The sequence below is a fragment of the Musca autumnalis genome, unplaced genomic scaffold, assembly GCF_047663935.1.
Source record: "Musca autumnalis isolate F117 unplaced genomic scaffold, ASM4766393v1 scaffold_3, whole genome shotgun sequence".
NCBI lineage: Eukaryota > Metazoa > Arthropoda > Insecta > Diptera > Muscidae > Musca > Musca autumnalis.
The window spans coordinates 177,219,407-177,796,122 of NW_027411866.1; the positions used below are offsets into that span (position 1 = coordinate 177,219,407).

The 576,716-nt window shown below is 33.5% G+C and overlaps 5 protein-coding genes and 2 long non-coding RNA genes across 41 annotated transcripts in view; 3 read left to right on the forward strand and 4 right to left on the reverse strand.

Annotated features, from left to right (window-relative positions):
* Positions 1-38,241: 38,241 nt before the first annotated feature.
* Positions 38,242-444,816, reverse strand: Drak (Death-associated protein kinase related). 2 transcript variants are annotated; one of them, XM_073975883.1, is made up of 6 exons: positions 444,381-444,816; positions 442,652-443,042; positions 47,324-47,536; positions 47,080-47,255; positions 46,699-47,017; positions 38,242-46,629 (listed from the first exon to the last, which is right to left on the reverse strand). In XM_073975883.1, the coding sequence occupies exons 2-6, from the start codon at positions 442,777-442,779 to the stop codon at positions 44,460-44,462; spliced, it is 3,006 nt and encodes a 1,001-aa protein (XP_073831984.1). In that variant the 5' UTR covers positions 442,780-443,042; positions 444,381-444,816; the 3' UTR covers positions 38,242-44,459. The 2 variants fall into 2 exon arrangements, with proteins under 2 accessions (XP_073831984.1, XP_073831985.1); XM_073975884.1 differs by lacking the exon at positions 444,381-444,816 and adding an exon at positions 443,336-443,599.
* LOC141398538 (uncharacterized) lies at positions 427,970-428,569 on the forward strand. The gene is made up of 3 exons (XR_012411644.1): positions 427,970-428,103; positions 428,220-428,359; positions 428,424-428,569. It is a non-coding gene; the product is annotated as an uncharacterized lncRNA (long non-coding RNA).
* A 4,737-nt stretch (positions 444,817-449,553) lies between the features above and the next one.
* LOC141396704 (uncharacterized) lies at positions 449,554-452,809 on the reverse strand. 3 transcript variants are annotated; one of them, XR_012411229.1, is made up of 6 exons: positions 452,451-452,735; positions 451,629-451,744; positions 451,318-451,544; positions 451,132-451,242; positions 449,845-451,065; positions 449,554-449,735 (listed from the first exon to the last, which is right to left on the reverse strand). It is a non-coding gene; the product is annotated as an uncharacterized lncRNA (long non-coding RNA). The 3 variants fall into 3 exon arrangements; XR_012411228.1 differs by having other exon boundaries at positions 449,845-450,013; positions 450,086-451,065; positions 451,629-452,735; XR_012411227.1 differs by having other exon boundaries at positions 451,629-452,809.
* A 47,855-nt stretch (positions 452,810-500,664) lies between these two features.
* Tim9a (translocase of inner membrane 9) lies at positions 500,665-501,832 on the forward strand. Its single transcript, XM_073975886.1, has 3 exons — positions 500,665-500,895; positions 500,997-501,092; positions 501,160-501,832. Exons 1-3 carry the CDS (start codon positions 500,833-500,835, stop codon positions 501,289-501,291), a joined length of 291 nt encoding a protein of 96 aa, XP_073831987.1. The 5' UTR covers positions 500,665-500,832; the 3' UTR covers positions 501,292-501,832.
* Ype (yippee zinc finger protein) lies at positions 501,430-505,631 on the reverse strand. Its single transcript, XM_073975885.1, has 3 exons — positions 505,220-505,631; positions 504,761-504,920; positions 501,430-502,022 (listed from the first exon to the last, which is right to left on the reverse strand). The coding sequence occupies exons 1-3, from the start codon at positions 505,335-505,337 to the stop codon at positions 501,938-501,940; spliced, it is 363 nt and encodes a 120-aa protein (XP_073831986.1). The 5' UTR covers positions 505,338-505,631; the 3' UTR covers positions 501,430-501,937.
* A 4,062-nt stretch (positions 505,632-509,693) lies between these two features.
* Positions 509,694-517,775, forward strand: LOC141396705 (probable isoaspartyl peptidase/L-asparaginase GA20639). The gene is made up of 3 exons (XM_073972334.1): positions 509,694-509,791; positions 511,496-511,543; positions 516,657-517,775. The coding sequence occupies exons 1-3, from the start codon at positions 509,777-509,779 to the stop codon at positions 517,653-517,655; spliced, it is 1,062 nt and encodes a 353-aa protein (XP_073828435.1). The 5' UTR covers positions 509,694-509,776; the 3' UTR covers positions 517,656-517,775.
* A 30,997-nt stretch (positions 517,776-548,772) lies between these two features.
* Zdhhc8 (zinc finger DHHC-type containing 8) overlaps positions 548,773-576,716 on the reverse strand; it is a 296,396-nt gene continuing 268,452 nt past the window's right edge. For 15 of the 32 annotated variants that reach the window (XM_073975899.1, XM_073975889.1, XM_073975898.1 and 12 more), the window contains exons 9-11: positions 572,628-572,813; positions 551,156-551,409; positions 548,773-551,081 (exon numbers count right to left, since the gene is read on the reverse strand). In XM_073975899.1, coding sequence (XP_073832000.1) covers positions 549,979-551,081; positions 551,156-551,409; positions 572,628-572,813 — 1,543 coding nt within the window. In that variant the 3' untranslated portion in view covers positions 548,773-549,978. Of the gene's footprint in view, positions 551,082-551,155; positions 551,410-566,735; positions 567,130-572,627; positions 572,814-576,716 lie in introns of those variants that run through there. The other 17 variants (XR_012411647.1, XR_012411649.1, XR_012411655.1 and 14 more) reach the window with 4 other exon arrangements.

Here is a 576,716-nt window from a genome sequence, read left to right on the forward strand (position 1 = left end):
GAAATCGGTTCAGATTTGGATATAGCCCCCATATATATTTTCGCCCGATTTAAGGGATTTGGTGCACGAAACACGCTATATATGTCCGATTTCAATTAAATTTGGAATGTGCGACGGTATTTAGTCTAGAAATAAGTGTGCCAAATAATATAAAAATCGGTTCAAATTTGGCTATAGCTCCTATATATATATTCTCGGCCGATTTTAGGTATTTGATGCACGAAACGCGCTATATATGTACGATTTCAATAAAATTTGGAATGTTTGCGGGATTTGGCCTAGAAATAAGTGTGCCAAATTATATCGAAATCGGTTCAGACTTGGATATAGCTCTATTTTAGGCAGATTTGAGGTATTTGATGCACAAAACACGCTATATTTGTCGGGTTTCAATGAAATTTGGAATGTGTGACGGTGGTTAGTCTAGAAATAACTGTGGCAAATCATATTGAAATCGGTTCAGATTTGGATATAGCTCCCATATATATTTTCGACCGATTTAAGGTATTTAATTCACGAAACACGCTATATATTTCCAATTTTGATGAAATTTGGACTATGTGACGGAATTTGGTCTACAAATAAATGTGAAAAACTATATCAAAAACTGTTCTGATTTGGATTTAGCTCCCATAAATATATATATATAGTCGGCCCCGCTCGACTTTGATCCTTTCCTTACTGGTTTGAGTTACCGACAAAAATCGGTAAAATTAAAACGCAAAATTATGAATGAAAAGTTCAAATAAAAATTGACAACACTCTTGATATCGGTAGAACTTTGCGACAGCTTTTTATTTGTCGCAAACTTACCGAAAAACGTCGGTAATTACAGAAATTATAAGCATTTTAATTTTACCGACAATTCTCGGTAACTCAAAAAATAAGTTAGAGAACCGCACTACTGGTAGATATATTAGAATGTATAAAGTATGGACCACATCGGTCACCACCTTCAAGAGCTTTTCTTCGAACTTAACATAAGTTTGAACAAAATATTACGAAGGCCAAATTTTGGACCGGATCGGCAAATCCGTTCGAGAGTTATCTTGCGCTCCAACCACTACACACAGTGTCACAGGGGTTTTTTACAACTTTCAGGCTATTTGGTCAGGAAGTATGGACTTGCCCCTGAGGAAACTTGTACCTTCGTATAGGGGACAGTGAATACAAGATGTTACAACAAAAACCAAGGCGATTCAAGAGCAGGTCTTAAACTGAACTTTTCCGAAATTTTGTGTGGGAGGTACTCGAAGTAGTTTACCGATTGAGTCCATATTGGAACCTCATCTAAGTCTGGTAGAAATTTCATAATGTGCAAAGTATGGACCAAATCGGTTACTCCCTTCAAGAGTTATCGTACGCACAAATTTTCCGAACATTTCGAACTTTTGTGGGGGAGGTACCGGAAGGAGTGGACCGATATAATCCATCTTTGAACTAACTAAGTAACTAAGTTTAGGCAAAATATTACTATACCCAAAATTTGGTTCGAATCGGTTGATCCGTTCGAGAGTTATCGTGCGCACCAGCCAGACGGACGGACATTACTTGGGGTCTAAAACCATTATTTCGATGAGGCACATTTTGCCCGTATGAAAGTGTATATACCCTCGTTAGCATAGATGCTGAGGGTATAAAAACAAACGTATGCAAAATTTTCATGGATGGCGGATCCGGTTCGCTGCTTATTTGACCCGAAAGGCCAGATTGAAAACCGCGTTAGACATCTTCACATGTGTAATTTGACACTTATATCACGATATCTCAAGAATGGTGACTCCTGTTGAAAAGTCATAAAGATCATTCTTGTAGACAATTTTTAAGCCTTCAACTTTTACTTCAGTCGATTTCTGATAGGCCTTACCGTTTTTGAGAAGAAAAAAACATACTGAATAAGGCCACCAAAAATGACCTTTGGCCCTGAATATCTTCGTTCGCACACAAGGGATCGATGTGGACGTTTAAGACGTTACTTCTAATTGCAAACTCTAGCTTTCCACCAAAATTCAGCTTTGTAGGAATTTTTGCTATTTCCCCCTTATACGCATGTCTGTTTTGACTGGATTATAAACAATAATTTTGCACGAATTTCCAGTGTAATTGGATTCTAATTTTATTTATTTCAGAAAATAACCTTACAGCAAACAACCTATTTAATACTAAGTTCGAAATTGATTTTTCTAATAACTTCATTTGAATGTTTAAAATCGAATAGAATAGGAATTTCTCGTAAGGCATTAGTCCATAAATTTAGATGAGGTCACTAAAACATTCTTATCCATTCCAAAACATTTGTTGTTCTTGCAGCAGCCTTACTATTATTATAGAATTGACTGGTAGATAGACCCAGATCTTTTCCAATGCCAAGGAATTGTAGCTTGATTTTTGTTGCAAGTTACACTCTGTGTAATTTTTTGAGTCATGGTTTATTAACCATATTCTGACACCGCAGCGCGATAGAAGACCAAAAATAAGAAGATACGTGTCCCAGCGTTCTTCCCTATCACTTCAACTTTCACGGTTATGGGCCCCAAATACCTGAGGCCTTCATGTCAAAAGGGATCATTTTGCCAGGCACATATTTTCTAAACCACTAGGAATTTGGGTTTACTCGTAGAAGAAAAGTTGTAGCTCTCGTTTTAAAGAATAATAATTGTGAACACATAAAATCCATTGATCCTCACCTTCAAGGACAAAATCGTCATGGTCAAATTTCCGCTTTAATTTTTCTCAGAGTTTGGTCTACAGATATGAAACCGATCAAAATTGAAGCAAAGAGGAAGAACCGTTCCTAGAATTTTTTATGTTCTAGAAAGTTGTTTATTGAAACCTTAGGTACATTTTTGTAGTTGACTGTATCCTTAATTTTTGTGCGGTTCGGAATCTGTGGACCGGAATCGGAGAAAAATGTATAAAAATCGAATTTTTTCAAAAGTTGTTGGCTATTTTCACATTTAAGAACCGGTCATAGGCATTTCGTATGTTCCAGAAAGTTATTTGCTGATATCTTTGCTACATTATTGTGGTCCATTGTTTTTCTTGAATTTTGAACGGTTTAGTATCTATGGAACATGAACTGAGATGAAGAGGATAAAAATCGCATATGATTTGCTATTTTGACCATTAAGAACCGTTTCTATAGAGTTCGTATGTTCTAGAAAGTTGTTTACTAAGATCTAATGTACATTTTTCTAGTCGGTTGAATGCTTCAATTTTGATCGGTTTGATATCTGCAGACTAAAATCCGAGAAAAAATTAAAAGGGAAATTTGACCTTGACGATTTTGACCTTGAAGGTGAGGTTGAATGGATTTTATGTGTTCACAATTATTATTCTTTAAGCTACAACTTTTCTTCTACGAGTAAACCCAAATTCTTAGCGGTTTAGAAGATATGTGCCTGACAGAATGATCCCTTTTGACATCAAGGCCTCAGGTCTTTGGGGGCCCATAACCTCGAAAGTTGAAGTGATAGGGATAGGGTTTTCTATCCCGCTGCGGTGTCATAATATGGTTAATAATTTTCGTGTCGCATAGTGTTATATTAATTTTAAAATTTTTTCTACAAAATATACATTGTATGTCAAATCAAGTAGTCTTGAAAATATTGTATACATTATGTTAATACCAGCGTTACCAGTAGAGTACATTTATATAATAGATAAATTAAAATATATTAATTAAAAAACTGCAATACATACTAATTGAACCAAATCAAAAATAGTGTAGAACAATATACATTCCAATAAATTGTGAAACGTATTAATAGAACCCTTTACACACATTCCACTTGAAAGTTTAATAAATCGAATATTATTTTAAAAATGTATTTAGACTTTTAAAGAAGAAAATAAGAAAATAATTTTTAAAAATGGTTTAAGATTTGATTCCATCCAAATTTTATATTTTGTTAATTAAAATTGTAAACTATTCTATTGTTTGTTCATTTTATAAATACAATAATAACTATTTAAAGAACAAGATATAGAGTCAAAAAGATTTATGTTAGGTTATGGTTGTGCAACAATTCCGCTAGAAGTTCTTAAGATCTCTGTGCACATTCTGGTTAGTGGGAATAGTAAAAGTAAAGGTGAACAAGGCGGAAATTACCATTATTTCGTAGTAAATAATACAAAATTGATAGAAGAAAAAAATGATTTGAAATATTTAACAAATCATCATAGCAATGCTAACAAACCATTAAGGCCAGAACAGAATCAATCGTCGCTTGCTTTGCTTGCTTCCCCAAATGTCAAATTATAAAGGAATGCCAGAGCATCTTTGCAAATCCGCCTGCGTTCTCCTTTAGGAGGCTCTGGCATTCCTTTATAATTTGACATTTGGGAAGCAAGAATTTGTCTTCAATAAATACACACATATATAGTAGATGCTCTCTATCTCTTCTGCATCTCCAGTAGACAAGTTGAATATGGAGCGGGCTCTACGTTGCTTGGTCGCAAGCCAGATTGTCATGGTGACATTATTAAATTTCCGAAGAAATTGGTAGAGCGATCGAGCCAACACCAGCTACTTCATCCTTAGTTTTAGCACGGCAGTTGAAAAGGTGCAGTCTGTTTTGCGGACCTGTATACCGCATGCTGGGTAGAGGTTTTGCACGGCAGTTGATGTTCTTCAGCTGCGATTGATGGGCGATGTACTCCGAGGACCGTAGGGCATTGTTTCTACATCTAAGCAGATAGCTTTGGCATGAGCGGACGACGTGAACATGCAGTCGAATGTGACCCCTAAAATCTTATGGTAGTTGGTGATCTGAATTCTGCTGCCATCGACCATGACATTCTACTCAATACTCACCTCTGCCGTCTATGTGGCGAACATCATTCTTTTACATATGATATTAGGGAAGATACCTAACGCCAAGATCGTTCCATCATCCGCATACGTAACAATAGATATTAAACAGTTCCGGAGATATTACCTCACCTTGAGGAACTCCCTGTTTCACTCTTCGTGGCTTCGACTGGTTGAGGCCTCGACATAGCTGTTGCATCTCGTATTACCTTTTCCAGCAAAATGTTGAATAGGTCACACGAAAGGCTGTCTCCTTGTCTGGAACCTCTTTTGGTACTAAACTGTTCGGAGAGGTTCTTTCCAATTTTAACTGAGGACCTAGTATCAGTTAAAGTCATCTTACAAAGCCGGATGAGTTTTGCGGGGATACCAAATTCAGACATTGCATGGAATACCTTTGATCGGAGGGGACTGTCGAATGCTGCTTTATAATCGACAAAAAGGTGAAATGTGTCGATCTGCATCTCTTGAGTCTTCTCTAGGATTTGCCGCAGGGTAAATATCTGGTCAAAGGTGGACATGCCAGGTCTAAAGCCACATTGGTATGGTCCAATTATTTCGTTGACCATTGGCTTTAGTCGTTCGCACAATATCCCTGACACTATCTTATAGGCAATAGGGAGAAGACTTATGCCCCTATAGTTGGAGCATACAGTCTTATCTCCTTTCTTGTGGACGGGACACAGGATGCTCAGGTTCCAATCGTCGGGTACGCGTTCTTCCTGCCAGATGGTGCTAACTAGCTGATGCATACAGCTTATCAGCGCGTCGCCTGCGGTTTTAAACAGCTCGGCTGCTAAGCCATCGGCTCCTGCTGCTTCTTTATTTTTCAGCCGGTTGATTGCTGTTTTTACCTCATCTTGGACGGGTGTATACATTATATACCATCTTCTGGGATTGGATCAGTGGTATCATCGTCTTCGCTACTATTGGATACCAGCAGATTGGAAAAATGTTCCTTCCATATCCTGAGCACGCTATCTATATCTGTTACCAGATTACCTTGCTGGTCTCTACAGGAGGATGTGCCTGTACCAAAGCCATCTGTTTGATGTTTCACTCTTTGGTAGAATTTTCGGACTTAATTCTGGCTCCTGTACATCTCGATTTTTTCACACTTCCGCTTTTCCATTTCTCTTTTTTTCTTGCGGGAAAGACGTTTCTCTTCTCTCTTTTTCTCCCGATATCTCTCTCGTGCGCTACGCGTTGCTACTGATTGTAAAGTATATCTATATACCGCATTTTTCTCTTCGGTAGCAGCACGACACTTGTGGTCATACCATGGTTTCCTTTGTGGAGGTCTCTGGAATCAAAGTATAGATTTTGCGGCTGTTTGCATGGAGTGGGCAATATTATGCCATTGTGTTGTTATGTAATCGGGACAAGGAGTGCTCTCATTAAGCAATTGGGTCAGTTGAGTGGAATATGCTGTGGCTATCTGTTGTGTTTGCAGCTTAGCGATGTCCAACTTTCGTGTTGTGTCTGTCCGTGCTTTATTTGCAACGTTAGGACGGGTTCGTACCTTTGCTGCAACGAGGTAATGGTCCGAATCTATGTTTGCTTCTCGGAACGGTCGTACATCCAAAACGCTCGATGAATGTCTTCCATCTATCACAACGTGATCAATTTGATTTATTGTTCTTTGGTCTGGAGACAGCCAAGTGCCCTTATGAATATCGAGATGATTAAATCTGGTGCTACTAACTACCATGTTTTTTGCAGCTGCAAAGTCTATCAGCCTCATACCATTGTCAGATGTTTCACTGTGGAGACTGAATTTCCCGACTGTTGGGCCAAAGATATTCTCCTTTCCAATTTTGGCATTAAAATCGCCTAGAATGATTTTAATGTCATGGGCAGGGCAACGGTCATATGTTTCTTCTAAGCGCTCGTAAAATATATCTTTGGTCTGTTCGTCCTTTTCTTCAGTGGGAGAATGAGCGCAAATAAAGCTGATGTTGAAGAATTTAGCTTTCATTCGAATTGCAGCAAGTCTCTCAGGTGCAGATTCGCTGATAATGGTCCTTAAAACGATTGCGGGGCTCGTCAACTTTAGAGGGGTTTGTTTTTCTTTTCTTTCGTTTTTTCATAGTAAGCTGTTTTTTCTAGGGCAGGGTTACTAACCCGACGCCCAAACCCAAGTTTTTAACGTTCGTATAGTACATGTTAGCTCACTACCTTTAACGGGTGTTAAAGGCAGTTCCCCAAGTGACACCACGGGGAGGTCAGTGTCCACTAGAGATGAAAGAGGGACCAAGATAAATCCTGGGCTTTGCCATGTTAAAACCGGTCAGGACCGTTCCTTGGTATCTTCCACCCCCTACGTCATAATATTCTTCCGACTTATAAAATTCACTATTTCCTCGATCTTGCAATTACTGGACTCTGTGTTCTTGCAAAATGGAGAAAAACACACCCTGTCAAAGTCAGCCACATGGAGGAGTCCAGAGCAACACCTGATATGAACATTTTTTTCACAAAAATATAATTTCAAAGTGGTTTGTACGTGACCTTTTTCAATATGCAAATGAAATAACGCAACTTAAGTCATTCATAGGCGAAAGCTCATTCATTCCTGACAGGAAAAGTCATCACTCTACTGGCCATTGATTCGTACCTACAACTTACTGTGATCATGACAGGCATGATTTTGATAATAAATTCAGTATTGTGGGTGCCGGCAGCGAGCATAATTTAGCAACTGTTCTGATATTTAATAATTAAAATATTACTTTTACCAAAATTTCCCAATTACTAAAATTAAAATAATACTTTTGCGGTTTTTGAAACTACAATGTTCATTGATGAGAAAAATAAAAAAAAACCAAAAAAAAAAAATCGCCGGAGGGCTTTTTAAATAAATCTCTGTCAAAATTCACATTTTATGTTTTTTTTAGGTTTTCACGATTTTGCTTGGAAACCGCAAGTTCTGTCGAAATGGAGTTAGAGAAAATGTTGTAGATGTGAAAATTCTCTACAAGATTGACATGTATGATATTTTCGTAGGTTTTACTATTTGTAAATGTTTTAAATTCTTTGTTGCATTGTATGTTTTTTATGAGTCTCAATAAACTTTAATAAATGCAGTAAAGGACCACAGCGGCTTTCAAATCGACTGAATTTCTTGTGTAATTACGATGTCGCCAAAAGGGTTAAAATTTTATTAGTTATTATAATTAACTATAAGTTAAAAAATTGTTCAAAACTTTTTTTTTAATTCCTTATAACGATTCATTAATTACTTTCTGTAAAGTCTGATTCAAACACTTATAAAGACGAGAAAATGCAGGAAAATACCACAAATCCCAACCACATAGAATATATTTAATTTATTGAGTTGATATAGAAAAAAACTAGTTATTACAGAAAACCCTCAAATAAAATGATATTTAGAATATAAATGACTTAAGAACATTCAAACTCCATTAAAGTGATAACGCTTTTTGATCTTAAACCCGTTTTTAATCCTTACAAATATATTTATTTATATATTTTAAATTAAATAATTTTTAAATATTTTAATAATAATTTTATTATTACTAAAACTTAAAACCATATTAGGAAAATATTACAAATTAATTAATAAAACTAAAAACTAAATAAAATGTGATTTTAAAAAGCTTGCGCAATAATAAATAAATAATTCATTTACCTTACACATACCTGGTTACCATAAAAGCTAGAAGGAGTTTCATTTAAGATTAATATTTAAAATTAAGAAGAATTTTCAAACTAACAAAAATACAGAAACCTGATTTATCTTCACAAATATATGTTACCTGATCTTTATAATTTTGTCGTTGCATAATACATTTTTCATAAATATTTTTTTTAAATTTTATTTTATTTTAAATTAAATGTTTAATTTATTCCAAATTCTTCTCAAAGCCGTGTCGGTAGGAAAATGTTAAAATTTCTTAAATCGGGGATACTGTAATTGCGGAGAATACAAAAATTTCCTCAAAGATGGAAATCAATGCTTAATTAAATGAACAAATAATTTTTGTGTAATTTTGCATGTTAGGGCAAATATAATTTAATTTTAATTTTTATTTATGCGCTGTAACTTTTTTCATAAAATGCAGCTACCAGCAAAAAATTGACACATGTGCCCTTAGAGAAAAACCATGCACTCACACAATAAAAACTGTATAATCTAAGCAAAATAAAATATAGTTCCGATACCCAGGTCCACAGATACAGTTTATTTTGAGAATTATAGCAAGTTACAATTCCATCTACACGTTTGCAAGAAATGTTGCATTTTTATGAAGAAAATTTCATGTCCATATTATCAAGCAAACTTATAGAAAGCTTTTGTGCCTAATTTTAGCAATTTTTTCTTAGTTGTTTTTTTTTTTAATTTCTGGTTATTATTTTGAAGATTTTTTACATCTCAAGGCACTTTATAAATTTGTGAGTTCAGTGCCGATCAGATATAAACACAATATACTAATAAATCCTAGCTTTTGTGACCTAAATACCATAAACAAAAAAATAAATAATAATTAAATTACATGATAATAAAATAAAACATGACATTACAAAATATACAAAATAAAGGATTCAATAAAACAAATTTCTGAGAAAAATCAAAAAAATTGTGTTTCTTTTGACAGAAATAGTGGTGACAACTGTGGGCCAAAATAAATGCTTTTGCATCAAATGTTATATAGCCTCTAGCGATAAATATAAAAATAAATAAAAATTCTAACATTTTTCTCGGCGAAAAATAATCAATAAAACAAACTTGTATCTGTGAAATTCGTATTTTTCTATAATATTTTATAATAAAATGGTAATAAATATTAGTAAATTGCAAGGTAAGTATAATTTAAAATTAATGTAAAGAATTTAATAAATACATCGTTAATAAAAAAGGTTGGCAGTTCTCTTGGAAAAAGTTCATGAAAAATGTTTTTTTTTTTTTTGCACAACTTAAGAGACTGTGAGAGCAATACTGCCAGCACAGTAATTTTTGAACTATCAATCACATCAATAAAATCGATTTAAGACATTCAATTAATTAAATTTAAATTTTTGTCATAAAAAATAATTTGGTCTCTTTAATTAGGTTCCACTGTAAAAGAATTGACAAATTTCTACAGTGGAACCCCGTGGTTATTTTTGGTTTTCCCAAAACGGATGATGTGATTCAATAGATGGTGTTATTTTCATGCCTTTTCCGACGTTGCCAACTACTTGTAAAACGGTGGCATAGGCACACATAAAGAAGCAATTTATGATGGAAATGTGTTGGCAACTCTGGCAAACCATGAAAATAACGCCATCTATTGAATCACATGATCCGTTTTGGGAAAACCAAAAATAACCACGGGGTTCCACTGTAGAAATTCGTCAATTCTTTTACAGTGGAGCCCGCTTAAAACGACCAATTTATACCAACCAATATATAGCGTGTTTCGTGCATCAAATACCTCAAATCTGCCTAAAATATATATGAGAGCTATATCCAAATCTGAACCGATTTCGATATAATTTGGCACACTTATTTCTAGGCCAAATCCTGACAAACATTCCAAATTTTATTGAAATCGTACATATATAGCGTGTTTCGTGCATCAAATACCTAAAATCGGCCGGGAATATATATAGGAGCTATAGCCAAATGTGAACCGATTTCTATATAATTTGGCACACATATATCGCGCGAAAATATATATGGGGGCTATATCCAAATCTGAACCGATTTCTATATAATTTGGCACACTTATTTCAAGACTAAATTCCGTCGCACATTCCAAATTTCATTGAAATCGGACATATATAGCGTGTTTCGTGCACCAAATGCCTTAAATCGGGCGAAGATATATATGGGGGCTATATCTAAATCTGAACCGATTTTTACCAAAATAAATAGCGTTCGTCCTTTGGCCAAAAAAACTATCTTCCTCAATTTTCATGCGAATCGGACAATAAATGCGACCTGTACTTTGTTTACAAAAATACATGGACAGACAGACGGACATGCGTAAATCGACTCAGAAAATGATTCTATGTATATCCCTAAAAGGAACTATGGATCTATCTCGTTTCCTTTTGCATGTTACAAACTAATGCACAAAGACATAATACCCCTTACCACAAGGTGGTGTAGGGTATAAGAAAACTATTATTCAACGACATTTACATTAGCTTTTATTACAACGATTAACTACCTATCCGACGGTAACTATAATATAGAAGGGTTGTCATGGCTAAATCGAACTCAAATTGTGTGAAACGAATCGGTCTAAACATACATACATACGTATGTACATACACATAGCCCAGAAAGTCTGCTTTCACCTTACTACTTTTTAAAAACGATGCTAAAACTTTAATAATTAGGTAAATGAGAACAGTTTTTCTTTCATAAATATGTTATTGGGACTCTTCACTACCAGAATAAAAAGAAAAATTCCAGAAAATATATTATTAATATTATAAAAGAGTTCAGTAATGATGACTCACTGACTCACTGACTCACTGATTCACTGACTCACTGACTGACTGACTGATAATCAACGCCCAGACTAAACGGCTAAAGCTAGAATCTTGAAATTTTGGGTGAGGGTCACTCTTGGTCCGAAGGTGTCGGATAAGGCTGGATTTTTGGAAATTCGAACTAGAACTGTACTAAAAGTACTAAAAGGTACTAAATATGGTACCCTTTGTATTAGGCAAACGCGTAGAGCTAGAATTCTGAAATATGGAATGAGGTTCACTGATGGAGAGTTAGAAAGGTGTACCAAATGGTTTTTGGAAATTCGAACTATAAGTGTACGAAAAGTACTAAAAGTTACTAAATTTAGTACTATTTGGTATTACGTGAACGGATAGATCTAAAATCTTGAAATTTGGAATGAAAATCAAGGTTTAGAAGATGAGTTGATATAAGGAGGTGGTTTTGAAAATGTGTACTCATGTGTACGAATAGTACTAAATGGTACTAAATTTGGTACAATTTGAATTTGGGCGAACCGATAAAGTTGGAATTCTGAAATTTGGAATTACTATTACTGTTGGAGCGTAGGTTTGAGATATGGAGGTAGTTTTCGAAATTCGTACATATGGGTACGAAGGTACTAAATAGTACCAAATAAGGTACAATTTGGATTTGGGGGAACGGATGGAGCTGTAATCCTGAAATTTGGAATCAGGATTACAGTCGGGGTGTAGGATAGAGGTATTTTGGAAATTCGTACTTTTGGGTACGAAAAGTACTAAATGGTACCAAATTTTGTACAATATGAATTTAAGTGATCGGATAGAGCTGGAATAGTGAAATTTGGAATTAAGATTACTATTGGAGTGTGGGATTGGGATACTTTTGGAAATTCGTACTTATGGCAACGAAAAGTACTAAATGGTACCAAATTTGGTACAATTTGGATTTGGGTGATCAGATACATTTGGAATCCTGAAATTCGAAATTAAGATTACTTTTGGAGTGCTGGATAGAGGTAGGTTTGGAAATTCGGACCTATGGGAACAAAAAGTACTAAATGGTATTAAATTTGGTACAATTTGGATTACGGTAATCTGATGCAGCTGTAATTCTGAAATTTGGAATTAAGATTACTGTTGGCGTGTAGGATTGAGGTAGTTGTGGATATTCGTACTCTTGGGTACGAATAGTACTAAATAGTACCAAATTTGGTACAATTTGGATTTGGGTGAACGTATATAGCTGAAATTCCGCGATTTGGAATAAGGACTACTATTGGAGTGTAGGATTGATAAAGTTTTGGAAATTTGTAGTTATGGGTAGGAAAAGTACTAAATAGTACTAAATTTGGTACAATTTGGATTTCAGTGATAGGATACATTTGGAATCGTGAAATTCGGAATTAAAATTGATATTGGAGTGTTGATAGAGGTAGGTTTAGAAATTCGTACTATGGATACGAATAGTACTAAATGGTACCAAATTTGGATTTGAGTTATCGGATGTATCTGGAATTCTGAAATTCGGAATTAAGCTTATTGTTTGAACATAGCACTGAGGTAGCTTTGAAAATTTGTACTTATGTATGTGTACGAAAAGTACTAAATGGTACCAAATCTGGTACAATTTGGATTTGGGTGAACAGATATAGCTGGAATCCCGAGATTCGGAATAAGGATTACTGTTGGTAAGTAGGATTGATGAAGTTTTTGAAATTTTTAGTTATGGGTACGATAAGTACTAAATGGTACCAAATTGTAATTTATGTGATCGGATACATTTGGAATCCTGAAATTCGGAATTACGATTACTGTTGGAGTGTTGAAAGAGGAAGGTTTGGAAATTCGTACTTTGGATACGAAAAGTACTAAATGGTATCGAATTTGGTACAATTTGGATTACGGTGATTGGATGCAGCTGTAATCCTTAATTTTGGAATTAAGATTACTGTTGGCTTGTAGGATTGAGGTATTTCTAGAAATTCGTACTCATGGGTACGAAAGTACTAAATGGTACCAAATTTGGTACAAATTTGGAACGGATATAGCTGTAAACCCGAGATTTGGAATAAGGAGTACTGTTGGAGTGTAGGATTGATAAAGTTGTGGAAATTTGTAGTTATGGGTAGGAAAAGTACGAAATAGTACTAAATTTGGTACAATTTGGATTTGAGCGAACGGATACATTTGGAATCGTGAAATTCGGAATTAAAATTGATGTTGGAGTGTTGATAGAGGTAGTTTAAGAAATTCGTACTATGGATACGAATAGTACTAAATGGTACCAAATTTGGATTTGAGTTATCGGATATATCTGGAATCCTGAAATTCGGAATTAAGCTTATTGTTTGAACATAGCACTGAGGTAGTTTTGAAAATTTGTACTTATGGGTACGAAAAGTACTAAATGGTACTAAATTTGGTACAATTTGGATTTCGGTGATCTGATGTAGCTGCCATCCTCAAGTTTGGAATTAAAATACCTGTTGAATTGTAGGATTGATAAAATTTTGGAAATTTTTAGTTATGGGTAGGAAAAGTACTAAATGGTACTAAATTTGGTAAAAGTACTAAATTTAGTTCAATTTGGATTTGAGCGAACGGCTAGAGCTGGAATCTTGAAGTTTGGAATTAAGATTACTGTTGGGGTGTAGGATTGAGAAAGTTTTGGTAATTCGTACTTATGTGTACGAAAAGTACTAAACGGTACTATATTTGGTACAACTTGGATTTGAGCGAACGATTAGAGCTAGAATCTTGAATTTTGGAGTTAATATTACTATTGGGGTTAGTTTTGGAAATGCGTACTTAGTTTTGGAAATGCGTACTTATGCTTATAAAAAGTACTACATTTTGTACAATTAGGATTTGGGTGAAATTATAGCGCTCGAATCCTAATATGTGGAATTAGGTACACTTAGGGGTACGAAATGGTTCCATGTATGGTACAATTTTGTATTGGATGAACGGATAGATCTGGATTCATGAGATTTGGAATTAAGATTACTGTTACCATTTGCTTATAACGTCCGATTTAAGAAATATGTGCCATAAATATACGAAAAGTTGTAAATAAGGATTTGGTACAATTTGCTATTGTGTAAAGGGAATTTTGAAATAATAGGAGGAGGTTCGTATTTATCTATTTACATGTAAACTACTAAATAGTTCTATAATTGGTTCTGGGGGAACAGATAGTGCTGGAAATGAGGATGGCGGTTGTTGGGTTAGGCCGTATTTGCGCTGAGAACCTCAATTAAACTATTTCAAAAAATGTGGATTGCTTTTGATGTGTAGGCGTGACGAAAATCGAACAAAAGTGGTACGTATTAGTACACAAAATGTTTCCACCATTCTATATTATATATTGTTTATTTGTTTTGTATATTTAACGCATACGAAGTAGCGGGCACTTTGCTAGTTATTAATACGAAGATAACGGTAAAAAAGTGTTACAACTGCTAAATTAGAGCCCCAAAAAGTCTGCGTTCACTTTGTATGTTGCAATAATTCCGTTGTTTTTTTTGAATTTTTTTTTGCAGTTTTCTCCCATTTTTAATCAATATTTGGTCTGTTCCTTTACTTTTGAAAATTGTAAAACCGGCAAAAGTGGTAAAAGTTGTAAACTGCTCCCATATGAATTGTATGGTGTCTGAAGTAAAGGAACGCTTTTCGAGTAAAAAGTGGTAAAACTTGAAGATTCTTGCACGTAAAGGAACAGACCTATTGTATTTCAAGAATGGAAAACAAGGTCAAAGAAATTGGCATCGATAAAAGGAAAATTATAGGTAAACAATGGAAAAAGTTATCGAAATATTGGCGAAACTGTAGGTAGAATATATTAGTCTATACATAGAGTGATAATTAACTATAAACAAATCGGAATTTTAAAGTCAAAGCCCAGATCTGGACGGTCAAAGCTCAGTTTTGGACGGTCAAAAATATTATCAGAACGGGAGGAGCGTAACATAACTAATATAGTTAAAACAAACAGTCCGATAATTACTTCGAAAATTGTTGAAAATGGCATCCACAAAAGTATTTGTGCACAAACCGCCAGACAAATACTGCATAAAGCTGGATATCACGGTATAGTCGCACGGCGAAAGCCGTACATATCACTAGTGAACAGGCAGAAGCATATTGAATTTGCTAATGAATAGATAAACAAGCCTCCAGTATTCCGGAATCAAGTCATATTTTCGGACGAAAGCATGTTCTATATGTTTGCAATGAAAGGACTTCAAACTGTTTGGGTTGTGTAGCAGCTTCTGGAGTGGGCCAACTTGTATTTATTGAATCGACAATGGACAAGTATGGTTACCTAAACATCACGAAGCGCAATTTGAACCAAAATGCAGAAGAACTTGGCTTACATAACGTTTCAAAGCATACTGCTGAGATTGTAAGGTTTTCGCTCCTATATATCGTCACCATAAATGCCCGAAGACGTAACCGACATGAAAATCGAAATTCGTTTTTTGACGTAATCTGATACATAAAGCTAAAATACATGCTCTGGCAAAATTTCAAGCTTCTACGTTCAAAAACAACGATCCTATTCAAGAAATGGCATCTCGAAAAATGGAATAATATTGCAGATTTTGTTGTAATGGAGGATTTCAAAACTAAGTACTTCAGCGGTTTTGATTTCACTACTTATTCCCCTTCGTATATGATCGATAATATCCCATATACTCGCCTTCATAAGATTAATATTCCATAAAGCAGTTTTTCGTTTTCTAACGTTTTTTGCCTCTCCTGTAAAGTTTTGGTTTTGTGGGTTACGTCTTCGGGCATTTATGGTGACGATATGTAATGCCCAGAACTGGGGTTTGACGTAAAAATTCCGGGTTGTTTATAGTTAATTATCACTCTATGTATAGACTAATATGTTCTATCTACAGTTTCGCCAATATTTCGATAGCTTTTTCCATAATTTACCTAGAATTTTCCTTTTATCGAAGGCAATTTCTTTCCCTTTTTTTTCCATTCTTAAAATAACTTACTTTCTTAAGTTAAGTGTGCAAGCGACCTCACAGAATGACCAGTTGTGACAATATTGATTAAAAATGGGAGAAAACTTCAAAAAAATTCTAAAAAAAAAACGGTATTATTGCAACATACAAAGTGAACGCAGACTTTTTGGGGCTCTAATTTAGCAGTTGTAACACTTTTTACCGTTATCTTCGCAATAATAATATATTTTCTGGAGATTTTCTTTTTATTCTGGTACTAAAGAGTGCCAATAACATATTTATGAAAGAAAAACTGATCTCATTTAACTATTTATTAGAGTTTTAGCATCATTTTTGAAAAGTAGTAAGGTGAAAGCAGACTTTCTGGGCTATGGTTATGGGTTTATGATAAAATGTTGGTCGTGTCACAGTATATATACTTTAATTTGTTAGTTGTTTGTTTTCTGTCAAACATGACTACCACTTTAATTAAATTTGATTTTCGCAAAAAAATAATTTGTTCTTTTAAGTAGGTTCCACTGAAAAAGAATTGACAAGTTTGTACAGTGGAACCCCGAAGTTATTTTTGGTTTTCGCTACAGGGATCATGTAGTTCAATAGATGGCGCTATTTTAATGTTTCGGTCAGCGTTGCCAACACATACAATAATAAATTGTTTATTCATGAGCGCCTAAAAGTATGCCATACAGGTATGTGATGAAAATCGATTTCGATTTCAAAACGAGTCGAAAACGATTGTAGGTGTGATGCATGTACATTTTTCGATCTCGAATTGTTTTCGATATCGGTTTCATATTCCATTGTGTTCTATGGAAATTTGATCAAAAAAGGGTGTGATGCAATCCGATAATCGTTTGTTTTTCTCGTTTTGAAAACGGTCATATTTTTCTGGTCGATTTATAAACGATGTAATGAATTTTGAGAGATTTTTAGGAGAAAAGGATTGAAATGTAAGCTCGCTTAGAGAATAGATAAATTTCGATTTATTTTCCCTACTTTTGGCATATTTTGTTGAGAACATTTTTGATATTTTGATAAAAAAAAGCATAGAACAAAAATGTACTTTTAACATCTGTGTTTTCTCCAAATTGGTGAATGCACCCGCTTAATATGTTGTTATGCACTGTTTGTAGATTCATCATGTAATAGCACAAGAATTCCCTCACTAAGCTTCCATATAGGCCCCTTTAATTAAGAACACACATTTATCTTATTTTTCAGTCAATTTATTTCGGTTTTTGCTTTCGCCACAACAAAAAAATTGTATGCCGCTTTCATCTGAGGATTTCGGGTCACTAGTCTGTTTTTTGTTTGGGGGAATTTAATGAAATTGAAACAACGTGGAATTGAAATTCGATGCGGTTTCCGTCACATCTAAATACGATTCACTCGTTTTGGGCAAATCGTTTTTATCCCAAATCGATTCCGAATTCATCACATACCTGTATGACCGTTTTCAAAACGAGAAAAATAAAAGATTATCGAATTGCATCACACGTCTTTTTGATCAATTTTTCCACAGAACAAAATGGAATATGAAACCGATATCGAAAACAATTCGATGTCGAAAAATGTACATGCATCACACCTACAGTCGTTTTTGACTCGTTTTCAGCTCGAAATCGTTTTCCATCACATACCTGATAAATTTAAATTATTATTTATTAACAATTTATTGAAACATACCTACTCAATTCAATTCATTCATACCAAAATAAAAATGCAATTTTCATTAAACATTCATGAACACTTTTGTAAAGTTTATTTATTATTGTTATTTTTGTTTCAGATTTGAACTTAAAACTAGAATAGAATTTTGTTTAACTAATATTGCGTATGAAATAATAATTATTTCTTTAGGATTGACTTAAATAATATTTACAAAGTATACAAATAAGGATAATTTTTTAATTGTTAACAGATCAATTTCAAATGAAACTATTTAGTGAATGTTGTCTTGATTGTAATTGATAAGTAAGATAAGATGCTGCGTCATGTTCGTTTGATTTTACTTCAAATTTTGGAATTATTGGATTTAAAGAATATCGTCACCTGAAATGCCCAAAGTCTTAACCCTCAAAGGGTTACGTCTTTAGGAATTTCAGGTGACGATATTCTTTAAATCCAATATGCATCTTTGCATGTACTGAACAGAAAATAATCTTACTAAGCTATGAGAAAAAAAATATCCACAGTATTTAAGTTTTATATCTACAAATTATATTTTCTCTGAATATTTATTAAACGATTCTTTTCGAATTATCTTACATGAGGCTCAAATTCAAATACTCAAATACATTCACTGATGATATTTAAATAACATTTTTATGAGAAACTAAAAATTAAAATCAATCACATACAGGGCAATGATGAATATTTCCTTCGGAATTTTCCGCACGGAAAATAATTTTAAAAAGTGTAATTCTTTTAAGATCAATATTTTAAAACGTTCTAAACTACAATAATCGCTTAATTATGGAATATTCTCTCCGGATCGACAAAAGTATTCCCTTTTTAGACACAAATATGGAAATAAAAAACTGTGAAATTGGAGAAAGGGAATAAATTCCGCACCGAATTTTAATTAATGATTACCCTGATAGTATTTTAATTCCATATTACGCCAACAATTTTACAACACAAAATAATAATAACAATTATAAATATGTATATTTATATGTTAATATCACGAAAATATATAAACCAATTTTAAGTCATAGTTTTAGGTAAATTTAACTCCTTTAAATATAAATTGAAATGTAGCAATATTAAACAATGACGACCATTGTTGTTGTCTTAAGATCACATTTATGTAATTGTTGTTTGTATAGCATTCTCTTTCGTAGTTTACTTATTTTTCAAACAATAACATTTTCTTTTTGTAACATTCAATATATTTAATATATTTACTATAATTTTTATATGTATAAGATACAATATATAAAATTTGCAATAGCCTTTAAAAAAAATTCTGTAGAGCTGTTGTTAGCGGAAATAAATACGTATAATATTATTGTTTAAATATCGTTAATTTTTTTCTTTAAAAATTCCAGCCACAACAATTTTAAAAACACATCAAAAATCATGTATATTTTTTTAATTCTCTTTAACATTCTTTCTTTCCATTTTTATGGTACGGCGGCATAGATTGATTTTCGTATATATTAATTTATAGGAAGAAACCTCTATAAATTTTTCCAAAGAACTATGTAATGTTTTGTGTGCATGTTAGACTGTCCGTCACAAAGAAAGAAGAAAGATTGGCGAACATTTACCTATGGCCCCATACAAATACTATGGATATAAAAATCGGTCAGTCAGGGCAGGGCGGCACGTGCTAATGTTAACCGATCACCATAAAATTCTTTACTTAAGGTTTTTAGATCAAATGAACGAAACTTCAAACTTTTGAGACAGTCTAGTGTATGTGTTTCGTTAACGAATATAATTTATATGCCAATTTAACAATTTGTTTATGAAATATTTTTACCTAATTGATTTTTCATGAACACGTAGATTTATTTAATTTTTTATTTCCGATGATTAAAATTGACACATTGAATAGCGTTTATATGTACGTACTTATGTAAATGCATTATCTTATTTCGTTTAATTTATGGCGTTTTGTATATACGAGTATGCTGATGTAGTTTTCTTTAAAACATTAACAATGAATAAATTTTCTAGTTTTTTTTTTTTTTTTAATTGATAATTATACTGTTCTTTGTGATTTTTTATGATATGTTTTGAGCGATATTTATTTGTATGCCTTATGATTTCCAATAGGAATACACACAGTACACGATTCTTACAAAACTTTTAATGTTTTTTTCTCATAGATTATTTTCAAACTCTACTTTTTTTGTTCATTAGAACAAACATTGTCGAAACAGAAAATAATAATATAACATTTATTTAATTTAATAAAATATAAATTATGTATAATTTATACATAAATTTATAAAGCAATAATTTATAAATAATATATACATATTTTTTACAATATGTAAATTTTTTACATTAATTCAATTAAATTAAATTACGTCTATGGTTAATGATTCTTAATAGGTTATAAATAACTAATGGAATGTTGTTAATTCTATATGTTTATTATTTATATTTATAAACATTATATTCCATTACTCATTTAATATTGTATCGACCATTTCTAATATTTGTAAAATTGTAAGCAAAATTTATTTTTAATTTTAAACATGACTTTACGATGTTTTCTTTTCGAATTTTGGTTCCAATAATTATTGTTTTCGTTTTGCTTTATTAGACAAATTGTTAATCTAAATCTAAACAATAGTGTTAAAAACGTAAATTATAATTTAGATTTCAATTAAAAATTTGCCCTATGATTGAATATTAAGCTCTATTAACTAGAGTATATAATACGTATTTTTTTATATTTTGTTATAAATTTATTGTAATTATTGTTTTTTTTGCCAATTGTGCGTTTTTTATCGATTTACTTTAATTTTTATTTAATTCACTTAAATACGTTGACATCAATACATATGTAAATATGTGTGTATAAAGAAATTCAATTAAAAACAAGTATGAAAAGTCTATAGTCGGACGGAGCCGACCATGGGATACCCTATACCACTATCCCTGGACAATCGCTCTCCACGGAACTTCTTTTCAATGATTGTGAAAATTTAATTATCAAATATCAGAGATGAATTGTATAAAACTTATGACCAAAACCAAAAAGTTATCTAGCATGCCAAAGACATTTTTGTAGCAGGAAAGGAACATTTAGTTCACACAAACTAAAATGTAATGAAACCCACTTACGTAGTACTACTACTTCCTTTGTTTAACCGCTACGTTATTGAAATTTTTACCAATTTCACACAAAAGTTTCAGTCCATTTAACCCGCTGAGTATTATCTGATCTTCACGTTGGTTTGTACGCTTCTTCTTCATCATAAACTCAAACTTTGTTTAAAATTTTGCGGGTTATTATTTTGACCTGCAGAGCCGCTACAAAATTGGTTAAAATTTTGTTTTTGGTCCATTTCATCCCCTGAACATTTCACGATCATCAGCAAAACTAATCATTTCTATTCTGGCCCGAACCCAACCTCCTTAAAAAAATCGTTACAATCGGTCCATAATTGCGGCCTTAAGCTTGTTTACAATTTTTAATGGACGGACACACATCGCTAAATCGCTTTATCTCGTCGAGATATGAATTTTGGCATACTAAATAAGGGGTCTAGGACGAATATTTCGTGGTGTTACATAAACTTTTGGAGAGACAATATGTAGCATGGGATAAAAATGTGGTTCTCTACACAGAACTCACGGGCAGTAGGCCCGTTATCTAGCAAACACTTTATTGCAATTTACATCAGAGGAAAGGTCAGTAGTTTATTCCATACGTAGGCTACTTTGCGAAATATATATGTCCTCAAGGAATTAAAATATCGACCATAAATAAAATTTTATATTTTTAATACAAAAGTAATGGTCCATTTCACCCGCTAAAGAATATCAAATCATCATTCAAAATTGTAGGCATCTTCTTCGACCTATACTCTTACCCGGTGCAAAATTTCGTGACTATTGATGTATAATTGCGACTTCTAGCGAGTTTATTATTACACTACAAACAAATAACGGAATATATTAGGCTGTAACTCTGTTATCTGATCATGCACACCAACATAATTGGCATCAATTAAAAGGTCAAGCGTTCCACTTTCAAGTATTTCTCACTTGTCCGGAATGTCACTTCCAGGAATTAAGATATAAGCTGTATATTAAAAATTTTCACAATTTTCACACAAAAGTTTTGGTCCATTTAACCCTCTAAATGTTATCCGATCGCCATCTCAAATTGCAAGCTTCTCCTTTGTGATATACTCTTACCTTATTTAAAATTACGCGTTGATCGGACTATTATTGAGACCTACAGAGCCGTTAGAAAATTGGATAAATAATATGTTTTTGGTCCATTTCACCCGCTAAATATTTTACGATCATCACCAATAAGAATAGGGATCTATTCTGATCTGAACCCGACCTCCATACAAAATTTCGTGAAGATCGGTCCATAATTGCGGCCTGGAGCGTGTTTACAATTTATAATGGACAGACGGACGGACGGACGGACACACATCTCAAAATCGCTTTATCTCGTCGAGATATGAAGATTGGTATACCACATTGGGGGTCTCCGACGAATATTTCGCGGTGTTACATGAATTGTTACCAAAACAAACTTATAATACCCTTTTCCACATTGTGGTATAGGGTATAATTAAGTTGAAACTTACAATTATCGATTTGCAATCGTATGTATAACTTAGATAACTTCCCTGCCAGCATATGGAAGTGAGTTTCTCACTCCCTCGCCTAGGAAGTCACTCCGGAGACACCCCAAGGAAGATTGTCGGTGAATTACACAAACAATTTCTATAGCCTTATTTTGATTACCTTTTATCGCGTATGCCGACACTTCAGAGTGACTTCTGAGTGACTTCCAAGGCGATTGTTTACATTTATTTAATGATTCAACACATTTGAACTAATATGGACATTTTTTCTATCTGATGATTACATGAGACGGTGGTGCAGTGGTAAGCATACTCGCTTTGCACTCTGAAGGTCCGGGTTCGCTTCCCAAGTCAGGCAACTAAACATAACATTTTTAAAATGACAAAGTTAATGTAGGCGGAAATTCCAATGAATAATTTCTATAAAAGGGCGTACGTTAAGAAAAATAAAAGTAAAAAATGAATAAAAAAAAATAAATAAAAATAAAACTAAAAAAATTAAAATAAAAATAACTAGAAAAAAATAAAAAAATATTTTTTTGTAATTCTAAGAACTATCGCGGAAACGATCTTCTAGAAGTGTCGCTGGAGTGACTTCCAAGACGACACGCCGGCGTGGTTCATTTCTTCACAACGGAGGTCACTTCAGGGTGACTTCCGCGACTATCGCCGCGACTGTTATCATCGCCCTGGGCGACACGCCTAAGTCACTTCCGCGATAGTTTTTGCTTGCAGGGTTAGAAAGTATGTTGAAATTGAAGATATCTGTATTTTTAAAAATGTATGCAGAAGAAGCCTTTTGTCGATGATCTTCTGTAGACAGTGTGTTGGTGTTTTATGTATGTTGTAACGACGGGTTTTCCCCCCTATGGCTAGAGTAGCTAGTCGGGGTCCAAGGATCCTTACAGAAAATTTATTTATTTGAGACAGAAAGGAAAAGACAGTTGTTACCGTTCAATGCACTTTTATTGTGCTCGTAAATAGAGCGTTTCTCTTTAGAGTTAACTTAATCTACTGCTCGTAAATAGAGCGTTTCTCTTTAAAGTTATCTTAATCTACTTAATATAAATAAAGTGAGAATTCGGTCCTCAGTCCGCACAGGAATTCTAAGCCACCAAGTTCATCACTTCGAGACCTGGATAAGTACTCGATAAGCCAGGAGAGTCGGGGATTAACAGGCCAGAGACCTGGATAAGTACTCTGGATCTCCGGGATATGGGATGGATCGTCTAAGGCTACAAGATCAGCTGATATGCGAGAGACCTGGATAAGTACTCACGCAGGACCTACAAGGATTTTCAAAGCTACGGCTGCAAGAGACCTTAATAAGTACTCAAGCACTACAAGGATAATCAAGGCTACGGTTGCAAGAGACCTTAATAAGTACTCAAGCACTACAAGGATAATCAAAGGCTACGGTTGCAAGAGACCTTAATAAGTACTCAAGCACTACAAGGATAATCAAAGGCTACGGTTGCAAGAGACCTTAATAAGTACTCAAGCACTACAAGGATAATCAAAGGCTACGGTTGCAAGAGACCTTAATAAGTACTCAAGCACTACAAGGATATTCAAGGCTACGATTGCAAGAGACCTTAATAAGTACTCAAGCACTACAAGGATAATCAAGGCTACGGTTGCAAGAGACCTTAATAAGTACTCAAGCACTACAAGGATAATCAAAGGCTACGGTTGCAAGAGACCTTAATAAGTACTCAAGCACTACAAGGATAATCTAAGGCTACGGTTGCGAGAGACCTTAATAAGTACTCAAGCACTACAAGGGTATTCAAGGCTACGATTGCAGGAGACCTCAATAAGTACTCAAGCACTACAAGGATAATCAAGGCTACCGTTGCAAGAGACCTTAATAAGTACTCAAGCACTACAAGGATAATCAAAGGCTACGGTTGCAAGAGACCTTAATAAGTACTCAAGCACTACAAGGATAATCAAAGGCTACGGTTGCAAGAGACCTTAATAAGTACTCAAGCACTACAAGGATAATCAAAGGCTACGGTTGCAAGAGACCTTAATAAGTACTCAAGCACTACAAGGATATTCAAGGCTACGATTGCAGGAGACCTCAATAAGTACTCAAGCACTACAAGGATAATCAAAGGCTACGGTTGCAAGAGACCTTAATAAGTACTCAAGCACTACAAGGATAATCAAAGGCTACGGTTGCAAGAGACCTTAATAAGTACTCAAGCACTACCAGGGTATTCAAGGATCACAGGTTATGTAAGGATCAAAGGATATGCTAGGATCAAAGGATATGCTAGGATCAAAGGATATGTAAGGATCAAAGGATATGTCAGGATCAAAGGATATGTTAGGATCAAAGGATATTCAAGGATCAAAAGATAGGCAAGGATGCAAGGATTCCTGGCTTAGAGACCTGGATAAGTACTCTAAGGATGTCCAAGGCTAATCTTCTGAATGGGTTACTTACCGTCGAATGATGTGCTCGCTTTGCTGGTCTGTTACTGACTGTCCCAATTCTAGTTTCGGTCGCCCTTTTATACTAGCTCCCACCACGTGTTTTCTTGTTGGAGTAACGGGAACTTGTTTACTCAAATTTGTCATCACAACAACATAGCAAGTGATCATCTCCACCAATGGCAGTGATGAGCTGATGTTGTTGTGATGATGCTGTGGGATCTGACGATGGAGTAACGGTAACTTGTTTACCAAAATTTGTTACTACAATAACAACGCTACAGGTAGTGATGCCCACCAGAAGAGAAGCAAATAGTTTTATTGTTAAGGCAAATGGTGGCTATCATTTATAAAGGGGTATGATGATTCTGGGTTATGTAGACAGTTTTAGGTGTGACCACAAATGACCACCGGGATTTTTGGTCGTTACACTTCTCCCCTTCGTGGGGTGGGGGTTTTTAAGGTCTTACGGTTAAAACGGTGAAAGAGATAAAAGAAACGTAAATTAGCTTGTGGTGAATGGTTTTAGCTCGCTAAGATGAGCTACTTTGGTCGAGCGATCGTCTTGTCCTTTCAACCTGACGATCACGGGGGAAATGAATTCAATGACAGAGAATGGCCCATCATACCTAGGGGCGAGTTTGGCTGCGAATTGGTCGATTGCCTTTGACTGTGGGTGTTGTTTCACAAAAACACGTTCTCCGATAATAGGTTTCCAAGGACGGCGGCGAAGATTATAGTGCCTACGTTGTTCCTCTGCGGCTCGGCTAAGCTGGTTCCGTACTATTTTAAATACCTCCTGTAGGTCAGATTCCCGTTCCTCCGGTGTCTTCTTTGTGTTTCCCGTACCAAGGACTGCTTCGTCATACAGAGAGGTAGGGAGTCTCGGTTCGCGACATTGAGTAAGATACGCTGGGCTATATCCTGTGGACTCTGAGGTGGCAGTGTTGATAGCCAGGGAGATTTCTGGAAGGTAGTCGTCCCACCTGTTGTGCTTATTTTGGCTTATTTGAGCGATCATTGTTTTGATAGTCCTATTGGCTCTCTCAGTAGGGTTTTCTTGTGGACAGTACGGTGCCGTCAATTGGTGATGAACCCCTATCTCTCGCAAGTATTTCTCAAGTACCTTACTGGTGAACTGGCTTCCGTTGTCCGAAATGAGTACCTTCGGTGTACCAAACCGAGCGAGAATTCTCTCCCGAAAAGCCTTAACAACACCCTCTGCGGTGGCTCTCCTCTGTGGTACCAGCTCAACCCATTTGGAGAAACGATCAAAGAATACCAAGAGCATCGTGTTTCCGTGTTTCGTCCTCGGCAGGGGCCCCACGTAGTCTGTACAAACTGTTGCCCATGGTTCTTCGGGTACAGATACCAGCATCTCTCCCGCTGGAGCGACCTGATAGGGTTTGAATTTTTGGCAGGATTCACAACTTCTCACAAATTTGGTTATGTCTCTCGACATGCCCGGCCAGTAATATCTGCTACAAATTCGGTTTATCGTTTTACGTATTCCCATGTGTCCTGCTGCTACCTGGCTATGGTTTTCCCGCAACACCCTCTCTCGTTGGGATGTGGGAACGCAGAGCTTCCAGGGTGCACAATCCTCGTCATGTTTGTTCCCTGCGATATGTCGGAACAACTGGTGATCCACCACCGCATAGTCGGAAAATTTTCCCGGATTCTCTTTCATGGCCGCCATCTTCTTCGCGATCCAGGGGCAGTCGTTCGACTCCACGGTAGCCTTTCTGAGATATTCCAGGGGTTGACGGGATAGTGCGTCAGCTATGATATTATTCCGTCCTTTGCGATACTGGATCGAGAATTTAAATTGCTGGAGTTCAAGGGCCCATCGAGCCAGTCTTCCGGTAGGGTTCTCAATGGAGTTGAGCCACTTCAAGGAAAGGTGATCGGTGATCACATTAAAGTGGTAACCCTCCAGGTAAGGACGCATCTTTCGTATTCCCCAAATAATTGCTAGGCACTCTTTCTCCGTAGCGGAGTAGTTTTTCTCGGCTCCATTTAAGACTCGGCTAGCGTACGCAATGACTCTTTCGCTCCCGTCGAGGACTTGTGTCAAAACGGCGCCTAATCCGTTGTCACTAGCATCGGTTTGCAGGGTGAATGGTACAGAAAAATCAGGACACGCTAAAACAGGTGCTTCAGTCAGTCGTAGTTTCAGGATTTCGAAGACCGTTTGTTGATCTTCCGTCCACCGCCAGTGTTTCCCTTTCTTTAGCATGGAGGTGAGAGGATGGGCTATTGTCGCGAATTCCGGGACGAATCGTCTGTACCATGAGACAATCCCGAGGAATCGACGAAGTTCCTTAAGGCTCGTTGGTGCTGGTAGCTCTCTTATCGCTGCTATCTTGTCAGGGTCTGTGTGGATACCCTGAGCGCTCACCACATGACCAAGATATTTTGTCTCCTTCTTAAAAAACTCGCACTTGTCTGGGTTGATTCTAAGGTTGACGCTTCTCAGTCTACGGAACACCTCTTTTAAGTTTTCCAGATGTTCCTCCAAGGTCCGACCTATGACGATGATGTCGTCCAAGTAAGCAAAAGCGTGTGGTTCCATATCGGCCCCGATTACTGTGTCAAGTGCGCGCTGGAACGTTGCTGGAGCCGAGTGCAGGCCGAATGGCATTACACACCACTGGTACAATCCTCTACCAGGTACGGTAAATGCCGTGTATTTTCGGCTGGACATCTCCAACGGTATTTGCCAATACCCGTCCTTTAGATCTAGGCTACTCACATAGTTGGCTTCTCTTAGGCGGTCAAGAATGGACGAAATCCTGGGCAAGGGGTAGGCATCGGGACTCGATTTACTGTTCAGATGACGAAAATCCATACAGAGTCTCCACGTGCCGTTCTTCTTCCGTGCTAAGGTGATAGGGGAGTTATAAGGACTCCTCGATGGTTCAATAAAGCCTTTCGCCAGTAGTTCGTTGACCTTCTCGTGAATAATAGCTTGCATTGCCGGATTTCTCGCTGCGTATCGTAGCTTAAAAGGTCGATCGTCATTCATCACGATCCTATGAGTAGCGACTGTGGAAACACCGTACAATTCACTGAATTTTTGGAGCTCTTCATTTAGGAAAGCATTTACTCTCTCTTGATCGCTTATGTTCGAAACACTCACTGTGGGTGGTGGACTCTGCTGCTGTGTCTCGGCCGCTTCCGTGTTAGGGCTGTTCTTATCTTCGTCTGACTCGGACTGATCGGATGTAATGGTGAGGTGTCGACATCTTAAGATTCCTGGTGTTGTCTCTTCGGGGATCGGGAGGACACAGCTCAGTCCGGCGCATACTATTTTGGTTTGGCTCTGCAGAAGAAAATCCAGCCCCAGTATTATGTCCTCGCTTGCATCTGGTAATACTAAGAATTCAATGTTGAGACGGCACCTTCCGAATATTACCTCCACGAGCAGGCTTTGGTGGATTTGTCGTCTGGAACCGTCGGCTAAGCTAATGGTAGTGCTTTGGGTTGTCTTAACTCCATCGGGATCTATTGCGTGTGCACAGGATTCGCTGACAAAGCACTTCGTGGCTCCCGTATCGACCGTTGCTGACCACAGGCGTTCTCTAATGGAGATATTAGCTACTAAGCGTGAGTCTTGGAATTCGAGAGTGGTCCCTCTGTGGTAGGATATCTTGTCTTGGAGCCCGCATTTCCTACCTCTCTGGGGGCTCGTTGCCCGTTTCCCGCTCGCTGCCGACAGCACTGGATCGTTCTGACACCTCTCCGACCGCATTCCCAACAAAAGAGTATTAGGGGATTACGACAGCCAGTGGCGAAGTGTCCCTCCTGTCCGCACCTTCGACAGGCCGTGGTAGGGTTAATTGTTTGCTCGGGGTTTCTCTTAGGGTTCTCTTGCTCAATTCTTCGGTGGTGGTCTCTGGGAACGCTTGGCATGGCTGGTATACTCTCCAGGTCTTCGGCCATTTCCAGTAGGCCTGCCAGGTCGGTGAAGTCCTTTCGCCGTATGTACCACATGTATTCTGGAGATGCGTTTTGAAAAATTCGTTCCACCTTTTGTTGTTCAGTGTGGCTACTGTGACGCATGAGATCCTGCATGGCCAACATGTAGTCCTTGAATAATTCCCGGGGCTTCTGCTTTCGTTGCCGGATTTCATCTTCCAAATTTTCAAGGAATCTCGGCGGGAGAAAGAATTTCAGAAAGTCCTTTTTGAACGAATCCCACGATTGCCACGGCTTACGGTTATTCCTGAACCACATCAACGCCCGTCCGTGGAGAACTTCCGGCATCATCTTGATCAGGTCCTTTTTAGGTATCATATACATTTCGGCACGTTCTTCTAACATCTCTACGAATTCGAAGGGCTTGCTCTCACCTGTGAAACTAACGCCCCACTTCCGAACTTGCTCAGCTGTGCTCTGAAGGTCAAGTGTCTTTTTTGCTTTTGTGGTAGGCAGCTCTAAACGCGGGGCTTCAGCACCATCTGTCTCACTTAGCGTCCGCGGGGATGCCACTTTCGACTCTTTCTCGTGGACGGCTTGGAGTTCTAGCAACCTTTTTGTGACTTCTGCGTCGTGTAATTGGCCAAGGAAGGCGGCGAATCTCTTCCGTTGCTCTTCCACCGTTCCCTCTACTTCGCACTTGAATTCCGCCAGGTATTTATTGAGTTCTTCCTTGCGGAGGCTGTATGCCCAGGACACGCGGATCTCTAACGCCATATTATCTCTGTTTCACTTTGTTTACTCACTTTGTCACTTCACTTAACCACTTATCTCTACACACACTGTCTAAACCTTTCTGTCCCTGCTCGGGCGCCACTGTAACGACGGGTTTTCCCCCCTATGGCTAGAGTAGCTAGTCGGGGTCCAAGGATCCTTACAGAAAATTTATTTATTTGAGACAGAAAGGAAAAGACAGTTGTTACCGTTCAATGCACTTTTATTGTGCTCGTAAATAGAGCGTTTCTCTTTAGAGTTAACTTAATCTACTGCTCGTAAATAGAGCGTTTCTCTTTAAAGTTATCTTAATCTACTTAATATAAATAAAGTGAGAATTCGGTCCTCAGTCCGCACAGGAATTCTAAGCCACCAAGTTCATCACTTCGAGACCTGGATAAGTACTCGATAAGCCAGGAGAGTCGGGGATTAACAGGCCAGAGACCTGGATAAGTACTCTGGATCTCCGGGATATGGGATGGATCGTCTAAGGCTACAAGATCAGCTGATATGCGAGAGACCTGGATAAGTACTCACGCAGGACCTACAAGGATTTTCAAAGCTACGGCTGCAAGAGACCTTAATAAGTACTCAAGCACTACAAGGATAATCAAGGCTACGGTTGCAAGAGACCTTAATAAGTACTCAAGCACTACAAGGATAATCAAAGGCTACGGTTGCAAGAGACCTTAATAAGTACTCAAGCACTACAAGGATAATCAAAGGCTACGGTTGCAAGAGACCTTAATAAGTACTCAAGCACTACAAGGATAATCAAAGGCTACGGTTGCAAGAGACCTTAATAAGTACTCAAGCACTACAAGGATATTCAAGGCTACGATTGCAAGAGACCTTAATAAGTACTCAAGCACTACAAGGATAATCAAGGCTACGGTTGCAAGAGACCTTAATAAGTACTCAAGCACTACAAGGATAATCAAAGGCTACGGTTGCAAGAGACCTTAATAAGTACTCAAGCACTACAAGGATAATCTAAGGCTACGGTTGCGAGAGACCTTAATAAGTACTCAAGCACTACAAGGGTATTCAAGGCTACGATTGCAGGAGACCTCAATAAGTACTCAAGCACTACAAGGATAATCAAGGCTACCGTTGCAAGAGACCTTAATAAGTACTCAAGCACTACAAGGATAATCAAAGGCTACGGTTGCAAGAGACCTTAATAAGTACTCAAGCACTACAAGGATAATCAAAGGCTACGGTTGCAAGAGACCTTAATAAGTACTCAAGCACTACAAGGATAATCAAAGGCTACGGTTGCAAGAGACCTTAATAAGTACTCAAGCACTACAAGGATATTCAAGGCTACGATTGCAGGAGACCTCAATAAGTACTCAAGCACTACAAGGATAATCAAAGGCTACGGTTGCAAGAGACCTTAATAAGTACTCAAGCACTACAAGGATAATCAAAGGCTACGGTTGCAAGAGACCTTAATAAGTACTCAAGCACTACCAGGGTATTCAAGGATCACAGGTTATGTAAGGATCAAAGGATATGCTAGGATCAAAGGATATGCTAGGATCAAAGGATATGTAAGGATCAAAGGATATGTCAGGATCAAAGGATATGTTAGGATCAAAGGATATTCAAGGATCAAAAGATAGGCAAGGATGCAAGGATTCCTGGCTTAGAGACCTGGATAAGTACTCTAAGGATGTCCAAGGCTAATCTTCTGAATGGGTTACTTACCGTCGAATGATGTGCTCGCTTTGCTGGTCTGTTACTGACTGTCCCAATTCTAGTTTCGGTCGCCCTTTTATACTAGCTCCCACCACGTGTTTTCTTGTTGGAGTAACGGGAACTTGTTTACTCAAATTTGTCATCACAACAACATAGCAAGTGATCATCTCCACCAATGGCAGTGATGAGCTGATGTTGTTGTGATGATGCTGTGGGATCTGACGATGGAGTAACGGTAACTTGTTTACCAAAATTTGTTACTACAATAACAACGCTACAGGTAGTGATGCCCACCAGAAGAGAAGCAAATAGTTTTATTGTTAAGGCAAATGGTGGCTATCATTTATAAAGGGGTATGATGATTCTGGGTTATGTAGACAGTTTTAGGTGTGACCACAAATGACCACCGGGATTTTTGGTCGTTACAATGTTGGAAATTAAATTAAACTGTGTGTTGTTTCCTTCGAAATAATAAAAAAAACATATCTGAAAATATAAAAAAGAAAAACAAGAATTAGAATAAACTGGCTTTACTCTCTCCAGATTTACAGGATTACCTAAACCATTTGTTCCTCAACGAGTTGATTTATGTGTGAGTCTGTACGATAACCCAAAAATTTGTACAAATTAGTACAATTTTTACTGAATGCTGTTCGATAACAAAATTGTCCAGCAAAAGAGAGCGAGTTTGGAGAGATTTTTGGAGAGTTCTGTGACTGAGAACTTGCAAATTTTTGCTGGGAAAATTTGTCCCGCAAAAATTTGCAAGTCTGATCAGCTGACTTTCAATCAGCTGTTCCATGTAAACAACTTGAAATGTTAGCATTTTTGACGAAGAAAATTGCACATTTTTTTAGATTTGAAAGCGTTGTTGAAAGGATTACTACTTTAAATAAGTCAAATGCAATTTTAAAATTTATGTTTTTGTTCCATTTGGTTTAAAATATCAAAAGAAACAAAACCAATTTTCATGCATTTTCGGAAACAGCTGACTTTCTTGCAAGTTTTTGCAAAATGCTGTTCGATAACTTTCTGCAATTTTTCTGGCTTGAGAGAGTAAAATTCACTGAGAGAAGTTGCTGGAACTTGTTGAGTAATTTTTGTTGTAACAGTTTATGATAGGTTTGTAAGTTCGTTTTTCTGCTTTATCTGGCTCTACCTCCAGTTCGGTCCTATCCTGTGCTATACTGGAAGAATATTTGTCTCCTCATGTAGATACAACTGATGACATGAGGAGCCATCCAGCTGAATATTTTTCCATCGCGTTGCTCTTATATTCGCGGACCACACCTGCGTCGCATAGCTTATCACAGACCGACACATAGCGTTCGTCAGACATTTAAGTTCGTCAACGTAGGATTTTTAAGAGCTTTTGGACCTTTATGTCTGGAAGCATGCACTTTGAACCGCCTATAAACTGAACCTAGGCGAAATTTTTTATCTGTTGTGAGGGAGGTACTCGAAGTGTTCGGTATAGACCTTCTTGGACCTTGATGTAGGTTTGGAAGAATTTTTTAGGTTTCCGCCAAACCGTATTCTCAAGTCGGAAGTTATCGTGCTCATGAGTCATTATAGTTGGTGCAGCGAAAAATTTGGAAATTTTGTTAATTTTTCATTAGAAAATTTTGTGTTTGAGGACCCGAAAGAGTGGACTGATAGAGTCCTTATTCGAACATTATTTATGTCTGGAAGATGAGGAATGTTTCGGATATATCGGATACTGGGGCCTAATTATGTGATTCGATATCGAGTTGTTTCGAACTGAGTACTCAAATTTGGTATAACAACATTCGTTATCGAGTAAAATTATCGAGTTATTGAGCATAAATTTGCGAGAAATTACTCGTAGCTAAATTGCCTATCGTAAACTAACAAAAAGAAAGATTTCTAATTGTTTTTTGTTTAATATGTAAAAATTGTTGTTTGTTGTCGGTTTATATAAGAGAAAAATAAAAATAGTAAATAAATTTCAGCATTTTTTACACAAAATAACAAGAAAAATTGAGAAAAGTCCTTTGCACTTGTTTGAGAAATAGTAATAAAATTAGAATTAAAAAAATACAAATTTATGCATTCTTTAGCCAAAATGTACTGTTTACAGTCTTTAAAAATAATTTAAAAAAGTAAGCATTTCCGCAAAAAAAATTAATATTAATAGCCTTTTTATAGGTGAACAACATTAATATAATACATCCTCCGTTGTTTACCAAAGGAAAGACTCTCTCAGAGAGGCTAAGCAAACAACCTTCCAAATTCTCTCTCATTTATTTTGAGAGAGAACTATTAAGGTAGATGTATTAGCAATCTGTTACAATAATGTCAAAAAGGTTTCTTAGCACCCCTTCATTACGAAATTATTATTCAATGTATTCAACAAATTCCACAAATATTTACATTTTTTCATTCAAAATTTTGGTATTTAGTTTTTGTTTTAAAATAAACACATTTTTTGGCGTCTACCTTCATAATATTCTCTGAAGATTACCTGATCGATTACCGGTTACTAACGAAAAAAATCGATAACATTGTAGAACGTTTTCAATCGAGTCCTGTCATGCCGTTTTTTTTATCGTGTCGATCGAATGGAATGTCGTAAAGTGAGGTACACACGATCAGTTTTGACTGTCAGTTTTGCTCAAATAATCGGCTGCTTGCCAGTGTGGCCGTTCATTTTCGTCAGTCATCAGGCAACCACAAAATATTTTGTGGTTGCTGGACAGTTTGACATTTATCGATATTTCCGAAAAATCGACAGTCAAAACTGATCGTGTGTACACCGCTTAATTAGGCCCCTGAATTCGAAAGTTACCGAGCTCATCAGACATTTTATTTGGCGCCGATAGGATTTTCAAATTTTGAATTTCTCTTGACACTTAGAAAAATTGACTATGTCTTTTCTCTTTTGCAAAGTTTTTTATTTAACAAAAATGAAATTCGATCTTTACAATTTCTTGTCATAACATCGACAATCATGAATATTTCCCTCGGATTTTTTCCGCAACGTCAATAAATTAATCATGTGATATTCTTTTAAAATTAAATTAAAAATAAATAATTATTATTTTTTTTGTTGGAGTTGAGCTTAAGGAAGGTTTTTCTTGCATGTGAAAAAGAATAACCGACGATTCGAACCTACACTACCACCAAATTATGTGACCAGTTTCGCTGTTAGTTATGCAGCTCTCATCAGAAATATCGGCTGTGGTAGTGGCTTTTCTGTCATCGAACGTTTTTTCAAATCCAACACGAAAATTAATAAAAATTAACATTAAAATGATCTACGCCCTAACAGGCAAAATTTCAAAATAAAAATAAATTATCTTTAGTATTTGTATAAAGCAAAAATAGTAAATAGTAAAAATTTCAAATATATGGCCTGTTCCCGTACTTTAGAAAGTGATAAAAGTCGTAAAAGTTGTAAAAGTCGTAAACTATTTTCATATAAATTTTGTGTACGGGAACTCAAAATTTGTAAAAGTGGTAAAAATTGTAAAAACTTTTTAGTTCTGGAACAGAGCTATACATAATACATTCTTGCAATTTCTGAAACAGACATTGTCTGTCTTAAAAGAAATGTGACACATCAGAAATAACATCGGAGCGCCAGCCGACAAACAACAAGTGACTTTTTATATTTTTTAATATTAAAAATTGTTCTAATATTTTATTTTCCAATTCTAAAGAACTTTTATTGTTTTCTAAATTGAATTAATGCATAGTGCAGCTGCTGCTAAAGCTTCCAATATTAGTTCATCGGTATGTGTCGGAAGTTTTTTTCTCATAGGGACTACTTACACCCCCATTATAACATTTGTTTCTGTTTCGCAATTGCTAGAATTCTAAAATTAGTTTAGATATTGTCCATCATATTTTTTCATTAATATCTTTCTCAAGACTGTACATTATTGAAAGTGGCCTTGGATTTTTACAATTACACATTCCTTGAGCCAATAACAGGTGTTTAAAAAAAATTTCACCACAATCCAATTTTTATACCCTCAGCCTTTAGGCTGTCGATTTACCAATGTCAGTCTGTCTGTCTGGTGCGCACGATAACTCTCAAACGGATGAGCCGATTTGGTCCAACATTTGGCTTAGTTTAAGTTCGAAGATAGCCCATATCGGCCAACTCCTTCAGGTACCTCGCCCACAAAAGTTCGAAAAATTTGTGCGCACGATAACTCTTGAAGGGAGTAACCAATTTGATCCAAACTTTACACATCGTGAAAGTTCTGCCACACTTAGATGAGCTTCCAATATGGACTCAATCGGTCCACTCCTTCGGGTACCTCCCACACAAAATTTTGGATAATTTCACTTTAAGACCTGTTCTTCAATCACTTTGATTTTTGTTGTAGCAACTTGTATTCACTGCCCCCCATACGACGGTACAAGTTTCATCAGGGGCAAGTCCATACTTCTTGAGAAAATAGCCTGAAAAGTGCAAAAAACCTTATGACACCGTGTGTTATGGTTGGAGCGCAAGATAACTATCGAACCGATCTGTCGATTCGATCCAAAATGTGGTCTTCGTTATATTTTGTGCAAACTTAGTTTAAGTGCGAAGATAAGCCATATTGGTCCACTCCTTCAGGTACCTCCTCCACAAAGTTCAAAAATGTTCGGAAAATTCTGCGTACGATAACTCTTGATGGGCGTGACCGAATTGGTCCATACGTTACACATCCTAATATATCTACCAGATATAGATTAAGTTCGAATATTGGCTATATTTGTCCACTCCTTCGGGTACCTCCCACACAAAATTTTGGATAAATTCACTCGAATCAATTTGATTTTTGTTGAAACACCCTCCATTCGTTGCCTCAATTACGACAGTAAAAGGGGCAAGTCCATACTTCTTGAGAAAACAGCCCGAAAGTTATAAAAAAACCCTATGGCACCATATGTACTGAAGTTACCAAAAGTCCTATGGATATGATTACAACAATTGCATGGCTCAATCTACATTTTCGAACGTATTGAAGGAAGTTGTCCTCTTGATAGATGACAAATTGTATCGTTTCGAAGTTGACGGGGGAGGGAAAAAGGAAAAAACAAAATTAATTTTTATTCAAAAACGAAATTCCTTGGTGTTGTCGGCACTCAATTTATCAATTAATATTTCAAACTGTTGTTTTGTTGTTATTTTCACCATATTTTTGATACACAAAATTAAATAATCAACAATTGTTAAAAAAATGTTTTTTTCTTTCAATTTTACTTCTTGTTTCTTCGAAAATATTCACTGTAACTGAAAATAACTGGTTGCTGAAAATAGCCGGTTCGTCAACTGAGATTCGCAACTTCAGTTGAAGGTTGCCATACATAAAGTATTTTTGACAACTGACAACTCCACTCAATGATAATCGACCCCTAAGTTTAGAAATTGTTTATCATATTTTTTCATTAATATCTTTCGCAATACTGTATATTATTGAAAGTGGCCTTGGATTTTGACAATTACACATACCTTGAGCTAATGACAGGTGTTTGAAAAAAAAAATTTCACTACAATCCATGGCACAATTACCCAGGTAGTGGCATCGTAAAATTTTGAATATGTTATGTCAAAACTTTCTTTATGTTGTTGGGGAAATTACAACAAAAATAATTTTTTTATAAAGGGATTTGACTTTTCATATTCGATCAGCTGGTGTGATACCACTACCTGGTAGTTCTGCCATGCTACAATCCTAGGTTCTGTTTGTTTTCGTTAACTAATGTAGCTACGAACAAAAGACTAGCTAGTTTGTATTCCACATTTTAAATGCCATCATATTGAATTTAAAATATTAAATAATTTCAGTTAGTATTTGAATCAATGAGGCATCACTTTGTAAAATAAAATGAAAACAAAAGCCACGAAAACTTATTGGTGTTTCAAATTTGGTTCTTGTATTGAAACCTAAACTGAAATATAATAACAATAAAAATATGTATAGAGTGTATTCATTAGTTTTATTTTTCGTTTCGAAATTGTGCAAAAGGCTTTTAATGTGAAAAATTCCGTATGTAGTAATCAGTTTCAACATTTTCTCTGTATTTACCTTATTGTATTGCATTCATAAAAACTTTAGAACAGCTAATAATCTCAATAAAAACTTGCACAATCATTTAATGGAAGTCGTTGGCTCAGGTAGCAACCTTGTTCTAGAAAACTACAAGTTTTTAATTAATATAGTACTGCTTGAATAAATGAGCGATATGTACATTTGTGTATAGTAGAAATTATTTAAATCATTTTCTTCAAGAAAAACCAAAGTAAAAAATTTTAAAACCATTGAAGTATCAGTTGTCATATATGGCTACTGTTTATAAATTAAAAAAAAATAGTGTTGTTGTTTTTTTATTTTGTTTAATAAATTTTTATTAAGTTCTTTCTCTTCAGTTTAAATTTTTGTATAACGTTTTTCTTTAAAAACTTCAGCATTCTGCAAAATAATAATAATATTATTATTAATTATAATTATATTAATTAATTAATAATTAGTGTATGTTGTTGGGATATTACTTAAAAAAAGAAACGAAAGATATATAGAATGGGATAACTAAAAACTATAATTTCCTTTGTTTTTTGTTGTGTTTTTTTTTTTAATTATTTTAATATTTATAAATTAATTAATGTATATAGTAGGCATATATAATATAGTATCTTTTTCATGACATTTTTTAACAACTTTTTTTTAATTACTTTAACATTAGCTAAAAATTAAAAACAAAAAGAATATTTAAATTAATCGTGAATATATTTTTTTAAATTTTATTTATTTTGTTTTTTTAATTTTTTTAAGGAATTCGCCCAAAAACTTGTTACAGTTTCAAACTGTGGTATGTTTTTTTAGATTTAGGGTGAATTCAGGTATTTTTTTATTTTTATTAATTTATTTGTTTATTTAGTAACAGCATAGTTTTTTCTACTTCTTCATTTTATTATTTTATTTAAGAATTTCCAAAATAATAATAAAAGATTCCTTCTCCAGTTGGAATACTCTTTGCGCAGACATACGAACAATCATGAATGACAAACATAAGCAGTACAGTACACAACATAAACTTATTTAAAAAAATAATAATTAAATGTTTATATTAAAAAATGGGGGATTTTTATGAAATTTAAGGACTATACTCCAAAAAATATTTTTTAAATTAAAAAAATAAGAAAATTAAATATAAGTATATAATTAACCTTTTTTATGTGGGATAAGCTTAAAAAAGAAGAATATTATTACGTAGTAGATAAACATCAAAAATATGTAGAAAAAATGAAAACTAATTTTATAATTCTAAAAAAATAGATGAAATCACACAAATAAGAGACCTTTAGGACATTTTGGGGGTTAGTTGGTTTTGAAGGATTGTGATCACAAAGGGGGAAAAGTGTTATAAAAAAAAAAAATACATTAAAAACATTTTTAAGGGAATTTTGATATGTTTTTTGTTTTTGTCTAAAGGAATAAAGAGGGGACGTGGTGGGTGGGTTGTATAGCAGCAGGGTAAGTATTTTAAAGTACATACTGTGTTTTTCTTTCTTTCTTTCTTGTATTCCTTTATTTGTTGTATATCTTGTATTATCAATAACTAAATTGTTTTAATTATTTTACACTACCAACTAGTTTTTACTCAAACTCAATGGGTTTTTTGTTTTTTATTACCGTTTTCATGTATGAAGAGAACTTTGTTGGGATGACCGACCCTTTAATAAAACCTTTTGCATTTCCTGTGTGAACATTTGTTTGTGTTAGTGTTTGTGCAATGGATGTTGGGAGTTTTTTTATATTGTTTTTCTTTCTTTATTTTCGTAAATTTACTTTAGTAAACCAGCTAAAGTTTGTTATTCTATTTTCAAAAGCCTGCAAAATATTGGTATTTTGTTCCACAATGACATGGCGGATATTACCAGAGGAGAAATTAATTACCAAATAGTTATCAAACATTTTCAAATCATTGATGATTAAGCCCAAATATGAAGGTATTCCGTCAAAAACGTAAATCAATATTTTAGTTGTCGAACTGAATTATTGTAAATGAAATCACATAGAAAAGATAAACAATAGAAAAAAATGCTATAAATTTGACGTTTTGTATTTATAGCAACTGATGGATAACCTTCCTATTTCGCCATGGGTCATAATTTTATTGTGTAAAGCGTAAGTCTGTAATGGAATTAATATATTGAAGAGCAGACGTTTAAATTTTATCAGTACAGTAGGATCACAATCAAAGGATCCGGGAGCAATTTCAACATGCCAGTTAAATCACGAATAATACATACCAAGGACACTAAATTTTATAAATATTAGGACAAAGATTTTCAGTTAAGAAACTACCATTCCACAAAACTGAGGATGAACATAATGGACATTAGATATTACGACCGATTTTTTTAGCCTCCACACTGAGGAAGACCGAAAAAGGTGAAGATATCATATTCTCAAAACAATGGCTAACAAATGCATACCTACATTCTTACAAACATTCCCGAAGGGACAAATGGGTGCACCCAACTTACTTTTAGCTCAATGATATATTGGATTTACTTTTTATAGCCGAGTCTGAACGGTAGAGTTGTGCCAAAGGAACTATGTATCTCGTTCACTTCGCAGTTCCAATGGACCACATTTTTTCTTAAGAGACACCACCTGGGAATAGAACCCTGGTATTCAGTGTGCAAGGCAGAAATGCTTATCAAGGTGGCGCCCATATACCCTAGACAGACGGTAGCGTTAATTTGCATTAACTCCTTTAATTCAAATTAATTCGTGCATTATCCACATTCTTAATGCACAAAATTGAACTGAATATAATGTGCATTTTAGTATTTCAATATGGCAATACCGTAAAAGAGAACCCATATACATGTAAGAGAGCTCTGAGACACAGGGAAAACAACAAATTGCAGGGCAAACAACAACAAAACAGTTGTCTACCAGCAATCAGCTGTTTCTTAAATGCAGAAACTGTCGTCTGTCAGGCAAAAAATAAATGCACATCTTAATGAAAAATTGGTAGGGGAATTTTGTGGCTCATAAGAACACGAAATACTAAATTAGAGGCAATTTTGTGCTTGGACATCTGGGGTACCTTTTTATGGCGTACGAAAACACATGTTGCGAATATTTGTTAGGAAACTTTTGTGGCTAATAGGAACTCGAAATGCCAAAATACAACAAACTTTGTAAAAATGTTGTTAAAATATTAGAAATTTGGAGGTACTTTTATATATGGGAGATGTAGCCATCCAATACGTTAAGAAAACGTGGGTAGAATACATGAAATGTGGTGGCTGATAAACGCACATGGCATCTATTGCAACTCGATTAATTGCTGGAGTAAAGAATGTCCGTCCGCGCCGGTTACTCCAGCAACTAACCGAGTTATTTTACCGAAATATATTTTTTGATGGGCTAAGTCTCGTTTAGGGGTACCTCTCGGATCGGGCTGAAATTTTCACCATAGGTAGTACTTGGGACCCCGATAACAACTATATATATATTTCCCGGGGGAAGTCCATACTTCCCGAGATATGGGTCTTGACATTTCGGGAAAGTCCTACTTTAACACCATTAACTTATTTATGGGCACCTCTCGGATCGGGCTGAAATTTTCACCATAGGTAGTCCTTGGGATCCTGATCACAACGATATATATCTATTCCGGGGGAAGTACGTACTTCCCAAGATATGGGTCTTGACATTTTACTATTTTTACTTGGGCAATATGGGTATCATTTTAAAGCTCGTGGTGAGTACTTTTCTTTGCTATTACGACTTTTGCTTCAGATAATCCGAGAGGTGCCCATAAATAAAGTAATGGTGTTAAAGTAGGACTTTCCCGAAATGTCAGGACCCATATCTCGGGAAGTATGGACTTCCCCCTGGAAAGATATTTATAGTTGTGATCAGGGTCCCAAGGACTACCTATGGTGAAAATTTCATCCCGATCCGAGAGGTGTCCATAAATAAAGTAATGGTGTTAAAGTAGGACTTTCCCGAAATGTCAAGACCCATATCTCGGGAATTATGGACTTCCCCCTGGAAAGATATATATAGTCGCGATCAGGGCCTAAGGACTTACCTATGGTAAAAATTTCAGCCCGATCGGAGAGGTGCCCCTAAACGAGACTTGTTCCTTTTTGATGTCAAAAATAATTTCCGCGATGACTTCAATACGCAAAAACGCGATGCTGGAGGAAATTAATCGTTACTTTGTGTTGGGTCCCCAATCTTTGCAACATCGAAGGAAATGAATGAACCGATATTGCAATCGACAACTGAATCAAACCACCTCTTTGCCACTTCATGCGGCAGCTAGAACTAATATATCCGGATAATGGTAATCAGATTTGGCACAACGAATCCAGCTCGAAGGTATGCAAGGCAATCTGGCCAAATCGTCTCCAATCGAAGAACCACATCTTTCACTGCAGAATACGATCAATGCCGTACAAATGAGAAAGAAAAGAAATTGTTAAAGTCTACTTGTTTGCACGTTAAGGTGGAATTAGACGTGACATAAAGATAACGCCATAAGGCCATATCAATCAGCTGATTGAACCAAACCTATGGAAATCAATGTATTCGATAAGTTGTAACATAATGCCATAGCCATACGAAACCAATAGGGTTTTGGTTTTCTATGGTTATGGCGTTATGGCTATGTCATGTCTAATTCTACCTTTATGCGAAGATAAAAAAGCAACACAGAAATATATTCTGCAGCTGTTGAATGCTTACGATCAGAAGACAGCGAATCATTGGTAAAGACTAAATACAATCTTTGAAAGCCTTCCGCCAAACCGAGCCAACATGTCTGCTTCTCCTTTTCGGGGATCTGAGATGACTGCAGCGAGGACGAACTCCCTCCTTTTAATAACTACATTCTTCACTATCTTCCTTAAAATTCTGTAACATATTCTCTCCGTCCACAATGTCTATTTTTCAGTAGCTACTTTTTCAGCGCTATATTGGGAATGACACATTGAAGTGTATCCGGGTATCAGGCATATTTCAAATATTCGCCTTAAAAGTTCCCAAAATATAACATGTGCAACACATAATTCAACAGGGAGAGGAATGATTCAAACTAAACTAACAAAATTATCAAAACTTTTCTAATAGCCTGTTTCACTAAGACGATTTGAATACAAATTCTTTCGAACTGCTACCAAACTTATGTTTTTGAAAAATATTTTATTTGTTTTTATTTTCAATAAAACAAAAATTTTCTACAACAACTGGAGTTTGGTAGTAATTCGAAAGAAATTGAATTAGATTCGTCTAAGAGAAACAGGCCATAAGAAAGTGAAAATTATGAACAAACAAATTCTCTCTATATTCCCAATTTTAAAATAAATAAGTTTTCTGTGAGGATATTCTTTCGCCTTCAAATGAGGTTAGTCAGTGACTCCGAAAAAAATGCTTAAAATGCCGAAAGGGAAATTTTGGGGGAATTTTCAATGGTAGTTGATTTAAAGGAGGAGGCGAAAGAAGTCTCCCTTTTCCCTTCGGAGATGTTAGTTAATTTATATAAGAATAAAGGTCAATAAAAATGGTAGGCACCCTTGCAGAAATGGAAAAAGTAGTTCAATAGGCATGTTATTTTGAGGACTTTCCTAACAAAATTGTAATTACGACAAATTTGAGTACTTTGGGTGGTCATTCAAATGCGAAGTTATGGAGGATTAATATTTAAGGAGTCAATAAAAATGGCAGAAATGGAAAAAGTACTTGAATAGGCATGGTATTTTGAGGAGTTCCCTAACAAAATTGTAATTACGACAAATTTGAGTACTTTGGGAATTCAAAATCCTAATCATTCACATGTGAAGTTATGGAGGATTAATATTTAAGGAGACAACCAGATACTTATAGGAAATTTCTTAAATTTCTGCTGAAATCATTTCATTATAAAATGAAACAAATAAAAATCGTTTGCTTATTCAGTCGTATGTATTCTGAAGTGGTATAAATTAAGGGACAAATATACTATATGAACTATTTTGAACTTCACCAAAAAAATAATTTTGAATACAAACAATTTTTAAATGAATAGATCGGTAGTGCGATTCTGTAACTCTTTTTGGTTACCGACAAAAATCGGTAAAATTAAGACGCACATTTATGAATAAGAGGTTCAAATAAAAGTTGTCATCACTGTTCCTATGGGTAGATCTTTGCCATTACTTTATTTTAATCGCTAAGCTACGGAAAATGTTCGTTAATTACAAACATTTTAAGCATTTTACCGATTGTTATCGGTAACGGTTACAGAATTGGTTCACTTGGAATGCTTCAGGAGGTTTATGTCCTTAACTTTGTGCGTTTGAAAATTTACAAAAAGAAAAAATAACATTTTTCAATATAAAAACTATTCGACTTACGTTTGAAAATGGTAAAAATTTCTCCTCTCTATTCAGTCTTTATTACAATAAAGTATACCAGGCCCATTGTGGTTTATTAAAAAATCCAGCGTCAATTACTGGAATGCATGCTCTGGCCTGGTCAATAATAAGATTTTATAAATTTCAAATACAATTTAAGAAAAGGTTACAATTTACCCATAATTAGGTAAAAAACAAAGCTACATTTGTTATTATTATAATCCGGGATAATAAAATCCTTATGTAAATTAAAAAAACCACACATTTGTCACCTCTTCTTTAATTAGTTCAAAGCCATGTGCGAAAAAGTATAAAACTTTAATTAAGAAAAGGCTTAACCAATACAAGAAGGTTAATGACAAATCTGTTTCGTTTCTCCATTTCATCATTGCACACACTTTGTTTCTGTTTAAAATAGGTCTAAATATTTGGGGGCCATCCTAAACAAATTCTTCATAGGCTACACCGCCACCATCTGTACAACATAAAAAGTAACTAAAATACTTTTTCCGTTTTGTTAAATAATTATTATAATAATAATGTGTATAACTACTAAAATTATTACTAGTTTTATGTTTTGTTTTATTATTATTATTAATGCTCGTCGTCGTCTTCGTCGTTTTTTTCTCCCTATACTACATGCAACACAAGAAACGATGAAAGAAACTTTTGGCATTCCTTCGCGCCCTAGAGGCCCTTAGCTAACAAATAATACCCTGATCTAAACTCAAACCATTTGTGGCAGCGCCAGCACTCTTAACCACACCATGATGGTGTAAATGATGGTGATGATGATGATGGTGCGAATGGTGTCCAGGATGATGGTGTGAATGGTGGGTCGAGGACGAGGTATGATTGGAACCAGCAAATAGTAAAGCATTCGATGATGTTGTTGAGGTGTTGGTACCATTACTGCTGGAACTGGTAAGACTACCATTACTGCTGCTACCGCTGCCATTAATCAATGATTTGGTACTGTGGCTAAAGGGGGAGGCAATACCGTTCTTGTGTAACGCACTTGTTGTCACTACTGTTGCTACTGCTGTGTTGTTGCTGCTGTTGGACGAGGGATGCCTGCATCCATTGTTTGCTGTTATTGTTGTAATGCCAGCTGCATTTGTTATTGCATTACAGGAATTGCAATAGACACACTGTGATTTCAAATTATTACTGCTGGCCAATAATGGTGGTGGTATAGAAACGGGAGTAACCGATGTTGCTGTTGTGCTGCTGCCCAGCTTCTTAACACTGTGTATGGCCGTTATGGGTTCTGAGGCTCGTCTCAATGTATTGTTTATAATAATGGCCGTTGAATGATGATTCGGAGGATTTTGCAACGATGGTCTGCCATTGATGAATTTCGTTTTCGTTTCGTTTGTTTTCATCGTTGTGTTGTTTGTCGTCGTTGTTGCAGCAAATGCTGGCTGTTTGGGACTGCCGCCGTTGCAGATGCTACCGTTCGTGGCAAATTCTGGTGGGTTCATTGGCTGTTCACCACCCTCCAATTGGAATTTCTTCACTAAAGCCTTAACCGAGGTGGGAGATGTGTCCGAATTTGGTGCCTTGCGTATAACTTTGGGTGTAGTAGGAGCATCTGGGAAAAAAGAATTATGGTTGTTGTTGTTGTTCATGGTGCCATTAGTAACGGTTGTTGTAGAAACAGAATTTGTGGGACTAACAACATTTAGGGAAGAGGATGCCGACGAGGAATATGATGTGGAATTGTTGCATGTCATTGCAGCATTGGGGGGTAATGTTATGGTGGCCACAATGTTAGAAGGTATCATAGAAGAAGAATTGCTGCCCATTGATGTGGGATTGATAAGTATTGTTGCAGTGGTTGTGGTATTGGATTGTTGTGTAACTGTTAAATGAGGTTTCTTAATGCCGTTGCTGATGCTGCTGACGCCCCCAACACCATTTGTGGAGGGTGAAATTTTCTTGGTAGTTAGAAAGGTGTTTTCTTTATTGGAATCAGATGATTGGCGTCTGGCCGGTATGTGAAGAAACTGTTGTTGTTGTTGTTGATCCAGCGACGGTGGTGATGTTGTTGCTGAGGCTGTGAAATGTTGTTGATGATGTACATTGCTAAGGGGTATTGTAATGGCTTTTGTTGTTGCTGGCACATTGTGAACCACCGTAGTTTTTGTTGTTGCTGTTGTTGGGGGTGTGTAATTATTGATTGTGGTGGTGTTCATCGGTTTGGCTGACTTGGAAGACGACGATGCTGATGATGATGATGACATTGTGCTGCCATTACTTGTTCCTGAAGTTTTAGCAAAGCCATTTGAAGAAGCCGTGTGGCCATTTGTTAAACCATTTGCATGACCATTGATGTGGCCATTTAAATGATTTCTGGCATGACCATTGCTGGTGGAGGTGTTTGAGTTGATTGTGCTAGTGGTGTTGTTGTAACCATTTGTGTTATTGTATTTCTGTTGTTGTTGTTGATAACTTGTGTTGTTAGTGTTGTTGGTGGTGTTCAATAAATCATCATCAACTTCTTCTTCTTCTTCGGAATTGTCTACACTTATAGCCTGGGGTTTATCATTAACATTTCCTATTTCTTCAACTACTACTACCTCATGATGATGATGATCCTCGACAATGCTGCTTGTATTGTGAGATAAATCTACTTGTTGCTCTGTCACATTGTCAATATCTGCTGCTTCTTCGGCTCCAGCTCCAGCATGATCATCACTGCTATCCTCTTCTTCATCGCCATCAATATCAACGTCGTCATCATCCTCCTCCTCATCGTGGCCCAATTGCTGCTTATTGCTTAGTTTATTATTGAAAATATGTCTATCGATGCTACATTCGTCTTTAAGCCAAATGTGTTCGAGACATCCTGCAGCAGTCATGCGATCTCTGGAAAAATAACAACAAATTAAATTTCAATTTGTGTAATTCAATTGGTTGGTTGGTTTCAAAACTTACCCTGGCTTTATTCGCAATGCTTTGCGTATAAAATCAATGGCTGCCGATGAGACGCCTCCAAATAATTTATCCGGAAATGTTAGTGCACATTGTGATATATTAAGGAAGGTTTCCTGTTTGGTTTCACCGCCAAAGGGTGAGAACCCCGACAAAAGGACATAGGTTAGAACACCCACCGACCATATATCGGTGGCCAGGGACAAGGGTTCATATTGTAGGACTTCGGGGGCCACATAATCGGGTGTGCCAACAATTTCACGTACATTGGTACCCTCGGTAACAACGCGTGAAATGCCAAAATCACACAATTTTAGACCATCTGCAACAAAAGAAGGATCATTATGAGTAACTAGAGTTAGCTGGTATATGGTGTATACTTACCTTCAATACGTTCTCCGCTTAATAGAATATTTTGTGGTTTTAAATCTAAATGAACAATTGATCGTTTGTGCAAAAATTGTAATGCTTTAAGTACTTCACGCATACAAATGCGTGCCTGGCCCTCATTCAGACACTCTTCATTGTCTAGAAATGTTTGTAATTCACCGCCAGTCGCTCTGCAAGGAGAGGAGGAAAAGGAGAAAGTGATTAGTTTAGAATTTTCCGTATGGTGTTTTGTACTTACAAATCTAATAATAGCGCTGTATCCGAACGTGATTCATGCACAGCATTTAATTTGACAATATTATCGGCATCATTACACAGCATTAGAACAGCTATTTCATGTTTAATTTCTTTATCGGATGATTGGGCACGTCTTCGCCGCTTAAGAAATTTGGCTGCAAAATGAACACCGGAATTTTTGTGTATCGCCCGGCGTACAGCGGCAAATTTGCCTCTGAAAGAAGAGAAAAAACAATATTTAAATTAGATACCATTTTAAAATGAGGCCCCCTAATGATCGGACAGACATTCATTCATAAATTGTTTACTACAAACATTTGTATAGAAATAAATTTTAATTTATTTTTGAGTTACAAACGAAAAAAATATGACGAAAACAGAAATACGCGTGGCTGGCTGGAAACTGGCCAAAAAAACCGGTAGAAAATATTTCTTATTTTGGCAAGTTTTCCAAGTTTCAGATGTTTGTGTTTAATAAAAAAAACCAAAGACAACAACAACAACCATATGGTCCAGCTGGACACTTGGGAGGTTTGTTGATGAATGAAAATCTTGTTGTTGTGGTTGTTTTTGTTCTACAATTTCCGTCCAAACCAATGAATAGACAGAAACACATAACCGCCCTAGTCAGAATGTCTGGTAAATAAGAGGTATGGACAAACTCGTACATACATACATAGTATATATTTATATACATAGTGCGGCGGATATTTTGGGCGTTCATGTTTGAAATATATGATCCAACAAGTTGTTGTATTATGAATATTTTTGGATTGAAAAACTAGCAACAACAACTTTAAATGAACAAATAAATAAACAAAATATATTGCCAATAAGGCAGGCAAAATAAGAGGAAGGAAGCCAGACAATTTGAAATCGAATTTTTATTAAAGTAATTATTGATTTTTATTTATTTGTAGTGTTCTGAATATAATACTGTTAAACTTAACAATTTATTTTCACAAATTAAAATTCTCAAGAAAAATGTCTATGAGAAATGTCTTGTATGCCGGCTTTCCTTAACAAGCTTTAAACCATTTGTTGCTGTACTAAACATTTTTCATTTGATGAAGCGATTTTGTTCTCAACTGTCCAATAATGGTTTCCAAGAATATTTAGTAATTCATCTTGTCGTTTATGACAAGACAAACTGAACGCCAACACTCGGCGGCAGTGGAAGAAGACAATAAAATCCCACCATCTCTAAAAAAGTAAGTAAAACATCTTTGCAGTGGTGTCTTGAGAAAAACAATTAACCAAAGGAAAACAATTAAGAAAGAAATGTATAGCAAACGTAGAACAAGAAACCTCCCAAAGGAAAAGGAACAAAATATAAAGTGCCGACAATGCGACTGGGGAATTATGTTGACAATTTTCACACACAAATTACTCGATTCAATTGGAGGGAGAATGGAAATTCTTTATAATGAAATAATTAAAAAAGATCCAAAGAACAGAGAGGAAGTAACACTCAGATGTAACAGGAGGAGGTTAAACAATTTTCAGTTTCTAATATCGGGGTACAAATGATAGCGATTCAACATTAGGTGTGTACGATAACGTACGCAGCAAGATTGAAATCAAGATAGAGCTCGCAATTTTAAAGATAGAGAGCCAATATTTGGTACAGAACGGTACCACCCGTTTTTCGGTATTTTGAAGGTATTAGTTTCATTATCACACCGAAATGGCCGAAATTTGGAATTTAGTCTTCTTTAAGGGTACAAAACTTTCCCCCAGAATTTTGTCGGTATCGGTCCACGCCTTCATATAGCCCCCATAGAATGGTACCACCCGATTTTCGGTATTTGTTTCATTATCACACCGAAATGGCTGAAATTTGGAGTTTAGTCTTCTTTAAGGGTACAAAACTTTCCCCCAGAATTTTGTCGGTATCGGTCCACGCCTTCATATAGCTCCCATAGAGCGGTACCTCCCGATTTTCGGTATTTTGAAGGTTTTAGCTTCATTATCACACCGAAATGGCTGAAATTTGGTACTTAGTCTACGTTGGGGGTATAAAACTTTCCTCCAGAATTTTGTCGGTATCGGTCCATGTCTTCATATAGCCCCCACAGAACGGTACCTCCCGATTTTCGGTATTTTGAAGGTTTTAGCTTCATTATCACACCGAAATGGCTGAAATTTGGTACTTAGTCTACGTTGGGGGTAGTAAACGTTCCTCCAGAATTTTGTCGGTATCGGCCCATGCCTTCATATAGCCCCCATAGAACGGTACCACCCGATTTTCGGTATTTTGAACGTGGTGGCCTCAATATTCCACCGAAATGGCTGAAGTTTGGTATATAGCCTTTGTTGGGGGTATACAAATTCCCCCTATAAATTTGTCGTATAGGTCCACGCCTTCATTTAGCCTCCATGGAAAGGTACCTCCCGATTTTCGGTATTTTGAAGATTGTTGCTTCAATATTCCACCAAAATGGCTGAAATTTGGTATTGCATTTTCTTTGAGTCTAAAAACTTTCCGTCAGATATTTGTCGGTATAGATCGACGTTTTGAAATACCCCCGATAGAACGGTGCTTCACATTGTTTTACCGAAATTGCTGAAATTTTGTATTACAACTCGTGGTGGAGGGTATAACAAGTTCGGCCCGGCCGAACTTAACGCTGTTCTTACTTGTTTTTGTTGCTTTTGATATTTTAAATTAAAGGCACAAAAACATTAATTTTAATTTAAATTTATTTAAAGCCATAATCCTTTGTACAATGCTCTTTATATTCTAAAATATTTTATATTGTGAAATTTTCTTGGTAAAAAAGGTAAACATTTTAATTTGTTTACATCGAACAGCTGATTAAAAGTCAGCTGGCCGCTGGGAAAATTTGTCCCGCAAAAATTTGTAAGTTCTCAGTCACAGAACTCTCTCACAACCCGCTCTCTTGTACTGGACAATTTTGTTATCGAACAGCATTCAGTAAAAATTTGTACAAATTTTGGGTTATCGTACGGATGTTTTATAAGAACTTATAGGGCCGTTATTATATGTTTCCTTTTACTATTGGATGGACTTGGAAATGGAAAATAATTGAAATTAAATTTATTTAAAGCCATAATCCTTTGTACAATGCTCTTTATATTCTAAAATATTTTATATTGTGAAATTTTCTTGGTAAAAAAGGTAAACATTTTAATTTGTTTACATCGAACAGCTGATTAAAAGTCAGCTGGCCGCTGGGAAAATTTGTCCCGCAAAAATTTGTAAGTTCTCAGTCACAGAACTCTCTCACAACCCGCTCTCTTGTACTGGACAATTTTGTTATCGAACAGCATTCAGTAAAAATTTGTACAAATTTTGGGTTATCGTACGGATGTTTTATAAGAACTTATAGGGCCGTTATTATATGTTTCCTTTTACTATTGGATGGACTTGGAAATGGAAAATAATTGAGTCCATATTTACATTAGGCAATTTTCCTTGCGCCAATTGTCAGTTTGTGGGTGAGAGAGGGTGTTGAGAGGCAAAGGGTTACCATATACCTCACCTCTCTCTCTCCAACAAACTGACAATTGCCGCAAGGAAAATTGCCTAATATAAATATGGACTTAATTAAAGAGGCATTATAAATAATATTCACATTAAAAGTTAATGCCATGAAGGTCCACATTGAAACTTAATGATCACTTTTAACTTTAAGTTAACCGGAACGCTATAAATATATTCGTAAAATCCAATCAATAACAAAAGAAGACTTGTAATAATGGGGGATAATGTACATATAAAAAATATATTTGTATTATAAAACCGTACATAAAACTGTCGAAACCATACATTTATATTAAAAGTTTTTATTATTATTATATTAAATATAATTTGCTTATATTAAATAACATAAAAAACGTATTTTATTGGTGACAGTCTGCCTGTTTTTACTTTATCATTTTCTTTTATAACAACAATAATGTTGCCATTCGTTTTTCGTTGCTAGTTGTTGATGATGTTGCCATAGCCCTTATTTTTTTGGTGTTTAATTGATGATGTTGCCATCAGTTTATGATAATAACGATCAGCTGCTAATTTAACATCAATTGGTCTGTTCCTTTACCTTTGAAAATGGTAAAACCGGCAAAAGTAGTAAACTGCTCCCATATGAATTGTATGGTCTCAGAAGTAAAGGAACGCTTTTCGAGTAAAAAGTGAAGATTCTTGAACGTAAAGGAACAGAGGTAATATTTCTCTAACAACTTTTCTACATTTCATTCTAATAAATCTTCACTCCCCATAAAAATAAATACAAAATTCCATATGTCGACAATTTTGTACAAAAATCTGTAACAGCTGGCTGGGCAGTTAACACCAAACAGGCATTCGACCACCACTGCTAATAAAGGATATGTGTGCTTAACAGACATGCGTAAATTGGGCTCTTGGAAAAATTTACAGTTTCAAAATGATTACCGGATAATTGCAGTTTTGTCCAGCAAAATTTGTAACAAAATGTTAACATTTACAACAGGAAACGACGTAAGCGAGAGTGCGTTGGAGTTGTAATTTGTAAATTCATTTTGTTATGCCATTTCTGTTTGTAATTTATTGACGTGTCTAAAAGGTGGTGTTGTAAGGAATTTGTGTTAATGTTCAATACGATTTTTATTGTTGAATTAATTAAACAATAAAGGGGGGAAATTAATGAGAATCAGAAAAAAGTAAAAAAAAATAAAAACAGCCTATAACTGTACAAAAAACAACAACAAGAGTGGTGTACTAAGAACAGATCTAAACGGAACAGAACTAATTTTCTCAGGTGACAAAAAAAAATTTAGAAGTATCCAGCGTAAATTTGTGGAGTAAGTAATCGTAAACAGTGGGCCTAATTATTCCACTGACAGAACTAATCAACGCAAAGTACAAAAAATGTAATATTGCATGAATAATAATTCTGCGGGGGTTTTGGAACATTCGGACCATTATCGAGAGAAGAACAACAATGACAACAACAACTACTACTAAAACTTCAGTGCGAGAATTGTATGAGAGAGTAGCCCTAAATATTTAGTCATTTAGTTATTATTAGGCTTAAGTGTATTCATTCGTGCAACAGAAAATAATTTTTGAGAAAAAAACATTTTTTCATTTCATAATTTTTATTAAGTTTTTAATCAATTTGTGCGTGAACTTTTTTTAATGGAATAAACTCTATTTTAAGGATTAATAGGCAAAATTTGAAAAAAGTCGAAAAGTCATACCCCTAGTGTATATACCTCGGTAGCCTAATGACTTAGGTTATACTCGTAATGAATGTCTAAAGACTTATACCCTAGGCAGGCGGCAGCGTTAATTTGCATTAACTGCATTAATTCAAATTAATTCATGCATTATCCACATTCTTAAGGCCAAAACCTAAAACTTTGCATGTTGCGTTTGCGTTCAAAATAACAACAAGTAAAAAAGTATCAGTCGGCTTTGTGGATTGAAATACTTTTTTCCAAAAAAAAAAAAAACTGATGTATTTAGGGGGGTTTTCAAAATTTGGGGCGTATGAACCGACAAAAGTATGGATAGGATTAAAGCTCAAAAATTTGCGGGGATAACCATAGATATGGCTTTTTTTTATCACACCAGCCTACAAAAAACATAATATCGCTCTAAACAGGGCCACTAGGAAAACCTTCGGTAAAAATGTCCAAAGGATCCTCGAACAGACCTTTAACCACACAAAAGTGTTGAACATTTGTGTGGTTGGTAACACAAGGATTGGACAGATAGGGCTCAAGTTTGAACATAAACTAAGTTTCGACAATATTTAGAGATCCAAAGCGTGAACCAAATCGGTTGCTACGTCTTTGAGAAATCGCGCGAACCATTTTAGGGAATATTTTCAAACTCTTGTGTGGGATGTACCGGCACGAGTGAACCTATAAGCACCACCTTCGAATCTCATCTAATATTCGAAGAAATATTATAATATCCAAAGTGTGGACGAACGCAGTATTCGGTTCGATATCTCCAGTCACTACATATGATGCCATAGGGGGTTTTACAACTTTCGGGCTGTTTTCTCAAGAAGTATGGACTTGCCCCTGAAAAAACTTTTACTGTCGTAATTGAGGCAGCGAATGCAAGTTGCATCAACAGAAATCAAAGTGATGCGAGAGCAGGTCTTAAAGTGAATTTATCCAAAATTTTGCGTGGGAGGTGTATTTCAAATTGAAATACATGTATTTCGGTTTTGTTTTTTATACGCACACGCAAAATTATAGGTTTTGCCATAATGCACAAATTAAACTGAATTTAGGTATTTCAATATGGCAATACCGTAAAAGAGACACAAGGATAAAAACAAATTGCAGGGCAAAAAACAACAAAACAGCTATTTACAAACAATCAGCTGTTTTGTAAATGCAGAAAATGTCGTCTGTCAGGCAAAAATTAAATCCAGATCTTAATGCAATTTAACACTGCCGTCTGTCTAGGGTACTAGGGTGAATTCTCCGGTGAACTTTTGTATTGGAAAGTCATCTCCGGTGAACTTTTGTATTGGAAAAGTAATCTCCGGTGAACTTTTGTATTGAAAAACCATCTCCGGTGAACTTTGGTATTGCAAAAGTCATCTCCGGTGAACTTTTGTATAGGAAAAGTCATCTCCGGTGAACTTTTGTATTGGAAAAGTCATCTCCGGTGAACTTTTGTATAGGAAAAGTCATCTCCGGTGAACTTTTGTATAGGAAAAGTCATCTCCGGTGAACTTTTGTATGGGAAAAGTCATCTCCGGTTAACTTTTGTATTGGAAAGTCATCTCCGGTGAACTTTTGTATAGGAAAAGTCATCTCCGGTGAACTTTTGTATAGGAAAAGTCATCTCCGGTGAACTTTTGTATTGGAAAAGTCATCTCCGGTGAACTTTTGTATGGGAAAAGTCATCTCCGGTGATGAGTAAGTGATGAGTGACTAATTGATTCACGTTTTGGCAAGCTGAAGCTAGTAAGGCCATGTTTATATTATAGCATTTTGCAGGGATAACCTGCTTAATGAGGATTTATTTGACGTATACGCAAAGCAATTGATATTTGAAACCCAGTGGGTTTGTTAAATCCGGTTATATATAAACGTACTATAAGAAGGTCCAAAAGTCTGGATTTTTGGAAATCCGTACTCGAGGTTTTCTGAAATATTATTATTGATGAACAACATGTCTATTTAAATATTTCTCCTAAATGTGTGTTTTAGCCCACTATCTAATACAAATATTAAAACTGAAGTATAGATGGCGGCATAGCATATAGCAACATAAGAAGTATATTTTGGCTATTGTTCGTATCTAAAAAGACTATTGCAAAGATACATGACCTAAGCTTCTGTATTGGTGGTTCATGTACTGAGTAAGTAAGTCATGACCAAACTCCTTTATTTTACTGATATTATAAGGCGGTCTATAAAACAGACTACTATCCCAGTAAAATACCCAGCACTAATCTTTACTCCACTTCCTACCCTGTCCATGCATAAATAAAATTAAAATATTTCCAAACTGTGGTTGGAGATATGCAAAGCAGTTGTTTGCAATTGCATAGATGTTTGTGGACCAAATAAATAAAGCGTTTTAATTAATTTTTAGCAACAAAAAAAAAAAAATTGAATAAATAATGCTATTCTGCAAAAAAAAAAGGAAATGCGTGACTGCAATTTAAGCTATCAATTTTTGCGTTCAAGTTGGTAGCCGTAACACATCTACCCAAAAGACAAGCTACAAATTACAGAAATTCAATAAACAAAGAAGGAACTAGAACTGGTCATTTGCCACCAAAAAAAATCTATGGCACACCTTCCTGGTACAGTTTGTTTTTGTGGATTACAAAGGAGGGCAGTGTGATAATTGAGGAAAATATAATGACGCCAAATAGGGGAGAAGACTCAGAATAGGTCGATTGATGATTAACAATTTTAAGGTGATTACATCTGAAAAGATGCAGTTGAAAATATTTTTATTCTAATTCGAAAATTGTATTTGTAATTCAAAAAATCGATGAGAAGCTCAGGTCAAGGGGGGTACCCAAGGGATTCGAAGCTCAAGTATCACAAGCGACTTTAGGCTAATGTAGATTTCCAATTATTTTGTTAAGGCTTCCAGTAAAGAATGAATCCATAGACAATTTATCAAAAGAAGTAACTCTGTCTACTGGGAACTCCACAAAACATTTCCCAAACATTTGAAAGCCCCAATACTCTAGACAGACGGCAGCGTTAATTTGCATTAACTCCCTTATACCCTAGACAGACGGCAAAGTTAATTTGCATTAAAAATTCCTTAATTTGAATTAACTTTTTACCCTGACAGACGATAGTTTCTGCATTTATGAAACAGCTGTTTGTGATGTTTGTTTCTACCCAGCAGACCATTTTATAAAGTTTTACAAAAGTTCGCCAAAATATGCGAAATAAATATACTTTCTACCATTGACTTTTTCACCACGATAATGCAAAAATAAATTTAATTTATTCGCGATATTTTTGAGTCGTTTTTATATTAAACAAGTAAAAAAGTATCAGTCGGCTTTGCCGACAGAGATATACCCTCAGCCTGTGCAAATTGAAACACTTTTTTCACAAAAAACTTATGTATTTAGGGGGTTTCAAAATTTTGGTCGTATTAACCGACAAAAATGTAGATTAGGATTGAAGTTCAAAAATGTTGCGAAAAAGGTACTTAAAGGAATGGACCGATATAGAACATGGGGGTGCCATAGGGGGGTTTTTACACCCTTCGGGCTGTTTTCTCAAGAAGTATGGACTTGCCCCTGAAACAACTTTTACCATCGTAATTGAGGCAACGAATGTAAGTTGCTTCAACAAAAATCAAAGTGATTCAATAGCAGGTCTTAAAGTGAACTTATCCAAAATTTTGTGTGGGAGGTACGGGATGGAGTGGACAAATATAGTCCATATTAGAACCTGATCTATATCTGGTAGATATTATGAGAATGTGTAAAGTATGGACCAAATCGGTCACTCCCATCAAGAGTTATCGTACGCACAATTTTTCCGAATATTTTTGAACTTTTGTGGGGTAGGTACCTGAAGGAGTGGACCGATATGACTTATCTACGAACTTAAAATAAGTTTGGAAACAATATTACGAAGGCCAAATTTTGGCCGGAATCGGCATTTCCGTTCGAGAATTATCTTGCGCTGCCACCCATAAACATGGTGTTATAGGGTTTGTTTTTCAACTTTCAGGCTATTTTTTCAGGAAGTATGGACTTGCCCCTGAGGAAACTTGTACCTTCGTATAGGGGACAGTGAATACAAGATGTTACAACAAAAACCAAGGCGATTCGAGAGCAGGTCCTAAACTGAACTTTTCCGAAATTTTGTGTGGGAGGTACCCGAAGGAGTGGACCGATTGAGTCCATATTGGAACCTAATCTAAGTCTGGTAGAAATTTCATAATGTGCAAAGTATGGACCAAATCGGTTACTCCCTTAAAGAGTTATCGTACGCACAAATTTTCCGAACATTTTGGAACTTTTGTGGGGGAGGTACCGGAAGGAGTGGACCGATATACTCAATCTTTGAACTTGAACTAAGTTTGGACAAAATATTACGAAAGCCAAATTTTGGACCGAATCGGCAGATCCGTTCTAGAGTTATCTTGCGCTCCAACCACTACACACGGTGTCATACGGTTTTTTTAACTTTCAGGCTATTTTCTCGGGAAGTATGGACTTGCCCCTAATGAAACTTACAGCGTCGTATAGAGGACAGCGAATACAACTTGCGTAAACAAAAATCAAATCGATTCGAGACCAGGTCCTAAACTGAACTTTTCCGAAATTTTGTGTGGGAGGTACCCGAAGGAGTGGACCGATTGAGTCCATATTGGAACCTAATCTAAGTTTGGTAGAAATTACACGATGTGTAAAGTATGGACCAAATCGGTTATTCCCTACAAGAGTTATCGTGCGCACAAGTTTTGTGACAATTTTTGAACATTTGTGGGGGAGGTACCTGAAGGAGTGGACCTATATGGCCCATCTTCGAACTTAAATCGAATCTGGACAAAATATTTAGATACCCAAAATTTGAACCGAATCGATTGATCCGTTCGAGAGTTATCGTGCGCACCAGCCTGCCAGACAGACAGACAGACAGACAGACGGACGGACATTGCTAGATTTACTCAAAATTGTCTGAAACGGATATCGTACAAACATACTTGGGGTCTAAAACCATTATTTCGATGAGGCACATTTTTGGTCGTATCAAAGTGTAAATACCCTCTTTAGCCTAAAGGCTGAGGGTATAAAAATGTCGCAAAACTCTAAAGGAACATTTGAAGAAGATATTATTTTCGATAGAATTGGTATGGTGGGTAATGAAATGCTTGTGAAAATAAAAATTTTAAAAATAGATTTGATAGAAGGTGCGAAAAACGATTAGCTGCTTTTCTATTCGAGAAAGACCACTACTTATTTGAAAGAAACGCGAAAATTTCTGATTTGTTTTCCTTTTTTATTTTCTTAAGCATGGAAATTTGACAAAAGACAATTGATTTTCAATGCAAATTGTGTCTCATGCTCTCTCTCCTACATTAATATGGGCTCTCTTTTACAGCATTGCCATATTGAAATACCTAAATTCAGTTCTAATTTCCTTTGATTTTGTGCATTAAGAATGTGGATAATGCACGAATTAATTTGAATTAAGGCAGTTAATGCAAATTAAGGCTGCCGTCTGTCTAGGGTATTAATTCAAATTAATTCGGGCATTATCCACATTCTTAATGCACAAAATCAAAGGGAATTTAAACTGAATTTAGGTATTTCAATATGGCAATGCTGTAAAAGAGAGCCCATATTCATGTAGGAGAGAGAGCATATTCATGCTCTGAGACACATTTTGCATTACAAACAACAACAAAACATTTGTTTACCAGCAATAAGCTGTTTCGTAAATGCAGAAACTGTCGTCTGTTAGGTGAAAATTAAATGCACATCTTAATGCAAATTAACGTTGGCGTCTGTCTAGGGTATAAACTGCATTTACTAATTTTGATATGGCAATACTGTAAGAACATTCTATTGATTTGCCTTGAGTAACTAGGATAAAATGATAAAGCAATGCAATTAAAATTTTGCAGTGCAAACAGCAACAAAATACATGTTAACCAAAAATCAGCTGATTCATAAATGCAGAAACTTCCGTATGTCAGGGTAAAAATAAATGCACATCTTAATGCAAATTAACGTTGCCATCTATCTATGATTGCCATATTTAAGGACTTCTAAAGGTTTTTTGAAAAATATTGCGTGGTTGCCATTAGGCAGAGATTCTTCTTTTGAAAAATTATCACTGTAGGTCCATCACAACGCAACATAAACCAAACTTCCATACCTACACACCTTCTATATTCAGCCTAAAAGGCGTTAAACAACTTCAATTCATTCATTAGCATTTTAAACAAATGAAGGATGTTTTTTTTTCTTCTTGTCTTAGCATGGCCAAGTACGTTTTACGTTAGAGTTTCGTGTCTGCCACGATGTTAGAGGGAAATGGTGGTGTTGGTGGTGGTGCAGACTAGAATCTTAAATCCAAGTAGAAGAACAAAACAAAAAAAGTATATAAAGAGCGATGCACCAATGATTTTCCGGTACATTGCATGTTAGATGGGTTAATTTGGTACATGCCTCAACGGGACGATGGCAGCATCAGTAGCCAGTTGCTGCTGCTTGCACCAGGATGGATGATATAAATGACATTTATGGTAAAGTTAATTAAGAAGTCTAGTAGAAGAAACAAGAAACCAAATGGCCAAAATAAACGGCAAATGGTTTAAAAACAAAATGACGAAAAAAACAGACTTTATCTTCATCATCAGTGGCAGAGAGCAGAAACATGGCAATGCTATTCTCGTCATTCTTGTGCCATGTGTCACACAGCCACGCAAAATTGCGTTTGTCAACAATATTTTTTAATCGTTTTTTTTTTGTTGTTTTGCTTTAGTTAGTGTGATGATGACTAAGATGATGATCATGATAATGACCATCATCTGGTGAAGTTGAACTTCTCTCTCTCTTGCCCAAAGAATAAAAAAAAAAATTGTTTGGCAAGAGAGATATTTGGTAGATTTGTCACGTTTGTCAAAGAAAATGCATTCAAGACCAACAAACACCTCGCGTTTAGTTGCAGAACAAAAATGACGGGATGCCAGGAAACAATTTAATTTTTTTTATGCTTTTTGTTTGCTATTCTTAGAGTTGTATTTTTGTGATTTTCAGTAGCATTACTTGCAACTTCTTCATTATTAGAAGTAGGTGGTGATGAAAATTCAAGGAAAATTGTTTTGAGGGACAAAAAACGGGCTAGGCAAACTGGTGCTATAAAGGTGACCTTCTGGTCACAAATTAAGACTTCCTTCTGATCCACAGTACATACAGGCTTCCTTCTGATCGATTATTAAGACTCCCCTCTGTCCGTTTATAAAGAAAGCGGGATTCATGTTACATAAAATTTAGTATATTTAGCACGAAATAAAACATGGTCGTGGAATCGTATACAAATGACAATAGATCTGTCATACGTTAAACGCCATCTATGTTTGAATGTTTTCAATTGTAGTTGGATGAGTTATCTGAGAAAAAATAAATTATAGTGCATACATTCAGGCGGAATATTTGTTTTCTTTTAACACTAAAAGATATGCCATACGTCAAACGCCATCTATGTTTGAATGTTTTCAATTGTAGTTGGATGAGTTATCTGAGAAAAATAAGTTTTAGGGCATACATTCAGGCGGAATATTTGTTTTCTTTTAACAGGTGGACTACTGCTAAAGACAGGACAAGTCATCAACAAATAAGTATTAGTTTAATATTTACAAGTTTATGTCCTTGCTACCGATAGGTGAGTTTTGGAAAATTCGACGGAACATATTGTTATATTTTTCTCTATTTTTTATTTATTTGGAAGGCATGTGTTGGCCATCAGATATATAGGAAAAAATTGAACATTTCCCACATTTCTCCTGTGTCCGTCTATAAAGAATTCTATTCCTTCTTCAATTAAGAATTCCTTCTGGCCATCTACAATAACTCAATAAAGTCTACCTTATGGTAGTCTGATGATAACATATGTCTGATGATAACATCATAAAATTTAATATCAAGCTCGAAATAAAGCATTTTTTGTCGAAATTTTTAGTAGAAAGTTATAAAAAATGGCAAAAGATACATCATACGTTAAACGCCATCTATGTTTCAATGTTTTAAATTGTAGTTAGATGAGTTATCTGAGAAAAAATAAATTATAGTGCATACATTCAGGCGGAATATTTATTTTCTTTTAACACTAAAAGATCTGCCATACGTCAAACGCCATCTATGTTTGAATGTTTTCAATTGTAGTTGGATGAGTTATCTGAGAAAAATAAGTTTTAGGGCATACATTCAGGCGGAATATTTGTTTTCTTTTAACAGGTGGACTACTGCTAAAGACAGGACAAGTCATCAACAAATAAGTATTAGTTTAATATTTACAAGTTTATGTCCTTGCTACCGATAGGTGAGTTTTGGAAAATTCGACGGAACATATTGTTATATTTTTCTCTATTTTTTATTTATTTGGAAGGCATGTGTTGGCCATCAGATATATAGGAAAAAATTGAACATTTCCCACATTTCTCCTGTGTCCGTCTATAAAGAATTCTATTCCTTCTTCAATTAAGAATTCCTTCTGGCCATCTACAATAACTCAATAAAGTCTCCCTTGTGTTAGTCTACAAAATATTCGTTCTGGTCATCTATAACGACTGCCTTGTAATTATATTACAATGTTTCGATATCGAATATCATCTGCCTAGCCACGACATGTGGACTTTGATCCTATTTATTTATTTTCATTTCACATTACATTCTAAATGTAATTATTAGACAAATATTTAACAACAAACACATTCTTAACATTCCACTTTTTGTTCATCATTATTTCAATTTCCCATGAATCGCGTTTATAACTAGGGTTTTTTTTGCGAATATAGATATATATTTATACAAATGTTTTTTTTATTGTATTATTTAATAAATTAACTATTACTAAATCTTTGTGTAATTCAAAACCAACCTTTAATGACAGCTAAAAAAATGTGTTAAAAAAGTCTGTAACACATATTTTGCGGTTGAATTCTGTGGAAAATGTGGAATATATAAAAGGCAATTGTAAAAGAGGGTGGATATTAATAATATGTAATAATAATAATTAATTTCCCAAGACAAAAGTTAATGACCTCATTTCTATATATAGATACAGATGGAAACAAGAAAAAAAAATGAATGCTATTGTTGTTCATTGTTGAGTGGAACTTGGTAGATATAACAATGTTAATTTAATTACAGATCTCTAGAAATGTTGGGTGGCTCCTAATTTGGACATAGCAATACCGAAAATACGTCATTTAGGCGAATATAGACTTTTTAACACAAATAAATCAGATTTCTATTAAACATAGATAAGAATTCTATAAAACATATTTTAGAATTCTATCAGACATATGGTAAAAATCCATCAGACATATATCAAAATTCTATCAGACATTTCTGAGCAAGCAAAAAACAAGAACAATATGTGAAATTCTAAAAAATCATATAAATCCAAAACTTTTCAATTGCTGGCGAAGGAAACAAGCAACCCAAAAGAGGGACACCTAAAAAAAAAAAATAAAAATATTTCTTAAGGATTGAGAATGACAATAGTATGGGAGCTACCAAATTACGACACGGAAACCTGCCAATCAAAGCAAAAATATGATTAATATCTAGTTAATAAAAAGTAATTTCCCAAGACAAAAGTTAATGTCCTCATTTCTATATATAGATCCAGAGGGAAACCAGAAAGAAAAACATGAATTCAATTTATTAAAAATTGTTCACTGTTGCGTGGAACGTGGCAGATATTACAATGGAAATTTAATAAGAGATCTCTAGAAATGTTGGGTGGAGTCTAATTTGGACATAGCAATATCGAAAATACGTCATTTAGGGGAATATAAATCTTTTTAATACAAATAAATCAGAATTCAAGTAAACATATGTAAGAATTCTACAAGACATATTTTAGAATTCTATCAGACATATGGTAAAATTCCATCAGACATATGTTAGAATTCTATCAGAAATTTCTGAGCAAGCAAAGAACAAGAATATTATGAGAAATTCTAAAAAATCGTATAAATCCAAAACTTTTCAATTGCTGGCGAAGGAAACAAGCAAACCCAAAAGAGGGCCACATAAATAAAATAAATAAAAATATTTCTCAAGCATTGAGAACAACAATAGTATGGGAGATAGCCAATTACGACAAGGAAACCTGCCAATCAGAATTCAAGTAAACATATGTAAGAATTCTACAAGACATATTTTAGAATTCTATCAGACATATGGTAAAATTCCATCAGACATATGTTATAATTCTATCAGACATTTTTGAGAAAGAAAAAAAAAACAACAATAATATGTGAAATTCTAAAAAATCTTATGAATCCGAAACTTTTCAAATGCTGGCGAAGGAAAGAAGCCACCTCAAAAAAAACAAGTAAGAAAAGCGTTAAGTTCGGTCGGGCCGAACTTTTTATACCCTCCACCACAAATTTCAGCCATTTCGGTGGATTAATGTGGCCACAACCTTCAAAATACCGAAATTCGGAAGGTACCGTTCTATGGGGGCTATATGATGGCGTGGACCTATACCTACAAATTTCTGGGGGAAAGTTTTATACGCCTAAAGAAGACAAAATTTCAAATTTCAGCCATCTAGGTGTGATAATGAGGCTAAAACGTTCAAAATATCGAAAATCGGGAGATATTGTATTATGGGGGCTATATCAACACGTGGACCTATAAAAACGTTTTATGGTAGAAATGTTTCCTAGCCTCTGGAAACACAAAATACAAAGTTACGACCGATTCTTTGGTCAAATGGGTCTAATACATTCAAAATATATTAAAATGACGCGTACTTTATAAAGGGCCTTATGTGGGGGCTATACCAAAACGTGGACCTATATAGCCCAACTTTGGTAGGAATGTTTTCTGGCCTCTGAAGACACAACATACCAAATTACAACCAATTCTATGGTCAAATGGGTCTAATTCATTCAAAATATATTAAAATGACGCGTACTTTATATGGGGCCTTATATGGGGGCTATACCAAAACGTGGACCTATATAACCCAACTTTGGTAGGAATATTTTTTGGCCTCTGGAGACACAAAGTACCAAATTACAAGCAATTCGGTGGTAAAATGGCCCAAATATCTTAAAAATTCCTTAAAACGACGACGCGTCACGCGTCATTTTGTATGGGGGCTATACGAAAGCGTGGACCTACATAGCCCGCTTTCAATACCAAAAGTCCTACATAAATATAACATATTTTCCCAAAATTTCATCAACCTACGTCAATCCGTTCGGACGCTAGAGTGATTTCCACAGACGGACAGACGGACAGACGGACGGACATGGCTATATCGATGTAGAATTGCACGCTGATCAAGAATATATATACTTTGTGGGGTCTACAATGATTATTTCGGGTAGTTACAAACGTAGTGACAAACTTAATATACCCCCATCCTATGGTGGAGGGTATAAAAATTCTCATGGATTGAGAATAACAATAGTATGGGAGCTAGCCAATTACCTGCCAATCAAAGCAAAAGTATGATTAATATGTAGTTAAGAATTTCTACAGAGTTCTATATGATCTATCTGAACACAAAAAAAGTTAACATTAAATACAAAACTTATTAAATTCTGAGTGACAGAACAAACAAATATTATTGAACAAGAAACTTCAATGAAAACGGTTTTGTTTTCTCATCATAATGATCAAAACCCATTTTCTGACACACACTACGATTTGTGGCAATGACATTTTGATGTGGTTGGAAACAATGGTGAGTGAGTTGATCACAAAACAGCTAAATGTAAACAAAATACTAAAACTGTGAAATATTGAAAAAAAGAATACCGTAACAGGTATTATTTAAATTAAAATTTTATTTTAATCACAATCGTATTGTATCATGCCTGGCATCCAGCGAATAACAGAAGAATTGGCATTTAAATCTGACCATTTTTGGTCAAAAGGTTTTGTATGCTAAGTGAACGAATCATGGTGATTTTTGATTTTAATGATTGTTTTTAATGGAAAAACGTGCTAAAAATCGGTACTTTAAATCGCTCGCAACAATCTCCTAAGAAAAGAAAAAAAAGCTTGCTTTAGGTTGTAATCTGAATGTTGATATACGACATACGACGGACGAGTGGGTGGGTGTGGACGGAATTCAATAATAAAAAAACTACAAAAATCACAATCTTTGATACCAACAACCCACATATTGGTCAAATGCTATTCAAACATGATGTATTTTTTTTTTTGGAGTTGATGATAAATCTCCCCAATGAAAAGAACATTTTTTTCGGCTTGATATGTGGAAAGACGAAAAGACAAAAGACAAATTCGCCATTCACCAAAATTAGAAAAAGAGTATTCGTTGTTTTTTTTATAGTCACAAGAGTTCATTATAGGACTGAAATAATAAAAACATAGCTACGAAGGCGTATCAAAACCCATATTCATTAGAAGTTTTGTAGTTTCCGATAGATTTGCGTTTGAAATACAAAATGTGTGTGATTAAATAGGAGATGGCGTGAATCAATTTTTATGTATGCTTGTGATGGATGGGCAAATGATTTATTTCTTTATTGAATTCCTTGCTATATGATTGGGAATTTTTAAGCGGAAATAGATGTCTCTTTTCTAAGAAATAAATAAACAAAATTAATTTTATCTATAAAACAGATAAGTGACTGAGATGCTGTCGATAACACCTAGGCAAAAGGTTTGAATTTTGCAGGCTGTGTGAAATAACGCTGGATTCATGTTACATAACGAACAGATCATCAACGTCCAGACAAAATGTCTGATGATAGCATCATAAAATTTAATTTTAAGCACGAAATGAAGCATTTTTTGTCGAAATTTTTGGTAGAAAGACTATAAAAAATGGCAAAAGATACATCATACATTAAACGCCATCTATGTTTGAATGTTTTCAATTGTAGTTAGATGATTTATCTGAGAAAGATCAATTATAGAGCATACATTCAGGCGGAATATTTATTTTCTTTTAACAAGTGGACTGCTGCTAATGACACAAATATATGAAGACAGGACAAATCAATCGTCAACAATAGTCACATCGATAATTAAGATATCATTATGGCCATCTATAAAGACTTCCTTGTGATCGTCTATAAAGACTTATTTCGGGTCATACATCAAGACTCCAAGACTCTTTATGGACTACCAGAGGCCCATAAAGATGACCTTTTGGTCACAAATTAAGACTTCCTTCTGATCCACAGTAAAGGCTTCCTTCTCCGATCGTTTATTAAGACTCTGTACGTCTATAAAGAAAACGGGATTAATGTTACATAACGAACAGACCATCAACGCCCAGACAAAATGTCTGATGATAGCATCATAAAATTTAGTATATTTAGCCCGAAATAAAACATGGTCGTAGAATCGTATACAAATGACAAAAGATCTGTCATACGTTAAACGCCATCTATGTTTGAATGTTTTCAATTGTGGTTGGATGAGTTATCTGAGAAAAATAAATTATAGTGTATACATTCAGGCGGAATATTTGTTTTCTTTTAACAGGTAGACTACTGCTATAGGCAGGACAAGTCATCAACAAATAAGTATTAGATTAGTATTTACAAGTTTATGTCCTTGCTATCGACAGGTGAGTTTGGAAAATTCGACGGAACAGATTGTATATTATTTTATTTTAAAAGATGGTAGTTGCAAGGCATGTGTTGGGGATCTGACATATATTAAAATTATCTAACATTTCCCACAAGAAATACGGAAATCGATAAAAAAATTAGTGGACTATTTTATTTTGGAACTTCTAGAGAGATTTAATAAAATATTTAGACTAGGTCTCGTATTTTAAAATGTTATATGAAGGGTAAAATTCGCCCTATAATGGTGCAGAAATTACCAAAAGACTCTCTACGCGTGAAACGCCATCTATATTTCAAGAAGTAAATTTTGGTTGAACGAGTTATCTGAGAAAACAATTTTAAGAACCTACTTTTAGGTGGGATTTTCAGATTTAGCAAGTAGGCTACTACTGATGATAAGGCGAACTCCTGAGAATTCACGCTCGATTCTGCTAAAATGTATCTACAAAACAATTCACTGATGGAACCTGTAATTATTATCGACTTCCATCATCTCCAGAGGTCTCTTCTTGTCTATAGAATACCCTACATGGTCTTCTGTTGCCCGTAGAAAGAATCAAGTTGTTGTCTTTATCTATAGAAGTCCTCAATAAGTCGTTTGTTGTGTCCAGATGCCTTGAAGATATTCTTGATTATCTATAGAAGACTTCAACAGGTCTTTCGTTGCCTTAAAGCGGGCTTCATAGGTCTTTTGACTTATGATGTGTCGAGAATAGCTCAGGAGGTTTTCTTTTATCAATAATTTACCTCAATAGGTCTTTCGTTGCCTTTAAAAGACTTTAAGTGGTTTTCTGTGATTGTTGAAGACCTCAAGAGGTCTTTCGTTGTCTGTAGAAGACTTATAGAGAGAGGTCTTTTGTTGTCTGTCGAAGAACTTTAAAAGAACTCTTGTTTTTGTAGATGACCTCAAGATGTCTATGCTGTCTATGGAAGTTCTTAGAAGGGCTTATGTTGTCTGTAGACGATTTCAAGAGGTTATGTTGTTATGTAGACAATAGAATACCTAAAGAATTCTTCTGTTGTCTGTAGAAGACCTGAAGAGTACTTCTATAGATAACAGAATACCTCAAGAAGTCTTCTGTTGTCTGTAGAAGACCTGAAAAGGACTTCTATAGACAACAGAATACCTCAAGAAGTCTTCTGTTGTCTATAGAACTCCTTAAGAGGTCTTTTGTAATCAATAGATGACCTTAACAGGTCTTCTGTTGTCTTTTAAAGATCTCAATGAGTTTCCTGCTGTCTGTAAAGGGCCACAAGAGGTCTTCTGTTGTCTTAAAAGACTTCAAGACGCCTTCCGGTGTCTGTAGAAGACATACAGAGATCTTCTGTTGCCTGTAAAATACCTCAGTTGTTTGTAAAAAACGTCAGAGTTCTTCTGTGGTCTCTAAAAGACCTAAAGAGGTCTTTTCTGGTTTATATAAGACCTTAAGGGGTCTTCTGTTGCCGGTAGACCACCACAAGAGGTCTTTTTTGTCCAAGAAAGACCATTAAAGGCCGTCGGTTGTCTTCTGTTGCCTGTAGAAGACGACATGAGGTCTGTTGTCCACGAAAAGCCACAGAAGGCCGTCAGTTGTCTTTCAAATACTTCAAGAGGTCTTCTATTGTCTGAAGAATACCTCAACAAGTCTTCCGTTGTCTATAGAAGTCCTTAAGAGATATTTTGTTGACAATATATTTCCTCAACAGGTCTTCTGTTGCCTTTAAAATACCTAATCGGTATAGGACCTTCGGTTGCCTGTAGAAGACCACAAGAGGTTGTCTATGGAAGATCACATAGGGTCTTCTGTTGTTTTAAAAGACTTCAAGAGGTCGTCCGCTGTCTGTATAAGATCTACATAGGTCTTGGGTTACCTGTAGTATACCTGCAGAGGTCTTCAGTTGCCTGTAGAAGGCCTCTAAAGGTCTTCTGCTGCCTGTAGACGACCTCAGTTGTTTGTCGAAAACGTCAGAGGTCTTCTGTTGTCTGTAGAAGGTCTTGTGAAGAGTGTAAAAGACATCTAAAAGGTACATAAAACCTCAAAAAATATATAGGAAACTTCAGAGGGTCTTCTGTTGCCTACAGAAGACCACAGGAAGCCTTCTGTTGTCCATAGAAAACCCCAGGAAGACTTCTGTCGTCAATAGAAACCTCAAGATGTATCCCGATGTCTGAAGATGCCCTCATAAAATGTTAGAAATCTTCTCTCTATAGAAGACATCGAAATGGTTTCGATTTTAGTTGGAATTTCGAATCAAACTCTAAGCATTCGCTTTACTTTGCTATAGATCGTCATCTTCGCCATGCTTCTCTGCATCCAACGTCAACAATTTTTTTCACTTTTCGTATTAATATCTGAACGTTTAAGTTCGTTTCCGATTTTTGTACGAATTTCTGATCAGATTCTGAACATTAGTTTTGATAAAGAAATGATTTTCTGCATCAAGTGACGCGTTTTGTACTTGTCTGAGAATAATCTGAGATTTCGAACTTGGTTTCGATTTATGTACGAAATTCTAATAAAACTCTGAATATTAGATTTGCTCTAATGTAAATGCTTCTCTGCGTCCAGTGTAAACATCTGTTTATTTTACTGAATAATCTGTGAACGTTTCAATTCGGTACCGGTTTTTGTAGGAATTTCCGATCAAATTCTGAAAATGACTTTCAAAATTAAGTGCCAATGTTGGCACATATGTATGATTGTTTTATGAACATTTAAATTCGGTGCAGACTTTTGCACGAATTTCTGATCAAATTCTGAACATTCGTTTTGGTTTGATAAAGATTTTTGTACGAATTTCTGATCAAATTCTGAAAATGACTTTCAACATTAAATGCCAATGTTGGCGCATATGTATGATTGCTTTATGAACATTTAAATTCGGTGCAGACTTTTGTACGAATTTCTGATCAAATTCTGAACATTCGTTTTGGTTTGATAAAGAATGTTTCTCTGTTGGAAATTTTGGATTTTCGGAAATTGTTCCAGGTTGTTTACGAAAAGAACAATGCAATTAGGCCAATGGTACTTAAATTTACCATTTGATATTTTTGTGACCAAGGTACTAGCGTAGAAACAGGTTCTAAACTCTGTGTCACTGCTAATTATTAAATACACTTCTGTCCATAGATATGGTGATATCAAACCACATGGACATTTTGAGTCATTCTCAAATTCAATATTATGGTCAAGAACTAGTGTTAAATAATGTCCAATTATGTGCGGAATCATCATTTGATAACTACACCATTTAAGGAGAAGAAGTTAGCCATAAACACCTCCACATAGTAAATAATTAAAAAAATCATAACTAAAAATAATTTATTCATGGTAAAACATTAACCTTTTTTGTTAAAACAAGAAAAAAAACATATAAAAATATTGGCATTGTACATTGCTGATGCTGATCTATCTCAAGTGCCTGCCTGCCTGTATGTTTTGTTTTACAAAGAATTTCATATAAAAAAAGACGAAGAAAAAAAAACACAACTTCTTGGCAACTCCCACACACTTGATATCTTATGCTTGGTCATGTCTGAACTTACTAAGTTACGTAATATGTTGTTGTGGCAGAAGAATAACGGCTGACAGTAGTAGTGGCAGCTTGAAGTTGGGAGCTGCCGTTTCAGATAATAATTTCAAGATAACACGAACAACAAGTCAAAACATCATCATTTATTCGTAGCAACATCATCGTCAAGATGATGGTGATTTTCATGAGGCAGAGGTAGAGCTGCTGGTCGTGGCTAAGCAGAATTTATTTATTAGTAGACCTTGTCCAATTAGAGGTGGAAAAAATAGACGACACTTCACTGGCTGTATGTACAACAACATCAACGAAAATGAAGCATAAAAACTACAAAAAAGAAATAGAAGAACACAAGACGACTTATCAAGAAGCTCTTATAGCCAGTCACCTCAATGTTAAAATGTCATTCATCTTCTAGGTGGAATCTTCTTCGTGTTTGTTTTTTTTCAGGTCTTTATTATTCCTTTGATGAGTGCATAGAAGTTGTTGTGACACATGTGGAATATGTAGAACCCAGCAAAAAAAAAAAAAAAAAAAAAAAAAATAAAAAAAATTCGGTTATCAGACATGTCTGGACTCTTGTTACAAATCATGTAAAGATCGATCAGAATTCGTTCGAGAGTTGGGTAAAAAGTCCAAATGTCCAGAGTGTGTGTGTTTGAAATATATTTCAACTACAGACAAATATAAACGATGTCTGAAGTATTCCCACAAGTGTCTGAAGGAAGTCCTAGATCCGAGCAAAGCATATATCGGATGTCAGACATATCTGAACAATGTCTCAACTTTTCCACAAACCATTTTGTTTTTACACTTCTAGAGGGTGTTTCAAAGATATTCGGACAGATGTCAGTCAGAAAAATCTGTCGAATGTCGGAAGTTTTCGCAAATGTATACCAGATCAATTTGTTGATTCGGTTTGATATTTTACTTTAAAATTTATAAAGCCTGCTGCACTATTTCTAAATTATACATCTGAACCAAATATTTTGCTTATTTTGAAAATGAAAATGTGTCCGACATTTCTGAACAAAGTCTGAAATTGTTATACAAGTCAATACAAAATCGATTTGAATTCTGTTTGCCTTTCTGAGAAATAAATATTTTGTTTGAGAATTTTGCCTGTTAGGGCAAAGTGAAAAATTAATTTAAAAAGAAAATATTTTTGGTTTCAAAATTTCTACAAGTGTTTTGAAGGTTGCGTGCCTAATATCAGACATATCTGAAAAATGTCTGAAGCTTTTCAACAAATCTTAAAGAATTAGGTACTATAAATGTTGTTATGAGAGATGTTTTGCTTTAAAACTTCTGGAGCCTGAGGGAAGTCCTTCAATGTGACACAGGTGGAAGTTGTAAATAGGGATGGCAGACATGTCTGAACATATTCGGCAAATCGTGCAGATGTTTATACAAATTCTCTTGGCATTTCTGTTGAAGTTTTTCTATTATGAAATATTGAAACAAACAAAACAAAATGCTTAGGATTTGTTCAGAAATTCTTAACATTGCAAAGAAGCATTTAAATGAATGTTCAGACTTTTTTCAGAATTTCGTAAAAAAATCTGACCCACATTCAAACATTCGGAGAGTTATAAATAAAATTAATAAAATATGACAATGGATATATAGAAGTATTTGCATAGAAATCGAATGTTCACATTTCGATTAAAAATTCAGAGAACTTCTTGATGCATTCTATATGCAGAAGATCTCTTAAAGCCTTCTATAGACAAAATAGAGGTCTTTGTCTTCTTTAGACTGTAGCCTTTTGTCGTCTTCTTTAGAAAGGTTTTCTCTCTCGAAATCAAATGTTCACAGTTCGATCAAAAATTCAGAGAACCTCTTGATGCCTTCTATAGATAGAAGATCTCTTAAGGTCTCCTATAGTCTTTTGCAGTCCTCTTTAGAGAGATTTTCCCTCTCGCAATCGAATGTTCACAGTTCGATTAAAAATTCAGAGAACCTCTTGATGTCTTCTATAGACAGAAGATCTCGTAAGGTCTTCTATAGACATAATAGAGGCCTTTTGTCTTCTATAGTCTGAAGCCTTTTGCCGTCTTCTTTAGAGAGGTTTTCTCTCTCTTCTCTGTTGAGGTCTTCTATTGAAAACAGAAGGACACCCGATGTTTTCTATAGACAACAGAAGACCTTTTGAGGCCTTCTATAGACAACGGAAGACCTTTTGAGGTCTTCTATAGATACCTTTTGAGGTCTAATATACACAACAGAAGACCTTTTGAGGTCTTCTATTGGCAACAGAAGACCTTTTGAGGTCTACTATAGACAACAGAAGACCTTTTTAGGTCTTCTATAGACAACAGAAGACCTTTTGAGGTCTTCTATAGACAACAGAAGACCTTTAGAAGTCTTCTATAGATACCTTTTGAGGTCTTCTATAGACAACAGAAGACCTTTTGAGGTCTTTTATAGATACCTTTTGAGGTCTAATGTAGACAACAGAAGACCTTTTGAGGTCTTCTAAAGATACCTTTTGAGGTCTAATATAGACAACAGAAGACCTTTTGAGGTCTTCTAAAGATACCTTTTGAGGTCTTCTAAAGATACCTTTTGAGGTCTTCTATAGACAACAGAAGACCTTTTGAGCTCTTCTATAGATACCTTTTGAGGTCTTCTATAGACAACAGAAGACCTTTTAAGATCTTCTTAGACAACAGAAGACCTTTTGAGGTCTTCTATAGATACCTTTTGAGGTCTAATATAGACAACAGAAGACCTTTTGAGGTCTTCTATTTTTGAAGTCTTCTATAGACAACACAGGAGGTCTTCTATAGACAACGGAAGACCTTTTGAGGTCTTGTATAGACAACAGAAGACCTTTTGAAGTCTCCTATAGATACCTTTTGAGATCTAATATAGACAAAAGAAGACATTTGAGGTCTTCTATAGACAACAGAAGACCTTTTGAGGTCTTCTATAGATACCTTTTGAGGTCTAATATAGACAACAGAAGACCTTTTGAGGTCTTCCATAGACAACAGAAGACCTTTTGAGGTCTTCTATAGACAACAGAAGACCTTTTGAGGTCTTCTATAGACAACGGAAGACCTTTTGAGGTCTTCTATAGACAACAGAAGACCTTTTGAGGTCTTCTATAGACAACGGAAGACCTTTTGAGGTCTTCTAAAGACAACAGAAGACCTTTTGAGGTTTTCTATAGATACCTTTTGAGGTCTTCTACAGACAACAGAAGACCTTTTGAGGACTTCTATAGACAACGGAAGACCTTTTGAGGTCTTCTATAGACAACAAAAGACCTTTTGAGGTCTTCTATAGATACCTTTTGAGGTCTAATATAGACAACATAAGACCTTTTGAGGTCTTCTAGAGAGAACAGAAGACCTTTTGAGGTCTTCTTTAGACAACAGAAGACCTTTTGAGGTCTTCTATAGACAACGGAAGACCTTTTGAGGTCTTCTATAGACAACAAAAGACCTTTTGAGGTCTTCTATAGATACTTTTTGAGGTCTAATATAGACAACATAAGACCTTTTGAGGTCTTGTATAGAGAACAGAAGACCTTTTGAGGTCTTCGATAGACAACGGAAGACCTTTTGAGGTCTTCTATAGACAACAAAAGACCTTTTGAAGTCTTCTATAGATACCTTTTGAGGTCTAATATAGACAACAGAAGACCTTTTGAGGCCTTCTATAGACAACAGAAGACCTTTTGAGGTCTTCTATAGACAACGGAAGACCTTTTGAGGTCTTCTATAGACAACAAAAGACCTTTTGAGGTCTTCTATAGACAACGGAAGACCTTTTGAGGTCTTCTATAGATACCTTTTGAGGTCTAATATAGACAACAGAAGACCTTTTGAGGTCTTCTTTAGACAACAGAAGACCTTTGAGGTCATCTATAGCCAACAGAAGACCTTTTGAGGTCTTCTATAGCCAACAGAAGACCTTTTGAGGTCTTCTATAGACAACAGAAGACCTTTTGAGATCTTCTATAGACAACAGAAGACCTGTTGAGGTCTTCTATAGACAACAGAAGACCTTTTGAGATCTTCTACAGACAACAGAAGACCTTTTGCGGTCTGATATAGACAACAGAAGACCTTTTGAGGTCTTCTATAGACAACAGAAGACCTTATGAGGTCTTCTATTGACAACAGAGTACCTCTTGTGGTCTTCTATAGACAACGGAAGACCTTTTGAGGTCTTCTATAGACAACAGAAGACCTTTTGAGGTCTTCTATAGACAACAAAAGACCTTTTGAGGTCTTCTATAGATACCTTTTGAGGTCTAATATAGACAACAGAAGACCTTTTGAGGTCTTCTTTAGACAACAGAAGACCTTTGAGGTCATCTATAGACAACAGAAGACCTTTTGAGGTCTTCTTTAGACAACAGAAGACCTTTGAGGTCATCTATAGCCAACAGAAGACCTTTTGAGGTCTTCTATAGACAACAGAAGACCTTTTGAGATCTTCTATAGACAACAGAAGACCTCTTGAGGTCTTCTATAGACAACAGAAGACCTTTTGAGATCTTCTACAGACAACAGAAGACCTTTTGCGGTCTGATATAGACAACAGAAGACCTTTTGAGGTCTTCTATAGACAACAGAAGACGTTTTGAGGTCTTCTATAGCCAACAGAAGACCTTTTGAGGTCTTCTATAGACAACAGAAGACCTTTTGAGATCTTCTATAGACAACAGAAGACCTGTTGAGGTCATCTATAGCCAACAGAAGACCTTTTGAGGTCTTCTATAGCCAACAGAAGACCTTTTGAGGTCTTCTATAGACAACAGAAGACCTTTTGAGATCTTCTATAGACAACAGAAGACCTGTTGAGGTCTTCTATTGACAACAGAAGACCTCTTGAGGTCTTCTATAGACAACAGAAGACCTTTTGAGATCTTCTACAGACAACAGAAGACCTTTTGCGGTCTGATATAGACAACAGAAGACCTTTTGAGGTCTTCTATAGACAACAGAAGACCTTATGAGGTCTTCTATTGACAACAGAGTACCTCTTGTGGTCTTCTATAGACAACAGAAGACCTTTTGAGGTCTTCTATAGACAACAGAAGACCTTTTGAGGTCTTCTATAGACAACAGAAGACCTTTTGAGGTCTTCTATAGACAACGGAAGACCTTTTGAGGTCTTCTATAGACAACAGAAGACCTTTTGAGGTCTTCTATGGACAACAGAAAACCTTTTGAAGTCTTCTATAGATACCTTTTGAGGTCTTCTATAGACAACAGAAGACCTTTTGAGGTCTTCTATAGATACCTTTTGAGGTCTAATATAGACAACAGAAGACCTTTTGAGGTCTTCTATTTTTGAGGTCTTTTATAGATAACAGAAGACCTTTTGAGGTCTTCTACAGACAACAGAAGACCTTTGAGGTATTCTATAGACAACAGAAGACCTTTTGAGGTCTTCTATAAACAACGGAAGACCTTTTGAGGTCTTCTATAGACAACGGAAGACCTTTTGAGGTCTTCTATAGACAACAGAAGACCTTTTGAGGTCTTCTATAGACAACAGAAGACCTTTTGAAGTCTTCTATAGACAACAGAAGACCTCTTGAGGGCTTCTATAGACAACAGAAGACCTTTTGAGGTCTTCTATATTTTCTTTTGCCTTTAATACTGCAGCCCGCCGACTTTCAACGTACTCATAAGTCTATTCATATTACTCCTCAGGCTGGATCTCATTAATCGCTTCAATCCCCCAATGATGAGACCAAGTATCTCTCTATTTCATCCTCTATTTTTGCTACAGTATCATTCTGACGAAGCTTAATTGAGTATTTGACTTCGGCAATACTTTGTAGGACCACCCACCACTACTTCTTCTTGCTGACCGAATATCCTCCCTATTGAGATAAGTTCTTCAGCTTTCTTGGTTTAGACATATGATCTGGCTCGAAGGACCAATATAAACGGAACAAATCTTCTGACACAGAAGAACAAATACAAATAAAGGCAGAAAAAAGCTGCCATAGTATTTGTAATAAAGCATTGAAAAATAGGTTTGCCAGCCAAGTCGGACTATAAAAAAAGTTTGGAATTAAATAACTAAAATTAAAATAAATAAATAATTCGAATATACAATTTTCGAAAGATTTGGTGTATAAATGCTGGTTTCCAAGCTTAGACATCGGCCACCCACTAAAATGACATTCTAATATGCCTGATAATCGGACTAACCACCCGTGGAACCTAGCATAATGGTTGAATGTGTGGAGCTTCGATGGATTCCTAAGTTTTCAATGTACCTCTTAACAGCTCAACTCGAAAGATAATTAAAATATCACTATAAAACAGCGTCAGGCACCATACTTTTCTGTTGCATACTTTACGAGTTGTCATTGTGTGAGTGCATGCTTTTTCAATGGGTTAATTTGTGTGTGTGGAGAGAGCAACGTTACACAGAAAAAAATCCGGCGATAAAAAAAATTATCATATTGACGAAAATCGATAAAATTATTTGATCACAAAGTAAAAATACAACTGATAAAATATTTCACATATTGACTAAAATATTTATCGATTTTTTATATTGAACTGATAAAATGGAATATGTGGAATATTTTGATAAATATTTTTGTCAATATGTGAAATATTTTATCAGTTATATCTTTACTTTGTGATCAAATAATTTTATCGAATATCGAATTTTATCAATATGACAATTTTTTTTATCACCGGAAGATCGATAAATTTTTGATTGAATCTTTGAATTTTTTCATCAAATGGCTAAAATTTTTTTCTGTGTAAATGAGCGCACGTGGGCGCTCTCTCGCCTGACGCTGCTATAAAATGATCTTCGCCTTAATAAAAAACGGGTCTCATTAATTGCTTTAATCGACCAGTTGATGAGATCGAGAAGTGTCTCTCTCTATTCATGCTCGATTTTTGCTGCTGTCTCATTCTGACGCAGCATGATTGATCGCCCATCTTGGGTGATAGTTGTTAGGACTCCACCACTGCTTCTTCTTGCTGACCGAATATCCGCCCTATTGAGACAAATTCTTCCGTCTTTTTATCATTCTTCGGTCATTGATTTCCCTCGAAGGACCAATGTAAAAGGGGATCTATATATTAAAATAAAAAAATCTGCTTCAAGACTATATCCCGAAATCTAATCCAGACCATGTGACAATGACAAATCCAATCTAATTTTATATTAAAGACATTTGCTCACCAAATGTTTATCTCTTTAAGTGAACTGTATAGTAGAAATAAATCCCTGTTTAACAAAAGTCTCTCTTCTCTTCACCAGAAAACCCTCACCAAGACATTTATTTTATTTATTACTACAAAATCTCGGTTCGCTTCGTGAAAGGACTTTGTAACATTATTTTGTAATACGATGTAAATATCGTTCAGATTTCTTGTTCAACCTCCTAATATTAAGTTTGGTGGGATATAACTGCATTTCGGCTACTATTCTTTGAATTAAATTTGTTCGCTGCTTCTGCATTAATGTTGTCACAGCGAAAAGTTGAGTTGTACCTGCTGTTCAAGAAGTGTGACAAAAACTTCTCATGATTTGATTTGGGATATCTATTCAGTCTCACATTGTTTGACTGTCACGTACACTAGACAGTCAGTCAGTTAAGCTTCGCAAAAAAAAAAAATGATTTTGACATGCTGTTTGGATCATAATTAAGTTACTGTCAATGTTTGGGATTTTTTAGGGAACCTGTTTGCATTGCATGTTTGAGAAAAAAACATGGCAAAAGAAGTAAGGGAGAGGAGTACACAATTTTTTTTCTTCCTGAAATAAGAACAGATTCATTCCAGTTTCTTGGATTAACACCACAAATTCCATAAAATTATTTAACAATTTAGTTTTCATTCTCAACAAAAATTCATTTTTTTCTCCCTGAAATAAGAACAGATTCATTCCTTTTGAAGACCTGTTAAATACAACTGCTTCCACAAATTCCATAAAATTATTTAACAATTTAGTTTTCATTCTTAACTTAAAAATTCAATATAAAGAAATAACATTAACCACAAATAATTCTTATAAACAATGTTGTATTTGCTGTTTGCATGTTGTTGCTGTGGTTTGGTGTTTCCTTTGTGGCTAATGGAAGCAGTTGCAAACATGTTTGCTGCAACATTGTATGTATGGACAGAATATTCTTTAAGAATCTAAGAAAAAATCTAAAGCTTTAGGCTGTATGGAAATATTATCTAGGCTCGGACCTTTAAAATATCAAATTGCAATGTCTAACAATGTAAATTGTTTTTTTGCTGAACGTGTTTTTTTTTCATGGCAAAAATATCAAAATGAAAGAAAAATCTGTTTTTGTTTCTCGTGGCGACAAAATAAATTTCAATTTTAGGTGATTTTTTATGGCGACACCAAACGTAATTATAACCAACACCTCGCCTCGGAGTGTGACACATTTTGTTTAACAGCATTGCTGATATATATTTTTATTTTTCATTTTCTTTTCAAACAATAAGATCATTTATTATTCAACTGCTGCTGTTGTTGTTGCCACACATAAAAGGTAAGATTTTAGTGCTGGAATTTTAACAATGCGGAAATGTGGTTGTGCTGGACCTTCCAAAAAAACAAAATGTCTTTATAATTTAAAAATTTACTGTAGCGTTTTTTTTTGTGTGAAAGTAACAATAAGGATAATTAAAGAATTATTTTTGGATATCGAAATTTCAGTGGCCTAAATTTGTTTAAACAAAAAAATTTGTGCTCAAATTACACAAACAAGAAATTGGGTTTAATGGTACTGTAGAATTTGTAACGTCATGCTTGTCTGAAGGACCATAGAAGGTTAACAAGGTGAATATCAGGTTACCTCGGTGCCTTGAGTTATTTTTTAAGTGAAAGCCCGTGGAACGTAGCATAATGGTTGAATGTGTGGGACTTCAGTGGATTCATAATTTTTCAATGTATCTCTTAGGTCAAAACAGCTCAACTCGAAAGAGAATTATGTCAAATATCACTATAAAATGACCTTCGCCTTAATAAGGCAAAACAAAAAACGGGTCTCATTAATCGCTTCAATCGACCAGTTGATGAGACCGAGAAATCTCTCTCTATTCATGCTCGACTTTTGCTGCTGTCTCATTCTGACGCAGCATGATTGATCGCCAATCTTGGGTGATAGTTTGTAGGACTCCACCATTGCTTCTTCTTGCTGACTGAATATTCTCCGGATTGAGACAAATTCTTTCGTCTTTTTATCATTCTTCGGCCATTGATCTCGCTCGAAGGACCAATGTATATTAAAATAAAAAAAATCTGCTTCGAGACTATATCCCGCAGGGACACTTGAACTAGCCGACAAAAATGTAGATTAGGATTAAAGTTCAAAAGTGTTGCGGAAGAAGTACTTGAAGGAATGGACCGACATAGTCCATTATTAAAGTGGATCTTATATTGGGAGTCATATCTTTTCGATAGACATCGCTCCCACTAGTAATTTCAGTGGATTTTAGTGAATTTTTTTTAAATATTGGGGGGAGTACCTGAAGTCTTGGACCTGCATTGACCATTTTCGAACTGAAACTAAGTTTGGAAAAACTTTGACGAAGGCCAAATTTTGGACAAAATTGGTTGATCAGTTCGAGAGTTATCGTGCTCTCTAGCCTCTACACACAGAGAAGAGATATTGTTGGAACAATCATATTCTAAGAACAAAATAGTGTATTTTAAAAATCTGAAAATATATATTGTTGTTTCAACCATATATTTTTATTAGGGAACATGATGACACAAAATATATTGTTGCACCAACAATATATATTTTAAGAATTTTAATATACACTATTTTGTTCTTAGAATATGATTGTTCCAACAATATTTTTTCTCTGCGTGTACATATGGTGCCACCTTTCGGGCTGTTTTCTCAAGAAGTATGAACTTGCCCCTGAAAAAACTTTTACCCTTGTAATGGAGGCAGCTAATGCAAGTTCCTTAAACAAAAATCCAAGTGATTCCGAGAGCAGGTCGTAAAGTGAACTTATCCGAAATTTTCGTGTGGGAGGTATACGAAGGAGTAAACAAATATAGTCCATTTTCGAACCTAATCTATATCTGGAAGATATATTAGGATGTATTGACCAAATCGGTCACTCCCTACAAGACGTATCGTGCGCACAATTTTTCCGAACATTTTTGAACTTTTGTGGGGGGAGGTACTTAAAGGATTGGACCGATATGGCTTAACTTCGAATCTAAACTAACATTTTACATATTTTCTTATGCAACACATATTTCAATAATAGGTACAAAAATGTTTGTGTGTAAAATTTTTCTGTTAAAAAATTTCTTCAGACAAGTCAATAAAACCTTTAAAATACTTAAAATCGGGAGGTATCGTTCTATGGGGGCTATATGAAGACGTGGACCTATACCGAGAAATTTCAGGTGGAACGTTTTATACCCCCATGCAAGACTTAATACCAAATTTCAGCCATTTCGGAGGGATATTGAAACCACAACCTTTAAAATACCAAAAATCGGGAGGTGCCGTTATATCGGGGCTAAATGAAGACGTGGACCTATACCGAGAAATTTCAGGTGGAACGTTTCATACGCCCAAGAAAGACTTACTACCAAATTTCAGCCATTTCGGAGGCATATTGAAACCACAACCTTTAAATACCAGAAATTCGGAGGTACCGTTCTATGGGGGCTATATGAAGACGTGGACCACCTTTCAGGTGGAACTTTTTATACCCCCAACGAAGACTAAATGCCAAATTTCAGTCATTTTGGTGGGATATTGAAACCACAGCTTCTAAAATACCAGAAATCTGGAGGTACCGTTCTATGGGGGCTATATGAAGACGTGAACCACATTTCAGGTGGAAAGTTTTATACCCCCAAGGTAGACTTAATACTCAATTTCAGCCATTTCGGAGATATACGAGTATTGAGGCTACAACCTTAAAAATACCAGAAATCCGGAGGTACCGTTCCATGGGGTCTATATGAAGACGTGGACCACCTTTCAGGTGGACTGTTTTATACCCCCAAGGATGACTCAATACCAAATTTCAGCCATTTCGGTGGGATAATGAGGACACAACCTTTAAAATACCGACAATAGAGAGTTACCGTTTTAAGGGGGCTATAGAAAGACGTGGACCTATACTGACAAATTTCAGGTGGAATGTTTTATACCCCAACGAAGAATAAATGCCAAATTTCCGCCATTTCGGAGTGATATTGAAACCACAACCTTTAAAATACCAGAAATCCGGAGGTTCCGTTCTATGGGGCCTATATGAAGACGTGGACCACCTTTCAGGTGGACCGTTTTATACCTCCAAGAATGACTCAATACCAAATTTCAGCCATTTCGGAGGGATATTGAAGCTACAATCTTCAAAATACCAGAAATCCAGAGGTACCGTTCTATGGGGGCTATATGGAGACGTGGGCATATACCGACAAATTTCAGGTTGAAAGTTTTATACCCCCAACGAATACTAAATGCAAAATTTGAGTCATTTCGATGGGATATTGAGGCCACAACCTTCAAAATACCGCCAATTGATAGGAAACGTTCTATGGGGCCTATATGAAGACGTGGCCCTATACTGACAAATTTCAGGTGGAAAGTTTTATACCCCAGCGAAGACTAAATGCCAAATTTCAGCCATTTCGGAGGGATATTGAAACTACAACCTTTAAAATACCAGAAATCCGGAGGTACCGTTCTATGGGGCCTATATGAAGACGTGGACCTATACTGAAAATTTTCAGGTGGAAAGTTTTATACTCCCAACGAAAACTTAATACAAAATTTCAGTCATCTCTGGTGTGATGTTGAGACCACAACCTTCAAAATATCGGAAATCGGGAGGTATGAAGACGTGGGGCTATATGAAGACAAATTTGTTTCAATCGATAAAAAGTTATTTTGTTGTTTTTTGTTAAATACAAACCCAAAAGCCAAATTATTCGAGAATGGTTCGATATTGATTTTAAATTAGATTAAAACTATAAATAAGTACATTACTGAACTTCAATGCATTTGGTGCGGAAACTTTTTTCGCGATAGAGAAAAAATGACAACGTATTTCATAAACAGAAAAAAAGAGCTTCTCAAAATTTCCTTGAAGTACGGCCTCCGCAAAAGTTCAACACTTTTGAGTTTTAATCCAGATTGAGATCACTTCTTGGATAATTTTGAAAATTTAATAGCAGGTAGTGGAAGAATCCCATACTACCTGAATTACCTGGAGTCTAATGCATGGTCTTCATTTAAACAAAAAAAAAAAATCAAATAAATATTTTGATTGCTCAATTCTTTGTGGATAAACTTTTTTTAACACACATATTTAAACGATTTTCATTTATGAGTGTGGTGGGGGTCGGTAGTATGCTGCTTGAATTTATTTCTTTTATTGCCAAATTAAATTCTCACCCAATTATAAGCGTAAAAATGTTAATAAATCACGAACATTTTCTGCCCCGATTTTTTTTTACTTTTTTATTTGGTGCTGAATTTTTTATTACCAACATATTATTGTCCAGCTAGTTTGTTTGCTTGTCAATGGCTTTATGTTTCAAATAATCTACCTTTCGAGTCTCTGGCCATTTGACAATCATATGAACCATTAATCTATACATTGTTTGTGGAATTTAGTGGCTGGGGGTCTGTCTCTCTGTTGGCAACCGCAAAATGCTCTTCAAGTAAATGGTTAACAAAAGACAGTTCCCGCCAGCACTGTATGCTGAGTTTGTCTATCTTGGTTGACTACCTCAGTCCCCCTGTCTCATTTTATCAAAATTCTGCATAGCATAGCTGGAAATACTAGCATAACCACATTTTAAATTCGCATAAAAAAGCACACCCACTCTGCAAGCTGCAATCAAAATGTTGCATTTTGCTTACTTTATTTGTTGCTATTTTTTTTTATTTGTCCAACTTATAGATTGGCAATTCTATACGCCACCGGACACCGGTCTTTAAATTGTTAACAATTTGTAAGAAATGTTTGCAATAGCATGTTGTTTTTTCTTCTTCAAACTAAGGAGAAATTTTCATTTGGAATAACAGAATTTTTAAAATTCTTCTTCTTTGGGAAACAATGGAGACTCATCATCAGCATCAAATTATCTATTACGACAACAAAAATTACGGCATATACACGAGGATTGATTTACAAGTTAAAACAACAAAATAATTGAACATATGGGCTTAAGTGCATATACATATGGGCATCGACGATGTGGCCAGAGGGGGGGCATGGGGCACATGAAAGATCTTTGGTAGATGATGGTCGCCCCAGTCACATGAAACCTTTATTGGGATTTTTCGTTTTTTTCCAACCATTAAATTGCCACATCAAAAAATCCCTAAACCCACAATAGTGACAAACCTCGTAATACCTTCTTTAATGAAATAATTATGTTCACAATTTTCCGCTGGCTGGTGAGTACGTCCAATTTGTTATTTTTCAAAAGCCTAGTGATTTCATTTACCCAGTGCCGCCCGCCGCTTCCCTCACTTTCTGCTTTGTGTTTGAGATAGTTTGTATTAGTGGTGTAACGAAAAAAAATATTCATTGAAAGTGGTGCTGCCCTCCTTAAAGTGATTTGTAATCCACTTGTTGTTTATTTTTTGTTAATATTTTTTTATTTACTTTTTTACCATTGCTTCTCTGTGTCGTTTTTTTTTTCTTTTTCTTCGTTGGTTCCATAATCTGCTTTGTCTTCCTCCCAGTTTCATTGTTTATTGTTTTGTTAACGGTTTCATTTCAATCTTCAAAAAGGTATTACAACTACTTACAGACAGGTGAGAAGAGAGCTTGACGTTGTTTGTTTTTGTTGTCATTACTTGCATTTACTATTTGTTTTTTTTTCGTTAAATAAGTTTTTTTCTTTGTTATTATTTGATTGGTTACAGCCTCAAAAAGTTAACAATTAAAAGTAGTGTAAAGAAGGGGTACCCTCTTCATAGCTTAGTTTCTGGTTATTATCTTTGTTACACACACGCATATACCTAGTTGTCTGTTGTATATGTGCGGTGTTGTTGTTGAATTTGTTTTTAGCCATATCTTCCTATTGAATTATCTTTTGTGCCTCAATCTGTCTTAAAACAACCACCCGCCACCCTCACTTTGCCAAGTGTGGTTGCTTTTGTTGACTTAGTAAGTGGTCGCCGGCTATGTGTACTTGATGTAATTATGTCATACAATACACTCACATACATCTCTGAATCCCTTACAACTATTAAGTTACACTCGAAAAATTAATTACTGTGGGAAAGCTCAGTGAAAAACAGAATTAACCAATCCATAGGGATGCGGATTCAATGCTTACTCCATAAAGACATAAGATAGAGAGAAGTACATACATACACACACACAGATCACTAGACAGCAGCGGAATCCTAGGCAAATCCATACGATAAAAAATGTCATATTGACGAAATTCGATAAAATTATTTGATCACAAAGTAAAAATACAACTGATAAAATATTTCACATATTGTCTAAAATATGTATCGATTTTTTTATATTGAAGAGATAAAATATTTCACATACACAGAAAAAAAAATCGGCGATCTAAAATTATCATATTGACGAAATTTGATAAAATTATTTGATACAATAAAATTTTAATATTGACTAAAATATTTATCGATTTTCTTATATTGAACTGATAAAATATTTCAAATATTGACATAACAATCAAAATGTGGAATATTTTGATAAATATTTTTGTCAATAGGTGAAATATTTTATCATTTGTATTATTACTTTGTGATCAAATAATTTTATTGAATTTTGTCAATATGACAAATTTTTTATCAATAAATTTTTGATTGAATCTTTGAATTTTATTATCAAATGGCTAAAATTTTTTTCTGTGTATTGACAAAAATATGTATCAAAATATTCCAAATTTTGTATCAGCATTCAGTGGTTGTTAGAATAGCTACCAATAAACATTAGGGTTATAACCTTTTGCAATTATTGCAAATATCAAAAATACCACCGCATAGCCACGTAGAGTACGAAAAACTACTACACAGAAAAAAAATTTAGCCATTTGGTAAAAAAATTCAAATATTCAATCAAAAATTTATCGATTTTGCGGCGATAAAAAAAATATCATATTGACGAAATTCGATAAAATTATTTGATCACAAGTGAAAATACAACTGATAAAATATTTCACATATTGACTAAAATATTTATCAAAATATTCCACATTGTGCTTGACAAAACAAAATATTTTCTTGATAAAAAAATGGTTAAAAACATTTTTTTCAATCTATAGAAAAAATGCCTCACGTCCCTGAGGTCACTTTTTTCTATAGAAAAGAAATTCCTCAGGTTACTGAGGACACTTTTTTCTATAGAAAAGAAATTCCTCAGGTCCCTGAGGACACTTTTTTCTATAGAAAAAAATTCTCAGGTCCTTAGGACACTTTTTTTCTTTAGAAAAAAATTCCTCAGGTCCCTGAGGACACTTTTTTTCTATAGAAAAAAAAATTCCTTAGGTCCCTGAGGACACTTTTTTCTATAGAAAAAAAAATTCCTCAGATCCCTGAGTACTCTTTTTTTTATAGAAAAAAATTCCTCAGGTCCCTGAGGACACTTTTTTCTATAGAAAAAAAATTCCTCAGGTCCCTGAGGACACTTTTTTCTATAGAAAAAAATTCCTCAGGTCCCTGAGGACACTTTTTTCTATAGAAAAAAATTCCTCAGGTCCCTGAGGACACTTTTTTCTATAGAAAAAAATTCCTCAGGTCCCTGAGGACACTTTTTTCTATAGAAAAAAATTCTTCAGGTCCCTGAGGACACTTTTTTCTATAGGAAAAAAATCCTCAGGTCCCTGAGGACACTTTTTTCTATAGGAAAAAAATCCTCAGGTCCTGAGGACACTTTTTTTATAGATAAAAATCCTCAGGTCCCTGAGCAGACTTTTTTTCTATAGAAAAAAGTGTCCTCAGGGAACTGAGGACCTGAGGAATTTTCTTCTATAGAAAAAAAGTGTTCTCCGGGACTAGAAGAATTTTTTCTATAAAAAAAAAGTGTCCTCAGGGACCCGAGGAATTTTTTTCTATAGAAAAAAGTGTCCTCAGGGACCTGAGGAACGTTTTTTCAGACAACAGAGGACACTTTTTTATATAGGAAAAAAATCCTCAGGTCTATGAGGACACTTTTTTTAATAGAAAAAATTCCTCAAGTCCCTGAGGACACTTTTTCTATAGAAAAAAAGGTCCCTGAAGACACCTTTTTCTACAGAAAAAAATTCCTCAGGACCCTGAGGACACTTTTTCCTATAGAAAAAAAAATCCTCAGGTCCCTGAGGACACTTTTTCCTATAAAAAAAATTCCTCAGGTCCCTGAGGACACTTTTTTTCCATAGAAAAAATTCCTCAGGTCCCTGAGAACACTTTTTTCTATAGAAAAAAATTAATCAGGTCCCTGAGGGCACTTTTTCTATAGAAAAAAAAAATCCTCAGGCCCTGAGGGCACTTTTTCTATAGAAAAAAATTCCTTAGGTCCCTAAGGAGACTTTTTTTCTATAGAAAAAAATTCCTCAGGTCCCTGAGGTGACTTTTTTCTATAGAAAAAAATTCCTCAGGTCCCTGAGGTGACTTTTTTCTATAGAAAAAAATTCCTCAGGTCCCTGAGGTGACTTTTTCTATAGAAAAAAATTCCTCATGTCCCTGAGGACACTTTTCTATAGAAAAAAATTGATTCGGCCTCTGAGCATCTGTTTCATTTACTTGGAGTCAAGAGTAGTTTATGAATGTATACGCCGGCCTGTGTTTTTTAGCCATTATTACTGGGCCATGTTAAGGTTAATTAAACATTTGAGGTGTGCTTAATCAAAGTTAGACCCCCGCTCTCGTTTTTCTATAGAAAAAAATTCCTCATGTCCCTGAGGACACTTTTCTATATAAAAAAATTGATTCGGCCTCTGAGCATCTGTTTCATTTACTTGGAGTCAAGAGTAGTTTATGAATGTATACGCCGGCCTGTGTTTTTTAGCCATTATTACTGGGCCATGTTAAGGTTAATTAAACATTTGAGGTGTGCTTAATCAAAGTTAGACCCCCGCTCTCGTTACGAACACACCACAAAAATGATTAACGTCTGTCTGTTGGAGTTTAAAATCAAATCGATTAATCATAACCCCAAATTATACGTGAAATTGATTGATTGGAAAAAATAAATTTTAAATGTGCAACACACAGAGGCAACAAGAAAAGCTTAAGCAGCTGAATTTAATTAATAAATGTCCAAAAATTAATAATAATTTCGCAACACATTGCAGGTAAATGAAGTTTAAAATATGGAAAATTTGTGGCAACTAAAAAATGAACGACAAATCATCTTCAAAGTTATGTTCCAAGAAAAATGTTGTAAGAGACCTCATAATGCTTTTCTATTTTTTAGAATATCTCATAAAGATCTTCTATCTATAGAAGATCTCATAAGGGTCTATGGAAGATTTCATAATGGTCTTCTGTTTATAGAAGACCGTATAGAGGTCATCTATCTGTAGAATACTTTATAAAGGTTTTTTTGTTGCCTATAGAAGACCTCATAAAGGCCTTCTAAAACTTATGGACGATTTTCTATTCCAATTGGAATATTGTGGGAACAAAGTTGAAAAAAATTCAATGTCACAACTTCCACCTTCTTCCATCCGATTTTATTTTAATATTCCCCAAAGTAGCACATAAAAGTAAAGACCTGTTAAAAATCTCAAAAAGAAATGTCTTTCTAATTAGAATATAAACACTGGTTTATGAGTCATTTAGAAGTCGGGTTCTCAGTCCAAACAAATCCCGAATAGAATCAAAGAGAAACAAATCATGTTATTCAATCGATGTCGCCGTCGCTGCGTTGTAACAATAAATTTTAGAATTCATTAAAAATTCCAATCATTGATAGATTGGATGGATGGATGATGAGGTAGGTTTGATTGGTTTTGTGTAATAAATGAGGGATTGTAGCCGAAAAAATCAAGCAAAACGTTTACATCAGACAGACAGACACACACATTTCCTCTTCCGGTTGAAAAAAAAAAAAACAAACAACAAAAACAAATATAATTAAAAAAAAAAAAAAAAAACAAAAAAAACAAGCCTACCATAATAGAGTAGCGAGCGGTGGGATGGATATGAGGGCACAACAAGTCCCGGCCAACAAATTACGTATTGTGAATGTGTTTGTATGAAAATCAAAAACAATTTTTGATTTGATTAGTTTTGGAGGTAAGTAGCCAATGTTACCAACAACAACAACTGTCAACCAGAGTTCATTGGCACTTGACAAAAAGTAACCGACCAGACTAAAGAAGTCTGTCAGAGCATTAGACACAAAAGGGCCAAATAATTTGTTACAACTTGTCGGGGAACACCAACAAAATGACAATGAATTACAAATTGCCATGATTGGCTCAAAAAAAAAAACTTACACGCCACCCCACATACACATAAGTGCCCCCTAAGACCCTTAGAGTTCTCCTCTGTTTCTACAACAAAAGCCTTTAAGAAGAAACTAGGGGATTTGTTTTTTGTGTTTTTGGGAAAAACACCACATCAAAAGACAAGTTCAATGAATTTTTGATGAATTTCCAAAAAAAAATGCGATTTTTTTCAACTTCTGTAAGTCTGACACGCACTGCATAAATAAATAACTGACGTCGAGAAACGAAACGAGACAACAACGAGCAAATTACATTCAACTTTGCCGGGTGGTGGGGTAGTTTTGGTCTGGCCCCAAAGCCTTACCATAAATGTCTCTCCGTTGGTCATGCTTAATGCTTGTGCTCCTCAAGTGGCTGTTTCACCGTGTCAGAGATTGAGTGAAGCAAGGAATTTTGAAGATTTCAAATCAACAATTGGTACTTTTTGTTTGCCATAAAGAAGAAGGATGCATAAGTTTTCCAGTCGTGTGTTTTAGAACACATTCGTGAAGAGCACACGTGCAATTCTTTTTTTTGTTAAGAATGTTAAGTGCTTTTTGTTTTGGAACAAAAAAAGCAATTAAAAATAAAATTGGGGTTAAATGTTTATATTTAATGATAAAGGGGTCGCGCACGCAGCCTACAGCTTTAAAGGAGCCTTGGATTGTTAACACAATTTCTGAGTGGCTTAATAACTGTTTTTACATTTTACTCACGTGATATTCAATAAAAAATTGACGAGTTTTTTTATTATATTACCTGCAAAGAGAAAGAGAGAGAGAGAGAGAGGAATTAGTATAAAGATTAAAGGATTAAATAATTCTATTCTTATAAAAGCACATATATAATTGTTCCACAAACATCCCATACGGGACAAGGGAGACTTCTCTCATATCAATGAGTGTACCCCGATTCATATTAGCTCAATGATAAGGGACCTACTGTTTATCGCCGAGTACGAACGGCGTGTCTTAAGACACCACTTTGTAGAGAAGTTTTACATGGCTGAAATACTCAGGAAATGTCGCCAACATAACTGAGGGATATTTTGCCACCGTTGAAAATTGTTGACCTTCAGCGTGCAAGGCGGGTGTGCATACCATTGCACCACGGTGCCACCCCACACAACGCCTTCTATGGCAGCATACAAAGGTGTTATTTGTGTATTAGACCTCATAAAGCTCTTTTATGTATAGTAGCTCTCATAAAGCTCTTCTATGCAAAGAAGGCTTCAAAAGCTCCTTTGTGTATAAAGACCTCATAACGCTTTTTTTGAAGGCCTTATAACGCTCTTCTATATAGAGAAGACCTCATAAGAGTCTGTATAGCGGCTCTCATAAAGCTTTTCTATGCATAGAAGAACTCACAAATCTCTTCTATATATAGAATACCTCATAAAGCTCTTCTATGTGCAGAAGACCTCATAAAGCTCTTCTATATATGGAATAACTCTTAAGGCTCTTCTATGTATAAAATACCTCATAAAGTCCTTCTATGTATAGTAGCTCTCATAAAGCTCTTCTATGAATAGAATATTATTAAAGCTCCTCTGTGTATAAAGACCTCAAAAAGCCTTTTTTGAAGACCTCATAAAGCTCTTGTATGTATAGAAGAAATCTTAAAAGTCCTTTATGTATAGCGGCTTTCATAAAGTTCTTCTATGTATGGAAGACCACACAAAGCTCTTCTATGTATAGAATATCTCATAAAGCTATTTTATGTATAGAAGACTTCATAAAGCTCTTTTATGTATAGAAGGCTTCATAAAGCTCTTCTTTATATAGAAGACCTCATAAATGTATAAAAAATGTATAAAAAACTTCATTAGGCTCTTTTATGTATAAAATAGCTCATAATAAAGCTCGTCTATGTATGGAATAACACATAAAGCTCTTCTATGTATAAAATACCTCATAAAGCTCTTCTATGTATAGTAGCTCTCATAAAGCTCTTCTATGCATAGAAGACTTCATAAAGCTCTCTGCTTTTTTTGAAGGCCTGATAAAGCTTTTCTATATATAGAAGACCTCATAAGAGTCTTCTATGTATAGCGGCTCTGATAAAGCTTTTCTATGCATAGACGAACTCACAAATCTCTTCTATGCATAGACGAACTCACAAATCTCTTCTATGTATAGAAGACCTCATAAAGCTCTTCTATGTATAGAAGACCTAAGAAAGCTCTTCTATCCATGGAAGACTTCATAACGCTCCTCTGTGTATAAAGACCTAATAAAGCTTTTTTGAAGACCTCATAAAGCTCTTGTATGTATAGAAGACCTCATAAAAGTCTTGTATGTATTGGGGCTCTCATAAAGTTCTTCTATGTTTAGAAGAACTCACAAAACTCTTCTATGCATGGAAGACCACACAAAGCTCTTCTATGTATAGAATACCTCATAAAGCTCTATTATGTATAGAAGACTTCATAAAGCTCTTCTGTGTATAGAAAACCTCATTAAAGTATTCTATGTATACACGCAGAGAAAAAATATGATTCATGCCACCATATTTTGAAATGAAAATATATATTATAGATATATGGTAACCTCTATCATATTCATATAATACAATTTTTGAAATATTTTAAAATGTCGTGGTAGCAGTATAAACATGTTGTGGTTGCCTGTAATAAGTAGTATTTTTCTTGGAAATATACTGTACCTGTTGTCTCTCCGTTTGTTTCATACTTATACCGAACACAACAACAACAGATGTTTATGTTATACATACATTCTTTTTCTTGTTATTTCGATCACTTGCATACGATTTCTATTAAGTATTAATAGACAAAATTAAATAATGCACAAAATTTGCACGAAACATTCGGAGATTCTTTTTATTTAAGAAGTGAAAGAAAATGAAACGCAGCTCAGGCACTAATATCTTTTTGTCACTTTTTGATTTTTCTTTCTACACATTTTTATATCTTCATTCACAAATAAATTGTAGTCATTAATACCGTCAACAAATACTCGAACTATTTCAGTCCTTGTTTGGAATGATGTTTTTACTAATTTTATACCATTAATTTAATAGAAAATGAAACAAAAAACTACCTTCTTACTCAGCGACAGAACAACTAATGAGAGAACATTTGCTTTTGGCAGTGAACAGCTGTTGTTTTTGATACTTCATATGTAAAACTGAGAATGTTAAGCAGATTGTGGTTGGATTGAACATCAGATAATTATGAAAATATTACCATATATCGAGATTTTGTGATTTGTTGTTGTTTAATATGGTGAACAGAATCAAAATTGGCAATATACATTATCGCCTGTAAAATAATATGTGCCCCACAAAAATTATTTGGTGCCAGACAAAATAAAATTTTGCCCACCACCAGTTAAAAAAATATTTTTTCTCTGCGTGTAGCGGCTCTCATAAAGCTCTTCTATGCGTAGACGATCTCATTAAGCTTTTCTATGTATAAAAGACCTCATAAAGCTCTTCTATGTATAGAAGACCTTATAAAGCTCTTCTATGTGTAGGAGACTTCATAAAGCTCTTCTATGTATAGAAGACCCCATAAAGCTCTTCTATGTATGGAATAACACATAAAGCTCTTCTATGTGTAGTAGCTCCCAAAAAGCTCTCCTATGCATAGAAGACTTCATAAAGCTCCTATGTGTATAAAGACCTCATAAGCTTTTTTTGAAAACCTCATAAAGCCCTTCTATGTATATAGAAGTTCTCATAAAGTTCTTCTATGTATAGAATACCTCATAAAGCTTTTTTATGTATAGAAGACTTAATAAAGCTCCTCTGTGTATGAAAGACCTCATAAAAGTTTTCAATGTATAGCGGATCTCATGAAGCTCTTCTATGCATAGAAGATCTCATAAAGCTCTTCTATGTATAGTAGCTTTCATAAAGCTCTTCTATGCACAGAAGACTTCATAAAGCACCTCTGTGTATAAAGACCTCATAAAGCTTTTTTGATAAAGCGCTTATATATCTCATAAAGCTTTTCTATGTATAAAGGACGACTTCATTAAGCTCTTTTATGTATAAAAGACCTCATAAAGCTCTTCTATGTATAGAAGTTCTCATAAAGTTCTTCTATGTATATAATATCTCATAAAGCTCTTTTATGTATAGAAGACCTAATAAAGCTCCTCTGTGTATGGAAGACCTCATAAAAGTTTTAAATGTATAGGGACTATCATGAAGCTCTTCTATGCATAGAAGATCTCATAAAGCTCTTCTACGTATGGAAGACCTCAGCTCTTATATGTATAGAATACCTCATAAAGCTCTTCTATGTATAGTAGCTTACATAAAGCTCTTCTATGTATAGTAGCTTTCATAAAGCTCCTCTGTGTATAAAGTTTTCATAAAGCTCTTCTATGTGTAAATACCTCATAAAGCTCTTCTATGTGTAAACACCTCATAAAGCTCTTCTATGTATAGAAGACCTCATAAAGCTCTTCTATGTACAGAAGACCTCATTAAGCTCTTCTATGTTTGGAATACATCATAAAGCTCTTCTATGTATGAAACACCTCATAAATCGCTTCTATGCATAGAAGACTTCATAAAGCCTCTCTGTGTATAAAGACCTCATTAAGCTTTTTTGAAGACCTCATAAAGATCTTCTATGTATAGAAGACCTCATAAAGTTCTTCTATGTATAGAATAACTCACAAAGCTCTTTCATGTATAGATTATCTCTTAAAGCTCTTCTATGTATAGAAGACCTCATAAAGCTCTTCTACGTATGGAAGACCTCATAAAGCTCCTCAATGTATAGAACACCTCATAAAGCTCTTATATGTATAGAATACCTTATAAAGCTCTTCTACATATAGAAGACTTGTTTCTATCCATAGAAGACATCATAAAGCTCTTCTTTGTATAAAAGACCCCATAAATCTCTTCTATCTAAAGAAGGCCTCATAAAGCTCTTCTATTCTTTTATAAAAGACCTCATAAAGGTTTTCGGGTCACATTGAAAATGCATCATTGAACTCATCAATCACTATTTTGTCCATCTCCAGTCCTCCTTTCCTTATGATTGAATCCCATAAACACTTTTCCAATATCGAATACCACCACAACAACGTTAACCATCTGTTTTTATTGAGCATTGAGGAAAACTTTTTGTTTTGGTAAGTTGCCAACATTCTCCTCTCCTTCGTGTTATGATGACCATAATTGAATTTGTATTACAACATCATCGTCGTCGTTATCATCATCACCGGCTCGGCACTTCCCTTTTTTTGTTTCAAACATTTCACCAATTTTGTGGTAACGTGGTTGTTGACTTCGTATTGTCTTCTTCATTGTGGCCACAGCAAACAACAACCAACATGCAAATCAAAACATAACAAAGTTAGTTAAAATTTATTGCTATACTGCAACGAAAGCATAGAAGTAACAACATTCGATGGATGGTGCAGATACTAGGGATTGCGGGAAATACACTGGACATTGGGTGAAAAAAATTCAGACAATATTTAAAAAATTATTTAATGTCAAATTGAACATTGTACGGCGTTGCTAGAAGAAAATACTCAGTAGGCCTATTCTGTAACTTTTATCGATTGAAAAGTTGTTAAAATTTCTTTTGTTTTTGTAACAACTACAAAACAAACAAATTAAATTGTTGTAAAATAAACAATGAGTAAAGTTGTTAAAAAGTTACTGAATAGGGGGGCAGCAGGGCAATCATAAATATGTCCCTCGAAATTTTCCGCATGGAAAATAATTTTAACAAGTAAGAAAAGCGTTAAGTTCGGTCGGGCCGAACTTTTTATACCCTCCACCACAAATTTCAGCCATTTCGGTGGATTGATGTGGCCACAACCTTCAAAATACCGAAATTCGGAAGGTACCGTTCTATGGGGGCTATATGATGGCGTGGACCTATACCTACAAATTTCTGGGGCAAAGTTTTATACGCCTAAAGTAGACTAAATACCAAATTTCAGCCATATCGGCGTGATAATGAGGGTAAAACGTTCAAAATATCGAAAATCGGGAGATATTGTATTATGGGGGCTATATCAACACGTGGACCTATACAAACATTTTATGGTAGAAATGTTTCTTAGCCTCTGGAAACACAAAATACAAAGTTACAACCGATTCTTTGGTCAAATGGGTCTAATACATTCAAAATCTATTAAAATGACGCGTACTTTATATGGGGCCTTATATGGGGGCTATACCAAAACGTGGACCTATATAACCCAACTTTGGTAGGAATATTTTTTGGCCTCTGGAGACACAAAGCACCAAATTACAACCAATTCGGTGGTAAAATGGGCCAAATATCTTAAAAATTCCTTAAAACGACGACGCGTCACGCGTCATTTTGTATGGGGGCTATACGAAAGCGTGGACCTACATAGCCCGCTTTCAATACCAAAAGTCCTACGTAAATATAACATATTTTCCCAAAATTTCATCAACCTACGTCAATCCGTTCGGACGCTAGAGTGATTTCCACAGACGGACAGACAGACAGACGGACGGACATGGCTATATCGATGTAGAATTGCACGCTGATCAAGAATATATATACTTTGTGGGGTCTACAATGATTATTTCGAGTAGTTACAAACGTAGTGACAAACTTAATATACCCCCATCCTATGGTGGAGGGTATAAAAGTAAACTTCTTCTACAATCAATATTTTAAATTGTTGAATACTACTAGAATCACTTATTTATGGAATATTCTCGCCGAATCGACAAAAATATTCCCTCCTTTTTGGACTTAAATATAAATAAAAAATTGTGAAATTGGGGAAAGGAAACAAATTCCGCACGGAATTCTTATTCATGATTGCCCTGAATATTAGTTAGATTCACTGTGGCCCTATTTTTCATATTTATTTGCTTATTGGTATATTTTACAAGAACATAAAAAATATAACAATAATTTTTACCATTCACATGATATTTTCACCCCACTGTGCTTACAAAGAGAAGGGAAGAAGAAAGAGCATAATAATCAAAAATTATAATTTCATTATTTTTCGTTTTTATTTGTAAACAAACGTAATGTAATAGTATAATGAAACGAAACAGAGGGACGGACGAATAAACAACAACAATGACGACACGACATGTCATAAAACAGAATGGTTTGTTTGTGCCTGCATTATGCATTAATGCAGTAACAGAAACCAAAACAATAACAACAACAATTGTTAGCACAAATATAATAAGAAGAATAGCCGACACAAGAAGAAGAAGACGAAACAACAACAAAACAATTGTAATAATCATAATACGTTTTACATACATATGCATTTACATAGCATGTATGTATGTATGTAGGTTTAAGAGAGCATATTATGCTTTCACATTAATACCCCGTTTATATATAACCGGATTTAACAAACCGACTGGGTTTTAAATGTCAATTCCATTGCTTATATTTCAAACAAATCCTCATAAAGAAGGTTAACCCTGCAAAAAGCTCTAATATAAACAGCACATAAGATAACGAAATCCTGTTTACTTCCGCTTTAAGTTTGCAAAACCATTCGTGTATTCTGTGAATAATTTTGTATCCCCTCTTACCCTTTGTTACGGTCTTCCAATTCAAGGAAATTTTAGTTCGTAGGGCGAGACAATAATAGTAAGGGGCCACAACAACGCATATTGTGATTTAGGCAGTATTAAAGATTGTATGTACGAAAGCTTTAGTAAGTTTAAAGAAGTTTATAGAAGTTCTCTTAAGTTGACCCTTGGAAGATAAAAGTGTCATATCGTTTCTTTTAAATAAATAGAATAACTTAAATAGGTATAAGACATTTAGAGGTTTTCTATAGGTAGAAAAATATTCTAGTAATGGGAGACCTTCTAATGATATAATATTTAATGTGGACTTCTATTGATGGATGCCTTTTATTAGGTCTGCTTTCGACATGAGACCTTTTGCAGTAAAGTCATTTCGACATACATACGGCCTATTAAAGATGGGAGACTTTTCAATGTTTTAATTTACACCTTTAGAATATGAGGATGAAGACATTCAGATAATCTGTTGATAAACGACTTCTTATTATTTACAGAATGATTTTAGCAGCTCTTCTAGATATAGAAAAACCTTCATGGAGAGCCACCAGGAGCCAGGAGGTTTTTATGATGGAATAGTTGAAGCACGTCTTCTGGAAAATCGAAGATGTTAAAATTTAACTAGGATTTTCTTGATTGTCAAAATATGACAATAACAATTGAATTCCTGTAGTGCGATTTTCTAACTCATTTTTTGAGTTACCGACAATTGTCAGTAAAATAATTTCGGTAATAACCGATGTTTTTCGGTAAGTTAGTGACGAATAGAAAGCAGTCGTTAAGTCCTAACGATATCAACAGTGGTGTCAACTTTTATTAAAACTTTTCATTCATAAATTTGCGTTTTAGTTTTACCGATTTTTTACCGGTTATGACTTTTTTACAACCTCACATCCATGTATGATAGTTTGATGAGTTTTTACCTATGATGGCATACAATTTTAATAATAAAGTGATTCGGTAAAAAAGCTTCCGCACAAAACGCTTTCAAAGTTTTTATACCCTACACCACACTGTGGTAAGGGCATTTGTATGTAACATACAAAAGGAAACGTAATAGACCCATAGTTCCTTTTGGGGATATACATATAATCACTTTCTGAGTCGATTTATGCATGTCCGTCCGTCCGTCTGTCTATGTATTTTTGTTCGCAACCTAAAGGTCACATTTTTTGTCCAATTCAGCTAAAAAATGGGAAATATAATTTTTTTAGCCATAGAAAGAACGCTATTGCTTTCGGTGAAAATCGGTTCAGATTTGGATATAGCTCCCATATATATTTTCGCCCGATTTCACGTATTTGCTGCACCAAACATGCTATATACGTCCAATTTTGATGAAATTTTGAATGTGTAACTGAATTTGGTCTAGAAATATGTGTGCCAAATTATATCGAAATCGGTTCAGATTTGGATATAGCTCCCATATATATTTTCGCCCGATTCCACGTATTTGCTGCCTCAAACACGCTGTATACGTCCAATTTTGATGAAATTTGGAATGTTTAACTTAATTTGGTCTAGAAATATGTGTGCCAAATTATATCGAAATCGGTTGAGATTTGGATATAGCTCCCATATATATTTCGTCCGATTTCACGTATTTTCCGATTTTGATGAAATTTTGAATGTGTAACTGAATTTGGTCTAGAAATATGTGTGCCAAATTATATCGAAATCGGTTGAGATTTGGATATAGCTCCCATATATATTTTCGCCCGTTTTCACGTATTTTCTGTACCAAAGACGCTATATATGTTCGATTTAGATGAAATTTGAAGTGTGTGACTGAATTCGGTCTAGAAATAAATGTGGGAAATTATATCGACATCGGTTCAGATTTGGATATAGCTCCCATATATATTTTCGCCCGATTTCACGTATTTGCTGCACCAAACATGCTATATACGTCCAATTTTGATGAAATTTGGAATGTTTAACTAAATTCGGTCTAGAAATAAGTGTGACAAATTATATCGACATCGGTTCAGATTTGGATATAGCTCCCATATATATTTTCGCCCGATTCCACGTATTTGCTGCCTCAAACACGCTGTATTTTATTTATTTATTTATTTATTTATATATTTGTGTATACCTGCACAACAAGACAAAGTCTTATAAATTACAGTACAGGTTTATAAAACAAAACTATTTCCATTTTTGAGAATTATAAAATTTTTGTAGTGATAAATGAAAAGTGTAACAAAATTAAGTGTCAATAAACATTTTTAAAGTTAATTAGCATTTATAATGTGATAAAAATAATAATAAAAAATAAATAAACATATATGAATGAAAGCAAGCAAAAGATGATTACAATTATAATGACACAATATTTTCAGATTAAGTAGGATTACGGAAAAGAGAAGGATTACGGAAATAAAGCTCAAGTGTACGTTTAAAGTGGGATGCGTTGTTGATTAATTGTAAGGGGTGTGGGAGAGTATTCCAAAGACGAATTGTACCAATGAAAAATTGCCAATCTGATACGAGGCTTCTACGGAGAAAGGGTTTGATCTTCCTTCCTCTTCTGGATATTGAAAGAGTAATTTTTTGATATAGATAGTTTGGGTTGTGAGTAGTTATGATCTTGTGCAAAAATTGCAAAGCTTTTATGTTAAGGACAGTGGTGAAACTGATTCCGTAAAGAGAATTGGTGAGATGAGATATATCCTGCGTTCTACTCAGCCCATAGACATAACGAATAATACTATTGAAAGCCCTGTTTAGTTTAAGACGACTCTGAGAGTCACAATGAGCAAATATTTCAGAACCGTACAGCAGTCCTGGTACCAAATAGGTTTTGGCCAGTAGACGACGTATGCTTAGAGGCGTAAAGGAATGGGTTAGCCATAAAGTGCGAATTTTTGCAAATGTCTGCCCAACAACAGTATCGACGTGATTTGACCAGCTTAATGAAGAGTTAAACACTACTCCCAAGTTTTTAGCAGAAGAAACTTGCTCAATTCGTTCATTATTTATACGAATATTAATGTTCTGGAAAGATAATCTTTTGTTTCTGTGGATGATTAGGCATTTGGATTTATTTGGATTAAGGAGAAGTCCATTAGATTTGGCCCAGTCGTGCACATGACATAGGTCGTCATTGATTTTTTCGACACAGTGGTTGATATTATTAATGTGACTACTCAAAAAGAGTTGAACGTCATCGGCGTACTTATGTATATGACAGTTTTTTAATTGCTGGGGAAGGTCATTGGCGTACATGGAGAATAGAAGAGGACCAATTATTGACCCCTGTGGGACACCTGTGGGCACCGCTAGTGGTTCAGATATTTTTGTACGTGTGTACACCGATTGCGAGCGGTTCGCAAGATATGACCTTATAAGATTAGTCGAAGTAATCGAAAAATGGAAAAAATGTTGAAGCTTGTAACACAGATTATTATGGTCAACAGTGTCGAACGCCTTCGAATGGTCCAGAAGAATGAGGAAACAGACCATGTTGTCGTCAATGTCGCTTCTAATTGACTCCGCAACCTCAGTTAAGGCTGTAATGCAGCTGTGGCCAGCACGAAATCCTGATTGCAAGTCGGTTAGCAACGATTTACGATTTAAATATTCACTAATTTGGTTATGGATGATCTTCTCAAATATCTTGGAAAGATAGCAAAGAATTGCGATCGGGCGTAACTCATTATTTGTCTTGGGAATGGGGATTATTTTAGCGTGCTTCCAACGCGATGGGTAAGTGCTGGTAGTCAGGATATGATTAAAAAAATGTGTAATATATGGATAAATCCAAGGAAGCAAAATGCGAACAAATTTGGGGTCGACCCCATCAGGTCCAATAGCATTGGACTTAACAGCTGCACAACAGTCAAGAACTACTTGATGTGAGACGCACTGGAATTCGAAATTATCACGGACTAGCTGTTGATCACGTGGGCTATAAAAGGACGTATCAGCCTGTATTCTAGGGATATTAACAAATGTCCTGTTTATCTCATCAGCATCTCCACAACATTGTTTAGAAGATTTGGTCTTACCAATTCCAATTTCGCTGATAACTTTCCATTTTCTTTTGGAGTCTAATGCTGAGCTGAAACGGTTAATATAAAATTGGGTCTTTGCAGCATTGACAGCTAAGTTCACTCTTTTCCTGGCGCTTCGAAATTCCTCATGCAACTCTGCTGTTTTAAACCGTTTCCAGCGAAGATATGCTAAGTCTCTGTCGTTTATGCAGGACTTAATATAAGAGTTAAACCACGGTTTAGTATTGGAGGTTATCCGTTTACTTTTTGTGGGAACTGTTTCATTGTACAAGTAAAGAATATTTTTTTCAAGGAAGCCAAGTTGTTGATCAACAGAGTTCATAGCATATATTTCATTCCAGTTGATAAGCGAGAATTGCTGTTGAAGATAATTTTGGTTCAATCTTCCAAAGTCCCTAAACAAGTAAGTTTCATCTGGTGTATGTAAATTGAAGTTATATGCCAGAAAGATGAGGTCATGCTTAGAGAAGCATGGAGCAGAAATTTGGTCGTAGAGAAGGACCTTGGTAGGATTATTGACAAAAAACAAATCAAGTAGTGTATTGACTGTCGGTGAAAAATGAGTAGGTTGTGTACTATTCGTAGAATATAAACCAAGTGAAAGCATTAGGTTTATTAAAGAAGGGTCTATAATAACGTTAGAGTTAAAGTCTCCAGCTGTATACGTCCAATTTTGATGAAATTTGGAATGTTTAACTTAATTTGGTCTAGAAATAAGTGTGCCAAATTATATCGAAATCGGTTCAGATTTGGATATAGCTCCCATATATATTTTCGGCCGATTTCACGTATTTTCTGTACCAAAGAAGCTATATATGTCCGATTTAGATGAAATTTAGAGTGTTTGACTAAATTCGGTCTAGAAATAAATGTGCCAAATTATATCGAAATCGGTTCAGATTTGGATATAGCACCCAATTATATTTTCGCCCGATTCCACGTATTTGCTGCACCAAACACGCTATATAAGTCCGAGTTGAATGATATTTGGAATGTGTGACTAAATTCGGTCTAGGAATAAAAGTGTCAAATTATATCGAAATCGGTTAAGATTCGGATATAGCTCCGATTTATAGTCGGCCCGCCCGACTTTGATCCTTTCCTTCCTGGTTATTTTTCAGATCTTGTGAAGTCACTATAAGCAGATATTTCACTAAAAACATGGTATGAGGGAACACGACATAACCAAAATCACATAATTGTTTGTTTCTTACTAATTTTATCATCGTATTATAACATATATAACATATACATATAAAATTTAATGTTATATATAACTTTATTTCATATATCATAAAAGGTGGTTTGTGCGGGATCTTTTTTAAAATTTAAATGGAATAAAAGTTATTTTAGTCATTAATTGGCATTTGTGCAAAAGTTAATAAAGAAGCATTTTTTGAAAAAAATTGTTCATGTCATAGAATTTTTTCAATTTTTTTTAAAGTGATTTGTGGGGTACATTTTTTTATAATAAAATGGAATGAATGTTGTTTTAGGCATTAATGGGACAAAGTTCATTCATTCTCACTACCAGAAATAAATTTTAAGAAAATGTCAAAAAGTCATAACCCTACTGTGTATACCACAGCATAATGACAGTGCTGCATAATACCCTAGACAGACGGCAACGTTAATTTGCATTAAGATGTGCATTTAATTTTAACCCGACAGACGACAGTTTCTGCATTTACGAAACGGCTGTTTGCTGGTAAACAACGGTTTTGTTGTTGTTTGAAATGCAAATTGTGTCTCAGAGCATGAATATGCTCTCTCTCCTACATGAATATGGGCTCTCTTTTACAGCATTGCCATATTGAAATACCTGAATTCAGTTTAAATTCCCTTTGATTTTGTGCATTAAGAATGTGGATAATTCACGAATTAATTTGAAAACGTAAATTTTAAAATTTCCACAACACAAATTTCACAAATTGTGAAATTTTCTTAGTCAACAATTTTAACATTTCAAGTTATTTACATTGAACAGCTGTTTTAAAATTAGCTGGCAAAACTTACAATTTTTCCCAGCAAAAATGTGCAAGGTCTCAGTCACAGAACTGTCAAAAAGTCTCTGTCTCAACTCGCTCTCTTTTGCTGGACAATTTTGTTATTGAGCAAAAAAAAAAAAAAAATTCTGTAAAAATTTTTTACGAATTTGTAAAAATTTTTGGGTTATCATACAGACCTATATTCATTCAGTCATTCTTTAAAACAATGTTTATGTTCAAGCGCAACAGTGTCCCCCCCTCACAGGAACAAAACAACAGCAGCAGTCAAGTTGAATGAACTTTTTGGCAAAAGAACTTAAAATGTAAGAGGGAAGAAAAAAAGCTCACAACAATAACAAAAAAGCAAAATTGTTGAAAGGCAAGGAAATGGATTTTGTAGTTATGATTTTTTGTAGGGAGTATTTAGTATTCCGTTTTATTGAATTTTGATATACTGCAGACAGCTCTGGGAAGGTTTATGTGATGATAAACAAAGTAGTGAAATGACGATAATTTGGAGCTCGGAGGACAATAAAAGATTTTTAAAAAAATTTGACTATTAAATGTTTTTTTGAGCTACAAAATACTAACATACATTTTTAAAATTTTTAAGAAGTGACAAAAGATTTCAACGTATGTGAATTTCTTACAGATTTTTATGAGACTATAGATGAAATTTTTAACGATTTTTAGGACAATAAACGTGAATATTTGAAAGATTTTTAGGAAACAGGAGGCAGATCATCGTATATTGTTGTAAGCGTTTTAGAAACCTAATAATCTTGTCTTTAAGCGAAACAGAATTTTAAAAAATCAATTAAAAAAATTGAAATGTTAAAATCTAAATTTTGATTTTAACGACAAAAATTAAATGGTTTTTTGTCAACAAATCGGGCAAAATTTTTTTTAAAAAAAACTGTCTCGCTTAAAGACAAGCTTTTCAAGTACAAATTTAATAAGCTCACCAAATCATATGAATATCGGTTAATTCGTTTTCGAGCCGACTTCAAAAATGTAGGGGTAATCCCTTAAGAGGCACGTCTCTAAATCAATGCCGTTCTTTGGTATTGTTGAAGTTACGAAGTTTTTCGGCAATTCACACACACACGACCCGAAAGCAATGAAGGAGCACACAAAAGAGAGCAAATGTTTTGATTTGTTTTTGTTTTGCAGCATGCGTGCATACAACGTTACTAACACACTGTCAAAAGTTGTCAATATTCAGAATTTTGTGTGCCCTCTTCTTGGTCGGCAGTGCTCTAAATACGACAATAAGGTTTTTTTATTTTTTTTTTCGGAGACCCTCAACCTTTTGGCTAAACTCGAAAAAAATATGCCTCATCGAAATAATAGTTTTAGATCCCAAGTATATTTAGAATAATCCATTTCAGAAATTTTGGAGTAGATTTAATAAACACGTTAAATAAATCTTCGTAAAGAAGGTTAACCCGCTAAAAAGCATATATATAGCTAACAGGTCGTATGACAAGTAGAGTGAACCAGGTAGTTCTCCAAGGTTATATTTTCGGAACTGTTTAACCTTTATCTTTCTGAAATTCCACACCCTCCAGGTATAGAAGTCGTACTGTATGCGTATGAATGTCCGATTTTTGCGTCGGGTTCTATCGTCGATAACACATGTGATAGGTTAAATATATACATAGATGACTTAGTGCAGTTCTTCCATTTGGAGGATATGAAAATATCCGCAGCTTAATCCACTGGTATACTGGTCATCAGCTGGCTGACAGAAATGGGGCTCCCCCTGAACTCATTGGTCGACGGTGTCCTGATTCCGATCACTAACTCGTTCGGGCAAGCAACAGCTATTTGCGACAATATCAGAAGTATAAACAAGCTCCTCTAATCGCCTGGCAGCACTTGTTGTATCTCCCTCAAAAAAGTTGCAAATGTTCGCTTAGGTGCAGTTATCGAGAATTGTTTTGAAATTTTCACCGGAGGTAGTCCTTGTCTGGTCTTGTTTACAATGACGTGGTCATGTCCATACTTCTTGACACAAAAATACTTAAAAAACACTGGGACCAACAAAAATGGATAGAAGGCACGAAAACTGTCGAAATAGGTGGCTGACATTGGTTCCTCCATTGCACCTCGTAATATTTTCTTTTTTTTTTCAAAATTAAACCAAACCTTCGTTCAAATCCCCCACAAAAGTTGCAAATTTTCGCTTAAGGGGATAATTTTGTTTTTGGTGGGCAAGTCCATGATTCCTGATATAATGGCCGAAAGCTCTAAATGAAATTCGATGACGCAACTAAAATGGCTGGTGGGTACGATAAGGAGCGACTGACATTGGTTAAACCTTTGCCCATCGTAATATTTCCCTCAAACGTAAATCAAGTTCCAAGATGGACTATATCGGAAATTTATTTCAGGTATCTCCCTCTTACAAAAGTTGAATATTTGACAGTCCGACCGAGGATTTTTTTTTAAATTTTGATCCAAGTTAACTCCTTGCGTTAATGATTACAATGATATAATTTTTGGTGGGGCAAATCCATGCTTCTTGACATAATAAGCTAAAAGCTTTAAAAAATCCTATGGTGACAAATTAAAATGGCTGGTTGGCACAATAACTATAGACAGCAATGACTTCTAAAATTAGATCCACTTCCAAGACGAACTATGTCGGTCCTTTCCTTTAGGTACTTCCTCCTCATTGAATTTTGTAAAGTTTCTTTGCGAACAACTAGAATTAATATGGATTTTTGTAAGGGCCAATTTAGAAAAGAAAATTTCTCCCATTTAACATTCCCATCTCTGTAAAGATTTCCGCCTGCAAAAAAATATTGTTTCCTTTAACAAAAATATTTCTTTAAATGCACTTCCTTACTATTTTCAATATTTTATTTTCCTCTCAAGCCATTGTTTGTTTCCCCACAAGTTTCCTGGTAAATGGTAAATCTACCATCTCTCAAAGGATTAAATGTGCGAAGATGATGAAGGAAGAGGTTGACGCCGGCTGACATGTATAAGTAACAATTTTTAAAACCAGTTTCCCTACTTGTCATGTAGGACTCTTGAGACACAAAAAGATTCCGTGTTTGTGTATACCTCCAACAGGTTTTTGTTTTATTTCTACTCCTTTGTCTTGGGAAAGGATGCTAAACTTAACATTTGGTACTTAAAGGATATGTTTTATTTGTGGAATACTTTATGCAGAAGTTTGAATGTGTCTTAAGGGCTGCAGCAGTAAAACCAGTTTGAAATGGTTTATTTTTTGTTATTTTTGTTGTATAGGAAATAAAAGGCATTAGTTTCCTGGGTGCTGTATGTCCAAGGGAAGGGGTGCAGGAAATGTTTTTCGTGTAAAAAGGATGTGAAAATGTTTGGGAATTAAAAAAAAAATATGGCATGAAATCTCCATATACATAAGGAAGTTTAAGTTTTTACAATATTTTCAAAGTGTAGGGGACAAGTAGTCTCCGATGGGAGAAAGGTATTGTTGAGATCTGTAGCGCAGCTTTTTTATTTATTGAAGACTAAAAAATAAAAAAAATATTTTGATCAGATTTAGTTAAGAACACATCCACCCAAGGAAGACCCTAAAAACGTATTCTAAAAAATATTTAATTTGCTATAAGACCTTAGAATACCCCATAATACCCTAGAGAGACAAAAAATGAGGAAGGAAAGGATCAAAGTTGGGCGGAGCCGACTATATGATACCCTACACCACTGTGAATAGGCAAAATATATATGGGAGCTAAATCCAAATGTGAACAGATTACGATATAATTTGGCACATATATTTCTAGACCGAACACCGTCACACATTCCAAATTTCATCAAAATTAGACATACATATATCCAAATCTGTACCGATTTTGATACTATTTGGCACACTTATTTCTAGACCAAATTCCGTCACACATTCCATATTTCATTGAGATCGGACATATAAAACGTGCTTCGTGCACCAAATACCAAAAATCGTGTAAAATATATATGGGAGCTATATCCAAATCTGGACCGATTTTGATATTATTTCACACACTTATTTCTAGACCAAATTCCGTCACACATTCCAAATTTCATTAAGATCGGACATATATAACGCCTTTCGTGCACCAAATACCAAAAATCGGCCCAAAATTTGTATGGAAGCTATATCCAAATCTGGACCGATTTTGATATTATTTGACACACTTATTTCTAGACCAAATTCCGTCACACATTCCAAATTTCGTTGAGATCGGACATATAAAACGTGCTTCGTGCACCAAATACCAAAAATCGTCCAAAAATATATATGGGAGCTATATCCAAATCTGGACCGATTTTGATATTATTTCACACACTTATTTCTAGACCAAATTCCGTCACACATTCCAAATTTCATTGAGATCGGACATATATAACGCGTTTCGTGCACCAAATACCTCAAATCGGTCGAAAATATATATGGCAGCTATATCCAAATCAGGGCCATTTGGCACATTTATCTATATACCTAATTCCATCACACATTCCAAATTTCATTGAGATCGGACATATATAACGCCTTTCGTGCACCAAATACCAAAAATCGGCAGAAATTTTATATGGGAACTATATCCAAATCTGAACCGATTTCGATAAAATTTGGCACACTTATTTCTAGACCAAATTCCGGCACACATTCCAAATTTCATTGAGATCGGACATATATAACGCCTTTCGTGCATCTAATACTTCAAATCGGCCGAAAATATATATGGGAGCTATATCCAAATCTGAACCGATTTCGATATAATTTAGCACATTTATTTATAGACCTAATTCCATCACACATTCCAAATTTCATCAAAATTGGACAGATACAGCGTCTTTGGTGCATCTAATACCTCAAATCGGCCGAAAATATATATGGCAGCTATATCCAAATCTGAACCGATTTCGATATTATTTGACACACTTATTTCTAGACCAAATTCCGTCACACATTCCAAATTTCATTGAGATCGGACATATATAACGTCTTTCGTGCCCCTAATACCAGAAATCGGGAGAAAATTTATATGGGAGCTATATCCAAATCTGAACCGATTTCGATATAATTTGGCAAATTTATTTATAGACCTAATTCCATCACACATTCCAAATTTCATCAAAATTGGACAGATACAGCGTCTTTGGTGCATCTAATACCTCAAATCGGCCGAAAATATATATGGGAGCTATATCCAAATCTGAACCGATTTTGATATAATTTGGCACATTTATCTATAGACCTAATTCCGTAACACATTCCAAATTTCATCAAAATTGGACAAATACAGCGTGTTTGGTGCATCAAATACTTCAAATCGGCCCAAAATATATATGGGAGCTATATCCAAATCTGTACCGATTTCGATATAATTTGGCACATTTATCTATAGACCTAATTCCGTAACACATTCCAAATTTCATCAAAATTGGACAGATACAGCGTGTTTGGTTCATCAAATACCTCAAATCGGCCGAAAATATATATGGCAGCTATATCCAAATCTGAACCGATTTTCACCAAAAGCAATATCGTTCTTCATTAGGCTAAAAAAATGATCTTCCCCAATTTTCAGCCAAATCGAACAATAAATGCGACCTGGACATTGCGAACGGACATGCATAAATCGACTCAGAAAGTGATTCTATGCATATCCCTAGAAGGAACTATGGTCCATCTCTTTTCCCTAGAGAGACGGCAGCGTCAATTTGCATTAAGATCTGCATTTAATTCACTGATGTCAACGCCTGCACGTTGCCGTAACAACAGAGAAAAACGAATTCGAATGAGAGCTATGTCAGCCGTTGTTTAACAAAGGAACATTACTCTCCCATCAATACTCTCTCATTTATTTTGGACACCAGTGATTTAATTTTAGCCTGACAGACGACAGTTTCTGCATTTACGAAACAGCTGATTGCTGGTAAACAATTGTTTTGCTGTTGTTGTTTGCAATGCAAATTGTGTCTCAGAGCATGAATATGCTCTCTCTCCTACATAAATATGGGCTCTTTTTCTCAGTATTGCCATATTGAAATACCTAAATTCACTTTAAATTCAGTTTGATTTTGTGCATGAAGAATGTGGATAATGCACGAATTAATTAGAATAAGGCAGTTAATGCAAATTAACGCTGCCGTCTGTCTTGGGACTCTCTATTTGTAAATAATCTAAAAAAAACCTCACAAAGAAAACCCCACAAAATCCCTTCTTCATTTTGAGTCACACTAAATCTGAGTTGTCCGCTTTTTATTGTGTGATAACAGTTTCAATATCCATCAGTTTGTCCTTATCCATTGAATATTTACATTTATATTGACCTTGTTAAGAGTTATCCAATAGCCATAGCCATAAGTTGTCATCGTCATCATCCTCAAACTCTGCTCTTCTCTCTACAATGACTAAAGCCCCGACAAGTATGACCAGCTTAGCCCATGCCAGACAATCCAATCCAAGTGATAATTTTTTGCAATTGATTACCGATTGTTGTAGTTTTAAATACTCTTGAAAATTTCTCACATATAAAGAGGCAAAGATCAATGAAACCATAACAAAAAAAACCTATGTGACCTTTCAGACTTGTAGACTTGATCAATAATTTACACGCCCGCTAGTTTCCACCCAATAAAAAAAATATGCGAATCATACAAAAAGGAGGAAGGAAGGTGCGGAAATATCGGTTTTGCATGCAAGCCAACCAAGACAAATATGGTAATGGAGGAGCCAGATAGTGGATTCGTCGTTTACATTTCGTTACAAGCTGCGATACATTTGTTGTAATTTGCCAACACTTTACACCTTGTGAGATGAAATGTTGTTATTGTTTTATAAAGAGCAAAAAAAAAAAAAAAAACAAATACAAATTAAATGTTGCCACCGCTCATAATTATTTCAGATTTTTTTTAAGTTGATCATCGTGTTTTTAAGGAAGTGACATTGACCAAGACAATTTTTTTTCCACATTTTACAAAAATGATTCGGCGGCATTCATAAAATCAGTGCTTGAAATTAAAAGCGGCTGCTGAAATCGTCATCGTAAACATTTATTTGGGTTTAGAATTTATTTTCAGTTTCTATTTCAAATTGAATCACTCTGTGGGGGTGCTGCTACTCTGTCATTGTGATCATAACAATAATGACAGTGCAATAACAACAACAACCACTGCTACACAAATGTTGTTTGAGCAATAAAATAAAAAAACGTTTAAACATAAATAAACGTTGCAATTTAAAGGCGCTTTACTGCCTTCCTCCTAGGCTGCTTATGCTACTACTGACACAATGACAGACACTTGATAAACATAACCCAGTGAACGGTTTAAGAAATTTTGAATTTAATTTAAACCAGTAAGGAAAGGACAGTTTGGACGCTCAAATCCTCTGATGAAAGAAAATTGGAAGCCTTCGAAATGTGGATTTACCGGCGAGTACTGAAAATACCATGGACTGCGAAAATTTCTAATGACGAAGTACTAAGAAGGATGAATGTAAGCCGGCAGTTAATAACAACAATAAAAAGTCGCAAAATAGCATATCTTGGACACGTATTAAGGAACAATAAATACAACATTTTACAAGCAATTTTAAAAGGAAAAATTGATGGAAGGCGTGCTAGAGGAAGAAAAGAAACATCTTGGCTCAAAAACATCATGGACTGGACAGGTTATACCGACGAAACTGATCTGCTGAATGCTGCAAGACACAGAGAGCTGACAACCACTATACTATAACATAAATATAATGCGATAAATATTAAAAAACAAAATGAATTGTACGATCACTTATATCCGGATAACGGATGAGTAAATAAAGAAGAAGAAGAAGGAAAGGATGAAAGTCGGGCGGGGCCGACTATAAGATACCCTACACCACTGTGAATATGTAAAATATATATGGGAGCTATACCCAAATATGAGCCGATTTCGATATAATTTGGCACACTTATTTCTAGACCGAATTGAGTTACACACTCAAATTTTCATCAAAATCGGACGTATATAGCGTGTTTGGTGCAGCAAATACGTGAAATCGGGTGAAAATATATATGGGAGCTATACCCAAATATGAACCGATTTCGATATAATTTGGCACATTTACTTCTAGACCGATTTCAGTCACGGATTCCAAGTTTCATCAAAATCGGGCGTATAAAGCGTGTTTGGTGCAGCAAATACGCTACATATAAATCTGAACCGATTTCGATATAATTTGGCACACTTATTTCTAGACCGAATTCAGTCACGCATTCCAAATTTCATCAAAATCGGACATATATAGCGTGTTTGGTACAGAAAATACGTGAAATCGGGCGAAAATATATATGGGAGCTATATCCAAATTTGAACCGATTTTGATATTATTTGGCACACTTATTTCTAGACCAAATTCCGTCAATCATTCCAAATTTCATTGAGATCGGACATATATAACGTCTTTCGTGCACCAAATACCTAAAATCGGCCGAATATATATATGGGAGCTATATCCAAATCTGCACCGATTTCGATATAATTTGGCACATTTATCTATAGACCTAATTCCGTAACACATTCCAAATTTCATCAAAATTGGACAGATACAGCGTGTTTGGTGCATCAAATACTTCAAATCGGCCGAAAATATATATGGGAGCTATATCCAAATCAGGGCCGATTTTGATATTATTTGACACACTTATTTCTAGACCAAATTCCGTCACACATTCTAAATTTCATTGAGATCGGACATATATAACGCCTTTCGTGCACCAAATACCAAAAATCGGCCGAAAAATTATATGGGAGCTATATCCAAATCTGAACCGATTTTGATATAATTTGGCACATTTATCTATAAACCTAATTCCATCACACATTCCATATTTTATCAAAATTGGACAGATACAGCGTCTTTGGTACATCAAATACCTCAAATCGGCCGAAAATATATATGGGAGCTATATCCAAATCTGAACTGATTTCGATATTATTTGACCCACTTATTTCTGGACCAAATTCCGTCACACATTCCAAATTTCATTGAGATCGGACATATATAACGCCTTTCGTGCACCAAATACCAAAAATCGGCCGAAAATATATATGGCAGCTATATCCAAATCTGAACTGATTTTCACCAAAAGCAATATCGTTCTTCATTAGGCTAAAAAAATGATCTTCACAAATTTTCAGCCAAATCGAACAATAAATGCGACCTGTACGTTGCGAACGGACGGACGGACATGCATAAATCGACTCAGAAAGTGATTCTATGAATATCCCTATCTCTTTTCCTTAGGCATGTTACATACAAATGCACTAACACATAATACCCTTACCACAGGGTGGTGTAGAGTATAATTATCAGTCAGCTTTGCCGACAGGGATATACCCTCAGCCTATGTATGTGAATTGAAACTGTCATCTAAGGAAACGGTGCTCTTGAATCAAATTTAAATGGAAGTTGCTTACACCTGGGAAGTTTTTGCGGATTCTGAAACTACAATGTTCATAGATGAGAAAAATCAAAAAACAAAAAAAAAAAAAAAAATGGCCGGAGCGCCTTTAAAAAAATGGCGATTCAAGTTGACATTTTTAGGGGTTGTTTAGGTTTTTGCGATTTTGCTTGGAAACCGCAAGTCCTATCAAAATAGGAATAAAGAAAATGTTGTAGCTATCAAAATTCTCTACAAGATTGGCCTTAATGATATATTCTGGGTTTTACAACTTTTGAGATAAATTGGGACAATTCAAATTTAATTCTGTATCGTCTCCTTATAAAACAATGTCAAAACTGCAATTTCCCAACTTAAACTTATATACATATCTAAAAAAATGGTACAACCTAGGAAAAATTACATAAGCCAGTCTTGTAGAGAATTTTCAAAGCTATAAAATTTTCTCAGGTCCCATGCCGATAAGACTTCAAGCAAAATCGCGAAACCCTAACAAAAAAACCTAAAAATGTAAACTAAGCTTCTTTATCTCAAAAATGGTACAGCCTAAGAACAAATCATAAACGTCAATCCTGTAGAGAATTTTCACAGCTACAACATATTCTTTAGCTCCATTTCGATTGGACTTGCGGTTTCCAAGCAAAATCGTGAAAACCTAAAAAAACACCTAAAAATGTGAATTTTGACCGCGATTTATTTAAAAATCCCTACAGCGATTTTTTTTCTTGTTTTTGGATTTTTCTTATCTATGAACATTGCTGTTTCAGAATTCACAAAAACTTCTCCTGTGTAAGCGGTTGTCATTAAAAGCTAGTTAAGGCGCACCCTTCATGCCATTGTTTTATAAGGGGGGCGATACAGTCAGTGCATTGTGCCAATTTGAACTTCAATATCACAAAAATGGTAAAACCTACGAAATTATCATAAAGGTCAATCCTGTAGAGAATTTTCACAGCTACAACATATTCTTTAGCTCCATTTCGATTGGACTTGCGGTTTCCAAGCAAAATCGTGAAAACCTAAAAAAAAACACCTAAAAATGTGAATTTTGACCTCGATTTATTTAAAAATCCCTACAGGGATTTTTTTCTTGTTTTTGGATTTTTCTCATCTATGAACATTGCTGTTTCAGAATTCACAAAAACTTCCCCTGTGTAAGCGGTTTTCACTAAAAATTAGTTAAGGCGTACCCTTCATGACATTGTTTTATACGGGGGGGGCGATACAGTCACTGCATTGTGCCAATTTGAACTTCAATATCTCAAAAATGGTAAAACCTACGAAAATACCGTAAAGGTCAATCGTGTAGAGAATTTTCATAGCTACAAAATTTTCTTCAGTCTCATTTTGATAGGACTTGCGGTTTCCAAGCAAAATCGTGAAAACCTAAATAACCCCTATAAATGTCAACTTGAATCGGGATTTATTTAAAAGGCGCTCGGGTGATTTTTTTTTGTTTTTTGAATTTTCTCATCTATGAGCATTGTAGTTTCAGAATCCGCAAAAACTTCCCAGGTGTAAGCACCTTCCATTTAAATTTGATTCAAGAGCACCGTGCGGACAGATCGAAGGTATTTAGAGTATTTTCAGATTTTGTTTGCCCTTTTTGGACATTTGAACTTGCCGACAAAAATGTGGATTAGGATTAAAGTTCAAAAGTGTTGCGGAGGAGGTACTTTAAGGAAAGGACCGACAGAGTCCATCGTATAACTTTTGGACCAATCGGCCAGGAAGCATGGACTTGTCCATGGAAAACATAAGCTTCGTTCCCGTACTTTTTAATAGTAAAACTCGTAAAAGAGACAACTGTATAAAAAATTGTCTCACACAAAAGTTTTTTTGCGATAGTTCGGGAACGGAAAAATGGAAAATACGTCAAAAAAACTGGAACAAATGTCAAAGTCGGCGTACCAGCCAATCAAACGCCGGCAACCATGTAACTATTTTTCACACGCTCAAATTTGTCGAGTAAAAAGTTTTTAAAGAGAGCGGCATTCAGCGCCATTTTTGTTTAAAGAGAAGTGAACATTTTACAACTTTTTTGTGTACGGGAACGGTTTTTCGGGTAAAATGTTTAAAAGTCGTAAAAATTTTAAAAACTTTTTAGTTCTGGAACAAAGCTATAATATCGCTGTAAACAAAACAGTATTGGAAAGCATTTCCAAAGGATCTTCGAACAGACCCTGAACTGCATTTAGGCATAAATGTTGAACTTTTGTGAGGGAGGTACCCCCTAAGGAGAGGACCGATATGGGTCATTTTAGAAGTTAAACTAAATTTGGACAAAATATTAGGAGATTCAAAGTTTGAATCAAATTAGTTGCCCCGATCAAGAGATATCGTGCATACCATTTTAGTGGTATTTTTCAAATAATTGGGGGAAGTACCGGAAGTTTTGGATCGGCATTGTCCTCGAACTAAAACTAAGTTTGGACAAAATATGAAGAAGCCCAAAAGTTGGACCAAATCTGTTGATCAGATCGTACTAACCAGCCACTACATATGGTGCCATAGGAGCTGTTTACGCCTTTCGCGCTGTTTTCTCAAGAAGTATGGACTTGACCCTGAAAATACTTTTCCCATCGTAATGGAGGCGACGAATGCAAGTTGCTTCAACAAAAATCACAGGGATTCGAGAGCAGGTCTTAAAGTGAACTTATCCGTAATTTTGTGGAACCTGATCGTTATCTGGTAGATATATAAGAATGTCTAAAGTATAGATCAAATCGGTCACTCCCTTCAAGAGTTATCGTGCACACAATTTTTACGAATATTTTTGATCTTTTTGTGGGAAATACCTGAAGATGTGGAGCGATATGGCTTATCTTCGAACTTAAACTAAATTTGGACAAAATATTACGAAGTCCAAATTTTGGACCGAATCGGCAGATCCATTCGAGAATTATCTTGCGCTCCAACCACTACACATGGTGTCATAGGGGGTTCTTTCAGGCACCTTTCAGGCTATTTTCTCAGCAAGTATGGTCTTGCCCCTGATGATGAAACTTGTACCGTCATATGGGGGTCGGTCAGTGAATACAAGTTGTTACAACAAAATTTTAATAATGTTTGCTGGGTTTCTCTCTCTAAAAACTATCTCCCATATTCAACAGAAAAAGCTACAAATAAATTTGTTTATTTTACACAATGTTTAATTGTTGTTGCGAAGCGCACAACAACAAAAAAACTTTAATGAGATTTTGAATGTCAATAACCGAATGTTGGCCTAGTAAATGTGAGTAGTGAGGTTGTTTGGTTTGTATTGGATTTGATATTGTTGTTGGCATTATTAGCAGCAGCTTGTAATCATAGTAATTTGCGAATTGTGTATTTATTTTAGAATTTATTGCGGAGTATTTGTTTAATTAGTTTTTTTTTTGTTTGATTTGAGCTGATTTTAGGTGTTTTGCGGCTTTCAGATGTCATTTGTAAAATGTTGTAGTTTTTGTTTTTGGTTTGGTTAGGTGGGTGGAGGCGTTACTGCTGTTTAGTTTTTTAATGTTTAGTTTGAATGATGTTAACAGATTTCAATTAGCCAAATTTGGTTAACTAGACAAGGAAATTCGAATTGGTGAAAACGATTAGGAATGGTGGTGAAGGTGGAGGTGGTCATGGGAGAAGTTTTTTTTTTTTTAACTTATAAATGCTAATTATAAATTGGAGGTAATTTTGTAATTAATAAGTTGCTAAAACGATGCATGTGATTTAATTCAAAGGAAGGTCACGAGAGAAAATTAGAGAGAATTTTTAATAGATTTTCAAGGAAATAAATTTAAATTATAAAAAAAATATAAAAAATTAAAAAAAAAATAAATTAAAATAATTAAATAAATTCTATTGAATTTTCAAATATACTTCATCCAAATATTTTTCTTATAGGCTAATTTGATTTGATTGTGCCGTAGAAATTATTACATGTTTTTTTCCTGAGAGTGATTGAAAAAGCAATTTTGGTTTGGTTTTATTTTTTATGACAGAGTGGAGGATTCTATATAACGAATATAATGCATTCAAAAAGTATTGCCAATGTTCAGCTTCATGCATTTTATGAACGTTGTTCCTAAGCCGAAAAATATTGGCTACTTCTGAGAGTGATTGAAGAAGCAATTGTGGTAAGTTTTATTTTTTATAAGCGAGTGGTAAATTCTACATAAAGAATAGCGTTCAAAACGTGCTGCCAATGTTCAGTTACATACATATTATGAACGTTGTTCCTAAAGGAAAAAAATACTCGAAAGAAACGAGAGTGATTGAAAAAAACAACTTTGGTAAGTTTTATTTTTTATGAGAGAGTTGTCAATTCTATACAAAGAATACCGTTCAAAGTGTTGCCAATGTTCGGGTCCATGTATTTTTCTGAATGGTTGTTCCTAAAGCGGTTTCATCAGAGAGTGATTGAAGACGCAGTTTTCGTAAGTTTTATTTTTTATGAGAGAGTTGTGAATTCTATATGAAGAATAGCGTTCAAAAAGAGTTGCCAATATTCAGTTTCATGCATTTTATGAACGTTGTTCCTAAAGCAAAAAATACTGGTTTCTTCTGAGAGTTATTGAAAAAGAAACTGTGGTTAGTTTTATTTTTTTTATGACAGAGTGGTGGATTCTATATGTTGCTTCATGTATGTTATGAATATTGTTCATAAATTGAAAAGTACTGTTTTATTTTGAAAGTGATTGAAAAAACGAATTTGGTGAGTTTTATTATTTGTCACAGAGTGGTGGATTCTACATAATGAATAGCTTTCAAAAAGTGTAGCCAATGTTCAGCTTCATGCACATTATGAACGTTTTTCCTAACACTGGTTTCTTTTGAGATTGATTGAAAAAGCAATTGTGGTGAGTTTTATTTGTTATGAAAGAGTGGTGGATTCTATATAATGAATAGCGTTCAAAAAGTTTTGACAATGTTCAGCTGAATTTATATTATGAACGTTGTTCCTAAAAGGAAAATAGTGGTTTCTTCTGAGAGTGTTTGAAAAAGCAATTTTGGTTTGGTTTTATTTTTTATAACAGAGTGGAGGATTCTTTATAATGAATAGCGTTCAAAAATTGTTGCCAATGTTCAGCTTCATGCATTTTATGAACGTTGTTCCTAAAACGAAAAATACTGGTTTCTTCTGAGAGTGATTGAAAAGGCAATTTTGACGAGTTTTATGTTTTATGACAGAGTGGTCCATTCTATACAACGAATATCGTTCAAAACGTGCTGCCAATGTTCAGTTTCATGCATATTATGAACGTTATTCCTAAAGCGAAAAATACTGCTTGTTTCTATGAGTGATTGAAAAAGCAATTTTGGTGAGTTTTATTCTATTTGATAGAGTGCGTTCAGAAAGTGTTGCCAATGTTCAGCTTCATGCATTTTAAGAACTTTGTTCCTAAAATGAAAAATACTGGTTTTATCTGAGATTGATTGAAAAATAAATGTTGGTGAGTTTTATTTTGTTATGAGAGAGTGGTGAATTCTATGTAAAGAATAGCGTTCAAAGAGTGTTGTCAATGTTCTGATTCATGCATATTGTGAACGTTGTTCCTAACGCGAAAAATACTGGTTTCTTCTGAGAGTGATTGAAACTGCAATGTTGGTAAGTTTAATTTTTTATGTCAGAGTGTTGAATTCTATAAAATAAATAGTGTTCAAAAAGTATTGACAATGTCCGGCTTCGTGCATATTATGAACCTTCACGGTGCTCTTGAATCAAATTTAAATGGAAGGTGCTTACACCTGGGAAGTTTTTGCGGATTCTGAAACTACAATGCTCATAGATGAGATAAATAAAAAAAAATCGCCGGGGCGCTTTTTAAATAAATCGCGATTCAAGTTGACATTTTTAGGGGTTGTTTAGGTTTTCACAATTTTGCTTAGAAACCGCAAATGCTATCAAAAGGAGACTGACGAAAATGTTGTAGCTATGAAAATTCTCTACAAGATTGACCTTTACGGTATTATCGTAGGTTTTACCATTTTTGAGATATTGAAGTTCAAATTGGGACAATGCACTGACTGTATCGCCCCCCTCATAAAACAATGTCATGAAGGGTGCGCCTTAACTAACTTTTAATGAAAATCGCTTACACAGGAGAAGTTTTTGTGAATTCTGAAACAGCAATGTTCATAGATGTGAAAAAATCCAAAAACAAGAAAAAATTGCTGTAGAGATTTTTAAATAAATCGCGGTCAAAATTCACATTTTTAGGTGTTTTTTAGGTTTTCACGATTTTGCTTGGAAACCGCAAGTCCAATCGAAATGGAGCTAAAGAAAATGTTGTAGCTGTGGAAATTCTCTACAGGATTAACGTTTATGATTTGTTCTCAGGCTGTACCATTTTTGAGATAAAGAAGCTTAGTTTACATTTTTAGGTTTTTTTTGTTAGGGTTTCGCGATTTTGCTTGAATGCGGCAAGTCTTATCGGCATGGGACCTGAGAAAATCGTATATCTGTGAAATTTCTCTACAAGACTGGCTTATGTAATTTTTCCTAGGTTGTACCATTTTTTTAGATATATAAGTTTATGTTGGGTAATTGCAGTCATGACATTGTTTTATAAGGAGACGATACAGAATTGAATTTGAATTGCCCCAATTTCAACTTCTATATCTCAAAAGTTGTAAAACCTACGAAAATATCATTAAGGTCAATCTTGTAGAGAATTTTGATAGCTACAACATTTTCTTTATTCCCGTTTTGATAGGACTTGCGGTTTCCAAGCAAAGTTGCAAAACCCTAAACAACCCCTAAAAATTTCAACTTGATTCGCGATTTATTTAAAAAGCGCTCCAGTGATTTTTTTTTTGTTTTTTGATTTTTCTCATCTATGAACAGTGTAGTTTCAGAATCCGCAAAAACTTCCCAGGTGTAAGCACCTTCCATTTAAATTTGATTCAAGAGCAACGTGCCTTGTTCGTAAAGCGAGCGAAAATATTGGTTTCTTCTGAGTGTGATTGAAACAGCAATTTTTGTGAGTTGTATTCTTCATTTTTTTTTCAAATTCTTATTGTTCTTCACTTTTCTGTGTCTATTCCTTAGAAAAAAAAAAAATAAAAATAATAATAAACAAATTATTTCTGAAATCTCCCCTTCACATAACAAATTCCATTTGACTTAATTTCTTTCTCTCAATCAGTTAAGAAAATCATCCAACACAAATCCTGTTAACCTCTTGACTTGATTCCTTTCTAATCTTTTATAATGATAATAACGATGATTATGTTGGAGGAGGTGGTTGGTTAAAATCCTGTCATATGCATTTGCAAAGTAATCTCCCCCAAGAGTTTGTTTAATAGAATTCACATACCCATATTCAGAACCTACGAAACACAAATTGAAATAAAAAAACCCGAACACACAGCAGGTATTTCCTTTTTACTACCAGTTATTCATTACTTTCTATACGACTTCTTTTTACACACAAAACCCTGTCACATATTATACAAAGTTAAAACAACATTCTGCGGAATGGAGGGCCTTTGCATCATAATAAAGCCTTCTTTTCAAATTCTAGACGGAAAAAAATGCAGTGGCACCAAATTGCCACAGAAAGAGTTGAGAGACAAAAAAAGCAACACAGCATTTGTCAAATAAAAGAAAAAAGACCCTCCATCATTTGCTAAGACTAGTGACTAGAAGTGTCACTCACAGACAGAGTGAATAACAGAGAATGGGATTTGGGAAGGAAAAAAGTGGGTTATGCATTTACAAAATGCGTTTTGCATTCATTCGTAACAAGAATGTGGCCGGTTATAACTGGCGTTGCTGCAGCATTAGGGATATAACATGGTAACAGCCAACCTAACGCCATCGCCCACCCACCAGGAAGTAAGTAAAATCAACATTGTCTGAATTTTACACCTTTGTTCTTTGTTTGATGAGAGAGCAGCTAGAGAGGAGGGATTAGAAAAAAAGTCACAATCATTCAAAACGATATGGAAAAGTCCTCATTCTGGTATTCAAGTTTTTTTTGCGCTCTCCGATCCCTGCTGCTGCTGTTGTAAATGTAAACAATTTTGCATATGACGGCAACCAGCAACCTAGGCTGAAGTAGGTGATGGTGATGTGGTAGCAGCTTTGCATAAAATTAGTATGTCATTAGGGCTGATATGACACTGTAGCTGGCACTCAGTCAGTCGTGTTTGGGTGGAGGCACCACAGCCTGACAACCAACCACCACCAGGCATTTGGAATGATAGATAGACAGAGAGTCAGGCCCATAGAGACAAATAAATCTCATTAAAATCCACATTTTTTGTTATTGTTGTTTTTGCTTGATATGACAATGAAATGTAAAGTTGACTGACTGTCTGTCTGTCTCTTGTTTGTCAATATCACACAATCTTTGTCATATTTTAATAAAAATTTTAATTGAATATTGAACTTTGGGAGTAATATGGAATAAAATAAGGGGGTTATGGGGAATGGGTTATATTTAGATTCTTCTGTAATATTTGTTACTTCAAAATTTTCTCAAAAACAAGACAATTTCTAAAACTGAACATAAATTATTTTTAGTTCTAAATGTTCGATTCTGATCATTCGATGTAAAGAAGCAAGTTATTTTGAGTTAAACGCCAATAAGAAGCTAGAGACCAAAGACTGGAGTTATTTAGAAGATGAAATATTTCGTGCTGTAATAAAACTTTGAAAATTTAAACTAATTATTCTTTTTCAATATTTCGAAACACTCGGTTTATATCCTCTGTGCCAACAAATAAATACTCTCGACTTATGATGGTAAACAAATATTTGGAGTTGCTATACTTGGCTGTAGAAAGTTAAGTTCGTTTATTTAAACTTGTTGTTGTACAACAACATAATTGCTTAATTTCTTAGCCACATTTATTTCAGTCTACTTAGAATTTTAATGCAGTTTATTGGAATAAAAATTACACTCACAGAAACAAATAACAAAAAAACAAGTAAACAAGTAAAAAAAGTGTCATCCAGCTTCGCCGACAGATATATACCCTCAGCCAATGTGAAGCGAAACTTTTACCTCAGGACAGATCGAATGTATTTAAGGTCTCTTCAGAATTTTATGGCCCTTTTTGGACATTTGAACTTGCCGATAAAAATGTGGATTAGGAATTAACTGCACTAAGACACAAATGTTGAACTTTTGTAGGGCAGGTACCCTTAGGGAGGACCAATATAGGCCATTTTAGAAGTTAAACTAAATTTTGATAAAATATTAGGAGATCCAAAGTTTGGACCAAATTGGTTGCCCCATTCAAGTGATATCGTCCTAGCATTTTAGAGAAATTTTTTAAATATTGGGGAGAAGTACCGAAAGTTGTGGACCGGTATTGCCCATGAAACTAAGTTTGAATATAATATGACGAAGACCAAATGTTGGACCAAATCGGTTGAACAGTTAGAGAGTTATCGTGCTCTCCGACCGCCACATATGGTGACATAGGGATTTTTTAAAACATTCGGGCTGTTTTCCCAAGAAATATGGACTTGCCCCTGAAAAAATCTTTTACCGTGGTATTGGAGGTATCGAATGCAAATCGCTTCAACAAAAATCAAAGTGATTCCAGAGCAGGTCTTAAAGTGAACTTATCCGAAATTTTGTGTGAGAGGTACCAGAAGGAGTAGACAAATATAGTCCATATTCGAACCTGATCTATATCTGGTATATATATTCGGAGGTGCAAGTATGGATTACATCAGTCACTCCCTTCAAGAGTTATCGTGCGCACAATTTTTCCGAACATTTTTGAAGTTTTGTGGGTGAGGTACCTGAAGGAGTGGACAGATATAGCCCATCTTCGAATTTAAACTATGTTTTGATAAAATATTACGAAGGCCAAATTTTGGACCGAATCGACAGATCCGTTCGAGTTATCTTGCGCTCCAACCACTACACAAGGTGTCATAGGGGCTTTTTGCATCTTTCCGGCCATTTTCTCAGCAAGTATGTACTTGCCACTGATGAAACTTGTATCGTCGTATGGGGGGAAGTGAATTGAAGTTGCTAAAACAAAAATCAAAGCGATACGAGAAATGGCCCTAAACCGAACTTATCCGAAATTTTGTGTGGAAGGCATGCGAAGGAGTGGGCCGATTGAGTCCATATTGGAACCTCATCTAAGTCTGGTAGAAATTTCACGATGTGCAAAGTATGGACCAAATCGGTTACTCCCTTCAAGAGTTATCGCGCGCACAAAATTTTCCGAACATTTTCTAACTTTTGTGGGGGAGGTACCGGAAGGAGTGGACCGATATAGCTCATCTTCGAACTTAAACTAAGTTTGGGCAAAATACTACGAAAGCCAAAATTTCAACCGAATCGGTTCATCCGTTCGAGAGTTATCGTGCGCTCCAGCCAGCAGGACAGACAGACAGACGGACGGACATGGCTAGATCGACTCCAAATTGTCTGAACACACATTTTGTCCAAACATACTTGGGGTCTAAAACCATTATTTCGATGAGGCACATTTTCATCGTATCAAAGTGTATATACCCTCCTTAGCCTAAAGGCTGAGGGTATAATTACACTCAGAGAAACCAAATCACAAAAAACAAGTAAAAAAAGTATCAGTCGGCTTTGCCGACAGAAATATACCCTCAGCCTATATGAATCGAAACTTTCATCAACGAACAGAATTTTGTGGCTCTTTTTGGGCATTTGAACTTGACGACAAAAATGTGGATTAGGATTAAAGTTCAAAATGTTGCGGAGGAGGTACTTGAAGGAATGGACCGACATACTCCATTATGGAAATTGATCTTATTTTGGAGGACATATCTTTTCGACTGATATAGCGCGCACTAGTCACTTTAGTGGGTCATAGTATAACTCTTGGATCAATATGCCAGGAAGCACGGACTTGTCCACGGAAAACATAATCTCGCTGTAAACGGGACCACAACGAACAGCATCGGTATACATTTCCCAAGGATCTTCGAACAGACCCTTAACTCCACTTAGACATAAATGTTGAGCTTTTGTGGGGGAGGTACCCTACCCTAAAGTAAATTTGGACAAAATATTAGGAGAGCTAAAGTTTCGACCAAATTGTTTGCCCCGTTCAAGATATATCGTGCATACCATTATAGTGACATTTTTATACCTTCCACAATATGGAGGGTATAATTAAGTTTGTCATTCCGTTTGTAACACATCGAAAAATTCGTCGGAGACCCTATTAAGTATATATATTATTGATCAGCATTAAACTCCATGTCGATTTAACCAAGTCCGTCTGTCTGTCTGTTGAAATCAAGATACAGCTCGCAATTTTAAAGATAGAGAGTCAATATTTGGTACAGAAGTTTTTATTACTTGCAGGATGGTTGGTATTGAAAATGGGCTAGATCGGTCCACGTTTTGATATAGCCCCCATAGAACGGTACCACCCGATTTTCGGTATTTTGAAGGTACTAGCTTCATTATCACACCGAAATTGCTGAAATTTGGTACTTAGTCTACGTTGGAGGTATAAAACCTTCCCCCTGAATTTTGTCGGCATCGGTCCATGCCTTCATATAGCCCCCATAGAATGGTACCTCCCGATTTTCGGTATTTTGAAGGTTTTAGTTTCATTATCACACCGATATGGCTGAAATTTGGTACTTAGTCTACGTTGGGGGTATAAAACCTTCTCCCTGAATGTTGTCGCCCCCATAGAAATGTGTGCCCCCATAGAACGGTACCTCCCGATTTTCGGTATTTTTGACGTTTTAGCTTCATTATCACACCGAAATTGCTGAAATTTGGTACTTAGTCTACGTTAGGGGTATAAAACCTTCCTCCCGAATTTTGTCGGTATCGGTCCATGTCTTCATATAGCCCCCATAGAACGGTACCTCCCGATTTTCGGTATTTTGAAGGTTTTAGTTTCATTATCACACCGATATGGCTGAAATTTGGGGGTATAAAACCTTCTCCCTGAATTTTGTCGGTATCGGTCAATGCCTTCATATAGCCCCCATAGAACGGTACCTCCCGATTTTCGGTATTTTGAACGTTGTGGCCTCAATATTCCACCAAAATGGATGAAGTTTGGTATATAGCCTTTTTTGGGGGTATACAACTTCCCCCTATAAATTTGTCGGTATCGGTCCATGCCTTCATATAGCCCCCATAGAACGGTACCTCCCAATTTTCGGTATTTTGAAGGTTGTGGCCTCAACTTTCCTTCGAAATGGCTGAAATTTGGTATTTAGACATCGTTTGGGGGTTCTCAACTTTTCTCTTTAAATTTGTCGTATAGGTCCACGCCTTCATATAGTCCCCATAGAACGGTACCTCCCAATTTTCGGTATTTTGGAGATTGTGGCCTCAATTTTCATCCGATATGGCTGAAATTTGGTATTTAGACTTGGTTGGGGATACTCAAACTTTCCCTTTAAATTTGCCGGTATAGGTCCACGCCTTCATATAGCCCCCATGGAAAGGTACCTCCCGATTTTCGGTATTTTGAAGATTGTGGATTCAATATTTCACCAAAATGGCTGAAATTTGATATTGAATTTTCTTTGAGTCTAAAAACTTTCCGTCAGATATTTGTCGGTGGTATAGATTGACGTTTTGAAATACCCCCGATAGAACGGTGCCTCACATTGTTTTCCCGAAATTGCTGAAATTTTGTATTAAGTCCTCTTCATACACGAATTGAAACTTTTTTTTCCATTTTACTTCAATACAATTCATGGTGGAGAGTATAACAAGTTCGGCCCGGCCGAACTTAACACCGTTCTTACTTGTTTTAAATATTGGGGGAAATTCCGAAAACGCCCATCTTCGAACTGAAACTAAGTTTGTACAAAATATGACGAAGACCAAATTTTTGACCAAATCGGTTGCTCCGTTCGAGAGTTATCATGCGCTCCAACTACTACACAAGGTGTCATAGGGATTTTTTGATTTGAGAGCGCGCCTTAAAGTGAATTTATCCGACATTTTGTGTAGGAGGTACCCGAAGGAGTGGACAAATATAGTTCATATTCGAACCTGATCTATATCTGGTAGACATATTAGGATGTTTAAAGTATGGATGTTAGGATGTTTAAAGTATTGGGTGCCACCGTGGTGCAATGGTATACACGCCCGCCTTGCACGCAGAAGGTCGGGGGTTCGATTCCCCGGCCAGGCAACATCAAACATTTTTCAACGGTGGCAAAATACCCCTCAGTAATGTTGGCGACATTTCCTGAGTATTTCAGCCCTGAAAAACTTCTCAACAAGTGGTGTCTTAAGACACGCCGTTCGGACTCGGCGATAAACAGTAGGTCCCATATCATGGAGCTAAATATGAATCGGGGTGCACTCATTGATATGAGAGAAGTCTCCCTTGTCCCGTATGGGATGTTGTGGAACAATGTTTTTTTTTTTTTTGTTAAGTATGGACCAAATCGGTCACTCCATTCAAGAGTTATCGTGCGTACAATTTTTCCGAGGTACCTGCGGGAGGTACCTGAAGGAGTGGACCGATATAGCTTATCATCGAACTTAAATTAAGTTTGGACAAAATATTAAGAAGCCCAAATTTTGGACCGAATCGGCAGATCCGTTCGGGAGTTATCTTGCGCTCCAACCACTACTCACGGTGTCATAGGGATTTTTTGTACCTTTCAGGCTATTTTCTCAGCAAGTATGGACTTGCCCCTGATGAAACTTATACCGTCGTATGAGGGGCAGTGAATACAAGTTGTTATATCAAAAATCAAAGCGATTCGAGAGCAGGTCCTAAACTGGAGGTACCTCAAGGAGTGGACCGCTATAGCTTATCATCGAACTTAAATTAAGTTTGGACAAAATATTAAGAAGCCCAAATTTTGGACCGAATTCGGCAGATCCGTTCGAGAGTTATCTTGCGCTCCAACCACCTCACACGGTGTCATAGAGGTTTTGTGCAACTTTCAGGCTATTTTTTCAGGAAGTATGGACCTGCCCCTGAAGAGACTTGTACCGTCGTATGGGGATAGTGAATACAAGTTGTTACATCAAAAATCAAAGCGATTCGAGAGCAGGTCCTAAACTGCACTTTTCCGAAATTTTGTGTGGGAGGTACCCCAAGGAGTGGACCGATCGAGTCCATATTGGAACCTCATCTGAGTCTGGTAAAAATTTCAAGATGTGCAAAGTATGGTTACTCCCTTCAAGAGTTATCGTGCGCACACATTTTTTGAACTTTTGCAGGGGAGGTTCCTGAAGGGGTGGACCGGTATATGTAACTCATCTTCGAACATAAACTAAATTTGGACAAAACATCGACATTCGAGAGTAATCGTGCGCACCAGCCAGCCATATAGACAGACGGACGGACATTGCAATAAATCGACTCCAAATTGTCTGAAACGGAATTCGTCCAAACATACTTGGGGTCTAAAGACATTATTTCGATGAGGCACATTTTGTCCGTATGAAAGTGTATATACCCTCGTTAACATAAATGCCGAGGATATAAAAAAAGAACCCTTTGTTCAATTAATGATAATGCAGAAAGTAATTTGTTTACATTACTTTGTAATGGGTCTCATGTGACAATTCGACTTAGAGAAATGGTACACAACCTCCTTGTTATTCTTCTCAGTGTATTACAAACTGAAGTTCATTTGCTTTTTCATTCTCTAGAATTAAATAAATTAAGTTTTTTTAAAGCTTTTGTATTGACTTCTTTTTTAACCTTTACATATCATGGGCTTGAAAATATAGAGCTGAACTGATGGTGTGAGAGATGTTGATTTGGTTGCGGTATTGGCGGTGGACATGTATGATTGATACTTAATCCCTGGAATCAAGGTTATTGCTGCTGCTATACAACATAATGTGAGGAGGTTCGTGGCGGTATGCATTCATTGTACATAGAAAACGAGCGCAGGAGAACTAAAAGTTCAAATGAACTCCATCTAAATTCTGGCTGTCTGAAACAAACGTCGTCGACTGACTGACTGAATTATGTTGCAATGGGTATAATCTTGTTCTTGTTTCACATAAAAAATACAAGACATTCTATATGTTATTGCAGTGTTCTAGTCAGTCTAAATTTCGTTGTTGTTACCGATCATGTCAAGAATTTTTACAGTTTCATCGTACAAAACACTCCCAGTTTGTTTGCCATTTAATTGTTGGGTCCGCTTTTGTTGCTCTGGGGTAGCTGGCTGACAAACTGTTGTATGGTTACTTCGGAATATACCGCTCAACATACAAAAAGTATCATATGTATGTATATATTTACGAGAGTATGTTCCAGTGATTGTATCAGTAGTTTTGTTTTCATGACAAGATTTTAAGTCCGCATTTTTTTGCATGACCACAGCAGCAGCAGCAGACAGCGCTCAAATTAAGCGGCACACCGGACGGAGAGTTCATTACTTTTGATTTCATTTCGTAGTGTCTTGTCTTGTGGTCTTTGCTTCCTTTTTTCAACTTTGTTGTGTATTTTGTTTTATTTTATTTTTATTTTATGTTTATCTAAAGAATTTTTGTGGTGATTTATTAAGTTTTGCCGTTGATATTGAGTAGAGGGATTTATTGCTTGAAATTGATAATAAAATTTAATTTTTTGTGTAAATTTTTTTGGTTTTGCTTGATTGGCAATTTTTGTTCAATTTCATGTAATCTGATCAATGACACTTCAAGGTGACATTTTTGCTATGTTTGCAAATTTTAAGGAGATTTTCAATTATTTAAATAAATAATAAATGGAAATCCTGTATTGGGGGTGGTTGTTGTCAGCATACAAAAAATGGTTACTAATTGGGGAAGGAGCGAATAGGATTGTAATTAAGCCTCAGAAGAGTTTTTTTTTTGATATGTATGTAATTAATCAACTACTTACGTTTACCAAAAATAAATAATTTATTTTTGGAAAAAATGTGAATAAATACCTGCAAAGAAATAGGAGAAGAAATTTATGAGCAAAATTTGTACAAGATGATAATTTTTATAAAATACTAACAAAATTTCCGGAACTATTAAAATCAGAGCTCCGAATTACTCGCGAGTGAAAATTTAGGGGGGAGGTTGTAAGTTTTCTTGGGTGCAATTTTTTTGGTGGGGATGGGGAAAGTTTATTTGAGGGTACGGTAAGTTTTTGTTTGCCCCCTCAACTTGCTCAAATTCAAGAAGAGTTTCAATCGCGAGTGGAATTCGAGCAAATTAGAGCGAGTATCAGTCGGCTTTGCCGACAGAGATATACCCTCAGCCTGATTGAATTGAAACTTTAATCTACGGACAAATCGAATGCATTTAGGGTCTTTTCAGAATTTTGTGTCCCCTTTTTGGACATTTGAACTTGCCGATAAAATGTGGATTAGGATTAAAGTTCAAAAGTGTTGCGGAGGTGGTACTTAAAGGAATGGACCGATATTGTCCATTATGGAAGTGGATCTTATTGTGGGAGTTATATCTTTTCGATAGATATCGCCGCCCACTGGTCATTTCAGAGGGTTATCGTATAAATTTTGGACCAGTATGGCAGGAAGTATGGACTTGTCCACGCTGTAAACAGGACCACAACGAACAGCATCGGTATACATTTCCAAAGGATCTTCGAACTAAACGGCCCATAGACACAAATGTTGAACTTTTGTGGGGAAGGTACTCTTAGGAGAGGACCAATGTAGACAATTTTAGAAGTTAATCTAAATTTGGACAAAATATTAGGAGATCCAAAGTTTAAACCAAATTGGCTGCCCGTTAAAGATATATCGCACATACCATTTTAGTGACATTTTTTTTAAATATTGAGTGAAAGTACTGGGGGTATGAGGAAATATGAGAAAGGCATAATTTTGGACAAAATCAGTTGATCAGTTTGAGATTTATCGTGCTCTCCGACCGCCACAAATGGTGACATAGGGTTTTCTACACCTTTCGGGCTGCTTTCCCAAGAAATATGGACTTGCCCCTGAAAAAACTTTTACCGTCGTAATGGAGGTAGCGAATGCAAGTTGCTTCAACAAAAATCAAAGTGATTCGAGAGCAGGTCTTAAAGTGAACTTATCCGAAATTTTGTGTCCATATTCGAACCTGATCTATATCTAGGAAATATATTAGGATGTGTAAAGTATGTACCAACTCGGCTACTCCCTTCAAGAGTTATCGTGCGCACAATCTTTCAGACCGTTTTTGAACTTTTGTGGGAGAGGTAGGTACCTGAAGGATTGGACCGATATCGCGTATCTTCGATCTTAAACTATGTTTGGACAAAATATTACTAAGGCCAAATTTTGGACCGAATCGGCAGATCCGTTCGAGAGTTATCTTGCGCTCCAACCACCTCACACGGTGTCATGGGGTTTTTTTTTGCAACTTTCAGACTATTTTCTCAGGTAGTGTGGGCTTGCCCATGAAAAAACTTTTACCGTCGTAATGGAAGCTGCGAAAAGTTGCTTTAACAAAAATCGAAGTGATTCAAAAGCAGGTCTTAAAGTGAACTTATCCAAAATGTTGTGTGTGAGGTATCCGAAGGAGTTAACAAATTAAGTCCATATTCGAACCTGATCTATATCTAGTAAATATATTATGATGTGTAAAGTATGTACCAACTCGGCTACTCCCTTCAAGAGTTATCGTGCGCACAATCTTTCGGAACATTTTTGAACTTTTGTGGGAGAGGTACCTGAAGGGTTGGTCCGATATCGTGTATCTTCGATCTTAAACTATGTCACAGGGTGTCATGGGGGTTTTTTGCAACTTTCAGACTATTTTCTCAGGTAGTGTGGGCTTGCCCATGAAAAGGCTTTTACCGTCGTAACAAAAATCGAAGTGATTCAAAAGCAGGTCTTAAAGTGAACTTAACCAAAATTTTGTGTGGGAGGTACCCGAAGGAGTTAACAAATTAAGTCCATATTCGAACCTGATCTATATCTAGTAAATATATATTGGATGTGTAAACTATGTACCAACTCGGCTACTCCCTTCAAGAGTTATCGTGCGCACAATCTTTCAGAACATTTTTGAACTTTTGTGGGGGAGGTAGCTGAAGGAGTGGACCGATATGGCTTATCTTCGAACTTAAACTTTGTTTGGACAAAATATTACGATGACCAAAGTTTAGACCCAATTGGCAGTTTCGTTCGAGAGTTATCATGCGCTCCATAGGGGTCATAGGGGTTTTTCCCAACTTTCAGGCTATTTTCTCAGGAAGTATGGACTTGCCCCTGATGAAACTTGTACCGTCGTATAGGGGGTAGTGAATACAAGTTGCTACAACAAAAATTAAAGCTATTCGGGAACAGGTCCTAAACTGAACTTTTCCGAAATTTTGTGTGGGAGGTACCCGAAGGAGTGGACCGATTGAGTCTATATTTGAACGTCATCTAAGTCTAGTAGAAATTTCACCATGTGCAAAGTGTGGACCTAATCGGTTACTCCCTTCAAGAGTTACAAGTTTTGCGACAATTTTTGAACATTTGTGGGGGAGGTACCTGAAGGAGTGGACCTATATGGCCCATCTCCGAACTTAAATCGAATCTGGGCAAAATATTTCGATACTCAAAATTTGAACCGAATCGACTGATCCGTTCGAGAGTTATCGTGCGCACAGACAGACGCCAGACGGACGGACATTGCTAGATCTACTCAAAATTGTCTGAAACGGATATCGTACAAACATACTTGGGGTCTAAAACCATTATTTCGATTAGGCACATTTTTGGTCGTATCAAAATGTAAATACCCTCTTTAGCCTAAAGGCTGAGGGTATAAAAATGTGTTCAGCTAGGTGAAAGGTACCACCTATATCAAAGAGTCAACCTATCTGTAAATTTTTTGGCGGAAAAGTTTTATAGCTGCAGGGAACTTCAAGAGTCAAATTGAGGTAGTAGTTTTCGTGACCACTGAAAATTCCCGAAAATCGGTAGGTACTGTTATATGGCGGGATATACCAAAACATGGACCTATATTGACGATTATTTTTGAATAGACAAAATTGTAGATAAAATTCTCAAAATACCGATCATTACAGCTAGTTCGGTTAAAAATTGCAGCTATAATTCTCAAAATACCGAAAATCGGGAGATACCGTTATATGGGGGCTATACCAAAATATGGACCTATGTTGACGATGTTTCGTTGGAGATATTTTATGACCACTGAGAACTTCAAATGTCAAATTACAGCTATTTCGGTTAAAAACTGTAGCTAAAATTCTCAAAATACCGAAAAGCGGGAGGTAGCATTATATGGGGGCTATACCAAAACATGGACCTATGTTGACGATGTTTGGTGGAGATGTTTCATGACCACTGAGAACCTCAATAGTCAAATTACAGCTAGTTCGGTTAAAAATTGTAACTAAAATACTCAAAATACCGAAAATCGGGAGGTACGGTTATAAGGGGGCCATACCAAAACTTGAACCTATGTTGACGATGTTTGGTGGAGATGTTTCATGGCCATTGAGAACCTCAAATGTCAAATTGCAGATAGTTCGGTTACAAATTGTGGCTAAAATTCTCAAAATACCGAAAATCGGGAGGTACCGTTATATGGGGGCTATACCAAAACATGGACCTATGTTGACGATGTTTGGTGGAGATATTTCATGACTACTGAGAACCTCAAATGGCAAATTGAAGCTAGTTCGGTTTAAAATTGTAGCTAAAATTCTCAAAATACCGAAAATCGGGAGGTACCGTTATATGGGGACTATACCAAAACATGGACCTATGCCCATATCCTTTGGGATATAAGTTTGTTGATCACTAGGAACCCTAAGTGCCAAATTATAGCTAATTCGGTCTGCAAATGTGGCGAAGAACGTCAAAATACCTCAAATCCGGAGGTACCGTTATATGGGGGCTATACCAAAGAGTGGACCGATATAGCCCATCTTCGAACTTGACCTGCCTATGGAAAAAAGACCTTCGGGTGCAACTCTATCTCAATTATTGCGGACGGACATGGCTAGATCGTCTTAGATTTTTATCCTGATCAAGAATATATATATTTTATAGGGTCGCAAATGATTAGTTCGATGTGTTACAAACGGAATGACAAACTTAATATAGCCTCCATACTATGGTGGAGGGTATAAAAATCGCTGAAGACGTTTAACTAAATCGCGGGTCAAAGTTCACATTTTTGGGTTTATTTGAGGTTTTCGCGATTTTACTTGGAAACCGCAAGTCTTATCGAAATGGGGCTAAAGAAAATGTTGTAGCTGAGAAAATTCTCTAGAGGATTGACCTTTATGACTTGTTCTTAGGTTTTACCATTTTTGAGATATAGAAGTTCAGGTCACATTTTTAATTTTTTGCTAGGTTTTCGCGATTTTGCTTGGAAATCGCAAGTCTTATGGAAATGCCGCTAAATAACATGTTATAGCTGTGAAAAATTTCTACAAGATTGGCTTTTCTATTTTGTTTTTAGTTCGTACCATTGTTGGTTAAGGCGCACCGCGCATTGACTACCTAATTAAACAAATTGACACGTTTTGGTTGCTAAGTATTAAATATCACTTGAATTCCCGGGACTATTAGAATAAAATATTAAATATTTTTTATTAATTTATAAATTTAAATTATTAATTTTTGTTTTAAATTATAAAAAAATAAATTTCATAAATTTAAATGCAAAAAAATATAATTAATAAATATTTCATTATTAGCTACCTAATTAAATATTTTAAGCACGTTTATTTTTGGTAAGTATTAAATATCACTCGGCAGCAGAAGTTGAGTCCTTTTTTGGACAAACAATTTAAATTGTGTGTATACATTTTTTTGAAAAACAAATTAATATTTCAGTAAATACAAAATGCCAAATAAATATTTTTTATGGATATTTTAAAAAGACGTTGAAAGAAAACAAATGACCAAAATGGCAAACAATAAATGTAAATTTGAAATAAAAAAAAAAAAAATATTATCAAAAATAACGAAAAAAACAAAACTCAACACCAAACAATGCTAATTTGTTAAAAAAAACACAATTTTTGGTTAATTGCCACGAAATCCAAATGTAGAAAATGCGGCGGCGGTATCTTCTATTGTCCAAAAAAAAAAAAAAGAAAGAAGAGAAAAAAGTTAAACACCTAAAAATTGACTTAATCTCCTAATGTGTACACTTGAACTCAAACAACAGTAAATTGAATATTCCAGTTGAATATAACACAGCTAAAAAATGAGGGTATGCATATAACTTGAAATTTAATTATCTTTTCGGTTTTGTGTAAACCAAATAATAATAAAGTAATTATCACACCACCACAACAAAGCAAAAAAAAAAAAGGTGTCAAAAATTTTAATATCATAATTATTTTTATAATTTGTGTTTAGATTTTATGACTATTTTGTTGGGAAGTTAGTTTACATTGATACAAAATGTAAAGACATTGAATAATTGAGGTTAGGTGAATAATAAAAAATATTTAGTAAAATAAGTCTAAATAAATAATTAAAATTTAAAAACTACAATTTATGTCTGATTTTAAAATTACCCTGAATATTTCTCTGTGTACTCATTACTCTGTAATAAGTAAAATAAGTAAATTTGCCTTGTAATTAAACCTATTCTTTTTAAGTAACCGGTAATGTAAAAAGTTGTTTGTTTACATTACTTCGCCGGAGCGTTTTTTAAATAAATCGCGATTCAAGTTGACATTTTAGGGGTTGTTTATGTTTTCACGATTTTGCTTGGAAACCGCATGTCCTATTAGAATGAGACTAAGGAAAATGTTGTAGCTATCAAAATTCTCTACAAGATTGACTTTTATGGTATTCTCGTCGGTTTTACCGTTTTTGAGATATAGAAGTTCAAATTGGGACAATGCATTGACTGTATCGCCCTCTTATAAAACAATGCCATGAAGGGTGCGCCTTAAATAACTTTTAATGAAAACCGATTACACAGGGGAAGTTTTTGTGAATTCTGAAACAGCAATGTTCATAAATGAGAAAAATCCAAAAACAAGAAAAAATCGCTGTAGGGATTTTTAAAGAAATCGCGGTCAAAATTCACATTTTTAGGTGTTTTTTAGGTTTTCACGAGTTTGCTTGGAAACCGCAAGTCCAATCGAAATGGAGCTAAAGAAAATGTTGTAGCTGTAAAAATTCTCTAGGGGATTGACGTTTATCATTTGTTCCCAGGCTGTACCATTTTTGAGATAAAGAAGCTCAGTTTACATATTTAGGGTTTTTGTTAGGGTTCCGCGATTTTGCTTGAATACGGCAAGCTTATGTGTTTTTTTTTTCGTCCTTGTGCTGGGTAAACAGAGCCAATTCTGTGCCCTTGCCTTAACCTTGTCCCTAACTCAATTGTTGTCGTTTCACTCTTGAACGTCTTAGAATTGCGAAAATATATAAAAATTGGATTCGAAAGGGAAGTAATGAATTAATTGTAAGACATAGACAAAACAAAAATATGCCCCCTTATTTTTTCCATTAATATTTAAGAAGAACATTTAACGTACAATGCCCAATTTTTCATGGAATTTTTATATTCCATCTTAAATAAAAAATAAATTCTCGGAATCACAATTAAAAATTCGTTTTGTTAAATTAAGTAAATAATAAAAATAAATCATTGTTTCAGACAAAATAAACAAAACAGTGAAAATAAATATATAATTGTGGGAGTAATGGCTATGAATTCTAAAAATGGCAAGTCATTTATTTAATTTATTTATGCCATAGACGACAGTAATAAAGCAATTTTCAAGTTAATGAACTATTCTTCGAATATTTTGTTCAATAAAGAGAAAACAAATTTTAAAGATATAAAATACCTAAAACAACACACAAAAGTTCTGTAATTTGGTGAGTTATTAAATTGGAATAAAATAAAAAGGCAAACAAATTCACCATTGAACAATGTTCACGGTGCTCTTGAACCAACTTTAAATGGAAGGTGCTTACACCTGGGAAATTTTTGAGGATTCTGAAACTACAAAGACAGATGAGAAAAATCAAAGAAAAAAATCGCCGGAGCGCTTTTTAAATAACTCGCGTTCAAAGTTCAAATTTTTAGGGGACTTTTTTAGGTTTTTACGATTTTTTGTGGGAAACCGCAAGCCCTATCAAAATGGAACTAAAGAAAATATGGCACCAATGAAAATTCTCTACAAGATTGTCCATTATTATAACTTCAAATTGGGACAATTCACTGACTGTATCGTCTCCTTATAAAACAATATTATTACTGTAATTTCTCTACATATACTTATCTATCTGAAAAATGGTACAACCTAGGAAAATATTACGAAAGCCAATTTTGTAAATTTTCTCTAGTCCCATTTCGATAAGACTTACCTTTTTCAAGAAAATCGTGAAAACCTATCAAAACAAAAAAAAAAAAAAAAAAAAAAAACTAAAAATGTAACCTGAACTTCTTACTTACTTAGCTGGCCCATTACAGAACATTTGTGCTACGCTTTTGGAATACCGCGCCTTTTCATTTCTTCATCCACTTGTTTGCTCCATCGAAGCTTAGGTCTGCCGATTCTGCGTGCACCGCTGTGTGGCATGTATTCATACGCCTTTTTAGCGGGTTCAACATCGCTCATTCTTATGATATGGCCTAGCCAACGCAATCGTTGCATCTCGATACGTTTAACTATATTCATGTCTTTGTATAGCTTATATAGCTCGTGGTTCATACGACGTCGATATTCACCGTCAACGCAAATTGGCCCGTAGATCTTTCGAAGAATTTTCCTCTCAGAGTTGTGGCTTTGTTTTTAAATTGCTTACCATAGTAGAATCTGTTGGCCAATACAATTCTTCTTCTTATTTCACAACTGATGTTGTTTGTTGTGTTTAAGGCAGTGCCGAGGTAGACGAAGTCTTTAACTACCTCAAAATTGTAGGTACCAACTTCCACAGTTGGTCCGAGCTCTATGGACGCTTTGCGCGTCAACACCATCAATTTGGTCTTTTCGCCGTTTACCGCCAGACCCACTTTCGCAGATTCTGCTTCGACCTTCCTAAAGGTATCAGTTACTTCCTTTACTGATCGTCCCATGATGCCTATGTCATCAGCATAAGCAAGTAACATGTGGCTATTGGTGTAAATTGTGCCATTGCTTTTGACATTTGCATATCGTATTACCTTTTCCAGCAAAATGTTGAAACCCCTTTTGGTACAAAATTTTTCGGAGATGTTCTTTCCAATTTTAACTGAGGACCTAGTATCAGTTAAAGTCATCTTACAAAGCCGGATGAGCTTTGCGGGGATACCAAATTCAGACATTGCATGGAATACCTTTGATCGGATGGGATTGTCGAATGCTGCTTTATAATCGATCTGCATCTCTTGGCTCTTCTCTAGGATTTGCCGCAGGGTAAATATCTGGTCAATGGTAGACTTGCCAGGTCTAAAGTCACATTGGTATGGTCCAATTATTTCGTTGACCATATGCTTTAGTCTTTCGCATAACATCCCTGACACTATCTTATAGGCAATAGGGAGAAGACTTATGCCCCTATAGTTGGAGCATACAGTCTTATCTCCTTCTTGTGGATGGGACATAGGATGCTCAGGTTCCGGGCGGTACACATTCTATCTTCTTGGATTGGATCTGTGGTATCATCGTCTTCGCTACTATTGGATACCAGCAGATTGGAGAAATGTTCCTTCCACATCCTCAGCACGCTATATGTATCTGTTACCAGATTACCTTGCTAGTCTCTACAGGAGGATGTGCCTGTACCAAAGCCATCTGTTTGATGTTTCACTCTTTGGTAGAATTTTCGGACTTCATTCTGGCTCCTGTACATCTCAATTTTTTCACACTCCCGCTTTTCCATTTCTCTCTTTTTCTTGCGTTGCTACTGATTGTAAAGTAGCTCTATACCTGAACTTCTATATCTCAAAAATGGAAAAGCCTAGGAACAATCCTCCAGATAATTTTCACAGCTACACCATTTTCTTTAGTCCCATTTCGATAGGACTTGCGGTTTCCAAGCAAAATCGCAAAACTCTAAAATAAACCTAAAAATGTGAACTTTGACCGCGATTTATTTAAAAAGCCCTCCAGCAATTTTTTCTTGTTCTTCAATATTTCTCATCTATGAACAGTGCTGTTTAAGCGGTTTTTATTATACCCTCAGCCTTTAGGCTAAGGAGTGTATATACACTTTGATACGATGAAAATGTGCCTCATCGAAATAATGGTTTTAGACCCCAAGTATGTTTGGACGAAATGTGTTTCAGACAATTTGGAGTCGATCTAGCCCTGTCCGTCCGTCTGTCTGTCCTGCTGGCTGGAGCGCACGATAACTCTCGAACGGATGAACCGATTCGGTTCAAATTTTGGCTTTAGTAATATTTTGTCCAAACTTAGTTTAAGTTCGAAGATGAGCTACATCGGTCCACTCCTTCCTGTACCTCCCTCACAAAAGTTCGAAAATGTTCGGAAAGTTTGTGCGCACTATAACTCTTGAAGGGAGTTACCGATTTGGTCCATACTTTGTCTAGCGTAAACTTTCTACCAGAGTAATATGAGGTTCCATTATGGTCTCAATAGGTCCACTCCTTCGGGTACCTCCCACACAAAATTTCGGAAAAGTTCAGTTTAGGGCCATCTCTCGAATCGCTTTGATTTTTGTTTTAGCAACTTGTATTCACTGCCCTCCATACGACGGTACAAGTTTCATCAGGGGCAAGTCCATACTTCCTGAGAAAAAAGCATGAAAGTTGCAAAAAACCCCTATGACCGTGTGAGGTGGTTGAAGCGCAAGATAACTCTCGAACGGATCTGCCGATTCGGTCCAAAATATGGCCTTAGTAATATTTTGTTCAAACATAGTTTTTGTTTGAAGATAAGAAATATCGGTCCACTCCTTCAGGTACCTCCCCCACAAAAGTTCAAAAATGTTCGGAAAAATTGTTCGTACGGTAACTCTTGAAGGGAGTGGCCGAATTGGTCTATACTTTACACATCCTAATATATCTACCAGATATAGAATATGTTCAAATATGGACTATGCTTGTCCACTCCATCCGGTACCTCCCACACAAAGTTTCGGATAAGTTCACTTTAAGACCTAATATCGACTAACTTTGATTTTTATTGAAGCAACTTGCATTCGCTGCCTCAATTACGATATTAAAAGTTTTTTTAGGGGCATGTCCATACTTCTTGAGCAAACAGTCCGAAGAGTGTAAAAACCCCCTATGACACCATATGTTTTGGCTGGAGATCCACTTCCATAACAGTCAATGTCGATCCATTCCTTTTAGTATCTCCTCCGCAAATCTTTTGATCTTTAATCCTAATCAACATTTTTGTCGGTCGTATTTTGGGAAGAAATTTTTCAATATACACATGCTGAGGGTATACCTCTGTCGGCAAAGCCGTCAGATACTTTTTTACTTGTTTTTTATTTGAAGTTAGTTAAGACACAGCGTGCATTGTCCCAATTTGAACTTCTTTATCTCAAAAATGGTAAAACCTACGAAAATATCATAAATGTCAATCTTGTATAGAATTTTCACAGCTACAATATTGCTGTTTCTAAGCGAAATCGTGACAATTTAAAAAAAACCCTAAAAATGTGAACTTTGGACGCGATTTATTTTAAAAGCGTTCCGATTTATTTCTTTATTTTTTTATTTTTCTCATCTATGAACATTGTAGTTTCAGAATCCGCAAAAACTTCCCAGGTGTAAGCACCTTTCATTTAAAGTTGGTTCAAGAGCACCGTATGTTTTGAGCAAATCTGTATACCTTTTTTCCTTTTGCATGGCCTCCAAACCAGACGAGACAAACAAAAAAGGTAGACAACCTTTTTATTAAATTCCACCAAAAAAGCAACATCAAGGATTTCTAAGAAATCCATAAAAGGCTAAATACAGCCTAAAGAAAAGCAACAGTTTGAAGAATGTATGATTTAATTATGAATAATACATAAGTTTTGAAAAACCTAAAACTTTGTTAAAAAAGCTCAAACAGTATTTGCCTGAAAAAAAGAGTTTAAGGTATTAACCCCTAAATGTCAAAAGTACAAAAACTGTTATTTAAAAAGGGATTTCGCTCAAAGCAAAATAAAAACATAACAAAACAAATCAGAGACGCGACTCGATGGTACCCTACATTGTGTATGAGGGCTACTGTGAATATATCTGGCGTTTCCTGACTATTCTATTGGAAGGTCCGAATTGTTTTATTTTTATTTTCGTAGCAAGAAAAACCTCTTGAGGCATTCAAAAACCATGTTTTGGATGTGTCTCTGTCGGAGGGGAAAAGTGCTGCGAAAATTTATTTGAGCGCATGCAAAAGTGTATAAATCATGTGGAGGATACTTTGAAAGACAATCAGACCATTTTTGATGACAAATATTCGCATATTCATTATATAGTCAGAAATATATATAGTAGCCCTCGTATTTATTTTTCCAAAACTCCAGCAAAAAAAGGCAGAAGAGCCCATTACAAAGTATACAAGGAAAACACTTGTGTTATTTATTACTATGTAATGAGTAATTGTGCCAAAGAGTGTGTTTGTCTGACCGAGAGATGAGAGTTCAACTGTCACCGTCGGTAAACAATCCCAGCAGTGTACAAAATAAAAATGAGGAGTGTGCTGTGATAGGACCACTGTCTCCTATCCTGGTCTGCTATCAGTTTAGGTTCCCCAGGATTAACATATTTATTTCTCAAGCCTCTCTTTTTGGAATAATGACTCTGTTTGCTGCCGCTAAATGTGAAACAATCGATGCAGTGTTGTGGTTAGCATATACGCCGTAGCCATCACGGTGAGATGACAATCCATCGAACGGAAGTAAATCGTGGACTTTTAAAACAAAAATTCGGAGGAGAATTCAAACTGTGGAAATAGAAAGTATATACGAAGAATTGCAGGAAAAACTGGGATAGACAAAACACGAAATGACACTATCATTGACCCTGCCAGTGTTAGGCTCAGAAATGGCCCCTAAATAACAGAGTATAACAAAATATTCTATGATAGTTCGGACATGCCTGACTATGGTTTATCCATGCGATTTTTAGAAATAAGAACTTAAGATACCTTAACCAGAGAAAGAAAAAGGAAAACCTTGAGCTCACAACAGCAAAAGCAATGGCGCAAAACAGGGCATTACTTCTGACGTCTATTGGGGTTTTTGAGTTTTTGGGTGCATTGCTCAGGAAGTATGGATTAGCTCACGAAAAAAAAATTGTACCGTCGTAACTATGGCCGCATACACAACATGTTGTCAAAAATTTAAAAACGATCCCAGACGAGTCCTTAAACTGCACTCTTTCTAAACTTTGTGTGTGAGTAACCCGAAAAAGTGGTCTGATGTAGTCAATATTCGAGCCTGTAAGAAATAATACGATGTTCAACGTTTGAAGCTAATCGATTTCTACCTTACGTAGTACCCAGTGTAGTTGGTGCCGGCAGGCTTTTGTGGAGATTTTGGGCCATTATCTTAGGAAATATGGACTTGCTTCGAAAAAAATGAGCCTTCGAAAACGGGCACACAAGAAGAACTTTTTTGGCAAACAATTTCAAAACTATCTGAGACGAGCTGTTAAATTGCATTTTTCCCAAATTTTGTGTGGGAGGTACCTGAAGGACGGATGACTAGATGAAATAATACGATGCACAAAGTTTGAGCCAATCTGAAACTCCCTGCTAAAGTTATCATGCAGATTTGCCATTTTAGTTGGTGCTGTCAAGGATGCAGCTTTTAGGCTATTATCTCAGGACATCCTCCCGAAAAAAATTGTACCGTCGTAAAGAGGACGACAAGGACAACCTCTTAAACTTAACTTTTTTCCAATTTTGTGTGGGAGGTATCTGAAGGAGTGGACCGATATAGTCCATATTCGAACCCGATCGATGCCTTCGATAGCTATGGTGTATATTTTATACTTTTGTGGGGTAGGTACCAAAAGGAGTGGACAGATATGGCCCATCTTCGAACTTGAACTAAGTTTGGACAATATATTACGAATGCCAAATTTTGAACCCGATTGGTTGCTTCGTTTGAGACAGACGGACATGGCTAAATCGACTTCAAATTGTCTGAAACAGATTTCGTCAAAACATAATTGGGGTATAAAATCATTATTTCGATGTGGCACATTTTTGGTCGTATCAAAGTGCCACCCGATTTCATATATTTTTAAGTTTTTATCTACATTCTCGGGCTTAATTGGCTGTTATAAAATTCCCATATAGCTGTCTGTAGATCGTAAAGAGGGATTGTGGGATACAATGTGTGGTGCATACTTTTGGGAGTTGAATTTCTTGCAAACTGATCATATGTTGGCGCCTTTGAGTGTTTCATTCCATTTCTAACGTGTCAATAACTTCTTTATAGAGAAAAATCGTTATAGAGGGATTATTTTGTGTGAGAATTTCCACTTGTTCATTAAAACAACTTCTCTATAACGAGAAGTATTCCTAAAAGGGATTATGACTTTTTCACAATAGGGCGATGGACTCGTTTCCTGTATCATAGTTGTTTTTTTAAGATTAGATACAATTTTATATATAAGTTGATAACATAAGAAACATCACGCACAAAGTGAATAAAAATAAAAAAATCAATTTAAAAAGTTTTGTGCGGAAAGGTTTTTATCGAATCACCTTATATGCAAAATTTTATTTTATCTTAAATAAAAACTCGTCAAAATATGATACAGGCATAGGAGGTTATAAAAAAATTCATCCTAACTACATTATTGGGCATTTTTAAACCTATAAAAAAGTGCCATTGAAGTTTGAAGATGTACACTTCACTTCTGGTTTTTGTACAACATGATAGCCCCAAAGGCAACAATAACTCTCCCAAAAGAAGTCATAACGTACTTAACTGCCATCAATGTATTATTTAACAATTTGCTAAAGGCAACAACAAACTACTTAAAAAGGGATAAGAACGAAACATGTGTCTCATATATCATTTGAAACAGTTAAATGAAAAGGAACAGAGCCAACAGAGATGATATATATGACCCAAAGTATCCAAAACAGTTGCCACATAACAACAACAGTCTCTTTGCCATATAATCGTTATTAAGATGATCATGTTAATGACACCTCTTTAGTCGAGATGTTGCAAAGGCACAGAGACAACATGATTGTTGGAGAATACCGCGTCCAATGACCGTCGCCTGATGATGACTCATTTCATGGGAATGTTTTAAGAAAACAGCCAGCACCACTTCCTCTATATGTATAACACGATAAAGAACATTTTTACGCCGTTTGTTCTTAAAGAAGATTCTTAAATTCTCAGTTGAGAGTGATAAAAAAAAACGGCTTACCAAGCCATGCCTGCCTTTATTGTTCAATCGTTTTGCTCTTGGATCATGATCAATGTTAAGATCATGTGAAAAGGCTAATAAAGCATTAAAATTCATTCCGTTTTCTACAAACGTTTTTATTGTTTGTTTTGTGTTTGCCTATGACTATGACGCGTCATCATGGCGAGAATCTAGGAATAGGAATAGTAAACGTATTTTTTATGGTCAAACGCTCTGCTTAGAGTATGACGATTCATAGCTGAATAAATGAAAAGCAAAAAACAAACAAAGTTTGTGCATATTTTTGCTTGTTGCCTTTGGTGGCTAACAATATTTTACTCCGCTTGATATGATCTCGTAAAATAAGAGCAATAATGATCATAGAGAGCACAATGGGGGATTTTTTATAAAGTCCACAAAGGACTAGCTTCGTAAAAATTTAAGGCGATCATTAGAACTTTTGGGCCATTATCACCGAGAATATCGACTTGTCCACGTAAAACAATTTTACTATTGCAATCAGGAGCACAGGGATGTAAGTTTGGATGAATTATTACGATGTGCAAGGTTTGAATTAAATAGCTTAAATTTTTTCCGAAAAATGTTTAAGCTATCAAAATGTTCATTTACATTTTCGTATAATTTATTCACAATAACAAAAGCCATTGTGGTAATACTCCAGACTTAAAAACAATCAAATAAGATTGAAACTTCAACCAAAACAAAACAAACAAGTAAGAACGGCGTTAAGTTCGCCCGGGCCGAACTTGTTATACCCTCCACCACAAGTTGTATTGCAGTAAAATGGAATAATTAGTTTCTTTCGTGTATGAAGAAGACTTAATACTAAATTTCAGCAATTTCGGTAAAACAATGTGAGGCACCATTCTATGGGGGTCATTTCTAAACGTCGATCTATACCGACAAATTTCTGACGGAAAGTTTTTAGGCTCAAAGAAGACTAAATACCAAATTTCCTATATTTCGGTAAGAGAATGTGGCTAAAACTTAAAAAATACCGAAAATCAAGAAGTTCGCTTCTATGGGGATATAGTAAGACGTGGACCTATACTGATAATACTCTTCTGGAATATTTTATAACTCTTGGAAGACGAAATAACGAATTTCAGCCATTTCGACTGGATATTGACGTCACAATCGTCGGTATTACTAAAATCGGGAGGTACCTTTCTATGGGGGCTATATCGAAACGTGGACCTATACCGACGAATTTTAGTCAGACATATTTCTGGCGAACAGTTTTATATCACATTGAAGACTAAATACCAAATTTCAGCCATTTTGGTGGAATATTGAAGACACAACCTTCAAAATACCGAAAATCGGGAGTACCGTTCTATGGGGGCTATATGAAGGCATGGACCGATACCGGCAAAGTTCTGGGGGAAAGTTTTATACCAAAAACGTAGACAAAGTACCAAGTACCCCTAAAGAAGACTACGTACCAAATTTCAGCCATTTTGGTAGGATAATGAAGCTAAAACGTTCAAAATACCGAAAATCGGGAGGTACCGTTCTATGGGGGCTATATGAAGGTGTGGACCGATACCGACAAAATTCTGGGGGGAAAGTTTTATACCCCTAAAGAAGACTACGTACCAAATTTCAGCCATTTTGGTAGGATAATGAAGCTAAAACCTGCAAAATACCGAAAATCGGGAGGTACCGTTCTATGGGGGCTATATGAAGGTGTGGACCGATACCGACAAAATTCTGGGGGAAAGTTTTATACCTCTAAAGAAGACTACGTACCAAATTTCAGCCATTTTGGTAGGATAATGAAGCTAAAACCTTAAAAATACCGAAAATCGGGAGGTACCGTTCTATGGGGGCTATATGAAGGTGTAGACCAATACCGACAAAATTCTAGGGGAAAGTTTTATACCCCTAAAGAAGACTACGTACCAAATTTCAGCCATTTTGGTAGGATAATGAAGCTAAAACCTGCAAAATACCGAAAATCGGGAGGTACCGTTCTATGGGGACTATATGAAGGTGTGGATCGATACCGACAAAATTCTGGGTTAAAGTTTTCTATCCCTAAAGAAGACTACGTAACAAATTTCAGCCATTTTGGTAGGATAATGAATCTAAAACCTTAAAAATACCGAAAATCGGGAGGTACCGTTCTATGGGGGCTATATCAAAACGTGGACCGATATATCCCATTTTCAATACCAACCATCCTGCAAGTAATAAAAACTTCTGTACCAAACTTTGACTCTCTATCTTTAAAATTGCGAGCTATATCTTGATTTCAACAGACAGACAGACGGACGGTCGGACAGACGGACATGGTCAAATCGACATAGAATTTTATGCTGATCAATAATATATATACTTTATAGGGTCTCCGACGAATATTTCGATGTGTTACAAACGGAATGACAAATTTAATTATACCCTCCATATGGTGGAGGGTATAACAAAAAACTGCGGATGGCACGCGCCGGGGAATTTAACAAATTCCAACAACAATTACGCACAGGCAACTGTGGTGATGTTCTTTTCAACTTACAGAACTCGATGAGTTCTTAGTTGATACGTGCTGATAGTTGTTTGCAAATATTTTTGTTCTGATGTTCTTTGGGAAAGCCGAAAAGTGAGTGTGATTCTCATTTAGTTGAGAATACTAGACACTTAAAGAGTTCGGTTTTTCGCTCAAAAAGACATCATTTCAAAAAGCTGAAAAGCCAATTGGCAATTCCCTTCGCCGGGATGAAATCATGATATTGACAGATAAGTCAATTACCATACGTTTTTGAGATCGAACATATTTTTTTTTTATCCGGGACTCCATTTTTATCAAAATCTTCCACTGTACTATGATGTTTTTGCCCGTTGGGGTTTTATGGTATTTACTCGTATACATCGTCCCGTTGACCATATAAAGTTTGTTTTTATGACGTTGCACATCGTGCCACCACACAACACATTGTTGAGTTGATGGCATTTTCCACAGCTCCAAGTGTGGTGGTGGACACACATTCTCACATCTCTCTTCACTCTACTTCGGTACGTAATGAATGAATAACCGAATGAATGGATGACTAATCGTTTGGTAATGAATTTTATTTGGTTCTTGATACCGACGACCAAATAGAACAGCAGAACCAACAACGGAAAAATACAAACAAAATCTTCAACAATTTGTAGCATTTTTTATGCTGTAATTTATTTTTCTTTTCCAAATTGAGAAAAATATAACTTAAGGAGGAATAAAAAAATGTTTATTAGAAGCAATGACTAAGTTTAGTTGAGACGCGCTTCAGTTTAGAATAGAATTTTCATAAATTTCAAAGAAATAAAGTGCAAAAGTGTAGTCAGTCATAAAAAGAAAATTTATTGTGGTGCCCTAAATCAATTTTTTTTTTGTTTGAAAGAAGTTCAGAGTTAAGTTCGTTGTATTTGGAAAAGGAGTGAATCATTGGAAAATCGTCATTTTGCAAAATTCTTCATTAGTTTGCCATTGGAATTTATATTAGGTTGGGCAAGGGATGTGCGAGGAAAGTTTTTGTTTATTTTGTGGAAGAGGTTTTTTTTCACACCTCTAGAATGGGGAAAGAGAAAATGCATTGGAGACTTCAACTTGATAATATATCCCTAAGCTGAAGGAGCTTGAATACCAAAATTCCATGTAAACTTATGAAAACTTTTCAGTTTGAGTCATATGAATCAGCTGGTACCTTTACTTGGGCGCCACTTATTATGTTTACGGTTTTGTCCTTATTTAAAATATTTTAAATACGTTTTTATTGGTTTCCTGAAACTGGTAAATTTTGGTGGCATATGCATTCATGAGAAGACATTATTTTAAATTTTATGAATCAGCTGGAGCCTTTACTTGGGCGCCACTTTATAAATTGACACCCTCGTACTTACATTGAAAGAAGTTTTGTGCGCGGTTAATTTATCATTAGATTTTGAATATTTACCAGCAATAAAAAGAAAGGAAAAAATGTTAATAATACACATTAAGGAATGTATATTGAAAATTTAATTTTTATATTTATTTTTATATCCGTCCGTCTGTCTGTCCATGTATTTTTGTTCGCAACGTACAGGTCGCATTTTTTGTCCGATTCAGCTGAAAATTGGGGACTACAATTTTTTTAGCCATAGGAAGAACGTTATTGCTTTTGGTGAAAATCGGTTCAGATTTGGATATAGCTCCCATATATATTTTCGCCCGATTTCACGCATTTGCTGCACCAAACACGCTATATACGTCCAATTTTGATGAAATTTTGAATGTGTGACTGAATTCCGTCTACAAATAAGTGTGCCAAATTATATCGAAATCGGTTCAGATTTGGATATAGCTCCAATATATATTTTCCCCGATTTCATTTATTTGCTGCACCAAACACGCTATATACGTCCAATGTTGATGAAATTTCGAATGTGTGACTGAATTCGGTCTAGAAATAAATGTCTCAAATTATATCGAAATCGGTTCAGTTTTGGATATAGCTCCCATATATATCTTCGCCCGATTTCACTTATTTGCTGCACCAAACACGCTATATACGTCCGATTTTGATGAAATTTTGAATGTGTGACTGAATTCGGTCTACAAATAAGTGTGCCAAATTATATCGAAATCGGTTCAGATTTGGATATAGCTCCCATATATATTTTCGGCCGATTTCACGTATTTTCTGTACCACACACGCTATATATGTTCGATTGCGATGAAATTTGGAATGTGTGACTGAATTCGGTCTAGAAATAAATGTGCGAAATAATATCGAAATCGGTTCAGATTTGGATATAGCTCCCATATATATTTTCGGCCGATTTCACGTATTTGCTGCACCAAACACGCTATATACGTCCAATTTTGATGAAATTTGGAATGTGTGCCGGAATCCGGTCTAGAAATAAGTGTGCCAAATTATATCGAAATCGGTTCAGATTTGGATATAGCTCCCATATATATTTTCGCCCGATTACAATTATTTGCTGCACCAAATACGCTATATACGTGCAATGTTGATGAAATTTCGAATGTGTGACTGAATTCGGTCTAGAAATAAATGTGCCAAATTATATCGAAATCGGTTCAGATTTGGATGTAGCTCCCATATATATCTTCGCCCGATTTCACGTATTTGCTGCACCAAACACGCTATATACGTCCGATCTTGCTGAAATTTTGAAGGTGTGACTGAATTCGGTCTAGAAATAAATGTGCCAAATTATATAGAAATCGGTTCAGATTTGGATATAGCTCCCATATATATCTTCGCCCGATCTCACTTATTTGCTGCACCAAACACGCTATATACGTCCGATTTCGATGAAATTTGGAATGTGTGACTGAATTCGGTCTAGAAATAAAGGTGCCAAATCATATCGAAATCGGTTCAGATTTGGATATAGCTCCCATACATATTTTCGGCCGATTTCGCGTATTTGCTGCACCAAACACGCTATATAAGTCTGATTTCAATGATATTTGGAATGTGTGACTGAATTCGGTCTGGAAATAAATGTGCCAAATTATATCGAAATCGGTTAAGATCTGGATATATAGGTAGCCGGAGCGAAAGCCAATATTTCATGAGATATGAGTGGGGAAATGTCTCAATATTTAGCGCTAAACTTTCATAATTATACCCTCAGCATTTATGCTAACGAGGGTATATACACTTTCATACGGGCAAAATGTGCCTCATCGAAATAATATCTTTAGACCCCAAGTATGTTTGGACTCAATCCGTTTTAGACAAATTGGAGTGGATTTAGCCATATCCGTCTGTCTGCCTGGTTGGAGCGCACAATAACTCTCGAATGGTATCAATCAATTCGGTCAACATTTTGGCTTTTGTAACATTTTTCCAAACTTAGTTTAAGTTCGAAAATGGGTTATATCGGTCCACTCCTTCCGGTACCTCCCCCACAAAAGTTCGAAAACGATATCTCTTAAAGGAAGTGATCGATTTGGTCCATAACTTCCATGAGGTTCCAATATGGAGGCAATCGGTCCACTCCTCCTTCGGGTACCTCCCACACAAAATTTCAGATAAGTTCACTCTAAGATCTGCTCTCGCATCGCTTTGATTTTTGTTGTAAAAACTTGTATTCATTGCCCCCTCATACGACGGTACAAGTTTCATCAGGGGCAAGTCCATGCTTCCTGAGAAAATAGGCTGAAAGGTGCAAAAAAAAAAAAACATATGACACCGTGTGTAGTGGTTGGAGCGCAAGATAACTCTCGAACTGATCTGGAGATTCGGTCCAAAATTTGGCATTCGAACATAAGCCATATCGGTCTACGCTTTAAGGTATCTCCGATTTGGCCCGTACTTTACACATCCTAATGTATTTACCAGATATAGATCAGGTTCCAATATGGACTATATTTGTCAACTCCTTCGGGTACCTTCCATACAAAATTTCAAATAAGTTCACTTAAGCACCTGTTCTTTAGTCACTTTTTGTTGTTGAAGTTTTTCAGGGGCAAGAAGACAACAATGACTCTCGAACTGATCAACCGATTTGGTCAAAAATTTGACCTTCGTCATATTTTGTTCAAACTTTGTTTCAGTTCGAAGATGCACAGAAAAAAATGTTAGCCATTTGATAAAAAATTCAAAGATTAAATCAAAAATTTATCGATTTTCCGGCGATAAAAAAAAATTGTCATATTGACAAAATTCGATAAAATTATTTGATTACAAAGTAAAAATAAATATTTTAGTCAATATGTGAAATATTTTATCAGTTGTATTTTTACTTTGTGATCAAATAATTTTTATTGAATTTCGTCAATATGATAATTTTTTTTTATCGCCGAATTTTTTTTCTTTGAAGATAGCCAGCCGCTTATGTACCTGTTATTAGTCTGTTAGTCGCAGCTATCATCCTCATCCTACGTTGTTGTGTGGTTTGATATCATATGTTTTCTCTCTTTATTTTTATCAGCCATTTATTTACTTTGAGCAACCCTACAACAACAGCTGATTTGCAGACTCCTAAAACTATGCAACATACATTTCATATCTTTACAGATATCTTCAAAGAAATTCCATGAAATAAAACACATGTAAATAAGATAATTATGCAATACCATAACAATTATGTCCAAAAGCTCTTAACAAATGACATTGCCTTCTTTGGTTATCCTCAAGTGTAAGCAGCCCATATACATGTCACAAATTATAAAATCCCACACAAAAAATACCTCAACTGATATGGAAAACAAAACCAATCCCAAGGAGAAGCTGATGTGTAGGCCTACTCACTCAATAAAGGTCATAATGAATTGATGGCCTTAAAAGGATTTAAGAAGACAATAATTGGTTATGGCCCGACATTATAATCAATGCTTAATTGGACAACTGGTGAGTGAGATTAAGAGAAATAAATGCTTACACAGGCAGGCACACACAATAAGTGTGAAGGTAGTCATCATTTGACCATGACATGGTACGAAATAATTGATGTTGACATAATTTTATTGCTGCAAAGGAAAAGATAAATAAAATAAACGAAAGAAGGAAGGAAAAAAACTTAACAAAAACTAAACATTATCTGTTACTCTGCAACAAATTAGGTCTACACGTGCAGGACCTGTGGGGTGAACGCCAGTGACCTTTTTGTGTTTGTGTGTTGTGACTTTCAATAAACACCCAAATATGAAAAAAATGTCTGTTCACCCATATTGTCTTGAGGTCTAAAGGCTTTATGAAATACGGCACTTTGTCATGATCATTATGCTGATGCTGCTCCTGCAGATCATTATGATTTTCGTATGGACGAGGAATATTAAAACAACAAGAAAAAAAAAGCAAAACGACTGGGTGAAAGTGATGCAAATTGCCATGTGATGCACATAAACATTCCTTGTCGTCCAAGAGCGCGCAAAGCAAATGTAAACATTTCTCTACATGATCTCCTCAAATGGCCATAAAAAAACTAAATGGAAATATTGGCTATTTGGTTTGCGTGAGCATCATCATCGCCATCGTCTTCGATGTCGTCGTCGTTGTTTTGTCTTTCATTTAGGCCTTGCGTAAAGCAGGCAGCTCTAAAAGTTCATATCACTTGAGCTTCAAGTTTAGAGTTTCATGTATGGTGGCTTTTGAAGCGGCTCAATGGCAATATGAAAATGCCACAATATACCAACAACACCATCATCATCATCGTTGCAACATTTCCATTTCTTTCTTTTACGCGCATTTCACACCAAGAGCAGTAGGACATTCACTTTACTGATGACCAAAATAAGTCAACATACAATTTTTATATTTATAAATGGGGTATTAGTTTTATGGCTAAATTTTAACCCTACATTGCTAAAAAGCTGGTGACATATTTTTTCAAAAGAAAAAACGAGCCCCGGGACCAGCTGCTTTGGCAGGAAAATATTTTGAAACCACTTTGCGAGAAAAATATATAAAAAAATTAAAACAAATTTGTGAAGTTTATGAAAGTATATTTCATAAAGCATGGAATCCACAGAATCTTACACCGAATATACCCAAAAAAATATAAAAGGGGAGTATTGATGCCTCTATTAGGTATCCCCCAATGTTAAACTTCCAAACGCGGATGCATGTGGGCTCTATTTCTAGGCCATCTTTCAACATCTGCTTAATTTTCCTGGTAATTTTGAAAAAAACCAGTAAGGAAAGGATCAAAGTCGGGGGGGCCGACTATATGATACCAGACCAAACACCGTCACACATTCCAAATTTCATCAAAATTCAACATACATAGCGTCTTTGGTGCATCAAATACCTTAAATCGGCCAAAAATATATATGGGAGCTATATCCAAATTTCAACCGATTTCGATATAATTTGGCACACTTATTTCTAGACCGAATTCCGTCACACATTCCAAATTTCATTGAGATCGGACATATACAACGTCTTTCGTGTACCGAATACCAAAAATCGGCCGCAAAATTTATATGGGAGCTATATCCAAATCTGAACCGATTTTGATATAATTTGGCACACTTATTCCTAGACTGAATTTCGTCACACATTCCAAATTTCATTGAGATCGGACATATATAACGTGTTTCGTGCATCAAATACCTTAAATCGGGCGAAAATATATATGGGAGCTATATCCAAATCTGAACCGATTTCGATATAATTTGGCACACTTAGTTCTAGACCAAATTCCGTCACACATTCCAAATTTCATCAAAATTCGACATACATAGCGTCTTTGGTGCATCAAATACCTTAAATCGGGCGAAAATATATATGAGAGCTATATCCAAATCTGAACCGATTTTGATAAATTTTGGCACACTTATTTCTAGACCGAATTCCGTCACACATTCCAAATTTCATTGATATCGGGCATATATAACGTCTTTCGTGCACCAAATACCAAAAATCGGCCGAAAATTTATATGGGAGCTATATCCAAATCTGAACCTATTTCGATATAATTTGGCACACTTATTTCTAGACCAAATTCCGTCACACATTTCAAATTTCATTGAGATCGGGCATATATAACGTCTTTCGTGCACCAAATACCAAAAATCGGCCAAAAATATATATGGGAGCTATATCCAAATCTGAACCGATTTCGATATAATTTGGCACACTTATTTCGAGACCAAACACCGTCACACATTCCAAATTTCATTGAGATCGGGCATATATAACGTCTTTCGTGCACCAAATACCTTAAATCGGGCGAAAATATATATGGGAGCTATATCCAAATCTAAACCGATTTCGATATAATTTGGCACACTTATTTCTACTCCGAATTCCGTCACACGTTCCAAATTTCATTTAGATCGGACATATATAACCAAATACCAAAAATCGGGCGAAAATATATGGGAGCTATATCCAAATCTCAACCGATTTCGATATAATTTGGCACACTTATTTCTAGACCAAATTCCGTCACACATTCCAAATTTCATTGAGATCGGGCATATGTAACGTGTTTCGTCCACCAAATACCAAAAATCGGCCGAAAATTTATATGGGAGCTATATCCAAATCTGAACCGATTTCGATATATTTTGGCACACTTATTTCTAGACCAAATTCCGTCACACATTCCAAATTTCATTAAGATCGGACATATATAACGTGTTTCGTGCACCAAATACCAAAAATCGGCCGAAAATTTATATGGGAGCTATATTTAAATCCGAACCGATTGCGATATAATTTGGCACACTTATTTCTAGACCGAATTCCGTCACACATTCCAAACTCAATGAAATTTGGAATGTGTGACGGAATTATATAACGTGTTTCGTGCACCAAATACCAAAAATCGGGCAAAAATATATATGGCAGCTATATCCAAATCTGGACCGATTTTGATATTATTTGACACACTTATTTCTAGACCAAATTCCGTCACACATTCCAAATTTCATTGAGATCGGACATATATAACGTGTTTCGTGCACCAAATACCAAAAATCGGGCAAAAATATATATGGCAGCTATATCCAAATCTGGACCGATTTTGATATTATTTGACACACTTATTTCTAGACCAAATTCCGTCACACATTCCAAATTTCATTGAGATCGGACATATATAACGCCTTTTGTGCACCAAATACCAAAAATCAGACGAAAATTTATATGGGAGCTATATCCAAACCTGAACCGATTTTGATAAAATTTGGCACAATTATCTATAGACCTAATTCCATCACACATTCCAAATTTCATCAAAATTGGACAGATACAGCGTGTTTGGTGCATCAAATACCTCAAATCGGTCGAAAATATATATGGGATTTATATCCAAAGTTGGACCGATTTTCACCAAAAGCATTAGTGTTCTTCATTAGGCTCAAAAAATGATCTTCCCCCATTTTCAGCCAAATCGAGCAATAAATGCGACCTGTGCGTTGCGAACGGACGGACGGACATGTATAAATCGACTCAGAAAGGGATTCTATGCATATCCCTAGCAGGAACTATGGGTCTATATCTTTTCCTTAGGCATGCTACATACAAATGCACAAACACATAATACCCTTACCACAGGGTGGTATAGGGTATAATACATTTCTTAGGGTCCTCAGAAGACCCCACAACTTGTGACATGGCGGTTAAAACAAAAAAGTATTGAAACTGAAAATAAATCATTTACTAGTTTTATTTACAATAACAATAATAAAAATATATAAACAATAAACATAACAACAACAACACTTTAAAATAAAGGCCACTTGTGTGGTGGTGATGGGTTCGCGTAATGAAATACAGTAGCAAATAATGCAAAAATGATGCTGCCAACCAACCAGCCACCAATGTTGATGTTTGTTGATATTGTTTTTGTTGTTGCATCCACAATAAAAAATAAAAACACCAACAATAACAATAACATCATCACTAAAACTATGTATATAGGTGTTAAAATACTTTTGTTTTAATTAAAAGTTTTCCATATTTGCGGTTTTGGAAATTGTAATCCATCCATCCACCACCATCTCCGTGGTATTGTTGTTGTTGCTGCTGCTGCAACATCACCATTCAGTGTTAATTGAAGGTTAATTGCATTGAAATTATAACTTTTCAATGGCCATTAATGTAAGCTAATACTTTTGTGAACTATTTGCCAAGAAAAACAAAAAAAAAAATACAATGAATTTCGATTTGAAAACAATTTTTAGTGAAGAAAAAAAAATACAAAAAATGTTTACTGTTGGTAAGTACAACTCCTAAAAGTATGCACCACACATTGAATTATTTCGCATAAACGCGTGCAGCCCCCCAAAATGTAGTTTAGAGAAAATTTTTAATAGATTTTTGGAAAAATATATGGGAGGTTATCATGAATGAAATTTCCCCGTGAGTTTTGTTTTTCCGCCGTTGCAACTTAAGGGAGAAAGTGAAAAAATTCACGGGGAATTGTCGTTCATGATAACCCCCATGGTGTTTGATTTGAAAACCGAAGAAATATTGCAAAGTGTATTTTTTTTTTGGCAAAAGTATAATATGAGATATCTACATTAAAATAATGGTTTTAGACCACAATTATGTTAAGACCAAATCCATTTGGAGTGGTACCGCTATATGGAGGCCAATATTTCCAATATTTTTGCTGAGAAAGTTTCTGTACCAATGGGAACCCCAATTGCCAAATTACAGCCAATTCGGCCTAAAAATTAAGAATCCTGGAATCCTTAAAATGGTTTTCATTTTATAACGTTTTTTGCTTCTCCAGTAAACTTATGTTTTTGTTAGTTAAGTCTTTGGCCATTTATGCTGATGATATAGGATGTATAAATCTATTGTAGATGTATTTTATATTTATCGATTTTTTGTTTCTTTGAAACCTCTTCCTATCAGGCTGTACATAAAGCATTTCCATTAAATTTGTCTGACATCTCCTTTTCCACACACACACACACACACACACACATGAACGAATGTCGTTCTTTGATGACTTGGTAGAATAATTGGTAGGTTTATTGGTTAGCCTGGTTATGATGTTGTTTGTGCTTGACAATAAAAATATTGATGGATTGATGGGTGGTGGTTAGAGAGCTGGTAACATGGTTGGATGCTACCTTTTTGTATGATTTTGAAAAAAAATCAATACATTTGCTTGAAGCATGCTCAGCAGCACAGCTCATACTAAGATATGAATAACATTATAGCCACAATATGTTAAATCAAAATTTAAAATGCTAAATGATTGACAGATTTAGGACACCATAATAAAACCTTTTTTTTGCTCTTTTAGTAGCCAATAATATCTTACTTACCTACTTGGTTTGTTGTTGCTTCATAATTTTTATTGCTCTTCTTGGTAATGGCCAGTAAGGAAAGAATCAAAGTCGGGAGGGACCGACTATATGATATTCTACACCACTGTGAATAGGTAAAATATATATGGGAGCTAAATCCAAATGTGAACAGATTACGATATAATTTGGCACATATATTTCTAGACCAAACACCGTCACACATTCCAAACTTCATCAAAATTAGACATACATAGTGTCTTTGGTGCATAAAATACCTTAAATCGGGCGAAAATATATATGGGAGCTATATCCAAATCCAAAGCGATCTCGACAAAATTTGGCACACTAATTTCTAGACCAAATTCCGTCGCACATTTCAAATTTCATTGAAATCGGACATATATAACGTGTTTCGTGAACCAAATACCTTAAATCGGGCGAAAATATATTTGGGAGCTATATCCAAATCTGAACCGATTTCGATAAAATTTGACACACTTGTTTCTAGACCAAATTCCGTCACACATTTCATATTTCTTTGAGATCGGACATATATAAAGTGTTTCGTGCACCAAATACCAAAAATCGGCCAAAAATATGTATGGGAGCTATATCCAAATCTGAACCGATTTTGATATTATTTGGCACACTTGTTTCTAGACCAAATTCCATCACACATTCAAAATTTCGTCAAAATTCGACAGATATAGCGTGTTTGGTGCATCAAATACCTCAAATCGGCCGAATATATATATGGGAGGTATATGCAAATCTGAACCGATTTTCACCAAAAGCAATGTATATATAGACCCTTTCATGTATACACTTTCTGAAAAAAGGGTGCTCCTGTATACCCTTACTGAAAAAAGGCTGCTTCTATAGACCCTTTCTGAAAGAAAGGGTGCTTCTATAGACCCTTTCTAAAAGAAAGGGTGCTTCTATAGACCCTATCTAAAAGAAAGGGTGCTTCTATAGACCCTTTCTAAAAGATAGGGTGCTTCTATAAACCCTTTCTGAAAGAAAGGGTGCTTCTATAGACCCTTTCTTAAAGAAAGGGTGCTTCTATAGACCCTTTCTTAAAGAAAGGGTGCTTCTATAGACCCTTTCATAAAGAAAGGGTGCTTTTATAGACCCTTTCTCTAAAAGAATGGGTGCTTCTATAGACCCTTTCTAAAAGAAAGGGTGCTTCTGTAGACCCTTTCTAAAATAAAAGGTGCTTCTATAGACCCTTTCTAAAAGAAAGGGTGCTTCTATAGACCTTTTCTGAAAGAAAGGGTGCTTCTATAGACACTTTCTGAAAGAAAGGGTGCTTCTATAGACACTTTCTGAAAGAAAGGGTGCTTCTAGACACTTTCTGAAAGAAAGGGTGCTTCTATAGACACTTTCTGAAAGAAAGGGTGCTTCTATAGACACTTTCTGAAAGAAAGGGTGCTTCTATAGACACTTTCTGAAAGAAAGGGTGCTTCTATAGACACTTTCTGAAAGAAAGGGTGCTTCTATAGACACTTTCTGAAAGAAAGGGTGCTTCTATAGACACTTTCTGAAAGAAAGGGTGCTTCTATAGACACTTTCTGAAAGAAAGGGTGCTTCTATAGACACTTTCTGAAAGAAAGGGTGCTTCTATAGACACTTTCTGAAAGAAAGGGTGCTTCTATAGACACTTTCTGAAAGAAAGGGTGCTTCTATAGACACTTTCTGAAAGAAAGGGTGCTTCTATAGACACTTTCTGAAAGAAAGGGTGCTTCTATAGACACTTTCTGAAAGAAAGGGTGCTTCTATAGACACTTTCTGAAAGAAAGGGTGCTTCTATAGACACTTTCTGAAAGAAAGGGTGCTTCTATAGACACTTTCTGAAAGAAAGGGTGCTTCTATAGACACTTTCTGAAAGAAAGGGTGCTTCTATAGACACTTTCTGAAAGAAAGGGTGCTTCTATAGACACTTTCTGAAAGAAAGGGTGCTTCTATAGACACTTTCTGAAAGAAAGGGTGCTTCTATAGACACTTTCTGAAAGAAAGGGTGCTTCTATAGACACTTTCTGAAAGAAAGGGTGCTTCTATAGACACTTTCTGAAAGAAAGGGTGCTTCTATAGACACTTTCTGAAAGAAAGGGTACTTCTATAGACCCTTTCTGAAAGAAAGGGTGCTTCTATAGACCCCTTCTAAAAGAAAGGTTGCTTCTATAGACCCCTTCTAAAAGAAAAGTTGCTTCTATAGATCCTTTCTGAAAGAATGGGTGCTTCTATAGATCCTTTCTGAAAGAAAGGGTGCTTCTATAGACCCTTTTTGAAAGAAAGGGTGCTTCTATAGACCTTTTCTGAAAGAAAGGATGCTTCTATAGATCCTTTCTAAAGGAAAGGGTGCTTCAATAGATCCTTTCTAAAGGAAAGGGTGCTTCTATAGACCCTTTCTGAAAGAAAAGTGCTTCTATAGACCTTTTCTGAAAGAAAGGGTGCTTCTATAGACCTTTTCTGAAAGAAAGGATGCTTCTATAGATCCTTTCTAAAGGAAAGGGTGCTTCTATAGATCCTTTCTAAAGGAAAGGGTGCTTCTATAGATCCTTTCTAAAGGAAAGGGTGCTTCTATAGACCCTTTCTGAAAGAAAAGTGCTTCTATATACCCTTTCTGAAAGAAAGGGTGCTTCTATAGACCCTTTCTAAAGGAAAGGGTGCTTCTATAGATCCTTTCTGAAAGAAAGGGTGCTTCTATAGACCCTTTCTGAAAGAAATGGTGCTTCTATAGATCCTTTCTGAAAGAAAGGGTGCTTCTATAGATCCTTTCTGAAAGAAAGGGTGCTTCTATAGACCCTTTCTGAAAGAAAGGGTGCTTCTATAGATCCTTTCTGAAAGAAAGGGTGCTTCTATAGATCCTTTCTGAAAGAAAGGGTGCTTCTATAGATCCTTTCTGAAAGAAAGGGTGCTTCTATAGATCCTTTCTGAAAGAAAGGGTGCTTCTAGGCAACATCAACAATTTTCAACGGTGGCAAAATACAACTCAGTAATGTTGGTGACATTTCCTGAGTATTTCAGCCTTGAAAAACTTTTCCGCAAGTGGTGTCTTAAGACACGCCGTTCGGACTCGGCGATAAACAGTAGGTCCCATATCATTGAGCTAAATATGAATCTGGGTGCACTCATTGATATGAGAGAAGTCTCCCTTGTCCCGTATGGGATGTTGTGGAACAATGTTTATGTTTGTTATACCTCCTGTTAGCCATATAATCCTTAATATTGAAATTTTAAGTGTTACAGTGTTGATGTTGATTGCGGCATGGCATTAATGTCATGACTAAAAATCCATAAGATGTGCAATTGTAGGTGGCGATGATGGGAAGCAGGCAAAAAAAAAACGACAGACCACCACCATTACCACAAATGCCTGACAATGTTGCGCCACGCACGACCTATGTGATTGAATGTCAACTATTTTTGTGACTGACAATTGATGGCTGATGCTGATGATGACAATGAAGGAATGACGTTGACAATTGTATTTGATGTTTTCTTCTTCGTCTTTTTCTAACGGTAGTGGGTTATGATGCTAAATTGTTTACAGATTTTTCTTCTATTGATTTTTATTATTTAGTTAGATTGCAACTAGGCAAAAGAAAATTAATAATAAACAAAAATAAATAACAAAAATAAAAATAATAATAACAACAATGGAAAAAGGCATATCATTCTCATCAACTATATGTGGTAATTCGCTATATCTCCACTTCAAATGGTTGGTTATTCAATTTATTGTTTTCACTTATCTGAAAATATATTTGTTGTCTATCAATAACCACTTATCTCATCATAATTGAAAAGAAAAATAATTATAGAGTCTGTTTTGTTGCAACCTAAGCAAAATAGATGTATGCTTTATATTAAAGTATTATGGGCAATATCATGGATGAAGATGAGGGAGGTCAAGGTTTCCTGCTGTGGTATTTTGTAATTACTGGTATCAGCGCAGTAGCCGAAGCAATGAGTGACCTATTTAATGAGATCTTTAATTAATATTTTTCTCACATTCCAGGGAGGCTATTGGCAATGTATGCCCTCCCTGTGGAATAATTTATGCTGAGTTTTGGGTGTTTTTTTTTATCGATTTTTGTTGCAAAATATTCCCCTTGCATATAGGGTGAAGTTATATAATAATAAAAAAATAAACGTTCACATTTTTCCAAGATTCATTCCCCTTTTTATAAAAGGGAAATTAAAATTTAAAAAAAAAAAAAACTCTAAAAAATTAGCACAAACTTGTAAATCTTCACGGTTTATGACCCTTCCTCATGGCTACACAGCAATAAATTAATTTTGTTTGAATTCTAAATTATTTTTTTTGTTTACTTTTTATTAGTCCAAAAAGGCCTGCAAAATATATGGATGAAGAAAAGCCATAAACTAAACTAGAAAGAACAACGGCGACTATGACGATGTTAAAGCTGCACTAAAAACTTTCCCACACTTTGAATAAATGCCTACAATTATGGTCGAATATGCTCGTCTCTCCCCCACCAGCACCATCATCATCTATAGTTTAGACAATAACGTCATATAAACATTGAAACTCTTTTTCAACAACTCCTAAATGCTTGGCACGATGATGACGATGAACAAATAGGGTAGAAGTGAAGAAAAAAAGAAGCGCTATGGGTGAAGCAATAAAAATGAAGACAACAAGCCTTCCTTTTACATCAAAATGGACTATGTTTGACCCTCTAATTGAATGCTGCTATAATGTATGGGGAGTATTTTTTTCGACGAGGTAAGTATGCTAAGGTTGCTGGGAATATTTTATAAGTTGTACACAATTGTATCCTAGCAATATAAAATGAAAGTGGATCCATAGCATGTAATGACTTCACTGTTTCTTTTGCATGAGTCTAAATGAAGTCGTGAAAGATTGAATTGTTTTCACTGTATATGCATGAGTTCAAGAGAAGTCGTAGGAGATCCGACCATTTTCATTATATTTGAAATGAATCCAATTGATAATAATAATAATAATAATGATAATAACAATAATAATAACAATAAAAAATAATAATAATAAAAATAACAATAATTTATTTATTTTTTATTTATAAATAAATAATAATAATATTAAAAATAATAATAATAAGAATAGTAATAAAATTAATAATAATAATAAAAATAATAGTAATAATAATAATAATAAAAAAAAATAATAATAAAAATAATAAAAACAATAATAATGAAAATAATAATAATAAAAATAACAACAGTAATAATAATAATTATAATAATAGAAAAAAAATAATAATAATAATAACAATAATGATAAAAATAAATAATAATATAATAATAAATAATAATAACAATAAAAATAATTCATTTATTTTTTATTTATAAATAAATAATAATAATAAAAACAATAATAGTAATAATAATAATAAAAATAATTTACTTAATTTTTTATATATAAATAAATAAATAATAATAAAAATAATTATAATAATAAAAAAAATTTATTTATTTTTTTTATTTATAAATAAATAATAATAAAAATAATTATAATAATAATAAAAATAATAATAAAAAAAAATAATTTATTTATTTTTTATTTATAAATAAATAATAATAATAAAAATAATAATAATAATAGTAATAATAATAATAAAAATAATTTATTTTTTTTATTTATAAATAAATAAATAATAATAAAAATAATAAAAATAATTTATTTATTTTTTATTTATAAATAAATAAATAATAATAATATTAAAAATAAAAATAATAATAATAATAATAATAATAATAATATAATAATAATAAAAATAACAATAATAATAATAATGATAAAAATAATCATAATAATAATAATAATAAAAATAATAATAATTTATTTATTTTTTATTTACAAATAAATAATAATAATAATAAAATAAATAAATAAAATTGTAATAATAAAAATAATAATATTAAAAATAATAATAATAATAATAACAATAAAAATAATTTATTGATTTATTTATAAATAAATAATTAATAAATAATTTATTTATTAATTTTTTTATAAATAAATAATAATAAAATAAAAATAATAATAAAAATAATAGCAATAATAATAACAATAAAATTAATTTATTTGTTTATAAATAAATAAATAAATAAAAATAATTTATTTATATAATAATAGCAATAAAAATAATTTATTTATTAAATAAATAATTAATAAATAATTTATTTATTAATTTTTTTATAAATAAATAAATAATTATAAAATAAAAATAATAATAATAATTTATTTTTTATTTATAAATAAATAATAATAATAAAAATAATTTATTTATAAATAATAATAAAATAAAAATAATTATAATATTAAAAATAATAATAATAAAAATAGTATTAATAAAAATAATTTATTTATTTTTTATTTATAAATAATAATAATAATAATAATAAAATAAAAAAATAATAACAATAAAAATAATTTATTTATTTATAAATAAATAATTAATAAATAATTTATTGATTAATTTTTTTATAAATAAATAATAATAAAATAAAAATAATAATAATTTATTTATTTTTTATTTATAAAAAAATAATAATAAATAAATAAATAATAAATAAAATAAATAAAAATAATAATAATAGTTTATTTATTTTTTATTTATAAAAAATAATAATAAATAAATAATAAATAAAATAAATAAAAATATTAAAAATAATAATAAAAATAATAATAATAATATTAAAGATAATAATAAAAATAATAATAATAATAAAAATAGTAATAATAATAACAATAATACAGACAAATAATAATAATAATAAAAATAATATCAAAAATAATAATAATATTTTTTTTGCGTGTCGAGATGGGAAAATGCTTTACGCATCTGGCGATGTCGTCACAATCGTCGTATGCCGGAACTCGAGTCTTATACCGGCTAAAAACCCACCTCCTTTCACCCCGGGGATTACCACCACCTCGAAACCGCTTTCGCATTACTTCGAGGTGGAACCCCTAATTGGTGTCGGTGCACCATTTTATCTTGTTTTTACCTACGTCCATGCCCCGCGCTTGCTCATTGAGTACTTCCATAAAGATCTTCTTTTCTCGCAGAACATTTTCTGCAAAGACCTTTATAGTTTCCCAGCTTCTTTGATCTTGCAGCATTTTAATAACAATATTGCCACAACTCAGTTCTCCAACCTCTGCTTCCAGTAGTGCTCGTCTGCAGGCCCACCTTTCAAACTTCAGAAAAGTGTGTTCAGCATCGTCAAACACTTCTTCCTCTTCGTAGATGCAGTACAGTGTACTGCAATTTTCGGAAGTAACCGTGTCCCGAAAGCATCTGCGTTATGTAGTAATTTACCTCGCCGTGTTTTCTGTTAGACCATATTCGAAGATCTGGGATCACCTTGTGTGTCCATCGTTCCGTTCGTCCACCGGAGTTGCCATATATCCATTGTTTCATCTGGTATAACAAGTGCATCATCTGATTGGGCTACATTTTCTAATTTTGCGATGTAAGCCTTTCGTCGCTTCATTGCCTGCAAATCGATAGGAATCATGCCAGCTATTACCAGGATGGCTTCTGCCGATACGGTGCGGTATGCTGATGTCACGCGGAGCGCAGCAGTTCTTTGTACACCTAATAATTTTCTCGCTCGCGACTGCTTTTCCCGAGTCGGTGCCCAGATTTCACATCCATAAAGGAGTATGCTGTTTATCACCTCCATGAGTAATTTCCTTCTGCTCGGCAGGGGACCACCAGTGGGCTTGGTGGGAATTATTAAGTCACCAATACGCATATCGACTTCTGTAGGCATATGTCTCCTGGAGAGCAATATGATTTCGGTTTTTTGCATCGCCAGTTCTAGGCCATGATTGTCCAGCCAAGTCTTTGCACGGATCATAGTTTGTCGAAGTTTCCGTTGTGCTTCGTCGGTGCTTCTTGCTTTGATAACTGCTGCAATGTCATCGGCATAATCCACCAAGAAGGTGTTTTCTGGCATTTCTATTTTTAGGATTTCGTCGTACATGGTGTTCCACAGATCTGGTCCCAGTATTGATCCTTGTGCCGATCCTGAGGTGATTTTCATCTTTTTGGTGCCTTGGTTTGTGTCCTATATCAATATACGATTTTAGAGGTAGTCGCCTATTACTCTTGAAGATTTTGTCCAAAGCATCGAGAACATCGGCCCATCTTAAGCTATTAAAAGCATTCTTGATGTCCAGCGTTGCCAACAAGATAATTGGTCTGGAGTAGTGATTAGCTTGGTGTGTTGATTCAACAGTACTTACAACTTCACTAAGTGCTCCAATTGTTGATTTTCCTGGTCTGAAGTCAGTCCTACTGCGGCGCTAATTGCTTCGTGTAGTCTAGGTTTCAGTAGCCTATCGAACATTTTTCCGGCGGTGTTCAGCATGCAAAGTGGCCTGTATGATGACGGCGATGTTTGGTCATCCCTACCCTTGTTAATCAAGACCACTTTCTGCGTTTTCCATATATCTGGAAAGATACCCTCGCTTATGCACTTATTGTACATCCTTAAGATTACGTTTGGTCGGTAAAGCGCTACTTTCTTAATGACTTCTGCTGGTTTTTCATCTGGACCAGGAGCCTTTTTTCTTTTTAAGTATACGGGCGGCAGATTTTAATTCTTCAGCGGTGAAAAGTGGTATATTTGTCGGAGGCTCTGTATCCGTTTCCTCACATCGGCCATCATGTGTTGGGAATAATGCAGTTACGATGTTTTGCATTATTTCATCGTCCGTCGTGTCACCCGAGCTACTCCCCCGAAGCTTTTGCATGACGACCTTGTATCCGAGACCCCATGGGTTATTATTGATGTCCCTTCGCACTTCTTCCCACTTATTTACATTTATTTCTCTCTAAAATCTTTCCCACACTTGCATTCCCGCTCTTCTCTCAAATGTAACTTTCCACAATAAAGTAGAAAAATTAAAACAAAAACTATTTCTCATTTATTCATTGGCCATGCTTAGAGCATATTTCATATAAGGCAAGTTACAGCAGCAGCATCCACAGATGCAGCAGCAGTCAGTCAGCCAGCCAGCATTCAACAACAGCACCCGCACCAATTCCTTAAACAAATCTCTACGATTTTATTTAAGCATGCTCGTGCTAATGTTTCTAATTAAGATTTGAGAAAAAGTAGGAAAGAAAAACAAAAAACCAAAGGCAGAAAAGGCCATTATTGCCATGTTACAAAGTGGTGGTGGTGATTTTCATTTCAAAAGAAGTAAAGGAAAATAAATGCTTAAAAGGGGGCTTAAAAAATACACATGGTGTGAGTTGATTTTTTTTACTTCTGAGTAGCATGGCTTTTACTTCTGGCATTCATGTGTGAAAAAGCTAAAGCTAATGTTTGTGTAAATAATGAAATTCATTTTGTTTATGGATTTTCCATTTTTATTTTTTGCTTTACAACGGACAAAATACCTTTGATTGTTTTCAAAAATGAATGAAAAAGAAAAAGAAGAAAATCCAAAGAGTTTCTATTTACTTGCCAGCATTGATTCACACATTAAAGTTCTGCCGTGGAGTTGCTAGTTTTCCCCCTAGTGCTTCATGGTTTACTTAAAAAATTAGCATAGATTCTTTACAAATATTGAAACAGAAAAGAAAGAAAAAACTTCTGTAAGGCAAATACAAATAATTCCCTCTCAGTCATAAAGTTACACTGATTGCCAGTTAGCAATGAAGTTAGAGGTTCATTCCCAGAGTAGGCAGCCAGCAACTGGTTTTTCGTGTGAAAAATTCGAAGTTGTGACCTGTTTAAAATTTTGTTCCTTTTGCATTATGATTGACTACTATGCGCCGTTCTTTGGTGGGTAGTATGCCTCTGGTGACACACCACAACAGCTACTAGTGTCTGTGGCCATGATTGCTAATGATGTTGTTGCTGCTGATTTCACTAGAATGAAGTTAGAGCTGGCAGTAGTGTATGGTTATCCAACTTTAAATGAATTCATCAATCATGTGGCAGTTATGAGATGACGGTCAACTACTATTCTTGATTGTGTATGTCTGTAATTTTATAATGAAGAAGTTTGGTTATGACTTCCTAGTACGAATAATGAGGAGGATGCATTTTATTGAGTCACATTAAATCGTAATAGTTTTTGTGGGAAAATTTTGGAAACGTATAAGAAGAAAATTTATTCATTATTAAAGTTAAATCAGTTAGAAGCTTCCTTAAACTATGATGATATACCGACCCTCTTAGTTATAGGTATACTTCCCTAGTTTGAAGTGGTGACACCTATTGACTACTGGAAGAACTGCTATTCTGTTTTTCAACAATGGTGAGGATCTTTGGTAATTTAATACCGTGACGTAGATGGCGTTGTTTCTTCATAATTTATACTATTTTGTCCCCGATAGTTTTTTTATTGTTTTTATTATATCAGGCGGGGGATTGTCACGCAGATATTGGGCCCGAAATGTAATATTTTAATCATTGTGTAAGCATTCGCATTTTTTGCCATATTTCTTCTGGTTAGGATCCCAGCTAAGTTTAGTTCTTAAAATTTCTTCGGTAGGTGGCGTTTTTGATCATTAGTATGTGGCTAAAGTTATTCTTTTTAAATTATTATAATAATTATAATAATAATAATTTTTTATTGGGGCTCAGATAGGAAAAGTGGAAAACGGCGAGTAGTGGTATGTCGGGCTCGATCTTTATACCGACTAAAAACCCACCTGATCACCTCTGGGAGCTGCGTCCACCTCGGCACCACTTTCGTATTACTTCGGAGTGGCTCCCAGGCCCTTGTGGTCTTCTTCTCCTTGTTTGCTTGCGTCCAAGCACCGCTGTTTCCTTACTCTAAGCGTTATCTAGGTCTACCTTTTTTTCTCAACAGCTCTTCGCAGTATCTTGCGATTGCATTACACTGTTCTCGATCTGTTACCATCTCCACCATTATATTTTCGACAAATATATCTCTAATTTCTGCTTGGAGTTCGAGCCATCGATTGCACGGAAAGAACGTGTGCTCCGCTTCGTCTATTTTTTCTTCTTCCTCGTATAGGCAAAATGGGCAACTACACTTTCCTCGTTTAAACAAATATTTTCGGAAATATCCATGACCGGAGAGCATCTGTGTGATGTAATAGTTTACATATCCGTGTCTTCTATTCATCCATCTTCTTATGTTCGGAATAAGCTTCGCAGTCTATCGTCCATAGGTTTCTTCATCCCAACGCCTTTGCCATTTTGCATATGTCTCTTCTCGCACTTGTTTCGGAAATATCCATGACCGGAGAGCATGTGTGTGATGTAATAGTTTACATATCCGTGTCTTCTATTCTCCCCATCTTCTTATGTTCGGAATAAGCTTCGCAGTCCATCGTCCATAGGTTTCTTCATCCCAGAGCCTTTGCCATTTTGCATATGTCTCTTCTCGCACCTGTTCTGCGTTTGCATATGCGTTATGTGAGAGTTTTGCCTCAAACAGTTTCGACCGTTCTTCTGCTACCAGATCGATGGGTATCATGCCCGCTATTATTTCAACTGCTGGTCCTGATACCTTGCGATATGCAGAAGCAACTCGCAATGCCGCTGTTCTTTGTACTGCAAGTAATTTCTTGGCTTTTTGTGCAGTTAACAGAATCCGGGCCCATATTTCGCATCCACATAGGAGAATGCTGTTGCACGCCACCATCAGTAGTTTCCTTTTATTGGGTAGAGGTCCTCCCACATTTGCCATCAATTTGCTGAGTTGGGCTGTGCTATGCGTAGCCTTTTCAGTTGCATATTTCATCTGCGCAGAGAATGACATTTTATTGTCCAGTCGTATTCCCAAGTATGTGACAGCTTCCTGTGTGAGAATGACTATGTCATTTTTAGGATATCAGGGGTTCACAGTGCAACCGAAACTTTTTTATTTGACATTATTGTTTTTGTTAGGATCGCTTTAGTTAACTTTTCTTCGGTAGGTGGCGTGAGTTCATATAAACTGTCGTCAAAAATAGAAGGTGTTTAAAAATATCCTTTCTTGGCCTCCCCACATTTTTTCAGTGTATTTTTTTGTAGTTGATGACGGTTATGTGTCCATGACATTTACTGTTTATTTATTTTTATTTTTTTTTTGTTGTAAATTTGCATTGATGCACGTAATATTTTTGTTGTTGTTTGGTTAATCATGATTAAATTGCACATATTCCGGCAATGAATTTTATGGTAAATATAGTTGTTTTTTATGACTTTTTATATGACTTTCCTGTCCACTCATGCGCACATAAACTATGCATGAGGGTGACAATGATGATGATGATGACGCTAACGACGACGTTTTTGCCTGCTGCTGGCTGGTGAGAATTGTTGATGGGAATGGAGATGGAAAATTTCCAAGGAAGTAAATGCATATTTGTAAATTTGAGTAGAGAAAAAAATCCAACATTAAATTAAGTGAAGTAAGACAAGCTAAAAACTAAATTTTTATCAACATGGACCCATGTTGGGCGCCAATTGTTTCTAAGACCTATACCTACGCGATTTTTGCGAGAAATAAAATTATTTAATGCAAAGAAGTAAATGCTTATTTGTTAATTTGAGTAGAGAAAAAAATCCAACATTTAATTAAGTGAAGTAGGACAAGCTAAACACCTAAATTTTTATCAACATGGACCCACGTTGGGCCCCAATTGTTCCAATTATACAAGATTTTTTTAAAGAAATAAAATTATTCAATGTTCGCCTTATATTTTTAAAGCTTACCTCAACATTCAAATGCCTTTAAGGTAGAATTGGGAACCATTAAGTCTAAATTGAGCAACCAAGTTTACATCTCAAATTCAGGCTTAAATAAGTTTTTTGGAAAAATATAAAATGGACATTTGGAAACTATATAAGTGAAATAAATAAATTGTTCAAATTAAAACTTTATATTTCTTTATTGGCGCCCAACCAAAATAATAACGAAGTACAATTCTTGGAACAACCAGTTGCCTAATTCGTACTCAATGGAAGTAAATGCCTGCAAAATTTACCAAGTTGAGAAAATTCATCAGGATGTTAACGATGCAGTTTTACTTAGGGGGAGAATCCGAAGAATGTCTACTTTATTGTTGCATGTCCAACAATACGACGTGGACGCCATCTTCAACCATGCAATCGAATTGCAATTGAAGCATTAGCAGATTTAACAACCCATTATACCTGATGCAGTTTACAGTAGCAGAATCACCAACCCAGAATATCTGACACAGCCTACATAAGCAGATTCAACAATCCATTATTCCTGATGCAGTTTGTCTTAGGAGTTTCAACAACCTTTTATTTCTCATGCTTTATGGAGACACTTTCAGTATCAGAGGGGAAAACTGAAGCTATCGATTTTCTAAACATACGAGGTTACTATCAAATTCAGGTTTAACACAGACTTTTGGAAATATGGAAACAAATACCTGGAGAAAATGTATCAGGATGATAACGATCCAATTTTACTTAGGGGTCTACAACGAAGAAAATCTACTATATTGTTTGGCCAAGCAACAATACGCTTTGGACGCCATCTTCAGCCCTGCAACCTTATTGAAGCATTAGCAGATTCAACAACCCATTATACCTGATACAGTTTACAGTAACAGAATCACCAACCCAGAATATCTGACACAGCCTACATAAGCAGATTCAACAATCCATTATTCCTGATGCAGTTTGTCTTAGGAGTTTCAACAACCTTTTATTTCTCATGCTTTATGGAGACACTTTCAGTATCCGAGGGGAAGACTGACGATATTCACGGTGCTCTTGAATCAAATTTAAATGGAAGGTGCTTACACCTGGGAAGTTTTTGCGGATTCTGAAACTACAATGTTCATAGATGAGAAAAATCAAAAAACAAAAAGAAAATCGCCGGAGCGCTTTTTAAATAAAACGCGATTCAAGTTGACATTTTTAGGGGTTGTTTAGGTTTTTGCGATTTTGCTTGGAAACCGCAAGTCCTATCAAAATGGGAATAAGGAAAATGTTGTAGCTATGAAAATTCTCTACAAGATTGACCTTAATGATATTTTCGTAGGTTTTGCAACTTTTGAGATATAGAAGTTGAAATTGGGACAATTCAAATACAATTCAATTCTGTATCGTCTCCTTATAAAACAATGTCATGACTGCAATTTCCTAACTTAAACTCATATATCTAAAAAATGGTACAACCTAGAAAAAATTACATAACCCAGTCTTGTAGAGAATTTTCACAGCTATAAGATTTTCTCATATAAGACTTTTCGATAAGACTTGCCGTATTCAAGCAAAATCGCGAAACCCTAACAAAAAACCTAAACATGTAAACTGGGCTTCTTTATCTCAAAAATGGTACAACCTGAGAATAAATCATAAACGTCAATCCTGTAGAGAATTTTCACAGCTACAACATTTTCTTTAGCTCCATTTCGATTGGACTTGCGGTTTCCAAGCAAAATCGTGAAAAGCTAAAAAACACCTAAAAATGTGAATTTTGACCGCGATTTATTTAAAAATCCCTACAGCGATTTTTTCTTGTTTTTGGATTTTTCTCATCTATGAACATTGCTGTTTCAGAATTCACAAAAACTTCCCCTGTTTAAGCGGGTTTCATTAAAAGTTAGTTAAGGCGCACCCTTCATGGCATTTTTTATAAGGAGATACAGTCAGTGCATTGTCCCAATTTGAACTTCTATATCTCAAAAATGGTAAAATATACTAAAATACCGTAAAGGTCAATCTTGTAGTGAATTTTCATAGCTACAACATTTTCTTCAGTCTTATTTTGATAGGACTTGCGGTTTCTAAGCAAAATCGTAAAAACCTTAACATGCCATAAAAATGTCAACTTGAATCGCGATTTATTTAAAAGGCGCTCCGGCGATTTTTTTTGTTTTTTGATTTTTCTCATCTATGAACATTGTAGTTTCAAAATCCGCAAAAACTTCCCAGGTGTAAGCACCTTCCATTTAAATTTGATTCAAGAGCACCGTGTATTCCGTTTGCACTTAAACGGATTTAATAAACCCACTGGGTTTCAAGTTTCAATTCCATAGAACAAACGTCAAATAAATCCTCATAAAGAAGACTAACCAGACAAAAAGCTCTTAAGCAACGTCCTTTTTATGATAAATAATTTTATTATTTAAGGTGCCACCGTGGTGCAATGGTATGCACGCCCGCCTTGCACGCAGAAGTTCGGGGGTTCGATTCCCCGGCCAGGCAACATCAAACATTTTTCAACGGTGGCAAAATACCCCTCAGTAATGTTGGCGACATTTCCTGAGTATTTCAGCCTTGAAAAACTTCTCCATAAGAGGTGTCTTAAGACACGCCGTTCGGACTCGGCGATAAACAGTAGGTCCCATATCATTGAGCTAAATATGAATCGGGGTGCACTCATTGATATGAGAGAAGTCTCTCTTGTTCCGTATGGGATGTTGTGGAACAATGTTTTTTTTTTTTTGTTTAATTTTTTATTTTTGGAGGCGTGAGAGAAATTGCCACCATCACACAAAGGCGAAGTTATCAAATTTTTAAAAGCTGAAAACATTTGTGCTAGTTTCTGAGGTAACTATGTTATTAATGTATATTATCGTTAAGTCATTTGAGTCGCACGTTGGGCGCCAATTTTTTTTATGAGACTAGACTTCTAAACTTTTTTGGTGGTATCAAACACACTATCAAATGAATTAACTACACAGACAAATGTCACAAGATTGTGGAGTGAATTGACATGCCTGCGAGAATCTTTGAAGCTACCATGTTGGGCGCCACTTGATGTTTGGACCATTTTCTTAGGATTTTATTAGCAACTAGACTTACTTCTAAACTTTTTTGGTGGTATCAAACACACTATCTAATGAATTAACTACACAGACAAATGTCACAAGTTCGTGGATTGAACTGATATGCTTGCGAGAATCTTTGAAGCTACCATGTTGGGCGCCACTTGATGTTTGGACCATTTTCTTCCGATTTGATTAACAACAAGTAACGAACAAGTCTGTTTAAAGCTCAAATCAAACTCTAAACCCCATGAGAAAATTTTCGACACCTTTTTATGCAATTCCACAATAGCCCCACATTGGGCGCCATTCGATTTCAAAAATATTTCAAATTGCAAATATATTTTCTTTAAATTTCTATAAACAAAATACCAAATTACCAATAACAATTTGCCAGCGAAATATTTACGAAAATTGTCCATACAAAAACTTCAGGCATTTAAAAAGACAAAGAGAAAAATATGGAAAGAAAAAAACCTTGCGGCAATAACAACCAGCAACAAATTAAGAAAATTATGCGGCATTTTGCGCATAAAACAATTGCCATAAAAAAGATTCCATATAATCATCCAGCAAGCAAGCAAGCGCTCGCGTCATATAGCGAACATTTTACAGCCTGCTAAAGAGTAACATGCACTTGGCACTACTGGCCCCCATAATAATAATATAAGAAGAAAATTAAGAAAACGAAGAAAAATGGCAACAACAATAACCTGGTATACAAATCCATACACGTAGCAATATTTTCTTCTTATTTTTTTTTACAAAAGCCAAAAGGAAAGATCCGACGGAGAAAGAGAGAAAAGTTAGGCTCAAACAATGTATGGTTATGGCTTGTAAATAAATGCATGCCTGGCCTGGCGGGCAGTCATTTGATAAACTCCCAAATAGCCAGAGGAGAAAAAAACGACAATAACAACAAACCAGTTTTAATAGCTGCAGAAAATATTGAAGCTGAAGAGGTAAAGTTGGTGGTGTAAAATTTAGAGAAATTCAAAATTGAATATCTCATGTACAAATAATTTTGTACAGATTTTGGGCTAGGTTTAGAGGCACTGGGAAAATCAAACAATTAAAAATAAATATTTCAAATGAACAATTTCACAGTGACCAATAATGGCGAAGACCTAGGCTACCTCCAAAAACAAAAAAAAAAAAAAAAAAAAAAAAAAAAAAAAACCTCAAATATTTCATTCTAAGGAATGTCGGAAGGAATTTTTAAGTTTTTTCCTGCTATCGATTTCATGAAACAAAAAAAAAAAAACTTTATTGCTCCCAGATAAGTTTGTTTAACAATTTACTAACTTCCTTGCCATAGCATAGCTAAGCTATCATGCTAGGCATTAATTTTCGATTTTTTTGCCAATGATAAGTGTTGTTTAATTGCTGTAAATTTATGTTTAGATTTTCTGTTACTACATATATATAAAATTTACAAGACAAACAACAATAAACTTGCCATAAGAGCAGTATTTTGTTGCAATTGAATGTTTGAAAGTGTTTTTGTTTAATTACTTTTTTTTTCTTGTGGCCATAAAAAACAACTCTTTTAAAGTTGGTCGGTCGTTTGAACGCGGCTGATACATGTGGTGGCGCTTTTTTAAATGCAATTTTTTTCAGCTTGCCATGAATATTAATCAAATTATTGGTTAGCAATAATCGTTAGAAAAAAATATGGTTAGCAATATAAGGAAAAAAAGAAAAAAACAAAACACTCTAAGCGTGTTCATAATGACTGCAAATAAAATTTGATGTGGAATGAAAAAATATGAGCTGCAAAAAATATGCAAAAAATTGGGATGAATTGGGGGAAGTAATGACTTCTGAGGCAATTCAAGAAGGCAATATATGAGCACTTACTCTCTATAGACCACAATAATGTTAAAATTTGATTGATTACCTGCAAATAGATAAAAAGAAATTTGGATTTAATTACAGTTATTTGGGAGGATAAAACAATAAAATTTTTAATAAATAAAAATATACATTATTTTTTATACCCTCAGCCCTGAGGCTAGAAAGAGTATATACTAGGGTGGGGCGATTTGAACACCCTCTCGGGCGCCTGGAGTTTCGGATTTATGTCTAAAGTGAAAATCGTGCCCCCGGAATATGGCATGGAGTTTTTTATCGAGGGTTTTGGATATTTTTGCATATAACAACCAAAATATTGAGATTTTCGATTCTCCAAAACAATTTTTAAAAAATTCACGATCTTCAAAAAATCAGAAAATATTTCTAAAAAATATTTTTAAAAACTCCACTATCTGCAAAAAATATTTTGAAAAAATCCACGATTCTCAAAAAAATATTTTTAAAAAATCCACGATTCTCAAAAAAATATTTTTAAAAAATCCACGATTCTCAAAAAATATTTTTAAAAAATCCACGATCCTCAAAAAATATTTTTAAAAAATCCACAATCCTCAAAAAATATTTTTAAAAAATCCACCATTCTCAAAAAATATTTTTAAAACATCCACGATTCTCAAAAAATATTTTTAAAAAATCCACGATTCTCAAAAAATATTTTTAAAAAATCCACGATTCTCAAAAAAATATTTTTAAAAAATTCACGGTTCTCAAAAAATATTTTTAAAAAATCCACGATTGTCAAAAAATATTTTTAAAAAATCCACGATTGTCAAAAAATATTTTTAAAAAATCCACGATTGTCAAAAAATATTTTTAAAAAATCCACGATTCTCAAAAAATATTTTTAAAAAATCCACGGTGCTCAAAATTAAATTTAAAAATCCATCATCCTCAAAAATTTTTTTTAAAAAATCCATGATTCTCAAAAAATATTTGTAAAAAAACCATGAATCTCAAAAAATATTTTTAAAAAAATTCACGATTCTCAAAAAATATTTTTAAAAAAATAAACGATTCTCAAAAAATATTCTTAAAAAATCCACGATTCTCAAAAAATATTTTTAAAAAATCCACGATTCTCAAAAAATATTTAAAAAAAAAAAAATCCACAATTTTAAAAAAATATTTTTAAAAAGTCCACGATTCTCAAAAAATATTTTTTAAAAATCCACGATTCTCAAAAAATATTTTTAAAAAATTCGCGATTCTCAGAAAATATTTTTAAAAAATCCACGATTCTCAAAAAATATTTTTAAAAAATCCACGATCCTCAAAAAATATTTTTAAAAAATTCACGATCCTCAAAAAATATGTTTAAAAAATCCACGATCCTCAAAAAATATGTTTAAAAAATCCACGGTCTTCAAAAAATATTTTTAAAAAATCCACGATCCTCAAAAATATGTTTAAAAAGATCCACGATCTTCAAAAAATATTTTTAAAAAAATCCACGATCTTCAAAAATATGTTTAAAAAGATCCACGATCTTCAAAAAATATTTTTAAAAAATCCACGATCCTCAAAAAATATTTTTAAAAAATCAACGATCCTTAAAAAAAAATTTTAAAAAATCCACGATTCTCAAAAAATATTTGTAAAAAATCCACGATTCTCAAAAAATATTTTTAAAAAATCCACGATTCTCAAAAAATATTTGTAAAAAAATACACGTTTCTCAAAAAATATTTGTAAAAAATTCACGATTCTCAAAAAATATTTGTAAAAAAATACACGTTTCTCAAAAAATATTTTTAAAAAATTCACGATTCTCAAAAAATATTTAAAAAACCACAATTCTCAAAAAATATTTTTAAAAAATCAAAGATTCTCAAAAAATATTTTTAAAAAATCCACTATATGCAAAAGAGTATTTTTAAAGAATCAATTATCTGCAAAAAATATTTTTAATAAATCCACGATCTGCAATTTTTTTAAAAAAATCCACCATCTGCAAAAAACATTTTGAAAAAATCCACCATCTGCAAAAAATATTTTTGTTTTTAAATTAAACCATCTGCTAAAAATATTTTGAAAAAATGCAACATCTGCAAAAAATATTTTTAAAAAAATCCACGATTCTCCAAAACTATTTTTAAATATTCACGATCCTCAAAAAATCAAAAAATATTTTCAAAAAATTAAAAAAAAATCCACGATCTGCAAAAATATTTTTAAAATATCCACGGTCCACGCACATATTTTTCAAAAAATCGACGATCCTCAAAAAATAGTTTTAAAAAATCCACGGTGCTCAAAATTAAATTAAAAAATCCACCATCCTTAAACAAATGTTTTTAAAACACCTGAGATCCCCAAAAAATATTTTTAAAGAATCTGCGATACTCAATTTTTTTTTAAAAATCTGCGATCCTCATTTACTATTTATCCATAATCCCTAAAAAATAGAAATATTTTTAAAAAAATCCACGGCGCTCAAAAAATAATTGTAAAAATCCACGATCCTCCGAAAAGATTTTAAAAAAATCCACGTTACTCAAAAAATATTTTTTAATAAAAAATGGAAGATCCTAAGAAAAATACACAATCCCTGGAAATATTGTTAACATATTTTTAAAAACTCCACGATCCTTAAAAATATTTTTACAAAAGTCGACGATACTCAAAGAATATTTCTAAAACATCCACGATTCTCAGAAAATATTTTTAAAAAAATCCCCAATGCTCAAAAATTAGAAATATTTTTAAAAACTTTAAAATTGAGATTTTCGATTCAACACAAAGACAAAAATTATAGCCAAGACAATAATTAAGAACTCTCTGGTACATCTCTGTCAGACAGTTATAGCCTCGAGAAGGTGTACATTTTTCGGACAATATCGATAAATGACACTGTGCTACAAAATTGGACTCAAAGCCAGTGTGAGTGGAAAATTCCTTTTGGAGATGAAAGCCTTTGGTGAGTGCACTAAGAAAGCAAAAATAAATTTTCACTATAGGTCAAGTTTCTGAGATATCGCGTGATTAATGGTAATGCCAAGTATCTGTCTTTCCAGATTTAAAATATTATCTTAATCGACTTTCATTGCTAAAAAGAATTTGTCACCCCAGTGATATTTTCCATCAAAATAGGTTTAAGAAAACGGTTTTTTTATTCTAGTATCGGAACTAACAATGTTGTTATCAGCTACATGCTGTCACGTGATTGAAAATTTTGTTAGCTTTCTAATGATATACATATACGGTTAATTGGTTACTTAAAACCAGTTCAAAAATCGCATATAATATCAGAATATCAGCTTCAAAATTTTAGATAAACGGATCTATCCTCCAATAAAATTTGTTATTAATGCGTTCGTCATTACAAGAGCATAAAAGCATAAATTTACACCGGCCTCCACGAAACTACTCTCCTCATCATGTTTTTCACATTTCGAAACCAAGGCAATTGTATCATTTCCATTTGCTAAACATTTGTAATTTTTCCAAAATTAAAAAAATATAAATTCTCGCAATCGTTTCTTCCCCCACAAACATATTAGCAGTGGAGCATAAAAATACCACCCATTGCGATTAAAAAAAAAAATGCTGCTCTCTAATTTTCCACAAAAAATATGATAATTTAATTTAAAAAGACCATGTTTTTTTTCAAAAAACTTAAAAAAATATAAAATCATCAAAGATTATTATCACAGTTTTCCATTGCAAAACAGACACAAAATAGACAAGCAGGCAGCCATGCAGACCCACAGCAGCAGCAGCTAGTCATTCATTTATTTAGTCAGTCACTCACTCACTCAGTCGTCGTCGTCGTACCTTGTTAAGTTAATCTGTTAAATGAAGAAATAATGTTTTGGCAAAGGAGAGAGAATGAAAAAAAAAACGATATCACTTTTACTATTGTAATCATCCAAGCTCCAAATACCATGCCATTAGCAGCAGCAACAACAAAAACAACAACAGCATACTCCAAGAAGCCTAGCAACAACCTAAAGTGGCAATAAAGAAAGGTAATGGATTTCCTCCTCCTCTCTTTCGCGTTCGGTCTTCTAATACACTCGGCACTTCCTCACCGCCACAGCCACTATTTTGGAAATTTTGAAAATCATGCAACATTTGTTTGCTTCTTGCCATCTTTTACAGAGCGTATAATGGCAACATATACATATGTAAGTATGTTTATGTATGATATGCTGTTGTTTGGTTTGGATTTCGGATGGCTGGACGGATGGTTGCCCAAGTGTGGTTGCAACCAAAAAAAAAAAAAAAAAAAAAAAAACAAAAGTGAACTGAAATTGAAAACGAATGTGTCTGTGTACTATCATCATCATCATCACCAGTTGCAGCAGCAGCAGGCAAAAGTAATAGCAGTGCAAGTTTTCTGTCTCATCCATTTGAAGTGGTTATATCTTGTGTCAGTTTTGTTTTAAAGTGGGCCTATTTCGCTCGTTTGTTTGTTTGACCCAGTTTATATGCCGTGTTTCTGCTGCTAACATGGTTTCATTTATATCTATCCCCCATTTCTAAAAGGATGGCTGGCTGAATGGATGGACAACGGATGGATCATTATGGCAAACACTTGAGTTATGTCATCTATTTCTAAAGGAGTGTTTCCTTATTTGGAACAATAAAATTGGCATTTGTAGAGATATGCAAGATTTACTTAGCTTAATGGAAAACTAAGTCACAACTGAGGTTTAGCTTAGAAAAAGACCATATAAAATCCTAAGATATGAATGACTTTTTGCCACCCGATATGTGCCTGTTTAATCATATTTCCCTGTGAAATGTTTGAAAATAGTGTCCTCTCATGGTTCAGATAATTTCGTCGCAAAATTTGCAGTGGTTATTGACTTTGCAAAATCTATTGTTGTCGTTTTCCCCAATTTGTGGCGTAACACTGGTTATGCATGTTGTTGTGCCGTTGCGGAGGCTTATCCATCCACGATTCTCGAAAAATATTTTTAAAAAATCCACGATTCTCGAAAAATATTTTTAAAAAATCCACGATTCTCGAAAAATATTTTTAAAAAATCCACGATTCTCGAAAAATATTATTAAAAAATCCACGATTCTCAAAAAATATTTTTAAAAAATCCACGATCTTAAAAAATATTTTTAAAAAATCCACGATCTTAAAAAATATTTTTAAAAAATCCACGATCTTAAAAAAATATTTTTAAAAAGTCCACGATCTTAAAAAAATATTTTTAAAAAATCCACGATCTTAAAAAAAATATTTTTAAAAAGTCCACGATCTTAAAAAAATATTTTTAAAAAATCCACGATCTTAAAAAAATATTTTTAAAAAATCCACGATCTTAAAAAATATTTTTAAAAAATCCACGATCTTAAAAAAATATTTTTAAAAAATCCACGATCTTAAAAAAATATTTTTAAAAAATCCACGATCTTAAAAAAATATTTTTAAAAAATCCACGATCTTAAAACAATTTTTTTAAAAAATCCACGATCTTAAAAAAATATTTTTAAAAAATCCACGATTCTCAAAAAATGTTTTTAAAAAATCTACGATCTTAAAAAAATATTTTTTTAAAAAATCCACAATCTTGAAAGAATATTTTCAAAAAATCCACGATCCTCAAAAAATATTTTTAAAAAAACCACGATCCTCAAACAATATTTTTAAAAAATCCACGATCCTCAAAAAATATTTTTAAAAAATCCACGATCCTCAAAAAATGTTTTTAAAAAATCCACGATCCTCAAAAAATATTTTTAAAAAATCCACGATCCTCAGAAAATATTTTAAAAAAATCCACGATCCTCAAAAATATTTTTAAAAAATCCACAATTCTCAAAAAATATTTTTAAAAACTCCACGATTCTCAAAAAATATTTTTAAAAAATCCAAGATTCTCAAAAAATATTTTTAAAAAATCCACAATTCAATTAAAAAATCCACTATTCTCAAACAATATTTTTAAAAAATCCAGAATTCTCAAAAAATATTTTTAAAAAATTCACGATTCTCAAAAAATATTTTTAAAAAATCAACGATTCTCAAAAAATATTTTTAAAAAATCCACAATTCTCAAAAATATTTTTAAAAAATCCACGATTCTCAAAAAATATTTTTAAAAATCCACGATCCTCAAAAAATATTTTAAAAAATCCCCGATTTTCAAAAAATATTTTTAAAGAATCTGCGATACTCAAAAATTTTTTTTAAAAAATCTGCGATCCTCATAAACTATTTTCAATAAATCCACAATCCCTAAAAAGCAGATATATTGTTAAAATATTTTTAAAAAAACCACGATCCTCAAAAAATGTTTTTGCAAAAAGCGACGACCCTCAAAAAATATTTTTAAAATATCCACGATCCTCAAAAATGTTTTTACAAAAATTGACGATCCTCCAAAAATATTTTAAAAAATCCACGTTACTCAGAAAATATTTTTTAAAAAATGGAAGGGCCTATGAAAAATCCACAATCCCTAAAAAAAACAGGAAATATTGTTAAAATATTTTTTTAAAAACTCCACGATCCTTAAAAATATTTTTACAATCCTCAAAGAATATTTTTAAAAAATCCATGATCCTCAAAAAATATTTTTAAAAAATCCACGATCCTCAAAAAACATTTTTAAAAAATTCACGATCCTCAAAAAATATTTTTAAAAAAATCCACGATCCTCAAAAAATATTTTTAAAAAATCCAAAATTTTTTAAAAATATTTTTTGAGCACCGTAGATTTTTTAAAAATATTTTTTGAGGATCGCGGATTTTTTAAAAATATTTTTTGAGCACCGTAGATTTTTTAAAAATATTTTTTGAGCACCGTAGATTTTTTAAAAATATTTTTTGAGGATCGCGGATTTTTTAAAAATATTTTTAATAAATACACGATCCTCAAAAAATATTTTTAAAAAATCTACGGTGCTCAAAAAATATTTTTAAAAAATCCACGATCCTCAAAAAATATTTTTAAAAAATCCACGATCCTCAAAAAATATTTTTAAAAAAATCCACGATCCTCAAAAAATATTTTTAAAAAATCCACGATCCTCAAAAAATATTTTTAAAAAATCCACGATCCTCAAAAAATATTTTTAAAAAATTCACGATGCCCAAAAAATATTTTTTGACCATCGTAGATTTTTTAAAAATATTTTTTGAGGATCGCGGATTTTTTAAAAATATTTTTAATAAATTCACGATCCTCAAAAAATATTTTTAAAAAATCCAAAATATTTTTAAAAAATCCACGATCCACAAAAAATATTTTTAAAAAATCCACGATCCTCAAAAAATATTTTTAAAAAATCCACGATCTTAAAAAATATTTTTAAAAAATCCACGATCTTAAAAAATATTTTTAAAAAATCCACGATCTTAAAAAAATATTTTTAAAAAGTCCACGATCTTAAAAAAATATTTTTAAAAAATCCACGATCTTAAAAAAAATATTTTTAAAAAGTCCACGATCTTAAAAAAATATTTTTAAAAAATCCACGATCTTAAAAAAATATTTTTAAAAAATCCACGATCTTAAAAAATATTTTTAAAAAATCCACGATCTTAAAAAAATATTTTTAAAAAATCCACGATCTTAAAAAAATATTTTTAAAAAATCCACGATCTTAAAACAATTTTTTTAAAAAATCCACGATCTTAAAAAAATATTTTTAAAAAATCCACGATTCTCAAAAAATGTTTTTAAAAAATCTACGATCTTAAAAAAATATTTTTTTAAAAAATCCACAATCTTGAAAGAATATTTTCAAAAAATCCACGATCCTCAAAAAATATTTTTAAAAAAACCACGATCCTCAAACAATATTTTTAAAAAATCCACGATCCTCAAAAAATATTTTTAAAAAATCCACGATCCTCAAAAAATGTTTTTAAAAAATCCACGATCCTCAAAAAATATTTTTAAAAAATCCACGATCCTCAGAAAATATTTTAAAAAAATCCACGATCCTCAAAAATATTTTTAAAAAATCCACAATTCTCAAAAAATATTTTTAAAAACTCCACGATTCTCAAAAAATATTTTTAAAAAATCCAAGATTCTCAAAAAATATTTTTAAAAAATCCACAATTCAATTAAAAAATCCACTATTCTCAAACAATATTTTTAAAAAATCCAGAATTCTCAAAAAATATTTTTAAAAAATTCACGATTCTCAAAAAATATTTTTAAAAAATCAACGATTCTCAAAAAATATTTTTAAAAAATCCACAATTCTCAAAAATATTTTTAAAAAATCCACGATTCTCAAAAAATATTTTTAAAAATCCACGATCCTCAAAAAATATTTTAAAAAATCCCCGATTTTCAAAAAATATTTTTAAAGAATCTGCGATACTCAAAAATTTTTTTTAAAAAATCTGCGATCCTCATAAACTATTTTCAATAAATCCACAATCCCTAAAAAGCAGATATATTGTTAAAATATTTTTAAAAAAACCACGATCCTCAAAAAATGTTTTTGCAAAAAGCGACGACCCTCAAAAAATATTTTTAAAATATCCACGATCCTCAAAAATGTTTTTACAAAAATTGACGATCCTCCAAAAATATTTTAAAAAATCCACGTTACTCAGAAAATATTTTTTAAAAAATGGAAGGGCCTATGAAAAATCCACAATCCCTAAAAAAAACAGGAAATATTGTTAAATTATTTTTTTAAAAACTCCACGATCCTTAAAAATATTTTTACAATCCTCAAAGAATATTTTTAAAAAATCCATGATCCTCAAAAAATATTTTTAAAAAATCCACGATCCTCAAAAAACATTTTTAAAAAATTCACGATCCTCAAAAAATATTTTTAAAAAAATCCACGATCCTCAAAAAATATTTTTAAAAAATCCAAAATTTTTTAAAAATATTTTTTGAGCACCGTAGATTTTTTAAAAATATTTTTTGAGGATCGCGGATTTTTTAAAAATATTTTTTGAGCACCGTAGATTTTTTAAAAATATTTTTTGAGCACCGTAGATTTTTTAAAAATATTTTTTGAGGATCGCGGATTTTTTAAAAATATTTTTAATAAATACACGATCCTCAAAAAATATTTTTAAAAAATCTACGGTGCTCAAAAAATATTTTTAAAAAATCCACGATCCTCAAAAAATATTTTTAAAAAATCCACGATCCTCAAAAAATATTTTTAAAAAAATCCACGATCCTCAAAAAATATTTTTAAAAAATCCACGATCCTCAAAAAATATTTTTAAAAAATCCACGATCCTCAAAAAATATTTTTAAAAAATTCACGATCCCCAAAAAATATTTTTTGACCATCGTAGATTTTTTAAAAATATTTTTTGAGGATCGCGGATTTTTTAAAAATATTTTTAATAAATTCACGATCCTCAAAAAATATTTTTAAAAAATCCAAAATATTTTTAAAAAATCCACGATCCACAAAAAATATTTTTAAAAAATCCACGATCCTCAAAAAATATTTTTAAAAAATCCACGATCTTAAAAAATATTTTTAAAAAATCCACGATCTTAAAAAATATTTTTAAAAAATCCACGATCTTAAAAAAATATTTTTAAAAAGTCCACGATCTTAAAAAAATATTTTTAAAAAATCCACGATCTTAAAAAAAATATTTTTAAAAAGTCCACGATCTTAAAAAAATATTTTTAAAAAATCCACGATCCTCAAAAAATATTTTTAAAAAATCTACGATCTTAAAAAAATATTTTTTTAAAAAATCCACAATCTTGAAAGAATATTTTCAAAAAATCCACGATCCTCAAAAAATATTTTTAAAAAAACCACGATCCTCAAACAATATTTTTAAAAAATCCACGATCCTCAAAAAATATTTTTAAAAAATCCACGATCCTCAAAAAATGTTTTTAAAAAATCCACGATCCTCAAAAAATATTTTTAAAAAATCCACGATCCTCAGAAAATATTTTAAAAAAATCCACGATCCTCAAAAATATTTTTAAAAAATCCACAATTCTCAAAAAATATTTTTAAAAACTCCACGATTCTCAAAAAATATTTTTAAAAAATCCAAGATTCTCAAAAAATATTTTTAAAAAATCCACAATTCAATTAAAAAATCCACTATTCTCAAACAATATTTTTAAAAAATCCAGAATTCTCAAAAAATATTTTTAAAAAATTCACGATTCTCAAAAAATATTTTTAAAAAATCAACGATTCTCAAAAAATATTTTTAAAAAATCCACAATTCTCAAAAATATTTTTAAAAAATCCACGATTCTCAAAAAATATTTTTAAAAATCCACGATCCTCAAAAAATATTTTAAAAAATCCCCGATTTTCAAAAAATATTTTTAAAGAATCTGCGATACTCAAAAATTTTTTTTAAAAAATCTGCGATCCTCATAAACTATTTTCAATAAATCCACAATCCCTAAAAAGCAGATATATTGTTAAAATATTTTTAAAAAAACCACGATCCTCAAAAAATGTTTTTGCAAAAAGCGACGATCCTCAAAAAATATTTTTAAAATATCCACGATCCTCAAAAATGTTTTTACAAAAATTGACGATCCTCCAAAAATATTTTAAAAAATCCACGTTACTCAGAAAATATTTTTTAAAAAATGGAAGGGCCTATGAAAAATCCACAATCCCTAAAAAAAACAGGAAATATTGTTAAATTATTTTTTTAAAAACTCCACGATCCTTAAAAATATTTTTACAATCCTCAAAGAATATTTTTAAAAAATCCATGATCCTCAAAAAATATTTTTAAAAAATCCACGATCCTCAAAAAACATTTTTAAAAAATTCACGATCCTCAAAAAATATTTTTAAAAAAATCCACGATCCTCAAAAAATATTTTTAAAAAATCCAAAATTTTTTAAAAATATTTTTTGAGCACCGTAGATTTTTTAAAAATATTTTTTGAGGATCGCGGATTTTTTAAAAATATTTTTTGAGCACCGTAGATTTTTTAAAAATATTTTTTGAGCACCGTAGATTTTTTAAAAATATTTTTTGAGGATCGCGGATTTTTTAAAAATATTTTTAATAAATACACGATCCTCAAAAAATATTTTTAAAAAATCTACGGTGCTCAAAAAATATTTTTAAAAAATCCACGATCCTCAAAAAATATTTTTAAAAAATCCACGATCCTCAAAAAATATTTTTAAAAAAATCCACGATCCTCAAAAAATATTTTTAAAAAATCCACGATCCTCAAAAAATATTTTTAAAAAATCCACGATCCTCAAAAAATATTTTTAAAAAATTCACGATCCCCAAAAAATATTTTTTGACCATCGTAGATTTTTTAAAAATATTTTTTGAGGATCGCGGATTTTTTAAAAATATTTTTAATAAATTCACGATCCTCAAAAAATATTTTTAAAAAATCCAAAATATTTTTAAAAAATCCACGATCCACAAAAAATATTTTTAAAAAATCCACGATCCTCAAAAAATATTTTTAAAAAATCCACGATCTTAAAAAATATTTTTAAAAAATCCACGATCTTAAAAAATATTTTTAAAAAATCCACGATCTTAAAAAAATATTTTTAAAAAGTCCACGATCTTAAAAAAATATTTTTAAAAAATCCACGATCTTAAAAAAAATATTTTTAAAAAGTCCACGATCTTAAAAAAATATTTTTAAAAAATCCACGATCTTAAAAAAATATTTTTAAAAAATCCACGATCTTAAAAAATATTTTTAAAAAATCCACGATCTTAAAAAAATATTTTTAAAAAATCCACGATCTTAAAAAAATATTTTTAAAAAATCCACGATCTTAAAACAATTTTTTTAAAAAATCCACGATCTTAAAAAAATATTTTTAAAAAATCCACGATTCTCAAAAAATGTTTTTAAAAAATCTACGATCTTAAAAAAATATTTTTTTAAAAAATCCACAATCTTGAAAGAATATTTTCAAAAAATCCACGATCCTCAAAAAATATTTTTAAAAAAACCACGATCCTCAAACAATATTTTTAAAAAATCCACGATCCTCAAAAAATATTTTTAAAAAATCCACGATCCTCAAAAAATGTTTTTAAAAAATCCACGATCCTCAAAAAATATTTTTAAAAAATCCACGATCCTCAGAAAATATTTTAAAAAAATCCACGATCCTCAAAAATATTTTTAAAAAATCCACAATTCTCAAAAAATATTTTTAAAAACTCCACGATTCTCAAAAAATATTTTTAAAAAATCCAAGATTCTCAAAAAATATTTTTAAAAAATCCACAATTCAATTAAAAAATCCACTATTCTCAAACAATATTTTTAAAAAATCCAGAATTCTCAAAAAATATTTTTAAAAAATTCACGATTCTCAAAAAATATTTTTAAAAAATCAACGATTCTCAAAAAATATTTTTAAAAAATCCACAATTCTCAAAAATATTTTTAAAAAATCCACGATTCTCAAAAAATATTTTTAAAAATCCACGATCCTCAAAAAATATTTTAAAAAATCCCCGATTTTCAAAAAATATTTTTAAAGAATCTGCGATACTCAAAAATTTTTTTTAAAAAATCTGCGATCCTCATAAACTATTTTCAATAAATCCACAATCCCTAAAAAGCAGATATATTGTTAAAATATTTTTAAAAAAACCACGATCCTCAAAAAATGTTTTTGCAAAAAGCGACGATCCTCAAAAAATATTTTTAAAATATCCACGATCCTCAAAAATGTTTTTACAAAAATTGACGATCCTCCAAAAATATTTTAAAAAATCCACGTTACTCAGAAAATATTTTTTAAAAAATGGAAGGGCCTATGAAAAATCCACAATCCCTAAAAAAAACAGGAAATATTGTTAAATTATTTTTTTAAAAACTCCACGATCCTTAAAAATATTTTTACAATCCTCAAAGAATATTTTTAAAAAATCCATGATCCTCAAAAAATATTTTTAAAAAATCCACGATCCTCAAAAAACATTTTTAAAAAATTCACGATCCTCAAAAAATATTTTTAAAAAAATCCACGATCCTCAAAAAATATTTTTAAAAAATCCAAAATTTTTTAAAAATATTTTTTGAGCACCGTAGATTTTTTAAAAATATTTTTTGAGGATCGCGGATTTTTTAAAAATATTTTTTGAGCACCGTAGATTTTTTAAAAATATTTTTTGAGCACCGTAGATTTTTTAAAAATATTTTTTGAGGATCGCGGATTTTTTAAAAATATTTTTAATAAATACACGATCCTCAAAAAATATTTTTAAAAAATCTACGGTGCTCAAAAAATATTTTTAAAAAATCCACGATCCTCAAAAAATATTTTTAAAAAATCCACGATCCTCAAAAAATATTTTTAAAAAAATCCACGATCCTCAAAAAATATTTTTAAAAAATCCACGATCCTCAAAAAATATTTTTAAAAAATCCACGATCCTCAAAAAATATTTTTAAAAAATTCACGATCCCCAAAAAATATTTTTTGACCATCGTAGATTTTTTAAAAATATTTTTTGAGGATCGCGGATTTTTTAAAAATATTTTTAATAAATTCACGATCCTCAAAAAATATTTTTAAAAAATCCAAAATATTTTTAAAAAATCCACGATCCACAAAAAATATTTTTAAAAAATCCACGATCCTCAAAAAATATTTTTAAAAAATCCACGATCCTCAAAAAATATATTTAAAAAATCTACGGTGCTCAAAAAATATTTTAAAAAATCCACGATCCTCAAAAAATATTTTTAAAAAATCTACGGTGCTCAAAAAATATTTTTAGAAAATCCACGATCCTCAAAAAATATTTTTAAAAATATATTTAAAAGGTCCCCATGTTAAAAAATTAGAAATATTTTGAAAAAACTCCACAATCCTTAAAAAATCAGAAAATATTTTTAAAAACTGCACAACCCTTAAAACAATTGGGAAATATTTTTACAAAATCCACGACCCTCAGTAACTACTTTTAAAAAATCCACAGTCCTCAAAAAAATCAGAAATTATTTTTAAAATTACAAAATCCATCCTCAAAAATTTTTTTTTAAAAATATCCACGATTCGCAAAAAATAAGAAAAAAGTTCCTCAAAAATATTTTTAAGAAATTCACTATCTTTAGAAAACAAACTTCGTTCCTAAGAAAATATTTTTTAAAAAATATTTTTAAAATATCCTAGATCCAACAAAATATTTTTAAAAAAACCCAAAATTTTCAACAAATTAGAAATATTTTTAAACACTCCAGTCATTAAAAACATCAGAAAATATTTTTAAAAACTCCACAACCCTTTAAAAAATCGAATTTTTTTTTTACAAAATACACGATCCTCTCATGGTTCAGTTAATTTCGTCGCAAAATTTGCAGTGGTTGTTGACTTTGCAAAATCGATTGTTGACGTTTTCCCCGATTGGTGTCGTTACAATGGTTATTCATATTGTTGTTCCTGTGTTTTGAGTTTTGGAATATTCTGCAGTTATCAAGTACCAAAAGCATCAATCCTTACAATTTCAGTAAATTTGTAACAAAAATCTGAGCATCTGAATTATTTAAATCTTTAATTTGTAAACGAAATCCTCAGCATTCCCCATTTCTTACACCTCGTTAAGCAAATTGCTGTTGCGGTCTATGTTTGTGATTTTGATTTCCATAATGCTGGAAGGCTTTTGTAACAGATAACAAACTACAAAAACAACAAACAAAAAAAAAACCCAAACACAACTGGTAGCAGCAACAACTATATCAGTAACCAGTAAAATCTCCTAACAACTACAACATCTAAACAATGTTTTAATGGTTGAGATATGGCAAATCTGCCAAAAGGAAATAATTTCACAGAGTGGATGAATGGATGGATGGCGCTACTGTTTTTTTTTATTTTTTTTGTCGTTTTCAATTTCATAATAAAAACTGAAAACGAAACATCAAATATTGACCAAAAACAAAAGATAGACTGACTTGTGTCAGATCAAGTGCTGATACATAGTATAAAAACATAGTATAAAAAAAGTTGCTTTGGACCCATTGATGATGTTACCGATACTACTGATAGTCGTTGTTGTTGTTGATATAAACAAATATAGACATTTTTCATCTCAACAACTTTCAGAAGATACACTCACTTTCGTTGTCGCCGCTATCGATGATGTGTTTTTTTGTTGCGAGGAACAAACTTAACGGAAATAGCTACTGCAGCGCCAATTTCATATGCAATTACATATTGTTTCACAAAAACAAAAAACACATCAAAATAAATGCTGTATATTTTCCTTCATAATGCTAATTTTCAATGCAAATTTTTTTGCTGTATATTGAATAATAACAGATGTGAAGCGCCATATAGGCTGAGACTGGATGTCTGTAATACCGGAAGATTGTGTATTTTGAATTAATAGAAAATAATTTTTTATATAAATAGATATATAAGACAAACACATGTCGCATTATTTCTATAACTAAAGTTCCTTTCTATTGTAATGAAAAAAGTATAATCGTTTTTTCTAAAGAATATGATAGGTCTTCGTAAAGGGGTTTTGATTGGTCATTGCATTATTTAAACATGTTCCACATACACATATCCATTTATCAAGCGTGTTGGCATACCGTCGATTGAGTACAAAAATATATTAAAAAAATCCACGATGCTAAAAACCCACGATCCTCAAAAATATTTGTAAAACATGTTAAATAATCCACGATCCAAATAAAAAACGGTTTTATAAAATCCACGATGTTAAAAATATTTTTGAAAAACTGAAAAAACCAACAAATATTTTATAAAAATATTTTTAAAAAATCCAAGATTCTCCAAAACTATTTTTAAAAAATTCACCATCCTCAAAAAATCAGAAAATAGTTTTCAAAAATCCGCGATCTGCAAAAAATATTTTTAAAAAATCCACGAACTGCAAAAATTATTTTTTTAAAAAAATACACGATCTACAAAAAATATTTTTAAAAAATCTATGATTTGCAAACAAATATTTTTAAAAAATCCACAATCTGCAAAAATATATTTTTAAGAAATCCACAATTCTCTAAAACAATTTTTAAAAAATTCACGATCTTCAAAAAATCAAGAAAAAAAACATGTTTGAAAAAATCCACGATGTTTAAAAAATATTTTTAAAAAATCCACGATGTTCAAAAAATATTTTTAAAAATTCACGACGTACAAAAAATATTTTTAAAAAATCCACGATGTTCAAAAAATATTTTTAAAAAATCCACGATGTTCAAAAAACATTTTTTTAAAAATCCACGATTTTCAAAAAATATTTTTAAAAAATCCACGATGTTCAAAAAATATTTTTAAAAAATCCACGATGTTCAAAAAATATTTTTAAAAAATCCCGGATGTTCAAAAAATAATTTTTAAAAAATCCACGATTTTCAAAAAATATTTTTAAAAAATCCACGATGTTCAAAAAAAATTTTACAAAAACCGCGACGTTCAAAAAATATTTTTAAAAAATCCACGATCTGCAAAAAATATTTAAAAAATGACCTACGATTCTCCACAACTATTTTTAAAAATTCATGATCCTCAAAAAATTAGAAAATATTTTTAAAAAATTCACGATCTGCAAAAAATGTTTTTAAAAAATCCACAATCCTGAAAAAAGCACGAAATATTGTTAAAATATTTTTAAAAAATTTGGGATTCCCAAAAAATATTTTTAAAAAATCCACGATTCTCAAAAAAATGTTTTTAAAAAATTTACGATTCTCAAAAAATATTTTTAAAAAATTTACGATTCTCAAAAAATATTTTTAAAAAACCCACGATTCCCAAAAAATATTTTTAAAAAAACCGCGATCTGCAAAAAATATTTTTAAAAAATCCACGATCTGCAAAATATATTTAAAAAAAACCACAATCTGCAAAAAATATTTTTAAAAAATGCACAATTCTCCAAAACAATTTTTAAATATTCACGACATTCAAAAAATCAGAAAATAGTTTCAAAAAATTTTTTAAAAAAATCCACGATGTTCAATTTTTTTTTTAAAAATCCACGATCTGCAAAAAATATTTTTAAAAAAATCCACGATCTGCAAAAAATATTTTTAAAAATCCACGATCTGCAAAAAAAAGATTTTTAAAAAAATCCACTATGTTCAAAATTATTTTTATCAAATCCACGATGTTCAAAAAAATATCCGCAAAAAATATTTTTAAAAAATCCGCGATCTGCAAAAAATGTTTAAAAAAATCCACTATCTTCAAAAAATATTTTAAAAAACCCTCCACCTGCAGAAAAAATATTTTTAAAAAAACCCCGATCTCCGAAAAATATTTTTAATAAATCCACGATCTTCAAAAAATATTTTTAATAAATCCACGATCTGCACAAAATATTTTGAAACAATCCACGATCTGCAAAAAGATCTTTAAAAAAACGCACGATTTTCCGCAACCATTTTTAAAAATTCATGATCCTCAAATAATGAGAAAATATTTTTCAAAAATTAACGATCTGCAAAAATATTTTTAAAATATCCACGGTCAGCTGAACTATTTTTAAAAAAATCGAAGATCCTCAAAAATATATTTGTAGAAAAATTCACGATCCACGAAAATACTTTTAAAAAATCAACGATCCTCAAAAAAAGATATTTTTTTAGAAAAATCGATGATCCTCAAAAATACTTTTAAAAATCAACAATCATCAAAAAATATTTTTTAGAAAAATCCACGATCATCAAAAAATATTTTTTAGAAAAATCCACGATCATCAAAAAATATTTTTTAGAAAAATCCACGGTCCTCAAAAAATATTTTTAAAGAATTCACGATGCTCAAAAAATATTTTTAAAAATCAACGATCATCAAAATTTTTTGCGATCTTCAACAATTATTTTTAAAAAATTTGCGATGTTGATTTTTCAAACACTTTCGTCGGTGTTGTGTGAGGTTGCCAAAGAAAAACTTCTCATTGAAGTATTTCCTTGGTTTACCTTTATACTTCGAGCTGACCATTGATGTTTGGGTATAAAAAGTTTTTTGTTGAAGAAGTTATTGAAAAATAACTTCGGTGGAGAATATCCACAAACAAAAAACAGGGGAACTGATGAGATCCTGTGGCGAGGATCGAAACTAGTCTTCCCAGCCTTACCCCGTGGCGAACATTGCCAAACCTTCTCCACTAATAAATTAGTTGTTTTAAATATTATAACAACAACAATGGCTTAATCCAGACTATTTTGAAAAACCAAATTGTTGGCCAAGGGGTAAGGCAGGGATGACTAGTTTCGATCCTCGCCACAGGATCTCTTTGTTCTGCAAACACTTTCGTCAGGGTTGTGTGAGGTTGCCAAAGAAAAACTTCTCATTGAAGTTTTTTCTTGGTTCACCTTTATACTTCGAGCTGACGATTGATGTTTGGGTATAAAAAGTTTTTTGTTGAAGAAGTTATTGAAAAATAACTTCGGTGGAGAATATCCACAAACCAAAAACAAGGGAACTGATGAGATCCTGTGGCGAGGATCGAAACTAGTCTTCCCTGCCTTACCCCTTGGCGAACAATGCCAAACCTTCTCCACTAATAAATTAGTTGTTCTATCCTAAAAAAACATTTTTAAAATTCCACGATCCTAAAAAAATATTTTTAAAAAATCCACGATCCTAAAAAAATGTTTTTAAAAAAATCCTCGATCATAAAAAATATTTTTAAAAAATCCACGATCCTAAAAAAATGTTTTTAAAAAAATCCACGATCATAAAAAATATTTTTAAAAAATCCACGATCCTAAAAAAATGTTTTTAAAAAAATCCACGATCATAAAAAATATTTTTAAAAAATCCACGATCCTAAAAAAATGTTTTTAAAAAAATCCACGATCATAAAAAATATTTTTAAAAAATCCACGATCCTAAAAAAAAAATATTTTTAAAAAATCCACGATCCTAAAAAATATTTTTAAAAAATCCACGATCCTAAAAAATATTTTTAAAAAATCCACGATCCTAAAAAAATATTTTTAACAAATCCACGATCCTAAAAAATATTTTTAAAAAATCCACGATCCTAAAAAAGATTTTTAAAAAATCCACGATCCTCAGAAATATTTTAAGAAAATCCACGTTACTCTGAAAGTATTTAAAAAAAATATATGTTCCTCAGAAAATATTAAAAAAAAAAAGATTCTAAGAAAATATTTTTAAAAAAATCGACGATCCTCAAAGAATATTAAAAAAAAAAAAATCCACGAAAAAATCCAGAAAATACTTTTAGCTAATCCACAATCCTCAAAAAACCCGAAACTATTGTTAAGCAGTAAACAATCCTAAGAAAATATTAAAAAAATTACAAAATCGATCCTCAAAAAATGGTTTTAAAAATTCACGATTAGCATTTTTTTTTTTTTTTGAAATTCACGATCCTAAGACAATGTTTTTTTAAAAATCCACGATTCTCAAACAATATTTTTAAAATATCCTAGTCCTCACAATTTTTTTTTTTAAATATCGACAATTTTTAAAAAATTAAAAATATTTTTAAAAACTGCACAGTCCTCAAAAAAATCAGAAAATACTTTTAAAACTCCACAAATCTTAAACAAAATCGGATAATATTTTTACAAAATTCACTAACCTCAGAAACTACTTTTAAAAAATCCACAATACTACAAAAATCAGAAATTATTTTTTAGAAGTCAACAATCCTCAGAAACTATAAAAAACGCAAATAGATCCTCAAAAAAATCAACGATTCGCAAAAAATGATTTTTTTTAATTCCTCAGGAAATATTTTTAACAAAATCCGTGTTACTCAGAAAATATTTTCAAAAAAATCACGATCCCAAGAAAATATTTTTTTAAAAATTCAAGATCCTCAGATTTTTTTTAAATCCACAATCCTCAAAAAAATAAATACTGTTAGAAACTCCACAATCCTTAAAAAATCAGAAAATGTTTTTAAAAACTCCACAATCCTTAAAGAAAATCGGAAAATATTTTTAAAAAATCGACGAGCCTCAGGAATTATCCTCAGGAACCTTTTTTTTTTAAATGCACGATCCTCAGAAACTATTTTAGAAAAATCACGATCCTCAGAAACTATTTTTAAAAAATTCACTATCCTTAGAAAATATTTTTAAAATCCACGATATTCTACAAATGTTTCGAGAAATCACGATCCTCAAAAAATAATTTTAAAATATCCACGATCCTCAAAAATATTGAAGGGCTCATTACAAAGAATGAACTGAACTTGTAATTTTTTTTTTTCATTTATTAGCGTCCAACTTGGGGTCTTAACTATACTAATATATGAAGAGTATGATAAACACACTTACTTGTATTGTTTTACTTCATAAAAAAAAATCCTAACCAAATACATTAATTGGCGTCCAACACAGATCCTAAGGTACTCAATCCCTACTTTACATAATGTACATTAAATTATAAATTAAAATAATTAAATCTCATAAAAGTTCTTTGAAAAAAAAAAACTCATATGTAGTTCTAAAACAACAACCGGAATAATAATAATGATAATAAAAAATGATTTATATTTTTAATGTGATTTAAACTGCCAACATAAAACTAGAAATGCAATGAAACACGAAAGAAAAAAAAATCAAAGGCCAACAATAGTAATAATGTGAATAAATGTGTATTTTATTATAAACATTATTTTAAATTACCCTATCATGGAAGCAAATTCACTCAACAAAAACAACAACTGACTGCTGGCTGGCTGCCTGCATGCCACAAGAGTGGGTTTTTATTTTCAAAAAATTCAAAGCCTTTCCAATATTGGACATTTTATGTGTTCAAAGTGTACTTCTCGAAGACATTAAAGAATTTTAAATTGTTGTTGTCGTTTGTTTTTTTCTAATGCCGCTGCATGATTTTGTGGTTTCTCCTCTAGTTACTAGAGTCTAGTAGGTCCGCGCCCGTGTGTGGGTGTCAATCATTAAAATTTTTCTATAAGGAAACAACATATTCATTTGTTACTTGCTTTTTAATTTAATAATGCTGCCATTATTATAAGAAAAATGGAAAATATTAATGGTTTGCCAGTTATAATCATTGTTTTTGTTTTTTAGTTGTTAGAACTTTACACATGTTTTATGTGTCAATTAAATTTTATTAATATTTCTTTTTTATAAATTTATTTTTAATAACCACAAATTATAGTAAGTGAGTTGAGTTTCTCTATTTTCTATTTTTAGTTATTGGTTATAAATTTTCTAAAAGACTTTTTATGGTGTGGATGGAAGAACAAATAATTAACAATCAAAGAATAATAACTTGAAATCACCCACAGAAGAAGAGGTACAAATTTTGTGGATTTTATTATATAAACATGATGCTGGCATAATTTTTGGAAATTATAAAAAAATTATAAAAAAAAAATCCTCAAAAATTTAAAACTTTAAATATTTATTTTTAGACAGTGGAATCCGCATTCCTATGATATGAATAACTTTTTGCCACCCGATATGTGCTTGTTAAATCATACTTCCCTGTGAAATGTTAGAAAATAGTGTCCTCTCATGGTTCAGGTAATTTCATCGCAAAATTTGTAAATAAAATATTTTTACAAAAATCGACGATCCTCAAAAAATATTTTTAAAAATTCCACGATTCTCAAAATATATTTTTAAAATATCCACAATCGTCAGAAAATATTTTAAAAAATCGTCGTTTTTCTGAATGTATTTTAAAAAAATCCACGTTACTCAGAAAATATTTTTAAAAACTCGAAGATCATATGAAAAATCCACAATGTCTAAAAAGCAGGAAATATTTTTAAAAAATCGAAGATTCTAAGAAAATATTTTTTTTAAATCCACGATTCAAAATATTTTTAAAAAAATCTCCAATCCTCAAATATTAGAAATATTTTTAATAACTCCACAATCCTTAAAAAACCAGAAAATATTTTTACAAAATCCACGAGTAACTAATTTTAAAAAATCCACAATCCTCAAAAAATCTGAAACTATTTTTAAGAAATCAACGATCCTCAGAAACTATTTATAAAAATCCACGATTCGCAAAAAAATAAGAAACAATGTCCTCAAAAATATTTTTAAAAAATTCACTATCCTCAGAAAACACTTTTAAAAAATTCGCTATCCTCAGAAAACACTTTTAAAAAATCCACGATCCTCAGAAAATAAAAAAATTCACGTTACTCTGAAAGTATTTAAAAAAAATCCACGTTACCCAGAAAATATTTTTAAAAAATCAAAGACTCTAAGAAAATATTTTCATAAAAATCCACGATTCTCAGAAAATATTTTTAAAATATTCTAAATCCTGATTTTTCAAAATAGTCTGGCTTAATCCCTTTTGTTGTTTTAATATTTAAAACAACAAGTTTATTAGTGGAGAAGGTTTGGCATTGTTCGCCAAGGGGTAAGGCAAGGAAGACTAGTTTCGATCCACGCCACTGGATCTCATCAGTTCCCTTTGTTTCTTGTTTGTGGATATTCTCCACCGAAGTTATTTTTCAATAACTTCTTCAACAAGGAACTTTTTATACCCAAACATCAATCGTCAGCTCGAAGTATAAACGTAAACAAAGAAAACCCTTCAATGAGAAGTTTTTCTTTGGTAGCCACCAATGTTCTATTTGAGAAACACTGGCACGGTTTTGTGTGTTGTTGGTATATAAGCTACCAAACAGCATTTGGGTATGTGCATTTGTTGAAAAATCAACGACACATACGAGTGGAAGAAGGTTTGCTTTGTTTCGTAAACACTTTCGTCGGAGTTGTGTTAGATTACCAAAGAAAAACTTCTCATTGAAGGGTTTTCTTTGTTTACGTTTATACTTCGAGCTGACGATTGATGTTTGGGTATAAAAAGTTCCTTGTTGAAGAAGTTATTGAAAAATAACTTCGGTGGAGAATATCCACAAACAAGAAACAAAGGGAACTGATGAGATCCAGTGGCGTGGATCGAAACTAGTCTTCCTTGCCTTACCCCTTGGCGAACAATGCCAAACCTTCTCCACTAATAAACTTGTTGTTTTAAATATTAAAACAACAAAAGGGATTAAGCCAGACTATTTTGAAAAATCAAAATTGTAACAGCTATCCCAATTAAATAAACGCCACCAATGTTCTATATTCTAAATCCTCACAAAATATTTTTAAAAAATCCCCAATGCTCAAATATTAGAAATATTTTTAATAACTCCGCAATGCCTAAAAATCAGAAAATATTTTTAAAAAAAAATTGGAAAATATTTTTACAAAATACACGATCCTCTCATGGTTCAGTAATTTTGTCGCAAAATTTGCAGAGTTTATTGACTTTGCAAAATTGATTGTTGACGTTTTCCCCGCTTTGAGGCGTTACACTGGTTATTCATGCTGTTGTGCCGTTGCGGAGGCTTATTTATCCTTATTTAAACGTGTCTTTCTTCACTATTCTTATGTTTTGAACTCCATCTATTGTCCAAAAAATATGTTTAAAAAAACTGCTATCCTCAACAAATATTTTTAAAAAATCCACAATCCCAAAAAAGCAGGAAATATTGTTAAAATATTTTTAAAAAATCCACGATTCTCAAAAAATATTTTTAAAAAATTCACGATCCTCAGAAAATATTTTAAAAAATCCACGATCCTCAAAAAATATTTTAAAAAATCCTCGATCCTCAGAAAATATAAAAAAATCCACGTTACTCTGAAAGTATTTAAAAAAATCCACGTTACTCAGAAAATAATTTTAAAAAATCGAAGATCCCTAAAAGCAGGAAATATTGTTAAAATATTTTTAAAAAATCGAAGATCCTAAGAAAATATTTTTTTAAAATCCACGATTCTCAGAAAATATTTTTAAAATAACCTAGATCAAAAAAAAATATTTTTAAAAAATCCACGATGTTCAAGAATTTTTTTTAAAAAAAATCCACGATGTTCAAAAATTATTTTTAAAAAATCCACGATCCTCAGAAAATATTTAAGAAAATCCACGTTACTCTGAAAGTATTTAAAAAAATCCACGTTACTCATAAAATAATTTTAAAAAAATCGAAGATCCCTAAAAGCAGGAAATATTGTTAAAATATTTTAAAAAAATCGAAGATCCTAAGAAAATATTTTTTTAAAATCCACGATTCTCAGAAAATATTTTTAAAATAGCCTAGATCAAAAAAAAAATATTTTTAAAAAATCCACGATGTTCAAGAATTTTTTTTAAAAAATCCACGATGTTCAAGATTTTTTTTAAAAAAATCCACGATCTGCAAAATATTTTTTAAAAATCCACGATTTGCAAAAAATTATTTTTAAAGAATCAATTCTCTGCAAAAAATATTTTTAAAAAATCCACGATGTTCAAAAAATATTTTTAAAAAATCCACGATGTTAAAAAAACATTTTTAAAAAATCCACGATGTTCAAAAACTATTTTTAAAAAATCCACGATGTTCAAAAAATATTTTTAAAAAATCCACGATGTTCAAAAAATATTTTTAAAAAATCCACGATGTTCAAAAAATATTTTTAAAAAATCCACGATGTTCAAAAAATATTTTTAAAAAATCCACGATGTTCAAAAAATATTTTTAAAAAATCCACGATGTTCAAAAAATATTTTTAAAAAATCCACGATGTTCAAAAAATATTTTTAAAAAATCCACGATGTTCAAAAAATATTTTTAAAAAATCCACGATGTTCAAAAAAATTTTTTAAAAAATCCACGATGTTCAAAAAAAATTTTTAAAAAATCCACGATGTTCAAAAAAAAATTTTTAAAAAATCCACGATGTTCAAAAAATATTTTTAAAAAATCCACGATGTTCAAAAAATATTTTTAAAAAATCCACTATGTTCAAAAAATATTTTTAAAAAATCCACGATGTTCAAAAAATATTTTTAAAAAATCCACGATGTTCAGAAATATTTTTTAAAAATTCACGATGTTCAAAAATATTTTTACAAAAATCGACGATTCTCAAAAAATATTTGTAAAAAATCCACGATGATCAAAAAATGTTTTAAAAAAATCCACGATCCTCAAAAATATTTTTACAAAAATCGACGATTTTCAAAAAATATTTGTAAAAAATCCACGGTGCTCAAAAAATGTTTTAAAAAAATCCACGATCCTCAGAAAATATTTTTAAAAAATCCACGTTACTCTAAAAGTATTTTAAAAAATCCACGTTACTCAGAAGATATTTTTAAAAAATGAATCTATAAACTTAGAAAAAAAAAATGAATCTATAAACTGAAATGATCCTAAAATTTAAATGTGAAAAAAGTAATAGAGGCATTACCGACAGACGGGATAAGGTTCTTGTCTAGACTATTTGTAGTAACGACCTCTAACGGAAATTTTAAGACTTGTTGTAATGGCTTTTTTGCTTGCGCTCGCATATTTAACCTACATTGTCACTAGCTCAGAAAATATATTATTGTTCAGATTAAAATATAATGAGTTGAAACCCCCAGAAGAGGCTGACATTTTATTAAATAAACACGGTTCGAAATTGTTTGAAAATATAAAACAGTCCTTAAACCATAAAATTTCCACAAAAAATATTCTTCTAAAAATTCCACAAATGTAAATGATTTCAATCCTATAAAATATGCTGCCATGTGCACAAAAATCCAAAACAGTAGCTTCAATACCAGACCCCCCATCCGCCCTTCAACTTGTACATATATCAATCCCCATTGAATTGATTGATTTCGCTTCTTATTCAAATTTTCAATTATTCATTTTCAAACAACTTTGTTGAATGGCAGCAATTCTTGTTCAACAACAACTTGAAACTTTGTTGTTTGGGGGGAGTACAAACGCCCAAATGAAAGTTTGCCAAGCATCAGCGAGCAACATTGTAACATCTACAGCTGTTGTTGCTGCAATGTAATGAAAAAATAAAATAAATAAAAACAAACTTTGTAGACAAAATAACAATAAACAGAGAAAAAGTTATGTTTCTCATTGTCATAAGAAATCATTTCAGCAGGCCAGGAGGAGGAGTAGGAGAGTTCAATCGACCACCAACAACCTATCAAGGTGGTGATATTTATATAGCAGCAAATATCCCAAGATCCACAATGATGATGACTAGGAGGATTTTTTGTCCAAGCCATTATGTTCAAAGAATTGCGTTTTACATTAAAGCTTGGCGTGTTTACAACAATAAGCGGCTGTTGTTTTTTCCCTTGTTATTGTAGCTGTAACAAACACCAACAACTTTATGGCCAAAACTTGTTAAAATGTTGTTTTCAGAGAAGAAAACAAAAAAAAAAACAAACAACTACTGCTCCACCGCTGCCACCTTCAACAACATGTTTTGTCTGCTTTTCACACACACACCACAAACTTTAAACGCATTATTTTCAAAAAATAAAAATTTTCCGGTAGTTTTTCACTTTTCTTTTTTTTGGCAACATATATTTTGTCGTAACACTCTACTCTATCATCATCTTACCAATTACCAACTAGTAAGTACCTACCTCAACTACTCACTACTGCTGATAGTATACGAGGAGTACCTACAACAAGAAAGACATCAATGTAAAGCATATCCACCACTTTGGATGGCTTTTAATGAATTAAAAACGAACGAAACTTCCTTGTCGCTTTTTGTTACTTTTTTGTTGGTAGATTATAACAAAAGAAAAGCCCATTGTTGTTCATGTTACTGGTGTTGTTGTTGTTTCTCTTCTTTTTTTCGGAAAATTGATATATTTTTTAAGATTAGACATAGTTTTCTTTCTTGTGGAGACTCATGTTTCTTTAATGGCTTCAAAAAAATTTGAATGAAAATGAAAGTTGGTTACTTGAGATGAGCAAAAAAGAAAAACACGAGGTATGTAATAGGCGAAGAAGGGCTTTAAACATTTTAATTTTTAATACACAAATGAATGGGAAATTATTGGCTATACATGGACCCATGGTGGTTTTATATTCTGTAAATCTAAAATAATTAAAAATCAATTTTTTTAGAACCTGGAAATAGTATATGTCCCAAGGTAATCATCATCATGTAGGTTATGTATGAGAGGGCACACAAAAAACCATTAAAATAATTCTTGAAATTTCCGTCAATAGTGTAGACATGAACCGCGTTTGTCGTACGTATGACCAAAATACATACACTGTATGTTCAAGACTAGAATAATGAGAGAAGCGACCATAAATGGCAACTCCACGAATATGATTAATTACAACGACAAAACATATACAGTGGCGGCCACCTAATTAGGGACTATTGACGTAGACATGAACCGCGACTGTCGTACGTATGACCAAAACACATACGCTTTGTGTTTAACCCCCTGTTTTTGTAAAAAAAATTTATTCTTCTCACACGAATTGTCAAATTTTGTAGATCGATTTACCCGCTTTAGCGCAAATGTAGAGCGCTGATTTTTAAATGAGGAATTCTTAGTGATATATTGAACGGGTATACGAAAAATTAGGTATGTATGCCTTCAGGGGGCTAAGCTATGGATGCCTAAATTATTACGAATATACCCGAACGAACAAAAATAAGTTACAAAAACAGGGGGTTAGTCTAGAATAATGACAGGAGCGACCATAAATTGGAACTCCACGAATATGATTATTTATAACGTCAAAACATTTATATGGTCCACGATCAGAAGTCAACGACTTTCAAATCTTCAAATCTCAAGGTCGCTTTTGTCAATATTCTAGACACAAATAATCAGAATATTATGAACATCCTTATCAACAGATGGCCTTGACTATTTGGCAACAGCAATCTCTAACGGATATTCTAAGAATTATTTTGCAGATGAAATGTTACTTCTTGTCTGAAACTAACTTGTCATATTGATGCGACTTCAATTATTATTTTGTATTATTTTGCAGAGATGTTAAAGTTCATTCGATATATTTTATGGTCTTTAAATTTTTGTTATTCTACCATTTAACTTTTTACAAATGTCTCCACCATTCCCATTGAAATGATTGGACTGCATATGAGAGCCTACACAAAAACCGCTAAATTAATTACTGAAATTTACCAAATTATAGATACAAATATTCAGAATATTTCGAACATCCTTATCTACAGTCGACAATAGGTTCATGCCTAGACTATTGACAGTAGCAGCTTCTGACGGAAACTTCAAAATTTAATTTAGTAGGGTTTTGTTCCCGCTCTTATATATGGACTACTTAATGTTAACTAATCCCTGAGCATTGAAAACTAACTCTTATCGAATGCTGTAATATTGATTCAATAAGTGCTTTTATCAAATCAAGAATTCAATCAAGGAAATTAATAATCAATCCACATACAAATTAAAAATTTAAATATTTTTACAGTGTTTTATTTAACTTGCCTTGGTGTGTGTTTAGTTCAAATCTGGTAACTCATTTTTAACACGGTTGCAGTTGACCAATCGAACTAAAACTTTGCACACTTCTCAGATTTGGATGACAATACACGAATATGAAATCAAAACCAATATTGGTCCATTTTTACACTGTTTTACAGTGTTTTATCTAATTTGCTTTTCAAATCTGGTAACTCATTTTTCACATAGTTGCAGTTTACCAATCGAACTTAAAATTTGCACACTTTTTAGATTTGGATGACAATACATGAATATGAAATCAAAACTAATATTGGTCCATTCTTACAGTGTTTTTACGGTGTCTAACTTGACCCCCTTTTCAAATCTGGTAACGGATTTTTAACACGGTTGCAGTTGACCAATCGAACTAAAACTTTGCACACTTTTCAGATTTAGATGACAATACATGAATATGAAACCAAAACAAATATGGGTCCATTGTTTCCTATAGCCCCCATATAACGGTACCACCCGATTTCCGGTATTTTGCTTTTCAAATCTGGTAACTCGTTTTTCACGCAGTTGCAGGATCGTACTTAAACTTTGCACACTTTTCAGATTTGGATGACAATACATGAATATGAAATCAAAACTAATATTGGTTCATCCTTACAGTGTTTTTACGGTGTCTAACTTGACCCCCTTTTAAAATCTGGTACCTGATTTTTAGCACGGTTGCAGTTGACCAATCGAACTAACACTTTGCCCATTTTTCAGATTTAGATGACAATACATGAACATGAAACCAAAACCAATATGGGTCCATTTTTTCCTATAGCCTCCATATAACGGTACCACCCGACTTCTAGTATTTTGAGGATTTTGTTTTCATTTTTAGCCTGAATTTGCTGTAACTTGGCATTTGGAGTTCTCAATAGTCCAGGAACTTCCCCACTACAAATTGTGGACGTAGGTCAAGGTTTAATATAGCATCCATATAACTGTACCACAAAATTGCAAGCATTTTAATCTACATTTTCTGCTCAAATGGACTGTAATTCGGCATTTGGGGATCTCAGTGGTCAAAAAATGTATTTACTAAAAAGTTAAAAATAAAAAATAATTTAAAAAAATTAAGTTTCAGTGTTTTATTTAGAAATGCACTTAAAACTAAAAAATAATTTGTCGCTTAGCCTCAATATATATATTCTTTCTCATGATAGAATCTCTCAAATAAAACGCTTGCCGTTTAATTTTGCCACCATTCATAATTTAAAGGCAAGCGTTTTATTTGAGAGATTCTATCATGAGAAAGAATATATATTGAGGCTAAGCGACAAATTATTTTTTAGTTTTAAGTGCATTTCTAAATAAAACACTGAAACTTAATTTTTTTAAATTATTTTTTTTTGGAGAATGTGGAAACTTTTCAAATTTTTCGAGAATTTTGAAATTTTTGAAAAAATTATTTGAGAACTGTGAAATTTGAATATTTTTTATTTTTGTTTTTATTTAAAAATATGTTCTGAGGATGGTGGATTTTTTTTTTTTACAAATTTATTGAGGATTGTGGATCTTTTAAAATTATTTTTAAAAATAAAAATGAAAATAATGATGAAGTTAAGCCAATGGGGGAATACTCCAGACTTAAGCAATCATATGATTGAATAACAAAACAAACAGAAAACAGCGCAGGCACGCGCAAAAAGGGAATTTTTCAATAAATTCCAACAACATACTCACAGGTAACTGTGTTGATGTTATTTTAACTTAGAGAAATCGATGATTTCTTAGTGGAATCGTGCTGACAGCTTGAAAATATTTTGTTCTCTGGCGTTTTTTTTTTTTTTTTTTTGAAAGCCGAAAGTTGAACATCCATCTCCTTAACATAAGAATACACGATGCTTAAAGAGTTCAGTTTTCACTAGAAAAAAAAATTCTCAAAAACTGAAAAGGCAATTGACAATTCCCTTCGCCGGGATGAAATCATGATATTAATTGAGATCAGTAAATTTTGCAGGCTGTCAGTGTGTTTTGTAAACATTACTCTTTGTAAAGAAAATAATGATGAAGTTAAGCCAGAATACTCCAGACTTAAGCAATCGTTTTTTAATATTTTTCAGATTTTTAGAATATTTTTCGATTTTTTTTTTTAAATATTTTTTGAGTAGCGTAGCTTTTTTAAAAATATTTTCTGATTAAAAATATTAAATTAATATTAAAAATAATTTTTGAGGATCGTGGATTTTTTAGAATGTTTTTTGAGTATGGTGGAATTTTAAAAATATTTTTTGAGAATCGTGGATTTTTTAAAAACATTTTTTTTTAAAAATAGTTTTTAGAAAAGGATTTTTAAAAACATCGTGGATTAAAAAAAATATTTAAAGGATCGTGGATTTTTTGAGAGTAGCAGATCTTTTAAAAATTCATATGAGCATCATGGATTTTTTAAAAATATTTTTTGAGGGTCGCAGATCTTTTAAAAATATATTTTGAGTACCATGGATTTTTTTTTAAATATTTTTTGAGGACAGTGGAATCTTAATATTTTTTGTGTATCGTGGATTTTATAACAAAAATTTGTTGAGGGTCGCAGATTTTTTACAAATATTTTTCAGAGTTGCAGATTTTGTTAAAAATATATTCGTAGGATCGCAGATCTGCAGAGTTTTTGAGAATCGTGGAATCTTTAAAAATATTTTTTGAGGATTCGGGATTTTTTAAAAATATTTTCTAAAATATTGAGCATCGTGAATTTTGAAAATTTTTTCTGTGGCCCGCTGGCAGATCTTTTAAAAATATTTTTGAGGTTCGTGAAATATTCCACATATATATTTTTAAATTTTTAAAATATTTTTGCACATTTCATTACATATTTTTACATATTTCATTTTACATTTTGGAATATTTTACGAACTTCCAAAAATATTCTTAAAAGATCTGCGACCCACAAAAAATATTTTTAAAAAATCCCCGATCCACAAAACATATTTTTTAAATATTCCACGATCCTCAAAAAACTGCAGATCTGTGATCCTCAAAAAATATTTTTAAAAAATTCACGATCCTCAATTTTTCTTTTAAATCCATGATTGTCAAAAAATATTTTTTAAAATCCAAGATGCTCAAGATATACATTTTTATAAGATCTGCGACCTCGAAAAAAATATATTTAAAAACTCCTCGATCCTCAAAAAATAGTTTTAAATCCACGGTGCCCAAAAACTATTTTTAATATTTCTTTTAAAAAATATTTTTTTTTAAATCCAAGATGCTATCAAAAATATTTTTAAAAATACATAATACTCACAGAATATTTTTAAAAAATCAACGATCCGCAAAATCTATTTTTAATATTAATTTAATATTTTTAATAAGAAAATATTTTTTTTTTTCGAAAAATATTTTTAAAAACTCCACAATTCTCGAAAAACATTGTTTTAAAGATTCCGCGATAATCAAAAAATTTGGTACCCTCAAAAATATTTTTAAAAATGCACGATCCTCAAAAAAAATCTTAACCCACGATGCTCAAAAAATTTTTTTAAATTTATTTTTTAAAAACTATTTTTTAAATGTTTTTAAAAAATCCACGATTCTCAAAAATATTTTTAAAAATCCACCATACTCAAAAAATATTCTAAAAAATCCGCTATCCTCAAAAATTATTTTTAATATTAATTTAATATTTTTAATCAGAAAATATTTTTAAAAAATACACGATCTTTAAAAACTCAGGAAATATGTTTACATGGATGTTTTAAAAATATCCACGATCGTCAAACAATATATTTGAAGGTTCGTTTATTTTTTAAAAAATATGTTTAGAGGATGATCTTGAATTTTTAAGAACATATTTTAAGGATAATGGATTTTTTTAAAACAATTTTTTGAGATTTTTTTTATAAAAAAAAAAACATTTTTTGGAAATTGTGACATATTTACCATACTTTTAATGATTGCTTTTTAATATTTGTGAAGCTCTTGGATTTTTAATTTTTTTTTTTTTAAGATCGTGAATTTTTGGAAAATATTATTTGAGAATTTTGAAGGATTTAAAATATTTTAAGAGGATCTTGCATTTTTTAAAAATATTTTTTGAGAATTGTGGATTTTTTTAAAAAATAGTTTCTGCTGATACTGGAGGTTCAAAAATTTTTTAAGATCGTGGATTTTTTAAAATAGTTTTTGAAGTTCGTCGGCTTTTTAAAAAATAATTTTTGAAGTTCGTGGGCTTTAAATTTTTTTTTTTTAGATTCTTTGATTTATTAGAAATAAGTTTTGAGGGTCGCAGTTTTTTTAAAACTATTTTTTGAGTATCGCAGATTTTTTAAAAATATTTTTTGTGGGTCGCAGATCTTTTAAGAATTGTTTTTAGGTTCTTGATATATTCCAAAATATGAAATGAAGTATGTAAAAATATGTAATGAAATGTCCAAAAACATTTTTAAAACATCCACGATACTTAAAAAATATCTTTGTAGGTTCCTGTATTTTTTAAAATATATTTTTGAGGATCGTGAATTTTTTAAAAACATAATTTTTTTTGAGATTTTTTTAAATTAAATTTTTTGGGAATTGTGAAATTTTTACATTATTTCTTTAAGGATTGTTTTTCTTAATTTTTTTTTGAAGCTCTTGGATTTTTTAAACATATTTCTGAGGATCGCGAATTTTTTGAAAATATTATTTGAGAAATGTGAAGGATTTAAAATATTTTGAGTATAGAGGATTTTTTTAGAATTTTTTTGAGATTTTTTTTAAAAAATTTTTTTGGGAATTGTGAAATATTATATACAATATACAATATTTGTTTAAGTGTTTTTTTTTTTAATTTTTATGAAGCTCTAATTTTTTAAGTTCGTGAGCCTTTTAAAAACATTGTTTGAGATTCGTCAATTTATTAAACATATTCTTTGAGGATAGTGGATTTTTTTTTAAAAATATTTTCTGATTTTTTTGATAATCGTTTTATCGATTTTTTTTTTTAAATTTATTTCCTGCGGATTATGGATTTTTTAAAAATATTCTTTGAGGATTGTCGATTATTTAAAAATATTCCTTGAGGATCGTGGATTTTTTAAAAAATATTTTCAGAATTTTTGAGCATCGTGAACTTTTTAGAAATAATTTTTGCTGAATTTTTGAGCATCGTGATTTTTTTAAAAATACTTTTGAGGATCGTTGATTTTATAAAAATAGTTTCTTATATTTTTTAATTTTTTTAGTTTTAAAAAAAATATTTTTTGATGATCGTGGATTTTTTTAAATATTTTTGTATATAGTGGTTTCTTTATACCCTCAGCCTTTAGGCTATGGAGGGTATATACACTTTGATACGATGAAAATGTGCCTCATCGAAATTATGTTTTTAGACCCCAAGTATGTTTGGACGAAATGTGTTTCAGACAATTTGGAGTCGATCTAGCCATGTCCGTCCGTCTGTCTGTCTGTCCTGCTGGCTGGAGCGCACGATAACTCTCGAACGGATGAACCGATTCGGTTTAAATTTTGGCTTTCGTAATATTTTGCCCAAACTTAGTTTAAGTTCGAAGATGGGCTATATCGGTCCACTCCTTCCGGTACCTCCCCCACAAAAGTTCGAAAATGTTCGGAAAGTTTGTGCGCACGATAACTCTTGAAGGGTGTGACCGATTTGGTCCATACTTTGTATAGCGTAAACTTTCGACCAGGGTAATATGAGGTTCCAATATGGTCTCAATAGGTCCACTACTTCGGGTACCTCCCACACAAAATTTCGGAAAAGTTCAGTTTAGGGCCATCTTTCGAATCGCTTTGATTTTTGTTTTAGAAACTTGTATTCATTGCCGCCCATACGACGGTACAAGTTTCATTAGGGGCAAGTCCATACTTCCTGAGAAAATAGCATGAAAGTTGCAAAAAACCCTATGACACCGTGTGAGGTGGTTGGAGCACAAGATAACTCTAGAATGGATCTGCCGATTCGGTCCAACATTTGGCCTTAGTAATATTTTGTCCAAACATAGTTTAAGTTCGAAGATAAGCCATATCGGTCCACTCCTTCAGGTACCTCCCCCACAAAATTGCAAAATATTCGGAAAAATTGTTCGTACGGTAACTTTTGAAGGGAGTGGCCGAATTGGTCCATACTTTACACATCCTAATGTATCTACCAGATATAGATCAGGCCCAAATATGGACTATATTTGTCCACTTCATCCAGTACCTCCCAAACATAATTTCGGATAAGTTCACTTTAAGACCTGCTATCGAATCACTTTGATTTTTGTTGAAGCAACTTGCATTCGCTGCCTCAATTACGAAGGGAAAAGTTTTTTTAGGGGCAAGTCCATACTTCTTGAGCAAACAGCCCGAAGAGTGTAAAAACCCCCTATGGCACCATATGTTGTGGCTGGAGATCCACTTCCATAACTGTCAATGTCGATCCATTCCTATTAGTATCTCCTCCGCAAAACTTTTGATCTTTAATCCTAATCAACATTTTTGTCGGTTCAAACGCCCAACATTTTTAAAACCCACTAAATACATACGTATTTTGGGAAAAAATTGTTTCAATATACACAGGCTGAGGGTATATCTCTGTCGGCAAAGCCGACTGATACTTTTTTACTTGTTAAACATATACCTATAATTTGAACATGGTGTATTTGTTAAAACAAAAATTTTGACGGTCGTGGACTTTTTATCAGAATTTCTAAGAAACTCCCTGAGGAGTTTAGATATATTTCTATACATATTATTTTTTATATTATATTAATATTTTTTCGTTATTCTCTTCCTCCACAAGACCCTTAACAAGTCACTTGAACTTCAAAAAACGCATGGATATCTTCCACAAAAATAGATTTCTTTAAAAGAACTCTGTTTCATTTCAAATTCAATTTCATTTCAATATTTGAACTTTACAAATTACATTTTCCCCTTATCCATTAAATGAACTTTTCGTACAACAACAACAACACTTGTAACCCCTTTTTTCCGTTAATCTGTGTACAAATTTCTATAATTTCCCTATCAGGCCCTACTACAACACAAGCAATTTCTCTACTTTTGGCTTCCTCTGCAATTTCTGCTGACGAACAATTGATTGTAATCATTCATTCATTTGTTCATTTCCTCCCTCCCCCACCCAACTTTGAAATGAATCAGTCAGTCATACAGTCACTTTGGCATTTCTCTCTTCACTTTCAGTTTATGCAAATAACCCCATTGAAAGGCAGGCATCACCATTATTACATTGCTAGCCGTTGCTACAACAACAGAGTTCCATTGGTTATTAGTTGGTTGCAGCAGCAGCAAATGCATTGATTATGTTGCCATGACAGCATCCATCTATCCGAGTACTCGAGAAACAACAAAACCATTCAACTGGGCAGCCGCCACATAGCAAACCAGTCAACCAAACAGCCATCAAGCCGACTTCTCCCCTGAATCGATTGATACTCGAAAAAAAAAGCAAAACAAATGAGGGAGCTGCACCACTATTTTACGTACATACATCCATGTAATGCGGCCATGGTTAACCGTTGTTTGAATGGTTGGCATGGTTGCATGTCGCAAAGAGGGGTTCTATTGGGGAATAGGGAGGCAGCAGGCAATATCATCAGCTGTTGGTCCTCAGCTATTCAGAGAGTATAGACATGTGTGATATGTCGATATAAATTCAATTGTTTCATTTGTTATATGCTGCCTCTTCTTTTTCTGCTGTTGTCGTTGTTGCTTGCGCATGTTGTGCCACTGGGTTTCATGTTTTGTGTGTGTTTTTTTCTAGCTGCCACTTTTTTCTTTCTATCTGTGCATTTTATAGTAGACTCCCCCGTCTCCAAAAAGCGCGATTGGACTTCAATGTCATACCGGAAATTCAATTAAACTCCATTATATTTTGTGTCAATACGTGACACTGCATCAATTTATTGGTTGATTGCAACTCAGCTGAAGAAAAAATAACCTCTAAAAAACGAACAAAATTTTTTTTGTTGTTTGGAAGTTTTATTCCATTCGAAATGTGTTTGATTGAAAATTCATTATATTTTGGTGCTTTTTGTTTGCGAAAATTAGAAATTTGGAAAGTTTGTGATTGGAGAATGAAGTTATTGACAAAAAAATTAAGTTAGAAAATTTCAATGAAATTGATTCTAAATAATAAATAATAATTTCATAAGCTATATCAATTCCGGACATGATCTCTAATAAAAATATTGGACATTGAAAAATTCTTCAGATAATTTATTCTCTAAGCAAATAATTGCTAACGCCAATATGCCAATCTTCCAACGAATCACAGTTTATACAGTTGGCCATTCAGCCCAAACTAGTTAGCCCTGACTATTAAGTTTGCTGTCAAATACATAAAATACAAAGGAAATCAAATCACAATAATGAACAATCTATTATGTTTGTTGTCAAATGTTGTTAACAGAACTCTGAATGGCCAACTGTATAAACTGTGCAACGAATTGTGTCCAACGTTGGGCGCCTTTTCATAATGTTTGGTCAAGCTCTATAAAATTCAAAAACTCGACAACCTGTTGAAATGTTGAATTTTACCAAATTATTTACGATAAGTAGTGCCCCACATTGGGCGCCACTTAACTAATGGTTTATATTTTCGCACATTATTGGATTCCAAACAGACTTAAGAAACTATTAGAAGTATAATAAATATCAACTGAAGAAATTTTGCTGGAAGAAACCATCAGTTTTTGGGTTTAGTAATTGAAACCAACGTTGGGTGCCATTAATTTTATGTTAAAGTTTCGACTAATCATAAATGCTATGGACAAAACAAGTAATTTAATTGTTTATAAATACATTTTTCTTATAAGGAATATTTTCTCACGTCTACTAAAGTTTATATATCCGGTAAGGCAATGTTTATAATAACTTTTGGGATTTATCTAGTTATTAATGAAGGGAAAAGTCTACAATAAAAAGAGAATCTTAGAAATCATAATTTGTATGCAAATCACGTATATCATTTGTAATTGAAACGGTAGATGAAACAAATTGAATACAGGGAAGGATTGAGGGAATGTAATGTGATGCCGATGGAACGTTCAAGGCCATTTTTTAACGGATTTAAAAAAAATATTTTGTAATGATCGTGGATTTTTTAAAAATATTTTTAAGAATCGCCGATTTTTTAATGATCGTGGATTTTTTAAAAATATTTTTAAGAATCGCCGATTTTTTAATGATCGTGGATTTTTTAAAAATATTTTCTAATGATCGTGAATTTTTTAAAAATATTTTCTTATGATCGAGGATTTTTTAAAAATATTTTCTAATGATCGTGGATTTTTTAAAAAATATTTTCTAATGATCGTGGATTTTTTAAAAAATATTTTGTAATGATCGTGGATTTTTTAAAAAATATTTTCTAATGATCGTGGATTTTTTAAAAATATTTTCTAATGATCGTAGATTTTTTAAAAATATTTTCTAATGATCGTTGATTTTTTAAAAATATTTTCTAATGATCGTAGATTTTTTAAAAATATTTTCTAATGATCGTGGATTTTTTAAAAATATTTCCCAATGATCGTGGATATTTTAAAAATCTTTTCTAATGATCGTGGATTCTTTAAAAATATTTTTAATGATTGTAGATTATTTAAAAATAGTTTCTAATGATCGTGGATTTTTTCAAAATATTTTCTAATGATCGTGTATTTTTTAAAAAATATTTTCTAATGATCGTGGATTTTTTAAAAATATTTTCTAATGATCGTGGATTTTTTAAAAATATTTTCTAATGATCGCGGATTTTTTAAAAATATTTTCTAATGATCGTGGATTTTTTAAAAATATTTTCTAATGATCGTGGATTTTTTAAAAATATTTTCTAATGATCGTGGATTTTTTAAAAATATTTTCTAATGATCGTGGATTTTTTAAAAATATTTTCTAATGATCGTGGATTTTCAAAAATACTTTCTATGATCGTCGATTTTTTAAAAATACTTTCTTTGATCGACGATTTTTTAAAAATAGTTTCTATGATCGTCAATTTTTTAAAAATATTTTTTAATGATCGTGGATTTTTAAAGATACTTTCTATGATCGTGGATTTTTTAAAAATATTTTCCAATGATCGTGGATTTTTAAAAATACTTTCTATGATCGTCAATTTTTTAAAAATACTTTCTATGATCGTCAATTTTTTAAAAATACTTTCTATGATCGTCAATTTTTTAAAAATATTTTTTAATGATCGTGGATTTTTAAAAATATTTTTTAATGAGCGTGGATTTTTTAAAAATATTTTCTAATGATCATGGATTTTTGAAAAAGTATTTTCCAATGATCGCCGATTTTTGAAAAAATATTTTCCAATGATCGCCGATTTTTTAAAAATATTTTCTAATAATTTGTAAAAAGTATTTCCAATGATCGTGGATTTTTTAAAAATATTTTCTAATGATCGTGGATTTTTTAAACATATTTTCTAATGATCGTGGATTTTTAGAAATATTTTCTAATGATCGTGAATTTTTAGAAATATTTTTAATGATCGTGGATTTTTAAAAATATTTTTAATGATCGTGGATTTTTAAAAATATTTTTAATGATCGTGGATTTTTAAAAATATTTTTAATGATCGCGGATTTTTTATAAATATTTTCTAATGATCGTGGATTTTTTAAAAATATTTTCTAATGATTTTTTTAAAAAGTATTTCCAATGATCGTGGCTTTTTAAAAATATTTTCTAATTATCGTGGATTTTTTAAAAATATTTTCTAATTATCGTGGATTTTTTAAAAATATTTTTAATGATCGTGGGTTTTTTAAAAATATTTTCTAATGATCATGGATTTCTTAAAAATATTTTCTAATGAGCATGGATTTTTTTAAAAATATTTTATATTTTATAATGATCGTAGATTTTTGAAAATTATTTTCCAATGATCGTGGATTTTTGAAAAATATTTTCTAATTATCGTGGATTTTTTAAAAATATTTTCTAATGATCGTGGATTTTTTAAAAATGTTTTCTAATGATCGCGGATTTTTTAAAAATATTTTCTAATGATCGTAGATTTTTTAAAAATATTTTCTAATGATCGTTGATTTTTTAAAAATATTTTCTAATGATCGTAGATTTTTTAAAAATATTTTCTAATGATCGTGGATTTTTTAAAAATATTTTCTAATGATCGTGGATTTTTAGAAATATTTTTAATGATCGTGGATTTTTAAAAATATTTTTAATGATCGTGGATTTTTAAAAATATTTTTAATGATCGCGAATTTTTTATAAATATTTTCTAATGATCGTGGATTTTTTAAAAATATTTTCTAATGATTTTTTTAAAAAGTATTTCCAATGATCGTGGCTTTTTAAAAATATTTTCTAATTATCGTGGATTTTTTAAAAATATTTTCTAATTATCGTGGATTTTTTAAAAATATTTTTAATGATCGTGGGTTTTTTAAAAATATTTTCTAATGATCATGGATTTCTTAAAAATATTTTCTAATGAGCATGGATTTTTTTAAAAATATTTTATATTTTATAATGATCGTAGATTTTTGAAAATTATTTTCCAATGATCGTGGATTTTTGAAAAATATTTTCTAATTATCGTGGATTTTTTAAAAATATTTTCTAATGATCGTGGATTTTTTAAAAATGTTTTCTAATGATCGCGGATTTTTTAAAAATATTTTCTAATGATCGTTGATTTTTTAAAAATATTTTCTAATGATCGTAGATTTTTTAAAAATATTTTCTAATGATCGTGGATTTTTTAAAAATATTTTCTAATGATCGTGGATTTTTAGAAATATTTTTAATGATCGTGGATTTTTAAAAATATTTTTAATGATCGTGGATTTTTAAAAATATTTTTAATGATCGCGAATTTTTTATAAATATTTTCTAATGATCGTGGATTTTTTAAAAATATTTTCTAATGATTTTTTTAAAAAGTATTTCCAATGATCGTGGCTTTTTAAAAATATTTTCTAATTATCGTGGATTTTTTAAAAATATTTTCTAATTATCGTGGATTTTTTAAAAATATTTTTAATGATCGTGGGTTTTTTAAAAATATTTTCTAATGATCATGGATTTCTTAAAAATATTTTCTAATGAGCATGGATTTTTTTAAAAATATTTTATATTTTATAATGATCGTAGATTTTTGAAAATTATTTTCCAATGATCGTGGATTTTTGAAAAATATTTTCTAATAATCGTGGATTTTTTAAAAATATTTTCTAATGATCGTGGATTTTTTAAAAATGTTTTCTAATGATCGCGGATTTTTTAAAAATATTTTTTAATGATCGTGGATTTTTTAAAAATATTTTCTAATGATCGTGGATTTTTTAAAAATGTTTTCTAATGATCGCGGATTTTTTTAAAAATATTTTCTAATTATCGCCGATTTTTATACCCTCAGCCTTTAGGCTAAAGAGGGTATTTACACTTTGATACGACCAAAAATGTGCCTCATCGAAATAATGGTTTTAGACCCCAAGTATGTTTGTACGATATCCGTTTCAGACAATTTTGAGTAGATCTAGCAATGTCCGTCCGTCTGTCTGTCTGTCCGTCTGTCTGTCTGGCTGGCTGGTGCGCACGATAACTCTCGAACGGATCAATCGATTCGGTTCAAATTTTGGGTATCCAAATATTTTGTCCAGATTCGATTTAAGTTCGAAGATGGGCCATATAGGTCCACTCCTTCAGGTACCTCCCCCACAAATGTTCAAAAATTGTCGCAAAACTTGTGCGCGCGATAACTCTTGTAGGGAATAACCGATTTGGTCCATACTTTGCACATCGTGTAATTTCTACCAAACTTAGATGAGGTTCCAATATGGACTCAATCGGTCCACTCCTTCGGGTACCTCCCACACAAAATTTCGGAAAAGTTCAGTTTAGGACCTGGTCTCGAATCGCTTTGATTTTTGTTTACGCAAGTTGTATTCGCTGTTCTCTATACGACGCTGTAAGTTTTATTAGGGGCAAGTCCATACTTCCTGAGAAAATAGCCTGAAAGTTACAACAAACCCTATGACACCGTGTGTAGTGGTTGGTGCGCAAGATAACTTTCGAACGGATCTGCCGATTCGGTCCAAAATTTGGCTTTCGTAATATTTTGTCCAAACTTAGTTCAAGTTCAAAGATAGCTCTTGAAGGGAGTAACCGATTTGGTCGATACTTTGCACATTATGGGTGAAAGCGCAAGATAATTCTCGAACGGATATGCCGATTCCGGCCAAAATTTGGCCTTCGTAATATTGTTTCCAAACATAGTTTAAGTTCGTAGATAAGCCATATCGGTCCACTCCTTCAAGTACCTACCTTGTGCGCACGATAACTCTTGATGGGTGTGACCAATTTGGTCCATACTTTAAACATTGTCATAATATCTACCAGATATAGATCAGGTTCGAATATGGACTATATTTGTCCACTCCATCCCGTACCTCCCACACAAAATTTTGGATAAGTTCACCTTAACACCTGCTATTGAATCACTTTGATTTTTGTTGAAGCAACTTACATTCGCTGCCTCAATTACGATGGTAAAAGTTGTTTCAGGGACAAGTCCACACTTCTTGAGAAAACAGCCCGAAAGGTGTAAAAACCCCCTATGGCACCCCCATGGTCTATGTCGGTCCATTTCTTTAAGTACCTTTTCCGCAAAATTTTTGAACTTTAATCAACATTTTTGTCGGTTCATACGACCAAAACTTTGAAACCCCCTAAATATATAAGTTTTTTGTGAAAAAAGTGTTTCAATTTGCATAGGCAGAGGGTATATCTCTGTCGGCAAAGCCGACTGATACTTTTTTACTTGTTTAAAAATATTTTCCAATGATGGTGGATTTTTTAAAAATATTTTCTAATGATCGTGGAATTTTTAAAAAGTATTTCCAATGATCGTGGATTTTTTAAAAATATTTTCTAATGATCGTGGATTTTTTAAAATATTTTTTAACGATTTTTTAAAAAGTATTTCCAATGATCGTGGATTTTTTAAACATATTTTCTAATGATCGTGGATTTTTTAAAAATATTTTCTAATGATCGTGGATTTTTTAAAATATTTTTTAACGATTTTTTAAAAAGTATTTCCAATGATCGTGGATTTTTTAAAAATATTTTCTAATGATCGTGGATTTTTTAAAAATATTTTCTAATGATCGTGGATTTTTTAAAAATATTTTCTAATGATCTTGGATTTTTAAAAATATTTTCTAATGATCGTGGATTTTTTTAAAATATTTTCTTATGATTGTGGATTTTTTAAAAATGTTTTCTAATGATCGTGGATTTTTTTAAATATTTTCTAATGATCGTGGATTTTTTTAAAATATTTTCTAATGATCATGGATTTTTTTAAAATATTTTCTAATGATCGTGGATTTTTTTAAAATATTTTTAATGATCGTGGATTTTTTTAAAATATTTTCTAATGATCGTGGATTTTTTTAAAATATTTTTTAATGATCGTGGATTTTTTTAAAATATTTTCTAATGATCGTGGATTTTTTTTAAAATATTTTCTAATGATCGTGGATTTTTTAAAAATATGTTTTTGGGCTTCATGTCTATTTTAAAAAAAAAATTAAGGATCGTGAATTTTTTAAAAATATTCTATTTGGGGATCGTGGTTTTTTAAAAAATATTTTTTGTGGATCGTACATTTTTTTTTAAATATTTTTTGGGATCGTGATTTTTTTTTTTTTTTTAATTTTTTTTGATGATCGTAATTTTTGTATATATTTGAAAAACTTCTCAAGGAGGTTAGCCACTTTTATATGGTCTTTTGAAAATACATATTTTGTATACTAAACGTTCTCTCTAAGGCCCCAACAACTAAAGGCCCTAAAAGTATACCACTTATAAATGAAGTTTACTTGTTTTATAAAAAAAGAAAACGAGTGATATATTTATGTAACAGCCGCATTTATGGCAGGCAAGTGATGTCTACGCTGCACTTACTTCTGCTGCTACTGTACAAAATGCAACAGTAATGCACAGTGTGAATAGCCCACCAGACAGACAGACACATGTGCCGGAGATTGTGAAATCGGATGCAGGAACGGATTGAATAATAAGTGAGTTATGAATAGAGTAAAAGTTCTAAAGTGTGTAGGCAATTTAAAATAGTTTTTTTTTTGTTGTCTTTCATGTCTGGTATTCAATTAAAAAATTACTTCAATTCATTCAGTGATTCCGTTCGTAGTCATCTGCGTACGTAATATTCTTGAAGCTATTTTCATTCATGAAAATTTTTACAGAGAAAAGAAATGAAAGAAAATGGGAATATAGTGGTAATGAGTGTAAATTATTGCAATTGGAATTAAAGACAATGTTTTTAGGTTGCATTAGGAATTTTCTATATATTAGGTTGGGCAAGGCATGTTGTGAGAGGAAACTTTTCATTCTTCTGTGGGATTTATTACATATGTCTAAATTAAAATTGGACTACAATTTCCCCGTACTTTAAGAAAGAACATAGTATTTAAGCTCATGAAAGCATATCTATTTGACACCCATGAATCAGCTAGCTGTTGCAATTACTTGGACGCCAGCCACCACTTAGCAAGTTGACGTTCTTGTACTGATTGAAATTGTTTGTGGTACAGTTTTCTAGGGTTTAAGAAATTGGGAACATTTGTGGTATTTGGGTGCATTTAAAATTTATTTTCATTCTCATTCTATAAAACAACCTGAGCCTTTACTTGGGCGTCACTTAATAATTATACGCCCTTGTACACATTTTAAATATTTGAGGCCGTTGGTATGTCCCAAACATGCGAATATCCTAGGGCTTTAGCAACTGGGAACTGGGAATGGAGCCTTTATTGGGCGCCATTTGATAAATTGACAACTTTGTACTTACATTGGAATATTGTTTGGTGCGTCGTTAATTTATAATTAGGTTATGATATTTACCTGAAAAAAGAAGAGAAGAAATTGTTAATAATTATGTTTAAAGGAAAGTACAATTATGTTGATAAATTTAATTTTCAATTAGAGAAATGTAATATTGCCTCACACAATTTTCAACAGAAAAACGGTAAAATCTTTTAAGAATAAGATGATGCTGTGGATTTTTTAAATATACTTTTAGAGACGTGAATTTTTGTAAAAATATTTTTTGGGCATTTTTTAAAAATTATATTTTTAGGGACGTGGATTAAAAAAACTATATTTTTGGGACGTCGTTTTTTAAAAAATATTTTTGACGGACCTTTATTTTCTAAAAACGTAATGTCTTTAATAAATTTTTTTGGGGACGTGAATTTTTTTAATATATTTTTAGGGACGTAGATTTTTTGAAACATATTTTTAGGGATGTGCATTTTTTAAATACATTTTTAGTGTTGCCTGTGTATATAAATATTTCTAGAGGGAGATAAAAATTTTTACAAATATTTTTTGAATGTCGTGGATTTTTAAAAAATATTTTTAAAGTCGAGGATTTTTAAAAATATTTTTTGAGAGACGTTAATTTTTAAAAATATGCTTTGAAAGTCGTGGATTTTTAAAAACATTTTTTGAGAGTTGTGGATTTTTAAAAATATTTTTTGAATATTTTTGAAATTATATTTAAAAATATTTTTTGAAAGTCGTGGATTTTTAAATATATTTTTTAAAGTCGTAGATTTTTAAAAATATTTTCTGAGAGTCGCGAATTTTTAAAAATATTTTTTGAAAGTCATGGATTTTTAAAAATATTTTTTGAGTTTTGCGAATTTTTAAAAACATTTTTTGAAAGTCATTGATTTTTAAAAATATTTTTTGAGAGTTGTGGATTTTTAATATTTTTTTTTTTTTTTTGAAAGTCGTGGGTTTTTAAAAATATTGTTTGAAAGTCTTGCATTTAAAAAAAAAAAAACTTTTTGGACAGTCTTGGATTTTTCAAAATATTTTTTGAAAGTTGTAGATTTAAAAAAAAAAAACTTTTTAAAGTCATAGATTTTTAAAAATATTTTTTGAGAGTCGCGAATTTTTAAAAACATTTTTTGAGAGTTGCGGATTTTGAAATTTTTTTGAGAGTTGTGGATGTTTAAAATTTTTTTGAAAGTCGGTTTTTTAAAAATGTTTTTGAGAGTTGTGGATTTTTAAAAATTTTTTTGAGGGTTGTGGATTTTTAATTTTTTTTTGAAAGTCGTGCATTTTTAAAGATATAGTTTGAAAGTCGTGAATTAAAAAAAACTTGTTGAAAGTCGTGGATTTTAAAAAAAAAAACTTTTTGAAAGTCTTGGATTTTTAAAAATATTTTTTTAAATCGTGGATTTTTAAACAACTTTTTTGAAAGTTGTGTATTTTTAAAAACATTTTTTAAGAGTTGTGGATTTTTAAAAACATTTTTTGAGAGTTGTGGATTTTTAAAAATATTTTTTGAATATTTTTAAAATTATGTTTAAAAATATTTTTTGAAAGTCGGGGATTTTTAAAAATAATTTTTAAAGTCGTTGATTTTTAAAAATATTTTTTGAGAGTCGCGAATTTTTAAAAATATTTTTTGAAAGTCATGGATTTTTAAAAATATTTTTTGAGAGTTGTGGATTTTTAAAAATTTTTTTGAAAGTCGTGGGTTTTTAAAAATATTTTTTGAAAGTCTTGAATTAAAAAAAAAAAACTTTTTGGAAAGTCTTGGATTTTTAAAAATATTTTTTGAAAGTTGTTGATTTTTAAAAATACTTTTTAAAGTCGTAGATTTTTAAAAATATTTTTTGAGAGTCGCGAATTTTTAAAAATATTTTTTGAAAGTCATGAATTTTTAAAAATATTTTTTGAGAGTTGCGGATTTTGAATTTTTTTTTGAGAGTTGTGGATTTTTAAAATTTTCTTTGAAAGTCGGGTTTTTAAAAATATTTTTTGAGAGTTGTGGATTTTTAAAATTTTTTTTGAAAGTCGTGGATTTTTTTAAAAAAAAAACTTTTTGAAAGTCTTGGATTTTTAAAAATATTTTTTGAAAGTCGTGGATTTTTAAAAATATTGTTGAAAGTCGAGAATTAAAAAAAAAAACTTTTTGAAAGTCGTGGATCTTTAAAAATATTTTTGAAAGTTGTGGATTTTTAAAAATATTTTTTTTAAAGTCGTCGATTTTTAAAAATATTTTTTGAAAGTCATGGATTTTTAAAAAAATTTTTTGAGAGTTGCGGATTTTTAAAAAATTTTTTTGAAAGTCGTGGGTTTTTAAAAATATTGTTTGAAAGTCTTGAATTAAAAAAAAAACTTTTTGGAAAGTCTTGGATTTTTAAAAATATTTTTTGAAAGTTGTGGATTTTTAAAAATACTTTTTAAAGTCGTAGATTTTTAAAAATATTTTTTGAGAGTCGCGAATTTTTAAAAATATTTTTTGAGAGTTGCGGATTTTGAATTTTTTTTTGAGAGTTGAGGATTTTTAAATTTTTTTTGAGGGTTGTGGATTTTTAAAATTTTTTTGAGGATTGTGTATTTTTAAAATTTTTTGAAAGTCGTGGGTTTTTAAAAATATTCTGTGAAAGTCGTGGATTTTTAAAAATATAGTTTGAAAGTCGTGAATTAAAAAAACAAAAAACTTTTTGAAAGTCGTGGATTTAAAAAAAAAACTTTTTGAATGGCTTGGATTTTTAAAAATATATTTTTAAATCGTGGATTTTTAAACAACTTTTTCGAATGTCGTGGATTTTTAAAAACATTTTTTAAGAGTTGTGGATTTTTAAAAACATTTTTTGAGAGTTGTGGATTATTAAAAATATTTTTTGAAAGTCGTGGATTTTTAAAAATTCTTTTTAAAGTCGAAGATTTTTAAAAATATTTTTTGAGAGTCGCGAATTTTAAAAAATATTTTTTGAAAGTCATGAATTTTAAAAAAATATTTTTTGAAAGTCATGAATTTTTAAAAATATTTTTTGATAGTTGTAGATTTTTAAATTTTTTTTGAAAGTCGTGGAGGTTTAAAAATATGGTTGAAAGTCGAGAATTTAAAAAAAACTTTTTGAAAGTCGTGGATCTTTAAAAATATTTTTTTTAAAAAGTGTGGATCTTTAAAAATATTTTTTTAAAGTCGTGGATTTTTAAAAATATTTTTCAAAGTCGTGGATATTTAAAAACATTTTATTTTAAAAGTGGATTTTAAAAATATATTTTGAAAGTTGTGGATTTTTAAAAAATAGTTTTTGAAATAATTTTTAAAATTTATAAATTGTTCTTAAAAGTCGCCGATTTTTAAAAATAGTTTTTAAAAGTTCTAAAGGAAGTTGAAATGACAAGAAATATTATTACGTTGAATTTTTTAAGATTAATTTAAGGGTTGACAAAATGCTTAACAGATGGCGCCCTTACTTGGGCGCCAACAGGAAAAAGAGAAATCACATTTTTAAAATGTTGTTCTTATTAAGCAAAAAATTGTTGAATTTTCCAGAAGAGAGTTCTACATTTTTTAAGAAATATTTATAGCAAAGTGAGGTGCCCTTACTTGGGGGCCAATAGGACTATACGACTAATCCTCAGCCTCTTTTTCCACATACCTTATGTCTATTACATTTCTGCAGTGCTCCCTTCGTGGTTGCCAATTTTTTTAATATGGATACAGGTCATCTACTAATATTTCTACATACATAATTCATACACGAATAAATTCGTTCATCTGAATGACTAAATTTCCCTTTAGATCCCTACGAAATATTTTACATAAGACATCGTTGTAAATATGATACAAAGGGAAGAACATATAACAGAGTAGCAAAAGTTACAAATTTCCTGCATGAAAGTGTTGTAACTTTAGACACCACACCATGACAAAAAAACATGTTGAAAAAGTCCCCAAATGAAAAAGTCGGCAGGCACTTGACCTGTCCGCCCCCTGACAATAATAGGTATATATTCCAAAATAAATGCATGTTTTCAACGCATTTTTGTTCTCCTCCTTTCCTTTTATTTATTAAGCCTAAGAAGAAAAAACAATAACAATGCTGAATAAATGAAAAAAGAGAATCATAAAAGTGCGGTGAATTGGATGGATGGGTGACGACTGTTGGTTTTTGGATGACTGACTACGACTGGCTATTGTAGGTGGAAAATTACTTGCAGTTATGTTGTTGTTGTGATTATGTTTTCTTCATATATTGTTGTATTTTTGGAGTTTGTTTTTTTCATTGTTCAAAAAAATTGTCTCTCTTCAAAGATATAACAAGCTAGACTTATAGGCTGGATGACGGTTGTTTTATAGATAGACAGTGAGGTAAATGAAGGTGATTACAATGGTGTTTAGATAAAATTAGAAAGTGTGTGAGTTGCATAATTACAAATGAATGTTAAACAAAAAGAAACAACAACAACAAAACTTTAAAGAAATTGACTTAAATTACAATATTATAATAAGTAGCAATGAGGTTTTTGGGTGAATTAAAAATAATCTTTGAGACCTATAGATGTGGATTTTTAAATAATTTCTTGAGAATATTTTTAGGAAAATAAGCGTGGAATTCTGAAGTATATTTTTGCACTAAAAATGTGAATTTCTAAAACATATTTTGAACTAAAAACGTGAACGAAGTTTTTGAAAAACAAAAAGGAACACAATTTTTGAATTTTTAAATGTTTTATGAACAAAAGTTGTTCCTTTTTTGCTATAAAATGGAACTAAAAATTTGGAATATTAAAAAATATTTTTTAAAAAACAAAATGATCACAATGCTTTTATTAGAACACAATGACCACAAATCACAATTTGTAATATGTTTATTCATAAAAATAAATTTACTTTGTTTTAATTTCACCTTTTGAACATTTCCCCACCACCACAAACCTAAATTTCTAACCCAAAAAATATATTTCAAGAGCAATAAATTCATTAGCTTCCACCTCACAACAATAGCCATGAAAACACACACACACACACTTTCCCACATTGTTAACGGAATAACTCTCACTAAAATCATGTCAAACAATGTTTAAATTGCAAATATTTTAACCAAGTGTTGGTAATGGGGCTTGACAAACAATTAAAACAAAAAATTACAAATTAAAACAATAAAAAATAAACAACGGATTAAAGAAACATGTTGTACAACAACAGTTTCAAAGTACGCGACAGTGCTCCCCCTTCCCCACTCTCCCTTTTACCAACCAGCCCTTCCCCAAAACAGCAAATCTCTGTGTGTGGATGAAGAAACCCCCCAAACACTTGACATCTTTTCACCACGCAGCATGTAAACACGGTGTTAATCGACACAATTATAACACGCCGCCGTACAGCCAAAGTTAACACAATTTCCAAAAAAATAACGAAACAACGTAATTGCATTTTGGACATTAAAAATGCGTGTAGTATTGTGTGGAAAAATGTGTCTTGTTGATGTTTGAATTTAATTTTAGGCCAACATCACACGCTGACTGGCTGGCGACAAATCACATACATTTTAGCAGTTTATGCAATTCTATGCTTTATAGCTTCAAAGACAAGCGGACTGAAATTGAAAGCGACGTTATTTAATTGTAAAAGCTTGTCTCAGGTTGTTGGACACCATATGCAATACTCCACTCCCTTCTCCTCTGTCTTAACTGACCTGTCTGTGCTTTGAAAACAATGTATGGGAAAGCAGTTTGGCCAATAGGTGGCCGGTGGTCAGTTGGTCGATCACACATTCAATGCTCATCAAATGTAGGTCTCCATAATGTCTCTATTGTGTAGTAAAGCTATTACCATTGTATATTACGGTGTTATGCTACGCAACCTTCTCCTCCTCCCTCTTGCAACCACCACCACCAGAGAGCTAGTTAACCAGCATAGACCATAAAAATGAAATTGTTTATATTTCATGGTTCAATGCCAAATGCAATGAATCTCAAATACAATAATATGTAAAAAACGTAATTGTTTAAAACAAAACTCACGAACTTACATCGTCCTATGAATGAATAATCTTTGTTTGGGTTTTGCTGAGCCATATTCCACCGCACACAACAACAGATGGTTTTACACAGCGCGGCAAAGTGGGATGAAAGGCAGAGTCAGTTGGCTGTTGTTGATAAAGTTTGATAATGACATAGATATATTGGGGTGTTACACCATTTCCAGATTTGGCGCATTGGAAATATTCCATGAACATTATTCTTAAAAAAACGTGGTTTAGTTTTAGTCTCACAAAAATAAACTTTAAATTTCATTTACGCTTTTTAATCTGTTGGTCTCTGAAAGATTTTCTTTAAAACTCCTCAGTAGTCTGTTGGTATTTAAAAATATTCTTTAAAATCCAGGATTTGGGGTCATGAAATATTCATACAAAATACGCTGTTTTTTAAAAAAAAGATTCAGTTTAGCTCAAAACGGCAAGCTGTTGCTTATCTCATTAAATTTTTTCCCTGATATCACCCAAAATATTGGAATAAAAATTTGAAAGCAAAAATAAACAACAAAGCGTTTGTCGTGAAGAAAATACATTTCAGCAGCCAAATATCCGCGTAAATGTATAAAACACATTTGCATTTGAAAAAGCGAAAAGTTCTAGGACAGAGAAACCATTACATAGTCGATACGTCGGAACAACTGCTTTACCACCAGGGAAACCAGGTAACGTAATTTGGTGACTATGTGGGTTCGAGTCCTTGGCTTTCCTTAATAAAATAATTTCCGATCATCAAGCTTAACTTTAAACGAGAAAATTAATAAAAAATTAACAACGTTTTTTAATGACGTTAAGCTGAAAAAACATCAATAAAAATTAAAAAAAGATTCTCTAAAAAAACTCTTTTTAGTCAAAAAAGATATTAGACATATTTGTTCAAAATCCACGTTTGGGCGTCAAAAATATTCAGAAGTCTACGTTTGGCATCGTAAAATATTCTTTAGAACGTATAAAAAATTCTATAACGGGTCATACATAACAAATTCTAAATGCACAAATAATTTTATTTAAAAATTCACGCATCTAAAAAATATTATTGAAAAATAAACAAATAATAAATAAATTCCCTCAAACAATACTAAAAAATCTTTCTTCAAATTATTTTTTTTTATAAAAATCCACGTTTCTAAAAAAATATTAAAAAAATTCAAAATCGTAGGAAAAAATAAATCCAAGCTCTTCAATTTTTTTAAATACATGTTCTCCAAAATTATTAAATGCCCTTGAGGCAAAAAAATCTCGGCCTATCGAAAAGTATTTTTCGAAAAACTTATGTGCCTCAAATATATTTGTCAAAAACTGCACGTGCCTCAAAAACGTTTCTAAAAATCCACATGCGCCACAAAATGTTTTTAAAAATCCACATGCATCAAAAAACTACTTAAACAAAAAAAAAAAAAAAAAAAACAATTTAAAGGCCAAACATTCATTAAAAAACATCCTCTAAAAAATTTGATTTAAAAATGCAACGTCCGTTAATAAAACGTTTTTCTTAAACATAATGTCTGTCAACAAATATTTATTAAAAAATCATCCTTTAAAAAAATTGTATTAAAAAAAGTTCGTTAAAAATATTTATTAAATTATGTAAAAACATTTATTTAAAAAAACAACGTCCGTTAAAAGTATTTATTTAAAAACAGCGTCCGGTAAAAAATATTTGTTAAAAAACAACCTCCGTTTTTAAATATATATTAAAACAGCAACAAAATATTTTTAAAAATAAACGTCCTCCAAAAAATATTTTTGAAAATGCTCGTCTCCAAAAAAAATATTTTTAAAAAATCCACATCCTCCAAAAATATTAAAAAACCCAGGTCCTCCAAAAATATTTTGAAAAAATCCACGTCATCTAAAAATATTTTTAAACAAGTAAAAAAGTATCAGTCGGCTTTGCCGACAGAGATATACCCTCAGCCTGTATATATTGAAACAATTTTTTTTTTTTCAAAAAAAAAACGTATGTATGTATTTAGGGGTTTTTATAAATTTTGGGAATTTGAACCGACAAAAATGTTCATTAGGATTAGGGATCAAAAGTTTTGCGGAGGAGATACTAAAAGGAATGGATATACATTGACCATTATGGAAGTGGATCTTCAGCCACTACATATGGTACACACATCGGGATGTTTACTCAAGAAGTTTGGAATTGCCCCTGAAAAACGTTTTCCATCGTAATTGAGGCAGCGAATGCAAGTTGCTTCAAAAAAATCAAAGTGATTCGAAAGCAGGTCTTAAAGTGAACTTATCCGAAATTTTGTGTGGGAGGTACCGGATGGATTGGACAATTATGGTCCATATTTGAACCTGATCTATATCTGGTAGATATACTAGGATGTGTAAAGTATGGGCCAATTCGGCGACTCCCTTAAGAGTTACCGTATGAACAAATTTTCCGAACGATTTTGAACTTTTGTGGGGGAGGTACCTGAAGGAGTGGACCGATATGGCTTATCTTCAAACTTAGACTATGTTTGAACAAAATATTACTAAGGCCAAATTTTGGACCGAATCGCCAGATCCGTTCTAGAGTTATCTTGCGCTCCAACCACCTCACACGGTGACATAGGTGTTTTTTGCAACTTTCAGGCTATTTTCTCAGGAAGTATGCCCCTAATGAAACTTGTACCGCCGTATGGAGGGCAGTGAATACAAGTTGCTAAAACAGAGCGATTCGAGAGATGGCCCTAAACTGAACTTTTCCGAAATTTTGTGTGGGAGGTACCCGAAGGAGTGGAACTATTGAGACCATATTTGAACCTCATATTACTCTGGTAGAAAGTTTACGCTATACAAAGTATGGACCAAATCGGTCACTCCTTTCAAGAGTTATCGTGCGCACAAACTTTCCGAACATTTTCGAACATTTGTGGGGGAGGTACCGGAAGGAGTGGACCGATGTAGCTCATCTTCGAACTTAAACTAAGTTTGGGCAAAATATTACGAAAGCCAAAATTTGAACCGAATCGGTTCATCCGTTCGAGAGTTATCGTGCGCTCTAGCCAGCAGGACAGACAGACAGACAGACGGACGGACATTGCTAGATCGACTCAAAATTGTCTGAAACACATTTCGTCCAAACATACTTGGGGTCTAAAACCATTATTTCGATGAGGCACATTTTCATCGTATCAAAGTGTATATACCCTCCTTAGCCTAAAGGCTGAGGGTATAAAAATGCAGGTAAATTGTTTTTTAATACACGTCCTAAAATTTTTTAATACACATCCTCCAAAAATAATTTAAAAAAAACACGTATTTTTAAAAATCGACGTGCTTAAAAATATTTTTAAAAATTTAGATCCTCCAAAAAATTTGTTTAAAAAATCAACGCTCTCCAAAAATATTTTTGAAAACATTTAACAAAAATCCAATATATTAAAAAAATCTATGTGACTAAAATATATTTTTTTTAAGAATTCCACGTACCTCGAAAAATATTTTTTAATAATTCCACGTACCTCGAAAAATATTTTAAAAAGAACGCAAGTCCTCCAGAAGTATTTTTTAAAAAATCCACGCCCTTCAAAATTCACAATACACAAAAATTATTTTTTTTTTAAAAAAATCCACGCCACCAAAAAAACATTTTTATTTTTAAAAATCCACGTCTTCAAAAAATATTTTTAAAAAAATCCATTTTTATTTTTAAAAATCCACGTCTTCAAAAAATATTTTTTTAAAAAATCCATTTTTATTTTTAAAATACCACGTCTTCAAAAAATATTTTTTTAAAAAATCTACGCCCCCAAAAAAGTTTTTATTTTTAAAAGTCCACGTTTTCAAAAAATATTTTTTTTTTTTTTAAAAATCTATGCCCCAAAAAATGTATTTATTTTTAAAAACCCACGTCTTTAAAAAATATTTTTTAAAAAATCCACCCCCCAAGGAACATTTTTATTTTTAAAAATCCACGTCTTCCACAATTTTTTTAAAAAATCCCCGACTCCAAAAAAACATTTTTATTTTTAAAAATCCACGTCTTCAAAAAAACATTTTTATTTTTAAAAATCCATGTCTTCCAAAAAAACATTTTTATTTCTAAAAATCCTCGTCTTCAAAAAATATTTTTTTTAAAAAATCCTCGCCCTAAAAAAATATTTTTAATTTTTTTTTTTAAAAAATCTACGACGGTTCTCTTTTCAAAAATCCACGTCTTCAAAAAATATTTTTTTAAAAAATCCACGCCCCCAAAAAACATTTTTGTTTTTAAAAATCAACGTCTTCCAAATTTTTTTTTAAAAATCCCCGCCCCCAAAAATACATTTTTATTTTTAAAAATCCACGTCTTCAAAAAATATTTTTTAAAAAATCCACGCCCCCAAAAAACATTTTTATTTTTAAACATCCACGTCTCCCAAATTTTTTTTAAAAAATCCCCGTCCCAAAAAAAAACATTTTTATTTCTAAAAATCCTCGTCTTCACAAAATATTTTTTTTAAAAATCCTCGCCCCCAAAAAAACATTTTTATTTTTAAAAATCCACGTCTTCAAAAAATATTTGTTTAAAAAATCTACGACCCCAAAAAACGGTTCTATTTTCAAAAATCCACGTCTTCAAAAAATATTTTTTTAAAAAATCCAAGCCAACAAGAAAACATTTTTATTTTTAAAAATCCACGTCTTCCAAATTTTTTTTTTAAAAACCCCGCCACCAAAAATACATTTTTATTTTTAAAAATCCACGTCTTCCAATACAATTTTTTAAAAAATACACGCTCCCAAAAAAAACTTTTTTTTTAAAATCCACGCCTTCAAAAAATATTTGTTTAAATCCAAGCCTTCAAAAAATCCACGTCCTCAAAAAATTTTTTTGTTAAAAAATTCACCTTCTCAAAAAATATTTTTTTTAAATCCACGTCCTGAATTTTTTTTAAATATCCACATCCTCAACAAATATTTTTTTTTGAAAAATCCACGTCCTCATCAAAGATTTTGTATAAAATCCAATTCTTAAAAAATATTTTTTTTTTTTTAAAAAATATTTGTTTTATAAAATCCAACTCATCAAAAAATTTTTAAAAAATCCACGTCATCAATTATTTTTAAAAAATCTACGTGCTTAATAAATACTTTTTAAAAAATCCATCTCCTCAATAATTTTTTTTTTAAACCGGCCCCTCAATAAATATTTTTTTAAAAAATCCACGTCCTCAAAAATATTTGTTTTAAAAAATCCAAGTCATCAATAAATACTTTTTTAAAAAACCAGCTCCTCAATAAATATTTGTTAAAAAAATCCACGTATTAAAAAAATTGTTAAAAAAAACCACGTCCACAAAACATATTATTTTTAAAAAAAATCCACGTATTCAAAAAAAATTGGTTTTAAAAAACCACGTCCTCAAAACATATTATTTTTAAAAACTCCACGTCATCAAAAAAAAATCTAAAAAATTCACGTTCTCAATTTCTTTTCTAATCCACGTCCTTAAAAGAAATATTTTTTAAATCCACGTCCTTAAAAAAAATATTTTTTCAATCCACGTCCTCAAATAATATATATTTTTTTTAAAAAATCCGCGTCCTCTAATTGTTTTTTTAAATCCACTTCCTCAAAATATATTTATTTTAAAAGAAATCCACGTCCTCAAAAATATTTTGGTAAAAACTCCACGTCTTCAAAAAATATTTTTTTAAACACAAGTTCTCAAAAAATATTTTTTTTTTTTAAATACAGGTCCAAATTTTTTAGGAGTCTCTTTAAAAAAATATTTTTTAGATCCACTTCCTCAACAATATCTTTTTAAAGACGACATCCCACAAAGATTTTAAAATCAGCGTTCCCAAAAATTTTTTTTTTTGGAAATCCATGTGCTGGAAAATGTTTTTGCGGTTGTAAAAAATATTTCAAAAATCCAAGTCCTCAACATTTTCTTAATCTAAGTCCTCGTCGTCGCGACTTTTTAAAATCCACATCCTATTTTTTTAAATAATCCATAATAATAATAATAATTTTTAAAAAATCCAAGTACCCTAAAAAATATTTTTAAAAAATCCATGTCGTAAAAAACTATCTGGATGTCTAGCTTAAATTAAAAGTGGCGCCCAACGAGGGGCTTATCAACAAAATATTAAATATTATTTTTAACTATTATGGACATTGGTGATCATGCTGTAAGATTAGGTTTATCCTAATTTCCTTTCGTCCATGGTGTAGGCCAAAAACGTTTTCTTGGCTTAAAACATTTTCTGGTTAAACAGGCTAAATACCCGCAACAGCAGCAGCAGTTTTGCCAATTGTGTAATATTTGTTTTTGGGTATTGTTGTTTTTGTGTGTACTCTTTATTGTATGAATATTTTTGTGTGTTTTAAAGCAAAGATCTAAAATGACTTTTGGCACGGTTTGTCTGTCTGTTTCTTCGATGTATGTGTGAATTTATAATTTCTGCATAATTTCGTTACAATTCGAATACAACAATGCATCATAAATTGTGTATTTATTTTAGAGGGATTTCCTCTCTCTGCATCATGATGATGTAAATAAAGACGTGAGTCATCATTAATGGAGGGATAAGCCATGATTTGCGGTAATTTTGATTTCAATACAATTGAAAATGAGTTTATAATGACAAAAGACATTGATTTTAAATTGAAATCAGGCTCGAAGATAAATTGAAGTAAACTTCAACTTTGAAGTTGTTTTTTTTTAATGACTCCAATATTGGAAACTTCTTTTTATGAATTTTTAATCGGTTGCAATACAATCAGAATTCTAGAGCAAACTCTTTATTGAATCACATATTTGATTAAGAAATTAATATTTATATCGAGAAGCCAAAAGAGGAATATCTCAAGATAAGAAAATACTTAAGCTTTAAATAAACCCCTTTCAACCATAAACATCAGAAAGTGTCCTTCACATAAGGTCATGACCATCATATATGTATGTATATTGCTTGAAGGTACAAACAATCTAAGAACACACATATAATCCGCATTAACGAAAAATATAATTCAACATAATACGCCTAGCTGGGCTGGGTCAAATGACAAAATACCACCATTTTGTCTAGCTGTGACTAACAACAATTCTCCCTGCCTGCCTGCCGGTCTGTCTCTTTTGACCAGAGCGATGACTTTGGTTGTGATTTTGTTGGTTGGTATTTCATGCAAATGCGAAACGAACTTTCACTCTTAATACACACCAACCAACCAAGCTGCTCACTGGTTATGTTGTGCATAGCTGCTGCTGCTACCCTTGTCATAATTAAACCTTTTTTGCATTACCTTAGTTTAGATTTACCTTACCTTGGTTCAAGTTCGTTAGTTAAAAGTTGTCAACGCCATGTATTAGTTTTCATCAACACCGCAAATTGCTATTTAAGAAAACAATTGTTAAGTGTCAACCACATTTAAATGTATCACATTTCGATGCAGCAGCAGAGGGGCATGGTGAAACGAAACAAAAAATCACCCAACATTCACCAAAAACTCGATGGGTGGAATGTGGAAAAAAATAGCCTTCAATCCATTTGTTATTCGAAAAGTAAGGGACAAGTCATGATAAACATCGAAGGCAATGTTTGGCATAAAACTAAGATCAATAAAATATATATTCTGAATTGGCGTCCAACATGGGATAACTTACTACTTGACCATATCAACTAAAAAATCAGATTGACCAGGAATCATGACAATCATCGATGACAATTATTTATAAAGTGGAAGCCTTAAAAGAAAAATATTTTTAAATATATTTTTTAATTCCACGTAACTCGAAAATATTTCTAAAAGAACCCAGGTCCTCCAAAAGTATTTTTTGTTTAAAATCCAAATCCTCAAAAAAAAAAGTCTTCAAATTTTATTTTAATACACGCCCTCAAATCCTCAAAATTTTTTTTTTTAAATCTTCAAAAATTATTTTTTTTTTAAAAAAATCCTCAAAAATTGTATTTTTTTTAAAAATCCTCAAAATTTATTTTTTTTTAAAAATCCTCAAAAATTATTTTTTTTAAAAAACCACGGCCTCGAACATTATTTTTTTTAAAAAAATCGTCAAAAAATATTTTTTTTAAAAGCCACGGCCTCAAAAATTATTTTTTTAAAAAAAACAACGGCCTCAAAAATTATTTTTTAAAAATCCTCATAAATTATTTTTTTAAAAAATTACGCCCTCAAAAATTTGTTTTTTTTTTTAAACTACAAATTATTTTTTTAGAAAACCAGGCTCTCAAAAATTCGTTTTTTTTTTTTAACCACGGCCTCAAATATTATTTTTTTTTAATCCTCAAAAATTATTTGTTTAATAAACCACGGCCTCAAAAATTTCTTTTTTTTTAAATCCCCACCAATTTTTTTTTTAAAAACCAAGGCCTCAGAAATTATGTTTTTTTTTTTAAAAAACTGGCTCTCAAAAATTATTTTTTTTAAAAAAACAGGCTCTCAAAAATTATTTTTTAAAAAACCACGCCCTCAAAAATCATTTTTTTAAAAATCCAATCCCTCAAATGTTATTTTTTTTTTTAAAAAATCCACCCCTCAAAAATTATTTTTTTAAAAAACCACGCCCTCAAAAAATATTTTTTTAAAAAACCACGCCCTCAAAAAATATTTTTTTAAAAAACCACGCCCTCAAAATTTTTTTTTCTTTAAAAATCCAAAAATGATCTTTTTTAAAAAATTCAGGCCCTCAAAAATGATTTTTTTTTTAAAAAAAATCAAAGCCCTCAAAATTTTTTTTAAAAAAATCAAAGCCCTCAAAATTTATTTTTGAAAAAAATCCACGCCCTAAAAATTATTTTTTAAAAAATACACGCCCTCAAAAATTATTTTTTAAAAAATCCACGCCCTCAAAAAATAATTTTAAAAAATCCACGCCCTCAAAAAAATATTTTTAAAAAATCCACACCCTCAAAAAAATAGTTTTCTTTAAAAATCCAAAAATGATCTTTTTTAAAAAATTCACGCACTCAAAAATGATTTTTTTTTTTAAAAAAAATCAAAGCCCTCAAAATTTTTTTTAAAAAAATCAAAGCCCTCAAAATTTATTTTTTAAAAAAATCCACGCCCTCAAAAATTATTTTTTAAAAAATACACGCCCTCAAAAATTATTTTTTAAAAAATCCACGCCCTCAAAAAATAATTTTAAAAAATCCACGCCCTCAAAAAAATATTTTTAAAAAATCCACACCCTCAAAAAAATATTTTTTAAAAAATCCACACCCTCAAAAAAATATTTTTAAAAAATTTACGCCCTCAAAAAATATTTTTAAAAAATCCACGCCCTCAAAAAAATATTTTTTAAAAAATCCACGCCCTCAAAAAATTATTTTTAAAAAATCCAAGCCCACAAAAAATATTTTTAAAAAATCCAAGCCCTCAAAAAAATATTTTTAAAAAATTCACGCCCTCTAAAAAATATTTTTTAAAAAATCCACGCCCTCTAAAAAATATTTTTTAAAAAATCCACGCCCTCAAAAAAATATTTTTTAAAAAATCCACGCCCTCAAAAAAATATTTTTAAAAAATCCAAGCCCTCAAAAAAATATTTTTAAAAAATCCACACCCTCAAAAAAATATTTTTTAAAAAATCCAAGCCCTTAAAAAAATATTTTTTAAAAAATCCAAGCCCTTAAAAAAATATTTTTTAAAAAATCCACGCACTCAAAAAATATTTTTTAAAAAATCCACGCCCTCAAAAAAATATTTTTTTAAAAAATCCACGCCGTGAAAAAATGTTTTTTTTTAATCCACGCCGTGAAAAAAAAATGTTTTTTTTTTTTAAATCCACGCTGTGAAAAGAAATGTTTTTTTTTAATCCACGCCGTGAAAAAATGTTTTTTTTAATCCACGCCCTGGAAAAAATGTTTTTTTTAAACCACGCCCTGAAAAAAATGTTTTTTTTTTTTTTAAATCCACGCCCTCAAAAAAAATGTTTTTTTTTAATCCACGCCCTGAAAAAATGTTTTTTTTAAACCACGTCCTCAAAAAAATGTTTTTTTTTTAATCCACGCCCTGAAAAAATGTTTTTTTTTTAATCCACGCCCTGAAAAAATGTTTTTTTTTAAACCACGACCTGAAAAAATGTTTTTTTTTTAAACCCACGCCCTCAAAAAAATGTTTTTTAAAAATCCAGGCCCTCAAAAAAATGTTTTTTTAAACATCCACCCCCTCAAAAAAATGTGTTTTTTTTTAAATCCACGCCGTCAAAAAAATATTTTTTAAAAAATCCAAGCCTCAAAAAAATATTTTTTAAAAAATCCAAGCCCTCAAAAAAATATTTTTTTAAAAATAATCCAGTTATTTATAAAAAATTTCATATTTTGGAAGCAATAATTGGCGCCCAATGTGGGGATAAATAATTACATAAAATTTAAAAGTGGTCAAATCTGTTACTGAAATACAAAATTTGTCAACTATTGAAATATTACATTTTTAAAGACTTTCATAGTTTTGAGGCATCTATTTGGCGCCCACTGTGTGGGGAAATATAATAATACACAATTTCAAGCTCATTTATAACAAATTTCATATTATTGAGGCATCAATTGGCGCCTAAATTGAAGATCAAATATTAAACGAAATTTCAGATTCATCAAAGCAATTACTTAAATGTAATTTTTTTTCTTCCCTTTAAACGTGACATTTGTTTATAAAGAATTTCATATTTTTGAAGCAACAACTGGCGCCCAATGTGGGGATAAATGATTACATAAAATTTAAAACTGGTCAAAGCTGTTAGTGAAATACAAAATTTGTCACATATTGAAATATTACATTTTTTATAAAGACTTTCATAGTTTTGAGGTATCTATTGGCGCCCAATTTGAAGATCAAATATTAAACGAAATTTCAAATCCGTTAAAGCTATTTATTACTTAAATGTAATTTTTTTCTTCCCTTTAAACGTGGCATAAAGAATTTCATATTTTTGAAGCAACAATTGGCGCCCAATGTGGGGATAAATAATTACATACAATTTTAAACTGGTCAAAGCTATTATTGAAATACAAAATTGGTTACCTATTGATGTATTACATTTGTCTATAAATACTTTTTTAGTTTTGAGGCATCTATTGGCGCCCAATGTGGGGAAAAATAATCAAATACCGTTTCAAACTCATCAAAGTTAATACTTTAATGGAAAAGTTCTCACATATTTGAATGGATGATTTATTTATAAAAAAATATCAGCATCCAAACAGAGAATGTCAATATTTTCTCCCATAATCTCCCATTTTATCATAGAATCCATAAATCTAATTTCCCTCTCTAAATCTAATTTTCCCCGCTCTGTTCTAAAAAATATATCAATCTTCAACTAAATCCCTATTAATGCATAAAACATAAAAGAAATACTAGCGAAATAAACCCACAAATGTCAATTGGTTTGTTAGAAAAAAAGGTCTAGCAACATAATCACTACACCGGCACCACCACCCACCTCTACCCACAGCTCTGGACTAAAGGGTCAAGTTTCTGTCTACAACCAAGTGACAAGTGGTTTATGTGTGCAAACCAATTGTAGGATTTAGAAATAGCAAAAAAGGCAAATCATAGTCAAATGAAAGCGAAACCATTTTCAGAATGTAAATAGTGAAAATGTTAAGTATTTACAATAGCTTTTGTCGCATTTAAAGCGGTGCATAAAAGAGGGTCGACGTTGCCAAGAAAAAAAGCAATTTAAAAAATCATTGAATGTAGACAAAAGCAAACACAATGGATTTTGTGGGAAGGCTAGACACAGTGAAATATTCTTAGACCATTTTATGGCGATTAAACTTTTTTTCAAACTGTGCTACAATTGAATTGACGTCCAATGAGAAGTGTATTGCTATGGTATTTGTGAATAGATTTAAAAATATTCCTTTGGAAAAATATGCAAATCATGCAGTTAAATAATAATACTAATTAATGATCAACTAACAATAGTCAATCTCAATTAAATTCTTAGGAAATGGCGACCAAGCTGGGTCCAACTTCAAATTAGTTTACACTTCATAATGGCTGTAGTACGGTCTTGGGAAATAGATCAGCACAAATAGATAAAAAATTAAAAAAGTTTTCTATTGTATCTCTTTCTAGTGGAGGTATTATGATCAAAAAAGTTTTCCTTTGATGAAAGTTTCTAAATTGAAAAGTATTCAATTGGCGCCCAATGTGAGTTCCTTCTCAAAGATCTTCGATTATGATTGAACGGACTAAAACTCATATTGCAATCGAAATATATAAATTTAAAGGGGAAATAACAAATTATCAAATACGAATAGACCTACTGTAGACCTATTCTGTAACCTTTTAACAACTTTACTTATTGTTTATTTTACAAAAATTTCATTTGTTTGTTTTGTAGTTGTTACAAAAACAAAAAAAAATTTTAACAACTTTTCAATCGATAAAAGTTACAGAATTCCTATACTGATATTTTATTAATAGAAGATTTCCAGGACAGGGTTTCAATTCTAAACTTCTTAGAAGACGTCAGGGCAAGTCTTCTTTGAATGGCATTATATCCGTAGAAGCCCTTACGCAGAGAAAAAAATATTTTTCTGTTTTGGTACCAAAAATTTATTTGTTTTGTTCAAACATTGTAATCCAAATCCAAAAATACCATCTTTTGTTCCAAACATAGAAAAAAAAACAACTTTCGAATTTCCGCAATATTGTAAAAATCGTTAACAATACCGATTGTAGGAACTATCATAATCTAATTTTGTTTACAAAAAGTATTGTCAACCCAGAAAACCAGCCCAGAAATTTTTGATTTGAGTGTATATACTTCTCATATACACTTTTCACATAACTTGGATATAAATGTCGCGTATAATATTGCAATCATTGATGAACACAAGACATGGTTTGCTGCATTGACTGACAACAAAGACAAAAAAAAAAGCCACAAGCACCCACCACAAGATAAGGAATAATTAAACACCATAACAAACTCCGGTATAACACCAAACCACAAAGCACAATGAAGATAGAAGAATGAAACAATACAGAAACAAATAAAAACAAGAGTCTCATTGTTGGTATACATACCCACAAAAACAAAGATAAAGGCATCATGTCATACAAACAAAACTCACCATAATTGTTTTTTCCACACGGCATCGAATAGCGAGAGAAGAGAAAAAATTGTCGAAGAAAAGAGAGAACTATTGTCCAGTTGACAAAAGCTATTTTTGGATTTAACAAAACTCAATTGTTGGAATCACAATACTACATTTGGAATTTAACAATATTTTTACAATACATATTTTGCTCTTCGAATATTGTTGGATCAATCATATTTGTCTTCTCTGCGTGCTTGCCATAAGGCGATCCTCCTATAGGATATTTTTAAAAGTTATTTTATACATCTAAATCTATTGTAAAGGGTTTTTTTTTTTCAAAAGATCTTCGATTAGTTCTCCTTTGTTCCCGTCTTATCGATTCATATGAGGATACTACAAATTTCCCATTATACGTCAACTTGTCATTACATATCTGTCTATTTCTACAGACATCTGCTCTCGCGACAGTCCCTCTGAAGTCAATAAATTTTGCAAACGTGTCAGGAGAATCTTCGAAAGCAGGAAAGAAAATCAATAATCAACTTTTAACGACTAATCTACTCCACCCTACATAAATTAAAAGTGATGTAAAACGATTATCGCACACTTTAAAGTGCACTGCATTTCAGTTCATAAAACAAAAACTTAATTTCCTGATTAGATTTAGGCGGCATCGAACTAAATGATTCTGTCAGTCACTCATTCAGTCGAGTCCAGTGGCTCTATTTATTGGACAAATGACAGATGTAACAGGCAGTGTCGCCAATAGAAAAAAAAAACGCACACAAAAAACAATGAACACCGGACGATGATATTACGATAACGGACGGCAATGATGGTGCTGGTGATGATGATGGTGATCCATCAACAACACGTCATTAGGCTGCGGCGCAGTGTGTAGACACTTTAATAAAACACAACACCTTTTTCCAGACAGAGCTGGAGCCGCCGAGCAACACTTTGCGGAATTGCGCATTAACAAGATGCAGCAGCAAAGTGAAGAATCTGCGAAAAACAACAACAACAAAGGCAATTAATCTAAATTAATAACAATTGAATGCGGAATGCAAATTGTTAATTGAGTTTTTCATCAGCTCAACGGTGCATTTATTTTATTTTTTCAATCTTTCATTTCAGTGAATATGAATGAACATAGACACGAGGCCATAACTAATCCCTTTCGATGATAATCCCATAATTTCCTAATGATTTTTTTTAATTCATTAGAAAAAATCGAATATCTAATAAATTTAAATCCCATATCTTTATTATTATTGTTTTTTTATATAACAAATGCTAATCTTTTACTTAACAAGTGTCCAAAGTAATTAATGTGTCATTTAAATGTAATAAATTACAAAATATGCTAATTAGCTTTTTTCTTTTTTTTAAGAATGAGATTAAAAGCTAACTAAAGTCAATAACAAATAGTTTTTGTTCAAGTCAACATGATTTCTTTAACTTTGCAATTAACGATTTGTCATCGCTTTGTCAAAACGCGATAGAAAAACGTGTTGAACTAAATTGTGCAAAGTTTATGGAAAGAATTAGCTCCTCGAGGAACTAGGACAGAATATGATACAAAAAATTAAAAATTAAATAAAAAACTATTTCCGATTTGTTTGTTTTCTATATATACAATAATGATAATGAAGACTTTCATTTTGCTACTAAGAATATGTCTCAAAAAGTGGTCTTCATTGCAGATAATACCTTCAGAACGAACAGGCATTCTATGCATATGTACCCTACAGGACAGGTCCCTTTTATTGATAGGAAGCCTTTGGACAGTACATCTTTTGATAGAAGTCATTCAGGTAAAGTTTTCTATTGACATAAGACCTTCAGGACAGGTATTATATGCTTCAGAATCATTCAGAGCAAGTCTTCAATTGATAGAAGACCTTCATTACAGGACTTACGTTGATAGAACACCTTCAGGGTAGGGTTCCATTGATAGAAGACTTTAAATACAGTACAGTACCCGGTTTTCTATTGGCAGGGTAGGTCTTCTTTGGCTAAACATTTCAGAGCAAGTCTTCTATTGATAAAGGACTCTCAAGACAGTATTCTACGAATAGAAGACCTTTAGGACAGCAGGTCTTCAATTGATAGAAGGCCTTATAAAGAAATACGTCTTCAGGACAGTTCTTTTATTGATAGAAGACCTCCAGAAAAGGTTTTCTTTGGTTAAAAATCTTTTCGGTCAAGTCTTTTATTGGTAGACAACTCACAGTACAACCATCTATGAACAGAAGTCCTTTAGAACAGGTCTTCTGTTGATAGTAGGCCTTCAGTACAAGAATTCAATTTATAGAAAAACCTCAAGACAAGTTTCTATTGATAGAAGACCTCTAAAACTCTCAAATATGATACGAAGCCTTTGGACAGTACATCTATTGATAGAAGTCCTTCAGGTCAAGTTTTCTGTTAACATAAGACCTTCAGGACACGTTTTTTATGCTTCAGAATCATTCAGAGCAAGTCTTCAATTGATAGAAGACCTTCATTACAGGACTTCCGTTGATAGAACACCATCAGGATAGGTCTTCCATTGATAAAAGACTTTAAGTACAGTACAGTACCCTTAGGACAGGTTTCCTATTGGCATTAGACCTTCAAGGTAGGTCTTCTTTGGCTAAAAATTTTCAGAGCAAGTCTTCTATTGATATAAGACTCTCATGACAGTATTCCACGAATAGGAGACCTTTAGGACAACATGTCTTTAATCGATAGAAGGCCTTATAAAGAAAAAATCTTCAGGACAGTTCTTCTATTGATAGAAGACCCCCAGAAAAGGTTTTCTTCGGTTAAAAATCCTTACGGTCAAGTCTTTTATTGGTAGACAACTCCGAGGACAACTACCTATGAGCAGAAGTCCTTTAGAGCAGGTTTTTTGTTGATAGTAGGCCTTCCGCACATGAATTCAATTTATAGAAACCCCTTAGGACAAGTCTTCTATTGATAGAAGACCTCCAAAACTCTCAAAGAGTGGTCTTCAATGCAGATAATACCTTCAGAACAGGCATTCTTGACATATAGACCCTCAGGATTGGTCCCTTCTATTGATGGGAAGCCTTTGGACAGTACATCTATTGATAGAAGTCCTTCAGGTCAAGTTTTCTACTGACATAAGACCTTCAGGACAAGTTTCTTATGCTTCAGAATCATTCAGAGCAAGTCTTCAATTGATAGAAGGCCTTCATTACAGGACTTTCAGAACACTTTCAGGATAGGTCTTCCATTGATAGAAGTACAGTACATTACCCTCAGGGCCGATTTTCTATTGGCATAAGACCTTCAATGTAGGTCTTCTTTGGCTAAACATTTTCAGAGCAAGTCTTCTATTTATAAAAGACTCTCAAGACAGTATTCTACGAATAGAAGACATTTAGGACAACATGTCTTCAATTGATAGAAGGCCTTATAAAGAAAAAAATTGTCAGCACAGTTCTTCTATTGATAGGAGACCTCCAAAAAAAGAGTTTCTTTAACTAAAAGTCCTTTCGGTAAAGTCTTTTATTGGTAGACAACTCCCTGGACAACCATCAATGAACAGAAGTCCTTTAGAACAGATCTTCTGTTGATAGTAGGCCTTCAGCACAAGAATTCAATTTATGGAAAACCCTCAGGACAAGTCTTCTATTGATAGAAGACTTCCAAAACCCTGAAAGAGTGGTCTTTATTGGAGATAATACCTTCAGAACAGGCATTATTTGCATATAGACCCTACAGGACAGGTCCCTTCTATTGATATGAAGCCTTTGGACAGTACATCTATTGATAGAAGTCCTTCAGATCAAGTTTTCTATTGACATAAGACCTTCAGGGCACGTTTTTTATGCTTCAAAATCATTCAGAGCAAGTCTTCAATTGATAGATGACCTTAATTACAGGACTTCCGTTGATAGAACAACTTCAGGTCTTCCATGGATAGAAGATTTTAAGTATAGTACAGTACCCTCAGGGCCGGTTTTCTATTGGCATAATACCTTCAGTGTAGGTTTTCTTTGGCTAAAAATTGTCAGAGCAAGTCTTCTATTGATAGAAAACCTTCAGGGCAGGTAATATATTGATAGAAGATCTCCAAAAACAGGTTATCTTTGGTTAAAAATGCTTTCGGTCAAGTCTTTTATTGGTAGACAACTCCCAAGACAACCATCTATGAACAGAAGTCCTTTAAAACAGGTCTTCTGTTGATAGTAGGCCATCAGCACAAGAATTTATAGAATACCCTCAGGACAAGTCTTCTATTGATAGAAGACCCCCAAAACATCTTTGGTTAAAAATTCTTTAGGTCAAGTTTTCTATTGATAGAAGACTTACATGGCAATCTTATGTGAATAGAAGACCTTCAGAACAGGTCTTCTATTAACAGAAGACCTTTAGAACAAGTCTTCTAGGAATTGAAGACCTTCAGGACACGTTTTTTATGCTTCAGAATCATTCAGAGCAAGTCTTCCATTGATAGAAGACATTCATTACAGGACTTCCGTTGATAGAACACCTTCAGGATAGGTCTTCCATTGATAGATGACTTTAAGTACAGTACAGTACCCTCAGGGCCGGTTTTCTATTGGCGTAATATCTTCAGGGTAGGTCTTCTTTGGCTAAAAATTTTCAGAGCAAGTCTTCTATTGATAGACAACCTTCAGTAGGCCTATTCTGTAAATTTTATCGATTAAATAATTGTTAAAATTTCTTTTGTTTTTGTAACAATTGGAAAAAAAACAAATGAAATTGTTGTAAAATAAACAATGAGTAAAGTTGTTAAAAAGTTACTGAATACTGTTATAAAGATCCTGAAGTTCTTTTATCGGTATAAGTGCTGTACTGTAGTGCGATTCTCTAACTCATTTTTTGAGTTACCGACAAATATCGTTAAAATTAAAACGCAAAATTATGAATGAAAAGTTTAAATAAAAGTTGACAGCACTCTTGCTATCGGTAGAACTTTACGACAGCTTTTTATTCGTCGCTAACTTATCGAAAAACATGGGTAATTACCGAAATTATAAGCATTTTAATTTTACCGACAATTGTCGGTAACTCAAAAAATGAGTTAGGGAATCGCACTACTGAAGGTTTTCGATAAATATGAGGCCAGTTCAGAAGGTATTCTTTTAATAGAAGACCTGTCCTGAAGGTTTTTCATAAAGAGAAGACTAGTTCAAAAGATATTCTTTTAACAGAAGACCTGTCCTCAGTCCTTCTATACATAGGAGATCTGTTCTGAAGGCCTTCCTTCCACAGTAGACATATCCTAAAGGCTTTCTATCAACAGAAAACCCTGTTCTGAAGCCCTTCTATACATAGAATATTTGTCCTGAAAGCCTTCTATCCATACAAGACCTGTTATATTCACAGAAGGCCTGTCTTAAAGGGTTTATATCCATAAAATACTTGTCCTGAAGGCCACTACCCAGGAAGACCTGTACGAAGGCCTTCTATCCATAAAAGACGTGTCATGAGGCCTTCTACCCTAGAATACATGTACTGAAGGCCTTCTATAAACGGAAGACTTGACTCCTAATAATATTCTATCCATAGAAGACCTGTCCTTTAGGTCTTCTTTCCCCAATAGACATATCCTGGAGGTTTCCTATTAACAGAAAAACTTGTTCTCAAGGTCTTCCTTCAATAGAAGACCTGTCCTGAAACCCTTCCTGAAGGCCTTATATCCGTAGATACATAGAATATTTGTCCTGAAGACTTTCTAACAATAGAACACCTGTTTCGAAGGTCTTCTTTCAATAGGAGACCAGTCCTCAAGGTATTTTACAATAGAAAACCTCTTATAAACGCCAGTTTTCATAGAATACTTGTCCTGAAGGTTTCTATCTATAGAAGGACTGACCTAAATGCATTTTATCAACAGAAGGCATCTTCTGAAGGCCTTCTATCCATACCTGTTCTAAAGGCTTTATATTCATAGAAGACTTGTCCTGAAGGTCTTCTATACCTACAAGGCCTGTATTATGTATATGCTTTCTGTTCATAGAATACCTGTCCTGGGGGCCTCTACCCACAGAAGTCTTGTACGAAGGCCTACTATCCATAAAAGCCGTGTCATGATGGCCTTCTATCCCTAGAATACCTGTACTGAAGGCCTTCTATAAACTGAAGACCTCCCTCCTGAAGGCCTTATATCCGTAGAAGACCTGTCGTGAAGGCTTTATATCAATAAAAGATCTGACCTGAAGGTCTTCGTACAACAGAAAATCTGTCCTGAAAGCGTTGTTCTCAGTCCGTTACCCACATAAGACCTGAAGGCCTATAATCAGACAATAGAATACATGTTCCGAAGGTCTTCTTTCAATAGAAGACCTGTCCTGAAGGCTTTCTATTCATAAAATGCGTTCTATCTATAGAAGACCTGTCTTGGTAGCCTTCTATCAAAAAGAGACTTATCCCGATATCCTTATGTCCATCGAAGACCTGTGGGAAAGGCTTTCTACCCATGAAATATGTTGTCCTGTCTTTTAATAAAATACCTGTTCTGAAGGCTTTCTATTCATAAATACGTAACCTGAAGGCCTTCTATCCATAATTATTAGTCCCGAAGGTTTTCTATCAATAGAAGGGACCTGTTCTGAAGGTCTTATTTTTATAGAAGACATGTCCTGAAGGGCTTTTAAGCGTAGACTTATTCTGAGAGATTTTTACAAATAGAAAAACTGACCTGAATACCTTTTACCCACAGAGAAACTGTTTTGAAGGACTTTTATTTCAAGAGCACCTGTCTCCGAGACCCTATATCAATAGAAAATCTGTCCTGAAGGCTGCCTCTCTCTATGGAAGACCTTCTATCCATAGCAAATTTTTTTTTGAAATACTTCTATCCGTATATTAACGGTCTCGAAAGTACTATATACAAAGCACACCTGTGTTAGTACTTCCATCCGTAGGAAATCCGTTTTGAGAGACCATTTTATTTATTTTGAATGACTTTTATCCAAAGAAGATATGTCCGTGAAGCCATATATTAAGCGAAGACCTGTCATGAAAGCTTTGCTTCCACAGAAGACCTATCTTGAAGGTGTTTTATCAGTGAAAGTCCTTCTCTGGAGATCTTCTATCAGAAGAAGACATCCTGAAAGCCTTCTATCCATAGACAATCTGTCCTAAAGGCTCCTAGTAATATATGAGCTGTCATGAAGGTTTTTTTATCCATATTTGAGGTCCATTATGACAATAGCGTTTATGAGAGGTCTTCTATTGAAAGAAAATCTTAAGGACTTTTCTTCTATTAAAAGAAGACAATCAGGACAAGTTGTCTATGGATAGACGGCCCTCAGGACAGGACTTCTGGACATGTATTCTATGGATAGAAGGCCTTCAGGACTGGGTTCTATTGAAAGGAGACCTTCGGAACAGGTCTGACTATAGAAGAGTATTTAGAAGTTTTCTGTGTATAGGAGGAGATTGTAATGTTCTTCCGTCCACAAATGCCTTTAAAAACCTTCTGTCCATAGAAGACCTAAGCTTCTGACCTCTGAAAGTTTTTCGGTCCTTCGAACCCCTTTTATGGACCTCTTGTCTTGTTTTTTAAAGGTATGCTATTTAACAATTCTCTATTTCTCTGCCTGTTGTACCATCAAAACAAAAAAAAAAACACTCTACAGCTATTTTCACTCAGGTTTCAACGACTACTAACCGACATTAAATGACAATATAACAATAAAATTAAATGGGTATATCAACAAAATAAAAATGACAAAATTGATCTTAATAGACACGTTCTTGGCCTAGATTTTGGTACGGAGCTGTTGTGTGTTCTTTTTCGCTCAAAATAACGACAACAAACGATTTGTCTTCTTGATATTCGACATTGCCTGGCATTAACTATTGGGCCATTGTTGTGCTTTGCTGATGATGATGATGATGCTGCTGCTGTTGATGACGATGGTTGGTGCTTGGTTGGTGGCCTTTGTGAAAGATGTTGTTGCTCTCATTTTGTTGTTGTTATTGTCAATTTATATATAACATTTCAGTTAATAAAGGAACAAACAAAAGTTGTCATATCTACAATAACCCATATTTAACGAAATAAAAAGTAGATTGGGCCAAGAACATTTTGCCACAAAAAAAAAGTAGATAAGGAGCAAGCAACTAAGTAACCATTGTCAAACATTTGAAATTGTAAGCAATATCAGTTTACCTTTGATGATTGCAGTAACAGTAAATGGACCTGAAATTAGGCTAAGTTGGTGAACTAAAGAGCGAATTAACTTTTATTATTATATTTTTTTGTATATTTAACCAAAATGTAACCACAGTTGGTATAGCTGGGCAAATTTCAGATGTTATACCAAGAAAACCGTTCACAAAGAATTATAACAAAAATAACAATCAAAGGCCATCTTGTAAAGAAGTAAAGTAGTGGAACAAAAACAACAAATTGAAGATAAAACGTGATGATGTTTTTATTGTTTTCTGGCTTCTGTTTTTATCTGCCTTCAATTCTATCAGCTTCTTCATTTTGAGCAGCTACTCAGATATCTGTTGTTGTTGTTTTTTGTTGTTATTGATAAAATGTTGTGTTGCGGCTACTGGAACTTACTGTTCCTTCTAAAGTGATTGCTTTAAATGTGATGAAGGGGAAAAGTCTTTGGCAACCAGTAGCTGTTACTTTATTTGTCGATTGTAATTCTTTTTTTCCAAAAGAGTGCCAACGATACTTTCATTTATTGTAAAATAATTGACATCTCATTCACTTTATTTCCTCTTCAAAAAGAAAATGTGTTACAATTCCTTTTTTCTTTGAAGTTTTAATGTTTAGGGAATTGGGAAAACTTATCAAAAATGAAAGTCATAACTTCTAGAGAAGTGAAATAATTACCAACGAAAGACATTTGATTTTTATTTATATAGATGTTACGGTGTCCAGGATGTTTTATTCACAAAGTTTTAAATATTGTTTTTGTTTTAAATAGTTTAAGTGTTTTCAAATACCGGATAACTATTCTACATCATATAATATACCAATATTTTTCCCCCTATATTTACCATTCAAACCCCCATGCTGATATCTTGAAAACTTAGATTTATGTTTTTACTTGTTTTTAGCGAAATTTATTCTTTTCGCTCGATTTTAAGGAACATAAATAAATAAGTAAATTCGATTGGAAACATTCACCAACAGCAGAGAACAGGCGACACAGCGACAAGCATTACATTATTGTCATCAACATTATTACAGTCACCAAAGCCCGAAAAAACAAAGTATCAGGCACACTGGCAGCCATCACCAGCATTGTTGGCTTCGCCAGTCTTCCACTCTTCGTGTGTGTGACAGGCTACATGAAAAATTCTTAAGATACCAAAGCCCAAGGAACAAAAAAAAAACAAATCATACTAGAGTTGTTTGCGGGTCTAGCTACGATACAGTTCTTTTCTTGTTAATGCTTCTTTGAAAAGTTATTTTGAATAAAATAAATTTTGTATATTTTTTTGTTGGTTTTGTTCTGTCGAATTAACATTTCATACCAGCACCAGCAGCAAAATAACATTTTTTTGACTATTTTTTTGTTGTGATCAGCATCTCTCAGAAAACAAAACAACACCACCACCACCACTGCCATTCATCTTGTTTTGGCCGTTCACTTTTCATAGTTTGCAGATTTGTAGGTTTTTTTCTTTGCTCTATTGGTTTGGTCATATTCATTCTTCTTGGCTCATTCATTTGTTGTGAGTGTTGTTGCTGTTTTTGTTTTCCTTTCGAACAAACTTTGTTTGCCGCAATTCTTTATATTATTATTTGTAATAATATATTTTTTATACCCTACACCATGGTTTTGATAGGTAGGAATTGAGCTACGCCCTTGAAGTGAGGGTTGTGATGACTTATTTGATAGGTGTCCATAAATTCAATGAGTTCCGAGGGTGAAGTATAATTACTTTGAAGTTTCTAGTATAATTACTTATAATGCCTTAGATAAATTATCCAAATCCGAAATGTTAGAAATGTTTTTGTTAACATTCAGACAAGTCTGACAGAAGTCTGAAAGAAATCGGCAACGAGTTCCCAGGGTGAAGTATAGTTACTTGGAAGTTTCTAAAATAATTACTAATAATTCTTCAGATAAATTATCCAAATCCGAAATTTTAGAAATGTTTTTTTTTTGACACTCAGACAAGTCTGACAGAAGTCTGAAAGAAATCGGCAACGAGTTTCCAGGTTGAAGTATAGTTACTTGGGAGTTTCTAGAATAATTACTTATAATTCCTCAGATAAATTATCCAAATCCGAAATGTTAGAAATGTTTTTTTACACTCAGACAAGTCTGACAGAACTCTGAAAGAAATCGGTAACGAGTTCCCAGGGTGAAGTATAGTTATTCGGAAGTTTGTAGAATAATTTCAAATAATTCTTCAGACGAATTATCCAAAACCGAAATGTTAGAAATGTTTTTTAACATTCAGACAAGTCTGACAGAAGTCTGAAAGAAATCGGTAACGAGTTTCCAGGGTAAAGTATAGTTACTTGGAAGTTTCTAGAGCAATTACTAATAATTGTTCAGATAAATTATCCAAATCCGAAATTTTAGAATGTTTTTTTTTACACTCAGACAAGTCTGACAGAAGTCTGAAAGAAATCGGTAACGAGTTCCCAGGGTGAAGTATAGTTACTTGAAAGTTTCTAGAATAGTTACTAACAATTCCCCAGATAAATTATCCAAATCCGAAATGTTAGAAATGTTTTTTAACATTCAGACAAGTCTGACAGAACTCTGAAAGAAATCGGTAACGAGTTTCCAGGGTGAAGTATAGTTATTTGGAAGTTTCTAGAATAATTTATATTAATTCTTCAGATAAATTATCCAAATCCGAAATGTCAGAAATGTTTTTTAACATTCAGACAAGTCTGACAGAAGTCTGAAAGAAATCGGCAACGAGTTCCCAGGGTGAAGTGAAGTATAGTTACTTGGAAGTTTCTAGAATAATTACTTATAATTCCTCAGATAAATTATCCAAATCCGATATAGTTACTTGGAAGTTTCTAGAGTAATTACTAATTATTCTTCAGATAAATTATCAAAATCTGAAATTTTAGAAATGATTTTTAACATTCAGACAAGTCTGCCAGAAGTCTGAAAGAAATCGACGAGTTTCCAGGGTGAAGTATAGTTACTTGGAGGTTTCTAGAATAATTACTTATAATTTTTCAGATAAATTATTCAGATACGAAATTTTAGAAATGTTAAAAAACATTCAGACAAGTCTGACAGAAGTCTGAAAGAAATCGGCAATTAGTTCCTAGGGTGAGGTATAGTTACTTGCAAGTTTCTAGAATAATTACTTATAATTCCTCAGATAAATTATCCAAATCCGAAATTTTAGAAATGTTTTTAACATTCAGACAAATCTGACAAAAGTCTGAAAGAAATCGGCAACGTGTTCCCAGTGTGAAGTATAGTTATTTGGAAGTTTCTAAAATAATTTCTAATAATTCTTCAGATAAATTATCCAAATCCGAAATTTAAGAAATGTTTTTTAACATTCAGACAAGTCTGACAGAAGTCTGAAAGAAATCGGCAACGAGTTCCCGCGGTGAAGTATAGTTACTTGGAAGTTTTTAGAATAATTAGCAACAATTCTTCAGATAAATTATCCAAATCCGAAATTTTAGAAATGTTTTTTAACATTCAGACAAGTCTAACAGAAGTCTGAAAGAAATCGGCAACGAGTTCCCAGGGTGAAGTATAGTTACTTGGAAGTTTCTAGAATAATTACTAATAATTCTTTTAGATAAATTATCCAAATCCGAAATGTTGGAAATGTTTTTTAACATTCAGACAAGTCTGACAGAAGTCTGAAAGAAATCGGCAACGAGTTCCCGCGGTGAAGTATAGTTACTTGGAAGTTTTTAGAATAATTAGCAACAATTCTTCAGATAAATTATCCAAATCCGAAATTTTAGAAATGTTTTTTAACATTCAGACAAGTGACGAGTTCCAAGGGTGAAGTATAGTTATTCGGAAGTTTGTAGAATAATTTCAAATAATTCTTCAGACGAATTATCCAAAACCGAAATGTTAGAAATGTTTTTTAACATTCAGACAAGTCTGACAGAAGTCTGAAAGAAATCGGCAACGAGTTTCCAGGGTAAAGTATAGTTACTTGGAAGTTTCTAGAGTAATTACTAATAATTGTTCAGATAAATTATCCAAATCCGAAATTTTAGAATGTTTTTTTTTTTACACTCAGACAAGTCTGACAGAAGTCTGAAAGAAATCGGCAACGAGTTCCCAGGGTGAAGTATAGTTACATGGAAGATTCTGGACTAATTACTAATAATTCTTCAGATAAATTATCCAAATCCCAAATTTATTTTTTTTAACATTCAGACAAGTCTGACAGAACTCTGAAAGAAATCGGTAACTAGTTTCCAGGGTGAAGTATAGTTTCGTGGAAGTTTCTAGAATAATTAATAATAATTCCCCAGATAAATTATCCAAATCCGACATTTTAGAAATGTTTTTTTAACATTCAGACAAGTCTGACAGAAGTCTGAAAGAAATCGTTAATGAGTTCCCAGGGTGAAGTGTAGTACTTGTAGTTAATTACTGTAATTCTTCAGATAAATTATCCAAATCCGAAATGTTAGAAATGTGTTTTTTTTACATTCAGACAAGTCTGACAGAAGTCTGTAAGAAATCGGCAACGAGTTTCCAGGTTGAAGTACAGTTACTTGGAAGTTTCTAGAATAATTTCTAATAATTCTTCAGATAAATTATCGAAATCCGAAATGTTGGAAATGTTTTTAACATTCAGACAAGTCTGACAGAAGTCTGTAAGAAATCGGCAACGAGTTTCCAGGTTGAAGTACAGTTACTTGGAAGTTTCTAGAATAATTAATAATATTTTCACAGATAAATAATCCAAATCAGATTTGTTAGAATTTTTTAACATTCAGACAAGTCTGACAGAAGTCTGAAAGAAATCGGCAACGAGTTTCCAGGGTGAAGTATAGTTACTTGGAAGTTTTTGGAATAATTACTAATACTTCTTCAGATAAATTATCCAAATCCGAAATTTTAGAAATGTGTGTTTTTTTAACATTCAGACAAGTCTGACAGAACTCTGAAAGAAAACGGAAATTCTGTTTTAAGTCGAAAATCATTTGGAAGTTTCTAGAATAATTACAAATAATTCTTTTGATAAATTATCCAAATCCGAAATTTTAGAAATGTTTTTTTTTAACATTCAGACAAGTCTGACAGAAGTCTGTATGAAATCGGAAAAGTGTTTCCAAACTGAACTCGGAACTAATTCGGCAATATGAAAACTATATTATTATTTTATTTATCTTCGCACCTTACGAATTTTATTTCTGAAAGAATTTTAATTGTGTCAAAACTTTTTGATCAGAAAAGTCTAACTGAAATCTAAATGAATTCGGAACAAATTTTCTTATGTTATTATTTTGTTCGTTGATGTTTCAATCGAATTATAAAGTAGTCTTTTAAAAAATGTAAATGATTTATGTATTTAAATTGCCTGGACTAAGGGCTTCATTTTGTACAGACATGTCTGACTGAATTCTGAAAAAAGTCTGTAAACAAACCCCATGTTTATTTCTGAAAGAATGTTAAGGGGATTAAAAAAAATGTGGTCACGGTTGTCGGACTGGGCTCTGATGGAACACGAAATTATCTGTGTTTTTAGTAATGTTCAGGCAAGTCTGACTGAAATCTGGAAGAATTCGAAAAAGTGTGAACTAAGTTATTATAATGCTTGTCCATGTTTAATGGAATTATATTTTTGAAAAAAAGAAAAAAATATTTAAATAATTTTTGTACGAAATGTCTTGGATTTTCGCCTTCATTTTGTACAGACATGTCTGACTGAATTCTGAACAAATATAAATATGTGTGTTTAAATGTATTCCAACAAATTGTTGACAGAGTTGTTGTATTTGAACGTTTTGGAATAGAGTATGTTTAGTGGTCGCCTATAAGCTTTCCGTCATTTATTTTATATACCTTTCATGTTTATTTAGTTGTTGTTGTATTTAATTTATGTTTAACAAACAATCTGTCGTTAAATATTTTGACAACACGAAAAAAACAAACGCTTTGCTTAGATTTCAAATTGCTGCACGAGATTAATATGCTGTGAGGACATTCACAAAGTTCTGGCGCTGAACAACGATCACCTCCATCCAACCAACCACCATATCAGCATGAATACAGAGTACAAGATTTTTTTTCTTAGTACATGACATTATTTATTTGTTAATGCCTCCCGCCACATTAAAATTACAAATAAACCTTAGCAAACAAAGAAGAAAAAAAAAAAATAACTCAGAAAATGATCGCTTAAATTAAGCAGAAACTATTTGCCGTTAAAAGTCAAATATTTGCCATGCACTCGTTCTCTATGGCGGCAAGAACGATGATGATGGTGGTGATGGTAATGCTGCTGCTGGTGCTTAGATGTCTTCGGAGGAATTTGCCAAAGTCAGCCGTTAATCCTTCACCACGTTCACCAAGTACTACAGTATGTGTCTTTTTTTTTTTTTTTTGTGTTATATCTGAAAGGCACCACAAACTCTTTGGAATTTATCATTATTATGACCAGTCAAAAAACCTTCTCTTTATTATACGAAAATGAACTACATATTTATGGTTTTGTATGCGAATGTAAGCAAAAATACTGCTGCCATGTGAGGTGTGTTGCTTGGGGTACATTATTTTTCTTGGTCCATAGGTGAAAGGAATTGTGATGTATGTATTGCGCTATGTCGATGTCAAATATTAAATACCATTTCATAAGGTCAAAGGTGAACTTAAGCAAAAAACTTTATACACAAAATTAAAATTCCTGTATCCATGCTGCTTTGTCCCGTAATTATCTCGAATTTAAAGTTAACTTTGCAAATTAACTTTGAATTAAAAACCAGGCAATAACAATAGCTTATTTTGCCCAAAAAAAGTTCTTAAGAACCTTTCATTAAGGTCACCGTAGCTAATTAATTATGTTCTATGCTGAAAAGGCACGCGCCAAGGTACATTTTTGTTGGCGTGATTTTGTAAAAAAAAGAACAATGACTTCTAAGAACTTCGCTTATTTTGAGAATTATTCAAACAATAGCGGTTTCTATTGTTGTAGCGGCAGTTAGAATTTTGTTGTTCTGCTGTCGGCAAAAAAAAATCACAACGTTAATTATGGCCTATTGTCTTTGCTAGGAGGTATTTTATTCGGTCGGTAGGTCAAATGTTTGAAGGTCTCTACACGCCCGCTATTTCAAATAATTTACAAAATTTTTTTCGGCGAATTATGTATTCACAAAGAATTAAAATTTCTTAACAACAATTCTGCTGTCTTAAAATAACGGAGATAAAAAATTTAAAAAAAAAATAAATAAAATTAAATAGAAATGTTTTTTGTCGCATAGTTTTGAAAAGCCTCTATTATGTAGCTCGGTAAGTCTCCAAAATAGACATCTAGAAACTTTGATCTTTTAAATAGTATAATTCGTCGCCGAAGTTGTATTTCAGACAAACGAATACCGGATTTAAACTTTGCCTGAAGTTGAAATATTCTATTTTTTAATGTTCAGACATGTCTCACAAAATTCTAAAGAAAATCTGCAATATGAAAACTAAATTATTATTTTGTTTATCTTCACACGCCACGAATTGTATTTCTGATAGAATTTTAACTGTGTCAAAACTTTGTGATTAGAGTCGTCGGACCGGAGAACTATGATGGAACACATATCTGAAATGTTCAGAAAAGTCTGACTAAAATCTGGATGAATTCGGAACAATTTTTCCTTTGTTATTATTTTGATCGTTGATGTTTCAATCGAATTATAAAGTAGTCTTTTAAAAAATTTAAATGATTGATGTATTTACATTTCCTGGATTTAAGGATTCATTTTATACAGACATGTCTGACTGAATTCTGAAAAAAGTCTGTAAAGAAACCCCATGTTTATTTCTAAAAGAATGTTAAAGGGATTGAAAAAAAAATTGTGGTCAGGGTTGTCGGAATGGGCTCTGATGGAACACGAAATGACTTGTGTTTTTAGTAATGTTCAGACAAGTCTGACTTAAATCTGGAAGAATTCGGAAAAGTGTGAACTAAGTTATTATAACGCTTGTCCATATTTAATCGAATTATAAAGTACCAGAAGTTGTGGACCGGTATTGCCCATCTTCGCTCTGAAATTAAGTCTGGAAAAAATATGACGAAAGTCAAATTTTGGACCAAATCGGCTGATCAGTTCGAGAGTTATCGTGCTCTCCAGCTACTACATATGGTGCCGTGGGGTTTTTACAACTTTCGGGCTGTTTTTCAAGAAGTATGGACTTGCCTCTATAACAACTTTAACCGTCGTAATTGAGGCAGCGAATGCAGGTTGCATCAACAACAATTAAGTACGGCTTTACCGAACTTGTTATACCCTCTACCATGAGTGGTATTTAAGTAAAATGGAACAATTAGTTTCCTTTCTTTTTTAATTAATTTCTCGTTGGAATCGAGCTTAATGACCAATGATGCCAGTGAAAAAGGAAAACCGAAGATTCGAACCCACACAACCACCACTATGTGACATGCATGTTTCGCCTTTGGTAGAGGCTATTCAGACAAATCGGCTGTGAAGCGGCTTCTCTGTCATCGAACTTTTCTTTATACAAATGCATTTTGTTTTTTTTTTTTTTACAACAACAATGGGGATTTTCCCACTTAGTTGTGCTTTCAAGACAAACGCTTAGAGCTGTCTTTGAAAGTAATGAGTTTGGCACTGAACGCTAACACCTTTTTTCTTGCGTTTTTCAAAACCCAGCCTGGCTCAGCTGATTTTATTTATTTGAAAATTTGGCCTATTAGGGCGAATATCATCAGACGGACGGACATGGTTATATGAAGAAGACTAAATACCGAATTTCAGCAAGTTCGGTAAAAGAATGTGGCTAACCCTCAAAATACCGAAATTCGGGAGGTACCGTTCCATCGGGGCTAAATCGAAACGTCGATTCATACCTACAAATTTCTGGCAAAAAGTTTTTAGACTCAAAGAAGACTAAATACCACATTTCCGATATTTCGGTAAAAGCTTCAAAATACCGGAAATCAAGAGGTACGCTTCTATGGGGGATATAGGAACCCACGGACCTATACTGGTAATTCTCTTCATGAATATTTTATAACCCAATGGAAGACTAAATAACAAATTTCAGTTTTCGGTGAGATATTGACCTTCAGAATTATGAATATCTCGAGGTACCGTTCTATGGGGGCTACATCGGAACGTGGATCTATACCGTCGAATTCCATATTGAATGTTTAATACCCCAAATGAAGACAAAATACAAAATTTCAGCCATTTCGGTGAAATATTGAGCCCGCACCCTTCAAAATACCGGAAATAGGGAGTTACCGTTCTATGGGGGGCTATACTAAGGCGTGGACCTGTACCGACAAGTTTATGGGCGAAAGTTTTATACCCCCAACGAAGACGAAATACCAAATTACCAAATGAGGAATATTAAGGCCACAACCTTCAACATTCCGAAAAACGGAAGGTACGTTCTATGGGGGCTATATGAACGCGTGGACCTATACCAACAAATTCTATATAGAACGTTTAATACCCTAAATGAAGACCAAATACGCAATTTCAGCCATTTCGATGGATTATTGTGGCCACAACCTTCAAAACACCGAAAATCAGGAGGTACCCTTCTATGGGTGCTATATGAAGACGTAGACCTCTACCGACAAAATTCTGGTGGAAAGTTTTTTACCCCCAAGGAAGACTAAATACCAAATTTCAACCATTTCTGAGGAATATTGAGGGCACAACCTTCAAAACGCCGAAAATCGGGTGGTACATTCTATGGGGGCTAAATGAAGGCGTGGACGTATACAAACAAATTCCATATAGAACGTTTAACACCCTAAATGAAGACCAAATACAAAATTTCAGCCATTTCGGTGGATTATTGTGGCCACAACCTTCAAAATACCGGAAATCGGGAGGTACGTTCTATGGAGGCTATATGAAGGCGTGGACCCATACCAAAAAAATTCTGGGGGAAAGTTTTATACCCCCATCGAAGACAAAATACCAAATTTCAGCCATTTCGAAGGAATATTGAGGCAACAATCTTCAAAATTCCGAAAATCGGCAGGTACCGTCCTATGGGGGCTTTATGAAGGCGTGGACCAAAACCGACAAATTTCATATGGACAATTGTATACCCCAAGCGAAGACTAAATACCAAATTTCAGCCATTTCTGAGGAATATTGAGGCCGCACCCTTCAAAATACCAGAAATCCGGAGGTACCGTTCTATGGGGGCTATATGAAGGCGTGGACCTATACCGTCAAATTTCTTGTGGAAAGTTTTTTACCCTCAACGAAGACTAAATACCACATTTCAGCCATTTCTGAGGAATATTGAGGCCACAACTTTCAAAATTCCGAAAATCGGGAGGTACCGTTCTATGGGGGCTATATGAAGGGGTGGACCCATACCAACAAAATTCTGGGGGAAAGTTTTATACCCAACAACGAAGGCTAAGTACCAAATTTCAGCCATTTCGGTGTTATAATAAAGCTAAAACCTTCAAAATACCGAAAATCGGGTGATACTGTTCTATGGGGGCTATATCAAAACGTGGACCGATATAGCCCATTTGCAATACCAAACATCCTAGAAGTAATAGAAACTCCTATACCAAAATTATCTTAAAAATTGCGAGATGTATCTTGATTTCAACAGACGGACGGAGAGACGGACATGGTTATATCGACTTAGAATTTTACCCTGACCCATATAATATATATGGGGGTTTCTGAGTGAAATCGGACACTTTTTCAAAATGAGGTTTTTGATTTCCTTTATTTTTTGCTGTGGTGATGCTGCTCATCAGCAAAACATTTCAGTATATTTTCAGAATTTTTTTTACCAACGGCTCCAGACATATCGCGCCTTGAAAAGGTCGACTTCTGTTACAAACGGAAAGTGATTCGAGAGCAGATCTTAAAGTGAACTTATCCGAAATTTTGTGTGGGAGGTACTCGAAGGAGTGGACATATATAGCCCATATTCGAACCTGATCTATATCTGGAATAGATGGGTAAAGTATAGAACAAATGGGGTAACTCCCATTAAGAGTTACCGTGCGCATAACACTGTGCGACAAAAAAAATGACAAGGAAAACTGAGTAGATTATGAAAATAGAGCTAAAAATATGAGACATGTGTATCGGCGTTTTTAATGTTTACATCGAAAAGTAACCAAAGTAGGCTGGGCAAGTTTCGCCCATTTCTAGTTTTTTCAAAATATTCGAGTTAGGATATTATGGAATCCTTGAATTTTATGTATATAGTGTCTTTAGCAACTTAACAGAGGAGAATGTGTGCAATATTTTTGTTAAAAATGTTAACCTTAATGCGGTTCATCAAAGGGGTCTTTTTGGTCCTTTTTTCGAAAATCTTTCATAAACCCCTTTAAAATGTGATCATATCAAAAACAATTATTCTACAAAATTGTTCGTCATAAAATTTTTCTATCACAGATTTCTTTTATTCAGAGACTCATAATGAAATTTCATTTGGAACATTTCTTTCTTTAACAATATTCCCAAAAAAGTAAAGGATTTTGCTAGATTTTTGTCCAGTATGGAATTATGTACAATTAACAGTTCCAAATTAAAACACATAATTTCATCCTAATATATATACATTTATAATCTAATTTTTTAAGGAAAGAGTATACATAGATATATGGTTTATTCTGAAACTCATAGTGAAATTTTGTGTAGAATTTTTCATCTTTTAACACTTTTCACCTAGAACAAAGTTTCATATTACTTTCATGTATCAACTCGAAAAAAGAAGGAAAAAATTTCATCCCAAAAAATTGGGAAATATTTTCATGTTTTTTCAGCAAAATTGATACTGCTATTTTCATGATATATAAAGTAAACAGACATTTCATTTCTTTGCTGACCCATAGTGAAATTTGACGAAGAATACTTTTGTCTTTGACGTCATCTCTCTAAAATTATGTTTTGCGGCAGAATTTTGAATAAACTCAGATGAAGTCCAACTTTAACCCTAAAACGTGTTTTTTTCATTTTTAGAGATTTCCGGCGATTAGATAGAATTTACAGATTTGGTGTATTCTGAAACCTATAGTAAAATTTTATGACGAACAATTTTGTAGAATGTTTGGATTTGATATGATCACATTTTAAAGGAATTTTTGAAAGATTTTCGAAAAAAGGACCAAAAAGACCCATTTGATGAACCGCATGAGGGTTACAGTTTACAACAAAAATATTGCCCACATTCTCCTCTGTTAAGTTGCCAAAGACACTATATACCTAAAATGTAAGGATTCCATAATATCTTAACTCGAATATTTCGAAAAAAGTAGAAATGGGCGGAACTTGCCCTGCCCACCTTGGTTACTTTCCGATGAAAACATTAAAAACGCCGATATACGTGTCTCATATTTTTAGCTCTACTTTCATAATCCATTAGGGCTTTCTATTATTTTGAAAAAAAAATTGAATTTTGTTGTCCAGTGTAATTTTTCCGAACATTTTTGAACTTTTGTGGGGTAGGTACCTGAAGGAGTGGGCCGATATGGCAAATCTTCGAGCTTAAACTAAGTTTGGACAAAATATTACGAAGGCCAAATTTTGGATCGAATCGGCAGATCCGTTCGAGACTTATTTTATTTTCTATTTTCTCAGGAAGTGTGGATGTGCCCCTGATAAAAGTTGTACCGTTGTATGGGTGGCAGTGAATGCAAGTTGTTACAACAAAAATCAAAGCGATTCGAGAGCAGGTCCTAAACTGAACATTTCCGAAACTTTGTGTGGGAGGTACCCAAAGGAGTGGAAGTCTCAAAGGAAGAAGTATATGTCATATTATAAAAATAGCAAAAATTTTAAAGTTATTTGCCAATATGTATGATATGGATTATGGACCGATATACATATCGCTCATTTACTCAAAGCGTGACACATCTCAAAAAATCCAGTTTCGAGAAAAAAACCCGTTTTAAGTTTGCGATTGAAATTTGACATCCACACCTAAAATAAATACTTGGACCATATTTGCCAACAGCCAGCCAGATACCAGTGCTAAATTTCTGTGCAAGATCAAGCATGACTTGAAATGTTCTAGTGCTTCATAAACTAAAAAAAAAACTTTTGTATTGAATTATGCGAAGCTCGTAGTAAATGAGCTGTAACTCGTCGAGTTTTAGAGATATCAGTATGAAAATTTGACACGAGATAAAGTAAAAGTGGTAGAAAAAATAGAAACTCATTTTTTGAGATATGCCACTCTTTGAGTAAATGAGCGATATGTTCATGTAGATAAATGAACAAAAGTACCATCCCATCAATAGCTTTTTGATATCTATTCAGTAAACCACGTTTCATCATGTTAACAATTATATACGAGTCTTGTCCAATTCATTAAAACAACATAAAACGGATGACAACTGTCAGTGGTACTGACTGCTGGCTGGCTGACTAGCCTCAACATGGATGGACAAGCTAAAAAAAATATGACATTTTGTGAAATCGTTTGGATACCAGCTTCACTTTTGACACAGAGATAAATGGAGACCAAAACAGGGAGAGAGAGAAAAAAAACAGTAGTCATAATTGCTGTAAATGTTCAACAACAAGTAGAAAAAAATATTATTTATGTTTAATGAAAAATATTTTCAAAACATTTTTGTTTGTCGATGCTTTGCTACTGAACAAAAAAAAAATAGTTTAAAATACTTTAATCTCTTCAAATTGCTTTCGCCTATCGCGATTCAGTTTCCTTTGAGGAGCCAGCCAGCCAATGAAATTGACAAATTATTTTTTTCAAATAATTTTTCGTTTTGGTACGGTCGGTTGTCTGTTTTCGAAGACATTTCTGGTTCACAACAAATGGCGGCGGGATATTTATGAGTTGTCTGTTTGGTTTCCTTGTAAATTATGTTTGTTAATTGATTCGTGTTGTTAACGTTAATGAATATCCGTTGAAATTGGAATTTAACTTTGTGATTTATAAGTGAATTCCTAAAATATTTTGTTGACAGTTGAATTATTATGAATCGTTAGATTGAAGAGTACAAGAAGAGTTTTTGGCTGATTACATAAGTTTAATGCACAATTGAACAATTTGGTGATTGCTTTTGATGGATGTGTGTGTTTGATGGAAAGGAAGTGGGAAAAATAAATATATAAATTGCAAATATTTAAAGGAAGAGAGAAGGAGGAGTAAATATTTTTCGCAGATGATTTAGGTTATAAAAAATTCTAATAAGACACTCTTAGGACCTCCATATTGGGAGAAGTTCCAACTGTATGTAATGATGTTCCTTAGTGTTTCATGAGGTCTATACTTATTTTAGAAAGAAGAATTGGTAGAGTTCATATCTATTTACATGGGAATAAGAAACTCTTAGGCAATGTCCAGATTTTTTTCAGAATTGTGTCAGAATTGTCTGAACATAAACAAAATAGAATATCTAAAAGTTTTTAAGACTCAAAGTAGACTAAATACCAAATTTCCGATATTTCGGTAGATAATGTTGCTAAAATCTAAAAACTAAATAGCAATTTTTAGTCATTTCGGTGGGATATTGAAGTCACAACCTTCAGAATTACGAAAATCGGGAGGCACCGTTCTGTGAGGGCTGTATCGAAACGTGGACCTATACCGACGAATTTCAGTCGGAAAGGTTTTTACCTCCGACGTTGAGTAAATAAAAAAATTTAGTAGTTTCGGTGAGTTGTTGTGGACACAACCTTAAAAATACCGAAAATCGGGAGGTACGGTTCTATGGGGGCTATATGAAGGCGTCGGAAGTACGGTTCTATGGAGACTATATAAAGGCGTCGAACTGTACGGACAAATTTCAGGTGGAAAGTTTTATACCACCAACGAATACTAAATACCAAATTTTTATTGTGGCATAACCTTAAAAATACCGAAAATCGGGAGGTAGGGTTCTATGGAGGCTACATGAAGGCGTGGACATATACCGACAAATTTCATATCGTATGTTTAATACCCCAAATGAAGACTAAATACAAACTTTCAGCCATTTCGGTGGAATATTGAGGCAACATCCTTCAAAATACTGGAAATCGGGAGGTACGGTTCTATAGGGGCTATAAAAAGGCGTGGACCTTTACCGACAAATTCCATATGGAATGTTTAATAGCCCAAATGAAGACTAAAGTGGAAATTTCAGCCATTTCAGTGGAATATTGAGGCCACATCCTTCAAAATATTTGAGATCGGGAGGTACCGTTCTATGGGGGCTACATGAAGGCGTGGACATATACCGACAAATTTCATATAGAATGTTTAATACCCCAAATGAGGACTAAATACAAACTTTCAGCCATTTCGGTGGAATATTGAGGCAACATCCTTCAAAATACTGGAAATCGGGAGGTAGGGTTCTATGGAGGCTACATGAAGGCGTGGACATATACCGACACATTTCATATCGTATGTTTAATACCCCAAATGAAGACTAAATACAAACTTTCAGCCATTTCGGTGGAATATTAAGGCCACATCCTTCAAAATATTTGAGATCGGAAGGTACCGTTCTATGGGGGCTACATGAAGGCGTGGACATATACCGACAAATTTCATATAGAATGTTTAATACCCCAAATGAGGACTAAATACAAACTTTCAGCCATTTCGGTGGAATATTGAGGCCACATCCTTTAAAATACTGGAAATCGGGAGGTACCGTTCAATGGGGGCCATAAAGAGTCGTGAACCTTTACCGACAAATTCCATATGGAATGTTTAAAACCCCAAATGATGACTAAAGACCAAATTTCAGCCATTTCGGTGGAATATTGAGGCCAAATCCTTCAAAATATTTGAGATCAGGAGGTACCGTTCTATGGGGGCAATATGAAGGCGTGGACCTATACTGACAAATTTCCGGGGGAAAGTTTTGTACCTCTCACGAATACTAAGTACCCAATTTCTGCGATTTCGGTGTGATAATGAAGCTAAAACCTTCAAAATACCGAAAATCGGGTGGTAGCGTTCTATAGGGGCTACATCAAAACGTAGACCGATATAGCGCATTTACAATACCAAAACATCCTAGAAGTAATAAAAACTTCTATACCAAAGTACAAAGCTCTATCTTAAAAATGGCGAGCTGCATCTTGACTTCAACAGACGGACGGACAGACAGAAGGGGTCATGGTTATATCGACTTAGAATTTCACCCTGATCAAGAAATATTCATCGGAGAATTTATGGGGTTCCGATGAATATTACGATGTGTTACAAACGAAATGACAAATTCAATTATACCCTCCATATTATGGTGGAAAGTTAAAAAAATTGTATAAAAAAGGTTTTGAAGCGGGTCAACTTTAAAATACCATGAACTATTTTATTTTTACTTTATTTCACATGTTTACTTTTCACTGAATTCCACTTATGTACATATTTTATTTATCATAGTCTAAACACTTACGTTTTCATTTAGCATTTACATATTAAGAATACAACCCTGATTTAAATATTAGAATTTAACAGCTAAAAATACAACCATGTACATATTTTGTAAACATTACTATTAATTTACATCTTTGATCCTAATACCTTTTGTATACAACCAATACTAGTTGACTTACTCGCTTCTCACGTTGAGTACTTAAACGATCCTAAATTTCAATAAAGTCACTCTAACTTGTTTAGCCAACATTGAAAGTTTATAATCTACCACGCTTGCCCAAGTTGATGGATATAGATTCATAAGCTGGAAATAAACACTAAACAAAGAGTAAAAGTATTCATTCAAAAGAAATCTTGTGTTGTTCTTTCGTATGAAGCCATATCAGCTCCGCTCACAAGCTGTTTTAGTTTTATTTTAAACATGAGAAAATTTATTAGAATTTTTCATATCCCTACCTAAATATACAATTCTATATTTTTTCACTTGAATGATAAATGAAAACCCCGAAATGTTCCATTGCACATGGCTTGCAAATAAATTGTTAGCAACCGAATTGAAAGTGGCAACAATTGATTGCCACTGTAACTAATGACGACGTTCGTCACATTCAATATATTGTTGTTGTCAGGTTTTTTTTTTTTTTGTTAGGCTACCTATTGGGCCTTTATTTAGGTCAAACTTTTCCTGTATCGATTTTTTTCGTTTCTGAGTTTCTGCGAAAGGTTTGAAATTTTTCTGGTTTGAACTTTTTCTGTGTTGGCAGTTCTGAGCAATTGGAAGAGGAGTTTCTTTCATCCCAACGATTGTCCGAAACTCCCGTTCAAAAGAAAAAACAACAACAACACCCATCAACATGGACGCCATGACCATCAATTTACCATGGCATCCGACATATTGTTGCCACTGAAAGCAAACAAAGCCAACAAAAAAAAAAAAAAAACAACGAAAATATACTAGCTTCTGTATGTTTTTGGTGGATAGGATCCAGCATATCAGCAACACTCTCTTCTACCTACAACAATGTAGCTGCAACATATCTTTTTTTGTTTTTGTTGGACAAGTCTAAACAATTATTTATTATATTTTCTTCAAAAATGTCTGTGTACTTCCTCCTTGTTTTGCAGAGCAGAGGACCAACCACTCACAAGCAAACCGATCGATGGGCAGCTGTTTGTTGATTTGGGCTTTCTTGTGAAAAAAATAGATTTTTTGCTGTTGTTTAGGTTTCAAATTCTTTTTCATTTGTTTGTAAAGATTTGTTTTTGTTCTGCAAGTCTTTTATCCCCTCCCTACCCGTTTCATCAAACTACAACATTTCCAAAGAAGTTTCATTTCCTCCTTGTGAACTGACCGGGGATCATTTCATTAGTATTGCACATTTTGAAATTAAATAAACAAAATTAATTGAAATTTATAATTAGTTGGTGGCTCTTAGAGCAGCCTGGACATTTTTTACAGCTACGACGAATAGTTATCGATTTCTCAGGCACAGAGAAGATATTTTTCGTTTCGTTTTCTTTTCTTTCTTTCGATTACTTTTGATTATTTATTGATATACATATCTCTCATCTCCGTCATTCTTAATGATTTTGCAATTTACAAAATACACAATAAAAAAGAATCAATCAACAATATTTCGCTTTGAGGAGGTGTGAGAGATAGGAGGTGCAAAATTAATTAATTAAATGTTATTGACATGACGAAGAATGTGGCACTTCTTTTGAAAATAAATGTTGAAGAAATATTTCTATCTATGAGAAAAGAAGTAATTAGGTTTTATTCTTTGCCCAGATGAAAAAATGGTGGCCTGTAAAAAATCTGCCCAAAATTAAATGAATAGTAATATTACAAAAAAAAAATAAAAAAAAAAGTAAGAACGGCATTAAGTTCGGCCAGATCGAACTTGCTATACGCTCCAACAAGACTTGTATTGAAGTAAAAATTAAAAATTAGTTTCCTTGCGTTTATGAAGAAGACTAAATACCGCAAGTTCAGCAAGTTCAGTAAAACAATGTGGCTAACCCTCAAAATACCGAAATTCGGGGGCTATATCAAAACGTCGATCTATACCTAAAAATTTCTGGCGAAAAGTTTTTAGACTCAAAGAAGACTAAATACCACATTTCCGATATTTCGGTAAATTCTTCAAAATACCAGAAATCCTGAGGTACGCTTCTATGGGGGATATAGGAACCCGCGGACCTATACTGGTAACTCTCCTCTGGAATATTTTATAACCACATGGGAGAGTTAACAACAAAATGCAGTCTTTCGGTGGGATATTGACGCCACAACCTTCAGAATTACAAAAATCGGGAGATAGCGTTCTATGGGGGCTATATGAAGGCGTGGACCTATACCGACAAAGTTCTGGCAGAAAGTTGTAAACCCCCAACGAAGGCAAAGTACCAAATTTCAGCCATTTCGGTGTAATAAAGAGGCTTAAACCTTTAAAATTCCGAAAATCGGGAGGTAGCGTTCTATGGGGGCTATATGAAGGCGTGGACCTATATCGACAAAGTTCTGGCAGAAAGTTGTATACCCCCAACGAAGACAAAGTACCCAATTTCCTCCATTTCGCTGGAATATTGAAGCCACAACCTTCAAAATACCGAAAATCTGGAGGTACCGTTCTATGGGGGCTATACTAAGGCGTGGACCTATACCGACAAATTTCATATGGAAAGGATAATATCCCATATGAAGACCAAATACCAAATTTCAGCCATTTCGGAGGAATATTGAGGCCACAACCTTCAAAATACCGAAAATCGGGAGGTACCGTTCTATGGGGGCTATACTAAGGCGTGGACCTATAGCGACAATTTTCACATGGAACGTTTAATATTCCATATGAAGACCAAATACCAAATTTCAGCCATTTCGCTGGAATATTGAAGCCACAACCATCAAAATACCGAAAATCGGGAGGTACCGTTCTATGGGGGCTATACTAAGGCGTGGACCTATACTGAGAAAGTTCTGGATGAAAGTGTTATACCACCAACGAAGACAAAGTACCAAATTTTAGCCATTTCGGTGTAATAATGAGGCTAAAACCTTCAAACTCCCGAAAATCGGGAGGTACCGTTCTATGGGGGGCTACACGAAGGTATGGACCTATACCGACAAATTCCATATGGTACGTTTAGTACCCCAAGTAAAGACCAAATACCAAATTTCAGCCATTTCGCTGCAATATTGAGGCCACAACCTTCAAAATACCGAAAATCGGGAGGTAGCGTTCTATGGGGGGCTATACGAAGGTGTGGACCTATACCGACAAATTTCATATGGAACGTTTAATACCCCACATGAAGACCAAATACCAAATTTCAGTCATTTCGCTGGAATATTGAAGCCACAACCTTTAAAATACCGAAAATCGGGAGGTGCCGTTCTATGGGGGCTATACTAAGGCGTGGACCTACACCGACAAATTTCATATGGAACGTTTAATACCCCACATGAAGACCAACTACCAAATTCCAGCCATTTCGGAGGAATATTGAAGCCACAACCCTCAAAATACCGAAAATCGGGAGGTACAGTTCTATGGAGGAGGATATACGAAGGTGTGGACCTATACCGACAAATTTCATATGGAACGTTTAATACCCCACATGAAGACAAAATACCAAATTTCAGTAAAGACCAAATATCAATTGAGCCATTTGATAAAAAATTCAAAGATTCAATCAAAAATTTATCGATTTTCCGGCGATAAAAAAATTGTGATATTGACAAAATTCGATAAAATTATTTGATCACAAAGTAAAAATACTACTGATAAAATAGTTCACATATTGACAAAAATATTTATCAAAATATTCCACATTGTGCTTGAAAAAACAAATATTTTCTTGATGAAAAAAATTGATAAATATTTTATTAAAAAGAAATATTTTATAAAAATAAATATTTTATAAAAAATTTTATAAAAAATCGATAAATATTTTAATCAATATGCGAAATATTTTATCAGTTGTTTTTTAAGTTTGTGATCAAATAATTTTATCGAATTTCGTCAATATGACAATTTTTTTATCGCCGTTTTTTTTTCTATGTATATTCAATAAATAACTACATGAACAAAAAAAATTTAAAAAAAAAAAATGAAAATGTTTGGGAAAATGTTTGATAAACACGTTTGTAAATATAACAATTCGTTTATCGGCAAAAAATCAATTAAAATTTAATTGAAAATTTGTATTTGTTTATCAAATCCTTATCAATTTTTTCTGTGTGGACTGTTTCTCTGAGTTGATCTGAAATAAAATTCATTCGAATTACTGCCAAACCTTTTTTTTTTTTTTTTTTTTTTGAGAAATTTGAATTCATTTTTAACGAATGTGGAAGACAAAAAAGGCAAAAAAAATTAAAATGATATGTCCTTAAACTGCATTTTTGGGAAAAAATTTTTTACGACTTGCAATATTTAGAAAAATTGGTTTCTCCCTTCACGTTGTACCATACACACCATTTTAGGTTAAAATGCTGAACTTTTGTCGGAGAAATAACCGAAGAAGTGCATCATATGGTCAATCTTTGAACTTCATATATGTCTGGACAAAATATCACAAGGTGCAAAGTTTGGACCAAATTGCTTGATCCTTTTGTTATCGCGGGCACCAGTCAGCCAGAAGTAAAAAGGCTCTGTGGTGGGGCTCTGCATGTCCCTAATTCTCAGGAATCTACACCATTTCCAAATGTAAATCGAAGAATTTCAGTTGTAATTTAATTATTTAATTTGATATTTATAATTTGTATTTTTCATTTGCTAAAAATATTTCAAAATTGATGATATTTTATCTGGGTGGTTTATACCTGGAAACTGGAACTTTCAACGAATTTCTTAAGCCAATTTTTTAGATCCATTTCCTTTTTTCTACTTACCATTCGAACAATACCTTTAGAAAATAAACCAACGACATGTGGCACATACCTGCAAAGAGAAAAAATAAATGAAAAATTGGATTAGCAACTAATACGCAATACGTAGATATCAAAAAAGGAAATTCGAATCTTAAATAAGAACCTTATTTTCTAAGATACATACTCATTTGCTTTAATTACTATCAAACTTAAGAGGCTTTGGCTTCCTTTTCAAAACAAGACAACAACGAACGAACATGTGACCGCATGAATGATGGGTCGCGGCTTATGTGCTTTATTAGTTAGCTGCGGCATGACAAATTCTTATCAAATTAAGCAATGGCAAGCAAACAATAAACGAAAAATAGGACAAAAGGCTAGGAAGGCAACTAAAAGAAAAACCTAGAGAAAAAAATCCAACAGACCAGACTTCAAGTCATATCCCAAGTGAACTACTGCCGAACAACAAAAAAGGGAAAACATGAACAATAAAACGAAAAAAAACGAAGTAAATAAAATAACCTCAATTTGCAGTGAAATCTAAAGAAGTCATGACATAAATTTTGCATGATTTCTTCGAAGGGAAACCGAAGAAAAAAAAGGAAAAACAAAACTTCTAAGGCATTTGCAATGCAATGCTTTATCACAAACATGCAGTCTGTCAGTCAGTCTTAAGTCAACCAAAAGGCAGAGTGGTATGGAGGAAGTCTTTAAGGAAGAATAATTTCCAAAGCTTTTAATTTGTTTTTGTTGTTTGCTGAATTCATAGAGAATTTTATTACCCACCCCTCTGAAACAAAAAAAACAGTGAATTGCCCATGGTGGTTGTGGCGGCGTAAATTGCATTTCAGTTCTATGCATAAATTGCTGATATGTTCATATCGCGTTCACACACACACTCACACCAAAATATAAGACGACAACGTCGGAAAATTTGTATTGCTTAAGAACTATGCAAAATTGCAAATGCAACTCAAAGTTTGAACCGGGTGTCCACTACCAAAGTGAAGAGAGATGTTATAAGGGGAACGAGTTTCAGCGGCAAGGAATTCTTATCACATTTTTTCGCTTGAAACGAAGCTTGCAGACACTCGAAGAAAAATTGCGATAAAAACCACAAATCAGAAAGGATCGATTTTTTTAGAACATTTCCTGAGGCAACCACAAAGCTTGGATTTTTTAAAAAATATTTTTTGTGGCAACCGCAAAGCGTGGATATTTTTTAAAAAATATTTTTTGTGGCAACCACAAAGCGTGGATATTTTTAAAAGAATATTTTTGTGGCTACCACAAAGCGTGGATATTTTTAAAAGAATATTTTTGTGACTACCACTAAGCGTGGATATTTTTAAAAGAATATTTTTGTGGCTACCACAAAGCGTGGATATTTTTAAAAGAATATTTTTGTGGCTACGACAAAGCGTGGATATTTTTAAAAGAATATTTTTGTGGCTACCACAAAGCGTGGATATTTTTTTAAGAATATTTTTGTGGCAACCGCAAAGCGTGGATATTTTTAAAAGAATATTTTTGTGGCTACCACAAAGCGTGGATATTTTTAAAAGAATATTTTTGTGGCTACCACAAAGCGTGGATATTTTTAAAAGAATATTTTTGTGGCTACCACAAAGCGTGGATATTTTTAAAAGAATATTTTTGTGGCTACCACAAAGCGTGGATATTTTTTAAAGAATATTTTTGTGGCTACCACTAAGCGTGGATATTTTTAAAAGAATATTTTTGTGGCTATCACAAAGCGTGAATATTTTTAAAAGAATATTTTTGTGGCTATCACAAAGCGTGAATATTTTTAAAAGAATATTTTTGTGGCTACCACAAGGCGTGGATATTTTTAAAAGAATATTTTTGTGGCTACCACAAAGCGTGGCTATTTTTTAAAAAATATTTTTTGTGGCTACCACAAAGCGTGGCTATTTTTTAAAAAATATTTTTTGTGGCAAACACAAAGCGTGGATATTTAAAAAAAATGTTGGTGGCTACCACAAAGCGTGGATATTTTTAAAATAATATTTTTGTGGCTATCACAAAGCGTGGATATTTTTAAACTAATATTTTTGTGGCTATCACAAAGCGTGGATATTTTTAAAATAATATTTTTGTGGCTATCACAAAGCGTGGATATTTTTAAAAGAATATTTTTTTGGCTACCACAAAGCGTGAAAATTTTTAAAACAATATTTTTGCGGCTACCACGAAGCGTGAAAATTTGTAAAAGAATATTTTTGTGTCATCCACAAAACTACAAAGCGTGGTTATTTAAAAATATTTTTTGGCATTCAAAGACCACAAAGCGTGGTTATTTAAAAATATTTTTTGGGATCAACAAAACCACAAAGCGTGGATTTTTAAAAATATTTTTGTGTCATCCACAAAACTACAAAGCGTGGATTTTTAAAAATATTTTTGTGTCATCCACAAAACTACAAACCGTGGATTTTTAAAAATATTTTTGTGTCATCCACAAAACTACAAACCGTGGATTTTTAAAAATATTTTTGTGTCATCCACAAAACTACAAACCGTGGATTTTTTAAAATATTTTTGTGTCATCCACAAAACTACAAAGCGTGGATTTTTTAAAATATTTTTGTGTCATCCACAAAACTACAAAGCGTGGATTTTTTAAAATATTTTTGTGTCATCCACAAAACTACAAAGCGTGGGTTATTAAGGAATATTTGTTGTGGCATCCACAAAACTACAAAACGTGGGTTTTTAAAAAATATTTTTTGTGTCATCCACAAAACTACAAAGCGTTGGTTTTTCAAAAATATTTTTTGTGTCATCCACAAAACTACAAAGCGTGGGTTTTTAAAAAATATTTTTTGTGTCATCCACAAAACTACAAAGCGTGGGTTTTTAAAAAATATTTTTTGTGTCATCCACAAAACTACAAAGCGTGGATTTTTTAAAATATTTTTGTGTCATCCACAAAACTACAAAGCGTGGATTTTTTAAAATATTTTTGTGTCATCCACAAAACTACAAAGCGTGGATTTTTTAAAATATTTTTGTGTCATCCACAAAACTACAAAGCGTGGATTTTTTAAAATATTTTTGTGTCATCCACAAAACTACAAAGCGTGGATTTTTTAAAATATTTTTGTGTCATCCACAAAACTACAAAGCGTGGATTTTTTAAAATATTTTTGTGTCATCCACAAAACTACAAAGCGTGGATTTTTTAAAATATTTTTGTGTCATCCACAAAACTACAAAGCGTGGATTTTTTAAAATATTTTTTGTGTCATCCACAAAACTACAAAGCGTGGGTTTTTAAAAAATATTTTTTGTGTCATCTACAAAACTACAAAACGTGGGTTTTTAAAAAAATATTTTTTGTGTCATCCACAAAACTACAAAACGTGGGTTTTTAAAAAATATTTTTTGTGTTATCCACAAAACTATAAAACGTTGGCTTTTAAAAAATATTTTTCGTGTCATCCACAAAACTACAAAACGTTGGTTTTTAAAAAATATTTTTTGTGTCATACACAAAACTACAAAACGTGGGTTTTTAAAAAATATTTTTTGTGTCATCCACAAAACTACAAAGCGTGGGTTTTGAAGGAATATTTTTTGTGTCATCCACAAAACTACAAAGCGTGGGTTTTTAAAAAATATTTTTCGTGTCATCCACAAAACTACAAAACGTGGGTTTTTAAAAAATATTTTTTTTGGCATCCACAAAACTACAAAACGTGGGTTTTTAAAAAATATCTTTTGTGTCATCCCCAAAACTACAAAACGTGGGTTTTTAAAAAATAAGTTTTGTGTCATCAACAAAACTACAAAACGTGGGTTTTTAAAAAATATTTTTTGTGTCATCCACAAAACCACAAAACTTCGGTTTTAAGGAATATTTTTGTGTCATCCACAAAACCACAAAACTTGGGTTTTAAGGAATATTTTTTGCTTCTTCTATAAAACCACAAAGCTAAGGAGTATTTTTGTCACCACCACAAAACCACAAAGCTTGGGTTGTTAAGGAATATTTTTCTCTCCACCACAAAACCGCAAAGTTTGCGTTTTTATGGAATATTTTTTGTCTGTACCACAAAACCACAAAGGGTGGAATATTTTTCTTTTTTCAACCACAAAACTGTAAAGCGTGAAACCACAACGCGTGCATTTAAAAAAAAATATTTTTTGTGGCATCCACAAAACCACAAAGCGTGGTTTTTTGAAAGTATTTTTTTGGCATCCACAAAATTACAAAGCGAGGGGTTTTGAAAAATATTTTTGTGGCATCCACAAAACCACAAAGCTTGGGGTTTTTAAGGAATATTTTTTGCGTCTACTATAAAAACACAAAGCTTGGGGTTTAAAGGAATATTTTTGTCTTTACCACAAAACAACAAAGCGTGGATTTTTAAGGAATATACATATTTTGTCTTTACCACAAACCACAAAGCGTGGATTTTTAAGGAATATTTTTTGTCTCTACCACAAAACTACAAAGCGTTGGTTTCTAAGGAATATTTTTGTTTCAACCACAAAACTTCAAAGCGTGGAATATTTTGTGTCTCTACCACAAAACTACAAAGTGTGCTTTTTTTAAGGAATATTTTTGGGAAATTTCTTGAGTGTAATTGTTGTAGTTTTTTGTTTGTTTTTTTAGTATTTTTTGTGAGCTTGTGTAGTTCTCGTTATGCAGGGGTATAGTGTCCAAAAAATAGGGGCTTGTTGTGTATTATGGTGGTGTTGATGATTGCTAACTACGATACTACAGAGAACATTTACATGAAACACTATTTGCCAAGACGCTCGCTCATACACACTGCAACGTACAAATTGAGATAAAAAGCGTTGTGCACTTCTTGCTTAAATACTACAAAAAAAAAAAAAAAAAAAAACAATTTAGCAAAAAAAAAAAGTTTTGCTTACTGGCATTGGCGGCGGCGGTGGTGGTGTGGAGTATTTGAGCAGCACCCAGGTCCAAATGTGCATAAAATTAAGAAAAATTGCATAAAAACTCAACAACAACAACTACATCAAATGTAGTAATTTTTGCTGATGTTGTTGTTCTTAATGGAAAATTACAAAGAAATAAAATATACAACTCGCGACAAGGAGACAACAACAGCTACACAAACTATCCGAGGCAATAATATCAAAAACAACAACAACAAGTTGCAAGCAGCATTTGTGCTTGACATGAAATTTACATCTTTCGTCGGCTGTTGTTGTTGCTCTTGTTAATCGGCGCAAAACTTCAAAGTGTTGATTATTGCTTTTGGTATTGGTGTTCTTGTGATTTCTTACCAGACAGTTTGTAGTTTTAAAAACAAAAATATTAAAATTCTTCAATAAACCAAACAACCAACACATATCGGAGGCCCAGAAGAACAAATGGGCGGAGTGATAATTATGGGAAAATGGTGCCAAAAATAAAACAGAGCGAAAAGTAATTTGAACATAAACGTTTAAAATTTAGTTAAGTAATTTAAACGGAACTTGTAGCACCGACTTTTCAGTTTGAAGCCGCCGAACTTTTAACTGAACTTTTTTGCCACTGCCGTTTACTGACAAGAATTCAAGGAAAAACCTATGTTAAAATAAGTAATTAAAATCAATATTAGCTCCATGACTAAAGAACATTGACAACCGCCATTCCACCAAAAAATCCAACAAAAGCTTAACGAATTAAAACCATATCGACATAAACAAATAATGACAACTAGGAGGAGTAGTAACTAGTTTTGGTTCAAAATTAATTTAATGTCAACAAGGTGACAAGAGTCATTTTGAAGTTTATTAAAGATCAGAAGCTGTTATGTTGCAACTACAAGTCTGTTCAAATAACTTATAAAATTGTTACAAAATGAATATTCGGAAAAATTATTTCACCATACGATAATTTTTGGGTACAAATGGCCTTGATAGGAAATTAAAATCGATAAAATAATTTTTGTCTTAACCACAACGCGTGGATTTAAAAAAAAAATATTTTTTTCTTTACCACAAAGCGTGGATTTTTAAAAGAATATTTTTTGTCTTTACCACAAAGCGAGGATTTTTAAAAAAATATTTTTTTTTTACCACAAAGCGTGGATTTTTAAAAAAATATTTTTTGTCTTCACCACAAAGCATGGATTTTTAAAAAAATATTTTTTTGTCTTTACCACAAAGCGTGGATTTAAAAAAAAAATATTTTTTGTCTTTACCACGAAGCGTGGATTTTTAAAGAAATATTTTTTATCTTTACCACGAGCGTGTATTTTAAAAAAATATTTTTTGTCTTAACCACAAGGCGTGGATTTTAACAAAATATATTTTTTGACTTTACCACAAAGCGTGGATTTTTAAAAAAATATTTTTTGTCTTTACCACAAAGCGTGGATTTTTTAAAAAATATTTTTTGTCTTCACCATAAAGCGTGGAGTTTTTAAAAAATATTTTTTGTCTTCACCATAAATCGTGGATTTTTTAAAAAAAATATTTTTTGTCTTTACCACAAAGCGTAGATTTTTAAAAAAATATTTTCTGTCTTTACCACAAAGCGTGGATTTTTTAAAAATTATTTTTTGTCTTTACCACAAAGCGTGGATTTTTAAAAAAATATTTTTTGTCTTAACTACAAAGCGTGGATTTAAAAAAAAAATATTTTTTGTCTTTACCACTAAGCGTGGATTTTTTAAAAATTATTTTTTGTCTTTACCACAAAGCGAGGATTTTTAAAAAATTATTTTTTGTCTTTACCACAAAGCGTGGATTTTTAAAAAAAATATTTTTTGTCTTTACCACAAAGCGTGGATTTTTAAAAAAAATATTTTTTGTCTTTACCACAAAGCGTGGATTTTTAAAAAAAATATTTTTTGTCTTAACCACAAAGCGTGGATTTAAAAAAAATATTTTTTGTCTTTACCACAAAGCGTGGATTTTTAAAAAAATATTTTTTTTTCTTTACCACAAAGCGTGGATTTTTAAAAAAATATTATTTTGGATTTTTTAAAAATTATTTTTTGTCTTTACCACAAAGCTTGGATTTTTAAAAAAATATTTTTTTGTCTTTACCACAAAGCGTGAATACTTATGGAATATTGTTTGTCTTTACCACAAAACCCCAAAGTTTGGATGTTTAAGGAATATTTTTTTCGTGGATTTTTTTTTAAAGAATATCTATTTTTTTTATTGAGCTAGCTGAATTTCAAATATTTTCCCTTTTATGGTGGTTTTTATTTTTTTTAAGCTTCTTAATTTCAGTTACCTTTCCCTTTAACGAGCCATACAATTCGTAGGTGGTGTTAGCGATTGTCGGTAGTTTAAAGCGACCAAATGGCAATTTAGCCATTCATCAGATTTTTCAATAAAAATTATTTTTGCCATTAGAAATTACGTAAAAAATCAATAACAATGAATTGTAGGAAACAACAAGTCAAGTACAAAATCAAAGTTATTTCTTGTTGTTGTTGTTGTTTTATATATTGTTATTAATAATATTAGTTAGAAATATGCAAATTATTATTGTCGGCATTTATTTGATTGTAAATTATTATGCTTTTACAAAGTAAAGAAAAAAAAAACAAAAATAACAATAACAATAAAAATCATTGTAAATGGTAAGGTAAGAAAGAAATAATGAATGTTGCCACTTTTTCTTGGTAGAGGGAGAGAGACGTAATAACAACCATAATCGGCCATAGTTTCTTTTCTCCATTGGGTATCCGGAATGATTTTTTATTATTATTGGATTTGGCATGAATATTGTCTAATCATTGCAGCAAAATGTCTTTATGGCCCAATGAATGTATGGGGGAGGCTTTTTGGTCACCACAAACATATGTGTGACTGAGATTAGGTCTGCCACTCTCTCTCTATAAGGCATTAAGTTTTGTTTTATGAAGTCAAATAATTTTTATGACCATTTATTTCAATGCCCAATAAATATGTTGTAGGTGTTTATATTGGCGATTTTTCTAAGGCGGCGGCGGCGGTATATTTTGTGTGAACATAAAACTTTTTTTCTCCAATTACAATTGTCATTATGTAATTACAAAGCATTTTGTGTATATGTTTTATTATTATTTATTATTGTTTGCCTAGAAAAAAAAACAAAAATCGCGCCAGTGGGGGTTTATTATTATGGCAACTTTTCTCCTTTGTGTAGGATTTGGTTGTAGATGATGTCAAAACTAATTATGAGAAAATTTTTCACTAAAGCTTTAGTTTCAATTTTAAATTTAATTTAAACAAATCGCCACAAGCCTATTTTCAACTCTGACCCGGCAGACATAGCAGCTCATAACAGCAACAAAAACTAAATCTCAACAAATTCAAGTAGCATTTTTGCAGCCATCCATTACATTGCATTTTATTGCGTAAGTTTTAACAACAACAATAAAAACAGCGGCAAAACATTACTGGCATGAATAACGACGATTTGTTAAAAGAAGTCAAAAGAGGTGGCTTGGTTGGTTGCTGTGGTGATGGGGTTGTTTGTACCGGCCTGCCTATTGGGTTGGTGAGTTCGTTCGTTGGTTAGTGTGGGAGCGCCATAAATAGTAACCAACGAAATTTGAACCAAAATAAAGTTTCCATTTCCACTAAGCAACCGAGAATGATATTTTGAAATAAAAACACAAATTTCAAATGAATTTTCGGAACAGCAGACCCCGACCCAACCGAAACCAACTCTCCCCGTAAAAGTTTGAGTTTACGGTCGTAAAAAATTAAAGTTTTTCAAAATGCACTCTACCCTCCTTCCACTAAATGCATTTAAATGCACCAAAGGTCTACTTATTCACATGCTTTTTAATGTTTGTGATTTTGAAATAAAACAAACGTCGTCGTATTCACGTGGTCTACATAAACATATGCCAATTTACATATCACATGTGGTGGTTGGTAAGTAGCATAATAACCTTATGACGACGGTGTTAGTGTTTAAATAGTAGTATGTGGTAAATGTAATCCACTCCTCTATTTCACATTGGTTCCCAAAACAAATTTTCTATTTTTCATGACTTGCTTGTTGTGTGACAAACTTAATTTTTCAATTATGTCATTTTTTTATTTTTAAAAATGCAATTTGAGGATTATAACTTTAGGTTAGGTTAATACAAAGTATTCTTTAAAAAAATCTACGCTATGTGGTTTTGTGTTAAGCACAAAATATCTTTAAAACAAAAAAAAAATCTTTAAAAAATTTAGCTGTAGCAAAAATTACAAAAAAAAAAAAAATAAAAATAAAAAACATTTATGTTCTGACACAATAATATTCCTTAAAAAATATTCACGCTTTGTGGTTGCCACAAAAATATTCTTAAAAATAATATTCACAAAAATATGCCTTAAAAAATATTCACGCTTTATGGTTGCCACAAAAATATTATTTTTAAAATATTCACGTTTTATGGTTGCCACAAAAATATTCTTTTTAAAATACCCAGGCTTTGCGGTAGCCACAAAAATATTCTTTTTAAAATATCCACGCTTTGTGGTAGCCACAAAAATATTATTATTTTTTTTAATATTCACGCTTTATGATAGCCACAAAAATATTTATTTTTAAAATATCCACGCTTTGTGGTGGCCACAAAAATATTCTTTTTAAAATATCCACGATTTGTGGTAGCCACAAAAGTAGTCATTTTTAAAATATTCACGCTTTTTAGTGGCCACAAAAATATTCTTTTTAAAATACCGACGTTTTGTGGTAACCACAAAAACAGTTATTTTTAGAATATCCACGCTTTGTGGTAGCCACAAAAATATTCTTTTTAAAATATCCACGCTTTGTGGTAGCCACAAAAATATTCTTTTTAAAATATTCACGCTCTGTGTAAGCCACAAAAATATTCTTTTTAAAATATCCACGCTTTGTGGTAGCCACAAAAATATTCTTTTTAAAATATCCACGCTTTGTGGTAGCCACAAATATAAACTTTTTAAAATATCCACGCTTTGTGGTAGCCACAAAAATATTTTTTTTAAATATTCACGCTTTGTGGTAGACACAAAAATATTATTTTTTTTAAATATTAACGCTTTATGATAGCCACAAAAATATTTATTTTTAAAATATCCACGCTTTGTGGTAGCCACAAAAATAGTTATTTTTAAAATATTCACGCTTTGTGGTAGCCACAAAAATATTCTTTTTAAAATATCCACGCTTTGTGGTAGCCACAAAAATATTCTTTTTAAAATATCCACGCTTTGTGGTAGCCACAAAAATATTCTTTTTAAAATATCCACGCTTTGTGGTAGCCACAAAAATATTCTTTTTAAAATATCCAAAAATATTCTTTTTAAAGTATCCACGCTTTGTGATAGTCACAAAAATATTTATTTTTAAAATATTCACGCTTTGTGGTAGCCACAAAAATATTCTTTTTAAAATATCCACGCTTTGTGGTAGCCACAAAAATATTTTTTTTTTTTAATATTCACGCTGTGTGGTAGCCACAAAAATATTTTTTTTTTTTAATATTCACGCTGTGTTGTAGCCACAAAAATAGTTACTTTTAGAATATCCACGCTATGTGGTAGCCACAAAAATATTCCTTTTAAAATATCCACGATTTGTGGTAGCCACAAAAGTAGTCATTTTTAAAATATTCACGCTTTTTAGTGGCCACAAAAATATTCTTTTTAAAATACCGACGTTTTGTGGTAACCACAAAAACAGTTATTTTTAGAATATCCACGCTTTGTGGTAGCCACAAAAATATTCTTTTTAAAATATCCACGCTTTGTGGTAGCCACAAAAATATTATTTTTAAAATATTCACGCTCTGTGTAAGCCACAAAAATATTCTTTTTAAAATATCCACGCTTTGTGGTAGCCACAAAAATATTTTTTTTTTTTTAATATTCACGCTGTGTGGTAGCCACAAAAATATTTTTTTTTTTTAATATTCACGCTGTGTTGTAGCCACAAAAATAGTTACTTTTAGAATATCCACGCTATGTGGTAGCCACAAAAATATTCCTTTTAAAATATCCACGATTTGTGGTAGCCACAAAAGTAGTCATTTTTAAAATATTCACGCTTTTTAGTGGCCACAAAAATATTCTTTTTAAAATACCGACGTTTTGTGGTAACCACAAAAACAGTTATTTTTAGAATATCCACGCTTTGTGGTAGCCACAAAAATATTCTTTTTAAAATATCCACGCTTTGTGGTAGCCACAAATATAAACTTTTTAAAATATCCACGCTTTGTGGTAGCCACAAAAATATTTTTTTTAAATATTCACGCTTTGTGGTAGACACAAAAATATTATTTTTTTTAAATATTAACGCTTTATGATAGCCACAAAAATATTTATTTTTAAAATATCCACGCTTTGTGGTAGCCACAAAAATAGTTATTTTTAAAATATTCACGCTTTGTGGTAGCCACAAAAATATTCTTTTTAAAATATCCACGCTTTGTGGTAGCCACAAAAATATTCTTTTTAAAATATCCACGCTTTGTGGTAGCCACAAAAATATTCTTTTAAAAATATCCACGCTTTGTGGTAGCCACAAAAATAGTCTTTTAAAAATATCCACGCTTTGTGGTAGCCACAAAAATATTCTTTAAAAAATATCCACGCTTTGTGGTAGCCACAAAATATAATTTTAAAAATATTCACGCTTTGAGGTAGCCACAAATATATTCTTTTTAAAATATCCACGCTTTGTGGTAGACACAAAAATATTTTTTTTTTAATATCCACGCTTTGAGGATGTTTTTTTAATATCCACGCTTTGTGGTAGTAGCCACAAAATTATTATTTTTAAAATATCCACGCTATGGTAGTATCCACAAAAATATTATTTTTAAAATATCCACGCTATGGTAGTATCCACAAAAATATTATTTTTAAAATATCCACGCTATGGTAGTATCCACAAAAATATTATTTTTAAAATATCCACGCTATGGTAGTATCCACAAAAATATTATTTTTAAAATATCCACACTATGGTAGTATCCACAAAAATATTATTTTTAAAATATCCACGCTATGGTAGTATCCACAAAAATATTATTTTTAAAATATCCACGCTATGGTTGTGTCCACAAAAATATTTTAAAAATATCCACGCTCTGTGGTAGCCAGAAAAATGTTAAAAGATATCCACTCTTCCTTAAAAAATCAACGCTTTGTGGTTGTTCTGTCCTTAAATATTGCTCCTGAAAGTATGCTATTCAATTTATCTTCCGTTTATAATAAATTTAAAGTTCAGATATAGATGGCGCTACTCGCTGTTCTATTCGATTATTTTCCTATTTTAGATTACTTATTTAATCAATTATTTATTTAAAAATATTCTAAACTTTTGTAATAGATTTTCTGTATGTTTGAATAAAAATTTTGTACTACCTCTAATAGCCAATAAAAATCAATAAGTAATTGTTAAGACACGATCAAAAAGTAAACAATTGCTCGTGTCATGCAAATTATCTGCAGCAGCACCTAAAGCTATAATTCTGTCATTTATTCCCCTCTCCTAGTTAATGCTTTGTTTTTTCTCGCTCGTTTGGTGTTTCTAAAAATTGTATTAAATTATAATAATTTATTGTTTAAGCAAAAAAAAAAAAAGAAAAAAAAACACTATATAATTTTTAAAACATTTTGACATTTGTAGAAATCTATGAGCACAGTGGTGGGAGTGAGAGCGAGGAAGAGGAGGGCAAAACTAAATGCTTATTTGATTTAACATTTAATGACAAATGCAAACGATGTTGCAGCAGCAGCACCAGCGTAAAGCATTTATTTGTTGAAATGTTCATTAAAGATAAACAAATGAGTTGTTGCAAAACAGCAACAAGCTCCTCTGAAACACATTACAGTTCATAAATTTGCAATTCGTTTGCATTATTACAGATAGAGAGCTATAGTTAGACCCCCTAAGGGATAACATCGTCGTTTCTCCGCTTCAAATTGTTATTTAGTTGGTGTAAAGTGTATTTTATGGGTTATCTTATGGAAAATGTCACAGGTTTTAGTTTACGATCTCAGTGTAATAGAAAATACTTTGTTAATACTAACGATAACCATTGTTATTATAAAAGATTTATGGTTGTTCTTGGCACAGGTGAATGTTACTACGAGAGAGAGAATTGATTTGCACAATTTATGGCTGTGAGATGTAAATAAATATGGGTTAAATGTCAATTTTTTCTCGGTTACTATGGTTACAAGGAAACATAATTCAACACGTATTCAGAATTAAGAAGAAACAGAATTGATTTTGCTATAATTCAGCCAGGTGAATAAGATATTTTAATTAAAGTGGTCTGATGTGAAGAGTGCCAAAGTTGGCGCCCAATGTGGGGAAAATTCAAAAATATTTTTTGAAAAAATCCACGTTTTATGGTAGGCCAAAAAAATATTTTTTGAAAAAACCCACGTTTTATGGTAGGCCAAAAAAATATTTTTTGAAAACCCCACGTTTTGTGGTAGCCCAAAAAATATTTTTTTCAAAATCCACGTTTTGTGGCAAAGACAAAAAAATATTTTTTTTTAAAAAATCCACGCTTTGTGGTTCTGTGGTAAAGACAAAAAATATTTTTTAAAAATCCACGCTTTGTGGTTCTGTGGTAAAGACAAAAAATATTTTTTAAAAATCCACGCTTTGTGGTTCTGTGGTAAAGACAAAAAATATTTTTTAAAAATCCACGCTTTGTGGTTCTGTGGTAAAGACAAAAAATATTTTTTAAAAATCCACGCTTTGTGGTTCTGTGGTAAAGACAAAAAATATTTTTTTTTAAAAAAATCCACGCTTTGTGGTTCTGTGGTAAAGACAAAAAATATTTTTTAAAAATCCACGCTTTGTGGTTCTGTGGTAAAGACAAAAAATATTTTTTTTTAAAAAAATCCACGCTTTGTGGTTCTGTGGTAAAGACAAAAAATATTTTTTAAAAATCCACGCTTTGTGGTTCTGTGGTAAAGACAAAAAATATATTTTAAAAATCCACGCTTTGTGGTTCTGTGGTAAAGACAAAAAATATATTTTTTTTTAAAGAAATCCACGCTTTGTGGTTCTGTGGTAAAGACAAAAAATATATTTTAAAAATCCACGCTTTGTGGTTCTGTGGTAAAGACAAAAAATATATTTTTTTTTTAAGAAATCCACGCTTTGTGGTTCTGTGGTAAAGACAAAAAATATTTTTTTAAAAAATCCACGCTTTGTGCTAAAGACAAAAAATATTTTTTTAAAAAAATCCACGCTTTGTGGTAAAGACAAAAAAATATTCTTTAAAAATCCACGCTTTGTGCTAAAGACAAAAAATATTTTTTTAAAAAATCCACGCTTTGTGCTAAAGACAAAAAATATTTTTTTAAAAATCCACGCTTTGTGGTAAAGACAAAAAATATTTTTTAAAAAAATCCACGCTTTTTCGTAAAGACAAAAAATATTTTTTTAAAAATCCACGCTTTGTGGTAAAGACAAAAAATATTTTTTAAAAAAATCCACGCTTTTTCGTAAAGACAAAAAATATTTTTTTAAAAATCCACGCTTTGTGGTAAAGACAAAAAATATTTTTTTAAAAAATCCACGATTTGTGGTAAAGACAAAAAATATTTTTTTAAAAATCCACGTTTTGTGGTAAAGACAAAAAATATTTTTTTAAAAATCCACGCTTTGTGGTAAAGACAAAAAATATTTTTTTAAAAATCCACGCTTTGTGGTAAAGGCAAAAAATATTTTTTTAAAAATCCACGCTTTGTGGTAAAGGCAAAAAATATTTTTTTAAAAATCCACGCTTTGTGGTAAAGACAAAAAATATTTTTTAAAAATCCACGCTTTGTGGTAAAGACAAAAAATATTTTTTAAAAATCCACGCGTTGTGGTAAAGACAAAAAATATTTTTTAAAAATCCACGCTTTGTGGTAAAGACAAAAAATATTTTTTAAAAATCCAGGCTTTGTGGTAAAGACAAAAAATATTTTTTAAAAATCCACGCTTTGTGGTAAAGACAAAAAATATTTTTTAAAAATCCACGCTTTGTGGTAAAGACAAAAAATATTTTTTAAAAATCCACGCTTTGTGGTAAAGACAAAAAATATTCCTTAAACATCCACGCTTTGTGGTTTTGTGGTAAAGACAAAACATATTCCTTTAAAATCCAAGCTTTGTGGTTTTGTGGTAAAGACAAAAAAAATTCTTAAGATTTTCCCAAATAATTCTACTTTCTAATCCTTTCATTTAAATAATTTTACTGTATTTTTTTTAGATTTATGACTTAATTCTAAAATATTTTTTGGCGTTTTTAGGTTTTTGTTACAAAAAAAATATTTATCACAATCAACATATCATACCTGTAGGGGACGACACAACTAACTTGGCTAAGGAAAATGAGGCAGCAGCAAGTAATATAAAGAAATTGCTTTGTGCCAGAAATGTCAAAACATTTTTAGTAGAATATTAACCAGCAAAAGGTTGCCTTTAAACCAAACAAAACAAAATGAGAGAGAAAGAAAAACTTTCGCATTTTTTTATGAACGGTCACCAAAAAAGGACCGACCGCCACGACCAAGTCAGTCAGTAGTAGTCTTGTGTCTTACAGCAATATGTATAATTATGGCGGCGTTTGGCCATGAAACATTACCATTGCAGCGCCTAATGTTTTAGGAGGTGTAAACTATGGGAGAAAACATGTTGTTGTAACATGAACACTACAAAAAAAAGTTTTTCATGGGTCAATGTATAACCGGAGGCCTACAAACGAATTTTTTTGTGGACCGCTTGCACTTTTGCAAATGTTGGTCGTTTAACAATATTCCGCCAAGTTAGTATTCGCTGCTGTTGCCGCCGCCATGATGATCAATGGCAACAAAACACTTTAAAATGTTTTCCATTTTGTGATCTCCTGCAATTTGTTTTTTCCTCTGTTCCACAACAGTTCGAGTTTTTTTTCTTGTTACCACTGAAACGACGACATTCAATCAAAATTTATATTCACATTTTGGCTTGTTTTTTTTTTATTTTATTATTTTTAGCCTAACGAGATTTACTATTTGGAGAAATTTGAAACCAAATAAAAAATCACTTTCGGTATGCAACAAAATTTTGTTTATTGTTGTTGTTTGGATTTGGTGGTTTTAAGTATGCTTCTGAAAGCTAATGGCAATCTAAAATTGAGATATAAGAAAGGTCGTCGTATATAATTTTGACCAATTTCCTAGGGGTAAATTTAAAATAAAATTAGATTTTAAGTAGAGTGTAATGTAGACTATGAAAATAATTTTAAATGTTTATTATTTCAATGTTAATGCAAATGCATTTTGTAAGCAGGTATTTTTTCAAAGTCTACTTGTGTTGCTTTATGTTAAAATAATTATGCTTACAAATTTTATGGAATTTTTAGATATTCAGCAAAATCTCAACTTTGTGGAATTTTGTAAGCACGTGGAATTTTAGAGTTATTGAAGGCTCCTAATTGCAGTTTGGGTATTGCTTACAAAATTGTATAACGGAATTGGGAAAAATCGCTCATAATTCAATTTTTCTTAAAAATATTTGAATTTTTTAATTTTAATTATTTTACTTGTTTATTATTTCCATTTGTATGCAAATGAGTTTTGTAATAACGTATGTTTTCAAAGTCTATTTCAGATGTAATACGTTAAAATATCTATGCTTACAAATTTAATGCAATTTTAGGATATTCAGCAAAACCTCAACTTTGTAAAATTATGTAAGCACATAGAATTTTAGAGCTATGGAAGGCTCCTAATTACAATTCTAGCATTGCTTACATAATCTTGCAAGGCAAAATGAGGAAAATTACATAATTTAATTATTTCATACAAGTTTTATATAAAATTATTTTTAATTCCTTACTATTTCTATATTTATGCAAACGGATTTTGTAAGCAGCTATGTTTTCAAAGTATACTTGTGTTTTAATAACTTTAAATATATGTGCTTACAAATTTAATGCAATTTTGGGATATTCAGCAAAATCTCAACTTTGTAGAATTTTGTAAGCACATGGAATTTTGGAGTTTTACAAGGATCCTAATTACAATTCCAGCATTGCTTACAAAATCTTCCAAGGTAATTTGGGGAAATCGTTCATAATTTATTCTTCAAAAAATATTTTAATTGTTTAAAATTTCTATTTTTATGCAACTGCATTTTGCAAGCAAGTTATGTTTCAAATTCTGTTTGTGGTGTAATATGTTAAAATAGCTATGCTTACAAATTAAATGCAATTTTAGGATATTCAGCAAAATCTCAAGTTTGTAGAATTTTGTAAGCACATGGAATTTTAGAGTTATTGAAGGATCCTGTTTGCAATACCACAATTGCTTACAAAATTAGACATTGTAATTTGAGGAAACTTGACAATAATTTAATTTCCCTAAAAAAAATAATTTTATAGTTCGTGTTTTTCTAAATTTAGGTAATAGAATTTCGTAAGCAGAATAGTTTTCAAAGCCTTCTCGTGGCCTAATATGTTAAAATAGCTATGCCTACAAATCTAATGTAATTTTGTGATATTCAGCAAAATCTCAACTTTGTGGAATTTTGTAAGCACATGGAATTTTAGAGTTATTGAAGCATACTAATTACAATTTCGCTATTGTTTACAAAATTGTGTAATGTAATATGGGAAAATTAATCATAATTTAATTTTCCTCCAAACAAATTAATTTAATTTTTTTTAGGAAAAAATTGTAAGCACTTATGGTTTCAAAGTGTACTTGTTGTGTAGTATGTTAAAAATATCTATGAATAAAATTTGTATGCATTTTTAGGATATTCAGCAAAATCTCAACATTGTGGAATTTTGTAAGCACATGGCATTTTAGAGTTATTGAAGGCTCCTAATTACCATTTCAGTATTGCTTACAAAATTGTAGCATTGCTTACAAAATCTTGCAGGTAATTTACTCGAAATTTACTTTTTCTTTAAAAATAAGTATTTTTTTTTTTTTTTTTTTGAATATTTATTTTTTCTATTTTCATGAATGTAAATTTTTTAATCAATAATGTTTTCAAAATCTACATATGGTGTAATATGTCAAAATATTTATGCTTACAAGATTAATGCATTTTTAGGATATTCAGCAAAATCTGAACTTTGTGAAATTTTGTAAGCACATGGAATTTCAGAGTTATTGAAGGCTCCTAATTGTCATTTCAGTACTGCTTACAAAATTTCAGCATTGCTTACAAAATCTACAAGTTAATTTGCCCAAAATTTAATGTTTCTTTAAAAAAAAAAATATTTTTTTTATTATTTATTTTTTTCCATTTTCATGAATGTAAATTTTGTAAGCAATTAGGTTTTCAAAATCTATATATGGTGTTATATGTCAAAATATCTATGCTTACAAGATTAATGAATTTTTAGGTTATTCAGCAAAATCTCAACTTTGTGGAATTTTGTAAGCACATGAAATTTTGCGGTTTTAGATTGGCTGTAATTGCAATGACACTATTGCTTACAAAATTGTGTCATATAATTTTGAAAAAAATCGTCCATAATTGAAATTTCCTTAAAAAATTATTTTTATTGTTTATTATTTCTATATTTATGCTAATGAATTTTTGTAAGCAGTAATGTTTTCAAACTGTACTTGTTGTGTGGTATTTTAAAATATCAATGCTTACAAATTTTATGTAATTTTGGGATATTCAGCAAAATCTCAACTTTGTGGAATTTTGTCAGCACATGGAATTTTAGAGTTATTGCAATTTCAGTATTGCTTAAAAAATTTCAGCATTGCTTACAAAATCCTGCAGGTTATTTGCTCAAAATTTACTTTTTAAAAACAAGTATTTTTATTAATTATTTTTTCTATTTTCATGAATGTAAATTTTGCAAGCAATTATGTTTTCAAAATCTACTTATGGGGTAATATGTCAAAATATCTATGCTTACAAGATTAATGCATTTTTTGGATATTCAGCAAAATCTCAACTTTGTGGAATTTTGTAAGCATATGCAATTTTGTGGTTTTAGATAGGCACTATTGCTTACAAAATTATGCCACATAGTTTTGGAAAAATCTCCCATAATTGAAATTTCCTTAAAAAAATAATTTTTATTGCTTATTATTTTTATATTTATGCTAATGAATTTTGTAAGCAGTTATGTTTTCAATGTGTTGTTGTGCTGTAGTATGATAAAATATCGATGCTTACAAATTTTATGCAATTTTGGTATATTCAGCAAAATCTGAACTTAGTGGAATTTTGTAAGCACGTGGAATTTTAGAGTTATTGGAGGGTCCTAATTGCAATTTCAGTATTGCTTACAAAATTTCAGCAAATCAAAACCGTGCAGGTATTTTGCCCAAAATTTAATTTATCTTTAAAAAAAAGTATTTTTTTATTATTTAATTTTTTGCAAGCAGTTATGTTTTCAAAATCTACATATGGTGTAATATGTCAAACTATCTATGCTTACAAGAATAAAGCATTTTTAGGATATTCAGTAAAATCTCAACTTTGTGGAATTTTGTAAGCACATGGAATTTTGGGGTTTTAGATAGGCTGTAATTGCTATGACACTATTGCTTACAAACTTGTGCCATGTAATTTTGGAAAAATCGTCCATAATTGAAATTTCCTTAAAAAATTATTTTTATTGCTTATTATTTCTATATTTATGATAATGAATTTTGTAAGCAGTTATGTATCCAAAGTGTACCTATGGCGTAGTATGTTAAAATATCGATGCTTACAAATTTAATGCAATTTTGGGATATTCAGCAAAATCTCAACTTTGTGGAATTTTGTAAGCACATGGAATTTTAGAGTTATTGGAGGGTCCTAATTACAAATTCAGTATTGCTTACAAAATCAGGCAGGCTAATTCGTCAAAATTGATCATAATTTATTTCATAAAAATTTTGTAAGGAACATTTTTTTCTTGTCGTCTTTTTTATCCCGGCAAACCTATTTTATGATGTTGTTGTACAATTTTCCCCTTCCTGTTTGCCATCATGCCAATGATAAACTAGTCGCAGCAGCAGCATTAAGCAAAATTTGCAAATCTTTGCAAGAGCATCAAGTTGTGTTTTTGTTGTTATCATTAAACCCATAAAGTTAAACTATAAATCATATTTTATTTTACATTTTCCTAAACTGTTTGAAATGCGTCGTATTTATTTCGAACCATTCATTCACCCCCATTGACGGCATATGGAGCGAGTGACAACAATAAACAATTGTTGTAGACAAATTTGTACAATTTCGATGACGATTTGGTTAGAGCGGCAGCAACAACAGCAGCACCAACAATAATAATAAATGATTTGTTTTCGGATATGGATCTGTTGCAAATTATAAGTTAACGGGAAAGAAGAGAGGTGTTAAGGGGGAAATTGCAATAAAAAACCAGTGTCAATTGTTGTTGCTAAAATGCGCGGGTGATTCGTGGGCTCCCAACTAAACAGCAACAAACAGACCATGGTGCAAAAGTCAAACTAAAATGCGGTAACCATTAAAGCAAAGACTAGTTGTAATCTATAACGACAACAACAACAGCAGCGCAACAGCTACAAAGCTTCTGTGATCTTCTGGGTAATCGAAACCGACATTAAATTAAGTTTAAGTTGAAATTTAGATTTCTTATAATTTTTCATTACCTATTCCGTGTTAGATATGAGAAATCGCAACTTAAAGTTACTCCACCGCCATATGTGGATATGGTGGCTTTATGTCTATTATTGTTATTATTATATTCTACATTTGGTAGTTGTTAATGTTATTGTTTATAATATTTAATTGTTTTTTGATTAGTTTAAAATTAACATATGTCGATGAGGTAGTCATTCTAAGCACCTTAAAAAAGGATTTATTTTGTCATGTGTATGAAGAAAATGTGGAGAAGGGGATTTGGGGAGACTTGTAACAAAACAAAATAACAACAATTGTTATAAGACATTATACATATATTTTTTACCTTTTATAGTTGCATTTCCAAGAAATAGAAAAGTGTTAATAATTGACTTTCAAAAAAAAAAGTAAAAAAAAACAAAGGGAACAAAAGGTGACAAAGAACTTTATTGATCTATGAATAATATCTGATAACTATTGTGTGCGTTTGTTTTTTTTTTCTGTTATGGAAATATAACAATTAAGCCTCTATGATGTATTTTTTCTAATGGGCCTTGTATGTATGTTGTCTCTATAATAAATTAGAAAAATTTACTTTACACTTAAGTACCACGATTCCCATAACAATCAATTGAATTGTCAACAATGGTAGTTGGTGGTGGTTGTTTGGAATATTTCCATGACGATAGTAGGGAATCAATAAAAAATTATAATATAAAAAATATTAATTGTAAGCATTTATAAAGTGCGACAAAAAAGATTGTGAAAATTATTTTTAATTGTCTATAATTTCCATAATTATGCAAATGAATTTTGTAAGCAGTCATGTTTTCAAAGTCTAGTTGGGGTGTAGTTCATTAAAACAGCTATGCTTTCAAATTTAATGCAATTTCGGGATATTCAGCAAAATCTCAACTTTGTGGAATTTTGTAAGCACATGGTATTTTAGTATTATAGAAGGGTCCTAATTACATTTTGAGTATTGCTTACAAAAGTGTACCATGTAATTTGGGGAAAATCGCCCATAATTCCATTTTCCTTTAAAAAATATTTTAGTTGTTTATTATTTATATGCTAAAAATTTTTGTAAGCAAGTATGTGTTCAAAGTCTATTTAACATGTAATATCTTAAAATATCTATGCTTACAATTTTAAAGCAATTTTAGGATATTCAGCAAAATCTCAAGTTTGTGGAATTTTGTAAGCACATGGAATTTTAGAGTTATGGAAGGCTCCTAACTACAATTAGAGTATTGGCTACAAAAAAATTAGAGTATTGCTTACAAAATTAAATTTTTCCTTCACAGAAATTGTTTTTTGTTTATTTTATTATTATTATTTTTGTATTTTTGTCAAATGAATTTTGTAAGCAGATATATTTTCAAAGTCCACTTGAGGTGTAATATGTTAAAATATTTATGCTTACAAATGTAATGCAATTTTAGGATATTCAGCAAAATCTCAACTTTGTGGAATTTTGTACGCAGATGGAATTTTAGAGTTATGGAAGGCTCCTAACTGCAATTAGAGTATTGCTTACAAAATTGTACAATGTAATTTGGGGAAAATCGCTCATAAATCAATTTTCCTTCACAATTTTTTTTTTTTGTTTATTTGTTTGTATTTTTACTGCCTAATTAAGCTGGAATATGTTAAAATTGCTATTCTCACAAAATTAATGCAATTTTAGGATATTCAGCAAAATCTCAAGTTTGTGGAATTTTGTAAGCACATGGGATTTTAGTGTTATTTAAGGGTCATAATTACAATTTCAGCATTGCTTACAAAATTGTACAATGTAATTTGGGGAAACTCGCTCATAATTAATTTTTTCTTTCACAAAAATTGTTTTTTTGTTTTTTTTTTTTTATTTATTTAATTTTTTTTTTCAAATGAATTTTGTAAGCAGGTATGTTTTCAAGGTCTACTTGAAGTGGAATATGTTAAAATATTTATGCTTACAAAATTAATTCAATTTTAGGATATTCAGCAAAATCTCAAGTTTGTGGAATTTTGTAAGCACATGGAATTTTAGAGCTATTGAAGGGTCCTGATTGCAATACAACTATTGCTTACAAAATTGTGCAATGTAATTTGGAAAAAATCGATCATAATTCCAATTTCCTTTAAAAAAATATTTTAATATGTTTTTTTTATTTCCATATTTTTGCAAATTAATTTTGTAAGCATATATGTTTTTAAATTCTACTTGAGATGTAGTGCGTTAAACAGCTATACTTACAAATTTAATGCAATTTTAGGATATTCAGCAAAAATTTAATTTTATGGAATTTTGTAAGCACATGGAATTTTAGTGTTATTAAAGGGTCCTAGTTACAATTTCACTATTGCTTACTAAATTGTGTAACGAAATTGGGGAAAATTGATCATAAGTTATTTTTCTTTCATTAATTGTTATATTTTTTATAGCTTAATTTTTCTATATTGAGATAAAATAACTTTGTAGGCAGGATTGTTTTCAAAGTCTACATGCTGTATAATATGTTAAAATAACCACGCTTACAAATCTAAAGCAATATTAGGATATTCAGCAAAATCTCAACTTTGTGGAATTTTGTAAGCACATGGGATTTTAGTATTATTGATGGGTCTTAATTGCAATGACATTAATGCTTACAAAATTGTGCAATGGGATTTGCCAAAAATCGTTCATGCATAATTTTTCATCAAAAATATTTTTATTGTTTATTATTTCTATATTTATGCAAATTAATCTTGTAAGCAGATATGTTTTCAAAGTCCACTTGAGGCGTAATATGTTAAAATATGTATGCTTACAAACTTAATACAATTTTAGGTTATTCAGCAAAATCTCAACTTCGAGGAATTTTGTAAGCACATGCATTTTTGGAGTTATTGAAGGGTCCTAATTACAATTTCAGTATTGCTTACAAAATTGTGTTATGCAATTTCGGGAAAATCGCTCAAAATTCAATTTTCTTTCGAAAAACATTTTTACTACTTATTATATTTATGTCAATGCAACAGAATTTTACAGCAGATAAGTTTTCGAAGTCTACTTGACGTGTAATATATTAAAATATCAATGCTTACAATTTGTTGCTATATTCTTCCTATATTAATATTTAAAATAAATACCTTTTTAATTTATCTATTAATAAAACTTATTACCCACTTTGCAGCATCATTTATATTCATTTTTTTTTTTTACAAAATTCTAAACAAATAACTTTTTGCCAGCCTTTTTTGATTTCTAAAACTTATTGACATTATCTCTGCAGTGTCAAACAAATAAATAAATAATAATTAGGCAAAATTTTTCGTTTTATGAAATGATGACTTTGGTGATGTTAACTAATGAGAGAATAATTCCAGGTGGTAGTTAACAATTTATTTAAATTAAAAACAAGCAAACCAACAACAATAAAGCTGAAAACTAATCAAAACAATATTCTGACAAATATTTTGAATTGAAAAAAAGTTTGCTATTTATTTTTATTTTATAATTAGTTGTGGAGAGCAGCAAACTTGCACATCATTGTTTATGTAATGAATATGTGAAAATATTTAGCAAAGGTTAGCGTGAATGATTAAATGTTTTATACGATTATTTTTAAAGGTGAAATAAATGTTTAGCTAAAGTTGAAAAAATATTTCGAATGACATGTGTCTAACGTAGTACCATACAACTTTCAGGCACATTTTAACAAAGAATTTTGTAAGTATGAGCGCAGACAATGAAACTACTGATGATGTAGTATGTAAAAATATGTATGCTTACAAATTTTATGCAATTTTACAATATTCGGCAAAGTATCAACTATTTTGAATTTTGTAAGCACATGCATTTTTTGTAATTTTAAAGGTTCATAATTACAAATTTTCATTGCTAACAAACTTGTGGAACTTAAGTAATGAAATCGCTCATCATTCAATCTTTATAAAAAACAAATTTTGTAAGCACGTGTGTTTTCAAAGTTTTCAGAACCCATACACAACTTTTGTAGAGACATTTATATATGGAATTTTGTAAGCAGGTGTGTTTTTAAAGTCTACTGGTTGTGTAGTATGAATAATATTTATGCTTACAAATTTTTTGCAATTTTGCGATATTCAGCAAAATCTCAACTTAATGTAATTTTGTAAGCATAAACATTTTTGAACTTGTTTCATCACCACATTCAGAAAATAATTCTTAAATCTGTAATTCAGCTATTATATTCCCGAAAATCATATTCAGCAAAATCTCAACTTAACGCAATTTTTTAAGAATTGACATTTTTGAACTAGTTTTATCACCAACTTAACAAAATAATTTAAAAACCAGTCATTCAGCTATTATATTCCCCAAAATCGTTTTCAGCAAAATCTCACCATAACGCAATTTTGTAATTATAGACATTTTTGATCTTGTTTCATGATCGCGTTCTCAAAATTAACCTCAAAACTGTAATTCAACTATTATATTTCCCAAAATGGTATTCAGCAAAATCTCAACTTAGGGCAATTTTGTAAGCATTGGTATTTTTTGACTTGGTTTGTGACCACATTCACAAAATAATCCTCAAATCTGTAATTCAGCTATTGCTTTACACAGTATGCTATTCAGCAAAATCTCAAATTAGAGCATTTTTGTAAGCATTGACATTTCTGAACATGTTTTATGATCAAATTCACAAAATAAGCATCAAAACTTTAATTCAGCCATTATATACCCAAAAATCATATTCAGCTAAATCTCAACTTAACGTAATTTTGTAAGCATTGACATTTTCGAACTTATTTTATGATCAGATTCACAAAATTAACCTCAAAACAGTAATTCAGCTATTATAGTTCCCAAAATCGTATTCAGCGAAATCTCAACTTAACGCAATTTTGTAAGCATTGGTATTTTTTGACTTGGTTTGTGACTACATTCACAAAATAATCCTCAAATCTGTAATTCAGCTATTGCTTTACACAGAATCCTATTCAGCAAAATCTCAACTTAAGCATTTTTGTAAGCATTGACATTTTCGAACTTATTTTATGATTACATTCACAAAATAATCCTAAACAATTTAATTCAGCTATTATATTCCCCATAATCATATTCAGCAAAATCTCAACTTAACGCAATTTTGTAAGCATTGACATTTTCGAACTTGTTTTATGATCAGATTCACAAAATAATCCTCAAAAATGTAATTCAGTTATAACTTTCCCCAAAATCATATTCAGCAAAATCTCAACTTCAAGCAATTTTGTAAGCATTGATATTATTGAAGTTGTTTTATTGCCACATTCACAAAATAATCCTTAAAATATATTTCCCCTAAATCATATTCAGCAAAATCTCAACTTCAAGCAATTTTGTAAGCATTGACATTTTTGAACTTATTTTATGTCCGCATTGTCAAAATAATCATTAAAAATGTCAGTCAGCTATTATATTCCCCAAAATCCTATTCAGCAAAATCGCAACTTAACGCAATTTTGTAAGCATTTGTATTTATTGACTTGGTTTATGACCACATTCACAAAATAATCCTCTAATCTGTAATTCTGCTATTACTTTTCACAAAATCCTATTCAGCAAAATCTCACCATAACGCAATTTTGTAATTATAGACATTTTTGATCTTGTTTCATGATCGCGTTCTCAAAATTAACCTCAAAACTGTAATTCAACTATTATATTTCCCAAAATGGTATTCAGCAAAATCTCAACTTAGGGCAATTTTGTAAGCATTGGTATTTTTTGACTTGGTTTGTGACCACATTCACAAAATAATCCTCAAATCTGTAATTCAGCTATTGCTTTACACAGTATGCTATTCAGCAAAATCTCAAATTAGAGCATTTTTGTAAGCATTGACATTTCTGAACATGTTTTATGATCAAATTCACAAAATAAGCATTAAAACTTTAATTCAGCCATTATATACCCCAAAATCATATTCAGCAAAATCTCAACTTAACGCAATTTTGAAAGCATTGACATTTATGAACATCTCTTAAGTCAGTATTCACAAAACAATCATTAAAACTGTAATTCAGCTATTATATTCTCCAAAATCGTATTCAGCAAAATCTTAACATAAAGCAATTTTGTAAGCATTGAAATTTTAGAATTTGTTTTATGTCCAGATTCACAAAATAATCCTCAAAAATGTAATTCAGCTATAACTTTCCCCAAAATCGTATTCAGCAAAATCTTAACTTAAAGCAACTTTGTAAGCATTGACATTTTTGAACTTGTTTTATGTCCGCATTGTCAAAATAATCCTTAACAAGTAAAAAAGTATCAGTCGGCTTTGCCGACAGAGATATACCCTCAGCCCAAAAATCGTATGTATTTAGGGGGTTTTAAAAATTGTGGGCGTTTGAACCGACAAAAATGTTGATAAGGATTAAAGATCAAAAGTTTTGCGGACGAGATACTGAAAGGAATGGATCGACATTGACCGTTATGGAAGTGGATCTCCAGCCACAACATATGGTGCCATAGGGGTTTTTACACTCTTCAGGCTGTTTGCTCAAGAAGTATGGACTTGCCCTTAAAAAAACTTTTACCATCGTAATTGAGGCAACGAATGCAAGTTGCTTCAACAAAAATCAAAGTGATTCGATATTAGGTCTTAAAGTGAACTTATCCGAAATTTTGTGTGCGAGGTACCGGATGGAGTGGACAAATATAGTCCATATTTGAATCTGGTCTATATCTGGCAGATATATTAGGATGTGTAAAGTACAGACCAATTCGGCCACTCCCTTCAAGAGTTACCATACGAATAATTTTTCCGAACATTTTTTTAACTTTTGTGGGGGAGGTACCTGAAGGAGTGGACCGATATGGCTTGTCTTCAAACTTAAACTATGTTTGGACAAAATATTACTAAGGCCATATTTTTGACCGAATCGGCAGATCCGTTCGAGAGTTATCTTGCGCTCCAACCACCTCACACGGTGTCATAGGGGTTTTTTGCTACTTTTATGCTATTTTCTCAGGAAGTATGGACTTGCCCCTGATGAAACTTGCACCGTCGTATGGAGAGCAATGAATACAAGTTGCTAAACCAAAAATCAAAGCGATTCGAGAGATGGCCCTAAACTGAACTTTTCCGAAATTTTGTGTGGGGGGTGCCCGAAGGAGTGGACCAATTGAGACCATATTGGAACCTCATATTAATCTGGTAGAAAGTTTAATCTATACAAAGTATGGACCAAATCTGTCACTCCCTTCAAGAGTTATCGTGCGCACAAACTTTCCGAACATTTTTGGACTTTTGTGGGGGAGGTACCGGAAGGAGTGGACCGATGTAGCTAATCTTCGAACTTAAACTAAGTTTGGGCAAAATATTACGAAAGCCAAAATTTGAACCAAATCGGTTCATCCGTTCGAGAGTTATCGTTCCAGCCAGCAGGACAGACAGACAGACAGACGGACGGACATTGCTCAATCGACTCCAAATTGTCTGAAACACATTTCGTCCAAACATACTTGGGGTCTAAAACCATTATTTCGATGAGGCACATTTTCATCGTATCAAAGTGTATATACCCTCCTTAGCCTAAAGGCTGAGGGTATAAAAATGTCATTCAGCTATTATATTCACAAAATAATCCTCAAATCTGTAATTCTGCTATTACTTTGCACAGAATCCTATTCAGCAAAATCTCAACTTAGAGCATTTTTGTAAGCATTGACATTTCTGAACATGTTTTATAATCAAATTCACAAAATAAGCATCAAAACTTTTATTCAGCCATTGTATACCCCAAAATCATATTCAGCAAAATCTCAACCTAACGCAATTTTGTAAGCATTGACATTTATGAACTTCTCTTAAGCCAGTATTCACAAAACTATCATTAAAACTGTAATTCAGCTATTATATTCCCCTAAATCGTATTCAGCAAAATCTCAACATAACGCAATTTTGTAAGCATTGATGTTTTTGAACTTATTTTATGTTTACGTTAACAAAATAACCCCAAAACTGTAATTCAGTTATAACATTCCCCAAAATCGTATTCAGCAAAATCTCAACTTCAATCAATTTTGTAAGCATTGACATTTTCGAACTAGTTTTAAGATTACATTCACAAAAGAATCCCAAAAAATTTAATTCAGCTATTATATTCCCCAAAGTCATATTCAGCAAAATCTCAACTTAAGGCAATTTTGTAAGCATTGACATTTTCGAACTTCTTTCATGATCAGATTCACAAAATGACCTTTAAAACTGTAATTCAGCTAATATATTTCCACAAAATTAATTCAGCAAAATTTCAACTTAACCCAATTTTGTAAGCATTGAAGTTTTAGAAATTTTTTTATGTTCAGATTCACAAAATACTCCTCAAAAATGTAATTCAGCTATAATTTTCCCCAAAATCATATTCAGCAAAATCTCAACTTCAAGCAATTTTGTAAGCATTGATATTTTTGAACTTGTTTAATAACCACGTTCACAATATTATCCTAAAATTTGTAATTCAGCTAATATATTCCCCAAAATCTTAAATATTTTTGCCGATTATTAAATTTAAAACTATGTTTTTTTCTATATTGAATAGCTTGGCAATTCAGCAAATTATCATAAATCCTAGATATCTGAATAACATTTAAAAAGTATTTTTTAAATGTCAATAAAATAGAGAAAAAACAAATATTTTTCCCACAAAAATAAACTTTAAACATTTTTTAGTCTAGTTCTTTTTGTTTTGATAATTATTCACGCTGTTCTATGGCGCGTTATGTGGGCGCAATTAGCCGTGTTCTATAACGCCCGCTTGCCCTCGAAAAACAGAATGAAACAAATTACCAAAAGAGTGTAAAGTGTCTGGTAAAGATATGATATGACCCGACGACGATATCCGCACACACATCAGGCGAAAAGAAACCGTTGCCGCTGCTAAGAAACAATAATAAAGAATAGGAGAAGAAGAAAAAAAACGCCTGTCACCAACCAAAGCAATGAATATTGAATGTTTAATTTTTATATAGCAAACAACAAGCAGAAAAAATCTGCTAGAATTTGCTATGCCCTCCTACCATTACAAATTTGCCTATGCTGTTGGTGGTATCTAAGACACAAACCAAATATCGTTGCTCTTGAATCAATCAAGATATTGTTTTATATTTTTTTTTTTGCATCTGATCCACAAAATGCAACACCAGAGACAACTTTTGATCTTTTCATTATTTTTTCAACTAAATATTCATTGCTTTGAAATGCTGCTCGCTGAATATGTTGTTGGCTGGGGCACACCGGCGCCACACAAACGCATACCAACAACAACAGCAACAAATTACGTATGTACACGGCGACATTTTATAATTCACATTTTTTGCTGTTGTTAAAATTAAGTCAAAATCATCAAATTGCTGTTTAATATGTTGTTGAAGAGACGTGAAAAAAAAAATCATAGCAAAATAGTTGCATTTGCCATAATCATAGACAATGCGCGTCGCAGCAACGATCGGATCGAAGTGGTGGTATTGTGACTCGAACGGTGTACATGATCACGGCATGGCACAGAGCACCGCCACACCACCTCCTCTCTCTTACATTTGTTGTGTTAGTAGCACATGTTTTTTGTGTGTAACATTACTGGGCGCGCTGCTCTATTGTTTTGAACAAAATTTTATTGGGCGGCAAACGTGGCTTTGAACAACAAGTTTTGTTGTTTGTTATTTGCCATGTGAGGTTGTGTGTGTTTGCTGAAACAATTTTTTTGGAAAATATTTTCTCTATTGTTTCACATTTGGAGCTATTTTTATTGAACAAAAATTAATGTAACTTACTTAGGTGAGTAATTAATTTGTAATACAGGAATATGACAATGCTTACAAAATTTATTTAATATGAGATTTTTGCTGAATAGCTGAATATCTTAAAAAATTACAACATCAAGGAAATACAAGTGGAAGAATAAATATTATACATAATTATATTGGAGATATAAATACAATTGCGAAATATTAGTCATCCTTTGAACTTGTTTCTTGGTCACATTCACAAAATGATGCTCAAATATACCCCAGTATCGTATTCAGCAAAATCTCGCATTCAAGAAATGTTGTAAGCATTGACATTTTTGAACTTCTTTTGTGGCCACATTCACAAAATAACGTTCAAAGCTGTAATTCAGCTATTATGTGCCACAAAATCATATTCAGCAAAACCTCAACTTTAAGTCATTTTGTAAGCACTGATATTTTTTAACTTGTTTTGAGGCCCCATTTACGAATTGATTCTCAAGTCTGTAATTCAGCTATCATATACCCCAATATCATATTCAGCAAAATCTCAACTTAAAGCTAATTTGTAAACAATTATATCCTTCAACTTGTTTTATGATCACATTCACAAAATTATACTTAAAATTCTAATTCAGCTATTATATACCAGAAAATCGTATTCAGCAAAATCTCAACATAAAGGAATTTTGTAAGCAATTACTTTTTGAACTTGTTCTGGGGCCACATTCACAAAATGACGCTCAAAACTGTAATTCAGCTATTATATTTCATAAAATCATATTCAGCAAAACCTCAACTTCAAGCCATTTTGTAAGCACTGACATTTTTTAACTTGTTTTGAGGCCCCATATACGAATTGATCCTCAAGTCTGTAATTCAGCTATTATATACCCAAATATGATATTCAGCAAAATCTCAACTTAAAGCTAATTTGTAAGCAATTATATATTTCAACTTGTTTAATGACCGCATTCACAAAATAATACTTAAAATTCTAATTCAGCTATTATATACCAGGTAATTGTATTCAGCAAAATCTCAACATAAAGGAATTTTGTAAGCAATGACATTTTTGAGCCTGTTTTATGACTATTTTTACAAAATAATTCCCACGATCGAAATTAAGCTACTGTTTTATAATTTTATTCATAAAATAATATTCAATACTGTAATTCAGCTACTACTTTCCCTAAAATCATATTCAGCAAAATCTCAAATTAATGCAATTTTGTAAGCACTGCCATTTTTGAACTTATTTCACATCCACAATCACAAAATAATGCTTAAAACACTAATTCAGCTATGATATACCCCCAAAATCCTATTCAGCAAAATCTCAACACCCAGCAATTTTGTAAGCACTGATATTTTTGAACCTGTTTTATGACCACAATTACAAAATAATCCTAAAAACTATTATTTACCCAAAAACCATATTCAGCAAAATCTTATCTTCAAGTAATTCTGTAAGCATTGATATTTTTGAACTGGTTTTATGGCCATATTCATAAAATAATATTCAATATTGTAATTCAGCTACTACTTTCCCTAAAATCATATTCAGCAAAATCTCAAATTAATGCAATTTTGTAAGCACTACCATTTGTGAACTTATTTCACATCCACAATCACAAAATAAACCTCCAAATACTAATTCAGCTATGCTATACCCTAAAATCCTATTCAGCAAAATCTCAACATCCAGCAATTTTGTAAGCACTGATATTTTTGAACTTGTTTTATGACCACATTCATAAAATAATCCCCAAAACTGTAATTCAGCTACTACTTTCCCTAAAATCACATTCAGCAAAATCTCAAATTAACGCAATTTTGTAAGCATTGATATTTTTGAAATTATGTTATAGCCACATTCAGAAAATAATACTCGAAACTCTAATTCAGCTATTATATTCCCCAAAACCGTATTCAGCAAACTCTCAAATTAACGCAATTTTTTAAGCATTGCCATATTTAAACTTGTTTTATGACCACAGTCACAAAATAATCCTAAAAACTACTATTTACCTATTACATCCCAAAAACCATATTCAGCAAAATCTCAACTTAAAGTAATTTTGTAAGCATTGATATTTTTGAACTTGTTTTATGACCATGTTCATAAAATAATATTCAATACTGTAATTCAGCTACTACTTTTCCTATAATCATATTCAGCAAAATCTCAAATTAATGCAATTTTGTAAGCACTGCCATTTTTGAACTTATTTCACATCCACAATCATAAAATAATCCCGCTATGCTATACCCTAAAATCCTATTCAGCAAAATCTCAACATCCAGCAATTTTGTAAGCACTGATATTTTTGAACTTGTTTTATTATCACAATTACAAAATAATACTCAATAATCCCCAAGATCGCAATTCATCTATGAAATACAGCAGAATCCAATTCAGCAAAATCTCAAAATCAGCAAACTTTGTAAGCATTGACATTTTTGAACTTGTTGCTACATTTCAAACACAAAATAATCTAAAAACTTGTAATTCAGCTAATATTTTCACAAAAATTTGGTATTTGTCAAAAATGCATGACATAATCTCATATCATCTTACGCAATTTTATTACATTATTTTTTTTTCTTACAAGCTGAAATCTAATCATGATAAATTGCTGTTGATATTAAAGATTATCTCTATGCTGTTTTCTAAAACATATTTTTGGTTTCATAAAAAAAAAGTTATAAAATTTTGTAATAATCAGTTGATTTTTGGGTTTTTACAAAATTTCAGTTTGATGAAACCCAGAAATAAATAAAAAATGTATTTAACCTTGAATCATGGCAATCTTCTTTATGGCTTACTCTGGGGGTCTTAGTGGTTGGTTGGTGCTAGGCTAAGTAGGCGTTTAAGTGTCAATAGTGGCACTTTTGACTTGAAGACAACAAAAGATAATCAAAAAATCATAAATTTCCACAATCTCCATCCATAGTAAGAGACACCCACCCAAATCATTTTTACACAAGAAATATTTTTGATTGAAACCTTCAGCAGAAAAAAGAAACACTTATGCGCTCATCAACTGGTGTTTCTTTTAGTAGAGCATTAAAACGCATTGCTGCTGAATTTAAAATTGAAAAAATATCCACAACAATTTTGATCATGGCTGGTCTTTAACACCAAATAATACAAACATTTATTCCGCCACCATTGATGATGATAATGGTGATGGCGACAACGACGATGTTGGATGGATGATGGACAGCCTGAAAAACACGATTTCGGATTTTTTTGGTAGTGATACCATCAACGCTCAACGCCACCACAACAAGCCACCTGTTGCTTTGGTTTTACAATAAAAGTTTTTGTGTGTGTTTTTAGCCATGCGTACTCTAAGTCAAGCACATCAGCCGGGCGCACATATACCGATATGGTCAAATGAATGACATGGTCTTAAAATTTATCGATTTCTGTTTTGACCAAAAATGCATCTTATCTTTGTTTGTGATTCGGTCAATTATTGTATTTTAACTAACTTTAAGATTAGTCATAGCTAAGATATGTCGTCCGTCGTCGTCTCCAACCGGCATAAAAATTTCATACAAACATATGTACATAGAGCCACACTCGAACAAGGAGAGAGTAGGAAAAATAGGGGAGAGGGGAGCAGGAGATGTGGTCAATTATGGAACTGCGTTTCTACCCCAAGGCCATTCAAGGCTGACTGGTTGGTTGTTGGTTAAGTCAAGTGAGTCAGTCTAATACGCTTAGTCGCAGTGTATGTTTATTTATTTGTTCATCATTTGTTAATTCATACGATTTTATGTGCTATACTCAATTGTTGGTTTTGTTGTTGTTGTAATTCACTTTATTGCCACTTTTTAATTACACATCATAGTCATCATCATTGGCGCTTACGAAAAAAAATTCAACAACAAAAACAAATAATAAAATTAAAAACAAAACTCTTTGCATTAATGGAAGAGAAAATGTTTGCCTGTCGCTGATGATGATAGTACGTACCCCCAACTCCAGTAACGCTAGCTGAATGCCAGGCTAGCCGGCCTGCCTGCCTGGCTGGTGAATGTACATCATGCAATTGGTGTTGGTGGCTATGCCCGTGTGATTTGGCAATTAGCACAATTTATATGCTAACCATTAGTTATCATCTGGTATTTAATCAAAATATCACCATGTTTTTGTGTTTTTATTTGCCTTTTTTTTTTTTTTTTTTTTTTTTGAAGGAGATAAAATTCAAATAAAAACGAAAGAAATTTGTAATTACCACTTGTGAAATAGCTGTGTGCACCCAAATAAATATTTTTGTTTTTGGTTAATTTTCTCTGGTAAAAGTGTGATTTGCACTCAAACATTTGTTGTGCTTACAACATATTTCGAGGTTGAGATTTTTTGCAATTTTATTAAATATTTAAGCACCGAAACATATTCAGCAGAATATCAACTTCATAAAATTTCGTAAGCATTGGTATTTATGAACTTATTTTATAACCACATTCACAAAATAAAAATAAAATCGATAATTCAGCCATTATATTTCCTAAAATCATATTCAGCAAAATCCCAACTTCAAGAAATTTTGTAAGCATTGGTATTTATGAACTTGTTTCGTAACCTAAATCATAAACTAATCCTCAAAACTGCAATTCAGCTATTATATTCCTCAAAATCATATTCAGCAAAATCTAAAGTTTAAGAAATTTTGTAAGCATTCATATTTATGAACTTGTTTCGTGACCTAATTTTAAAATAGCTCTCAAAACTGTAATTCAGCTATTATATTGCCAATAATCATATTCAGCAAAATCTAAACTTCGAGATATTTTGTAAGCTTTAATATTTTTTAATTTATTTTACGATCATATTCACAATATAATCCTCAAAACTGTAATTCAGCTATTCTATTCCTCAAAATCATATTCAGCAAAATCTAAACTTCATGATATTTTGTAAGCATTCATATTTTTAAATTTATATTATGATCAAATTCACAAAATAATTCTCAAAACTGTAATTCAGCTATTATATTCCCAAAAATTATATTCAGCAAAATCTAAACTTCAAGATATTTTGTAAGCTTTAATATTTTTTAATTTATTTTACGACACACATTCACAAAATAATCCTGAAGTCTGTAATTCAGCTATAATATTCCCCAAAATCATGTTCAGCAAAATCTCAACTTCAATTACTTTTGTAAGCATTCATATTTTTGAACTTGTTTTATGTCCACATTCACAAAACAATACTCAGAACGCTAATTCAGCTATTATATTCCTCAAAATCATATTCAGCAAAATCTCCAGTTTAAGCAATTGTGTAAGCATTCATATTTTTGAACTTGTTTCGTGACCAAGTTCATAAAATAATACTCAAAACAGTAATTCAGCTATTATATCGCCGAAAACTGTATTCAGCAAAATCTCAAATTCAATTAACTTTGTAAGCTTTAATATTTTAGAACTTGTTTTATGACAGTTTTAACAAAAAACTCCTAGAAACTGCACTTCGGCTATAATATTCCCCAAAACCATATTCAGCGAAATCTCAACTTCAAGTAATTTTGTAAGCATTAATATTTTTGAATTTATTTTACCATAATACTCCAGCTTAAGCAATCAAATTTTACCATAACAATTATAAAATAGCCTTCAAAACTGTAATTCAGCTATTATATTCCTCAAAATCATATTCAGCAAAATATAAACTTCAAAACATTTTGTAAGCTTTAATATTTGTTAATTTATTTAACGATTACATTCACAAAATAATTCTCAAAACTGTAATTCAGCTACAATATTCCTCAAAATCATATTCAGCAAAACCTCAAGTTTAAGCAATTTTTTAAGCATTCATATTTATACCCTACACCACTATGTGGGGAGGGTATTATAAGTTGGTTTTGGCCAAAAAGTTTGTAACGCATCGAAATAATGGTCGTAGACCCATACTTATATATATCAAAATGAATGTCTCGACGAGCTGAGTCGATCTGGCTATGTGTGTCCGTCCGTCAGTCCGTCCGTCCGTCCGTCTGTCCGTCTGTCCATCTAAACCTTGTAATCACGCTACAGGCCGCAATTTTGATCGGATCGTCACGAAATTTTGGACGTTGATGGGGGTCCCGGAGGGGAAGAAGCCTATTGATTTTGGTGATGGTCGGATAATATTTAGGGGTCGGAAAGGGCAAAAAACTTAGGTGGATAAAAAGACAACGTTTTTTTCCAAACCCAATATCTCAGCTTCTATATGGGGTATACCAAAAGCAAAACCTGACAATGAAAGCAGAAAATATCACCTTTCTAATGATGTAAAGTAGGTGCTCGTAGGTGATCAAACAACGAAGATATCGCAATAGTAGCAAATAAAACCCAAATTTTCATTTTTGCGATTTTAACAAGTGAGCAAAGGCTACAGTCGGGACGGGGCCGACCATGTGATACCCTACACCACTACCCCTGTGCATAAGCTTTTCACTGGTAAACATTTCTTTTAGGGAATATAAACCGACTACCACCAAAAATAATATGCCTCTTTGTCTCTGGGACCCCCATAAGCAACCAAAATTTCGTGACCATCCGATCAAAATTACGACCCGTAGCTTAATTGCAAAAAAATGGAAGAATTGGATGCATTACCGACTATTGTGGTATCTCCCTTGTTTGACCACCTTCGCCAACCTGCTTTACACTAATGTAAAAGTAATATTTTTTTGAATTTGTCTCCAAATGAGTTTTTCCCCATTCCGACCCCTAAATATTATCCGGCTATCACCAAAATCAATAGGCTTCTTCCTATGTGGGACCCGCATCAACTCCCAAAAAATTCGTGACGATCCGATTAAAATTGCGACCTGTAGCGTGATTACAAACAAATCGGAAAATGGGGATGCATTACCGACTATTGCGACATCTCTGTTGTTTGACCAGCTACGACAACCTACTTTACATCGTTGTAAAGGTGATATTTTCTACTTTCCTTGCCAGGTTTTGCTTTTGATATACCTCTTAAAGAAGCAGAGATATTGGCTTTGAAATAAAATGTTGACTTTTCTCCAAATAAGTGTTTGCCCATTCCGACCCCTAAATATTATCCCACCATCATCAAAATCAATAGGCTTCTTTCTTTTTGGGACCCCCATTAACCCCCAAAATTTCGTGACCATTGGATCAAAATTGCGACCTGTAGCGTGATTACAAAAAAATCGGAAAATGGGATGCATTATCGGCTATTGCCATATCTTTGCTATTTGACCACCTACAACAACCTGCTTTACACCGTTGTAAAGGTGATATTTTCTACTTTCCTTTGAAATAAAATGTTGACTTTTCTCCAAATAAGTGTTTGCCCATTCCGACCCCTAAATATTATCCCACCATCACCAAAATCAATATGCTTCTTCATCTGTGAGACCCCCATTAACCCTGAAATTTTCGTGACGATCCGATCAATATTGCGACCTCTAGCGTGATTTCCAAAAAAATAGAAAAATGGGATGTATTACCGACTATTGCGATATCTCCGTTAGTTGGTTACCTACGCCGACCTAGTTTGCATCATTTTAAAGACGGGATCTTCTACTTTCACAGTCAGGCTTTGCTTTTGGAAAATTTTCAACCGAAGCTGTGATATTCGTCATTATAATTAAAATTGCAAGAATGAAAATTTGGGTTTTATTTGCGACTATTGTAATATCTTCGTTGTTTGACCCACGAGAACTTACTTTACATCATTGGAAAGGCGATATTTTCTACTTTCATCGTCAGGTCTTGCTATTGGTATACCCCATATAGAAGCTGAGACATTCGCTTGTTGTCTTTTTATCCACATACGTTTTTTGCCCATTCCGACCCCTGAATATTATCCGACCATCACCAAAATCAATAGGCTTCTTCCCCTCCGGGACCCTCATCTACACCCAAAATTTCGTGACGATCCGATCAAAATTGCGACCTGTAGCGTGATTACAAAGTTTAGATGGACAGACGGACAGACGGACGGACGGACGGACTGACGGACGGACACACATAGCCAGATCGACTCAGCTCGTCGATACATTAATTTTGGTATATATACAGTGCTGCTCAAAACATTTGCAACTGGAATGACTAGTTCATATTTTATGTAGTTCTGAGGTAGTTTGTGGATTTGAAATGCAAATATTTTAGTAGATTGATTGTTTATTGGATCCTTTTTAAAGATTTAAAAATTAATTTGCAAAAAATGCACTTATTTTACAAAAAATTTACAAAGCAATGCTCGAACCCACTTTTGGTTCTGCTCAAAACATTTGCAACTGAGAAAATTTGATTCAAAATCTGAAGAAATTATTTTTGTTTTGATAATATATTGTGAATTAAACATTTTATTTATTATCTGGAGACATCGTAAAGTAAACAAGTTAACTAAATAAATAAATATATCCTTTGGAATCCTGTGCTCTAAGGATAATTGTTAAATACCAAGGTTTTATTCGATATTTAATAGTCTAGAGTCGAGATTAGAGTCCCGGGACCTCGTATATGAATATAGATTACTTGAGTTGATCAGGTCCGATAAGAACTTAAGCATATTTGCAAAAAATTACCAGTTTTACGTGGTTATATATACGTTTGGAAGCGGTATTATGTCAAAACATCCTGTTATACGACACTTCTGGAGTGTAAATGGTGCGATTTTGACATGCTATCTGTCCGGTTAGTTCCTGTATCTGTTAAATATCTCGACCTCATGCATCCTGTACCATTTCTGTCCATAAAAATACCTCCAGGGCAATATAAAACACCTTCTACATTTTGGGTCAACTTGTTCGTATAATGGGACAAATTTTATTGTCCTTCGTTCTGGTGATCAATCAAATTTTTCAAGTCATATAACTTAAATATTGATTTAAATCGAAGAGAAGTACTCGGTTTCACTACTCCAAAAACATAACCACACATTTTTTGCATAATTTCTATGAAGAATTCCATTTTTCCTGGAAATTACTGTTTTCCCAAAAGCTGCCTATTTTGGTATACCGGTATCCTTGGTATGTATCGGAGGTGTTTGTATAGATTTATTGGTGTCAAGTCTTTTTTTAACATCTGTTGATGACCTCTGAGAGATCTGCTTAATAATTCGTATAATTATTTGATCATCCCCTGCAGTAGATGTTGTTGTCCTCGCATGTCCTTCCCATCTTATGGCGTTTTTGTTCTTTTTACGCGGTATCCAGATCTGTTTTAGATATTGTGATGTTCATATGTTTATTTTTGGACCTCGTTGGATCCACAATTTTCAAAAATTACCATTTTTTAGCAAAGCGTTGATAAAAATTTCTGATCATAATTTAAGTTTTTCTTAAAAAATTAGACATGTCTTGTTTTAGGCATGCTTGTCTATCAGAAGTAAACATATGTGGGATAAAATGTACTCCTCATGAAAGCTTTTTGCCCCTTTCTTCTGATTAAAAAGCAATTTGATGCCAACCAATACAAAAAACTCGTCAAAAATAAACTAATAGATATTCGTAACACGGAGTTGCAAATGTTTTGAGCAGGCAAAAACATGTGTTCCTCCGATATTTCACACATTTTTGAAACAAAAGTGTTCATATCTGAATAATCCTTTTTAAATCTTGAAAATATGGTCAATAGAAAATCAAATAACAAAAACAAACATATTTCAAAACTCAAAATGTCCCTAAAAATAGACTGAATGTGATATAGGCATCTGAGTTGCAAATGTTTTGAGCAGCACTGTAAGTATGGGTCTACGACCATTATTTCGATGCGTTACAAACTTTTTGGTGTAGGGTATAATTATATTGACAAATATCACAGCTTTGGTTGAAAATTTTCCAAAAGCAAAGCCTGACTGTGAAAGTAGAAGATCCCGTCTTTAAAATGATGCAAACTAGGTCGGCGTAGGTAACCAACTAACGGAGATATCGCAATAGTCGGTAATACATCCCATTTTTCTATTTTTTTGGAAATCACGCTAGAGGTCGCAATATTGATCGGATCGTCACGAAAATTTCAGGGTTAATGGGGGTCTCACAGATGAAGAAGCATATTGATTTTGGTGATGGTGGGATAATATTTAGGGGTCGGAATGGGCAAACACTTATTTGGAGAAAAGTCAACATTTTATTTCAAAGCCAATATCTCTGCTTCTTTAAGAGATATATTAAAAGCAGAACCTGGAAAGGAAAGTAGAAAATATCACCTTTACAACGGTGTAAAGCAGGTTGTTGTAGGTGGTCAAATAGCAAAGATATGGCAATAGCCGATAATGCATCCCATTTTCCGATTTTTTTGTAATCACGCTACAGGTCGCAATTTTGATCCAATGGTCACGAAATTTTGGGGGTTAATGGGGGTCCCAAAAAGAAAGAAGCCTATTGATTTTGATGATGGTGGGATAATATTTAGGGGTCGGAATGTGCAAACACTTATTTGGAGAAAAGTCAACATTTTATTTCAAAGCCAATATCTCTGCTTCTTTAAGAGGTATATCAAAAGCAAAACCTGGCAAGGAAAGTAGAAAATATCACCTTTACAACGATGTGAAGTAGGTTGTCGTAGCTGGTCAAACAACAGAGATGTCGCAATAGTCGGTAATGCATCCCATTTTCCGATTTGTTTGTAATCACGCTACAGGTCGCAATTTTAATCGGATCGTCACGAATTTTTTGGGAGTTGATGCGGGTCCCACATAGGAAGAAGCCTATTGATTTTGGTGATAGCCGGATAATATTTAGGGGTCGGAATGGGGAAAAACTCATTTGGAGACAAATTCAAAAAAATATTACTTTTACATTAGTGTAAAGCAGGTTGGCGAAGGTGGTCAAACAAGGGAGATACCACAATAGTCGGTAATGCATCCAATTCTTCCATTTTTTTTGCAATTAAGCTACGGGTCGTAATTTTGATCGGATGGTCACGAAATTTTGGTTGCTTATGGGGGTCCCAGAGACAAAGAGGCATATTATTTTTGGTGGTAGTCGGTTTATATTCCCTAAAAGAAATGTTTACCAGTGAAAAGCTTATGCACAGGGGTAGTGGTGTAGGGTATCACATGGTCGGCCCCGTCCCGACTGTAGCCTTTGCTCACTTGTTTTGAACTTGTTTCGTGACCTAATTCATAAAATAATACTCAAAACTGTAATTCAGCTATTATATCGCCGAAAATTATATTCAGCAAAATCTCAACTTCAATTGACTTTGTGAGATTTAAAATTTTATAACTTGTTTTATGTCTATTTTAACACAAAAATACTACAAACTGCACTTCGGCTATAATATTCCCCAAAATCATATTCAGCGAAATCTCAACTTCAAGTAATTTTGTAAGCATTCATATTTTTAACTTGTTTTATGTCCACATTCACAAAACAATACTCAGAACTCTAATTCAGCTATTATATTGCCCAAAATCGCATTCAGCAAAATCTCTATTTTCAGCAATTTTGTAAGCATTCATATTTTTGAATTTATATTATGATCAAATTCACAAAATAATCCTCAAAACTGTAATTCAGCTATAATATTCCTCAAAATCATATTCAGCAAAATCTCAACTTCAATTACTTTTGTAAGCATTGATATTTTTGAACTTGTTTTATGTCCACATTCACAAAACAATACTCGGAACTCTAATTCAGCTATTACATTGACCAAAATCATATTAAGCAAAATCTCAACTTCAAGTAATTTTGTAAGCATTCATATTTTTGAATTTATATTATGATCAAATTCACAAAATATTCCTCAAAACTGTAATTCAGCTATAATATTCCTCAAATCATATTCAGCAAAATCTCAACTTCAATTAATTTTGTAAGCATTGATATTTTTTAACTTGTTTTATGTCCACATTCACAAAACAATACTCAGAACGCTAATTCAGCTATTATATTACCCAAAATCATATTCAGCAAAATCTAAACTTCAAGTAATTCTAAGTAAGTAATCTAAGCATTCATATTTTTGAATTTATATTATTATCAAAATAACATATTATTTTATCATCACATTCACAAAATAATCGTCAAAACTCTAATTCCGCTTTAAAACCCTTCAGATAATATTCAGCAAAATCTTAAATATAAGTAATTTTGTAAGCATTGCTGTTTTTGGACTTGTTTTATGATCGCATTCACAAAACAATCCTAAAGTCTTTAATTCAGCTATTACATTACGCAAAATCATATTCAGCAAAATCTCAACATAACAAAATTTTGTAAGCACTGGTATTTTTCAACTTTTTTGATGTCCCCATTTACAAAATAATCCTCAAGTCTGTAATTCAGCTATTGTATTACCCAAAATCATATTCAGCAAAATCTCAACTTCAAGTAATTTTGTAAGCATTCATATTTTTGAGCTTGTTTCTCGAATTAATTCATAAAATAATACTCAAAACTGTAATTCAGCTATTATATCTCCGAAAACTGTATTCAGCAAAATCTCAACTTCAAGCAATTTTGTAAGCATTCATATTTTTTAATTTATATTATGTCCACATTAACAAAAAATACTGAAAACTGTAATTCAGCTACAATATTCCTCAAAATCATATTCAGCAAAATCTCAACTTCAAGATATTTCGTAAGCTTTAATATTTTTTAATTTATTTTACGGTCACATTCACAAAATAATCCTTGGAACTGTAATTCAGCTATTATATTACGCAAAATCAGATTCAGCTAAATCTCAACATAAAAAAATTTTGTAAGCAGTGATATTTTTCAACTTGTTTGATGTCCCCATTCTCAAAATAATCCTCAATTATCTAATTCAGTTATTATATTGCCCAGACTCATATTCAGCAATGTCTCAACTTCAAATAATTTAGCAAGCATTGCTATTTTTGGACTTATTTTATGATCAAATTCACAAGACAGTTCTGAAGTCTGTAATTCAGCTATTATATTACGCAAAATCATATTCAGCAAAATCTCAACATAACAAAATTTTGTAAGCACTGATATTTTTCAACTTGTTTGATATTCCCATTCTTAAAATAATCCTCAAGTCTGTAATTCTGCTATTATATTGCCCAAAATCATATTCAGCAAAATCTCAACTTCAATTACTTTTGTAAGCATTGACATTTTTGAACTTGTTTTATGTCCATATTAACAAAACAATACTCAGAACTCTAATTTAGCTATTATATTGCCCAAAATCGTATTCAGCAAAATCTCTACTTTAAGCAATTTTGTAAGCATTGATTTTTGTCAACTTATTGTATGCCCCCATTCACAAAATAATCTTGAAGTAACTAATTCAGCTATTATTTTCTCCAAAATCACATTCAGCAAAATCTCAACTCAAAGCAATTTTGTAAGCATTGATATTTTTGAAATTGTTATGTGACCACATTTACAAAATAATGCTCAAAACTTCGATTCAGCTATTATATTCCCAAAAATAGTATTTAGCAAAATCTCAACTTCAAGCTATTTTGTAAGCCTTGACTTTTTTGAACATGTTTTATGACCACATTAACAAAGATATCCTCATGTCCGTTATTCAGCTATTAAATACTCCCAAAATCATATATTAATTAAATTTTGTTCAAATTTAAAATATCTCTGAAATACTGAATTCTTGTTATTATTACAAAAATGTATTTAAAATATATTTAAAACCAGCCAAAAAGTGTACAATCAACAATGATGCTTACAAAATCTATGCAATTTGAGATTTTTTTGCTGCATACCACAAAATGCCCTTATATTTGTTCAACAACAAAAAATGTTGTGTATAATTATATTTTTTCAAAATTCATTCACATTTGTGTGCCAACTATTTTTAAATAAATTACAACATTTTGCTTTGTATGCAGGCTGCAGCAGGCAGGGTAGCAGCTGCTAATTATAATATTTCATGTAATATATTAAAAAACTATTATGATATAATTTTAATTTTTGCATATAAGTTAAAGTGGGCTAACACGGGTGGGTTATGGGTAGGTAGGTTGGTTGGTAGTTGGCAACCAAAGGAAAGAATGCAGCAACTTGGCTATTTTTCTAATTTTATAAAAATTACAAATCAGCAAAATAAAGGCAATAATGAATGTTGCTCTGTACAAATGTCTTGTAGGATTTTGACGTAATATACTCACATAAATATCATTTGGTTTGTCTTTTTACGTACTGAACTTTACTGAACATTTTTTCTTCAGTAAAGTTTTGACAATTGTATAATTGAAATGTTTCTAAACATTACTGAAGAAACAATGTTCAGTAAAGTTCAGTACGTAAAAGGACAAACCTATTATTTTCTATTGATAAATGTTGTTTGTGTAGCAGAACATACCTGCAAAGAAAAAAAATAAAATAAAAAATATTATTTAATAAATTTTGCAAGACAATAAATTAATTACCAAAAAAAAAGGAATATTTGCGAAATTTATAAATGCTAGAAAAAAAGAGTAGCATGCTTAAGAACTTTTAGTGATTTTGCCATCGAGTTCTTAATGTTATCTGTGCTTTTTGGCAAAATGCTTGCTAGCCAATTCAACCAACCAGTTTATGACTAATTTGTTCAAATTCATATTGAATTATGGTAAAGAACAAAACAATTTCAGTGGGGTAGCTAAAATACATTCCATATGGGCTACAATTTCCAATGAACGTTCAGGTAGGTAAAGTCAGATTAAATATAAGAGAGAGTATTATAGTTACAATACCTACCTATTTGTCTACTTTATCTACCCCACGTACGAAGATAGGATAGTGTCAGATACCATAGTATGGTTGTAGCAACATTATATGTATATTTCAATATCTTAAAATACATATTTTTGCTACATTTATTTTACTTTAAATTAAAAAAATAGTTCTTTTTTCGTAGGTGACAAAAAACGTTGTGGAAGTTTTCAGGATGTTTGCCCTCAACATTTGTGTTCTCTCACCCTAATCCTCTTCTGTGTGAACTTTGGGCAACAACACATTTTTCGATCCCTAGAACACATCACATTTAACATCGACGCCTATGCTTGGAGTTCAAAGCATAAACTTAAGCAATTTGTTGCCGCAAACAAGACTATTCATTAAAATGATGTAATTTTTAGATGTTATTTGTATGTCTATTTTTTTAGAAAAAAAGTAAACGGTTCCTCAGGCGATTAGTAGTGGCGCCTGAGACAAAATTTTTTCATCACCTCAAATTTGCAATACATTGGGTGTTGAAGACGGTGATGGCTGCACGATGTCGTTTTTGTTGATTTAAAACGATGCCAATCGAAGGTTTAGCTTTTCGATTGGCAAAGGCAAAAAAATGTTAAAAAACAAAAAATAAAAATAATTTTAAAATGTTAAACATTTAATTAAATTTGAAGGCAGACGCGTGCTTTTTTATTGCTGGGGTTAGCCAGCAAAGCATCAACGAGCATCAGCAACCACTTCAATCAAGTTCATGTCAGTTGATGAGCATCATGATGATGATGCTACACAGGGGCTCAATGCAGCATTGGCAAATGGACAAACAAAAAAAAAGTAAAATTGATACAATGAAGAGGTAGCATTCAAATGATGAATGGTGATGTGATATATGATGTGGGAGCCAGAAGCTGAATGGCACTACAACAAAATTAGTACTGATACTAATTACAACAAAAATTTAAACAAAAAACCTTCTTCTTCTTGAACAACTCTTCGCCTTTCCCTATTTTATTTAAAACATCAAAAATCTCCAGGTTTTTCTGGAACTTCTACAAAAATTACAGAAAAGTTATGTGAATTTTCTGAACTATACCCTTTTACCTTTTCCTGTTTAATTTCAAAATCTTAACATTTTTGGTTTTCTTTTCTGGAATGTCTTCAAAAAAATACACAAAAGTATACCCACCATTCCCTGCTTTATTTAAAATATCAAAAATCTCCAGTTTTTTCTGGAACTTCTCCAAAAATTACAGAAAAGTTATGTGAATTTTCCAAACTATCACCCTTTTACCTTTCCCTGTTTCATTTCAAAACCTCAACATTTTTGGTTTTCTTTCCCGGAATGTCTGCAAAAATTACACAAAAGTGTACATATTTGCTTTGCATCAATTGTGCGGAAATGAAATCCCATCGAAAAAAAAAAATTCCCTAAAAAAATTGTTTTTGTTTACAGAAGAATTTTGTAAATGAAATGAACCTTAAATAAGGAAGAGAAGCAAAACATTTGGCATAATAAACAATACGCATTAAAAAAAATATGCACAAAGAATGTGTGTGTGGTAAATATTTGAAGAAGAAGAAGGAAAAACAACCACAACAACAGCATAAATAAACAGACCTCAAAGAACACTCACAGCAAAAACAATGAACATAAATTCGTAATAAAAAATAACAACTGCAACATGTAAGCAATATCAGAAATTTCGATAGATTTGAAAGTGATCTATGCCTGGAAAAAATATTACGATGTCGAACAGGTCGTGCCCTCCATTTTAGAGCAAAACAAAAAATGATTTTTTTTGGGATAGGTATCGGAAGGAGTGAACCGATATGACCCATTTGCTATCTTAATCAAAGTTTGAATAAAATATTAGGGTGTCCAAAGTTTACACCAAATCGCGTGAACCTTTCGAGAGTTATTGGGGGTTATCATGAACGGCAATTCCCCGTGAATTTTTTCACTTTCTCCCTTAAGTTGCAACGGTGGAAAGACAAAACTCACGGGGAAATTTCATTCATGATAACCCCCATTGAGTGCACTCCAGTCAACGAAACGGTCCGTCCGACAGGGCTAAATCGACTCCAAATTTTTTTCGGATCCGGAATAAATGGTAGGCCAAATCCTGAGCTCTGTTTCAAGAGCAAACATTTTGTTATAGTCAACCCTATAAATTGCATATAAAATATATAAAAAAAAAGATATAAATAATGAATATTATAAAATTCAAAATATAAAACATAAAATATTAAATTACAGAATATAAAATATTAAATAAAAAATAAAAAATTAAAAAATATTAAACACAACATATAAAATACAAACGAAAAAAAACAAAATATATAAAAATTAAAATACCAACTATAAAATATATGTATATTAAAATTAATATTAAAAATATATAAAAAAAATAAATTGGAAATATATAATATAAAATATAAAATACAAAATATAAAATACAAAAAATGAAATTCATAATGTAAATATAAAAAACAAAATATAACATGTGAAATATAAAATATTAAATATAAAATATAAAATTAAAAAAAAAAACAAAATATAAAACACAACATATAAAATACAAAAAGAAAACAAAATATTAACTGTAAAATATGAAATATAAAAAAATAAATTGAAAATATTGGATATAAAATATAACATATAAAACACGAAATATATAAAACATAAAATACATAATATAAATATAAAAAAATAAAATATAAAATACAAAATGTAAAATACAAAATATAAAATACTAAATATAAAATATTAAATAAAAAGTTCACAAATTTAAAAAAAATATATAAAACCCAACATATAAAATACAAACAAAAAAAAAACAAAATATAAAAATTAAAATATTAACTATAAAAAATGATATATAAAAAATAAATTAAAAATAAAAATACGTAACATATAAAATACAAAACATAAAGTACATAATATAAATATAAAAATAAAACATACAATAAAAATTAAAAAAAAAAAAACAAAAATTAAAACACAACATTTAAAATAAAAAAAAAAAAAACAAAAAAAACAAAATATAAAAATTAAAATATTAACTATAAATTATGAAGTATAAAAAATAACTTGAATATATAGAATATGAAATAAAACATAAAATACATAATAGAAATATAAAAAATAAAATATAACATACAAAATATAAAATACAAAATACAAAATATGAAGTACAAAATATGAAATATGAAATAAAAAGTATAACGTATAAAGTACAAAATTTAAAATACAAAATGAAAAAAATATTAAATATGAATAATAAAATATTAAATATTTAATATAAAAAATTAAAATATAAAATATGAAATATAAAATAAAACATATAAAATACAAAATTATAATAAAAAAACTATAAAACATAAAATAAAAAAACATAAAATACAAACTATAGAAAAAAAATTAAAATATAAAATAGGAATTATAAAATAAAAAATATAAATTACTAGCTGAACCCGGTGCGCTTCGCTAGCCCGAATAAGGTAAAATATATTTTGAAACATTTATTTGTAGGCCAATTTTCATCACACATTCCAACTTTCATTAAAATCGATTACCCGATATCGTGTTTGGTCCATCAATTACATGAAATCGGACGAAAATATATATGGGAGCTATATCCAAATCTGAACCGATTTCAATATAATTTGGCAAATTTATTTCTTGACCAAAATCCTTCACACATCCACAATTTGGAGACATTATCTATTACCATTCTATAAATATTTGCATACAAAATCTAAATTTTTGGAGGTACCTCCGATTCTGATGCTATATCTCCGGATCAACGCGGAATTTCAAAAATGTTTATAGCCTATGTTACTTTCAGGCCATGTAGTGATATACTCTGAAAGTTTCAGGTATATCGGTTCAGCGGTTTTTGAGTCCATAAACTTCAAACAAACAAACAAACATACAAACAAACGTACAAACATTTTTCTACTTTATATATATGATGAAGAAAAGACAAAATTTTTTAGTTTTCCATAAAAAAAAAAATTAAAAAAATTTTTTTAAGCTACATGAAAGATTTTTGGTACATAGATTGGGAAAAAAATCCCATTCTTAAATCTGTTCGAGATACTAATTTTGGTTGTTGCGCGCAAAAGTTATGGCGGTTTCAATTCTGATAAAAAGAAAAAATCTTTAAAAGACTCTAATCATTATATTGAGAAACTCTCTTAATTAGGGGCTCCCTACATACTATATGTTTACTGAGGTCCCATAACTTTAGTGAAAAAGTTGTAAATTTTCGCGGAAATTAGGAAAGCATTCAAAACAATTGGTAGTTTACAATTTTTTCTAATAAAATTCAAGCTGTTTATGCATCTGAAAAATATATAAAAAATATGTACGTAATCTAAACATCGCGAAGATTCAAATGAAACCAAAACTATACAAATCCATTTAGCGGTTTGCATATTATAGCAAAAAACAAAAAATATATTGAGGAAATTTATAAAATTTTTGTAAGAGAAAATATTTATTAAAATTTATTTTGTGAGTTAGTTGAACAAAATGTAGGAAAAATAGGTCGGAGTTTTTCTTCTATTTTAGTTAAATTTCACTGAATAAATCACATTTTTTATTCTAATCACTTCTCGAAAACACGCTAACATCTAGCAGAAGATATGGATATCTTTCAAATAAATGTTGGGTTCCTTTAAATGGGGTATAATCTTGAAATAAAATTGTATCGGGTAATGTTCATTTTGAAATGCGTGTAAATCGCGAAATCCTCAAAATCACTTGATGCGCATGCGGTTTACCAATACAGCGAATTCTTCTCTTTTAATTTGTACACATTTGCCAGGATTTACTTTGGCCGCTAAGATGTAGCATCGTCTGCAGTTTAGTGTGCAACGAATTGTATAACGCTTATATTTTGCACAAAGTGCATACACTTTTTATGCGCATCCGATTTCACTATCAACCGTGAAAAAATACATCGATCTAAACATATTTCAATAAAATCCATCAAGAACCGTGGATGTAGCATCACACAGTATTTTTTGGATAAATCGGATACAGCTCCCATGCCACTAAATTTTTCAAACCGCTGTTTTCGCATAAACGCGAGTGATGATTCATTTTCTTCATTGAAATGGAAACGATCCACATAAAACGCGAATTAGTCAGCGATATTTTGAAAAACATTTTTCGCAAATTTTTCAATTTTTGCAGTAGCCATTTCCGCCGTTCTAGTAGATGGATTTTTACGATCTGTGATTCATATGATCCGGATCGTCGAAAAACTAAAATATCGCGGGGTACCAGCACACTCAAAACGATATTGTAAATACTGTACCCAAAAAATAGGTTTTTTAGAAAAAATATCGCACTAAATTTTGGCCTTTGGCAGTAGATTACTCTGCTGCTGTGTGGGCTACATACTCAATATACATATCAGATTATGCGAAATCGCGAGTTCTTTAATCCTATAATTGGTTTTTCGAAATATCCGAATGCGCGTCCCAGTTACATAAAAAATACAAAAAACACCTGAAATCCGGCTTCAAAATGTCAGCATCCATAAAAGGTGGATGCAGTGGAAATTTTGGAAAGTGATACATTAGAAGAGTAATATTCATTTTGTATTCTCCTACTTTTACTTTGGACAGATGTCCGTCATTTGAATGGTTTAATCAGAAATCGAATAGCAATGTAAAAAACCTGTTTAGCGTCAACGTGTTTTTACCTATGTTTTTTCCTTTACGCGGTGGTAACTACCACGTAAATTAAATTTTTTTGCTAAATTTTTGAGCTTTGTAAAAAAACATCTAAATTAATCCAGCAATAGTCATAGTTACTGGTAAACTACAATAGTTCGCGTATTATAATAGTGCAAACCTTGGCTTCATGGAAACTAAAAAATTTTGACTTTTCCTCATATATAGATAAAATATAAAAAAAATTATAAAATACATAGTACAAAATATAAAATGAAAAGTAAAAGATATGAAATTTAAAATGAAAAGCAATATATTAAAATAAGAAATATAAAGAAAATAAAATACAAAATTAAATAAAAAATCAAAAGATTAAATATAAAATCAAAACTTAAAATATTAAAAAATAAAGATTTAAAATATAAACTGAAAAAAAAATAATATGAATAATAAAATATATAATATAAAAATTTAAAATATTAAATAGGAATTATGAAATAAAACATATAAAATATAAAAAACAAATTATGAAAAAAAAAACTATAAAACATAAAATACATAATATAGAATAAAAAAATTAAAATATAAAAAATTAAAAATATAAAATAGGAAGTAGAAAATAAAACATACAAAATATAAAATAAAAAATTAAAATATAAAATAGAAATTATAAAATAAAACATATAAAATATAAAATAAAAATTGTAAAATAAAAAATGAAAATCTAAAATAGAAATTATAAAAAATATAAAAAGATAAATAATAACATGTAAAATAAAATATAAAATACAAACTACAAAATATAAAATATAAAATGAAAAGTACAAATATGAAACTTAAAATGAAAAACAATGAATTACAATAAGAAATGTAAAGAAAATAATATACAAAATGAAATAAAAAATCAACAAATGAAATATAAAATAAAAACTTAAAATATTAAAAAAATAAAGATATTAAATATAGAATAATGAATAATAAATTTAAATTTTTTAAATATACATGTAACTTATTAAAATAAAAAATATAAATTATAAAATGTAAAATAAAATATAAAATACAAAGTACAAAATATAAAACGAAAAGTAAAAAAAAAATAAAATTTAAAATGGAAAACAATAAATTAATTAAAATAAGAAAAAAAAGAAATAATAAAAAAGAAAAGAAAATACAAAATGAAATAAAAAATCAACCAAAGAAATGTAAAGTAAAAACTTAAAATATTAAAAAAAATAAAGATATTAAATATAGAATAATGAATAATAAATTAAATTTTTTTAAATATAAAATATAACATATTCAAATAATTAAAATATAAAACATAAAGCATTAAATATAAATTATAAAATATAAATAAAATGTAGGATATAAAATAAAAAATCTAAATTAAAAATATAAAAATAAATGATATATAAAATGTAAATTATAAAATACATCAAATATAAAAAAACGAATACAAAACTTCAGAAATAGTATATAATATAAAAAAATTACATATAAATAAAAAATAATTAATTAAAATATGAAATATAATATATAACATATTCAAATAAATAAAATAAAAAAATAAAAAAAACAATATAAAAAACATAAAAAACAATATAAAAATATAAAAAAAAAACAATATAAAAATATAAAAAATAAAACGTGAAATAAGAATATAAAATGCAAGATATACAATTTAAAATAAAAAATTTAAATATAAAATAGGAATTATAAAAAAAAAACTATATAAAAATAAAACGTGAAATATAAATATAAAATTTAAATTAAAATTTTAAAATAAAATATGAAGGGTATATATTGAAAAAAAATATAACACATAAAAGACATCGGAGTTTGCAATATTTACATATTTTTTTAATAATAAAGATACGAAGATTCTCATTGGAACAAACAATTTAGAGCTGGGTACACATTGTCAGTTTTGAATGACAGCTTTGTTGTTGCTTGCTAGTGTGGCTGTTCATTTTTGTCATTCATCATGCAACCACAAAATATTTTGTGGTTGCTGGACGGTTGGACAGTTATCCATAACTGCAAAAAATCGTCATTCAAAACTGACAATGTGTACTGTACTTAAGGGGTGCCGCCCAAAAAAATCCGATATCGATTTTTGTCCCTTTGAGTTAAGACCAGCCTAATGCAACAAATTAAGGCAATGAAAGTATTGAATTTTACGTAAAATATTTGATAATTTAACAATTTTGCGTAGTTTAACCCCAGCCAGCAGTTTTGAAATTTTTAATGAAATTCGAGTCTTTTTTGATCCGACTAAATTAAAAAAAGCTGGAATATGAGCTCATTTTCTGATCATAAATGACTCCTTTGTCGGGAGGAAAACGTAACCTCAGGCGACTCTTCTAAACAAGTCATAAATGAGTCTTCCTCTGCATTAGTTTCGAATCATTTTTGCCCATTTTCTGATGGTATATAAAGTCTTTTTCGAGTCGTATTTTAATCATTTGTTGGTGATTTGTTGATTAATTTGTGACTCTTTTTCGAGTCTTTTTGAGTCATGTTTATAAACGTTTACGAGTCTTTATCAGACGAAACAATAAACAGAATTTTCTTTTTTATTCTTTGTTTTTGCTTCTTTCCTTTCCTTTCCTTTCCTTTGTTTTCTTTTCTGCTTTGTTATGACTTTTAATTATCCCTTTAGTATACTGTTTCTTCATTCGCTTTCTTCATTTCATTTCTTTCTTGGCAAAACCTGGACATGTGTTGTCTTTGTCAATATTTATAATATTATACGTGATTTTTATATCAAAGTGTTGTAGAAAGTGTATATGAGAATTATATACAACCAAACCGTTATGTTTGAAAAAAAAACAATCAGTGTTTAATCACCTAACTGTTCAAAATCTGATCAGAAGATACATAATTATAATCACTTTTCAAACACCTGGATGACCCTTTTTTGATTAAGCATTTTTCAATCTTCATGAAGATCAAAATGTGACAATAAATAACGAAAAGTAGTCACATTTTACGCCTCAATGATTTATTTGTGATTGCTACGCATTTGTTGTTGTATTTTAAATTGAACTCTTTTTAATCATTACAGGGAGTCACTTTCGAGTCGCTTTCTGATCATGCAAGCTACTTAATCAGTTTTTGATCAACAAAAGGACTCTAAAAAGACTCCGCAATGTTATTTTTGAAAAAACAATCTTCCAAATGCTACTGAGATAATAAAAAAAAATGGTATTACAATATACATATAACCATATTTTTATACCCTACACCACTCTGTGGTAAGGGGCCTCAACAGCATCGACGTTAAACAGCAAACAATCTTAATTTAGAACACTTTGAAGATTTTTGGTGATTTTTCCAACTTTAATTGACAATTTTACGACTTTTATGACGATTTTCGGCCAAAAACTGTTTGCATATTTCGCATATTTTGAATATTTTTTTTTTGGATATTTGTTGCGTATATTTTGCATATTTTGTTTGATATGACCCCAAATATCGAAAAATTTACCCTAAAAACGCATAGATCCAAAATTTTAGTCCAATAGGATAAGAAATAAAAAACATGTAATAAAATAATCCGATGTCTACACATAAAATAAAAAAGTAAAATACTTAAAATATTTTTTTTCTTTATCAGTTTCTATCATATTACACATAAAAATATACAACAATATATGTATTGTATTTACATATTTTGAGATATTACTATATAAAAGTATTGCAACAAATGAGTTTTCTTTTTATTTTAATGAAGTACGTTTGTTAATAAAATATCCGATTTAGGGGAAAAGATAGAGGAAAAACCCCTAAATATTTAAATTAGTTATGAAATAAAAAACCGAGTTTCCTCTATGGATCCTGAAAAATCATCCACCCTTAAAGAAAAGTCCAAGTTCGTTCCAAAAAAATCTTCAAACATTTAAAGCTTTAAGCTGAAATCCTGTCTGTTGATCCTATCAAAACTGGCAATAATGCACTTCCAAATCTTAAAAAAAAAACTACACTCTTTATATCCTCAAAATACAGTTCCCCTTTCCCTGTATGTTTATATTTGTCAATGTACACTAAATGTTTGTGTACATTTCTTCCAGACAACTTCCTTTTCCCAAGAAATTCGTCTCAGTTCCCTCCTTGGTTACTCGTTTGTCTACACATACTTAGAAATAGACCAAAAATACCATCCTTTACCTTTTACCAGCTATAAATATATTTATGACCATGTTATTCCTAAAAATTCCTCAACAAACACTTATTTGGCACACTTACTACGTTTGAAGTTATAAACAGAAACAAACATACATATAAAAATACATTTTTACAGATAACCATAAAAGTGTTTGGTTTTTGACGGTTTTTTGTTTGCTCTTTAAAAATCTATTTCCCATGCCAATCAGTGGTGGAAATCGTAAAGATTCCACATCTTGTTATGAAAAGGCATAAAATGTACAAACAAATGGTTCAATCCCAATGGCCAAAGAGGCATTTCTTCTTGTGAAGCATAGTTTTTGAGATTTCTCAAAAAAAAAAAAAATCCAAGAGGTAAGTTCATTCAACAATGGTTGCTTTTAGTTGGTATTTATGGCAAATCTCTCTCCTCCTGATGATGATGATCATCATTATAAAACTCCCAATATGATTTAACTTTATAATGACTAAATCTAGTTTCTAAACAGGAAATTTCAAGATGATTTGTGTTTGAGCGCGAAGGTGGCAGCAGGTCAATAGTACACGTTTTTTGTATATTTTTTTTGGGGCTTTAACAAGGCGCCAATATAAAACATTTTATTTTCCGCATTAGTAGGAGGGGTACGCGGCAACTAATGCGAAAGTTTTGTCAATTTATGGTAATTTTTAAGAAAATATTTTATGAGCTGTTTTTTTTTTCTTCCACATGATTAGTTGTTGTTATTATAGAAGTTTATTGCTTTTATCTTAAGCGCTCACGATTTGTTGTTGGTGTATTTTTTATTTTTTCATACATATTTCTATAACACAAAAGAAGTGGGAAATATCACAATCAGCAGAATTAAAATCATACAACTCCCCCGCATTAGTTTTGATACTTAGATCAAACTATATAAAGTCTCATTAAGTCAAAGAATTTAAATGCCGCCCGACAAACGGACAGACAGACAGCCACAGCCAGGCGAAATACTAGTTAATATTTCATTTTGTACTTCTGTAGAAAATCGAATTTGTAATGCATTAAACAAGCTGCTGCTGCTGCGGCTGCTGCAACAACAATAAAATATTTTATAAATGAAATCGCAACAACATTGTTGTCATTATGACAGTTTTACATTAAGTATTAATGCACATTAATTCGTTTATAAATGTATAAATAAAAATTTGTTTTCGAGACTTAGTTTGATTCTGTGATTTGCTTTAAGAAACCGCATTGAAGTTGTCTTTCCGTTCTTTAAAGGAAGGCTGATTTTGATATTAATTTAATATGTAAATTGCAAAATTATTCTGTACTGAATAAAAGTTTTCATCACAGAAATAAATATTATTTGAAATTGACATAAAGCCGCAGCAAACAAATGAAATGAATTATTTTTTAAACGGATTAAAAATTTCGTTAGAAGAGGATTATTTTTTTATTTTTTACAAAACACTTGTTTTTCTGGGTTCTTTGTGAGGTTTTTCAATGATATTGCCAATCAAAATGCTAATTCAGCTATTTTAGACATTATTCAGCTTGGCTGAATATGGTTTTCCATAGGAAAACTTCTATTCAGCCAGGCTGAATATGGTTTTCCATAGGAAAACTTTTATTCAGCCAGGCTGAATATGGTTTTCCATCGAAAAACTTCTGGCTGAATAAGGTTTTCCATAGGAAAACTTCTATTCAGCCCGGCTGAATATGGTATTCCATATGAAAACTTCTATTCAGCCTGGCTGAATATGGTTTTCCATATGAAAACTTCTATTCAGCCTGGCTGAATATGGTTTTCCATATGAAAACTTCTATTCAGCCTGGCTGAATAAGGTTTTCCATAGGAAAACTTTTATTCAGCCAGGCTGAATATGGTTTTCCATAGGAAAACTTTTATTCAGCCAGGCTGAATATGGTTTTCCATAGGAAAACTTTTATTCAGCCAGGCTGAATATGGTTTTCCATCGAAAAACTTCTGGCTGAATAAGGTTTTCCATAGGAAAACTTCTATTCAGCCCGGCTGAATATGGTATTCCATATGAAAACTTCTATTCAGCCTGGCTGAATATGGTTTTCCATATGAAAACTTCTATTCAGCCTGGCTGAATAAGGTTTTCCATAGGAAAACTTCTATTCAGCCTGGCTGAATATGGTTTTCCATAGGAAAACTTCTATTCAGCCTGGCTGAATATGGTTTTCCGTAGGAAAACTTCTATTCAGCCTGGCTGAATAAGGTTTTCCATAGCAAAACTTCTATTTAGCCTGGCTGAATATGGTTTTCCATAGCAAAACTTCTATTCAGCCTGGCTGAATAAGGTTTTCCATAGCAAAACTTCTATTTAGCCTGGCTGAATATGGTTTTCCATAGCAAAACTTCTATTCAGCCAGGCTGAATATGGTTTTCCATAGGAAAACTTCTATTCAGCCCGGCTGAATATGGTTTTCCATGGGAAAACTTCTATTCAGCCCGGCTGAATATGGTTTTCCATGGGAAAACTTCTATTCAGCCCGGCTGAATATGGTTTTCCATAGGAAAACTTCTATTCAGCCTGGCTGAATATGGTTTTCCTTAGGAAAACTTCTATTCAGCCTGGCTGAATATGGTTTTCCTTAGGAAAACTTCTATTCAGCCTGACTGAATATGGTTTTAAAAAGGAAAACTTCTATTCAGCCTGCCTGTATATGGTTTTCCAAAGGAAAACTTCTATTCAGCCTTGCTGAATATGGTTTGCCATAGGAAAACTTCTATTCAGCCTGGCTGAATATTGTTTTCCCTTGGAAAACTTCTATTCATTGGAAAACTTCTATCTATTCTATTCTATCCATGTGCTAACACAAAGGTACAATAGGGAATGATTACACTCCAGAAAATTTACTCTAATGTTGAATAGTTGTGGCTGAATATTGTTTTCCCTTGGAAAACTTCTATTCAGCCTGGCTGAATATGGTTTTCCATAGGAAATCTGAAATTCAGCCACAACTATTCAACATTAGAGTAAATTTTCTGGAGTGTAATCATTCCCTATTGTACCTTTGTGTTAGCACATGGTCATTTTCGACATGATTAGGAGGGAGAAAACAGCGTATAACATTAACTTTGGTAATTGTGTTTTATTATAAACACATTCATATTCATAAGACGTCAAGCATTCTACATTAGACGATGGCATTTTCTTCATATAAATTCTGAAATAATAAAATCATAATCCGCACTCCTCCTTTTGGAATAGCTGACAAATGGTGAGTTGCATGCAGCATAAAGCTACATAGCTATGTGTTTTTTAAAGTTTTAAAGTTCGAGGCTAACAATTTCTATCTAATTTTTATTCTTTGCCATAGTCCCAAACAAAAAACCGTTGTTTATGCTAAATTTTCTTTGGCGGTTGTTGATAGTTGTTGTTGTTCTTTGTTTGTGGCGATAGAGTTCTTCTTTTGCTGGAGAAAACAGTGATGTTGAGGGGGAGGAGGAGGGTCGATTGCTATATGAAGTCATTCCTTGTCCTATTCACATGTGAATGAATTTAATTTAAATTTGAACAGATGAAGCATGAAAGACAACATTCGTCTTAAGGTATAACACTATCTTTGTCTGCAGCCATCATCATCTTCTTTATAATTTTTTCCAAGACCTTTTGAAGACGAAAAAGAAGTAAAAAGATATGCGGTATAAAAGTAAATATAAACAAAAGACCGTTAATTGACACAGAATTTATGCGATGACGTTGGAGATGAACAAGCCGTGCGGTATATTATAGACTAGAGAATACGATCAAAGAACATGCGACTCAGAAGATGATGTGTTGTGGTGGTGATGATGGAGTTGTTCAGCGTTACCAAATCCGGGATAGCTAGCTGACTGGCTGTTGACGCACGGCATTTCCCACTACTATTATTATTATGACTATTTTGTGAGTTTTTTCTTTATAATTCACAGTGTGTGGTGAGGTGTGTGGCAACAGGCCTCCAATGTGCGACTTTTTTTTTTGTTCCTTTCCATCACATTCACTTGGCCACAAAAACAAACTCATAATATTCTAGCACCAACATGAAGCAGTTGACATGCTGGTGATAAAAATCTAAACTCTTTTTTTTTTTGTTTATCTTGGTTATATTCAGATACACATATAGCCGCCTAGCCCATCATTCTTCCTCTATCTATTCATCGTTTAGCAACATGTGTAGAGGGTTCTGTTTCTGTTTTTTTATTTTCTTCCATTATATTTACACAATAGTTATAAACAACAACATTGGCATCGGCATCATCATCATCATCACCACTATCCCGCCATTCCAAATAAACAAAGAATTTATGCAAATGTAAACTTTTTTTGTTCTGCTAAAGTTCATTATCCATCAAAAGAGGAACTTCAGTACATGTAGCATTGACCCTCTTTATCATGTTGACATGGTTTTTAGAGAATAGACTAACGGCAAATAAAATAGAAATAAATTATTTCTTTTGCTAAGCTTGAAAAAAAATAATATTAATACATAATATTTATTATGGCATATAGAACAAAATACTTCAAATTAGTGACACAAAACAACAACGATTTTAATGATTTTAAATTTTATTCAGCCGGACTGAATAGAAGTTTTCTTATGGAAAACCATATTCAGCTAGGCTGAATGAAAGTTTTCCTATGGAAAACCTTATTCAGCCAGGCTGAATGAAAGTTTTCCTACGGACAACCTTATTCAGCCAGGCTGAATGAAAGTTTTCCTATGGAAAACCTTATTCAGCCAGGCTGAATGAAAGTTTTCCTATGGAAAACCTTATTCAGCCAGGCTGAATGAAAGTTTTCCTATGGAAAACCTTATTCAGCCAGGCTGAATGAAAGTTTTCCTATGGAAAACCTTATTCAGCCAGGCTGAATGAAAGTTTTCCTATGGAAAACCTTATTCAGCCAGGCTGAATGAAAGTTTTCCTATGGAAAACCTTATTCAGCCAGGCTGAATGAAAGTTTTCCTATGGAAAACCTTATTCAGCCAGGCTGAATGAAAGTTTTCCTATGGAAAACCTTATTCAGCCAGGCTGAATGAAAGTTTTCCTATGGAAAACCTTATTCAGCCAGGCTGAATGAAAGTTTTCCTATGGAAAACCTTATTCAGCCAGGCTGAATGAAAGTTTTCCTATGGAAAACCTTATTCAGCCAGGCTGAATGAAAGTTTTCCTATGGAAAACCTTATTCAGCCAGGCTGAATGAAAGTTTTCCTGTGGAAAACCTTATTCAGCCAGGCTGAATGAAAGTTTTCCTATGGAAAACCTTATTCAGCCAGGCTGAATGAAAGTTTTCCTATGGAAAACCTTATTCAGCCAGGCTGAATGAAAGTTTTCCTATGGGAAACCTTATTCAGCCAAGCTGAATGCAAGTTTTCCTATGGAAAACCTTATTCAGCCAGGCTGAATGCAAGTTTTCCTATGGAAAACCTTATTCAGCCAGGCTGAATGAAAGTTTTCCTATGGAAAACCTTATTCAGCCAGGCTGAATGAAAGTTTTCCTATGGAAAACCTTATTCAGCCAGGCTGAATGAAAGTTTTCCTATGGAAAATCTTATTCAGCCAGGCTGAATGAAAGTTTTCCTATGGAAAATCTTATTCAGCCAGGCTGAATGAAAGTTTTCCTATGGAAAATCTTATTCAGCCAGGCTGAATGAAAGTTTTCCTATGGAAAATCTTATTCAGCCAGGCTGAATGAAAGTTTTCCTATGGAAAACCTTATTCAGCCAGGCTGAATGAAAGTTTTCCTATGGAAAACCTTATTCAGCCAGGCTGAATGAAAGTTTTCCTATGGAAAACCTTATTCAGCCAGGCTGAATGAAAGTTTTCCTATGGAAAACCTTATTCAGCCAGGCTGAATGAAAGTTTTCCTATGGAAAACCTTATTCAGCCAGGCTGAATGAAAGTTTTCCTATGGAAAACCTTATTCAGCCAGGCTGAATGAAAGTTTTCCTATGGAAAACCTTATTCAGCCAGGCTGAATGAAAGTTTTCCTATGGAAAACCTTATTCAGCCAGGCTGAATGAAAGTTTTCCTATGGAAAACCTTATTCAGCCAGGCTGAATGAAAGTTTTCCTATGGAAAACCTTATTCAGCCAGGCTGAATGAAAGTTTTCCTATGGAAAACCTTATTCAGCCAGGCTGAATGAAAGTTTTCCTATGGAAAACCTTATTCAGCCAGGCTGAATGAAAGTTTTCCTATGGAAAACCTTATTCAGCCAGGCTGAATGAAAGTTTTCCTATGGAAAACCTTATTCAGCCAGACTAATGAAAGTTTTCCTATGGAAAACCTTATTTAGCCAGGCTGAATGAAAGTTTTCCTATGGAAAACCTTATTCAGCCAGACTGAATGAAAGTTTTCCTATGGAAAACCTTATTCAGCCAGGCTGAAATTTTTAATTCTAAATTTTAAATATTAATTGTTAAATTCTAAATTTTAAATTTTATTCAGCCAGGCTGAATGAAAGTTTTCCTATGGAAAACCTTATTCAGCCAGGCTGAATGAAAGTTTTCCTATGGAAAACCTTATTCAGCCAGGCTGAATGAAAGTTTTCCTATGGAAAACCTTATTCAGCCAGGCTGAATGAAAGTTTTCCTATGGAAAACCTTATTCAGCCAGGCTGAATGAAAGTTTCCTATGGAAAACCTTATTCAGCCAGGCTGAATGAAAGTTTTCCTATGGAAAACCTTATTCAGCCAGGCTGAATGAAAGTTTTCCTATGGAAAACCTTATTCAGCCAGGCTGAATGAAAGTTTTCCTATGGAAAACCTTATTCAGCCAGGCTGAATAGAAGTTTTCCTATGGAAAACCATATTCAGCTAGGCTAAATAGAAGTTTTCCTATGGAAAACCTTATTCAGCCAGGCTAAATAGAAGTTTTCCTATGGAAAACCTTATTCAGCCAGGCTGAATGAAAGTTTTCCTATGGAAAACCTTATTCAGCCAGGCTGAATGAAAGTATTCCTATGGAAAACCTTATTCAGCCAGGCTGAATTAAAGTTTTCCTATGGAAAACCTTATTCAGCCAGGCTGAATGAAAGTTTTCCTATGGAAAACCTTATTCAGCCAGGCTGAATGAAAGTTTTCCTATGGAAAACCTTATTCAGCCAGGCTGAATGAAAGTTTTCCTATGGAAAACCTTATTCAGCCAGGCTGAATGAAAGTTTTCCTAAGGAAAACCTTATTCAGCCAGGCTGAATTAAAGTTTTCCTATGGAAAACTTTATTCAGCCAGGCTGAATGAAAGTTTTCCTATGGAAAACCTTATTCAGCCAGGCTGAATGAAAGTTTTCCTATGGAAAACCTTATTCAGCCAGGCTGAATGAAAGTTTTCCTATGGAAAACCTTATTCAGCCAGGCTGAATGAAAGTTTTCCTATGGAAAACCTTATTCAGCCAGGCTGAATGAAAGTTTTCCTATGGAAAACCTTATTCAGCCAGGCTGAATGAAAGTTTTCCTATGGAAAACCTTATTCAGCCAGGCTGAATGAAAGTTTTCCTATGGAAAACCTTATTCAGCCAGGCTGAATGAAAGTTTTCCTATGGAAAACCTTATTCAGCCAGGCTGAATGAAAGTTTTCCTATGGAAAACCTTATTCAGCCAGGCTGAATGAAAGTTTTCCTATGGAAAACCTTATTTAGCCAGGCTGAATGAAAGTTTTCCTATGGAAAACCTTATTCAGCCAGGCTGAATGAAAGTTTTCCTATGGAAAACCTTATTCAGCCAGGCTGAATGAAAGTTTTCCTATGGAAAACCTTATTCAGCCAGGCTGAATGAAAGTTTTCCTATGGAAAACCTTATTCAGCCAGGCTGAATGAAAGTTTTCCTATGGAAAACCTTATTCAGCCAGGCTGAATGAAAGTTTTCCTATGGAAAACCTTATTCAGCCAGGCTGAATGAAAGTTTTCCTATGGAAAACCTTATTCAGCCAGGCTGAATGAAAGTTTTCCTATGGAAAACCTTATTCAGCCAGGCTGAATGAAAGTTTTCCTATGGAAAACCTTATTCAGCCAGGCTGAATGAAAGTTTTCCTATGGAAAACCTTATTCAGCCAGGCTGAATGAAAGTTTTCCTATGGAAAACCTTATTCAGCCAGGCTGAATGAAAGTTTTCTTATGGAAAACCTTATCCAGCCAGGCTGAATGAAAGTTTTCCTATGGAAAATCTTATTCAGCCAGGCTGAATGAAAGTTTTTCTGTGGAAAACTTTATATAGCTAGGATTTATTGAGGTTTTCCAATCTGAAACGCTATTCAGCCGGAAGGAATTAAATTTTTCAATGGAAATACATTGCTGAATTATCTAAGAAATGGATAAATAAATGGATGGGATAATATTTTACAAGTATTGTTTATATTTTCGATTTTATGTTATATTTTTCATTTTTTATATTTTATAATTTTAAATTTATAATATATAATTTATTTTAAATCTTAAATTTTTAATTTTTAATTTTTAATTTTTAATTTTTAATTTTTAATTTTTAATTTTTAATTTTTAATTTTTAATTTTTAATTTTTAATTTTTACTTTTTAATTTTTAAGTTTTAATTTTTAATTTTAAATCTTAAATTTTTAATTTTAAACCTTAAATTTTAAAATTTTAAATTTTAAATTTTGAACTTTAAATTTTATATTTTACATTTAAAATTTTAAATTTTGAATTTTAAATTTTTTTATAATTATACCCTCAGCCTTTAGGCTGATGAAAAATTAAAAAATGAAAATGAAAATTTTATTTTTTTTTTATATTTTATATTTAAAATTTTTAATTTTAAATTTTAAATTTTAAATTCGAAATTTTAAATTTTGAATTTTAAATGTTTATCTTTATAATTATACCCTCAGCCTTTAGGCTAAAGAATGATGCGATGAAAATGTGCCTCATCGAAATAATGGTTTTAGACCCCAAGTATGTTTGGACGAAATGTGTTTCAGACAATTTGGAGTCGATCTAGCCATGTCCGTCCGTCTGTCTGTCTGTCCTGCGGGCTGAGCGCACGATAACTCTCGAACGGATTAACCGATTCGGTTTTAAAAAATTTAGCTTTCGTATTCCTTTGTCCAAACTTAGTTTAAGTTCGAAGATGAGCTACATCGGTCCACTCCTTCCGGTACCTCCCCCACAAAAGTTCGAAAATGTTCGGAAAGTTTGTGCGCACGATAACTCTTGAAGGGAGTGACCGATTTGGTCCATACTCTGTATAGCGTAAACTTTCTACCACAGTAAGATGAGGTTCAATCGGTCCACCCCATTCGGGTACCACCCACACAAAATTTCGGAAAAGTTCAGTTTAGGACCTGCTCTTGAATCGCTTTGATTTTTATTTTAGCAACTTGTATTCCCTGCCCCCCAAACGACGGTACAAGTTTCATCAGGGGCAAGTCCACACTTCCTGAGAAACTAGCCTTAAAGTTAAAAAAACCCCTATGACACCGTGTGTAGTGGTTGGAGCGCCAGATAACTCTCGAACAGATCTACTGAGTCGGTCCAAAATGTGGCCTTTGTTATATTTTGTGCAAACTTAGTTTAAGTTCGAAGATAAGCCATATCGGTCCTCACCTTCATGTACCTCCCCCAAAAAAGTTCAAAAATGTTCGGAAAAATTGTGCGCACGATAACACTGGATGGGAGTGAGCGATTTGGTTCATACTTTACACATCCTAATATATTTACCAGATATAGATCAGGTTCGAATGTGGTCTATATTTGTTTTGTTCAGTCCTTCGGGTACCTCCCACACACAATTTTGGATAAATTCACTTTAAGACCTGTTCTCGAATCACTTTGATTTTTGATGACACATCTTGCATTCTCTGTCTCAATTACGACAGTAAAAGTTTTTTCAGGGGCAAGTCTATACTTCTTGAGAAAACAGCCCGAAAGTTGTAAAAAAAACCCCTATGGCACCATATGTAGTGGCTGTAGAGCTCGAACCGAATACTGCGCGTTCGTCCACACTTTGGATATCGTAATATTTCTTCGAATATTAGATGAAATTCGATGGTACTGCTTCCGGTACCTCTCCCACAAATGTTTGAAAATATACAAATGTTCAACACATTTTTGTAGTTGAGGATCTGTTCGAGGATCCTTTGGACATTTTTACTGAAGGTTTCCCTACTGGCCCGATACTATGCTTTTCGTAGGCTAGTATGGTACAAACGCCCTATCTATCGATATTCCCCGCAAATTTTTGGGCTTTAATCCAATCCATATTTCAGTCGGTTCATACGCCCATACATTTTTTTTTTTTTTTTGAAAAAAAGTGTTTCAATCCACACAGGCTGAGGGTATATCTCTGTCGACCGATACCTTTTTACTTGTTTTATTTATAATTTATATTTTAGTTATATATTTTCTACATTTTTTTAATCAATCTACAATTTATAATTTTAGTTCGGAAGCAATTACCAATAACTTCAGCACTGTGGTTGTGGTGGTCAGTCATCGTATTGAAGTGCAGAAAATGTTTAAACTTGACATTTTATTATTTTTGTATATCTTTCTACAAAGTTTGAAGATGATGTGTCTGGTTGAATTGTTTACAATGAAATTCCTATGACCAGTATTTACAAAACAAAAATAATGAGGGACATCTTGGGGCATACCAGAGACCTATGGCATGTGGTTTTGATGCACAAAACAAAAGCCTCAACAATGTTTTAAAGAGAAAATATTATTATCTCACAGCTTGACGATGTCTGACTGAATGCAGCAGATCAACACTGAAGTGTTGAATGTTTATTTATAAAATTCCGTAAATTTATTTGTGCATACTTTCTGCACATTTTCAAAACTTCCAAAGCCCTTTTGAATTGATGGTCTATAGAAAAATAATAAATTTTTAATTGATATTAACTTTAATTTCTTTGATTGGAACTTTATGGAATGACAGTAAAGAAAAAATAAACCCTTTTTGCCGATACCATTTTATGATCCTACGATAAGATTATAATAACAAACAAAAAGGGCTATCTACTGAAAGAGAATTAAATTTTAATGACATTTCTGCAGCTATTAATAGAATTAAAAGACATTATCATTTCCATGAACCATAAAAGTAACAACCATAAACATGGTTCAAGTTGGAGAATTTTTATTGTCAAGAGCAAAAAACTATTCCTTTTTCACACTCGTACACGCACAGCACATAGGTCTATAAATGTGCTGGTACTCTGGCGATTAAAACTGACAATGATCATAAATGTCAAGTGTAAAATTGTAAAAACAACAATGACAAGTTCTTTCAGTTCTGTGTACCATCATCATCGACATCAGGTTATGGTTCTACAACTAACAATCATAATAACAATGCTGTTGTTTATTTTTTTTTTTTTTCTTAACTAAATAAAAAAGTTATTATTTATGTTTAAAGAGAACAATGACATGAAGACAACGACAAGTTGTGTGTGTTGTTGTTTTGCCATTATGGAAAGAACAAACTATCAACCAGGTAATAAAAACTTTCTCTTTGCGTTTAATGGTGGACAATATTGAGAATTGTTGGCATGCCTTTTTGTAAATAAGAAGAAATACTAAAACATTTCGAAAATTTCCTAAATGATTGCTTTGTCCCAGCAGCAAGAAAAATTCTGTTTTTCCCCAAAGACCAGCCGAACGACCTACCGCAAGCATGCCCCTTCCTCCCTTCGCTCTTCTCTATAACCATAGATCGATTCCTGTTAAGAAAAACTTACCCCCAATGGACATGTGTGTATGGTGGATGGATCACATGTAATTATGGCAAATGAAAACCAGACCACAGCCACAATCAACAATGAATTATAGAATTCTGCAAAGCCGACCATTGTCGACAGCGTTAAGCAATTTTTCTTTAAAATGCTTTCTGTTTTCATACCGCCATAAACACACAACACAATTGATGCTTTACGCATTCCAATTTCATTTTTATTTACTTCGCGCAGCCGTTCCTCAATAGATGAAAAAATAATGGCAAAAATTAGAGAAAATGGGGGGGGGGGGGGGAGAAAACTTGGAAATACGTGCAAAGACACACACACACGCACAAAGCTTTGTACGTTGTACAAGCCAAAGAATGCTGTCTATTCTAAAAACTCTTAAATGCCGTCACAAACAATTGTGGCCAAAAGGCTTTTGAGCGATGACAATACCAGATGACAGCCAGGAATCTTTATATAGAGAGAGAGGAGATGGATTGAGAGACTTCTAAAAAAGGAAAGGAATTTCCAGTGATATTTTCTCTCCACTTTGTCGCCGTTGTTAGATTTTATTTTCTAGGCCTCATTTACGAGGGCCGTGAGCAAATTTGGAAAGCTATTAATTATTAATTATTAATTATTAATTATTAATTATTAATTATTAATTATTAATTATTAATTATTAATTATTAATTATTAATTATTAATTATTAATTATTAATTATTAATTATTAATTATTAATTATTAATTATTAATTATTAATTATTAATTATTAATTATTAATTATTAATTATTAATTATTAATTATTAATTATTAATTATTAATTATTAATTATTAATTATTAATTATTAATTATTAATTATTAATTATTAATTATTAATTATTAATTATTAATTATTAATTATTAATTATTAATTATTAATTATTAATTATTAATTATTAATTATTAATTATTAATTATTAATTATTAATTATTAATTATTAATTATTAATTATTAATTATTAATTATTAATTATTAATTATTAATTATTAATTATTAATTATTAATTATTAATTATTAATTATTAATTATTAATTATTAATTATTAATTATTAATTATTAATTATTAATTATTAATTATTAATTATTAATTATTAATTATTAATTATTAATTATTAATTATTAATTATTAATTATTAATTATTAATTATTAATTATTAATTATTAATTATTAATTATTAATTATTAATTATTAATTATTAATTATTAATTATTAATTATTAATTATTAATTATTAATTATTAATTATTAATTATTAATTATTAATTATTAATTATTAATTATTAATTATTAATTATTAATTATTAATTATTAATTATTAATTATTAATTATTAATTATTAATTATTAATTATTAATTATTAATTATTAATTATTAATTATTAATTATTAATTATTAATTATTAATTATTAATTATTAATTATTAATTATTAATTATTAATTATTAATTATTAATTATTAATTATTAATTATTAATTATTAATTATTAATTATTAATTATTAATTATTAATTATTAATTATTAATTATTAATTATTAATTATTAATTATTAATTATTAATTATTAATTATTAATTATTAATTATTAATTATTAATTATTAATTATTAATTATTAATTATTAATTATTAATTATTAATTATTCTATGCGACGAGCTACTAGTCTCCTATGAGAAGATCTACTTGTCTTCTACTTATTAATAGAGGAACCTCGTTCGGTTACCTCTGTGAAAAGTATAAATTAAAGGCAAGAGGCATTCTATTGCTGTAATCATAGCGAAAAAATGCGTCTATGGCAAAATTTCCACCTAAAGAAAATAAGAAGAAGTTGAAAATAGACAACTAGTTGAATAAGTAATAGCGGCGAATGGCGCTAAATAGCGTTAAGAAGTATGTATGTGCTCAAATGATGCATCGGATACCACCAACATCTGTTCAGTTCACAATTGAAGAAAACAAAAAGACCAAGAAAATACCTAGCGGCAAGTTACCCACCACCTCACCACCTCCTCTTCCATAATATAAGATCTGATACCTCTTCTCAACTACCATGATGAGAAGTTTTCTTTTTATTCAGAGTGACACTTTAATGAAGATGACTTTTTTACCGTTTACCTTCGTTTGATGACGATGGTCGATGACATTGATAATAATGGCAAAGATAATGATGTCGACTACGACGACGACGACAATTTAAAAAGAGTGGTATTTACGGTGACTGATTTTAGTTTCTGTCGCCGTTGCCGCTACCGCTTTGGATTATTTCGATGAGAATAATGATAGCGCTAACTGGAATGGTGATGATAGCAACAAAGAAAGACCACATTTTTGTTTATATAGTATTTTCTTTTTCCATTTTCTAACAAATGTTGTCAGTCATTTGTAATGTTTATAATTCCATTATAAATAAGCAAGTAATTACTAAAGAACACAAAAAGAGCTGGAGCAGCAGTGAAGCATATAGAGAAAAAATATCAAATCGGAGACGGTTCGCATATGTGAACTTGCCATACGAGTTTTGAAAAACTATACAGAACCCTTTATTTCAAATTACCGAACAGCGATTGTGCAAAACAATAGTAGGGATAAGTCATTAGGTAATTCGAACATTTTTGTTACACTTTTTTCTGTTTGTAATGAAAATCAAAAACAAAAAAATTTCTACTTTAGTTTACTGATTCGAGCCAGGAACATAGCTCATTAACAACACGCAGAGAAAAAAATATGATTGATCCAACAATATTCGAAGAGCAAAATATGTATTGTAAAGATATTGTTAAATTCCAAATGTAGTATTGTGATTCCAACAATTGGGTTTTGTTAAATCCAAAAATAGTTTTTGTCAACTGGACAATAGTTCTCTCTTTTCTTCGACAATTTTTTCTCTTGTCTCGCTATTCGATGCCGTGTTGAAAAAAAAACAATTATGGTGAGTTTTGTTTGTATGACATGATGCCTTTATCTTTGTTTTTGTGGGTATGTATACCAACAATGAGACTCTTGTTTTTATTTGTTTCTGTTTTGTTTCATTCTTCTATCTTCATTGTGTTTTGAGGTTGTTATGGTGTTTAATTATTCCTTATGTTGTGGTGGGTGCTTGTGGCTTTTTGTTTGTCTTTGTTGTCAGCCAATGCAGCAAACCATGCATTGTGTTCATCAATGACTGCAATATTATACGCGACATTTATATCCAAGTTATGTGAAAACTGTGTATATGAGAAGTATATACACTCAAATCAAAAATTTCTGGGCTGGTTTTCTGGGTTGACAATACTTTTTGTAAACAAAATTAGATTATGATAGTTCCTACAATCGGTATTGTTAATGATTTTTACAATATTGCTGAAATTCAAAAGTTGTTTTTGTTTTCTATGTTTGGAACAAAAGATGGTATTTTTGGATTTGGATTACAACGTTTGAACAAAACAAATAAATGTTTGGAACCAAAACAGATATTTTTGTTCCAACAAAAGCGAAAAATATTTTTTCTCTGCGTGAAGAATCCAAAGAAATTTGGGATTTAGGAAACCTCTACTTCTAAAGATATCTTTTCCAAGTAATGGAGCCAAACATTGCCTAAAGCCTTTCCTACACCTTTCAACCACAACCCATGTTATTTTTCCAAAAATTAGAAAAAAAAAAATGTCACACTCTCTTAAGAAGTTCATTGGCCTCTCCACCTTTTCTTCCTCCTCGAGCTGTTAGCACCAGTTCAAACAAAAAAGACATTGACATTGAAGAGTGGTCTAGGAATTAAGTCATTTGCTGACTTGTAATTTAGAATAAATTAATAACCGTAAAACATATGTGAGTGAAACGAAAGAGCTTAGCTAACATTTTTCGATATCAACAACCCATAGAAAATATAAGCCCTTCTTCTACTCAAGACTTAAAGAAGAATAAATTTCATATTTGCTTTTGGGGTGCTTTAAAGCATAACAAATAGCAGAAAAATTATTACAAGTCACAGCGCGCCCAACCAAGCTTAGCATTTTATTTAAAGCGAAAGAATAAATAAATGAAAAAAAAATAAAGAAAAGGTCTAAAGTCATCAAACTTTTTCGAAGAAGAAACTGAATGGCATGACGAAGTTGTAGTAGGCCGATTGTGTATAAAAATAAGGCATTATAAGGCCATCGACAGCAAATGTAAACAATTTCGGATTATTGTGAAAAAAGAAAAAAACAAAATGGTGTGTACTTTACCACAGTTACTGAAAATCGTATTAAATGCGTCATACTTCAGCGTTAGAAATGTCGATGTGATGATCATGATGATGATATGATCATTATAATTATATGATCATCAATGATCATTATTAAGATAGTTATTATGTTGTATGAATTCAGACTTTATAATTGACCATTGAATTTTGAGTAAGCATTGAGTTAACAGTTACGCAAGAATCGACAAAATAGTGTTCAAATATTTGTTGCAGATATATTAGCCTACCTTACCTACAATGAAATCTTTGATTCATATATGCAGTGGTGTTAAAAATTTTCAAGAATCGCAAACCAAACGGAGATGGAAAATTTAACAAATACACAAATTTTTACTGATGGGTATGCACTTTTATTCTTTCGAATTGAAATCAAATACTATTACTGTACCTTGAACATTTTTGTTCCTCAAAATAGAACATCATTATACCCTCAACCTTTAGGCTAAAGAGGGTATTTACACTTTGATACGACCAAAAATGTGCCTCATCGAAATAATGGTTTTAGACCCCAAGTATGTTTGTACGATATCCGTTCCAGACAATTTTGAGTAGATCTACCAATGTCCGTCGTCTGTCTGTCTGTCCGTCTGTCTGGCTGGCTGGTGCGCACGATAACTCTGGAACGGATCAATCGATTCGGTTCAAATTTTGGGTATCGAATTATTTTGCCCAGATTCGATTTAAGTTCGAAGATGGGCCATATAGGTCCACTCCTTCAGGTACCTCCCTCCCCCACAAATGTTCAAAAATTGTCGCAAAACTTGTGCGCACGATAACTCTTGTAGGGAATAACCGATTTGGCCCATACTTTGCACATCGTGTAATTTCTACCAAACTTAGATGAGGTTTCAATATGGACTCAATCGGTCCACACCTTCGGGTACCTCCCACACAAAATTTCGGAAAAGTTCAGTTTAGGGCCATTTCTCGAATCGCTCTGATTTTTGTTTAGCAACTTGTATTCACTGCCCTCCAAACGACGGTACAAGTTTCATTGGGGGCAAGTCCATACTTCCTGAGAAAATAGCCTGAAAGTGGCAAAAAAAACCCCCTATGACACCGGGTGAGGTGGTTGGAGCGCAAGATAACTCTAGAACGGATCTGCCGATTCGGTCCAAAATTTGGTCTTAGTAATATTTTGTCCAAACATAGTTTACGTTTGAAGATAAGCCATATCGGTCCACTCCTACAGGTACCTCCCCCACAAAAGTTCAAAAATGTTCGTAAAATTTGTTCATGCGGTAACTCTTGAAGGGAGTGGCCGAATTGGTCCATACTTTACACATCCTAATATATCTACTAGATATATATCAGGTTCAAATATGGACTATATTTGTCCACTCCATCCGGTACCTCTCACACAAAATTTCGGATGAGTTCGCTTTAAGACCTGCTATCGAATCACTTTGATTTTTGTTGAAGCAACTTGCATTCGCTGCCTCAATTACGATGGTAAATGTTTTTTTAAGGGCAAGTCCATACTTCTTGAGCAAACACCCCGAAGGGTGTAAAAACCCCATTGGCACCATATGTAGTGGCTGGAGATCCACTTCCATAATGATCAATGTAGATCCATTTCTTTTAGTATCTCCTCCGCAAAACTTTTGATCTCTAATCCTAATGAACATTTTTCTCGGTTCAAATTCCCAAAATTTTTAAAAACCCCTAAATACATACGTTTTTTTTTTTTTTTTGGCAAAAAAAATGTTCCAATATATACAGGCTGAGGGTATATCTCTGTCGGCAAAGCCGACTGATACTTTTTTACTTGTTTTTAACCAATATATCTCTCTCCTGCCTCTGCTTCGGCTTCCTTCTATTTTCCTTTTTATAATATTTTGTAGAAATTTGTATTTTGTATTTCTCATAAGGTGACCCAATTATGAGATTTTTCGGGATTTGACAGTATGTAGGAGTTGTCTTTCCTCGTTCATTCTTCTCAGTACTTACTGGTTTGTTATGTGAGCAGTGTATGGTATTTTCAAAATTCGTCGATATAATTATATTATAAAATTATAATTATTGAATTATGATTATTATGTAATAATTATGAAATATAATTATTAAATTGTAACTACTAAATTAAAATTTTTCAATTATGATTACAAAATTATAATTATTGAATTATAATTATTAAAATAATATTATAAAATATAATTATTACTTCTAATTATGAAATATAATCATCAAATAATAATTATTAAATTATAATTCTGGAACTATAATTATTGAAATAGAATCAATAAATTAGAATTCTTCAATTTTAATTATAAAATTATAATTATGGAACTATAATTATCGAATTATAATTATTGAATTATAGTTATTAAATTATAATTATTGAATTATAATTATTAAATTATAATTAATAAAATATAATTATTAAATTATAATTATTGAATTATAATTATTAATTATAATTAAAATTATTGAATTATAATTATTGAATTATAATTATGGAACTATAATTATTGAATTATACTTATTAAAATAAAATTATAAATTATAAATATTAATTTTAATTATGAAATATAATCATCAAATTATAATTATTAAATTATAATTATGGAACTTGAATTATAATTATTAAATTATAATTAAAATAATTATAAGTATAATTATTGAATTATAATTATTAAATTATATTTATTAAATTATAGTTATGGAACTATAACTATTGAAATAAAATTATTAAATTAGAATTCTTAAATTATAATTACTAATTTATAAAAACTATAATTATTGAATTATAATCATTAAATTATAATTATCGAATTATAATTACTAATTTATAATTATGGAAAATTAATTACTGAATTATAATTAATAATTATAATTAATTATTATTATTATTATTATTATTATTATTATTATTATTATTATTATTATTATTATTATTATTATTATTATTATTATTATTATTATTATTATTATTATTATTATTATTATTATTATTATTATTATTATTATTATTATTATTATTATTATTATAATTATTATTATTATTATTATTATTATTATTATTATTATTATTATTTTAAAATTGTTTTAATATATATGAATTTTTTTTTTTTATATATGAACTATAATTATTAAATTATAAATATAAAATAATTATTGAATTATAATTGTTAAATTAAATTACATTTTATTGTAATTAGTAAAATTTTTATTATAGTTATTATTATGATCATAATTGCAATTATAATATTTACGTTTAAATTATTATTATATTATTATTTTATTATAATTATTTTATTATAATTATTTTATTTTATAATTATTGTTTTTGTTTTTTGTCAACAATGTTATTTCATAATTATTTCAAACAAATGTATTTGCATTATCCATTATTTAGTATTAAATAATGAAATTATGTCGAACCAAATGATTGATGTCAGACATGTCTGCTCAAAGTCTGATGTATTTCCCAACACGTCTGTCAGACTTCTGTCCGAATTCAGTGAAGGTTGTCTCAAGGTAATTTTTCTCTCTTTGAAAAGATTTTTTTCTTTTTTATGCTTTTATGGTTTTCCATTCACGAAGAAATAAAATAAGGCCACTGAAAAATTTTCCTCTATGGCAGATTTCTAACGCCTCGGCAATTTGTTCCACAACGTCTGTTGGAGTTCTGCCCAACTGCTCTTCAGACTTTCTGACGGTACTCTTTTCTCTCTTGTACTTTGCTTTTTGGAGAAGGATATAACTAATAGACAAATTCCACTGAAGTATTTTCCTCCACTTGCCTTTCGCATTAAAACTAAACCCGGTTTCTATAATTCGAACATTTTCGTTCGTCTATTTCTTATGTAGATGAAATGTACACAGAAAAAAAATTTAGGAATTTGATAAAAAGAATTCACAGATTCAATAAAAATTTATCGATTTTCCGGCAATAAAAAAAATTGTCATATTGACAAAATTCGATAAAATTATTTGATAACAAAGTAAAAATACAACTGATAAAATATTTCACATATTACCAAAAATATTTATCAACATATTCCACATATTCCAGAAAGAAGCCCATGCATTTAGCAGGCCTTGTAGAGATGCAAAGAAGACCTTTAGGAAGTTTTCTAGAGATACAAGACCTTTAGATAGTCTTCTGGAATTAGAAGACATTTAAGGCGGTCTTAAGGCCTTGAGAAGGCCTTCTAGAGATAGAAGATCTTTGGGAGTTCTTCTAGAGATGGAAGATATTTGGGAGGTCTTCTCCAGATAGAATACCATTGGGATCTCTTCGGGAGTTAGAAGACATATGGAAAGTCTTCTTCTACCTTTGGTAGGCCTTCCAGAGGTAGAATACCTTTGGGAGTCTTCTAGAGATAGAATGCATTTAGAAGGTCTTCTGAGGATAGAAAACCTTTGGAAAGTCTGACGATAGAAGACTTTTCAGGAGATTGATGATCTTTAGGAGTTCTTCTAGAGATAGAAGACCTTTGGGAAGTCTTCTAGGAATAGAATATCATTGGGAGGTCTACACGAGATAGAAGACATTTAATATGTCTTCAGATAGAAGATAGAAGGCCTTTAGAAGGTCTTCTGAGGATAGAAGACCTTTGGGAAGTTTTTTGAGGATAGAATAGCTTTCAGGAGACAGAAGACCTTTGGAAAGTCTTCTAGGAATAGAATATCAATGGGAGGTCTTCTGGAGATAGAAGACCTTTAGGAGGTCTTAAGGGAATATACGAGGCTTCTAGAAATAGAAGACCTTTGGGCAGAGTCACTGTAAAATATCGATAAATATTTTAGTCAATATGTGAAATATTTTATCAGTTGTAATTTTACTTCGTTATCAAATAATTTTATCGAATTTCGTCACTATGATATTTTTTTTATCGCCGGATTTTTTTTCTGTGCATACAACATCACCACAGGGTTCGCATCAAATCCTGTGCGAAAATCGGCAAAAAAAATTTGAATTTCGTAAGGCGTTACTTCGAACATAATCCTACCGAAAAGTTTAATTTCTCTTCAGAATTTCTCGTTTACGAGTTCGTACCGAATTCGGTCAGAAAGTCTGCAAAATGTTCAGATTTTCAGAAAATAAATAGCAAAGGCTGAATTTCGACATTTTGTCTTCCCTAAGTGTGGTAAATCTACTAATTGCACATAATTTTCTACGGGGACCACCTTTGACTACGTTTTGGCATCTGCTCTTGCCTAGAGGTAGAAATGCCTATGAAGAAAATTATTTACATAGGTCTATCGCATAAAATCGTTTCAATAAAATTAATTTCTCTTCGGTTTTTATACCCTACACCACTATGTGGTAAGGGGTATTATGTGTTAGTGCATTTGTATGTAACATACAAAAGGAAGCGAGATAGACCCATAGTTCCTTCTAGGGATATACATAGAATCACTTTCTGAGTCGATTTATGCATGTCCGTCCATCCGTCCGTCCGTTCGCAACATACAGGTCGCATTTGTTGACCGATTTCGCTGAAAATTGGGGAATACCATTTTTTTAGCCGTCGGAAGATCAAGTTCGAAGATGGGCTATATCGGTCCAAGTTTTGGTATAGCCCCCATATAACGGTACCTCCCGATTTAAGGTATTTTAAGGATCTTAGCCGCATTTGTTGCCCAAACCAGGTTCCCAATGACCGCGAAATTGCTCCACTAAAAATTGTCAAGATAGGTCCACGGTTCGGTATAGTCCCCATATAACGATACCTCCCGATTTAAGGTATTTTATGGATCTCAGCCACATTTTTTGCCCAAACTAGCTGAAATTTTACATTTGAGGTTCTCAATGGCCGCGAAATTGCTCCACTAAAAATTGTCAAGATAGGTCCACGGTTCGGTATAGTCCCCATATAACGATACCTCCCGATTTAATGTATTTTAGGGATCTTAGCCACATTTTTAGCCCGAACTAGCTGAAATTTTACATATGTGGTTCCCAGCGGCCACGGAATTTCTCCACTTAAAATTGTTAAGATAGCTCCATGTTTTTATGTAACCCCCATATAACGGTACCTCCCGATTTGAGGAAAACGTTGAAAATTTTATGTGGCCAGGCCTGGGCATCGAAACCGGCCATTCTGGTTGCAAGGCGGTTGCACATAGCTAATTCCTAGAGGTTGTGGTGTAGGGTATCACATGGTCGGCCCCGTCCGACTATAGACTTTGCTTACTTGTTTTTTTTTTAAATTCATGACCGGAAAGTCGGTTCGGTCAGATATCATATCGCAGTGGTTTATACATATTTGGTATTTTGTCTTCTTTAGTCCCGGTCCGCACTAAAGTGATTTCATTGAAAAACATGTATGAAATTATGCGTCTCTAGATCGAGTTCCATAGGAAAGTAAACTCATGAAATTTATGTATTGGGGAACTCGATCTTAGAACGCATAATTTCATAAAATGTTTCAATGAAATCACTCTAGTGTAGATCGAGACTTAGGTGTATACAAAACATACTTGCTGAAAAACTTCAGATTTTCGTCTGACCTTTCGGTCAGATTTAAAACCGAACTGGCTAAATGTTGGCTTGGGTTTTCCCTACCTGTAAAAACCCTACTTGCTGAAAAACTTCAGATTTTCGTCTGACCTTTCGGTCAGATTTAAAACCGAACTGGCTAAATGTTGGCTTGGGTTTTCCCTACCTGTAAAAACCCTACTTGCTGAGGATTGGTCTATTTGGCTCCATAGGAAAACTCCAGTTACATAACTTCGTAAGAAGAAAATATCCCTCAAATAAAGTTTGTATTATTTAATCACTCCATTTTTTAAAAGTTCGACCCATGTGTTAAGGGGTTAACGCTACCGAGTTGAGTTCAAAGTAAAATTCCACATAAGTGAAACCCTTAAAGCCTCAACAGATTACTTCATTTCATACAAAATTTAAGTGTCAACTTAATGTCTAAATTTGGACATTCGATATGAGTATTTCGAGAAACTGATCGCACATTTAAGTACAACAGGGTGTTGTGCATATGCACCAACAACAACAACAACAACGACAAAAATGTAATGCTTCAGTTAGTTGACTTTGAGGGTATTAAGAAATGTTGTCGAACTTTTTTAAATGTAGGAATTGAAGTTTATTTGTCCATCAGTCAGTCAGTCGGATGGTCTGTCCATCATTGACCGTGGTTTTTATTTTCGAACGAACCAAACGAACATCCCACAACAAAAAGGTGTTTTTTATAGACTGTAAAAATCAATCAACGTAAATACGATTAAGAAAAGATCAATTTGGAAGGTGAGGAAGGGAGGGAGCGGTGAAGTAGAGAGTAGTAACAGCTATTACTTCTTACTTGGGAGAGTTCATGGCAAAGGTTAAGCATGATGTGATGATGACGATGAAGTGTGGATAAGGGGGAGGAGAACCTTCAAGGGAATGAAGAGTCACACAGCAAATTGATGAACATTTGTCGATCACGTATGGGGGGAGTGGGAAAATGTGTTTTTTTTTTTCATTTTCTGAAGACGTTAGTCATCATCATGTTGGGTTTCTGTTGTCATTATGCTCTGCTCTGAACGTTATGTGGTAGCTTTAATGACTTTTTAAACAGTGTTACAAGGTTAAAGAAAATTACACAATAACCAGCTAGACCCCATCAAAACCAAATGCCGCAAAGAAATATAGAATTTTTTAGATTCACAATGATTGATGATTTCGATAAATGTGTTGTTGTTGTTTCCGCAGAAATATGCGGCATTTCGGGGGAAACAAACATTTAAAGTAGACAAAAAATGGAAATTAAATCTTCTAACGAAGAAAATGCAACAATGAATTGATGATTAGAACGAACCTTTAGAGAGAATTATCATAAATTGTTGCACTGTAACAAAATACTTTTGCGTGTTCTCTTTTTTTGTCTAAAGACTATTCTGAAGAACCAAGTCAAGATCATTAAAAACATGTACCACAAACTCAATAGAAAAACATTTAAAACACCAAAATTCGGTAAAGATCAATACTGAAGACTTGTTCAAAGGAGAGGAAAAGATTTAAAAACATTTAAGTGTGGTTGAAAAAAAAGTGTGGTTAAATGTTATTAAGAACATAAACATTGTATTTAAACATGGCTAAATACATTGTTGTCTGAGGTAAATGATACTAACCGGGGGTAATGAAGAATTATAAATGGAAGTAAAGGTTAAGATTCGAATATTGGAATGAAAGACTTTGTCGGATATTGAATGAAATACTTTGTCATAAGATGGAAGACAAGTTGTAGTCTTATAATTCAAATCTCGAAGTGTTTTTTCCTCAGGAAATGAAGACTTAATTTTTTAAAGAAAAAAAATCATCAGCTTTTTTCTATGGATAAAAATTTCTCAGGTCTCTGAGTATGGTTTATTCTATAGCAACAAATCCTCAGGCCGCTGAGGATCGTTTTTTTTATAGAAAGATTTCCTCAGGTCGCTGAGGATGGTTTTTTTCTATAGAAAAAAAATACGTCGCTAAGAAAAATTATCCTCAGCGACCTGAGGATAAACTGTGAATTTTTTTTCTATAGATAATGTTTCCCTGAGGATTTTTTTTAGAAAAATGAGATAAACTGAGGAATTTCTTCCTACAGAAAAATCTTTCCCTAGTGACCTGAGGATTTTTTTTACTGTAGAAAAGTGTCATCAGTGACCTGAGGAATTTCTTTCTATAGTAAAAAGTGTCCTCAGTGCTATGAGGAATTTTTTCTATAGAAAATACATTCTATAGAAAAAATTCCTCAGGTCGCGGAAGATGGTTTTTTATAGAAAAAAAATCCTCATAGCACTGAGAACACTCCTCAGTAGTCTGAGGATTTTTTTTTTTGAAAAAAGTGTGATTTTTTTCTATAAAAAAGTGTCCTCAGTAGCCTCAGGATTTTTTTATATTTGTTTCTATAGAAAAAAAAGTGTCCTCAGTAGCCTGAGGAATTTATTTCTATAAATTAATTGTCCTCAATAACCTGAGGATTTTTTCAGTGAACAAAGGAATTTTTTTCTATAGAAAAGAAATTATCCTCAGCGACCTGAGGATAAACTGAGGAATTTTTTTTCTATAGAAAAGTGTTTCCCTATTGACCTGAGGATTTTTTTAGAAAGATGTTTCCTCAGTGACCTGAGGGATTTTTTACTGTAGAAAAGTGTCCTCAGTCACCTGAGGAATTTCTTTCTATAGTAAAAAGTGTCGTCAGTGCTATGAAAATACATTCTATAGAGAAAATACCTCAGGACGCGGAAGATGGTTTTCTTTCTATAGAAAAAAATCCTCATAGCACTGAGGACACTTTTTACTAGAGAAAGAAATTCCTCAGGTCACTAAGGACACTTTTCTACAGTAAAAAAATCCTCAGGTCACTAAGGAAACATTTTTCTATAGAAAAAAATTCCTTTGTTCGCGGACTATAATTTTTTCTGAGGATACTTTTTTCTATAGAAAAGAAAATCCTCAGGTTATTGAGGACACTTTTTTATATAGAAAAAAAAACACACTTTCTTCTATAGAAAAACTAAGGACTAAGGACACTTTGTTATAGAAAAAAATTCCTCAGGCTACTGAGGACACTTTCTCCTATAGAAAAAAATCTTAAGGTTATTGAGGGCACTTTTAAAGAAAAAATATCCTTAGGATACTGAGTACACTTTTTTCTATAGAAAAAAATTCCTCAGTGTCCTGAGAACACTTTTTTCTATGAAAAAAAAAAAATTCTCAGTTTACCGAGGACACTTTTTCTATAGAAACAAATATAGAAAAAATTACGCAGGCTACTGAGGACACTTTTTTATATAGAAAAAAATCACACTTTTTTCTATAGAAAAATCCTCAGGCTACTAAGGACACTTTGTTATAGAAAAAAATTCCTTAGGCTACTGAGGACACTTTTTTTCTAGAGAAAAAATCCTCAGGTTATTGAGGGCACTTTTTTATCCTCAGGTTTATTCTCAGGTTAATGAGGACATTTTTTCTATAGAAAAAAAACTTAGGATACTGAGTACACTTTTTTCTATAGAAAAAATCCTTAGGATACTGAGTACACTTGTTTCTATAGAAAAAAATTCCTCAGCTTACTGAGAACACTTTTTCTATAGAAAAAACTTCCTGAGGCTAAAGAGGACATTTTGTTTCTATAGAAAAAAATCCTCAGGTTATTGAGGGCACTTTTTTATCCTCAGGTTTATTCTCAGGTTAATGAGGACATTTTTTCTATAGAAACAATCCTTAGGATACTGAGTACACTTTTTTCTATAGAAAAAAATTCCTCAGCTTACAGAGAACACTTTTTTCTATGGAAAAAATTTCAGTTTACCGAGGACACTTTTTCTATAGAAAAAACTTCCTCAGGCTAATGAGGACATTTTGTTTCTATAGAAAAAAAATCCTCAGGTTATTGAGGGCACTTTTTTATCCTCAGGTTTATTCTCAGGTTAATGAGGACACTTTTTTCTATAGAAAAAATCCTTAGGATACTGAGTACACTTTTTTCTATAGAAAAAAATTCCTCAGCTTACTGAGAACACTTTTTTCTATGGAAAAAATTTTCAGTTTACCGAGGACACTTTTTCTATAAAAAAAAACTTCCTCAGGCTAATGAGGGCATTTTTTTCTACAAAAATAAACTCAGGCTACTGTGGACACTTTTTTCTATAGAATATAGAACAAATTCCTCATGCTATTGAGGACTCTTTTTTCTATAGAAAAACGTATCCTCAGTTACACGAGGATTTTTTTCTTTTAAGAAATTGTCCTCAGCCATTTTTTCTAAAGAAAAAATCCCCAGATTATTGAGGATACTTCTTTATAGAAATAATTTCCTCAGGTACTTTTTTTACAGGCTACTGAGGGCACTTTTTTCTATAGAAAAAAATTTGTACTTTTTATATAGAAAAAAATCCTCAGGCCACTGAGGACACTTTTTTGTATAGAAAAAAGTCCACAGGTTACTTAGGACACTTTTTACTATAGGAAAAAATCCTCAGGTGACTGAGGATACTTTCTTACAGAAATAAATTCCTCCGTTTACTAAGGACAACTTTTGTTTACAAGAAAAAAATCCTCAGGTTACTGAGGACACATTTTTCTTTAGGTAAAAAATCCTCCGGTTACTGAGGACACTTTTTTCTATAGAAAAAAAATCCTCAGGTTACTGAGGATACTTTTTTATAGAAATAAATTCCTCAGTTTGCTAAGGACATCTTTTGTTTAAAAGAAAAAAATCCTCAGGTTACTAAGGACACTTTTTTTCTATAGGAAAAAATCTTCAGGTTACTCAGGACACTTTTTTCTATAGGAAAAAAATCCTCAGATTACTGAGGATACTTTTCTATGGAAAAAAAATGCATCGGGTTACTGAGGACACTTTTTTCTATAGGAAAAAATCCTTAGGTTACTGAGGACACTTTTTTCTATAGGAAAAAATCCTTAGGTTACTGAGGACACTTTTTTCTATAGGAAAAAATCCTTAGGTTACTGAGGACACTTTTTCGATAGGAAAAACTTCCTCAGGTTACTGAGGACAATTTTCCATAGGAAAAAAAATTCATCAGGTTACTGAAGACACTTTTTTCTATAGGAAAAGTCCTCAGGTTATTGATAACACTTTTTCCTATAGGAAAAAAAATCCTCGGGCTACTGATGACACTTTCTTATAGAAAAAAATCCTTAGGCCACTGAGGACACATTTTTTGTATAGAAAAAATCCTCAGGTTACTGAGGATACTTTTTTATAGAAATAAATAAATTCCTCCTAAGGACCACTTTTGTTTATAGAAAAAAAAATACTTAGGTTACTGAGGACACTTTTTTCTATAGGAACAAATCTTCAGGTTACTGAGGACACTTTTTTCTATAGGAAAAAAATCCTCAGGTTACTGAGGATACTTTTTTATAAAAATGAATTCCTCAGTTTGCTGAGGACAACTTTTTTCTATAGGAAAAAATGCCTCTGGTTACTAAGGACACTTTTCTATGTGAAAAAAAAATCATCAGTTTACTGAGGACACTTTTTTCTAAAAGACTAATCTTCAGGTTACTGATGAAAAATCCTCCGGTTACTGAGGACAATTTTTTCTATAGGAAAAAAAATCCTCAGGTTACTGAGGATACTTTTTTATAGAAATAAATTTCTCAGTCTGCTAAGGACATCTTTTGTTTATAAGAAGAAGAAAAATCCTCAGGTTACTGAGGACACTTTTTTTCTATAGGAAAAAATCTTCAGGTTACTCAGGACACTTTTTTCTTTAGAACAAAAAACCTCAGGTTACTGAGGATACTTTTTCTATAGGAAATAATGCCTCTGGTTACTGAGGACACTTTTCTATGGGAAAAAAATTCATCGGGTTACTGAGGACACTTTTTTCTATAGGAAAAATCCTCAGGTTACTGATGACACTATTTTTCTATAGGAAAAAAATCCTCAGGCTACTGACGACACTTTCTTATAGAAAAAAATTCTCAGGCTACTGAGGACAGCTATTTTGTATAGAAAAAATTCCTCAGGTTACTGAGGATACTTTTTTATAGAAATAAATTCCTCAGTTCGTTGAGTACAACTTTTTTTCTATAGGAATAAAATTCCTCAGGTTACAGAGGTTACCGAGTACAGGTTACCGAGTACAATTTTTTTCTACTGAAAAAATCCTCGGGCTACTGATGACTATAGAAAAAAATCCTCAAGCTAGTGTTCTCAGTAGCTTGAGGATTTTTTCAATAGAAAAGCATATTCTCTCAGTAACCTTAGGATTTTGTTTCTATCGAAAAAAGTGTCCTCTGTAACCTGTAAAATTTTTTTCTACAGAAAAAATCGTCAGGCTACTGAGGACATTTTTTCTATAGAAGAAAATTCCTAAGCTTACTAAGGACAGTATTCCTCAGCTCCATATAACAAGTGCTTGTTCTGCTGATGATAGTTTTTTCTATAGAAAAATTCCTCAGGTATGGAAAAAAATCTTAGCTAACTGGCGATAGTTTATTTTATTTCAGGGTTACTCTGGCCAGTTTTTTTAGCATTCTTCTCCGAAGTGAATTCCATGTCTGATCCAAGTCCACCCCTCAAGTAGATGTGAATATTTGAAAAGGTGTTTTTTTGTTCTAATTTTCCTTTAAATTTCAAAACTTTGGACCCATATCAATATCACCAAATACCTTTTTGAAATTCTTCAATAAAAATTTTGAGAAACTATTTCAAAAGTACCCAGACAGCAATATCGATTTACTCCCTAAGATGTTTTATAAATAAAAAAAAAAACATATTTCCATCTAAAAATAGCAACATAAACGCTTCGACTTATTTGAATACCAAGAATAAATGAAGACGAAGCAGAGATGCTAATGTCAATGTTTTATGCAAGTTTCCTAGTTGTTCTTGTTGTTGTTGTGAATTTACAAAGAAGAACAGCATGTGATATTGAACGAGTTTCATTTTCTTTCTGGGTTTATTGCAAAATTGTCTTGGTCTAGCATTGGTTGGTGGAATGGCATGGCATGACTGACAAGATATGAGTTACAAACACGCCTGCCTGCCTGCTGCTGGCCTGACTGCCTCACATTACCCTAAAACAAACCAAGAGATCTTGGCATGCAGGCAATTACCAACGTGATGTTGGTGTTGTAGTTGCTGCTGTTATTGTTCTTGGCTGCTGTAACTCTTTATTCTTGTTATCAAAATATTTTGCCTTCAAACCAAAACCAAGATGACTGACTTTTTGAGATAGAAAAACAACAGGGGCAGCAGCATTAGTAAAGGTAGTCTAAAAAATGACTTTGGAATATATTCAGCATATCTCTAGCAGAGGACACAACAACAGATGTTGAAGTGGAAGGCCGGCTAAAAAAACTTAAGATTGTTCCTAGAGTACTTAAGGCAACAATAACAACAACAAGAACGACTACCATTGTTGTTGGAGTTTAAAATAATAAGTCTACCTTCATGCACGCATACACTCACTCACACACTCTCATATAAGTACATTCATCGGCATCTCATCATAGTTCAACAGACTTTGTAGTGCTTCATCGTCGTCAGCAACAACAACCGGCCAAGAGCCAGCAGCCATCGTCAACAACATCAAGAGTATCTCTTAGCTAGGCCAGATGCTGTTGTTGTTGTGGGGGAACTAATGCTGGCTGACTGACAGGCTGGCTATGTTGCTGTTGCGTCTAAAGCGGCAGCAACTACATCTCGACCAAGTCACTCACACTGTGTCGACGCGACGACTCACTTGAAACGACCTTTGAAAATATGTGAAGTTGGTAACGTGAATCTTCTTTTATGGCCATGTAGCCAGCAGCAGAAAACAAAACAATGAAATGAAACTAAGACCAGAAGAAAATGGAGAAAAATTTGAAGCAGGGTCGGATTTTTCATCTCTTTTTCAGATTAATTGAGCTGGGGCAATGAGGCTATTTTCTATTAAAAAATCCTTGAAGGAAATATTTCCTATAGAAAATAGGACCCTGATCAAACTGAGGATTTTTTTATAGAACAAAGGAGTTTTTAGCAATCTCAGAATTTTCTATAGAAAAAAACTTTCCTCAGTAACCTGAGGAATTTCTTTGCTATAGGCAAATTGGCCTCAGTAATCTGAGGATTTTTCCTATAGAAAAAAGTGTCTTCTGTAAACTGAAAAATGTTTTCCTATAGAAAAAGTGTCCTCACTAGCAGAACGATTTTTTTTTTCTATAGAAAAATGTCCTCAGTAGCCTGAGGATTTTTTCTATAGAAAAAACTAACCTCAGTAACCTAAGGATTTTTTTTCTATAAGAAAACTAACCCAAGTAAACTGATGTTTATCTATAGAAAAAATGATGAAATGATTTTTCTATAGAAAAATGTCCTGAGGATTTTTTTCTATAGAAAAATGTCCTCAGTAGCCTTAGGATTTTTTCTATAGAAAAAACTAACTTCAGTAACCTGAGGATTTTTTCTATAAAAAAAAACTAACCCCAGTATCCTGAGGTTTTTTCTATAAAAAATTTTCCTCGGTAACCTGGGGATTTTTCTATAGAAAAAAAAAATGCCATCAGTACCTAAAGATTTTTTCTATAGAAATGTCCTCAGTTACCTAAGGCAGTTTTTTCTAAAGAAAAAGTGGCTCAATAACCTGAGAAAGTAATCTGAGAATTTTGTTCCTATGGAAAGTGTCCTCACTAGCCTGATGATTTTTTTCTATAAAAAAGTTTCCTCAGTAACCAGAGGATTTTTTTCAATAGAAAGAAGTGTCCTCAGTAACCTGAAGAATTTTTTCCTATAGAAAAAAGTGTCCTCAGTAACCTGAGAAATTTTTGTCCTCAGTCTTTTTCTATAGAAAAAAATCCTCAGTAACCTGAGTTTTTTCTCCAGAAAAAAAATCCTCAGGTTTTTGAGGACGTTTTTTCTCCGGAAGAATTTCTCAAGTTACCGAGGACACTTTTTTCTATACAAAAAAATCCTCAGGTTACTGAGATACTTTTTCTATAGAAAGAAATTGTCAGGTTACTGAAGAAACTTTTTGTATAAAAAAATCATCAGATTACTTTTTTCTATAGAAAAAATTCTCAGATTGGTTCCTAAGGTTATTGAGACACCTTTTCTTTAGAAAAAATTCCTTAGGTAACTGAGGACATTTTTCTATAGAAAAAATCCTCAGGTTACTGAGGACATTTTTCTATAGAAAAAATCCTCAGGTTACTGAGGACATTTTTCTATAGAAAAAATCCTCAGGTTACTGAGGACATTTTTCTATAGAAAAAATCCTCTGGTTACTGAGGACATTTTTCTATAGAAAAAAATCCTCAGGTTACTGAGGACATTTTTCTATAGAAAAAAATCCTCAGGTTACTGAGGACATTTTTCTATAGAAAAAAATCCTCAGGTTACTGAGGACATTTTTCTATAGAAAAAAATCCTCAGGTTACTGAGGACATTTTTCTATAGAAAAAAATCCTCAGGTTACTGAGGACATTTTTCTATAGAAAAAAATCCTCAGGTTACTGAGGACATTTTTCTATAGAAAAAAATCCTCAGGTTACTGAGGACATTTTTCTATAGAAAAAAATCCTCAGGTTACTGAGGACATTTTTCTATAGAAAAAAATCCTCAGGTTACTGAGGACATTTTTCTATAGAAAAAAATCCTCAGGTTACTGAGGACATTTTTCTATAGAAAAAAATCCTCGGGTTACTGAGGACATTTTTCTATAGAAAAAAATTCTCAGTTTACTGAGGTTAGTTTTTTCTATAGAAAATCCATCAGATTACTGAGGTTAGTTTTTTCTATAGAAAAACCCTCTGGTTACTGAGGTTAGTTTTTTTCGATAGAAAAATATTCTCAGGTTACTGAGGACACTTTTCTATAGATTAGGTTAATGAGATCCTCTTTTCTAAAGAAAAAGTCTCAGGTTGATGAGGAGACTTTTTCTATAGTAAAAAATCCACAGGTTTCTGAGGACTTTTTTATAGAAAAATTCCTCAGATTAGGGAGGACTATTTTTTCTATAGAAAAAAAAATCAGGATACTGAGAACATTTTTTCTATAGAAAAAAGTCCTCGTCTTACTGAGACTCTTCTTTCTTTCTAAAATTCTTCTGATTACAGAGGACACTTTTTTCTATAAAAAAAATTCCGCAGCCTACTGGGAACGCTTTTCTCTATAGAAAAAATTCCTCAGGTTATTGAGCACAATTTTTTCTATAGAAAAAATCCGCAGGCCACTGAGGACACTTTCCATCGCCTTTAGAAGGCCTTATCTTTCACCTGGCCTTTGACAAGTAAAACTCCTATCCCCCATCTCAGCTATAAATTCAAGCGATCTGTGTGTATGTGTATGTTTCTCTCAAACTTTTCTGGTTATACCAGCAGCTGCTACCCGTTTCAAATGCTGCTGTTTTTTTTTCTGAAATATTTAGAAACTAAAAACGCTCAGACGCACATTTAAAAAGAAAAGCCATTTCCAATCATCAAAACTGAAAAAAAACAACAACAACCAGCTACAAGAAAATCCCATAAGACTTGCCGAGCATATACCACAAATCAAATACTTGTATTTTAAGGCAGCAGCTTCAAAACGAGGCTTATAGGTGAAAATATGCATTTTTTTGCTTCTACGCTGCAACGGCCATGACTTCATGCCTCACATTTCCCCCAGCGCATGCCAGGGTAGCTGCTGCTGGTTTTAAAGCATCCGCTTGTATCCAGATCTTTTCTGGTTATGCGGTTTGGTTGTTGCACTCTAAGCTGAGAATTTTTAAGATAAAGAGAAGAAGAAGGACGCGGTCGATGGTTGGACATCAACCAGACAAGCTGCTTATAAGCTGATTGTCTTGTCACAAGTTGCAGCAGCAACAACTCTTCGTGATTGGTAGCAATAATAGATGGATGTGTGATTTTTAGCCATAATTTCTTTAGTGCGTTGTCGTCGTCGTCGTCATAGCGATTTGAGAAAGTATTTCAGTTTCATGGCTTTAATCATCATTTACGCGAAAGTCATGTTATCACTTTTCTTGCATTCACATTTTGTTGTTGTTGCTGTTGTTGTTATATTTATTGTCTTTATCTTTATTGTTGCGAACAATGTTTCATTTTCCACGGCATCATAAATTTGTATCCGTGTATCCCAGAAGAGATGCGTTCAGAAACATTTTTTTGATTGACAACATTCACACGTTGGTTTTGTTGTTTTTCTTTACGGAAGAAGGGGTTAGATTTTTATGGTGGAAAGGTCAGGGAAAATGTAGGAGAAAAAAATTAAAACTCTTCACAATGAGCATACATATATTAAAAAAATGTGTTAAAATTTGAGTAGTGAAAAGTACAAACGTTTTCCATAGAGAAAATTCTCTCAAATCTAGGGATAAAATTGCTTACAATAAAAACAATGTCCTCAAAGCCCGTTTCCAGGCCAAAAAAAATATTTAAGCACTTTAAAAATTTCTTCTCCAAACAAATTTGCGCCTCCAATAAAAAATCCCAATACCAGCTCTAAAGTAGCGGCATTTGGCGAACAAACAACAACTGGCTTACAACTGCCACCACTGGTGAGTGACACTGACTTTTTGTCTGTCTACCCATTTGTCGTCGGCTTGTTTTTAATTGTGTGTCGGCCAATAACTTATGACAAACAACAACAACAAAGCGAACCAGCCAGCAGCAGCTGGAATGGAGTGCCAGTAACACGGCTAACTGGCAACAACAGACAATAAACAACGACAATGACATTAACAAATCCGCCGCCATAAAATGAGCTAGTACACAGAGGAGAGTGCATCCGCGTAACCAGCAAACCAACTAACCTAGAGGTTGGTTCTTTTATGCTTTTAGGTCTATGTCAAACAAACAACACCATGAAAATATTTTTAGTGGTACTTAAAAAAACAATCAGATTTTACAGATGAGTAAAGCAGGGAGGAGGTATGGAAATTGAGAGGTGGTATTTGGGAAAATTAAACGAATTTTCTTAGGAGAATTCAAGTATTTTCTTTGGTAAAGGACTGGAGAAATCATAGGACTCATAAGAATTCGACAATTTTTAAAGACCATGATTTGCGAATCTGAATTTACAATATGCCTGAGATATTTATACAGGATGTTGCTGAGGACACTTTTTCTATGGAAAAAATCCTCAGTTCACAGAGGACATTTTTCCCTGTGGAAAAAAACCTCAGGTTATTGAGGACACTTTTTCTATGGAAAAAAATTCCTCAGGTTACCGACGACACTTTTTTCTACAGAAAAAATCTTCAGATTAGTGAGTACACTTTTTCCTATAAAAAATCCTCTGGTTACTTAGGAAAATTCAGCAGGTTACAGAGATAGAAAAAAATTCCGAAGGGGTCCGAGGACAAATTCTTCCTATAGAAAGACAAATTCTTTAAGTTACAGAGAACATTTTTTTCTATAGAAAAAAATCTTCAGTTTACTGAGGACATTTTTTAAGAAAAAAATCTTTGTTTGCTGAGGACACTTTTTTAAGAAAAAATCCTCAGGTCCAGAGGACACTTTTTTATAGAAAAAATCCTCAGGTCTCTGAGGACACTTTTTTCTATAGAAAAAAACTCCTCAGGTCTCTGAGGACACTTTTTTCTATAGAAAAAAACTCCTCAGGTCCCTGAGGACACTTTTTTCTATAGAAAAAAATTCCTCAGGTCCCTGAGGACACTTTTTTCTATAGAAAAAAATTCCTCAGGTCCCTGAGGACACTTTTTTCTATAGAAAAAAAAATTCCTCAGGTCCCTGAGACACTTTTTTCTATAGAAAAAAAAATTCTCAGTTCCCCGAGGACAATTTTTTCTATAGAAAAAAATTTCTCAGTTCCACGAGGACAATTTTTTCTATAGAAAAAAAATTTCTCAGTTCCACGAGGACACTTTTTTCTATAGAAAAAAAATTTCTCAGGTCCCCGAGGACACTTTTTTCTATAGAAAAAAATTACTCAGATCCCTGAGGACACTTTTTTTCTATGGAAAAAAATTCCCTCGGTCCCCGAAGGACACTGAGTACACTTTTTTCTATAGAAAAAAATTCCTCAGGTCCGTGAAGACACTTTTTTCTATAGAAAAAAATCCTCAGGTCGCCGAAGGACACTTTTTTCTATAGAAAAAAATTCCTCAGGTCCCCGAAGGACACTTTTTTCTATAGAAAAAAATTTCTCAGGTCCCCGAGGACACTTTTTTCTATAGAAAAAAATTACTCAGATCCCTGAGGACACTTTTTTTCTATGGAAAAAAATTCCCTCGGTCCCCGAAGGACACTGAGTACACTTTTTTCTATAGAAAAAAATACCTCAGGTCCCTGAGGACACTTTTTTCTATAGAAAAAAATCCTCAGGTCGCCGAAGGACACTTTTTTCTATAGAAAAAAATTCCTCAGGTCCCCGAAGGACACTTTTTTCTATAGAAAAAAAAATCCTCGGGTCCCTGAGGACACTATTTTCTATAGAAAAAAAATTTCTCAGGTCCCCGAGGACACTTTTTTCTATAGAAAAAAATTACTCAGATCCCTGAGGACACTTTTTTTCTATGGAAAAAAATTCCCTCGGTCCCCGAAGGACACTGAGTACACTTTTTTCTATAGAAAAAAATTCCTCAGGTCCCTGAGGACACTTTTTTTCTATAGAAAAAAATTAATCAGGTCCCTGAGGACACTTTTTTCTATAGAAAAAAATCCTGAGGTCACTGAGGACACTTTTTTTTATAGAAAAAAATCCTCAGGTCCCTGAGGACACTTTTTTCTATAGAAAAAAATTCCTCAGGACCCTGAGGACACTTTTTTCTATAGAAAAAAATTCCTCAGGTCCCTGAGGACACTTTTTTTCTATAGAAAAAAATGTCCTGGATTGTCATACTTTGAGTTAATTTCCTACAAAACCAGGTTTCTTCATAGAGAACGTGATTGCCGGGTTACCTTACATCTGTAGTGCTGGAAAATTACTGTGCAAATATTAATTATTGTTTTTAAAGCTGTCTTTGGAGAAATGTGTAAAAATACCCAAAAATACGGATTTGGATAAAAACGGATAAAATCTCAAGTTGTGCGGATAACAGCGTATAAAATGTTTTCTGCATCTACATACTTCAGCGAGTTCGAAAATGTACTTTATATGATTATCCAGAGCTATCTTGAGGTAGGAGTCACTTACTTAAGTCGCTCAGGGAAGTTATTTTAAGATTTGTTTGACCTAAAGGGAAACAAATTAAAGATATAGAGAGATGTCCTAACGTAAAAACAGATTAAACATATAATTGCACCCATGTGAGGTATTATTATTGCGGTAAGCACAGTTTTCTAACGATTCTGCAGAACTTAAAAGTTTTAATTTCCTACAAATCCTGTTTTCTACATAGAGAAGGTGATTTATGTATAATCTTGAATCTGAAGCACTAGAAAAATCACTGAGGTAATATGCATTATGCTTATTTAAAGCTATCTTCGGAAAAATGTGTAAAAAATACCCAAAAATACGGATTTGGATAAAAACGGATAAAATCTCAAGTTGCGCGGATAACAGCGGATAAAGTATTTTCTGCATCTACAAACTTTGACGAGCTCGAGAATATACCTTATATGACTATTCAGGGCTATCTTCAGTTGGGAGTCATTTAATTAAGTTAAGTAGCTCATTTAACTTATTTGTAGATTTGCTAAAACGAAGTGTATCCATGTGATTGTTTTTCGGATAAGAAATTCTGGAGAATTTGAAAGTTGTAATCTCGTCTGCCTTCTATATAGACAACATGATTTCCAGATAACCATATATATTATGTCCTGGGAAATTGCTAAGCTAATTTGAATTATTTTTATTTAAAGAAATCTCCGAAAAATTGGGTAAAATACCCGAAAATACGACTTTGGATAAAAATGGATAAAATCTCAAGTTGTACGGATAATAGCGGATAAAGTATTTTCTGCATCTTCACGCTTCAAAGAATATGCAAATGTGAAAAATTGGGTCAAAATACCCAAAAATACGACTTTGGATAAAAATGGATAAAATCTCAAGTTGTGCGGATAACAGCGGATAAAGTATTTTCTGCATCTTCACGCTTCAAAGAATATGAAAATGTACATTATATGGCTCTCCAGAACTATTTTCAGTCCAAAACCACCTAATTAAGTAGATCAGCCAAGTTATATTAAGCTTTGCTTGTTTTCCTTCGTCCTAGTTCTTATTTTTGGGGGCCTAGACATTCTTGTAAACAATAAAATCTCAAACAAGCTAAGATTTCGTTGCGAGTTATGAGTTTATCGTCAGAAACAACATTTTATCGATTCTGCCGCTGATGCCAGTTAAACTACCTACAAGGTATGGTGCCGTTTTAGAGAACATTTTTACCAAACTCTACCTCTTCAAACAAGACAATTTTGGAAAATTACTGAGCATATGTCCCAAGTTATAATCATGCTTGAATTCCAGAGTGGGCCAAAGTCTTTCCTTACTATCACAGATTTGTTCCCTTAAATGCCGACATGACCTCCTAAATTCCAATATTTTTTTGGCATTTTTCGGTCACAATGAAATATGTTTGACAAACAAACAACACAAATAGTGGTAGTCAGCAATAAAGAAAAAAATCTGCAACAACTGCAACACGACAAATTCATGTTGGGAGAACGACGCCTGACACTGCCTGCAATGCCATAAATTTATCATTGAATAAAAACAGCAACAACACCTAACAACATTTTGTTGACAATGGGACACTGTTGTCATTTGTTTTGTTGCTAGCATGTCCACAGAATTGGGAGGAAGAACAGGAGAAGGATGAATGTGATATTGCCAACAGTAGCACATTACAGGGATTTCAATATATTTTCTTCTTCACGGTCATGGATGAATGGTGGCGCAAGGTTTTATGGTCTTTGGTATATTCATTAAAAAGAGGAAGAGAGGTTCTTCCGAACAACACCATTTGATTCGGCATTAGATATCACACACAAAAACCATAAAACATGTTTCATTTTGGGCACTGCTATCGTATTTCGTTGGTTTGAAATATTCAATACTGCCGACGAAGACAAAGACTTGGTTCGATAAGCGGCGGCAGGCTACCAAGAGTATTGAATTGATTTTTATACAGCAATTGTTGCTACTGCATGCTTGATTGTCATGTTGTTGCATTGGTTGGGTTGGTTGTTTGTTTGGTGTCTGATAGTTGTCATATGAAATTTATTTGAAAGAAAAAGAAGGCCAAAAGAGGGAGAGAGAATTTAGTTATAAAAGCCCACAATAACCATGAACAATAACACAACACCAATTTTTGGTGTTAAAATTTTGTGGCCTTAGTTGTTGCCGACATCGTCATCATGGCCAAAGAAAATCTTTGCCGCCGTTATCCCTTCTTAGTCACTAAGTGACAGCTACCGTTGGATTTGAGGTTAACTCCCAACCAACCTAAAATCATCAATAATCCTCTACTCTAGTCAATGAATCTATTGGGCGCCACTATCATGGTCATATACGAGTATACATCACATAGCTCGCTGCTACTGTTGTTTTTTTTTTTCTATACACCCAAACTAATTGTAAAAAACTTATCTTTGATCGACCATTGCTGCTATGTTTCCAACTTCTACTACTGGGTGTTGCTGTGTATGACGATAAAAGACAATGGCAACAACTTTAAGAATGGTTTAATTAAACATTCCATACTGCTGTAATAATATACACAGATAGATAGATACATGCAAATATTTGCCAAAGCACAATGAGAACAAGAAAGAAAGACAAAAAATATTTCAAGGTTATAAAGTTATGTGAGAATATTTCTATTATGAAATTAAACAATTCGTGGAATTGGAATGTTGAAAAATGAAGGGAGTTCATATTAAAAATGATTTAAGTGTTTTAATTGTGAGTAATTTAAAAAAATTAGGCCAAAATGTGAATTTGGATAAAAATGGATAAAATCTCAAGTAGGCCGGATAAAAGCGGATAAGGTATTTTCACTATCTACAACAGTGTGGGAGTTCGAAAACAAACTTTATAGCGTTATCCAAGCCTATGTAAAAGATAATAAACATTTTTTTTTCAAGTTTATGACTTTATCTAAGAATATTTTATTATGAATTGAACAATTCGTGGAATTGGAATATGGAAAATAAAGAGAATTATTAGTAAAAATGACTTAAATGCTTAATTTGAGAGTTAATTAGCAAAATTAGATCAAATTGCCCTAAAATGTGAATTTGGATAAAAATGGATAAAATCTCAAGTACGCCGGATAAACGCGGATAAGGTATTTTAAGTATATAAAATAGTGTGGGAGTTTAAAAATATACATTATAGTGTTATCCATGCCTACGTGGGGAGGAATTAATACATTTGAAGGTTTATGAGAAAATATTTTATCGTTAAATTAGGTATTCTTCAGATTGGGATGTAAAAAATGGAAAGAATCTTAATTTAAATTGATAAAAATGTTTTAATTGATAGTAATTTTCCAAAATTGGGTCAAAATGCTCTTAAATGTGAATTTGGATAAAATCGGATAAAATCACAAGTTGGGCAGATAAATGCGGATAAGATATTTTAACCATTTAAATTGCTGTAGGAGTTTGAAAATGTAGTTTATATTGTTATCAGCAGAAATAAAACCATTTCAAGGTTATAGGATTACGTGAGAATATTCGTATTATGAAATTTAATAATTGGTGAAATTGGATTAGAAATGATGAACAGAAACAGAACAGAATATTTTAATTGAAGCAGTTTATCAAAATTAGGACAAAATGTGCTAAAATGTGAATTTGGATAAAATTGGATAAAATCTCAAGTTGGTCGGATAAATGCGGATAAGGTATTTTCACCATATACAATAGTGTGGGAGTTGAAAAATATACATTATAGTGTTATCCATGCCTACGTGGGGAGGAATTAATACATTTGAAGGTGATAGGTTTATGAGAAAACATTTTATCGTGAAATTAGGAATTCTTGAGATTGGGATGTGAAAAATGGAGGAAATTTTAATTTAAATTGATATAAACGTTTTAATTGATAGTGATTTTCCAAAATTGGATCAAAATGCTATCAAATGCGAATTTGGATAAAACCGGATATAATCTCAAGTTGGGCGGATAAAAGCGGATAAGATATTTTAACCATTAAAATTGCTGTAGGAGTTTCAAATGTAGTTTATATTGTTATCCGGGTCTATGTCAGCAGAAAAAAAAACATTCAAGGTTATAGGATTACGTGAGAATATTCTTATTATGAAATTTAGTAATTCGTGGAATTGGAATGTGAAAAATGAAGGGAATTCAAAGTAAAACTGATATATACGTTAATTGAGGGCGATTTTTTAAAAAATTGCTCAAAATGTGCTAAAGTGTGAATTTGGATAAAATTGGATAAAATCTCAAGTTGGTCGGATAAATGCGGATAAGGTGCTTTCACCATCTATAATATGTGAGAGTTTAAACGTGCACTTTATATTGCTATCCAGGCCTATGTGAACTGGAATAAAACATATTTCAAGGTTTTGGGAATAATTTTATTATGAAATTTAACAATTCTTGGAACTGGAATGAAAACAATGAACGGAATTATCTGTAAGAATTATTTAAATATTTTAATTAATTTAATTTACTTAAGAGAACAATTTTATTTTGAATTTTTACACATTTTCTATATTGACGAATTAAATAAAGGGCAAAAATTAAAAGCAATTTATTATAAAAATTAGCCAAAAAATGTGCTAAAATGGGAATTTGGATAAAAATGGATAAAATCTCTCATGCGGATAAGGTATTTTCACCATCTGTAGGAGTTCCAAAAGGTATTTTTTATTGTTATTCAAGGACTGGATTCTTGTTCTATGAAAATTTGAAATGAAAAATATTTCGTTAATAATTTATTTTCATTTGACAGTTTTTTCCTTTATAAAAGTTTTTATTTCACATTTTCATAGAAACACAATTGAGCCCCAGGTCTTTGTGGACAGGAATAAACAACATTTGAAGGTAATACGATTTATGTGAGATTTTGCCATGAAATTTAAGAATTGAAATGTTAAAAACTGACGAAATTCTTCTTAAACATGCTTTTAAATGAATTAGTTGAACGAAATTCATCAAAATTGGCCACAAATGTCCAAAAATGCGACTTTGGATAAAATTGGATAAAATCTCAAGTTGAACGGATAAATGCGGATAAGGGATTTTGGATATCTACATACCTCTAGGAGTTCAAAAATATACTTAACATAAACTTTAAGCTTCTATATAGAATATTTAACCTAAAACATGATTGAGAACATCAGTACAAAGAAGTTCCGTCATTTAAAATCAAATATTTTACATATTTTAAGATTTATGTATGTAAAATTTTTGACATGAAATTTAAGATTTGCATTGTTAAAAATTAAAAAACTTCTTCGTAAAAACACGTTCAAATGAATTAGTTGAAAGAAATTCATCAAAATTGGCCAAAAATGTCTAAAAATGCGACTTTGGATAAAATTGGATAAAACCTCAAGTTGAATAGATAAATGCGGATAAGGCATTTTGGATATCTACATGACTCTAGGAATTAAAAAATGTACTCAACATGAGCTTTAAGCTTCTATATAAAATATTCAACCTTAAACATAATTGAGAACATCAGTACAAAGAAGTTCCGTCATTGAAAATCAAATATTTTACATATTTTAAGATTTATGTGGCAGAATTCTTCGTAAAAATGCGTTCAAATGAATTAGTTGAAGGAAATTCATCAAAATTGGCCAAAAATGTCTAAAAATGCGACTTTGGATAAAATTGGATAAAATCTCAAGTTGAACGGATAAGTGCGGATAAGGCATTTTGGATATCTACATGACTCTAGGAATTCAAAAATGTACACAACATAAACTGTAAGCTTCTATATTAAATATTTAACCTAAAACATGATTGCGAACATCAGTACAAAGAAGTTCCGTCATTAAAAATCAAAAATTTTACAATTATTTCGAAAAACAATTTCAAAACACAAAAAGTTCATTGACTTTTAAACTTCACACTTTCAAAACAATTCTATGGCCTACCTCTAATTACTCCAAAAAGTTTCTTGACCTAAGAAACACCTACTCTTCGTTCGTTTCATCTTAGTTCTTAAATCAACAACAATGGGGGCAAAATAAACAATTAATCAACAGTTTTATGACTAAATTCTCACCCGAAAAAAATTATCCATTAACGCTTTTTTTTTTCAATCAATAAAATTTACAGTTCATTACATGAAACCATTGATTGAAGTGGGTAAGTGAAACAGAAAATTACCAGCAATGAGAGAAGGAAAAGATAAACAATTAATCATGTGTTAAATTAAAAAACAATTTAAAATTAATTTAAAAATAATAAAAATGAAAAATGTTAAAGAAAATAACTTTAAAACAATCACATGTGTAAATATAAATGAACATGTAATAACAATCGATGATTTTTTTTACAAATTGGCGCTGCAACAAAAGCCCCACAGAAGCCACCACATAACAATTAATGAATAATAATTTGTATGTTATTACAACAACACAGACAATAGGCCTATATTTTTATGATTTTAAAATAACGATAATAATATAGATAAAAGAGGGCTGCCGACGACAAAAAGCTTAACAATATGTCAAAACATGTTTGTCATGAAATACGAGCGTGGTTGATGGGGCCAAGTAATATTGAGATATAAAATTCTATAAAACATTTAAGTATTAAGTGGTCCTTCGAGCAAATATAAGTAATATAGAAAAAAACGATCGCCTAATAGAAATAGAGGCTAGGAATTGGAGCGAATTCTTTGTAAAAATGTTGTATACATTTTAATTGAATGTTATTTATACACATTAGGCTTAAAAAGCGCTAAAATACAAATTTGGATAAAAATGGATAAAATCTCAAGTTGAGCGGATAAGGCATTTTTATCAGTTACAACATTGTGGGAGTTGGAAAATGTACATTCTAGGTTATCCAGGCTTATTTGAACAATAATTAAAAGCTGTTTCAAGATTGTGCATTGATGTGAGAATATTTTATTATGAAATTAAGAATTCGAATTAGTCAAAATTCTTCATAAAAATGCTCTCAAAGATTTCAAAGGATACACATGTATTGGATTAAAATTGGACACAAATAAAAAATCACAACAATTTTTAATTCTTACAATTAAAAAAAGTATCAAAGTAATGTTAAAATTTCCTTAAATAGGAATTCGGAAAAAAACTGAGAAAAATCTCAAGTTAGACGGATAAATGCGGATAACACATTTTTAGAGTCCAGGTTTTTGTTGAAACTCAAAAATTCATAAAATGAATCTCATTAGAATGGGATAGAAATAAAAAATCTATACAAAAATAATTTATTCTAAATATAAAGAAATCATTAATTCCCTTAAATACAAAATTGGATAAAACTGGATAAAATCTCAAGTTGAGCGGATAAACGTGGATAACACACTTTTCGAGACCAGATGCTCCTAGGAATTTAAAAATGTATTTTATATCAATATCCAGCACTGGATATGCATTCGTATTTATCCTAAAGTGGTATTTTTAAATTTGAAAAAAAAATGTCTTTCTTTATTCTCTATTGAAAAAATAAACTTTATCGGAATGCAATGGAAATTAAAAACTTGGAAAAAGAATTATCTAATTCTTAATATGAAAAATATCGAGTCCAGCTGCTCAAAGGAATTCGGAAATGGTTTTTATTTCAATATCCAGGAAAAACATGTGCAACAGTTTTTATCCTAAGATGGTATTTTCAAATTTGAAATTTGTCGGAATTATTCAAAAAATGCTTTAAAAGATTATAAGTAATATACATGAATTGGAAATAATTTATTTAAATTGAAATAAATATGTAATTTTTAATGCAAAAATAAATTATTGCAATTAAAATTCCCATTACTAGGAATTTGGATAAAACTGGATAAAATCTCAAGTTGAGCGGATAAATGCGGATAAGTAATTTTTCGAAAACAGATTCTTGTAGGAATACGAATAGAATTTTAGAATTTTATATATTGAAAATGTTTATTCTGATGATACATGGAAAGACATTCGATTTGTTCTTAAAACAAAATGTTGGAAATTGAAGAAAAATAAACTCCCAGACAACCATTGAAGCCAGTGGTTCTTTCGAACAAATGATTCAGATAAAAGGTTCTTGGTAAGAATAGATTATTATTTATGTATTATAATTGCTTTTGGAAGCTGTAGGAGAGAAATACCTATAGCTTTTATTAATTTTGAATAACTATTTGCAAATTGCATTGTATATTATTTACTGGTGTTTGAAAACCATTTCAAAGGATTTCTTTTCATGATTATCAAAATATAATTAATAACAATAAATTAAACAAATAATCCAGCATTTAAGCAACAATAAGCAAAAATTGTTACCACTTCACAATACAATATCGGTGGCATTCAGTAGTGGTTCGCATTGTTAAAAAGCAGCTAATATTGTTGGTGGCTGGCTGGCCATTTGCCATGTTTTTTGTTGTTATTTCTGATTGGAATGGCCAATTTTGGATCAACTTGAACTTGACCATGATTTAGTGTTAATAGTGGTATAATTTTATTAAAAGCACACAAAAATAAACAAATAATAAAAGGAATATGGGGTTTTTCTTTGGTTGACCTTTTTTAATGTGTTTTTAATTCCGTCCGTAATTTTTGACGGTAGGTAGACTGAAGTATATTTAGAAGAAGTGAAGTGAAAAAATATTCCAATTGAAAACCAAATAAGCAATTGTCTAAGCACAGGGTGGTGGTGGTGGTGGTCGTGTTGAAGGTTGCCTGTTATTTGAAGTTCGATAGATGCATGCAGTCAGTCAGTCAGGTCGATTGGTCGTCGTTTGGTAGGTCGGGGCGGTCGCACCACATGTTGATATTCATTGAGTTCATTATGAGAAGAGGCACACAAAAGCCAATATTTAGGTTATTGTGGATGGTCTTTTAATTTGTTGATTTATGTTTATATGTATTTTGGAATAGGCTAAGGGCACGGCGGCGGCGGTATGCCATCTTTAAATTTTAAATGCTTAGCTTTTCGAGACCAACCGCCGGCATTATTTGTTTGGATTTGAACTTCGAAATATTACAAACAGAGACGTTATTCTGTTTGTTATTTTTTCTTTTTTTCCTCTCCCAAATGCAAGAGATAATTTATAAGGGTGTGTGCCTTAATGTTTGGTAATTTGAAAACTCTTTTTTTGTCTTGTGCCAAATTTAAGACATCATCGACAAAATCAATCGTAATATTGAATTATTGTTATATTGTTTTTATTAAAATTAATTAATTGTCTAAATTGTCTCTTCAGCAGCAGTAAATTTATTTAATAAAAAATAAAATTTGGCGCCACCGAATAAATTTTGTTTATTAATTGAATGTTTTAAAAAAAAAAAGTTCGTTGCAATGTTTTGGGGCGATGAGTCAATTTTTTAACTTGAACTTTGTAGACTCTCTTTAGCAGGAGTTATCTTAAAAATGTTGCGAACAATTATGACGAAAAAAAGCAAATAACAAAATTTCTTAAACAGATTTATTTAGGATCATCTGCCGTATTTAATTGACGCAATTTGCAACATATATTTTAAACGCTCTTATCTTTTTGAGGTGGCGGTTTGGCAACTTTAAAATTATTTTGTTTATAATGTGATAAACGTCGATTGTGGTGGATAATAGAGTCAATATTCCGTCTGAGAAATGTAATTTTAAAATGTGTAAAAAAATTTCTTAAGAAATGACAAATTTCGAATGCGAAAACGACACCTTGGGATAAAAGTTGTTGCATATGTTGTCCTGGATATTGATATAAACTACATATTCGTATTTCTACAAGAATCTGTATTCGAAAAATGTCTTATCCGCATTTATCCGCCCAACTTGAGATTTTATCCAGTTTTATCCAAATTCCTAGTTATGGGAATTTTAGTTACAAAAAATTATTTTTTTTATTTAAAATTAAATATTTATTTCAATTTAAATAAATTATCTCCAATTCATGTATATTATTTATAACCTTTTAAAGCATTTTTCGAATAATTCCGACAAATTTCAAATTCAAAAACTGTTGTAATTAAGTCCTGGATATTGATATAAAAAAACATTTTCGAATTCCTTTGAGCAGCGGGACTCGAAAATTGTGTTATCCGTGTTTATCCGCTCAACTTGAGATTTTATCCAATTTTATCCAAATTCGCATTTAATGGAATTTAAGCGAAATTGTGACGATTTTTTCATATTAAGAATTAAATAATTCTTTTTGTGAGTTTATAATTTCCATCGCATTCCAATAAAGCTTAATTTTTCAAATTTAAAACTACCACTTTAGGATAAAAACTGTTGCACATGTTGTCCTGGATATTGATATAAAAAAACATTTTCGAATTCCTAGGAGCAGATGGACTCGAAAAGTGTGTTATCCGTGTTTATCCACTCAAATTGAGATTTTATCCAAATTCGCTTTTAATGGAAATTGTAATGATTTCCGAATTCCTATTTAAGGGAATTTTAAAATGACTATTTATTTATTTTTTATTTATTTATTTTTTTATTTATCTATTTATTTATTTATTTTTATTTATTTATTTATTTATTTATTTATTTATTTATTTATTTATTTATTTATTTATTTATTTATTTATTTATTTATTTATTTATTTATTTATTTATTTATTTATTTATTTATTTATTTATTTATTTATTTATTTATTTATTTATTTATTTATTTATTTATTTATTTATTTATTTATTTATTTATTTATTTATTTATTTATTTATTTATTTATTTATTTATTTATTTATTTATTTATTTATTTATTTATTTATTTATTTATTTATTTATTTATTTATTTATTTATTTATTTATTTATTTATTTATTTATTTATTTATTTATTTATTTATTTATTTATTTATTTATTTATTTATTTATTTATTTATTTATTTATTTATTTATTTATTTATTTATTTATTTATTTATTTATTTATTTATTTATTTATTTATTTATTTATTTATTTATTTATTTATTTATTTATTTATTTATTTATTTATTTATTTATTTATTTATTTATTTATTTATTTATTTATTTGAAGTTGAAAGATTTCACTTCACTTTTCTATTTGGTCTTTGGCAAATTCACTCCAGTTGAGTCCTAGAATCTGAAAAATCGAATTTTATTTTATGTGCACCTCTAAAAACACATTTTTTGTGTATAATTTCCTGATCGAAGGACCATTTATAAATTTTTCTATAATGTCTTTGACCGAAGGACGATTTGTCAAAAGCTTTTTCTTGTCTTCACTGCCAATAAATAATAAAAATGTATTATTTAAATATATATTTCAGTTTCAAAAAAGGAGATCCTTTGCTCATAATTTTTGTGAAATATTTCCGCATATTTCTTTCTGTAGAACTCAATTAAAATGAAATGCAGACAAGTTGTAAAATGATTTAATTTATTAAGGGTATTCTGGCAATTATTGTTCCTGCAGATACAAACAATTATTTTACATTCATTTGTGTGATTTCAAAAGATTAATGGCCAATGACAAAAGTCTGGTAAAAATTATAAAAATTTATTTATTATCCTCAAAAAATAAAGTGATGAAAATAAAAAAAAATGAAACGCACAATGTGTGGAGTGACAAATGCAAGACATTGAACTTGAGATTTTAAGTGTTTCGTTTTCATTGGCGGCAGCGAGTGGCAATGACAATGAAATGTAATTGAGAAAGGATGTGAAGTGAGAGGGAGGAAAATAAAAAAAAAGAATGAAATTAAATTAAGCTGGAAAGATTTTCAGTTTATATTTTGGATTCCAGAAGAACTAGAAAATATTCTTATATTTGCAGTAGGTACACAAATTCATCATTAGTTGTACTATAAATTATCTGTTAATTATGAATATTACACCGGAAGAAATTTTATATTTTTTACCCGCAAATATTTGCACAAAGAAACAAATGACCAGGGGCAAACACTCGCTGCTCACAGTTTTTGTAAATAATATTTATGACATCTGGCGAATGATGTATGGGAAAAATTCATGAACGATGATCTTCTTCATGGAGACGTTTTCTCTCCTTGCTCAAATAGTGTGTATGATAATGATCTGTTGCTTTTTGTTTGGGTTTTTTTTCAGCTAGGAAATGCGACAAAGTCGATTTTATTTTAATGTGTGCCATAATGATAACTACCAGTGGTCATGACATTTTCACATTGAAAGTGGCAATGGCTTTCGGTGTTTCATCTTATCCGTTCATCCATCCATCCACAGTTACTTAGTCAGTCGTTCAGCCATTATGTAAAACGTAAAACGCTGAGTACACCCTTCTTCTTTATAACTAAGTATATTTTTTATAGAGTTCATGAACTTGAAAAAAAAAAAACAAACCAAACAAAAACAGAAAAATATTTTATATTTTACTAGTTGTCGTCATAAACTATATGCCTTGTGCTGTTATGCATTATTGTCTGTCTGTCTTTCTCGATTGTTTTTTGTTTACACTTGGTGACGAGAAATTTATGGCCATTTATTTACAGTAAATCAACTAGAAAAAATAACAATATTATTGTCGTCGACACATTTACAAAATAAAGTAACAGAAAATAAAATTCTTTTAGTTGTATCCGTGATATTTTTAATTAATTTAAATTGATATTGATTTTTAAAGAATATTTTCAAAGATAACGTTTTTTTAAGTCTTAAGTAGTGAGAGTATAATTTTTATGTATTTTTAAAGAGATTAGAATGTAATTTATACAAAAATTAAGACTGCTTTTTGGAGGTCAAGACATTTAATGCCTTAAAAATGGAAAGTGAATTTTTAACATAAATCTTAAATTTTATGGAAAATTAAAACTACAAAGTCTTTTGAATATAGTTTTTAAAGTAAGAAAAAATCTACAAATTTTACTGCGATAAGAAAAAAGTAAAATTAGTAGATTCTTGCAGGTTCTGGAACAAAAATATTTTTTTTTTGGAATAAAAAAAGAATAGAAAAATTTATAAATGAAAAACTTTTCACAAATGGTCCTTCAATAGCATTATACACAAAAAATATAAATTAAAAGCGTTTGACGAATGGCACTTCGATTAATAAAAGAAGGATTATTTTTTTGGAGAATCACATAAAATGTTCCTTCGACAAAGTCATAAAACATTACACAACTCCGAGATTTTTTAGCTAACAACTGGTGTACATTTCAGTAAATTTCCTCATAACAAATGGAAAAATAAAACTTAAAAAAAAATTAATATATATTTTCTTTCTTTGACACAAATATGAAATGGTCCTTCGATCAGATGATTAAACCATTCAACGTGGATTTTTTAAAGAAGATATGCACATTGGAATTGTTATTAATTTTTAAGAACCGATAAAGTGTCTACTTAGAATTTTAAAGATATTTAAAAGTACTCCAATAATGGTTTCAGGCCTGAGGATTTTTTTCTATGAAAACAGTAGCCTCAACCGACCTGAGGATTTTTATAGATAGATTTTTTCTATAGAGAAAAGTACCCTCAGAAGACTTGAGGATTTTTTTATAGAAAAAAGTATCGTCAGTGACATCAGGATTTTTCATAGAAAAAGTGACCTAAGGATATTTATAGAAAAAAGTTCCCGCAGTGGCCTGAGGTTCTTTTTTCTATAGGCAAAACTGTCACAAATTACCTGAGGATATTTTCTCTATCGAAAAAGCTGTCCTCTGTAACCTGAGGATTTTTTATTAAAAAAACAGTCCTCAGTATCCGTACAATATTTTTCTATAAAAAAAACTGTCCTCAGTAAACTGAGGATTTTTATAGAAAAAACTGTTTTATCGAAAAAATCTTCAGCCGACCTGAGGATTTTTATAGAAAAAGTACCCTCAGGGACCTGAGGATTTTTTTCTATAAAGAAAAGTACCCTCAGGCGACTTGAGGATTTTTTTTACAGAAAAAAGTATCCTCAGTGACATCAGGATTTTTTATAGAAAAAGTGACCTAAGGATATTTATAGAAAAAAATTCCCGCAGTGGCCTGAGGATCTTTTTCTATATATTTTCTCTATCGAAAAAGCTGTCCTCGGTAATAGGAGGATATTTTTTCGATTGAAAAAAACAGTCCTCAGTATCCTGAAAATATTATTTTATAAAAAAATTGATCTGAGTAACCTGAGGATATTTTTGCGAGAGAAAAAAACAGTCCTCAGTATCCTGACGATATTTTTCTTTAAAAAAACTAACCTGAGGATTTTTTTTATAGAAAAAACTGTCCTCAGTAAACTGAGGATATTATTCCTACAGAATAACGGCCCTCAGTAACATCTATTTTTACTATCGAAAAAACTGTCCTATCGAAAAAAACTGTCCTATCGAAAAAAAATCCTCAGCCGACCTAAGAATTTTGTAGAAAAAAGTACCCTCAGGGACCTGAGAATTTTTTCTATAGAGAAAAGTACCCTCAGAAGACTTGAGGATTTTTTTATAGAAAAAAGTATTCTCATTGACATCAGGATTTTTTATAGAAAAAGTGACCTAAGGATATTTATAAAAACTGAAAGATATTTTCTCTGTCCTCTGTAACCAGAGGATATTTTTTTTCGATTGAAAAAAAAAACTGTCGTCAGTATCCTGACAATATTTTTCTATAAAAAAAAACTGATCTCAGTAACCTGAGCAAATTTTTTAGATGGAAAAAACAGTCCTCAGTATCCTGACGACATTTTTCTATAACCAGAGGATATTTTTTTTTTCGATTGAAAAAAAAACAGCCCTCAGTATCCTGACAATAATATCTATATATATAAAAATGGTGTAAAAAATGTATAGTAATTCATAAAATGAGAATGGCTAGGCCGATTTCTGTAAATTTTTTTGTCATTTATTCGTATTTTTGAGGAGAAGGTCTTTACGGAAGAAAATTTTGGAAAATCTCTCTGGAAAAGTCGGAAAATTGGAAACATCGAAAATTGAGTGTTTGTATGAAATTTTATTCCTTAATAGCGAGACGAAGTTCGCCGGGTCCGCTAGTTTCCTATAAAAAAACTGATCTCAGTAACCTGAGCAAATTTTTTAATTAGAAAAAACAGTCCTCAGTATCCTGACGACATTTTTCTATAAAAAAAAACTGTCCTCAGTAACCTGAGGATTTTTATAGAAAAAACTGTCCTCAGTAAACTGAGGATATTATTCCTACAGAAAAACGACCATCAGTTACATCTATTTTTACTATCGAAAAAACTGTCCTCAGTCAACTTAGCATATTTTCTACAGAAAATACTGTCCTCAGTAATCTGAGGATATTTTTCTACAAAAAAAAAAAAAACGGTCCTCAATAACCTACCTACAGAAATCGACACTCAGTAACATCTATTTTTTCTATCGAACAAAAACTGTACTCAGTAAAGATATTTTCTGCAGAAAACCCAGTCCTCAGTAACCTGAGGATATTTTTTCTATAGAGAACACTGTCTTCAGTACAATTTTTTTTTTCTATAGAAAAAACTGTCCTTAGCGTACAAAGGAATATTTCTATATAAAAAAACTTTTCTCCGTATCCTCAGGATATTTGTTCTATAGAAAAAACTGTCGTCAATATCATGAGGATATTTGTCCTATAGAAAAAAAAAACTATTATCCGTATCCTGAGTATATTTTTTCTATAGAAGAAACTGTCTTCAGTGCAATTTTTTTCTATACACCTTTTTCAGATATAATTCGAATTATTTTAATTGTAATTCGATAATTCTATATGTAATTCGTAACATTTCATTTGTAATTCGAAAATTCCATTTGTAATTCGAATTACTCCATTTGTAATTCGATTTATTCCATTTGTAATTCAAAATATTTGTAATTTGTAATTCGAATTATTTCATTTGAAATTTGAATTATTCCATTTGTAATTCGAATTATTCAATTTGTAATTCGAATTATTCCATTTGTAATTCGAATTATTTCACCTGAAATTCGAATTATTCCATTTGTAATTCGAATTATTCCATTTGTAAGTCGAATGATTTCATGTGTAATTTCAAATAAAAGAATTCGTATTACAAATGGAATAATTCGAATTACAAATGAAATAATTCGAATTACAAATGGAATAATTCATATTTAAATGGAATAATTCGAATTACAAATGGAATAATTCGAATTACAAATGGAATAATTCGAATTACAAATGAAATAATTCGAATTACAAATGAAATGTTACGAATTACAAATATAATTCTCAAATTACAAACGAAATGTTACGAATTACATCTGAAAAAGGTGTAGAAAAAAACTGTCCTTAGCGGATTTTTTTTATAGAAAAAACTGTTCTCAGTGTACTGAGGAATATTTGTCTAAAGCTCTCTGATGATTTTTTTTTTATAGAAAAAAACGTCCTCAGCGCACTTAAGATTTTTTTCTATATAAAAAACTTTTCTCCCTAACCTCAGGATATTTGTTCTATAGAAAAAACTATGATCCGTAACCTGAGGATTTATAGAAGAAACTGTCCTCAGTAACTTTCGAATATTTTTCTATAGTATCCTACAGATATTTTGCTATGGCAAAAAACTGTTCTCTGTAACCTAAGGAACTTTTCTATAGAAAAAAAATTGCCTTCAGTAACCTGAGGATATTTTTTTTTGTAGAAAAAACTGCCCTCAGTAACTTGAGGATTTTTTTATATAGAAAAAGAACTGTCCTCAGTAACCCGAGAATTTTTTCTATAGAAAAAAGACTTCCGTAACCTGAGGATATTTTTTTCACAGAAAAAATTGACCTAAGTAACCTGCAGATTTTGGTTTATAAAGACTTTTTCCGATAGCAACAACTGTCCTCAGCAACCTGAGGATTTTTTTTCTATAGAAACAAACCGTCCTCAGCATCCGGCAAAAAAACTGTCCTCAGTAAACTGAGGTTATTTTTCTAAAGAAAAATCTGCCTTCAGTACGATTAAAAAATGCTGTCCTCAGAGAAATTATTTATATAGAAAAAACTGTTCTTAGCACACTGATATTAATATTTGTCTATAGCGCTCTTAGGATTTTTTTCTAGAGGAAAAAAGTGTTCTTAGCGCACTCAAGATTCTTTTCTACATAAAAATCTTTTCTTTGTAACCTCAGGATATTTGTTCCATAGGAAAAGCTATGATCCGTAGCCTGGAGATATTTGTTTAATAGAAAAAAGTAACCTGAGGATATTTTTCTATAGAAGAAACTGTTCTCAGTAACCATCGGATATTTTTTCCATGTAAAAAACTGTCCATACACCCCTGCAGATTTTTTGTTTTTTGAAAAAACTGTTCTCAGTAACCTGAAAAAACTGTAACTTGATGATTTTTTTTATAAAAAAAGAACTGTCCTCAGTTATCCGAGGATTTTTTTCTATAGAAAAGACCTTTCGTAACCTGAGGATATTTTTTCACAGAAAAAATTACGTAACCTGCAAATTTTTTTTTATCCGTAACCTGGCGATATTTGTTCTATAGAAAAAAGTATGATCCGTAACCTGAAGATATTTTTCTATAGAAGAAACTGCCCGCAGTAACCTTCGGATATTTTTTCCATGGAAAAACTATCCATAGTACCCTGCAGATTTTTTGCTATTGAAAAAAAACTGTTCTCAGTAACCTGAGGAACTTTTCTATAGGAAAAACAGCCCTCAGTAACATGAGGATATTTTTTCTGTAGAAAAAAAAACTGTCCGCAGTACCTTGAAGATATTTTTATTTTGTAGAAAGAGAACTGTCCTCAGTAACCCGAAGATTTTTTCTATAGAATAAAGACCTTTCTTAACCTGAGGATACTTTTGAGGAACTGAGGAACTTTTCTATCGAAAAAAAGCTGGCCTCAGTAACCTGAGATTATTTTTTCTATAGAAGAAACTGCCCTCAGTAATATGAGGATATTTTTTCACAGAAAAAAAATGACCTCAGTAACCTGTAGATTTTTTTATAGTGAATTTTTCGATAGAAAAAAAAAACCTTCCTCAGCAACCTGAGGAATTTTTTTCTAAAAAAAAAATTTCTCAGCAACATGATGACTTTTTCCACAGAAAAGCTGCCCTCAATAATTTGAGGTTATGTAGTCGGCATTCAATATGTCAAAAAGTTGTTTGTTATATTTTAGAAATACCCTACCAAAGAGAGCAGTATAACCTAAGTTCTAAAAAGATTTAAGAACTTTGTGTTTCCCCCTTTAAAAAAAATTTTTGCATAACAAATTTCTGCACATTCCTTGGGTCTGCATATTTTTTCCTTCATGGAGATAATCTGTTAAGATATGTCGTTCAAGTCTTCATATCACCTTGGTCACTACAACATCGTCGTCATCGTTTAATTTGTTTTTTTTTTTAACGCTTTTGCCTTTTGCTGCAATATTGCGGATGTTGAACGCGGCTGGGTTGGGTTTTGTGGTTGTTATGCCGCCGCCTTCAAAATTGCACCAACTAAGGCCATTGAAGATGCTAATGATGGTGGAGGGGAGCAGCAACAGCTGCTGTTGCTTTAAAGCAAAACGACCTTGAATTGTTGATCTAAAAACTAAGCTAGGCCATGCATGCGACCAAGACGACGATGATGACCAGTAAAAATTGAAACTTGGTATTAAAATTTTGTATGGTTTTTTTTCTTATTCATTCCTTTATGGCATTCTTTGGTGGTGTTTATTCTTGGCTGCTAGCTCTTTTTTGTTCTTTGTTTTGTTACGTATTTGTTTAAACTCCAAAGAAGCGAGAAAAAAACCAAAGATAAATGAAAAAGAAACACACACTGGCACTGAAGCTATTAAAAAACCTCCTCAAAGAATTTGCACAACTGCCAAAAAGGGGGAAGGAAATTGTGTTCACCGAAAAAAGCAAACGCTGGGTTTAATTTTATGGTCTTTGGGGGAAGAAAATTGACAGAAGGAGGCTGGGCCAATGTTTGGGTTGGTGTTGCTTGCTGCCTAAGTGTATTGTGAAATATGTGCCCCACCAAATGCTAGTGAATATCATGGACAATTTGGCCTAGAGCTTTTATTCTTATTGTTGTTCGTCCAACAATAGAATGACTGTGGCGGTTTTAATTCCAATGTGAATTTCGTTGCGTTTAATTTTTTGCTACAATTCAATTTTAGGAATATTTTTAGATTTCTTTAAATGCTGAATTTGCAAAAAAAAAATCTATTTAAAAATAGCCATCAACTGTATCTCTTTTTCATTTCATGGATATCAATCTTTGGTTTTCTATTAAAAACGTATCTCTCCTTGTGAATTTTTTGTTGTTGGTTGGTTTTCATGTAATCAATTAAATCAACTGTAAAGTAAAAAAAAACGTAAATCTATTCAATTTGAAAAAAAACGTCAGGCAGGCTGGCAGTTAGACACAATCATCACAACAAATATGTATGGTACTTGAGAGCGTAGTAAATAATACCTACAACATTCCAAGTTGGTTAATTATCAGAAGAAGGCTAAATGACTGGCATATCAGAGAAGAAAAAAGATTTGTGTTATGTGTTGGCCGGCACCCCTAACGAGAGGTAATGCTGATTATATCCGGTCATCCATTCTCGTTTGATTTATACTCTAAATATTATGATGCGATTTTCAGGGTTATTATAACCTAACGGTTGTTAGGTCTTAAGGTCTAAAAAAATAACAATGCTCCAACCCTACATTCTCTCTCGTTTTCGACAATTTTTTAATAATATTTCGCAGTTAAGACTTTGCTGTGTTGTTATTTTGCTATTTATTTAGTAATTTCAACAAATATTGCTATTCACTTATTTGGTGTCTGTTATTTATTTGTTATTGTTTTCACACGAGCTTCAAGTCGGGATTGCTTTGTTAACTTTTTTCTAAGCTGTTTAACTAATTTCATGTCTCAATGAGAAGAGAAGTTCAAGGTTTGAGTGGCAAAAAAAGATGAAACAAATTGACATTGTCTAAAAATTTATACAAAAGAATAATACCAATTAAATTGGTGTGTTAACCACAAATCATTACTAATTTGACTTTTTAGAATTGGTACGAAAATGGTTAAAATTTTTTGAAATCCTTGAACAAATCTTTGATTTATAAATACCAAAGCGTAACTTTTAGAAGAACCCACATTAACCGTAGATTTTTAGGTCACAGTAAGGTGTTTTTTTAAAGATTTTTAAGGTCACAATAAACGTGGATTTTTAAAAAATTGTAGGATGCGATAAACAATATTAAAAGAAAACTAAATCGTGTGGAACAGAAATAATATGCCACAGTAAACTTTATTTACATTAAAAGTGGTTCAAAAAAGCCACAAGGTGGATAACAAATAGCTAACAATAAGTGGGGATTTTTTAATATTTAAAATATTTAGGACACAAAAAGAAGATTTTTATTTAAGACGCACTAAAAGTTGTTTTAAAAAAATCAAATTACAAAAAAGTGGATCTACTTTGTATACCACAATAAACGTGGTTTAAACAAAATTAAGCCAAAAAAATGGACCACAACTAACCTGGATTTCTTTTAAATTTAGGCCAAAATGCAAGCGATTTTTTATTTTTTGTTACATTTACTTTTTGTTATTATTACTATTTTTTATTATTTTTTATTTATTATTCTCTTTTGTTTTTGTATAATTTGTTTATTATCCACTTTAATTTGTATTATTATTTTTGTTGTCACTTTTATTTTTTATTACAATTATTTATTTTATTTTTATTTTTTTAATTTAATACCTATTTTTCATTACATTCTTTATTTATTTGTTATTTTTTTTTAGATTTAGTTATTAATTTTAAGATTTTGTTTATTGTTTTTTATTCTGTTTTTAAATATAATAACGCATATTTAAAATAAAAATAAATAATAAAAAACATCAAAACAATAATAAACAAAATCATAAAAATTAATAAAAAAAAACATAAACAAATAATAAATTAAAAGTAATATTAAAAAATAATAATAAGAAAAAAAGATTCATATAAAAATTAAATAAACAATTGCAAGTAAAATATTAAAAAATAAAAAATTTATTAAAAATAATAAAATTAATCAAAAAATAATAACAAATATAAAGAGATATCATATAAGATATATCATAAAAAATTAATTAGAAATAATAAAATTAATTAAAAAATTATATAAAAAGGGTAAGTATAATATTGAAAAAAAAAAATAACAAAACTTTATTTAAAAAGAATAAAACACAAATAATAAAAAATAAAAAGTAATATTTTTTTTATTATAAAAAATTAATTAAAAATAATAAATTTAATTAAAAAATAATAAAACATAAAAAGAAATAATAAAGAATAAAAAAGCAAAAATAATAAAAAAAAAAATTATAATAAATAAAAATATTTAAAAAAATATTTATTTTTATTTTTTTATTATTTTAGTTTTTGTTATTTTTTTAAAATTTTACTTACCTTCTTTATTTAATTTTTATATGATTCTTTTTATGTCTTATTATTATTTCTATTTCTTAATAAAAAAAATTATAATAAATAAAAATATTTAAAAAAAATATTTATTTTTATTATTTTAGTTTTTGTTATTTTTTTAATATTTTACTTACCTTCTTTATTTAATTTTTATATGATTCTTTTTATGTCTTATTATTATTTCTATTTCTTAATATTACTTTTAATTTATTATTTATGTTTTTTATTAATTTAAGATTTTTGTTTTTATTATATTTTTATTTTATATTATTTCTTTTTATTTTTAAAATATTTTTATTATTTTTATAAACTTTCAAAATTTTTTTGATAATAACACTTTTATTTTTTAATTTTTTTTTTATATTTTATTTTCTATTATATTTATATTGGTTGTTATTTTTTATATTTATATTGTTATAATATTTTTATTTTTTAAATATTTTTAATTATAATTTTTAAACTTTTATTTATTATTATATCAATATTTTATTGTGATTTTTATTTTTAGTACATATTATTACTATTATTTTTTTATCGTTTTGTTTTAAAATTATTTGTATAATTTATAATGATAAATATTATACTTTTTTATTATTAATTTTTATTTTTCTAATTAAATTTTTAATTATACATTTTTTATTTAATTTTTTTTAGTTTATCCATTTTTTTGTGATTTTTATTTTTAGTATTATATTTATTATTATTATCATTTTATTTTAAAAATTTGTTTTAAAATTGTTTATATAATTTATGAAGATAAATATTGTTATTTTTTATTATTCCGTTTTATTTTTCTAATTAATTTAATTTTTTGAATTGTTAATTATAATTTTTTATTCAATTTTTGTATAATTTGTTTGTTTATTATTATTTGTCAATATTATTTGTTTTAAGTTTTTTATGATTTTTAAGATTTTGTTTATATTATTATTTTTTATTATTTCTATTATTTTTTTATTATTCTATATTATTTATATTTTTAATATTTTATTATATTTCTTGTTATTTTTAATTTATTTATAATTATAATTATTTCCTTTTATTTTCTACTATTTTTCGTTATTTTTTAATTGTTTTGTGATTTTTTAATTGTTTTCATTTTTTAATATTTTCAATATTATTTTTAATTTTTTACTATTATTTTTTATTATGATTTTTTTTATTATGATATTATGATTTTATTTAATTTTTGTATACTTTGTTTATTTATTATTTTGGTTTTTCATTTTATTTTTTTAAGCTTTTTTATTTTTACGTTTTTTTATTATTTTCTATTTTCTTAATATTTTCTATTATTTATACTTTTAATATCTTATTATATTTTTTATTATTTCCTTTTATTTTCTACTATTTATCATTATTTTTTTAATTTTTTAATTGTTTTCTTTTTTAATATTTTAACATTTTTTATTATTTTCCATTTCTATTATGATTTTGAATTATTATTATTATTTATTAATATTTTTATTTTTTATTATTATTATTTTATAATTTTTGTTTTAAGATTATTTTAGATCATTTATAAAGATATAAATATTGTTATCTTTTATTTCTTTTCTTTTATTTTCTTTTATTTTTTATTTTTTATTATTGCTTTACTTTTTCACTTTTTATATTTTTTATTATTTTTCGTGTCTTTTTATTATTTGTTTATTTTTTATTATTTTGTAGTATTTATCATTACTTTTTATTTGTTTTATTATTTTTATTTTATTTTTCAGAGTTAAGTCAAATGTTCTTACAGATTTAGTCAAATTTCCTTCAGAGTTTCGTCAGAACTGTCTGTGAAAGTGGACGTGAATTTCTGAATTGCAGAGTTTGGTCAGATTTTTGACAGATATGTCTAAAAGCAGTTAAAAATATATACTTTTTGGTCACAACAAACATTAATATTTAATGTGATGTTCTTGGGAAATAGGTTCTTCTTAGTCGGAAATCTAATTTCTTTGAAAATGTTTGATGTTAATCATGGTGATCATGTTCCGAAATTAATTAAATTGTTTAAATCACTTATAAAGGCAGAAGTGATTATTTTATATATCCAACACTTCTGAGAAATTCCCTTTTTTAATTGTATTTTTTCACAAACAATTTAATTTAATATTACATAGCACCTACTTTTCACAGAACATTACGTCTTAGTTGCAAATAACATGCGAACCCTCTATTGAAATTCACCGACACGATCAATTGACGAAATAGGCAAAAATTAATTCGAAAAACATTTTGTGTAAACAATAACATTGAATTTCTCGAAAAAAATTGCAAAAAAAAAATATTTTCCACAACGTCATCGACCGCGTAGAAAATAATTAAAATTCTTTAAATGTTTTCTAAAATGGTTTTGCATGTTCAGAATAATTTACACACGCCTTATTGTCTGCTGTGTCGAGTAAGGAAATATAGACAATAATAATAACAATAATGTTTATTTATTTATTAAAACGGCCATTGCATTTTGATCTTGGTTCTCATAAATTTTCGTAAATGGGAAAAAAATGCTTACAACATTTGATTGCGGAACAAGTTGGGGAGAGATGTTAGTTCTATTGGTTATGAAGGAGGTTTGGGTAATGTTGTTTCGTAATTTTTATGTGATGATTTGTAAATTATTAAATGTTTGCAAATCATGTGCCTATTTTGTAAATAAATATCTATAAAATTCTAAGGAAATGAGTGACCAATTAAAAAATGTTAAACAAATTAGGAATATTTTCATTGAAGGAATAATTTTTTGAACTAAATTCAAAACCTCAAAAAATTGAGTATTAAGTGTTCAAAAAAAATTTAAAATCTTTGTTAAAAAATATTTTTATTTATTTTTCACTCCCAGTATAAATTTCAATAATAAGTATTGATTGACTCTTAACCAAAGAAATGCCTAAAACCACCTTAAAAAGGCAGAAAAAAAAACAAAAATTCCAATATTTACTTTGGGCTATATAATTGTTTTTTTTTTTATTTTATTCTTTTTCGTCTGTTTTTTTGTTTTCTCATGTCTTTGGTGAATGTTATGCAAATTCAATATGTATTTATTTTAAATTTCCAATCACGTTTAACATTTCTTACGTCGTTACCAATATTATCAAGTTATGTCGGCGGAGAGTACACAATCGAGTATTTGGTAATATCATTTTTTTATGTTGGCCCATTTAAAGTTCATTCAATCCGGTCGAGGAGAGTGTATATCAATAATTCTTTGAATTCATGAAAAAGCAGTTCTGTTATTATTAATATAAAAAATATTTAAAATTATTTTTTTTGAAAGGTTTTGGTTATTCAAACTTTGTGATTGATTGTTATTTTCTAAGATATTGAATAATTAAAGCTGAAGTGATACATGAAGATGAATGGAATGGACACAAAGAGAGAATATGGTTACAACAATTATATTTGGAGAGCATAATATACTTTTTATCTCTTATTGCCTAAATTTTGTTCTAATAACAATTCATATTTTTAAATAGTTACATGAACTCACAAAACCTGTTTTTGAGAACACAATAGATATTGTAACTACATAAGTAGATATATTGTTGTCAGGACCGATCTTATGAGGTCTGACAAAAACTAAATGGTTGTAGCAACAATTTATATTTTGAAATAGATACAATAACCCTAAAATAAATGTGTCCTATGACCATATTTTGAAAGCATAATAGGTATTGTTATTATTTGAAGCCTTATTATGATGACTGGAGCCTTATTTCCGACTAACTGTGCAAAATGGAAAATCCACAAAAACGTTTTGAAAATTTACAGCATATAAAATCGGACAGCCTCACTAAATTTAATTCTGTGTTGAGTCAATTTTCTATACCATTTCCATCAGAGTACGATCAAATTTCCTTCAGAGTTTTGGCAGAAATGTCTGAGTGTGAGTCAATTAAAAAGTGACATATTTTGAGACACAATAAACCACAGATTCAAAAAAAGTTTTTCAAGTTTCCTTGTTATTAAAATTTCTCGTTTAGAGTTAAGCTTGATGATCGGATTTTTTTTTTTGCAAGTGAAAAATGAAAGCCAAGGACTCGAACCCAACAGTCACCAAATTACGATACCTGGTTTCGCTGTTGGTTAAGCAGCTCTTCGGACGTATCGACTGTCGAATGGCTTCTCTGTCGTAGAACTTTTCCTACATAAAAAATAGTACACACTTAACTAAATTTTATTTAGAGTTGAGTCAAATTTCCATACTGATATACTGAAATTTCGCTCAGAATTCCTTCATATTTCCTTCAGAGTTCTGTCAGAACTATCGGAGAACAAGTACAAGTACCACAGATTTAGAAAGTTTCTAGCTTAAAACATAGGACACACTAAACTTCCCACAGAGTTGAGTTAAATTTTGTATCTGTATACGATCAATTTATCGTCAGAATTCGTTCCGATTGCCTTCAGAGTTTTGTCAGAACTGTCTGAAAGTGGAATTTTTGAAATATTTTATGACACAATAAACCACAGATCTAGAAAAAAAAGTTCAGAAAGGTTTCAGCGAAAAAATACTTCTTCAGAGTTGAATCAAATGTCCATACAGATATGGTAGAATTTCCTTAATAGTTCGGTTCGATTTTTTTCAGAGTTTTCTCGGAGCTGTTTGAGTACAGTTAACAAGTTGCAATTTTGAATTATTTTAAGTCACAATCAGCCTTGAAGACCTAGAAAAGTAGTTTGAAAGTTTCCAACGTAAAGTTTTAGGCATTTGTGTTTGCATTATAAACAGTGGGTCTAATTACTCTACTGACAGACCTAGTAAACAGTCTACACCAACAAATAAAACAATTCTTCTTATATTGAAAGAATGTCAGTTGGTTAGGGTTTCAGCAACATTCGGACCATTACCGAGAGGCCACAAAGACTGCTTACAAAATTAGAATGAGAGGTGTAGGAAGGCAAAGAAAGGCCTCTTGGGTATTCTATAGACAAGGAATTAATTATTGGGGTCTTCTACAGATAGGGCAAGACCTCCTGTGGTCTTCCATAGATAAGAGAAGATCTGTCGAGGTCTTCCATTGACAAGAAAATTCCTCATGAGGTCTTCTACAGGCAAGAGAACTCTTGAGGTCTTCCATAGACAAGAAAATACCTAATGAGGTGTTCTATAGACAAGGAAAGGCCTCCTGAGGGCTTCTAAAGACCAGCAAATACCTCCAAATATCGTCTAAAGTCAAGGTAAGACCTCTTGAGGTCTTCTATGGACAATAAAAGGCCTCATGAGGCCTTCCATAGACAAGGAAATACCTCAAGAGGTGTTCTATAGAACAAGAGGTGTTCTATAGACAAGGAGTGACCTCTTGTGGTCTTCCATTGACAAAAGAAGTCCTCTTGAGGTATTCCATAAACAAGGAAATACATCCAAAGGTCTTCTAAAGACAGGGAACGACCTCTTTATGTCTTCTGTAGACAAGAGAAAATCTCTGGATGTCTTCTATAGACAGGAAAATACCTTCCGAGGTCTTTCATAGACAAAAAAATACCTTCCGAGGTTTTTCTAGAGACAAGGAATGACCTCTTTAGGTCTTTTATAGGCAAAGAAACATCTCCAGAGGTCTTTTATAAACAAGGAACAACCTCTTTACATCTTCTATATACAAGAAAATTCACCCTGAGGTATTATACTGACAGCGAAAGACCTTTTGAGGATCTTGGCCGACCAACCACAAAAATATAATGCTGTAGTCATGATCGCAACTTCAACACGATCCAAGAAGTGTCCTGAAACTGGATTAAAACTCAAATTTGTTCAATTTCTGCTGAAGAGGTAACTGAAGTAATGAACCGACAAAGTCCATATTGGAATATGATCTAATTTTGGGACTCATACCTTGCCATACTGCGACTTTAGTTAAACACAGTGGGATTTTTTTTTACTTTTTGAGTGTAATTATGTCAGGACGCATGGTCATGCCCACGAAAATCTGAATCGCACCTGAGAGCAGATCTTGACTGTACATTTGCGAAAAATTTTGACAGGAAGTGGACCGCTTTTATCGATACTGTTACCCGATCTACGCTTGGAAAAAATATTACTATGTAAGAAGTTCGGACCAAATCCTTCGCCAAAAACTTCGAAACGAACCCCCAACAGTCCTCGAATTGCACATAAGAGAAAAATTTTAATTTTTGTGAGGGAGGTACCAGAAGTTGTCCGAAAAAAATGAATTTTTGTGTGGAAGGTACCTTAAGCAGTTGACTGATTTAATTTTTACATCGTAATATTTGGACCAAATCTTTCGATGAAAACTTCGAAATGAAAACGAATAGGACAACAAGTTAAAAATTGTTCTAAGGTACAGTTGACCGATATTGTCCATTTTCGAAGAATCTTTAGGAGAAATGTTACAATGTGCAACGTTTCCACCAAGTTGAATACTCAATTCGTAAGTTATCGGGTTCAGGGGTCGTTTTAGTTGGTCGCGCAGGGATAGTAGAGCTTTTGGGCCATTATCTCGGTGATTTGCCGCCATTTTAATGTGGACCCCTCAAACTGCACTTTTGAAATATTGAAAACTAAATTTTGTGTGACAGAGTTATTAGAAGGATTAGACCGTGGTCTATATTCGAACCTGATCAATATATGAAAGAAATATGAGTTGCAAAATTTCGATCTAAACGATTACTCTCTTCGAGAGTTACCGTGATTACCAATTTAACTAAAATAATTTAACTTTTGTGGTCGAGGTATCGGGAGGGAATCGATACAGCCCATATTCGAACTTGATCTAAATTTGGATGAAATATTAAGAGGTGCAAAGTTTAGAACAAAACGGTTAAACCGTAAGAGAGTTTCAGTGCTGTACCAGAACCAGACATGCAGGCGGATGTATGGACAGGGCTCCAAATAGACCCAAAATTGTCTGAAACGGATTTCCTCCAAACTTAAATGGGGTCCAAAGCTATTATATCGATGAGACACACTGTTGATTGTATCAAAATGCATATACATACCCTCGTTAGCTTACAAGCTGAGGATATATGAATGTAAAGAAGACACAATTAGTAGTAACGATACATCATATATATAGTCCGACAAACAGTCCTCTTAAAATCAAAAAATCCAGCCCGGAACTACTTCCATTAATTTTATCCAAATGTTTCCCTAAGAAAGGGATATTGCGATGCCATTTAAAGAAACAGCAGCAATAAACCATTCCTTTTTTATAGCTTCCACAAAAGAAATAACAAGAATAACAACAACAATTAAAATGCCTCTTAATAAAAATCACATAAAGGAGAAAAATAAACTAAGAAACAACTTTACTGTTATCATAACAGAACTTATCTTCTGCTGCAAGAGTTGCTGCACTCCCGCGCATAATAATGATCACGTTTTAGATTTACATAATTTCTTGAGTTGGAGGACCGACCGGCCGACCGACCGACCCCAACCCAAAGTCTTAAATACATCAGCAGTGTTTCCCTACATTAAAATGCAAAAAGTGCATTGTGGCACGTTTTAATGTTTAGACTTCTAATGTGAGAAGCCGCTAAAGAATTTTGAAGAAGAAAAAAAGTCTAATGGAATTCTTTAGGCTAATAGCTCCCCTTCTCGATTTGGTTTCTAGGAATTAATGATTCATGTGAATTAGAAAAGGCAACAACACAACAAAGTCCCTCAAAGATGGCAATGATGACAAAAGCGAGGTAAAAATCATGATAAACGATTATACAATAGTTTAAATAGCTTCACAGTGTTTTTTTTTTTTTGTTCTAGGGTAATGGAGAGTTACTGCTGTAGCAGCAAAATGATGATGAGAAGTTAGAGAAGAAATGTCTTTTATGTCTAAAAGCATAAAAAGTGCATTTATTACAAAAAATAAAAAAAGGGAATTGTTTTGTGTTATAGAGGGGGAAGTAGATGGCATAGTAATTCCCCTAGCAAAGAAGGAAAGCGGGAAATTTTTTGCAAATACTGCGCTATGTGAGTGAGAAAAAAGAAAACTGCACTTTTTTCTTTTGCAAGTACTTCAGCAGCAGTATTTCATTCAAGGCTTGAAAATAAATGACTATTGTTGTTACTTTGCATGGGTTGCACAGGAGGGGAAGCGAACAAAGTTGTGCAGTTTGAGGGAAGAAGAATTAATGTTGTTGTCGTCGCAATTCTGTTTTTCTGTTATGTTTACGTGGCTTTTATTAAGCGGAAATATTAAAAAAAAACTCCCAGCTAAAAGGAAAACATATTCTAGAAAAAACAAAAACAGTATAAGGGGGAATGATTGTTGTTGTTCTTTGTACAAACATATGTTAGTACTTTAATGTAGAAAAATAGAGGTAATAACACAAAAGGGCAACAATATGTAATGCAGAGTAACTAGAGAGAAAAAACAATAGGTTAGGGAACTTAGAGGCAAACACATGAATGCATCTGTTCCTGGTTTAAGTAAAAAAGCATAGCATTCACAGGGAATCATATTTGAAAAAAGAAAATTAACTTCTTCCTCAATGTTTATGCTGTAATGAGCTTCTAATGATCCACTATATGCGGTGGGGAGGGGAAAACGAAATTCTTGTAAAGTTCGCCTGATTCTAATTAGGAAGTACTATTAATAATAATATGTAATTTACTTTGCAAATATTTTTAAATAAATCACATATTATTATTAATAATAAATAATATTACCTTACCTTAGCACATGTACAAAATTGTATGGGATAGGAAAATTACCTGTAAAGAAAAATAAGTCATTAGTAAAACGGATATTTTTACAAAGGAATAAAAACACTAAAATATATTGGAACAAATAAAAAATGGCGTTAAGCTTGGTCGGTCCAACTGTTTTTACACCTCAGTATTTTTGTGACAGAATCTGTCGGTTTTGCCAACATCTAAATACCTCAGTCTGTAAACGTACAAAATAAAACAATAACAGAGTGGCGATGGGCCCAAATGTCCTACGAACAGATCCCTAATTTTAAGGATAAATAGCCTTACTGTATAACGACGAATCTGGTTTTGGAAATTCATCTATTCCTTAAAAAGTTAAACTTAAAAAATCCACGTGTCTAGATCCTGATAGTCCTTTAAAAGATATTAAACACCCCACGTTTGTGAAGCTGAAAAATAAAACTAAAAAAATTAAGACCAAACATCGTGAATTTTTTAAAGACCAAATACCAGTATTATTAAATATTTTGTTTACCCCCAGAAAGCGTACGTAGTCTCACAAAACAATTTTTCAGAAAACGTACTTAAATAATATGTTTTACCTCCAAAAACTTGGATTTTCAAAAATATTTTTTGTCTAAAAATCTGGATATTTTATTATGTTGTTGTATAGTTCGGATATAGGCTTTTCTAGTAAGACTTGATGTTTTTAGTTTTCAAGTTTTATTTATTTCCGATATTTCGACTGGAATCTCCAGTCATCCTCAGGGAACTACAAAAAAATGGAAGGCAAACCACACAAATACCAAACAAATCTGGATATTTTAAAATATATTTTAAATATATATTAAAAATATTATATTTAATGGTTAGGGTGCCAATGTAGTGCAATGGCATGCACACCCGCCTTGCACGCAGAAGATCGTGGGTTCGATTCCCCTGCTAGGCAACATCAAATTTTAAACGGTGGCAAAATACTTCTTAGTAATGTTGGCGACATTTCCTGAGTATTTTAGCCATGTAAAAGTTCTCTACAAGTGGCTTCGTAGGACACGCCGTTCGGACGGAGAGAAGAAAAAAGCCCTGGACTTTTTAAAGAATATTTGTCAGACCACAAAACTAATTTTTTAGAGAATATTTTTTGAAAAAAAATCCGAATGGTATTTCTTGGAAAATATTTTTTTAGAAAAGCCCAGGTTAGTATTCCTTGAAAAATATATATTTTTTTAAATCCACTTTGGTATTCCTCACAAAATATTTTTAAAAAAACCCACTTCGGTATTCCTTAAAAAATATTTTTTGAAAAATATTTGTTAATAAAAATATTTTTTTTTATTCCTCGAAAAATATTTGTTAAAAAAAATCCAATATTTTATTCCTCGAAAAATATTTGTTAAAAAAAATCCAATATTTTATTCCTCGAAAAATATTTGTAAAAAAACCAGTATAGTCCCCAAAAAATATTTTTTTAAAAAACCACGTTTGCAGAAATTGAAAAATATTTTTTTTAAAATCCACGTTTGCAGAACTTGAAAAATATTTTTTTTAAAATACACGTTTGCAGAACTTTAAAAATATTTTTTTAAAAAATCCACGTTTGCAGAACTTGAAAAAATATGTTTTAAAAAATCCACGTTTGCAGAACTTGAAAAATATTTTTTTAAAAAGTGCACGTTTGCAGAACTTGAAAAATATTTTTTTAAAAAGTGCACGTTTGCAGAACTTGAAAAATATTTTTTTAAAAAGTGCACGTTTGCAGAACTTGAAAAATATTTTTTTTTTAAATCCACGTTTGCAGAACTTGAAAATATTTTTTTTAAAAAATCCACGTTTGCAGAACTTGAAAAATATTTTTTTAAAAAATCCACGTTTGCAGAACATGAAAAATATTTTTTAAAAAATCCACGTTTGCAGAACTTGAAAAATATTTTTTTAAAAAATCCACGTTTGCAGAACTTGAGAAATATTTGTTAAAGAAATTCACGTTGGCATTTCTTCAAACAAACATTTATATATGGGAATTCCTTCAAAAAATATTTAAAACACCACGTTGATATCCCTTGAAAAAAAAATATTTGAAAAAATCCACGTTGATATTCCTTGAAAAAAAATATTTTAAAAAATCCACGTTGACATTCCTTGAAAAAAAATATTTAAAAAAAATCCACGTTGATATTCCTTGAAAAAAAGTATTTAAAAAATCCACGTTGATATTCCTTAAAAAAAAGTATTTAAAAAAATCCACGTTGGTATTCCTTGAAAAAAAAAGTATTTAAAAAAAAATCCAAGTTAGTATTCCTTGAAAAAATATTTGAAAACCCCACGTTGATATTCCTTAAAAAAAGATTAAAAAATCCAGGTTGATATTTCTTGAAAAAAAAAAAATATTTAAAAAACCCACGCTTGTATTCCTTGAAATAAAATATTAAAAAAAATCCACGTTGGTATTCCTTAGAAAAAAATATTTAAAAGAAGTATCCACGTTGGAATTCCTTAAAAAAATATTTAAAAGAAGTATCCACGTTGGAATTCCTTAAAAAAATATTTAAAAAAAAATCCACGTTGGTATTCCTTGGAAAAAAATATTTTAAAGAAGCATCCACGTTGGTATTCCTTGAAAAATAATTAGGAAAAATCAACGTTGGTATTCTTTGAAAAAGTATTTAAAAAATCCACGTTGAAATTCCTTAAAAAAAATATTTTAAAAAATCCACGTTGATATTACCTTAAAAAAATATTTAAAAAAAATCCAAGTTGATATCCCCTTAAAAAATATTTTAAAAAAATCAACGTTGGTATTCCTTGAAAAATATTTAAAAAACCACGTTGATATTCCTTGAAAAAAAAAATATTTAAAAAATCCACGAAATTTACGTTGATATTGCTCGAATAAAAAATATATATTTTAAAGAAATCTAAGTTGATATTGCTTGAATAAAAAAAATTAAAAAAATCCACGTTGGTATTCCTTGAAAAATTTTTTAAAAATCCACGTTGGTATTCCTTGAAAAATATTTAAAAAAACCCACGTTGGTATTCCTCGAAAAATATTTAAAAACATTCACGTTGGTTTATTTAAAAAAATCCATGTTGGTATTCCTTGAAAAATATTTAAAAAATCCAACGTTGAAATTTCTTAAAAAAAAATATTTAAAAAAATCCACGTATGATGCTGATGCCTAGACTAGCCTTGATAGGATGCTAATGTTAGTGATACTTAGTGGAAGCACCACTTCTAGTGCAGTACTCATGAAATGTCGTCAACATTACGCTGAGCTCCATTTTTGCCACCGTTGAAAATGTGACGCTGTCTTACATTGGATTCGAATTAGGTCTGGGATATTCAACGTTAAAGGCGGAGGGTGTGTATTACGAGCGCTTTTTGAAATAACATAGCTTAACATACATTTCTTTTATCATATCTATCGATAACTATCGCAAACATGTATGCCGAACTTTTCGCTAAAATTATTAGTAAGCCTCATATTACTCCCACCTATTGATAAGATATCGAACATTTACATTGCGATTATTTCATGTTTTTTTTTTTTTTTTTTTTTTTTTTTTTTTTTTTTTGCAATATTGACACAAAAAACTTACATTACATTTTGTTTATTTGTGGCACAGTTTTATGAAGTTTTGATAAATATGGGGGTAATATTTTTAATTACTTTTCCAACAATATTTATATTTTCATATTTGAGTTACACATCAGGTGATTATTTGGTGGTGATGTTGATGACAGTTATTGTAAAAGATATCTTTTTTCTTGAATATATATTCAATCAACCACCACGTTTGTTGTCATGATATTTTGACATTTAAATGTAATTATATTCGAATGATTTTCAAATATAAATTTTGTCGTGTAAAAAGGGGTAGTTTTGTTTTGACAGAAAGTGCTTTTTGACAGCTATGACATTTTATGCTAAATGTATGAGGGGGTGTTAATTGCATAGAAATTGTGTGGTATAACGTTGGGAGTATTCGTGGAATTTAATAAAAAGAAAAATGTGTCACAAAACCAAAAATTTGACATGGATGAGGTTATTGGGGTTATTTTACTTTATTTTTTTTATTTTTTATTTAATGAAAGCTGTAATTTTTCTTCTCTAAAATTAAGTTATGAAATAAAAATGAAATAAGAACTACTGACCGTGATGTTGGTTATTAGGGAACGTTTGCCAGATGTAGGCAATTAGAACCCAAAACTATATTTTCTTCGAATATTAGTTTGGTTTTGTTTACTGTACTCATTAGAATTTCTGTTCAGAATACTAATCAGAATTTCTTCAGACATGTCTGAAATTGGTTTCAATTTGGTTAAATCCCAAAAATATCATTTAAGGTATTTTTTTTCGAATCAAAGTGCGGTTTTTGTTTCACTATTTAGAATTTCCGTTGAACCTTCTGATCAGAATTTCTTCAGATTTTTATCAGACATGTCTGATATATGATTCAATTTGAATAGAACCCAAAAATCGAGTTTGAGATCTTTTCGAACCGAAGCTCGGGTTTCTTTATTGTACTCATTAGAAGTTCTGTTCAGACTACTGATCAGAAATTCTTCAGACATGTCTTAAATTTGGTTCAATTTGGTTAAAATCCCAAAAATAGCATTTCATTTTTCGAATCGAAGTTGGGTTTTTTTTACTTCACTAATGAGAATTTCCGTTGACCATTCTGATCAGAATTTCTTCAGATTTTTATCAGACATGTCTGATATATGATTCAATTTGATTAGAACCCAAAAAATCGCTGTTGAGATCTTTTATTGAATCGAAGCTCAGTTTTCTTCAATGTACTTATTATAATTTCTGTTCGGTCTACTTATCTGAATTCTATCAGACATCTGAAATTTGGTACAATTTGGTTAAAGCGTAAAAATAGCATTTGAGGAATTTTTTTCGAAATGAAGTTCGGGTTTCTTTACTGTACCCAATAGAATTTCCATTGACCCTTCTAAAAATCGCATTCTTTAGATGTCAAAAGCAACATCTGCCAATTTTCGAATCGTAGCTGAGTTTTCTGTACTATACTCATTAGAATTTCCGTGATCCTTTTGATCAGTATTTCTTCAGATTTTTGTCAGACATGTCTGAAATATAGCTCAATTTGGTTAGAAGTCTTAAATAGCATTTGAGGTTTAATTTTAAATAGATTTTCTATTCAGACTTCTGATCAGAATTCCTTCAGATTTTTATCAGACATGTCTGTAAGGTGGTTCAATTTGGTTAGAACCCAAATCGAAGTTCGGTTTCTTCGGTTTTCCCTTCTCGTATCTTCTTCTTGCGGGTTGAGTTTCCTAGATATTGTATTCATCGGCTTGCTGCTCTTTAGTTCACTTGATATAAGGGGTTGGTCTTCATCATTGGCATCGAATGGATTAAGTATAATTTTATAAACGTGGAATTATTAAAGAATATTTTTACTTGGTCCTTCAAGGCGTGGATTTATTAAAGAATATTTTTAGTTGACCCTTCAAGGAGAGGATTTATTAAAGAATATTTTTAGTTGACCCTTCAAGGAGAGGATTTATTAAAGAATATTTTTACTTGGCCCTTTAAGGCCTGGATTTATCAAAGAATATTTTTTCTTGACCGTTCAAGGCGTAGATTTATAAAAGACTATTTTTCCTTGGCCCTGGATTTATGAAAGAATATTTTTACTTGGCCCTCTAAGGCGTGGATTTATTAAAGAATATTTTTACTTGGCCCCTTAAGGCCTGGATTTATTAAATAATATTTTTACTTGGATTTATTAAAGAATACCTTATATATTTGCCTTGGAAAGAATCTATATTTAGTTTTATTATGAAATTTGGAACAGACGAGGTTCTAAGAGTCTACTTTTTTCTCCTCTCACCCCTTCTAACTCATCCCGACTTCCCCCTTCAAATTATAGATGAGAATATAACCAACAAACAGAGGGGAAGGAGGGCGAAGAAGGAACTTTTAAAAGCCAAAAACAAAACATAAAAAAATAATGGCAAGAAATTTCATTTGTCTACGTTTGCTTTATTGTTTTAACACTTTCGTCGTGTGGTGTTTGTTGTAAAGAGTTCTGCCACAGTACTTTTCGAAACCATTATCACAAATTCTAAAGTCTGTTCTTTTGTCTCCCGGAACGGGGTACGTGTTCAACTACCGAGAATAAGCTGTTGGTTGTTGTTGTTTTCCTGATGTATGAATAACTTTTGGCAAATAACACTGGCGGGTTCTTGAAAAGTTTGTTGGTGTTGTTGTATTGTGTGTCTTAAAGTTAATTCATAACTTTTCGTTGTGGTGTTTTTTTCTTCTAAACATTTTTGACTGAGACAAGTCAAGCAGCACCCTGCTGTTATTTGTAGATATTTATATCACCATCATTATTACAAAACGATGATGGTATACAAGTTTTGGCTGTGTCTGTCCCAAGCTACATACGAGTAAATACATATGTATGTTTATTGTCAGTGAATTAACTTTAACCAGCAGTTTGACAAAAAAAAAATACAAAGTATGTTAAAGTTAATTTCAAGTTTGTACCGTTAATATACCAGAATTTTGCAATACTTTATTTAAATTCTTTTGTTAAAGTTTGTATTTTGTTTCGTATTTTTTTTTTCTTTGCTTTTCTGTCTTCAATGACTGTAATTTGCTCTGTTTCTGTTTGGCTGTTGTTTGAAGTTAACCGTCGCGTTTATTCGTTGTATTTTTTTTCGTTTTTTTTTTTTGGGTGCCGGCAGAGGGCATAAAACTTGGAATTAATTATGCAAGAATTTCATTCAACAACAAATAAAAATAATAAAAAAAGAGTTTAGCAAGCTTTACAAGACTAGCAAAACAGTGGTGCTGGAGGAAGATAAAGTCAGATATATACTATTGGTACCTAGTATCATTATATCAAGAAAATTTACTTTCTATAGAACCAAGCCATTTGACAGTGTATGCCCCAGAATGTTTCTTAGATTTTTATCAGACCTATTCTTTGAATTAATATCTGGAACCTGGCTCCATTTATTTGGAAGCTAAAAACAGCATTTCAGTATAGGAATTCTGTAACTTTTATCGATTCAAAAGTTGTTAACATTTCTTTTGTTTTTGTAGCAACTACAAAAGAAACAAATGAAAAACCCCTAGGTTTTTATTTTTCAATTCGAAGCTTGATTTTCTTCCGTTCAGAATTTCTTCAGATTTTTGAAAGACATGTCATTTGATATAAGGTCAATTTATTTCAAAGCCATTAATAGCATTCAAAGGATTTTTTCGAATTGAGGCTCGTTTTTCTTAGGTTCAGAATTCCTTCAGACATGTCTTTAAATTAATATCTCAAACCTGACTCAATTCGTTAGTAAACCAAAAATGTTTTTTATTCGAAGTCCGGTTTTCTTAAATTTATTTTACTTGGCCCTTTAAGGCCTGGATTTATTAAAGAATATTTTTACTTGGCCCCTTAAGGCGTGGATTTATTAAAGAAATTTTTTCTTGACCCTTTATGGCGTGGATTTATTAAAGAACATTTTTTTCTTGGCCCTTTAAGGCCTGGATTTATTAAAGAATATTTTTACTTGGCCCCTTAAGTCCTGGATCTATTAAAGAATATTTTTACTTGGCCACTTAAGGCGTGGATTTATAAAAGAAATTTTTTTCTTTGCCCTTTAAGTCCTGGATCTATTAAAGAATATTTTTACTTGGCCACTTAAGGCGTGGATTTATAAAAGAAAATTTTTTCTTGGCCCTTTAAGTCCTGGATTTATTAAAGAATATTTTTACTTGGCCGCTTAAGGCGTGGAATTATTAAAGAAAATTTTTTCTTGGCCCTTTAAGTCCTGGATTTATTAAAGAAAATTTTTTCTTGGCCCTTTTAAGGCGTGGAATTTTTAAAGAAAATTTTTTCTTGGCCCTTTAAGTCCTGGATTTATTAAAGAAAATTTTTTCTTGGCCCTTTTAAGGCGTGGAATTTTTAAAGAAAATTTTTTCTTGGCCCTTTAAGTCCTGGATTTATTAAAGAAAATTTTTTCTTGGCCCTTTAAGGCGTTGATTTATTAAAGAAAATTTTTTCTTGGCCCTTTAAGTCCTGGATTTATTAAAGAAAATTTTTTCTTGGCCCTTTAAGGCGTGGATTTATTAAAGAAAATTTTTTCTTGGCCCTTTAAGTCCTGGATTTATTAAAGAAAATTTTTTCTTGGCCCTTTAAGGCGTGGATTTATTAAAGAAAATTTTTCTTGGCCCTTTAAGGCGTGGATTTATTAAAGAAATTTCTTTCTTGGCCCTTTAAGGCCTGGATTTATTAAAGAAATTTCTTTCTTGGCCCTTTAAGGCCTGGATTTATTAAAGAATATTTTTACTTGGCCCCTTAAGGCCTGGATTTTTTAAAGAATATTTTCATATATAAGATTAAAAGCTCAGTTTTCTTCTGTTTAGACTTCGGATCAGAATTTCTTTTTTGTCAGACAAAATAATATGGTTTAAGAAAAAGGTATTAATTTGTACATATTTACAATAGGGCTACTTCTCCGCGTGCAAAACGCCGATATGGTTGGAGAGAATCGCAGAGCACACTTCGACATGAGAGATCGTTCCGTATTGGTATGTATTGAACCATTTTATGCTGAAAGAAATTACATCTACTCTACAAAAACAAATCTAGACCACACCCTTCCTACCATTAAAGGGCACATACGATACCTCAAAGGACCATCCCCCACAAATCACTGTTTTGAAATTTCAACACTTGTTCAAAACTTCCTTGTATGTTTGTCGCGCATATGTTAATTGTCCTATTGGAAATGCTATGGCTCATTTATTCCAATGGAGCTGCACAAAAATATTTGCTCTACATTTAAACATAAAATGATATGGTGTGGCGGTACTGTTGTTGCTATTGTTTTATTCCGAGGAATTTTTTGTAATTTTGTGTATTATTCCACATTATTTTTTTGTTTTGTCATTATTTATTATGATAACGTCACTGCTGCTCATTGGTAATTCTTATGTCATTTGGATTCCCTCTAGCAATAAGTTGTCGTCCTCTATTGGACGGCAACTTGCAAAATATGCTGTTTCATGGCTTTTTTTCTGTGTAAACTTGGTTGGCACGTTTTGGTCGAATTGTTCGCTTGAAATGAATTTTTTGGTGAGTAAAATTTTAAGTTTATTCGATGGAAATTTATGTTTCATAAATTTCAATTGAAACTAGTTCCAAAACCCAAAATATGTCACAAGTAAATTGATTGGAGAATTCTTCAAGGTATGAGGGGGGATAAAATCTTAAACAAGGAAATCAAAATTGAGTTTATTTCGAAATTATTACTAAAATATGTAAATCCCTTTGTTTTAAAATCTAAAAGCTGGCAAAATGTAAGGTTTTTCGAATCAAATCTCGGAAGACATACTTCAAATTTTTAACCGACATGTCCATTGATTTTTTAAACACGGCTCAATTAGGTTAAGAGCCAAAAAATAATTTAAAGTTTTTTTTTTTTTTTTTTTTGAATAGAACTCGGTTTTCTTCCGTTGATTCTTCTAATCAGAATTTCTTCAGATTTTTATCAGACATGTCGTTTTATTTAAAATGTAAGACCTGGCTCGGCTCAATTTGGTTAGAAACCTACAAAGAAAAAAAATCCGGCGATAAAAAAAATTATCATATTGCGAAATTCGATAAAATTATTTGATCACAAAGTAAAAATACAACTGATAAAATATTTCACATATTGACTAAAATATTTATCGATTTTTTTATAACTGATAAAATATTGCACATATTGACAATGTGGAATATTTTGATAAATAGTTTTGTCAATATGTGAAATATTTTATCAGTTGTATTTTTACTTTGTGATCAAATAATTTTATCGAATTTCGTCAATATGATAATTTTTTTTATCGCCAGAAAATCGATAAATTTTTGATTGAATCTTTGAATTTTTTTATCAAATGGCTAAAATTTTTTCTGTGTATAATAGCATTTTAAGTTTTTTTCTTTCGTTCAGACTTCTGATCAGATTTTTCTCAGACTCCTCCTTCGATTTAATATCTGAAACTTGGCTCAATTTGGTTAGAAAGAAGCCACAGAAAGCATTTGAGATTTTTTTAACGAAGGTCAGTTTTTTTCTTCGGTTTAGACTTCAGACTTTTGTTAGAAACCAAACATTTTATTTAAGTTTTTTCGGTTTTCTCCGTTTAGACTTCTGATCAGAATTTCTCCAGAGTTTTCTGTTGCATGCCCTTTTATTTAAAATCTGATACCTGGCGCAATTTGGTTAGAAGCCAAAAACAGTATTTGAGGTTTCATTTTCGTATCGAATCGCGGTATTCTTCCATTCACACTAGTGATCAGATTTTTTTCAGATTTTTCTCAGACATGTCTTTTGATTTAAGATTTGAAACCTGGCTTAATTTGGTTAAAAGCCAAAACAGCATTTGCGGTTTTTTCACATCGAAGCTAGGTTTTCTTCAGTTCAGACGTCTGATCATGATTTCTTCAGATTTTTATCCGGCCTTTTGTTTTGCCTTAAGACTTAAAACTTTGATTGATTTGATTAAAAGTCAAAATCATAATTTCTTCAGATTTTTCATCAGACATGTCATTTGATTTAAGATCTGAATTTGATTGGAATCCAAAAATAGCTTTTGAGATCTTTTGTCGAATTGAAGCTCCGATTATAATATCCGTTCAGGCTTCTGATCAGACTTTTATCAGACTTGTCTGAAATCTGCTGCAGTTTGTTTAGAACCCAAAAAATCATTTGAGGTTTTTTTGCGAATCGAAAAAATCTGACTAAATTTGGTTAGAATCCAAACAAAGCATTTTCAGTGTTTTTTTCGAACAGTACTCATTATAATTTCCGTTGACCGTTATGATCAGAATTTCTGCAGATTTTCATCAGACATGTCTGAAATCTGGCTGATATAGGTTAGAAGCCAAAAATAGCGTTTAAGATTTTTTTTTTCGAATCAATGATCGATTTTCTTTACTGTGTTCATTAAAAATTCCACTGGCCGTTCTGATCAGAACTTCTGCAGATTTTTATCACACATGTCGAAAATTTGATTCAATTTGGTTCGAAACAAAAATAGCATTTGCGGTCTTTTTTCGAATCGAATCTAGGTGGCCTTTTTTCGAATCGTATCTAGGTTTTCTTTACTGTACTTATAGATATTCGGTTGATTCTCCCGATCAAAATTTCTTCAGACTTTTATCAGACATGTCTGAAAGGTGGTTCAATTTGGTAAGAACCCAAATCGAAGTTCGGTTTCTTCGGTTTTCCCTTCTCGTATCTTCTTCTTGCGGGTAGAGCTTCCTAGATATTGTATTCATCGGCTTACTCCTCTTTAGTTCACTTGATATAAGGGGTTGGTCTTCATCATTGGCATCGAATGGATTAAGTATAATTTTATAAACGTGGAATTATTAAAGAATATTGTTACTTTGCCCACCAAGGCGTGGATGTATTAAAGAATATTGTTACTTTGCCCACCAAGGCGTGGATGTATTAAAGAATATTGTTACTTGTCCCTCCAAGGCCTGGATTTATTAAAGAATATTTTTGCTTGGCCCTCCAAGGCCTGGATTTATTAAAGAATATTTTTACTTGGCCCTTCAAGGCGTGGATTTATTAAAGAATATTTTTACTTGGCCCTTCAAGGCGTGGATTTATTAAAGAATATTTTTACTTGGCCCTTCAAGGCGTGGATTTATTAAAGAATATTTTTACTTGGCCCTTCAAGGCGTGGATTTATTAAAGAATATTTTTACTTGGCCCTTCAAGGCGTGGATTTATTAAAGAATATTTTTACTTGGCCCTTCAAGGCGTGGATTTATTAAAGAATATTTTTACTTGGCCCTTCAAGGCGTGGATTTATTAAAGAATATTTTTACTTGGCCCTTCAAGGCGTGGATTTATTAAAGAATATTTTTACTTGGCCCTTCAAGGCGTGGATTTATTAAAGAATATTTTTACTTGGCCCTTCAAGGCGTGGATTTATTAAAGAATATTTTTACTTGGCCCTTCAAGGCGTGGATTTATTAAAGAATATTTTTACTTGGCCCTTCAAGGCGTGGATTTATTAAAGAATATTTTTACTTGGCCCTTCAAGGCGTGGATTTATTAAAGAATATTTTTACTTGGCCCTTCAAGGCGTGGATTTATTAAAGAATATTTTTACTTGACATTTCAAGGCGTGGATTTATTAAAGAATATTTTTACTTGACCGTTTAAGGCCTGGATATATTAAAGAATATTTTTTCTTGACCGTTGAAGGCCTGGATTTATTAAAGAATATTTTTACTTGGCCCTTGAAGGCGTGGATTTATTAAAGAATATTTTTACTTGGCCCTTTAAGGCGTGGATTTATTAAAGAATATTTTTACTTGGCCCTTTAAGGCGTGGATTTATTAAAGAATATTTTTACTTGGCCCTTTAAGGCGTGGATTTATTAAAGAATATTTTTACTTGACCCTTTAAGGCCTGGATTTATTAAAAAAATATTTTTAGTTGGCCCTTTAAGGCCTGGATTTATTAAAGAATATTTTTACTTGGCCCTCCAAGGCGTGGAATTATTAAAGAATATTTTTACTTGGCCCTCCAAGGCGTGGAATTATTAAAGAATATTTTTACTTGGCCTTTCAAGGCGTGGATTTATTAAAGAATATTTTTACTTGGCCCTTTGAGGCCTGGATTTATTAAAGAATATTTTTACTTGGCCCTCCAAGGCGTGGAATTATTAAAGAATATTTTTACTTGGCCCTCCAAGGCGTGGATTTATTAAAGAATATTTTTACTTGGCCCTTCAAGGCGTGGATTTATTAAAGAATATTTTTACTTGGCCCTTTAAGGCCTGGATTTATCAAAGAATATTTTTACTTGGCCCTTTAAGGCCTGGATTTATTAAAGAATATTTTTACTTGGTCCTTCAAGGCGGGATTTATTAAAGAATATTTTGAGATTGATTTTTTCGAATCGTACCTCTGTTTTGGAAGTTCCCTCAGGGATTTAGCGTTAAAGTTTATATTAGAACCTCAGCTATGCTCACCATTTTAACTAAAAATTTTGACATTTTCTGGGGGAGTTACCAAGATTTTGGTCCAAGTTTGTGCATTTTTGATCGTATCAAAGCCTATCTACAATAGTTAGCCAAAGGTTTGAAGGTAGAAAAAATTCACTTTAACACGATTTTAACCTCATTGTCGTCGTCACACAATAAAAGACTTCCGTTATATAAAATTTGCTCCTCTGACCTTCTCATCACAAAAAATAATTACCAACTAAAAATGGTAAACAAAATGTAAAAACAAACGAAAAAAAAACTTTTGCAAAATGAAAACAAATATGTGTTGACAATTTAGCAGCAAACGCACTTTTGTGTTGCGTATTTTTTTTTTTTAATTGAAGTGACTGAGAATAGTGAATGCGAGGAGGAGGAGGAGAGTATTTTACAAATAATTTGTATGTGCTTTGTTCGTTTGACTGTTCAAAACACACACAGACTCTGTGCCGGTACATAAATTTCAAAACAATAATTTGAAATAAAACTTTAAACATAAAAAAACGTTGTTAAGAAATTCAAGGCCAATGTATGCACTTTTATGACTGTGTGTGACGATTTGTATTTCTACACATTTTTTTTATAGTACATTTCAGTCATAAACTTCAGCGTCATTATAAAATTATATGCGTGCATGTCGTCGGCGGCTGTGGCAGCGTGTAGCTCTTGTTGCCTCATCTCTCTAAGTGGCGACTATCAAACTGCCAGCCAAGTCAACCATCCATCCGAGCAGCTACCACGCAAAGAAGAATTAAGGCCAAAATACATCACCCGGGAAGGTTAGTAAAATTAGAGGGATTATCTGTGGTTTTGTTATGCAAAAATTGCGTTTTTTTTTCTTTTATTTTGTGCCAGCCTCTACAACAAAATTGAAACGAAGCATAAAATTTATTTCAAACACCTCCAACAAATATGCACATTTATTGTGATTTTAGTTTGCTATTTTTATTTTTTTTAGTACAAAGCACGGAAACATTTTGAAATGTAAACATTTTTTAAATAACAAACGGAAGAAATTATTAGGGAATGTTTGAAAAATAATTTTATAAAATTCACTACTTTTCAAGAAATAATTTTAAATATACACATCTATGTATTATTATTTAAAAATTAATTTTAAAAAATCCACGTTGTTGTTGATTATTTAAAAATTAATTTTAAAAAATCCACGTTGTTGTTGATTATTTAAAAATTAATTTTAAAAAATCCACGTTGTTGTTGATTATTTAAAAATTAATTTTAAAAAATCCACGTTGTTGTTGATTATTTAAAAATTAATTTTAAAACATCCACGTTGTTGTTGATTTGTTTATAAATTAATTTTAAAAAATCCACGTCGTTGTTGATTATTTAAAAATTAATTTTAAAACATCCACGTTGTTGTTGATTATTTAAAAATTAATTTAAAAAAATCCAAGTGGTTGTTGATTATTTAAAAATTAATTTAAAAAATGCACGTCGTTGTTGATTATTTAAAAATTAATTTTAAAAAATCCACATTGTTGTTGATTTTTTTTTAATTAATTTTAAAAAATCCACGTTGTTGTTGATTATTTAAAAATTAATTTTAAAAATTCCACGTCGTTGTTGATTTTTTAAAAATAAATTTAAAAAAATCCACGTTGTTGTTGATTATTTAAAAAATAAATTTTTAAAAAATCCACGTCGTTTTCGATTTTTTGAATTTTCCACAAAAGAAAATTGGCCTTGAGTACATCAATCAATCACTTTCATTCAAATAATCACTTCAAAATCCTCTTACTGAAGCTTGACAACTCATGAACAGGGCTACACCAACAATTTATAGCCAAGCAATTATCCTCATTTAAAATATAATGAATGTGGATGAAGGAAATTATAAAAAGCCATGGTATAAGTCTTCCCATTATCCCTTCGCCCAAAATAAAAAAACCACTCCACGACCAAATGGAGAATTTTTCTTCTATTTTCCAGTATGAAAACTGACAACATATGGTTTGAATTTCCGCTTTTTTACGACCCCCAATGTTGTTGATGATGACGGCTTGTCATCAGAATAAAAAATAGAGAAAAAAAGTTTATCTTTTGTTTGTTATGACGCTATTCAACTGTTTTTATTACGTTTTAATGCAACTTTAATGAATGTTTTTTTTTTTCAAGTTTTTATTTAACGTTGCTCTTGTTCTTTTTACAAAAGAAAACAAAAAAAAACAAAACTACATTCAACTTCCTATAATGTATTTGCTCTGAGTGGGGGGAGGGGGGATAAACTCAACTTGGTTTGTTCAAGAGGACAATGAAAATTTTGTTGTCAAGGTCTGGTACCATACATTTTTAATGTATGAAATTGAAAGGTTATTTGTTAAAGAAGAATAAAAAGAGAAATAGAATAAACTATTTTTCCACAAATAAAATTATTTAAAAAATTCAGTTTTTTCCGCAGTCCTTGGGAAAGTTATATAAAAAATGTTTTATTGCCGGAATAATGCCTGAATAAACTTTAAAAATCCACATTTATTGCAGCGTTAATCCTCGAAAAATATTTTTAAACTATCCACGATGTATATAACCCACTTCAGCCATAAGGCCGCTGAGATTAGCGGATTTATAATTCATAACTCAGTCGCAAAATAAGAATATCCTCAAAAAGTCAATTTAATGTTTCGCCATAAAATTAGGAAAATGAATTGGCTTGGACATCTTTTAATTGATTGTTCTTACAGAAACCTCCACCATATGTCTGCGGTTGACTTTTCAATAAAACCTCGGTGATAAATTAGATGGTTCTCGCTTGTAATTACACTGTAAAAACTTATTGACCAGTATCTAGATAAAAGAGGGGATAGAGAGACAATTACACTTTGTTTTATCTCCCCGAGGAATACAAATGACACTACGACAATAGCCACTGGGACGACAAACCACCAACACTAATGCCACACATTAACCACCAACAACATAAAATGCATTATTCCCCCAGGCTATGTAAAGATGACAGCTCGTTTTTCTGGCCCAAGGGATGTTTGGTGGACTTGGTCAAACAAATATTCAACCCCCAAGGCTATTTAATGTGGGTGATGGACTGACGGAGGGGTTGGGTTGGTTGATTATGAGTTTCATGCACACTTCTGGGTGAACAACACCACACACACACGCACACCCCCCCCCCTTTATGACCTCAGAAGAGACAAATAAAAATTTAATGACAAAGTGTTGAAAAGTGTCAATGTTTAGATGCTTGTTGCGCTGCTGTGCCAGACACAGAAAAAAATGGAAATTGAAATCACTTTGGTAAACCAAACAAATAAATTCCACCATCAATAAAGTGAAGTAAATTATGTCGAAATTGATGGCTGCCTGCCTGTCTGGATGTCTGGCAATTGCTGGCGGCAAAAGGCCCATTAATGAGGGGTTAAAGTTCGAGCGAGGGGTGGAATTATTGTTTTTCGTCTTTGCAAAGCATAAACATACCCTTCCCCAAGTTAGACTTTATTAAATATTTACAATGCGTGTAAATTGTTACTTTTAGCCAAGATTAAATCCAACAACAACAACAAACACCAAAATAAATGTAAAGTGAAAACAAACACAGGGTTTGTTTAATCTTCCCTCATACCACACACACAATTCTTTTGTCCTTAAAGCCATTGCAGCTTTGGCAGCAGCATATGTTTCCAAGTTCAAAATTCTCATAAAACTCTTGATGCGCCGCCGCTCTTTATTCCATTGTGGGAGTCTGGATGGATGTGCATTTCGTGTGATATTAATGGCTCAACCCAAAAAAAAAAAGATTTGAAAGATTAAATTTTTATGAGTTTAAAGCAAACATTGCTATTAGTGTAATTTTGTTTTTCTGCCGGAGCCTGGCAGCTAGATGGAATAGATGCGTGTTGTAATGTAATTTAGTTATTTAAAGTGGAAGGGACATGGAATTGTTAGTGGGCCCATAAGGTATCGATTGCTACAAATCGCTGTAAAATTTTGTAAAAAGAGGGAGAGGATGGCAAATGCCTTTTGAGAGATTTTCATACTCACATTCGTAGTATTTCAAACGTTTATGTTTTAAAAATTATTTAAAAACCGCGATAAAAAATATTTAAAATTATTACGATGAAAAAACATATATCGGGTATGTGATGGAAAAAGATTCGACTCGTTTTGCCGTAAATCGAAATCGTATATCACTAATTTAAACGATATATGGCCTTTGAGCCCATCTATCCAACGATAGATGGCCTTTGAGCCCATCTATCCAACGATAGATGGCCTTTGAGCCCATCTATCCAACGATAGATGGCCTTTGAGCCCATCTATCCAACGATAGATGGCCTTTGAGCCCATCTATCCAACGATAGATGGCCTTTGAGCCCATCTATCCAACGATAGATGGCCTTTGAGCCCATCTATCCAACGATAGATGGCCTTTGAGCCCATCTATCCAACGATAGATGGCCTTTGAGCCCATCTATCCAACGATAGATGGCCTTTGAGCCCATCTATCCAACGATAGATGGCCTTTGAGCCCATCTATCCAACGATAGATGGCCTTTGAGCCCATCTATCCAACGATAGATGGCCTTTGAGCCCATCTATCCAACGATAGATGGCCTTTGAGCCCATCTATCCAACGATAGATGGCCTTTGAGCCCATCTATCCAACGAAAGATGGCCTTTGAGCCCATCTATCCAACGATAGATGGCCTTTGAGCCCATCTATCCAACGATAGATGGCCTTTGAGCCCATCTATCCAACGATAGATGGCCTTTGAGCCCATCTATCCAACGATAGATGGCCTTTGAGCCCATCTATCCAACGATAGATGGCCTTTGAGCCCATCTATCCAACGATAGATGGCCTTTGAGCCCATCTATCCAACGATAGATGGCCTTTGAGCCCATCTATCCAACGATAGATGGCCTTTGAGCCCATCTATCCAACGATAGATGGCCTTTGAGCCCATCTATCCAACGATAGATGGCCTTTGAGCCCATCTATCCAACGATAGATGGCCTTTGAGCCCATTTATCCAACGATAAATGGCCTTTGAGACCGTTTATCCAACGATAGATGGCCTTTGAGCCCGTTTATCCAACGATAGATGGCCTTTGAGCCCGTTTATCCAACGATAGATGGCCTTTGAGCTCATCTATCCAACGATAGATGGCCTTTGAGCCCATCTACCCAACGATAGATGGCCTTTGAGCCCATCTATCCAACGATAGATAGCCTTTGAGCCCATCTATCCAACGATAGATGGCCTTTGAGCCCATCTATCCAACGATAGATGGCCTTTGAGCCCATCTATCCAACGATAGATGGCCTTTGAGCTCATCTATCCAACGATAGATGACCTTTGAGCTCATCTATCCAACGATAGATGGCCTTTGAGCCCATCTACCCAACGATAGATGGCCTTTGAGCCCATCTACCCAACGATAGATGGCCTTTGAGCCCATCTACCCAACGATAGATGGCCTTTGAGCCCATCTATCCAACGATAGATGGCCTTTGAGCCCATCTATCCAACGATAGATGGCCTTTGAGCCCATCTGCCCAACGATAGATGGCGTTTGAGACCATCTATCCAACGATAGATGGCCTTTGAGCCCATCTGCCCAACGATAGATGGCGTTTGAGACCATCTATCCAACGATAGATGGCCTTTGAGCCCATCTGCCCAACGATAGATGGCGTTTGAGACCATCTATCCAACGATAGATGGCCTTTGAGCCCATCTGCCCAACGATAGATGGCGTTTGAGACCATCTATCCAACGATAGATGGCCTTTGAGACCATCTAGCCAACGATAGATGGCCTTTGAGCCCATCTAGCCAACGTTGAGAAATCACAATATGATAGTTCCGAACATATTTTGTTTTTTTTTTCTGTATGTTGAGAAGTATAGTTAAATGCCTGGTTGAAGGTTGAAATTAAATCAAATTCCGTCTGTTTATTTAGAAACTTACCAATTTTTTAGGTACCAATTGTGAGAATTATTAATTGATATTAAGGGGTTCATCAATGTTCCATTTTATTCTAAATTCAGTCACATAAAACCTTAAGCTTACCTGCAAAGAAAAGAAAAATATTGACATTTTAAAAATTATTAACAAATTCTAAAGTGTTTCTCTATAATAAAAAACATCTCAGAATAAAAACCCAACTGCCTTAGAAGATCAATAATGTCAAAACAAGCAAAAATACTGCACAATTGCGAACCAATACCATAAACATAAACAAAAACTTGCATTATTGGTAAAAATATTAGATTTAAAGTTTCCAAATTATACGAACTTGTCTTGAGTAAATATTTTCAAATTTGTTTATTTTTGTTAATTGAAATAGCCGCAACAATAAGCAAGGAATGAGAGAGAAAAAAACAAACAAATAAATTGTTGGATAATTTATAATATTATGCAATCTGTTTTCAAATCTGATTTGTTTCGGCTACTCTCAACCAAAGGCAAAAATCCTAATGCAACCGACGGACCATTTAATTAATGGGCCTCCACCGATAACTGACCACCATTGGCAAAATATTTATACCCTGTTGTGGTGGCGCGGCCTGCCTGATGAGGAGGTTATACGAAATTTCAAAATGCTAATGATTTGATTTGTTTACTTTTTCATAGGCGATAGTAGATGTCTGGTAATTTTAATGTTACAGCGTCAAAATAAAAAACCAAACCAACACGCCAGTCAAAATATTTTTAAGTGTTAAAAATTTTGTTATCGCATTTTGCCCATAAAGAAAAAAAAAAAACTTAAGATACATTAAGTTTTTGGCATAAACAAATGACCAGAAAAGCCAATACAAGTCTCGATAGCGATATTGACCACCCACCTCTGCCGCTTTTTATCTGTGTATTTATGAAGTGTAATTTGCAGCTACAAGAAAAATGATTTTTGAAATCAAGATATTCCAAAAACAAAAAAATTAATGATATATTTAGGCACTCGAGAAGAAATGTGTATAGGTAGAGAATTACAGAGTTTTTAATTTTTTGTGGGATATACAGCTTTTTCAGATTCAAGGCCAAACAATGGCCTTTAAGCGATATATGGCCTTTGAGCCTATCTATGCAAAGATAGATGGCCTTTGAGCCCATCTACCCAAAGATAGGTGGCCTTTGAGCTCATCTACCCAAAGATAGATGGCCTTTGAGCCCATCTACCCAAAGATAGATGGCCTTTGAGCCCATCTATCCCAAGGCTACCTATCGTTAAATAGATTGCCTCAAAGGCCATCTATCATTGGATTGGTGGGCTCAAAGTCCATCTATCGTTGGATAGCTGGGCTCAAAGGCCATCTATCGTAGGATAGATGGACTCAAAGGTCATCTATCGTTGGACAGATGGACTCAAAGGCAATCTATCGTTGGACAGATGGGCTCAAAGGCCATCTATCGTTGGGTAGATGGGCTCAAAGGCCATCTATCGTTGGATAGATGGGCTCAAAGGCCATTTATCGTTGGGTAGATGGGCTCAAAGGCCATCTATCGTAGGATAGATTGACTCAAATCCATCTATCGTTGGATAGATGGACTCAAAGGCCATCTATCGTTGGATAGATGGGCTCAAAGGCCATCTATCGTTGGATAGATGGGCCCAAATGCCATCTATCGTTGGATAGATGGGCTCAAAGGCCATCTATCGTTGGATAGATGGGCTTAAAGGCCATCCATCTTTGGATAGATGGGCTCAAAGGCCATCTATCTTTGGATAGATGGGCTCAAAGGTTATCTATCTTTGGATGGATGGGCTCAAAGGCCATCTATCGTTGGATAGATGGGCTCAAAGGCCATCTATCTTTGGATAGATGGGCTCAAAGGCCATCTATCTTTGGATAGATGGGCTCAAAGGCCATCTATATTTGGATAGATGGGCTCAAAGGCCATCTATATTTGGATAGATGGGCTCAAAGGCCATCTATCTTTGGATAGATGGGCTCAAAGGCCATCTATCTTTGGATAGATGGGCTCAGGCCATCTTTATTTGGATAGATGGGCTCAAAGGCCATCTATCTTTGGATAGATGGGCTCAAAGGCCATCTATCTTTGGATAGATGGGCTCAAAGGCCATCTATATTTGTATAAATGGGCTCAAAGGCCATCTATCTTTGGATAGATGGGCTCAAAGGCCATCTATCTTTGGATAGATGGGCTTAAAGGCCATCTATCTTTGGATAGATGGGCTTAAAGGCTATCTATCGTTGGATAGATGGGCTTAAAGGCCATCTATCGTTGGATAGATGGGCTTAAAGGCCATCTATCGTTGGATAGATGGGCTCAAAGGCCATCCATCTTTGGATAGATGGGCCCAAAGGCCATCTATCTTTGGATAGATGGGCTCAAAGGTTATCTATCTTTGGATGGATGGGCTCAAAGGCCATCTATCGTTGGATAGATGGGTTCAAAGGCCATCTATCTTTGGATATATGGGCTTAAAGGCCATCTATCTTTGGATAGATGGGCTCAAATTGTATCTATTTAACGATAGATGGCCTTTGAGGCCATTTATTTAACGATAGATGGCTTTTGAGCCCATCTATTTAACGATAGATGGCTTTTGAGCCCATCTATTTAACGATAGATGGCCTTTGAGCCCATCTATTTAACGATAGATGGCCTTTGAGCCCATCTATTTAACGATAGATAGCCTTTGAGTCCATCTATTTAACGATAGATGGCCTTTGAGCCCATCTATTTAACGATAGATGGCCTTTGAGCCCATCTATTTAACGAAAGATGGCCTTTGAGTCCATCTATTTAACGATAGATGGCCTTTGAGCCCATCTATTTAACGATAGATGGCCTTTGAGCCCAACTATCAAACGCTACATGGCCTTTGAGCCCATCTATCAAACGCTACATTGCCTTTGAGCCCATCTATTTAACGATAGATGTCCTTTGAACCCATCTATCAAACGCTAGATGGACTTTGAGCCCATATATCCAACGATAGATTGCCTTTTCAATTCCTATCTGGAACCACAATATATACCATAAATTTTCCTTGAGTGTAAATAAAGTGAAATAAAGAATTAATGCCAGCATTTTTAATGCCACCGTAATTGGACTATAATCTCCTCATCATAATATTGGCACATTTATAGGTAAGCTTAAAATTTCGTAAATCTAAAGATTACATATTCGCCAAAGAGATTTTTTTTTTCTCTTTTTGGAGTAGAAACTTGTTTTACTGATTTTTATCAAAATTCAAATAAACATTTTCGGTGATTGATAGTTAAAATAAAATTGTATAATTCCATATAATATTTTTTGCTATTTATTATTTAAAACATTTCATAATGTTGATGGGGAATTTTTTTCTCTTTTGGTAAATATGTCTAGCCTGACAATCTGACAAAATAAACAAATAGTGGAGTGAGCGGTGGAAAAAAGGCGATTATTATGCGTTGGTGTAAATATGCCTGTAATGGGGTGGCTCAAAACCAAAGAAATATTGATAGAAAGAAAACGGCATTATTTTTGGCAACAAAATATAATTTTTAATTGATACCGTTTTTTGTTGTGTGAAAATTGGGTGGTGGCGAAGGTATTGTTGGCTCAAACAACTGGGTAAATATGCCAGTCAACCAACCAACCAATCATCCGTATAAAAGTTGAAGTGGTAACTAAGCTAAGCTTTTTTTTAACAAAATAAGATGTTATGGCAACAATCATCATTATAGGCGACTTAATGATAATATTTTTAGGAATGATAGGTAGCTATAGGTAGGCGATGGCAAGCAATTAGTAATGGTAAAATAATAAAATACATTTTGTCCCCCACATGCTACTTGAATATTATATTGAAAAATTATTTTCACACATATAATTTTTTTTCGTTTATATTTTTCAACATTAATTTATTTATATTGTTGTGTAGCAAAAATGTTGCGACTTTGAGAAAGCCATAATAATTTTTTAGTGGCATTTTAATGATGATGATTTGCTTATTTTTTGTATTTTGTTATTTTTATAGGCTTTTTTGTAACTTTGCTACTTGTGTTTTTTTTCTGTTAGTGAGCCGAGTCTTGTGAATTTGGCGCCTATCAATCACCCAGGAGCCAATGATTAATGAAAAATTTGTTTTGCCCAATTAAGGTCAAATGGGATTTAATAAATATTGTATTAACCGAAACAAACATCGTCATGTGTGACCTAAATTTGTTTAATAAATAATTAATTAAGAAACGTTAATGAATAAATTTAAAAACATTTCTTAGGTCACATCATAAATAAAATACGAAACTAGGGAAATCGTAGATAGAAATATTCAATATTGTAGTAATACCCTTCCCGAGTTATAAACCTGGGGACAAAAAGTAATTAACAATACCATGGGTTAGTTACAGGTTAATACTAAAATTGGCCGGCGTACAGAAATAAGGCCCAATGAAATTACACATCAAATGGAAAATGAAAATAGGCCCCAAATAGAAAACAACAACCAAACTTTTCGTCTTTTTGGGGCCAATTTGTCTTTGAAAATCAAATTCGGATCTAACTAATGTTGTGGCTTAATTGAATTTTTCATTGAGGCTATTTGGCACATTTTTAGGGTCCAAATACAATCGAGTGTTTAACAGAAAAAACAAATTGGGTTGAATTTTCTAAAGTTATTATGAAGAAAACGAACAAATTTTCTTCAAAAATTTTTACGGTTTCATAAAATTATTTGAAATAGTTTTGAAAAACTTTATATTTTCTAAAATTCTGAAATTTTTTTTTGTAAAAAATCGCGCGATTTTTTCAAAAATATTTTCGCCTGCGACGTTTTTCGGTTTCATAAAATTATTTGAAATTTTTTAGAAAAACTTTGTATTTAGTAAAACTGTGAAAATATTTTCGTAAAAAAATCGCTTGATTTTTTCAAACATCTTCAAACTGTGAAAATATTTTTGTAAAAAAAAGCGCGATTTTTTTCAAAAATATTTTCGCCGGCGGGGCTTTTCTGTTTTATAAAAGTATTAGCAATTTTTTAGAAAAACTTTGTATTTTCTAAAACTGTGAAAATATTTTCGTAAAAAATCGCTCGATTGTTTCAAAAATATTTTCGCCCGCGGGGCTTTTCTGTTTTATAAAAGTATTTGCAATTTTTTAGAAAAACTTTGTATTTTATAAAATTGTGAATATATATTGTATTTTCTTAAATGAATGTACTTTCTTAAGTTGCGGTTTCCAAATCCAAAATCGTGAAAACCTTAAAAATCTCTTAACCCCTTTTAAAACCTTTTTATACCCTCAGCCTTTAGGCTATTAAGGGTATAGGTATACACTTTCATACGGGCAAAATGTGACTCATCGAAATAATGGTTTTAGACCCCAAGTATGTTTGGACAATTTGGAGTTGATTTAGCAATGTCCGTCCGTCTGTCTGTCTGTCTGGCTGGATGGTGCGCACGATAACTCTCAAACGGATGAGCCGATTTGGTCCAAAATTTGGCTATCGTGATATTTTGTCCAAACTTAGTTTAAGTTCGAAGATGGGCCATATCGGTCTACTCCTTCAGGTACCTCCCAAACAAAAGTTCGAAAATGTTCGGAAAATTTGTGCGTACGATAACTCTTGAAGGGAGTAACCCATTTGGTTCATACTTTACACATTGTGAAATGTGTACCAGACTTAGATAATGTTTCAATATGGACTCAATTGGTGCCTTCGGGTACCTCCCACACAAAATTTCGGAAAAGTTCAGTTTAGGGCCTGCTTTAGAATCGCTTTGATTTTTGTTGTAGCAACTTATATTCCCTGCCCCCATACGACGGTACAAGTTTTAACAGGGGCAAGTCCATACTTCCTGAGAAAATAGCCTGAAAGATGCAAAAAAACCCCTATGACACAGTGTGTGGTGGTTGGAGCGTAAGATAACTCTCGAACGGATCTACCGTTTCGGTCCAAAATGTGGCCTTCGTAATATTTTGCGCAAACTTAGTTTAAGTTAGAAGATAAACCATATCGGTCCACTCCTTCAGGTACCTCCCGCAGCTACCTCGGAAAAATTGTGCGCACGATAACTCTTGAATGGAGTGACCGATTTGGTCCATACTTTACACATCCTAATATGTCTATCAGATATAGATCAGGTTCGAATATGGACTATATTTGTCCACTCCTTCGAATACCTCCTACACAAAATGTTGGATAAATTCACTTAAAGACCTGCTCCCGAATCACTTTGATTTTTGCTGAAGCAACTTGCATTCGCTGCCTCAATTACGACAGTAAGTCCATACTTCTTGAGAAATCAGCCCGAAAGTTGTAAAAAACCCTATGGCGCCAAAAGTAGTGGCTGGAGAGCTCGAACCGAATACTGCGTTCGTCCACACTTTACTTCGAATATTAGATGAAATTCGAAGGTGGTGCTTATAGGCCCACTACTTCCTGTACCTCCCCACAAAATTCGAAAATATTCGCTAAAATGGTACGCGTGATTTCTCATAGACATAGCAACCGATTTGGTCCAAACTTTGGATCTTTAAAAATTGTCGAAACATAATTTTTTGTTTAAATTTGGGTCCTATCTGTCCAATCCTTGTGGTGCCACCCACACAAATGTTCAACATTTTTGTGTGGTTATGGGTCTGTTCGTGGATCCTTTGGAAATTTTTACTGAAGGTTTTCCTAGTGGCCCTATTTACAGCGATATTATTATGTTTTTCGTAGGCTAGTGTTATAAAAAAGCCCTATCTTTCGATATCCCCGCAAATTTTTGAGCTTTAATCCTATCCATACTATTGTCGGTTCATACGCCCAAATCCATCCCAAATCCCCCCATAAATCCATTATTTTTTTTTAGAAAAAAGTATTTCAATCCACACAGGCTGAGGGTATATCTCTGTCTGCAAAGCCGACTGATACTTTTTTACTTGTTTTTAATGGATATTTTTTAATTCCGTTCCGATCCCACAAAAATACAGTGTGCCACAAATGTCTTCGTACCCCTAGAATATTTTTCCTTAATCGATGTAAAAACACGATGATAAAAGAAAGATATAAATTGTAACAATGTTGGGCTGTTCGCTACAACAGTCCTTTATTAAAGTTTCGAAAGAAGAGTGTATTTTGATGAACCATAACGGATTCATTACGCCGAAACCGAAAAAGGTTGATATTTCGACACCAAAAAAGTCGTCGTACCCCCTAACAGAATTTATCAAAACGGACACTAAAATATGTAAAAAGTGATGTCACTGATTTGTGTTTCGACTCAATTTTTCGAGGGGTTTTCATTGCGTCTTCAGCGTAGAGTGACCTTATATTGGCCTATTTATAGCTTAAAAGAGAAACTTAAATCTTATCGTAAATCTAGACACTTTTTGCTACCAAAATCCTTAAACATTTGACGGAGTTAACACTATTCTCCTGTATTTAGCGTTCTGAAACAATATACCTCAGATTTAACCTGATATTTGAGGTCATATACTTCAATTATGAACTTTACATTGTCGTTATGTCATAAGTCATCTCAATTTTTCTGAACGGGAATATAAACTTATCTCAATAATGTAAATTTATCATAGATTTTATTCCAATTAGTAAACCCCACTAACTGCGGTATGGCTCAAAATCACAAAATAATTAATACATGTCTATCGACTAAATTTCTTATTTTAAGGTAATCAGGTTTTATTATTATTTTCACACCTTCAATCCACCAAATAAACCCAAAATTCAGTATTTCACTTCAAGGAAGTATATGAAGTCCCTCCTAAATGTGAAAGTCGCATTTTTTCATTCATGTGCAATGTCTAGACGTTATTTACTTTTTACATCATTTACAAAAGGAGGGTAAGTATTTGTTCAATATTTTGCAGTTACATCATTAATGTTGTTACAGTGTGATTTCTAGAGGTCTTTTCATATATTCAACACAAAAATAAACAGATCTTTAGTGGTCATATGCAAGAATAGATCACATCTTTAATGACCTTAAGTCATATTACATACATTTTTGGCATTTTTGAACGCGACAAATCTAGGATTTCATAGAATATACTTATTTGCGAGTAGCCGAATTAACTCACAGATCGAAATATTTATGTTTAAAACTTTTTCGCAGGCTACTGATTATTACTAATAAATATTTTATTACCAGGGGTACGAAGACATTTGTGGGACTGTTCGATTTATTCGTTTCTGAGCTACAGGGGACACCGCAAACTGCTTCATTAAAGCTTGGTTGTTTTCTTGTAAAAATTCATTAAAATTGCTATATTGCAACTCAATAAGTGACAATAACCCCATAAAAATATTGTTCTGTTTGCGGCACACAAAAAGTTTGCAGGTCTTTTGGATATTAAAAAGTTGACAACACTGATCATAATTTCTTTACTTCTCAGTCATTCTTATTTTCCCCTCTTTAAGGAAAAGATGATCAAACAACGTCATTGTTTTAAAGACGAATTAATAAAGAGTCTTGTTGTTGTTGTTTTTGTTTGAATCACCCATCGTTTTTGTTGCTATTTTTAAACGCTTTTGCGTGTACAAACGACGTTATCTTCCTTTTTCGTTTGTAAGAAGAAAATTGCAGAAACATGCAAACATCCTGCCTTGTACGCCCTATGCTGCTCTCAAAGAGGGAACACCTTATAGAAATAATGTTCTGTGTTTGAGAGTCCAGTTCTATAAAATTAACTCTCTTTGTCTTAATATCATCGAAGTGCAGAGCTGCTGATGCAAAGCCATTTTTTGCAATTTTTCTAAAAAAGATCTTGATATGTGCGTCGTTGTTAATGTCGATCTTACTGTCTGTTAGTCTTTCTGTTGCTCTGCATCACCACCACCACATTTTTCTACAAGAAATTTTAAACTTTATTTTTTCTACAAACTATCATTTCTTTTGTATCTTTCTTCTCGGTTTTCCATGCAATTCGCCAGTTTTTGTTGTTTTTTTTTTCTGTTTTTGTTTTGTCTTAATGTTGTCGTTGTTATTGTTGAAAAGCTGCTTGGGTCCAATGACTGTGAAGGTCGTTCGCTTTTGAAAGTCACAAATTCTTTCGAATATTTTCTCTTTTACCACTGCAGCTGCAGCAACAGCGGCAGCAGAAGCAGCTGTAGCCCATTGTTTGTCTGTTGATGTTAAAACTCCACATAAAATACCTTTCATGTATGCTGCTGCGCCACGCTATAGAAACCATTAGCCGCAGCTTGATTCTGTTGCATTGCTTCCTCTTCCTTGTTCTTGGGATTCTTTCGATGATGCGACTTTAGTCAACCAACAACCATTGTTGAAGTTCTTTTTTTTTTTTGTTCTTCTTTTGTTGAAGCTAGTTTAGGTTGTTTGTTATTTGTCATCATGTGAAATTCTTTATGTATGCCCCCACCCCACCTTTGATTGTCACCGAAGTGGGAAGAACAAGAAGAGGGAGCTGCTTCCCTTTCAGCAATTCGGTGTAATTGAAGTTTCTTTATTTTGATGATAGAATTTTTTTCAAATAATTAAAAAGCTTTAAAATGTATTGGAATATATTATGAAACACGGTGCTCTTGAACCAAATATAAATGGAAGGTGCTTACACCTGGAACGTTTTTGCGGATTCTTAAACTACAATGTTCATAGATGAGAAAAACAAAAACAAAATAAATCGCCGGAGCGCTTTTTAAATAAATCGCGATTCAAGTTGACATTTTTAAGGATTTTTTAGGTTTTCAGGATTTTGCCTGGAAACCGCAAGTCCTATTGAAATGGAACTAAAGAAAATGTTGTAGCAGTGAAAATTCTGTACGAGATTGGCTTATTGATATTTTCCTAGTTTTTGCCCCTTTTGAGAGGTTCAGATCAAACTTTCAGATTTTTTTCTTAGGTCTTCAGGATTTAGCTTGAAAACTGCAAATCCTTTCGAAATGGGACTAAGGAATATGTTATAGCTATGAAAATTCTCTATTGGCTTTCGTAATTTTTTCCTAGGTTGTACCATTTTTGAGATAAATAGGTTTAAGTTGGAAAAATTCAATCATGACATTGTTTTATGAGGAGGCGTTACAGTCAATCCATTGTCCTATTTAGAACTTCTATATCTCAACAACGGTAAAAACTACGAAGATATCACAAAAGCCAATCTTGTAGAGAATTTTCATAGCTACAACATTTTCTTTAGTCCCATTTCGATAGGTCTGGCGGTTTCCAAGAAAAATCGTGAAAATCTACAACACCCTTAAAAATGTCAACATGAATTGCGATTTCTGCAACTCTCGCGAGAAATTTTCTTGTCATATCGAAACATTACTTAACCGATCTCTCATTAATCTCATTGCTGTCATTTCTTCATCACCACGCTTTAATGGTTGGAAACCTAAAAACTTTACTTTCAAATTGAAATTATTAACCACCAACACCTCTTTCTTTCTTAAAAAAAACACACACAATTTAAATCACATTTACCTGCTACGTAGCTTCCCACTTTGGATATTTAATAACAAACAAAAAATGTATTTGAATTTGTTTTTCTTTCCTTCTCCATTATATTTAATTTCTTCTTCTTTGCTTAACATTGTCTTGAGGTGGGTGACAGTCGTCGGAATCCTCTTGAGTGAGTGAATAGTGTCATTTTCAAGTACTGTATTTAGTTACAGCAGCAGAAAAAAAAACGCAAAAAAAGAAATGAAATGCAAAACATTAACCCATCACAGCGACAGCAGCGGATACTTTCCCCTCTCAAAGGCAGATTTAGACGAAAAATATTATTAAAATGAAATTTAATATGAAATGGAATTTTTATTATTTTGCTAACAAAAAATTAAAGAAAATAAACTCAAGATTGTTATTTTTAAAAAAATAAATACCATCACCGGATCTTGAGGGCCTTAGTAATATGTGTCTAACCTATTATCCGTACATGGTATACCAAAATCTTTGGCAAAAATGCAGGAAGTATGGCTTTTGTCATGGGTTCGATTTGTACAATTTTCAACACTAATCCCTCCAGGCGATACTGCGAAAAGGACATGCATCTGTTTGCTTAACCCACTTAAAGCCACACTGCATATAGCGAAGCATATATTTGACACCATTGCAATTCTTTTTATTTTATTTTTCACGCTTTCAGAGCCAAGTGTTCCTTACAAAAATATTTTTTTGACTTGTTCTCATGCACATCTATAGTTTCTTGACCTTACCTTAAAATGAAATTTCAATTAAGTTTTTTTCCCTTTAGAATTTATTTTTACATTTTGCTTGTTGCCATCAATTGGCTGAGAAGATTTTCGTTGTTGTTGTTGTCGCTTACTTTTTAATGAATTCCATGACATTGACATTTGATGTGGACAGCAGAGATAGTCCGTAAAAAACTATTTCTGGCCAAATATGTACTTGAGTTATTTTTACAACAACAACAAAAAGCTTTTATAGTTCTTTGACATGAAAACTATTTTCAAATTGACATTTCTTATTTCCTCAAGTGGCAGAAGATGCAACAAGTTTTGTTGGATATTATATTTCACAAAGTTTTTTAAACTATTTAGCCGAAGAGACTGTGAAAATGTACCTCTTTTTTTGTCTTAGAAGATATTTACATTTTAATTGTTTGGTGTCAAATATCTTTTAATTAACATAAATTAGCCTAATCGTTATAATTCTTTATTGGAGGGGCCTATTTGATTTTGAAAAATTAATTCGATGATCTCATGCCACAATTTTGCAGTGAACGGTTTTTAAGAACTGCGTATTTATTGTGTAGCTTATTCAATTTCTTTTCTTCCATTATTGCCTTCTTCCGATCACCATAAAATCACAATTCCAAATTAAACCCACAAAAATTCTAATTTGTTACAGTCAATTTCACAAAGTGAAATGTTTTTGGGTTTTTTGCAAAAGACAAATGTGGTAACTGATTAATTTTAATATTCATTTCCGCCGCCGTTGTATTCAAATGCCTTAATTTCTAGCAAGAAAAAAAAAAATATTGTAAAAATATTCTTTGTTTACCAACATCACTACCAACAACACCACCTCACCTCATCATTTACTTTCTAATGTGTTTTCTTTTATTTTTTCTACTTATTTCGGGCTGTTATCACTCAAGTCTAAGTTATGGTTAACCAACAACTTTCGCCATCACTTTAGTTTTTTTTTTGTTGCTATTTATGCAAAAGAAGTAGAAAAACAAATAATATTAACTAACAGCTTAATAACCACACTTAAGAAGCTGAAGTTCTTTTGGCCATTTTTTGAATTTTTACCTAAATATGCGAGACTGTCATATAAAGTTTGTTTTTGGAAGACGATTTTTTTTTATTTCGGCATGGGAATTTTGAGACGAAGCAAAATACGTGGTTTTTATTCTTTACATTCATATTCCGTCTTAGCAATCTAAATTTTATTGCAATAAATTATCATGTGAACTAAATATGATGAATGTATTAAACTAGATTCCTACTGTCCCTTTCTACTAAGTGATAAAATCCCGGATTTTAAACGTGGATTTTTTTCAAGATTTTTAAAAAATAAATAAACGTGGATTTTTTAAAGATTTTTGAAAAATAAATAAACTTGGATTTTTTAGAGATTTTTAAAAAATAAATACACGTGGATTTTTTAAAGATTTTTAAAAAAATAAATAAACGTGGATTTTTTTAAAGATTTTTAGAAAAAAACGGGGATTTTTAAAGATTTTTAAAAAATAAATAAACGTGGATTTTTTTAAAGATTTTTAAAAAATAAATAAACGTGGATTATTTAAAGATTTTTAAAAAATAAATAAACGTGGATTTTTTAAAGACTTTTAAAAAAATAAATAAACGAGGATTTTTTAAAGATTTTTAAAAAATAAATAAACGAGGATTTTTTAAAGATTTTTAAAAAATAAATAAACGTGGATTTTTTTAAAGATTTTTAAAAAATAAATAAACGTGGATTTTTTTAAAGATTTTTAAAAAATAAATAAACGTGGATTTTTTTAAAGATTTTTAAAAAATAAATAAACGTGGATTTTTTTAAAGATTTTTAAAAAATAAATAAACGTGGATTTTTTTAAAGATTTTTAAAAAATAAATAAACGTGTATTTTTTAAAGATTTTTAAAAAATAAATAAACGTGGATTTTTTTAAAGATTTTTAAAAAATAAATAAACGTGGATTTTTTTAAAGATTTTTAAAAAATAAATAAATGTGGATTTTTTTTAAAGATTTTCAAAAAATAAATAAACGTGAATTTTTTAAAGATTTTTAAAAAATAAATAAACGTGGATTTTTTTTTTTTAAAAAATTGACGTGGCTTTTTTTAAAGATTTTTGAAAAATAAATAAACATGGATTTTTTAAAGGTTATTAAAAAATAAATAAACGTGGATTTTTTTAAAGATTTTTAAAAAATAAATAAAAGTGGATTTTTTGAAAAATTTTTAAAAAATAAATAAACGTGGATTTTTTAAAGATTTTTAAAAAAATAAATAGACATGGATTTTTTAAAGATTTTTAAAAAATAAATAGACGTGGATTTTTTAAAGATTTTTAAAAATTGTCTAAGTCTGGAGTTTCCCCCATTGGCTTAACTTCATCACTTTCCTCTTTGCAGAGAAAAATGTTTACAAAACGCACTGACAGCTTGCAAAATTAACTGATCGCTACCAATATCATGATTTCATCCCGGCGAAGGGAATTATCAATTGGCTTTTCAGTTTTTGAAATGATGAATTTTTAGTGAAAACCTGAACTCTTTAAGCATCGAGTATTCTCATGTTAATGAGAATGATGCTCACTTTTCGGCTTTCCCAAAAAACACCAGAACAAAATATTTGCAAGCTGACAGCACGATTCAACTAAGAAATCATCGATTTCTGTTAAGTTGAAATAACATCAACACAGTTACCTGTGAGTATGTCGTTGGAATTTTATTTACAAAATTCCGTTTTGCGCGAGCCTTCGCTGTTTTGTGTTTGTTTTGTTTTAGTTGAAGATTCAATCATATGATTGTCTAAGTCTGGAGTTTCCCCCATTGGCTTAACTTCATCACTTTCCTCTTTGCAGAGAAAAAAAAAACTAAATAAACGTGGATTTTTTAAAGATTTTTAAAAAAATAAATAAACGTGGATTTTTTAAAGATTTAAAAAAAATAAACGTGGATTTTTTAAAGATTTAAAAAAAAATAAACGTGGATTTTTTAAAGATTTAAAAAAAATAAACGTGGATTTTTTAAAGATTTAAAAAAAAAATAAACGTGGATTTTTTAAAGATTTAAAAAAAAAATAAACGTGGATTTTTTAAAGATATTTAGTCCCAAAGACAAAAATAAAAGTGAATTTTTAGGAGGCCCAAAGACAAAAATAAACGTGGATTTTTTACAGATTTTTAGGAGGCCCCAAAGGTAAAAATAATAGTGGATTTTTTAAGAATTTTTAGGAGACAACAAAGGTAAAAATAAATGTGGATTTTTTAAAGATTTTTATGAGGCCCAAAAACAAAAATAAACGTGGATTATTTAAAGATTTTCAGGAGGCCCCAGAGACAAAAAAGGGGAATTTTTAACTGATTTTTAGGAGGCCCCAAAGGTAAAGAAATCGTGGATTTTTAAAGGATTTTTAGGAGGCAACAAAGGTAAAAATAAATGTGGATTTTTTAAAGATTTTTTAGGAGGCCCAAAGACAAAAACGAACGTGGATTTTTCAAAGACATTTAGGAGGCCCAAATACAAAAATAAACGTGGATTTTTAGGAGACCCCAAAAGCAAAAACTAACTTGGATTTTTTAAGAATTTTTAGGAGGCCCCAACGGCAAAAACTGATGTTGATTTTTAAAGATTTTTTATTGAAGTTCCAATGACAAAAATAAATGATTTTTTAAGGATTTTTTGGAAGCTCCAAAGACAAAATTAAAAGTTGATTTTTGAAAGATTTTTATGAGGCACCAATGGCAACATAAATGGATTTTTTAACGATTTTTAGGAGGCTCCAAAGACAAAAAATGGACGTGGATATTTTAAAAATTTTTAGGAGGCCCCAAAGACAAAAATAAACGTGGTTTTTTAAAGATTTTTAAGGGACCAAAGACAAAAATTAACTTGGATTTTTTAAAGATTTTTAGGGGGCCCAAAGACAAAAATAAACGTGAATTTTTTAGGAGGCCCCAAGGACAAAAATAAACGTGGATTTTTTAAAGATTTTTAGGGGGACCCAAAGATAAAAATAAACGTGAATTTTTTAGGAGGCCCCAAAGCAAATAATAAATTTATTTTTTTTTTTTTTCTAAAATTTTAGAAGGCCCCAAAGCAAAAATAAAATTGAATTTTTTTTTAAATTTTTAGAAGGCCCCAAAGCAAAATTAAAATTGATTCTTTTTTTTTTAATTTTACATGGCCCCAAATACAAAAATAAACGTGGATTTTTTTAAAAATTTATAAATTTTAAGCGAGGATTTTTTTAGAATTTTAGGAGCTTAATAAAAGACAAAAGATGCAAAATTAACCAATCTCGACAATTCATGTGGATTTTTGTAATATTTTTTTGGGTCCGCTTAATATTGAAACATGATGATTTTTTAAAGATATTTCTGTGGACTCCATATTAAAACAAGTGAACTATTTAAAGAATTGTTTGCTTCAAGAATCCACAGGGGATTTTTTTTAACTTTTGGGGTCAATAATAAACGTTTGCCAAAAATAGCCAATGTGTCTTTTGAAAACATACTTTTTTTGTTGGATTGACATAAAAACATACAAACGAAAACTCCAAAAAATACTTAAAAATTAAACTAAAAACTGGTAATGTGAAGAAAAATTTAACTGTCATGTCAATGTGACAACTTGAAGTACTACTCCAAATGTCGTTGTTTTTGTTTTCAAATAGAAAAAGAACAACGGTGTCAGTTAAAGGCCATCCGTATAGCCAAATACACAGATGTGTGACATGACGGTGACGGTGGTAACAGCTTTAGGTACAACAATACAAACAAGACCAACAACCTGAAAACATTAATCGCAACAAGTTCTAGTTTTGGCATAACAAAATAATTACAACAATTGTTGATGATGAAGAACATAAAGTTTGTTTTGTGCTCAAAAGGTTTTGCTTCGCACTTCGAAGAGAAACTCTGTTCTATTTTTTTACAAAATAAATAATGGAAAAAATTATCAGCAAATGTGTGTTATCGATTCGATATTTTATGGGATTTTATTATTTTTTTTGTAATTGATTATTATTTTTCTTTACTCATTTTTATTGGTATTTTTTGCGTGTTTTTTCTTCTGAGTTTTCTTATCGGTGGAATGAAAAAAGCAGCAGTGGTTTGATAGCAGGACTTATCAAAATTTGTTCCTGTTCTGGCGAAAATGAGTGTCAGTTTTTCACGAGTTTCTGTTTGGAAATATACCAGTCAGATACAATAATGACTAAAGGATTGGATAGAAGAGTGGACAATATAGCACTTGAAACATAAAGAATGAAATATAATACAAGTTAAAGCTGGGAATAGTCAAAACATTTAAAAACCTTTTTTCATAATAACAAAAACACTAAATCAAAAACTAATCTGAAATAGTCCTTCGACAAGAGCCAATTCCTGTCAAAATAAACCTTAGCAAAGGAAATTGTCTGTCACACGGATACTAACATTCAAATTTTTTGAACATCTCTGATCTCAATGCGTAAAATCTTTAAATCTTATTTGAAATTCTACAATTCTATCTCTCTCTTTTTGAAAAAAAAACAGTTGCGTTGTGGCCGTTGCTTCTTATCTAATTTTAGTATCTTTGGTTTCTTACGAAATGGCTTCTTTACCCCTGCCTGCGATTTGATGAAATTAACTTTATACCTTGATGGTATTCATTAGTAACTCTCCCTCCAACTTAGAACACCTGGTTGGTTGTTAGTTTATTTTCCCTTAACCAGTTGTTGTTCTTGTGTATTTTATATATACAACAAGAATAAACGCCGGAGAGTAATAGTAGAAGAAGAAGAAAAACACTAGCCAACGTTTAATGAATTTCAAATTAGATAAAAAAACACACCATGTTCTTTGGATTGGTTATGACGCATTTTTGATTTAGCTTATTGTTGTTTTTATTTACAAATACTATCTCTGGTTGTTGTTGTTGTTTTTCACTTTTCTTTCACATTGTGATGATAACTGTTGGTTGACTTTCATTGTTGTGATTTTATTTTTTCGCCATTTTATTTATAATGTTCTAGAAAGTGTGTGTGTGTGTGTGTGTGTGGTTATGCAGGCCTATTAAAAGCATTCAGGTTAAAATAAGTAGGGAATGGGGTAAAAAGAAGAACAAACCTGGATATATAGACAGTTCAAAATATCCACAATAATCTCTTTATTTTTTCAAGATTTAAAAGATTGCCAAGGATTTTAAGATTTTAAATAAAATAAATAATAAAGATGTTTTTTTGGAATAGTTTTAAGAGAGCCGAGGGAACAAAATAGGGGTGGACTATTTATAATTTTTTAAGATATCCTAAGGAAGACAGTTAAAATAAAAAACATAAAATATAAAATATAAAATAATATAAAATAAAAAACATAAAATATAAAATATAAAATAATATAAAATATAAAATATAAAATATAAAATATAAAATATAAAATATAAAATATAAAATATAAAATATAAAATATAAAATATAAAATATAAAATATAAAATATAAAATATAAAATATAAAATATAAAATATAAAATATAAAATATAAAATATAAAATATAAAATATAAAATATAAAATATAAAATATAAAATATAAAATATAAAATATAAAATATAAAATATAAAATATAAAATATAAAATATAAAATATAAAATATAAAATATAAAATATAAAATATAAAATATAAAATATAAAATATAAAATATAAAATATAAAATATAAAATATAAAATATAAAATATAAAATATAAAATATAAAATATAAAATATAAAATATAAAATATAAAATATAAAATATAAAATATAAAATATAAAATATAAAATATAAAATATAAAATATAAAATATAAAATATAAATTATAAAATATAAAATATAAAATATAAAATATAAAATATAAAATATAAAATATAAAATATAAAATATAAAATATAAAATATAAAATATAAAATATAAAATATAAAATATAAAATATAAAATATAAAATATAAAATATAAAATATAAAATATAAAATATAAAATATAAAATATAAAATATAAAATATAAAATATAAAATATAAAATATAAAATATAAAATATAAAATATAAAATATAAAATATAAAATATAAAATATAAAATATAAAATATAAAATATAAAATATAAAATATAAAATATAAAATATAAAATATAAAATATAAAATATAAAATATAAAATATAAAATATAAAATATAAAATATAAAATATAAAATATAAAATATAAAATATAAAATATAAAATATAAAATATAAAATATAAAATATAAAATATAAAATATAAAATATAAAATATAAAATATAAAATATAAAATATAAAATATAAAATATAAAATATAAAATATAAAATATAAAATATAAAATATAAAATATAAAATATAAAATATAAAATATAAAATATAAAATATAAAATATAAAATATAAAATATAAAATATAAAATATAAAATATAAAATATAAAATATAAAATATAAAATATAAAATATAAAATATAAAATATAAAATATAAAATATAAAATATAAAATATAAAATATAAAATATAAAATATAAAATATAAAATATAAAATATAAAATATAAAATATAAAATATAAAATATAAAATATAAAATATAAAATATAAAATATAAAATATAAAATATAAAATATAAAATATAAAATATAAAATATAAAATATAAAATATAAAATATAAAATATAAAATATAAAATATAAAATATAAAATATAAAATATAAAATATAAAATATAAAATATAAAATATAAAATATAAAATATAAAATATAAAATATAAAATATAAAATATAAAATATAAAATATAAAATATAAAATATAAAATATAAAATATAAAATATAAAATATAAAATATAAAATATAAAATATAAAATATAAAATATAAAATATAAAATATAAAATATAAAATATAAAATATAAAATATAAAATATAAAATATAAAATATAAAATATAAAATATAAAATATAAAATATAAAATATAAAATATAAAATATAAAATATAAAATATAAAATATAAAATATAAAATATAAAATATAAAATATAAAATATAAAATATAAAATATAAAATATAAAATATAAAATATAAAATATAAAATATAAAATATAAAATATAAAATATAAAATATAAAATATAAAATATAAAATATAAAATATAAAATATAAAATATAAAATATAAAATATAAAATATAAAATATAAAATATAAAATATAAAATATAAAATATAAAATATAAAATATAAAATATAAAATATAAAATATAAAATATAAAATATAAAATATAAAATATAAAATAAACAAGTAAAAAAGGATCAGACAGATATATATCCTCAGCCTGTGTGAATTGAAACTTGCATCAATGGACAGATCGAATACTAGCTAAAAATGGATTTGGATTAAAATACACATTTCTTGTGGAGGAGGTCCTTGAAAGAATGGACCCACACTGTCCATTTTGAGATAGGATCTTATATTGGGAGACATTCCTTTCGTGCCAGTGTGTCAGCGTAGAATTTAGAGCTTTTGCACCATTAAACATTGAAACACTTTTTTCCAAAAACGTCTATATTTATTGGGTCTTAAAATTTTGGGCGTATGAACCGGAAAAAATATTGATTTCGATAGAAGCTCAAAAAGTTCTGCGGGGAAGATATCTAAAGGAATAGACCGAAAAAGTCCATTTTGGAAGTGGGTCTTATTTTGGGTGTCATTCGATAGATAACGCGACCACCTGTCGTTTCAGTTGGTCACCATATAATTCAGAGGTTTGGACCATTATATCAGGAAGCATGTACTTGCCTACGAAGAACATGATATCGCTGTAAACAAGACCACTAGGTAAAAATTTTCAAGTGATCCTCGAACAGACCCTTAACCGATTTTCCCTGTTTGAGATATCGCGGTACCATTTTAGCGAATATTTTCGAATTTTTTGGGGAGGTACCGAAAGGAGTGGATCTACAAGCACCACCTTCGAATTTCATCTAATATTGGAAGAAATAGTACGACATGCAAAGAGTGGTGGTCCACTCAGTATTTGCATCGAAAGTTGTCGTACTCTCCAGCCACTATATGGTGCCCTAGAGGGTTTTACACCCTTCGGGCTGTTTCCTCAAGAAGTATGGACTTGCCCCTCAAAAAACTTTTACTGTCGTAATTTAGGCAGCGAATGCAATATGCTTCAACAAAAATCAAATTGATTCGAGAGCAGGTCTTAAAGTGAATTTATGCAAAATTGTGTATGGAAGGTACCCGAAGGAGTGGACAAATATAGTCCATATTCGAACCTGATCTATACCTGGTAGATATATTAAGATGTGTACTTTACACATGGACCAAATCTTTCACTCCCATCAAGAGTTATCGTACGCACAATTTTTCCGAAAATTGTTGAACTTTTATGGGGGAGGTACCTGAAAGAGTGGACCGATATGGATTATCTTCAAATTTAAACTATGTTTGGACAAAATATTATTAAAGCCAAATTTTGAACCGAATCGGCAGATCCGTTCAAGAGTTGTCTTGCGCTCCAACCACCTCACACGGTGTCATAGGGGTTTTTGTAACTTTCAGGCTATTTTCTCAGGAAGTATGGACTTGCCCCTAATGAAACTTGTACCGTCGTATGGAGGGCAGTGAATACAAGTTGCTAAAACAAAAATCAAAGCGATTCGAGAGATGGCCCTAAACTGAACTTTTCCAAAATTTTGTGTGGGAGGTACCCGAAGGAGTGGACCGATTAAGTCCATATTGAAACCTTATCTAAGTCTGGTACACATTTCACGATGGCCAAAGTATGAGCCAAATCGGTTACCCCCTTCAAGAGTTATCGTACGCACAATTTTACCGAACATTTTTGAACTTTTGTGGGGGAGGTACCTGAAGGAGTGGACCGATATGGCTTATCTTCGAACTTAAACTATGTTTGGACAAAATATTACTAAGACCAAACTTTGGACCGAATCGGCAGACCTGTTCGAGAGTTATTTTGCCCTCCAACCTCCTCACACGGTGTCATAGGGGTTTTTTGCAACTTTCAGTCTATTTTCTCAGGAAGTATGGACTTGCCCCTGATGAAACTTGTACCGTCGTATGGAGGGCAGTGAATACAAGTTGCTAAAACAAAAATCAAAGCGATTCGAGAGATGGCCCTAAACTGAACTTTTCCAAAATTTTGTGTGGGAGGTACCCGAAGGAGTGGACCGATTAAGTCCATATTGAAACCTTATCTAAGTCTGGTACACATTTCACGATGGCCAAAGTATGAGCCAAATCGGTTACCCCCTTCAAGAGTTATCGTGCGCACAAATTTTCCGAACATTTTCGAACTTTTGTGGGGGAGGTACCGGAAGGAGTAGACCGATATGGCCCATCTTCGAACTTAAACTAGGTTTGGACAAAATGTTACTAAGGCCATATTTTTGACCGAGTCGGCAGATCCGTTCTAGAGTTATCTTGCGCTCCAACCACCTCACACGGTGTCATAGCGGTTTTTTGCAACTTTCATGCTATTTTCTCAGGTAGTATGGACTTGCCCTTCGTATTGGGGGCAGTGAATACAAGTTGCTAAAACAAAAATCAAAGCGATTCGAGAGATGGCCCTAAACTGAACTTTTCCGAAATTTTGTGTGGGAGGTACCCGAAGGAGTGGACCGATTAAGTCCATATTGAAATCTTATCTAAGTCTGGTACACATTTCACGATGGGCAAAGTATTAACCAAATCGGTTACCCCCTTAAAGAGTTATCGTGCGCACAAATTTTCCGAACATTTTCGAGCTTTTGTGGGGGAGGTACCGGTAGGAGTGGACCGATATAGCCCATCTTCGAACTTAAACTAAGTTTAGGCAAAATATTACGAAAGCCAAAATTTGAACCGAATCGGTTCATCTGTTCGAGAATTATCGTGCGCTCCAGCCAGCCAGACAGACAGACGGACGGACATTGCTTAATCGACTCCAAATTGCCTGAAACACATTTCGCCCAAACATACTTGGGGTCTAAAACCATTATTTCGATGAGGCACATTTTGCCCGTATGAAAGTGTATAACGCAAAATGTCCATGCAACAACTTATATTTCTAACTAGCTCCTGGGAACTCCTTTTTCATTCAACATCGTTTTTATACCCTCAGCCTTTAGGCTAACGAGAATATGTACACATTGGCACGACCAAAAAGTCCAAGTCTTTTTGGACAGAATGTGTTTTTGCACTGTCCGTCCGTCTGGCTGGGTAGTGCGCACGATAACTCTCGAATGGATCAACCGATTCGAACCAAATTTTGCACTTCGTAATATTTTGCCCGGAATACACCACGTCTTTCCTCATCAGTCCCAACACATGTGAAGCCACAGCCCAAAATCATCAACCATCATCTTCTCATCTTTAACTTACTCCTCGCCTCAACAATTAAACACCACCATCACAACTTTAACACATCTATAATCATCTCTACAACTAACCCCTCTTTCAACAACCAGGATGATCACAATGGACCTCAGGGTCTCCGAGTGGAGTGGCTGTCAGCCATTACAGCATCTGCGCATCCTCAAACCTTAACCTAATATTTTGCCCAAACTTATTTTAAGTTCGAAGCTATTGACAAAGGTTGAAGCAAATAGTTTGATCAAAACAGAAAGACAAACGAACCAACGGACAGGGCTAAATCGACACCAAATTTTCTGAAACGGATTTCGTTCAAACATACTTAGGGTTCTAAAACCATTATTGCATATAGGTAGTTAAATAAAAAAAAAACTTATCTTAATTCCATTTTTCCTACAATCTGAAGCTGTCAAAAATGCCATGAAATTACTCTTTTCAAAAGTAACCTCAAATTTCCTGAGAAAAATTCCCAAATGTCAATAGCCGTCTTAGAAGAAATAGAAAATTTTTCAAAAACCATGTGTTTGGTTGTGGTGGTGGCTTGTCATTCGAAACAAACAACCAGCCAGCCCGGCAGTCAACCGGCAAGAATTTCTAAATGCCTAGTTTTTGATTTCTGTTAATGTCAAATAGGCTGACTGGCTGGCTGGTTGGCACATTCACTTCATTAGAATGAGTCACAAAACCATGTAGGTGCTAGCTAGCTCGCTAAAGCTGTTTAAGCGTGTAAAACCTTCAATTAAAAATGTCTATTCAAGAAAAGAGTAGAAAAAAAAAAATCAACTGACAAGCAGTTCTAGATGTAATATTCGGCTGGTCAGCAATATGTTGTTACAAAATATGAATATGAAATAAATTAAATAAACTCTCTCATATTTAGGTATCCACCGCAATTTTTACAATACTCCAACATAACTTTTGTTTTATTTTTTTAAACCACTTTCCTTAGGCGAATGACGTTGCACACAATAGATAAAATCTCTGGTGGTTGTATTAAATTTGAAAAAAAAAACAATCTCAAACTAAGCCACATAGTCTTTCTTCTCAAGCTTAATAATTAGATCATAATTATTTTTTGAATTTTGAATTAGAAAAAAAACTACCCCTTCCGTCCCTCTTTCCCATAAATTAAGCATTATCAAATACTTATTATTTTAAAGTAAGTTAGTGGGGTTGGGGTTGTAGTTGTTGGTTGGGGTTTCCTTTTGTTGTTGTTATTGTTGAAATTACAACCCACTTGGGAATTTGTCACTTTTATTTTTGTATTTTTTTACTTCATTTGCATTGTTGACTCTGTCTCTCAGAGTTGCTGTTTGTGGGAAAAATGTTATTATGGTGATTATCTGGTTGAGTGATTTCTTCTTATCACCAAAACCCCATAAACTAAGCACAGTAGCAGTAGAGCTAACAGCTCTCTAGAGCTAGATGGCTAGCTGGATGTCTGTCTGTCTGTCTGTTTGTTGTCTCTCCCATAAATTCTTGACATTCCTGACTTTAGTGTAATAATCACAAAACAAATTCTTTATTTTTCTTTGCATTGTCTTACTTGTTGTGTCGTATTATAGACGGGGCTTATCTTTGCCTGCTATTTTACTCTGTTTTTTTGTTTACTTCTAAGAAAAAAAATGTGTTCTTCTGAAGGTATTAACGTGCAATGGTGACGATGATGACTGTTTTTTTGAAAATTCTTCTTTGTTTTGCGAAAGAAGATTACAAAGAGTCAAATGTGAAGATTTGTAAAGTACTTTTCATTACAGCGCTAAAGAGGTTAATTGGTTGTATTGGCAGTAAAACATAACGTGAAAGATAACATGGCGGCAAAGGCAGGACTCGTTTCAAATGGACATTGGACGTGCAGTGGTGTCACCTAGGGAATTAACTTTAACATCCGTTAAATGTGAGTAAGGTTACCTTAAGGTTATGGAAATACCACTTTCTTAGCCGTTTATATCCACTACTAGCAGCAATGATGACAATACTACAGAACATATTCCAGAGGATTGTACTGAATGACGTAAAAACAGCAATAAGTCGTTTTAAGAATGATGAGGAAGAGGAAGCAGACGTATGTTACAACAAGTGAAAAGTATCAATGCCCTCAGTCTATGGCCACAGTTTCCTAATTTTAAAAATAAATTGCATTTTAACAAAAGAGTTTTGGGAAGTTTATTGGGCCTATCTATTAAACTTTGGAACATTCAGGCCATTATTGAGAGAAAAAGAAGTATGGGGAATAAAATTAGAAGTTTAGGTCCTCAAATGCTATTCAGCGTCTGAATATTCAGATTCAACAGGCAGCCAAATGATGTGTATGGTTTCGATAGCTTAAAACGTGGAGTGACTGCAACGGATAGGTAACCAGGTTGGACTATGCTTTATCAAAGCTGTCCTGTTGGGCCACCGCAAATGGCCTTGGTGTAAATCCAACGAAGACAGAACTGGTACTGTTCACCAGAAAGCGCAAGCTCGGCGACTTCGTGCCACCAACACTGGATGAGGTACAATTACATTTATCTCCTGAGGCTAAATACCTAGGTACAATCCTGGACTCACAATTGAGAAGGAAAAGGAACGTTGAGGAACGGACGAAGCGAGGTATGATTGCACTCTATTCATGCAAAAATTCGATTGGGAAGAGCTGGGGATTAAATCCAGCTTTTATACACTTGCTGTATAATGCTGTTGTGAGACCCATCTTATCCTACGGATGCCTTGTCTGGTGACACGCGCTTCGACATAAATCGAACTCCGGCAACAAGGTGCAGAAGGCATCCTCGATCCTGATAACTTGAGTTTTTAGAAGTACACCGCAAGCGGCTCTAAATACGATGTTGAACCTCCTGCCCATGAGACTCAGCATCAAAAGTCAAGCAGCACGTAGTGCCCTAAGACTACATGAATTGAATCGTTGGCGCGACAGCACCTATGGACATGGATGCATTCTTCAGGAGCTAGGACTAAACCTTAGCTTAAATTCACAGGGGAAATTCAGCGACTATATTTCACCAGTCCAACGGTTTGATGATATTGAGGTCGTTATCCCTAGTAGAGATGACTGGATCCGTAGTAACCCTCCTCTGGACGGTCTGGCTTTCTACACAGACGGTTCCAAGATGAAAGAAGGTACCGGAGCTGGCGTCTACTGCGAAAAGCTTTGTCTCGAACACTCATACAGGTTGAACAGCGACTGTAGCGTTTTCCAAGCTGAAATATACGCGATCAGAATGGCTGCAGGGTTGATAAAAAGTCTGGATGCAGAAATCTTTGAACCGGTGACGTACTTCTTTGATAGTCAGCCGGCTCCTTAAAGCCATCAAATCCTTCAATATCAAGTCTGAGGCCGTGCTTGAGTGTAGAACTGCTTTGGAGAACCTCACAAACGCTGGCCGACTCTGCTAGGTACCGGGACACTGTGACATTATGGGAAACGAGAAGGCGGATGAACTGGCAGCAAGGTATGGATCGCAAACGACAAGTCTAGCAACCACTGATTCTATCAAACCACCCATATGTCACTTTTTCCGGAGCGTGGAAACGTTCTTTGAAGAACGAGCCAAGGAACTATGGCACAATGAATCAAGATGCAATGTGTCAAGAGCCATTTGGCCGACTCTATCAACAGATAGAACAACTTCACTCTTAAATTTGAGCAAATCAGAAATTAGGGTATTGACGGGGGTCATTACCGGTCATTGCAACATCCGAGCATTTACCACCAAATGGCAGGATGATGACGTGGACTATTGCAGGCTCTGTGAAGATGAGGAGGAGACGGAGACTATCGAGCATATTTTATATCACTGCCCGATGTCGGCTCGAAAGCGACATAGTTTAACTGGAGTATGCTTTCCTCCAAGCTTAACATTCTACTCAAACATTGAACCAACAATCATTAATAACATTATCAAAAATATGAATTGGCTGGGACGGCGCAACCCATAAGCGTAACTACTTCTCTGGCAGTTTTCTAACCATTACCAATAACACCACCTTCCTTCTTTTTATACCCTCAGCATTTATGCTAACGAGGGTATATACACTTTCACACGGGCAAAATGTGCCTCATCGAAATAATGGTTTTAGACCCCAAGTATGTTTGGACGAAATGTGTTTCAGACAATTTGGAGTCGATTGAGCAATGTCCGTCCGTCTGTCTGTCTGGCTGGCTGGAGCGCACGATTACTCTCGAACGGATGAACCGATTCGGTTCTAATTTTGGCTTTCGTAATATTTTGCCCAAACTTAGTTTAAGTTCGAAGATGGGCTATATCGTTCCACTCCTTCCGGTACCTCCCCCACAAAACATCGAGAATGTTTGGAAAATTTGTGCGCACGATAACTCTTGAAGGGAGTAACCGATTTGGTCCATACTTTGCCCATCGTAAAATGTGTTATAGACTTAGATAATGTTTCAATATGCACTCAATCGGTCCACTCCTTCGGGTACCTCCCACACTAAATTTCGGAAAAGTTCAGTTTAGGGCCATCTCTCGAATCGCTTTGATTTTTGTTTTAGCAACATGTATTCACTGCCCTCCATACGACGGTACAAGTTTCATCAGGGGCAAGTCCATACTTCCTGAGAAAATAGTCTGAAAGTTGCAAAAAACCCCTGTGACACCGTGTGAGGTGGTTGGAGCGCAAGATAACTCTCGAACGGATCTGCCGATTCGGTCCAAAATTTGGCTTTAATAATATTTTGTCCAAACATAGTTTAAGTTTGAAGATAAGCCATATCGGTCCACTCTTTCAGGTACCTCCCCCACAAAAGTTCAAAAATGTTCGGAAAATTTGTTCGTACGGTAACTCTTGAAGGGAGCGGCCGAATTGGTTTATACTTTACACATCCTAATATATCTACCATATATAGATCAGGTTCAAATATGGACTATATTTGTCCACTCCATCCGGTACCTCCCACACAAAATTTCGGATAAGTTCACTTTAAGACCTGATATCGAATCACTTTGATTTTTGTTGAAGCAACTTGCATAAGCTGCCTCAATTACGATGATAAAACTTATTTTAGGGGCATGTCCATACTTCCCGAAGACTGTAAAAACCCCCTATGGCAACATATGTTGTGGCTGGAGATCCACTTCCATAACGGCCAATGTCGATCCATGCCTTTTAGTATCTCCTCCGCAAAACTTTTGATCTTTAATTCTAATCAACATTTTTGTCGGTTCAAACGTCCAAAATTTTTAAAACCCCCTAAATACACACGTAATTTGGGAAAAAATTGTTTCAATATACACAGGCTGAGGGTATATCTCTGTCGACAAAGTCGTCTGATACTTTTTTACTTGTTTTTACAGCTTTTGCACCATTATGTCAGGAAGCTTAGAGTTGCCCACGAAAAACCTTATATCGCTGTTAACAGGAGCACAAAAAAATATCTTCGGTAAACATTTCAAAGCGATCCTCGAAAAACTCTTAAAACTAAACTCCAGAGGAGTTGTCCAAACTTGATGTACCTATGGGAAAAATTTTACGATGTAAGATTTAAGGTCAAATCGGATACTCAATTCGTAAGTTATCGTGCTCATCAGTAATTTTAGTTGGTGCCACTAGGCCTTCTTGGAGCTTTTGTACCATTATTACATTAAGTATGGACATGCCCCGGAAAAAAATTATGCCGTTGAAATGTGGATCGCGAAAATTACCAGCTGTAACAAATTTCCAAACTATCCGAGACCTGACCTTTAACTGCACTTGTGCTTAAAATTTTGTAGTTTGGGAAGATTTATTCGAAGTAATGAACCGATATAGTGCATATTTACACCTGAGATAGGTATGTCTGGTAGAAATATTATGATATTTACACCCTTCGAGAGTTATCTTCTTCGAACTTTATCTTAATTTAGACAAAATATTACGAGGAGCAAATTTTAGTCCAAATTCGAGTTCGAGAGTTCTCATGCACAAAAGTCAGACAGACATACGCATGAACAGTCATGACTAAATTTATTTGAAACGAATTTCGTCCAAATATACTTGAGGTCTAATATTTGATAGTATCAAAAAGTTAGCCTAAAGGCTGACGATATAAAAATGCTTACGCTTTCGTTCGAGTTGTCGATTCTAGCCACCATTTAAACAGAATACAGCTGCAGAAACCCAAACTATTTTTTTTTTTTTCAAATAGGATACTAATCAAATTTTAGGCGATCATGGAATAGGCATTCGAATCCTTCCATGTTTAAAAAAGACATCTAAAATCTCCATACAAAACAAAATCAAATTCGAGTTCAAGAGTTCTCATGCACAAAAGTCAGACAGACATACGGATGGACGGACATGACTAAAATTATTTGAAACGGATTTCGTCCAAATATACTTGAGGGCTAATATTTGATAGTATCAAAGTTAGCCCAAGGTCTGAGGATATAAAAATGCTCAATTTTTCGTTCGAGTTGTCGATTCTAGCCACCATTTAAGTAGAAGACAGCCGCAGAAACCCAAACTATTTTTTTTTTTTAAATATGACACTAATCCAATTTTAGGCGATCGTGGAATAGGCATTCGAATCCTTCCATGTTTACAAAAAAAAAAAAAAAACAGATCTAAAATCTCCATACAAAACAAAATCCATTTAAAACAGAAAAAATACCTCCAACGCAGAGGTTCGAGTTGTCGATTCTAGCCAGCATTTAAGCAGAAGACAGCTGCAGAAACCCAGAAACCCAAACTATTTTTTTTTTTCAAATAGGATACTAATCAAATTTTAGGCGATCATGGAATAGGCATTCGAATCCTTCCATGTTTACAAAAAAAAAAAACACATCTAAAATCTCCATACAAAACAAAATCCATTTAAAACAGAAAATACCTCCAACGCAGAAGAAAGATAATGGTACAAAAATATTTTCACGATCAAAAGAAAGTAAAACAAAACATAATACAAATTTATGGCTAGTAGTTTGAGCAAAAAAAAAAACTCCGGAGTTTTAACAAAATCAAGAAAGTAAATTTTTTATTTATTTCGAAGAAAGGGAAAAGTAGTAAGCATGCAATTCTGCAATAACACAACAAAACAACAACAGCAACAAACTTCAAATCAAAAAACATTTCATGTTTCCAAGACCATCATCGTCATCATCATAGTAGTCATTGGACGTCATCTTGGATGTTGTTGGTTCCACGGCAGACGGACGGACGGACGGTCGGACATTGAGCGTAACATCAAATTATAAAAATTCAACAATAACAACAATAAGAGCAGCACCACAGTCAAAGGCAGCCAGCGAAATTGAAAAGAATTATAACACGAAAGAAGTTTTGTTTCCACATTTTACTCCTCTTCCTCAAGGAGATATGGTTGGCGACTAATATTTGTTAAAGAGTATATCTGTCCGTCTGTCTGTCTGTCCATACCGCGTCCACGAAATGCCTGCAGCTTGTCTAAATGCTATACTTTTTTTTCGCCAAAAACAAATAGAAACAGAAATACAAGAAAGAAAACGAAGAAAAAAAACAAGAACCGGCTGTCTGTTTGATTGAGAGTCGGCTAATGTTTGATAATAAAAACAGAAAAGAAATGTGAATTTCAGTCCGTCTGTCTGTCCGCCTGTCTATTGGTCTGCGACTGTTTCTTGCAGTTGAAAAATCGCAAAAATACAGAAGAAGAAGAAAGACAACGAACGCATTTGTGTCCATTAGTTGTCTGCGCTGTTGTCTGTAGCGTCTATCGAAACTAAAAACAAGACAATTTAATGCAAAAAAAAAGAAATAACTTAAAAAACGGAAAAGAAACTCAAAAACTTGTTTTTAAGAAAATGAAACAGTCAAAATATGGTAGATATCTTTTTTTTGTGGGTCTTTCTTTGTTAAGTTTCCTGATTAATTTGGTTGGTATACGCTAAAGGTTAGAAGATTGTGAAGGCAACAGGCATCCGGATGGATTAGAAGATTTTGAAATGTATCTAAATATTGAAACTTTTTTGAAACATTAACTTATTTCAAAGAATACATACAAGATTTAAAATAAAGGGATATGAGAATGAGAATCTATACCAGGATCAAAGGGCCTTTGGTTAAAATTCCAGAGTATTTCGTATGTATTTGTGATTAATAATAAGGGTTGATGGAAAATCAGTGATCACGAACTAAAAGGAGGGAAATAAGGTAAACTGCATATGTTTTAAAATTACAAAAAAAAAACGATTTTTTTTCTGAGAAGGAAGAGATCATGCAAAAACTTTACAAACGAAAGCAATAAAATAAATATTACTTACAGTAGCACCGTTTACACTTCGTTTAAGTTTTAATGTATACTCCAGTATACAATTTCAATTTCTACATTTCAGCATATGAAACTAAACCACTGTTTGCAGGTCCTACTTCTATAAGCTCTAATATGATTCGAGTTTATAGTACTATAGGAATTCAACTTAGGATTAGGAAAAACAAACTGGGGACATTTAGAAAAATAAACCCTTTAAAAAAGCTTGGCAAACATGCACATTACAAAAGTAAACAATAACCAGTAAGGAAAGGATCAAAGTCGGGCGGGGCCTACTATATGATACCCTACACCACTGTGAATAGGTAAAATATATATGGGAGCTAAACCCAAATGTGAACAGATTACGATATAATTTGGCACATATATTTCTAGACCAAACACCGTCATACATTCCAAATTTCATCAAAATTAGACATACATAGCTTCTTTGGTGCATCAAATACCATAAATCGGACGCAAATATATATGAGAGCTATATCCAAATCCTAACCGGTTTCGATAAAATTTGGCACACTTATTTCTAGACCAAATTCCGTCACACATTCCATATTTCATTGAGATCGGACATATATAACGTGTTTCGTGCACAAATACCAAAAATCGGCCGAAAATTTATATGGGAGCTATATCCAAATCTGAACCGATTTTGATATAATTTGGCACATTTATCTATAGACCTAATTCCGTAACACATTCCAAATTTCATCAAAATTGGACAGATACAGCGTGTTTGGTGCATCAAATACTTCAAATCGGCCGAAAATATATATGGAAGCTATATCCAAATCTGGACCGATTTCGACATGATTTGGAACATTTATCTATAGACCTAATTCCATTACACATTCCTAATTTCATCAAAATTGGACGGATACAGCGTGTTTGGTGCATCAAATACCTCAAATCAGCCGAAAATATATATGGAAGCTATATCCAAATCTGAACCGATTTTCACCAAAAGCAATAGCGATCTTCATTAGGCTAAAAAAATGATCATCCCCAATTTTCAGCCAAATCGAACAATAAATGTGGCCTGTACATTGCGAACGGACGGACGGACATACATAAATCGACTCAGAAAGTGATTCTATGCATATCCCTAGAAGGAACTATGGGTCTATCTCTTTTCCTTAGGCATGTTACATACAAATGCACTAACACACAGGGTGGTGTAGGGTATAAAAATAAGTGATTAATGTAAACAATATGAATAGAAATTGCATTCAGAGCAATCATGAATATTTCCCTCGGAATTTTCCGCATGGAAACAAATTTAAAAAAAATGAAATTCTTTTAAAATAAATATCCCGAAACCTTGAAAACTTCTAGAATTACGTAATTATGGAGTATTTTTGCCGAATCGGCAAAACTATTCCCTTTTTGGACATAAATATGGAAATCAAAAATTGTGAAATTAGGGAAAATAAGTAAAAAAGTATCAGTCGGCTTTGCCGACAGAGATGTACCCTCAGCCTGTGTGGATTGAAATACTTTTTTCCCAAAAAAAAAAAAAAATAAAAAACATGTATTTAGGGGGGTTTTCAAAATGTTGGGCGTATTCACCGACAAAAGTATGGATGGGATTAAAGCTCAAAAATTTGCGGTGATATCGACAGATAGGGCTTTTTTATCACACTAGCCTACGAAAAAGATAATATCGCTCTAAACAGGGCCCCTAGGAAAACCTTCGGTAAAAATGTCCAAAGGATTCTCGAACCATACAAAAATTTTGAACATTTGTATGGGTGGTACCACAAGGATTGGACAGATATGGCCCAAATTTTAACGCAAAACCAAAATTTTAAACTAAGTTTCGACAATTTTAAGAGATCCAAAGTTTGGACCAAATCGATTGCTACGTCTATGAGAAATCGCGCGTACCATTTTAGCGAATATTTTCAAACTTTTGTGGTGGAGGTACCGGAAAGAGTGGACCTATAAGCACCACCTTCGGATTTCATCTAATATTCGAAGAAATATTACAATATCCAAAGTGTGGACGAACGTAGTATTCGGTTCGAGCCCTCCAGCCATTACATATGGTACCATTGGGGTTTTTTACAACTTTCGGGGTGTTTTCTCAAGAAATATGGACTTGCCCCTGAAAAAACTTGAAGGAGTGGACCGATATGGCTTATCTTCGAACTTAAACTAAGTTTGCACAAAATATTACAAAGACCAAATTGTGGACCGGATCGGCAGATCCGTTCGAGAGTTATCTTGCGCTCCAACCACTACACACGATGTTACAGGGCTTTTTTTGTACCTTTCAGGCTATTTTCTCAGGAAGTATGGACTTGCCCCTGATGAAATTTATACCGTTATATGGGGGGCAGTGAATACAAGTTGCTACAATAAAAATCAAAGCGATTCGTGAAAAGGTCCTAAACTGAACTTTTCCGAAATTTTGTGTGGGTGGTACCCGAAGGAGTGGACCGATTGAGTCCATATTGAAACCTTATCTTAGTATGGTACACATTTCACGGTTACTTTCTTCAAGAGTTATCGTGTGCACAAATTTTCCGAACATTTCCGAACTTTTGTGGGGGAGGTACGGGAAGGAGTGGGCCGATATAACCCATCTTCGAACTTAAACTAAGTTTGGACACAAAATTACGAAAGCCAAATTTTGGACCGAATCGGTTGATCCGTTCGAGAGTTATCGTGCGCTCCAGTTAGACAGACAGGCGGACGGACATGGCTAAATCAACTCCAAATTGTCTGAAACACATTTCGTCCAAACATACTTGGGGTCTAAAGCCGGCTATTAAAGGAAACTTACGTTTTTTGAAAAAAAATTTGCAAACTGTCTCGAACCATACAAAAATTTTGAACATTTGTATGGGTGGTACCACAAGGATTGGACAGATATGGCCCAAATTTTAACGCAAAACCAAAATTTTAAACTAAGTTTCGACAATTTTAAGAGATCCAAAGTTTGGACCAAATCGATTGCTACGTCTATGAGAAATCGCGCGTACCATTTTAGCGAATATTTTCAAACTTTTGTGGTGGAGGTACCGGAAAGAGTGGACCTATAAGCACCACCTTCGGATTTCATCTAATATTCGAAGAAATATTACAATATCCAAAGTGTGGACGAACGTAGTATTCGGTTCGAGCCCTCCAGCCATTACATATGGTACCATTGGGGTTTTTTACAACTTTCGGGGTGTTTTCTCAAGAAATATGGACTTGCCCCTGAAAAAACTTGAAGGAGTGGACCGATATGGCTTATCTTCGAACTTAAACTAAGTTTGCACAAAATATTACAAAGACCAAATTGTGGACCGGATCGGCAGATCCGTTCGAGAGTTATCTTGCGCTCCAACCACTACACACGATGTTACAGGGCTTTTTTTGTACCTTTCAGGCTATTTTCTCAGGAAGTATGGACTTGCCCCTGATGAAATTTATACCGTTATATGGGGGGCAGTGAATACAAGTTGCTACAATAAAAATCAAAGCGATTCGTGAAAAGGTCCTAAACTGAACTTTTCCGAAATTTTGTGTGGGTGGTACCCGAAGGAGTGGACCGATTGAGTCCATATTGAAACCTTATCTTAGTATGGTACACATTTCACGGTTACTTTCTTCAAGAGTTATCGTGTGCACAAATTTTCCGAACATTTCCGAACTTTTGTGGGGGAGGTACGGGAAGGAGTGGGCCGATATAACCCATCTTCGAACTTAAACTAAGTTTGGACACAAAATTACGAAAGCCAAATTTTGGACCGAATCGGTTGATCCGTTCGAGAGTTATCGTGCGCTCCAGTTAGACAGACAGGCGGACGGACATGGCTAAATCAACTCCAAATTGTCTGAAACACATTTCGTCCAAACATACTTGGGGTCTAAAGCCGGCTATTAAAGGAAACTTACGTTTTTTGAAAAAAAATTTGCAAACTGTCGGTAAAGGAAATTTGTTTCTTTTATTTTAACTAAATTAAGTTTGAGGGACAATGTGCAAAGTTTGGACCAATGCCAGTCTCTCCTTTCAGTTCATCGTATCGATCCATTGCATCTCTGTAAAAGAGACGTAAGGAGTACCTTGGGTAAAAATTTCAAACGATCCCCGAACAGTCTTTAAACTGCACTTACGCGAAAATTGTGAATTTTATGAAGTAAAACTACCCGAAGGTGTTGTCCAGTATAGACCTTCTGGGAACTCGATGTACGTTTGGATGACAATGTGCATAATTTCGGTTCGGAGATAGGTACATAAAGGAGTTGGTCGATATAATCTATATTCGAACCTGATTTTATTTCTGGAAAAATATTAAGGGAACAAATTGAATACTCTACCAGCTTGCAGAAAAAATCTGATTTTTTTTTTAATTGTAAGTTTTTTATGTAGCCGGCCTTCGGCGGGGAATTTGAGACTTTCTCCTATGGACAGGAGCCAATTTAGGGCACGGGAACAACATTTTTTTTAGTTTAATTTTTTTTTTTCTTACTTACATATCTCGGGAAGTATGGACTTCCCACCAACAAACTTTATATTTTTGTAATCAGGACGTAAAGATCTACCTGTGGTAAACATTTCAGATTTATCCGCCAGCTGGTAGAGTATTCAATTTATGTCCCATAAGAAATAGAAGGATATGACCCATCTTCGAAGCTGACCTAAGTTTGTAAAAAATATTTTGCGTTGCAAAGTTTGGACCAAATCGGTTGATCCGTTCTACCGTCTGTTATCATGCACACTAGCCAGTCAAACAGACAGACAGACGAACAGGCTAAGCCGATATGTGTGTTCTGATAACCGAACAAATGTAACGATCTGGCCCATCTTCGAAATTGAACTAAAACGGTTGGCAAATTTTGAACCAAATCGATTGATCCGTTCGAGAAATAACGTGCCAAAATTGCAGATGGACGGGCATGGCTAAATCGACTTCAAAATAAACATACCCGTCCGCCAAACCGATAGATGGACGGATAGTGCTAAATCGACACCAAATTAAAAAAAACCGTACTTCAGGTCTAAATAGAGAGACAAATTTTTGATGGTACATATAACAGGTAGGGTTTATCTGGTTCTTAAAAATGAATTCCTTCAAAGCCTCCAAAAAACCTTGTGGAATATATAAAATAATCCAACAGGTTTTCGAGAAATAGAAAAAAGAAAACAATTTCATTCCCTTATTCTTAGGAAAATTTCTAATCAAACGTGTTTTCTACTTTAGGAATAATAATATAATGCTCCTATTAATATTTGTCTACCATTTGTCCCTCTTTAAATTAATTTCGAAATTTTTCTAAATAAATAAAATTATCCTACAAATACCCTACATAAAATCTCATTTCAATCTATAAACCAGTTATGTTATCCTTTTGAACAAAAAATGTAACCATTAACCTCGACAATGGAACACCTGCTGTGTTATAGAGCACAGAGCAGGTCAAACCACAAATATGATTTGTTTATGAACCATAAAAAACAATGGATAACAAAAAACAAAGAGAACTAAATTAAAGTGATATCCTCCTTTTTAAGGATTTGAAGGCGGTGTTGGCGACGACATGTAGAGGAAGTAATTGTTTAGTAGACAACAAAGGATAGCCAGGCTGGGGTGAGTGACACATACACATACAACTAAAATGTGGCACGCATACCGAAAAAAGGAAAATGTGTGTCAAATAGCAACAAATGGGACATGAAGTATCAACCACACAACAACAACAAAAACAATATGAATGAACAAAAATTAGGACAAAGTTCTATATCCCAAAAACATTTTTGTTAGGACGAATAAGAACATTTTGTGTGTGTATTAGGTATATAAATTTAAACTCTTGAGATTTTAATTGAGTGAAAAGTAAAGTGGGGGAGTAGAGAAAGTTTGGAATGGAGAAAGGAAAATTTTGAAAGGAGAAGGCAAATTGGGGTATGCATTCTAAAGGAATTTTACTTTGGTTTGGCTACAATTTTCATAAGCCGAAACAATTGTTAATTTTTTGGACTGACATTAATTGGTTTGGTAAAATTTTTCTTAACCCGGATATGCCCAAGGCTTGATAATGATCATGATCATTTTTTAGACATTTTTTCAGTATTTTTCTCACAAAAATTAAAATTTTATGTACTGGACCCGTCCGAAATGGTGTCGAAATGTATTTCTAGCTATATCCTTGAGGTCATCAATAAAGCCGGTACTTTGATAAAGCTGGCATGTCATGAAAACAAGAATTTGTTGTGTCCTATATATAGGACATTGGGCATATCTGGGTTAATAAATATTAAGAAGTTTGAAAATTGATACACTTTTTTGCACTGACATCAAAAAAGTGATCTTTAGTGCGATTCTCTAACTCATTTTTTGAGTTATCGACAAAAATCGGTAAAATTGAAACGCAAAATGATGACTGAAAAGATCAAATAAAACTTGACAGCACTCTTGCTATCGGTAGAACTTTACTTCTACTTTTTATTCGTGGCTAACTTCCCAAAAAACATCGTTAATTACCAAAATTATAAGCATTTTAATTTTACCGATATTTGTTGGTAACTCAAAAAATGAGTTAGAGAATCGCACTACTTGAAAAAGTTCTCGATGTTTACAATAAAACGAATAATTTCTATCCACATAAAAAATTTTAACAATGGGGATTATATTCGACAAGATCGTTAAATCCTAATAATTACTGATTTTTGCACCTTATAGGCAGATTGCCAAAGGATCAACTATTTGGAACACGTCTCGTTAAGAAGCATACACCACAACTATCTATAGTTTCACGGTAAGAAATCCATACTTTCAAGGATATGGGTATAGAACGTTTGCACTTAAATAAATGCCTTTAGGGGCCACATCTCGGAAGACGACGAAATTTTTTACCTCAGGCAATACTTGCCCCTTCACTGATGTTTGTGGAAACATATGTATGTAATCCTTGTTATACTGATCACAACGATAAATATCTTTCAGGGGTGTTAAATTGAGAAAATTTCGAACTTTCAAGACTTATTTATGTCTTAGGAAGTATGGAACTCCCCCGGAATACTACACACCATTGTAATCAAAGTAACAAGGACTGCTTATGGCACAAATTTCAAGCCGATCCGGGAAGTACACCTAAACAACAATTGTTCCCAGAATTCGAAGGTTTTTCTCCTTTGGACAGAAGCAAATCTCGTCTTGACTACACCAACAACATTTTCTTCTACATGGAAGTTTATTAAAAATAGCAGGATTTCTGTCGTAACATTTTCAAAACTTTCAAGATCCAAAACTCCTGAAGTGTATACCTCGGTCCCACTGAAAAAATATAAAATTATTATCAGTAGATGAATAATTAGCTATGGTAAAAATTTCAAACCGATTCGAGTGTGATGCTCCTAAACAAGAAACGAAATATAGCTTCCTCAAGTTGTTCCACCGAGAAAACTATATAGCTATGGTAAAAATTTCAATCCAATCCGAAAAGAGCGCCTAAACGACATTTGCTTCCGAACGGTTTGTAATATTTACAATTCGACTGGACTACAACAAAATTTCCTTTTACATTGATGTTTACGACTTCAGACATACATCCAAACTTTCAAGATCCAAATATCCTGCAGTATGGACTTCCTCCTAAAAATATATAAACTTTTTGATCCGTAGACCAAAAACTAGCTATGGTAAAAAAGTCAAATCGATCCGAGTGAGGCACCCAAACTAGACTTGAATGCAATGTTTTTAAACGGTGCCCAACTTTTAACTTTGACACGGTTCATCAATTCTCACATTCTCACAGATTAAAAACTAGCTATGCTAAAGATGTCAAATCCATCCGAGTGAGGCACCCAAACTAGACTTAAATCCAATGTTTTTACACAGAACTTCAATGCACAACTTTTAACTTTAACACGGTCCATCAACTCTCACATTTAACTACAAAAGCACAATTACTATCAGATTTTATAAAAATTATATGCATTATTTTCTCACTTACCTGGCAAATGGAGTTTGTTCAACTTCATAAATTTCGTTGATATCCTCGGGTACCAGCAAACCCTTGAGACGCTCCTCATCGATGTCTAAAAGACCATCGCCTATGGGAAATATGCCTTCGGAAAACATATTTATTCACTTTTTTCTTTTCTTTCAAGTCGTAGGAATTTTTCAAAATTAATACACAGGATTGATTGTTGTTGCAGTGTTGCAGACAGATCGAAAAGGATTGCGGTAGGGAATACGGTTTTAAGTAGAGACGGGGGGAGCGAAAAAATTAAGTCACTTTAAAACTTTATGTTCCGCAATAAAATATTTTTGTTTAAAAATTAACAATTTGAAGGGACTTTTGTTGACTTTTGTTTTGACTTTTTTGTTTCACTTTTGGGACACTGCAAAAAATGGAGAAAAAACACAAAATTAGAATTATTTTTTAAAGGCACACAAAAAATGGTTATCTATACAAAGTAGTTTTGTTTTTGCAAAGTTTTTTGGTTTGTTTTTCATTTGTTTTCCACTATTATTTTTTGGTTTAATGTCGGGTTTTTATTTAGATTAATTTCACAGTAGTGGGGGTTTGCAAAGTATTTCCGTTTCTCAATTATCTTCCACTTTTTCATAATTTAAGGTCGTGGTTTTTTATTAAATTTCTTCACATCTTTGAAAGGCTTAAATTATAAATTACTTTCTCATAAGAAAGCCTGTTTTATTGACAGCAACATTGCACTCTTATGAGAACAGCTGCTTTGGTTGCCTCCTTTTCTCTTTTGCAAAAGAACAAGGAAATCAAGTAGAGGGCATGGATATTTTTCAATTTGACATTTGTGTCCACTCCACTTCTTTTCGCTGCTGTTTTATTTTTTGGTTATTCTTCTTTTGTTGTTTGTGGGTTCTTCTTCTTTTATTTTGTCTCTACTGCTTCACACTTCTTCTATTTACTTTTCTACTTATGTGTTCGTAAGTTGCTGGATGGGATGACTGCTGTTATTTCAAATTATTGTAGTTATTTTTGTTGGTGTCTTTGTTTTTCTACACTTTGCACTATAATTGTCGTTGTTGTTGTTGTCGTTGAATGGTAAATCATGTTGTGTTGGTAGTGTGTATCATTAACAAAGGTGGGGAAAAGAGATAGCACTACAAAGGGAGTCGTAGTAATAATGAAGAGAAGAACATTGCAAAGGAGAAACACAAACGAATTGACACACGAAAACACACACAGCCAGACACACTGAGTACCACACTCAACAGTAAATTTTAATTTCACGTAAAACTTTTTATAATCTCCTCAGCAAAGAAAAGTACAGTGGGAAAATGTTAAGGAATTATTTAAAGATTTTTATTATATGGAATTAAATAGTGGTTTACATCACAAAATCACTGGAATTGGAATTCACACTAAAGAAATATTTTCACTTTCGGCGTTTTTTTTTCTTGTAAAGCAAGACTCTTAAAGTCAGCAGCAACAAGCAACAGTATTAAAAACAAGTTTTGCCTTTGAAGACAATCAAAGGAAAGCAACCAAATCAACAGAGGAGTCACAAAACACTCAAATTTAAAGGCCTATTTCATTGTGGAAGAATAACTTGAATTTCAGTTTACATTATTCATTTTATTTTACACACTTCTATTTAATTTCCATTATTTGTTTTATTAGTAATTCTTCAAAGTAAATCTTTACTTGTTTTTAATAAAAATAAAAAAACAACTCTTCTTTCTTGTTATGCACTCACATTCATTCACTTCTTCACTGTTTTGTTGTACAATATTTCTTCGTTTTGTTGCCGTATTCTCATTACATTAAATCAAACAAGAAATTTATTAATTTTCTTTGAACACGGCACTATTGGCAGCAAGCGGAATTTGTAAAGGTAATAACTTTTCCAAAAATTTAAATTTTAATTTAATTCGTATTCGTTACAATTCGGTTTTATTTTTCTTTCTTCTTCTTGTTGTTTTGTATTTAACTAATAATATTATTTTCTGTGTAAAATATCTCCCATCGAAGGTAGTGGAGACACAAACATTCATACGCAGCACAACGAACGAGGGAACCAACACACAACGAACGAACGTGGTACGGATACGCGAGAAAGAAAAATACTCCGACTTTCGTTGTTTACTTCACGGCTTCACGGTGCTTTTTGCGTTAGCCGACTCTGTTTGTGTAAATTTTGTTGTTGTGTAGTAGAGTCCATAGCTACATACAAAACAAGCCTTGACGCAGTTGTAAGAGCTATTATTCCTACGTGATTTGCAGCCGTTAAAAGGCTGAATTTCTCAGTTTCAATTTAATTTATGAAAAAAGAGTGGCAACATTTAAACCGTATTGTTTCACCAAACGAAAAATAATTCCTAATTTCGTGGTTTTTTTAATAAAAACTAATTCTCCCTACTCCTTACGACATGGATCATGATGTCACGGAAGTTATTGCATCTCACTACCGGCGTTAGCAAACAAACAAATTATAGCCCATTTAGATATGACTTCATTAGCCGGATTTAGCACATTATCAGGTTTTATTTGTTAAATCCAGCCAAAATCTACCAGATTTCCCATACAAAAATTAATCCTTCTATTGAGTTGATTTGTTTTATATGCCATTTAGATATGACACCATTAGCCGGATTTAGGCCATTATCAGGTTTTATTTGCTAAATCCAGCCAAAATCTACCAGATTTCCCATACAAAAATAAATCCTCCTATTGAGTGGATTTGTTTTAAATCTGGCATAAATCCTCGTATACAACTCTGTTTTTTGCAACATGTTGCTAGAAAATACAAAAAGTTGCAAGCTGGCACAAGAAACAAGGTAGATGCATCGGTGAATTGCTACACTAAAAATAATTTAAAATGTAAAAATTTGTAAACAAGGCGGAAAAATTTAATTTGTTTTGATGTACAAAGTTGATTTTAATCAACCAAGACTAATATTTATGATGTCTAAACGATAAAATAATTCGTTTATTTTAGATGGGCCAACTGCGATAAAATAATTCTTTATTTGCTCTTTATTTAGCATTAGTAGCTAACATTTTCAGTATTAAACAATAAATTTGTAATTTGATGTTCGTTTTTTGAGACGAATTCAATTTTAAAAAATTCTTTTTTTTCGTTCAGATGGGCTGATGCATCTACCTTGGTAATTGTGCTATGAACAAAAATCAGCTGACTGCCATTTAAATCCTCCAAAATGTATATCTAAATGCAATGAGATATGTACTGGATTTATTAAATCCAGTCGAGGATTTATGGCTAGTCTAAATGAGCTATTAAATCTGGCATAAATCCTCGTATACAACTCTGTTTTTTGCAACATGTTGCTAGAAAATACAAAAAGTTGCAAGCTGGCACAAGAAACAAGGTAGATGCATCGGTGAATTGCTACACGAAAAATAATTTAAAATGTAAGTTTGTAAACGAGGCGGAAAAATTAAATACGTTTTGATGTACAAAGTTGATTTTAATCAACCAAGACTAATATTTATGATGTCTAAACGATAAAATAATTCGTTTATTTATTTTAGATGGACAAACTGCAATAAAATAATTCTTTATTTGATCTTTAGTTAGCATTAGTAGCATAATTTGCTAACATTTTCAGTATTAAACAATAAATTTGTATTTGACGCATGGTACAATAAGGAAGGTAGAACAGGTTCGAAAAAACTATGGAAAATCAACCCTACATGTATACCCGCTTCCTTTCAAAATTGTCTATGGTGACAGACGTCAAGTTTTGTTTTTGTTAATGTTTGTTTTGTTTCATATTTTATTCAATTTTTAAAATTAATGCAATGTGTTAAAAAATGAATGGAAGGATATATTCAGTTTTCGAAGTCGGCTTTTAAATTTCATAAAGATTTATTTACAGAACAAGACAATAAATTTTATACGGATCTACTAGAAATGTCCCTGCTACACATCGTAACTGTTGGCGAATTTGAAGATAAGAAAAAGTATGTATCAATAAAGTCAGCAGAAGTCCTCGTTTTATGAAGTGAAGGATTGGATTCTGTTCATTATCAATCTGTAAATTTGAGTCCTTGTAAGAATACAGAACATTAGCAAGAAAAATGTCAAGAAAAGCAGCTTTCACATTTCCACAACATACATATGCGCACATGTATGTATGTATATTTACCACAGAAACTCCGGAAGTGACAAGGAGACTTCTCTCACATCTTTTTATCGACGAGTCTTAATGGCTGTCTAGCGAACACACTTCGCTGAAATAGTCAGAAATATAGTCTACAGGCGTGCTTACCATTTTATTAAATCCTCAAAAATACGCCAGAGAATGGAGAAAGTGAAATTCTTCTTAATAATTAATCTGAACCAAAATATATTGGGAATTTAGCGAAAGATTCACCTTTTTTTCTTTATTTTATATTCAATTAGAAGTTACATTGTTAAATATAAGGTTATATCATGACATAACTTTGTGTACTTGGGAGACCAGCGGAGACTTGTCCCATATCAATCCGCCCTGAATGTACGTAATGTTTCCCTAACATCTTTATGTTTCATAGTATCCGCAATGTTCATTCTGATTGTTACTGTATTTCGCATTGAACTTAAATTTAATATCACATCCAGCAGACCACTCAGAGCTACGGTTATAGTCCCCAGGAATTTAAAAAAGTGCCCATTTGAGCCCCAATCAGTTTTTGATACGTCGTAAATTCTCATTGTTTTGTTTCTTTTTTTCCAATGAATATTCAGTTATGTGTGTATGTATTTGTTGGAAATTGTCAAAATTGGAATATTCAAAACAAAACGTAATAAAATGACTTTGACACAAGTTGGTCACCAAAAGAAAAAAATTATAATCAGCTGTGAGCTCTGCCATACCTTTCTTGTTATACCATGATTTGACGTACGTTTTTTGAGACGAATTCCATTTACAAAAAATTCTTTTGACGTTTCAAATTCGATCAGAAGGGCAGATACATCTATGTGCTATGAACAAAAATCAGCTGACTGCCATTTAAATTCTCCAAATGTATATCTAAATGCAATGAGATTTGTACTGGATTTATTAAATCCAGTCGAGTATTTATGGATAGTCTAAATGAGCTATTACACAAACAAACCAACATTTACCCAGCAAAAAAATTTGGAAGTTGTGCATGTGGAGTTATGATTTCACAACATCCTTCGATGCAGTCCGTACGGAGTTATGAAAAATGTACTCCGTTGGATACAATTTATAAGCAGTTGCTTTAGAGATCCCTAAAAAACAGTTGGTTGATCCCTACCACCGCCGGCGAAATCATTTATTCTAAAAATAAGAGAGAGTGCATACATTTCTAAGAATTTGTTAAAAAATAAAAACTTAAGTTTCGAACATTTTTGAGGTAATTCACGAGGCGGAAATTTTTAATGGAGTGGAGTCTAGTTGGTGTCCATGCCGAAAGCTGAACTAGTGATGGGAAGTCAACATAAAAAACCTTTAGGATGATGAAAGAAAATCGGATGCGCTTGGATTAAATCGGGAACGGAGGAAGTAAGCTTAAATGTGATTGAATTCAATGGAAACTTTTTTTAATTTGTCTTTATATAATAAAGTTCTTTGTGTTCTTGTTTTACACAAATAATAAATGCATTTTATTTATTCTGGGATAGCTTGCATTTTTACTGCATCTTTAGATTGATTAAAAACACAATCCGAAGAGTGCCTTTAAATTCAATCCAAACGACTACATCGAAAGCTGTAATGCCTCCTAGCTGTGTGATTTGGAAGCAAAATAGAGTGCATCCTAGCTGCACGCTCTCTTGTAAAATTCATAAGTGAATTCATAAGAAAAGATGTACTCCATCGGCAAATGTACTGTACACCTGTAGCGGTTCAACTGCATCCGCGGATGCAAACTTTTTGCGGGGTATTTATCAAGAACTCTATTCAATATAAGAGAATACCTGTATCAGACTTGGGCATAAGTACTACATTTAGAAGTATTGAAATGTCTCATAACTACGCACCAAAAAAATACTTACTGGGATCAGTATATATCCCATGCAGTTTTCCAGTACAGAGACTTGACTCCGATTTGAATAGGTTAATTCAATCAACCGGCAATTTCGACAGCTTCATTATGGGAGGTGATCTTAATTCCATCAACATGGGGTGATGTCTATGAGAACTCCAATGGAAAATTTTTGCTTACCGAAAATTCTATGAAAGTAACCAGACTATCGGATTCCAGCCCCTCATACCCAAATGGTTCCTCTTATCTGAAACATTTTTTAATCAGTTCGCATTTGATCAACAGACTTGCCCCTAATTATTTTATATCAACCAAGCCTAATTTCGCGGATCACTTCCCCATTAAAATTGATCTTAAGAGTTGATTTTACAAATATTGCTCTGAATTCGCAACAATTTTTTACATCCTTCAAAAACACCAATTGGCAAAACTTTCTTCGAGACATATATGCTGTTTCACGTCAACTAATTCCGCCGATAAACAGGAATCTGGAGAATGATGAAATCGACACTGTTATCAACGAATTCAGCAGTCGGTTTTCCAATATACACGATAGGCATTCCCAAAAAATTAAAATAAAGGATGGCATTCTTCCTTATTCAGACAAAATCAAGAATTTTCTTAAAATTAAGCACCAATGGCAACGGAATCTCAAAAGAATCTTTCATCGTTCGGGGGCAACAGGAGAAGCCTTGAGTATTCCATTCTTTCCAGCCAAATACAACTGTTGAAAGTAATAATGAAGGAGCTTGTCAACATAGAAACTGCTCAGATCTTCAGTAGCAGATTACAAAAAATAAAGCTATGACCGACTGCTTTTAAGGAAATATCCCGTTTTTTTCCGAAGAAAAACAAGACTGATTTCTGTCACCAGTTAAACCATGGTACCAACACAATCACAAACAGCGCCGAAATAGCAGATCATTTTAAAGATTTTTATTCATCGGTATTTGAAGGTTCGACATCATTATATGCTCTTGACGATTGTAACTCCAGGGTGGTGTTATATTGTGTCAATTCAATTCCCTCTCATATATACACCTTCGCCGATAACTCCAATGCTCTACAAAATCCGGATACTTCACTACATCTGAAACTATAAGAAGCATTATTATCAACACCAATTCAAAAAAGTCAAGTGGTCCGGACGGTTTTTCAAATTTCATCATTAAGAAATTTCCGGATTCCACAATTAAACTACTTACTTGCAATTTCCATAATTGCATAAACAACGGATATTTCCCCACTCAATGGAAAGTCGCCAAAATCATCCCCATCAAGAAGAAAACGTCCAGTTGTAATGTTGATGACTTCCGCCCCATATCTCTTCTTTCGAATATTGAAAAACTAGTCGAAGTGGTGCTGAAACAAAAACTAAATCAAGGATTCATTATCGACCCAATACCGAATTACCAATTTGGCTTTAAAGTTGGCCACTCCACGTACATGCACTTCTTAACTTGCACAATGATATAATAACTCAGCTAAGAAGTCAATCATCTACAGTCGGCATTTCGTTAGGCATCCAAAAAGCTTTTGATTCCGTCTCTCACATCGGCATTTTGTATAAACTACTACAGCTGGGAACGGATCCTTTCATAATAAAAATCTTAAGAAGTTTCTTCACATCTAGAAAGTTTTTGGTTCAAATCAAGAATACAGAATCGCCCTTGGGTCTTGTGAAACGTGGTGTTCCCCAAGGAAGTACATATACTAACGCCATACTTGTTTAATTTGTTCCTTCACGATATCCCGCATACTTATCAGCACTCTCAAGCCATTCTGTATACAGACGACTGCTTAATCTATGCGCACAATTCTTCACCTTCAACTGCGTTAAGCTTTGCCTCAAATCATTTCGTTAGGCATCCAAAAAGCTTTTGATTCCGTCTCTCACATCGGCATTTTGTATAAACTACTACAGCTGGGAACGGATCCTTTCATAATAAAAATCTTAAGAAGTTTCTTCACATCTAGAAAGTTTTTGGTTCAAATCAAGAATACAGAATCGCCCTTGGGTCTTGTGAAACTTGGTGTTCCCCAAGGAAGTACATATACTAACGCCATACTTGTTTAATTTGTTCCTTCACGATATCCCGCATACTTATCAGCACTCTCAAGCCATTCTGTATACAGACGACTGCTTAATCTATGCGCACAATTCTTCACCTTCAACTGCGTTAAGCTTTGCCTCAAATCATCTCCACATCATCAATGATTATTAAGAAACATGGGGTATCAAAATCAACGCCGCCAAATCAGTAGCGATTTGTATTCGCAATGCGTCTGGAAATTGCCCGAGATATATGATATCAGAAAGCAAACAGTTGTATTTGTCTCTGAAAGGAGTAGATATACCCTTCAAAACATCCTTTAGATATCTTGGTGTCAATTTCAACAGCCTCTTATAATGTAAGGGCCAAGCTCTGTCATGCAAAAGGTAAAAGGAGTATTAAGGAGATTTGCAAATCTTTTCAACAGCAAATACTTACCGGTCCATACAAAGCTTCTCCTTTATAAAGTGGCAGTCAGATCCATTTTAACTTATGCATTTCCAATCTGGTTTGCTATAATCGCCAATAGCCGCCAACGAGTTGGAAATACTTTAAAGAAAGGTCATAAGGAAATGTATCAGAAAACACTATCAAGCTGAAAACAAAAAATTGTCCAATACTTACGTATACAACACTTCAAACATTGTTCCATTCTGTAAGTACGTCCAACAACATCAAAGGAAGTTTGTGCAAAACTTGGCCACTCATGAAAACTGCCTTATAAACTCAATCCACGATCTAGAGAGAACCACATCATGGTCAGAATCAATTTATTTGTCGACATTGGGTATCCTCAACGAACCACCTGATGACACAGATGATTACTCATTGCCACGATTCTAGAACTGTACCTGAATGTCATAGAGGATAAATACATTATTACAATATTAACACCTCATTATAGAAAATTATTTATAAGCAAAACATATACTTACCTATATATCGGTTATCTTGCAGCTCTTGTTGTTGCTCTGTTGAGCGTTCACTAGACGTATGTATATTACACTGTGTGTAATTTTTGGAGTAATGGTTTATTAACCATATTCTGACACTGCAGCGTGATAGAAGACCAAAAATAAGAAGATACATGTCCCGGCGTTTTTCCTATCACTTCAACTTTCGCGGTTATGAGACCCCCTTCGTGGACCGGAATCGGAGAAAAACGTATAAAAATCGAATATTTTCAAAAGTTTTTTGCTATTTTCACGTTTAAGAACCGGTCATAGACATTTCGTATGGTCCAGAACGTTGTTTGCTGATATCTTTGTCACATTATTGTGGTGCATTGTTTTCTTGAATTTTGAACGGTTTAGTATCTATGGAGCAGGAACCGAGAAAAGAGGATAAAAATCGCATATTATTTGCTATTTTGACCATCAAGAACCGTTTCTACAGAGTTCGTATGTTCTAGAAAGTTGTTTACTAAGATCTAAGGTAATTTTTTCTAGTTGGTTGTTTGCTTCAATTTTGATCGGTTTGATATCTGCTGACTAAAATCCGAGAAAAATTAAAAGGGAAATTTGACTTTGGCGATTTTGACCTTGAAGGTGGGGTTGAATGGATTTTATGTGTTCACAATTATTATTCTGTAAGACGAGAGCTACAACTTTTCCTCCACGATAAACCCAAATTCTTAGCGGTTTAGAAGATATGCGCCTGACAAAACAAAATTATGCCTTTTGACATCAAGGCCTTAGGTCTTTGGGGCCCATAACCGCGAAAGTTGAAGAGATAGGGAAAAATGCAGGGACACGTACCATCTTATTTTTGGACTTTTATCCCGCTGCGGTGTGAGAATATGGTTAATAATTTTCTTGTCGCACAGTGTTATTCATTACAAGAGCACTGTTTGTTATGTAGCTCTCAGTTTTTTTTGTTAATTAGTTTTAATTTTTGTTGTTATTTTTATTTATTATCTTCCGACAATTAAGCTCTGTTCGTCATAGATAAGGTCGGGAGCAAAACTTATTTTAATTTTTATTATGTTTTGATCTCACTGTTCGCATGTAGCACACATTACAGTATGAGTTAGAAAAAGACAACAATAGTTCTAACATTCCTATTCATTGTTAGTCATTCAGATTGTGTTTACGTGTACTACCGAAAAAGAAGACTCAAATAAAAAACTTACTTACTACTTTATATTTAATTTATATGAAATGAAAATATTATATTTAATTTAAATGTATTTTATGGATAGTGCAAGGCGAAAACTAAAGAGACATCATGTGTGTTCGTTTACTCAAAATTTGTACGATTTTTACTGGATGTTGTTCGTTTACTCTACAGTACAATGTAAAAGACCTTAGTCTTTTGCAAGAAGTTACTGGACTTTACAAATTTGTAGAACTTATTGAGTAAACGAACACACCTATTAGAATAAAATCATAACATTTTTGGTGTCATTATCTCATTGTGTTTGTAAGTTAAAAACAGAGTTGCATTATTTGGTATGTACTAGTTTACCAATACAAGATGTACTGTACCAGCAAACTTTTAGCTGTTACAATTTATACATTTTAAATGAGGAAGTTGGCAAAATGAAATAACGCATAATGCCAAGTTTACACTTGCGCTCCAAAATCCACTGGATTTCACGAAATCCTGAAATACACCCCGGTGTTTACACTTATTTTTTGTTGATTTCAAATATATCACAATGATCAAGGTAGATGCATATGCGCAGCTGATCGAACATGAATTTTCAAAACAAATTTTGTGAATTGAATTAATCATCAAAAATATACGACAATATAGAACTTTACAACTTTATTTGAAAAATTATAGTAAAATTATCTATATATCGTATTAATTGTGTATAGTACTAAAAAATGAAGAAATAAAAAAATTATTTTTATCGTTGAGACGTCATAATAATAAATTTTGATAGATAAAAGTTGTGCTCAGAACCTGCACAATATTAGTACTTGCAGTAGTTTTGCTGTTTAGTGCTAAAATGCGTTCCCGTACTCCGAAATCTAGCAAGACTTACACTTCTCTTTAAACAAAAATAGCGCCGAATAACACCCTCTTCTCCTGTTTTCTGCCATACAATTTTGGCCTAGTAGAAACTAGCAGCAATCATGTTCGTTGGCATCTAATCATGATGAAATAATAAGGTGACGTAAAACGTCCAGCTGATTGGTTTCAATCTGTCAAATTTTTTGTTATTAGCTGTGTCTTTTTACGTGATAATTCGTAATAATTATTACTAATGTTGCAGATTTTGACAGTTGTATAAAGGAAAAGTTGCTGAAAAAAATGTTTCAGCAACATTTAGTTAGTAAAAAGACACCCCTATTGTGAAAACGTAAACAAACATTTTGACATATTGAAGAATTTTCCGCCAAAAGTGAGTTGTTGTTGTGCTACTTACGTGACCTATTAAATAGATCTTGGCATCTAATATACGTTGATTTTGACATTTATGCTGGAATTTTTGCAATTTCCGTCATTTTTCCGCTCCCGTATTTTTTAAGAAATTTGCATGGGGAAGCAATTTTTGACAATTTGCTCTTTTTTCTAACATTACCATTAAAAAAGTACGGGAACACAATGAAAAATAGCATTGTAACAAATTCAATATTTTTTTCATTGTTTACAAATTTTTTGTTGCAGCAATTGAACATCTACCTTGTTTATTGTGATACGTGAAAAGTGTTGCAACTTTTGGTACTTTTATAGGCAAAAACAGGGTTGTATATCATGTGTACTGTGATTTTGATGTTGATTTCGCTGAAATCACGAAATGAGATGATTTCATTTTTGTATGCGAAATCATGATGAATTTTGCTTGATTCCGCGCAAAATCACGAAACGCCTTCGAAATCACGTAACGACGCCGAATGTAAACCAAACATAAGATTAAAAACGAAATATTCGTTCAATATATAGCAGTAATTCAAACTATTAACGAGTAATGATAAATGCAGCAAGACGAATGTTGTGGCTGGACTCAGAAAATTTTTTACACAGATAGGTCTCGATATGCTGATTACGCCAATATATATATATATATATATATATATATATATATATATCATGTCTGGGAAGTCCATATTTCCCGAGATATAGCCTGCGAAAGTTCCGAAGAAACCCTTTTTTCAAAAATTCTAGTATATATTAATACAATCCCATTTTTTTGTTTTTTTCTCTTTTTATCAGAGGTAGGTATTAATATGTTAATCACGAAATTGTATATAATCCCGGCAGTGCCGACCCGGATACTCCGTATTTAACCCGTGAGTCCGGTTACAAAACCCAAGTTATACCAATATTGCTAAACATATATAACAGTGAATAATAAAAAAATTATTCTTCCTGCTCTTATTATAGTTACTACTTTATAATAATGTTTTTTTCCGAAACCAACTAAATTTAAAACACAACAAAAAATATTTTATAGTAATACAACAATAGAAAACAAACAAAATCCGTTCTTCTTTTCTTCGCTGGTGGTGGATTCCATTGCGAACTCTCCGAACTGTCAGTGGCAAAATCTGTTTCTGAACATTCGCGTTGATTAGAGGCAACCTCCTCTTCACCCGTTCGCTGTCAGCCGTAAGATTGGCTGGATTATACAGCTGACCCGCGAACCGGAAGAATTCAAGCAGTGGGTCCTTCTTATTTGCCTTGCACCATCTGAAAAATATGAATCTCTGCACATAACCTTTGAAAAAAATCTTTCGACGGTTATATGCAGAGAGACTTACCTTCAGATGGCGCCATAAACCTTCTATCCCATTGGTGTGCCACCCCGTTTCGGGATCAACAAAATGTAGGGAATGATTGACGGTGCGATGTATACATCCCTCCTTATTTAGGGTTCTATAGGCCTGTAAACATATAAATTATTAATATATACATATGTATAAATAAAAAATGCCAAAACCTACCTTCCAGCAATCGGAAACAATGAGTGTGCCATGGCGTATATACCGCTTAATAAGAGGCAATAAGGTTTCCTTTGAGCGGTCTTCCACTGGGACAATGAAACATTTATTACTTCCGCGCTCAATGCCCCCGAAAATGCATTGCCCCTCTACACGATGACCTCTGTGGTATTTTCTCTTGCCTATTTTCGACTCGTCAATCTCCACTATGGCTCCAAGACCACCTCTTCGGACCCACATAAAACAAAATACCACTATTTTGCATATGGACAACTGTGATCGTTCAAAAAACGTTCCTGTACGATATACTTTCTGACATCTATAAAAAAGAAAAAAAATCCATATTACCATTTTATTTATTGTTAAAATACTTACCTCCACATCCAGCCATCAATATTTGAGTAGAGAGAAAGCCGCAAATCGTGCCCTTTTCTACATTTTAACACCCACTCTTGCAGAACTATACTTCTCTTAAACTTTACTCTTTTCGATTTTTTTTTTGTGGGAGGTACCCAAATGAGTAGACCGATATAGTTCATATAAATGTCTGGGTGAAATAATACAATGTACAAAGTATGGACCGATCAGAAACTCCCTGCGAGAGTTATCTTACGGATTTTTCCATTTTATTTCGTGCGGTCAGGATTTCTTGGAGAGTTTAGGGCATTATAACCGGAAGTATGTACTTGCGCCCGAAAACAAAATTACCGTCGCAAAGGGAGCCGAAAGGACAACCCGTTAAAAAAATTCAAAACGATCCGAGAGGGGCTCTTAAACTTCACTTCTTCCGAAGTGAAAAATGTTGAACTTTAGTGTGGGAGTTTCCCGACGGAGTGGACTGATATGGCTCAACTTCGAACTTAAACTAAGTTTGAACAAAATATTACAAAGTGCAAAATTTGTTTAGAATTGGTTAATCCGTTCGAGAGTTATCGTGCGCATCAGTCAGACGGACGGACGTGCAGGCAAAAACCGACTCCAAACGACTCCCCCGCAGTCCCCTCGACAACAACCGCACATGCAGCCTTTAACACCAGCCGTTGTTGTCCCAATCCCGGAAAATGCATCCTTTTTTGCAATTTAACTGCAATGGACAACGAGGAAATACTAGATTTCATGAGTCGGAGGAATATCAAGGTCGCTGCGGTGAAAGAAACCAAGCTCAACAACAACTGTAGCTTACAACGTGCTAAGGAAGGATAGCACCAGAAGTGGAGTTGGGGGGTTAGCTTTCCTATTGCACCAGTATGTCCAATACAGGCCTATCTCGCTTAAGCCTGTCTCTAATGACCCGTACATGGAATGTATGGGGGTAGCAGTCAGGTGTGGAACTGCCGAGATATAGTTGCTGAACGTATACATCCCGCGGAGAAATAGCTGAACCTCAGATTACGTGCCCGCCTTTGGAAGGTCATAATCGTCTAGTCCTGGGGGACTTTAATGCGCATCATGAGATGTGGCATTCGGCCCTCGGAAACGACCAGAGAGGTACAGCGCTAGCTGAGCAGATTGACAGCTCCACGTTTTGTACGGTCAATGAGGACGCTCCTACCAGAATAAGAGGAGAGTGTCACAAGTCGCCAGACACTTGGTCTGACAAATTACGTTACCTGGCAACCCGTCATTTCCCTTGGATCAGACCATCTAGCCATAATTGTCTCCATTAGCAGACCAACCGATTTCATTACCTCTGAACGCCGCACATTCGTCAATCATAAGAAAGCTGATTGGCCGAGTTTCAGAGAGTTCACCAATCACCGATTCCGAGAATTGCCAAATGCTTCCGATGTTCGGGTAGCGGAAAGGACGTTCCGAGACATCATCACTGCTGCAGCCGCTCGACATATCCCTGCTGGTCGAATACCCGAAGTAAGACCAAACTTCCCAGCAGAGGCGACGGGATTAGCAAATGAGCGTGATGAGTCAGGGAGCTGACACTGGAAGTTAACAGGCTGGTCGGCGAGCATAAGCGGAAGAAGTGGTTAAATCATCTGAAGAGTTGCAACATTGGAGCCGGTATAGGTGAATTGTGGGCAACGGTTAAGTCACTCTCGAACCCTGGAAGAAGGGAAGGGACCTCAGTCACGTTTGGCGACCGTTATTTCAATCGACAGTTTGTCGAGCACCCCGAGAGTGACAGGGCGAAGAGAAGAGTATTACGTCGCATTAGATCTATTCCTGCCGAGGAGGAACCACCACAGTTTACAATGGATGATGTTGCCAATGCCATCAGGAACGCTAAATCATCCAAAGCGTTGGCCCCTGGTGGAATCTCCATGGTAATGCTGAAGCAGCTGAATGAGCCGGAAGTGGAGTATCTCACTAAAGTCCTCAACTTTTCGCTATCCACCCTCATTGTTCCCGAAGTCTGGAAAATGGGCAGGGTGGTCCCACTACGGAAGCCCGGCAAGGATGCCAGCAAAAGTGAATCGTACAGGCCGATTTCGCTTTTGTCGCCGTAGCAAAGACACTTGATGCCTCCCCAGTATCAGGAATAGCTATCAAGTTGCTGCCCATCAGCATGGATTCCGTAAGCAGCACAGCACGACAACTGCGCTGCACGCCATTACCACACATATTTGTCAAGGACTCAACTAGAGACGGCCGTGCGATAGAAGAGTGAGGGCATCGAGCAGACAACCCTCCGGCCAACGTTGGATAGTCAATTATATGTGTGGACGCCAGTCGTACGTGGAATTCAGGAACAAGAAGTCCAAACCCCGTAGAGTGAAACAGGGAGTCCCCCTTGGTGGGATGATATCTGCGGAACTGTTTAACCTCTACCTCTACTGTATTCCGCCTACTCCAGACGGCATTGAGATCGTAACGTATGCGGATGATTGCACGATTCTGGTGTCAGGTACCTATCCTGATGACATCTGTGAGAGACTGAACAACTATTTAATCGATCTTACCAGCTTTTTCCATTCGAGGAATATGCAGATTTCCGCCACAAAATCAACAGCCACTCTGTTCACCACATGGACAGCGCAGTTTGGAAGAGAATTGAATGTCGTGGTCGACGGTAGCAGAATTCCGATCACAAACTGCCCCAAAATTTTAGGGGTCACATTCGAAACTACTTTCACGTCGTGCGCGCACGCCACAGCTATCTGCGAGAAACTGAAAAGTAGGAACAAGGTCCTCAAGTCCCTAGCCGACAGCACTTGGGGTGCAGATAACGAAGCCTTGTTGACCACATATAACGCGATAGGTCGGTCTGTGGTAAGCTATGCGGCGCCAGTTTGGTCGCCGGGATTATGTGATGCGAACTGGAAAAGATTCAAACCTGCCAGAATGCCGCCCTGAGAACAGCAACAGTCTTCAGTGGACCATCCACATGAGGAGGCAAAGATTCTTCCAGTAAAGCAACACAATGAAATGCTTTTGTTCCAGTACTTGCTTGGGTGTTACCGTGAGAGCCATCCCAATAACCATCTGCTGGCTAGGCCCGACACATTAACGCATATCAGGAAGGATATTCATGCTCTAGAGACGGAGATCCAACAATATAGGAGAGAACCCCTAGATCAACAGGCATATCAAGCAGGTTTAAATAGTATTCACACGGATGCAGGCCATAAGAAAATATAGTGTGAATAAAGTCCTCGAAATACATCCCCCAGCTGAGGAGTGTCAGCTGCGACGATAAACTAGAGTATTTTGGCTCAACTACGATCGGGATATTGGGGCGGAAATCGACCGCGCCGTGCAAGACATCTGCCCAGCATGTGGCATGGGCCCGAACGACACAAAACACTTTTTCAACTGCCCAGCCAAACTTACTCATCTAACTCCAGTGGATTTGTGGTTACATCCCATCGAAGCAGCCACTTTCCTGGAACTGGAGATAGGCCCAGAGCCAGATTGAACAGAAGAACGAACATACAAACATAATAATAAACACTGTTACAACAACAACGAATATATCCAAACTTGTCAGATTGCTGCCCTGAGAACCGTAACAGGGTACCTAGTCATTCTTCCAGTACAACAACACAATGGCATGGCCTCTTTGCAGTATTTGGTCGGGTGTTACCGTAAGAATCATTCTAATCACCATATGGATGATAGGACCCCCCACCCAGCCTTGTCAGGAGGAATCTTCATGATCTAGAAAGAGTGATCCAGCGTTACAAGAGGGAATGCCCAGATCAACAGCCCCACGAGGCAGGTTTGAATAGCAGTCAAGCGGATGGCATAAACAACTATTGTGTGAATATGGTCCATCTATCGCAGCTGAGGAACGTCTGCTGCCACGATAAACAATTTTATCCTTCTTTTTTTTTGTTTTTTTTTTTTTCTTGTTTAACATAAAATCCGTTTCAAAGGCGAAAGCAAAAGAAAAACTTGTCAGGCATTTCAGAAATGCAACAAAATTTTCATTTCCCAGTTCATAAAGGTCAATAGACACAATGCACAACACAATGCGTTTATGCCTTGTTTGTTCTTTTTTTCCTCTTCTTCGGTAAACTTGAAAATCCATTCTATGATGCATTCCATTTCAACAATCTGCATCGTCTGGCGGCAGACGGCACTAAAGAGAGAAATTACGTCTGCCACGGATTTTCCTTAAAGGGTTCAGGGTCATAAATTTCACTGATTTGGATGGTGGCATTAAAAGGAAAATCAACAAACAAGCGTGCAAGTGCGAGCTTACTGCAGCACAACAGTAGCCGCTGGCAATTCACTTGACATTTAGAAATTGCATTCGAAAATAGAAGCAAGCAATGCAAAAGAAGAACGTTAACCTCGTCTGAAAATAAAATGAAAGTGAAATTCTTTGCGTAAAAAAAACGAACAAAAAATAACAAAAAAACGAACTGTTTACTTTCCAAGCTATAATAAAAACATAAATAAAAATACTACTTCAATGCTAATTAAAGGAAACATCTGTAACATTTTCCCCACTACCATCTCTCCTAGATATTGGTACTCCCCATTACCTTGTGCAGCCAAGTGTTTTGGATGCAGGCAGCCAGAAACAAAATGCATCACATCAACAATATGTTCAGGTTTTATGTCCTAGGGCTGCTGTTGCCCCAAAAGCAGCTATTGGCAAAGTGGATATTTTTTACAGAGCCAGAGCATTCAACGAAGGCATTTTAAGAATTTATTTCGAAAATAAACAAGATTCTTATTTGAAAAACAGAATAAAGTTGTTGTTGTTATTGCTGCCCGTGCTTGTGTGACGGCTTGTCGGTATTTTGAAACTCCTCATTTCAATTTTGTTTCTTTAGAAAACAACAATTTGCTTCTAATCCTTCCACCTAAAGTTTATTATACAAATTACAGGTTAAACTCAAGAGAAAATGTGTGTCGAAATCGTTAATCTTCTACAGATGTACACCGTTAAAAAGAATTCTTTAGAGAGAATACCATCAAGAAATCTTCTATGGAAAACCATCAAGAAGTCTTCTATGGATGTGTAGAATTAAAAGCTCTTGTACCTATACATAGAAGGCCATTAAGAGGACTTTTACAGATAGGAGGCCATTACTGGGTCTCCTATAGATAGAAGACCATTACGAGGTATTCTATAGATAAAATACCATCAAGAGGTTATCTATAGAACGAAAGGCCTCAAGAGGTCTTCTATGGCTTGAAGACTACCAAAAGGTCATCATGTTCTATAGACCGTAGAGCATCAAGAAGTTTTCTATGGATAGAAGACCACCAAGAGGTCTTCTATGGATAGAAAACCGTCCAAAGGTCTTCTATGAATAGAAGACCATGAAAAGGTCTTCTATGGATAGAAGACCATTACGAGGTATTCTATGAAAAGAAGACCATGAAGGGTTCTTCTATGGATAGAAGCCCATCAAGAGGTCTTCGATGAATAGAAGATCATCTAGAGGATTATTATCGATAGAAAACGATCAAGAGTTCATCTATGAATAGATGATCATCAAAAGGTCTTCTATGGATAGAACAAGTAAAAATGTGTCAGTCGGCTTTGCCGACAGATATATACCCTCAGCCAATGTGAAGTGAAACTTTCACTTACGGACAGATCGAATGTATTTAAGGTCTCTTCAGAATTTTGTGGCCCTTTTTAGACATTTGAACTTGCCGACAAAAATGTGGATTAGGAATTAACAGCACTAAGACACAAATGTTGAACTTTTGTGCGGGAGGTACCATTAGGGAGGACCGATATGGGCCATTTTAGAAGATAAACTAAATTATGACAAAATATTAAGAGATCCAAAGTTTGCAACAAATTGGTTGCCCCATTTAAGTGATATCGTCCTTGCATTTTAGTGACATTTTTTAAATATTGGGGAGAAGTCGAGAGTTATCGTGCTCTCCGACCGCCATTTATGGTGACATAGGGGTTATTTTACACCTTTCGGGCTGTTTTCCAAAGAAAAATAAAAGTGATTCGAGAGCAGGTCTTAAAGTGAACTTATCCGAAATTTTGTGTAGGAGGTACCCGAAGGAGTGGACAAATATAATCCATATTCGAACCTGATCTATATCTGGTGGATATATTAGGTTGTGCAAAGTATGGATTACATCGGTCACTCCCTTCAAGAGTTATCGTCCGCACAATTTTTCCCAACATTTTTGAACTTTTGTGGGGGAGGTACCTGAAGGAGTGGACCGATATGGCTTATCTTCGAACTTAAACTATGTTTGGACAAAATATTACGAAGGCCAAATTTTGGACCGAATCGGCAGATTCGTTCGAGAGTTATCTTGCGCTCCAACCACTACGCACGGTGTCATAGGGGCTTTTTGCATCTTTCAGGCTATTTTCTCAGGAAGTATGGACTAGCCCCTGATGAAGCTTGTACCGGCGTATGGGGGCAGTGAATACAAGTTACTGCAACAAAAATCAAAGCGATTCGAGAGCAGGTCCTAATCTGAACTTATCCGGAATTTTGTCGGGGTAGACCGATTGAGTCCATATTGGAACATCATCTAAGTCTGATAGAAATTTCACGATATGCAAAGTATGGATAAAATGGGTTACTTCCTTCAAGAGTTATCGTGCGCACAAATTTTCCGAACATTTTCGAACTTTTGTGGGGGAGGTACCGGAAGGAGTGGACCAATATAGCCCATCTTCGAACTTAATCTAAGTTTGGGCAAAATATTACGAAAGCCAAATTTTGGACCGAATCGGTTGAGAGTTATCGTGCGCACCAGCCAGCCAAACAGACAGACGGACGGACATGGCTAAATCAACTCCAAATTGTCTGAAACGGATTTCGTCCAAACATACTTGGGGTCTAAAACCATTATTTCGATGAGGCACATTTTGCCCGTATGAAAGTGTATATACCCTCGTTAGCATAAATGCTGAGGGTATAAAAACATCAAGAGATCTTCTATGGATAGAAGACCATCAAGAGGTGTTCTATGGATCTAGAGGACTTTTATCGATAGAACACCATCAAGAGATCATCTATGAATAGATGATCGTCAAAAGGTCTACTATGGATAGAAGACCATTAAAAGGTCTTCTATGGATATAAGATCATCTAGAGGACTTATATCGATAGAAAACCATCAAGAGGATCATCAAAAGGTCTTCTATGGATAGAAGACCATCAAGAGATCTTCTATGGATAGAAGACCATCAAGAGGTGTTCTATGGAGAGAAGATCATCTAGAGGACTTTTATCGATAGAAAACCATCAAGAGATTATCTATGAATAGATGATCGTCAAAAGGTCTTCTTCGTATAGAAGACCATTAAGATGTCTTCTATGGATAGAAGACCGTCAAGAGGTCTTCTATGGATAGTAGATCATCAAGAGGTCTTCTATGGATAGAAGATCATCTAGAGGACTTATATCGATAGAAAACCATCAAGAGGTCTTCTATGAATAGATGATCATCAAAAGGTCTTCTATGGATAGAAGACCATCAAGAGATCTTCTATGGATAGAAGACCATTAAGGGTCTTCTATGAATAGAAAACCATCAAGAGGTCTTCTATGAATAGATGATCATCAAAAGGTCTTCTATGGATGGAAATAGAAGACCATTACAAGGTCTTCTAAAGATAGATGGCCATGAAGAGGTCTTATGTAGACAGAAGACCATCAAAAAGGCAGAAGACCATCAAAAGGCCTTCTATAGGAAGAAGAACATCTAGAAATATTCTATAGCAAGAAAACTATCAGGAGGACTTCAATAGGAAGAAGACCATCAAAAGATCTTCATTAGATCGAACACTATCAGGATGTCTTATATAGGAAGAAGACCATCAAGAGGTCTTCATTAGATCGAAGACCATCAAGATGTCTTCTATAGACAGGAGATCATTTAGAGGCCATCAGGAGGTCTTCTGTAGATAACATACTATCAATAGGTCTTCTGAAAATTTAAGCGCATCAATAGATTTTCTATAGACCGAAGACCATCAAGAGATATACATATGTATATAGCAAGCAAGAAAAATTGCAGAAAGTTATCGAACAACATTTTGTAAGAACTTGCAAGAAATTCAGCTGATTCCGAAAATTTATGAAAATTGTTTTTGTTTCTTTTGATTAACAAACATAATTTTTAAAATTGCATTTTACTTATTTGAAGCTATGCTTTAGAATCTAAAAAAATGTGAAATTGTGAAATGTCCTTGGTCAAAAATGTTAACATTTCAATTTGTTTACATTGAACAGCTGATTAAACGTCAGCTGGTCAAACTTACAAATTTTTACGGGCCAAATTTTCCCAGCAAAAATTTGCAAGTTCTCAGTCAGAGAACTGTCAAAAAATCTCTCTCAACTCGCTGTCTTTTACTGGACAATTTTGTTATTGAACAGCATTCAGAAGAACTGGGTGGAACCCATCGATTTGCATTCACTTTCCTGAGATAAAATATCAAATTTTGGATTGGAAAGGTAGAAATTTGAGTTATCTTTATCATATTTCCTCTGTTTCGGACTCTTAAACCTATCAAATGTGACTTTTTTGTAACTTCATTGTAGTATAGAAAATTTTGAATATAATTCAGTATAAAATGTTGTCTATAAATGGTTTCTACCGATTTATTCATAAAACCAGTAAGGAAAGGATTAAAGTCGGGCGGGGCCGACTATATGATACCCTACACCACTGTGAATATGTAAAATATAAATCGGAGCTATATCCAGATCTTAACCGATTTTGATATAATTTGGCACATTTATTTCCAGACCGAATTCAGTCACACATTCCAAATATCATTGAAATCGGACTTATATATCGTGTTTGGACCCGAAAATACACGAAATCGGCCGAAAATATATATGGGTGCTATATCCAAATCTGAACCGATTTCGATATAATTTGGCACATTTATTTCTAGACTGAATTCGGTCACACATTCCAAATTTCATTGAAATCGGAAATATATAGCGTGTTTGGTACAGAAAATACGTGAAATCGGCCGAAAAAGTATATGGGAGCTATATCCAAATCGGAACCGATTTCGATATAATTTGGCACACTTGTTTCTAGACCGAATTCAGTCACACATTCAAAATTTCATCGAAATCGGACGTATATAGCGTGTTTGGTGCAGCAAATACGTGAAATCGGGCGAACATATATATGGGAGCTATATCCAAATCGGAACCGATTTCGATATAATTTGGCACACTTATTTCTAGACCGAATTCAGTCACACATTCAAAATTTCATCAAAATCGGACGTATATAGCGTGTTTGGTGCAGCAAATACGTGAAATCGGGCGAAAATATATATGGGAGCTATATCCAAATCTGAACCGATTTTCCCCAAAAGCAATAGCGTTCTTCCTATGGCTAAAAAAGTTGTAGTCCCCAATTTTCAGCGAAATCGGTCAACAAATGCGACCTGTATGTTGCGAACGGACGGACGGACATGCATCAATCGACTCAGAAAGTGATTCTATGTATATCCCTAGAAGGAACTATGGGTCTACCTCGCTTACTTTTGTATGTTACATACAAATGCACTAACACATAATACCCCTTACCACATAGTGGTCTAAATGTTGCCTGAAGGATAGACGTATTTCTAGTAGTCTAAATGTTGCCTGAAGGATAGACGTATTTCTATCAGAACTCCTAAGTATTTTAGACTTTCTGCAGTTCTTATGATTCCAGTAGTATTCGAACCCATTCGCTTGTTCTTGTACACCCTCATTCCGTTGCCTACACACAAAAGTCGCAAGCTGTATGAATTTAGTTCCATTTTAAAGCATTTATTGTCACACTTGCGACCGTAGCGGACTCTTTTAATGTATTTTGCAAATTGCAGATGTTCCAGTGATATTGCTTGATCAGCATTGGTTTTTGCAAGGTCTATATTCAATTCCTGGACTGTTTACGTTAATGGATGTTGTTTAGGTTCAGAGTAATTTAGATTTATCTGCATATATCTCATAGTGAGGCCTTGAGTTGACACATAGCTTTCTGGTATTGGGGACATACCTTTGACCCTTTACATGCTTCGGGGTTGGTTTGGTTTCCTCGCCTCGGAAACAGCAATCTCAGTTGTCGTTTTCGACTACGCATTTTGCAACCGGATGACCAAAATTCAGGCATCGGTAGCATTTTTATGGATCAAGTTTTAAACATGTTCGGCATTCAGCCCATCCAAAAGGTAATTGGGGTCCCTCCAGTAAAATTTGTGCTAGAGTTCAAGGCAATTTTGACAGTTTGAGAGCCTCTATATCCATGCCGTTCGTTGGTATTGTTGAGGTTACGAAATTTTCGGAAAATTACACACACACGACCCGAAAGCAAAGAGCGTGCAGCTAACGTCCATACAAACTTACTAACACATTGTCATAAATTGCCAATGTTTTTACTGCATTCACATTTCTGTCTTCCATCTTCTTGATCGACATTACTCTATATGCTTTCATCATCGACTTTATTGCAGATAATTCCAAGGAACCAATCCTATTCATTAGACACCTTGTCTATGTCATTTTTTCTAGAAGCACTTTATGTGTCAGCGATCGGACTTCTGCCGTACTTCCCAGTATATCCTTAATTGCATCTCTGAATTCGTGTATTTGCTGATGCTTCCAGTACTAACTCCCCAATTTTGTTTTTCGTAACAACAGCCAGTTTTGATTCCCTCTTCACCTGTTTTGATTAAAAGCACGCATGTTTTGATTTTGATTTGGGTGACGTAGGGGATGGAAGATACCAAGCAACGGTTCTGACCGGTTTTAACATGGCAAAGCCCAGGATTTATCTTGGTCCCTCTTTCATCTCAAGTGGACACTGACCTCCCCGTGGTGTCACCTGGGGAACTGCCTTTAACACCCGTTCCAATAAGAACGTTAAAAACTTGGGTTTGGGCGTCGGGTTAGTAACCCTCCCCTAGAAAAAACAGCCTACTATGAAAAAACGAAAGAAAAGAAAAACAACCCCCTCTAATGTTGACGAACCCCGCAAACGTTTTAAGGACCATGATCTGCGAATCTGCACCTGGAATGTTCGCACTCTTTATAGAGAAGGTGCAGTCTTCGCTTGGCAGACGTACTTGAAAAGTACAAGGCCGATATTACTGCCATACAGGAAATACGATGGATTGGGAAAGGCGTCACAACAACACCTAAAGGTGACTCACTGTATTATAGCTGCCATGACGTAAAGCATGAGTTTGGTTGCGGATTTGTAGTTAGTCTGAGAATAAAACATCTGGTATTTAGCTTCACCCCAGTGAATGAAAGACTTGCTGCAATTCGAAGAAACATATGACCGTTGACCTGCCCATGACATTAAAATTATTCTAGGCGATTTTAATGCCAAATTGAAAAGGAGAATATCTTTGGCCCAACAGTCGGGAATTTCAGTCTCCACAGTGAAACATCTGACAATGGAATGAGGCTGATAGACTTTGCAGCTGCAAAAAACATGGTAGTTAGCAGTACCAGATTTAATCATCTCGATATTCATAAGGGCACTTGGCTGTCTCCACATCATAGAACAAGTAATCAAATTGATCATGTTGTGATAGATGGAAGACATTCATCGAGCGTGTTGGATGTACGATCGTTCCGAGGCGCAAACATTGATTCGGACCACTACCTTGTTGCAGCAAAGGTACGTACCCGTCTAAACGTTGCAAATAAAGCACGAACAGACACAATGCGGAAGTTGGACATCGATAGGCTGCAAACCCAACAGATAGCCACAGCATATTCCACTCAACTAGCCCAATTGTCCCGATAACATAACAACACAATGGCAAAATATTGCCCACTCCATGCAAACAGCCGCAAAATCCATACTTGGATACCAGAGACCACCACAAAGGAATTCATGGTATGACCAGGAGTGTCGTGCTGCTACCGAAGAGAAAAATGCGGCATATAGAGCTACTTTACAGTCAGTAGCAACGCGTAGCGCACGAGAGAGATATCGGGAGAAAAGGAGAGAAGAGAAACGTCTTTTTCGCAAGAAAAAGAGAGAAATGGAAAAGCGGGAGTGTGAAAAAATCGAGATGTACAGGAGCCAGAATGAAGTCTGAAAATTCTGCCAAAGAGTGAAACATCAAACAGATGGCTTTGGTACAGGCACATCCTCCTGTAGAGACCAGCAAGGTAATCTGGTAAATGATACAAATAGTGTGCTAAGGATATGGAAAGAGCATTTTTCCAAACTGCTGGTATCCAATAGTAGCGAAGTCGACGAAGATACCACAGATCCAATCCCAGAAGATGTTATTGAATGTATACCACCCGGCCAAGATGAGGTAGAGACAGCAATAAACCGGCTGAAGAAAAATAAGGCAGCAGGAGCTGATGGCCTACCAGCCGAACTGTTTAAAACCGGAGGCGACACGCTGAAAGGGTGTATGCATCAGCTAGATAGCAGAAAGAACGCGTACCCGACGATTGGAATCCGAGCATCTTGTGTCCCGTCCATAAGAAAGGAGATAAGACTTTATGCTCCAACTATAGGGGCATAAGTCTTCTCCCTATCGCATACAAAATAGTGTCAGTTATTATTTGCGAATGACTAAAGCCCATGGTCAACGAAATAATTGGACCATACCAATGCGGCTTTAGACCTGGCAAGTCCACCATTGACCAGATATTTCCTCTGCGGCAAATCCTGGAGAAGACCCAAGAGATGCAGATCGACACCTACCACCTTTTTGTCGATTATAAAGCAGCATTCGACAGTCCGGTGCGTTCAAAGGTATTCCAAGCCATGTCTGAATTTGGTATCCCCGCAAAGCTCATTCGGGTTTGAAAAATGACTCTAACTGACTCAAGATCTTCAGTTAAAATAGGAAAGAACCTCTCCGAAGGGTTTTGTACCAAAAGAGGTTTCAGGCAAGGAGACAACCTTTCGTGTGATCCTTTCACCATCCTGCTAGAAAAGGTTATACGAGAGGCAAACGTCAAAAGAAGTGGCACAATCTTCACCAATAGGCACATGATACTTGCTTATGCTGATGATATAGACATCATGGGACGATCAGTAAAAGAAGTAACTGATACCTTTATGAAGGTCAAAGGAGAATCTGCTAAAGTGGGTCTGGCGGTAAACGGCGAGAAGACCAAGTTGATTGTGTCGACGCGCAATGCGTCCATTGAGCTCGGACCAACTGTTGAAGTAGGTTCCTATAATTTTTTGAGGTAGTAAAAGACTTCGTATACCTCGGCACCGTCGTAAACACAACAAACGACATCAGTTGTGAAATAAAAAGAAGAATTATATTGGCCAACAGATGCTACTTTGGCTTAAGTAAGCACTTCAAAAAGAAAGCAACAACTCGTCAAACAAAAATAACGCTTTACAAAACACTGATACTGCCCGTGCTGATGTATGGTTCCGAAGCCTGGGTAGTGCTTGGCGTGTTTGAGACAAAATTACTTCGAAAGATCTACGGACCAATCTGCGTTGACGGTGAATATCGACGTCGTATGAACCACGAGCTGTCTCTGCTATACAACGACATCAATATAGTTAAACGTATCGAGATGTTGCGTTTGCGTTGGCTAGGCCATATAATAAAAATGAGCGATGATGAACCCGCTAAAAAAGCGTATAACGAGCGTATACGAGCCACATGGCGATGCACGCAGAATTGGCAGGCCAAAGAATAGATGACGCAAACAAGTGGATGAAGAGATGACAAGGCGCGGTATTCCAGAAAGCGAAGCACTAAACAGAGAGAATTGGAGATCTTTTCTTAGTTCGGCCTATGGAACAAATGTTCTGTAATGGGCCAGCTAAGTAAGTCAGTTCGTTCTGAAAAACATTACTCTCTGCAACAGAAGTAATCATGAAGTTTAAGCCATTGGGGTAATACTCTAAGCACTCATGTTTTCATTAGAAGCGCATCCGGTTAGCTGGGTTTGATTCTCCGTTTAATGTTTGAATGTATTTTCCTCCAGGCATGTTTTCTTGCTTCTGTAACCAAGTGGATAGCATTAGGGATTACTTCTGTTGTTTGATCCTCCGTGTTCTTCTTCCTTCGGGCTTTGAGTTTTTGTACCTATTGTTAAAGCTGTAGTGTTTGTGGTTCAGGTTTTTGTGACTTTATCCAAGCTTCCGTTTGTGTCTCCTTGTAAATCGCGCGTCATAGATTTGATATTATGGATTTTTTATTTATATTTTTCAAAATCAGCCAACTGATACATGTTCGATCTCATACTTCCATCTATGTGTGGTCACGCCAAGATCCCATTGGTCCCGGTGTTAATCAGAAAAGTATATACGAATCTACACTGCTTACTTAATGGGGCGAACATTGAATGTACTTTGAGACTTGTCAGGTTTTAATGGAACAGAGGTACCTGTGGCATTAGTCTGGAAGCCATTTCTGTGAGTTTCCCCCCCTAAATATACAGGTTCTAGAAAACCACAGCCGTCAGGATACATCAATTCCAAATGTAGTTCAGTAATGTCATAATCAAGGTCGTGCTGGCTTGATCTTGATGTATTTCAGCACGGTTATATTTGCTTCTTTGTATAGGTGTTTGACTGGGAGAAGGCCAGGGATTCGTCACCTCCTTTCTCAACCTCTCTTAAGGTGTGTCCCTATGATGGAAAACATAATTGTGGGCGGAAGTCATACGAAAACAAGAGACCGTGGGGTCGTCACTCTCCTGAGAATACCATTGCAGGAATATGGAAAGTTATAGAGAGATATTCTATTCTATACCATCAAGACGGTCTTCTGTGAATAGAAGAACATCTAGAGGTATTTTATGAGTTTTTACTTTTGAAGCTCCGAATAGTATTTTTTTATTTCGAATTTCTTCTCGAGTCTAACACCAATGTAAATTGCGTATAATCAATAATACCTCTTAATATGCGTACATACTTCACAGAACTTCACACAGTGTTAAGTAGCTTGTTCCGGTTGTTGAGCTGTAACAGACTGTAAAGTGGAAGACAACACAGCAGACATACGAATGGGGAATGGCTGCAGGGACATTGCCTGTTTTGCTCTATGTGGTTGGTGTGCCCCTCTAAGTGTAATTACGTTTATATTTATTGTTGATGTTTCAGATTCATTTATTCTGACTTAAGATCTGCATATTTAGATGATTATCTCCGAATACTGTTGGGTTCTGTGGATGTGTTGCAATTGCATAGGCCAGCAGGCAACAACAACCGCAATGGAATTTTTGCAAGAAAATAAAGAAAAGAACAGAAATCTTGTAGACAAATAACAAAATTAAATGGAATCTCTGTACGTCGTAATCTCAGACAATAACATAACCCCAACACAAGTTGGGGGAGATTTTGTGTTGTTCATGGTTTTCTTCGTTTCAGTTAATCCTATTCTTTCTATTCTTGTTACTTTGGCATGATGTGTCTGGATGGCTGCCGGACACACTGTCAACATAGCTTTAACAAGAAGGCGCCAGCATCAACGCCTTGAAGAGATGTATTGTTAATTTCTTTTTTTTTTTGCATTTGTTTCTTGGCGAACAAATTATCTTGGTTAGTACATTGGCGATTTGTGGCGAGCGTGTCATCTTAACGAGACATGGAACAAATTACAAATTTCGTGTTTGTGGAAAAAAAAAATAATTCATATTTCACATGTTGAGGTGTATATGGATGCAGTTCTTATCATGGAAATGTAAGATAAAGCTCGATGGATAATGATTTGCTCCAGACTTGCATTAATAAGTAAATTATAATTAATTAAGGGGTCGATCATCGATAACAATTATCGTTGAGTGGCGTTGCCAGTTGTCAAAACTGATTCACGTATGGCAACTCTCAACTGAAGTTGCGAATCTCAGTTGACGAAGCGGCTGTTTTTCAGCAACCACCAATTTTCAGTTGCAGTGAACATTTTCGAAGAAACAAGAAGTAAAATAGAAGGAAAAATAAACATTTTGTTAACAATTATTGATTCTTAGCATCATTAATTAATTATTATAATTATAATGTATCAATATGGTGAAAATAACGACAAAGCAGCAGTTCGAAATATTAATTGATAAACTGAGTGAAAATCCAAACTTAGCTCGAGGAGTTCCGGTGTTTTGGTGAAACTAAAGCCACAGCGGATGAAGCGTGGAGGTCCATTTCGGACAGTTTAAACAGCCATGAACCTCTAACACGAACACCTGAAGAGTGGCAGAGTCTGGATTCACTTTAAAGCAATGTTGAAAAAGAAAATGCCTCAAAATAAAATAAACTTCAACGACACTGGTGGTGGTCCATCACAATAAGTGAATTTATCGCCTTTGGACCGGACAACAGCAAATCTTTTGCAAATACATTTGGTGACAAATACAGTAGGTTCAGTTTAAGTACAAATGACGAACATCCTCCATCTATATAGCCAACTACACCAGGGAATTTCGTTTTTGAATAAAAATGGTTTTTATTTTGCCTTTTTTCCTCCTCTGTCAACTTCGAAACGATCTAATTTTGGCACAATTTGTCCTCTATCAAGTGGACAACTTCCTTCAATACTCTCGACAATGTAGATTGAGCCATGCAATTGTTGAAATCATTGCCATGGGACTTTTGGAAACTTCCGTCCTCCAAGAATCGCAACGCTGCGCACACTTTTAAAAGTGGGGGTATTGCTGTTGATCTGTAACTTACTTTGAAGTCATCCTTTAACGTTTCCACAACGTAAACTACGGCATCCTTTGGCAATCGAAAATAAGCCTTAAACCTGAAATAATTTACTGATTATACAGATCTTTCCATATGATCATCAGCTTACAGTGCAGATGGCAATTCCAATGGATTCGACTTGTTCCTCAAATTTCTTCTAATAGATGCAATGTCCTGTACATTTTCTTCATCATCAAAAAATAATTCCACCGAACTTATCATTTTTTGGGACTTCAAATAAAACTTGATGGGCAGGTTATATTCCAATCTTGGGTTGTTTTCCAAATTTGCTCGAAAACTCAGCCAAAATATTAAAATATTGTCCAGAATACACAAAAGAGTTATCCAAAGCGCAATTATTTTTAAAATATTTTTTTTTTTGGCGAGTAGAGGTCACAAGTTTGAAAAAATACTGATCGATAACATGTTTATCGACCACCCAGTTGAGTTGACATTAATGGTACAACATTTCGTCTCAGTCGCGCAGACAACTGACAACGCAACTTAAGTTTAGTGGCAATACAAGATAGACCCATAAATTAAAAAATTATAATAATGCTTATAATGTAAATATACCATTATTCATAACTTGTAATCTTATTAATGATATAGAATTTGGAAGATTAACAACAGTCACCCACTTTGTAACGTGATCTTCCATACAACTTTTACATCTTCTTTTGATCCGGAGTAATACCCATTCGGCCAGAAGGTCTCTATTTAATACCCCTAATACAATCATTCTTCCCTATACTCAACATTGCCCAATCGTAGTAGAGCTCATAGTACGATGTTAGTGTTGGGGACATAATTCCCATTCACTTAGAGTTACTGCCCTAATATCATCGATGTTGTTGAATATCTCTTACAAGTAAAAAAGACGTTTGAGGTTCCGAATTTCACGGTAACTGGTACTAGTTTGCACGTTCTTAGCATGCTCTCAGCGCCGCCTCCCACTAACCGAACTCTATCCCTACCGCACCCGAATGCTCAAAGACGTATAGCAATAAAGACTCGAACAAATGCATTTTCCAAAAACATATGATAATAGTTCCACATTTTGGTTACAGATGGCAAAACAACTTACTGGAATTGATAACAGCAATGGCAATCGTTTTTGATTCCGATTTCTCGCGGCAGAAAACATTAACGTCGTGTTTTGTGGCTGAAATTTATTTCTTTTCTTTTTTTATTGTTTATTCAATGAAAAAATCAAAAGCGAATGCCGTCAAACTTGAGTTTTAATGTTTTTCTTGTCAATATTCCAATGAGTAACAGTTTTCGTTTAACAGAATGTTGCTATGATATCGTAGCAACAGAGGTTAACTCCCTCTACAGTTAATTTTTAACAATTGACTTTTCCTATCTTGTAATACTGACATCTTTGGAATGGTTCAGAGTAGGGATAGCTAATGGAAAGCAATAATCGATATTTCGACTTTTCGATTTTGGTCTAATACTAAAAATGCGATTTTTCGGTCTTGCGAGTTTTCTTTTGAAACTGTAAAACCGCCAAAAGTGTAAAACCGCCAAGTCCACAATCTATGGGCAAACTAGGAAATCGATCACAAGATAATCGATTATGCGATTTTCCCTCCAGACAAAAGTCGACGGTTTTTAGATTTTTGACTGCAAAAAGTCGATTAATCGATTAGCAGAAAGTCGACTTTTCTATCCCTACTTCAGAGCCGAGCCATTTAGTCGATTACCTCCGAGACAACAGCATCCGAATACTTCAAGGCCGACCAATAAATTCGGTTGTCACCGAGTCTCCCGAGGCAGGACGCTACTGAGGATGAAACCACGATAAAATTGTTGGTCGATAACGCTCCCACCTCCTCAAATAGTTATGTACTGTTGCTCGATGTACTACCTTAAGAAGAACATCAGCCATCTCAATGAAAGAGTGAAAAATTAATCAGGATCAATCTCAGGATGGTGAGGAAGTTCGAAAGAACATGTCATAACTTACCCATGAGTAATTCTGACCTTAATAAGCTCCTTCTCACTTCGATGACCGAAAAGACTAAGCTGAGCTCAATATTAACATCGATCCCCATAATCCCTAGACGCCAAACCAGTGTAACGCCCAAAAGTCACCATGTTCGTTTTTGGAGTTCATTATTTTATTTTCATTAAAATTTACATTATTCTATTCTATTTTTTCTATTTTTCCTGTATTGTAAATTGAATTTAAAATTGTTGTGTTTTATGGTATGTATAACTGATATGCCGCATTGCCAAGCCGTCGATATTCATCGGACCGCCGCATTGTCAAGCCGCTGCCACCATTATTCGTCGATATTCTTCGGGCCGTCGCATTGTCAAGCCGCTGCCACCATTATTCGTCGATACTCATCGGGTCGCCGCATTGTCAAGCCGCTGCCACATTAACTAGGTATTCCTCATCGATCTTCCTGTTCCTGAAAAAACATTGAGCTTCTCTCTCCTTTATGTTCCCAAATCAAAAATAAATTCTTGTGACGACCCTGGCCCCCCCTGAAACTACCCCAGCTTCAAAGTGAAAATACGTCGTCACACCAGGGGCTGGATTCTCGTTTTTTTAAAATCTGAAATGAAAAATATTTCCTGAAATGTTGCCTTTTTAGGGCGAAGATCATTTTTAATGATTTTTGTTAATTTTCTCGTTTAGAGTTAAGCTTGATGATCTGAAATTATTTGCAAGTGAAAAAGGAAAGCCAAGGACTCGAACCCACATAGTCACCAAATTGCGTTACCTGGTTTCATTGGTGGTAAAGCAAATCTTCGGACGTATCGACTATGTAATGGCTTCTCTGTCCTAGAACTTATCGGTTTTCAAATGCAAATGTGTTTTTGTACATTAACGCGGATACTTGGCCACAGAAATGTATTTTCTTCATATCAAACGCTTTTTGCGCTGACTTTGAAGTTATGAGTTTTGGCTTTGAACGCTAACACTTGCAAATAATTTCAGATCATCAAGCTTAACTCTAACCCTGCGTTTACAAATGACAGGACAGTTGACTTAATGTATTGATTGTCAAAATCCCACAATTTGCCTGTGTGACGTAGGCGTCAAGACAACTGCGAAAACAGTTGTAAAATTATGAATGAAAATCACCTATTTCTTTTTGTTTTCCGTTTACATATTTTGTTTTGTACATATTCTTTTGTTTTCAGCACATTTGAATTATCATCTCGCTTCTTTTTCACAAAAATGTCAAAAATTTGTCAACCCGGCTGTCTGTGAAAAACTGATGGACAGCTGAGAGACAAACGACAAATGTATGCATGTGTTAGTAAATCAGAGTTGTATTTGAAGACAAACTGTCTGGTGTAAACGCTTAGTAAACGAGAAAATTAACAAAAAAATATTTCCTTTATAATTTTTTTCATTTGACAGTTTTTTCCTTTATAAAAGTTTTCATTTCACATTTTCATAGAAACAGAATTGAGCCCCAGGACTAATGTTGACTTGGCTGAACGCCCCATAAAGGACTGGGTACATAAACTGCCTCGCCTGCTTGATTCTGATAAAAGAATAAAAGAGAAAAGAGCAACCCAGTTCGAAATTTGCTTGGCCTTCTTTATTCTTTTATTTTTGTTGTCAGAAATGAAGCAGGAAAGCAAGACAACCAGGCGGGGCAGCTTATGTACCCAGGCCTTAAATGATTCACTGCTTTCGAGCACAAGTCAAAGGGAGGAATCAGCCCCAGAATAAGTAAGTATGCAAAAAGCTAGGAAGTCTGGCCTGGAACCGGCCTCACTGCCTGGACGTATGGTTTCTACCTACTTCATAAAATAACACGTTGAAGAGAGTTAGGTCAATGGTGGAACCAAGGCTCATAGACCCAACCCGAGCCAGTACTCCAAATCTTCAACATACTCAGCCTGTTACCAAAATATTGAGAGAAGGAAAGATACCACTGCCAAGTTAGTATCACAAGTTAGTATGACATGGCCTAGCCAACGCAATCGCTGCATCTCGAAACGTTTAAGTATATTGATGTCGTTGTATAGCAGATGCAGATACAACTCGTCGTTCGTGTGACGTCAATATTCACCATCAACGCAGATTTTTCGAAGAATTTTTCTCTCATACACACCAAGCACTGTCATGTCTGCTTGCGCAAGTACCCAGGCTTCGGAGCCATACATCAGCACGGGTAGTATCAGTGTTTTGTAGAGCTTTATTTTTGTTTGACGAGATGTTGCTTTGTTTTTAAACTGCTTCTGTTGGCCAATACAATTCTTCTTTTTATTTCACAACTGATGTCGTTTGTTGTGTTTACGGAGGTGCCGAAGTAGACGAAGTCTTTTATTACCTCAAAATTATAGGAACCAACTTCAACAGTTGGTCCGAGCTCAATGGACGCATTGCGCGTCGACACCATTTACTTGGTCTTCTTACCGTTTACCGCCAGACCCACTTTAGCAGATTCTACTTCGACCTTCATAAAGGTATCAGTTACTTCTTTTTCTGATCGTCCCATGATGTCTATAAGCCAGTAACATGTGGCTATTGGTGTAGATTGTGCCACTTCTTTTGACGTTTGTCTCTCGTATAACATTTTCCAGCAGGATGTTGAAGAGATCACACGAAAGGCTGTCTCCTTGTCCGAAACCTCTTTTGGTACAAAACTCTTCGGAGAGGTTTCTTCCTATTTTAACTGTAGATCTTGTGTCAGTTAGAGTCATTTTACAAAGCCGAATCAGCTTTGCGGGGCTACCAAATTCAGACATGGCCTGGAATATCTTTGAACGTAGTGGGCTGTCGAAGGCTGCTTTATAATCGACAAAAAGGTGGTAGGTGTCGATCTGCATCTCTTGGTTCTTCTCCAGGATTTGCCGCAGGATAAATATCTGGTCAATGGTGGACTTGCCAGGTCTTAAGCCGCATTGGTATGGTCTAATTATCTCGTTGACCATAGGCTTTAGTCGTTTGCACAATATCCCTGACACGATCTTTTAGGCAATAGGGAGTAGACTTATGCCCCTATAGTTAGAGCATACAGTCTTATCTCCCTACTTGAGGACGGGGCACAGGATACTCAGGTTCCAATCGTCGGGTACTCGTTCTTCCTGTCAGATGGTGCTAACTAGCTGATGAATACACCTTATCAGCGTGTCGCCTCCGGTTTTGAACAGCTCGGCTGGGAAGCCATGGGCTCCTGCTGCCTTATTATTCTTCAGCCGGTTTATTGCTGTCTTCATCTCATCTTGGCTGGGCGTTATACATTCAATACCATCTTCTGGGATTGGGTCTGTGGTATCTTCGTCGTCTTCGCTGCTATTGGATACCAACAGTTTTGAAAAATGTTCTTTCCACATCCTGAGCACACTATCTGTATCAGTTACCAAATTACCTTGCTGGTCTCTACAGGAGGATGTGCCTGTACCAAAGCCATCAGTTTGATGCTTGACTCTTTGGTAGAATTTTCGGACTTCATTCTGGTTCCTCTACATCTCGATTTTTTCACACTCCCGCTTTTCCACCTCTCTCTCTTTTTCCTGCGGAAAAGATGTTTCTCCTCTCTCATTTTTTTCCGATATCTCTTTCGTGCGCTACGCATTGCTTCTGATTTTAAAGTAGCCCTATATGCCGCATTTTTCTCTTTGGTAGCAGCACGACACTCCTGATCATACCATGGATTCCTTGGTGGAGGTCTCTGGTATCCAAGTATGGATTTTGCAGCTGTTTGCATGTAGTGGGCAATGCTTTGCCATTGCGCTGATATGTTATCGGGACGAGGAGTGCTTTGATTAAGAAATTGGGCTAGTTGAGTGGAATATGATGATGTGGCTATCTGTTGTGATTGCAGCTTACCGATGTCTAACTTTCGTGTTGTGTCTGTTCGTACTTTGTTTGCTTCGTTTAGACGGGTGCGTACCTTTGCTGCAACAAGTAGTGGTCCGTTTCTATGTTTGCTTCTCGGAACGATCGTATATCCAACACGCTCGATGAATGTCTTCCATCTATCACAACGTGATCAATTTGATTTCTTGTTTTCTGATCTGGAGACAGCCAGGTGCCCTTGTGGATGTCGAGATGTTGAAATCAGGTGCTGCTAACTACCATGTTTTTTGCCGCTGCGAAATCTCTCAGCCTCATACCATTGTCAAATGTTTCACTGTGGAGACTAAATTTTCCGACTGTTGGGCCAAAGATATTTTCCTTTTCAATTTTGGCATTAACCTCCGACCAACTACAAATCCGCAACCAAACTCATGCTTTATGTCCTGGCAGCTATAATACAGTGCGTCACCTTTAGGTGTTGTTGTGACGCCTTTCCCATTCCATCGTATTTCATGTATGGCAGTAATGTCGGCCTTGTACTTTTCAAATGCATCTGCCAATGTGTAAACTGCACCTTCTCTATAAAGAGTGGGAACATTCCAGGTGCAGATTCGCAGATAATGGTCCATAAAACGTTTGCGGGGTTCGCCAACTTTAGAGGGATTTGTTTTTCTTTTGTTTTTTTTTCATAGTAGTCTGCTTTTTCTAGGGGAGGGTAACTAACCCTGCGCCCAAACCCAAGATTTTAACGTTCTTATGGGTGAACGCGCGGCACATTTTAGCTCACTACCTTTAACGGGTGTTAAAGGCAGCCCCCAGGTGACACCACGGGGAGGTCAGTGTCCACTTGAGATGAAAGAGGGACCAAGATAAATCCTGGACTTTGCCATGTTAAAGCCGGTCAGGACCGTTCCTTGGTATCTTTCATCCCCTACGTCACCCAAAAACCAATGGTATTAGATGAAATATGAGTGCCAGTCATCGTGGTAATCGCTGGCTGCTTATGGAAGACATTTACGTGACATCGGGTAACCGGGCAATGAGGAACTTTCCAAACACAGGCAGTTCTGTAGCGCTGCCCTCTACAGAGGAGTCAAGGTCATCTGTAGCGAAAATAATTAATCCTTAGAATTCCTTAATAGCACAATATGTGCCAACAAGGGTTCTCGTGGATAGATATGCAGCAGGAGACGGACGCCGTGTTGTTTACTGGTGGAATCTTTGTCTCTTCATGTAGGTGGTACACTGAAGACAAGGAGGTAACCAATTGCAGTTTCCAGGGCATTCTTAAAGGGTTGAATATTTTTCCATCACGTTGCACATATATTCACGGACCATACGTACCAGAGACCGACCTATCGTGTTATGCTACAATTTTGTTGTGATTTTTGAAGAACCAAGTTGCAAAATGGAAAATTTATTTTTTCGGGTCATATCATGGTATAAGTAAAAAGGTAGATTTAAATGAAAAAAATCTATAGAGCCCTTGTTTTTCCTGAATTCATAAAACTTCAAAATTAGTAAACAAAAAGGCAACAAGTGGGTTTGTTTACAAAATACCAATTTTGAGCATTTTATAAAAAACGCGAAAAATGAATGAAGGGCCAAGGTTTCTCCACATAATCGAGTTGTGGATATGATAAAATGTTTGTTTCAATAATAAGCTGAAGGATTTCTTCCATACAAATGTTCTAAAAACAATTTTGAAAATCATTGAATTCTATTGTTTTTAAAATTGTTGGCATATTATTCAAACATCACACACACATACAAAGATTGTGTATATTGTTTTGACGTTTTAGGAACAGTCGAAAGAAAAAAAAATTAAATTGATAGGAAGCTTTAGCTAACCTTTATAATTAAACCATGGGTCATATTATTTTCTTTTATTTTTAATACAACACAAAATTTTTGCGTGTTTGGTTCCTTTAATTGCGGATTATTTGCTCTGTTCTGTCAAATCAGCTGATTGCTTGCAGGTTTTTGCAGGGAAGGTGTCTGTTTACTTCTTACCATGGTATAAGTAAAGAGGTAGATTTAAATTAAAAAATCTATAGAACCCTTGTTTTTCCTGAATTCCTAAAACTTCAAAATAAAAGCAACAAGTGGGGTTGTTTACAATGCATTTTTTGAGCATTTTACAAAAAACGCGAAAAATGAATGAAGAGTTAAGTTTTCTCCACATAATCGAGTTGTGAATGTGATAAACTGATTATTTCAATGCAAATCTCACCAATTTCTTCCATACAAATCATGGTAGAACAAATACAAGGTAAAGTTAATACTACAACAAATACAACTCGAACAACAACCACAAAGGAATTTGTTTTTGTTTGTAACGTTACTGCCAGTTGTATTTGTAAACAAAACAAGGAAATGTCTATAAATTATTGGAATTTAAAAAACTAATAATTTTTCACATTTGGTTGAATATTTTGGAAAGCATGAATGAAAATTCGTTACATTTTCAATTTTTATGGTTCCACATCATTCCACTAAATGCATAAATTCTCGCAGAAAGTAGAATTCTTGCAGAAAAGTTTGGGGTCGCTGGAAATTCATAGAAAAGGAGAAGCTGTTTCAATGTTTTGTTTTAGAAATCAAAGAAGCACATGTTTATTAGGGTTTTATTTTTTTAAATTTTAACAAAATACCTCACATATTAACAAACGTTGTATCGCCTCTACAAGCGGTGATTTACTGCGCGGCTTATCGTTCGAACTTGGAGGAGGTTACATATCATTGATATGAAGAAGTCTTTCTGGGAAATAGTTTTTTTCCGAATGATATATTTTTTTTTTCTCAAAAAATATATGTCCCTAATGTACATCGAAATAGAAATGAATGTATAAAATGTCATATGAAATTTGACACTAACACTACAACCCAGTTCAGTCAGCTGGGTATTGCTGCTACCTTTTCTTGTTCTACCATGCATACAAATGGTCTAAAAACAATTTTAAAAATCATTAAATTCGATTGTTTTTAAAATTGTTTGGCATCCCAGTCAGCATTTTTTGAAAATTTTAATCAAATTCGAGTCTTTTTTGATCCGACTGCACGATTAAAAAGCTAGAATATGAGCTCATTTTCTGATCATAAATGACTCCTTTGTCGGTAGGAAAACATAACCTCAGGCGACTCTTCTAAACAAATCACAAATGAGTCTTTTTCGAGTCGTATTTCAATCATTTATTGGTGTTTTGTTGATTAATTTCGGACTCTTTTTCGAGTCTTTTTAGAGTCATGTTTATAATCATTTATGAGTCTTTAGGGAGTCATTTATGAGTCTTTTTGTTAGACGAAATAAATTAAAAAAGTTTTCTTTTTATTCTTCTTTGTTTCTTTCCTTCGTTTTATAGTCTTTTCTGCTTTGTTATGTATTTTAATTATCCTTTATGTTGCTTGGTGGTTAGTATACTGCTGCTTCATTTCACTTGGCAAAACCTGTTGTGTTGTGTTTGTCTGTACCTTTAATATTATACGTTACATTTATATCAAAATTTTGTAGAAAGTGTATATGAGAATTTTATTTTTTAATTTACAACCAAATAAAAATAAAACAAAGCAATCAGTTTTTAATCACCTAACTGTTCAAAATATGATCAGAGTATACATAATTATAATCACTTTTCAAACACCTGTATGACCCTTTTTTGATTAAGCATTTTTCAATCTTCCAGATGATCAAAATGTGACAATAAATAACAAAAAATTGTCACATTTTAAACACCTCAATGATTCATTTGTGATTGCTACACATTTGTTGTTGTATCTTAAATTGAACTCTTTTCAATCATTACAGGGAGTCACTTTCGAGTCCCTTTCTGATCACACAAGCGACTTAATCCATTTTTGATCACCAAAAGGACTCTAAAAAGACTCCTCAATGTGATTTTTGAAAAAACAGTCTTCTAAATGCTATCTGGGATATTATTCAAACACCACACATACATACACAGTTTGTTTATATTGTTTTGAAGTTTTAGGCAAACTCGAATGAAAAAATTTAAATTGACATAAAGCTTTGGCTAACCTTTCTTATTAAACCATGCTTCTTACATTTTTCTTACAAAAGAGAATAAAAATTTCTTACTCTCCGAGAAAGTTCTTGCTGGGAAGTAACCAGACACGTCTCACGTCTGAATTCATTCAAATTCCTTCATTTTCAAATTTCCAAAAAAAGATTGTTACACAGTGTAACAGAAAAATTCCCGCATTTCTTAAATGCAAAGAAGAGAAAACAAATTCTGCAACACCTCAATAAATTTATCATGAAAATTTGCTTGAAAACATTTTAAAAATATCCAACATAAAAATAGCAACACCAAAGGAATGTGCGATTTTATCTTTAACAAAAAATCTAAAAACATAAATTGCAGCAAATTGTGTGCAAAAAAATAAACATCTAATGAAAAGAAAGAGACATTGCCGTTTCAAACATAAATTGGGATCATCGTCGTTGCATATAACATAATTCCGATCAGTTTTTAGAAACAAAATAAAAAAATGATCGAGAACAAAATACACAGATAGACAGAAAACCGGCGACAAAAACAGATTTCCACGCAGATTTTTGCCCATCATGCAAAACCGGCGACTGTCCGACCAATCGACAAAACGGTGAGTGACTTGTTCTGAATTCCTAAGTGTTTACATGCCGCAACCGGTGTGTGCTGCGCGGTGGCATGCCTTCAGCATTGAAAAATATAAATCTTTTTTAAGTGAATAACGCAGAGTACATATTTTAAATTTGTTTTTAGAACAATAAAAAAAGACAAAAAAAGAGCTACATGACAGGCGGCGGCGTGAAGAATTCCCTTAAACCTCCAAACTGCGAGCCGGTAAATAAACTACCACAAACTACTGCAGCAAACATTAGTGTAATGTGTCGAAAATTTAATTTTCATTTGAGGATGGATTTTGGCCAGGCGACACTTTACATTGCCAAAGAATGTTGTTGTTGCATTATGATGATGGCGATATTGTTGGTGGATTTTTGCATCACCATATGCGTTTGTATGTGTGCACGATGGATGATTACATCTGTAGTTGAGTCAAAGGAATTTCCTATATGTATATTGATATTTTGTCATAAGTTATACCCATATACATAATACAATGTAGTTCTATCTCAGATGGGGTCCTTTCTAGATTGTTTCTATCGTATCAGACAGTGCCAGCAGACCAGTATTGGAAGGGAACACTATGTCGTTCAAGCCCTGATGTTATTTTTTTCAGTGCTGCAGGTAACCACATCTTTCTGAAGAATGATGAGTTCTATTCCCCGCTCTACAAAACTGTCATAAAGATTCTTGTGCCAGTTTGGGAGTGTCTCTACTTATCATTAGAGTTGTGTAGTTCCGGAACGAACTAGTTCCAAGGAACTATTCCGGAGAAGGAACTATTAGAACTATATCCGGCTCTTGCATTTATATAGTTCCTTTAGTTCATATACATAGTTCCAGTCGTTTCATTTGTATAGTTCATGTTCCTTTAATTCCACATTCACTTCGATCTTTCTCTTTCGGTTTGTTCATCATTCAGATGCGGTCACATTGTAAAATAAACTTAAATAACATTCTCGTTACATCGCTGAAATTTGTTTATTTGTATGTCAATTCATACACCAAAACAAAAAGAAAGATTCGTTAAACTACTTCACTCTCGGAACTATTTGGAACGAAGGAAACAGAAAGAACGATGAATGAGAAAGATTCATTGAACTATATCGCTTTCGGAACTATGGAACTATATTAAGGATCTAGTTCCTTTTGGGAAAAGGAACTAGAAAGATCGATCCGCTCCAGGAACTATATTGGATAGCAACCCAACTCCAGTTGCATTAGCGACAACAATTTTAATAATAGAAATTTCCACTTCCGCATTGAAATTCATACTTTTTTACAATTCTTAGGATAGGTTGAAAAGAAGGGTGATGCAAGATCACCACATGTCCGTGTGGACATATACTTAATACCCCGGTTACACTTAACCGGATTGACCCAATGGGTTTGGGTTTCAAATGTCAATTTCATAGCGCAAACGTCAAATAAATCCTCATGAAGTGGGTTAACCCTGCAAAAAACTCTAATGTAATCGTACTATAAGCCAGCGTCGCATGCCACGGATGCCTTGTCTGATGGCACGCGCTTCGACATAAATCGAACTCCGGCAACGTAGACAAGGTGCAGAGGGCAGCCTCGATCCTGATAACTGGAGCTTTTAGATGTACGCCGCAAGCAGCTCTAAATGCGATGTTGAACCTCTTGCCCATGAGACTCAAGCAGCACGTAGTGCCCTAAGGCTACATGAATTGAATCGTTGGCGTGACGGCACCTACGGACATGCATGCATTCTTCGGGAGCTAGGACCAAACCTTAACCTGCTGATTTAAGCAGGGGAAATTCAGCGACTATTTATCACCAGTCCAGAGATTTGAAGATGTTGAGGTCGTTATCCCTAGTAGAGCTGACTGGATCCGTAGTAACCCTCCTCTGGACGGTTTGGCTTTCTACACAGACGGTTCCAAGATGGAAGAAGGTACTGGAGCTGGCGTCTACTGCGAAAAGCTTTGTCTCGAACACTCATACAGGTTGAACAGCAGAATCTTCGCGATCAAAATGGATGCAGAGTTGATAAAAAGATCTGGATACAGAAATCTTTGAACCGGTGACTATCTTCGTTGATAGTCAGCCGGCTCTTAAAGCCATCAAATCCTCCAACATCAAGTCTGAGGCCATTCCTGAGTGTAGAACTGCTTTGGTGAACCTCACAAACGCTGTCCGACTCTGCTGGGTACCGGGACACTGTGACATTATGGGAAACGAAAAGGCAGATGAACTGGCAAGACATGGATACCAATCAACAAGTCTAACAATCACTGATTCTATCAAACCTCCCATATGTCACCTTTTTCGGAGACGTTCTTTGAAGAACGAGCCAAGGAACTATGGCATAATGAATCAAGGTGTAACGTATCAAGGGCCATTTGGCCGACTCTATCAACAAAAAGGACAACTTCACTCTTAAATTTGAGCAAATCAGAAATCAGGGTATTGACTAGCTGATGCATACACCTTATCAGTGCTTCGCCTCCGGTTTTAAACAGCTCGGCTGGTAGGCCATCAGCTCCTACTGCCTTATTATTCGTCAGTCAGTTTATTGCTGTCTTTACCTCATCTTGGCCGGGTGGTATACATTCAATACCATCTTCTGGAATTGGATCTGTTGTATCTTCGTCGATTACTCTACTATTGGATACCAACAGTTTGGAAAAATTCTCTTTCCATATCCTTAGCACACTATCTGTATAAGTAACCAGATTACCTTGCTGGTATCTACAGGAGGATGTGCCAGTTCCAAATCCATCAGTTTGATGTTTCACTCTTTGGTAGAATTTTCAGACTTCATTCTGTCTCCTGTATATCTCGATTTGTTCACACTCCCGCTTTTCCAACTCTCTCTTTTTCCTGCGGAAAAGACGTTTCTCCTCTCTCCTTTACTCCCGATACCTCTCTCGTGCGCTACGCGTTGCTACTGATTGTAAAGTAGCCCTAATGCCGCATTTTTCTCTTCGATAGCAGCACGACACTCCTGGTCATACCATGGATTCCTTTTTAAATTGGGAATTCAAATTTTAATCGCCAACTTAAAACGCGTTTTTCTCGAAACTTGATTTTTCGAGATGTGTCACTCTTTGAATAAATGAGCGATATGTGCATTTTTGCCCATGCCTTTAAGGTGAGAACACAATGAGAAATTCATGCTTATCCAAGCCGGAATTTGTGTAAAGGAATGAAATAAAAATGAAGCAAGCAACAAAAGTCATTGTGTTCTACCTAAAGGCCTGGGTACATAAGATGCCTTGCCTGATTGCCTTGCTTTCCTGCTTAATTTCTGACATAATAAAAATAAAAGAATAAAGAAGGCCGAGCAAATTTCAAATTTCTTTTTTATTCTTTTATCAGAAGCAAGCAAGGTAAGCAGGCAAGTCAGCTTATGTACTCAGCCCTTTAAGGCCTGCGTACATAAGCTGCCTTGCCTGGTTGCCTTGCTTTTCTGCTGCATTTCTGACGTAATAAAAATAAAGGAATAAAGAAGGCCGAGCAAATTTCGAACTGGGTTGTCCTTTTCTTTTTGATTCTTTTATCAGAAGCAAGCAAGGTAAGCAGGCGAGGCAGCTTATGTACGCAGGCCTTTATTTTATCACCCCTAATCCCTATATGCCCTGGTACCAGTGTTGCCGAATTTGACGATTTATCGTCATTTTGACGATTTTTAGGCCCAAAATCGAAAAATGACGATTTGACGATTTTGTGGTCTAAAATGACGATTTTTTACTTTAGCCAAAATAGGATGAAGTAGCACATGATAACTACTATATTTTGACCACAATTTCACCAAAGACTTTAAGGAAAACAATTTTGCAAACTCGATTTTATGAAAATTTTTAATGTTCTAAGCAATTTCCAACGAAATTGGCTATGTTAAGGTACATTCTGGTATACATGTATTTTGACGGTTTTTGTCTCACCTTCGAATTATATCAGATAAAAGTTTTCGTTTAGGATTGTTAATGGATGAAAACCTCCCATGAATAGTTTTAGAGATAAAATGGGAATTATATCCATCGCGTTGTGGGGATGTTAAATCCAGCATTATTAACGGCGTACAGAAATAAGGCCCCATGAAATAACACCCCAAACGGAACTATAACAATATAATAATAATAATAATTGTTCCACAAACATCCCAGGCGGGACAGGGGAGACTTCTCTCATATCAATGAGTGCACCCCGATTCATATTAGCTCAATGATATGGGACCTACTGTTTATCGCCGAGTCCGAACGTCGTGTCTAAGACACCACTTGTAGAGAAGTTGTACAAGGCTGAAATACTCAGAAAATGTCGCCAACATTACTGAGGGGTATTTTGCCACCGTTGAAAAGTGTTTGATGTTGACTGGCCGGGTAATCGAACCCACGACCTTTAGCGGGCAAGGCGTGCAAACGGAACTATTTTTGAAAAAAAACAATTGCGCGATTTTTTTTTTTTTTTTGAATATTTTCACAGTTTTACTTACTTAAAAGCTTTCTAAAAAATTTCAAATAATTTTATAAACCCGACAAACGCCGCAGGCGAAAATATATTTGAAAAAATTGCGGGATTTTTTACAAAAATATTTTTGCTTTTAAAAAAAATACATACTTTTGTAAAAAATGCAAACACATTAAAATTTCCCGATTTAATTTTTTTTTCAATTTAAATAATTAATATACACTATATACGAAATATCTTCATCGAATACCTTAAAGGCCTGCGTACATAAGCTGCTTTGCCTGATTGCCTTGCTTTGCTGCTTCAATAAAAAAATAAAAGAACAAAGAAGGCCGACCCAATTTCCAACTGATGGCAACCCAGTTCGAAATTTCGTCTTTATTCTATTATTTTTATTACGTCAGAAATGAAGCAGGTAAGCAAGGCAATCAGGCAAAGCAGCTTATGTACGCAGGCCTTAAGGCCTGCGTACATAAGCTGCTCTGCCTGAAGGCCTGCGTACATAAGCTGCTCTGCCTGATTGCCTTGCTTTCCTGCTTCATTTTTGACATAATAAAAATAAAAGAATAAAGAAGGCCGAGGAAATTTCGAACTGGGTTGCCCTTTTCTTTTTTATTCTTTTATCAGAAGTAAGCAAGGTAAGCAGGCAAGGCAGCTTATGTACGCAGGCCTTCATTGCCTTGCTTTCCTGCTTCATTTTTGACATAATAAAAATAAAAGAATAAAGAAGGCCGAGGAAATTTCGAACTGGGTTGCCCTTTTATTTTTTATTCTTTTATCAGAAGTAAGCAAGGTAAGCAGGCAAGGCCTGCGTACATAAGCTGCTTTGCCTGATTGCCTTGCTTACCTGCTTCATTTCTGACGTAATAAAAATAATAGAATAAAGACGAAATTTCGAACTGGGTTGCCATCAGTTGGAAATTGGGTCGGCCTTCTTTGTTCTTTTATTTTTTTATTGAAGCAGCAAAGCAAGGCAATCAGGCAAAGCAGCTTATGTACGTAGGCCTTTAGTCTGGTAAAATTTCTCCGAACTGCTAGTGACAAATTTAAATATAATTTCATTTTTAAGTACTTTTATGAAATCTGGAAGATTTTGTGGAGACTTCGGTATTGTTTGGCAATTCCTTTAATATTCTAATTTCTTCTCCAAAATTTACAACAGTTCTTTCATCAAAATACAATAGACCCCAATATTATTTAGACCCCTATTTGATTTTCAAATTTTCGATTTACTTGTTGTGAAGACAAATTGGCCCCAACATCTGAATGAAAAAGGTCCCAAAAAGACGAAAATAGGCCCCAAAATTTTTTTATTCTTTTCCATATATCTGTTTGGGGGATACTTCCACTTTCAATATGCGGTGTTATTTCATGCGGCCATATTTCTGTACGCCTTATTAACATTCTACTTATGCCCCTTTTAAGCGGTCAGTCATGAACGGTCACATTGTCGAGCAAGCGATATTTTAGCAAAACTTTATTCAAAACTGGCAATTGGGACCTATCTTTGATAGCTGCTGTTTATAGCGGTATTTATGTCAGATTAGGTTAGATCTATTGCTGTGGGTTGTATATCTAATGCTGTTAGTCTCATAGCCATTACTATCAGCGAAAAAATGCCACTAAACGGAAATCAAACGTAGTTTTGGAACATGTTGACGATTTTTGACGATTTTCCAAATTTTATTGACGATTTTTTTGACGATTTCCGATCAAAAACTGTCGGCAACACTGCCTGGTACCCACATACTGTTTACCGTGCCATGTTGGGAATAGTTGTTTATAGACTTTATACATTCCAAAACAGTTCTAGATTTTACAGTCTTGGTTGTTATAGTCTTAATTGCTGCTTTGCTGTCCGTAAGGATGTTTTCAGTGGTAGGCTTTGTGTGAGGGTTAAACCAGTTGTGGGATTCTCCAACGCATTCTTTGTTTATCGACAAAAATGGTTAAAATTAATATGCGTATAACTTCGGTAATTAACGATATTCTTCGGTAAGTTAGCGACCAATAAAAAGTAGTCGCGAAGTTCTACCGATAGCAACAGTGATGTCAACCTTTATTTTAACTTTTCATTCATCATTTTGCGTTTTAATTTGACCTATTTTTGTCGGTAACCAAAAAATGCGTTAGAGAATCCCACTACAGTTCGGACACTCTGTTAAGGCCTGCGTACATAAGCTGCTCTGCCTGATTGCCTTGCTTTCCTGCTTCATTTTTGACATAATAAAAATAAAAGAATAAAGAAGGCCTAGGAAATTTCGAACTGGGTTGCCCTTTTCTTTTTTATTCTTTTATCAGAAGTAAGCAAGGTAAGCAGGCAAGGCAGCTTATGTACGCAGGCCTTTATCGCTCGGATTTCCGCCTGAAGAATCGTTTTATGATTCGGCAGTCGGAGGGAGATTTTCGTTTCCGGTTCCATAATATAGAGACCCAGTCCGGTTCTCTCCTCTAGCGCAGTGTAGTGGCGCTTGTGTTGGTCTTCCGGTTTGCAAATGTATTGGTTAACAACACTCAGACATTCACATTGCTTCCAGTAGGTAAGGCAGTTCAGAAAAGGACTTCCTCCTAAAAATATGCTCTATATACACTTCTGGGATGGATTTAGATAATTGAGTATTACTCTGTGTGAAAATATCTTTGTTTCTTTCTGGTGAGGACATATTGCATTTTTTTTCGAGTTTGCTTCGTAAGAAAATTAGCTTTCGTTTCATTGGAATAAATGCGATGTTTGAAATAAAGGTACACAGCCTGCCTCTTCGCCATTTCTAACAAATTGTTGACTGAAACACATCGTAGTATCTCTCCAAGTTGTAATACGCAACATTATTAAAAATTCAAAGATTATTTTTCATATCTATTTATTTGGAAGTGGCCAATTCTTTATGGTTGGTGAGTAGAAGTGAATTAAACTCTACATTTGTAAGCGATTTTGTGTTATTTCGTGCTTTGAAGGTTGCCCCTTCTGAGGCCCTTTTGGTTAATATACTGGTATTTGGAGGAAGCGAAATTCGTCAGTTACGAATGTTACTGTGCCATCATTCCAGCTTTTATTTTGAAACATTGTGTATTCTTTGCCAATGAAATCACACTCTCCATAAACCAGCAATTAAAGTACACTGTCTGCGGTATTGTAAAAGAAATCACAAATTGCCTTTAATACGTTGTTGTTGCCTATTAGCGAGGTATTCCCAACATTGCACACATAACATGTAACAAGTGCCTGGACTGTAGATTTGCTGCTGTAGAACAGGCGTTGATCAGTCATATTGAAACTCACAAAGTGCGTGCTTGTTCTACCGACTTTAACCTTAATGGCTAATATTTAAAGCTCTGGATTCAAAGTTCGGGATTCAAAAGAGCCAAAACTGAAGAATAATTCAACATTTTGATTGGCTGAAATTCGTCTATTGGAAAGAAACAAGTGATCGTAATATCGGAAAGCCACATTCGACTTCTCAAAATTGGAATAAAAAACAAAAATTATTACGTATGAGTTAGTTCTCTATACCAGTGTACAGATCACGTGTGTATGTGCAATATCCATTTACTTGCTTTTACTTGAGAAGAAGGTGATTATAAGGCAACATAAATTTTCGGAAATTGGTCGGAGCACTAATTGAATATCCGTGCCTTCCGTGAGACACTTAATGTTGTTTATTAGCATTAAATAACCAACCTGCGACATCAACTTTGTGGAAAGCAAAAATATACATTTTATATCAACAGCATAAACCATATAAAGTACAGCTTATCCGACTTCTGGCATCTTGGATTGAAAGGCCTTTCAACGAGGGAGCCCGTGAAAACCGTAAGTCACCATTATTCATTCTTTTTGTATGTTTTTATTTCCACACTGACACGATCGGTTCCACACTTGACTCTTAATGTAATATTATTAAAAACCTGACTCTCTTATTGAATGGTAAGAGTCCCGTTATTCTCAGGTTTGGATCGATCGTATCAAACTTAAACAAATTTGCAAGTTGGTTAAATTTTGTTATATTATCCCACGGTATTTGATAAAAATTAGGTTATAATAAATTCGAATTTTCCACTTCCTGGAAACATAGCCATTTAAAATTTATTAACCTACAAATTACCCCCAGAATTACCAACCTGGCAATTGTACCTTGATACAGTTTGAATGTCATAGTACAATAGCCAGGTCTGAGAGAACAAAAAGTGGATTACAAAAGTTTACAAAAAACAACAATAAAAAAATCATTATACCTTGCAGTTGGTACTCTTTTATAACAAGTGATTTTATTTTGCCTTTCTTTCTTCATATTCTCTACATTTTGGCAAACTTATGCATTTCAAAAACTCGGTCAATGACCTCCGTGGTAAAGCCAGCTGTTACAGTTTGAAATACACAGCTTCTGTATCATACACACGTATCTGAATATTTTCTTATAAATGTTTTCTGTATCATACATAATAGATAGTATATCGATATGCTTATGGATATTAGCCCAACGTTGGTATTCATAACTAGAATTAGAACTGAAGTAATTTTATCTTGAATTTTCTATTTATTTAAGTGATATGTATATAATTGAAATTTGTATTAAATCGGTGGCAAACTCCATCATGAACTAAAGTGAACACTTTTGTTTGGCTTCAGAGGCGTCAAGGTAGAGTAAAAGGGGGGAATCTATTTTGGGTTACCATGAAATCACTGGGGATGACGGGTAACATGGTTGGGTGGGCATAAAAGGTAGGTGCAATATCACCAGCATATACCGATATGGCTTCAAAAGAGAGTTTATACTTCATCTTTGCATCTGTTCTTGTTTCTACTCCTATCGTTTTCCTCCAACGCATGCTATTTAAACTTTTAAAATAACTATTGTAGAAGACCTTCGGTATGCATAGGCAAGAACCTACCCCTCCGACGAGCAATAAGGTTACGGGAACCTAGCATGCTAAAGCCATATGCTTACGTCAGAAGTATCGTTGCATTTCTTGCTGAAATTCAACAGAAAATCAAAAGGGTTATATGCTACAGCAGCCCCATCCGTATACCCGCAGCTTCCAGCGGGAATCTGTGCTGTGGTATTACAACTTCACACAATGCTACTTCACTTGTTTCAGTTGTACGGTCTGATAATATTTGGTTTATAGATTTACCTGTTGTGACCTTTAGTATGTTTTAGTGGTATGTTTGGTTGTCTCTACAGATCCACTCGCTCATCAACTTTAGCCTTGTAGTTGTGATGGCCGCCTCCCACCTTACCTGAATTTCTATTGGGTGTACAAGCAAAATTGTTTCTAAACCCCTAGGCGGTGTGGTCCTCATTGCCCCGCTAATGTTTAGGCAACATTTTCTTTGGACTTTTTGCAATATCTTCACATTGCATTTTTTGCTCATAGCTGTCCAGACGCGTATGTTAGGATTGGTCTAATTACGCTTCTGCATAGCCAGTATGTTATCCTAGGATTAAAACACCATTTTGAGCCTGTTGCCCTTCTACAAGTTGACCAAAATCTTTGGGCCTTGTTGGACCTTGTAGTAAATATACATCGTTCCGTTTTTTTCAGGTTAACGTTCAGACCTCTCGGTCTGGCCCAGTTGTATGCAATTTTGAGAGCCGCTTCTGCTCTTCTACAAAGTATGTTCGGATTCTTCCCCTTAGAAGTATTATAACGTCGTCTGCCTAACAGACTGGGTCAAATCCTTCTTCGGTTAAGGTCCTTAAGAAACTATGGTAGTAACCCACAAAAGAGGTGATAGTGTCTCTCCCTGTGGAGTTTCTTGTCCGACTTTGTCTATTATTTTGACGTCATAAAGCCCGCAGCTTATCAATCTATTACTTAGCATGTGGTTTATCCAGTTCCTTAAGGTCCTATCTACCTGAAACTCGTCTAAAGAGTGGATCTGCGTATCGGTGCTGACGTTGTTAAAAGCGCCTTCGATATCGATGCATAGAGCGAGTGTATACATCTTCATTTCGAAGGTTCTCTCTATATGGTGTACTACCTCATGTAATGCGGTTTCCACTGATCTGCCTTTAACGTAAGCATGTTGTTTGTATTTAAGCACATGGTTGGGGATTTTACTCTTTATCATGGTGTCGACGGTCCGTTCCATTGTCTTGAGTAAGGATGAAGCTAAACTTATCGGGCGATAAGATTTTGTTATTGCATAACTTGCCTCGCCAGGTTTAGGGATAAAGACTACCCTCGCCTCCTGCCAGGCTATAGGAGTTAACGCAAATTGTAAGCAAGCGTTGAAGATCCCGAGCAGTTTGCACGCAATAAGGTCCACTTCCCTCTGTAGTAGGGCCGGGGAGATCTGGTCTGGTCCAGCTGCTCTGTATGGTGAAAAGCTCGTGATGGTTTCTCTATGGTTTCTCTGACCATTGAGCTGTCCATTTTTGGTGCATCTTCTGATGAGTAACCACACTCAGTCGGTGCCTCGGTACTAGAGCTTCTTCTGTTGTTTCCATTCTTTTTCCATTTGCTCGTTCTGTGTATGTGTTTTGGATAGTAACTTCTTAGTTTTCGAAACGTCGTTTACGCTATCTACCTGTTCGTGGCGTTCCTTGTAATTTTGTTGTATTCCTTCAATTTTGCGTGTTATTTGTCCCAGAATACTGCCTTTACTTTCCTTTCTCGAAGGGGACAACTTTCTCCGAATGACCTTACTAGTGCCTCGGTTAACTTGTGGACATTTCTGTCTATGTCCTCCTTACTTAGTCATTCCTCATCTGCTTGTCCTAGTATTTCTTTTACTCGTTTTATGAACTCAGACTAATTTGTTTTGGATTTGTTTCGGAAGGTTATCGTGTTTGGCGGTGGCATCGCTATTTTAAATCTAATATACCTATGGTCTGAGAAGGAGTATTCCTCTACAACCCTTCACTCATTTACCTCGTTTATTAGATTGTCTGAACATATCGTTATATCTAGTACTTTCTCTCTAACTCTTTTAACAAAGATTGGTGTATTTCCTGTGTTACGTGTAATCAGGTCGTTAGTATTTAAGTAGTCTAGAAGGGCTTGACCCCTTTTGTTAGTGTTAGTACTATCCCACGAGATGTGGTGTGAGTTAGCTTCGCTACCTACTAGTACTGCAATTTCATAAAATTACTCTAGTATGGAACACGATTTATGAAGCCCTACCCTGCAAGCAAAAACTACCTCGGAAGTGACTTAGGCGTGTCGCCCAGGGCGATGAAAACAGTCGCGGCGATAGTCGCGGAAGTCACCCTGAAGCGACCTCCGTTGTGAAGAAATGAACCACGCCGGCGTGTCGTCTTGGAAGTTACTCCAGCGACACTTCTGGAGGATCATTTCCGCGATAGTTCTTGAAATTAAAAAAAAATATTTTTTATTTTTTTTCTATTTATTTTTATTTAATTTTTTTATTTATTTTTTATTAATTAATTAATTTATTTTTTTTTTTTTTTGAAGTACGCTCTTTTAGAGAAATTATTATTTTGAATGTCCGCCTATATTAAGTTTGTTATTTTAAAAATGCGATGTTTTGTTGCCAGACTTGGGAAGCGAACCCGGAACTTCAGAGTGCAAAGCGAGTATGCTTACCACTGCACCACCGTTTCATATAATCATCAGATAGAAAAATGTCCCATATTAGTTCAAATGTGTTGAATCATTAAATAAATGTAAACAATCGCCATGGAAGTCACTCAGAAGTCACTCCAAAGTGTCGGCATACGCGATAAAAGGTAATCACAATAAGGCTATACAAATTGTTTGTGTAATACACCAACGATCTTCCTTGGCGTGTCTCCGGAGTGACTTCCTAGGCGAGGGAGTGAGAAACGCACTTCCAAATGCTGGCAGGGTAGTTTCATGCATGACTACCATGGTACAAATACACAGGTAGCCGCATCGGCAATTGTTGGCAACATATGATGTCAAAATTTGACATCAATTCAATGCAATTGACACATTATGTTACCATCAGCTGGCATGATAATGCTACCTGTATTATTGTACCATGATGACTACAAAGCAACTGACATTTCGAAAGTCATCCTTGCCATGTTTCAATTATTATTCAAATATTATTAATTATTAATGATTGTACCAAGAGCATTGCTATCCGTAATCGAACCCTAATATTTTTCTGCCCGCCAACATATTAAGAAATAGTTTCAAAGTCTTTCACATATGACATGAAATAACAAGCATACCGCAGCGTAAGGAATCTTCATTAGCACATTTCTATTAGAGGTGCTGTGGTATGCCAATCTATTAGTGACTTAATAGCCATGCGAGAATTTGATTTACACACATCAAATTCTAGGTTTTAAAATAAATCATTTTTATGTGCATTTTGACATGATGCAAATATTTTAATAAACATGTTTATGTTTGTTCCCCTTATTGTATATTTTCTTCTGTTGATGTTAATAATAATGAATCATAACAAGTACAAAATGATGAGTGGATTTTGCCCACAGCTAAATACCCTCAGCCTACAAAAAAAAAAACATGTACACAAACATAGGCGGAAATCGATCGCGCCGTGCAAAACATATGCCCAGTATGCGGCATGGGCCCGCACGACACACAACACCTTTTTAACTGCCCCGCCAAACCTACCCATCTAACTCCAGTGGATCTGTGGTTACATCCCATCGAAGCAGCCATTTTTCTGGAACTGGAGATAGACCCAGAGCCAGATTGAACAGAGGAACGAACATATAAACATAATAACAACACTGTTACAACAACAACAAAAAGCAATAACAGGAACGGCGGACCTAAATGTACTATGAATTGCATTTTCGTAGGTGAAAAAATATGTTTTGAAAATGTCCAACTTAAATTTATAGACGTTTGCGTATTAGGTCTCATAAAAAGTGGGGCACTCACAGACCCAAGCAACACAGTCCACAGCAAAAATCAATTTTTATACCCTCCACCATAGTATGGAGGGTATATTAAGCATGTTCTTCCGTTTGTAACGCATTGAAATAATCTTGCGACCCTATAAAGTGCTTACATTCTTGATCAGCATAAAATTCTAAGTCGATTTAGCAGTGTCCGTCTGCTGTAATTACTCTAGCGTCCGCAAAAATTTAGCTAGAGTGCTATATTTTTTCACCAGAATATCTTTTTGGCATACGCTGGTCAACTTCGAAGAAGGGCTATATCGACCCAGGTTATGTCAACATAAGTCTATGTTTTGGAATAGCCCCCATATAACGGTACCTCCTTATTTTCGGTATTATGAGGGGTTTGTCTACATTTTTTGAATGAACTGCCCGTAATTTGATAACCCCTTCAGAAACTTCTTCACAGAAAACTGTTAACAAAGGTCCTTGTTTAGGTACAGCCCCCATATAACGGTACCTCCCGTTTTGCGGTATTTTAAGGGTTTTACCAACCTTTTTTGACTGAACTACCCGTAATTTGACATTCCCTGCAGTCGAGAAACTTTTCCACCAAAAATTCAACATACGTTCATGTTTTGGAATAGCCCCCATAAACGGTATCTCCCGATTTTCGGTATTTGAGGGTTTAAGCTAAATTTTTTGTCTGAACTACCCTCAACATTTCATTTGAGATTCCCCGCAGTCATATAACTTCTCCACCAAAAATTGTCTACATAAGTCCACGTTTAGGTATAGCCCCATATAACAGTACCTCCCGATTTTCGGTATTTTGATGACTTTATTTACCTAAAATTGTTTTTTTTTTTTTATAAAACGTTTAACCAATTTAGTTAAAAGCAATTTTGTTTTGCATTTCAATAAATGTTTAAAAAATCCAAAAATCGTGCGGTACCGTTATATAAGGGCTATATCAAAACCTGGACTTATGTCCAAAATTTTTGGTGGTGAAGCTTCTGTACCATTGGGGACTCCAAATAGTTTCAGCCAATTCGGGTTGAAAATTAAGATAAAATCCTTAATATGCATGAAATCGGGTGGTACCGCTATAAGGGGGCCAGAGACTGGCTTTGAGTGTGATTGTGTATGATCGAACACTCATAACAAAAACTAATTCAACTCAATCAAACCATCGACGACTGTAAATTGTTTATTGGAGTCGCTCACACAAACAACAAAATGTTGTGATCTAATTAGAATTGAATGAAGTTGGATGTTCACGGTCGGGTGGCTCGCATGATTGTTCTGTTTACGAACTTATATTTGATTGCTTCAAACGGGACGATCATCCAGAATGATTATTATTTATTTGTCCAACATTTTTGGTGAGGAACCATATTGGTTTTGGTTTTATATTCAAGTATTGTCATCCAAATCTGAAACGTGTGAATGTTTCAACTGTGTTAAAAATGAGTTACAAGATTTGAACTAAATCGGGTGGTATCGCTATATGGGGGCTATAGGAAAAAAATTGACCCATATTGGTTTTGGTTTCATATTCATATTCAAACTTAGTTTAAGTTCGAAGATGGGTTATACCGGTCCACTGCTTCAGGTACCTCCCCCACAAAAGTTCGAAAATGTTCGGAAAACTTGTACGTACGATAACTCTTGAATGAAGCAACCGATTTGGTCCATAATTTGCAACTCGTGAAATGTCTACCAGACTTAGATAAGGTTCCAGTATGGACTCAATCGGTCCACTCCTTCGGGTACCTCCCACACAAAATTTGGGATAAGTTCAGTTTAGAACCTGATCTCAAATCGCTTTGATTTTTGTTTTAGCAACTTGTATTCACTGCCCCCCGTACGACGGTACACGTTTCATCAGGGGCAAGTCCATACTTCCTGAGAAAATAGCCTGAAAGTTGCACAAAACCCCTATGACACCGCGTGAGGTGGTTGGAGCGCAAGATAACTCTCGAACGGATCTGCCGATTGGGTCCAAAATTTGGCCTTAGTAATATTTTCTCCAAACATAGTTTAAGTTCGAAGATAAGCCATATCGGTCCACTCCTTCAGGTACCTCCCCCACAAAATTTCAAAAATGTTCGGAAAAATTTTTCGTACGGTAACTTTTGAAGGGAGTGGCCGAGATTGGTCCATACTTTACACATCCTAATATACCTACCAGATATAGATCATGTTCAAATATGGACTATATTTGTCCACTTCATCCAGTACCTCCCAAACAAAATTTCGGATAAGTTCAGTTTAAGACCTTCTTTCGAATCACTTTAATCTTTGTTGAACCAACTTGCATTCGCTGCCTCAATTACGATGGTAAAAGTTTTTTTAGGGGCAAATCCACACTTCTTGAGCAAACAGCCTGAAGGGTGTAAAAACCCCCTATGGCACCATATGTAGTGGCTGGAGATCCACTTCCATAATGGTCAATGTCGATCCATCCTTTAAGTATTTCCTCCGCAAAACTTTTGCTCTTTAATCCTAATCAACATTTTTGTCGTTTCATACGCCCAAAATTTTTAAAACCCTCTAAATACATACGTTTTTTGGGAAAAAATTGTTTCAATATACACAGGCTGAGGGTATAATATCTCTGTCGGACAAGCCGACTGATACTTTTTTACTTGTTTCTCCAGAAATTAACAAAAAACTTTGTTTTTTAAGAAAATGTTTATATTCAAGAGTAATCTACGCCCACAGCTTCAGCCGAGAAGCGGCTCGGCTGCAATCCCACGGCAGCGGGTTCTTTCGTACCGGATTGACCCGGAACAACACAAAATCATCGTTCCGGCCAGAGGCTGCCATCTCAGTGTACATATGTTTGTATTTGTTTCGTTTTTCTGTGTTGGGAGCAGCATATCCCGGAATGCCTGCTCCGAATTCTTTTGGTACGTGCCGGGACGGAGGAAAACCTGTGCTCAGTTTGTCACATCCGGATCTTCACCCACATCCAACCTTCGGTGAGATGCAATAGATGTCAGGAGTGGGTGCATCCAACGGGTTGCTCTGGAATTGTCCACGTGAGGGACTACGACAGGGACTATGTTGCTGCATGCTGCGTACACGCAGTCTATAACACCAGCTGATGTTGTCCCAATCCCAGAGAATGCATCCTTTTTGCAATTTAATTGCAATGGACTCCGAGGTGAGATCGAGGAAATAGATTTCATGAGTCGGAAGAACATCAAGGTCGCGGTGGTGCAAGAAACCAAGCTGAACGACAACCACAGCTTAGAGCATTGTGATGGTTACAATGTGCTGAGAAAGATCGCACCAGAAGTGGAGGTGGGGGGATTAGCTTTCCTATTGCACCAATCTGTCCAATACAGACCTATCTCGCTTGAGCCTGTCTCTAATGACCCGTACATGGAATGTATGGGGGTAGCAGTCAGGTGTGGAACTGCCGAGATAGTTTTGCTGAACGTATACATCCCGCCGAGAAATAGCTGTATCTCAGATTATAGGCCTGACATTAGCCCGCTCTTGGATGGTCATAATCGTCTGGTCCTGGGGGACTTTAATGCCCATCATGAGTTGTGGTGTTCGGTCCTCGGATATGACAGAGCAGATTGATAGCTCTACGTTTTGCACTGTCAATGAGGACGCCCCTACCAGAATTAGAGGAGAGTGTCACAGTTCGCCAGGCATAACCATCGTGTCACCTGGTCTGACAAATGTCCAGAAAAATTATCTTTCTATAACCCCAGAACCATTTCTAAATACTTTAGCAGATTCCCACTCCATCGGTTTGGTTTTAAGGCAAGAATATGGATATTCTATATCCATTTCAGCCTCTACTCTCCCATGTCACTTTCTATAGATCGTATTTATTCTCTTTTTCCAAGTACCACTTACCAGTGAATACGCAGCCACAGAAACATTGCATTGGACGAGTAACATAACTATATCACATGACACACTCGAATAGATTCAGTAATTTGAGAATTACACAGTTTTTCGTATATTTTAAGAATACTTTTTCAAACATTTCACTTCCGAAGTAAATTTCCTTTCCGTTATTCGCGCTCTATTTCAAACTGTCTATGACATTTGAACAGCTGATTCTTAAGTACAGAGTAACTCGATGCCAACGGCGTCGGAAATAGCAATTTACCAATTTATATTTCTTCTCATTTTTGTTTTACACTCCCAATAAATAAGAATATTTGTAAATACTCTAGAAATAATAAAAATAAAATAAATAAAAACTCTAGAAATAATAAAAAATATTTTGTTTTTAAATAAGCAAAGAAATTAATTTTAAGTTGACAACGTACTTCCACTGAGAGACGTTTTGCAACACTACTCAGTTTTGTAATAGATTTCACAATAAAAGTGTTGTTCAGTGCTTTACCACACAACAGCTGTTTATATGACAGACGCACGCTTTTCAACAGAGAAATAGAAGTGGATGATTACAACATAAAAATCCAAAGGAAATCAGGAATTCGTTTTGTTCGCAAAATTAAAATATTTTAAGGACTTATAAGTAAAACTAAGCTACAAAAAGTATATAATAAACAATGGCAAATAAGGAAGCAACAACAGCATCTTTAGATTCTTTAGACAAAGAACAAATGAAGACCGTATGTATTCGAAAAACAAGTAGAAAAAGTTTAATGACATGAATGATAAGAAGAGCTAATTGAATTTATAAATTAAAATATATTTTATATTCAAATTCAAGTTCACAGACTTCTTGATGTCCTACAATAAACTATCTGAAATGTGTTTCACAGACTGCGTAAGAGATTTCACGGCCAGAGAAGTCAAGGAAAGTGAGGTAAGGTCATGAAAATACAAACAGGGGCCATCGTGACTTGACTAATACATTGTTTTTGCAATTTTAGGAAAAATGCTCATTGAACTGCATGGAAAAGTATTTGAAAATGAATCAAAGAATTTCCCAACGATTCCAAGAGTTCCAAATGATTGCCAATGAGAATGCGCTTGCAATGGCTCAGAAAACCGGCAAATTATAGAAACAAAGTCAATACCGACCAAATGTTGTGTTGTAGTAGTCAAACCATCAGGGGAGGAGAAAGAAACTTAAACACATTCTCAGTTACCTAAAATCGTTTTTTTTTTATAAAAAGTTTAACCAATTTAGTTAAAAGCAGTTTTGTTTTGCATTTCAATAAATGTTTTAAAAATCCAAAAACTGGAAAAATTTATTTGAAAAAACACAAGTTTAATTTTGTAAGACAAAGTTAAAAAAGATTTTGAATAATTTTTGATTAAAAGAAACTTAAATGAAATATGTAAATAGTTCTACTAAAACTTAAAACAATTCTATAGAAAATGAATACTTTGTTGAATTAATTAATTTGGTTTAAGGGCATAATAGTAGTAAATTTTTAAAAGTAGTTTGAACTTAGCTTCTAGTCGTATAATTTGTTTTAGCAAGTACTTTTTGTTTGTTGTTTTACTACATCTATTAATTCTTTACTCTTCTATAACATAGATCATAAATTGTTATTTGTTTTTATTTCAAAAATTAAATTAATGATAAGTCACTTAAAATTATTATTATTAAGTATTAGTGAGGAGTTTTTGTTTTGTTTAAATAGTTGGTAGTGATTGTGGTGGTGGGGGAGAAGAGATTATATTTTAGAGCATCCATCGATGTTAGTGAGTTGGTGTTGAACTTTCAGGAAAGCCTTCAACTTCACTGATTAGGGCATATTCCAAAATGACTCGTCCTTCTTTGTATCTGTGTGGAGAGATTTGCTATATTATATTGTCCTGTTTTTTTTTTTTAATTTCTGGAGGAAAGTGAAGTTTGTAAATGTTTTTGGTGCATTCAAAAAGAAAGTAATTCTGGACATTCTAGAGATTTTTATGAGCAACCAAAGTGATACTAGACATGGATTTGTTTAAAGATTAATTAGTGCTCGCAAATACCTTAAACGACTGATTGCCCGAATTTTTCGAATACTTTTCGAAAAATTCAAAGACGACAATAAACGTGGATTTTTTAAAGAATTTTAGGCGCATTCAAATGCCATATTAAATGTGGATTTTTTAAAGACTTTTAGGGGCATTCAAGTGCCATATTAAATGTGGATTTTTTAACGATTTTTAGAAACATCCAATGCCATGCGCAACTTGATTTTTAGAAGCTTCCACAGCCATATTCATCGTGGATTTTTAAAGATTTTTAGGAGCATCTAAAGGCTTATTAAACGTGGATTTTTTATATCTACAGGTCATTCTTAACTTAAATTTTTCTACCATGTTAGGAGCATCCAAGTTGTACGTAGATTTTTGAAAGATTTTTGGGAGCGTACAAAGGTCATTTTAATGGGCCGATTCCGTACAGCGAGGCGAGTCATGCCGCGTCGTCTATCGTCTCTGTGACAAAATTTAAAAAATGCACTACGTACAGCGATAGAAAATAATCGTCGATAACAAGTTATTTTTATTTTTTTTTTTTATTTTATTTTTATTCGTTAGTAAAAATGAACGGCGACAGCTAATTTGTTGTCGCCGGAAAACGAACATTACGGCGACAAAATTTGACGTCGTCGTGCGACTTTTGCCATACGTAATGGAAAAATTCCAACTGGCAACGCGACACGACTCGCCTCGCTGTACGGAATCGGCCCATATATGTGGAATTTTTAAAGATTTTTAGGAGCATTTAAAGGTTTTTAAGATTTGGAATTTTTAAAATTTTTAGAAGATTTAAAATGTCATACTAAAGTGGATATTTTTAAAGATTCTTAGGAGGATTCCAAGGCCATATACAACTCGAATTTTTAAAGATTTTTAGGAGCATTTAAAGGCCATATCTAACGTGGATTTTTTTAAAGATTTTTAGGAGCATTCAAAGGCCGGATTTTTTCAAGATTTTTAGGAACATCAAATGCCATATTAACGTTAATTTTTTAAAGGATTTTAGGGACATCCAAGGCCATATACTGCGCGGATTTTTTAAATATTGTTAGGAGCTCCCAAGGCAATATTAAACATGGACTTTATTTCTCGATTTTAAGTTGTTGTTGCAACAGGGAAATCGTTCCGTTGATAAAGGCCGAGTGGAACTCGGGGAACAAATTGAATACTCTACCAGCTGGCGGAAAAAATCTGATTTTATTTTTAAATTGTAATTTTTTTCTAAGTAGCCGGCCTTCGGCCGGGGATTTAAGACTTTCTCCTATGGACAGGAGCCAATTTAGTGGACGGGAACAACATTTTTTTTAATTTAATTTTTTTCTTACATTAACAAGGGAATTTTCAGAACTTCAGAGGCCCATATCTCGGTAAGTATTAACTTCCCCCAACCTACTTTATATCTTTGTAATCAGGACGTAAAGATCTACCTGTGGTAGACATTTCAGATGTTTCCGCCAGCTGGTAGAGTATTCAATTTATGCCGAACTCGGGTCGTTCCGGAGAGTAGGTCCGATTGTGAGAACGTCACCTTCTAGTTGTTGTTGTTGTAACAGCACATGATGTTTGTAAGTTCGTTTTCCTATTTAATCACCAGTAGTGATCGGTAATATTAAAATGCGTATAATTTCGGTAATTACCGATGTTTTTCGGTAAGTTAGTGACGAATAAAGGACAGCCGTAAAGTTTTGCCGATAGCAAGAGTGTTGTCAATTTTTATTTGAAATGTCATTCATAATTTTGCGTTTTAATTTTACCGATTTTTGTCGGTAACTCAAAAAATAAGTTAGAGAATCGCTCTAAAGAACTAGGAATGCAGAAGCTTCAATGGTCGTAAGCACAAAGGATGTGTATGTGATACAGTAAACTTGGAGGCGATAATTTTAAAATATTACGAGGTGCTTTCCTTTAAGTTGCTAACCATTCAAAATCATAAGATTGAAATATTGTAAAACATTCCTTACTGGTGTGGTAGGTTCAAATGTTCCAGACGGTTCATATGTTCCAATATGAACGCTCTTGATAGGTACTAAAGGGAATTTTTTCACTCGATCGAAATATTTTAGGATCCTATCGGGTGCTTAAGAGCAGCGGTAGACACTGTAAAGAGCGAATGAATTTAGTGAAGTGAATTTAGTTAGTTGACAAATAACTCACGAATGCTGTCAAATCGTATTCAATGTAGGGTGATCAGATTTGCTTATTTTAGCCTTTTATTACTGCCTCTCTTTTTTAAGCGTTCAGCTATTCTGTTGATTAGAGGGTACAACTTTCAAACACTTCTAATCTTATATAAATGCGGCAAATTATCAGCTAAATCCAAAGTGGTTTAACATTGTGAAACAATGTAAGTTCAAAGAATGAAAACAGCTTGTTATCTATCGATGATTGAAGACTTATCTTTACAAAATATCATATAAAACAAAAAATGTTTGAAGTAACACGTCTTTCACACAAGTCCTACAAACTTCACTTCCTCGTGGAGACAATTATCAATAAAATAATAAAATTCATTCATAATTGTGTAGTTTTTCTTTACAATACTCTCGTACTTACTTTTGTGCCTCATCCGTTGCATATTCATACATCCAACCAAGCTTAGCATTACAATTCTTACACATTACATCTCGTACCATGTGACGGCCCGTCAACATTACCCTTTCCTGGACATTGCTGAATGTAAGATTGACCACACGTTTGAAGAGATAAGCCCGTCCTATCAATCATCAATCATATAGTATGTAGAAATCGTAGAAATCATTGACGTAATTTACACAAATCATCAGCAGCAGAAGATAATTATTGTTGGTCATCCGAAACACACAGGCAGCCAGCAGATGGGAGGAGAACAGAAAACAAATACAATACGTACAATATAAGTGTTACACATACGATGCGCAATTACCTTCTCTGGTATATATGACACACAGTTACAATCGAAACAAGAAACAAAAAATGTTCGACAAAAAAACACAAAAATTCAATCACAGAGAGATAAACGGAAATTGAACTTACCAGTGGCTCCTGTAAAGCGCGTACTTATCAATTGATTGCGATTGGTAAGATTCGTTTGACACTGGCCACAATTGAACAAACGAATGCCCCCCAGATGTTCCAAAAATACACGGCCCATTTTTCAAGTGCGTATGTTAGAGCACAATTTGTAAATCAATAGAAGAGCTAGCTGTATATGGGAATAAGATTCCCAAGATAACTTACACAATTTTTGGATTCAGATAGCAGAGCCAGCAGTGGTTGCTTTGACTCCAATTAACAGACTGTGTCACTGTGATTTGTTTACAAACGAAATTTTTATCGCTCTGAATGATTTATTATTGATAAAATTTGTTGTAATATTATTTTTGCCAGTCGTCTTTGTTGTTTTTTCTTGACACCATGGATCTGTAGATTGAAAAATAAACTGCCAGATGGGATATGTAGATCGAAAGATAAACTATGGATCTGTAGATCGAATATATTAATATTATAAAATAGGGTACACACAATTGAGTAATCAGCAGGAAGACTTGTGATTATAACCGTTAAATAATACAATTTAAATAGAAAATTTAAAAAGAATTTTGTAAAATTATCATGTTAAATGCATTCAGGTATCACTATTTTGACAATATCGAAAAGTGAAAAAAGGGAAAAATTATTAAATAAATTATGGAAAACGATAATGTTAATAAAATAACTTATAGTACGTTTATATATAACCGGATTTAACAAACCCACTGGGTTTTAAATGTCAATTCCATTACATATACGTCAAACAAATCCTGATAATGAAGGTTAACCCCCCAAAAAGCTCTAATATAAACAGCATATTATTTTGTAGTTTGTGGTGACTACTTTTTTATTTTTAATTTATTTAATCTTTTCCGCCAAGATCTTCTTCTTCTTCTTCAAATCACTTGACTTCTTGCAAGTTTGTGCAAATTGCTGTTCGATAACAATCTGCAAATTTTTTGCTTCGAGAGAGTAAAATTGGTGGAGAGAGGTTACTGAGAATTTGCTGAGTGCTTGCAAGTACTTTTCACTTGCGAAGTTATCGTACACACCTAATATCAACTTTCGAATGATGTAAAGTAGGTGCTCGTAGGTGATCAAACAACGAAGATATCACAATAGTAGCAAATAAAACACCAATTTTAATTATATTGACGAATATCACAGCTTTGGTTTAAAAATTTCCAAAAGTAAAGCCTGACTATGAAAGTAGAAGATCCCGTCTTTACAATGATGCAACCTAGGTTGGCGTAGGTAACCAAATAACGGAGATATCGCAATAGTCGGTAATACAAACCATTTTTCTATTTTTTTGGAAATCACGCTACAGGTCGCAATTTTGATCGGATCGTCACGAAAATTTGAGGGTTAATGGGGGTCTCACAGATGAAGAGGTCGGAAAGGCCAAACACTTATTTGGAGAAAAGTCAACATTTTATTTCAAAGCCAATATCTCTGTTTCTTTAAGAGGTATATCAAAAGCAAAACCTGGCCAGGAAAGTAGAAAATATCACCTTTACAACGATGTAAATTAGGTTGTCGTAGGTGGTCAAATAGCAGAGATATGGCAATAGTCGATAATGCATCCCATTTTCCGATGATTTTGTAATCACGGAATGGGCAAAAACTCATTTGGAGACAAATTCAAAGTTTTATTCTTTCTGAATATATTGGCTTTTAGTAGGGGTATTCCAACGGCAAAACCTGTCAATGGAAGAAGAAAATATTAACTTTACATTGGCCTAAAGCAGGTTGGCGAAGGTGGTCAAACAAGGGAGATGCCACAATAGTCGGTAATGTATCCAATTCTTCCATTTTTTGCAATCAAGCTACAGGTCGTAATTTTGATCGGATGGTCACGAAAGTTTGGTTGCTTATGGGGGTCCTAGAGAGAAAGAGGCATATTATTTTTGGTGGTAGTCGGATTATATTCCCTAAAAGAAATGTTTACCAGTGAAAACCTTATGCACAGGGGTAGTGGTGTAGGATATCACATGGTCGGCCCCGTCCTTTGCCTTTGCTCACTTGTTTTATTTATACGATATTTTCTAAGTATATAAGATTCATTGTCGGAGACTCGAAATCACAACCAACGTTGTTAAATCTGTCGTCGTAATGATATTGTCATTGCAAAGGGTTGGTGAAAATGACATACCAAATCATTGGTGAAAATGACATGTTAAAGCATTGGTGTAAATGACATGCTTTGGATCCAAAAATGAATAGCATCTTTTGGGGTCCACGCTCATATAAAATTCATCGATGAAGATGCTAAAAAGATGACATGCCGGATCACTTTCACCCATGATTGAATGGCATCTTTGCCATCGAACATTTTGCTGGGATACTTAGAATTTTACAGCCAGTTTCTGTATGTCGAAAGAAGAATGTGTGCGAATGAAACACGCCCGAACTTTAGTTTTCGAAATAATTTTACCTTTGCTTTTGCTTCAAAACAAATTTGAAAAACATACAAGAGTTTGGACGTGTTTCTTTCGCACACATTCTTCTTTTTTCGACGTACAGAAACAGGCTGTTAGACACTCTTTTTTATATTTGGAAAAAAGACTGCGACGTCTTTTGTAGGTATCAACAAATTGGCTTGTGCCTGTAGGGATCTTTAAGCGAGTGCTTCTAAAATGTATCGAACGGAGTGCATTTTTCATAACTCCGTGTGGACTACATTCAAAGATGTTGTGAAATCATAAAGGCCTGTGTACATAAGCAACCTCGCTTGCTTCATTTTTGACATAATAAAAATAAAAGAATAAAGAAGGCCGAGCAAATTTCGAACTGGGTTGCCCTTTTCTTTTTTATTCTTTTATCAGAAGTAAGCAAGGTAAGCAGGCAAGGCAGCTTATGTACGCAGGCCTTAACTCTGCATTGCACTACTTCCAAACTTTTTTTCTGGGTATGTAAAGGATTAAAGCCCAAATACTACCTAATTCATTTGAATTAGGTAGTACTTGGCATTTAATCTTTTACGCGAATCTGAGCATGAAAAAGCGGCGTATTTCATTGTGTTTCGACCTTAAAGATGCGAACACAATGAGAAATTCATGCTTACCCAAGCTTCAATTTATGTAAAAGAATACAGAAATGCAAGTTCTCATGTTAATTATGTAATTATGTAGTACCTCCTCTTTATTCTTTTACATGAAATTGAGCGTGAATTAAGCGGTAAATTTCATTGTGTTTGCACATTTATACCCATGGCACAATAATACAGCTGATCGTCATACCAGTTGTCAAAATGCATTATTGTGAATAAAATCACATACAAAATGTAAACAAGCAATTCACAGTAATGCATTATTGTGAACAAATTTGACGTTTGGTATGATTTCATGTAACACCTTCTTATTCCACCATGATTATACCTATCTAAAGGCCTGCGTACATAAGCTGCCTTGCCTTGCTTTCCTGCTTCATTTCTGACATAATAAAAATAAAAGAATAAAAGCTCTGTTCCTTTACGTTCAAGAATCTTCAAGTTTTACAACATTTTACTCGAAAAGCGTTCCTTTACTTCAGACACAATACAATTCATATGGGAGCAGTTTACAACTTTTACGACTTTTGCCGGTTTTACCATTTTCAGAAGTAAAGGAACAGACCAAAAGAAGGCCGAGCAAATTTCGAACTGGGTTGCCCTTTTCTTTTTTATTCTTTTATTAGAAGCAAGCAAGGTAACCAGGCGAGGCAGCTTATATACGTAGGCCTTAACCTTTTTGACGTATACGCAGTGGAATTCGCATTTGAAACTCAGTGGGTTTTATAAATCTGGCTGTTTGCAAACATACTATAAGCTGCCACGATAAACCGGAGTAGTTTTGGCTCAACTACCTACGTGGCGATGGCGAAGCCGTCTAAATTCCTATAGTGCTTATGAAACCGTACAAAACATCTGCCCAACATGCTGTACAGGTCCGCACTCAAGTAACGCTAGTAATTTTGTGATTACAACCCATCGAAGCAGCCACATTCCTAAACTTGGAGATAGGGCTAGAGCAAGCATGGTCACATTTGACACGGCGGTGCCGATACAAAAGAGAACAAATGTTTTGATTTGTTATTTTTTTATAGCTTGCGAGAACACAAACTTACTAACACACTGTTATGAGTTGCCAATATTTTGAATACATTCACATTTTCACCGTTCTCTTTTTGGTCATGCCTGGGCTAGAGCCGAGTTAAACAGAACATGCAATCAACAACAACGATATTTTCGGTAACATGCAATTCAACATGTTAGATATTTTGGAACACTATTTTTATTTTCCCCCAAAATTGTTTGGCGGATTCCCTTTATCTTAGATTGTTATTTGGTTTATAATTTCTTGAAATTGATTCAAATACTCAATAATGAGATAAACTTTGTGCCATATAATACACATATTGGATTCATATGTACATATGTATGATTTATAGTAATCACCGATAATTTAATTATTATTAAGACCTCGTAGAGATAAGATGGAAATCGCTGACGTTAATCGATTGCAATGCCCTGCTCTTCAGTAGTTAACGGTTTGTTTGGTTGAGCGGTAACGAAAGACCATGGGTATTTTAAAAGTATGGCAAATTTATGAACAATATATAAAAGCACATCGAAAATATATGTACATATGTGCATACATATACCCCCATTATTATAAGTCTTCTTTTGTTAAAGTTTGGATTTTCCAAATGTTTTAAAATCCATCCAATAGTAAAAGAAAACATATAATAATGGCCAATAATGCAAAATATTTATATAAACGTGAACGGTGTATTTAAATAATTTTAAAAAATGGAAATATTGTCAAAGTTTTTACGGTGATAATAATAATGTTCAATAGGAAAAAGACTCCTGGTCAAAATATTAAAGGATTTTGCCAAATTCTTGTCAAATTTGACCGATTTTATTCAATAAGTGTTCTAATATGAGTTTTTTGACTTGCGTCCAACGTTTTAGCCAAAATTCGCAACAATTTATCCAAATATACATACCACTGTGCTTCGGAAAAAATTGAAACGATGACAAGTTTTTTGTTAATAGAACGACCGAATTTTTTAACAACTCATTTTTTTAATTCAGTCACATTTGATAAAATGCTAATATAAGTTTTGCATAAAACGAAGCAATTGTTCATTCACCTTTATTGCACAGTATTGAATTGTTTTCGTGGAATAAAACTTCGATGACGTTTTTGACGGTAAAAGTAATTCTGAATGAAAATCTGTAAATATAATAATCTATAAAGTACGGAAAAAACCTATACCTCTTATGAAATAATTTATTGGCGGCATATAAAACGTTTAGAACCATGGAATCCAGTGGATTTTAGAAGAGTTTGTTATGACTTATGGAATTGCCAATTAAAACTTACTGCATTTTGTAAATGTAAACGTACTCCAAGTGACTCAAGAAAAAACGAGACATATTTGGTAAAACATAATTAATAACATACGTGTGTGTGTAATAACACCTTCCTGGAAATCTAATCACTTCAATTAATGTCGCTTATTACCGATATTTTTGTTATATTGGACATAATTAGTAGGCTATTAATAAAAGGGAGATTTTGTTTCTAAATGGTCTGTTCCTTTACTTTTAAAATTGGTAACAGTGGCAAAAAATGGTAAAAGTGGTGAACTGTAGGCCTATTCTGTAACTTTTTAACAACTTCACTCATTGTTTATTTTACAACAATTTCATTTGTTTGTTTTGTAGTTGTTACAAAAACAAAAGGAATTTTAACAACTTTTCAATCGATAAAATTTACAGAATAGGCCTACTGGTCTCATATAAATTGTATGCTTTTTAAAGTAAAGGAACACTTTGCAGGTTAAAAATGGTAAGAAATGGTAACCTCAGGCACGTAATTGGAAATGTGGCTCAACATTAGGCCTGTTCGATAAATTCGCAAGTTCTTGCAACTACTTGCAAGTACTTCTCACTTCACCTTTTCTGAACAAGTTTGTTATCGAACAGCATTTTGTAAAAGTTTGAACAAATTCGTACAAACTTTTAAGTTATCGTACAGAACTATTGTATTTTTATATTTATTAAGTCCCAATTTACATTGGGCGAGTTTACTTGCGGCAATTGTCATTTTGTAGGAGAGAGAGGTGAGGCATATGGTAACCCTTTGCCTCTCAGCACCCTCTCTCACCAACAAACTGACAATTGCCGCAAGTAAACTCGCCTAATGTAAATTGGGACTAAGACAGTATGAGAAAACAAAACATTAGAATAACAATTAAGGTGATCATTAACAATACATTTTCTTACAGGTAATATTTCTGACATTGGTATTGGCGGCTATATTCCAAACAATATTGGTAGGTACTTTCTATAAATATTTAACATATCAATAAAGGATTCAGGGAACTTTTGTAAAGGCGGAATTAAAAACCGTTTGCATTATTGTTTTTTATCGGGTTAACCTTGTTTATGAGAATTTATTTTAACGTATACGCAATGGAATTGACATTTGAAACCCAATGGGTTTATTAAATCCGGTTATATGCAAGCGAACTATTAGACTATACTTTAGTGCGATGATAAAGTGCCTATCTTGATTTATTTGTGGTAAAATGTAGGAAAACATCTGTCGAAAAACGAGTTTGAGAATCTCACTACTGGTATCAGTTATCTTGCCATCTCACGAAGAATGAGATTTGCGGGAATACCAAATTCAGACATCGCCTGGAACGCCTATACACTTTTGCTTGCCTGTTACTTCCTAAACTTGCTAGACAGCTGTTTCCTATGTATAGTGAGCTTTACAATGATTATTTGAGATGCATTTGTTTTGCTTTCGTTGTCGGATTTGGAGTTCAGAGTCGCTACTAACATCAAATGTCAAATTAGATTTTCAGTCTCCTCCTTCATGAATTTGCCCTTAGGTGGTGTGCTGGTCGTAGTATATTCGAGAACCCCTGTGGTGGGATTCTCTAACGCATTTTTTGTTTACCGACAAAAATCGGTAAAATTAAAACGCAAAATTATGAATGAAAAGTATGAACAAAAGTTGACAACAATGTTGCTATCGGTAGAAGATAGCGACAACTTTATTTTGGTCGCTAACTTACCGAGAAATTTCGTTAATTATCGAAATTGTAAGCATTTTAATTTTACCGAATTTTGTCGGTAACTCAAAAAATTAGTTTGAGAATCGCACTACTGATGGGAGCCCTGCACTAGAGCTGGCAAAAAAATCGATGGCACTATCGATAGTATCGATTATTTTTTAAAAACTCAATATCGATAGATAGATAGTTTTTTCTATCGATATTATCGGATTAAGAGTCCCTAACCTAAAGTCTATTCGTCTTTTCGGTTTTGTGGATGTGAAAAAGTAAAGGCCTGCTTACATAAGCTGCTCTGCCTGATTGCCTTGCTTTCCTGCTTCATTTTTGACATAATAAAAATAAAAGAATAAAGAAGACCGATGAAATTTCGAACTGGGTTACCCTTTTCTTTTTTATTCTTTTATCAGAAGTAAGCAAGGTAAGCAGGCAAGGCAGCTTATGTACGCAGGCCTTGAGTCCGTTGTCAAACGTACAAATTTTTTGGAATAGTAAATTGTTCTTTTGTGTCCTTTTACTAAATAAAATTAACTGTTTTTCTCCTTTATATTTCTGTGAAGTAATTGTAAAAAATGTAAACAAAAGCATAGACATTTCCGCCATTTTTATTTCGAAATTAATGGTGATGACAAATTAACGATAATATCGACAGCTATGGATTTTTTTTTAAATCAAATATCGAAAATATCTAATGTTAGGAATATCGATAGTTTGCCAACTTTACCCTGCACAGTAGCGTTTTTACACATTCTAATTATTTAATTTATATTCCCTGAGGCAGGTAATCCCTAGTTCAGAACAAAATAGTATGATCATCCACTTCCCCCTATCCGCAGGTGAGGACGCACCCTTAAGGCCTGGATACATAATCTACCTCGCCTGCTTGCCTTGCTTGCTTCTGATAAAATAATAAAAAAGAAAAGGATAAACTAGTTCGAAATTGGCTCGGCCTTCTTTATTCTTTAATTTTTGTTATGTCAGAAATGAAGCAGGAAAGCAAGGCAACCAGGCGAGGCAGCTTATGTACCCAGGCCTTTAAGGTGAACTGACTAAAGGCCTGCGTACATAAGCTGCCTTGCCTGGTTGCCTTGCTTTCCTGCTTCATTTTTGACATAATAAAAATAAAAGAATAAAGAAGGCCGAGCAAATTTCGAACTGGGTTGCCCTTTTCTTTTTTATTCTTTTATCAGAAGTAAGCAAGGTAAGCAGACAAAGCAGCTTATGTACGCAGGCCTTTACACCCTCATCTATTGGAGTTAGTTGAGTGGGTTTGGTTGAAAAGATGGACAGATGTTTTGCAGAGGAATTTAGTCGGCTGCACCATTCCCAGCGTAGTTAAGACAAAAATACTTTGTGGCATCTGACGCTCAACAGTTGTGATAGATGGTGGTTGTACTCCGAGGACCACATTCTCACAATATCGTTTTTTTGGCATCTGCTACTGCATCTGTGTGAATGCTATTCAAATCTGCTTGATAGGCTTGGTGATCTAGGGGTTCCTTTTTGTAACGTTGAACCTTTGTATGTATAGATCATGAAGATCAAGAGAAGGCTTGGGTGTCCTATCCACTATATGGTGATTGTGATGGCTCTCACCAACGAGATCATCTCATCATGTTGTTGTTCTCGAAGAATATTTGTTTCCTCCTGTAGATGGTCCACTGAAGACATAAGTAGGCACGCTGTTACAGTTATTCCATCGCGTTACACTTATATTCGCGGAAAACACTGGTACCGTGCAGCTTCCCACAGACCGACCTATCGTGTTATTTGTGTTCAACAAGGTTTCTTTATCTGCACCCTAAAGGCCTGCGTACATAAGCTGCTCTGCCTGATTGCCTTGCTTTCCTGCTTCATTTTTGACATAATAAAAATAAAAGAATAAAGAAGGCCGAGCAAATTTCGAACTGGGTTGCCCTTTTCTTTTTTATTCTTTTATCAGAAGTAAGCAAGGTAAGCAGGCAAGGCAGCTTATGTACGCAGGCCTTGAGGGCTTTCTTCCTACATTTAGTTTGTCGCAAATAGATGTGGCATGCGCAGACGACTTCAACACACAGCCGAATGTGATCCCTAGAATCTTGGGGTAGTTAGTGGCTGGGATTCTGCTACCTACCATCGTTAATGACATTCAATTCACTCTTTGGATCAGTCAGTAAAGCCCATTTGTGTTCATCGACCAACGTATTAACTTCGAGTGTCAGGACCCTAAAGGCCTCGACACATAAGAAGATAAGATTCTTGCTGAAGTTTATATCTGACAAAAGACCAAGTTCGACCTAAAAAAAGATTTCAGAATCACATTTGAATTAGGTCGAACTTGGCCCTTAGTCATTTACCACATATGACTTAAGCAAGAATGCCATGCTTCTTATGTGTCGAGGCCTTTAAGACCTGCGTACATAAGCTGCCTTGCCTGCTTACCTTGCTTACTTCTGATAAAAGAATAAAAAAGAAAAGGGCAACCCAGTTCGATATTTCCTCGGCCTTCTTTATTCTTTTATTTTTATTATGCCAAAAATGAAGAAGGAAAGCAAGGCAATCAGGCAGAGCAGCTTATGTACGCAGGCCTTTAGGGTCCTGACACTCGAAGTTATTACGTTGATCGATGAACACAAATGGACTTTACTGACTGATCCAAAGAGTGAATTGAATGTCATTAACGATGGTAGGTAGCAGAATCCCAGCCACTAACTACCCCAAGATTTTAGGGATCACATTCGGCTGTGTGTTGAAGTCGTCTGCGCATGCCACATCTATTTGCGACAAACTAAATGTAGGAAGAAAGCCCTCAAGTCGCTATCCGGCAGCACTTAGGGTGCAGATAAAGAAACCTTGTTGAACACAAATAACGCGATAGGTCGGTCTGTGGGAAGCTGCACGGTACCAGTGTTTTCCGCGAATATAAGTGTAACGCGATGGAATAACTGTAACAGCGTGCCTACTTATGTCTTCAGTGGACCATCTACAGGAGGAAACAACTATTCTTCGAGAACAACAACATGATGACATGATCTCGTTGGTGAGAGCCATCACAATCACCATATGTCCCGGTCCACACTAGCGTGAATTTCATTAAAAAATTTCATGAAATTAGGTGTTCTTTAATCAAATTCCCCACTACAGCAATTTTATGATTTTAATCTACTATGGACGTCGATCTAGAGACGCATAATTTCATATCAAAATTTCAGTGAAATTACTGTAGTGTGGCCCGGGACTATAGTGGATAGGACACCCAAGCCTTCTCTTGATCTTCATGATCTGTACATACAAAGGTTCAACGTTACAAAAGGGAACCCCTAGATCACCAAGCCTATCAAGCAGATTTGAATAGCATTCACACAGATGCAGTAGCAGATGCCAAAAACAACGATGCTGTAAAAATGTGGTCCTCGGAGTACATCCACCATCTATCACAACTGTTGAGCGTCAGATGCCACAAAGTTTTTTTTGTCTTAACTACTCTGGGAATGGTGCAGCCGACTAAATTCCTCTGCAAAACATATGTCCATCTTTTTTACCAAACACACTCAACTAACTCCAATAGATGAGGGTGTTAGTCAGTTCACCTTAAAGGCCTGGGTACATAAGCAGCCTCGCCTGGTTGCCTTGCTTCGTTTCTGACATAACAAAAATAAAAGAATAAAGAAGAAAAGTGTAACCTAGTTCGAAATTGACTCGGTCTTCTTTGTGATAAGAAGGGTCCGTTGGTGGAGGCCTCTGATATCTATTATGGATTTTTGTACTACGCTGATATTTTATTGGAATGAGGAGTGCTTTAATTGATCACTTAGGCAAGTTCAGATGTATATGCTGAGGCTATCTATTGGGCTATCCCTATATGTATATGGTGCTCTTAACATCTTTCCCAATATATCGCATTTCCTATAAGGGACTGCCAGTTATCATCGAGTCCGAAACTTGTGCAAGACTTTCCTCAGGAAAGTTAGTTAATAATCCACCTATATGTTTAACAACCGCTGAAAACGCGATGTTGTCTTGCCGGAGTCTCCAACCAATGATCTTCTGCTACAGGCTTTTTCATAACTTTTTTCCCACCAAATAGGGCAAGTGACCTCTTATCTGGTGTCTGGTTGTGCTGCCACACTCTGCTCCTCGTTAGCATCGAGTCCGACAAATCTGCAAGGCTGAACTAGTTAGGAAAGTTAGTAAACATTCCGTCGAGGGGTTTAAATGCCGTTGAAATAGGTAATGTTGTCTTACTGGAGTTTCGAACCAACGACCATCTGCTTTCAAGACTTATTGCCGTTTCGGAGAGCTTTTGAAGAATCTTATTTTTATTTTTGTGTTGTTTCTGGCATAATTGCCCAAAAAATAAATAATTCCTTTTTCTCATTTACAGTCCCAAAACATACTCCCAACTATATTGGTGCATGGTGGAGCTGGAGATGTATCTGACGAAACAATACCTTACAAAAAAGACGGCGTAAAATTAGCAGCTCGTATTGGTTATGAGGCGCTCAAGAAAACCGGAAACGTTGTAGAAGCTGTACAGCAAGCTGTTCAGGCAATGGAAGAAAATTCACAATTTAATGCCGGCTATGGTAGTGTCCTAAACTGGGAAGGTAATGTTGAAATGGATGCAGCCATTATGGAAGGCGCAACCTTAAATGCTGGTTGTGTATCACTTATTAGGGATATTTTGCACCCCATATCTTTGGCCCGCAGCGTTATGGAGAAAACTAGACATAAATATTTGGCTGGTGAGGGTGCCATGGCTTATGCCATAGAAGATGGGTTTGAATTGCTGCCCGAGGGTTCCTTGGTAACGGAAAATGCCAAGAAAGCATTGGATAATTATAAAAATAGTTTGAATGCAACAAAAGCGTCAGATGCTTGCAGGGATAATGATGATCAGCCTGAAATTGGTGATAAAATTTTCGGTTCCCCGGGTACCGTGGGCGCTGTGGCCATCGATGCTTATGGTAATGTTGCTGCTGCCACATCAACGGGAGGTATAACTGGGAAAATGCCAGGACGTATTGGTGATTCACCCATATTGGGTGGTGGCACTTATGCAGATAATGATTCGGGTTGTATCTCAGCCACTGGCAATGGTGAAACTATTATGCGTTATAATGTTGCCTCGAGGATTTCGGGTTTAATTGAACATTTTGGTATGAGTGCTCAGGAGGCGACCACTATTGTTTTGGAACAAATGACGGAACGTTTTAATCAAACAGCCGGCGTCATTAGCATTGATCGTAATGGTAATTTGGGTATCTATTTTACATCACGCCGCATGTCATGGGCCTATCAACGCGGTGATGAACTGCACTATGGCATCGATAAGGGAGAAGATGTTGTGGAAATTATCGGTGAACCAAGAATAAAATATTGAATGTAAACAAATGCAAAAACGCTATGGAAGACAATTACAAACAATTTTTACATGTTGAGCAAATTAAGGAACAAAGAAATATACAAAATATGTATGTACATACATATATAAAAATAATAATTTTTAAAATTTGATTCGCAATTTTATTTGGGGTGGAGGTGGGTAAGCCTGTCACATATGATGGAACATTCTAAAGCAATGAGCAGCCTTCTAAAGTACAAGATTACTTCTCAATTACTAATAACATGTTTACATAGTTGAAGATTAACCTTTGATGAGCTGACCTTAACCTTATTTCAAGCTAATCGATTTTTTTTACTTTCGAATGTGAAAACGCCCAAAAGAAATATTTAAAATAAAATATTTGATTTTTTTACATTTATTTAAGAATTTTTTTATTCTCAAAAATCTTTATTTTTATTCTTCTTTTCTAATTTCAATATTATATTAATCATTTCTTTTGTTTCCAATAAATAATTTACAATAGTTTTAGGTTTTTTTTTATTTTGCTTACAATTCTGCTTTCTGATAAATATTTAATAATAGGGGATTTTCTTAATTGGATACCTGGTATTTGTTTCTTTCTTTTTGTTTGTTTTTTTTTTCATATAAAATTATGGATGATCTTAATTTGTAAAAAATTATAACATTTCAGTTTTTCCATTATTTTTTCTTAGATATTACCCTCTCTTAAATACATATATTGTTGTTGTTTTTATTATTATTTTTTATTGAAATATAATTTTGATATTTAGACTGGTAAAATGGTATATTGAGGAACATTGGAAAGGTCTCTGAATGAGTATTTGAAAATAGGGAATTTTTATCTGCAAGTGGTCTATACTATAGAACAACTTTCAAAACCCGATAAAAGTAGTAAAAATTGTAAAAAGTAGAAGTCTTGGATTAACAATATTCAGTAGTGGGCCTGTATAAGCGATGTTGAAATTCTACTTAGCGATTGAAGAAACACCAGTACTATCTGATGCTAAAAACCCAAAGACATACATATATTAGATACTCACTGGGTAACGAAACGGAACGGAGAATATCTTTGGAGCAACTGAAGAAATATTAGCATTCAAGCCGAAAACATATCCAGCGTTTCCGTAAAGTTGGGCGTCATTTCTGATAAAAGAATAAAAGAGCAAAGGAACATGCATCGAATCTGTCTTTATTCTTTTATTAAAAGTGGCGCCCAACTTTACCGAAACGTTGGGTGTGTTTACAGCTTCACAGTGAAACTTTTGACAACGCAAGGAAGTGTTATAATTCGCGCTGACATGGAAGTGCTACGTCCATTTTTAGACATTTAGATATACACAAGTTCAGAAGGAAGGACTTGGGTACACTTCTCTCAAAATTTTTTTTAGCTAAATGCTAAGGGACCTCCTTTCTGAATCGTCATTTTTCTAGGTCCCGACAATATCCCTATTATCATATTCTCCAGCAGACATACTCCATCACATGTTAAAAATGTTGAAGTATATGGAACCCAATTTGCCTCACATATCGCCCAAACGTTTAATAAATGCCTCAACACTTTAGAAACCCCAGAAATGTGGAAGATAGGAAATATAGTTCCTGTCTCCAAACCTATGAGACCAGCACACTTGGGAGGCTCCTATCGACCCATAACACTTTTGTCACCGGTAGTTAATATACTGTAAGCCATAATACTTCCAAGAATCTACCAACATTTACACCTTGCCGATCATCAACACGACTTCCGAGTTGAAGGAGTACGGACACATCACATCCATACGGTTAGCCACAGCACCCTTTTAAATGATGTTATGGAGACAACACTCCCTTACAGCCTTAAAAGTCGGTTGACTATCATACGTAGAATTCAGGAGACACAGATCAACCCAAGGAAAAATAAGCAAGGAGTGCCCCAGGGAGGTGTTCCCTCTTACCTACTGTTCAACATCTATGTGCCCAAAGCTCCCTCCCTATCCGCTCACCTAAATCTAGCGTATTACGCAGCTGACTGCACTGTTGTGTCAATGGGCAGATACATCAAGGTACTAGAAAACAATTTAAATAATTAAATGATTTAAACTGCAATTCCTCCCTTTCCCAAATCCACAGCGACTATAATAACATCCTGGACAAAAGAAGTTAATCAAACCCTTAACATTTACATTGGTGATCAAAGCATCCCAAGATATTGTGTGTCACAATCGACAACCTTAATTTCTTCAGCAAACATGCTGAGACTATTGCCGGAAAATGCGGGGAAATGCAACAAAACCAAAGCCTTAGCTGGTAACACTTGGGGAAAGATAAGGTGACTATCCTCACTAGTTATAAAGCCGCCAATGAACTATGCACCCCTGGCATTAGCGACACATCTTCAAACCATAAAAAATAATGCCATGAGAATAGCCACCGGTTCCCACTTAAAGCCACCACAGGAACATCTTGCCCACGAGACTAAGATGTTACCTGTCATAGAGCAGTGCACCTTATACCCCGGTTACACTTAACCGAATTCCATAGCGCAAACGTCAAATAAATCCTCATGAAGTGGGTTAACTCACGACGCAGCATGTGATAAAGTGTCAACAAACAAATCACCTACAAAAAAGCCCCAAGCGAAATAACCACGCCCATTAGGCTGGATTCTTAAATACACCTTATCAGCGAGCGAGCACCATTGTGCACGGTGTTAGGCCCCCACCCATTAGGGCTGGTGGATATGAAAGCTTAAATGTCCTTTAATTTATTGTTTTTACTCTTTTCTCTCCCACTCTACGTTACATACCAAACCTGTAGGGGTTGCCATGGTACAAAGTTATAACCAAACCAGCTTCAGAGTTGTTTTTTTTTTGAAATTTTTTGAACCTGCCCAACCTTCTAATAATTGAACCATGGTGTTTCAATTAACTTAAAGTTAAAAGTGATGATTATATCTCTAGGAGGACCTTCGTGCCATTAACTTTTAATGTGAAAATTTTATTTTTAATGCCCCTAAATTGGTTTTTTGCGTTTTCAAATCCATCAAATAGTAAACGAAAACATATAATAATGGCCCATAGGTTTCTTCGAAAGATCTATGGACCAATCTGCGTCGACGGTGAATATCGACGTCGTATGAACTACGAGCTGTATCTGCTATACAACGACATCAGTGTAGATAAACGTATCGAGATACAACGGTTGCGTTGGCTAGGCCATATCATAAGAATGAGCGATGATGAACCCACTAAAAAGGCGTATAAATACGTGCCACATGGCGGTGCACGCAGAATTGACAGGCCTAAGCTTAGATGGAGCAAACAAATGGACGAAGAGATGAAAAGGCGCGGCATTCCAGAAAGCAAAGCATTAAACAGAGAGAATTGGAGATATTTTCTTAGTTCGGCTTATAGAACAAATGTTCTGTAATGGGCCAGCTAAGTAAAAAAGTAAGTTTCATAGTTCGATTACCGGTTACTCTGGAAAAATTCGATCAACGTCATGCCGCTTTTTTATCGTGTCGAAATCCTTTTCACGAGCAAGTACTAAATATCTCAGCATAAAAATAAATTAAAACTGGGACAACTCGAAGGAAATACGATGCAGAATAGAAATGGCAATAGATGCATTTTTCAAATAAAAAAAATATTTTATGTAGTCATAACATAAACATGTAAAAAAAAATACGATTTATTAATACATACTTTTGTCTGATCGGTCCTGCTGTACGGTTCAGAAGTATGGACACTAAAAACCGCTGACATAAAGAAATTGGAAGCTTTTGAAATGTGGATTTATCGTCGTATCCTAAAAATTCCATGAACACATTTAATACCAAATTCAGTGGTTCTGTCAAAGGTTAACCGTCAACGGGAACTCATTGGAACAATAAAAAGAAGAAAAACGTCATATCTTGGACATATAATGAGGAACACAAAATACAAAATGCACCAAACCATAATCGCTGGAACAATAGAATGGAAGCCATCCAGAGGACGGAAAGAAGCATCATGGATTGACAATATTCTTAAGTGGACTTACAATCTCCAGGACAAAAAAAGGTATGAAATATTCCAACTAAGAATTTTGGGTGTAGGTCCACGTTTTGATATAGCCTCCATAGAACGGTACCTCTCGATTATCGGTGTTTTGAAGATTTTAGCCTCATTATTGCACCAAAATTGCTGAAATTTGATATTTAGTCATCGTTGGGGGCATAAAACGCCTTCATACACGCAGAGAAAAAATATTGTTGGAACAATCATATTCTAAGAGCTAAATAGTGTATCTTAAAATTCTTAAAATGTGTATTGTTGGCGCAACAATATATTTTGTGTCATCATGTTTCCTAATAAAAAATATATGGTTGAAACAACAATATATATTTTCAGATTTTTAAAATACACTATTTTGCTCTTAGAATATATTGTTCCAACAATATCTCTTCTCTGTGTGTATAGCCCTCATAGGACGGTACCTCCCGATTTTCAGTATTTTGGAGGTTTTAGCCAAATTATCACACCGAAGTGGCTGAAAATTGGTATTAAGTCTTCGTTGGAGGCTTATAACTTTCCACCAGTACCTCCGCATTTTCGGTATTTTGAATGTTGTGGCCTTCATATCCACCCGAAATGACTGAAATTTGGTGTTCAGTCTTCATATTTCTTTTGTGAGCTTATTGAATACATCAAACTCTTGTCTTTATATATGAGTGTGTATTGTGTATTGTTGGCGCAACAATATACTTTGTGTCATCATGTTTCTTAATAAAACATATATGGTTGAAACAACAATATATATTTTCAGATTTTTAAAATACACTATTTTGCTCTTAGAATATGATTGTTCCAACAATATCTCTTTTCTGTGTGTATAGCCCTCATAGGACGGTACCTCCCGATTTTCAGTATTTTGGAGGTTTTAGCCAAATTATCACACCGAAGTGGCTGAAAATTGGTATTAAGTCTTCGTTGTGGGCTTATAACTTTCCACCAGAAATCTGTCAGTATTGGTCCCCGTATTCCTATAGCCCCGTAGTGCCGCACCTCCCCATTTTCGGTATTTTGAATGTTGTGGCCTTCATATCCACCCGAAATGACTGAAATTTGGTGTTCAGTCTTCATATTTTTTTGTGAGCTTATTGAATACATCAAACTCTTGTCTTTATATATGAGAATTTTCCTTTAAAAACGTTTTTTGACCGATTAATGGTCCAAAAAAGGTCAATTTTTTTTTAAAAAAAATCGAATTTTGACTTTCGCTATTCACATTTTTTTTAAATTAATATTTTTAAAAGTCTCTTTTAAAGCAAGATTATTACGTACCTAATAAGTCCACAAAAATATATGATGATCAGTTCATTCCTTTTCGCGCTATAGCCAACACCGCAAAACGCTTTGTTGAAATAGGGGGTAACCCCTGAGTGAGGTGGTCGCTGAAAAAGAGAAATAACATATTTGTCGTCATAAACCTCTGCAGCTGGAATCTTTATACGTTCGAAGTACTTACTTTTCACAACTCAAACAACGAATAATATCGATATACACTTTTATACAATTTTTTCCCACTTCACTAATTTTAAAATTTGGTTCACAAAATCGATGTACTAAGTATCACAAACTTCGGTAGCTGTAAACACCATATGATAACCATTTACTTTCAATGTTTATTACATCCAAAGCAACTTTAAACATTTATTTTAGAACGATAAATTACCTTATATATTAACATTTTGGAGCATAATACAAGTTATTAATTTTTAATAAAATAACGACAAAAATACATATTTCCAAAAATTATCGGATTTGAACCTTCCTATGGACAAAACTACTTGACAAATCAATACCATAATTCAAATTTCTTCAAATTGAAATGTTTACTATAAATTATCATCAATAAATTTGTATTCCGAAGTAGTTGATTTTGACCATTTTTGGCCACGGTCGTGACACTGTGTGTCGTGGAAAGGGGTTAATTTGTTTTGTTTTTAGTTTTTGTTTTAAAATAAATAATACATAAATACACAAACCTTCATAATAGGTCTGTACGATAGTTCAAAAGGTTGTACAAATTTGTACAAACTTTTACAATCTTGTTCAGTGAAAGAGAAATGAGAAGTACTCGTAGTTGCAAGAACTTGCAAATACTTTTTACTTGCGAAGTTATCGAACAGGCCTAATGTTGCTTGAAGAACACATTGGTCTGCATAGTTCGATTACCGGTTACCATCGAACAAATCGATAACATTGCTTGAAAGATGTCGATCGAGTCATATCATGCCGTTTTTTATCGCATCGAAAACTTATTCACGAGCAAATTCTCGATCGAATCGAATCAAATAATTACGTTCCGGTATTTCCAATTGCTGTTTTATAGAATTTTTACCATTATAAGTACTCAAATTAAAAAATGGTATATAATATTAAACAAATTAACTTCGAATAAGTGAACATGATTCTTATGTTTCAATTTATTGTTTTTATTTATAGGTCTGTACGATAGCTCAAAACGTTGTACAAATTTGTACAAACTTTTACAATCTTGTTCAGTGAAAGAGAAAAGAGAAGTAGTTGCAAGAACTTGCAAATACTTTTTACTTGCGAAGTTATCGAACAGGCCTAATGTTGCTTGAAGAACACATAGGTCTCCATAGTTCGATTACCGGTTACTATCGAAAAAATCGATAACATTGCTTGAAAGATGTCGATCGAGTCATATCATGCCGTTTTTTTTATCGTGTCGAAAACTTATTCACGAGCAAATTCTCGATCGAAACCAATCACATAATTGGTCCCAGTATTTCCAATTGCTGTTTTGTAGAATTTTTACCATTATAAGTACTCAAACACAAAAAACGTTTATACCCAGCAAAAATTCGGATCCGCTAGTCATTACGTAACCCATTACAAAGTAATGTAAACAAGCTTCTTTTCGCATTACAAGTAATCTGAAAAGTAATGGGTTACTTTCTAAAAAATTTACAAGGCAAACCGAACTTATCATTTTTTGGGACAGCAAATAAAACTTGACGATCCGAAGATTCAATGGGCAGGTTATATTCCAATCTTGGTTTGTTTTCCAAATTTGCTCGAAAACTCAGCCAAAATATTAAAATATTGTCCAGTTTGAAAAAACACTGATCGATAACATGTTTATCGACCACCCAGTTGAGTTGACATTAATGGTACAACATTTCGTCTCAGTCGCGCAGACAACTGACAACGCAACTCAAGTTAAGTGGCAATACAAGATAGACCCAATAAACTGAGTGCGACATGCCCTTGTGAAAATAATGGGGAAGAAAGGGGGTTTGTGAGTAGTTACGGCTGCCAAAAATCCCTTACAAAACCCATGATTTTGGGAGGACTTTTTTTTGCTGGGTAATATTAAACAAATTAACTTCGAATAAATGAAAATGATTCTAATGTTTTAATTTATTGTTTTTATTCACTTGGAAAAATGTACGACGACAGCTAATTTGTTGTCGCCCGAAAAAGAACTTTTTGGCGACTGAATTTGTCGTCGTCAGGCGACTGTTGCCATCCGTAATATAAAAATTGCAACTGACAACGCGACTCGACGCTTGTCGTAATACGCAATAGACCCATTATATTGGCAATTTGTTTGCCAGGGTGCTCCTTATTTACTAAGATCACGAAATATATATTAACAATATTTAGTAAAGAGATTTTCTACTCGAAAAAAAAACTTTTATATTTTTTTAGCTACATCGGTAGATTATTGTAAGTTAAATCCTGGCAATACATAAAATTGAGGTGTACCGTTATATGAGGTCTTTACGCCGGCCGCAGTTAAAATATTGATAAATTATTTGATCCAGAGCTCCTCAAAATGTGTGTACAAGTGGGATAACGAGACATTTTTAAGAGATATCCTGCTGAAAAGGACTTATTCAAAATATACACTTACAGTACGGTTATGCTTGATTTAGCAAATCCAGTGGATTTAAGTTGTAATTTTAATACAATATATATCAAATAAATCGAGATAATGCATTTAATCATCGTATAAGTGTATAGTCTAAACCAAGCCTTAGAGAAGGTTCAAAACTTAATCCGGGTGCTTTATATGTATGACTTTATTCAATCCGATAGCAAACAGAAATATTAAGAAATTCCAATAAATCATAATAAAATGTCTACACAAAATAATACATCAATTTCCTCAACATACCCTTTTTCCGTTTTTTGTTTGTTTTCTATAATAGTTTCCATTGAACATATCCAGATTATATATCATCTAATTTGGTTGGGAGTGCTTGTGTTTTGTTTTATTTTTCTTATAAAGATTTTCTATGAAATTCATTGATTCAGATTTGGACTGACATGTAAAAATATTTATAAAAGTTATTACACAAAAATACATGTACAAAAAAACACATTTAGTTTTTCTTATTTTCATTTCGATTGTTAAGCTTTGTCAATCAATTATTTGCTTGAAAAACAAACTTAATTTTAAGATTAAAAAATTTACTATAGAATAACTAAAACAGTTTTGTTTTAAACACTTGTTTCTTGGTATAAAAATTAAAATTATATTTTTTTGTTGTTTCTTTCAATTTGTTCCTTATTTATATTTTTTGTTTACTGAATTTAATATAGCTTAAGAAAATTGTTTTTAACTTCCAAAATTAAATTATGACAATTAATTTTTTTAAACGAGATAACCATTATTTGGAAGATTTCTTTTGAAGAACCAAGTATTTAAGGACCAAATAAACCGATATTATGAACTTTTATTTAATTTCTTTATCTTAATGTTACTTTATCATCTACTTATTAAAATTATGTATAACAATTGTTCAATTTCAATACATAACTAAGTTTTAAAGCCATTTTGTTTTTTGTTAAATTTTAGGTTTGGTAAGCAAATTCGAATGATCAATTAAATTTTTTCATTTGCCATGCAAATATTTATTAATAAATTAAAAAAATAAATAAACTAATCAATGATATTTGTAATTTGTTATAAAAGCCAACTATAAAACATTGATGCTTATTAAATAAGAAAGTCAATTGAATTAACAAAATTCAAATAAAATTTTAAATCTTTATGTTTTTAAGTTGATAACAATGGTTTAATTCAATATTCAATTAACTGTCAGTTTTCCTAAAATATTGTATTAGTTTTAAACGAATTATCAAATGTCGTTAATCAATTTACTCAACCATCTCAAATACAATTAATTAGATCGTTTCTATGAACTATCGTTGTGTAAATTATTACGAATAATGACGAAGAATTTTGGGGACCACAAAGACAACAACCGGTTTACATTTTCCCTAGGAATTTGAGTCTAGAATCTAAACCAGATTAAGTGCAAAATTTTATGACAGATTCTACTGAGACAGTCTTCACGAATAAAATCCTTAATACTCCAGAAGATAAAAATATGGTGTTGTAAGTTTGGTCCAATGTCAATCATACCATTCCATAGTTACGAGGGCTGTTAGAAATGTTTCTGGCCACGTAGTGTTGCCAGGCGCCATTTGGCATTTCTATTGAAGAGTTTGACATAAACGTTCTCAGTTCGGGTTTTCGTACGACCATGTGTTGCGTTGTTTACAGTGAAATGAAGCATCCATAGAAAAAAGTGTTCTCTGTAACCTCAGTAACAAAGGAATGTTTTAGAGAAAACAGTGTCAGTGTCAGTAAGCTAGGGTTTTTTTTTTTCTAGAAAAAAACTGTCCTCAGTAAGCTGAGGATTTTTAGACACAATTGTCCTCAGTAAGCTGAGGATTTTTAGACACAATTGTCCTCAGTGACAAGAGATTTTTTAGATAAAACAGTGTCCTCCTCTAAGCTGAGGTTTGTTTTCTATAGAAAATCCAGAGGATTTTTTTCTATAGAAAAGTGTCGTTTGTAACCTGAGGTTTTTTTTCTATAAAAAGTGTCCTCAGTAACCTGAGGATTTTTTCTATAAATCAGAGGATTTTTCTATAGAAAAAAAACCGTCCTCAGTCACATTAGGATTTTTTCTATAGAAAAAAGGTATCCTCAGTTAACTGAGGATTTTTTGTTGTAGAAAAAAGTGTCCTCAGTAACAAGGGTTTTTTAGATAAAACAGTGTCCTCAGTAAGCTGAGGATTTTTTTCTACAGAAAAAAGTGTCCTCAGTAACCTGAGATTACCTTTTTTCTATAGAAAAGAGTGTCCTCTATAACCTGAGGATTTTTGTTATAGAAAAACGTGTCCTCAATAAACTGAGGATGTTTTTTCTATAGAAAAAAGGGTCCTCAGCAGCCTGAGGATTTTTTTTATAGAAAAGTGTGTTCTCAGTAATCGGAGGAATTTTTTCTATAGAAAAAATTGTCCTCAGTAACCTGAGAAAAAAGTGTCCTCAATAACCTGAGGAATTTTTTATAGAAAAAAGTGTCCTCAGTAACCTGAAGATTTTTTTTAGAAAAAAGTGTCATCAGTAACCTGAGGAAAAAGTAATCTGAGAATATTTTTCTATAGAAAAAAGTGTCATCATTAACCTGGGGATTTTTTTTATAGAAAAAAACGTCCTCTGAAACCTGAAACAATTTTTTTCTATAAAAAAAAAATGTCCACAGTAACCTGAGATTTTTTTTACAGAAAAGAGTGTACTCTGTAGCCTGAGGATTTTTTTCTATAGAAAAAATGTTTCCTGACGATTTTTATGCCCTACACCACCTTGTGGTAAGGGGTATTATGTCTTTGTACATTAGTTTGTAACATGCAAAAGGAAACGAGATAGACCCATAGTTCCTTTAAGGAATATACATGGAATCACTTTCTGTGTCGATTTACGCATGTCCGTCTGTCTGTCTGTCCATGTATTTTTGTAAACAAAGTACAGGTCGCATTTACTGTCCGATTCGCATGAAAATTGGGGAAGATAGTTTTTTTTGCCAAAGGACGAACGCTGGATATAACCCCATATATATCTTCGCCCGATTTAAGGCATTTGGTGCACGAAACACGCTATATATGACCGATTTCAAATAAATTTGGAATGTGCGATGGTATTTAGTCTAGAAATAAGTGTGCCGTATTATATAGAAATCGGTTCAAATTTGGATATAGCTCCCATATATATTCTCGGGCGATTTTAGGTATTTGATGCACGAATGTTTGCCGGGATTTGGCCTAGAAATAAGTGTGCCAAATTATATCGAAATCGGTTCAGATTTGGATATAGCTCTCATATATATTTTAGGCAGATTTGAGGTATTTGATGCACGAAACACGCTATATATGTCCGATTTTGATGAAATTTGGACTATGTGACGGAATTTGGTATACAAATAAATGTGAAAAATTATATCGAAATCTGTTTTGATCTGTTTGGATTTAGCTCCCGTATATATTTTACATATTCACAGTGGTGTAGGGTATTATATAGTCGGCCCCGCCCGACTTTGATCTTTTCCTGACTGTTTTTTTCTGTAGAAAAGAGTGTCCTCAGTAGCCTGGCTCTGATACACCGATTCAAACCGGCCAAAACATCGAATTGATGTACCTTCCTCCGTACAGCCCTGACTTGGCCCCCAATGACTTTTTTCGCACATAAGAAAAAAGCGTGGTCAACGATTTTTTGGTCCTCTAACTGACTTAAAAAGGTTAATAATTTATAGGCTTTGCTTAAGTGATGTTTACACTAGCCATCAATGTCATATGACACGAAATAAAAACATTCCAGAAAAAACATTCCGTAATTTCATTGCATTTTTGCTGGCATTAGCATTTTTTCTGCTTTAGTAAAAACGGTATTTCGTAGGCGGGCCATTTGTCAAAAAACTGTGCAATATTTTTCAACAACAAAGTATCTCAAGACGTAACCTTTCACATGAAAAAAAAAACTTCTAAAAAAGTTTGGTAGTTTCTTGTAAACAAATCGTGAAAAAATTATTTTTTTGGTGTTCAATAAGTGGCTATAACTCCTTAAACCCGCAAATAGTCTTCTAACTGATTTAAAGAGGATATTAATATATAGACTTTGCTAACATATCTGCTCATACATAGTTTTCTTATAACATGAATAAATGTGCTACCAAAATGTATTTTTTTATACCCTCCACCATAGTATGGAGGGTATATTAAGTTTGTCATTCCGTTTGTAACACATCGAACTAAACATTTGCGACCCTATAAAGTATATATATATTCTTGATCAGGATAAAATTCTAAGACGATCTAGCCATGTCCGTCTGTCCGTCTGTTGTAATCACTCTAGCGTCCGCAATAATTGAGATAGAGTGCTGAAATTTTGCAACCGAGAGTCTTTTTTCCATAGGCAGGTCAAGTTCGAAGATGGGCTATATCGGTCCACTCTTTGGTATAGCCCCCATATAACGGTACCTCCCGATTTTCGGTATTTTGAGAATTTTAGCCACAATTTGTAACCGAACTATCTGCAATTTGACATTTGAGGTTCTCAGTGGTCATGAAACATCTCCACCAAACATCGTCAACATAGGTCCATGTTTTGGTGTGGTCCCCTTTTAACCGTACCTCCCGATTTTCGGTATTTTGAGCATTTTAGTTACAATTTTTAACCGAACTAGCTGTAATTTGCCATTTGAGATTCTCAGTGATCATGAAACATCTCCACCAAACATCGTCAACATAGGTCCATGTTTTGGTATAGCCCCCATATAACGGTACCTCCCGATTTTCGGTATTTTGAGAATTTTAGCTACAGTTTTTAACCGAAATAGCTGTAATTTGACGGGTGCCACCCTGGTGCAATGGTATGCACGCCCGCCTTGCACGCAGAAGGTCGGGGGTTCGATTCCCCGGCCAGGCAACATCAAACATTTTTCAACGGTGGCAAAATACCCCTCAGTAATGTTGGCGACATTTTCTGAGTATTTCAGCCTTGAAAAACTTCTCCATAAGTGGTGTCTTAAGACACGCCGTTCGGACTCGGCGATAAACAGTAGGTCCCATATCATTGAGCTAAATATGAATCGGGGTGCACTCATTGATATGAGAGAAGTCTCCCTTGTCCCGTATGGGATGTTGTGGAACAATGTTTTTTTTAGCTGTAATTTGACATTTGAAGTTCTCAGTGGTCATAAAACATCTCCAACGAAACATCGTCAACATAGGTCCATGTTTTGGTATATCCCCCCATATAACGGTATCTAACGATTTTCGGTATTTTGAGAATTTAAGCTGCAATTTTTAACCGAACTAGCTGTAATGATAGGTATTTTGAGATAGGTATTTTTTTAGCTACAATTTTGTCTATTCAAAAATAATCGTTAATATAGGTCCATGTTTTGGCATATCCCCCCATATAACTGTACCTCACGATTTTCGGGAATTTTCAGTGGTCACGAAATTTCTTCACTAAAACTCGTCAACATGGGTCCATTTTTGAGGGTCTGCATTGTTTTGATGAAACTACCCTCAATTTGACTCTTGAAGTTCCCTGCTGCTATAAAACTTTTCCGCCAAAAAATTTAAAGATAGGTTGGCTCTTTGATATAGCCCCGTAGGTGGTACCTTTCACCTGGCTGAACACATTTTTTATATTAGATTAGATAACACTGTGCAACGAAATGGAGGTGAAAGTCTAGGGCACGGAAAATTCCTCTTGGGGAAGAAAGGCCTTGGTGAGTATATTATGAACCCCGAAGGACAGATCCTGATGGCCCACAGGGTCTTTAACAAAAATTTCATCACGCCATAACGCGGAAGTTCGACTCACGGCGGGTTCGGGGTTTTTAAATATACATACACCAAGGGCTTTCATCTCCAAAAGGAGTTATCTCTGCCCCAACATTTGTGTTCACAGTGTAATTTAAGCAATAGTGGGAGGCAGTAGGAGTCTATCCATTGTCGAAAAGTTGTTACACCTAAAATTGTAAAAGGACCCTAATTATTCCATTTTAATTAAGACTATCATATGGTGGAGGGCATAAAAAGTTCGACCCGGCCGAACTTAACGACTTTTTACTTGTTTTATTTTATATTCGCATCTCTATCATTAAGGGAAAAAATAAAAATGATTAATAAATATAGAAGAACATTTTTGGGTTTAATTATTGTTTGGCTGCAGGCTTTTTAATTAAAAATCGAGTGTTTTGATTTTTAAGTTTTTATTTCCAATATTTCGGTTGGATTCTCCAATCATCTTCAGGGAATTGAGAGAGTTGTGGTAAGTTTGCTACCAAGTTCTTCCTTCAAACTTTCCACAACTCTCTCAATTCCCTGAAGATGATTGGAGAATCCAACCGAGTAGGTTTTAAAAAATCCTGGGATTCTGGATTTTCAAAATTATAACCCGGAATGTCTTAATTTTTCGGAGCGATTTCCGGACTGAGGGATTTATCAGAACATGCCATAATACGAGAATTTTAAAGTGAAAAACTTAAAAAATATACAGAATTAAAACAAGTAACTTAAAAAAATAAGAGTTGAAAGTAACAAATACATTTAAAAATCACTTCCAAAAATTTTAAAATACATACATGTAGCGCAGTATAAGAAACGACTTCCCGCCAAAAAGTTTACTTAATATAACGTTTTTTAGTAAAACCACAAGGGTTTCCGCTTCTGATTGGTATTTCCAATGTCCAGAATTAGTGAATGCATCGGATCACAATTGCGGCCCCTTTAATTGATTTCAAAATTTACTCTGGAAAACAACATTTCTTAATACTCTTCATAAGTGTTGTACTCTTACGTTTGAGTAAAAGATTTAGTTGTGCTTTTATGTTGTAAATAAAAGACTTATTGATAAATTAACAAACTTAAGCAAGATTTATTCTGTTTAATTCTGGAAACTGAAATACGTTACAATAGTTGATGTGCGTGTTAATACTTGTGGTGTAATACAATGACTGTGTTGTCTGAATGACTGAAAGAGACTGACTGAGTGAGAAAGAGTATAGCATGAGGGTAGCAAGTGTGTGTGTGTGTGTATGTATAATAACAATGATGCCTAGTTTCTGATTGTTTACAGTAGAACCCTAACATCTCCCTTTTTGAGACTTCTCGGGGGTCCGGGATACTGGCTGTACAGGGTTTCTTCGAGAAGTGATGCGTTGTGGGTGCATAACCGGTGATGATGGTGGAGTTGTGAAATCTTCTTCCGTTGGTGGACTAATGTTGAAGTCTTCTAGTAGGATTTGAAGAGGAAGATTATCATTTTGCTCTGCAGGTACATTTTCATCGGTTTCTCTTGGTCTGAGTTGATCTGCGTGAGATCTCACAAGAATTTGTCTCTTATCCACTTGAATGAGAGTGTTGTAGGTAACATTTCCCACTTTGTTGATAATTTCACCTGGAACCCAGTAGCTTTTATTACCTTTGAAGTGTTTAGCGTAGACAAGATCTCCAGTGATGAAATTTCGTTGTTTTGTACCATGTTTCCGGTTGTATTGTTTCTCCATTTGAATGTTTCTCTCTCTGCTCGCTGGTGGAGGCTTTGTTATTAAATCGAAAACTGTTCTCATTTTTCGACCTAGGAATGATTCCGCTGGAGAGAGTTCATTAGGTGAGTTTTTGTTCGGTGTTGAACGATACACTTCTAAGAATGTTTGTAGTGCATTAAATGCCGTCTTCTTTCCCTCTGATTTTTTTAAAGATCGTTTGAGAGTATCGACGAATCTTTCTGCTTGACCATTGGAACTTGGGTGATATCGAACTGTTCGTGTGTGTTTGATTCCTCGTTTAGAACACCAATTTTCAAAATCCGCTGAGGAAAATTGTGTTCCATTGTCGGATACGATTTGTTCAGGATTTCCAAACTGTGAACAATAAGTTGTTAGTAACCTTAATGTTGCTGCGGTCGTGGTTGATGAAGTTTCATATATGACGGGATATTTGGAATATGAATCCACTATTACGAGGTAGTAAATGCTTTTTACAGGACCTGCGTAATCTATGTGAACACGTTCGAGAACGCGTGTTGTTGTGGGCCAAGGACAAAGGTTGGTTTTGATGGGACTTTTTGCTGCGAGTTGGCAATTGTTGCATTTCTTGACGTAAGTCTCTATGTCCTTGTCTATGTTTGGCCAATATACGTAGCTGCGTGCGATAGATTTGCTTCTTGCTGTTCCTATGTGTCCGCGATGCAGTTGTTTGAGAATTTGTTTTCTGTAGCATTCGGGTACTATTATGCGCGTATTGAACATAAGACAATCATCTGTTATTGATATTGAATCTTGCCTGTTGAAATATGGAAGAATTGAAGAATCTATGCTGTTTTTGTTTTCTGGCCAGCCGTTGTATACATAGTTTGAAACTGTTTGTAAGGTTGAATCCTTTTTGGTTGCATCCTGTATCATTTTGAAGCTAACTGGCAGTGTTGATACGGCGTCTGTGATGTCATATCTTATGTCGTTTTCTAAGTTGATTGAAGCTATGATGTACTCGTCTAATGGTTTTTCATGTGCGCTTATCAATCTTGACAGAACGTCTGCATGTCCAAAATCCTTTGTATTGGTATACTTTATATCGAAATCGTAGGTGAGAAGGATGAGAGCCCAACGTTGTAACCTGTTCGCGGTGTAGACCGGAATACCTTTTTTGGAACCAAATATGGTGAGCAATGGCTTATGGTCGGTATGTAGGGTGAATTTTCTTCCGAAAATCATTTTGTGGAAACGTTGTACGGCGAAAACTAGTGCTAGTCCTTCTTTTTCGATTTGACTGTAATTTCGCTCCGTTGGAGTAAGTGATCTTGAGACGTGATGAATGGCTTTGACACTGTTGTCTGGGTAAGTATGGTATATTACCGCTCCGATGCCATGTGATGATGCGTCCGCTGCAATGTGAATTGGCAATGCTGGATTGTAATGAGTTAGTAGTAAATCCGATGTTAGAATGCGTTTGAATTCGTTGAGAGATTGTTGACATTCTTTGGTCCAAATGAATTTGTGATCTTTTTTTAAGAGATCATCTAGTGGTTTTCGGATGTTTCTCATGTTGTAGACATACTTTCCATAGTGGTTTATGGAGCCAAGTAAAGATCGTACTTCTGAAATGTTTTCAGGGACCTTCAGGTTCTGTATTGCAAGAATTTTATCTGGATCAGGTCGTATGCCATTTTTATCTATGATTTGACCTAGATACTTGATTGATGGTTTGAAAAATTGACATTTTTCGAATTTGAGTTTGAACCCGTAATCTTGAATTTTCTGTAATAACAAATTAAGATTAGTTTTGTGATCGTGAAGAGATCTACTTGCCAAGACTATGTCGTCTATGTACGCTCGTGCTCCTTGGATGCCTGTGCATAGCTCATCCATGATTCGCTGGAAGGATCCTGGTGCTGATTTTATACCTGGAGTGAGGCGATTAAATCTGTATAACCCTTTGTGAGTATTAATAGTTAGCAAGTCTTTGCTTTGATCGTCGACTTCTACTTGTAGATATGCGTCAGAGAGATCCAAATGACTAAATATCATACAATCGTGACAATCTGAGAGAATTTCTTCGGGAGTGGGCAGAGGATACTGATTTGGTTCAATTGAATTGTTGAGACCCGTGGAATAGTCTGCACAAATTCTAATTTTTCCGTTCCTTCTACTCACGACTATTGGCGCTGCAAATTTTGAAGAATTGACTGGTGTGATGATATTTGCTTTTTCAAGTCTATCTAGCTCTGTTTCTATTTCTGTTCTCACGGCATATGGTACTGGGCGTTTTGCAATGAATGTTTCTTTTGCGTCTGGAAGAAGTTTAACATGCACTTTGGTTTTTGTACAAAGGCCAAGACTGCTGTTGTCGAAAACAGGTTTGAACTTGCTTCTCAGGTTTGATATGTATTCATCGTTTGATATTTGGCGACACCAAGCTGAAATTGGTTTGTCCCAAAGGTTAAAACTTTGTATCCAGTCGATACCCATTATGTTTAAGTTATCGATTTCCGTGACGTAACATTGTAGAGTTAGCGTTTTGTCTGATACCGTTATGTTGCATTGACACTTTCCGATTAGGCTGATGCTGTTGGAATTCACGTCTGTTGCCGTATCATTTGTTTTGTGTACGTGAGGCTTACCTATGTATTCCCATGTTGATCGTGATATGATTGAAATATCAGATGCTGTGTCGATTTGTAATTTGACTTGTTTCTTGTTTATTTCCACGGTGGTATATTTTCGCAATTGTTGAAATTGTAGTTGCTTTGAAGAGAATACAGCGTTGGCGTTGTATTTTGTTTTGTCCGACTTGACTGCAGTTTTGTCTGTAGTGGACTTGCCTCGTTTTGCGCTTTTGCAAAAGTTATCCTTGTGACCTGTCTGCTGACACTTTGAACATTTATGATTTTTAAATGGACAGTATTTTGAGTAATGCATGTCTCCGCATAACCAGCAGGGCGTTTTAGGAATTTTATGGGAATGCTTGTTGTTGTTCTTGGCGAATTTCTTGACTGCGCATATTGATTGCGATTGATGCTCGATCAATGTATTGTCTGTTTTCAAATCCATGAGTCGTTGAGTTTCATCTACAAGCGTGTCTAGAGTTGTGGAGTCCTTTGCTTCGTCTAGCAATTTGAGTAAACGTAAGCGAATGTCGTTGTCTTTGCTTGATTGTAAACCTAAGACATAGATTAGACACTTGAATTGATCCACTTGCATTTCATTTAGCTTGAAGAGTTCGCACTGTAAGTTAACTCTACCGGCGTATTCCTTATAGTCTTCTCCGTCAAGTTTTTTCATTTGCAAACACTTGTAGCGTTGAGACACTTGAGTTTCTACCTTACCAAATAGTTTGTTAAGTTTCTCCAGGGTGTCTTTGAGACTCATTTCTGTTGGATTCTTTGGAAGAACGTAGTTCCTGAATCTTTCGTGAACACTGTTTGACATCTTTCTCCAGAGTAACGCAACTTTGTCATGATCGTCCAGAGATTGGGCTTCTTTTTCGAAGACATGTTGGTAGCGATTGTACCACGCTTGAAAAATTAATCCGCTTTCCGGTTCATAAACGAAGTCTGTCATGGAATGTGAAAGAGATTCCATCAATGCTGCTTTTGAAGTGCTGGGACTCGTAGCATCTTTGGTGTTTCCAGTACTCTGTGCTTGAAGTAGATTTGTTAATTGTTGCAGTAACTGCGTTTGAAGATTCATAGCCGCTTGCTGTTCAGCTAGTAATTTCACAATGTTCTCGCTTGACATTTTATGTGCAGTTGATTTTTGCGTAGATGAATTGAAATTAAAGAATTTATTTCTTTATTCACCGTCCTCGTCGCCAGTTGTTGTACTCTTACGTTTGAGTAAAAGATTTAGTTGTGCTTTTATGTTGTAAATAAAAGACTTATTGATAAATTAACAAACTTAAGCAAGATTTATTCTGTTTAATTCTGGAAACTGAAATACGTTACAATAGTTGATGTGCGTGTTAATACTTGTGGTGTAATACAATGACTGTGTTGTCTGAATGACTGAAAGAGACTGACTGAGTGAGAAAGAGTATAGCATGAGGGTAGCAAGTGTGTGTGTGTGTATGTATAATAACAATGATGCCTAGTTTCTGATTGTTTACAGTAGAACCCTAACAATAAGCTTTCTCTAAGAAAACTTCTTTTAAACTCATACTTTTGTAGAAAAATGTACGAATTCTCAGAATTTGATTATTAACGTTTATTTAAAATTAAACTCATCATGGCGGAATTGATAAATTATATTTACACCAATCCATTTTGGTGGGATTTGTTGTTCCATTTATGAATGAAAAACCACTAAAAGTACTTTGAAAATCCCAGAACTCCGAAGAAGTAAATGCCGGGATTTGAGAAATCCTGAAGAAATTGGGTGCAATTCTGAATAAAAACTCCCCGTGAGTTTTCTCACTTTCTCCTTTAAGTTGAAGTGGCAAAGAGACAAAACTCACGAAGAGTTATGATTATGACGGGAATTCAAAACGATCCGAGACCTGTGCATAAGCTGCACTTTGCGAGTATTTTGAAATTTTGCTTGAGGGCACCCGAAAGAGTGGACCGATATAGTCCATATTGGAACCAGATCTAAGCATGGAGGGAATATTATGATTAACAAATTTTGGAACTACTTAAATTTACATTCTCATAAAATTAGTAAATAGTACCTGAGAAACAGATAACAAACAACGTGTAAATAGTATATTAAAACATACGTATATTAATCAGATTCTTTACTCCGATTTCGATGAAGGGTCTATAGAAAAAAAGAATAGAGAATTGAATACTATATGTGTACACTGGGACTGGGGTGATGACTTTCTTAGAACCCTGTATCATATTTTGATGAGTTTTAAACATATAAGGTGATTCGATAAAAAAACATCACGCACAAAATGATTTTAAATTTTGTATTTATATTACACGCAGGGTGCGCCCTAACTAAATTAAACTAGAGTTGTGTAGTTCCGGAACGAACTAGTTCCAAGGAACTATTCCGGACAAAGAACTATTGGAACTATATCCGGCTCCTTCATTTACAAATATAGTTCCTTTAGTTCATATAGTTCCAGCCGTGCATATAATTCCTTTCATTTATATAATTCATTTTCTTTAATTAATTCCACACTCACTTCGATCTTTCACGTTCGGTTCATCATTCAGATTCGGCACATTGTTAAATAAACGTAAGTCACATCCTCGTTACATCGACGCAATTTATTTATCTTTTGTCAATTTAACCAACAAAAGATGAAAACAAAAAGAAAAAATTTCGTTAAAGTACTTCACTCTCGGAACTATTTGGAATGAAGGAAATAAAAAGAACAAGGAACGAGAAAGATTCATTGAACTATATCGGTCTCGGAGCTATTTGGAACGAAGGAAATAGAAAGAACGATTAAAGAGATAGATTCATTGAACTATATCGCTCTCGGAACTATGGAACTATATTAAGGAATTTTCACTGCTGTAGAGACACTGTAGAGAATTTTCACTGCTACAACATTTTCTTTAATCCCATTTCGATAGGGCTTGCGGTTTAATTTAGAGTTGGGCAATATAGTTACTGGAGCGAATCGATCTTTCTAGTTCCTTTTGGAACTATATTGCCCAACTCTAAATTAAACCGCAAGCCCTATCGAAATGGGATTAAAGAAAATGTTGTAGCAGTGAAAATTCTCTACAAGATTGTCCTTTTTAACAAAAAAAAAAAAAACCCCTAAAAATGTGACTTGAACTTCTATATCTCAAAAATGGTGAAACCTAGGAACAAATCAATCCTCTGGAGAATTTTTACAGCTACAAAATTTTCTTTAGCCCCATTTCACAATAGGACTTGCGGTTTCCAAGCAAAATCGCGAAACCCTAAAATAAACCTAAAAATGTTAACTTTTACCGAGATCAGGGACGTACGCAGGATTTCATTTCGGGGGGGGCACAACTTGACCAAAAATCATGAAAAATTCAAATGTTGTGTAGCGTTACGTAAAGCTATTTTAAGGGGTTAAGGCCACTTATAAGCATGAGAAAAGCCATTTTCATGCATTTTTTATAAAAAATCTATTAAACCTTAAGTTACCTTCTATTTATTTATTTATTTATTTTTTTTTTTTTTTTTTTGAAAAATCTTACATTCAAATGCCCGCTTATAAAGCACTGTTTTTACTAAAGCAGTTTGCGGTACCCACTGTAGTTTGAAAAAGAATAAACCGATCAGATATATTTTTGTGGGATCATTACGAACCTAATAATCTTGTCCATTATCGAAAAGGAATTAAAAATTTTGAACAGTTAAAATTAAAATTTAGATTTTAACAAAAACAAAACACTGTACAAAATTGATATTTTTTCCGACTCCGTCAGCAGTTTTTATTAATTATTAATTAAGCATTTTTGCATTAAATTTGTTTAATTTTTATTATAATTTAATGTGATTTTATACTTAAATTCGTGTTTTTTACCGTAAAAAGATTTTCAGTGTTGGTAAGCGTCTAAATCAAAATGGGCAGAGACGCTGGAGTTGTTTACGAATTTATTTTCACAGACATCAATTCCTTTTATATTTTTCGTTTTTGACATTATATTCATTGTTTTGAAAATAGAATTGCCTGTATAAACGCAAGAGGCAAGTTTAAAAGAGAATGAGAAAAATTGCCGCAAGAAAAATCGTTTAATGTAAATTGGGACTAAGGATACAATTTTAAATATTTACAGAGTAGGATATTTAGAATTGAAAATAGACAATAACGGGTCACGTTCGGCAATATCGCCATGTAAAATTTATTGAAGTATATTGAAGTTTTTAATCATACAGGTCCACGTTATGGTTTATCGCAGAATTTTACAAGCACAAAGAATTGCCGTTGTCTTTGCTATAGCAAGATTTTCACTATTTCGATGATCTTAGCCTAATTTTTAAGAATATCGGCTGTCGTTGTCGTTGATATGTTTCCAAATGAAAACATTAAGAAAAATTTAACAGTTTTTGAGATATGGTGCGAAATGTATACAAATTATGGAATTTTTAGATATGTCCCAATTTACATTAGGCGAGTTTACTTGCGGCAATTGTCAGTTTGTAGGTGAGAGAGGGTGCTGAGAGGCAAAGGGTTACCATATGCCTCACCTCTCTCTCCTACAAAATTACAATTGCCGCAAGTAAACTCGCCCAATGTAAATTGGGACTATATTTTAAAATTTATTTTTTTTCATTTCTCCAAATATTTTATTTTGGCCCTTATCTACAAATTTGCTGCAAAGGTCAGAAGAAGATTTGCATTGGTTTCAGAGATATAGCCCCGAGTTGTTTAAAAAGTCGATATTTAACAATGTTTAGATGGGGCCATAAAATCCAAGCTGTATCTGACTCAACAAATCGGAACTAGGGCTTTTGTACTTTGGGTTTGTACTTTCAAAAAATCCTCACTTCAAATTATTTGCACAAGCTTACCTTAAAAATGTTGCACAGTGTTATTTACCGAAAGAGATAGATTCTGATACCAGGATTATTTTTACTTTTAATATTATGTTACAAAAGAAGCGTTATAATTTGTTTTCTTAATTGTACGATTAGAAGTTTTTGGACTCGATGACAAACACTTTGATGGACTTAGTTCTATATAGTTTTGACAAATAACAATCGATCCTTATTGAACCCCACATAATTATTCACTAATAATTATTTGAGAGACACTCCTCTCGATAGTTACCGCGCCCATAAGCTTTTTAGTTGCCACCGTAGTATTTAGAGCTTTGTCAGGAAGCATAAACTTGTCCACGAAAGGTAGGATATCACTGTATACAAGACTGCAAAATGTCCAAAAAATCATCGAACAGTCTTTAAACTGCAGTTATGTCTGAGTGAGAGCTTGTCCTTCTTACAGCGGAAAAGCCTGGTTTTTCGGGCAATACTGATTGAAGATTAATTATTTACACTGTGTCTTTTGAATGACTACACAGAGGTACAAATATTTCTTCAAAATCTTCAGTGCGGAACAATTGATTACGGAATTACAAAAAATATTTATTTAAACCCACGAGTAATAAATGAATCAACAGATTTTACGCAGCCTGATTTGGTTTTCAGGTTTCAAAAATGACTTGTATAAGAGACCTGAAGATGTTGTCCAAACATATTCTCTTGGACCTCGATGTACTTTTGGAAGTAATCTTGCGAACCATATTAGGTTCGATTTTAGACCGAATCGGTTAGTCCCTTCGACCATTTTAGTGCACATTTTTGAACTTTTATGGCGGAGGTACCGATATGACTTTGGACAAAACATTACGAGATCCATGACTTGGACCGAGAGTTATCATGAGTTCCAACAGACGGACGGACGGTGGTAAGTACTTCCATCTTGGCTGAAACGAATATCGTCCAAATATATGTGGAGTCTTAAATCATTATTTTGATGAAATCTATACGATACAATCCTAGTGTATATAATCTCGTAATCTAAAGTCTGAGGTTACAATTATACTTCGGTAATGATAAGTAAAAATCAAGTGACGCACAAAAATTCATTTGTCTTCATTATTTTCTCATACTGTTTAGCAGCAAATTTGTGTAAAACAGAATAACAAAATTTTGGCGAAGGCAGTAAAACAAATTTCTAATGTAGTCCACGAAGGACCGACCCTTCATACATTTTAATCAATAGATTTTTTTTGTTTTTTGTTATAACCGAATGAGTTTTAAGCCTCGAGAGCTCTATACAGTTCGAATAAATAATAGACATGGGGTATATTCATTAAGGAATTAGCATTTGATAGTGGTATGTTATGACATGAAGAAGTAATTCAGATTTTATTGGAAGTTTCTCTCAAAAACAGCTTACAAACAAAAATTTTGAAAATATTTTCTTACAAAACTTGTTAATGATGTACATTTTCTGTTCAGAAACTTAAGAAAATATAAGTTTTAATTTGAAATCTTGAAATATACAAACATTTTTATGAGAAAAAAATATAATAACTAGTTACAGTAGCTTAAAAAATTTTGTTCGACCAAACCATTTCGGGGGGGGCCCGGGCCCCCTGTGCCCCCCCCCCTGCGTACGTCCCTGACCGAGATTTATTATAAATCCCTCCAGCGATTTTTTATTGTTTATGGATTTTTCTCATCTGTGAACATTGATGTTTCAGAATCCAGGAAAACTTCCCATGTGTAAACGGTTTATCATTTAAAGTTAGTTAAGATGCACCCTGCATGACATTGTTTTATAGGGGGCCATACAATTTTAACGTCTATATCTCAAAAATGGTAAAACCTACGAAAATACAATTGAACATTTTCATTAATCCTATTTCGATAGGGCTTGCGATTTCCAAGCAAAATCGTGAAAACCTAAAAAAGCTCTAAAAATGTGAACTTTGACAGCGATTTATTTGAAATTCCCTCCGGCGATTTTTCTCATCTATGCACATTGTATTTTCAGAAACCGCAAAAACATCCCAGGTGTAAGCACCTTTCATTTAAATGTAGTTAAGGCGCACCGTGATTCTTGACCAATTTTTGAAGACACTGCAAGCAGATATATAATGGAACTCAAGCTTTGGAACAACACACAAGGAAGGTAAATATTCACGATTCCATTGGAGAGGATGAATCTGAGTGAGAGCTTGTCCTTCTTACAGCGGAAAAGCCTGGTTTTTCGGGCAATACTGATTGAAGATTAATTATTTACACTGTGTCTTTTGAATGACTACACAGAGGTACAAATATTTCTTCAAAATCTTCAGTGCGGAACAATTGATTACGGAATTACAAAAAATATTTATTTAAACCCACGAGTAATAAATGAATCAACAGATTTTACGCAGCCTGATTTGGTTTTCAGGTTTCAAAAATATCATTTCAAAGTGGTTATTGGGTGACCTTTTGAAATATTTATATGGAATTAACGTTATTGTTTAATTAATAAGCAAAATTACCTTGAAGAATCGTTCTCAACTAATTGAAAATAAAAAATACAAAACAATGAGGATACGACTTAAATCGAGAACTACAAACGAAAAGGCAAAATTAATATTCCATTCCATGATGAGAATGTTATAAAAATATTCATATGTGTGTGTATGATGATGAAAACCTAAAAGAAAACAAGAACGAATTTTTTTGCTTTATGATTTTCAAGCATATTTTTTCTTTATTTCATTATTTCTTTTTTCAAATGTTTTTTTTTTTAATTATTTTTCTTTTATATAATAACATAAAAACACTTTCATTTTTTTCACTTCACTGGTAGAGACGGATGGATGAAAGGATGAGAGGGATGATGTTTGTTGGTTGTTTGTTTATCTATGCATGTATATTATTTATAAGGTCTTAATTTGGTTTGTTGTTGTTATTAATGTTTTTCTTCAATTCAAAATAATGATGAAATTGAAATATGGATGGATGGATTCAAAAAAGTTGTTTTTGTTTGTTTTGTTTAATTTACATTTACACAACATAAGAATAAAATATTTTATTTATAACTTTTAAATACATAAATATTTACTTAATATAGTGGGTGTTTTTTTATATATTTATATTAATTTATTTAAGACTTTAGTAATAAAAACACATTGGTATTACAAAATAATAATAATAGTAATTACAATAAAAAAACAAAAGTTTTTTAACTTGATGATTTACTTTTTTTTACTTCTTCGATTTAATAAAAATAACTTAAATGTGAATTCAATTTAATTTTTTAATAATAATAACTATAATTATAAACATATTATGAAATTACTAATAAATGCTTATAAGGTAAAAACTGATAAACAAAAAAGAAAAAATAAAAAAAAAACAATTCTATTTAAAAACATATTCCTAATTTTTAACATTTTTGTTACCTTTCTTTATGATAAAAATTATACTTACAAATTTATATGTATATAATAAGTATATAGATAAGGAAGATGACTGGAGAAACATTTCTTGGTTTTTTTGATTGATTTCGTTTTCAAGAGTTAAAAAAATATTTATAATATATATGTATAAATACATAGGAGGTTTCTTTATTAATTATATATAAATAGTTTCCTTATTTTCGAAATATTATACAAAAGAAGGGGAATTTGTTTTCTTTTGGGCATTGTTTGCCATTTTACACACAAGTGAAAAAAAGAGTGATTTTATTGTAATTTCTTAATTGTGTTAAAAGGAGGTATTTAATTTTCATTTTTAATGTTTCAAAGTTTTTATTTAATGGGGGAATTTTTACGGCAGATGAATCCCTAGTCATTTCATTCAAAAATTAAATTGGAAAACCTGAATGTCAGAATGGGAATACCAATCATCAGCCAAATTTTGATTAACAAAATTTATAGACATGTTTACCACAGGCTGTTTGTTCTCTGCTCTAAAAGTGGGTGGAATCATAAACAATACAACCGAAATTATTCGGAAAGACATTGAAAGACTAAGTCCATATTTACATTAGGCAATTTTGCTTGCGGCAATTGTCAGTTTGTGGGTGAGAGAGGGTGTTGAGAGGAAAGAGTTACCATATGCCTCACCCCTCTCTTCCTCAAATTGACAATTTCCGCAAGGAAAATTGCCTAATGTAAATATGGACTATTAAAAAAAGAAATGCTAGATCGATAAAATATTGGCATATGGATTAAAAAAAAAAACTTTCTTGGACGAATCATTACTACCTGATTTACAGAGTCTTTCTGCAAAAATATGCTCTATGGAAGGGAATCACATTCTTGTTAAAATAATAAAGCGAGTTATTATGACAATGACTATTTTTTCTAGCTCAGCCCTTAGTCCCCGTCCACACTAGAGATTTCAATGAAATAATTTCATGCAATTAGGCTTTCTTAGATCGATTTCCCCACTACAGCAATTTCATAAAATTACTTTAATATGACCGCCAGAAACTGTTGACGTACATGACATACATTTTCGACGTAAAATACATACGTACATATATCGTACCTTTTTCCTTTTTCCATATCCATCGCTGTATTGTGGTTCTCTAACTCATTTTTTGGTTACCGACAAAAAAAATATAAAATACTTATAATACTGTGAACATAAATTTTGGGGCAGAGATAATTCTTTTTGGAGATGAAAACCCTTGTTGAGTATATTAAGTAGTAAGACAGATCCGCCGTGAGTCGAGCTTCCGCGTTATGGCGTGATGAAGTTTTTGCTAGAGACCCCTGTAAGCCATCAGGCATTAGCGTTTTATCTTTGTTCACTGTTGCTTTAGCTTATTTTTGGGATGACATGTCTTCAGTCAAATCGATAGAGCACTTCGACCTTTTAGCTCGCTCCTTCAACGTCCTTTTCGTCCTATATTTTAAGGGCCGCTCAGAAAATTTTAGGTACGGCTCTTATTGACAACTAATCGACTTTGTTGCGTTTTCGTGGTCGTTTTGTGCATTTACCCCGTTTTTTGTTCAGAAAAAATATCTATGTATTTTGTTTTTTTGTATATTCGTTACAGAGCATACAAAAACACATTTTTTCTGAGCAAACGCGACAAAATCGATTAGTTGTCAATGAGAGCCGTACCTAAAATGTTCTGAACGACATTTTTGCAGAACATTTCGAAGCTGAAAAACGACATCTTGTGGTACTTTTATAGCGGCTCTTAAAATAAAGGACGAAAAGGACATTGAAGGATGCGAGCTAGAAGGTCGAAGTGCTCTACGAAAATAATCCTCATTTGATTTGCCTGAAGAGATGTATTCTCAAAAATAATCTAAAACCAGAGTGAACAAAGATATAACGCTAATTCCTGATTGCTTATAGGGTCTCTAGCAAAAACTTCATAACGCCATAACGCGGAAGTTCGACTCACGGCGGATCTGTCCTTCGGGGTTCTTAATATACTCACCAGCGTCTTTCTTCCACAAGAGGAATTTTCCGTGCCCCAGACTTTCACCTCCATTTTGTTGCACAGTGTAATTTATGTAATAAACAAAATTTGTCTGTAACTTAACAACCAAAATAATGTCGCGGTTAACTTTTATTGGTACTTTTCATTTATAATTTTCACTTTAAAAAATCGCTGTAGGGATTTTTAAATAAATCGCGGTCAAAATTCACATTTTTAGGTGTTTTTTAGGTTTTCACGATTTTGCTTGGAAACCGCAAGTCCAATAGAAACGAAGCTAAAGAAAATGTTGTAGCTGTGAAAATTCTCTACAGGATTGACGTTTATGATTTGTTCTTCGGCTGTACCATTTTTGAGATAAAGAAGCTCAGTTTACATTTTTAGGTTTTTTTGTTAGGGTTTCGCGATTTTGCTTGAATACGGCAGGTTTTATCGGCATGGGACTTGAGAAAATCTTATAGCTGTAAACATTCTCTACAAGACTGGCTAATTTAATTTTTCCTAGGTTGTACCATTTTTTAGATATATTAGTTTAAGTTGGGAAATTGCAGTCATGACATTGTTTTATAAGGAGACGAGGAACAAATTGAATACTCTACCACCTGACGGAAAAAATTTGAAATTTTTTTTTTAAATTGTAAGTTTTTTCTAAGTAGCCGGCCTTCGTCCGGGGATTTAAGACTTTCTCCTATGGACAGGAGCCAATTTAGGGCACGAAAACAACATTTTTTTTAATTTAAACGTTTTTCTTACTTTAACAAGGGAATTTTCGGAACTTAAGAGACCCATATCTCGGGAAGTATGGCCTTCCCCCGGAAAAGTTTATATATTTGTGATCAGGACAAGAAGATCTACCTGTGGTAATTTTTCCAGATTTTTCCGCCCGGTGGGAGAGTATTCTATTTATGCCGGAGACGATACAGAATTTAATTGAATTTGAATAGTCCTAATTTGAACTTCTATATCTCAAAAGTTGTGAAACCTACGAAAATATCATTAAGGCCAATCTTGTAGAGAATTTTGATAGCTACAACATTTCCTTTATTCCCATTTTGATAGGACTTGCGGTTTCCAAGCAAAATCGCAAAAACCTAAAGAACCCCTATAAATGTCAACTTGAATCGCGATTTATTTAAAAAGCGCTCCGGCGATTTTTTTTTGTTTTTTGATTTTTCTCATCTATGAACATTGTAGTTTCAGAGTCCGCAAAAACTTCCCAGGTGTAAGCACCTTCCATTTAAATTTGATTCAAGAGCACCGTGTATGTAATTTTAAATTTTTATTCTCATAGCGATTTCACTTAATAATAAAAACCACAAAATTTCAATATTGAGATTGTGTATTGATGAAAATTGGTTGCCACTGCAAACTAAACTCTCTGAACTGCAGTACAGTACACTAATTCGCCGAAGGGCGTCGTTAGCTCCAGCGATAATGAAGGTACGACGGAAACAACATAAACATTCAACCTATTATATACACTTAGTTTTGAGTATCCATACTGTAATTGAAAAACAAAACATCTTTTGAGATGTGTGAATATACATTTTTTCTTCAGTACATCTAATGAATTTTATACGTGACAGTTTTTGATAAACCATTAGAGAAGAAAAATTACATATAAAAGATCAGTGTAGAGATTGTAGAAAGATAACTTTAATTAATAAAGAACAGTTTTGTAAATCTGTAAATGAAACATTATGAACCGCCATTACTTCTATCAAAGCCCTAACTTTTGGTTAGGTATTTTTGCCTATATTATTTATTTACCGAAGATAGTTTTACTTGAAAAGATTCTTTGAAGAGCTTTCTTCTTTAGAGACAACAGACGGTGTAAGCATATCTGTACTAGGCTGTACAACTCTCTCGTTTGATTAGAATGACCGTGTGAATCAAAATCTCTCTGAATGTATGGAGTTAATCTACAATCTACCACAATTTCTATATGAAAATAGTTAAGGTAATGATTTTCAGGCCCATACCACTTATTAAGGATCGATTTTTATGTTAGTCTGTATATATAGAATACTTTCAGTGCTCTCTATTGTGACAGATAATAAAACTCGCCATGAAGACACACACTGTGTAATCGCATACGATATTATGTAATAGATATATATATTTATATCATGCATATCGATATATAAAATAGATAATTATCCAGAAATGGAGAAAGTGTATTGAAAATATTAACAGAAATCCTAAAAATAATATGCAAAGTTACTTCTATTCATAGAAGTTTTATACGTGTCTTCGTTACCAGTAATACGGTAAAGTTTCTGAATTGTAGAAGCTCGTAAATCATGGAGAAAGTCTGCATAGACAATTTTCAATAGAATCTCTATATGTCGAAGGTCACACTAGCGCTGTTTCAACATGGCGACTTCGAGTTTATAGACGAGGGGTATGAGGTAGTGAAACCCCCGCACATGGTTTTCTGTGCTTGCGATGTTTGCCTCTTCCTATTATTCGTTTCAAGAAACTCGCAAGTGTGACCAAGGACTATAGAAGAGTAAGTCGTTGATGTCGCTAACCTCAAACAATTCTCTGCTTAATTTTAAAGTTAACATTTTCTGCAGAAATAATCCGATTTTTTCTTTCTTAATTCAGATCAAACGAAGAAGTGTGAGTCTAAGCATTTCTAATTTATTTTTTTTTTTTTCTGAAAAAACTCCTACTTGCTTAAAAAGATTTTGAGGATAAATTAAAAAAAAAAGAATGTGTGACACACATTTTTAATTAAGGAATGCTAATGGGTAATTTTTCGAATTCATGCAAACTGAATTTTTAAAATCGAAGTTTTTTTTTGCAATTTTGCATCCGCAACTGTAAAACTTATTGACATAATGTAGGGATATTTAAAACTTGTTTATTTTGAATCATGCAAAATCAATAAAATACAAGGAATATGTAATCCATATATATCCGTGTTGAACTTTATATCAAAAATTCCTCTAACAACAGCAATAACAAATTCACAATACCATCACTCATTTTTTCTCTAATGTGTTAAAATGAAAACAACATTTAACCCATGATAATAAATAAGTAAGGGGAGGATAATGCTTTGGTGGGGGGGACAACTAGGGTGTTGGTTAGTGTGTTTTTGTTTCTAATTTAGTTTGTTTTTTTCTTTTCTTTTAAGTAGAAGAGGATTAATAAGTATTTAAATACAATTTACTTTACTTTTTTTTACTTTCATATGATTGTATATTAGGGGGAGGTTTGCTTTAGTTTGTTGTTGTTTTGTTCTATAAATTAAAAAAAATTGCTATAATTTATTAAACTTAATAAAAAAACATTAAAAAAATAATATTTGTTTAAATATATATACAACAATTGTTTTTCTTTTGGGAGGTTAAATGGTTTTTTTAGTTGTAGTTTTTTTGTTTCGGTTTGTTTGTTTTCTCTGGAGAGCAGTATCGAAGCGACATAGTATAAGAACGAACAGTAGAAGGGAAGAGGGTGGGTGGGTGGAAGGCAGGGCAACAGGCAACAGATGAAGTCTTAATTCAGAAATATGGGTACTAAACCAGATTTACATGCACACACATAAATTTTGCCCATCTTTATTTCTTTTTTCTTAACCCCAAAAAGAGAGTAAAAACCAAAAAGAAAAAGGATGAATTTACTTGCTTATCCAATAGGAGATAGATGTGTGTGCGGGGGTACGTTTTGTGTTGTGGGGGAGACATTAAATTTCTTTCCATTGTTTTGTTTTAGAAAAAAGTGGAAAATTTTCTTTTGTTTGGTTGTCTTACACTATGGCTACTTGTACCATTTGTAGCGTTGACATTTACCACAGCCACAGAAGCATAGGCAGCCGGCTCCTCTGGTATGGATGTTGCTGCAGCAGCGGCAACACCAACGCCAACACCAACAATAACATTACCACCACTAACGCCGACACCACTGCCACTGTTTCCGCTACTACTGCTGCTACTCTCACTGGTGCTATTCATGTTGTTGATGATAAGTGGTTTTTTGGTCATTGGACCACCACCAGCCATAAAAGTTACACCGCCGCTGCCACTACCAATGCTATTGGAGGCCATTAATTTCTTATGGCCATAAACATTGTGCAACGACGTTGCCGAGGAGGCAGGTGGGGCTATAACGACCGGTACCAGCACGGGTTATACAGAAATTTCATAATTCATATCATAGACACTGGCACGGTCGGGTGTGGGCGTGGTGGTATTTGCCCTTGAGCCAATAATGTGTTGGGCAGCTCCGCCACCTTGGCCCGTCAAAATGGCACCATTGTTACGATTTTGTTGCTGCTGCTGTTGTTGTTGCTGATGTTGATGATGGTGTTGTTGTTGCTGTTGCTGCTGCTCAAGCGTTTGCATTTCCATAGAGTCTGTCATTTCGAGTGCTCTAACAAAGGACATGGGTCGGGTGGGAGTCTGTTTGCGTTTGATTTGAGGCGAAGGTTGTGTATTTGATGACATGCCACCGGGGGGAGGAGGATTGGGTGGAAAGACGGGGACTCCACCATGAATTTTGGGTTGATAGCTGGCTGCAGGACCGCCAGAACTGCTACTGCCGGTGCTGGCGCCGGACCCCAGTGCTTGACTATAGCTGGCCATGGGCTGTGGTTGGGATTGTGATGTTACGGTTGAAGTACCACCGCCATAGCGTAACATATAGGCTGGTGCGGAAGCTGTTGCTGAAGCCGAAGGCAATGTTGTGGGACTAGTTGGATTTGAACGATGGAATACACCTGCATGCGTTTGTTGTTGCTGCTGGAGTTGTTGTTGGAAGTCGTGCACCACACCGCCGCCACCGCCTGGCTGCATGCGAGAATGTGTCATAATCAAGGGATGACTCTGTTGGGCTCCACCCGTTACCGTTATGTATTGAGGCCCGCCTGTACTATGATGCTGCATGCTCGTTGGCATAGTGCCTGCACTGCTGCCAATACCTAAACCTACTCCTCCCGCCATTGATGAAGGCGGTGGCATCATCATACCACCACCACCTGTGCTATTTTGGAAACCTGGAGATTGATCTTTCCACATGTAGACTCCTCTCTGGGGACTACCGGCCAATTCCCGTATATTATCTACGGTATTATTGGAACGAGCATAGGCTAAATCACCCATGGTGGGTCCCATGGCACCACTGCTTTGACGCACCAATTCTCCTTCGGATAGAAAACGGCGTTGAGGACTGCCTCCATATGGCTGCTGGGCCAATGCAGCGGCATGTTGTTGTTGTTGAATGTTAATAGCCCCTGGAAAGATAGATAGGTAAATATTGACATAAATTCTATGATTGTTGCTGTTGGTTTTGCTTATGTTCACTAACCTTGTTGCTGTTGTTGCATTATGGCACGTTGTTGCTGCATTAGCATTTGTTGTTGCTGCTGTATCGTGGGTAATTGTGGATGTTGTGGTGGCAAACCCGCCGATGACGACCCACCAGGCCCCGGACCAACATTTGTTGTATATTCATAATAGGATTGTGTTGGATTTTGGGAATTTGCAAGTTGTTGTTGCTGCTGTTGATTCAAACCAATAAAATCCGGCCTTCTTGGTTGTGTGGGTGTGCCTGGATTTGATCTAAATTTCAAAATTTTAAAGAAATTTGATTATGTTTAACATTAGTTGAGTCAGTGGATAAGCTTAAACTAGAGGGGAAACAAGTTTTGATATTATTTTCTTGGGAATGGGACAATAGAAACAAAGCGTTTAATAGTAGTAAAAGTTAGGTTATGTTACGCCAGAAAAAAAAACAGTTTTGTTAATTCAATTTTTAAGCTTTAAGCAACAAATCAAGTTTTAATTAAATTTTGAAATGGATTAGTTCATTTTGTGATTATTTGCAGATATAATGAGAACAAAAGGAATGCAAAGAAGAAGCAGTGCAGACACAGAAAACTTTTTCAAAAGTATGAAGGGAAAAAAGAGTGAATTAAAAAATCGAAATGAAATCCAAATAATTACCAATCAATTAGAGTGGGTGGAAATGTTTGTTAGTTGGAATGGAATGTTGATATTGTGCGTAAAATGTGAATGATGTTTGTTGTAATGGATTCATGGTTACAGTTGCTGTCCATGTGATGGTGGTGGGATTGGTGGATGGTGATAGATTGATAATACATGTCATTTTGCATTACTACTTTACAGTGATAGTTGTCTTAAAGCGCTCTTACCTAAAAAAATTATTTCTCAATTACGACTAAACACTATTATATAAATAATAAAATAATAAAGATTTTATTGAACCTATGCTATGTTGAAAAATAAATATTATATTCTTATTTTTATACCCTCCACCATAGGATGGGGGTATATTAAGTTTGTCACGTGCAATTCTACATCGATATAGCCATGTCCGTCTGTGGAAATCACTCTAGCGTCCGAACGGATTGACGTAGGTGGATGAAATTTTGTGAAAATCTATTATATGTACGTAGGACTTTTGGTATTGAAAGCGGGCTATGTAGGTCCACGCTTTCGTATAGCCCCCATACAAAATGACGCGTGACGCGTCGTCGTTTTAAGGAATTTTTAAGATATTTGTCCCATTTTACCACCGAATTGGTTGTAATTTGGTATTTTGTGTCTCCAGAGACTAAAAAACATTCCTACCAAAGTTGATTTATATAGGACCACGTTTTGGTATTACCCCCATATAACGCCCCATATAAAGTACGCTTCATTTTAACATATTTTGAATGTATTAGTCCCATTTGACAACAGAATCGGTTGTAACTTTGTATTTTGCATTTCCAGAGGCTAAGAAACATTTCTACCATAAAATGTTTATATAGGTCCACGTTTTGATATAGCCCCCATAGGACGATATCTCCCGATTTTCGGTATTTTGAAGGTTTTAGCGTCATTATCACACCGAGATGGCTGTAATTTGGTATTTAGTCTTCGTTTGGGGTATACAACTTTCCTCCAGAAATTCGTAGGTATAGGTCCACGCCATCATATAGCCCCCATAGAACAGTACCTTTCGATTTTCGGTATTTTGAAGCTTGTGGTCACATTAATCCACCGAAATGGCTGAAATTTGTGGTGGAGGGTATAAAAAGTTCGGGCCGACCGAACTTAACGCTTTTCCTACTTGTTTTAGATAAAATGGTATGAGGTTCGAATATGGACGCAAGCAACGTTTAGGGATATACCTTAGATCGTTAAAATTTTTTTCAACGGTTTGGCTTTGTAGCCTCTATTATTATTGGAATTTTTTTCGGTGGCAAATCCATATTTCCTGAGATAATTGCTCGATTTCGTCGAAACTTTGCACATCGTAAAATATAGTCCATAAGTACATAAATTGCAACACCCTCCGGGTACCTCCCTCACAAAAGTTCAAAATATTCACATAATTGCAGTTTCAGTTTCGATGAGTATTGTCTAATTTCCATCGAACCAGGCATTAATGTTTTTTTGCAAGTTCTTGCTCATACTGACCCAAAAAGCTCTACAAATTCTACGTTAATCAACTAAAAAGGACACTAAAACTATCTAAAGGTGTACTGATAAACCGGGAGTATCTGCGGAGAGACAAAGAGACCATAATAACTACAATAACGTGAACTACACGGCCCCAAGATGACCACCAGGCATCATGTCGCTGATGGAGTCCATGATCCCGCGTTATATAAAGCCACTGAGTGTCATTCCAAAAAATATAAAAAGCGAAAGCTTCTGGAGATGTTAAATATTATAGCTTCAAATTTCTTTTGTTCATAGATTCATAATGAAATTTGATTTGGAACATTTCTTCTTTTGACACAATCCCCAAAAAGTGAAATAATTTAGAAGATTTTGACTCAGTATGAAATAAATTTTAATTAAGAGTCTAAAAGTTTAACAAATCTAATTTTGTAACGTTATTTTCTTAACAAAGTATTTTACTTTGATATTTAGTTTGTTCTGGGACTTATAGTGAAATTTTGTGTAGAATATTTCTTCTTTTAACACATTTTGTCTAGAACTAAATCTCATGTTACTTTCATGCATCAACTCGAAAAAAGAACAAAATAAATTTATTCAAAAATATTTGGGTGTTTTGTTGACAAACTTGAAGTATACATTTTCTTGATATATATTGTAAATACATATTTCATTTATTCGTCGACACATATTGAAATTTGGTGAAGAATATTTTTGTCTTTGACGTCTTCTATATAGAATGAAGTTTTGTGGGACAAAACTTAATAAACTCAGATAAAGTACAACATTAACCTTAAAATGTGATTTTACTTTTGGCGGATCCCTGGCGTTTAGGTACGATTTAGAGTTTTGATGTATTCGGGAACCTATAGTAAAATTTTATGACAAATAATTTTGTAGAATATTTTGATCTGATACGATCAATTTTAAAGGAGTTTTTAAACGTTTTTGAAAAAAGGGACCAAAAAGACCCGTTTAGTGACTCGTATGAGGTTTAATTCTTTCCATAAAAAGATACCCCGCATTGTTGTCAGTAATATTGCCAAAGGCACGTTATACCTAAAATGCAAAGATTCCAAGGAATCTGATGTCGAATATTACAAAACCTGTAGAAATGGGTGCCACCGTGGTGCAATGGTATGCACGCCCGCCTTGCACGCAGAAGGTCGGGGGTTCGATTCCCCGGCCAGGCAACATCGAACATTTTTCAACGGTGGCAAAATACCCCTCAGTAATGTTGGCGACATTTCCTGAGTATTTCAGCCTTGAAAAACTTCTCCATAAGTGGTGTCTTAAGACACGCCGTTCGGACTCGGCGATAAACAGTAGGTCCCATATCATTGAGCTAAATATGAATCGGGGTGCACTCATTGATATGAGAGAAGTCTCCCTTGTCCCGTATGGGATGTTGTGGAACAATGTTTTTTTTTTGTTTTGTAGAAATGGGCGGAACTTGTCACGCCTATTTAGGTTATTTCCCGACGTAAACTTTTAAAACGCCGATACACGTGTCTTCTTTTTTCGGTCCTCTTTCATAATCTGGCCGAATTATCTTGTAATTATTTGTTGTGTTACTGTCAACCACTCCACGCTGTTTAGGACATCAAACAGACTACCCTCCGGACAAGGTTGAAACGTTGGATAATTAATTACATGTGTGGACGCTAGTCGTATGTGGAGTTCAGATGACAATGTCGAAGTCCCGTAGAGTGAAACAGGTAGTTCCCCAGTATGGGGAATATGATATCTCTGAAAGTGTTTCACCCACTCCAGACGTTATTGCCATCGTAACGTATAGGGATGATTGCACGATCTTGGCGTTGGATATCTTCCTTAATGTCAGTTCTGAAAGGCTAAATACTCATTCGAACGATCTTACAACCTTTGGAAGCCAGTAGTACATGGAGTTCAGGAACAAGAAGTCCAAGCCCCGAATAGTGAGACAGGGAGTTCCCCAAGGTTGGGAGATATCCGTCAAACTGTTTAACTTCTAACTTTTCTGCATTCCACCGCAGTCCAGTAGTGGAACTCTGTAACCCATTTTTCGAGTTACCGACAAAAATCGTTAAAATTAAAATGCTTATAATTTCGCTAATTAACGAAAATTGTCCGTAAGTTAACAACCAAAATTAAAGTTGTCGAAAAGTCCTACCGATAGCAAGAGTGTTGTAAACTTTTATTGGTGGTACGTGTCAGTGAAAATGTTGCCTTTTAATTTTACCGATTTTTGTCGGCAACTTAAAAATGAGTTACAGAATCCCATTACAGATGTCGTTGAGTTTGGTCGTATGCGGATGATTTTACGATCTTCACTAATGTAATTTTTATACCCTCAGCATTTATGCTAACGAGGGTATATACACTTTCATAAGGGCAAAATGTGCCTCATCGAAATAATGGTTTTAGACCCCAAGTATGTTTGGACGAAATGTGTTTCAGACAATTTGGAGTCGATTTAGCAATGTCCGTCCGTCTGTCTGTCTGGCTGGCTGGAGCGCACGATAACTCTCGAACGGATGAAACGATTCGATTCAAATTTTGGCTTTCGTAATATTTTGCCCAAACTTAGTTTAAGTTCGAAGATGGGCCATATCGGTCCACTCCTTCCGGTACCTCCCCCACAAAAGTTCGAAAATGTTCGGAAAATTTGTGCGCTCGATAACTCTTGAACGGAGTAACCGATTTGGTCCATACTTTGCCCATCGTAAAATGTGTACCAGACTTAGATAATGTTTCAATATAAACTCAATCGATCCACTACTTCGGGTACCTCCCTCACAAAATTTCGGAAAAGTTCAGTTTAGGGTCATCTCTCGAATCGCTCTGATTTTTGTTTTAGCAACTTGTATTCACTGTCCTTCATACGACGGTGCAAGTTTCATCAGGGGCAAGTCCATACTTCCTGAGAAAATAGCCTGAAAGGTGCAAAAAAAACCCCTATGACACCGGGTGAGATGATTGGAGCGCAAGATAACTCTCGAACGGATCTGCCGATTCGGTCCAAAATTTGGCCTTAGTAATATGTTGTCCAAACATAGTTTAAGTTTGAAGATAAGGCAAATCGGTCCACTCCTTCAGGTACCTCCCCCACAAAAGTTCAAAAATGTTCGGAAAATTTGTTCATACGGTAACTCTTGAAGGGAGTGGCCGAATTGGTCCATACATTACACATCCTAATATATCTACTAGATATAGATCAGGTTCAAATATGGACTATATTTGTCCACTCCATCTGGTACCTTCCACACAAAATTTCGGATAAGTTCACTTTAAGACCTGCTATCGAATCACTTTGATTTTTTTTTGTTGATTTTTGTTTTTTCAGGGGCAAGTCCATACTTCTTGAGCAAACATCCAGAAGGGTTTAAAAACCCCCTATGGCACCATATGTGGCGGTCGGAGAGCACGATAACCGATTTGGTCCAACATTTTGTCTTCGTCAAATTATATCCAAACTTAGTTTTTTCATGAGGTAATACCGGTCCACAACTTCCGGCAATTCTCCCCAATATTTAAAAAATTTCACTAAAATGCTAGGACGATATTACTTGAATGGGGCAACCAATTTGGTCCAAACTTTGGATCTCCTAATATTTTGTCAAAATTTAGTTTAACTTCTAAAATGGCCCATATCGGTCCTCCCTAAGGGTACCTCCCCCACTTAAGTTCAACATTTTGTCTTAGTTCAGTTAATTCCTAATCCACATTTTTGTCGGCAAGTTCAAATGTCCAAAAAGGACCACAAAATTCTGAAGAGACCTTAAATACATTCGATCTGTCCGTAGGCGAAAGTTTCACTTCACATTGGCTGAGGGTATATATCTGTCGGCAAATCCGGCTGACACTTTTTTACTTGTTAAAATGATGAACTCCTTCTTTGAACAAATTTACCATTCCGTGCGAGGAATATACAAATATCCACCACTTAGTGTCTACGGTACCTTTGTTCACCACATGGACTGCGTATATTGACACAGAGTTGAATATCCTGGTCAGTGGTTACAGAATTACGACAACTAATTGTCCCTAGACTCTGGGTGTAGTAGCTATCTGGGGCAAATTGAGATGTAGAAACAAGGTCTTCACGTCCTCAGTCGGCAGCATTTGGGTTGCAGTCAAAAAACACTTTGTTGACTAAATATAATGCGATAAGATGGCCTGTGGTAAGCTATGCGGCGTCAATGTGGTCCGCGAACATAAGTGCAATGTGATGGAACAACATCTAAACTTCTCAGAACGCCGTCCTGAGAACTGCAACAGGGTGCTTTCTCATGTCTTCAGCAGGTTGTCTGCACTAGTAGACGGAAATACTTCCAGTGCGGAAACATAATGCCATGCTCTTGTTGCAGTATTTGTTCTGATGATACCGTGAGAGTCATCGTAATCACCGTATGGTGTGTAGCACTTCCCCAACAAAGCATGTCTGGAGGGAACTTCATGATCTAAAAAGAGAGGTTCAACGTTACAAGAAAGAACCCCTAGATCAACTAACATATCAAACAGGTTTAAATAGCATTCACACAAATGCCGTCGCAAATGCCATAAACAACTATCGCGTGAATGCGGTACTCGGAAAACATCCCCGGTGTATATCGCAACTGAGGAGCGTCAGCTGCCACGAAAAACCAGTCTGGCTAAAGTACGTTTTGGTTGTTGCAGAGTCTAAAGGATTGATGAAACCGTGCAAACATCTGCCCAGCATGCGGTACAGATTCGCACAACACCCTGCTCCTGCCAAACCTACTAACTCAGCTAACTCCAGTAGCTTTGTGTTTACAACCAATCGAAGTCACACTCCAAGACCTTGAGATAGAGAATAACAAAAACAAATACACTTCTTGGAGGATTTCTATGAGAAACGCTAGGATATTTTATAAGATTCAACACTATAAAAAAGTCTATTGGTTTATAAGGGAGAAGCTTTTAAGAGGAAGTCCACTCTTTTTGATAAGGAAAGACCAAGTGGTCTTCTGTTCTGATTTTCCATAAAGAAGATTTTGTTCTCAAGATTAGATCAGTACCCGTGGTCTATTTGTAGACAGGTCCGTCTTGCGCTCAGAAGGTCTGCGGTTCAATGTCTGGCCAGAACATCAAGATTATCAGCGGTGATAAAACCCCTCAGCGTAATGTTGGCTTACATTTCCTGAGTATTTCAGTCATGAAAAACATATCTACAAGCAGAAGCAGTCGCATAGGGCCTGGTTAATGTGGAACACGTATATGCTGTTAAAACAACAACACATACGTGAATGGAACCGAACTATGTGAGCGAAGTTCTTAGAAAGATTTCCGGGCCAGTCGGCGACTTTATTAATCATATCGAGTTAAAACGATTGCGTTGGCCATTTCATGTCATGGGAATGAATATTGATGCCCCTATTAACAAGTAAAAAGATGGACAGACGGACCGACGGACACACATAGCCACATCGACTCAGCTTCAAGACATTCATCTTGCTTTTGATATACCTCTTAAAGAAACAGAGTTATTGGCTTTGAAACAAGTAAAAAAGTGTCAGTCGGCTTGGCCGACAGAGATATACCCTCAGCCTCAGACCTATAGAAAATAAGTAACTCACAATACTTCCACAATACGATATACAACGTTTTTTATAAAATCGGTTTCTTCCTTCGAGGCTAATCTTACCTATTACCCAGTTTATTTGGTGCCGAAGGTTTTTTAGAGCTTTTGGACCATTATCGCAAAAAGGAGACTTGTCCTCGAAAAAACATGTAACGCCGTAATGGGGAAAGCGAATACAATTTGTTACAACAAAATCAAAGGGATTCATTTGGATCGATTCGGCTGATCCATTCGCGAGTTCTCGTGCGCTCCAGCCTCTACACATGGTGCCATAGGGTTTTTATAGCTTTGGGACCATTTTCCAGGAAGTATGGACTTGGGTGACGTAGGGGATGGAAGATACCAAGGAACGGTCCTGACTGGTTATAACATGGCAAAGTCCAGGATTTATCTTGGTCCCTCTTTCATCTCAAGTGGACACTGACCTCCCCGTGGTGTCACCTGGGGAACTGCCTTTAACACCCGTTAAAGGTAGTGAGCTAACATGTGCCGCGCGTTCACCCATAAGAACGTTAAAAACTTGGTTTTGGGCGTCGGGCTAGTAACCCTCCCCTAGAAAAAAAACAGCCTACTATGAAAAAACGAAAGAAAAGAAAAACAAACCCCTCTAAAGTTGACGAACCCCGTAAACGTTTTAAGGACCATGATCTGCGAATCTGCACCTGGAATGTTCGCACTCTTTATAGAGAAGGTGCAGTCTTCGCATTGGCAGACGTACTTGAAAAGTACAAGGCCGATATTACTGCCATACAGGAAATACGATGGATTGGGAAAGGCGTCACAACAACACCTAAAGGTGACGCAATTTATTATAGCTGCCATGACGTAAAGCATGAGTTTGGTTGCGGATTCGTAGTTAGTCGGATACTAAAACATCTGGTATCCAGCTTCACCCCAGTGAATGAAAGACTTGCTGCAATTCGAATAAAAGCTCAATTCTTCAACATCAGCTTTATTTGCGCTCATGCTCCCACTGAAGAAAAGGACGAACAGACCAAACATATATTTTACGAGCGCTTAGAAGAAACATATGACCGTTGCCCTGCCCATGATATTAAAATCATTCTAGGCGATTTTAATGCCAAAATTGGAAAGGAGAATATCTTTGGCCCAACAGTCGGGAAATTCAGTCTTCACAGTGAAACATCTGACAATGGTATGAGGCTGATAGACTTTGCAACTTGAAGAAACATTGTAGTTAGCAGTACCAGATTTAATCATCTCGATATTCATAAGGACACCTGGTTGTCTCCAGATCAAAGAACAAGTAATCAAATTCGGACCACTACCTTGTTGCAGCAAAGGTATGTACCCGTCTAAACGTTGCAAATAAAGCACGAACAGACACAACGCGAAAGTTGGACATCGATAGTCTGCAAACACAACAGATAGTCACAGCATATTCCACTAAACTAGCCCAATTGCTTTACGCGAGCACTCCTTGTCCCGATAACATAACAACACAATGGCAAAAATATTGCCCGCTCCATGCAAACAGCCGCAAAATCCATACTTGGATTCCAGAGACCTCCACAAAGGAATTCATGGTATGACCAGGAGTGTCGTGCTGCTACCGAAGAGAAAAATGCGGCATATAGAGCTACTTTACAATCAGTAGCAACGCGTAGCGCACGAGAGAGATATCGGGAGAAAAGGAGAGAAGAGAAACGTCTTTTCCGCAAGAAAAAGAGAGAAATGGAAAAGCGGGAGTGTGAAAAAATCGAGATGTACAGGAGCCAGAATGAAGTCCGAAAATTCTACCAAAGAGTGAAACATCAAACAGATGGCTTTGGTACAGGCACATCCTCCTGTAGAGACCAGCACGGTAATCTGGTAACAGATACAGATAGTGTGCTAAGGATATGGAAAGAGCATTTTTCCAAACTGTTGGTATCCAATAGTAGCGAAGACGATGATACCACAGATCCAATCCCAGAAGATGGTATAGAATGTATACCACCCGGCCAAGATGAGGTAAAAACAGCAATCAACCGGCTGAAGAATAATAAAGCTGCAGGAGCCGATGGCTTACCAGCCGAGCTGTTTAAAACCGGAGGCGACGCGCTGATAAGGTGTATGCATCAGCTAGTTAGCACCATCTGGCAGGAAGAACGCGTACCCGACGATTGGAACCTGAGCATCCTATGTCCCGTCCACAAGAAAGGAGATAAGACTGTATGCTCCAACTACAGGGACATAAGTCTTCTCCCTATAGCCTATAAGATAGTGTCAGGGATATTGTGCGAACGACTAAAGCCAATGGTCAACGAAATAATTGGACCTTACCAATGTGGCTTTAGACCTGGCAAGTCCACAATTGACCAGATATTTACCCTGCGGCAAATCCTAGAGAAGACCCAAGAGATGCAGATCGACACATTTCACCTTTTTGTCGATTATAAAGCAGCATTCGACAGTCCCCTCCGATCAAAGGTATTCCATGCAATGTCTGAATTTGGTATCCCCGCAAAGCTCATCCGGCTTTGCAAGATGACTTTAACTGATACTAGGTCCTCAGTTAAAATTGGAAAGAACCTCTCCGAAGAATTTTGTACCAAAAGAGGTTTCAGACAAGGAGACAGCCTTTCGTGTGACCTATTCAACAGTTTGCTGGAAAAGGTAATACGAGATGCAAATGTCAAAAGAAATGGCACAATTTACACCAATAGCCACATGTTACTTGCCTATGCTGATGACATAGACATCATGGGACGATCAGTAAAGGAAGTAACTGATATCTTTAGGAAGATCGAAGCAGAATCTGCGAAAGTGGGTCTGGCGGTAAACGGCGAAAAGACCAAATTGATGGTGTCGACGCGCAAAGCGTCCATAGAGCTCGGACCAACTGTGGAAGTTGGTACCTACAAATTTGAGGTAGTTAAAGACTTCGTCTACCTCGGCACTGCCATAAACACAACAAACAACATCAGTTGTGAAATAAGAAGAAGAATTGTATTGGCTAACAGATGCTACTTTGGCTTAAGTAAGCAGTTTGAAAACAAAGCCACATCTCGTCAAACAAAAATAACGCTTTACAAAACACTGATACTACCCGTGCTGATGTATGGTCCCGAAGCCTGGGTACTTGCGAAAACAGATAAGGCAGTGCTTGGTGTGTTTGAGAGAAAAATTCTTCGAAAGATCTACGGGCCAATCTGCGTTGACGGTGAATATCGACGTCGCATGATCCACGAGCTGTATCTGCTATACAACGACATCAATATAGTTAAACGTATTGAGATGCAACGATTGCGTTGGCTAGGCCATATCATAAGAATGAGCGATGATGAACCCGCTAAAAAGGCGTATAAATACGAACCATTTGGCGGTGCACGCAGAATTGGCAGGCAAAAGAATAGATGGCGCAAACAAGTGTATGAAGAGCAACAAATATAGAGAATTGGAGATCTTTTCTTAGTTCGGCCTATAGAACAAATGTTCTGTAATGGGCCAGCTAAGTAAATAAGTAAGTAACCACCTTTGGACGCCAAACGTACGTGGAATTCAGGTACAAGAAGTCGAAGCCCCGTGTAGTGAGACAGGGAGTTCCCCAAGGTTGGGAGATATCCGTCAAACTGCTTAACCTCTAACTTTTCTGCATTCCACCCCGTCCAGTAGTGGAATTCTGTAACCCATTTTTCGTGTTACCGACAAAAATCGGTAAATTTAAAAAGCTTATAATTTCGGTAATTAACGAAAATTGTCCGTAAGTAAACAACCAAAAATAAAGTGGTCGCTATGTCCTCCCGATAGCAAGAGTGTTGTAAACTTTTATTGGTACGTGTCATTGAAAATATTGCCTTTTTACCGATTTTTGTCAGTAACTCAAAAAATTAGTTACAGAATCCCATTACAGATATCGTAGATTTAGGTCGTATGCGGATGATTTTACGATCTTCACTAAAGAAATTTTTAAAATGCTGAACTACTTTTTGGAACAATTTTACCACCTAATTCCGTGCGTGGAATATGCAAATATCCACCACTTAGTGTACGGTACCTCTGCTCACCACATGGACTGCGTATATTGACACAAAGTTGAATATCCTGGTCAATGGTTACAGAATTCCAACAACTAATTGTCCCTAGATTCTGGGTGTAACAGCTTTCTGGGGCAAATTGAGATGTAGGAAAAAGGTCCTCACGTCCTCAGTCGGCAGCATTTGGGTTGCAGGCAAAAAACACCTTGTTGACTAAATATAACGCGATAAATTGTTCTGTGGTAAGCTATGCGGCGTCAATGTGGTCCGCGAACATAAATGAAATGTGATGGAACAACATTTAAGGCAGCCTTAGACAGCCCTCTACTCCCAAAGGTATTCTAAACCATGTCTGAATTTGGAATCCCCGCAAAGCTCATTCGACTTTGTAAGATGACTTTAACTGATACTAGGTCCTCAGTTAAAATAGGAAAGAACCTCTCCGAGCAGTTCAGTGCCAAAAGGCAGGCCAAGGCTTCGATGGAGCAAACAAGTGAAAAAGAGATGGAAAGACGCAGTATTCCAAAAAGCTATCCAACGAACTGAGAGAAATCGAGATTTTTTCTTAGTTCGGCCTATGGAACAAATGTTCTGTAATGGGTCAGCTAAGTAAGTAAGAATGCCGTCTTGAGAACTGCAACATTGCTTTCTCATGTCTTCAGCAATCTGTCTGCACTAGTAGACGGAAATTCTTCCAGTGCGGAAACATAATGGCATGTTCTCGTTGCAGTATTTGTTCTGATGTTACCGTGAGAGTCATCGTAATCACCGTATGGTGTATAAGACTTCCCCAACCAAGCAGGTCAGCATGCGGTACATGTTCGCACAACACCCTGCACCTGCCAAACCTGCTCAACTAACTCCAGTAGCTTTTTGGTTACAACCAATCGAAGCCATATTCCAAGACCTTGAGACAACTACACTTCTTGCAGAATTTCAATGAGAAACGCTAGTATATGTTATAAGATTCAACACTATGTTGTTGTTTTTGTAGCAATGCAAATGTGTTCGTCGTGTATTATTTCAGTTATCAGGTTCCTCTGTATCCAGATTTAAGAATTCTGCAACCTGGACTGGTTGCGTCATAAGGAATCAGGAGACAGGTGAGTGGGGTTAGCTGGGCAGCTAAACAAATGCAGTGTATCGTGTGGTCCCAATCTACATGCTGGGCAGGTGTTGGGTATCGTGACATCAAATCGGGCCCAATACAAATTGAGGCGGCTGCATCGTCCGGATCTTAACTGGGCTAAAACCACTCGTGTTTGCCTTCGCAGCTGGAGTTCTTCTGCTGCGATGAATGGGGGGTGGTCTCCAAGTACGGCATTCACAGTGTATCTCTGTACTGCCTGCGCAACCATGTCAGTGGTCTAGAGGTTCTCTTTTATACCTTTGGACCTCTCTCTCCACAGGTGTCATGAGGAGGCATCCTGTTGCAGTCCTCAGGGCAGCATTCTGGCAGGTTTGAATCTTCTTCCACTGCGTAGTGCTAACGTTTGCAGACCACGCTGGCGCCGCATAGCTTACCACAGACCGGCCTATTGCATTGTAGGTGGTCAACAAGGTTTCTTTGTCAGTTCCCCAAGTGCTACCGGCCAGCGACTTGAGCACCCTGTTCCTTATGTGTTTGTGTTCGTGTATTCAACACTATGGAAAAGTCCATTGGTTTATAAGAGAGAAGCTTTTATGAGGAAGTCAACTGTTTTTGATAAGGGACGCCAAGTGGTCTTTTATTAGAAACCTTACTTTTTCTTTTGAAGGGTTACTGATTTTCCATAAAGAACATTTTGTTCTCAATATTAGATCAGTAACCGTGGTGCAGTGGTAAACTGGTCCGTCTTGCTCTGAGAAGGTCTTCAATCCCTGGCCAGAACATAAACATTATCGGCGGTGGCAAATCCCCTCAGCGTAATGTTGGCTTACATTTCCTGAGTATTTCAGCCATGAAAAACATCTCTCCTTGACCTGGAGATAGGGCCTGATTAAGATGGAAAACGAACATATAAACATATCATATGCTGTTAAAACAACAACAAATACATGAAATTGTTACTACCCGTTTTAATGAATGGAACCGAAATATGTGAGCGAAAATTCTTGGAAAGTCGAAGGTCACATTAGAGTGGTTTCATTGTAACTTTTAGGAGTTCTTAGATCGAGTTCCCCACTACAGCATCTTTATCATAATACACTACTTTGAAACTCGACCTAGGAACCATAGGTTTTATGAAATTGTTTTAATTAAACCAATCGAGTGTGACCAAGGGCAAAGATTTTCGGGCCAGTCGGCGACATAATTAAACATATCGAGTTAGAAAGTTTAAGTTGGCTATTTCAAGGGAATAAATATTGATGTCCCTATTACAAAAATAACCTCTTGGAGCTGTACGGAAGGCGATAATAAAACCAAGAATCGATGGATTGAAGGAATAAGTGACAAAAGATATCGGAAAGCATGGCGTTCAAAGTTTTAAAGAGAAAAGAAAGTATCAGAGATTTTGGTAATCTATTCTCATTTCGATTTATGGCCCAATTGTTCTATATCGGTCCTCCTATGTAATTACTATAAAATCGACAATAATATGATTTCAAATAATTTTTCTAAGTTTATTGAATTAAAAAACATAAATCCGATTATTAACAATGAGAGTAATTTGGAAATTAAATTAAAAAAACTAAAATAATGATACAAAAAATGATAAAATATAAATAACCAAGAAACAATAACTAATTACATATTGCCAACAGTTATGTCAACCAATTCATTGCATACTTTTAGGTAACTATTATAACTAGACTATATCTAGAAGCTTTAAACTAGCTTATTATTATAGATATGGATATTTCAATAACCCTTGATTTGGTCTTAAATATTATTAATATTATTAACATATTAGTACAAAGTATAGAAACGAATGAGAGGAGTGGAGTAGAAGATGATGATACCAAAATGTTTACCAAAATTTTGCCCATATGTATGCCAAACAAATTACAAGAACTAAGGAGTATAATGATTATTTCGTAAAGAATGTTAAACAAATTCTGAGTTATCAAATCTTTCCAAAGATGGATCTAAAAATTTTAATTAATTAATTATTATTCAGGTTAAACGATTCGGCTTTAAAGATATCTAAGGCTATGTTAGTTGATATTTTCTACTGGGGGTGGAGGCAAAAGGACCTAAACCATTGTGGAATGGTACACTTTTTAAAGAAATATAGTACTTTCTTCCGAATCCCACTACTCTGATTTAAGGAATACTGACACAGTTTAAGCTTAAAGCTCGCTGTAGATGAAATAAAATGAAGTCAAATTTCTCTTTAAAGTACCAACAGGTAGAAAAATTAATATCTTATAGAGCAATCTTATATAAGACGTCACCGTCTTCTTAAAATATTTTATAAAATAATGGCGTTGAATGAAAATAAAATGAATGTCAAGCATAAAGCAAATCATATTTAGTATGGACAAGTGGATTGGTATATACCACAATCATATTATCGAAACATAGCTGTGTGTTTAAAGCTTGACACAGATTAAGCTGAAATTGTAGCTACAGAATTTGTGAAAACTCCAAAAACCGTAATACGAAGAGAAATTTTAATAAAAATGACTGTGCATAACAACGAATAAATGCAAATAACAACATTTGCATCATAATTTAGGAAAGATTTGAAATCTCAAAATTTGTTCATATAAAAATGTGTAACTGTAAACCCCATTAAAACTTATGTGGTGGTAAAATGAATGGCCAAAAAAGTTTTTTTAAATATTTTTGAAATGAATGCGTTGAGACGAATGACACAAGCATAAAAGAACAACACGTGAAGTGAAAGATAATCAACGAAAATGGACGAGAGACAATTTTTGAATTAAAAAAAAATAAGCAAAATAAAAACCAAACTTAAACTCACCTCCATTAGTTATTTTTGATTTAGGGTGGTGAACCGAAACATAGAAAACAGAAGGTAGAGTAGAGCAGAGAGATGTGTGGAGTAGAGTAGAACGAACGAAAATATTTATAGACGAAAAGATGTTGTTTTTTTATTTTTGGACGGAGTTATTTTAGCATTAAACAAAATATCTTTTCTACAGAGAAAGAAGAGTAGCAGGAGGAGGAGGAGGTGGTGTATCAAAATTTGTTTATACACGGGCTTTTTTCTTTTGAGGTGAGTAGTGGAGGTGTGGTGTGTCTGTGTGCGCGCACTCACTCGCTCTCTTTCTTTCAGTTTCTTATAGAAATATACATTTGATTTATTTCTTTTTTTTTCATATATATTTTACATAATATTGGTTGATCATTTTTGGCTTAAAAAATAAAGAGGAATAGAAGGGGGAATTTGTTTCATTAATAAGAAATACACATAAAGTAATATAAAAAAAAAAATAATATTTAATAAAAACGAATGCGTAAAATTGTTTTGTATGAGAAAAATAATGAAAAGACGAAAAATAAACAAAGTGTTTTTTTTTTCAAGAAGAAAACATCATCTCACTTATACACTGTTTAACCTAAAAGTATGCTTTCATTTTTTCACTTATATTTCCTGTTAAAAGAAGCGTAAATAATATCGTGTGGTAAACCTCTGCTAAATAATATCTCTTTACGTTTTCAAAAAAATAAAAGATCCCGGTGATAATGAAGGTATATGTGGAGCATGATTAAATACATATGTACAAATGTGTTTTTGCAAAGAATTCCTTTTTCTATACGTGATTTTAATTTTCTTTAAACAATAGAAACATTTGTTGGGGTTTATTATTTGGACAAAGACCACTATCGCCCTTTCAAACCACATATTGTGTACTGTATAAATTCCAAGGTCTTTAGAATGAGTCAAATTTCCACATGGTAGACGTTAAAGTCATGGTATAACTTATCTAGCCTCTCACAATATTTACTGGTCCTCTTTTGTCTAACGCATCTGTATAGATATATTGTGAAATAGATTTTCCATTCGTTCAGTCCCTTCAAATTGGATCTTAATCGAAGATAATAGAAGAAGAGCGGGAGGATAAAAGCCGCGCAAAATAATGTTGATGTCCCTCATAGACATTTTAAGGATCACGATTTGCATCAGGAATGTACACAAGCTGAACAGAAAAGGTGAAATTTTTGGCATTGACGGACGTACTTAAAAAGTACAAATATTGTGTGAATCCCAAGGCGGCGTGTTCTTCGACACCGGATTGACCGGGAACCAAACTACATCAATCTCTCGACTGCATCAAATCGACCCGAAATCACACATTAGCCAAATCAGAATAACTGCTAAAACAACAACAATGATTACGTTGCCGAGATAATGTCATGAGAATGAAAGTTGTGGCGTTCTGCATTTTTCACCCAAATATGTAAGTATAGGGTGCTACCGTGGTGCAATGGTTTGCACCCCTACCTTGCACGCTGAAGGTCGTGGGTTCTATTCCCAGGACAGGAAACATCAACAATTTCAACGGTGGCAATCCCACGGCAGCGGGTTCTTTCGTACCGGATTGACCCGGAACAACACAAAACCAATGTTCCGGCCAGCGGCTGCCACCTCAGTGTACATACGTTTGTATTTGTTTCGTTTTTCTGTGTTGGGAGCAGCATATCCCGGAATGCTTGCTCCGAATTCTTTTGGTCCGTGCCGGGACGGAGGAAAACCCAGGACCAATATATCTGTGCTCAGTTTATCACATCCAACCTTCGGTGAGATGCAATAGATGTCAGGAGTGGGTGGGTGGGTCTAAGGGGTTGCTCTGGACTTGCCCACGTGAGGGACTACGACAGGGACTATGTTGCTGCATGCTGCGTGAACAGAGTCCACAGTGAGTCGTCGGATTACGGAACTCCCTCGTCGTCTGACTACGAAACTCCCCCGCAGTCCCCTCAACAACAACCGCACTCGCAGCCTTTAACACCAGCCGTTGTTGTCCCAATCCCAGAGAATGCATCCTTTTCGCAATTTAATTGCAATGGACTCCAAGGTAAGATCGAGGAAATAGTAGATTTCATGAGTCGGAAGAACATCAAGGTCGCTGCGGTGCAAGAAACCAAGCTCAACAACTGTAGCTTACAACATTGTGATGGTTACAATGTGCTAAGGAAAGATCGCGTCAGAAGTGGAGGTGGGGGATTAGCTTTCCTATTGCACCAGTCTGTCCAATACAGACCTATCTCGCTTGAGCCTGTCTCTTATGACCCGTACATGGAATGTAGGGGGGTAGCAGTCAGGTGTGGAACTGCCGAGATAGAGTTGCTGAACGTATACATCCCGCCGAGAAATAGCTGTACCTCAGATGATGAGCTTCGCCGAACCAATCCCAATGACCCCAGAGTCAGGGAGCTGACACTGGAAGTTAACAGGCTGGTCGGCGAGCATAAGCGGAACAAATGGTTAAATCATCTGAAGAGCTGCAACATTGGAGCCGGGATATGTGAATTGTGGGCAACGGTTAAGTCACTCTCGAACCCTGGAAGAAGGGAAGATAGGACCTCAGTCACGTTTGGCGACGTTACGTTGACTGATCCGAAGACGTGCGCAAGTAATTTCAATCGACTGTTTGTCGAGCCCCCCGAGAGTGACAGGGCGAAGAGCAGAGTGTTACGTCGCATTAGATCTGTTCCTGCCGAGGATGATCCACCACAGTTTACAATGGATGATGTTGCGAATGCCATCAGGAACGCTAAATCATCCAAAGCGTTGGGCCCTGACGGAATTTCCATGGTAATGTTGAAAGAGCTGGACGAGCCGGGAGTGGAGTATCTCACTAAAGTTCTCAACCTGTCGCTAACCACCCTTATTGTTCCCGAAGTCTGGAAAATGGGCAGGGTGGTCCCGCTACTGAAGCCAGGCAAGGATGCCAGCAAAGGTAAATCGTACAGGCCGATATCGCTTTTGTCACCTGTAGCGAAGACCCTTGAGGTCTCAGTCCTATCCACCATTCGAAATAGCTATCAAGTTGCCGATCATCAGCATGGATTCCGTAAGCAGCACAGCACGACAACTGCTCTGCACGCCATTACCACACATATTTGTCAAGGACTCAACCAGAGTCGGCCGTGCGATAGAACAGTGATGGTGGCGCTTGACTTATCAAAAGCCTTTGATACAGTCAGGCACTCCACGCTGTTTGAGGACATTGAGCAGACAACCCTCCGGCCAAGCTTGAAACGTTGGATAGTCAATTATATGTGTGGACGCCAGTCGTACGTGGAATTCAGGAATAAGAAGTCCAAACCCCGTAGAGTGAAACAGGGAGTTCCCCAAGGTGGGGTGATATCTCCGGAACTGTTTAACCTCTACCTCTCCTGTATTCCACCCCCTCCAGACGGCATTGAGATCGTGACGTATGCGGATGATTGCACGATCCTGGCGTCGGGTCCTTTCCTGATGTCATCTGTGAGAGACTGAACAACTATTTAACCGATCTTACCACCTTTATCGATTCGAGGAATATGCAAATTTCCCCCACAAAATCTACAGCCACTCTGTTCACCACATGGACAGCGCAGTTTGGACGTGAGTTGAATATCGTGGTCGACGGTAGCAGAATTCCGACCACAAACTGCCCTAAAATTTTAGGGGTCACATTCGACACTACATTCACGTCGTGCGCGCACGCCACAGCTATCTGCGACAAACTGAAGAGTAGGAACAAGGTCCTCAAGTCCCTAGCCGGCAGCACTTGGGGTGCAGATAAAGAAACCTTGTTGACCACATATAACGCGATAGGTCGGTCTGTGGTAAGCTATGCGGCGCCAGTCTGGTCCCCGAGATTATGTGATACGAATTGGAAAAAGATTCAAACTTGCCAGAATGCCGCCCTGAGAACAGCAACAGGGTGCCTCCTCAAATCTACAGTGGACCATCTAGATGAGGAGGCAAGATTCTTCCAGTACGACAACATAATGAGATGCTATCGTTGCAGTACTTGCTCGGGTGTTATCGTGAGAGCCATCCCAATCACCATTTGCTGGCCACCGATACACCCAGACATATCAAGAAGGATATTCATGCTCTAGAGACGACGGTCCAACAATATAGGCATATCAGACAGGTTTGAACAGCATTCACACGGACACAGTTGCTAAGACCAGCTGCCACGACAAACCAGAGTAGTTTTGGCTCAATTACGCTCGGGATATTGCAGTCGCCTAAATTCCTATTGGGCGGGAATTGATCGCACCGTGCAAGACATCTGCCCAGTATGCGGCATGGGCCCGCACGATACTAAGCACCTATTCAACTGCCCCGCCAAGCCTACTCATCTGACTCCAGTGGATCTGTGGTTACATCCCATCGAAGTAGCCAACTTCCTGGAACTGGAGATATACCCAGAGCCAGATTGGACAGGAGAACGAAAATACAAACATAATAACAAACACTGTTACAACAACAACATTTCCTGAGTATTTCAGCCATGTAAAACATCTCTACAAGTGGTGTCTTAAGACACGCCGTTCGGACTCGGCAATAAACAGTAGGTCCCATATCATTGAGCTAATATGAATCGGGGTGCACTCATTGATATGAGAGTAGTATCCCTTGTCCCGTATGGGTTGTTTGTGAAACAATTATTATTATGTAAGTATAGAAAAAATACCTATTTTTTTCAAATTATTCCCCAATTATGGAAGTTATGATAGAAACTTTGAATCGATAAACAATATGCGATTAGAAAACAGAATAATTTTGAATGCAAAAACACATTGTTTTGATAAAATGTTAAGATGACAATGGTAATAACCCAAGTATAAATGAAAATGAATGAAGCAACAGAATACGCCTAAAAATATGCAATACAATTTTATATTGCAACCAATAAAGCTGCTGTAAACTGCAATAACAATAATAAAATGTCTCACAACAGTAATACATATTTAAATTTTGTTTAAAAAATTGTTTTTTGTTGTTTAAATACAACTATTAATCAAAACTCTACCTAAAACAAACAAAAAAATCATAAATTCTACTCAAAAGTAAAGCTGCTGCTGTGCGTTTTAGTAGTTTTTAACATTTTCGTTTAACAAATCTTAACCAAAAGAAAAGATAATTATTTTTGTGTTTCAACAATTCAATAAATATGATGCTGCATACTTTGCCTCAGAACAACACACACACTGAGATAGAAAACAAAACGGAAACAATTGTCAACAATGTCTGCTGTTAATTACCGATTATGTTGGCACAAAGAAAATGTGGCAAATTCCAGCTATGTCCATCTTTGTTTTTTTTTTCACAAATTTTGTTTGAATTAGTTTTTGGGTTTTGATTTTTGTTGTTGTTAAAAATGCGTGTAATTGTTGTTAAATGCAAAGGATAGACAAATAATTAGGGTGAGAAGATTTTGGGAATTTTTCAATTGTTGTTAAAAGTTGTGGTATTAATTTCAATTTTTGGGATATAGTGGTTGGGAGTTGAATTTATTTGCATGTTGTACATTTGTGTGTGTGTGTTTTTATGGGTTTTGTGGTAAAGTGTGGATTTTCATGTTGTCATAAGGAAACATTCATTCACATGGGAACATTATCGTTGAAAATTTTGAATTTTTTGTTTTTTTATCATTTGCAGAAAGAAGAGTTAAATAAAGAAAGCAAAATATTTGTAAAAAGGATTTGAAATTGAAAGATTGAACTATATTTTTGTTTTTTCTTTGTTAAAGGTAAACAAGTGTATAGGTGTGGTGGAAAAAGAAATGTACAGGTGTTTTTTTGTGGTATAGTTGGTGATGGTGGCGTTAATTGTATTGACACTGAATGCTTTGTTGTGGATGTATATGTGTGTGTGGGTGAGTGAGGGCATAAAATATAAACTTACCTTCTAACTGGACTAGCCATTACTAGTGGAGTGGCTACACCCAGAGGTTTCATGCGTTGCTGCATGGTGGGTGTAGCCGTTGTCCCCGTACGATTTTGTGCTTGTTGCTGCTGCTGTTGTTGACTAATGTGATTTGGATGATCTGGCGACATGGCATCATTAAAACCACGCTGTGGATCTAGACCCCTGGGAGGTAAAAAGAAAAAAATAAATGGGTTACTCTTAAGCTACTTAGGTATGATATTTATGCAGGTATTCAATGTAGAACAAATTAACCGAGAATTTACGAAGTTAAATAAAGTGACAATGTTAAATAAATTATTCACGAAGTTAGAAGTGATATCCACGATATTAGCTAAAATGTCTAAGATATTAGATAAATTATCTTCGAGACTAGATAAAATTATTCACCATGTTAGGTAAGATATCTACGATATCAGATAAGGTATTCATGGTGGTAGATAAATTAGTTATACAAAATGGTATAGAATAAGTATTGAAGTTGTACCAATTACACTGCGGATTTGAAATAATTTTTCTTTTGGATAAGTGTTAGGAGTTCTTATAGATAAACACAAGGGCGACCAAAAAAAAAAATTTTTTTTTGAACTGCTACCCCCTAATTTTTTCCATTTGATAGAAAAACCGTTTATATTAAAATTTACGGCGAACGGTTAACGTTAACCCTTTGTTTCCATAGTAATTTGTATGGGGCCAATGGTACATTTTCACGAAAATTCTCTAAAGGGCGCAATTATGGTCCAATCGATAACATAAAAAAACCTTACCAGTTCATTGTTGTGGCTAAAAAATATGTCCCAAAATCAGCCAAATATGCATATACGAGCTATATTAAAATTCGACAATGAACTGGTAAATTTTTTTCATCGATTGGACCATAATTGCGGCCTTTAGAGAATTTTTATGAAAATTCAGCTTTGGTGGCCCCATACAAATTACTATGGAAACAAAGATCGCTCGGTTGGCACTTACTTACTTAGCTGGCCCATTACAGAACATTTGTTCTATAGGCCGAACTAAGAAAAGATCTCCATTTATCTCTGTCTATTGCTGCTCTTTCTGGAATACCGCGCCTTGTCATCTCTTCATCCACTTGTTTGCGCCATCTATTCTTTGGCCTGCCAATTCTGCGTACACCGCCAAGCGGCTCCTATTTATACGCCTTTTATTTCATCCTTATGGTATGGCCTAGCCAACGCAATCGTTGCATCTCAATACTTTTAACTATATTGATGTCGTTGTATAGCAAATACAGCTCGTGGTTCATGCGACGTCGATATTCACCGTCAACGCAGATTGGTCCGTAGATCTTTCGAAGAATTTTTCTCTCAAACAAACCAAGCACTGCCTTATCTGCTTGCGCAAGTACCCAGGCTTCGGAACCATACATCAGCACGGGTAATATCAGTGTTTTGTAAAGCGTTATTTTTGTTTGACGAGATGTGGTTTTCTTTTTAAACTGCTTACCAAAGTAGCATCTGTTAGCCAATACAATTCTTCTTTTTATTTCACAACTGATGTCGTTTGTTGTGTTTACGGCGGTGCCGAGGTAGACGAAGCTTTTTACTATCTCAATATAATAGGAACCAACTTCCACAGTCGGTCCGATCTCTATGGACGCATAGCGCGTCGACACCATCAACTAAGTCTTCCCGCCGTTTACCGCTAGACCCACTTTAGCAAATTCCCCTACGACCTTCATAAAGGTATCTCTTACTTCTTTTACGGATCGTCCCATGATGTCTATATCATCAGCATAAGCAAGTAACATGTGGCTATTGGTGTAGATTGTGCCACTTCTTTTAACGTTTGCCTCTCGAATAACCATTTCCAGCAGGATGTTGAAGAGATCACACAAGAGGCTGTCTCCTTGCCTGAAACATCTTTTGGTACAAAATTCTTCGGTGGTGTTTTTTTCATATTTTAACTGAGGATCTCGTGTCAGTTAAAGTCATTTTACAAAGCCGAATGAGCTTTGCGGGGATACCAAATTCAGACATGGCCTGGAATACCTTTGAACGTAGTAAGCTGTCGAAGGCTGCTTTATAATCGACAAAAAGGTGGTAGGTGTCGATCTGCATCTCTTGGGTCTTCTCCAGGATTTGCCACAGGGTAAATATCTGGTCAATGGTGGACTTGCCAAGTCTAAAGCCGTATTGGTATGGTCCAATTATCTCGTTGACCATAGGCTTTAGTCGTTCGCACAATATCCCTGAAACGATCTTGTAGGCAATAGGGAGTAGACTTATGCCCCTATAGTTAGAGCATACAGTCTTATCTCCCTTCTTGTGGACGGGGCACTGGATACTCAGGTTCCGATCGTCGGGTACTCGTTCTTCCTGCCAGATGGTGCTAACTAGCTGATGAATACACCTTATCAGCGTGTCGCCTCCGGTTTTGAACAGCTCGGCTAGTAAACCATCGGCTCCTGCTGCCTTATTATTCTTCAGCCGATTTATTGCTGTCCTTACCTTATCTTGGCTGGGCGGTATACATTCAATACCATCTTCTGGGATTGGATCTGTGGTATCTTCGTCGTCTTCGCTGCTATTGGATACCAACAGATTTGAAAAATGCTCTTTCCATATCCTGAGCACACTATCTGTATCAGTTACCAAATTACCTTGCTGGTCTCTACAGGAGGATGTGCCTGTACCAAAGCCATCAGTTTGATGCTTGACTCTTTGGTAGAATTTTCGGACTTCATTCTGGCTCCTGTACATCTCGATTTTTTCACACTCCCGCTTTTCCATCTCTCTCTTTTTCCTGCGGAAAAGACGTTTCTCCTCTCTCCTTTTCTCCCTGTATCTCTCTCGTACGCTACGCGTTGCTACGGATTGTAAAGTAGCCCTATATGCCGCATTTTTCTCTTCTGTGGCAACACGACACTCCTCATCATACGATGGATTCCTTGGTGGAGGTCTCTGGTATCCAAGTATGGATTTTGCGGCTGTTTGCATGGAGTGGACAATGCTTTGCCATTGCGCTGATATGTTATCGGGATGAGGAGTGCTTTGATTAAGCAATTGGGCTAGTTGAGTGGAATATGCTGTGGCTATCTGTTGTGATTGCAGCTTACCGATGTCTAACTTTCGTGTTGTGTCTATTCGTACTTTGTTTGCCACGTTTAAGCGGGTGCGTGCCTTTGCTGCAACAAGGTAGTGGTCCGAATCAATGTTTGCGCCTCGGAACGATCGTACATCCAACACGCTCGATGAATGTCTTCCATCTATCACAACATGATCAATTTGATTACTTGTTCTTTGATCTGGAGACAGCCAGGTGCCCTTATGAAGATCGAGACGATTAAATCTGGTACTGCTAACTACCATGTTTTTTGCCGCTGCGAAGTCTATCAGCCTCATACAATTGTCAGATTTGTCACTGTGGAGACTGAATTTCCCGACTGTTGGGCCAAAGATATTCTCCTTTCGCCTAGAATGACTTTAATGTCATGGGCAGGTCATATGTTTCTTCTAAGCGCTCGTAGAATATATCTTTGGTCTGTTCGTCATTTTCTTCAGTGGGAGCATGAGCGCAAATAAAGCTGATGTTGAAGAATTGAGCTTTTATTCGAATTCCAGCAAGTCTTTCATTCACTGGGGTGAAGCTTGATACCAGATGTTTTAGCCTCCGACTAACTACGAATCCGCAACCGAACTCATGCTTTACGTCATGGCAGCTATAATACAATGCGTCACCTTTAGGTGTTGTTGTGACGCCTTTCCCAATCCATCGTATTTCCTGTATGGCAGTAATATCGGCCTTGTAATTTTCAAGTACGTCTGCCAATGCGAAGACTGCACCTTCTCTATAAAGAGTGCGAACATTCCAGGTTTTAACGTTCTTATGGGTGAACGCGCGGCACATGTTAGCTCACTACCTTTAGCGGGTGTTAAAGGCAGTTCCCCAGGTGACATCACGGGGAGGTCAGTGTCCACTTGGGATGAAAGAGGGACCAAGATAATTCATATTCAAGCTATATCGAAATCCGACAAGGATGATTTTAGGGGTATGAGTCCAATTTTTTTGTCGCCCTAATGAACACTTTGATTTCCTCAAAGAGAA

Bases quoted from the DNA above. Each gene is read 5' to 3' on its own strand.
- Drak (XM_073975883.1), bottom strand. From the start codon at position 442,779: ATGTTTTCCGAAGGCATATTTCCCATAGGCGATGGTCTTTTAGACATC. The intron at 47,537-442,651 runs GTAAGTGAGAAA...CTCTTCTTTCAG, and splicing joins GAACAAACTCCATTTGCCAG to AGGCAAATTTGCCGCTGTAC. The intron at 47,018-47,079 runs GTAAGTATACAC...CTTTTGTTGCAG, and splicing joins AAGCGGAGAACGTATTGAAG to ATGGTCTAAAATTGTGTGAT.
- LOC141396705 (XM_073972334.1), top strand. The intron at 511,544-516,656 runs GTAGGTACTTTC...TCTCATTTACAG, and splicing joins CTATATTCCAAACAATATTG to TCCCAAAACATACTCCCAAC.
- Tim9a (XM_073975886.1), top strand. From the start codon at position 500,833: ATGGCAAATAAGGAAGCAACAACAGCATCTTTAGATTCTTTAGACAAA. The intron at 500,896-500,996 runs GTATGTATTCGA...TTCAAATTCAAG, and splicing joins ACAAAGAACAAATGAAGACC to TTCACAGACTTCTTGATGTC. The intron at 501,093-501,159 runs GTAAGGTCATGA...TTGCAATTTTAG, and splicing joins GAGAAGTCAAGGAAAGTGAG to GAAAAATGCTCATTGAACTG.
- Ype (XM_073975885.1), bottom strand. From the start codon at position 505,337: ATGGGCCGTGTATTTTTGGAACATCTGGGGGGCATTCGTTTGTTCAAT. The intron at 504,921-505,219 runs GTAAGTTCAATT...GATGATTGATAG, and splicing joins GCGCTTTACAGGAGCCACTG to GACGGGCTTATCTCTTCAAA. The intron at 502,023-504,760 runs GTAAGTACGAGA...CTCTCCACACAG, and splicing joins GCAACGGATGAGGCACAAAA to ATACAAAGAAGGACGAGTCA.